The sequence below is a fragment of the Orcinus orca genome, chromosome X, assembly GCF_937001465.1.
Source record: "Orcinus orca chromosome X, mOrcOrc1.1, whole genome shotgun sequence".
NCBI classification, from domain to species: Eukaryota; Metazoa; Chordata; class Mammalia; order Artiodactyla; family Delphinidae; genus Orcinus; species Orcinus orca.
In genome coordinates, this window is record NC_064580.1 from 37,605,055 (window position 1) to 38,181,770 (window position 576,716).

Below are 576,716 nucleotides of genomic sequence, written 5' to 3' on the forward strand. Positions count from 1 at the left end.
GTCTGTTCCCAGGAGCTGTCAAACTTGGATTTTTTTTTTTTTAAAAAACTGAAGCTATTTAAAATCTGCATCCAAATGCAAGTAGTTGAGCTTGAACTGCTTTCAGAATGCAATCTGGACAGCCAGGCTGACGACCCGGGCTGCCAGGGTGGACACTGGAGCCGGGAAGCGATCCTCCGGTGGTTTGTCCCCAAGCTGTTTGGCCTGCAATCTGAGGAGACAACTACCTTTTCGTGTTTTATACATTTTATTCATACATTTCTCCAACTTTGAAATGACAAAAGCCCAATTCTATGGTTTCCCATTACATAGCATCCTACAGGTATGTATATTCTACAAAGAATACTATGGAGTTTCTCTTCCTCCCCTGGCACACGAGAGATAACTGATTAGGGTTCTGTCGACTTGTCCTGTACCGGCAGTGCACCAGCGTTCTGGTTGATCTGGCGACAGGGCAAAGGGATCAGGGTGGGAGGGCGTGTGCTAAGGCATGTAAATAGATACACACAGAGAGAAAGAAAAGCGGGGCATTTACAAAGAATCCGAAACTTTCCGATCCCCTCACCTCCTGGGTGTCAGAGGACACCTCCTGCACAAGCGCTCTTGCACGCTAAGGCTTCGCTGTACCCTTCAAATACTTACAATTGGATACGGTGAAATATACAACAACCGTTAACATTGCTCTCTTTTTATCACTGAGACAATACTTCAAAACCTTTTATAAAAAGGCAATTATACATACAGAAAAAAACAAACAAAAACACATTGGCAAAACTTTATGCAAAACAACCCCAGAACTGAGCTTGAACGGCGACGCATCTGCCTGGCAATTAAACATGATGCTGTGGCCTCCACACGTGAGGATCGTGTGGCCTTCGCATCAGCCCCGGGGCCTGCTGCCCCCATAGCCTCCCACCGCCTGCACGGGCGCCATCCAGGGACACAGCAGAGACCGAAAATCGATTTCTCCAATTCTTGGTCTCTTGAAAATGAAAATAACAGCTGGGGCCACGCACTGTGGAGGAACACCTATTTCTACCCCCAAGCAGAACTCCTTTGAAGAGACTGCATGGCCTCTGGGTCCCAAGATGGTCACCCCCAGGGCTCTATTGGCGAGACCACTGGCACGTTCCTTTGGTCACGTGCGGGAGAGAAGGGAAGGAACACAGAAATGGCAGCGAAGCTCCAAGTTTCTGCGCATACATAGATAGCGAATTGTGCTTGGGGCCAGAAACGAGGTCTCCTGTGCCAAACACCTCTTCCCAATTTCTTTTGCTCGGTCCATTTGCACAGGGTCAAGAGAGCTGATGGTTAGTGAGGGGTGGTGGGAGCTCTGGATTTTCTATCCTCCCCCATGAAGAGATAAGACTTGGCAATGCCTGGCCTAGAGATGGTGCGGCCTTCCTCCTTCTATGGGCCAGGTCTGCCCACCTTCTGCAGCCCAAGAGTAGCAGAGAAAAGACCAGATAAAGGGATGTGGACTGGTGAACATACTCTTTTTCTCCCTTTCTCCCACTTCCTGGACGCATGTCACACCTAAACTTCACTCACTAAGCTGGAAGACCTGAGACTCCCAATAGCTCCAAGTTTAAGGCAAACTGATAACTGGGTGTGGGCAAAGCCAACCAAGCCTTGAGCCTTACAGGCAATGTCCTGTAACTGAAGACACCAAATGTAGAGGAAGACCTTACTTCTAAAGGGGGAAAAAGTGGGAAATTTCTACCAAATGAAACGATTCATGAGTCAAGCTTGTAGCCCCTCTGCAAGCTGCAGTGAGAAGCAAAAGAGCTTTCTAAGAGGAGAATTAATCAGAGGCACAGAACAAGAGAAAGAATGCTCGGGGACCTTGGTATCATAACCCCTTGTAAAGAGGATGGAATTAGGAGGCTGTGTCCAGTTCTGGAAAAACAAGCCCCTCCCCCCCAACACACACACACACACGCGCACGCACGCACACACACCAGTTTGATGATAGGAAATAAGCAGGAGGGGTGAGGATGAGAAGGGGCTTGTTTGGAATGCTGATTGCAAGTTGCCTTCTCCTCTTTCCAAGGAGACAGCGTGGGAGGTGTTAAAATTAAGAATTTATTAATCAAGAAATGTTCTTGCTAGCTTTAGTGGCATGTTCTCTTTGCCCCAAGAGATTGACCTGAAATGAAGAAAAGGATATCAGTGGGAGACAAGAGCGTTTGTTTTGGGCTGCCTGTCCTTAAGGGGCAGTGTCCACGCTGGGCATCTCCACCTCTGTTTCCCCAAGGGTGGCTCAACTGACTACACTTTTTCAAGGAATGAACTCAAAGCCTTAACGAACAGATTAACTACAAGTGATTTAAAAACAAACCAAAAAACCTCACCTGCAATAATGAGATCAAAGGCTTTAAAAAAATAACTGTAGCATGGAGTCCAGGCCTGGCGGGCTGGCCCCAGCGGTGGGAGATGGAATGGGCCCTGGGGAAGGGAGCATGTGCTGACCCTTTGTGCGGTGAGGGCTTTGCAGCATCTTCTGACATCCCACCACCAATGGGACGGGCTCAGAAGATGCCTTCTGAATGCAAATTGCAAGAAGTAGGTCACCCATTTCTTTTCCTCTCTGAGCAAATATTTTAAACCATCTCACTTGACAGGAGTTACACTTAATTGCATTTAAAAAAGCTACCATATTATCTTGACACTGGGAAGCTTCCTGAATTAAATTGACATTTTCCTTCTTAGTGTTAGAATGGAACATGCTGCGTGTGCAAAGTAATTAACCGTTTTATGATTAGAAAATCAGGACATTCTTTTTAACAGATAATTTGACATATGAAAAACACCCCATTTCTTGCTGCGGGCAATGGGGTTGGAAAGAGAGCCCTTAGAACATGGCTCAGTTGATCAGTGCTAAGATTTAATAATCTAATCATTCGCTCTGTTCTTTTAAAGGAAAAAAAAATGATTTTGTTGATGGAATGGAAACAGTAAAGCAGCTTTTTAGCAATTTTCTGATTGCTTAGTGGACAACTGTAATGGAGGTGCAGCAGCAATGTACCGAAATTACTCTGGATTCAGAAATTTAAGTATTTTCTGCTAGGTCAAAAAGACACTGCTTGAGAGAAGACGTGTATTAGTGGAAGGGAACAGACGACCTCTGAGAAGTTAGACAGAATGAGTTCTGGGTGCAGGAATTTTGCCACCCGCACAATGGTGAGAATGCCGCCTGTCTGTGTGCTTCTCTGAGGACGCATAAAGTGTTGGAGGAGAGAGGATGAGCGCTACAGTGCTTCTCAATCCTGGGGCCAGACATTTACACTGGCATTGCTTTTCTCTTCCTCTGCATGACCCACCTTCATCAGCATGGTGGGTGGCTTAAGACAGGCATCGTCGAGCATCTCTGGAGATTTGGTCTCAGAGGACAAGTGGGGTTTCTACCAGAGGGAGGGAGCTTCTGTTCTCAGGTGTTAGTTGTATTCTTCTTTGTGCTTCACTGGAAAAGAGGTAGAGCGGGCAGTTTCACACTGAGAAGAGCCCGGATTGTGACCAGTACCATCACGGGAATGACTGCCTGGCCTTGGCATCAGGTAGATTTAAATCAGTCCTAACACAGCCCTAATCAGCTCTTGGGGTTTCTCCCTCCATCCACGGTGTCTCTGGTTTGGTGGTTTGGTCACCCTGCTGTGGGTCCCAACAGAAGCAGTTTACTCAGCACTTTGTAAGTTGTATACTCATCTGGTTACCCACAAAGGACAACATCAGAGGAAAAATCAGCATTGTTTAATAAGAGTAGGTGGGAGGGGAGGGTGACACCCTAAAAAGAGTATACAAATGCCTTCTCGGTGTGGTCCTTCATAGAGGAGCTGTTCCGCTCAGAACACATCCTGCACATCCTGCCAGGGCACAAAGCAATGAGGCCATCTAACCGACAAGAAGCAAACTTGATGGTATTTTTTTCAAGGATCTCAGGTTAATAGAACCACTTCACACCCTGACAGACACTCTCATGAAAAACCTTCCACTGACCTCTGGCAAAGAGTCAGAAGACCCACCCCCGCAGCCTGAATCTCCTGTATTGGAAGAATGTGACCTCACGGAAGGGTGATGAGATGGTTAATGTCTCTAAAGCAACAAGGACATGATTCTCCTGTGCCAAGGGATATAGCAAGAGGAAGGAGAAAGCACAGGTGCACATTAGTGGCCCTTGGGTGCAGAGTATTTTGTTGTCCTGCTAACTGATAGTCATTCCTGGGCCTTTGATGTTTCAGTGAGCATCTAATGGATTATAAAATCTAAAAGATCATCACCTTGTAAACCTGAACAAATCTATAATGAAATGAAGGACCCAAAGGCATTTAATTATTGAACACATAAAAGGAAGTATATTTTAAAAAAAATTGGTCAAACTGTCCTGTTAGTTATCATTTTAAAGGAATTTACAGGGCTGTTATAGATTATTCTTTTGGAATAATTCAGTTTATAGCAAATGCCTAAACTGGTTTCTTCATTGCACAGTATATTCTCTTAAAATGGGTGCTTTAAAACAATTACATACATATTAAAAATCCTCATTTCTTTGCTTAATTAAAACGTTAATACTCTCAGACAACACAGATCTGAAATGGTGAAACCAGCAATTCCCCCTCCCACCTTACAACAAATTAAATTGAGACAAAATTACAAACACATTTCACTACATGATTGATTATTATTAATAAAAATCAGTTTCTTTTTGTTTGTTTTTTATAAAGTTGCCCGAAATGCAAGGGATGTGCATAGGTTTACAACTTAGTCATAATAGCATTTTATTCTTATTCCCCTGGGTGTGCCCCGTGAACGGAATGTACTTTGCTGTAGATTACAGATTGTTTTGTCCAACACAGACACACCGACAGCATAAACGCTCGCGACTGTCCACATGCATTAAGAGTCAAGACCCAACTTCAAATCTCTAAAAGGTTTACAGGGTGCTTCAAAGAGACAGTATCACATTATCTGGATGTTACATAAAGGACTTAAAAAAAATACTGTTCTAAAAAAAAAAAAGGAAAAAAAAGGCCTTTAAAAATTTATGAGTTTTGTAATCACTAGACTGATTATTTCAAATAAATAAAGGAAAGAAAGATATTCCAATCCATAAAATCAGACTCTAAAAAGAATGTAGTGTTCCAACCCCAGTCAAGGTAACAGAATCATTGTTTATTATTATTAAAATAGATTATAGAAAGCAGCATCTATTTTGTGCAGTTTTTAGGGGCCTTGGAAATAAAAAGCTATGATTTCCAAAAATATAACATTCCAAAGGATTGAATAATACATACATTTAAAGATACATTTTATTAAAGTTTAGGAGAACTGATTAAAAAAGATACTGTCTCTTTAAATTAGTGTGTAATTGTTTTTCTCCTCCTATCTATTCGGACATGACAATAATTATAAATGTAGGTCACACTACAACTAGGTAGTCTCTAGGGACCACGACCTGCTGACACAAGGCCGATAACAGAGGCTTTTCCATGTATGAGGTGGCTCCCAGTTATGCGGCAGATATCTGGGGAGAGGCCTAATAGACCCAGGAGACTGGGACCCACTGCGGGGCTGTGCACACGAGCTCCACGGCTTCCTCCAGATGTCTGATTGTCTCATCGATTTCATTGTTGATAATTGTGAGATCGAAGTAGTGCGCATATGTTCTCTGTAAGATGTCAGACTCCTTCTGCAGACGCTGAAGAGATTCATCCTAAATGGTGATGGGATGGAGGTAGGGATGGGTGTGGGAGGAGGGAAAAGCAAAGAGAAAAGTCAGCCGGATTTTTTTCTCATGTCACATTTCTGTCCGTCCCAATGTCAGAAACAGTCAAGGCCAGACCTTTATGTGCCACATCTGGGCGTGAGGCCAAGCCCGCTTCGTGACAGAGGAGATGACGGTCCCCGGGATGGCAGGGTCACAGAACTACGGCTTGCAACCACGACTGCTCACCATGCAACAGGGGACTCCACGCCAAACCGGACGGACCAGAGGAAACAGACACTCTTCAGCAAACACATCACCCCAGCCCGGCCAAGCAGTGTCTGCCCTGGGGTCAGTGGGGACAGACTGTCAGAGTCGAGCCGCTCTGTCCTCATTCCTCTGACCCAGGCCCGCCTCACTTCAAGCCACTCTCCTGTTTGGCGGGGGGTGGGGGGGCTTCAGAGGACGGACGAGGTCAGAGCCCTGCATCCCCTTCCCTTGGTCCTCTGCACTTGCTTGCGCCAGGCCCCAGAGCCCAGCTGTGTTTGCGCCAAGAAGCCCCTGCCTCCGGACAACAAATTAAGTTGTATTTTTCTCTATTCTACTTAGAGGTTCATTATGTTCCAGGAATTCAGTTACATATAATGGCCCTCACTCAACAGCAGTGGATGCCAGAGGCAAAGCTTTTTGGATGTTACAAATAATGGATGAAATAAGGCCATTTCCCAGATACAACAGCAGCTGGCATCTGATGAATCCCCTCACATTGGTCTGCACTGGAAATGGCCAAATATCACTGTTCATAAGTACTTACATCTCTCATGGAAACAACTCTGAAGGAAAAGCAGCTACTGAACTCTTCGCGGCAGTAAAGGCTTTCCCTCAACTCCTGCAGCGCACTACAAAGAGCCTCAGGATGGCAGTTCTTTCAAGATGGGGATCTCTTAAGGGCCACCAGAAAGTCTGCCTCTGCATCTTCACGGGTCAGATCTTGTTATGCTGAACTTTTAATGGGCAAGTTCAAATTAAGTCAAAGTAACCGACTAGATAGCTGAGCTGTTGGGTGGAGTCTGAAATATATATATATATATATATATATACACACACACACACACACACACACACACACACACACACACACACACAGATACAATTAAATACCTGTTTATTTGATTAGTATCTCTCTCCCCAACTAGAGCTCAAACTTGCCTTGCTGTGCCCAGCACTTGGCATTGTGGCTTATACATAGTAAGTGCTTGATAAATGTTACCGAAAGAACAAGCACTTGGCTAATACTGGCCATTATACGATTTGATGAGTGTTAAATCTATAGTCAAGAGACAGAGAAAGTCTACTAGGAAATGGGGGCCCATGATGACAGAGACAGATCTCCAGAGAAACTAAAAGGTGCGGTGCCTTCAGGGACTTGGGAGCTGTTGGCACCCACTGCTGGCTTAGGAGCCCTCCTCTTCTCGGAGGCCCATCTGTTCGTAAGAGACTCTTCCTGATGAACCTCGGCCTGTGGGTGCAGCCCTCTGGCAAGGGGATTCGAGGTGAAATAATAACACTCGATTCCATCACAGCACCACAGTGGGGATGACAGACACCAGAAAAGTTGGGGACTCAATCTTTTCTATCAGGACACTCTGAAATGAGAGTGTCCTAACCTGCTTTGTCATCTACCGGAATTTCAAAGCAGGACGTGGCATGCTTTGAATGTTAGGTGTTAACTACTTCAGTGTAGATAAGACCTCAGTTAATCATCACCTTCTAAGGTCATATCAACACACTTTCTGCTTGCACTTAAAAAGCATAGTATTTTCACTGTGGCTTTACAATAAACACAAAGCAAAAGCCCCATTTTAGGAAACATGCATTCACCCAAAGACAGGAGTGCTTCCTACCAGTATGAGAAGGAGCAATTCCTACCACGTCACTCTCCGGGCTAGGGGATTCTATTGGAATATACAGTCCTGGGTGGGCTTCAAGAACCACTAGCAGAGCTTATAATTTGCTCAGAAAGCTGGGCTGATGAAAACATTCAAGAAAATTTATGGCTGAGAGCATCAAATTTTTAATGCAGTTCTCGTCACACACAAAAAAATAAAGCTCCCTCCTAAGGATCTTATAAGATGAAGCCATGTTTGTCAGTTTCTTCCTCTACAACAGCTTGTCTGCAGGCTTGACTTACACGTGAGCAGGGTTTAACTCAGTGAAAACAAAATGCCTTTATTCTAACAGCAAAAGCAAGGATTTGTGGGAACAAAATGTCTACATTCTAAATCTATGAAAGGAGACGAGGCTGTGTTTCATCACCTCCTAGCTGGTACTTACAGGCAATTTTCTGCACCATTTTGGCAGCTATGGAAAATTAGTAAAAGGGCAGGAAAATAGGCAAAAACAAAAACAAAGATGATAATTCAAGAAAAATACATGGTAACCAAAGGATAAGAGCTAACCACAATGTGGCGTTTCAAACATGTTTGTGTATTAAATAAGACGGAGAAGTAGAATTTACCAAGGAATAATACATCTTTTGCAAATGAAATGACAAAAAATGACTGAAAAATATGAGTGACATAGAAATCTAGTTCTTTAATCTTCCTTAAATCTAGATATTTAATTTTCCTTAAAGTGAAAATCTCCAAGCCTTGATTTTACTGTCATAAGCTGGGGTGAGTCTAGGCCACGTTAACTGAACAGTGCCAAGAGCGTCCTGGTGATTTCTAGACCCTGCAGAAGTGATGGCCTTCAGGAAAACTTTGTGTAGAGTTTCCTCTTAAGAATGACCCTACAGCAGATAAGCAGCAATATACTCACCAGACACTCCATAACTACCTTCTTATCTGCCCAGCAATAGAAGGCTGTGTAAGCCAGCCTGGTTCTAGATGGTGCTGCCGACCCTCGCGGGCACCATCTCCGTGGCGGCTGCTGACTTGAGTAGGCCTGAGAGGGGACAGAGCTCATTTCCAGGTTTGGTAGTCTCCAGGGGCCTGGGTAGAGATTCTGCACGGGTTCCACTCCGGAGGCTGCCTAGGGGAGTCTGGGCAGCCCAGCCAAGGAGGTGGATGCCTTCTAGTTCTCCCCAGGCAAGGCAATTCTTGGCCCAGAGCTCTCAGCACAGTCGCTATCAGGAGAGGAGGGGCTGGCAGCCCCGCAGGGCAGGAGCAGACCCATGGACAAGGCCATGGATAAGGCCATGGATAAGGCCATGGATAAGGCCATGGATAAGGCCCCCGGGGCGGGGACTGCACTGGAGACTAAAGCTTACATTTGCCTAATGATTCTGATCTCAGAAGAATCACACCTCGCTGTGGTGTGTAATTCCTACTCCTGAAAGAGGACCTCAAGCTCTGGAAATCTTACTGGCCAGCATGGAAAACAAAGCAGAGCTTCATTTAGTTGTCTTAATGAGATGGGGCTTTGCTCTGGAATGCACAACACAAATGCATCCTTACTGGGGGGGGGGGGAATGCTGATTAGAGGAAAAACTGATTAATTCTTACCTCATTCAAACCTGGAGTGATAGTTGGTGCGGCAATAAAAACAACAAAAGGAGCAAACTCTGCAGTTCTCAGGACCTTCAGTGCCTGTGTAAAAAAAAAAAAAAAAAGAAAACTGAGACTTAAAAGGAGAAATAACTAATGCAACATTCAAATGAGTTCATAGAAAATTATACAACTGGAAAAGCCCTTGATTCAAATTTTTGGCAAGATATTATTAAATTTACCAACTTTGTAAATAACTTATATTACTTCTGTTCATCCAAAGGATGGAAAATAGCCACTGGCAAATAAAAGCTGACAAACTGGACGTTTTTCTTATGAATCTCATGAATCAATCCGACTTATTTTTCTTCAGAAAAGTGAACACTGATTATGTTGGTTAATGTTCATTTAAACCTGGTTATTAGTTGTAGCCTGAATTTTAATTCCTAGGAAATGCATTTTGGGGTAGACTCGGACCAGCAGGGTGGCTTCAGCACTTATCCAGAGTGCACTACACCACATTTCAAATTTCAGATTGCTCATGAGGAGAGCAAATCATGGCCACTGTGAGCGCGAGGGCTGTGTTCGCACTGACATAGGCCTTCTGAGTTGTCCTGAGGAAAGCCCTCTCCTTTGTGGGACTCATAGGGATGGCACACTCTGTCCAGGGATGGAGCCTGGAGCCACTATAGAAGCCGTATGGCTGTGGGCAATTTGTAGGCCCATGAGAAGATGCCGCATTCAAGGGACAGGGACCTCTGAGGCCCCTTTCAGTTCCATTTCAAGGTATCAGAAACCTCTAACTGCAAGCTACTAGTTTGCACAGACATACTGCAAAGCCAGCATCTGATGCTGTGGGAGTTGATTCTGATAAGGGGTTGCTGCTTCTGCTGCTCCCCTAGGACAGGACACCCCCAAGCCCGCAACAAAACCCAGCATAGGCACACAGTTCACAAATGGCTGACATGTAATTAATTCGTATGCGTCAGTGGTAAATATCTTGCGGCCCTTTATATAAGAATTTAACATGTCCATTCTGTTAGCCACATAGTTTGCTTTGTAAATAGCCTTTCAATTGTTTGCTTTGCCCTATTCCTCCCTCTTGTGTCTGGTTTGCTGTAGTAGCAATTTGGGTGCCCTGCCTCCAGTTTTGCTGCTTTCCAATCCTGCTAAACCCTGCCACTAGAACAGTCTTTTGGAAATGCAAATCCCATTCCATCACTCCTCCACTCCAAGCCCTTCAGGAGCTCCTTCTTGGCCTTGGGATAAAATGTACCCTCCTGAGCATAAATGTCAGATCCCTGCCTCATGAGCTGGCCCACGCTTACCTTTCTGTCTCTTCCCTTCCATGGACTGGCCCCGCCGAACTACTTTCAGTTCCAGAAAGGGCCAGCCTTTGTCTTCCTACTCCCTCCGCCTGGACGTTCCATGCCCTCATCCCCCTCCCCACTTTCCCTATTGCTTGGCTGAGTGTTATTTCTTCTGGAAAGTCCTTTATGAGCTCCGAGCCGAGTCAGGCGCCCTGCCGCTATGCTCCTGACACACCCACACTTAGGCACCTGTAGTGCCCGCCACCCTGGAAATGCAAGTGCCTGAATGCTGGCGGCTACGCTTCCTGAGGGCAGGGGCTGCGTCTTGTTCAGTTGTCCTCCTCATGCCCCAGATGGCACCTGGCAGAAATAGTCTTTTGACCAAACAAAAATGTAAAAGCAGTACATATAATTCACACAAAGTCTATTTTGCCTTTTGAGGCAGGTTTGACTAGAGGGCACTGTGCCTTCATGGCTGAAGAGAATCTCTTGGCCTCTATGAATATAAAGGCATGTAAGAGGCAAATTGGTTGGTAAAGGTTTTGACTTTCCTGTTTAGTGCAAGACTCACTTTTCCTAGGATTATGTTTCTGAATTTTATTTTTTTACTTATTTATTTTTATTGGACTACACTTGCTTTACAATGGTGTCAGTTTCTGCCACACAGTGAAGTGAATCAGCTATATGTATACACACATCCCCCTCCCCTTTCCCACATCCCACCCAACTAGGCCATCACAGAGCACCGAGCTGAGCCGCAGGTTCCCACTAGCTATCTGTTTTACACATGGTAGTGTATTTATGTCAAACCTAATCGCCCAGTTCACCCTCCCCCGCCACCATGTCCACACATCTGTTCTCTACGTCTGCCTTTCTATTCCTGCCCTGCAAATAGGTTCATCTGTAACGTTTTTCTAGATTCCACATATATGCGTTAATATACGATATTTGTTTTTCTCTTTCTGACTTACTTCACTCTGTATGACAGACTCTAGGTCCCTCCACATCTCTACGAATGACCCAATTTCGTTTCTTTTTATGGCTGAGTAATATTCCATTGTATATATGTGCCACATCTTTCTTTATCCATTCATCTGTTGATGGACACTTAGGTTGCTTCCATGTCCTGGCTATTGTAAATAGAGCTGCAATGAACATTGTGGTACATGACTCTTTGAATTACGGTTTTCTCAGGGTATATGACCAGTAGTGGGATTGCTGGGCCGTATGGTAGTTCTATTTTTAGCTTTTTAAGGAACCTCCATGCTGTTCTCCATAGTGGCTGTATCCATTTACATTCCCACCAACAGTGCAAGAGGGTTCCCTTTTCTCCACACCCTCTCCAGCATTTGTTTGTAGACCTTTTGATGATGGCCATTCTGACTGGTGTGAGGTGATACCTCATTGTAGTTTTGATTTGCATTTCTCTAATGATTCGTGATGTTGAGCATCCTTTCATGTGTTTGTTGGCAATCTGTATGTCTTCTTTGGAGAAATGTCTATTTAGGTCTTCTGCCCATTTTTGGATTGGGTTGTTTGATTTTTTGATATTGAGCTGCATGAGCTGCTTGTAAATTCTGGAGATTAATCCTTTGTCAGTTGCTTCGTTTGCAAATATTTTCTCCCATTCTGAGGGTTGTCTTTTCCTCTTGTTTAGTTACAGTTTCTCCTTGTGGGGTAAGGGAGCCTGGCACATTGTTTTACCTGCCCTCAAACTGCTTTAATTGTGAAAGTCACAGGCTCAGATTCCCCATGGGAGAGCTCTTCAAGCTTCTATATGTTCATTTTTGAAAGAGGCAATTGGCATTTCCTTGCAAATCCTTTTGTGACTGAAGATTTTAGCAAGGAACAACCATCATGAAAAACTCTGTATATAGCTCAATCGAGCTTAACAGTGATCTTCACTTAGAACTGTCCTTTTTGTGAATATTATTTTGGGCCTTTTTCTATCCTTCCTGTGCTCATAATTCAGGTGACTCCAGGGTCAGTTGACACATAAGGTTTCCTCATCATCCCACATCCACCCAGAGCCACCTTCTGGGCAACTTAGATGGGGAAAAAAAAATCCTAAGGCACAGTCCCTACCCTTGCTTCCATCGCTGAAGCTACTCTGAGTGCCAGATGGAAGTCCACACAGCCACAACCCACGGATGAAGTCGAGAATGCCACCCCAGTCGTGAAATGGTCTTTTCTCCACTCAATGACTGCAGCCTGATAGCCACCCAATTGTCTGAGTATTTTCAGTTCTAGCCTGCTATTCTATTCTACACCAGAAAACACACGACTCGGCAACCGTTAGCTCCCTGCGGATTACCCTTCTCTGCACGGCATTCACACCCTTAGTTTTTATCCACGAAAACACGAAGGTCATTCTGCACCTACTGCATGAGACTGTCCAGGAAGACTGTACTCACCACACCACCAAATGCCTCTTATGTCTAAGAATCAGGTTATATTCCTTTAGTAATTAACTCCAAGGAAAGAACTGACATACTTCTATTAGATGAGAATTATGTGATCCGTGACATTCTCCTCTTTGTCCTGGTTGCCAGGAAGTTCAGAGCCAAATTTCATGTTTATCACAGTAACTAACTACAGTAGTCTCTGTGGTTAGTACTGAATATATTTGCTTCCTCCTCCTTTTCATGGCTTTGAGTTTCTCTCCTATATTATTGTACTTTCAAAGATTATACGATGCCTAGAATCCTGACTGAGATGTTCTTGTCTAGTCTCCCTCTTATCTTCAGCAGAGTCACCACACATGTCCTCATTTTTTTCTCGAAGGCCTCTGTCCCCATACTCTGCTCTACTTATGGGTGTCAAGTGGGGGCCAGTTTTTTTGTGTGTGTGTGTGCGTGCGTGCGTGCGTGTGCAGACTCAGCTTGCCTGAAGTTCAGGAACAGGAAATGGAATTGCTTCACAAGGATTCCCCTCCCTCAGGCCACTAATAGGTGGCTTTAAGATGATCTCTAAAACCACTTCCTTTTTGACTTTTAAGATGAGACACAAATTTGTTAATATTTACAGGCAAATATCTCTTTCTGAATCCCAGAGAGGGGAGAGAGAGTCTAGAAAGATCACTGAAAATACACTGGGTTCAAACAGCCAAAGAAGCATTAATTTAACATTTAAAGTTCTCTTTTGGAGATAAATTGGTTTAATGGCTCATCTATGGCCAATAATTGTCAGGTTACTACCCTCAAGGAATAAAAACTCATTTGACCAAGTATCTAAGAAGCAGACATCTTTAAGACTTATCTGTTTTTTTGCAAAATTAAAAAGGGCAAGCATCTGAGTCATTTTGCACCAAGGTCTAAGGGCTTAAGGAAGAACACAGTGACCCCAGAAACAATCTTAAGAGAGCCAACTGACTTCACAAAACAGCCTCTAGTTCAAAACATGGCTGTTGTTTCCAAGCGCAGATTCCTAACAAGACTGTACCTACCCCTTGATGACAACCTTTTCCTCTGGGGGCAGAAGCAAAGCCACAAATATTCTGCTACTGTCAACTCTTTAATGCTGCAAATGGACAAATCAGAATAAAATTAAAATCTAAAATTGTTTTGATTACACACTGGAGCTATTATAGTTCCAGTTTTAGGGACATAGATTATTTTCTGAGCCATGGCTTTATGAGAAGTCAGCTCTATAGCTTTCCTCAGGTTTGACCGCCTTACAGATTTTTCTAAATGTTAAAATAAAGATTTAAATTGTACTACTACATACATACAAGGCACACCAGCTTAAGGATTAAACAGGGTTAACTCTTCTAGGATGGTACAGTGAAAGGAGTCTAAGATTTACTGTAAAAACAAAACAAAACAAAAACCCCCAAATCCAAACCAAGACTGTTCAAGTGAAAATTACGTTAAGCCTTGGTTTCTTCATCCTCAAAAGTAGATACTGATGTCTCTAGCTCGGTGTTACAAGGATTAGGTAAGGAGTACTAATGCTTGGCAAAATATAGAGGAACACAATCTATTCTCATTATTTTAAAAGAAGCCAGGTTACTCATTTTCTTCTGGTTTAAAGTCTTTAGGACAGTCCCTTAGGTTTAAAGTTGAACCACAACATCTTATACAGTATAATTAGACATGTGTTTGGTTTGGACTCAACTATCTAAAATTAATTAAGACGGCACAAACTAAATGAGCTGGCCCTGCCCGGCGCCACCCGCCCCGCGCCTATCCCCAGCCTGAGGCTCGGCCCCCTTCGCCCGTGTCCATCACTCTGTGCGGAAATGCCGCCAGCACGTCAGACAAGCTGCCTTACAAAGTCGCTGACATCAGCCTGGCCGCCTGGGGATGCAAGGCCCTGGACCTTGCAGAGAATGAGATGCCGGGCCTGACGTGCATGTGGGAGATGTACTCGGCCTCCAAACCACTGAAGGGCGCCCTCACTGCCGGCTGCCTGCACATGACCGTGGAGACAGCTGTCCTCACTGAGACCCTCGCTGCCCTGGGTGCTGAGGTGCGGTGGTCCAGCTGCAATATCTTCTCCACCCAGGACCATGCAGCAGCTGCCATTGTCAAGGCTGGCATTCCAGTGTACGCCTGGAAGGGTGAGACGGACGAGGAGTATCTGTGGTGCACTGAGCAGATACTGTACTTCAAGGACGGGCCCCTCAACATGATTCTGGACGATGGTGGTGACCTCACCAACCTCATCCACACCAAGTACCCACAGCTCCTTGTCAGGCATCTGAGGCATCTCCGGAGAGACCACAACGGGGGTCTACAACCTGTATAAGATGGGCCCGCGTCATCATCACGGAGATTGACCCCATCAACGTGCTTCAGGCTGCCATGGAGGGCTATGACGTGACCATCATGGATGAGGCCTGTCAGGAGGGCAACATCTATGTCACCACCACGGGCTGTATCGACATCATCCTCGGCCGGCACTTTGAACAGATGAAAGATGACGCCATTGTGTGGAACATCGGACACTTTAACGTAGAGACTGATGTCAAGTGGCTGAATGAGAACGCTGTGGAGAAGGTGAACATCAAGCCCCAGGTGGACCGCTACTTGATGAAGAACGGGCACTGCATCATCCTTCTGGCCGAGGGCCGGCTGGTCAACCTGGGCTGCGCCATGGGCCACCCCAGCTTCGTGATGAGCAACTCCTTCACCAACCAGGTGCTGGCGCAGATTGAGCTCTAACAGACAAGTACCCTGTCGGGGTCCACTTTCTGCCCAAGAAGTTGGATGAAGCAGTGGCTGAAGCCCACCTGGGCAGGCTGAATGTGAAGCTGACTGAGAAGCAGGCCCAGTACCTAGGCATGTCCCGTGATGGCCCCTTCAAACCTGATCACTACCGCTATTGAGAACCAGGCCCGCCCTTTGCCTTCCAGCTGCTGTCCTTGCCTGGGTCCCACCTCTCCTCCCCAAGAGCAAATGGCACCACCTTTGAGACTGGTTTGATAATGTTCCCCATCAACTCCCTGGGGCTAGTCAGTCTTTGGCCTCTGCTGCATCCCTCATACTGTTCCAAGTGTGGCAGGGGGAATTGAGAAGTCCCTCCTCAAGCCCTGGTCATGATAGAGATACATGGGAGTTACCCACAGGGAACCATGAGCTCAGGGGTTTTGGAACCGCTCACTCAGTCCTTCCTTAGGCTGGAAGTTGGCAGTGGTGTTCACAAAGCCCACGCACTTTACCATCCAGGCCCTCACTTGGCCTATGGACTTTATACCCATGTTCTTGGTTTACAGGCTCGTCGGTTCCTCAGCCCATGACAGATGAGAAGGAGCTATGTCAAAGGGTGTGGAGGAACTGCTGGTGATTGAATGCTCCTGAGAGCCCGGCTTAGTGCTTGGCATTCTCTTAAACCTCAGAACCATGAGGTTGGTACTTTTAGTCCCTATTTCACAGGGGTTGGAATATATTGTTAAGGGATAGCCAAGAAAGCACGAGAGAAGTGATAGCCAGAGGTTGAGAGGGGCCAAAGAAACGCAAAAGCACATTGTAACTTGATGGTTCCCATCACAACTCTGGGTCAAAAAGAGATTAATTTGGTTTATAATGTCAAAAGAGAGCAAGAAGGTGGGTTAATAAAAATTTTGGTGCCTAAAAAAAAAAAAATGAGCTGAACCCAGTGTTAGGTGGGGCTTTCTATGGTCCACACAGAGTGGGAGTGGTGTCAGCAATGAGAGGGTTTTTAAAAATGCCACATGGGGGGCTCCCCCGCTGGCACAGTGGTTGAGAATCCGCCTGCCAATGCAGGGGACATAGGTTCAAGCCCTGGCCTGGGAAGATCCCACATGCCACGGAGCAACTGGGCCCGTGAGCCACAACTACTGAGCCTGTGCGTCTGGAGCCTGTGCCCCGCAACAAGAGAGGCCGCGACAGTGAGAGGCCCGCGCACCGCGATGAAGAGTGGCCCCCGCTCGCCACAGCTAGAGAAAGCCCTCGCACAGAAACGAAGACCCAACACAGCCAAAAACAAACAAACAAAAAAGCCACATGGCACTTCTGTCATAGAGTTTTTGATGAACACTGAGGAAGGAATTTCACCCTTACCAGCTTGCCTTATTTGTATTCTTAGCTCATGCCACAATGCTTAGAATATATCAAGTACTTAATACACGCTGATTGAGGCAAACTGTCTGAGGTACAGTACAGCAGGTAATCAAATGGGCCGGGGTGGGAAAAGGTCCTAAGGAGGAGAGCCTCCCTGGAGCAACGAGGACCTGCCTGACAGCAAGTTGGTCATGGCCACGGGCATCCTGAAGGCAGGGTGCGGGCCTTGTCCAGCCTGGGGAGAGAGTGGGCCGAAGGCAGAGAAGCCCAAGCGGTGCAGAGCCTGTGGGCACCTGTAGCTGGACCGCTGGATGCAGTGGCCGGTGTGAGAGCAGGACTAGGCCTGGGAGCACTGGGCAGGAGAGCCTGGGACCAGAGTGGTCAAGCAGACCAACTAGAGGAGCAGGATCCGGGTGATACCTGACCCCAGGGCCACGGGCCCTAAGAGGCTCAGGCAGAGAACAGGATCCCTATCTCTCCCGAGAGATCACGGTTCTGAGGAGGGGACAGAGGAAGCAGGAGAGAAGAATGCAGTGAGCCCTCCAGCAGACAGGGAGCAGGGAAAATGCCCAGGCCGGGCCGAGGGGTGTTCTGGTGCCCAGTGCCACACGTGAAAGTGACTGCTGTGGGCAGCCTGATAAGGCCGAGAGAAGTATCTCCCGCTCAGCAGTGCAGAGCAGTGCATGGCTGGGCTGGGCTGGGCATGGGGAGAGCTGGACGCCAGGAGTGGGGCAGCAGCAGCAATAGCGGCGGTGGTGGCAGCAGCAGGTGAGGCAGAAAGCCCTGGAAAGTGGACTGAGGTAATGCAGAGGGGGTCTGAGGAGCCCCGCAGCCAGCATACTGCTAGAGACATTGCTACCAGCAGAAAACGACGTTCAGGTGAAGACCAGTGTGGAACCCAAGGAGAGGATGTCGAAGACCAGGACCAGGGTTGAGACTTTTCCTCTAGCCACCCCTGGCCAGAAGATTTTTCCAATCCCTAGTAAGGAGGGATTAGTAGTTAAACAAAAATCAATCTGCATTACACATCATATATTTAGTTCTATAAAGATCCAAGTTCATTGTTAAGTAAACTGTATAGTGTTCACCCTAATGTTGCTTTCCTCCCCAGCCCCTTAACCAGATTCCAAGTTCAAGAACCCCATCAGGTGCTGTGACATGGAAATGGGTGAAGCCACTGGCCCTGATGTTAGGATCTTGGAGCCAAGTAACTGAGCCATCAGGCCCCAAGTCACACAGACCCTGGCTAAGCCGGTTCCGTCCTCCCTTCGGGGATGGCTAGGAGACCAAGTTTCATACAGTGGCCCTTGAACAGGGATCTTCCCTGCCTGGGGTAGCCAGGTAGGCCCTCTGATGAAATGGAGCCTGCTTGAGGGGAGCTGGTCTACCATTTCAGCAGGTGGTATACTGATTCCATTTGTAAGTGATAAGGGATTTTTGGTACAGGTTGGTCTTAGAAACGGGAGGCCTGGGAGTCACACGGGCATCCACAAGCCTCCCTGGTAACCTGCCCTGATGTCTACAACTCCCAAATCCTTCCTACTGGGCTTTGAGTCCCACTTCTTCTTAGGTTGTCCTCAGAGATGAAAAATAGCTTGTTAGCATTTTTGATGTAAGGCCTTTGGCTTTCTCCTTTTCAAGTTTAACAATTTCTGTTGCTTCTAGTGTAGGACGTATCTGCAGATCATCTAATCGTCTCTGCGTCTAGCTCTGAGTCCTCTCCAAGTTCTCCATATGCCTCCTAGTTTTAGCTCAGGGTCAGGCATTGTCCCTCAGTAAAGAGATGGCAGAGGCTAAGAACCACCACGGGTCTCTATCCCTGCTCTGCCTGGCATCCCCCGGGGCTCGCTCATGCTTGCATTCATAAAGCTGGTGCTGTATTTCGGACCCAGGCCCCAGGATCAAAATTTCTCGCTGGCGATTAACGTAAGATGCTGGCAGAGACTCTGATGGTCTAGTGTGAGCTGTACCAAGAGAGGAAAGGTGGCTGCTGTGTTAAAGCGCCAGTCTCATCCTGAGTCAGACTCCTGTAGGATTTCTGGCAGGCACAGACCCGACTGGGCACTTTATTGAGCTTCTGAGTATACCGAATCTCATAAGAGAACAGTCTCTACTTCTTAAATACACTGTGTGTGCCCTGAGTGCAACGATTAGTCAGCTTGCATTCTAGACGGTTAACTCATGGTGCCTTCATTGCCGATACTTTCCTGTAGCTTACTATTCAATTATTATGTGACCTGTGATGTTCTGATGCCATTTTTCATTTCAGAACCTGAGCTTAGCATGCAGGCAGGACGACAGGGCGCCAGGGTTGGCTAGGCATTACCTGAGGCTCCACGTCCAGTATTGCGATCAGCCCTTGCTCATGGATCTTCCGGATGGTCTCCAGTTTTGTCCCGTACATTGCATCCTCGTGGCTGCCATACTCCAGGTACTCGTTATTAGAGATGTCTTGCATCATTTGGTCATGAGATACAAAGTAATAATTCTTTCCGTTTTCTTCATCTTTCTTTGGAGGTCTGGTGGTGTCTGCAAAGTTACATGTCAAGAGAGGTTTAAAAGGCTGAGCTTATGAGCTGATGCTCCCAATGGACCTACCCAGACTCAATCTCCTCTTAAAAGCTATGGATTCTGTAGTATGTCTCATGCCCTGTTCCCACCCCCAGTAGCTTTGTAGAACTAAATTCTAGAAGTCATATTTGTTTATGTGACATCGGACCACAGTAGTTGGTTAGTTGTTTGGTTTGGTGAATCTTTCTGTGTTTAGGTGAGATCTAGTTCATCCCTTCATGGGTCACCACAGGGGAAAGACACTAAATGACCCAGGGTTAACATAACTCACTCTGTGCCTTAATGCAGTTAGGTCTTAAGAGAAGGAAACAAGAAGAATTTAAAAAAATGGAAAACCACATATGGTTATTTAAATTTAAGTAAATTAAAATTAAATAAAATTAAAAATTCAGTTCCTCAGTCTCACTAGCCACATTTCAGGGGTTCAATACCCACATGTGGCTAATGGCTACTGTACTGGACAGTGCAGATATCTAATGCTGTCATTATGAGAGAACGTTCTATTGAACAGTGCTGGTATACAGCATCATGCAAAAGGAGAATGTCAGGATACAGCAAAAGGGATACCATATTGAAAATATAATGAGCATAGCCAGATATGGCCATAATAGTTAGGAAAGACCTAAAGCAGGAATTGGCAAACTAGGGCCTGTAGGCCAAATACGGCCCACTGTCTGTTCTTGTAAATAAAGTTTTATTGGAAAAGAGCCATGCTCATTTGTTTACATATTGTCTGTGGCTGCTTTCACAATGGCAGAGTTGAGCAGTTGTGTCAGAGACCATATGGCCTTCAAATCCTCAAATATTCGCTGTTTAGTCCTTTACAGAAAAGGTTTGCTGACCCCTGACCTAAGCGAGTGTATACTAAAATATCTGCCAATAAGTCCTAGTTCTGTGGGATACTAATAGGACCAGGATTCTGCAAAACACACTTTAGGAAATGTTTTTCTAGACAAGCCAGGAACAGCAGTTTTAGTTTTCTTTCTCCCTTTGCTTCTTTCCTTTTTTGAGCAAGAACAAATTCATGCTATTCTTTGTTGTACATGAGTCCAAACCCAGGGGGAGTTTCCCCTCTCCTGCCCCAACTAGACTGTAGAACTGCCAAGTGCTCATGGACATCAAAATGTGGATGTTTTAAAGAAGAACCCTTTCTCCAGGCACATGAAAAGCTGAAGAAACAGCATACTATGTTGATGCTGTCCTATCTTCGGTCATTTCGGTAGGTAAACATACGCTATGTATACACCCAGGGTCAAATATTACAGCAAGTAGACATGATTGGGGTCAGCAATAACACACTTTAAAACCAAGCTAGTTAATTGGCCATTTAATAACGTGGAAGTTCAATTGCTTATGTGATCAAGAAGAAACTAAATGTTAGTGAAGCTTGCTGTATTCATGATCTAGACATAAAGAGAATTAAAAGAACATTTTAAAGCGTTTTACTAGAAAACTCCAGTGGTACCAACTGAAAGAATATTTGATGAATTTCTTTTTTGAGTAAATCAGACAGGGTTCTGGGATGAGAGTGGTCTTATGAAGCCTCACAGCTCTCTGAGATGTAGAGAAAACAGTAAATGGTGCTGACATGGCATTGGAAGGCCCTACAGGATGGAGCCAATCTTCCCATTTTTTCCTATTGCTCTTTTTCCCGACCAGTGATTGAACCCGGGCCCTCGGCAGTTGAAAGCGCAGAGTCCTAACCACTGGACCGCCAGGGAATTCACTCTCCTGTTGCTCTTAAAAATCATTCTCCTTTAGCTCTTCCCACCCCGAACAAAGCTCTAACTGCTAAAAAGCTTTTGGGATTCAAATTTTAAACTTTGGAATAATAATAATAATAAAAAATAAAATAAAATGATGGTAGCAAGATGGCTATTATCTATCCAGTATCTGCTAAGTGTTCATATGATCTCAAATCCTCTTTATTTTCCTGGAATTACTTCATTTTGTAGTTGAGGAAACAAAGACAAGAGGTTAAGGATAAGATATAGAAAATAAGGGGAATAAAAATATTAGAGTTAAAATTCTTTACAATAAACAATGGATAGCACATTGGGTTTTAAAAGTGATAAAAGTCAAGAATTTAGGTACAGATTAAGGAAAATATTGTTATATCAAAGAAAATTATACTATCATTAAAACCTATTTTTCTGAAGAATAATTCATCTGGGTAACATTTATGGCATATTGTTGGAAAAATTAGATTACAAATAGACTGAACGAGCTCAGTCTTGTTAAACGACAACAATGATAACAACACACACACACACACACACACGCACGCACGCACGCACGCGCGCGACGTGTTTGCACCAAGAGAAGCCTGGAAGGGTATACAATAAAATATTGAGAGTGAGGTTGGGATTAACTGTTAACTCATTTTCTTCTTTGTTCTTTTCTGGACTTTCCAAATTTCCTATAATGAACAGTTATTACTTATGTAATCAGAAAAAATATGTAAATTACAAGATTAGAAAAGTACTAGGAAAAATATACTTAAAGGAGAGTGAAACATTGCTTACGTGGAATAGGGTACGCAAACCGGTCTGGGTGCTTTGTGATGAGGGTGTTTTTTATGTGTCTTCTCCCAACACCATGCGCACCTATGTCATTTTTTAAAAAGGAAGTTAAAAATTGATAATTGTTAATAATATTCATAAACTGTTTTGAAGATGAAAATAAGAAAGCCACTTATGCAGTTAAACTTACCTAACAAGACTAGTGTTTTCCTTTTGAATGCTGTCAGTTTTACTACTTCTTCATATGTAACAAGATCTAATTGATCAAACACTAAAATGCAAAGATTTAGAAAGAATATAAATTTACAGAAGGAATATTTCATGTATGTAAATTATAATTTTACTGGCAAAACCAAAATTATAGTAAAGCCATGTCTTAAAAAATATGGATCCAACTTACAATATATAGCTTACATGTAATTTAAGTCATATAACCTTTTGGGAGAAAATTTCATTTTTAAGCCCATGAAAATGCACTTTATAACCAGGGTCATCCAAAGATATGTTGAGCACATGCATAAAAGTCCAGTTGTAAAAGATACTGCATATCTTTTCATGCAGTATCCAACAAATCATATGAATTCATTCAAAACAACATGCTGTTCATATTTTTGCAATTCTAAGAAATCAGCAATACTAAAAAGAAAAAGTCTGCAGACAGTGACCAACATGAATGCAACTAAAGTTAACCAAGAAAGAGGCCAGCTAGATTATTTCTAGGGATGGATGAGAGATGCATGGACAGCTGGTCTTTCACTTGATGGTTCTTTCTTTCAACAGAGTTGCTGAAGGTAGCATGCTAGATTTCCTTCAAAGTCAAGTTTTGCAACTATGATTCCACACGCTTTGGAAATGAGCATCTCACAAGTTTTATTGCAACCCAGCTATCCATTCAATGGAAAGTCTTGGGTATGTAAGTAGGGGAACATGCTTCCCTGGGCCCCAAACTTTGTCAGCTTGTGTGTGGTAATAAGTAAGTTAGGATGGACAGAATGGGAAGAAGCATGAAGCAGAGTCTGAGCTTGGAAACTTTTGCAAAAGGGGAGTTCTCTAATCATTACAGACTGAGAAGAAACGCTTTAAAAAATGTTTTTTGGAAACCTGCCTCTTCACAAAACTATTACAAAAACTTTCCCAAGAGGATGACCGTTCCTGTCGAAGTTTAAGGTAGTCCAATTCTCACAACACATTTGAAAATTCTCACAAGAAGGCTAAAATCACGTGTCTATGTTTTCCAGAATATTTTTCTGTGTGGTACTACCCATATGTTGTCAGGCACACACTGAAATTTCTTTTTTAAAAGAATATTGAATAAGCTCTGGATTTTAGAGGGGTTGAAATAAATTCCATGAAATTGATTCCATGGTGTAATAGAGGAATCTGAGATGCTTCAGTCAATCATTAAGAGAAGCTTCTACTCCCTGAAACAATATGGCCAAATGCTTTGAATATCAGCTCAGTCCTTAACATTTGTGTTCTTCCCAGTAGCAAAGAACCTTAAAATGCAAAATAGGATACTCTGGAATGCAACAGATCAGAAACAAACGAACAAAAGTATCATTCCCAAAATACTAAAAAAAAAAGAAATACAATATGTTAAAATAAGGGTTAGTGCATGTTAATGGGTATTTGTGCATTTTTTTTTGATAACTTGATTGCATAAACGTTGACTAAAAGACTTAAAAGCATATTCTCTAGCAACAGCTAAAAACCACAAAATGCTTTAATGGCAGATTCAGAAAATCAAAATGAACATGAGGCTGTCTGCGTGGCGGAGCTAGCTAGTCATGCTGCAGTGGTAATGGAGCGACGAAGAGTTGCAAAAATAAAAGCAGGAGAGCTTACGGCATTGCTTTTTATACCTATTGCCCTCTGAGTGATATTTTCGTCAAGAAAAGTATGCTTATGAAAGAGGTCCCTCAACAAGCTGATATATTTTATTATATAGAAATAATCAAGCATCTCACAAAAGAGCAAGATGATGACACAAGTTTTCTGAATGGTATACACATCTCTTTCCCTCTACAGAGCCCTGACTCCAATCCTACTGAATTAAGTCATTTTTTTCAAACACATAAGAATGAGTTAGATATCAACAATCAACATGACAAATGAACAGATATGTTACACATCAGTATCTTAACCATATATGAGTAGCATGAAGAGGGTATTCCGGTCTAAATGAAATCATCACGTAGTCATAGGGTGGAGAAACAATAAAAAAGGATATTTTAAAATATGACATGCAAAGAATATAAGGAGAACACTTAGAGACTGAACTTTTAAAGGTTTTAAGTTGTTTGCTGATTTTAAAAAAGGGACTTAATGAAAGGAAACCGTCAAAAACAAAGAGGCACAGTCACTCAACAGGTTACTTACATGCACAGAGGCCATTGGGAGTAAGACAGCATGAAAAATGTACAGGGGTCATTGAAATATGGCTTTTAATATATTAGTAAAATAAAAGTATAATATGCACAAAAGAAACTTTACCATGCAATATTCTAAACATGAGGCAAATAAATCACATTAAGAAACAAACTCATTTTAATAAAAATTCAACAATATCCTTATATAAAAGCCAGTGGGTTTTATATACTAGCATATGCATACAAATTTTGTCTGGGAATAGTTACAAGAAACCTTCTTCAGGGAGTGTAGGTGTGGAAGCCTTTTGCTTTTCATTCTGTATCTTTTCTAATCACATGTGCCTATTACTTTTACTATTAAAAAAATGTCAACAGGGCAGTGAGATTATGGGCCACTTTTTGTCGTCTTTAGAGTTCTCTGTATTAAAGAAAACAAAAATAATAGCTTTTTAAAGTCAACAGTACTAATTTGTGGTATTAAACATAATTTAAACACACCTATGAATGGTATTGTAGAAATCCTCTATGTTTGTATGTGTGTATGTAAATGGAGTTTCTCAGGATATTTAAATACCACTGCTCAGCGCTCGAACATTAAAAGAAAATGAATCAATGAAGAGTTTTAAAAAAGGTTTACATTAATAACTTGATCTTAAATTGATTTTGGAAGTCCTAGGGCTGAGGAATCTCAGTGCCTCAAAGAGTATAGTTCTTCTAGAAGCATGACAATACTTTTTGCATCAAATTTATGTGGCTAAAAGTCTTTCATGCGTTGCAGAAAATGTATTTGCTGTAAACGCTACACACACCATAATCAAATCTATTCCCAAGGCTTCAGAAATACTGTCTGGCATATTGTCCTGACTTCCTGGTAAGCTACTCAATGTTCATGACACTTTTGAGTATTTAGATACCTGTTCTCCAGTAGAATCTTTTCCATAAATAAGCCTTTAACATTGATTCCATATCTCAGTTGGAAAAGCTATCTTCAAAGTAGCTTTGAAGTATACTAGTATCTTCAAATACTGTACAAACCTCCACTTAGATAAGCCATTGTACACAGTAACACTGGGCCGAGTAAAGTGGGCCTAATGTTACCACATCCTCTGTTCTTTCAAGGAAAGGCAGAAACCCAGATTTTATGTTAAATATTTGATTTTCAAATGTGATAACTAATTAAGATTATTTTAAACACCGTGTGTATATGGGAAAAATAAAATTTAGTTATGGGTCACATTCAGCTAATAGACTGCCACTGTATAATGTGAGAGGTAGGCAACAATTTGAACAGAATTCTGCTTTAACTAGACATGTAGAATTTCCTGGTGACATAAATGGAAATAATTCTAGTATTTTATCATTTCCATCAGTTCTAGATATTGATAAAGTTCTCATCCTTTATTTTTACTACAAATGTAAACAACTTCAGAATTTAATGATAAGGTTTGGATCTTGTCAACAATAGCTGCTGAATTCTCAAAGATTTGAAGCAGGAAACAAAACATATGCCCTTATTTTATTTTTTAAAAATTACTTATTTTTCAATGTATAAAAATCAGTTGCATTTTTAAAAAATTGAAGTACAGTTGATTTACAATGTTGTGTTAGTTTCAGGTAGGTGTACAGCAAAGTGATTCAGATTCTTTTTCAGATTCTTTTCCCTTATAGGTTATTACAAAATATTGAGTGTAGTTCCCTGTGCTCCACAGTAGGTCCTTGTTGGTTATCTGTTTTATATATAGTAGTGTGTATATGTTAATCCCAATGGCCCTTATTTTAATTTACTGAGGACTACGGGATGATTCCCCCACTGTATTTTACAATCGACTTTTGAATAAGTCAGAAGACACCTTTCAGAAACATAGCTGGATTTGTGGCCTATGAACCCATTTGGCTAGTTCTTGGTATTAAAGAATATGGTATTTCAAAGTTCTCAAAGCATTTGCCTTCCCAATGGAGGTCAACAGTATGTGTTTCTCTCTTTTAGAGCAATTCTTTATGTAGGCAATGCCACATATTAGGATAAACTTTCATCATAGCTAAAAGCAGAACAGCTGATAAAATACTTGACTTTCCTTCCTGACAATTTCATCTCTCCTAAAGGCAAGGTAATCAGTAAGTAAATGGTTCTTCTGGTCTTTATAATTAACAAAATGTAAGAGTTGGCTGGTGATGGGGAAGAATGCTGAAGAGATGGTGGCAGAAAGGACATGCCAGGCAGCATATTCTAGAAAGTCCAGGGAAAAAGCCAGCCATCTTCTCCAGACCAGAAAAACTAATAGGAGAGCTCATGAGTGATGATTTTGTGCGGGTGGGAATCCTAACAATGACATTCTGACTAGACAGTCACAAATGAGCCTAAACACAAGTTCTGTACAGAAACTTGAGTGGCCCTGCAAGGACCTTATAAAAAGCTCAGATTTTCTATCAAAGGAGGCTCTCAGGCAGTGACAAATACTGACATGTAGAAGGAACTGTGAGCATGAGGAAGGCTCTGAGGCCCGGAAGGCCACTGCTTAGGAAGATGTTGTGGATAACAAAGAAGTGGTGGGTCTCCTCTTAGTTTTAAGTTTACAAGAACTTAGATAGATCCATGGTTTTGGATAGGAGGTGTTGTGTTTAAAGACGACAGAGAAAAAGCAATTCTATTCCATTTCTATGAGGTTCCTGCCTTCTCTAGCAAGGGTGATATAGCCTTCAAACATAATGGGCAATGTTTACCAGAGCTAAAGCTTAAGATAAGGGACAGCAAATGAGTACTTGGCTTCATTAAATGATATCCATTTATCAGGCCCAGTGATGAAATAACCTGAGATCCACTGAACTTTAGAATTAGAAAAGATATCCTTTATTGACTAACCCAGTTCCCTCGTTTTGAGGCCCACAGGAGCCAAGTGATTTGCCAAAGGTGCATGGATACACAGGTGTGCTAACTTCTGGTCCTAGCTTGGGCTGGCTATTAAGCTTACAGGTGCGTTTGCAGGACTACCAAGCACCACTTGTGATGAATCAGAGAGAACAGGAACAGTGGAAGATCAGTGGTGCCCCAGTGGTCAAAGAATGGAAAAAGTTAACTCTGGAAAACACTGGCCACCAGATGGGATGCTGATTCTCTGGCAAAATTCTCAAGTGAACGATTCAACAGACTCTTTGTCAGAATTTAGAGAGTCTAGTTTTTCAATTAACTGGCTTCTTATTTTTCCTCAGAGCTAAATTAAAGAGTGTTGGCAAATTGAATACTCATGTCTACATGCCTTCCATCAGTAGAATATAAAAAGCTAAGGATGAATTGACAGCCTTATCGGCCATTTTCTTTGCTTTTCTACGTTTAAATTAATTTTAATGCCATCTATATATCATTTAAAATCATTGTAAAAATTACAAGGTTATACATATATATGTAATGTCAACAGACCTTCTGAGCCTGTTAGAAGCTGATGGAAATAAAGGTGATTATGGAGACCTGGCAATAACCACTGACATTTTATGTTAAACAACATTCTGCTGCTACTACAGTGAATTTCTTCAAATAGTACTACTGGAGCATTTACAATTAGTTTTAACTAATTATATTTAACTAATCTACTTTGAATATTTCTTCCCTTTATAAAACAAAAATAGCCATTATCAGACTAGTGCTCTATAGTGGTATATAACCAGAAATGATCCCTTTTATTGGAAATAAAAATGTGGCACACTGTAGCTATCATGATGGGAAAGATTTCCGCATTTAACTGAACCATTTAAAATTAAGCCATGTGGTCACTCACATTCATTCCACATTATACAATACTTCAAAATGTTTACTTTTACTCTCTGATCAAGAAATGAATCATTCAGAGTTTCAAAATAATTTTTCCTAGTGAATACTAATAAAATATAATGCTCTACAGAGGGAAATGCATTTCATATCTGTCAGAAATATTATACTGTCAAACTGGGTGTGCATGATTGCATTCACTTGATTTTCTTTGCCATATGTTTGAAGTTTGGAGTTATTTCTGAAACCTTGGGAACTAATCTAATGCCAATGTTGGGGCTTGCACTTCCTCAGAAAAGTTCCTTATAAAAGGAGTCATATTAAGAAGTTATTGAAAATAAGTAAATCCCACCCTACATCATCATGCCTTTTCGTTAACTTAAGTTACATCCTGTGAGTCTTCTGGGAATTCTACTGCAATGACAGAGCATGCTTTTTTTGGTATTCATTTCAGTTCTTAGCAAATGAGTGAATATTTTGACTTAAGTTGAATGCAAGCTTCCATATAGACAAACATACCATGAAGGGTAGGCCAAGATAATGTTCTTGGTCTTTTAGGGGCTAAGAAATACCATGAAGGAAGAAGACTAGTGACAGGAACTGACCAAATTAAGTTAGTATCTATCTAATGTCATTTGCACTCTTTCAGATCAATCACTGAACCATTTGCAGCACAGCTCTCTGTTAAGAGCGCACCTTTGCCCTTAGAAATGTGGCACAGGGCCAAGTCCAAGGGCCAGAGAGGAGCCAGGAGTGAGGGTATTTGCTCAAGGCCAATCTCAGCAAGGAGGCAAGAATCCTGGCAATTCAGCAAACTCTCAGTCTCTCATTTCTCAGGGGGGAGGACTTAATGTACTGGGTTCTTTGAGTTCCAGAGAGTACTGTTTCCAAATAGCATTTTCTTCCTATAAAGTATAGCTCTGTAAAATATTTGGCAAATAACCAACATAATAATCGAAGGCAAGGGATTCTTAAAGTTTTTGCAAGCTGATGATCTCATATGGTGAAATTTTTTTTGATAGAGAACTCTGAAGACGGAATTGAGATGTTACATCTACTTCAGTCTTTGAGATGTTTAACCGGTCTCAGTAAGTCGTACTTTTCCCTACCTGCATTGTGCTTTGCCAAATATTTATCTTTGTACTGCTTCTTTTTCTTGCCAAACCAAGTACAGCTGGCTTGCTGCTCCTGTTTGGTCTTCTCCATGGCAATGCAAGCGACTCGCCTAGCACACAAAGAAAAGAAAAAAACTAATGTATAGTTTTATGCTGATAAAAGAGGAAAACCAGTCATTTGAAGAGTTTACATGAACCTGCGTGAACAAACTCCTCACAAACTTTTCAAATCATTCAGATAAAGGCTGCTCCTTGACAATTTCCTAGAAAGGTTTTAAAAATGCAGGCTTATACGAAAATAACATTGTATCACTTGAACATATACTAACTGATAACACAGATGAAAAGTCTAAACATATAGTCATGAAATACAGTGGAATGAGTGTGGGATTTTGAGTTGAGACAGGTCTGATTTGAATCCTGGCTCTATCACTTATTAGCTTTTATCAATTTAGTGTTAGGTGCTTTTCTAGGAAATTTACATATATTAACTCATTTAATCTTTCTAACAACACGTGAAATCATGTCACTGTTTTACAGATGAGAGGATCAAAGGACTGAGAGGTTAATTAATTTGTCCCAATCACACAGCTAATTAAGTGGGAGGGTGAGGACAGTCTGGCACCAGAGCCCATGCTCTTAGGCGGTGCATTCTATTGGCAAGTTCCTTAATCTCTTGGAGCCTCTTGGATGGCTGTTGTAAAGAATTATAACAAAAAATGTAAATAATATCCCTAGCACAGTGGCAGGCACAGTAGATGCCTAATAAATGGTACTACTACTACTTGAAGATTCTAGGTAGGAAAAAAAAAGCTATGATTAAATCCAAAGTTAGAATTACATTCAGAAAAATCATAATTTTGTTCTACATAATTACAGTATTCAGCATTAGTAACATATACATAAATGTTGTTAAAAAGTTGCTCTCTTAGGACTTCCCTGGTGGCACAGTGGTTAAGAATCTGCCTGCCAATGCAGGGGACATGGGTTCGAGCCCTGGTCCAGTAAGATCCCACATGCTGCAGAGCAACTAAGCCCCTGTGCCACAACTACTGAGCCTGCATTCTAGAGCCCGCGAGCCACAACTACTGAGCCCATGTGCCACAACTACTGAGCCTGCATTCTAGAGCCCGCGAGCCACAACTACTGAGCCCATGTGCCACAACTACTGAAGCCCACACGCCTAGAACCCACCGCAATGAGAAGCCCGCGCACCACAACGAAGGGTAGCCCCCACTCGCCACAACTAGAGAAAGCCCGTGCGCAGCAATGAAGACCCAACGCAGCCAAACATTTAAAATAATAATAAAAAAAGTTGCTCTCTTAGGTTTAAGCTAAGCAAGTACTTGCCTTTCAAGATATTACCACAGAAGGTTTTGCTTAATGACTTTGCTTGTGGGCCAATGTGGGGTGCCCGAGTGAGCCACATATAAGGAGAATCCAAAATGACTGTCAGAATGCCATACAATGCTATTGAAAATGACGAGTTGTTTTCCAATGAGATTGTACTGATTTGCATTCCCACCAGCAGTATAGAGTTCCTGTTGTTCCACTTCCATGTGAACACTTATTATCAGTCTATAATTTTAGCCATCATGGTGGACGAGTAATGAAATAACACTGTGTTTTGAGTTTGCATTTCACTGATTATTAATGAGATTGAGCACCTTTTATATGCTATTGGCTATTGGATTTCCTCTTTTGTAAAGTGCCTGTTCAAATCTTTTGACCACTTTCCTATCCAGTTGTCTTCTTCTCATTGATTTGTAGGAATTCTTTATATGGTCTGAATATTACACTTTTGTTAGTTATATGTGTTGGAGGTATCTTCTTCCACTCTGTGGCTTGCCTTCTTAATCTTTTCATGGTATTTGATGAATGTAACTTATTAGTTTTAATTTAATCAAATCTAGCAATGTTTTCTTTTATGGGAAGTATTTTTGACATCTTTTTTAGGAAATCCTTCCTTGTCCCTAAAGATATTCTCCAATATTATCTTCTCAAGGGTTTATAGTTTTGTCTTTCATGTTTTGGTTTTTAATACACTGGAACTGATTTTTGTATGTGGTGTGAAGTTAGGGGTCCAATTTCTCTCATTTTTTCCCTAATAGATAACCAATTGCCCCAGCACAACTTATGGAAAAGTCTATTCATTCCTCACTAGTGACTATTTATGTATGAGAGTGTTCAGGGGTTCTCTTCAATTGGTCTATTTGAGCATCTCTAAGCCCATACCTTATTGTCTTAATTACTACAGCTTTATAATAAATCTTGGCATCAGTGGGGCAAGGCCTCCCTCCTTATGCTTCTAGAAGAGCATCTTGACTATTCCTGATTCTGTGCATTTCCTTGAAAACTTTAAAATTAGCTTGTCAATTTCAAAACGGTTGGGATTGAATTGAATCTATGAATCAATCTGGGAGGAATAGACATCTTTACAATATTTACAATATTGAGTCTTCTAGTCCCTGAATACAGTATGTCTTTCCATTTATTTAGGTCTTCTTTAATGTCTCAGTAAGTTTTATAATTTATCCTCTAAATGTCTTGAACAACTTTATTAGGTTTGTTCCTAGGTTGTTGATTAAAAAACTTATAAATGGTATTTAAAAAATTTGTAATATTGAAAAATTCAAACATATACAAGAGTAGAGAATAGTGTAATGAACCCCAAATATCTACAACCCAGCTTCAACATTTATTAACTCATGGCTTATTTTGTTTTATTTACAACCTACCCACCCTAAGATTACTTTGAAAAAAATCCGAGTTTGTATCATTTCTTCCTTAAATATTCTTAAATTCCCTTTAAACCTATAGGTTCCCCCTCCTTCCCTCTCTCCCTTTTCTTCTTGCAAATTATTTGTTGCAGAAACTGGTTGTTTGTCCTATAGTTTCTGATCTCACCCCTGTGGTGTCTTCAGTAAGTCTCTTTGTCTTTTGCATTTCCTGCAAATAGCTAATTAGATCTAGAGGCCTAATCAAACTTAAGTTCTATTTTTTTTGCAAGAGTACTTTATAGTATTATGGTGTTGCAGGTGGTGTTATGTAGGGTATTTAAAAATTATTTTCCGTTTTTTACTGTAAATAGAAATATTGATTTTTGTACACTGATTTTACATCAGCCATCTTGCTAAACTCTCATTAATTCTAATTGTTTATCTATAGATTCCTTTGAATTTCTACACAGAATCATATCACCTGTTACATTTTTTTCCCCTTCCAATAATGTTTGCTGTAGGTTTATTGTAGATACTCTCAATCAAGTTTAAGGAAGTTCCCTTCAATTCACAGTTTGTGAGAGTTTTAATCACGAATGGATGTTGAATTTTAAAATCCGCACCTATGGCTATGACCATGTGGATTTTTCTTCTTTAGTCTGTTAATATGGTGAATCAGGTTGATTGGTTTTCCAATGTTGAACCAGCTGTTCATTCCCAGTACAAACTCCACTGGGTCAAGATGTATATCCTTTTTATATATTGTTAGATTCAATTTGCTAATATTTTGCTGAGGATTTTTACATCTGTGCTCATGAGGGATATGGGTCTGTAGTTTTCTTTTGCCTTTATGGACCTTTGGTATTAGGGTAATGCTGGCATCATGAAATGAGTTGGGAAGTGTTCTCTTCTACTTTCTTAAAGAGTCTTTCCTCCATGTCTCTTTCTCTCTCTTGCTCTTTGAGGGCTTTATTTATATTTATTTCTTTATTTTTGGTTAGGAGAAAGACATTTATTGGGAAATACTGTGAACTCTCAGTAACAGCAACAAAGTCAATCTCCATATATTAATTACCTAAGTGGCATAGAGAGGAGGCTGATGAAACCTTTGCTTTGGGAATTCTTCCAGTTCAAGCCAATATGTGCTGTCAGTCATAACTACAGCTTCTGTGAGGCACAGGATCTTTGGAAACATAAACAGAACTGAGGAATTTTTGACAGGTTAAAAGAGATGAAATCCTGACCTCATGAAGCTTACGTTATAGTGTACAGAGTATCTTATAATAAATGTTTTTCAGCTTAAAAACTTTAAGAAAAAGAAGTTCCCAGTAAAAATTTGTGGTGTGGCCATATGTGGTGTAATGACAGAGGAATGATACTGATTTTTACTAGGCACTCAGGAAATGAATGTTATTTCTTTTAGCTCAGTATGTGCAAGGAAACTGTGTTAGAATTTAGGTCAACCTGGAAGGAAATTTCAAACACATGTTTAACATTTTATTGCTGACTTGGATGAGGATCTAGTAGGCAAGGGAAGGGATGACAGATTCAGGGACTTAAATCGTATCAGAGGATTAGACTGATGGGCCTTGTCAAGCAAGATGAGATTTAGCAAGGATAAATAAGGTAAGGTATTTGGGTCCAAAAAAATTGATTTCTCATCTACAGGATGTGAAAAATATGACTTGGTAGCAACACATCTGAACAAAGCCTCTGGGTCTGGCTGATAGTATTGTTTCAAATCTTTCTCATTAGTATTACACGTCCATCGACATTCTAGAGACCAATTCACTTTTCCAACAAGGGACTCTGCTTTTCCCCCTCAGTTGGGAATGCCTTCCTATACCTCCAGAGTCCTACTGTGGTCTCAAGGAACATACTGCCCAGTGGGCCTCTTCCTCTTCATCCTAGTTAGAATCCCTGTCTCCCTCTACGGTCACTGCAACTTTATTGAGTTCAGTTTTTCTGCAATAAACTGAACATAACATATAAAGTGTAACATTTCATCAGTTTTGAAACATTAATACATCCCATGAAACCATCACTACAATCAAGATAACAAACATTTTCATCACCCCAGGAATTTTCTTATGCCCCTCTGTAATCCCCCCTCCCTCCTCCAGATCCCCAGGAAACCACTGTCACTGTAGATTAGTTTTGCATTTTCTGGAATTTTATATAATGGAATTATACAGTATGTTCTCTTTTTTGCCTGGAAACCCAGCCTAATGATTTTGAGTTTCACCCATATTGTTGTGTGTTATCAATAGTTCATTTCTTTTTATTGCTTAAGAGTATGCATATGCCATCATCTGTTTATCCATTTACCTGCTGATGAAAACTTTTAAAAATTTTAGCCATTCTAATAGGCATGTGGCCACTGAGTTTTTGTTAGTGCATTTTTTGTCCTTGGAAATTCATTTTGGTTCTTTTTCAAATCTGCTATGCCATTAAATTTTTTCCCCCTCTTCTCTGAAGATATTTTTTAAGCTTTTACTGATTTTTAAAAGCTTGCTAATAAGCACAGTTGTTTAAAAACCTTTGTCTCCTAATTCCAATATATGAAGTAGGTTTGAGTTCGTTCCTGGCGTCTTTCATTTCTGTCAGGTCTCACTGGTTTCCATGTGCGCCTGCTTATTCTGACTTGCTGGTAACTGCCCTCAAGAAAGTTTACGTGGGGGGTCAGGAGGAGCTCTAGGATGAGGCCTAGGATAAAAGTGTTCTCCTTCAGAGAGTTTCATTTGTTTATAACAGATATTTGGAACTATTAGCAAAGGGGAAACCTCACATCAAGCACATAGCTGGACTTTCCCTGGCTGTCCCGGGCTATGTGTACCTGGGTGCAAATCCATTCAAGGTGGACCAGTGGCCACAATTTTTTCAGGGGAACTTTGCTTTCCTTTTGCTCTGCTCACCGACAAGGCAGCCTTCTCTACAGTCCCCTGGTGTGGAAGGGCAGTGAGGGGATGCTTATCTGTTTGCTCTTAACCTGGGGGTATAGCCTTTTGCAGATCCTGACAATGCGGGATGAGTCTCCTAAAAGATTCTCCTACTTGTACAGGCCTTATTAGGTCTTAACCTTGGTCCTCTGGCAGAGAAGTTTTTAGTAATAGAAATGCCCTCTTGGCAAAATGGACCAATTTGGTACTCTGATTTTTACTGCTCTGATTAATGGCTTTCATATAAAAATTGGTCACTGAGTTCCCCAATACCTTTTCAGCTACTCAGTACTTTTAAGGTCATTTTCAAAAACATATTTTCTGTAGCACTTTTCATTTTTCTTTTCCAGTGGGAGGATTGATCCAAATAACCTAGTCTACCATTACAGGAAACAGGAAGCAAATCTGCTTTTCCCCCTGCCATTTCTCAGGCTTCCTCCAGAGGACTCAGAGTTCTAGGTACTGGTGAGACATGATTTATACAAATGAGCTGACTAGGGAGAAGAGGTCTGGATTCTACATAATTATTTTCAACAAATGCTCATTAATATATGGCAACATTCAAGAACACATTTTGTAAAACATAAATATCAGTGATAACATAGTAACATCACCATCAAAATGACTTAGAAATCACTTTCCTCTCACTAATGCTTAAACTGTTTTCTGAAGATGAGACTTGAAAGACAGCATCAGATGGAAGGCTGCTACTTCCTCTAACTAGGCCTATGTTTCCTTGTGTAAAATGATGGCATCTGAAGTTCTTACCAGCTCTGACATTCTAAATTTAAGAGTATAGCTGAAAGAACTGATCAAGCAAAAGAGATTAGCTGAGAAATCCCTTTAATTAGTGAAAAAAAAGGATGAAAAGTTGTATGTGTCTATGAACTCTATGCCTTTGGTCTCTTTCAGCTAGGTTCTTTCAGCTAGGTTCAAGTATTTTGGACATGAAGTTATCTTTTTTGCACTAGGTTTCTGATATATATTGCCAAAGTACTGACAAAGGTAAAACTATTGACATTTTTCAAAAAACAGCAAATTGTAACATTAGTAACAGAAATAGATTTTACCAAAATACACAGTAATCCGTGACTCCTGTCAGTTAAAAACATGTCTAAAAACTGTTTGACTTTAACCTGCGTTCAAAGCCTAAACTGTCTAACAGACACACATTTTTAAAGACCTGGCAAGGGGGACTTCCCTGGTGGTGCAGTGGTTATGAATCCGCCTGCCAAGGCAGGGGACACGGGTTCGAACCCTGGTCCGGGAAGATCCCACATGACTCGGAGCAACTGGGCCCGTGCGCCACAACTACCGAGCCTGTGCTCTAGAGCCCGCAAGCCACAACTACTGAGCCCATGTGCCACAACTACTGAAGCCCGCGCACCTAGAGCCCGTGCTCTGCAACAAGAGAAGCCACAGCAATGAGAAGCCCGCGCACTGCAACGAAGAGCTGCCCCCGCTCGCTGCAACTAGAGAAAGCCTGCACGCAGCAACGAAGACCCAATGCAGCCAAAAATAAATAAATGAATAAATTTATTTAAAAAAAAAGACCTGGAAAGGTAAAGAACGAAGCTTCTGACTGTCTTACCCTTCTAAGAGTGAAACATTTTCTCTTTAAATACCTGGAATGACCGTGAATCCTGGCATTTGAGTTTTTCGCTGGTGGTGGAGTGGAATGGGGGTGGTGAGAGCATGTGGAGGGGCAAGGAGTGGGTACATTTAAAAAAATGCAATTCTAAAAGGATGGAAACAGCATATAGGAATAGAGGGCTCTGCTAAGAGACCACGATGTGACCATGACCTGAGGCTAGTCGCTCAGCCTCTCTGCAGACCTTCCTCTCCTCATGTGTGAAACAAAGGCCTGACTCTATAAGCAGGAGCTTACTTGGTGCTGACAATTTAGAATTCTTGGATGACTAATTTGAACTGTGTTTGGCTAATAGAGCAAGGAATATATTAAACAGGTTTTACCCTATAAAAGAATAAAATATAAAGTTGAAAAATGGATGGCCAGGCTTCATTTTTATTGGAAACTAAAAGAAAACAACAAAAACGTACCATTCCTGAAGTTCTGGAGAAGGAATGAGACCCGCAGTTCCATTTTTGGAGTTTTCCAGTTTACCCTGCCACCAGTTGTGATCATCCTTACTGATAATCTGGATAATGTCACCAACTCTGAATCGAATGCCAGCTTCTTTGCAGGGGATGAGGTCATCCTTGGCTGGATCATATTCAAATTGTGCTCTTACATAGATCTATAAAACAGGAGTTTGTAAGAAAAAATGCCATGGTGATGTGAAAGAAAACAGTCAGCCCTGACTTAATAACCACATACCAACACTTACTACAATACAAACGGGACATTAGATGGTGAAAGCAAATATGATGCATGGAAATACAACACAAAAAACAGCTACCACTAGAAACAATGTACTACTTTTGGTGTGTACAGGTTCACGTCTTTGCTCTTTTTATTTGGAGGGAACACTTAAGATACTTCCTTAGTAAAAATAGACTTAATTTCTGCTTTTACTATAATAGGATAGGCTTAAAATTATAGAGAAGTATGCTTACCATTTTAAAATCTGAATATATTTAGTTGCTATTATGCATAAGTTGTCATGATCACATGGCAGCCTTTAAACCATGACCACAAGCATTCAGGACAGGTTTTAACCCTAAAGCAGTACATGATACAAAACTAGCAAGAACTCCGTGTTGGTATCTTGCTGTAAAATGCTTACATGACAACTGGCAGTGTGTCTACACACTGCTGATAAGCTTAAATGTAATTCAAACAATTTTTTAAAGCATTTAAAAATAGTTTTATTTTTTAAACAGGGTTTAGACTTTGTATTTTACTCTTTTTAGAGAAGAAAAATGAGTTTGAATCCTGGCTTTGCCAGTGTAACACTTGAAATCTGCACAGAGCTTCAAGATATGCATGGTTTAAGGCTCTGAGTTTTATGATATGTGAATATAACTAGTAAATATTATAAAAGGAAACAGATTAGCATACAAGGGGTTATACGGTACCATTTTATGAATCACTGGATTTCTAAATGATTTAAAATAAGGTGCTAGATATTGAATGTTGCATCACTTATGGGTGAGTTCTATTAGGTGCTAGTTTATGCAAATCTTAACTCACAATTTGATATTTTTTAATAGCACATTTCACAAAAAGTACCATAAAAATTCTATCTTTTGAAATTAAATTTGAATATTAATGTTTAAGTCACTGTAAAACCAACCTGAAGGCTTTGGAACTATTGTGTGATTATTCTGTTTAAGTTTCTTTTCAGAAATCCAGCCTATAAAATTAACAAGTCTCTGCATTTGCACCTAAAATTCATACTCAAAGTGCCAGCAAATTGAAAGTTACTTGCTTGTGTTAGGCAGCACTTAACTTTTCATGTTTGATTAGGCTGTAAAGCCAGGAATTTTCTGTTCTTTTTTTTTTCATTGTATATGGCTTTTAGAAATACACATGCAGATACAAATTATGAAAAAGCCTTCAAACTTCAGATAATTATTGCTTAAAAATGTTCACTGGCATGTACGTTGTAGTTATTCTTAGAATTCTAAGAATTTTGTAACCTTTAAAAATTTTTTTCCACCCCAGAGGCAGGCCTATAAGATCCCCAAAGGCTGAATTCTCAACCATCAACACAAAATGATCAGGTTGAAATTACAATAACCATCACAGCTACAAAGATGTTAGGAAAAAAATCTTTATAGAGAATTAGTCATGTGTAATGTGTTAAAATGAAATGGTACAAGCTCTCAATGCTCAAATGTTATGGTCCAAAATGCAGACATTATGGGATGAAAAGGGTTAATAAAGGATTGGCTATTAGCAGCTCAGTTTAGAGAAGTTTCTATAGAGGGTATCTATTCACCTGTCGTCCTTTTGGTTGGGTAGTTGATGGCAAGTCCTGTAGAATAAAGCCAACCCAGGAGAAAAATTTTCATTTACTTTTCAAAGAGTACAAGGTAATTTGTGTGTTCTGTTACAATATGGTTAAAAAATGAGCTAGATTTAAGTTGTAAAGAGATAATATACATTATTCCATTTCTCAGAAATGTTGAGTTATCAAAAAAAAAAAAAAATCAAACCCAGGCCATTTAGCAGCAAGCTGAAGAAAGCAGGTAAGTTTAAGCAGAGAGAAAATGTGTTCTTAAGAAACAACTCAGCATCTTCAACACAAAAGCCACTGCAAGTGAAATAGCCTATTTAAAAAACCCCCAAAACTCAAAAGAGCTGTTGCCCTTTTCAACTTAGTCACTGCAACCATTTAGATTTCGAAAACTTCAATGGTTGTACGGATTTTCACCATCTTAAAGTTATTAAATGTTATAAATGAATTCCTTTGGTAGCCTGTTTTGAAGCTGCAAATAAAAGTCTTAGGAAATTTTCTACCATAATTTCTCTTATATCATTCCATTTGAGGTGATCTCTAAATTATTTAAAAATTTATCTGATAAAAATGTTGATATATTTTTAAAGGGCAAGTTAATAGGAAAAAAGTGATACTGCTGTATTATTAGAACTCTCAATATTTTTAACAGCAATATCAGCAACTTAGAGATTTTGTTACCCCAAATATTGCACACCTGCACGTATTAAGTGCTCCCATTTGTTTAAATTAAAAACAATTCTTTTTACTTTCCAAAATGGATAGTTCTGGAAAAAAAAAAGTAAAATTCCAAGTTCAAGTCAAAATATAAAGTACTTTGTGTTAAAGATGTGATAATAGCGTGGCTTAAGTGCAGTTTGAAGCCAGTTCCTTTTGCTGTTTATATCCAGGCAAGGCTTATAGTTCACAAAAGTATGTGCACGTACCACAATAACAGAGGGCACACCAATTCGTAAACTTAGATAGCGGAAACTAAAACATGTTGCTGATATCACTCAGAATAGACAACTACAAAGCCCGAGAATACCCAAATGCCTACTCTGCAAAATCCTTACATTTCTTTATCTTTCTCAAATTAAAAAAAAATGTTGAGAAATTTCAAGAAACTTCCATTTACATCCTTTGCATAACTTTGAGCAAAGTCATAAATAGTAGGTGGGTGACAGAGAAATATTTTGAGAATGACCAAAGCAGTCTTGAACTACATTTCTTCAAATTTAACTAATGAAAGGCATTTTTAATGAGAAGAAAATGTTGAAAAAGATTTTCCAGGAGTAAACTGCATTGTAGCTGTAGTAGCCTTGTATATCGGCAGAAGACAATATTTCCACTGAACACATGTAACTAGAACACTCATGGCAGGTGGCACCAACAAAATTGTCACACTTTGCTGTGTGGAGCTAGAGTTCTTACCGAAACAGAATTGTTAGTGCTGCTATGACCATTAGCTGGGGACTGTCTGGAAGTGGAGGGGGAATCTCTCTGAAATAAGACACAAGGTTCATTAACACAGAACACCAGCACAGAAACAGAGATATTCACATCAACAGTTACAACCACAGTCTGACAACCATTTCCTTTGAGGTTTTAGCTATAAAGGTGCCATACTGACTTACTTGCATGATTTCACAGAAGTATGGAAAAAAATTTTACAGTTTGAAGATTCACATATTGTAAGTGATGACCATGTCATTCATTAACCATTTCTTTCCTGTCTCTAACATTCTATAACCTTTGCTTTCTTTAAATAAGACCCTGAAGGGTGACTTGATATTAAAATCCTATCAAGTACTGTAAAATGACAAATATTACTATAAAATTATTGTGCTGAAGATCCCAACTGCCTAATTTTTATTGAAAATTAGGTTTGAAAAGTATTTAGTAATCCTTAGGTACCTTGGTATCAAAAATTACTGAATGATGCAATTTGAAGTGAAGTGAATCTCAAAGACTTCTCATGTTGTAATCACCTTAGAATCTTTCTAGGATAGATATTACTAATAAGGGTAAAAGATATACACCAGAGAAGAAACCTTTATTCTTTTAGATTATTTTAGCGGATTAATTAAAACAATAGTCTTGAGCCTCTAACGATTCTGGCAAAGATCCCAGCAGCCACAACCACTATACTATGTGACATGCTCAAAATCCTTTCCAGGCTCCACTCCCTTATTGTCCAAATAAACTTTAATGTTAGAAAAAGGAGGGGATGAAAATAAGTATTTAAAAATTTTTGGTTTAGTAGAGTTCTTTGAAACCTTTGAAATGTGCATGTCTGCTCAAAAGACATTTGCTTTTTCTAGAAGACTTAAAGAAAACCTCCGGAACCTGTTAGCCTTTAAATAATGGGATCCCTTAGATGAGTATTGTCAGATGTTAGTGAGCAGAATGATGTCTAGGCGCCACCCCCAGAGACTCATGTCAGTAGGGCCAGGGTGTGGGGCAGGGGTCCCCTCTTTTACCAACGGCCAGGGGGATGCTGATGAAGGTGGCCAGAGAGCTTTTCTTTGGGAAGTACTGCTGTAACTGGGAAGAGTCCAACCACAGGCTTGAATTCTGCCAGAGCACAGGAGAGTCAGACAGATTGGGGGTAGGGCTAGGAGGGGAGTACATTTTTTCCTATTCTTCAGAGGTAAAGAAGGTAAGAGAGGGCTCTTCTTACTCGAGAGCATAGCATTTATATGTGTAATTCTGGTCCCACCCCAAAACTAGTTCAACCACTCAAAAACACAAGAGAAAATTTTTAATAACTAACACTATTTTCTGGTTAGTGAGCCAAAAAGACAAAAATCAATCGTATTTACTAAATTTCTTCCAAGATGAGAAATGGTATGAGGACCACCTGTGATTTTTAGACTATCAAAATGCTTTACATAAAAATGCATGTGGGGCTTCCCTGGTGGCGCAGTGGTTGGGAGTCCGCCTGCCGATGCAGGGGACACGGGTTCGTGCCCCGAGCCGGGAGGATCCCACATGCCGCCGAGCGGCTGGGCCCGTGAGCCATGGCCACTGAGCCTGCGCATCTGGAGCCTGTGCTCCGCAACGGGAGAGGCCACAACAGTGAGAGGCCCGCGTACCGCAAAAAAAAAATTAAAAAATGCATGTGACAGTCTCTCTTTTCCAGTAAGGTTTGTGTACTAGGTAACAAATTTCAAAACTATAAATCCTGGAGCAGAAGTACTTCTATATTTTGTCTTGAAATATAGTACTAATTGAAGTTCCATAAAAAGCCACCGAGAGGAGCTCAAGACCTGATATAACAGAAACCCCAATTGTCATGGCTCACTAAAAATATACTTGACAGAACTACAAATTGTTATACATATCTTCAATAGGTTTACAAAAAAACACGAAGCCTCTGATTTTTCTTGTGAAATTTACATCACTACCAGAGACTGGAAGAAACATTATAATTTCTCCATCTATTTCTCCTAAGTACAAATTCAATCTTCTAGATGAAATAAGTTGTCTGCCAGTCTTAAATATTAACTGGAGGAAATGTGTACTTCATATTGATGTACACATACTTGGAAGATGCACAAGAAAGAACAAGCTTCAGAAAAAAAATATTCAAACTGAATGCGCAATGACCAAAGGCTCGTATTTCCAAATATAAAAAGAATAGATTTTTGAATCTCATTTACTAACCAATAGCAAACTGAATAATATAGGTTGGGAAAGCTACAATTTCTAAAGGATAAGCCTATTGTAAGAAAGGAACTTTGGGTTTGTATTACTCTAGAAAACTTGTTTACGAATCAGATAACATTCCAATTTAAACAATTTCACAGAAGGTTGCAAAAGCCTATATTCCTCTAATAACATCAGTTATCAATTTCTCATAGACTTAACATCCATCTAGAGACCTGTCACCATTATCTGAACTACTCTATCTTAACAGAAATAGACCACTTCTCAGATCCTCGGAAAGAAGAAGTATCTATGTGATTTCTTAACAAGGGAAGTGAATGTACTTCCTGGAAATATTATTGCAGTTATGATCTTTTTTTTCCCCAGAGACTCTATTTGTTCTTTATTAAGTCTCTGTCATTATTTGGAGCTTCTCTATATGTATTTTGTTTTGATTCCAGCCTGCAGAAAGTTAAAGTGCTGAGGACATCTCCATGGAAGCAGGGCTGAGTAGGTGGATGGGACCTACTCTGTTCCGTTATCTTTGTTGTAAAATTGGTGTGCAGTGATCAACAGCACAGGCAGAAACAATTTCCCAGAAAGCCAAAACATTCAGCCATCAGCAGACAGTTAGTTAAGAACCCAGAGGAGACGGGGTGTTTCGTTAGAGCTATTACCTCACAGGACGACGACTGAGTGCGGTAACTTGGCACGATCTTGAAGGTGATACTCCCCCGCATTTCCCGCTGGAGGAAAAAAAAAGGAGAGCTCTTTTAACAAACAAATGTTGCACACAAAAACGCGCAAGAAACCACTGAAAATGTGGGGGCGTATTTAATGCAAGTCAGCTGAGAGTGCATGGGCCTACAATGAAACCTAGTTATAAAAGCAGGAACTGCTCACACTAACAGTGGAGGTTATTCCTGGGAAAAGCCCTGCAAAGTCAAAGCTGACTGTCCTGGTCTTACAGCAAAGGTATAACAAACCTCTGATGGCTACCTTTTCATAGACACGAATACAACTCTAAGTGACATGCCTTTCAAGAGTGAATGTAAGTTGAACTGTACAATAGAACAAGTAATTACATAAGAATTATATTTGGTAGGCTACATTATGATGGTGTACTCCATAAAAATCTGCTCTTTAGGGCTTCCCTGGTGGCGCAGTGGTTGAGAGGCCACCTGCTGATGCAGGGGACACGGGTTCGTGCCCCGGTCCGGGGGGATCCCACATGCTGCGGAGCAGCTGGGCCCGTGAGCCATGGCAGCTGGGCCTGCGTGTCTGGAGCCTGTGCTCCTCAACGGGAGAGGCCACAACAGTGAGAGGCCCACGTACAGCAAAAAAAAAAAAAAAAAAAAAAAAAAAAATCTGCTCTTTATTTCATAATTTTGGCATTAGTTTTGACTGTAGTGAGTCTGTGGTGCTTATTTCACCTTCAATAGATATAAGTAACATGGCAGGCTGCTACATTGTGGTGGGAAGAAGGTCCAGGACAAGAGGTCCGAAACATCTCCCTCTGCTCGCCAGGGCCTGTCACTCTGCACTCCCTACCCCGCCCCAATCCAAAGCCTAATTTGAACACAGATTTTGAATATGCATGGTAAAAAATGGCCTGGTCTACTATGACTTTCCTTTCCCCTGTGCTGCAGAGAAATCCAATACAGCTGGCTATGACTCAGCTACACAGGAAAGAGGCTTCTGACACTGCTGATGTCAGCAGAGTTGAGGTCAGTGAGAAACTAGTTCACAAGCATGCACAACTGCAAAGGTTTTCTTTAAACATCTGTTCAATAAGAAATAGGAGACAAAGGATTGAAAGGAGAATGTTCAAGCCCACACTGCTAAAGATGGGCAAAATGTTTCTAAGCTCTGCTGCATGTGAACATTTTCCTAGCTCTCAGTTTTTATGAATGTTGTATAAGTTCAAGTCCACACAAATGATGGTACCAGAGAAACTCTGATTATAAAAGAATATCCTTTATTTGTGCATTAATAAATAAGTTAATGAACTGAAAGTCAATCTTAGAAAAAGAGACTTTCATTTACTCACAAGCATTTTTTGCAGCTGTTCCACTGTTTGGTTAGCCACACTGATGCCATTGATCTCTCGAATTTCATCTCCGACATGAAGTGTACCTAAGAAATTACACAAAATTATAAACATGAAATGATATATACTTTTATAATAATAAAATCCAAAGGCAGCAACGTAAGTAATTTTAAAAAATTAAGCTAAATACTGAAGGCCAATATTTCAGAACCAGGTACAAGTTAGGCTCACATGGTAAACTCACCAAAACAGATACACATAACTTATGGAAGACACAGTTTTGAAAGATGGCTGTAGAAATCTGCTTATTTTTCTGAGAGAGGCAGTGTGTATATAGTGGTTTAAAACTACAACTTCTAGATGCAGCCTGTCTGGGTTCATACCTCTGCTTCATCACTTATACTAGCTTTAAGATCTTGGGTAACTTACTGAAACTTTCCATGTCTTGGTTTTCACATTTGTAAAATGGAGATGAAAACTATCTATCTCATAGGATTGTTATGAGGATTAGAAGAGTTTAATACATGTAGAGGGCTTAGAACTGTTCTTGGCACATAGTCAGTACCATTTAAGTATTTGCTGTTATTATCATTATTATCTACCAAATATGATACAAAGGCTGTTGATTTTCAAAGAATTGTGATATAATATCTGTGTAACAACAAGTTTATATTAGACATACTGCAAACTTTTAATAATAACGTGGTAGGCATTTCAGGGTCCTGTAATACTTCAACTAGAAAAAGTGACCGAGAACCAATGCTTAAATGGTGTTATGAAAAATTTTGCTTTCTTATTTATGAATTGTGCACGTTTACTTATTGACCTGACTCCATCATGAAAAGCTCATTGTATCTTTAAGAGGTACGCACTAAAATGCATATAAAGAAAATAAGGCACCTGGTATTTGCTTCAAAGTAATCCAGGGGGGTGGGCAGTAGGGCAAATACAGATGAAACCAGTGTGGCCATGAATTAACAATAATTCTACCTGGCTTATGGGTATGTGGGCGATCACTTCACTATTCTTTCCACTTTTCTCTACTTCAACTGACTGCACTGTTTTCTCTACTCATGTTTGAAAGTTAACATAATAAAACATAAAAATTTGGGGACTTTTGTTTCAAATATGGTTGATTAGGCACTCACAGACTTTCTTACAACTACATATCCCGTCTAGGGCACACCTCTTGAAGTGTTACTGGTCTCACAAAAGGAATGCAAATTCCCAAGAACACTTCCCACTTCCATCCACACTCTCCCCTCCACACAAAAGGACCCTGTGAGCTGCATCCAGAGTGGTGGCAAAGTAAGGACGGAATGAAATAGTGGGAGGGGTAAATGCCATTGCTGCAATGCCTGACGGCCGGATTCTGAGCCTTGGGCCAATAGCAAGTTACAGAAGCTGAGCCTAGGATTCTGTAGGGAGCCAAGACCCAGATCAGTGGTACTCCATGGCAGCTGGTAGAACAAGGAACAAACCCTTCCTGGAGGAAAGCGTTTCCAGTTTAGGCCCCCAAGACTTCCATTGACTTGAACAAGCAATAGGCTTACAATCAAAGATCACCAAACATACATACAATAAGGCAAACTACTATGCGAGTCATCAGAAAGAGAAAAAACAGATTTAGATCCTCAAGGAGGATAGATATTGGAATGGTCAGATATAGAATACAAGAATACCTTGTTTTCTTGTGCCTTGCTTTACTGTGCCTCAAAGATTCTGCATTTTTTATAAATTGAAGGTTTGTGGCAACCCTGTGTTGAGCAAGTCTATCTGCGCCATTTTTCCAACAGCGTTTGCTCACTTCATGTCTCTGCATCATGTTTTGGTAATTCTCGCAATACTTCAAACTTTTCCATCATTATTATATTTGTTATGGTGATCTGTGATGAGTGATCTTTGCTGTTACTATTGTAATTGTTTTGGGGGTGTCATGAACTGTGCTCATATAAGATGGCAAACTTACCTGATTGTTGAAATGACAACAAAGGATTTAGAATATTACATAAACTTAGTTGATAAAGCAGTGGCAGGGTTTGAGAGAACTGACTACAATTTTGAAACAAGTTTTACCATGGGTAAAATGCTATCAAACAGCACTGCATGCTACAGAGAAATCATTTGTGAAAGGAAGAGTCAATCAATGAGGCAAACTTCATTGTTGTCTTCTTTTAAGAAATTGCCAGAGCCACCTCAAGCTTCAGCAACCACCACCCTGATCGGTCAGCAGCCATCAACATCTAGACAGTACCCTCCACCAGGAGCAAAGATTACGATTTGCTGAAGGCTTAGATGATGGTTAGCACTTTTTAGCAATAAAGTAATTTTTAATTAAAGTATGTATATTTTTTAGACATAATGCTATTGCACGCTTAACAGATGAAAGCATCGTGCAAACATAACTTTTATATGCACTGGGAAACAAAAAAATTCAGGTGACTCACTTTATTGTGGTGGTCTGAAACCAAACCTGTAATATCTCCAAGGTATGCCTGTGTAAAATAGCTATATGTTAAATATTAGGGGAAAGAAAGGGACCTATTTACAAGGATGAACATGCAACAAGAGATTATCAGGTGTGAACAGACAGATCTGAAAATAAAAAGAAGAACAAGTAACTAGTACCTCTAGAAAGGAAAAATATAATTGGTAGCATAAACCAATGAACGGATGAGCTGAACAGGAGTTCAGATATGGCTTAAGAGAGTTTCAGTGAACTGGAAGACATAACCAAATAAATTGTCTAGAATGCAGTTCAGAGAAGTAAGGAGATAAGGAAAATAGGAAACAAGAAATAAAGAAAATATGAAAAAGATATTAAGAGATATGGAGGGAATGTCTAACATACATCTACCTAGAGTTCAGAAGGAGAGAATAGAGAGAATGGAGAAGAGGCAATATTTGAAGAAACATGGTTGCAAATTTTCTTGAACTGATGAAAACATGATTACACAGCTCCAGAAAGAATAATGTATCCCAAGTAGGATAAATAAAAGGAAATCCATGCTGGGAGGTAGTAAAACTACAGAACATCAAAGACAAAGACCTTAAAAAGTCCAGGGAGAAAGCAGAGATCACCTACAAAGCAAGGACAATTATAGTGACACCAGACTTCTCAATATCAAACAACAGATGCCAAAAGAAAAGAGAATGGTAACCATTAATTTAAAACTGTGCTCTCAGCAAAAGTAATCAAGATTGAAGCTGACAAAAAAGGGGAAATTGACAGTAACACAATAATAGTAGGGGACTTTAACACCCCACTTTCACCAGTGGACAGATCATCCAAAATGAAAATAAATAAGGAAACACAAGCTTTAAATGCAACATTAAACAAGATGGGCTTAATTGATATTTATAGGACATTCCATCCAAAAACAAAAGAATACACTTTCTTCTCAAGTGCTCATGGAACATTCTCCAGGATAGATCATATCTTGGGTCACAAATCAAGCCTTGGTAAATTTAAGAAAACTGAAATGGTATCAAGTATCTTTTCCGACCACAATGCTATGAGACTAGATATCAATTACAGGAAAAAAACTGTAAAAAATACAAACACATGGAGGCTAAACAATACGCTACTAAATAACCAAGAGATCACTGAAGAAATCAAAGAGGAAGTCAAAAAATACCTAGAAACAAATGACAATGAAAACATGACGACCCAAAACCTACGGGATGCAGCAAAAGCAGTTCTAAGAGGGAAGTTTATAGAAATACAATCCTACCTCAAGAAACAAGAAACATCTGAAATAAACAAACTAACTTTACACCTAAAGCAATTAGAAAAAGAAGAACCAAAAACTCCCCAAAGATAGAAGAAGGAAAGAAATCATAAAGATCAGATCAGAAACAAATGAAAAAGAAATGAAGGAAACAACAGCAAAGATCAATAAAACTAAAAGCTGGTTCTTTGAGAAGATAAACAAGATTGATAAACCAGTTGACAGACTCATCAAGAAAAAAAGGGAGAAGACTCAAATCAACAGTATTAGGAATTAAAAAAGGAGAAGTAACAACTGACACTCCAAAAATACAAAGAATCATGAGGGATTACTACAAGGAACTTAATGCCAATAAAACGGACAACCTGGAAGAAATGGACAAATTCTTAGAAAAGCACAACTTTCCGAGACTGAACAAGGAAGAAATAGAAAATATAAACAGACGAATCACAAGCAGTGAAATTGAGACTGTGATTAAAAATCTTCCAACAAACAAAAGCCCAGGACCAGATGGCTTCACGGGTGAATTCTATCACACATTTGGAGAAGAGCTAACATCTATCCTTCTCAAACTCTTCCAAAATATAGCGGAGGGAGGAACACTCCCAAACTCATTCTACGAGGCCACCATCACCCTGATATCAAAACCAGACAAAGATGTCACAAAAAAAGAAAACTACAGACCAATATCACTGATGAACAGAGATGCAAAAATCCTCAACAAAATACTAGCAAACAGATTCCAACAACACATTAAAAGGATCATACACCATGATCAAGTGGGGTTTATCCCAGGAATGCAGGGATCCTTCAATATATGCAAATCAATCAATGTGATACACCATATTAACAAATTGAAGGAGAAAAACCATATGATAAGCTCAATAGATTCAGAAAAAGCTTCTGACAAAATTCAACACCCATTTATGATAAAAACTCTCCAAAAAGTAGGCATAGAGGGAACTTACTTCAACATAATAAAGGTCATATATGACAAACCCACAGTCAACATCATCCTCAATGGTGAAAAACTGAAACCATTTCCTCCAAAATTAGGAACAAGATAAGGATGCCCACTCTCTCCACTATTATTCAACATAGTTTCGGAAGTTTTAGCCACAGCAATCAGAGAAGAAAAAGAAATAAAAGGAATCCAAATAGGAAAAGAAGTAAAGCTGTCACTGTTTGCAGATGACGTGATACTATACATAGAGAATCCTAAAGATGCTACCAGAAAACTACTAGAGCTAATCAATGAATTTGGTAAAGTTGCAGGATACAAAATTGATGCACAGAAATCTCTTGCATTCCTATACACTAATGATGAAAAATCTGAAAGAGAAATTAAGGAAACACTCCCATTAACCACGGCAACAAAAAGAATAAAATATACCTAGGAATAAACGTACCTAGGGAGACAAAAGACCTGTATGCAGAAAACTATAATACACTGATGAAAGAAATTAAAGATGATACAAACAGATGGAGAGATATACCATGTTCCTGGATTGGAAGAATCAACATTGTGAAGATGACTATACTACCGAAAGCAATCTACAGATTCAATGCATCCCTATCAAACTACCAATGGCATTTTTCACAGAACTAGAACAAAAAATTTCACAATTTGTATGGAAACACAAAAGACCCCAGACAGCCAAAGCAATCTTGATAAAGAAAAATGGAGCTGGAGGAATCAGGCTCCCTGACTTCAGACTATACTACAAAGCTACAGTAATCAAGACAGTATGGTACTGGCATTAAAACAGAAATACAGATCAATGGAACAGGATAGAAAGCCCAGAGATAAACCCACACACATATGGTCACCTTATCTTTGATAAAGGAGGCAAGAATATACAATGGAGAAAAGACAGCCTCTTCAATAAGTGATGCTGGGAAAACTGGACAGCTACATGAAAAAGAATGAAATTAGACCACTTCCTAACACCATACACAAAAATAAACTCAAAATGGATTAAAGACCTAAATGTAAAGCCAGAGACTATAAAACTCTTAAAGGAAAACATAGGAAGAACACTCTATGACGTAAATCACAGCAATATCCTTTTTGACCCATATCATAGAGAAATGGAAATAAAAACAAAAATAAACAAATGGGACCTAATGAAACTTCAAAGCTTTTGCACAGCAAAGGAAACCATAAACAAGACCAAAAGACAACCCTCAGAATGGGAGAAAATATTTGCAAATGAAGCAACTGACAAAGGATTAATCTCCAAAATTTACAGGCAGCACATGCAGCTCAGTATCAAAAAAACAAACAACCCAATCCCAAAATGGGCAGAAGACCTAAACAGACATTTCTCCAAAGAAGATATACAGATTGCCAACAAACACATGAAAGGTTGCTCAACATCACTAATCATGAGAGAAATGCAAATCAAAACTACAATGAGATATCATCTCACACCAGTCAGAATGGCCATCATCAAAATATCTACAAACAATAAATGCTGGAGAGGGTGTGGTGAAAAGGGAACCCTGTTGCACTGTTGGTGGGAATATAAATTGATACAGCCACTATGGAGAACAGCATGGTGGTTCCTTAGAAAACTAAAAATAGAACTACCATATGACCCAGCAATCTCACTACTGAGCATACACCCCGAGAAAACCATAATTCAAAAAGAGTCATGTACCACAATGCTCATTGCAGCTGTATTTACAATAGCCAGGACATGGAAGCAACCTAAGTGTCCACTGACGGATGAATGGATATAGAAGGTGTGGCACATATATACAATGGAATATTACTCAGCCATAAAAAGAAACGAAATTGAGTTATTTGTAATGAAGTAGGTGGACATAGAGTCTGTCATACCAAGTGAAGTAAGTCAGAAAGAGAAAAATGAATACCGTAGGCTAACACATATAAATGGAATCTAAAAAAAAAAAAAAAAAAAAAAAGGTTCTGAAGAACCTAGGGGCAGGACAGGAATAAAGACGCAGACGTAGAGAATGGACTTGAGGACATGGGGAGGAGGAAGGGTAAGCTGGTGTGAAGTGAGAGAGTAGCATTGACATATATACAGTACCAAATGTAAAATAGCTAGTGGGAAGCAGCTGCGTCGCACTGCATGGGGAGATCAGCTTGTTGCTTTGTGACCAACTAGAGGGGTGGGATAGGGAACGTGGAAGGGAGATGCAAGAGGGAGGGGATATTGGGATATATGTATACATATAGCTGATTCACTTTGTTATACAGCACAAACTAACACAACATTGTAAAGCAATTATACTCCTAGAAAGATGTTCAAAAAAAAAGATTGAGGCTAAAATGAAATATTTACAGACAAACACCACCTGAGGTAGTTTACCAACAAGAGACTATCACTAAAGGAACTTTAAAGGATGTAGTTTAGGAAGAAAGAAAAACGCTCCCCAAAGGATGGTCTGCAATGCAAAAAGGAATGATGAGCAAATAAAATTGTAAACATTTATGTAAATCGAAACAAAAATGGTCATGTATTTTAAGAGTAATTTCAAATTTGTGGATTTAAAACAGGACAGAATGAAAGTGCTGGGCAAGAATAATATGCAAGTCAAGACGGATCTAACTTGATGTTCCAATGTCTTTGTATTCTTTGGGAGTGGGATTAACATACTGTTTCACTTTAGTATATGTCGAGTTAAATATGCATGACAAAATTTCAAGGTAACCACCTAAAAATTAGAAATAGAGTGCTGAAATTCTAATTTACTGGGGGGTGGGGGGATGGAACAAAAATGAAGGAAAAATATCAATTAAAATATGGAATAAATATTTAAAAAAGCAAGATGATAGAAATCATCAAAATAAATATTAATGGACTAACCTTGCCCATTAAAAGATAGCAATCATCAGAGTGCATTACAAAATGAAAAACCCAAATTTGGAAATGTTTGTAAGACACACTGTACAGCATACAGGCACAGAATGGTTAGAAATGAGGGAAGAAGACATGCTAGGAAATACTAAAGTTAAGTTGGAATAACTATATTAATATAAAATAGGTTTTAAGTAGAAAGTATATTAAGGATAGACATGGTTACCAGGCACTTCTATGCTCCTAATAAAACAGCTTTGAATATATAAAACCAAAAGTGAGAGACCTATAAGTAGAAATAGAAAAACTCTACCATGATAATTGGAATATTTCGACAATTACTGATAGGTCAAACAGACAAGAAATTAGTCAATATATAGAATATTTGAACAAAAAAATTAACCTCAAGCAATCATATAGAGAATTCTGCATGCAACAATTAAAGAATAAACAGTCTTCTTATGTACACATGGACCATTTACAAAAATGATTAAAGTGCTATGCCATAAAGCAAGTCTCAACAAACCTCAAAGAAATGGTGTCATACAGACCACATTCTCTGACTCCAATGCAATTAAGTTAGAAGTAAAACATAAAAAGATATACAGGAAATCCTCTTAAATGTGGTACATAAAAACATTTCTGAATAACTTGTGGGTCAATGAAAAATATAACACTAGAAATTCAAAAATACTTAGAACTGAATCACAATAAAAATGCTTCATATCATAACTGGTGGGATACTGATAAAACAGTACTTAGAGAGGTAGAGTTTAACCTTAAAAGCATATATTAGAGATGAAGAAAGACTGGAATAAATGAACTAAGTGTTGAATTTTAAAAGTTAGATAAAACCAATAGAAAGTAGAAGGAAGGAGAAAATAAAAATTAGGTCATAAAACAATAAAATAGAAAATAAATATACAATGGAGAGAATTAACAGAACCCAAAGTGGGTTTTTGAACAAACCTCTGGTAAGTTGATCAAGAGAAAAAAGACAAGGCACAAATAAATATTAGGAATAAAGGGTACATAATTACAGAGACAGCAGAAAATAAAAAGGTAAGTGGACACTAAGAAGACGCTTACTAGAATAATTTTAAAAACTTAAGATTTTTTCAGAAAAATGTAATTTACCAGAACTCACTCAAGATATAGAAAGGCTGAATAGCCTTATGAATGTTAAAGAAATTGAAACAGTGGTAAAAAAAAAAAAATCTTCCTTGAAAGAAACCAAACACAAAACATCAGCCCCTGATAGTTTTATAGGCAAGTTCTACTAAACTTACAGGCTACAAATCATTCCAGTATTATACAATATTCAGAGAACTCATGAAGAGAGGTTCTCCAAGTCATTTTATGAGGCCAATGTAACTTTGAAACTAACATCAGACAGAGAGACACAGGAAGGAAAATTAACTACAGGCCAGTCTCATTCCTAATTGCAACCACAAAAATCTTAAACAAAATAATAGCACATAGAATCAAGCAGTACATACCAAAAGGTAATACACAATGACTAAGTTGGGTTTATCTGAAAAATGCCAGAAGGGGGGTGGTTATCATTAGGATGTCTTTAAAAGTCATTCACCACATTAATAGGTAAAAAGAAAATAAATCATCTCAGCAGATGCAGAAGAAGCATTTGATAAAATTCAAAACCCAATCATAATTAAAATGTCCAGCAACTAAATATAAGAAAACTTCTTCAGCCCTAATAAAAGGTATCTACTAAAAATCTATAGTAAATATTCTTCTTCATGGGGAAACATTGGAAAGCTACCTTTTAAAAACAAGAATAGGACAAGGATGTTCACTATACCACTTCTATTAAAGACAGCAAGTTTTTGCCAGTACAGTAATATAAGAAAAAGAGATTAAAGAAATAATGGTGTTGTGACTTTACTGAATTTATAGCAAGTTATTAAAAATAATAAACAAAAAATTCATACAGGAATTTAAAACCAAACGTTCTCCTGTGTGAGTGCTATCCACTCATGAAACCTACAGATTCCTCTGAAGGCAGCAGTAATGCCAGACAGAGCAGTCATCTCTAAAGAGGACAAGAAGGCACTAAAAGGCTTATGGTGTTACCTCTTGCTCTCCAGGGTTAAGGAAAGAGGTGTTAAGTACAAAAATAACACGATCTCAAAGAAAGGAAGTCTAATTTTTGGACGGGAGAATCATTTTTGGATCAGGCTCTAAATACTAATGCATATAACTCAGTCCTTTCAAAGAGGAGCCTAAACCTACATGTCTAAATCCCATCCACCTGAGGGTTAACAATAGTTCCACTTTCTCAAAAAAATCATTCTTTGTCTACTTTGGTCCCTTCTCAGAATGACTGCACTTATTGTAGCAGGTATTAAGAAGTTAATCACAGATTTGATATCTCTTATTTTACCATTTAAATTTTATATTGTTATTTATCAAATTCTAATTTCCTAATTTATAAATAGTATATCTCATTCCTGAATGAATGAGAGAGCAATTCTTCAACTGTCATTTAACTTTGCAAATATCTATCTATCTTGTATCCCAGTACAGATGTCTTCCACATATCCTGAGGCCTGATATGATAATACTTTATCTCCAATGGCCTCTAATAAGTCAGGATCTAAAGAGTGACTCAGAGATACTCCTGCAACAAAACTATAATATACCCTCCCTTGAGTATCTACAGATTGGAGCATGTGGAGATGAATAAAAGTGAATGGAGGCCAACAGTGATTAAAACCAAAGACAGATAACTTAAATAAATCATTTATATAAAACATAAATGAAACTGATCATTTATATGGATCATAAAACACTAGGCTACAGGAAAAAAATTAAGGAAGGAAAGAAAGAATTATATATGGAACTTACCTTGCCTATGAATCATGCCCCCATGCATGATTCTTGCAACAATACAGTGATTTAGCTCATTCATTTTTAAAGTGATTCCCTGTAAAAAGTTAAGGAAAAACAGAATTACTATAAGAGGGCACTTTTTATATTTGTGATTTTGCTGTAGATAACCTTAATTACAAAAGTTAGGAAAACATTAAAGAAAATACGGAAAATGAAGGAGAAAACTCTATTATGCCACGACAGAAATATTAATTTTGATATTTTGATTAGTGTAATAATAGTACACATACATTTTGTATAATGCTTTTTAATCCTATAATTATTTTCCATGTTGCTAATAATTTAAAACTTTTTTATCGATGTATAATTGACATATGCTTATGAAAAGTGTACAATTTGACAAGTTTGATATATGTATACATGTGTGAAACCATCACCACAATCAGGATAATGAATATATCCATCACTCCCAAAAGTTTTCTCATGCCCACTGGTAATCTACTTACACCCCTCCATGCCCTGCTCCCCCACCTCAACATCCCTAAGCAACCATTGATATGTTTTCACTGGCTATAGATTAGTTTTCACTTTCTATAAATGAACTCATACAGTATGAACTCTTTTATGTTGCTTTTTTTACACTCACAACGTGAAATTCAACTACATCATTGCATGTATCAATAGTTCATTCTTTGTTCTTGCTGAATATTCCACTGTATGGATATACCATTTTGTTTATCCATTCATCCACTGAATTGCTTCTAGCTTTTGTCTCTTATAAATAAAGCTGTATTAATGGATTAGTCTCCACTTGGCCATGATGTATTTTTCCTTTTCTAAGATATGCATTTGTTTAGAATTTTTGCATCTATACTCACAAGGGTTACTGGTCTGCAGTTTTCTTTTCTTGCAAAATATCTGTTTTGGGTATCAGGGTAATGCTAGCTGCCTCTTCCTCCTTCTCCTTCTCATCAAAAATAGTAAGTTGGGAAGAATTCCTTCCTTTTCAATGTTTTGGGAAGAGTTTGTATACAAATTAGTACTGTTTATTACATGTTTGGTAGAATTTACCACTAAAGCCATCTTGGCCTGGAGTTTTCTTTGAGGGATTTTTTTTTAACCTAAATTCAATTTTTAAATAGTATAGGGCAATTCAGTTTATTCCTTTTTAAGTGAGCTTCGGTAGTTTCTGTCTCCCAGTGAATTTGTCTATTTCATTTAGGTTGTTGAATTTATTGACATAAAGTTGTTTACCATATTTCCTTATTATTCTTTTTGTATCTGTAGAATCTGTAGTAATGTCACTTCTCTTATGAATGATACAGGTAATTAGTGTCTTATTTTTCCTTGACTGATCTGATCTTGTCAAAGGAAAAGTTTTATTGATTTTTCTATTGTTTTTATTTTCTATTTCATTGATTTCCACTTTGATCTTTATTATTTCTTTCCTTTTACCCACTTTGGGTTTAATTTGCTCTTTTTGTTCTACTTTCTTAAGGTAGAAGCTGAGGTCATTGTTTTATTTCTTCTTTTTAACATTGGTGTTTAGTGCTACACATTTTTCCCTAAGTACTGCTTTAGCAGTATCCCACAAGTTCTGGTATGTTGTGGTTTCATTTTCATTCACTTCAAAATACTTAAAAATTTCCCTTTTGATTTCTTCTTTCATCCATGGGTTATTTAGAATTGGATAATTTAGTTTTCAAGTGCTTGGGGATTTTCCCAGACATCTTTCTGTTATTCATTTCTAATTTAATTCCATTGTGGTCTGAGAATACACTTTGATATTAATAGAGTCACTCCAGCTTCCTTTTGATTAATGTCATCATCATAGTATACCTTTTTCCATCCTTTTCCTTTGAAAAGATTTGTCTTCATGTATAAAGCATTTCTTGCAGGCAGTATATAATTCAGTTTTGCTTCCTCCCCACACACCAACCTGACAACCTCTGCTTTTTAATTTGGGGAATTTAGACTATTTACATTTAATGTGATTACTGATACAGTCAGGTATAAATATATCTTCTTGCTATTTGATTTCTACTTGTCCCATCTGTCCTATGTTCCCCTTTTCCTGCCTTCTTTTGGATTTATTTTCATACTATTTTTCTCTCCTGTTTTCTTACTAGCTATAATTGTTTTGTTGTTTTAGTGGTTGCTTTAGGGTTTATAGCATACATCTTTAACTTATCAGTCTACCTTCAAGTGATATTATACCATGTAATGTACAGTATAAGAACCTTATAACATTATACTTCCACTTCCTTCCTCCTGACCTTTGTGCTGTCATACATTTTACTTTTAAATGTTAAAAAACCCCAAACAGGGCTTCCCTGGTGGCACAGTGGTTGAGAGTCTGCCTGCCGATGCAGGGGCCACGGGTTCGTGCCCCGGTCCGGGAAGATGCCACGGAGCGGCTGGACCCATGAGCCATGGACGCTGAGCCTGCGTATCCGGAGCCTGTGCTCTGCAGCGGGAGAGGCCACAACAGTGAGAGGCCCGCGTACCACAAAACAAACAAACAAACAAAAAACCCAAACACATTGCTATTATTTTTGTTTAGACTTCCATTTATCTTTGAGAGAGATTTAAATGATAAGGATGTCCTTTAACATTTCATATACTGTAAGTCTACTGAATTATTTCAGTTTTGATATGTCTGAAAATGTTTTTATTTTACCTTTATTTTTTGATAGATACCTTTGCTGGGTTTAGAATTCTAACCTGAGAGGTTTTTTTTTTCCCCTTTCAGTACTTTAAGTCATTGTTCTTCTTCTTCTTCTTTTTTTTTTTTTTTGCAGTATGTGGGCCTCTTACTGTTATGGCCTCTCCCGTTGCGGAGCACAGGCTCCAGATGCGCAGGCTCAGTGGCCATGGCTCATGGGCCCAGCTGCTCCGTGGCATGTGGGATCTTCCCGGACTGGGGCACAAATCCACGTCCCCTGCATCAGCAGGCGGACTCTCAACCACTGCGCCACCAGGGAAGCCCCCATTGTTCTTCTTAATTGTACTGTTTCTCATAAGAAATCTGATAGCATTCTTATCTTTGTTCCCCTGTATGCAACATTTCTTTTTTATCTCTGTTTTTAAGACCTATTTATCATAGGTTCTAAGCAGTTTGATTATGAGGTACCTTGGTATTGTTTTCCTCATGTTTCTTGTGCTTGGGGTTCATTGTGATTCTTGCATCTGTGGATTTATAGTTTTCATCAAGTTTGGAATGTTTTCAGTCATTATTTCTTCAAATATATTTCCTGTTTCTTCTTCACTGTCTTCTCCTTCATAGACTCCAAGTAACCAAATATTAGGCTGCTTGAAGTTGTCCCATAGCTCAGTAATATTCTTTTCATTTCTTAAAATTCTTTTTCTTTCTGTGTTTTGTTTTGGATAGTTTCTATTGCTATGTCCTTTGAGTTCACTAATCTATTCTTCTGAAATGTTTAATCTGCCATTTATCCCATAGTGCAATTTTTCTGCTAATTCTAATATCTTTGTCAGTTGCATGTCCGTTTTGATTGATTATTCTCCACATTATAGGTCACATTTTCCTGCCTCTTTACATGCTTAGCAATGTTTGATTAGATTGCAGACATTGTGAATTTTATCTTATTGCATGCTAGATTTTTTTTTTTTTTTTTTTTGCAGTACGTGGGCCTCTCACTGCTGTGGCCTCTCCTGTTGCGGAGCACAGGCTCTGGACATGCAGGCTCAGTGGCCATGGCTCACGGGTCCAGCTGCTCCATGGCATGTGGGATCTTCCTGGACCGGGGCACGAACCCGTGGCCCCTGCATCGGCAGGCGGACTCTCAACCACTGTGCCACCGGTGAATTCCTAGATTTTTTTCTTGTAAATATTCTTAAGCTTTGTCCTGGGATGTAGTTCAGTTACTTGGAAATAGTTTGATCCTTTGGGTCTTGCTTTCATGATTTGTTAAGGCAGGTCTGGGGCAATTCTCTATCTAGGGCTACTTATTCCTCGTTACTGAGGCAAGACCTTCCTAAGCACTCTACTCAATGCCCCTTGAATTGGTTTTTCTAGTCTGGCTGGTGGGAACAGGCAGTGAGTGTTGGGCACTGTTCCCTCTCATCCTTTTGGATGGTCTTTCCTTGGCTCCGGGTAGGTTCCTTTCATAAATGTGCTGATCATTATTCAGATGAATACCTGAGGGGGACCCTCTATAGATCTCTAGGGTTCTCTCTTTGTGCAGCTCTCTCCTCTTCAGTACTCTGTCCTATGAACTTTAGTTCTTTGGTCTTCCCAGGCCCTCAGCTCTGTCTCTTCAGGGAGTCTGCCTGCTCTGCCTCAGTTCCCCCTCACTGTGTTGTGACTTGGAAACTCTCGCATGTCAGTAAGGTGGGGCAATCACAGTGCTCACCTTATTTGCTTACTGTTTCTTAGGAATCACTGTCCTTTGCTGCCTGATGTCCAATGTCTTGAAAACTGTTACTTCATTTTGTGTGTTTAAAATTTGTTTTGGTTGTTTCAGGTGAGAGGGTAAATCTGTTCCTGTTACTCCACCTTGGTTGGAAGTGGAAGCTCTATATACTTAATGCCAGAATACTATTCTATGGAATAGATTACTTTTACTTTCCAAATATTCACCATTATATGAGAAGCTTTCATAAACATATTTTTGCACTAGACTTGGTTGATTCTAAGAGTCACATGGGGACCTTTTAAATAATATTAACTTTATTTATTTATTTTATATTTTATTTATTTATTTTTGGCTACATTGGATCTTTGTTGCTGCACGTGGGCTTTCTCTAGTTGCTGCAAGCGGGGGCTACTCTTCGTTGTGGTGCACGTGCTTCTCATTGAGGTGGCTTCTCTTGTTGTGGAGCATGGGCTCTAGGCACACGGGCTTCAGCAGTTGTGGCATGCGGGCTCAGTGGTTGTGGCTCGCAGGCTCTAGAGCACAGGCTCAGTAGTTGCGGCACATGGGCTTAGTTGCTCCGTGGCATGTGGGCTCTTCCCAGACCAGGGCTTGAACCCATGTCCCCTGCAGTGGCAGGCAGATTCTTCCCACTGTGCCACAAGGGAAGTCCAATATTGAGTTTTAAACTCACTCTTTGGATTTAGATTCAGGAAGTGTGGAATAGAGCCCAGATCTGTATTTTTAACAAGCTCCCTTGCTGAAAACTGGTCTTAAATTTGAGATGATTAGGAGTAGGGGGACTCTGTCTTATCTTCTTCATTGGAAAATAACATTCTGTTAGAAAGTTCCATGAAAATATTTGAGACGTTATAATCTAGACCCTATCTGAATTTGTACAGTTCTATAAAATATAACTTTGCATGGTTCCTATTTTGTGGTTCTTAGATGTGGTAGGCAAGCAATTTAAAAAACTGGTTTATCAAATGTTTCTAGTCCCACATTCAACTGTATTGTTCAAGTATCATTTCCAACTTGTACATTCAATCAGCATCTATGGTTACCAAGAGAAGGTGTTCCTGGAAAAATGTTGTAAATTAATGTGTAAGTCAAATCTAATTTCAGAAGGGAAATGATAGTATGATGGGGGTTCCATCCTTGAAATTAATAAATTAATGTATTCATTCAACCAATATTACTGTGAACCTGTTATATGGCAGACACTCTGCTAGACACAGTAGTGAATGAGATAGACAGGGTCTCTCATGGCTAGGGAAAGTTCACTTCAAACCAACTGGAGTTAATATTTATTATTTTGTCTACTTCAAACATTTCTCTGCAGGGAGGAATTGATTCATGTTTTCTCTGTTCATAAGTTCCCAAATTCCAGGGAAACGATTTGGCCCAGTTACTGCTGAACTTACCCCAGCTTGGGGTAAACTCCTGGCTTTTCCTTGTTTACATAAGCCTCTCCCCTGTTGTCTAAGCTATTTTAAGTTTGGTCTTTAACACCTGCAACTATGGGAGTACCAATCAAGAGAAATAATTATAAGTGAGATATTAAAAATGGGAAAACAAGGGTGTAATGGGAGTATAACACCCTTGGGAGATGGACCCAGCATACATAGTTGGATACATTGTAGAAGGTCCAAAAAGCAAAAGAGATCATACAGGTATATCCTGCACGGTAATATAATGTTTTTAACAGGACAAATAAGCAAGCAAATGAAGCTGTATTAAATGTAATAGAAAACTATATTATTGAAAATATATTTCACATAAAAATAATTTCTGTTTTTATGGCAACCAATTAAAAGAAGAAATACACACCTTCACTAGGATCACAGAAGATGGAGGACAGGAGGGCTTCTTTAAGGAGACTTTTAGGGAAGAGTCAAGGCCATTTTGTGCTTTCTGAAAAATGTAACTCAGGGGTGCAGTTTTACGCTTTTACTCAGTCTATGTTTCTATGTAGTTAACCATACAGAAGATCAAGCAACTGTCATTGGATTGCTTTAGAATATGACGATCACAAGACATTTCTGGGCCTCCTTCTTGTGGTCACTTCCATTTTCCTGTCTGCTCTGATTGGCTGAACATCACCCCTCCTCCTGCTTCTCTGACGCAGCCTTCTCTCCGCTATAGCTCTGTCATAACTGCACCCGTTAAACAAACTGTGCTAAAGTGCATATTTACTTGTTTAATGTAGGTATTCCCTGGTGGTCCAATGGTTAAGACTCCACACCTCCAGTGCAGGGGGCACAGGTTCGATCGCTGGTCGGGGAACTAAGATCCCGCATGCCCCACAGCGTGGCCCCCACTCCAAAAAAAAAAAAAAAGTAGGTAGCCTTGTGGAAACTGAGTTCCAGGAAGGGGCCATGTCTTATCTGCCACTACATCATTGGCATACAGTGATCTGCACATAGTATAGGCACTTAAAAAAATTTGCTAAATGAGTGAATGAATATATAAAATGGGGCTTCCCTGGTGGCACAGTGGTTGGGAGTCCGCCTGCCGATGCGGGGCACACGGGTTCGTGCCCCGGTCCGGGAGGATCCCACATGCCACGGAGCGGCTGGGCTCGTGGGCCATGGCCGCTGAGCCTGTGCGTCCGGAGCCTGTGCTCCGCAACGGGAGGGGCCACGGCAGTGAGGGGCCCGCGTAACGCCAAAAAAAATATATATATATATATATATATATATATATATATATATATATATATATATATATAAAATGAATGAGGGGAATATTAGACTTTCAGAGCTGGGTGGGATTTTGGGGATCGTGTAGTCAAGCACACTTTTGGTAATACTTGCTAAGCAAAGTATGAGCAAAACGAGGCCCACTGACATGAAGTGATTTGCCCGAGGTACCCAAAAGTTGCTACTGCCCGCACTCTTTTAAGTCAAAGAGTTGCTTGGAGAGCACCAGATTGGTGAGGTGATTTGCATGTCCCCTGTCTGCTGTAAGTCCTGAGATAATATAGTATAACTGGCAAAGAACAGTAAATGAGAATTACAACCCGAATGTCTAGAGTTGAGGGCTTTCTGGAAATTGCAATCATAGGATCACTGCTCTGTAACTCTTCCTATAACTTGGAAAGCAACTGGGCAATTTTCTTAAGTAATTTGTTTTCCTATATCCCAATATCCCTTTTCTATGCTCTGAGGAAAACATATGAATGCATACGTTTGAATGTTTTCCTTTTCCCTAAAGAAATGATTTCTCCTAAAACTTGGGACTTTCCCAATATCCCCTGTCTCAGTAGGCAGCATCATTGTCCATCTGGCTGTGAAAAGCCTAAAGCTTAGGGTCATCCTCAATACTTGCTTCTCCCTCAGTCCCCAATGTCAATCCATTATCAAGGTCTTTTGTTAAATCTATTCACTTCTTTCCATTTGACATCCATCCCTCTAGTTGAGTTCCATCATCTCTCCCCGTATTACTGTAATAACAGTCTCTTAACTGGTCTCCCTATATCCACTCTTGTCCCCCCCTCTAATCCATTCTCCAGAGTAATTATTTCTAAAATGAAAATCTGATCTTATCTCCCTGCTTGAAACTCTTCAATAGCCTCCCACTGTTTTTAAGACAAAAAACAGAATCAACACTTGTGAGGTCCTGTTCCTGCCGTACACCTTGTTTTCTACAGTCCAGCTGTGGTGCCTTCCTTCCATTTTAAAAACTATGCTAAGAGCCTTTTCACTAGCAGGTTTCTGCATATGCTACTTGGTTTGCCTGGATGGTCTCTACTCTCCCTGCCCCCTCTGTTCAGTTAACATCAAGGAGCCTCTCCTTGATCTTCCCAACCTATGAAGATTCTATGAGAATGAGGCAGGGTTCAGCATCACTCTATTCCAATGCTACACCTAAGTACTGAGAAAACAAATTCACATCAAATAGGTAGACATGAATGGAAGGAATTTTATTTTAGCAATGGCACTCAATTCTTTGAATGTCTTCCGAATTAGTCTTCCTCTAATTTTGTTGAAGGCAAAAGATCTGGAAACCACTAGACTTGTAAAAGGAATTTTAGACGTTCACTTTTTCAACACCAATTCCAATATTTCAAACTGTACCTTTCTTTGCTGCCCCAGAGGTTTTTACACTCTAGACTAATATATCAGGTCTGTCCTTTTTTGTTGTTGTTGAAGAGCAACTGTGAAAGGAGAGGTGGGAAGGAAAGCCAACATACCTTAGGCATGGTGTCAGGCAGAACAATTTTAGGTGGGGGTGGAGGGGTATGGTGGTGGCTTATTTAGGATCTGGAAACTGGTTTCTTTAAAACTATCCATGCCCTCCTTTCCTCCCCACCTCCTAGTAGTATAGGTGGAAGGTAGCTGCTATAACTCATGCTGGGATTTTATGAGAACACAGAAAACTTTCTTTTCCTACTTACCATTGGTTCATCTGTGTTCTTTTGGAACTGGACCAGGCGAACTCTGGTCACGTTCTCCATATCCATGTCTCCATTTGCGCTTTCTGGAGAATCACCATTTAAATAGGGAGAAGTGGGAGGAGGTGTAACCCTCAATGCTTCATCACTGTAAACTTCATGTGCCACTACATCGTGAGTCTGAAGTAAGGCCTGATATTTTACAAAGGAAATAAAATATTAATAATAGAACTATTCCAGCAGAAGTCTATTATATAAACATATATAAAATTATTCTTTGCCTCTCAAAGGTATCTCTCATCTAAAGAGAACTCAAAGCACATTACACCTAGATATAGCCATGCCATAATTTCTTTGTGATAAATAATCATGATAGATGGATTTTTAAAAATGAAGGAACAAATGAAAGAATGAGTGAGCTAATCAATGAATGGATGTGTTTGTTGACTATCTGGGTAAGAGGTGTTTGATGCTATGAAAAAGTGCCCAACTAGCTTGTTCAATTAAAGTCTGACATAATGCAATTTCAAATAATTTAGCAGAAAGAATCATTTGTACATAGAGCTGGCAAATTTGTGCTGGGGCTTAAAATGGAAACAAATTTAAAAAGAAACAGTGCAATAATTGGTGCATTGAGCAAACAAACGTCTTTCATCAATGGTATTAACAATAACTCTGCTATATAACGCAAAGGGTAATTTATAACATACATCTCAGTAAAAGAAATAAAAACACACACAAATGTACCTGAAGAAATGTAATTTCCCAAAATATCACATGATATGGAGCTTAGAATCTAAACCTATTTAATGTTTTTGTTCATTTCTACTTTTTGGAGCACTTGAATAAATAAAAAGTAAGTTGACAGTTATTATTATGACTTCTTTTTGCAAAGCCCATTAACAAAGAAAAAGTGATTTCTTTGTATTGAGATCTCCATATGTCATCTTGGTGAAACTGGGTAATAAATATCCCTTGTTTCCCTAAAAGAGGCTATTCTTCCATTTACTGTATATTTTCTGCCATCATAAGAAAGTTTTTAATAAGCATGAATATTTGAACATTTCTACTTCAAAGAGAATTTTACAGCTAAGTATCAGTATGTTTGGTGCTTTATGCATTATATTTTCTTATATTTTCTTATAGTTACAGTACTAACTATAAATTCAGTTTTATTTTAATCTGTGATCTGTCTGGTAATGAAATATCTAGAGATAATGAAACATAATTAAAATCACCTTAAAAGTATAGCTTGTAGCATCTCAAATTAAGTTATTTAATTAAAAGATTTACCAAAGTCATGACTTAGCTATTTTAGGTACTTTAAAGGTACGCATACGACGCAAAAATAAGGTAACAATGTGGTAAAATCATAAAGAAGTGATGTTGATCAGACATCAATAGAGCATATGCTTGGAGTAATATACCCATTTTTTTAAAAGCATCTTTATTGGAGTATAGTTGCTTTACAATGTTTTGAATTTGTAATGGAAATGCCGGATGTTTCCAAGATCTCAGAGGGCTGGTCTAAACTGGGGTCTAGATGAGGGGCACTGAAGGGCACTAAGCAGCACAGCTTGAAAGCAGGGCTCCACAATGGTCCTGGGGACCTTGGCTTCCTGACCAGTGCCCTGACTACACCCTGCACTAGTACTCCAGGCCAAAGTGGTGGTGGTTATGGTATGTGGGGAAATCCCTCTTTTTCCTGTTTAACTGTAGCCACTTAAGAGACTAAGATTTAGGGCAGAAAGTAAAAATCAATAATAGACAAACTGAAAAACTTCATCTGTTAAAATTAGGTTCATTGTATTAATTATAGATGTGTCTTCTATAAACAGTGAATTTTAAAACAATTTAAAAAAAAACATGCTTTGTATGACTGGAGGATATATACCCAGGTAAACAGAGAACCAAGCTTCATTAGGATAATGCCAGTTACATGGGTTGGAGAAAGTGTTTGTACTGCTTTTTGCAAATGATTTCTATCCATCCTTTTAAATTATATAAGCAAACACTTGTATTTAATGTATTATTTATAAGGAAGGATAAGCCCACAATCACAAAAATAATACCAAAATTGAACTTTAAGAGAAAAATCCTTAAATTTTATCACCAAATGAGGTGATATCATACTTGATATTAACCACTATTTGCCACTGGAAAAGACTGCTACCACAAAATGAAACTTAATCCAATGCATATGCAAACAGAAAAAAAGGGGTCACTTACAGATTGTTAAAAAAAAAGCCATTAAAAGAGTATGCCAAATAAAAAATAAGGAAATCAGAGTTTGAATATTTTTCTTCAAGTATGTCATGAGGTATGATTCAGCAATTGTTACTAAGCTGAAACAGCTACTATTTTTAATTACATAAGAAGAATCATTACATATTACATATGGAAGTAATAGGAAATACTTCCATATGTATGTAAAAAGGACGTGGACAACACAACTAAGAACTTCAGACCAAAGTGGGAAAAATTCATTTAAAATTTATAGGAAAGGGACTTCCCTGGTGGTGTAGTGGTTGAGAATCCGCCTGCCAAGGTCGGGGACAAGGGTTCGATTCCTGGTCCGGGAGGATCCCACATGCCACGGAGCAACTAAGCCCGTGCGCCACAACTACTGAGCCTGAGCTCTAGAGCCTGCACCCCACAACTACTGAGCCTGCGTGCTACAGCTACTGAAGCCCATGTGCCTAGAGCCCGTGCTTTGCAACAAGAGAAGCCACTGCAGTGAGAAGCCCTTGCACCGCAACGAAGAGTAGCCCCCGCTTGCCGCAACTAGAGAAAGCCCGTGCGCAGCAACGAAGACACAATGCAGCCAAAAAAACAAAAACCAAAAAATAATATTTATAGGAAAAAATACGAATTTTAGGTTTGAAAGTGGTTCCTCTGGCTTCTGAATTACAATTACAAGTCATAAAATTAATCACTTAATAATGAAGCTTTCATATCAACCTAAGGCGATTTTTAACCATCTTGTTATTTGGGAAAGTAGGATACAAATTTGCTTTTAAAAAATAGGATCTAGAACAGAAAATTTTAAAGGAAAAAGTTAAAGCACTGACATTCTATTCTGTTTATATTGTCTTTACCCTTAATGTTTTATATTTTACAACTGCAATAAGCAAAGGATCTGTTCTTTTTTTAAAAATAAGTCTTTCAAATGGAGTAACTGAAGGATAGTGTAATAATATTTTTTATCATGACCTCTAGAGTACACATTAAAAAAAATTAAATCTACACTGTTTTACTCTTAATTACTGTAAATATTTATAAGTATCTGTATTTTTAAGTATAAGGTAATCCAATATTAAATCCTCATTTTAATGATCAGAAAGCAAAGAAAAAGATAATTGAAGAAATAAGTATAAAATTATAAATATGCTAAGAATAACTCCCAAACCTTGGTATAATAAAAATTATAAGCATTAAAATATTTTCCTTTAGCTATTAATATTTCTTTAAAAATACCAGATTTTGAAACCATGATCTTTCTTTAAAAATTTTTTTTTTTTTTTTTACTGGAGTATAATTGCTTTCCAATGTTGTATTAGTTTCTGCTGTACAGTGAAGTGAATCAGCTATATGTATACATATATCCCCTCCCTCTTGGACCTCCCTCCCCACCAATCCCACCCATCTAGGTCGTCACAGAGCATGGAGCTGAACTTCCTGGGCTTTATAGCATGTTCCCACTAGCTATCTATTTTACGCATGGTAGTGTATATATGTCAATCCTAATCTCCCAATTCATCTCACCCTCTCCTTCCCCCACTGTGTCCACATGATCTTAAAATGCTTATAAGATAGAAACCTCCAGCATTTAAAACTTTAACACAGTATATATAGCTTGGAATTATATTTGCCACATGGGACATTATCCAAACATATGCTTATTTGGGAATGACCAATGAGTTCAAATTAAGTTTGTAGGAAAATCGATACTCATTACAAGTCAACCCACATTTAAGAGCACAGGCTTTGGAGCCAGTAAGATCTGGGTTTTGAACCTCAGTGAGGCCACTTACTAGGTGGGTGACCTAAAGCAAGCCTCTTTGCCTTTCTAAGGTGTGGTTTCCTCTCTGAACTGTAAAATGGAGTTAATCACATCACTTCACATCCCAGCCATCAGCAAGTCCTGTCATGTCTAACCATCTCTAAAGTAGAATCCCAATTTGCTCATTTTCCACCAGCCCCGTCCTTCTTCAAGCCTCTACCACCTCACAACAGCCTCCTAATTGGTCTCCCTTTTTAAACTCTTAACCCCACTATAGTCCATTCTCTACACAACAACCCCAGCAATCTCTAAAGCACAGTTCTAACAATATTTTCCTGCTTGCAATCACTCAGTGTCATCCTACTGCAATCAGGAGAAAATCCAGACTCCTTACCATGGTCTGGAAGGCCCTATGTGGTCTGGCCTCTGCCACCCTCTCCAGCTCTTCTTGTACCACCCTCTCCCTTGTTTACTATATCCCAGCCACAATGGCCTTACTTCTGTACTTTGACCCTACAAAACTCTTTCCTGCCTCTGGGCCTTTGCATTTGCTCTTCCCCATGCTTGGACATTCAGAAAGTTTGTTCTTTCATATAACAAGTCTCAGCCCACATGTTGGCTCCTCAGAGGGGCTTTCCCCTGACTATCTGAAGTAGCTTCCACTTTACTATCATCTCTGCCCCATTATCCTTTTGTTTTTCATAGTTATTATCACTATATGAAGTTATATTGTTTGTTTTACTTGCTCACTGTCTGTCTCTAGCTCACCTATCCACGTCTCACCTAGAATGGAAGTTCGTTTGTCCTATTCACCACTATCCTTAGTGCCCAGCACAGTGCCTGGCATATAGTAGGCATTTACATATTTGATGAGTAAATGAAAATGTCTTTTAAGTACCTAGCTGGGTGTTCAGAAATTACAAGAACTATTTATTATTTCTGAAAATGTTTACTAATAGCAGTGCACATATTAATTTCTCTCTGATGTCAGAAAAGCAAAATAAACCAAGGCTTTGAAGGTAGGTAAGTTGTGAGAGATGGGGCTGTCTGAGCTTTAATGGTTTTGAAAAAAACCTTAACCTTAAAAAAAGGATTTTATTTGGGTGTATATTAATTTATTTAGCTTACTTCAAATCTGAAAGATCTATTGGTATCAAATGGTCCTACATCATTCTCAGAATTGAGCTGAGGTTACTTATCAGTTTATAGACAGACATGTCTGTCCAAAACATACAGGCTTCTATCTACGGAAAACACACTGCACAGAACAGTCAGTTGAGGTGGGGCTAACCTACCTGCAAACGGGCAAGTTCCTAATCTACTCAGTGTTTTACTGAGAACTTACTATGTGCCCTACACATGACAGATACTATGGAGTAACTAATACTATTCATTAGCTAACATTTATTAGGCATCAAGCATATATCAGGCACTGTGCTAAGCACAGCAGATGTATCATCTACTTAATTCTTTTTTTTTTTAACATCTTTATTGGGGTATAATTGCTTTACAATGGTGTGTTAGTTTCTGCTTTATAACAAAGTGAATCAGTTATACATATACATATGTTCCCATATGTCTTCCCTCTTGCGTCTCCCTCCCTTCCACCCTCCCTATCATCTACTTAATTCTTATTCCAACTCCATGAGGCTGGCAAACAGCATCTTTACAACTATGACACAAAGTAAACAACAACAAAAAGTTTTAGTGCATCTGGTATTATCTGGCATTGTAATCTTAACCATCTGATATTATACGGCTAAAAGCACATTTGATGAAGATAGCTGTATTTCATAAGGATTAGTAAAAACTTCTTTTGAAAGTGAGGTTTTATTTCTATGGAAGTTTAATTGTTACTTACCATGAAATGAGGTTGTGTTAAAATACGCTTTAGTTCCTTTGCATCGTTATTCTCAGGGTAACATGAAATTTCTTCCAATACCTAAAAAATAAGCAAGATATTCAATAGTATAATGAGGATGCTAGATTTAGAAAATATAGAATTCTTTTAAATTAAAAATTATGAATGGATTTGTATGGCAGGCAAAATAATTATTTTGGGAAAAAATTCATCATTTTATTCAAAGGTTATTAATATATAAAACAGCTACATTTGTGGTAATAAAAAATAAAACAAATTGCTGTAATAGTCTCTGCCTTCATTACCCAACTATAACTCAAAAGATTATTGAAAAATACAAAACAAAATGACAAGTCTGTAGTACATATTTATTACAGGTATAAGTAACTTAATTAAACTTAATGGGAAAATAATCTCTGCAAATCTTTTTCCAAACTCACCATCAAGATGAATCTGTAATAAAAGTTGGTAACAGCTTTCTTTCATATTAACAAAACTGTCAATTCCTTTCAGAAAGATTAAAATGACAAAGGCTCAAATAAAAACAATTTAAAGAAGAGAAAACACTTGAGTACTTTTCCTTGTAGCCTGAGAGAATCAATGTGATTCTCCACACTCATCTCACATTCACCACATCTCGGCAATGGTTCCTAGAATTCATTGCCAGGGAACCCAAGAGAATAATTTAAAAATAAGACACACAATCAAAAACTTTTCTCTTTTCACTCACATTTTCTTCACGAATTAGTTGTTAACATTTTCTCTATATAGGTTTAAACGGTTGTTTTCAAATGAAATTGTTCTTCAAAAGTTATCCCTTACCACTAGGATGGAGTTTACCCATTTAAAATTTGATTATGTGACATGAGCCCAGGGGAAGGCTTCTGTTCCTTTTCAGAGTAAACATACTACTACAGTTCCAAGTGTACATAGTTGGACTCAGAGTGGTTATACACATTGCTCTCAATCCTAAAAATTGAGCCAATCGAGGATTGCTTCAGCAGGATTGGATGGCAGGGGTACGCAAGTCATGTACCGAGTAGGAATCTCTTGACTTGCCTTTGAGAATCTTAATTCTGGCCAGGAAGGAATGTTTTGAGGTCACTTAGCCTAAGGCTTAGATCTCAGCCAGTGCTATTCAACCACCTCCTCAGAGAAGAACAAACAAACAAACAAAAACTATAAGGTTTCCTTCTTATCTAAATGTACTCCTGTAAAACAACTATACCCCAATTAGAAAAATGTACTCTTAACAAGTGCTGGTTATGCTGTTAATTCATATTGTTTAATGATGATAAGCCAATTCTCCTTTGGTGTATTTTCTGCTTTGAGTTTCTAAACCAGTGAAACAAAAGATGAAACAATATACTCTCTCTGGTCCCCTGCTACTCTCACAGCCTATGATTTTAAACACTGAGGTGTGGTCTCTAATGCAGACAGAACCTCTCCTGACTGCTGCCCTGACCAGGTGGGCAGGCCTAGCGGCTTCCACAACCTTGGACTTGGTTCTCAGTGAATATATATTTTCCAGTACAGGTCTTGTGTTTAAAATCTGATAGGGAAGGAATTATGTCTTTCATATTCTTTCACTTAGTAATTTTACTTTATAAAATATTTTTCTGGGCTTCGCTGGTGGCTCAGTGGTTAAGAATCCATCTGCCAATGCAAGGAACACAGGTTCGAGCCCTGGGCCAGGAAGACACCACATGCCGTGAAGCAACTAAGCTCGTGCGCTACAACTACTGAGCCTGCACTCTAGAGCCTGCGAGCCACAACTACTGAAGCCTGCGAGCCACAACTACTGAAGCCCACAAGCCACAACTACTGAAGCTCATCTGCCTACAGCCCATGCTCCGCAACAAGAGAAGCCACTGCAATGAGAAGCCCGCGCACTGCAACGAAGAGTAGCCCCCGCTCACCGCAACTAGAGAAAGCCCGCACAGCAACGAAGACCCAACACAGCCAAAAATAAATAAATGAATAAATAAATAAATAAATAAAAATAAAATATCTTTTCAAAGGAAAATATTTATTTGTATAAAGACTTTTATGATATCAAAAAGTGATTAAAAAAACCCACTAGGTATCTAACAGTGGAGGCATTTATAATTCATTATAATTTAGTAACAGCAGAGAAAAATTATGCCATCATGAGAACTTATTTACGAAGACCTAGCAGAAACATGGAAAAATGCTTATTATATTAGGTTAGGTTAAAAGAAAGATATATTTTGATTGTAACACATAAAAATTTATATGTAAATGGATAGTGATTAGAAAAGGATATGCAAAAATGAAAATTACTGTGTTAGGGTGATGGGATTATAGATGACTTTTTACTTTCCAAACTTTCTGCAGTGTGATGTTTCTATAATAAAAAAGTTAAAATTTTGTGAAAGATGTACACTAACCAGTAATTTATAAAAATGACTTCTCTCTGAACTTAGTTGTTATAAACATTCAATTAACTTTCAAAAATTACCACCTTAAAAAAGCAACTCAAACTTTCATAGCATGTCGATTTCCACCAAGAGTGGTAAAATAACTTTTTCTTTTTTTTAAAAAAGAGAAGTAAAATTGTTCAAGTTTACATACCAGAACTAGAAATCTAGGCAATGTTGCTGCCGAGATTTTTTTTTCTTTTCTGTATGTAAATGCTCAGTGATAAACTTAGAAATACTAAATCTGAGTATAATGGTCTAACTGTGACTTCAGGGAAGCTGCCTCTTACTGTGCAGCAGAAACGTTTTCATACCAAATATGACACCCAAATACATTGACAAAATATATATCGCTTACCTCTTTGGCTCTCTGTACTGCATCACTCGGAGGATTCCTGATTTGCGGTGAAGATTTTGTGTTAATTTTGTCATATAGCTAAAAGCAAAGGAGAAAATCCAATCAACATTCATAATTCTTTGATAAATTCAGAGCTTCATATTTATTATTTCACTAAACAATATTTTCCCCTTAAAGAGGCAGGCTGATGATTTTAGTGGGATCTTCTTGTTAATGTCTTATTCATTCAAATGAAACTTGTTGGGATGAGTGCTATGCGTATCTTTTTAAAAATCATCAATATTTCAGTAATCACAGAATTTTTTCCCTCTGATAGAAGCAACATTTAATAAGATGAATACAGAGTAAAATGAAAGAATGCTTTCTGGCCAAGACACATCTGAAGGAATTTTCACAGCAATCTAAATCTTGGGAGAGGGTAAACCCAACTCCTTCTAGGAAGGAATGCTCTCACGAAAGGTTTATACTTGTTTTACTAGGGCTGTTCATTAATAGTATCAGTGCTGGCATCCTTCAGCAAGAAATCAAGGACATAAACCTTTTTCCTTTTTAATTTGTAAATTCACAGAGTATGAGAAGCTGAAAAGAGTCTATACTTTAAAAACTCCGCAAATCTAAATGATCCAAAATTTAACTTTCTGAAGAAAATTCTTTAGAGAAAAATCTCTGTAGTGTAGAAGTGCAATTAAAGTATTAATTTCTACTTCAGACAAAACATCTCATTCAGCAGTCTGCTTTGAAAAGTGAAAAGTTTAAAATGGTCTTGGCTAGCCAGCCACTTCTATTTCCTAACTTCTCTAAAATAGGTGGGGGGGTTTTGGGGGTTGGTTTTGGTTCTGTTCTTTTTTCCTTCCCTACTATGCACAGCAGTGCTAGTGGAGAGGTCACATACCATAATATCCTTCAGATTACAGTTACACTTGTTTATACTGATGCAGAATAAAGCTTTACGACTTGTAAATGTTTGGGCCACACCATACATAAAAATTCCTAGTGATTAATAGGCAGACAAATAAATAAATAAAGCCTAATGATAGCAATGTGAAGATAGAGCAGTGACCATTTTAAAATGGCGGCATTAAGAAAGTACTACTAAATTAGAGGTTAAATAAATAGTATAAGTAGGCTAGTAAAATTCGCTCTATTTAAAATATTATATTAACACTTAGGGAACTAGTGATATGTGGCTTGTTTATAAAAGTTTGCTCGAATCCCTGTAGAATACACATGGGCAGTCTCCATCCTCTGAATGACTTCCATCTCTAAAGATTGTAAATTTTGACATTTGGAACCACCGAATATATTTTTCCATAGAAATAATGGTATATGCAGTGTAGGTTCCCAGACTAGTCTATAGAGATAAATGAAATACTGTACACATGCAATAAAAAGTAGGAGGGGGAAAAACCCAACCCCCCAAAAGTAAGGAATCATAAGTTAAAAAAACACAATTAAAATACCTAACACTTAAAAAATAGATATAGTCATCACCTGACATGTCATAATATTAATAATCAAACAAAATAAAAAACCTACATGGATAATTAAAAAGATTTTTAAAACTCTGAAATGCTGTTTGGGAAAAAGAAAGCAAATTTAATTTGAGGCTTTACAAGTTGACGGCACTATCATTTATAATGTCTTTATAATGCCTAATTTCACCACAAAAAGTTTTGCCTTTTTCTTGAACAAGGACTATTACTAATGCTACTTTCAAAATTTTCAACCATGATTAGGATTAGCTTCTATTTAAACATTTAATAAATGCACATTAGTTTTAACTCACAAAGCAACAAAAATTCCAAGCTCCCAGAATTGCTCTCACTCTATTACTAGAGACCTTTTATTTTTGGCTTGGTCTTATGATGCCAAGTACGGTTCCCTAGGTCTTATATCAGTGTGGTTTCTTGAGGACTTGTAGCAGAATCAGCTGGAGTAGTTAACTTAAATGTACAGATTTCTGGGCCCCACTGCAGATCTACTGAATCAGAATTTGAAATGGGGATCCAGAAATCTGTGCTTTAATAAACTCCTTAGATATTTGTAAATCTTATGCCCAGTACCAACTTTTGAGAATAGTTGTAGTAGTACAAATACTAACAACAATGATAATTGTTACTTTTATTGAGCACTTAGTGGATGCTAGTTACTAGTCAGAGTTCTTAATATATATTCCCTCATTTAACCTCAGACAACCTTGTAATGTTGATATCCCTACTACTCCCACTTTACAGATGAGGAAACTAAGGCAGGGAGTAGCAAAGTGAGAACTAACGTTCTAGCTTTACAACAACTTCACAGGTGGCATGCAGATAAGGCCCTGATCCAAGGAAAGTGCTCAGACCAAATTTCCCTCTGCTCCTTTGGTTTTGCCTGATCCAACTAATCACACATTCACCCAAAGTTCAGTGGAACTAGTGGTGGGATGAGGGGGAGGTGAGATGCTTAATATGAAAGGCAGATACAGTAGGAAGGAATTAAATGAAGGGACCTTCTACTTGAGGTGGGGACACTGGGCTCTGCCCCTCCAACTCCTAGGAAAGTGCAGGACTGGAGCGGTCAAGGCAGGCATTGGATGGAGTGGATGGTGTCCATGTGGTTAAGAATAGATGGTGAATTTCAACTGCCTGCTCATTAACCAAAAGAGTAATTAAGAACTGAGGCAGGAAGGGACAGGGAAGGGGCTTACTTTCACCATCAGTGGGAAGAAGTGACCCCTTGTTGACCCATATATCCATCTAATATTTACTGAGGTCCTACCATGTACTAGGCAGTGGGTTCTATTCACTGGGGTTATGGAGAGGAAAAAGATGATAGTTGCTATGCTCAAAGAAGTCACAAATTCCAAAGACATGTATAACCAAAGGCCCAGGAACATATGCCAGCTTGATCCCCCTGAGGACCTGAGAGTACTTTGGTCCCCAGCAATATCAACTAGGAAATATCTCAGTGAGCAGTCCCAAGTTGGGGACTATCTGGATGTGTATGCATGACATGCCAACCTTCATTCCCCTGCCCCCTATTTCTGTGACTCTATCTTTGCCTTAGGGATTCAAAATATTTTAGGGATACCCATAACAAATACAAACTGTTTGAGAGATATGGCAAAGTATGTAAATAAAAAGTCATCAACAGAGGAAATTTTGAATGCAATGTAACGTTTAATTGTTTTAAAACAGTCGTCAGGAGTATGCAGCTTTTCAACTTCTCATTCTTATGGGTCATCTTCATATTCTATGCTGCCTAGGAGATGCTATTCAGGACTCAAAGTTCAAATTCAGGTGGAGTTTTCCCAAGGTCTGGAGGCAAGTGAGAGGTGGTTGAGTTTTGAGAACAAAGGAAGGCTGCAGTTTCTCCTCCTTTACCACCGTTTATTGCCCGTCCCCCTTCTATCATATACAAAGAATTATTAGAATGATGTGACTTTGGGACTTGGCCTGCTGTCTTGGACTTTCAGCTAAAGCCCAGAGCTAAGGCCAATAGGAAGTAAGTGGTCTGCTAGGAAGCTGCCAGACCATCCTTCCAGGGCTTGCTGAAAGGTAGCTAAAATGGTCCTTCCATGCTCACCCTAGCACCCCATTCTGCCTATAGTGACAGATGCTTGGAATCTGTAGAAGCTAAAGGACTGAGGCAAGGAAGCATTTGATTTTCCCTTCTCCTTCCTGTTGGGGAGGAAAGGAAAGGGAGTTGCTTCTTCCCTCATGCAAAGTGAAGGATGGTAGATGCTCCAAAAGACCCATGTACACAAAGCAGAGGTGCCAGCAAGGAGAGCTCACTGTCTCACGCTCTGCAGGGATGCTTGCTGAGTTGCAGCAATTTACAAGGTCCATCTTGGTGCACCCAGAAGAGCGCTGTGTGAGAGTCTTCGGAGTGGCTTGACATGTGGCGTTTGGGGTCTCAAGTGAAAAGAGCCTCTTTCCTGGTTGATGGCAGGGTGGGAGGCCAACAGCAGGGCAGCCCACACTTGGAGTGTATTTTATGGCAAGACTGTGTGTTTCCCATGAGTCAAGGAGCTGCCTCAGAATGTAACCTGGCTGGAGCCATCTTGGCGGAACCCTGACCAAGAGGGTTGTCTGCACAGAGCAAGGGGACCCAGGAGTGGCCGTGGGGTCACAGCTGAAGGCAGGAGCTGAGAGTGCTGCTGAGGCCAGCTGCAGAGTACATGATGATGCAGGAGCAACCCAGGACAGAGACAACATCTGGATACCTGCCACACCCCGGGCATTAACAGCACTGGGCACTGGCTGCCTGAGGGACACGAGTACAGAACATGCTGTTTAAGTGGTTCTTTCTCTTTTCCATGATCAGACTCTTGAGTCCTTTGACATTCAGTAACGGCACGTAGCATGAGGCTGAGTACATAGTAGATGTTTAATAAATGTTTCTTAAAAAAAATGAGTATTTAAATGGTGCACAGGAACTGTAAATAGATATATTTTTTAAAAATCAGAGTAATATAAAAATAAACAGAGTAGGAATACTTATTTTACCTTGTTTCTTTAGGAACCAGGTTTCACAGTATCTTCTGTCCTGCTTGCACAGTTAAAAACTTTCCCTCAAAATTAATAAATACAGTTTGACCACATTTAATTCTTTTTTCCCCTATGTTTCAAGTCTGACTTCAAAAAATTTTCAAGGTAAAAGAGATCTTAGATATCAACATGATTCAATTCCTCCACTTTAAGAAAGAGAGCTGATGACCAGTGACATGAAGGGATGCACTCGGGGTCCTGCAGCCAGAGTAGGAGGGACTAGACTGGCTTCCTGATACGTGCTGTCCTTTCTCTCATACCAGAGTACCTTGGCTTGTATTAGAATTCAGTAACATGGTCTCATGCCAGGGATACACCTTCAGCAAATATTCGGGAAAAGAACTGTAGAAAATGCCATTTATAGGCTGTAGGGAAAAAAACTAACTAAATGTGATTTAAAAAAAAATAAATGAATTTATTTATTTTTGGCTGCGTTGGGCCTCCATTGCTGTGCATGGGCTTTTCTCTAGTTGTGGCGAGCAGGGGCTACTCCGTTGCGGTGTGCGGGCTTCTCACTGCAGTGGCTTCTCTGGTTGCAGAGCATGGGCTCTAGGCACGCGGGCTGCAGTAGCTGTGGCTCGTGGGCTCAGTGATTGTGGCTCGTGGGCTCTAGAGTGCAGGCTCAGTAGTTGTGGCACGTGGGCTTAGTTGCTCCGTGGCATGTGGGATCTTCCCGGACCAGGGCTCGAACCCGTGTCCCCTGCATTGGCAGGCAGATTCTAAACCACTGTGCCACCAGGGAAGTCCTTAAATGTGATTTGAAAGACATTAGGCAATCAACTACAAGCCTTGCCCTATTAAAGAATGTTAGAATCCTAATCCTTGCCTGGCTAGATGATAAACATTTCAGGCTTTGTGGGCCATATGGACTCTGTCACAGCCACTCAACCTTGCTATGTATGTGAAGGCAGCCATTAATAGTCCATAAATGAATGGGCATGGCTGGGTTCCAATAAAACTTTATTTACAAAAGCAAGTAGCTGGCTGGATTTGACCTGACAGCTGTAGTTGCCAACACTTGCTCTAGAAGCTCAAATTCAAGGCGAACTGAAATGACAAAATATATTTCCGCTTGTTGTTTGCTTTCCTGCCATCTGAAGATTTCAAGTGTATTTGTAAAGCTGAGGTGTAGAGGGTGAGGTAGAGGGAGGGAAGACTGTTAATAAATCATTCCTGGAGAGAAAACAAGAATGACTGTATTACTGTTTGTTTTCTCTTTCTAATGAAATTATAGTTACCCAAGTTCAGCACTTTTTATTAAAACACACACACACACACACACACACACACACACACACACACACACACACACACAGAGCCCAAGGCAAAACGAGGAAATGTGAACAGCTGCAAGGGGAACAGACTCTTTCACGCTGTCTCACTCACAGACAGGCCTGCTCACTGCCAGTCTCTGGCGCTGGGTCAGATATGACTCCACACGGCTACATGGACATGCTTAATCTTTCTGTCTTAAGGAGTAGAAAAGCACAGTTCTGTTAAAAGGCCACATTCTATATTTGGGATGGGTTGTTTTAAATAAAGCAGAATAAAGTTGGTGGTAATATTAAACTGAACTCTCCTGAGATTGTACTTTTAAACATAAGTTAACAAGTTAATGTCATTTTTTATTTACATTCAAAACACTAAATCAAGTTTTTTTTTTTTTTTACCATACTCCATCGTACCTCACTTTCTTCTGATTTTTATCCTCAAATAGAAATCTTTGTTTTGCTCATAGTTTATATGCAGCACTTAGCAATATCAACATTTAAAACGGAGTAGTTGGTGGAGAACCTATAAAATTACTATCACTGGGTTATGTGTCCCACTAACTTCCTAGCACAGAGAAAACCAAATCTAAGGACCAGAATGTACTTAGTTGAGAAAGATTATAACTTTTGCAACTAGGCTACAGACATGAGCCAAATAACGAATGGGTTTGTACAGTTGCTGGGAACACAGAAGTATATTAACAACCATCATCTTACCACCTAAATCAAAGATACCAAAGAAGCTCCCTGCTGGAAAAGAATTAAAGTTTTCAAGAGTCAAATATTTAGCTGCGGGCTTCCATTGGTGGCGCAGAGTCCGCCTGCCGATGCAGGGGACGCGGGTTCGTGCCCCGGTCCAGGAAGATCCCACGTGCCGCGGGGCGGCTGGGCCCGTGAGCCATGGCCGCTGAGCCTGGGTGTCCGGAGCCTGTGCTCCGCAATGGGAGAGACCACAACGGTGAGAGGCCCGCGTACCGCAAAAAAAAAAAAAAAATATATATATATTTACTGCTAGAGAGACTGTTTAAACTCTATCTAAAATAAGTTGATGGATTCTGGGAGTTTTGTGACATTTGTAATGTTAGGTGCTCATTACATAAAAATTTAGCTGCAAAGTATGTAATGAAATGTGTCTGTGATCCTAGTAAAAGATAATAACAGTGCTCACAAGTTTATATTGCACAACAATAATGGGAATTGAAATGACTTGCTCTGGAAACATAGACTATCGTATTAAGAATTTCCTTACAGTTGCTGTGAAGAAGCTGGGTGATTAGGAACAAAGTTCCAGTATCACATCTTTTCAGTGAACCCAGCAGATCAGCTATTGATATCCAACAGTATTTTAAAAAATACATTTGAAATCTGGAAAAATGTTAGGGAAAGGTGATTTAATACTAAAATATAAGGAACTGATATTCAACTACTGCACTGGAGCCAGTTTTCTGAAGCCACAGATCAGAGAAAATCTTTTGAGATCTAAAAATCTATCTTTCCTGCTCAAGCTTATATATAAACTTACTGTCTTTAGGGTAAAAATATAGAAATGCCCTTTCAACAATCTTTAGTGTCATTAAACATGACATAGTCACAAAATGAAAAGACAACCTACTGAATGGGATAAAATATTTGCAAATGATATGACTGATAAGTGGCTAATATCCAACATTTATAAATAGCTCACACAATTCAACAGCAAAAGCAAGCAAACAAACAAACAAAAACACAACTCAATTAAAAAATGGGCAGAAGAACTGAACAGACATTTCATTTTTCCAAAGAGGGAATGCAGACGACCAACGGCACACGAAAAGATACTCAGAATCACTAATCATCAGGGAAATGCAAATAAGAACCACAATGAGGTATCACCTCACACCTGTCAGAATGGCTGTCATCAAAAAGATAAGAAATAACAAGTGTTGGCGAGGATGTGGAGAAAAGGGAACCCTCATATACCGTTGGTGGGGATGTAAATTGGTGCAGCCACTGTGGAAAACAGTATGGAGGTTTCTCAAAAAACTAAAAATAACAACTACCATATGACATGACCCAACAATTCCATTCCTGGGTATATATCTAAAAGAAACAAAAACACTCATTGGAAAAGCTACATGCACCCCAATATTCATAGCAGCAACATGGATGGAAATGGAGGGCATTATGCTAAGTGAAATAAGTCAGAGAAAGACAAATACTGTATGATCTCACTTATAGGTGGAATCTAAAAAATAAAACAGGGGCTTCCCAGGTGGCGCAGTGGTTATGAATCCACCTGCAAATGCAGGGGACACGGGTTCAAGCCCTGGTCTGGGAAGATCCCACATGATGCGGAGCAACTAAGCCCGTGTGCCACAACTACTGAGCCTGCGCTCTAGAGCCCGTGCTCCGCAACGAGAGAAGCCACAGCAGTGAGAAGTCCACGCACCGCAATGAAAAGTAGACCCCACTCGCCGCAACTAGAGAAAGCCCGCAGGCAGCAACAAAGACCCGACGCAGCCAAACATAAATAAATAAATAAATAAATAAATAAATAAAAATAAAATAAAAAGTAAAACAAACTAGTGAATATAACAAAAAAGAAATAGACACACAGAGATAGAGGAGAAACTGGTGATTACCAGTGGGGAGAGGGAAGGGGGAGAGGGGCAATATAGGGGAAGATGATTAAGAGGTACAAATAAGCTATAAGGACATATTGTACAACACAGGGAATATAGGCAGTACTTTATAATAACTATGGAGTATAACCTTTAAGAATTGTGAATCACTAATTGTATACCTATAACATATAATATTATATGGCAACTATACTTCAATTAAAAAAAATGACATACTCCAAACTTGGAAAAGAGCAGTATATTTAACAGTGGTTTAAAGACTGTGTGATGGGAAACATTAAGTGTGAAAAAAACACACTACAAAATTTAAAATGGCATTTTTAAATATTTAAGGAACTATAATTAAACTTTGAGAAGAACTTATATAACCTGTCCAATCTTACAAATCTAAGAACTATTATGCACCATTGGGATATTATGATTTAGAAAAAGAAATTAAATCACCTAGGGCATCATTCTCTTACAGGATAAAAAATGCCTATTCTATCAGCGCTAAAAATTGTTTTGCCTAAAAATTTATATTCTGTAAAATTTCTAAAAATCAATTCAATTAAAATAATTGAAGAAAGCACTCAAACATTAGTCACGCAGATGACTCTCCATCTGAATGGAGATAATGTACTCCATTCATTTGAAGAGTGTACTTTCATTATTTGTACATTATCCTTTACAATTTGTACTATGTGCTAACTTTCCCTCTAAAAGTTCAGAAAACATGGAAATAGCTAAATTTTATAAATCTTAAACTAAATTTGTTTCTCACCTAAAAAAGAAGTATATCAAATTCACAAATCTAGTGATGATAATAAAGTAGCAGGAGTCTCAACTTGGAATTTAGATTTTTCCTAGAGAAAGGTTCAGGGCTGCTACCAATACTATGGCCCAGTTCATACTGGGTAACGCGAGTTAGAAATGGATATCCGATGGACTGTATACTGTACTTAGTGGCCAATAAGAATGTTTCTGGAAGCCGTTCGGTTAGACGTCCCAGGAAAGCGTTAACCTAAGAGTATAGCAGTGAAATGCTAGCTTAGATCAAGTTTTAGAAAATCATGATGGGGTATATATCCTTTCAAGTCTTAAGAAGGGGCTCAGCTGGCCTAGTAATATACTACTCTACCTAAATCCATTACGAAAGTTTTCTTCTGACGGCAAATAGGAAATTAAAAATCAGTATATCTGGGCCATTTTAAGATTTCCTATGAAAGGGTTGCAAAATATGTTGGATCTTGACAGCAAAAGTAACCCTAAGGAGGCCCTTGTTTGGTTTAGGTTTTACTTCTCTGTGTACAGAGCTGCTTTTGTTTCAATCCCATTAGAACATAGCTCTTACAGGGATTTATTTTTGAATCCAAGAAATTAAGACCTGCTTGACCTCCCAGTTCAATCTAAGAAGACTGTCGGTGGCCTAACAACATAGGCCACTGTGCTGGATTTCTGGTCAGTTGGCAGCTCTTTCTGAGAAACTTAAACACTGGCCTCAGATGACCTGGCTTGACTGTTCTCTAGGCCTTTTTCAGTTGGCAAATAACTCTAAAATGAAGCCTTGTAAGAAACAAATCATAATGCCTATTCTTGAGCAAGCAAAAGAAAGCATGAGGAAAAACAACCAGTTAGATGATACAGCCAGGCTTTATTTTGCTTTAAATTAAATCTTATGAAATAGGGCACATTTGAATACTAGATCTAAGAGTTTTCCCAAGTGTGAGAAATTTCATTGTGATATAAATTTCTTTTCCATTTAAAAAAAACCACTAAAAATTTTAAAAAGTGTTAAAACCTCATTTCCTAAGGTGATCTTCTGAAGCATCTACATTAATAGTTAAATAATATTTACAGTAAATGAATATCCTATTATTAATTTGCCACTTTAAAAGAAAACATTTACATTAGGTGTGTCATATGATATGCAGTTACTGAGGCAATTCAATAAGTTTTGACTTAGGGTATGAATTATTTTGTATAAACAAACAGCAAGCATTTGTACAAGTAGCTGTAGCAAAGCTACAAGCATCTGTACAAGTAGCAAAAATGAATTTCTGTTGTGGAAAGTTAAAAGAGAACAAAAGACACTTTGGCAGAAGTGGTTTTATGAAATAATGTTTGAAGGACCACAAAGAGAAGAAAGCAACTATGTTCTTGGATGTGAATGCTGCAAGCCAACCCCATCGAACATTCTTCAACTGAGCATATCACATTCCTTTCTGGGGGGAACCCCCCCTTTCCTTGAGAATAGCATGAAGAAGAATCAGAGCTTGCTGCACTTGGAAGGCTTTTCGAACATTCCTCTGCCTTCCGGTAAAGTTGACTATGGTGCTATAAAAAGAGAAGGGCACTCAGTGGGAAACACTGGTACTGGGAACAAGCTGATTCTTGGTATTTTAGAGGAAACTCCAATCACTGTTTTAAGAAGTAATTCACCTGAACAAATAAGGGAATGAGAGGGACTGCTGTAGTTAATAATAGTTTCAGTGAAAATCACACATTCCTTTCACAAAGATGTATATCATAGGAGACCAGATAGAGCAACTGCCTGGGGATGAAACTAAGGCTGAATTCCCTACTACTGGATAGTTTTATTTGGAGAATTTGGCTTTTCCTAGTATATAACTGTCTACCATAAAACACTGATATTGGATGAATGGATAAACAAAATGTGGTACATAAATAAGATGGATTATTTTTCAGTCTTTAAAAGGAAGGAAATCCTGATACATACTACAACATGGATGAACCTCTGAGGACATTATGTTAGGCGAAATAAGCTAGTCACAAAAGAACAAATAAGGTATGATCCCACTTATACGAGGAACCTACAGTTGTCAAATTCCTTGAGACAGAAAGTAGAATGGTGGCTGCCAGGGGCTAAGGAGAGGAGGAAATGGTGAGTTGCTGTTTAGTGGGTGCAGTTTCAGTTGGGGAAGCTGAAAAAAGTTCTGGAGATGGATAGTGGTGATGGTAGCACAACAACGTGAATGTACTTAATTCCACCAAATGGTACACTTAAAAATGCTTCAAGTGGTATATTTTATGTTATGTATATTTTACCACAGTAAAGAGACCAAAAAAGTGGAAATTATGTCACATAAAATCTGCCACGAAGGTGTGAATTTGGGGAAATGACTATGCATTTGAATATAGAAGAAATGAACTAAAAGAATAAACTAAAACATGTTGCTTTGCGAAGATGCCCCCTCCCTTACTGAAAAATACGTACAATTATGTAATTCATAATGCTTTTTTTAAAAAAAAAGACAATTTGGACTTCTTTCACAAGTCACAACCACACATTGGTTAATAAAACAGTTCTTGGGAGAGAAAAACAAATTCAGCATTTTAAAGTCAATGAACTTTAAAATGCTATATTTTAAAGGTAAATTCTTAGCAATAAAGCTAAATGTTGAGATGGGGAAATCAGTGTAATGATGCTGTGAAATCTACTGGGATGATCCCTTCAGTGGGCTTTGGGCACTGCAGAGAGTAGGCAGCTTGGCTTTGCCAGATTGGTGTTAGGACACGGGGACAATGCCAGGAGACACTGGAAACTGCTGTCATAGTGTCATACAAATGATATTTTGGGATGATCCACAGTATACTATAACCCATAGCACATGGAAGGAACTTCCAACAGTGCTTTACCTTAAAATAATGCAAAAAGGGTAAAATAAATTTTTTAAAATAAAAATACATTACTTCTCATTTTTTAACTTTTTTTTTTTTTTTTCCCCCGATACGCGGGCCTCTCACTGTTGTGGCCTCTCCCATTGCGGAGCACAGGCTCCGGACGTGCAGGCTCAGCGGCCATGGCTCATGGGCCTAGCTGCTCCGCGGCATATGGGATCTTCCCGGACCGGGGCACGAACCCATGTCCCCTGCATCGGCAGGCAGACTCTCAACCACTGTGCCACCAGGGAAGCCCTCATTTTTTAACTTTTAAAAGCTTTACTGAGTATCATTTATAAACTGTACAGTCTGCACATTGTAAGTGTACAATTTGATGACTTTCAGTAAATTCATAACAGCTGTACAACCATCTCCTCAATCCAGTTTTAGAATATTTTCTTCATCCTCAAGCGTTCTCTTGTGTTGTATCTTAGAACGCTTTGCTTAACCCAAGGTAATGAAGATTTACTCCTTATATTTTCTTCTAAAAATTTTATAGTTTTAAGCTTACAATTTCCATCTTGTGGAAATCTTTGTGTAATGGTGTGAAGTAAGGGTCTAAGTTTATTTCTTTGCATATGGATAACCAATTGTTCCTGCACCACGTTTAAAAAAAGCACTATCCCCTCCCCATTGAATTGCCCTGGCACCTTTGTTGAAAATCAGCTGGCCATGAATGAGGGTTTATTTCTGAATGCTAAAATCCTTATGTCTATCCTTACACCAATACCATACTATTTTCATTAATGTAGCTTTATAACAAGCTTTGAAGTCAGTTCTCTAGTTTTGTTCTTTTTACAAAATTGTTTATGGCATTTCCATATAAATTGTAGGATCAGACTGTCAACTTCTACTAAAAAAATTCTGCTGGGATGCTGATAAGGACTGCATTGAATCTATAGCTCAATATGAAGAAAACTTCCATCTTAACAATATTGAATCCTCCAATCCAACATTTTATCTCTCTCCATTTATTTAGATCTTCCTTACTTTCTTTCAGCAACAGTTGTAGTTTTCAATGTATGAGTCCTATACTTCTTTTGTTTAATTAACTAAGTATTTTATCCTGTTTCAATGGTATTGTGAATATTTTAAAAATTTTATTTTCACATTATTCATTGCTTATATATAAAAGTACAGTTAATTTTTGTATGTTGATCTGGTATCCTGCAATCTTGCTAAACTTGCCTATTAGTTCTAGTAGATTTTTTTGTAGTGTCCTTAGGATTTTTTACATGCAAGACTATATCTCTGTGAGAATATGGTTTTACTTCTTCTTTTCCAATCTGCATGCCTTGAATTTCTTTTTCTTGCTTTACTGCACTGGCCAGAACCTCCATAACAATGTTGAATAGAAGTGGTAATAGTGGACAATCCTTGCTTTGTTTCTAGTTATATTACTTTTCTATTGCTGTGTAACAAATGACCATATTCTTAGTAGCTTATTTTTTTCCTTTAAGTTTATTGATAATTACATTAAGAATGAAGAAAAACTACTTTGAAGATATTTAGGACATATAATATTTCTAGCTCTCTTTATTTTAGGAATTTTGTTTCATGTGATACTTTCCTATTGACACTAATATTTCGATACTCTGATGGAAACAGACATGGGAGTTTTTGCCCATCCAGTTAGAAACAGTGGAATGAGAGACCCCCATATCCACAGCAAGCTTCAGGGTACTTCAGTCTCCAGCCCCAGGAGGCAGGTAGCACAAGGGCCACCACCACTGCCCTACTACCCAGATGGTTTCATATTTGCTGAAGTTCACTCTTTAAGACTACATGGTCATGGCCATCATCAAAAAATCTAGAAACAATAAATGCTGGAGAGGGTGTGGAGAAAAGGGAACCCTCTTACACTGTTGGTGGGAATGTAAATTGATACAGCCACTGTGGAGAACAGTATGGAGGTTCCTTAAAAAGCTACAAATAGAACTACCATATGACCCAGCAATCCCACTACTGGGCATATACCCTGAGAAAACCATAATTCAAAAAGAGTCATGTACCAAAATGTTCATTGCAGCTCTATTTACAATAGCCCAGAGATGGAAACAACCTAAGTGTCCATCATCGGATGAATGGATAAAGAAGATGTGGCACATATATACAATGGAATATTACTCAGCCATAAAAAGAGACGAAATTGAGCTATTTGTAATGAGGTGGATAGACCTAGAGTCTGTCATACAGAGTGAAGTAAGTCAGAAAGAGAGAGACAAATACCGTATGCTAACACATATATATGGAATTTAAAAAAAAAATGTCATGAAAAACCTAGGGGTGAAACAGGAATAAAGACACAGACTTACTAGAGAATGGACTTGAGGCTATGGGGAGGGGGAAGGGTAAACTGTGACAAAGCGATAAAGAGGCATGGACATATATACACTACCAAACGTAAGGCAGTTAGCTATTGGGAAGCAGCCGCATAGCACAGGGAGATCAGCTCGGTGCTTTGTGACCGCCTGGAGGGGTGGGATAGGGAGGGTGGGAGGGAGGGAGACGCAAGCGGGAAGAGATATGGGAATATATGTGTATATATAACTGATTCATTTTGTTGTGAAGCTGAAACTAACATACCATTGTAAAGCAATTATACTCCAATAAAGATGTTAAAAAAAAAAAAAAAAGACTACATGGTCAATAGATGCAGAGAAAGCTTACGACAAAATTCAACACCCATTTATGATAAAAACCCTCCAGAAAGTAGGCATAGAGGGAACTTTCCTCAATATAATAAAGGCCATATATGACAAACCCACAGCCAACATCATCCTCAATGGTGAAAAACTGAAACCATTTCCACTAAGATCAGGAACAAGACAAGGTTGCCCACTCTCACCACTCTTATTCAACATAGTTTTGGAAGTTTTAGCCACAGCAATCAGAGAAGAAAAAGAAATAAAAGGAATCCAAACCGGAAAAGAAGTAAAGCTGTCACTGTTTGCAGATGACATGATCCTATACATAGAGAATCCTAAAGATGCTACCAGAAAACTACTAGAGCTAATCAATGAATTCGGTAAAGTAGCAGGATACAAAATTAATGTACGGAAATCTCTTGCATTCCTATACACTAATGATGAAACATCTGAAAGTGAAATTAAGAAAACACTCTCATTTACCATTGCAACAAAAAGAATAAAATATCTAGGAATAAACCTATCTAAGGAGACAAAAGACCTGTATGGAGAAAATTATAAGACACTGATGAAAGAAATTAAAGATGATAAAAATAGATGGAAAGGGCTTCCCTGGTGGCGCAGTGGTTGAGAGTCCGCCTGCCGATGCAGGGGACACGGGTTCGTGCCCCGGTCCGGGAAGATCCCACATGCTGCAGAGCGGCTGGGCCCATGAGCCATGGCCACTGAACCTGCACGTTCGGAGCCTGTGCTCTGCAATGGGAGAGGCCACAACAGTGAGAGGCTCGCGTACCGCAAAAAAAAAAAAAAAAAAAAAAAATAGATGGAGAGATATGCCATGTTCTTGGATTGGAAGAATCAACATTGTGAAAATGACTCTACTACCCAAAGCAATCTACAGATTCAATGCAATCCCTATCAAACTACCACTGGCATTTTTCACAGAACTAGAACAAAAAATTTCACAATTTCTATGGAAACACAAAACACCCCGAATAGCCAAAACAATCTTGAGAATGAAAAATGGAGCTGGAGGAACCAGGCTCCCTGACTTCAGACTATACTACAAGGCTACAGTAATCAAGACAGTATGGTACTGGCACAAAAATAGAAATATAGGTCAATGGAACAGGATAGAAAGCCCAGAGATAAACCCACGCACCTATGGTCACCTTATCTTTGATAAAGGAGGCAAGAATATACAGTGGAGAAAAGACAGCCTCTTCAATAAGTGGTGCTGGGAAAACTGGACATCTACATGTAAAAGAATGAAATTAGAACACTCCCTAACACCATACACAAAAATAAGCTCAAAATGGATTAAAGACCTAAACGTAAGGCCAAACACTATCAAACTCTTAGAGGAAAACATAGGCAGAACACTCTATGACATAAATCATAGCAAGATCCTTTTTGACCCACCTCCTAGAGAAATGGAAATAAAAACAAAAATAAACAAATGGGACCTAATGAAACTTCAAAGCTTTTGCACAGCAAAGGAAACAAGACCAAAAGACAACCCTCAGAATGGGAGAAAATATTTGCAAATGAAGCAACTGACAAAGGATTAATCTCCAAAATTTACAGGCAGCTCATGCAGCTCAACATCAAAAAAACAAACAACCCAATCCCAAAATGGGCAGAAGACCTAAATAGACATCTCACCAAAGAAGACATACAGATGGCCAAGAGGCACATGAAAGGAGGCTCGACATTAATCATTAGAGAAATGCAAATCAAAACTACAATGAGATATCATCTCACACAGGTCAGAATGGCCATGATAAAAAAATCTACAAACAATAAATGCTGGAGAGAGTGTGGAGAAAAGGGAACCCACTTGCACTGTTGGTGGTAATGTAAATTGATACAGCCACTATGGAGAACAGTATGGAGGTTCCTTAAAAAACTAAAAATAGAGCTACCATACGACCCAGAAATCCCACTACTGGGCATATACCCTGAGAAAACCATAATTCAAAAAGAGTCATTTAGCAAAATGTTCATTGCAGGTCTATTTACAATAGCCAGGACATGGAAGCAACCTAGGTGTCCATCGACAGATGAATGGATAAAGAAGATGTGGCACATATATACAATGGAATATTACTCAGCCATAAAAAGAAACAAAATTGAGTTATTTGTAGTGAGGTGGATGGACCTAGAGTCTGTCATACAGAGTGAAGTAAGTCAGAAAAAGAAAAACAAATACCGTATGCTAACACATATATATGGAATCTAAGGGGAAAAAATGGTCATGAAGAACCTAGGGGCAAGATGGGAATAAAGACACAGACCTACTAGAGCATGGACTTGAGGATATGGGGAGGGGGAAGGGTAAGCTGTGACAAAGTGAGAGAGTGGCATGGACATATACACACTATCAAACGTAAAACAGATAGCTAGTGGGAAGCAGCCGCATAGCACAGGGAGATCAGCTCGGTGCTTTGTGACCACCTAGAGGGGTGGGATAGGGAGGGTGGGAGGGAGCGAGATGCAAGAGGGAAGAGATATGGGAACATATGTATATGTATAACTGATTCACTTTGTTATAAAGCAGAAACTAACACACCATTGTAAAGCAATTATACTCCAATAAAGATGTCAAAATAAAAAGTAACTGAGTTGAAGATACGACTTAATTTTCTTTCTCAAATCCTCAGATCTAAAATTTCTCTTCTGATGAAGTACCAACGGATATGTTAGAATTTTTCTTCAGAGTTGTTTGTGGGGGAGTTGTTCTTAGAATTTAATTTTATATTCACAGATCAAGTACCTACCCACTCCTAGCTAAGCAATGAAACACATATATTACAAAGTTTCATTCTGCACATCTCTGAGAATGGCAGCATATTCCATAAGGAGGTGAGGGGTGGGTCCCAGATGGAAGATAATGCCATGGATGGAACACATGACACTTCATAAGCAAAACTGGTAGGAGTCAGCATATGATGTGAGGTTAGCCTTTTGAATGAACTTATTTTAAAAGTGCAACTGAGGACTTCCCTGGTGGCCCAGTGGTTAAGAATCCGCCTGCCAATGCAGGGGACACGGGTTCAAGCCCTGGTCTTAGAAGATTCCACATGTCGTGGAGCAACTAAGCCTGCACTCCACAACTACTGAGCCTGCGTGCCTAGAGCCTTTGCTCCACGGCAAGAGAAGCCACCGCAGTGAGAATCCCGCGCACTGCAAGAAAGAGTAGCCCCTGCTCACCGTAACTAGAGGAAGCCTGCACACAGCAATGGAGACCCAATGCAGCCATAAACAAATAAATAAATATTGTTTTAAAAAGTGCAACTGAAAGAAGCAGCACAAGGGAACTGTGGAAAGAGGGTGTTTGTGATAGATGTGTTTTGTATCTTGATTGGGGTAACAGTAACATGACTCTTATGCATTTGTAAACACTCATAGAACTCTACACCAGAGAGTGAACTGTACTGTATATAAATTTAAAAATGTAATCAGCACCATCCCCCATAAAAGTAATATATGCTCATTGTCAAATATTTGGAAAACATAAATACAATGTTATACACCATTCAAGATACTGGATGTTAATGTACCAGAGTACAAAAGGCTTATTGATATGGTTTCAGAATCCACATTGGAAATAACCTTTAAGAAACTACCATGCTACAAGGTTTGGTGTAGTGACAAAAAAGGATACCCACTATTAATGGAAAAGGCTATTAAAATACTCCTATCTTTTCCAGCTTCACAAAAAAAAAGACTACATGGGACCCTGAGAAGGTACGAGTAGCTCAGCCTCTGAAGGTCCTCAAATAGGCCTTATTATTCCAGACATATAAGTGCAAATCGACCAGACTACAAATTCATGGATAACTTAGCTTTGGCATTTCCTGACTGGTAACCTATTTAAACATCCAAACTTAACACTGTATCAGCTTACTTCTCAGACCCCAAATTGCTCAAAAACATCAAATTATTGCAGAAGTTTCATTTTTTTCCCTTTTAGGAAGCTTCTGAGTTCTAAAAATAAGCTATTCCCAAATATGACTACTAATTTAATATCATCTTAAAAAAAGCAAAATAGTAAATCAAGAGTTGTAGTTTTCCAGTGTTAACTCCAGGTCAGATAGAAAAACTCTCTAATTCACCCTAAAAAGCAGAAAAGTCATAATAAAGATGTCAATAATATAAAATATTGAGGATTAAGGACATCAATTATTTCTAATGGAATATTTTAAAATATTCTATTATAAAATTGCTTATAAATTAATATAAAACTGCTAAATTAAGTTGCTACTGCAGTTAGTTTTTGCTTTATTAATCTAATCACCGATTATTTTTTAGGACTTCTCAGAAAAATGATCTTAATTAAGTGGGGCATCACATCTACCATGGAAACAGCAGTCTGTAACAAATGCTAACAGCTGCTCAGAGGTATGACAGATGGTGGGTGAATGTTTAAAACTTAGCTGTCAAAGTTTGGCAGAGAGAAACACGTGTAATTTAACAATGTTTTGTAACATTGTTGACTTACAAAATAAATATTAATTCTGTAATAGGAAAATTTCTACAAAAACTTAATAAGACTGAGAATCACCACCAAATAACATTTGCAAAATACTTTTTATCTGGAAAAAAACTCTTGATTTTTCAGCCCATCAAAAACACCTCTATCATCTCACCATCCAACGTTATCACACGGAAGTTCCAAAACTAATTCAAAATATTAGTAAAAGACATAATTACACTTTAACACCAATTCCCAAGAAAGCCTAATTAATGAGCGACAGAGTAACATTTCATTATTTTAGATTTGATTTTTGTAATCTGTGCTAATACTTGAAAAATCAATTCTGGGCAAAATTAGTTTTCCATGCTGTACTGGGCTGAATATTGTCCCCTCAAAATTCATGTTGATCCGGAATCTCAGAATGTGACCTTATTTGGAAATCAGGTCTTTGCAGATATAATTAATTAAGATGAGGTCATACTGGATTAGAGCGGGTCCTAAATCCAATGACTAATGTCCTTATAAGAAGGCCATGTGAAGACATACTGAATAGAATCACACACATACAGAGGAGAATGCCATGTGAAGATGGAGTCAGAAACTGGAGTAATGAAGCCAAAGAACACCAAGGACTGCAGGCAACTACCAGAGCTGGAAGAGGCAAGGAAGGATTCTTTCCTGGAGACTTGGAGGGAGCATGGCTCTGCTGACACCTGATTTAAGACTTCTAGCCTCCAGAACTGTAAGAGAATGATTTCTTATCTTAAGCCAACCCGTTTGTGGCAGCTTCAGTAAACACACTCCAAATTGTATTTTATTAAAATTGATCTATATATTTCAGACACAGACCATCACCGTACCACTGCTTTTAATTTTTGAAAGTAGACATATTGGAACAAGCTGGACCAAGCACACTTCTTCCTCAAGCCTCTTTATTTCTCCCCACAAAATGAGAAGCAGCATATGTGTGCCAGGTAGAACTGGTTGAATAGCAAATATTTAGACGTTCTAGAACTATTTCTAACTACAGATTATACTAGATGCGTTTTACTAGAATTCAAATCAGAAAGCATTTCCTCCCTCAGTGGAACCACAGTATTTCTTTTGTTTTAATGTAAATTCTTTAAATATGACATGTTTTGTTTCCTCCAAACCAATTCTAATAACGTTTCTTTGAATTTTGAGCTTCTTACTATTTTAAAGGCATGACTAGAAAAAATAAAGTACTACATAATCTTTTTTTTTTTTTTTTTTTTTTTTGCGGTACGCGGGCCCCTCACTGCCGTGGCCTCTCCCGCTGCAGAGCACAGGCTCCGGACGCGCAGGCTCAGTGGCCATGGCTCACGGGCCCAGCTGCTCCGCGGCATGTGGGATCCTCCCAGACCGGGGCACGAACCCGTGCCCCCCGCACCGGCAGGCAGACCCTCAACCACTGCGCCACCAGGGAAGCCCACTACATAATCTTTTATCTTCCTCAGGAACTTAATCTTGTTTCTTTTTGTCAGCTGAAAAATGACGGCTGCAAACTTAACGATTTTTAGTGTTATTGAATTAATAGGAATTATTTAAATATAATAAAGATATTTCATGAAATGGCTCAGTGGGATTAAGTAACAGTCAAGCCATGGTCCACAAAACTAGGCCACTAGGTGTCACTACTTGGAATTCTTGAAAAGGATAACAATGATTCTGCAAAACAATACAATCCAAATCCAAGCATGGGATGTGGAACACTAGAAGAAAGAAGAATGAATGGCCAAAGTTTGAAAAGTTTCTCCTCAAGTGTTGGTCATACCATGATCCTTTTTTTTTTTTTTTTTGCGGTACGCGGGCCTCTCACCGCCGTGGCCTCTCCCGCTGCAGAGCACAGGCTCCGGACGCGCAGGCCCAACGGCCACGGCTCACGGGCCCAGCCGCTCCGCGGCACGCGGGATCCTCCCGGACCGGGGCACGAACCCATGTCCCCTGCATCGGCAGGCGGACTCCCAACCACTGCGCCACCAGGGAAGCCCCATGATCCTTTTTTTTATGCATACCATAAGTACTGAAGTATTGAAACATTTTTTAATAGTTAGATTTCTCTACATGGCAGCCATTTGAACACTTCACTGATCACATTATTGAAATGTAGCCTGTTAACTCTGAAACAAGAGCTTAATGAGACATATTTAAGGGCTGTAGATCATGAGGGCATTATTTCATTCATGACAATTAAGCTTTCATTGAAGGATGGCTCAGTTTGGATCTTCAGAACCAAATGCATCCCAACACTGCCCAGGGTCGGCCTCATAGTCAGTCATTTCAGGAGAGTTCTGGGCTTCACATGTAGTGCTTGTCTGCAAAATTCTGTAGACACGGTGTCTTTTTATTGGGCACAACTCATTTTCAGCCCACCAACTCCTTTTCAAATCGAGATGCATTGACAGGGCACATACTGATACTACAGACACTTCTTTAAGTGTAATTAATAAAAATTACAAAGGAATATAAATATAATTAATAAAAATCCAAAGGAACTTTAAACATGTTTTTCCTCACTAAAATCTATGAATCTCTTCTGAAGTTGTAACAGTGTCTACCCAAGAATGCAGCAGTTATTCAAAATAATTATTTTCAGTGAGGTCTGGCAGCCCGGCTCAGTTCCAAAGTCCAGTCTGTGTCTGAATATCTGCCCCTCCTTGTAGAAACTAGCAATGTTCTTGCATTTCCCCTGTAGTCTCAAGCTTGGTATGCTCAGATACCTTGTTACATTAAGTAAGAAAAACCCAACTTTGAAAACTAACTTGGGCTACTCTTAGCCTTTAAATGACAAAAAGTCCTTGATCTAAAGGCCAGTAAATCTTAGCAGTGACAACCACTGACTGCACTGAAATAAACCAAATCTCCATGCTCTGCTGCAGCTTCTTTCAAATATCCCACTTACTAGTTCTAGTAAAGGCTGTGACTTCTGCAGAAAATTCACAATTGTCAAAACTTTCTGCATCTGGGACTTCCCTGGTAGTCCAGTGGTTAAGACGCCGCACTTCCACTGCAGAGGGCGCGGGTTCGAACCCTGGTTGGGGAACTCCCGCATGCCGTGTTGTGGCACGGCCAAAAAACCAAACAAAAACAAAAAAAACCTTTCTGCATCATATGAAACAATGATAAAGAAGAATAGATATTTAAATAGCCAATGAAAAGAGGTCAAACTCTAATTCAAATAGCACATTAACAATAACAATGATGACAACGAAGGAGGAGAAAATGGAATGTTAGGAGCTATCCACAAACCAGAACGAATTTCAAGGGCTTTTTCGTGTCCAAGGAAAGTAACAAGTTACTTGAAATAAACTTAATCTGAAATGTCCTCAAATTACTTAGGATAAATTACACTAAAGAGAAAACCCATTTCCTTATCTTCCTGAGCACATTTTTTATCTTTACTGAAGTATAATTGACAAGTACAATTGTAATATATTTAAAGTGTACAACATGATGATTTGATAAATGTATACATTGTGAAAGGATTCTCACAATCAAGTTAATTAACACATCCATCACTTCACGTATTTATCTTTTTTTTGATGAGAATACTTAAGTTCTATTCTCTCAGCAAATTTCAATTATAAAATGCAGTGTTAACTATAGTCACCACGCTATACATTAGATCCTCTGACCTTATTTATCTTATAAATAAGATAAATACCAACTTCTCCCCATTTCCCCCACCTCCCAGCCTGGGCAACCATCATTCCACTTTGTTTCTATGAGTTTGACTTTTTTTTAAGATTACACACATAATTGATACCATGCAGTATTTGTCTTTCTCTATCTGGCTTATTTCATTTAGTACATTTAAAAACTATTTCCCAGTTCTCTTGCATCTAGGTAAGCATGTAACTAGTACTTGTCAATGGAATATGGACAACTGTGATACAGGCCACTTCCAACCTTGACCCTGCAAAATTCTCCATTTTCTCTCATCTGCTGGCTGGATGCAAAGGATGCAGTGGAAGATTCCAAAACCTTGAGAGATGGCAGAATCACAAAGTGGAAGAAGCCTGGATCCCTGAATGCCTCTGTGGAAGAGACTCTTCCTGCTCCTCCCCTCCTCATCTACCTGCATTGGACTGTGATGTGAGCAAGAAATAAACTTCTATTCCGGTAAGCCACTCAAATTTTAGGATTGCATGCTGTAGCAGTTAGTCCTGAATTAATACATATACTATTTAAAAAGCCTAACTAATCAAAAAATAATAATTAATTTGATTTGACCAAATCTACGGATAGAAGCAACTGTGAGATACCTATGACTGCACTTAGTGTGAAGTTGAAACATACTATGACACTCTTAGCTTAGCTTTTCCCAAACTGGTCCTTACCAATTCGACAGGATTGTGAATAAAAGTTCTCTGCCCAAATTAGTTTGAGAAATGCTATTAGAGTTAATAAGGTTTCTTTGCTATAGGACATCTTAGAGCTGCTATATACTAACACCCATTGTGAATCCGTATAAAGGGAATAAAGAATGCAGCATTTTCCAAACTTATATAGTCAATAAATAATTTAACCAATAAATTTAAGATCTACTCCCCCCTCTCGAATGGCAAGACCCACCACTATCTCCCAGAGCAATGCTCTGTAGAACACATTCTGGGAAATTTTGCTTTAGTTTAATCCATGTCACATGGTTGATTAATCAGAGTGAGCACCAAAAAGTTCTAGACATCCCAAAGCAAAATAATTCTCTTATTAAGGGAAGATTTTTCTTGTAAAAAGACTTATATGTACTAGTAGACTAATATGTACACTAAGAAAGTTTTCACTGCTGAAGTTAACCAAGTTCTATAAGAAAGGTATTTTACTTAAAATGTGACTGAAATGAAGGCAGATGTGAACTGTCAGCTTCTGACTTTTCCTTTTACCTGTCAGTGGAGCCTGTCATATTTAATGATGGAATATATTCTTACGTTTTAAGGAGAAGACACTGAGTTTATGAAAACCAGCAACGTTAAGTATGAAATGTGTATGTGAATACAGTCCATTGCACAATATCTTACTTTTCTCTCTCCTATATTCATGTTTGAGGTGCAATGTTTGAAAACAATGTTTAAAAGCAATAAAAGGTAATCACAGCTAAGATCAATGGATTCTTCTAATAGAAACACATATATAAAATATATAACTTTTTCCACTGTGACTTGTTAGGCTACACTGCATTTGTACCATATATAAGATACTATATTTCAGTTATGAATCTATGATGGATGACTTCCCACATTTCTCACAGACTGAAGGCAACTGAAAAAGGACTGTTATGATGGACATTTGGATATTCATGTAAAGTAAAACGGTATGGTAAATGTTCAATTTACCCAAAAAAATTAATAAAAAGAAAAACTTACATCTAGTAGTGTGTGAAGATGCTGATCCTGGAAAACACTGTGTAGGAAATCTAAGTCCTTTTCACTGCAGTCTGTAAGTGCATGAATTTCTTCCAGGCTGTCCAGCACCTGTGAGACTGCTCCTAAGGGAAACAAAAAGAAACAGCCAGTAGAGAAAGTCAATGTCAAACTAACCTTCATAAGCTAAATGTCACACCTCAGAACTGCGGGCTAACAGACAGAACTTCAAAGGTTCAGGTCTTTACTGAAAAACAGACTTAAATGCATTTCATATCACTTAAGGATAGAATATTTGCAGTGAGTTTATGTTCTTAACGACGTGTTTGTGTGTTCCTCATTTTTCAAAGTAAATTGAATCTTGTCTTACTTGAATTAAGGAAATTCATCAACTATAACTGAGCTACTAGAAGATCTGGGTGCAGAACGTTATATCAATACATCAGAAACAGAGTGTGGGTTCCAATGACCCCATGATGTTTTGAAATATTACAGAAGTAACATAGGTGGCCATTTCACACAGGTGCATTCCAGCAAGAATGGAAGGTAAGGTCGGCTGTAGATCTGAGGGACAAACCTTCAACTAGGAGCTCCTGCTGTGTAAAATAGGCTTCTTATGATTTTTAAGGCTCAAACTTAAGTTAGCAAAAATCCCACTCCACTCTTTCTCCTTCCTTTACATACAAAGTCAAGGGAACCAAGTTGTTCTTAGTCTATTGGGGCCCTTTTTATTCAAAGGACAAAGACAAAGGGTAGGTATACTGACTGACACTTTCAAATACCATATTAGGTACTAGGGGAAATCATTTTTGCAGGGCAGTGTGGTCACTTTCTTTAAATTTCCTCTAATAACCAGGAATCCAGAGAGGTAGCAGCAGGGAGAAATACACACCGAGCAGTAACAAAGTCACTTAGCCTTAAAGAAGTGATTAGCCAATTTTACTTTGCAGACAACATGCACATACACACTTCAGAGAAAGAAAAGCACCCTGAGAGGCTACGCTTCAGAACGTTAGTGTACACAGTGTCAGAGACATTCTAACGATAAGTGCCTCACTGCACATGTAACTCTTAGATTCATAGTTTTCAACCAGAAGCAATATTGCCCCTCAGGGGGACATTTGGCAATGTCTGGAGACACTTTTGGTTGTCACAACTGTGGTGGTGGTTGGAGTGAGGAGATAGGTTGTGCTACTGTCATCTAGTGGGTAGAGGCCTGGGATGCTATTAAACATCCTCCAATGCCCAAGATGGCTCCCCAACAAGAATGAATTATGTAGCCCAAAATGTCAGTGGTGCTGAAGTAGAGAAACTTTGCTTTACATAAAGATAAAAATCTTGAATCTTTCTGTTCTGGAACTCTATGCTGTTTCTAGCTCCTTTTGGTCTTGGACCTCATCCATTCACATGCACTTATTGGTGACCATGTAAATTAGTACCACTTTTCCAGAAAGCAATCTGGTAATTTAAATCAAAGAGCCTTAAAAATGCTCATGCACTTTGATTCAGTAATTCCATTTACAAAAACCTACATTAAGGAAAAAATAGGAAATGTAGAAAAAGCTTTATGTGTAAGGATATCGATCATATAAAATGGACAAATATCTAATAATTAGGGAATGATTACATAAATTATAGAACATCCATTTAAGGGAATATATAGCCACATGAAAATTGTTTTTGAAGAATTTTAAAGACAGAGAAATCTGCATGATGGAAAATTCAAGAAAGCAGACTGCAAAACCTCATAAACTATATATCCCCAATTATAAGTGAAAAAATATATTTACAAATTCAGAAAAAAACCCCAACAGAATGAAAAATACCAAAAAGGTAATAGTAGTTATGTTTATTTTCCTATTTATACTTCATTCTGTTTTTGTCCATATGTTCCAAGGTTTCTACAACGGAAAAAAAAAGCTGCTATATAAGCAACTGCTTTTTGCAGTATTTAATTATGTTAAAAATCTGGGGCTTAACCACATTAAGTGGTTAACCACATCAAGTGGTTATCCACATGGAAATTACTGTAGCTAATTTTTTAAAAATTTGACTTTTATTTTGAGATAATTGTAGATTAACATGCAGTTGTAAGAAATAGTACAGAAAGAGCTCATGTACCCCTCACCCACTTCCCCCCAACGGTAACATCTTGTAAAACTGTCATATATCATAACCAGGATATTGACATTGATATAGTCAAGCTACAGAGTATTTCCATCACCACAAGGATCCTTCATGTTGCCCTTTTATAACTGCAATAATTTCCCCCCTGCCCTTCCCCCTCCTAACCCCTGGCAACTACTAACCTGTTCTCCATTTCTATAAATTTGTCATTTCAAGGATGCTATATAAATGAAACGATACAGTATGTAACCTTTGGGGACTGGCTTTTTTGACTCAGCATTAATTCTCTGGAGATTCATCCAGGTTGTTGCATGTATCAATAGTTTAATCCTTTGTATTCTTGGGTAGTATTCCATGGCAGGGAGGTACCACAACTTCCCCCCCCCCATAGTCACCCACCCTTTGGAAAAGGTATTTTATTTTATTTATTTTTTTAAGATCTTTATTGGAGTATAATTGCTTTACAATGGTGTGTTAGTTTCTGCTGTATAACAAAGTGAATCAGCTATACGTATACATATATCCCCATATCCCCTCCCTCTTGTGTCTCCCTCCCACCCTCCCCAACCCACCCCTCTAGGTGGTCACAAAGCACTGAGCTGATCTCCCTGCGCTATATGGCTGCTTCCCACTAGCTATCTATTTTACATTCGATAGTGTATATATGTCCATGCCACTCTCTCACTTCATCCCAGCTTACCCTTCCCCCTCCCGGTGTCCTCAAGTCCATTCTCTATGTTTGCGTCTTTATTTCTGTCCTGCCCCTAGGTTCTTCAGAACCTTTTTTTTTTCTGATTCCATATATATGTGTTAGCATACAGTATTTGTTTTTCTCTGACTTACTTCACTCTGTATGACAGTCTCTAGGTCCATCCACCTCACTACAAGTAACTCAATTTCATTTCTTTTTATGGCTGAGTAATATTCCATTGTATATATGTGCCACATCTTCTTTATCCATTCATCTGTTGATGGACACTTAGGTTGCTTCCATGTCCTGGCTATTGTAAATAGAGCTGCAATGAACACTGTGGGGATGTACCACAATTTGATCATTCATCTGTTGATGGGACTGTGGATACTTTTAAATTTTGAATAATTACACATACCAGGCTATTGGTATTCTTTCATTGAAAATATTAAGTGGATACTAAGCAGAATAAAAAAGGTACAAGGCAGAAACCAGTCCTCATCTCCCCTGCTATTCCTGAAAATGTATTAACCTAATCCACTTCCTTCTACCTGCTCTTCTCAGGACTTTTACTTTGTTCTGAATAGGAAAAAAAAAATCTGGAAATTAGTTAAAAGTCAGCTCTCTCGTCCCTTATTGAAAGCCTTGGAAAGCAAGAGATGATGTAAAGATATTAGTCCCAAATATCCCACTGAGCCCCTGACCCCAGCACATTATCAACAGGAGAATTAAATGATGCCAGGTTTATAAAGTTAGTAAAGCTAGTTCTAAGTTTCTGGATTAACTGCAACAACAAAAATACTAATGAAATATGGTGGTTTTTTGTATATTAAAAAAATTCAACAGATAGCACAGAAAGCTAATGATCATTTTCACTCAGTAATCTTATCTAGTTTTTATTGTCTCTATCCAGCACTGCTTATGCTGATATATAATCTAGGTAGTAGTTTATTAATACTATAAGATTAAAATAAAACAACCTTGTATCTAGCGAATACTAAGATGGAAAGTCTAACCACTGGGAAGGAATTTTGGCTGTACCCGATCAGGGACGTATCATTTGTTGGTCTGTGAACTCCCAAAGCTCTGTGCAATTCCTGTCCTACCAGCACTACCCTACATTTGCGTTTGCTCACTCTTTGTTTCTGTGCTGTGAGGTCCTTAAGGCAGGTGTATATTTGATCCATTTTATTACATCCACAAACTATGCCTTGAATTAATTAAGTACCAAAGAAACAATAATAGCAGCTCCCAATTAGTAAGTGTTTGTTATGTGTCAGGCACATCCCCAGGACAACACAGTAAGGTAAATATAGTACCTGACCTTTCCAGATAGGGAACTGAGGTTCAGAGAGGTCAAGGAAGGTCACAGCTAGAAGTGGTACAGCCAGGACTCAACCCCAGTGTGTCTGGATCCAAAGTGTATGCTCTTCTTGACTTAACTACAGTAACTGGCCGTACTAGGAAACATAGGGGGAGCCTTCAACAAGAAGTGACGTGTGGTTTATGCATGGATATGGAGGTTAGAAAAGAACCTGAACCCTACTGGGTCAGACAATATCCAAAAAACCTTTACCAAATGTTCCTGCTTTTTGCCAGGTGTGAGGCAGGGGGTTCAGGGAAAACAGGTATGATCCCTGGTCTCAAGGAAGGGGCTCTCAGGCTGGTGTGGGAAGTAGGCATACTATACCCTGAAGCAAACCATAGAGAAGAGATAAAAAATAAAGTGGTACAGAAATAGGGCTGCCCAGGGAGGAGCTGGGACAGTCTCAGAGAAGAGGTGGATGAGCAGGAACTCAACACCTCCACCTAGGTTTCCAATGTGCTCTAGCAGACCCAGTGGATGCTTTGCTGGAAAGCACGAAGGCATCTATTGCCTGTGTCTCTAGTAGGCAAGACCCACCAGGTCAACAGGTCTATTTAATTTCCTTGGATCTGTCACCTTTTTTGAACTGATTTATAGTCTTATCTTGTACCCAAATGTGATTAACTTTGTAGGTTTTCAATCGTGAAAGGAAGCATTTGCACAGGTGTACTCAAGTTGCCTATTTCAAGCTCTGAAAAGTGCCCCTAATTTAAAGTTTCTGGAATTAGCTAGGAAAATTATAGTTTTTATTCAATTTCTCCTTTGTCTTTTCATATTGAATAAACATATATATTTGGTCTAACCTCAAAATCTTTCTTTACCCTTGATCATTTTAACACTTCCTACTGACACCTCTTCTAAGTTTCGTTATTTCTTTGAGTATGACCAGCAGAACCATATATCTCACAGATGCGTACGATTGATATCCGCAGTTCAACACCCAGCCCATGTAAAAATCTCATAATTTTTTAGTTCATTATAAAATATAAATGTACACAAAGACATTTCTGGGGCTTTTCCATTGCTATTGTTTTAAACACAGAGGCAGTAGTAATAATTAATACAACACAACACAACAACACAACACACACAAGCTCTTAAGCTGTTACTAGTATTTATTTTGCTGATCAATACTGTCATATCTGAAAGAGCTATTGACTTTCCTCAAAAACTGAAAAGGATGTTTTTCTCTATAAAACCGCTGAATAAACTTGTAACTATCTTAAGAAACAAACAAACAATAGTACATAAGTTCACCTCAGAGGGCAATTTATCTAATGGCAGGACTGTAGGTATTCTATTCACTTTTGTATTCCAGGCTGCATTTTGCAGTGTGCTTTGTACAAAGAGACACAATAAAATAGGTTCGATTAAAATGATTGTTTTCTGAGCAAATTCTAAAGAATTGCAAATAAAATATTATAATGAGAAATATGTAACCACTGAAAACAGTTTATTTTATAGCAGTTTCCTCAAAGTCACAATGAAAATTATTTTAATACTTCTATTTGTGTAACAGTTTATAATTTCCAAAGTGCTTTTCACACTTATTATCTTATGTGATTCCACAATAACCCTGTCCTGTAGACAAGTGTATTTATATTTGAAAAATCGGACGCTCATTGGGGTTAAATGACTGTGGAGCCACATCAGTGAGTACGAGAGTGAGTCTTAGAACCCAGGTCTCTAACACCTAGTCCTTCCACTACAGACTGGTCCCTCCTGAAACCATGTTTTACCCTCAGCAACACACCTGAATAATCTGCATTTGGTAATGAGATGATATCCAATTTCTATTTTCTTTTTGACCTGAATTTTGTTTACCATATAAGGTTTATTTTCTTACGCTTTGGTCCAAACTTTCACAATGATAAATTTATTAGAAAGTAATCAAGCCCTGTCTTCAGAATAGTATTTTGCTTTAACTTTTGCATAATTCATTTGGTAATCAAGTTTGTATCTAAAAATTAGGTTGATAATTATACATTTTAACTTTGAACATTTCTACTTTTTCCAAGAATCTCACTGATACTTTCTAAAAAGTTTTCTACTACTGTTATGAAGTAATAATCAAAAGAAGCATAAATACATCACCTGTTTTAAAAATGTTTTCTGAGTCTATTTCTTTAGAGAAATATGCTTTAAAGGTCAATAAAACTTTGAGTCTAGAACAGTTTCATTACAAGAGTGGAAAAGTCTCATAAAAAAGTTGACTGAGTAAAAATAACCTGAAAGGAGGACAGAAAAATAAATAGTTGAATGTTAAAAACGTTCTCAGTGTCAAAGTAGGTTGAGTCTGTCTTAAAACTATTTCCCCCTAGCTTTACTATAAAAAGTTTCAAACATATGGAAAGTTGAAAGAACTGTACTCACCACCTAGATTCTACAATTAACAGTTTGCGACATTTGCTTTATCACATATCTATCCACACATCAATTCATCTTATTTTTCATTCATCTCAAAATAAGTGGCAGATGGTCAACATCAGTACACTTCACCTCTAAGTACATCAGCATAGATTTTAATACTTCTCTCTCTCAGGTAAAATTTACATAGAGTGAAATACACAAATCTTAAGTGTACCATTCAATGAGTTTTGATAAATGTATACACTGCATACATCTGATAAACCGCATATATACCCATGTATGCAGTTATTTCAGCAACAAAGATTTGTATGTGTATATTTTAAAAATTATATGTATAGCTATAAAACTTAATATCACTGAGCAAATTCAGCATCTCAATCTAGTCTAGTTTCTCCTGAAGAGTTATCAATAACCTCTATTTCCTATTACATTAGCAGTCCTATTTATATAACACTGAATCAGTACACATACATTCATATCACTCACTCAATTAAAGCCCTTCCTTGCAAGCACAGTAGCATTAAAAAAAATCTGCTTACTAAGGTAGAATTAAGTTAAAATTCATCAATTTAGGTGTACATTTTCATCACTCCACAAAAGTTCCTTTTTGTCCCTTTGCAGTCAATCTCTCCCCCCACCCCTACCCCTGGACAACAGGTTTTATTCCCACTGTACAAAGCAAATCCTGGTTATCAGTCAAGTTATAAGTAATAGTGAATCCTGTAATGAAAATTGTATTTTGGACTTAAGCATCTGTGCTATATCCAATTCAAGTTATGAAAACTTACACATGGTGATAAATGCTTTAGATTCTTTATGTATAGATTCTAGTGCAGATGCCTTAAAATTTATTAGTTAAAAGAAGTAAAAACTCTGCAAATGTATTCTGTCAGAGTACAGATACCATAATTCTAATGCCATTTTACTTGTTAAAACAATCTGTATTTCCAAATAGCAACATCACTGGGCACAAATTTGTCAAAGTACTTTAAATAACATTCTGCTGGTTGTTAAGTGCCCATTCATAATAAGGCCTTACAACTAAGGAAAAGCACTACTTGATACCTCCAAGATGTTTTCATTCCCAAATGACACAATAGGTCTGCTGATTGAAAAAAAAAAAAAAAAAAGGAGAGGGGTACTAAATCTGGAGAAACAAAAACAGTTACAAATGGGAAGTGTCTTACATTCCAATGGTTATTAACTTGTACATAGTGGGCAGCCTCTGAGATGGCCCCCAAGATCCCTGACTCCTGGTATTCACACCCTTATATAATCAATTCTTTCCCTGGAGTGTAGGCTGGACTTATTAACTCACTTGTAACAAGCACAAGAGGGCAGAAGTGATAGGATGTCACTTCTGAGATCAGGTTATAAGGACTGTGGCTTCTGTCTTGGGTGCTCTCTCTTACTTTTGCCCTCTCTCTTTGATCATCTGTGCCAGGGTAAGCAAGCTTCTAGGCTGTGAGCAGCCCTATGGAGAGGCCCAACAGTCCGTGAGGAACTGAAGCCTGTCAACCCCCATGTGAGTGAGCATGGAAGAGGATTCCCCCTACAGTTGGGCCTTCAAATGAGATCACAGCTCTGGATGACATCTTGACTGCAATGTCATGAGAGATCTTGAGCCAGAGGTACTCAGCTAAGCCATGCTCAGATTCCTGACCAATAGAAACTGCTAGATGATAAATGCTGTTTTGAGCTTATTCATTAGAGAGCAACAGATAAGTAACATACTGTGAGATTTTTATATTAAATTGGCTGCAATTTGAGCTACAAGTAATTAATGCAAGAAAGTGTGGCAATGAATTTAATTAGTAGCACCCAGATTTTCTATTTATCTTTGTCTCTTATATACTTTCCCCCCAGTAAGCACAATGTTGAGGTAAAGATTTATTCTATTATTTTAACTGAAATTATTATTGAGATAATTGGAGATTTATATGCAGTTGTAAGAAATAATACAGAGATCCCTGTATTATTTTCCTCACTGGTAACTTTTTACAAAACATAGTGTAATATCACAACCAGAATACTGACATTGATACAATCCACCCATCTCATTTAGATTGCCTTAGTTTTACTAATACTCATTTGTGTGTATGTAATTTCTTACATACTTTTTACTTTACTATTCTCACATACTCAAATTATATCCCTTTGTAATGAAAATCTAGCTATTACATTATTCTTTATAAATGTTCTTTCTGATGGTAGAAGTTAAGAGACATGAATCCAGGAGTTTATTTCACAGCTCCATGTCAATAAGCTAAAAATAGAGTCAGTAACAGAGTAAAAAAAAAACTGCTTATAGATTAAAGGAACGTTCACTTACCCTGAACGTTTTCTTGAAAGCAAACTATAAAATAAATTGTTAGCCTTTCCCTGGAATTAATGTATTTGTGCTTGAAATTCAGATGTGAAATAATATTAAGTGCACTTAAAATTTTAACACTGCCTCTTTTTCCTCTTATGAAAGAAGTAAGAAGTTAGTATTATTTGTATAACAATGCTTCAGGAAATCAATATATCCAAGTTTTCATTGTATGGTCAAGCAGTGTTAAAATTCATAAATAAACATCTAAGCAGAAACAGCCAAGGAAAAAGTCAAGCTGATTATGAACCATGCAAAGCCAAACACTTTTGCATAAAAGATAAACCTTAGAGGAAAGCAAAGGGATACCTACTTTCTGCTGCTAGAAGTCCTAGGAGGAAGGCAGCATATGGACAAACAACAAACAGTATGATTTTAGAGCAAGCGGGTTATCAAGCCACAGTTGGGCCCAGTAGATGAGCCACAAGAAGCATGGTCTCTTAGCTGAGCCCAAAGTGAGCCCTTGTGTTCCATGAGAACATCCCCTGGGTTCTGATTCTGACTTCTTTGGTTTGAAAGACAAGAACAGAATATTTCCACTTTGTTAAGTAACAAAGCAACAATACACTGTTTATCTTAAGATTAAACCTAACAAATTCTAGAGAATGTATAATGGACTAATTTCAATAATCAAAATAGGAAAAAATATATTATATAAACATTATTTTACAATGTAAACAGCATACCTAAACATGTTAAACTCTTCTTTAGATGACAAACTGATTTATTTTAAATTATTTTTTCCACTGTTAATGAAAGTCTCTGTTAAATTATTTTTTAAAAATTAAAATTATGATTTTGAATAGAATTTGCGGGGAGGAAAATAGGATTGCCAGCTTTTAATTTTGTCAAGCAAGGTCATTAAGAAAAAAAATTTAACAAACTACCATTTACTATCATTTCACAGAAAGAATAGAAAAGGCATTATCTAAAGATGAAAAACAGTCCATCTCAAGAAAGGACAGTTGGCGACCTTATACTGTTCTCTCTCTAACTCCTCCTTCCCCACCCCCTCACCCCTGCCCTACAAGCACATGCTTTATGATCACTTTTTTCTTTTTGACATGGGCTTTCTGGAAGAACATTCAGCTAAAGATGAAAAGTGCTTTATGTTTTGTACTGTAAAACAAACCCATGCAAATTTGAACAGAAAGGCAGTGGAAAGGATAACATTGGGAACTTAAAATAAATGATGGAGAATTAAAGGGCTAGGATTAAACAGAGAAGAATTTAGGCTTAAAATTAATGAAAATATTAAAAATAAAAATGCACTGAAAAATGAAAATACTGATGTGTTAACTTATGTAAGTATAAAGCCCTTATATGAGTCTAGATAAAACATCATAGGCTTTCTGCAACTAACCATACAACCATTGCTGTTAGTTGCAGTAAAGGAAATTTGCAAAGACAGATATTTGATAAATAATGCTGACAATAATAGATAATGCCTTCCTTTAAATGGCCTAGTATTAAAAGTTAATTTTAGGAACATATGATAATTCCTGATAGCCATGTGAAATTTAGGAAAACATTAAAATTTTCTTCAAAAATTTCCTTTGTCTTTGACATCTGACTATATAAAAATTTCCTCTTCATTTAGGGTAGGTAATCAGACACTTACACTGCATAACAATTTTATCTTTTATTGATAGCAGCTGGACAGTGCCCTCAAAAATATTTTAGAGACATTTAGCACATCGAATGAAGATACAGACTGCTTGCAAGATCGTTAAGCTCCAGAAACTTAAAAAAAAAAAAAAGGCATAGGGTGAGACTACAGGAAAGGGAAGCAATATATGCAAAATTGTGAACAACTAATTTGAGGGCTTGCAGGCTACCCACAAGACAGTGTGAGAAATTTCCTTTTTTAAAAAGTAAATACTGTAAAAAAAAAATTAAATACTGTAATCAGAAACTATTTCAACCATATCGTTTAGAGATTGTACTAAAAAAAAACAGAAAAAAATTGGGCAATAAAAATGTATTTAATAGAAAATAAGCATAACTATAGACAATTCCTTTTCCTAAAAGAAAAATCCAGCTCTTCACAGAAAGGAATACTTAAGAGCTCATTAAAGTCTTGCTAAGCAGAGGTAAATATTAAGGGGCAACATTAAAGATTAGGTCTTTGAAGCTGTTGCAAGGCCCATCCTGCTCTCTTCCCATTTCTAAAGATGAAAATGGTATTAGAGATCTTGACCCAAAATCTCTAAATATATTCCAAGTATGTGACTATATCATGTAGCCACAGTACAACATAAAACTGTTACTAGATTCACTCCCCCTAGAAAGGGTTAACTGTAATCTGAGTTTGAGGAAGGAAGAAGGAGGTCTGAGCTAACAACAACAGAAAGCTACAAAATGGACTGGAAGAAAAAAAGACAGATGTGAAACAATAGGGAGTGGTGGGGAATATACCTATAACACAACTATGCCTTGCCTTTCCTGTGGGAAGGACTCTGGATAATTACCAAGTCAGCACAAGAGGAAAAGAGCAAGTCCTCCTCAGAGTCTCTTCTCGAAGATTCCCATTTATGAATGCTTTTGGAAATCACCTTCACTCAAAAGAGGAAGATTCACATCCCAACTGGTAAAGGTCAAAATAAGGAACTATATAGCTGCTGGAATGGGAAATTTGATCCTGTTATTTTGCACAAGGTATAAGCACATACCAATTGGTAAGAAACTCTCTGTGTGTATATGCGTATGTGAGCAGGTATGTGCACATACGTGTATAACAGAGGAAGGAAGAAGCATAAATACTGACAAATTGCTCATGGTTCCAACATGTAAGAAGCTTAGCAGATCCATTCTTCCTATATGGCTACCAGTGAAGGACAAACAACTCATGCTTTAGGAAGGGCCCTGGGCCTTGATTCCAATGCTGATGCACGAATATTGAATGAGCCAGTCCGAGAGCACAAAAATCAAATCACTAGCGCAAAGTCAACCACATGACAAATACCGAGTAATTCTAATGAAAGAAAGAAAAGTTGAGGCCAGAGGACATATGATATAGGAGTTAAGTAAATAAATACACAAATAAAAATTAAAAACTGTAACACATATACATGCATTTACATATACATATAAATGAGTCCTATGTATTTTTAGTAAATAATCCTTGAGAATACCTCACTGGTAAGATGGAAATCTAAGCATTTTATAAAATAATTTTGTGAACATTAGTGGGTTTTTTCAGGAGTATCTATATACATTTCATCAAAATAGGCAATTCTTCTTCTATGCTCCTCTCCCTTGAATGCTTGTGTAGACTTGCTATAGACTTTATAAAAAGAGATGAACCTGTAAATTGTTTCTAGAGATAATTCACAAGACAGCTTTACATTGAAAGATTCAATTAAAAGCAGTGCTGTTCCAAAGTCTGATCTGCTACAGTTGACATGGGGAAATCTTACATCAGAAATTTTTGTTGAGGTAGAAGGTAATCACAAAGATTCAAAAAGACTGACTACAAATGTTGGATTGGATGAAGTACAGTGTTGGGTCTGGAGGGGAGAAAGGGGAAGAAGTATTTCCGAGATTAAAAAAAGTGAAATGTCAGTTTGGAGCAGTAGGGGAAAGCAATTTCGGTATTAAAATGAAAAGGAATCAGACACATGTGGATGGAATTTGGCTGCTGACAAACTTCCTTAGAATCCCATGGAGGATCTGACTAGATTCACAGAAAAAGTTTATTCATAATGGAAGAGAAAGTATGTAGACACTAAATGATTCACGCTGGTGAATGAATGAATGATTCAATTACCTGAGGAGGTAGGGTCTTCGGAGAAGTCTGGCAACTCTTCAGGGGGATCCCCATAGAATGAGTTGAATTTGTGACTTGAAACAGCTGCTAGTACTGCACCCTAAAGCAAAGAGATGAAAAAAAATATATATATATTTAAAAATTTTGTTTTTGTTTTTGGCCATGCTGCGTGGCTTGTGGGATCTTAGTTCCCTGACCAGGTATTGAACCCAGGCCCTTGGCAGTGAAAAGTGTGGAGTCCTAACCAATGGACCGCCAGGGAAGTCCTGAAAAATATATATTGATATTATTAAAAGAAATACAATAAACAACAAGGTCCTACTGTATAGCACAGGGAACTATATTCAATATCCTAAGATAAACCATAATGGAAAAGAATATAAAAAAAGAGAATGTATATATGTATAACTGAATCACTTTGCTGTACAGTAGAAATTAACACATTGTAAACCACCTATACTTCAATAAAAAATATTGATAAAAAGAAATACATAAATACAAAAAAGTTAATTACCAAATATTTATTTAAGAATTATTCAGAAGGTCAAATATATAGGAGATGATAGCTAGAAAAGAGGTGGTTTTAAATAATTTTGGATTCCTTTAGATAAATCACACACGCACATACCAGACTAACACTGTTGAGGATTGTAAAAGTATATGAAACCATTTACATCTTGAACTTAAACATATACTAGACAATGAAATATTCTGCAGTCACTATAAAATGATGCTGCAGAAGAGTGTTTACTGAAATGATAAGGTGTTTGTGATGAATTACACAAAAAAAGGTTTTAAAAAATCTGTAGTAGTGTGATCTTATTTTTGAAAAAAAAGTTAATAAAGATATAAAAGACCGAATATATACCAAAATGTTAATAGTATTAATTATCGCTGGGTAGTAGGAATGTGAGTCATTTTTCTTTTTTTAAATCTTTTTTTTCCTTTCTTTTTGATATTAATAATGACTATGTGTTACTCTTGTACAGTATTCTCACTCAGGCCACCCAGCAGAATCAACTACATGTTGACTCTTCTAAACTTCATGCATAGCCTCCCTTGATTCCTAGTTGAGAACCACTGTCATATTGAGTCCATGATATCCCTTAAGACTATTGGGTAGAAAAATGTTGGGAATTATTGTTTCAGTAACAATAAGAACAATAAAAGTTATTTTGTATGTGTTGAATCACGTGAGTGTTAGGTGTAGGTCAGAATATCCAGGTGTGTTCCTGGGCTCTGCCACTTTCCATCTGCATGACCTTACTTGATTTAATCATTTAACCTCTTGAGGTTTTCTCATTTGTAAACTGAGGATATTAAAACTGACATAGCTTACCTTACGTGATTGTCAAAAGTCATAATGTTTATGAAAGTGCTTTGCAAATCATAAAGCATTTTGTAAGTGCAAATTATTACTAACCCTACTAATATGTAGCTAGAACCTGAGTAGAGCCTTTGCTGCTTTAGGGAGAATTGCTCACTTAGGTAGTCTAAGTATCATATCACCCTAGTAGTCTAAGTGTAAAGCAGCTTAAGTCTAAATTTTAAATATTGAACTCTTGGATTTTTCTGAAAAGAAAGATCAAACTTTTGTGTATACAGGTATTTATAAAATATCATTAATAATCACAATAATAATAAAGTTAATAATTACTAATAATTCTAATAACATTATTAATGGAAACACATTTCTACAAGGTTCATTTTTTTGGGGGGTGGTTATGTTAGGGTTTCTTTCTACAAATATAAACTGAAAAAGAGCAAATATAAACAGAAAGGGAAGAGCAAAAAGTAGAGAAGTGATCTTGATGATACCATTCCAGGCAACTTTTTTAGATTTCCAATAGTCCAGGGTTAATGCATGAGAGGTTCTTATGCAGAATTTTATGGTCAGCTACCATGATGAAAAAAATAGTACTGAATGTTGAGTTCTTCTTTCTGTAGTAGAAGCTTATTTCACTTTACATATTACACATGTTCCCTAAAAGCTGGGTGAAAATGGAATTTTTATAGATCAAAGTACATGTTTCCCATACACTGAAACTAAAATTTTAGAGATGCTTTATTTTTATTTCCAAATGAAGTTCAGCTGAGTTTCTTAATATGTTAGTTTTATGTTTCAAGGCCTGTTCTAGTTACCACTATAGTCAAAGATCTAGAAATACTTATACTGGGAAAGCACTATTTAAAACAGCCCTGAGAGGTAAATTCTTTTGAAACAATAGTAGCAAGTTCCTAATTTATCTGTCTTATGGTTAGCAGTTTTGTTTATTTAGCTCTCTAAACTCAGTGACTGCATGTGGTTCAAAAATTCAATGCAAAGCTATTATGTAAAACAGCAAAATGGTTCCAGAACAGTTTATGGATTTATAGAATTTTATTGGAGTTGGAGAGTCAACCTTCAAGATGATTCATTCTAGGAGACTCATTTTGCAGATGAAGAAACTGAGGTCTAGAGAGGCTTAGTAACCTATTAAGGTTGCTGCCAACTTAGAGACAGAATCGAGAGTAGACAGAATGGAGGTCTTCTGACTACTCTCCCCAGTTCAAGGGTTTTTACTATACTAGGGGTCAAAAATATTTTCCTGTAAAAGGCCAGACAGTGAATATTTTAGGCTTGCAGGGCATATAGTCTCTGTTGTAACTATTCAACTCCGCCATTTAGCGTGAAAGCAGCTATAGACTATATGTACATGAATTTCCATCACTGTATTCCAATAAAACTTTATATATATAAATAGAAATATAGATGTATTAATTTGTGAAATCGTAAAGCTCTTATGTGAGTGCTTGGTCCCCAGATTGTAGTTTGCCAACCCCTCTACTACACTGTTGCTATTGAAGAGCCTGTGGATATAACAACATAAAACCAGATCTTATACAAGTAGTTCTTCAAACTTTCCAGTTTATTAAATCCTTCATAAAGAAGTTTTCTATCTACTTTAGTTTAGAAGATATACTTCAGTATATCTTACTTATACTTCAGTAAGTTTTGAGAGTAAAACATAACAATTTTGAGTTAAGAAGACCATTCACGGGCTTCCCTCGTGGCACAGTGGTTAAGAATCCGCCTGCCAATGGAGGGGACACAGGTTTGGTCCCCTGGCCTGGAAAGATCCCACTTGCCACGGGGCAGCTAAGCCCGTGCGCCACAACTACTGAGCCTGCACTCTAGAGCCCGTGCTCTGCAACAAGAGAAGCCATGACAATGAGAAGCCTGCGCATCGCAACGAAGAGTAGCCCCTGCTTGCCTCAACTAGAGAAAGCCCATGTGCAGCACCGAAGAACCAACACAGCCAAAGATAAAAACAAATAAATAAATAAATATATTAAAAAAAAGACAGTAATTCACAATCTTATTACTAATATTAATGATGCAATTTTTTTTTTTTTTTTTTTTGCGGTACGCGGGCCTCTCACTGTTGTGGCCTCTCCCGTTGCAGAGCACAGGCTCTGGACGCGCAGGCTCACCGGCCATGGCTCATGGGCCCAGCCGCTCCGCGGCATGTGGGATCTTCCCGGACTGGGGCACGAACCCGTGTCCCCTGCATCGGCAGGCGGACTCTCAACCACTGCGCCACCAGGGAAGCCCAATGATACAATTTTCTACTAAGCAAATTAACCTAGAAAGGAGAAGGCAGATTTTAAATTCAAAGAAAAAGCGAACTACAAGTAATTAAGCTCAATCATAATTGTAGCTAATACGTCAAACATCAAAATGGAACACTCCCCACTAGATGATTCTGTGTCTCATTTAAGGAAGTGGAAAACAAACAAAGAAAATGGTCAGCTCAGACTTCTGCTAAGTTAAGCTACTGTTCATGCACTTAGGGAAGCAACAAAGTTATTAAGTAAGGAACAGGAGAGTTGAACACAGATGAATTACTGACTTGAAGACAGAGTCAAAAGCCAATACCCCCTTTCTGGTGCCCGCTAACTGAGCTCAGAAACAAGTACCATGAAATCTGATAGGCCCAAGGGCAGGGAGGTATATTTTTAAAAGTCTAAATACAAAACACACAAGTATGAGATATAGAAAACTGGCTTTGCACCCAAGTGGCAAGGTCACACAATCATTTTGTGATATACTGAGGGGGCAAAACGCATCACAGGGACATACAAATTCAAGCGTGACTTAAGAATTTGAGAGAGGATCATCTTACTAAGATTCAGAACACAACTCAAAACCGTAAAAAGGGTGGAGAATTTGGAGTGGTTGAGGCTGACCAAAAGGCTAGAAAATCATTTCGAGGCAGAAATGTTAAAGGATTTAGGTTGACTACATGTAAGAATTAGGTCCTAGATGATAATGAGGTAAGATCATTAATTAAATCAGAACTTCCCATCTCTCTCCATATAGTCACAATCAAAGTTATCATTCAGTTTAGTCAGCATAGCCTATGTGTATTTGATACTTAAGCATAATCTAAACAAAAGTCGAAAAGCTAGAGTTTCAAAATTAAGTCAGGGCATATGATTAAAGGAGGCTGTGCTATCTTCTCTGAAGAAGATTAAAAATGAGACTTGTTAGTGTAGTAGATATGGCTATATTTCAGAGCAATTGCATGGAACAGATATCTTAGGAATCCTTTTCGGTCTGTGTAAAAGTATTTCATAAAGATGGTCTTTTAATGTATATAATAACTTTCAAAAGCTAGACTGTCTAACTTTGGGAGTAATAAACTCTATATTTCAGAATCAGCAACTAATAGAATTGCTTTATAAAATATAAGGTCAAACTCACGTCAATTATTATTTATGTAACTGTTCATACCAGAATAACCGTTTTCAGGTTTAGAATCAAAGGTGCCTTTTGGATACCAGATTTACTGCTCTGAGGAGCTGGAGCCTGCAACCTCTCTGCTAATTTACTGTTCTCTCCTGTAATTAGAGGACTCTGCGTAAGTGCTGGTTTTCATTAGGGCACAAAGGTCCTCGATAAATCTTTAAGGTAGCTCTTGATGAATTGATAGAAGGGGGAAGACTGACAAAAGGCAGCTAATTAAAGCTTCCTGGTTGACCTCTCAAAAGGTGCTGCTTAGGTGTAGCCTCACTCTTGCAGATAGCAGTGCCGTACAACAGAACTTTCCGTGATGACAGCAATGTTCTATACCTGTACTGCCCAATACTGTAGCCACCGGCCACATGTGGTACTGAGCACTTGAAATGTGGCTAGTGCAACCGAGAAATCAAATTTAAAATTTTATTTAATATTAATTAAAATTAAAAATTAAGTAGCCACATATGCCTACTGGCTATTGTATTGGATAGAGTACTGGAAAATGGAATTCCTAAACAAATTTTTTCTAGTTCTACAAACTGTAGGAACCCAAGAGACCGACTGGTAAGTCAGAGAAGTAATGCAGGCTATATTTTTGCAATTTGCAAAATCAATAAAGGAAAATTATAGAAGTTATTAGAAATCTCCCTCACTTTCTGTATATACAAGGAATAAATAGTTTTATCCTCTAAATCGAATTACACAGATTCAACTCACCCTTTCCTGAAGTGATTGCAATAAACTTACCCAAATACAGAATATTGCTTCTATTTGTACAGAATATCTTTGACATACTTCACTATAGGGAAATTTGCTTTCTAATTCATGAAGCAAAGGGAATGATTTCTAGAACAGATTTCCTGCTGAGCCTCTTCCCTAGATAGACAAGCTCAGACACCCACAGCCCCTTTCCACACCTCGCCCCCTTGCACAGTAACTCCTTCATATAAATGGCACCCAGAGTTAGAGTACAGGTATGCCTCCTTAAGAGACACATACCCACAGAGCACAGATTTTCCAGACAGTCTGGATCACACAGTCTGTCCCATGCATCCTAATATTCAGTCTGAGAAAATACAATCCTCATATCTAGTCCTGTACTCAGGACTATGTAGTTTATATAAGAAGTATTATTTCTAGAGGATGTAAACAAACTGAAGTATTAAAATTCTAGAGCTCGGTATGAAATAAAAGGAGGGGAAAAATTCAACATATGAAATGTCTGATAACCAAAATGGTGAAAAGAAATTTTCCATCATCATTCACACGTGTAAAATAAAATAATGAAAGAAAGAAAGGAAAATAAAAAGAAATGTGTGATAATTCAAATCACATGTAGGGCTCTATAAACTTTTAAAACCTACAGTTCGAAAGATAGTCTGAAAAATGATGTCAATGCTTTATACTTGTCCAAATAATTTTCTCATTAGGGATTTGTTGTGTCCTGTAGCTTGCTGAATAGGTTAAATGCCAAAATGAATGCATGAATATGGAAAGGAACAATTTCTGATTGCTGAGTACTGACAGTATTATAACCAATAATGAGTAACAGTCTTGAAATTTCAGTAGAGTAAAATGAATAATGTTTTATGTTCTGGCATAAAATAGTTTCACAAAACTTTCAGAATGAGAAAAAGGTTCAACTGCAAAAATAATAAGCTCACTACCAAAAATACATTAAAATTTATAAACAGGTATAAGCCTTTTGGAAGGTAAGTTACTCATAGAGATCAAAAATCTTAAATACATGTATACACTCTGATGCCAACAATTCCAGTAGCAAAGAACTTACCCTAAGGATATAATCAGAGGTGTACAAAGATTAGTGAAAATAGAGTCAATGCAATAGTATTTATGGTTGTGGAAAACTGGAAGCAATGTCCAAGTCCAACAGCTGGTTAATTAAATTATGATATGTACATTATGATGGAATTTTGTACACCAATTACAAGTTTGTCCTTTAGAGTAATGACTCTCAATAAGGTAAACTTATCAGAATCACCCATGGTGCTTTTTCAATAAACGCATGCCCCTCCAACCTCCTGCATGCCTGGGGCTGAGGCGGGGAGGGATGGGTAGTGTCCTGGCTGAGCTGACTGGTGTGGTGAGCTACTGTTACTATGGGAATGTGTTATGCCCTTCAAGTGTGCCAAAGTGAAAGCCAGTATTTAAGAAGACTCTTTTGTCATATGGTATATTAAAAAAGTAGGTTATGTGGAATTCACATAACATAAAACTAACCTTTTTTTTTTTGTTTTTTTTTTGTTTTGCGGTACGCGGGCCTCTCACTGCTGCGGCCTCTCCCGTTGTGGAGTACAGGCTCCGGACGCGCAGGCCCAGCGGCCATGGCTCATGGGCCCAGCCGCTGCGCGGCACGTGGGATCTTCCCGGACCGGGGCACGAACCCGCGTCCCCTGCATCGGCAGGAGGACTCTCAACCACTGCACCACCAGGGAAGCCCAAAACTAACCATTTTAAAGTGTACAATTCAGTGCTAATTAGTACATTCACAATGTTATGCGGCCACCACTTCTGTCTAGATCCAAAACATCCTCATCACAACCCAAAAAGTCCCTATACCCATTAAGCAGTCACTACCCAGTGCCTGGCAATCACCAGTTTGCTTTATGTCTCTATGGACTTACACACATAAATACCTATTCGAGATATTGCAAATAAATGGAACCATCCAATATGTGGCCGTTTATGTCTTTTACTGCATGTCAATATCCAATTGTCCCAGCACCATTTGTTGAAAACACTATTCCTTCCCCATAGAATTGCTTTGGCGTTTTGGTTGAAAATCAACTGACCATAAATATAAGAGTTTATTCCTGAACTCTTGATTCTCTTCACCAATCTACACGTCTAACCCTATACCATACCAGTACCACAGATACTATAGCTTTATAGTAAGTGTTGGAAAATATAAGTCCTCCAACTTTGTTCTTTTTCAACAGATTGTTTTGACTATTCTTGGTTCTCTGCATTTCCATGTAAATTTAGGATCAGTTTGTCAATTTCTGCTAAAACTTTGATAGGGATTGTGTTCAACCTACAGACCAATTTGGGAAGAATTGCCATCTTAACAATATTGAGTCTTCCAATCCACGAATATTAAATCTCTCTCCATTTATTTAGATCTTCTTTAATTTCTCTCAGCAATATTAGTTTACAAGTCTTAAAATTCTTTTGTTAAATTTATTCTTAAGTGTTTCATTCTTTTTGATGCTATTGTGAATGGAACTGTTTAATTTCATTTTAAGATTGTTCATTGCTCATATATAGAAATACAACTCAATTTTATATACTGATCTTGTATCTTGCAACCTTGCTGAACTTATTATTTCTAATAGATATCTGCAGATTCCTAAGGATTTTCTATATACAAGATCATGTCATCTGTAAACAAAGACAACTTTACTTTCTTTCCAATCTGGATGCCTTTTTAAAATTTTTTTTGGCCTGACTACTAGAGCCTCAGAATCTGTATTTTTAATAAGTTCCCAGGTGATGCTGATGGTCTGGGGATCACACTTGAGAGCCACTGCTCTAAAGAATGTATATCACAGGATGGATATGACACTAGAGGAAAGATACTAGAGTCACTAGAAGGGGAGTGACTATTACAATATATCACAGGTATAAGATCCTTTCTTTCTCGATACTGTGAAGGAAAATGATGATCAAAATGGTCAGAAAAGTCTAAGCATCATTACTTTGGAAGAAACACATAAATAGAGATTATTCAGTGACATTTTTGGTGTTCTGTAATTTTTTGAAAGTCTTTAAAAATCTCAAAAATGTAAATGATGTTACTGGGGAAAAGCTAAAATGGTATGGAGCGTACATTTAGGAATTACAGTTGTTAATAAATAGAGACCAAATTAAAGGTATTAAATATTAAAATAACAATAAAACAATAACAATAAAATGTTAATAGAAAATAATATCTATGGAGCACGTATGACTGCTAGGTACTATTCTAACTGCTATATTAATTCATTAAATCCTTACAACCCTATGACTTAGCTATTATTATTATCCCCATTTTATAGACAAGGAAATTGAGGCACACAAAATTTAAATAACTCATTCAAGGTTACACAGCCAGAGTCAGAATTCATCTAAGGCGATGTAGCTCTAGAGGTCATTCTTTCCCATAACACTATACTCATTCACTTTCTTCTTGCCACTGACAATAAAAATTTCCTACCTCTGACTTAGTAATAAAATCAATTTTCTACTGCTCTGTGTGAACTTCAAAGGGAATCATAATAATTAGGGTGTTTCCCACCATTTGATGGAATTAAAAACAGTGTCTAGGTAGAAGGATGGGTGCAATCTCTGTTCTAGAAGCTCACAAAAATGGCAGAATGAGAATTAGTTTCTTGAGGAGAGTAGGTATAACAAGCTTTAACCAGGGTGGCTGAATACACAAAGGAATACAGCCTTACCAGAAGCTGAAAAAAAACAATGATGACCCTGCTGATGCTCCTAATTCTAGGTTGTTTGGCGGGTCTTAAATTTTAAAGAGGCTTGCAAAGGGATGTGGTAAATTCACATGACCCCTCTCTGCTGTGACAGCTTGCTCCTGTCCAAATGAATCTTAGTCACCACTTTGGCTATTTTAGGCCCAAGTCTGATTCAGTGGCTCTGGGAGAAATACAGCATGTGTTTCTTGTGAGGGGGCAAGCCTGAGCCCTAGAGTAAATGGCTTTTATTTGGGCAATGAAGGGTTCAATCCCAGACAGGGTCATGTCACACTGGCCAAAGCAACAATAGAGTTAAAAAGACTTTAGGGAAGAATTGAGAAAGAAGTATAATTAATAGCTTCTTTGGGAAAGAAATTAACTTCAAAAACGGCTAACCATTCACTTTGGATAAGATTTTTTTTTCTTTTGTAGGCCATACTGGTTCAGGTGTATAGCAAAGCAAAAAACCAAAAGTCTTGGGAAACTTCTTTGGGCACCTTCTCAATAATGGCATGTCATTAATAATTATTGTTTTGCCGAGGATTTTTAAATAGAGAAGAGCCAGTTTGCACCCCTGACTGCAAAAACAACTAGGAAAAAGGCTTAACTGGGAATAATCATCACCAACAGTGACATGTTAGAATTTCCCTTACTCTACAGTTGCACTCTCCAATAGAACTTTTTGCAATGATGGAAATGTCCTATATCTGCTCTGTCCAATATGGCAGCCACTAGCCACATATGGTTGCTGAACACTTGGAATGTGCTAATGTGACTGAGGAACTGACCTTTTTTAAAAAAATTAATTAATTAATTAATTTATTTATTTTGGCTATGTTGGGTCTTTGTTGCTGTGTGTGGGCTTTCTCTAGTTGCGGTGAGCAGGGGCTACTCTTCGTTGCGGTGCACAGGCTTCTGCTTGCGGTGGCTTCTCGTTGTGGAGCATGGGCTCTAGGCACGTGGGCTTCAGTAGTTGTGGCATGCAGGCTAAGCAGTTGTGGCTTGCAGGCTAAGCAGTTGTGGCTTGCAGGGCTCAGCAGCTGTGGCTCGTGGGCTCAGCAGTTGTGGCTCGTGGGCCCTAGAGCGCAGGTTCAGTAGTTGTGGTGCCACAGGCTTAGCTGCTCTGCAGCATGTGGGATCTTCCCGGACCAGGGCTCAAACCCGTGTCCCCTGTGTTGGCAGGCAGATTCTCAACCACTGCACCACCAGGGAAGTCCCGGAACTGACCTTTTAATTTTAGTTAATTTAGATTTAAAACGCTGCATGTGGCTAGTGGCTAATATGTTGGCCAGTTCAGCTCCATATGATAATACTGTAGCCTACATAGTTTCCTGAAAATTCATATAAATGTTCTTATAAATCTAGAGTTGAATACAATCATTCACATATTTCAGAAGTCAAATAACAATGAATTAATAATATTATTGCAACTTATGACATATCTGAAAATACTTATGAAGAGAAGTTTTATAGTTGGCAGGAGTCACATGGCTAAGGAGGATTCATCTAATCAACCACTTAGAGGACAGAGCTAAGTTTTTTAATAGTAATTAAAGTAAGTCAAATATAAGTTAATTTTAAGACCATAATATAATAGTTTCCTCTGTTGGGGGGAGGAGGGAAATGCTGTCCCATAAGATTTTTGCCCAGTGCTGAAAGATTCCATTATTTTATTCTGGGTCTTTTTCAAAAACCTCAAAAACCTTTTAAAGTCAAATGGGCCCTCCATATGAAGTAAATACTGTGTTTTGTTTGTTTGCTTGTTTGTTTTTGGTGGGGTGGAGGATAGGGAGCATGGTAAATGGGAGAAAGGTACTCTAGGAAGAATAAAGAAAAAGTGAGAAAAGTGATTTGAAAATATTTTCTGGTAGACCACGGTAGTAGGGATTTTGACTGCTTTGTGATGGCTGTTCAACCCTAGTTCCAATTCTAATTTGGTATTATTCCCATTGAACTAAACTCACATTTTCTGACAAAATATTTAAGTTTGAGAAAGCATGGCCTAGATTAAAATTCAACAATAATGGATAATAATAGCAAATTACTATTTTTAAAGTAATTATATCTCTGCTATGAATTTTAGAGATAACATAAATCTAAAATGTGATTAATCTTCCATTTATTATTACTTATTGTTTGGATTTGTACTTAGATATTACCTTAAATGACTTAAAAAACCAAAATCTTATTGAAATAATGGTAACTTTTGGAAGTAAGAATTTAGCTGTAAGAAAGCAACAGCCAATACCAGGATAATATTTATGGGCACTGAAACAGAATAAAAACATTATCATCAACTGCCTCTATCTGGCTTTTTGATGATTTCTTTAATTTACCTTTAGTTTCCTCCTTGCATTAAATTTCCTCAGTTGTTCTACTGTTTCTGGAAGATGAATCTTGTAGGCATAACGATCCCGCTCCTATAAAAGATGAAAGATAATGAACACACATAACTGTTTAAAAGAGTGAAGGAGCTTAATCTAAATAAACAGTAAGCCCAAACTGGATATGAAGGTCAAAACTGATAGTAAAATATTATTTCATTTTCAGCAATAACAAAGGGCTAAAATAATGGTCCATGTAATTTTCAGATATATGGCTATGTGGCTAAAACAATTAATCATAATTACTAGGAAGGTATGAAGTTACCTTTGATACAATCTTGTCAGGTAAAATGAGCCTTTAAAAAATTAACTCCACAACTAACTCAGCATTCTGAGTTGTCAGGAATAACTGGATTTAAAAAAAAGTCACAGTGGGCTTCCCTGGTGGCGCAGTGGTTGAGAGTCCGCCTGCCGATGCAGGGGACACGGGTTCGTGCCCCGGGTCCGGGAAGATCCCACATGCCGCAAAGTCACAGTATCTTCAAACTAGGACAAACTTTTCAAGGCCATCTAATTCAACCACTTCCCAATGTGGGATCCCCTGCAATCCCTGATGGATGATCATTCTGTTTGACCTCATACAACAGATTACTTTATGGCAGCCCACTACAATTTTAAGAAAGTGAAAAAATTCTTACTCAGCCTAGTCCCACATCTGGCTTGTATGGACTAGCTCTTCTCCTTGGGGATCATAGAGCAAACATACTACCTCTTCCATATAATACCCCTTTAGTAGTTAAGAGGGGGATCACGCTTCCACTAAATCTATTCCTCTCTGTGATAACATCTCCAGTTGCCCCAACTTCTCGTGTATATTTCAATCTGCATTTCATTCTCCTTGTCTCCCTCTTTGATTCTAGTCTAATTTGTCAGTGTATCTGGAAGATTTTATGCTACAAGTATTTATTTTAGAAATATTTCTTGAGTGCCTACTATATGCCAGGCATTGTTCTATAATCTTGGGATTAACAAGTAAACAAACCCAGCAAAGATTCTGGCCCTCATGTAGCTCATATTTCAGTGGGAGAAGATAAGAAAATACAAAAAAAAGGTAAATTATAGAGTATGTTAAGAGTGCTATGGAATAAAGCAAAAAGTAAGGCAGGGTAAAGGTACATTGCAATTTAAAATAGGATGGTCAAAGTAGGCTCAACTGAGAAAGTGATATCCAAAAGAGGTGAGAGAGTGGGTCTAGGCAGATAGAACAACTAATGCAAAGGCCTTTCAAAGGAGAGAGTGTACCCGAAATTTTCAATAAATAGCAAGGAGACCCGTGTGTGGAGTAAACAGTAGATCAGATTAGAGAAGTGGCAAGGCTGGTGGAGGGCATAAAGGGCCTTTGGCTTTTATTCTGAGTGGGAGATGGAGCAACTGGGGGGTTTTTGAGCTGGAGTGATGTGATCTGACAAGTTTAGAGGAACACTCTGGTTGTTGTGTTGAGAATAGATTGGAAGGGGGCGAGAGTTTAAAAAAAAAAGGCAGGGAGACCAGTTAGGAGGTTATTGTAGTAATCCAGGGGAGAGATGATGGTAGATGAAACCAGATGGAAACAATAAAAAGGGTGAAAGGGAGATAGACTCTGAAGGTAATTTGTTTTGTTTTCCCGAAAAAGTTTTACTGAGGTATAATTAGCATACAATTAACTGCACATGTACGATGGGATAAGTTTTGACATACGTATATAAACATAAAACCATCACCACAATCATAACGAACATATCCATCACTCTCAAAAGCTTCCTTGTGTCTCTGTCGTCCCCTTTCCCATCCCCAGGCAATCACTGATCTACTCTCCCGTTACCTGAGATTAGCTTGCATTTTCTAGAATTTTATATAGATGGAATAATACAGTACATGTTAATTATTGTCCAACTTCATTCACTCAGCCTAAATATTTTAACTTCACCCATGTTGTTGCATGTACCAATAGTTCATTCCTTTTTATTGCTGAGGGGTATTCCATTGTATAGATGTACCATAAACTTGTTTATTCAGTCACCTGTTGATGGACCCTGGGTTGTTTCCAATTTTTGCCTATTATGTATAAGGATGCTGTGAACATTAATGTACAAGTCTCTGTATGGATATATGTTTCATTTCTCTTAGGTAAATACTTAGGAGTAGAATGGCTGGGTCATTTTATAAGAGTCTGTTTAACTTTTTAAGAAACTGCCCAACAGTTTCCCAAAGTGGTTGTACCATTTTACATTCCCATAGGATTGTATAAGTTCCAGTTGTTCAACATCTGCACCTACACTTGGTGTGTTTAGTCTTTTTGATTTTAGCCATTCTGATATATGTGTGTAGAGGTATTTCGTTGTGGTGTTAATTTGTATTTCTCTAATGACTAATGATGTTGACCATCTTTGCATGTGTTTATTTGCCATCTGGATACCATATAATATTTTCAAATTAAGTCCAAGATCACATTATTATTATTTTGTAACTAAAATTTCTCTTTGTATGTGAACTACTTCTAAAATCAAATGTTTTGGTATCATGTACTTACAAATTTACTTTTGAATTTAAGTAGGATTTTAGAGTCAGTCCTGTCAACGCTTCACCTTGTTACCAGTGAAAATTCCTAAGGAATGAATACAAACACTTGAAAATTTATTTTCTGTATTAATGACTAAGAGTAACAAGAGTTCCCTGGAGAGCAAAATGATAATCTTGAGTACACATACAACACTCAAATGTCAAAATGACTCCAAGTTTTATTTCTGCTAGTTTCCATGTGCTAAACATCTTAGAAATAATTTCATTATCTTTAGGGGCTTAACATCCTTTTCCTGCACTGAGCCAAAATAGGTTCACCAATACAGAAGACATAAGAATTTATCAAATAATTAACTAGCAGAGAGAAGGATAAAATTACTATTTTAGAACAAGCAATGGAATCTTTTCATGGATTTGTTATTGCTTGTAGATTACAAATTTTAATTGTGTTAGGTCTGGTGATATTTAATTAACGTACACTGAAGAACAAACATCAAAATGGGTTTTACATTATTTTTTGAATAAAAATTATTTTGTATCGTGATAGAATACAGGGGAAAAAAAACCCCAGGGAAGGTTTTAAAAACCAAGAAGAAAACAAACAAAAAGGTACCGCATGGTATAGTAGGAAGACAACGGTCCTGGAGTTGAAAGACTTTTGTTCAAATTCTGGGTCATTTAGGTCTAGCTGTATGACCTTACATTCTCTCAGTATCAGTTGTGCCTTTTTGCAAACTAATCTTATAGGATTGTTATGAAGATTAAATGAGATGCTGTATAGGTACATGTTTGGTTTCCCTGAGTTTTAATAATCACTTTTATTAGTCAAGACATGGAAATCTCCGACATAAAAAAGTTTAGGAGCTTTTAAAAGTGTGTGTGTGAGAACAAATAGTTTACTAAATAATCTTGGCTATTTTCTAACTGAAAACATGTTCCTATTACATAAGAAAAAAGGTAAAAATAGAACAGTGAGAATTACAGAGGAACAAATCTGTAACACATTTTTAATTTTTAAAACTTACTTTATTCATTTCCAAAAAAGGTGAACCTAGTTACAGTATGTTTTTGAATAGAGAGTCTAAGGCTGCTATGTCCAGTATAGTAGCCACTAGGTAAGATATATTTACATATTTTAAATATAATAATATGATAAATATTTAAATATAATTAAATATTCAGTTGTACGAGCCACATTTCAAGCACTAAACAGCCAACATGTGGCTAGTGTCTATCACATTGGACAGTGCAGATATAAACACTGCCCTCACGGCAGAAAATTCTTATTGGACAGAGCTAGTAGGGGGTCTTTCCTTATTACTACTACTGAACTGAGGCTAAAATCTAACTAAATTTCACTTAAAATGAAATTGTTCAACATTTTAGGCATATGTAACAGAAAAAATTTCCACTGCTTTTTAAGAAAAAGGGGGGTTTCATTCCCTTTCTCAAGCCCTTTGTAGTCTTTGCAGATAGTACAACTGTGATCAAGTCTCTGGCTGACGCCTAGTGTGTGTGTGTGTGTGTGTGAGTGAGAGAGAGAGAGAGAGAGAGAGAGAGAGAGAGAGAGAGAGAGAGAGAGAGAGAGAGAGACAGAGAGAGAGAGAGAGGGCCTGGGGAAAGCGGCTTGAAAGATACATGTCATGTCTGGATTCTAGAGCCAGAAACAGGCATTGGAGCTGATTTTTAAAGCACTCCCCAATCCACAGAATAAACTCTTCTTTTTCCAAAGTCTACTTTTTTTAGTTAAGAGTTCTTGATAACAAGGAAATTAATGACTCAAAAGTGAAAGCAGCTAACAGAAGATTGAAAGCTAGAGAAAAGAAGTCCGACAGCGGAGGGACCCTAGGACTCAGAGGTGTGATCCTGTGGTGATATATCTGGGTGTTTTTTTGGCCTCCTAACATATCCTCACCTGGGTGTGAGAGCAGCCCACAACCTGGAAACTCCCAGGGGAGCGCAGACAAAATGACCCCCAAGAAAAGCCTCCTCTCTTTAGCCAAAGGACTGAGAAGAGGTTGGCTCTGCAGGACAGAAGCCTTTTGACTTCACCCACTCCATTCCAGGGGATCACCATGAAAGAAGCCAAGTTCCTCCCCCTCAGAACACTTTCTACCAAACCAGCCCTGCCTGAAGCAAAGAAGAGCAAAGAGGTGGCACCCCACCCCTAGAGAACAGGGGCAGGATTACAAAGAAGAGGCAGCTGGGGAAGGAGGGGCTTTGGCACATCCCTAGTATACCCATGTGTAAAACCAATGACAACCAACAGAGCAAGAACTCTGAGACTAAACTATGGTTTATGAAGTACCTCCCAGGTTCCAAATGAGCCTCTGGGTAGCATACAAGTGGGACAGACTAGATGAGTATTACAAAGGCATTGAAAATGCAATTGGCATTTGAATCACAGCCCATAGAAGTGGACTAGGACATGTGTTCTGAACCTAATTGGGTTAACTGCCTACCAAAATAGAAGATTTAAATAAGAATCATAGTCTCATAACATAATAATACTAAAAATGTGCAGCACAATATCCAGAAGTACTCTTCATACTAAGAACCAAGAAAATCTCAACTAAATTAAATTTAAATTTTGAAAGTTTAAAATACATCACTTCCACTCTACATGTTTAACCCCTTCTACAGGCTTCCTAATTCTGAATATCTTGAATCACTCAACTGAGCCTCATCAATTTTCCTTCCTTAATCGCTCTTGGTCTGGGTATTTCTTTCCCACTCCCACTTTTACTCCCTGCTCCAGGCCCCTGTCGCTTCCTAACTGGACAGCCCAGCTTCTATAGGATCTCTTTGCTTCTACTGCTTGCATCCCGACAGGCAACCCACCTGTGCACAGTGTCCACAGGAATTATATGAGCATACTGCTTGCCCTGTATCATTGCTCAAAAGCTTGCAGTAGCTTTTAACTCTCTATACCCTAATATCTAAAGTACTTAGTTTGGCATTCTAGATATATTCTTCCTCAAATCAAATTTTCAGGCTACTACTACTGCAACCCTTCAAATAGCTGACTTTTGTATTATGCCAGTGTACCCTGCCCCCATCCCTGAATGCCCTGAACACTTATAATGTTTTGCCTGTGCTCCTCTGTACCTCCCACATGGGCCCCCTTCAGTCCTACTAACATGTTACGTGCAGCCCTCTCTGGAGCGCTGGCCTACAGTGACCTCTCATGCCCCGCATTAGTCTTCCTGGGCTCATACTTCTGTATTCTTGTGAGGTGCTTCTCACGTGTGACTTCTTTGAAGTTATCTTTCTGTTTCTTTATGTTATATTAACAGCATTTGAAAATTCATTTCACGGGCTGACTATGCCTTTCTCTCTAATAGGTTGGGAAGTTTAATGCATAGCAGACTGAACTCTATTTCTAGTGAACACCTCTTCTGCTCACCATTCACTAAGGTGAAGTGGAGAGAGAGATACGGACATAGTCAAAAAAATTTTTTTAATAAAATTATGCTTAAATTATGATTTCTGATATTTTCTAAACAGATGAAATCATAAGATTGAAAAAAAAAAAGTCTGTTAAGGTACCTCATACCAGAAAACAAGTAAATAATAACAACCTCAAAGCATTATAAAAATGAGACAAAAGAAAAAAAAAATTTTTCTGTATTAAACAGTCCTACCTGAAACTAAAAGTAATGTGATATGAATTCAGAAAAATGTCTATAGCAACGTGTCTTACACTTTAATGAAGTACTTGATTCACCGTCCCTTGTGCACACTAGATGCTGAATATACTTTTAATTGGTGTGTTGATTGATTTTTCCAAAATTCAAATTGATTAGCCTAATATAAATACCCTTTTTGTCTTTATTATAGTCAACATACTTGGAGTCTATATATATTAAGGCTACAAAGGGTGTGAAAAGAGCTCAGTCGTTTATAAGAAAATTACAATCTTATTTGGCCTTACTTTTGTTGGAATGAATATTTACAGCAAACAGCACTAATTTAGATAAAAGTGTTAAATACATATAATTTAACAACCACAAGACACTCACATATTAACTGGTCTATTTACTCAAATTCCCTTTTGAGATGGTATGATTGAACAGGACTTTTTTTTGTGGTTTGCCAAAGAAATAATAATTGTTTTGGACATAAAACAACGGTATCATGACTTTGGGTACTCTTCATTACAAGGATTTTCATCATTTTATTTCTCTACATTGCAGTTATTCAGGAGTTTTTCATATTTAAACCACAGCTTAAATTTTTTTTTTTTTTTTTTTTTGCAGTACGCGGGCCTCTCACTGTTGTGGCCTCTCCCGTTGCGGAGCGCAGGCTCCGGATGCGCAGGCTCAGCGGCCATGGCTCACGGGCCCAGCCGCTCCGCGGCATGTGGGATCCTCCCGGACCGGGGCACGAACCCGTGTCCCCTGCATCGGCAGGTGGACTCTCAACCACTGCGCCACCAGGGAAGCCCCATAGCTTAAATTTTAGCCATTGCTAAATTACCACCACTTATATGCACAGAAATGATTTAAAAGTATACATGGAAAAGTACTGAAATATAAGCCTGTTCTCATCAGCTAGATAATATTCTCATTGAATTCTTCCATCTTCAGATAACACACTGCAGCGAAGGTAAACTGTAGTTCAGACATGGCACGTGACACTAAGCTCAAACAGCCTCCTGGAATTTTTTCATTTAAGTTACGGACACTTTTTGTCTTTTGTCTTTCTGGTGCCAGAAATCTATTGTGTATTAAGCTCAGATTATTTGGAAAAAGAACTATAATCATTGCAGGGATAAGGGTTTCCAAAAATAAATGTTATTAGTCAAGATATGCAAGATAATGAAAGCCAAATTTTCTAAAGGATCTTAAAAATGACTAATATGGCTGCCATTTTCACTGTTATTTGGCATTTAAACTAGCTTCAAACAAACAAAAGATCCCCATTATGAGAAACTGAGGCAAAGGAAAAATAGGAGTCCCCCCAAATGGTTTATTTCTGGGAGAAAATAAGTACAAGAAAGTATCTCAGAACTGTTTACTCTTTTCAGGAATAGCTACAACTGGGGAAATTCAAGTCAAGAATAACTAGAACCAAGTATCAGAGGGTTGAATGCAGATGTGAGAAGTAATATTCTTAAGGAGAATCAAGATCCACTGGAATCTCAACATTGTTTGATAATATTATTATTCCTTGTCATCGCTGTTAAGATACATTATTAATCTATGTTTAAATATACATTATTATTTTGCATAATTTCTGGGGAGGTAGCATGGTATAGTAGTATGAACATTTATTCATTCATTCACTCATTAAATCATTAACTAATATTTATGAGCACCTACTACATGTCAGACACTTTCAAAGGTTCTATACAGAAGTGAACCAACTGCGAAAAATTCCCACTCTTATGCAGCTTATATTTTATGGGAGTAGACAGATAAACAAATAAGTAAAATATAAGTATGTCTCATGGTGACCAACACTATGGAAAAAACTAAGGCAGGGAAGGGGGATAGGGAATACTGGTGGCAGGGAACATTCCTTCTCTCAAATTTTAAATTGGGTGGTCAGGGAAGATCTTACTAAGAAGCTGATGTATAAGCAAAGACCTGAAGATGGTGAGGGAATAAGTCATGAGGATACCTTGGGGAAGAGTATTCTAGGGAAAGGGCACGACTAACACAGAGGCAATGAGGCAAGTATGGGCCTGCTGAGGAACAGCAAGGAGGCCAACGTGAGGGAACAAAGTGAGAAGAGGAGAGTAGTAAGGGGTGAAATGAGACAGGTATTGGGGAGCAAAACTGTAAACTAAATTAAGAATACCTCAGGGGACAGGGCCTAGCCTAAAGGTATAAATTCAGGGTGTACAGATAGCATTTAAAGCCATTAAAACTAGATGAGGTTTCCAAGGGTCTGAGTGTAGACAGAAGGAGGAGGGGCTGTGGCACCCCACTGTGAAGACCTGGCTGGGGGAGATGAGAAAGAATCAGCACCATCTGAAAAGGAGCAGCCAGAGAGGTAGAAGGGAAACCAGGAGAGCAAGGTGTCCTGAAGCCAAGGGAGGACAGTGTTTTGGAAGGATGGATGTCAAATGTTGCTGATATGCCAAGAGGGAGAAACCTGATATTTCGCCACTAGACTCAGCAATGTGAAGGTCAGCAGTGACTTGACAAGAGCTATTTTAGTGGAGTTGGTAGGATTGCAAACCTGGCTAGGGTGGGTTCAAGACAAAGAGATGGGAGAAACTGGAGAAAGTGAGTAGAGATAAATCTTTCTAGGAGTTTTGCTGTCAAGGAGAGCAGAGAATAGGGGTAGAAGCTGGAGGGGGTGGTAAGGTCAGGAGAAGATGTGTGTGTGTGTAATAAAAATAAACTGTAGCTTGTTAGATCCAACAGAGATAGGAAGTTGATGATGCCAGTAAGCGGACACATGTGAGAGCAGTGACCTTGAGTAAGTGAACTGGATAGGATCTTGAGTACAAAGGAAGGGGGTGTGGCAGGCTGAATTAAAATCCTGGCTCCACCACTGACAACTTTTGTGACTTGAGGCAAGATTCTTAACCTCTCTGAGGCTTAGTTTTCTCACATGTAAAGTGAGAATTTCCTGGAACTGTTGAGCAGTGTAATGTCTTCATCAAATAGTACTGTCTCATTGAAGTCCCAAGTTATACCTTTAATACTTCATCAGCAGGATGGGATATAAAAAGAACTTTTAAAATCTGCCTTTTTCCTAAGACAATAAACCCATATCTAGTATATACTGAAATAAAAATAATGCTATGAAGTACACATTCACACCCAAAATAATGATAATCACTTTTTAATTATCACACAGTTGAGTGCTATTTCCGTTGTTCATGTTGCACATCTTTGGAACATGTGTTGGTAGAGAACAAATAGGCCTTCCTCCCTGATGGATTCTGCCTTAATCCGCTTTTGTACCCTCTTGTGATGAGAGCTGAATGTCACTCGAATGGTACATCCTCTTAGATGTTTACAGAGGATGTACAGAAACAGCAAATAAGACGAACAAAACTGTAACGAAAAAATGCTCAGAAAAAAAAAAGGGTGGAAAGGGGCACCTTACAGAGCAATGCATTCCTGTCACTGGAACTGTTTAAACAAAGTGTAGATGGCCACCTATGAGCTCATGTACCTTAAGCCATGGGTGATTCAGCGCTTCATAAACAGTGATCCTTTCAGCAGGATCCAGCATCAGCATGCGGCGTACTAGGTCTTTGGCACTTTCAGAGATATGGCTCCACTGCCTTGGATTCATCTGAAGAGGAGGAAAAAGGAAAATTACAGTTATGTCCAGTGAGAAGTTAACATTCTCTGTTATTTAATATTCCTATGCTGTTTCAACAGGAATAAAATTCTTGGAGCAGGGTGGAGAAATCTGATTCTAAAGGCTTGCTTTCTAAGGAAGAAGAGGACAGATGCAATTCTTTTTCTGTTGTTGTTCAATACATGAGAATTTGCAGGAGTAAATATTTGTTATACATGTTCTTCTTGTTATATATGTAATAATATTTTTAATAATTGAAGAATAGAACATTCATGATTCCAGGTTCTACCTCAGCTAAAATAAAGAGTCTAGAATGTAGACTCTAAAAAGGTTAGAATACTTTGATCCAGAAAGGACTAAAATAAAATTTAAAAATTTGAAGAAATATTTTTAATATTTTGCTTTTAAAACTTGGAATTGGCAGTAATTGTGAAGCTATGCAAAGTAGCTTTTATTAATAGGAGACTTTGGTCACTGTATGTCATTTTCAGTATTTAGGAAAAAATATACCATTACTAAAGGCCTTACAAAAAACCCAATTCACTTGTATACTGTTCTTAAAGAAGTTACTTTTCTTTCTCTTTTAGAGATGAGACAACTAAGCCACAAGGTAAATTAACTAAAGTCAAACAAAAAAATTATGAGTTGTTCCTAAGACACACAACTTGTGAGGAAGGCTGTGGATCTATGAGGAAAAGAGTTGGAAGGCTCCTGGGAAAAGGGGTATGTCTGAGACCAGGAACCAGGAAAAAATGGAAAGCAATGCTTAGGGCTTGGAGTTGGGAAGGTAAGTGGGGACAGGAGGGTAGAGATGGAGTAGGGTCTCACTCCCTATTTAATATGAGGAAACTGACTGATTGGGTGAGCTCATGGGAGCTGCCTGGTGCCAGGAGCTTTACGCAATGCCATGGCTTTAAGTGGCAGAGACCTTTGTCACCTCCTAAGGGAGAAAGATGCAGAATAAAGTCCACAACAGGTTAAAGGCAAATGAAATCACAACTTGCATCACAGTACACATGAATCATTATGATCCCGCCAAGGGTTAGTATTAGACATTTCGCTCTGGCTAATGTAAGGCTTTGTTCTAGTAGACGTGGAGTGGAAAATGTTCCATTTTCTTTTTCTAACAGGCAGAATTCCAAACGATAGTCACTTCTCTTGTCAGATTCCTTAATTAAATGAATACCATGAGACTGTTGAAATATTGTCATCCTACTGAAATTGTGATCAGTTGACGAGTTTGAAATAAGGAAGTATGTGATTAGATGGGGCTTAGATAGCCTTGTTTCCTCTTCCCCATCTTGGAGCTGATGTAGTCTTTAAAGTCTGAATGATCTGTCCTCAGGAAAGGGGTTGAGAAATCATCTGAAAGTGGTGGTAAGACTTCTGAAGTGAATAGAGGTTGAGAAGTATACTCCGCAGTCCTTTTTATGAGGAAGCCCAATCCAGGGTTTTCTCTTCCTTTGGCAGAGAAGACTAGTTGAAATTAATTTGGGAGGTTGAGTACATAAGGGGGAACAAAACAGGGCTATAAAACAGTCTCACTTATTTGAATACTAAAGCCAGGCAGCTAAGGACTCCTGCTGTGTAGATACCAACTGGCTATCCAGAAATAAGTGATATAAGATGACACTGTATCTTTTAGAGACTTTGTGAAATATATTTCTGTCCTTTATAAAAAAATTAATTGAAATTAAATGTTAGCATATATTTTAGCTAAATAGTATTCTCCCATATTGACCTTAAAAGATCAAGTAAGCTAGTAAACAAGAATAAAAAGTTAAATTAAAATCATTTAAGACCAGTAGTAGTTTATAAACTATGACAATTTAAATGTACTACATTTAAAATATGTCATCAAAATTTTCTTGAAAATACTCATAGAGATCAAGGATTTTAATATTTATTTTGTTAAGGGCGACCAGGGTGATAAAATGATATTTTTGAGATCTGCTTCAAAATAATCTAGTAGCATGTGGAATATAGATAAAACAAGGCTGGCTGTACGTTGATAAGTGTTAAAGCTGGGGGTTCATTATACTATTATCTCTACTATTTTGTTTGTTAGAAATTTTCAGTAATAAAAAATGTAAAAATAAATGCAGACACAATCACAGCACAGTATTTTTTTTAAAGGCCCAATAGGTTCATCACTGATGGTAGAGATGGATCTATACTTCAAACTAAGATGCTGAAAACCTGAGGCTTTTGTAAGGAAAGCCATGAATATAAGTGAGAGGTGAGGTTAGCCAAGTAATAGTAAATACGAATTAACCTCAAAGCTTCAAACCCCCAGGTACAGAAATTATGGTATAGCTGCCACCATCCATCTGACTATATTATACTATAATGCTAAGAATAGGAAATTTTCAAACAAATTTTTGGACATGTGAACAGTCCAAGTTTTTTTTTTTAAACAAAGAAACAAAGATAACTATTCAATGCTTTAAAATAGACAAAATCAAATACCAGAAGCTGTTGGAATGAAGCACATTGCCTTGGAAACCAGGAAGTTAGCAACAGAACAAACACAAAAGAAGAATTCTATTATTAGCGAATGCTTATAACTCAAAAAGGCAGGTGGGAGATTTTAATATATGGTACCTACGTCATAAGCCGCTGTGAGGATGAAAAGAGTTAATATAAGTAAAGTGCTTAGAATAGTTCCTGGAACATAGTAAGTGCTATGTATGAGTTAGCTATCATTATTGCTAGTATTATTATTATGCTGATGCATTATTGTGTTTATTTTCATATGCTAGTATCTGTGATTTCACTTGGCAAACTTCAACCAGAAAGCCATAACCGTGCATTCCTGATAGCCACTTACAATTTCAAGGGATTGGAGGGGGATGATTACTTACAAGCAGTTTCCTGAGACTTTTAGTTACCTTGAAAGGATTGATTTTATTCCCCAGTGGTCAACTGACTCTAAGAGAAGCAGAAAAACCTATACTTAAAACATCTTTCTCTGTTAACAGAGTTTTGGCATATATCATAATCCAAATAAAATAAAAGACAAACCTGTATGCCTTTATAAGCTGATGGTACATAAAGCCCAAGGGAAAAAAAGTACAGACCATTCTCACCTTCTCACTTCCACAAGCTTCAGTTATGGCTTAAAGGATAAGGCTACAACTCTGAAACTACTTTACCTTTCATTTCTTTTTTTTTCTTTTTCTTTATTTGTTTCAAGTCCCATGTAAAATTCTAACATAACTGAGGAATTGGAAAAAAAAAAACTTTAGGGGCCTCACAGTTTTGGAGTGTAGTGTTATATAAACCTGTGTGTATCGTTTTATGTTGCCAGGCATGGCTGAAAATGAAACAGTGATTCTGTTGAACAGAAAGTACATGTGTTAATAATAACGGGAGGAAAAAGAACTTCCTCAAAATAAGCTGCCCTGATTTGATATCCAGACACATACTCCTCTGTGCTTCCCATACAGAGCATCCTATTCCGTCAGCCATACAAGGTAGTACAGGGCAGTAAAGTATAAGAGCTCGGGTAGTGAAACCAACCTTAAGCGTATTTCTAAGAACCCCCTAGGTCTTTTTGGTATAGCCACTCATAATGTCAGTAATGACGTCTTAAATTACTTGGTAATGAAAGTAATAATGTACTAATCAGGAGTCTGTGAATAGTACATGCAGTTTCCAATTCACAGTAGCCAAAGATGAATATAAATATTTAAATCACACCAAAATGGCTCTAAATTATATTATGAAATGCCATTGTGATATTGGCATTTCAGTTTATCCTGGAAGGTAAATGGCAAATTTTTCAGCTGTGCTGGCTGACTACATAAAATGCAATAAAATAACATGTATGATAAAGCAAAATCAAATAAAGGCTAATAGACACTAAATCTAAAATTAAGATAAAGAGTGACTAATTACCTGGATGAAATTTCCATTTTAACTTTACAAATCAAGCAAAAAGTAATAAAAATAAAGCCCTTTTCTCAAATTACACAAAGAAGGGCCAAAGAAGTTTATTTTCCAGCTTAGCCTGAATAAGTGGGTTCGGTCACCAGACAGCTAATGGAAACTATAAAATCTGGGCACAGGTTTGTCACAAACACCTTACCCAGGGTAAAATAAAAGGTCAAATTTGCTCACAATAAATTCCAAGGAGCAGTCCAAATTCTTTCCCTGAGCTAGAATTTTATTTGAAATAAGTAGGGCACTAACCAATTTCTTTGACTTAGCTAAAGAGGCAGTTTTGCTAGAATGTACTTGTGGTAAAAAAATTTGATTTTAGTGTGGCTTTATGACTCTGAGAGCCCAGGACTCTTACACTGTTGATTTAGCACATGGAGGAAAAGGGGAACATCCATCTGATCTCTGGTTTTTACACTGTATCAAAGACGAGTGGGGACCCTGTTTTCTGGACTGAACACAGAGTTGGAATCCAAATACATGGGATAGACTTTAGAGGCAGCACAGAGGGAATGAGAAGGGAGGGGTGAGGCAATAGTTGTTTTAAAGCCAGTCACCTGGATGACAGTTCGGCCGATAGGGTCAAATTTATTTGAGGCCTTTGTTGCCTAACAAGGCTGGTGGATCAATGATGCAAGCATCTCTGACTGGGTGACTATGTGACAACCAGAAAGTAATCCAAAGACAGACAGCAACTTCAAAACACATTTTTCAGAATAATTTAATCTCAATGGAAAAATAAAACATTCACAATATGTTACCTTATATTTTCCTTTAATAATGCCTTCAAACAATCTTTCCTTGGTTCCATAAAAAGGCAAACAACCGCTTAGCAGGATAAAAAGGATCACGCCACAACCCCAGACATCTACAGGTTTTCCGTAAGGCTCTCTTTTGACAACTTCTGGGGCCATAAAATGAGGTGTTCCAACTCGTCCTACATTTAAAATGACAACATCAAGGAAAAATGTTTACATAAAATGGGCTTTTTGTTTCCCATTTGAAAACTGAAAATACGAGAACAATAACAGTGTGAATGACAAGGTTAACAATGCAAATATTCTCTTACCACCTCTCCCCTCCTCTATAAAATCAAGGAAAAAAGGCAGAAAGAAAAAAATTTTTATCTAATCACGTCTTGAAAGTATTGAGCCCAGGAGAGGTACTTTGTCTTCTAACACTGTTACTTCCTACTGAATTCCATAGGATGCATGGTAAGTATTTACCTATTTGTTGCTTCATGAAGAAGTTGTTTAAATTTTCTAATTTTCACAAGTTTGAAAATTACTAAAAATACAGAGCAGAGGCAGGGGCGGGGGGGGGCAAGTGAGAAAATATCTGTAGAGGAAAAGATTACTTTTGACTGTCAAATAGAAATTCTCAAATTAAACCTAATGCTTAGAACTTTTATTTGGAATATGAATCTGAAATCCTGTTCGGTTGATTTTAGGAATTAATTGCAGCAATTACCAATTGTTAGTAAGATTTTGTTATAATAAGATTTTTTAGCTTCCTCCAAATGTTAACATTTGAACAGAATGAGAGCAAATATATGACATAAACCAAAGTAAAATCATGAAGCTCCTCCCATTCAATCTTCTTTGACTTCTATCTTCTTTGAAATGCTTTTTTCTTTTTTTCCTATCAAAGTTAGGTTTCAGGAAGGAATCTGAAAGCAGTTGTTTCTACACTAGTAACCATCTTTAACTCACCATCCCAAAAGAAGTCTTTTCTTCTACTGGAGAACGAAAGGCTTGTACCCTGTAGGGAAATTACTGTGGGAGGGGAACTGCCCACCAGACTTGGCAGCTCTTCTAGCTCTATGCAGGCTCCTCCTCTCCTCCCTTTCCCTCTACAGCCCCACCCTCATCATCACGAGTCCAAGATAATTTTTATTTTGAAGCTTGCACAAAACTTTATGTAGAGCTCAGAACTGTGATCAGAGTTTAAACACAGACCTCAGAGATCTTCTAATCCAGCTAGAGAGAATATATCATAAAAGTCTTGTTGGTGATTGTCAAACCTGGTTGGGATGAGAAGGATAAAGCAGCTCTTAGCTTGTGTCCTGGGAATATTCCTTTGCTGCAGATCATAATGGTTCCTCTCCTTCCCCCATAATAGAAGAGATTAAGTTCAGGGTTCAGGGAGTGAAAATATATTTTTTTTTTTTTTTCTTTTTGCAGTATGTGGGCCTCTCACAGTTGTGGCCTCTCCCGTTGCGGGGCACAGGCTCCGGACGCGCAGGCTCAGTGGCCACGGCTCACGGGCCCAGCCGCTCCGCGGCACGTGGGATCTTCCCGGACCGGGGCACGAACCTGTGTCCCCTGCATCGGCAGGCGGACTCTCAACCACTGCGCCACCAGGGAAGCCCAGTGAAAATATTTTTATTTAAAATGTATAGTAGATCAGTGAAAACTCTACTGGTTAGAAGGAAAGATTTTTATTTCCATATTGCCCCATTTGGTTTCCTCAAGTAACAAAAAGAAGTTCAAATGATGAGAACTAAGCCTTCTACTTCATTAATAGCCTGGATAGGGCAGTGCCCTTGGAGAATTTGCCTTGGTCTGATGGACAGGAGCTGGTAAGAGTAGGGAAAAGCAGGGTAAGAGATCAGAGTACTGGTACCAGGGCACCAGCCAGGTACCTGCTGACGGTTGGGATACTGCTTTGAAACTCAACTTGACTCCTACTATTTCCCTTACAAGGCAGGACCAAGCATCTCAAAATGTAGGCCTCAATCTGGGACTAGTCAGAGCCACCACAGCCAGCCCCAGACATCCAGGGGAGGTTCTTTCCATTTATCCATATTGAAGACTACCCTGGTTCTGGAGAATTAGGGTTCATCCTTGAGGAATATACATGTCTTTTGGTTCAAGAATCTGCTCATAGATGAAAGGGGAAAAGACCATGGTAGAAAGAATACACAGGAATGATTTTTTTTATTGCATGAAGATCGGGAGGTGTGAAAGGACTGGAGTCAACCTTTAACATACACCAACCTCCTCAATTTCCTGGTCTGTGATCACTTGACTTTTCCTTCTTTGTGGTCACTTGATTTTTATGACTTTGACCACAGAATTCTAAGAATGGGAGGCCAATTACCAAGCCAAATTAAATGTCACTGTATATGAGACACTTCCGATGTACATTTAAATGTTACCTTTTTTGATAATATAATAAAAGCTTATTACCTAGAACCTCAGGGTGGGGAGAGCTGTTCTGAATAGGTACGCATTCAATACTTTAGGACCTGGATCTTTACGCACCGAAACCTTTTTACTTTAATAATTTGGGATGGCTCTCTTTGTACAATTTCCTGACTTCTCTTACACAAGATGCTGTACATAATTTAACCTCTTCTTGATGACTCAGAATTATCATTGTGGATACCAATGAAAGAACTCTGGTATGGAACCAAAATTGCCCTTGGGAACTTCAGAGGTATGCAAGGGTTCATTTCTTCAGTACCAAAAGGCTGCTGTGCTTTCCAACTTTTGGTGTCTGCTCAATGTATTTCTTTCTGTCAGGCTTTCATTTCTTTTCTTTCACTATGCTTACTCTAGCCTTGTCTTCTCCTAATTTTTGCATAAAATCTGCTATAAACTGTAATCTCATTAGAAACCAGATTCTTTCATTTAGTAAAAATTTCCTAAGTGCCTGCTAGGTCCCAGACACAATCTAGGACCACTGTGGGCATACAAGAGATAAGCCATGGTCCCCCCACTTGCCCTCACAAACCTCAGTCTTTGATATAATTACAAATCCCTGCATCAAATGCTACATGGAGGTATGTAGCCCAGATAGCTATGGTAATATGGGAGAGAAGGAATAGGGTTACCTCACTTGGGATGGTGAAGATCAGCCTGCTTTTAAGAGATGATTGTTAGCTCAGCCTTCAAGAATACTTAGTTAACTAGATACATAAAATGACAAAAGGCGTTCTAACCAGAGGGAAGAGCAGGTGCAAGGTATGAAGGAACACGAATCCACAAAAGTTTCTGAAAAATGGAAGCACGTCAGCCTCAGAGTGTGTCTTTAGATGCTCACTTGAGAGAACCATGAACAGGTATTAAGGGCAGGAAATGCCTTGCTGCTATTATAATTATTTCCTAGGTTCCTAGATATATTCTGGATAAGTGAGTTTTCCAAACAGCTGAGTTTCAGATAGGGGAAGTGTAAATATACGTAAATGGTTTTTACTATATGGAACATATAAAGGAGAGAATTCTTTTCTATTTGGAGAACTGAGTGATCAAAGATTCTAATCTGACAGGAAAATAGCTTTCTGTTAAATATTAGCAAATGAGCTGATAAATAGTAAAATTTTTAAAAGTATTGATACCTTAAACAACATGAAAGCTTTTTATAAGAGAAATCATTTATCCCTTATCTACATCTGTAGACTGTATTTTAAAAGACATTGCAATGCTTGAAGTAGTTATTTCAAGACTGCAAGGAAAGGTATGTTTAAGAAACGACAATATTTTGACCATCACAAAGCATTTTAATTCTAGAAGAATTGAGAAAAATAAATTTTGCATAACTGACACACTGTGGGTTAAAAATCAGCTTTAAAAATATACAATTTAGGGGAAAGATTCATGGACTTTAGGAAAATAGATTAACATGTAAAAAATGTCTGGGTAAATCAAATGAATCCGTTTTTCCCCTTCAGTTGAGATGCACAGTAAAATATGAAGCTCATACCATTTTAAATACTAACAGGATGAAGATCCAGACCAAGAGAAACAAAGACACTATAATATATATAGCATATAAAAGGAATATAGCATATATTATATAGCATATATAGCATATAGTATATAGCATATAAAAGGAATTCGTTTTATTTCATATCATCCCATCAACCGTGAGGATGTAATCGTCAGAAATCATGTGTTATTTAATTGTGTAGTCTTAACATGGGGGTGAGTTGTACAAATACCGGATTTGAGAGAGTTAGTTCAACAGCAACGTTTGTTTAAAAACAACAATTTAAGATTTGTAGTTGATTGCACAATTAATATGAGCCAGCAGTGTTACAGCGTTGTCCAAAAAGCTCATGCAATTTGGGCAGCCTGACAGAAATGTAGATCCACGGCAAAAGAAGTGATAACCTCAAGCTTCTGTGCGCTTGGAAGTACCTGTATTTGTGCTCAGTTTTGGCTCTGTACTTGGTGCACAGTCAGGAGACTCTTAACCACTTTATGTGAGGAATGGCTAAATTAACCTAGGCAAATTAACTTGGATAGGACTTAGGGGAACATTATAGCTGTTTTCAAGCATCTGAATGACTATCATATGGAAGAATTAAAATTGTTTACTGTGGCTCCAAAAGTCAGAATTAGGACCACTGGGTGGAAGTTACAGGACGACAGACTTCCATTCAACGCAAGGATGAACCTTTCAATACTTAGGAGCTTTCCAAAAATGCAATGAACTGTCCTGGGACACACTGAATTCTTTGCCATGTGAGGAATTAAACTAGAGCTCAGCCCTTTGCTGGGAATTTTATGAGAGAATTCAATCATTAGTTACAAGACTGGAGAAGTTAAGGCCCCTTCGAATTCTGAGATTCAATGATTCTGTGATTAAACTGTTCTTTGTTACCTGACCTTATGGTCAGTCCTCTAATCACAGATGAAAAATTTCAAAACTTTTCATTAGTTTTGAATTTACTAGTTCATTAGAATTAGAAGGAAAAAAATCAGTTTTCAAAACTATACTCAACTTGCAGTTTCTCAGATTCTTGGAAATGATTAGAAGAAAATGCAAAACTAGAGGGCTTCCCTGGTGGTGGAGTGGTTGAGAGTCCACCTGCCGATGCAGGGGACACGGGTTCGTGCCCCGGTCCGGGAGGATCCCACATGCCGCGGAGCGGCTGGGCCCGTGAGCCATGGTCGCTGAGCCTGCACGTCTGGAGCCTGTGCTCCGCAACAGGAGGGGCCACAACAGTGAGAGGCCCGCGTACCGCAAAAAAAAAAAAAAAAAAAAAAAAAGAAGAAAATCTAAACACAATTTAATTTAATTTTAGAGGGCAATGTGGTAAAATAATGATTTAAAGAATACAACTATGACTCATGGCTCATTTTTCAGAAGATGGTCTATGTTAATACTGCTTCAATGTTTTAGTAACAGTGAATTAAATGAAATATCCTGTGTAAAAGATTATTATTTTGATATTTATCATTTGTTAGGTATTTGAATTTAATACTGTTGATATTGTTCCTCTTTGTGAAGGCTGGCAGTACTTCGAGATGGAAAATATAAAGCAATGACTAGAAGATTGGTAGTCTGCAGAAGGGAGAATTAAGTAATTTGCAAAACTAAAGAACAAAACTAAAAACAGGGCAGCATTCTGAGCTGGAATCTACTGCAAGGAATAAATAAAACCAAATACTTGAATCTGTAATTAGCATCCACCTTTGTACACTGGTGAAGAAAGTTTCCATTTGAACTTTTCTTCTTTTGTTTCTGGCATGGGAATTTTCTAATTATGTTTGTTTTGGCTAATAATAAAATCAGTCTGTACTCACATCTGCTTGCTCTTCCCAAATACACAGATTGATGGCTTGAGTGGGACTCTTTCACAAGTGGAAAGAGGAAAACAGTGTGAAATTAAAAATTAGCCATAGATGTAACCTGAAAGTAGTTAATCCACACATTTTAGATTTGACTTCATTTGGCCAGTTCAACTTTAAAAGTCACTTTGCCTCAAATATCATCTTCTTCCAATACTGTTTTAATCTTTGTATGTTGGGTCTCTTCCCTGTTAAGTGTTGGGGATACAAAGAGTAAAAAGACAGAGTCTATTATCTTAAGGGACTAAAATTCTAATTATGACTACAGAATTATTAAATTCAACACTACATTATGGCACTTTTGTGGGTGGGTTAGGGTGAGGTAGAATGCGGTATGAAACACTGAGGATGGACTAATATTTAGTCTGAAAGTTTTACACCAGCCTGAAAGTGACGAGGTTTTGAAGGAAATTTTAAAAATAGTGTTCTTACCTCCAGCTACAAGTCCAGACTCCCCTAATTGAATAGCTACCCCAAAGCCCCCAAGTTTAACAGGTGCCGAGTTTTCCTTTGAGGCAAGGAGAACACAGTGGGGCTGAAAAGAAAAAACAAACAAACAAACCAAAGTTAAGGATTAACTGAAGACGAACAATTCAATTTACACAAAACTGAATAACATGACCATATTGTAATACTTTAAAAACTGGAATTACTTTGGATGCTTGAATTATTTCTCTATTCTCACTTCTGGCTGATTTCTCCAAAGACTTACCTGTTTTATCCAATATTTTTCAGGAATTATTTGTTTCCAAGACTAGGGTGTAGTGCTAGGAATTACTTAGGAAGCATGGATGTTCAAGACAGACATGTTTTCTGCCTTTTCATGCAATATTTTCTTCCTTTGAGTGACACTCTACATTTAAGGAAAAATATATTTTATACCTGTGTTTCTTGTAACCTCTGACTTGACCTACAGAGCCACTGTATCTTGGCCCTTAGGGGATGTTGACGGCCCTTTCTTTGTCCACTCTCCCACCATCCTATTTCTTTTCTTTATTCATTCCGCCCCCAAATAAGAAGAGTCAGATTTAATGACTTTAACTGAGCCTGGCTCCTGGGGAATTCAATGCTCTTCCTGGGGTCTTTTCTCTGGACCTGCCCTTCCTCTCTGTGGGAATGGGAGGTGAGAAAGGAGAAGGGGGAAAGGAGACTACTTGGCTGGCCTCTAGTCCAGGGTAAAGACAAACTCCCCGAGGAGCAGCTGCTTGACCAGGACTAAGAATCATATGCTTTGTGGAGGAGCTTGTCCTCTGCATCTGCCTCTTTCTGGGACCTTGTTGGGGCTGGTGTCAGGAAAGCATTTAATTGTAGGGAACTTTGGTCTCTGCTCAAATACTATGCTCCCCAACATGACTAACATTACATATGCTATGACCTGATCTTAAAATACCAGTTAGTGAAAAAGGTAAGCCTCTTCAGGCTTGGAAGATAAAAGTATTTTTTATTCTGTCCTATACTTGCTCATACATAAAATGACACAGTTTTAGTTCAGGTTTAGCCTACATGAGAGTGGGCATGAAGAGACCTGTGCAATAAAACTCTGAGCTGGTACACCCGGAGAGATGTTTGATGATGGATACGCAAAAGTGGGAGGGATCCTTACTCTGCCCAATGAAAGCATCAGGGTTCCACTTTGGAAGTTACTTTTTGTCCAAGGCTGTTTAAAGACCTTTACGATAGAGTCTAGCACAAAGAAAGATGAGCCCTTGAACATAAATGTATGTATGACTGTGTATGAGTTAGAGAAAGAGAGGAGAGAAAAAGCAAGTGTACTGGAATGGTGAGCAAACTGCAGGAAGACACAAAGTAGCCAGAAGGGTCTATGGAAGAACAAGCAAACCTCTATAGAAACCAATTGATAAAGAGTGCTCTCCCTCAATGAGAACTTTCAGCTGGTTCAAATAGAGATCAATGACAACAGACCTGAAGAAAAAAGCAATAGCCCTGGCATGATTGTAGTGCGGGGCACAGCAAATGAACCAGCCTAGAAAAGGGTGGCCATGATGCAGAAGAAGAAAATACAAACTAGACCCAGACAGGGTTTCCTGGCCAGTGTCTTCAACACCTTCTTAGGAAGGAATAGTAGAAGCTTAAATCAGAATCCCAGAGTATATACTTTATACAGTTTGTTGACTATATTTATGCTTAAGTTAATGTTACACTGAGATCTATGTATCCAGCAGCGCATGGATTCAGTCACTCTCAACAAACGCTTAAGTGAGATAAGTCATAAAATTGGAATTTAAGATAGAGAATAAACAAAGAAACCAACATACGTAAATGAATACAAGACTAGGTAGTGTTAAGTGCTATGAAGTAAAATTAGGCTGGTAGGGAAGTAGGTGTGACAGGTTTGAAGACTAGGGAGCTGCTATTTAATAAGAGAAGGGGTGTCAGAGAAGGCCTCTCTAATAGGGTAATATGTGAACACAGACCAGAATGAAGTCGCAGAGCAAACCACATGGAAGCAAGATCTTGGTGTGGAGGATAATAAGTACAAAGGCCCAGAGGCACGAAGGGGATTGGTAAGTTTGGAGAAGAGTAAAGAAGCCAGTGTGTTGGGAAAGGAATGAACAAAGGGAAGAGTGGTGGAAAATGCGATTCAGATGATCAAAGACCCTGTGGTCTAGGGTTTTGAAGTCAAGGCCAGAACTCTGGGTTTTAGGCTGAGCAAGATAGAAAACCACTGGAAAGTTTTGAGCAGGAGAGCATTAAGATGAGTTTTAGGTTTTGAAAGGATCACTTGAGCTGCTGCGTGGAGAAGAGATTGCAAGGGCACAAGTGTGGAAGAAAGGAGACCAGGTAGGAGGCTTCTGCGGTTGTCTATAATGATTTATAGATTTTTAATATTTTTGATGTGTTTTAATCAATTGCAGTCATTATTCATTTTCATGCTCGAATTGTCCTGTTTTTGGCCAGTGAGAGCCCCTACTTAAGTCAGCTTTTATGTCCTTTTGTAAGACTCTAGGAGTCTGATAACTTCCTTGCTTTCAGGCACAAGGTGTTCAAGGCTTGTCTTGTTCATTTCTTGCCCCAGAATTGGAGCTGGCCATTTCTCCAAACAGTCCCATTTCTGTTTAGTGGGTAAAGGTACTTAAATCCACAATATGGATATTAGGTATAGTACTGCTATTAGGTTATCGCCGCTTCGACTCTTCAAGCGGACATAGCTAAGAATTAGTTATTTTTTAGAAGGAAAAACATAAATCACCAATTCATACTGATGCTTCTTCCTACTCAATTATAGTTTTTAATTTTACTTCTTCGATTTTGTCAGATAATGTTGGTACCTAATGACATTAACATAATCATTCATTTGCTTTTTCCTTTAATGTGTGTGTATAAAAGTTTCAAAATAACAACATTTCCATTACCAGTAACAACAAAACCACTGTATGCTGTTTAGGATTTCTTCGTGATTCTTTTTGTCAGATGTATCAAAATACTGTTTTACTATTCAACAAAGTAAGAATTCATGAGTCTATGCTGATGTAAATAAGTAAATGAATGGGGAGAAGGAAAAGCTTTCCTTTAAGTAGAAAATCAATTCATAAATGTAGAATAAATTCTGGCATTAGAAAATCACCATTGGGCAGTTATCATCGTAATAACTGAGTCAGATAAGAACCAGCAAAGGGTTCTAACTAGTGGGTGAAAGCTTGAAGAGTGACAGGATGTTTGTATAATCTCAGAGTAGCTCCCCACAGGATACTTACTAACTACAAAAGGTAAAATGTTAACATATGGGGAATCTGAGCGAAAGGTGTCTGAAATTCCTTGTACTTTTCTTGTACAATAACTTTTCTGTAAATCTAAAATTATGTAAAATGAAAACAAAACAAAACAACCCACCCTATTTTAAAGTCACTTAAAAGAATTCTCCTTGTGGTTATACTTTCAATTTGTTACATAGTGAGGCCAATTTGTTTTAATTAGATTTTGACTTAATTTGGTGTTTTAATTATACAAAACATGTACACAAAGTTCCAAAGGCAAAACCATAAACAAATACCTTTCAGAGAGGCCTAGCTTTTGTCCCCTCTCCTCATTTCTCTCACCTCATTGGCATTAGTTTTTGGTTTATCCTTCCATTGTTTGGTTTTGTTTTGAAAATGAGACAATACATACAAATACTCAAAATTTTCACATAACAACACGTGCATTAGATGACTCCATAGCATTACCTAGACATCTTCAGGGAGGTTTGTTTTTTTGTTTTGTTTTTTTAAAGAGAAACATTTGCGCGCTGATGGGAAAGATCCTGTAGAAAGGAAAAAACAACCCCAGAAGAGAAAGGGGATGGGATATAATATGCAAGTGGGAAGGGGGTTGGCCCTAGTGACAGCGAAGAAGGCAGGATACAGGGGCACCTGTGGATGCAGGCAGATGTGGATGTAAGAAGATGAGGAAGTTCTCTTCTGAGCACTTCTATTTTCCATTTACTTGAAATAAAAAGTGATCAGCAGGTGGAAGTGAGGAAGGAGAGGGGGTTGTTGGCAGAAGAGTGAAGGTGTGAAAAGGGTTTTCAAAGAACATGAAAATGAACTAAGACAGTGGTTGGCAAACTTTAGTATCATCATCACACAGATCTGCTGGCCTACATCCCCAGAGTCTCTGACTCATAAGGTCTGGGATGAGCTTAAGGATGTGCATCTCTAACAAGGTCCTGAGTGATGGTTTTTTTGTTTGTTTGTCTTGTCCTGAGTGATGTTGATGCTACTGGTCTAGGAGCCATACTTTTTGAGAACCACCAGACTAAGGAAATATAGCAGGACTGTTGGCAGCATAGGGGCCCACTCGAGGTTTGTGGTCATGAGTTTGAAGCAAGACCAATCAGCACTCTTCTGTGTTTGTACCCAGCAGTCCTCATGTTAGCTGGTGAGGTTCAGGCCTGGAGTGGGTGGTGAGCTGAATTTAACAAGGGTTGGGATCTAGATAAGAAAGGCCGGTAATATCATAAATGGATGGCACCAAACAAGCATATCCATTTATTTCTTCTTTTCTACTTCTATCTTTTGTATAAATAAAAAGCTAAGATATCAACAGAGTTCAAGGAAGAGGAAGGGTGAGCAGAAGAGCATGTATGGGAATAAGCTGAGAACACCAAAACAAAAAGCAGAAAGTTCAGAATGAACAGGAAAAAGCTCATATAAAGGAAGAACTAAGAAAAGCTTACATTCAAACCTGGTCACAGTAGGGTCATCAGGGAACTGAAGATTAAAACAGAATTAGTGTTTTGAAAAGGGATGGCTTAGGTGTGGAAAAATAGCTAGCACGATAAAAATTTTATATTAGATTTTATGAAATAGAACATATAATAGATAAACACTATTTAGTCATTTAAATAAATCCTGCCAGGATCCCGAAAAGATATTTGTACACCTATGTTTATTGCAGCATTATTCACAATAGTCAAGAGGTGGAAGCAACCCAAATGTCCACTGACAGATGAATGGATAAAGAAAATATGGTATGTACATACAATGGAATATTACGTAGCTTGAAAAAGCAGGAAATCCTGTCACATGGTACAACATGGGTGAACCTCAAGGATATTATGCTAAACGAAATAAGCCCGTCATAAAAGGACAAATACTGTACGATCTGACTCAAATGAATTACCTAGAGTAGTCAAAAATCATAGAAAGTAGAAAGGTAGTTGCCAAGGGTAGGGGAAGAGGGAGAGGGGGCTAATGTTTAGTGGACACAGACTTTCAGTTTGGCAAGATGAAAAATTTCTATATATAAACACAACAATAAGTATATTTAACACTACTGAACAATATAAATATACCTTATAAAGTATAACAATATAAGTATACTTTTGCACAGTATAAATATACTTAACACTACTGAACTGTACTTTTTAAAATAGTTAAGATAGTTAATTTAATGTTATGTTTTTTTAACAACACACACACACACACACACACACACACAAATTCCTCCTAGACCAATACAGTAATCATCTTCCTTCTCAGAAGTTCTAGAGTGAAGTAAGAGCTACAAAATATTTTTATTCTGGCAATTTAAAAATATTCTGTCCCATGTGTCATATTTATAACAAACTAAAAGCTCTGGAGAATATGATGTTTAGAAGAGTGTATGTACCCAGAAATAATTAGAATGTTAGATAAAGCCCAATGAGTTAAATATTTAGTGTAAAGTAAACAAAGCTACAGGGTAACAATTATGAGGAGGATATTAACTAACTTCTTCATTTCAGATGACAACAAAAAAGAAGAAATGACGTTAAACTGCAGGGCCAACAGTTACATAGAAGAACAGATAGTGGTTAAATATTGGACTAGGACCACAAAAAACCCCTGCAGAATTACTTCATTATTTTCTTTAAAATATAGGAGATATTTTAATTTACTTGGGAGAGTTCATCATGGTGCTAAAAAGGAGAGAATACTATCACAAATTTCATCTAACCCTAAAATTATAAGATTGTTTTAGAAAATAAATCCAAGGCCTTAAGGGAATACATGAAAATATACTAAAATAACACACAGATCAAATAAACCTTTTAAAAAATAATAAAATAATTCATTACTCATGTTACTATAATGCAATACAGGTGTCGACTTAAAAAAAATGCACGGGCTTCCCTGGTGGCGCAGTGGTTGAGAGTCCGCCTGCCGATGCAGGGGACACGGGTTCGTGCCCCGGTCCGGGAAGATCCCACATGCTGCGGAGCGGCTGGGCCCATGAGCCATGGCCGCTGAGCCTGCGCGTCCGGAGCCTGTGCTCTGCAACAGGAGAGGCCACAGCAGTGAGAGGCCCGCGTACCGGGGGGGAAAAAAAAAAAAAAAAAAAAGCACAACGTGAGAGTTGCGAGTTACGTTTTATTGGGGGCAAAATGAGGACTGCAGCCTGGGAGACAGCATCCCAGATAGCTCTGAGAAACTGCTCCAAAGAGACAGGGGGGAAGGTCAGTGATTTTCGTGAAGGGGGAATACATACAATCAAGCACATATTTTTTACAAAAGGTTTCTGCTAGTCTCGTGCAGGTTACTGCTAGTCACGAGGAGCAGACGTCACCATGAAGGATTTTAGTGTTTCTCTAGATATGAGATACAAGAATTGGGCTCATACAATTGTCTCCTGAAAATATCTAACTATCTGAAGCCCTGTTCTGCCAGTTTTTCCCAGAGCACAGAGGGCCTCATTTCCGCTCTCCACCCTGAACTCCTTTCAGGGCGTGTTGAAAGTCAGCAGCTGCAGCAGCACATGATTTAATCCTTGTAGAGGTAGATGGCAAGTGCCAATGGAAAATGCCAATTTTTTGTTGACACAGGAATGCCACTTTATGTGATTGTTAGTTTCTAAAATGAATCCAGAAAAAAAGAGAAATTAAATGCTTGTGCTTTAAAAGTACATGTAGCATATTATGTATCATTAGTTAGGAGAAACAGAAAAATGCATATTTCTGCTTAGAATTTATAACCTTTATGCGGGGGGAAGGAGGGAAAACTTTTCACAATTGTCCAAGTGGAAGGTATTCATAGAAAAGATATAAATAATTTCTCAAAGTTAAGTGTCGATTAAGCTTAAAGATAAAGTTGTTGCATAGTGGTAGGGTTTTTTTTTTTAATATTTTCACAAGGAGTCTAAGGGTTGTCATATTGAAAAAAGAAAGAAAAGAGAAAAAACACACCTACCACCACATGCAAATATAAAAAATAAAAAGACAACCCCAACCAATTGCACCACAACCGGATGGAGGAACCCAGCTGACACACCAAGACGAGTCTCTGTGTCTAGGGAATCTTGGGGTTCAGCTCCTTTTACTTCAAGAGAGCCTGAACTGTGAGTATGCCTTGATTTCAACTGCATAATGATCCGTTTTTTTTAAGTTACATTCTGATTATCTGAGTAATATAAATGAAACCTGCTTCATGGTGACTAGCAACACTTTGTTTCTAGAAACCTGAGTAAACTGAATGATACCTCTGCCGTGACTTGACTTAAAATGAGGCTGTCTTCTTAGTTACTTGAAGTACTTTAGGACATGAGATATTTACGCTCATACTATCAATACTGTCACATTGTTTATACTGTATTTTGTGTACTGCCACAAAGACTTGCAGATCTACTTGAATCAATTAAAAGTTATTTTCATATGCAACAAATTTTATTTCCAGTGTATTATAAGTGATCTGTAACTTATTAACTTTATTAAGTTATGCTGACTCCCTATTTTCAATAATAGTATTTTCTTTATTATATGATTTCTATTTTATGGTAATTTACCAGACCAATTAAATTTTAAGTTTCGTGTTTCAGAAGTTAATATAGTGAATATTAGAGAAAAGAAAAAGCAAAATACCCTTTAGTGAATTCACCTAAAATTAAAAAATGTTTTAGCTACAGTTAAATTGATAACAAAAGCTAATGTACTACTAATATTCTTTCTAAAGTAACATGCTTTCAATTTTCACTTTGTATGCAGAAATTAGTGCAATTTTTAAAGCATGGCCTGAATGATTCAGTGATTATCAAGTCAAACTACAAACGTAAACGGCTGCTACCACTGCCAACTAGGTATGTATTTTAACATAGCAATGTGATGTTTTCACAAACATACCCAAACTGCATTTAAAAAGCTTTTGCTCATTGGAGGCCACAGTGGAATCTGTCGGGTCCTGCCCTCTAATACAGAAGCTCCTGTAGGAGCCAGCTGAAACATTACAGGCAAGGGGAGGGTGGCGCTGGTGGGTACAATGCAGCACTAATACAGGGTTGCGAACTTCAGGATTTGTCAAGTCACAACATTAAAAACCATTAACCATCTACTATCAGAAAACCACTGTGACCACTTCACACCAGTCACAACTAATGTCCACTAGGAAACTGGTTCCTATGTGAATGCAGTGGTTTGTTTCCTATCTTCACTGGCCATTCTTAACAAATCAAGTAAGTAGTTTTTAAAACATCAGTAAATGGCCTTAGGAACAGCGAGTGATTGACACATTGTAAAGGAGGCAGAAATCAGCCATTAAGTTCCAAACAGAATCTAATCTGTTAATTTGTTAATAAATGACTGAACACTAGCCATTCAATACAGGGTTCTAAATGACAGCTACTACTACTATTTAAACAAATACATTCTTCTCTTTAAGCTTGAAAATAAAGCAAAACCAGAAAGGTTTATTGGTGATCTTGTACAACTATTATTTATTTATTTCATTTGCAGATTAGAGCTGAGGCAAATGGTTTCAGGCTACGTGCTTTGCGCTAATGGCTTTCTAGAAACATCTTGATAATGACAATCAGGCCTAGAAATAAGTTTGAAAAGATATGCTCTGGGGAATATGCTGAACATTCTGATGAATGATTTGTGATTCTGTAAACTCTGGACTTACTTACTTACTATAATGGACATAGCAAATAAAAAGGTTAGTACCTTTTCCAAAGAGGTAAAAGCTAGATGACAATCTTTTCTTAAAATCGCTAATGTGGATAATGCTAAAGGAATCATGTCAAAATGCCGCTGACAGAACTCATCATTAATAAAGAAAAGGCTGATCATATGTGATTAGGAGGAGTGAGGTTTGGTGAAAAGGATCATGGGCTCTAAAAGCTAGACAGATCTGAGTCTCAACTTGGGTACAGACATTTAAGAGCTCTGTGGTCATGGGTAACGATCAAAACATCTTTATCTTTCATTAATACCTACCTCACAAAGTTATTATAAGGATTATGTAAATGAAATAATATAAATGTGCTTAACACACTGTCTGGTACACAGCATATGCTAAATAAATATTAGTTACTGGTTCAGTCATCTAGCTCAAGGGTTCAATTCTGACTTCACATTAGAATCCCCTGAGGAGTTTTTAAAGGAAACCATTGCCTGGAGCCCATTCCAGACCAATTAAATCAGAAGATCTGGGGATGGAGCCAGGCATTGGTATCTTTAAAAAGCCCTCAAGAGGATTCTAATATGCAGCCGGGATTGAGAGCCACTGAGAGTCTCTTCTACAAAGTATCCAACTGTGGCAGTCTCAAAAAATCTTCCGTGGTAAAACCTTATTGCCTCCCCAAATAGATTGTTTCATTCTAAAAAAGCATTTCCTTAAAAGCAGGCAACATCTGTCTCTGCATTTTTACTCACTGGTCCTTCTTCTGCTTTCTGAAGACATACATTAGGAGGTGAAATGCTTTTCTCCATGGCCTTGAAAGTGTTCACATCTCCAGGTGCCTGTTTCCTTCCACTTGCTCCTCTGACATGATTTGGGCTCTTCCCCCCGCACTGGCTCTGTGGCCTTTTTTAAGTGTGCTGCTGAGGATGAAACACTGTATTCCAGGTGGAACCCTACCAGCTTAGGACAGTACCGATTAGTAGTGACAATCTTCGTTTAAGACACTCCATAGGTATGAAGTCAACCAAAGACAGGTTAGTTTTTGCTGCAGCCACGTCACACTGTGGACACAGCAACTGCAGTCAATTGCAATTGTGTTTTTGTTCATGTAGCTAAAGGCCTTCCTGTACTTGAATAGTTTATTTTAATATCCACATGTAGGACTTTACATACTTTTCTACTAAATTCCCTTTTTCATTCAACAGCATTTATTGTGCTAAACACTTGGTACACAGAGGCAAACAAAACAGACTTGTTTCCTAACCCTAATGGAGTTTTAAAATATAGCAATGGAGAAGAAAAAAAAAAACAAAACAAAAACTCTATGACCTTTAAAGTCATTTCAGCTGTCTGAGCTCTCAAAATCGTGTCACCTGTCATGCCTCAGCTCACTTTCATCAGTGGCTATGAGATGTTTCTACCTGAACCTCAGCCAATTCCCTATGTGACCACACAACACAGATCCCCTACAGGGGCCCTTCTCCTCTTCCTGGTAATCTACATTGCATTATCAGCTCCATTTGTGGCAGCCTGCCACTCTTCCTGGATTGCCCTTTCCTGTTTAGAATATCAGATCACCAGAAACACGCGTGTAAGTTTCTATAAGCTTTGTGAAATCTGTCTCCGTGCAGTTGAGACACACGACAGACCAGGCTCAGTCCTCTTGCCTCCCTCCCTCCGTTGTCCTCGGCTCTGGCGACAGGCTCTTACCAGGGATTACATAACTTCCTCTTCACCAGTCAGTTCCTCTACCAAGGATTCGATTTCCCCCCTTGACAAAATTTTAAACAGGAATTTCACACTCTAATAAAATGGTTTCTTCTTGATCAAATTATAGGTAGTTTTAAGAAAGGCTAACTTCTTCCAAATGCTTTTCTCTGTGTATAAGGTCAAATCAGGAAATTAATTATGGTAATTCAAATCCACTGTACAGCATTCAAAGTTTAAATGCACACTCCTGAAAAAATATTTACCGAGAGCAGGGTCTCTGTCATTTTCACCTTCGTTTTCCAAGCAGTACTTAGCCAAGTGTGAGATATTCACTAAAACAAAATTAATCAAAAGGTGTTTTTTTTTTAAAGCTAACTGTCATTGAACACTTATTATGTTCCAGGGTAAACATAACACTTGTTATGTTCCAGTTTTGTTGTTTGTAGAATGCATTTTTCCATTTCTACAAACAAAAAAACTAAGGCTTAGAAAAGATTAAGTTGTTGGCTGAAGGTCACAGAGTTAGTTAGGTCTGATTTTGATAACCTTGCCCTGAATGTCTTTATGACACCTCCTAAGAAGCTTCTGTAAAGAATTTGGGAAGTCACTCTAAGAAAGGAATGTGACAAGACCCTCTGGAATCCTCTCCTCACATCTCCTCTTTATGATGGCCTCTCAGACTGAACTCTTCACAGCAGCCAATGCCCAGCAAAGAGCCAGTAACAAATAGCACTGCTAACATTCTCTGCTGCCACACACAAGTGTAATTCACACACTATTTTACAAACAGTCTCACATGACCTAGCCCACGGAATATTTCAGCTGCAGTTACTTCCTTCCAAAATCTTGGTTTACACATCCTCTTTCCCATCTACATTATCACTCTATGTTCTATGCTTCTAGGTCAAGGAGACTCTCCAAGGTGCCTAACTGGCGGCTGTCACCACCTGACTTGGTTTTGTTTGGCTACTTTGCTCTCCTGTGCAGTGTTACGAGCCTGCCTAATGAGGCAAGTGCTGTGCTCTATTGGTCTGTTACGGTAATTGCATGCCCCCGTAGGCAAGTGATTTTAATCCTCTCAACTTGGTGTTAGGTTGAAAAGGAAGAAATTTAGGACTATTTCCCCTATTCCCACCATGGAATGAGAGACTGCCACAGTTTATCTGTCACATACCATGTGGCAACACATGTCAAAATGAATGAATGCCACCTATGAGGGAAAGAGTCAAGGCAGGAAGCTGGACAGGGGCCAGCAGTGGGCCCAGCTCACTCATGTCTGTAACTACCTTTAGGGAAACTGACATTCATCTTCGAAAAATATGAGCTGTCATTTCACCTCCATCTCTATTCCCATAAAAACTTCCCTAAAAGATGATTCCATAGTTCATATATTTATTTTAATATAATAAATGAAACAAACCTTGAACATTTATCATAGCATAGAAAAGGTCAGAGCAGGACATTCCACAAGATTCTACTATATGTGCTGCTTGTTTTGTGATACCATAATGCTGCTACATATATTGTGTAGATATCCAAATGGTCCAAAGTAGGATAAAAGGAAAGCTTCTCACAATGTCTGAAAATAAATCATTTACTATTTGTGCTTTGAGCTAAAGTAATTGTTATTAAAATAACAAGTGACTCAATGTTTGGCATTCTGTTGTAGGAGAAATCTGAAGACATAAAAGCTACAGTCAAGGAACATGTCATTTAGCACCTTCACTTTTTGATCCCTACAGAAGACAATGAGAAGTCAGATGGTAACAATGACGACAACTTCAGTCAGCAGCTGGCCTTGCTCCTCCCAGGGAGTGCACTTTGTAACTAATCACAGCGTCCAATGGCCACACAACTTCTCAGGAGCCTCAAATTTTACTGCCTGTTCCATGGATGAAAAATTACTCTCTAATGTGTTAACAACATTCTACTCTGTTATTTTCATCGTGGGCCTCATTGGAAACATAATTGCCCTCTATGTATTTCTGGGTATCCACCGCAAAAGGAATTCCATTCAGATTTACCTACTCAATGTAGCCATTGCAGACCTCTTACTTATCTTCTGCCTCCCTTTCCGAATAATGTATCACATTAACCAAAACAAGTGGACACTAGGTGTGATTCTTTGCAAGGTTGTGGGAACACTATTTTATATGAACATGTACATTAGCATTATTTTGCTTGGATTCATCAGTTTGGATCGCTACATAAAAATTAATCGGTCTATACAACAACGGAAGGCGATAACAACCAAACAGAGTATTTATGTTTGCTGTATAGTATGGATAATTGCCCTTGCTGGATTTTTAACTATGATTATTTTAACCCTTAAGAAAGGAGGTCATAATTCCACAATGTGTTTCCATTATAGAGATAAGCATAATGCAAAAGGAGAAGCAATTTTTAACTACATTCTTGTGGTAATGTTCTGGCTAATTTTCCTACTAATAATCCTTTCCTATATTAAGATTGGCAAGAATCTATTGAGGATTTCTAAAAGGAGGTCAAAATTTCCTAATTCTGGCAAATATGCCACTACAGCCCGGAATTCCTTTATTGTGCTTATCATTTTTACTGTATGTTTTGTTCCCTATCATGGCTTCCGATTTGTCTATATTTCTTCACAGCTAAATATGTCGTCTTGCTATTGGAAGGAAATCGTTCACAAAACCAATGAGATCATGCTGGTTTTCTCATCTTTTAATAGCTGTTTAGATCCAGTCATGTATTTCCTGATGTCCAGTAACATTCGCAAAATAATGTGCCAACTTCTTTCTAGACGGTTTCAAGGGGAAGCAAGCAGGAGTGAAAGCACTTCAGAATTTAAACCAGGATACTCCCTGCATGATACATTCGCTACAGTTAAAATTCAGTCTACTTCTTAAAGCACTTACGGTAAACATATTAAAAAGAATGATAAAATACAGCCTAATTCCTTGAAGAACAAAAAATTATGAAACAAAGCTCTAGCATTTACAAAGCTTAGATCCTCCCAAAGTTCTTTGCTTATTTGTGATATTTCATTTGCTTAATTACAAAATATTTTAAGTGCAAGCTTACACTCACCACTAGATTTTAAATCTGTATATAAAATCTTTTAGGCTAACACTGTTAACATAGATTATAAAATTAAATGAAATTTATGGTTTTAACCACAGAATAATTAAAGAAAATGTTATAGTTTCTCAAGTCACTAAAGTAGCTATTCAAAATTAAGTACCTGATACTAATTTAAAGTGTGCTTAAAAGTTAACCGATTTGAGGACCGACTTAAAATGTCAGAAAATATGTTCATTGTCATTTAAAAAGCTTGTATAATTTGCCACTGTATTCATTTATGTCTAAACCTCTATTAACATATGAAATAATAAAATTCTAATAAAAAATGAAATCACCCACTATCTATCACTGCTTAGTACAATAGGTGAGCTAAAATTCAATAGCCTAGCGACAGTACTTAAGACTGCACCTTACTTAAAACAGATTTATAAACAATTCGGCCATCTTGGACCATACACTTTGATAAAGCGAAATTGAAGATGTGTACACCCTGTGATCCAGCAAGTCCACTACGAGGTATACATCTTACAGAACCACTCAAACATGTATACAAGAAAACGTGTAAAGATGCTCAGTGACCTACTGCTCACAATACTAAACAAATGTAAACACCCTGAGTATGCATCAGCAAAGGAATGGAGAAAAAAACTTCATCTGCATGCATCAACGTGGAGAATTGGCAAAAATAATGTTGAATAAAAACCAAAAACTGCAAAGGGGTATGTACCCTATGAAATCACTTATGTAAAATACAAAACCACATAAAACAATACCGTATTCTTTACAGATCTATACATATGCAATAAAAATATAAAACATACGTCATAATATACACAAGCATATATACCAACTTAAGGTTAATGGTTACATCTGGAGAGATTTGAAGCAAACATGGCAAAATATTAATAATGTCTGTTAAACCTGTGTGGTAATACATGGGTATTTGTTATGTAATTTTTGGTATATATCTGAGTGTTTGAAATATTTCATAACAATAAAGAAAACCTGTAGGTTAGAATTAAAAGGAGCAAATTCTGAAATTTTCATGTATGTTCAAAAATAACTAGAGAGTAAGCTCTAAGAGAAAGGGCCCTTCGTATTTTTTAAAAAAATTTATCGTATTGAAGTATAGTTGATTTACAATGTTGTGTTAATTTCTGCTGTACAGCAAAGTGATTCAGTTATACACATATATATATATACATTCTTTTTCATATTCTTTTCCATTATGGTTTATCACAGGATATTGAATGTAGTTCCCTGTGCTATACAGTAGGACCTTGTTGTTTATCTATTCTATATATACTACTTTGTATCTGCTAATCCCAAACCCCCAATCCAGCCCTCTCTCATCCCAAGGGCAACCCCCTTGGCAACCACAAGTCTGTTCTCTATATCTGTCTGTCTGTTTCTGTATCGTAGGTAAATTCATTTGTGTCATATTTTAGATTCCACATGCAAGTGATATTATATGGCATCTGTCTTTCCGTTTCTGACTTACTTCCCTTAGTATGATAATCTCTAGGTCCATCCATGTTGCTGCAAATGGCATTATTTTATTCTTTTTTTATGGCTGAGTAGTATTCCATTGTGTGTGTGTGTGTGTGTGTGTGTGTGTGTGTGTGTATACCACATCTTCTTTATCCATTCATCTGTCGATGGACATTTAGGTTGTTTCCATGTCTTGGCTACTGTGCTGCTATGAACATAGGGGTGCATGTATCTTTTTGAATTATAGTTTTCTCTGGATATATGCCCAGGAGTGGGATTGCTGGATCATATGGCAACTCTATTTTTAGTTTTTTGAGGAACCTCCATACTGTTTTCCATAGTGGCTGCCCCAATTTACATTCCCACCAACAGTGTAAGAGGGTTTCAAAAGGGCCCTCATTCATCACTGACTACCAGAGCATAGTTGCATTGCCTAGCACAAAGAAGATCAATACATATTTGTTGAATAACTGAATGAACGAGTGAGTGAATAGATGGATGAACAAGAAGGGAAGGAGGGAGGGAAGGGGTGCTTAACAGAGCTGAAAAAGTAGGTTATTTTCCTAGTCAACGTATCTAGATATAGCTGCAGAAAACGTCATACAATTGTAATCAGGAGATGTCATTAAGGCAACCATTCTCAAGTTTGGCCAGCATTGTTCTTTTTTTTTAACATCTTTATTGGAGTATTATTGCTTTACAATGGTGTGTTAGTTTTTGCTTTATAACAGTTTTTTGATTACACACAGAATCAGAATGCTGTTGACTTAATATGTAAAAGCCTGTTATGACAAACTGCAAGGATCCATTCATAAGTTTCTGTCACAGAGTATGAGAATTTTTTTTTTATACTCAGAATACTTCTTCAAACTTCAGGTAGGCCACTGACTGGGAAATCAGTATTAAAGAGTATGAAGAATTTCGTTAGGGCTGAATTTATTTTAATGAGATTTGGATTGTATACAGTTAGTGTTCAGTTAGTTGTATTTCAGTAAGTGTACACAAATGGTTGAACAAACAATAGGTCAAAGCAGAATTATATTTAAAAAACAAGAAACATTTGAGAATAAAAATAGAAATTTGGGGCTTCACTGGTGGCGCAGTGGTTGAGAGTCTGCCTGCTGATGCAGGGGACACGGGTTCGTGCCCCGGTCTGGGAAGATCCCACATGCCGCGGAGCGGCTGGGCCCGTGAGCCATGGCTGCCGAGCCTGTGCGTCCGGAGCCTGTGCTCCGCAATGGGAGAGGCCACAACAGTGAGAGGCCCACATACCGCAAAAAAAAAAAAAAAAAAAAAAATTTGCAGAAAAATCAGAGGCTCAGAAAAAAGTAATAAATTTTATATTAATTACTGTGCTCTGACAATCGTTAACAAATACCAAACTGAAATTCAGTATTTCTGTTTGTATAATTTAAAAATATGACAATACTGATTTTCTCTCATGTTTTCAAAATTAAAATCTTTTTTACATTATTGGTAAACATTTTATATCCCTACATGTGTCTATTGTAAACATACAGTTTGAATGGTTAAATTACATTATCTATTATTATTACTAGTAGTAGTTTTTTTTTTTTTTTTTTTGCGGTACACGGGCCTCTCACTGCTGTGGCCTCTCCCGTTACGGAGCACAGGCTCACGGACGCGCAGGCTCAGCGACCATGGCTCACGAGCCCAGCCGCTCCGCGGCACGTGGGATCTTCCCGGACCGGGGCGCGAACCCGTGTCCCCTGCATCGGCAGGCGGACTCTCAACCACTGCGCCACCAGGGAAGCCCACTAGTAGTAGTTTTATGGAACATTAAAAGAAACACATATACACTCATAATTCTAGAAGCTTTCTCATTATTTATATTAAATGAGATGATCCCTATAAAGCCCTGCACAATGGCATTCTTAAAAAAGTACACTGAGTCAATTCTTGCTATAATATTTGTGATAAAATAAATTTTATTGAAAGTCAACCTATCTATAAGCTCCTAACAGATTTTCTTTACCGACAGAAGTTTCACTAATAACATACCTTAGAGTAACCTGACTCCTGAGAATGTTACTAAATTTTTAGAAAAATTTGCTAAACTAAACAAATTTAAGGCTATTTATTACATATAATCTTTTATTTCTTATTAAGCATTGGTGTACACAAGTAGGAAACACTGTCCCTACCTCCCCCAAGCCAAGATTTAGTTCTAGAAGCATACAGAAAAGGGAAATTCAGAAGTATATACATATTCTCACCTTGCAAAAGATCTTGAGAACAAGTTTCTAAATAACATCTCACATATGCAAAACCAAACAAGGGCATAATTAACTGCCTGGTTGCGAGAGTAAGACCTAAATGCTGAGTTTTGCTGTTAGTTTTGGAAAAGTATTCTGTGCAGAGCTGGGTTTGATAGCAGTTGAATTTCTAAGATCAGGTCAATAGAAAAAGAAAATTCTGTTCTAGTACAGAAGGTTTTGTTTTCAACTTCTTTTTAAAATGGATTCTTCAGTCCTGCTGATATGAAAGTAGAACTAATATAATTACAGCTCTGTGAAGCAAAGCCTTACTGAAAAGTTATCCATAAGAGAAAAACAGCATGAAATAGAGTTCTCTCAACAGGCAGCCTGGATTGTGCAGAAACATGTTAACAGGCTAATTATTTTTTAGCCTTTTGAAGTATGAATGGAAACTTATTTTTACCAGATATTAAAATATATTCTTATCCTTCATTAAGGATAACACCGTGGAGCACATGCAAGGATAAACTTATCAATAGAACAGAATGCACAGCTCTACGCAGACCCTCAGTGATACATGAGAAAATTATATGACAAATTAATCACTCTCAACAGGGTAGGAGCAGGAACAAATCAGAGGGCAACCTAGGAGTCTGTTAGTCAAGATGTGCTAGAAGCTTGCAAAGTGGGGTTCAGTGAATTTTTTTTTAACATCTTTATTGGAGTATAATTGCTTTACAATGGTGTGTTAGTTTCTGCTGTTAAATGAATTTTTAAAAAGTTTGAGTGACTCTGATACACTTTCCTCCTTCAAAGAGAATTACTGCAAATAAAGGAGACATCACAAAGAGCATAGGGGAAGAAAGAAATGAATTAATAAATAGTGCTGTGCTTATTTAAAATAAAAGCCAATTTATAGCCTTGCCTCATATCACACCAAAAAAATTATAACTGGATCAAAGAGTTAAATGTAAATAATGAATGCATTAAAAGACTTAAAAATATGTGACTAACTCATCTGTGGAAGGGAAAAGACTTCCTATTAATAAAATAGAAATAACCACAGGAAAAGATGCATAGATTTGACTTTTAAAAGTAGACTATTTTTTTGTCAAAAACCATAAACAAAAATAAAAGCAAAAGCATAAAGTGAGAAAAATATTCACAACAGATATGACATTTACTGGAGAGTTTTTAATGTCAGGCACCAACGGACACCATAAACTTCCAAAGAAACTTGTATTTTTGATCAGAAGAAAGCATTTGAATCTCAGAATATAATCTGAACTATGACAACTCGAATGAGATAGAAACTCTCAAAATGGACGATGCAGTGTCCTTTTTCGTAGCTACATGGCCCAGTTGAGAACACATTCCTATAAGTGGCTGCTATAGTGCCTCAGTTCAGTCTGGTTTTCAAATTAAGGCGTGGAGGACTGCTTGCGTGGTGGTAACAATAGACTCAGAGCTAAAATGGAAGTGCTAGGTTTGTCGTAAACTTCTATTTTGCCTCTTATTTCCCCCCTTCAAGTTTACATGCAACGGAACGGGAAGCAAAGTAAATATATATTTATGTACCTTTTACTGTGCTGGGTGCTCGCAATGCATTATTATCATTTACTCCTCATTGCATCGTGATTGAAGTATTTTCTGTATTTTACATATGAGGGGATGCAAGTTGGTAGACTTTTATTCCACAGGCATTGTCTCTGCTAAGACACTGCTTTTCGTTTTCATTTCATTCTGCCCAAGCACAATGGTAATTACTGAGATGTCTTTTGTTTTTTTAAAAAAACATAAATGGGTATTAATATGTATTTAGGGCAAAAAATTCTGCTTATTACTCATCAAAACTGTGTGATGTCAAAAGACCAAAATCTTAAAGAACTAGTTTTCTAGCTATCACACATTTGTACACTCTGTGAAAGCTCTGCCTGAAACATGGACAATAAAGCAGTACAAAAGCATACAGGTTGAATAGACAGAGAAAAGAAAAGAAATCAAATTAGAGCATCTCACCCTTATTAATTTTGCTTCTAGCCCAGGAAATGCATAAAGAACCATCATAAGATGAGCTTTGGAAACGGTTTCTAATTGTGGTTTGGATACAGGTATTGATGATGCATAGTATCTCTTTTTGTGTTAGTAAGCCATGCAAGTTATTCCAGGAGCAACAGTTAACTGTTACAGTTATACTCTGGTTTGGTAATTCCACATATAATAATTTTTTAGGTATAAAATATTTCAAACATACAAAAAAGTAAAAATACAACATAACAGGTAGCTAAGCACCCATCACCCAAATTGTGCAGATGTTAATGTTTTGGCCCTATTTGCTTAACTGTTCTCTTGTACCTATACATAATCCAAGAAGATATACTAAAGCTCATCCGGAGGTAGCCTCTTGCCTAAAGTTAGTGTATATCATTTTGATGTACATGTTTATACTATTATAACATTCGTAAGTGGCATGAATAACAATGTGCATTAGTTTTTGTTTTTAAAATTTAACAAATAGTATCTCACTAATACATCCTTTTGTAACTTTTTTCACTCAAATTATGTTTGTGTTGATAGATTCATTCGTTTTAACAGATGCATAGTGTTTTACTGTGAGAATAAACAACAGTTCAATTCTCCATTTCTCCTAACAATGGGCCTTTAGGTGGTTTCCACTTTTTCACTATTAGAAACCACGCTCAAGCGAAGTCTTCTGTGTGCATGTGTGGAATTTTTCTATGGCTGACACCTAGAAGTAGAAATGCTTGGTTGTAAAGGGTATAAACATCTTCAGTTTATTTCAGTTGTGACAAATTGCTCTCCAAAGTGATTTTACCAATTTATACACCTATCCCACCACTAGTAAGATAAGAGTTTCTCTACCCACATCCTCACCAATACTTGGTTTTATCAGATTTACTAACTTTTGCCAATCTGGGAGGTGTGAAATGGCATCTCCCTGTGGTTTTAATTTGTGCCTCCCTGACTGCTGGTGAAGTGGAGCAGCATCACCTCATGTTTCTTTTTTGCCCATTCATGTTTCTTCTTGGGTGAATCATCTATTCATATCTACACCATTTCCCCTTTTCCCTTTAATGAGTTGCTTTTATTCCTTTTTTTCTTTCAAATTGTTGAAATAATTCTTTATATATTATGTATACTAATCTTTTGTTCTTTATATGGGTTGCAAATAACTTCTACCAGTGTGGACTTGTCTTTTACTTTGCTTATGGTTTCTTTTGCCAGACACCATAAGGAAAGGAAGACGTTTTCTAATCAATGAATCTAGATGAACCCTGGCCTTCTGAAATATATACACCCCTCAAGGACCAAGCTAAAGAATTTGCAGATGAAATTATCTTACAATTAGACAGCTTGGCATTTCAGTCAGAAATAGTATAGTACATAGGAGTGCAAACGAGGTGCCCCCTGAAAACAAAAATGTTTTGAGACTTAATCTACAAAATTCAAACATCTCAGTATTACAGATATGCAAATGATTTTAAAGGGATAGAAAGTCTCCTAGACCAGGAGCTGACCTGTTAAGTGTATCAATATATTTAAAGAAAGAATTGGCCATTCACCAGCAGGTAAGTGAGGGAAACTTGGAAGAAAAAGGGGGGTGGAGACTAGGAAGATGTTGGTATTGCCCACCCAGACAGAGTCCAGGGGAATAGTCTTAACCAATGGACCAAGAGTATTACCATCCCACTGGTAAAGCCATGGGGAGGATTATGGTGGCGCTGCATCCAATAGGTCTTCTTAGCCTACTGACATTAAACATTAAATAATGAACTGAGAGGCAGCATAATGGACAGGTTAATAGGGCAGCTGCTGCAACGACTGCCTGAGTTCAATTTCTGGCTCCACCACTTACTGTGTAACCTTGTACAAGCTCTCTTTCCTCTACTGAGAAAACAAAAATAACAGGAACACCTAACTTCTAGTGTTATGGAGACTAAACGAGTGAATAAATGTTCTTGGCCATTAGGAAACATTCAATATATGTTACTTACTGAAATACTCAAATGCCAAAGGAAAGACAGGGGAAATATATAAAATGGAATGGTCAGAAGCTGAAGATACACATCAGAACTAGGAAGATACACAGGGGAAGCTGACCTGGACCAAATGAGGTGGGGAAAGCACTCATAAAGGGTAATTTAACTTTAGCTTTCACTAATAACAGCAACGTCCAGGACAGGAGCTGCAGCAGACCCATGCTGTCAGAACCACACTCTGAAACTCGAGCAAGTAGAAGAGGAGAGGATGCCAGGAGAGGGACAGTTTCAAAGAATGGGATTACTTAGCCTTAAAGCAGAAGACTAAAAGAAAGGCATTAGAGCAAAAATATGCATGTGTGTGTGTGTGTGTGTGTGTGTGTGTGTGTAGCCTCAGAGAGCAAGCAGAAAGAAGACCAGTGAAGGATGGGAGTTGCAAGCAGCATGTTTCACCAGACTGTAGAAGAGGCTTTTCTAACAATTGTAGATCTCAAATGCAATAGAAAGCCAGTGAGTTATTTGCTAGTAGAACTATTTCAATATAGTATGGATCCTCAGCAAGCTGGGAAGGCAGCAAAGCATTTCAAGCATTTAATAAAGTTTGGATTAGATGTTCCTTAGATCCCTTTAACAGAAGTTTTGGGTTTTACAGAACATTCAATACCTTAATAATGAGTGGCAACCAGGGGCCACCTGTGATCTTGTTGCTCCATCATGTTGTGCCCATACAGTCATGCCCTCAGGGCTATTCAGATGTGTGTGGCTGGGGGGCAGAGGAAGGAGGCTGCTTGCTGTATGGTCAATGGTCCCCAAGCAGTTCCCCAGAATCTTCTTTTGTAGCAGATTTGTCCCATGTCCCTTGCTCAGCACATCACAGGCGTTCATTAATATTTACTGCTAGAGGGCTTCCCTGGTGGCGCAGTGGTTAAGAGTCCGCCTGCCGATGAAGGGGACGTGGGTTCGTGCCCCGGTCCAGGAAGATCCCACGTGCCGCGGGGCGGCTGGGCCCGTAAGCCATGGCCGCTGAGCCTGCGCGTCCGGAGCCTATGCTCCGCAACGGGAGAGGCCACAACGGTGAGAGGCCCGCGTACCGCAAAAAAAAAAAAAAAAAAAAAAAAAAAAAAAAAAAATATATATATATATATATATATATATATATATTTACTGCTAGAGAGACTGTTTAAACTCTATCTAAAATAAGTTGATGGATTCTGGGAGTTTTGTGACATTTGTTATGTTAGGTGCTCATTTCTTTGCTTTCTTACTGATACTTCGCTTTGTTATGCATAATCAGAGTGGTCAAACAGGTTATTGCACTGCATCCTGAAGCGGGGTCAAGGTACCTTCACTGTAAAACTGGCTCAATAGTATAAACTCAGGTGGGAATGGTAATCCCTCTGATGTGTGATATTTTTAAATTTTATCCAATGGCAAACTTCTAGACTAAAAAATATTAATGCCTTCCTTTAACACTGCTGGCAATACTGTTACAGGCCCTTTCCTGTTATACACATTTCCTTTCTATGTTTCCTGCCTCTTCTCATGTTCTATCACCTACCAAGATCTTCTAGTACCCCCAATACTTCCCCCTCTATTTTTTTTCCTTTCCTGTACTCAGCAGCACCTCTATCTCTTCCCCAGTTCAGTTTTATTTTCTGATTTTCTCTTTTAATTGCCTTTCTCGCAATTTAGTGTCCTCTTATGTGTTCCCTGATTTGTCAGAAGCAGAAATGCTTCATTATTTGGGTGGAAATTTCGTTGGTACTCAAAAGAAAAACAGTTTCCGCTATATTAAAAACAACTTTCAGCTGGTTGCAAAGGGAACTGATGAGGTTTGCATGCATGTTCATATTCAGTTCCCCTTTGTGGCCAGTGAGACTTGAAAAACACTGGAACACACAGGGTCAGCTCTTGTGCGGACTGATTATAGAGTTCCAAATATATGTGGCAAGTAGTGAGAGGTGTCAGCTAAATAAGTAACTGAGGGTCTCATGCTCTGATAGTTGGCATTTGTGATCCTGCAAATAACTAAACCTCCAGTAATAAGTACAACCTAGCATGGTGGGAGAAAAAACTACTAAAGGGGCAAGCTAGACTAAGCATCCCTCTGTATCCTTTTAGGCTCTAGTATTGGAGATCTCAATTAATTATCCCATTCTTAGGATCAGATAAGCAGAAACAGACTTTTCTTCTAGTTTTACTGAAAAGCTAGATTAGTTCTGGAAATAGAAAAGGGCTATTAACAGAGGATAGAAAGTACAAAGGAAACAGCATGGATTCCTGATACTTTCAGTACATCTTTTAATACAAGAAATAATCAAAAGAAAATACAGCTCCAAGACTGAACTGAGGCACAGTGGGTATCCCTTTGCAAAGTTAACTTTTCTTTTTGGATGTTGTCCAAGAAGCAATGGACTCTGAGGTACACATACTATATTAATCCCAAAGGAAGAGCCAATGTACTGTACTTTGAGGAAAAAAATATAAAAATCTAGTTAGAACACTGCTATTGCAAGCACAGTAAAGAAAATGTGGTAGATTAAAATTCTCTGCAGCGGGACTTCCCTGATGGTGCAGTGGTTAAGAATCCGCCTGCCAATGCAGGGGACATGGGTTCGAGCCCTGATCCAGGAAGATCCCACATGCTGCAGAGCAACTAAGCCCCTGCGCCACAACTACTGAGCCTGCGCTCTAGAGCCCGTGCACCTAAAGACCGTGCTCCGCAACAAGAGAGCAACGAGACGCCACCGCGACGGGAAGCCTGCGCACCACAACGAAGAGTAGCCCCCGCTCGCTGCAACTAGAGAAAGCCCATGCACAGCAAAGAAGACCCAACTCAGCCAAAAATAAATAAATTAATTAAAAAAAAAATTCTCTGCAGCTCTTCCCATCCAGAAGTGGAGTCTTTGCCCACCTCTTGAATCTGAGTAGGTATTGTGACTTGCTTTGACCAATAAATCGTGTTGAACACTATATGGCATCTAAGCAAGGCCTTAAGAGGCCTTGCAGCTTCCAGTTTTGTGCTCCTGGCACCCCAAGACCATCACGGTGTAAATAAACCCAGGATGAAAAATCACATGGAGATACTCAGCCCGCACAACCATCTCAGCTGAGGCTCCAGACATGAGAGAGACCATCATCGACCATCCAGCCTCAGCTGAGCTGCCAGATAACTAAGAAGCTGCATGAATGAATGACCCCAGGAGAGACTGACAGTAGAACTGCCTGGCTGAGCCCAGAACAAACTGCAGGATTGAGAACGAACAAACAGTTGTCATAAGCCACCAAGTCTGGCGGTGGTTTGGCATACAGCAATAGATAAATGATGCATATAAGATTAAATTAAAAATATGCATACCATTCATTTCTAAAAAGGTGACAACAAATATAGTAAGTAATTTCATTAACAAAAAAGACAATGCCTATGTTTTGCTTAAAGGTGTGTGTGTGTGTGTGTGTGTGTGTGTGTGTGTGTGTGTGTGTGTGTGTGTGTGTGTGTGTCTGTCTGTCTGTCTGTCTGTCTGGGTGTGAAAGAGAGAGGGAGAGATATTTATTTTCCAAACCACTGCAGAGTGGAGAGTGGCAGGGTTATTGAAGATTTAGTAACGAACCATGAGTTGTCAGAGATAACAAGCATATGCTGCATGATGAGGCAACTGGTTAGGTGGTATCTTAACAGGAGGGGATCTGTGTAGTTTAAGCTGACAGAAAGAAGTTACTACAGTGGAGGATAAAGGTGACTTCTCCTATGCTTTCTTCATTAGGTAAAATACACTTTAAATTACACTTGTTGATAGACATGACATGTCGTTTTCATTACAAGCCTTTTAGTATTATTTGACTATTAAAAACTATGTCCATGAATTGCTATGATTAAAAAAAAAGAAAAACTAAAGATATGAGAAAAACTTTCGCATACTAAAATGTCAGACTTTCTTTTTACCACTAGGATAATTGTAATTGTGAATGATTTTACAAAGGTGACTCTTGTGATAATCACTAGTACAAAACAAAATGAAATCTCCAAAGGACATAGCCTATTAAAGGCAGATGAGTGTCAATGGGTTTTCAGCTTAAGGACAGAAATCCATTGTCCATACAATTATTTTTATTCTATCAAGTTTAAAGTTTTTTTCAGCTACTAAGACAAAGAATCACTTTGTTAGAGCTTAAAAAAACTAAACTTTTAAATTGTTCTAAGTTTCTAGCTGGAAAATAGTGCAAGGCGGGCAGCTTATGCTTCAGCCTTTAACAGCAAAAGAGGTTTAACTAGGGCTGGTAATAGATTGCCCTCTGCTGGTCAAAGCGTCGCCAAAGAAATGATTCTCTACAGACATTTTCTGTGTTAAAATGTACTGTGGTTTCTTCTTTCCAATTTTCTCTACCAGATACTTCTGGCGATATGGAACTCCAGAGAACTTATATTTCCTGGCTTCAATATTTTATTTGTAAGTTTATTAAAACAATACACTTTAGGCTGGCTTTTTGATGGAGGAGGAAGAAGAGAGCACATGGTAATATTAGAAACTATACCATATATACAATTTGAGAACTATCTAATAAGACACCAACACTTGTTTAGAGTGATACCTTAAAATGACTACTTCAAGTCTAATATATCTCTGTCAAAACATTATAAAGACGCAACCACCAATATAAGCAATGATTCAGGCAAGGACCATCAATGAATGCTAAAATCCACTGGGTTGAAAGGGGAAAAAATATATTCAGAGAGTCTCAAAATATGACCATCAGATTACTTATCAATTACAGAGGGGAAAAGTACTAGTACAATGGAGAGTTGGCAGCAATTAATAAATTTCCAGATTGAAAAGTGATACATTTTTGGTCACCAGGGACACTGGTCACCTTTATCTAAAACAATAATCCAGATTCTGGTAGTAGCTAAGAATATGGGATCTGAAGTCACACTACCTGGGTTCAAATATAGGCCCTACAATACACCAGTTACATTACCATCAACAAGTTATTTATCCTCTATGGACCTAAACCTTCTCATCTAGAAAATGATAGTAATAATGGTATCCATCTGAGAGATATCTTAACTAAATATCTTAACAATTAAGTGAATATATATAAAAGCACTTCAGTGGTTGTCATTTATTATTATTATAAATTTTCTAAAAGTGGTTCTCAGGAAAGCTTGTTACTTCAATACTTGGGGTTCTTAATAAAAGAAAGTAAATATAGACACTAATAGGTACAGGATGTAAGACCTCAGATACCCAACTCTTCCTCATCTTCCTTTGACATCTCTTTTTTTCCCCTTGAATAAAGATAGTGACATGGAGCAGGAGATTTAACCTCAAGACAATTTTATCTAGAAATCCCAAAGAAGTGATTGGTAATAAAATGTCCAGGAAATGGTCTTGAGAAGAAAGGGGCAGTGGTGAGGTTTCTGGGCACTGATATATGTCGTCTTTTTAACTCCTTAAATCTCATTGCAAGTCATAATCCAAGGTGCATGTATGTGTTTTGTACCTGTGGCAATACAATGGCCTAAATTATTTTTAGAATTCTATAATCAAATGCTTCATTTTCAGAAATTTTAATCTACTTTTGGCTTTTCAAAGAACCTGAAAAAAAAAAGGTAGGTTCTGAAGCATGATATGAACCAAACTTGACTGACTCAAAGATGCTGAAATTCAAAATCTGACTGTCCTCAAAAATATCTTTGCCTCATCTAATCCAATGCTAAAGTTTCCCTTTCCCTAAACCTACTAATTTCCCATCTGTTTTCCAATTGCCACTTCTGAGGTCATTCCAATTCTAATGACTGTCACCATGTTTCTATGGTGTGCATTTCTAGAAGAAAATGTCTATCCAGTGCATTCAAGCCGATAGGGAAAGACAAAAGCCAAAGGTGAAGTATAGTGAAACTCTGATTGGCAGGTCCATTTAGTCATTAGAGCTTTCTTACAAAGCTAATCACTTTTCTGTGCTATTATAAATTTACAGACTTTGGACTTTAATTTCTGCTGTTTTTTAATAGTTCTTGAGGAAAATACTCCCATGGTTTGCTGAGAAACCAGCTCGTAGCAGCAAGTAGAGGATCTTCACACCCTGATTAAGGGTGGGACAGCCATGATTATAGCTGCTCGTGGTAGACTGCGAGGGCCTGAGCACAGTGCAACTGGAGACAGAGACAGGGCTGTGGCCAGACACCACATCCTGAAGAGAGCGGGGGTGCTCAGAGAACCTTGAACAAACCACAGCTTTGAGTAACAGGTCTCTGCTTCACTCCTCCTAAAGGTAACTACTGGCTCGGGTGGGTAATGAACTGGATAAAGGCTTCCACTGCACCCCAACCCCAACTCCCCCTTGAAGAAATAATTATCTTTTGAATGTGAAGTTCTAATGTGAACTACATAAGGCACGTCTTCTCTTCCTGCACACCAGCCTCCCAACGCTCTGAACTTCTGATGGGTCAGATAGAGTGCTTAAAAGGCCAACTGTCTCCATTTTAGAAGACACTAGCTTGGGTAGCCCCAAATAACTGTCTAGTTGAAGCACAATGATTCAGGTATGACTGAGCTGTCCTGTGTCTTCTGGGTTCTGGCTCTGAGGCAAGTTGAAAAGGGACCCTATCCTAACCCCAGTAATCCGTCAGGAAAGCTCTCATGCACCCCTGCTGAATACAGCTCACCATGGATTGTCAAAGTAAATTATAGCATGCCCGCCCTTTGAACCTCAAACATCTCAAAAGCAGGAAACTTCGTACAAGGCAGGACTTACACTCTGGGGAACTACTCTAACACCTCAAGGAGTAAATCATAAGGGTCTGAGCAGAACACTTAGGAAGCCAGTATTTGGCAATGATATAGGAAGTAATTAGAATGGTTAGGCAAGAGCATTTAGACCCGGAAACAGAAGCAGAACTTTGAAGAGGAGAAGCATGGGAAAGATGAATGAGAACCAAAGAAAACTGTAGGTGACCTAAATGAGAAAAGTCCAAGGGGCCACTTTTACACAGAACTTGCAATTCTTGAAATTTCTGCCTGACAAGTTGTATTTCTGTTAATTTTGTATTCTCTGACATTTACACCTTTTACCAATTGCAATAATACTTCCCAGTATGTTAGGAAAATATAAATAAAAATTTCCTTATATTTCAATTAGGGAACTCAAAATCACTTAAATCATAAAGAATTTATACTGAGATTGATGGGATAAAAATTAGCTTACTGAAATCCAAAGTTTTCAAAGAAAGAAAAAAATTGGGCTTGATTTCTTCCAGTCAATTCTGCTACTTAGAGTCTAGAAACCCTGTCTGAAATTAAAAGTATTCAAAACTTGATTCCAGTTTACTTACCATAAGGTACCCTTATCGACTCTAGAGAAAAACCAGTAATTTCTGCTAAGGTAGAGGGTGAGGTTGAAAAAAAACCAAACATGTGCCTTGAAGTTAATTTACTAGTTGTGTCACCTTGGGCATGCTATTTAACATCTTTGAGACTCAATTTCCTCATGTGTAAAACGGGGCTACCACCACCCATCGCTAGGGCTCTTATTATATGTAAAATGTTCTGCCTGGTACTGGCACAGGATTGTTGCTCACCATGCATTCTCTTCTCTTTCCTTTCGGTTCCTTTGGACTCTAAGATCCACTCTGATTTAGTTTTCTCCCTTTCTAACTCATAGAGCACTTAAAGTCTGTACCACACATCACATATTAATCTGAATCTTGGCTTGCTTCTGGAACCACTCTTGAATTTCCAGAGACCCTAAATTAGCTTGTGGTTGATATACTTCTGTGACTTCCACATGCCACTAGAAACACAGTAGGAACTCCAATAAATATTTGTGAATTGCACTGTTTAAGAAAAATACAGGGCTTCCCTGGTGGCGCAGTGGTTGAGAGTCCGCCTGCCGATGCAGGGGACACGGGTTCGTGCCCCGGTCTGGGAAGATCCCACATGCCGCGGAGCGGCTGGGCCCGTGAGCCATGGCCGCTGAGCCTGCGCGTCCGGAGCCTGTGCTCCGCAACGGGAGAGGTCACAACAGTGAGAGGCCCACATACCGCAAAAAAAAAAAAAAAAAGAAAAGAAAACTACAGAGCACTAAAAAAAAATCAAAATAGAGGAAGAAATGGCGAACATTACACCTATCCAGGCATTCTTGCCCGATAAATTATCAGTCATCTGACCATCGTTTTAAGCAGTACTTCTGACTCTTCTTTGGTTCAATGGTTGAGTGACATCTGTGGTAGCCAGCTTCCAAGATGGCTCCCAAAGACCATCACCTCCTGATATTTATCCCTCCCACACTGAATCACTGATGGCTTTGGGCGACCAACAGAATACTGCAGAAGTGACAGTGTTGACTTTAGAGGCTAGATCAAAAACAGGCATTGCAACTATGGCCTTGTTCTCTTTAATTACTTGCTCTGTGAGGACAGATGGCTGCATGACCTTGGGCAACTTATGCAACTTTTCTGAGGTTCACTTTTCCTCACCTTTAAAATGAAGATATTTATTTCATAGTATTTAACAGGGTATTGTGAAGACTGAATAAGACATGCATATAAAGCACGTAACAGGATGCCTGGCACATAATAGGCTTTCATTAAATGTGGCTAATACTGGTGTGGTGGTGGTAGTGGTGGTGGTAGAAGCTGCAGTAGCAGCAACTGATTGGCTGTGAGATGTGAAGGAAAGAGAGGAATCAAGGATGATTCCTAGGTTTTTGGCTTGAATAACTGAAGAAGTGATGGTGTCATCTACTGACTTCGGGGACAATAGAAGATAAGTTGTGGAGAGTAAGGACATTCTTTTTTCTTGGACCCAAGGTACTTATTAAGCCTCAAACAGGTAATACTAAAATTATCTTTCAATCACTTATAAACAGGATTCCTTTTCCATTCTTTCTTCTCTAAATTATTTTGAAGTGTTTTTTTGTTCTAAATAATTCCTTCCTGGAACATGAAAAATTGTTGAAGTAAAAATGATAGGAATTCCAGAGGTCAAATTACTCTGCAGTCAATGGCCATGTACCCCTGGATGAACCACTGTTCTTAATTAAATGATGGCAAGCACTGCAAATGCAAAGATGAATAACAGCAGAACAAAATCCAGACACTCAGGTAGTCCTCACTTTTGTTTTACAGAGAAGTATTAGCAAACATTAGGAAGGATATATGCAATCAACAAGAAATAAGATAAGCATCAGGGGTTATGAGAATTGGCAAAGTACGTTTCTTAATTTTAAATGAAGATGTACTGATAACTAAAGTGCCCGAGCTTGATGAAATTAGATTTCTGTTCCCATTCTCAGACTCCCACTGGTTTAACTACCCAAGGAAGGGTAATGTGTGATGCAGGTCTGGCTCCTCAGCTGTACACACTTAGCTTTCATTTAGTTAATAGTTCATAGACTGATTAAACAATACTATACATAAAATTGGTTTCACAATTCTTTATATTGTAATGTAACTATTGATTTTATTTGAGGCATATTTGGTCTTCGGATTCTGGCGCTTTCCAGGATTCCCCAAATTCATTATGAAATACTCCAAACAATGTACTACTTTGAATCTGAATCGAGGCAGCACAGGACAATTTGAAGTAGAATAAGTTAGTTCATTAGTTAACCAAGATGAGACCCAAACCCCTGAATGCACTGCTCTGGGCCTCACTTCTTTATCCCCCAGCTCTATGATATTTGATTCCAGTAACCTGCTAAAGTAAGAAAACTTTGCATTTAGTTTCTCTTTATTTGTGATAAAGTTGAATTGCAAATAAGCCATCCACAACGATTTTACAGACAGGTTTGTACCAATATTTTACTGGGTTACTATGGAGTGGTTCCCTCTACCACTGTATTGTACAAAACTAACTAGTCGTGGGGATTAAACCTTTGAACTTAACTTCTGCCAAGCATGCTAATGAAGTTAAATGAGGTGTACCGGTTCATGAAATAATCAAAAGGAAGCACAGTATATATACTGTCCACTAATTTCCTCCCACTATAGAAATAGAGAAATGAGTTTGGTTTTTTTTTTTGAGAAGGTAGTTGCTACATTTACCGTTAACTACTGAATTTCTTCAATACTCTGTTTAATTTCCTTTTCTTCCCACTGCAGTTCGTGTCATGCAAGAATCTATTCACGCTGACTAAAACTGAAAGATAATGGAAGAGTGATGATCAGAGAATTTAAAATCTGAAATTTAGCATCACCACCCTGAACAACAGAGCCTTGGTTGGCATAAACTACTCATACAGGTAAGACTGATCACTTTTAATTTAAAAGTTAACTCTATAAAAACTCTAACAGGACTAAACTTTAAGTTTTGAAAGCTGATCATTAAGAAAGGTCAGCATATTAATTATGTAGATAATCGTTAGTAATTGAAGTTAGAATCGTAGACTTCTTTCATTTGTCAAATTAGCAGAGGCACAATGTGTTACAGGAGTGATTCAAGACAAGACAATCTGCTGAGAGGAATGCAGTCTTGTACACATTTTCTAGAGAGCAATCCTGTATATATAATGTGATTGTTATTTGAGCTTTTAAGCTTTAGAGTATTTTCTAAATTTTAGAAAATAATTATCTAGCAGTTTTATAATCAAACTTTACTTTTAAAGGAGAGGTACACAGTAGATACAAATTTGATGTTTGGGAAGCTAAAGATGGTCAACTAGTTGTCATTTGTTATAGTGAAGGTTCCTATAGAGTTTCGATGTCATCTGTCTGATAAAGCTAGCCTCTGTGAAAGTCTTTTTACCCCTCTTCTGTTCTGAAGCATTTGCTAGTAGAAAAGCAAGGCAATGGTAATGAATAATATGAGATAACAGATGCTCTATGTGGTGGTCTAGTTTTAAAAAAAAAGGAATACTATCCATTAATACAGAAGCACCACCTTTATAGATTTTAGTACATAATGCATTATCTACACAAGGCAGCGGCTAGTGTTTTTAACATCATCATAAAAGGAAGCTCCATTCCTTATGTAATATAAAAATTTACTTTGATCAGATAATTTTTTCTTAAGAAATAAACTGGCTAATTTCACTCTCTGACTGATTTTTTTTAAACATCTTTATTGGAGTATAATTGCTTTACATTGCTGTGTTAGTTTCTGCTGTATAACAAAGTGAATCAGCTATATGTACACATATATCCCCATACCTCCTCCCTCTTGCATCTCCCTCCCACCCTCCCTATCCCCCCCACTAGGTGGACACAAAGCACTGAGCTGATCTCCCTGTGCTATTCAGCTGCTTCCCACTAGCTATCTATTTTACATTTGGTAGTGTATATATGTCCATGCCACTCTCTCACTGCATCCCTGATTGCTCTTTTCATGGGCAAGGTTAGTCCATTAATATTTATTTTGATGATTTCTATCATCTTGCTTTTTAAAAATATTTATTCCATATTTTAATTGATTTTTTTCTTCATTTTTGTTCCATCCCCCCACCCCCCAGTAAATTAGAATTTCAGCATTCTATTCCTATTTTTTAGGTGGTTACATTGAAATTTTGTCATGCATGTTTAACTCGACATATACTAAAGTGAAACAGTATGTTAATTTAATCCCACTCCCAAAGAATACAAAGGCACTGGAACATCAAGTTAGATCCCACTCTTGACTTGCGTATTATTCTTGTCCAGCACTTTCGTTCTGTCCTGTTTTAAATCCACAAATTTGAAATTACTCTTAAAATACATGACTATTTTGGTTTGGATTTACATAAATGTTTACGATTTTATTTGCTCATCATTCCTTTTTGCATTGCAGACCATCCTTTGGGGAGCATTTTTCTTTCTTCCTAAACTACATCCTTTAAAGTTCCTTTAGTGATAGTCTCTTGTTGATAAGTTCCCTCAGGTGGTGTTTATCTGTAAATATTTCATTTCAGCCTCAATCTTTTTTTTTAACATCTTTATTGGAGTATAATTGCTTTATAATGTTGTGTTAGTTTCTTCTGTATAACAAAATGAATCAGCTATATGTATACATATATCCCCATATCCCCTCCCTCTTGCGTCTCCCTGCCACCCTCCCTATCCCACCCCTCTAGGTGGTCACAAAGCACGGAGCTGATCTCCCCATGCGATGCAGCTACTTCCCACTAGCTATCTATTTTTACATTTGGTAGTATATATATGTCAATGCTACTCCCTCACTTCGTCCCAGCTTAACCCTCCCCCTCCCCGTGTCCTCAAGTCCATTCTCTACCTCTGTGTCTTTATTCCTGTCCTGCCCCTAGGTTCTTCAGAACCATTTTTTTAAATCTGACTGATTTTTAAATCAATTCCAATTTGCCAGGCTGTACTGGATTCAGATACAAATTCACTCTGAAGCATATGGACCGTTTTCTAAATAAAAATTGCAAAGCAACAAAATAAAATGATAAAGACACTGGTAGACATTAAGGGTCTTAGTACTTGAATCTAGGGATACTCAAGCTTTCAAGCCTTTGGGTGAAGATTGGTTTAAAAAGTTATTTCAAAATTATAATGGTATATTTTGGGAAAAATCCCTATTTCTATAATCTAAGATGCAGAAAATATAATCATGATTCTGAAGAGGGGTAGAGAGTAAAATATTCCTGAGGGGCTGGGGGCATATAAGAATCTCAGAAGGCGGTGGGTAGTAAAAAGTTTTGTGTTTATCAAAAGAGAGAATGAGAAGAAAAAGATTGAGAATCCCTATTCTAGATTATAAAAGAGTGGAGAATGTGGTACTTAGAAAGGTATGGTGAAAAATACAGAGAAATGAAGCACATTCTGAATAGAGCTCATGATTTTTATTTGACCAGAATCAAAAAAGTTTTCTTACTTCCACCTGAAAGAAGTAAAGGCATGAGAAAAATAAGAATGAAAAGGAGTTTGTATTTGTACCTTTTGAAGCAAGAAATATTTAAAAATAAGACATTAAAAAAGCAAAATCACACCTGCATTTATACTGTGATTAAAATATCTTCTAAAAAAAAACTTCTCTGAAAAACCAAGATACTAAATTACACACAAAGACACATGAGGGTGCTCTAACCAACACGCAGTAGCAACTACAGTTCTGACACAGAATCTTAAACTAGATTTTTATTGAAGTATGATAGATTATCATTAAATATTTGAAACAAGAAATTACTGATGCCATTTGGTAAAGACCCTGGGATTCTGGTGTCCATCCTTGGTCACTACACTTTCCTTCTGTTCAATTCAGGATCTTGCCTGAGTGTTTATGTAGAATTAAGTTTACTTCTGAAATATGAAAAGTGACTTTTCTAATAGTATTAGATTACAGAGAAGTTCTTTAGCCGTGAAAAGACACCATTTTGAAAAGTATTTATGTACAATTAACGTGGTAATTAAAAATCGGTCTTCTATTAACATGGCCACAAAATACTTTTGCAACACTTTCCTTTGGCTAGTATGTGCCTTAAAATTGTTTAAATTACCTTTCTAGGCTAAAAATAAGTTGTCATTTACAAACTGCCTTAAAATCTAATATAAGAATTATAAATTTCTCTAGTATAAAATAATAAATCTCAGGCATTTAACTATTTCTATCAAATTTTGTTTTTTAGACAAAGGCACCATCCACAATAATCAACTTTCTTTTATTTCAATTGGACAATCGTGATTAGAAAAGGTGAGACGGCATCTATACTTTCCCTTTTCATCCAATATATTTATGTTACTATTTTATTTTATCCAATGCTTTATAAAAAAAACTATTTAGCTGAAATACCATCTATAATTTTAATACTAAATATCTGCAATTCTGTTCTAGTTCCTGTGGCAAAATTCAAGGAAATCTGATATAAATGAGTAACAACTCAACATGTATTCAACCATCCATGATCTCTTCCATGGCTTTACCGATCATTTATACCTTCCTTTGTATCATTGGTCTCTTTGGAAATTCTCTCTCTCAGTGGGTATTTTTAACAAAAATAGCTAAGAAAACACCAACGCACATCTACCTAGCACATCTTGTGACTGCAAACTTGCTTGTGTGCAGTGCCATGCCTTTCATGGGTATCTATTTCCTGAAAGGTTTTCAATGGGAATATCAATCTGCGAAATGCAGGGTGGTCAATTTTTTGGGAACTCTATCCATGCATGTAAGTATGTTTGTCAGCCTCTTAATTTTAAGTTGGATTGCCATAAGCCGCTATGCTACCTTAATGAAAAAGGATTCCACACAAGAGACCACTTCGTGGTACGAGAAAATATTTTATGGCCAGTTACTGAAAAAATTTCGCCAGCCCAACTTTGCTAGAAAACTATGTGTTTACATATGGGTAGTTGCTCTAGGCATAATTATTCCAATTATCATATACTACTCAGTTGTGGAGGCCACAGAAGGAGAAGAGACCCTGTGCTACAATCCGCAGATGGAACTAGGAGCCATGATCTCTCAGACTGCAGGCCTCATTGGAACCACATTTATTGGATTTTCATTTTTAGTCGTACTAACATCATATTACTCTTTTGTCAATCATCTGAGAAAAATAAGGACCTGTACATCCATTACAGAGAAAGATTTGACTTATAGCTCTGTGAAAAGGCACCTTTTGGTCATCCAGATTCTACTAATAGTTTGCTTCCTTCCATATAGCATTTTTAAACCCATTTTTTTTGTTCTACACCAAGGAGCGGACTGTCAGCAATTGAATTATTTAATTGAGATAAAAAACATCCTCACCTGTCTTGCATCAGCCAGAAGTAGCACAGACCCCATTATATTTCTTTTTTTAGATAAAACATTCAAGAAGACACTATATGATCTCTTTACAAAATCTGAGTCACCACATATACAATCCTCTGGTTGATTTCTGAATGGAAAACACCACCAAACAGAAAAGTGTTCATATGAGTCTATTAGGGACCCTAAATTACATGATTAACAGGTCATAGCTTGGTTGATAATAGGCACCAAGAAAATCTCTTTGGTTTTTAAAAATAAACAAACAAGCAAATATAAAACTCACTTTACGGTTCTACTTATAGTGAAAGTTGAGATGGCAGAGAGTTAAGAGGCAAAAGTCAAACATATTGAAAGGATCCCACTGCATATAAAACCAACAGACCATTTTCTGTTTAAACTCAACCATGGATGCTTCTATTCAAAACACAATACGTCACAACTATAGGATAAAGAAGCAAATGGTTTATGACTTTTCTACTTTTTGGGAGTTAGAATACAAGGGTCCATCTATGGGTAATGTCTTGTTGGTAGCTTTAAAAATGAGTAAAAGAAAAAAGTGAATAAGGAATTTCCTCATTTAAGTCCTATCTGAATGTATGAATAATGTACTACAAAAATCCAAGGTTTTATTTCATGAACGCATTATTTATTTGGTGTTATCTGGTTCATGATCCTGGGAGAAGCAACATTCATTGATTCCAGTATTTATTAAGTAGATGTTATTTATAAATATGCTTAAATATTTGGATTAGGCTTTGTCAAAATAAAAATGAATATAATGTCATTACATGCTGATCTTCATCACGTTTTGTATATTTTCCTGTTTTCAATATAAATAATGTTATTAATGACAAACAGTACCTAGCATGTAAATATGTTTAATTAATTTCTGTGAAATAAATGAATGAATGATAGGCAGTATAATAGTATCGTCGCTGCAAGACTGGTCTCTGGAGTTAGAGTCCCTAGATTCAATACTAGTTCCACCTCTTATTTAGCTGGACAATCTTAGGCAAATCACCCACTTTAAGTGTTAAGTTCTTCATTTGTAGAATGAAAAAATACTATGTAATTCATAAGTACTATGATTAAACCAGATGATTTTACTATTATGAGTAGCTATCCTTTACTAAGTACTTGCTATTGTGCCAGGCACTCTGCTTACATGTATTATTTGAATCATCACAACCCTAATGTATGCCAATTTACTGATGAAAAAACTGAAGTGCATAGTTAAATAAGTCACCCAAATTTTCTCCAATATCTAAGTAAATATTTAAAGGGTAAGCCTTTCTGAATGGTCATTTCTTTCTTCCATGCAATCTTGTCACAGTAAGACAAATGATGATGGGTATATTCTGTATTATATATATTATAATTTAAAATAAAAAAGAATGTGTGCTTTATCTTCCTAAAGAGATCATAAGCACCTTTGGAGCTTTAGTCTCTTTTCTATTTCTACTCCTATGGTACTTGCATTCTCTCTGCTCAGATAAGAACCAAACATAAACAGCTGAATAAAACTGAAGTTGAATAAACCTTAACTGTAACCTGCTACTTCGTTAGAGACTGCTTAAAGACTCATTTATTCTCTACATGGTAATTTCTTCAGTGCTCAAAAAGTTTCAAGTTCACATGGCACTTCTAAGCCTTTAACCTCATAGCATGTTTCGTTCTAGAATTTAAAATATAGAAACAATTCACTATACAGATTCCCCAAGAGCCATGTGCTCAAAATCACTAGAGGTTTTCCCAACAAATCTGTGCAATTTTCATTAAAAAAGAATAGAAAACAGTAAATATTTTTTCTCCTTTTTTACTTCAATGTTTAACTGAGAGAAGAAAATGTTCAGAGAAACATCAGAAAAAACACATGCTGGCTTCAAATATTTACAGTATACAACTATTCTTTTATAGTAGCAATCTTATTTCTGTCCTATTATTTTTAATTTGCAGAGATGAACGAAGACCTGGGAACTCCAGGTGACTCCCTAAGTGCTGGCTGTAAACAGGGGTGTCCAATCTAGTAATTTCATAGACATGAGAATCACATAATAACTCAACGTCGACCAGGAGACTTCCCAAGACATCCAGCTTTCTCCACAGTTAGAGCAATACTTTTATTCTTACATAAATTTTAAAACCAGAACTCATTAGACTAAGAGGAATTGAGAAGATGATCAATAGTTTTCATTTAACATAAGCAGTACTGTATTAAATCTCACTGTACTTAGGAGTTCTAAAGATATATGTAACTTGTAAAAAGCATTACTAAAAAAACCACTTTATATCACCACTATTTAAATAAAAGATAAAAGATATTACACCAAAGTAGAGCTTCCTACATTTAAAAAAGGCAGGAAAAAAGATAAGCAATTTCTCAAGTTACTCATTCTGATAGACAACTTCTGTTTTAATTCTCTGTACTGAGCGTATTAATCACCATGTTTATCTTTATACCATAGATGCTTTCGTGAATAGGTGATTGTAAATTATGTTGAATTTTTTGTGTAATTGAAGTACTGCCTATTTAATGTCATGGCAAATACTTTACATAAGGTATCCCTTTCTAAATTTACCCTAACTTTAAAGTGTGAATTTCAGAAAAACAATGTTTTTAATGTGTCCGTGAGTTATAGTCAAACACAATTTCAGAAACCTCAAATTTTGACTTAAAGATCAACAAGATTATATCTTAACAGGCATGATAAATGTTTCTTTCCCCCTTTATCCTTTCATATATACACTCCCATCAAGGCAACTTGCAAACTATTAATCAGGAATATGTACCATTAAGACTAGACCAGCAAAATTAAGGATGTACTACTCAACCTGAAAGTGAGTTTCTATTCTGTGAGTAGAAGAGGAAGATGTTGAAGAAGGAAAAAATTTTCCTCTACCCCTGTAGGTTCTCCTGGCTGGTCTAAGAGTTAAATTGACATGAGACAGATTAACAGGAGAAAAAACAAATTAAATTATGTACCTATGGGGGTTCCATAGGAATATGAGGCCCAAGGACAATCTGGGCAATTGGAACTTATATGCCATCTGAGAGAGGAGAAGGAGGTAGGGGTTTGGGACTTCAAAGGGGAGGAAGGCAACTCACATGGAGATAGAAAAACAAATGTTTGGTAAACAAGTGCTTGCTACTCCATGCAAAGACAATGGAACACAGAGAGGACTTTGGTGTCCCCAGCCTGCTCAGCTCCCCCACCATACCAGCTCATATTCTTTGCAGACATCTCTGGTGATAGTACTCTTCCTAGACCAGGCCCTTTAAATTCCTTCAGGCGCTTAAGGAGGAGGTAAAAAGAAAAATTTCCTGAATCTTTTGTTTCTTAAAAACAACCAGCGCCAAATAGTCTTCAAGCCAAAGAGATACATTTTGGGGGTGGCAAGTTTTGTTCCCCTACAATGCCAACCCTGTTCTGATTTGGTAAGGATGACTGCAGCCCACCCCTGGCTTTGCAGTCTGCAGGGTGGAAAGTTGTTATGAACAAATGTGTGAAGACAGGTTGAAAGGAAATCTTGCTTGGCAAACCACAAAGGGAGCACAGAGGGACACTGGTAATTTGCTAAGCATTTCAATCCTGCAGCCCAATGCCATGAACCTTCTCTGACTGCCCCCAAATTCAAAGTGAGTTGATATCAGTGTCAAGAGTTACTACAGCTAGAAAGGTTTTATACCTGACAGCACAAATGCTCTGGCTGTATCATACATGCTTGCTACCGTTGGCTAAAAAGGAAAGGAGCAGTGAAAGGATTCACATCTGTTAAGCAAAAGAAACAGTCATTGTTTTCTTTTCAAATCAAGGAGTTGATTTTTTTTGAACGGGGGTGGGTGGAAAAAGAGAAGCAAAATCATCTTAAATTTATCTTGTATTTCTAAGCATTAAAACCCCACTTTCAAGCTGAACATGTACATTATGCTCACAACAACCTTACGAAAGTAACGCAGAAGGTAAGCCTGTGTGCTTATTATAATAAAGAACAGAATAAGTAAGTTTTCATTTTAAGGAGAATTTCAATATTTTATATAAACATGAGGGACTCTTGGGAGTTGTGGTAAGAGATGTAAAAGAAATGTCAAGAGCAATAGAGGAAGAAATACCGTAAGAAATCCACAATGCTATGGCAACTAGCGTGATCTGATGAACACCCATTTATAATGAAGTCTGGCCCTAAGCTGGTGAAAGGAGAACTGATACCATAAGGGGACCAGAGAGCAGCCAGGCGTGTTCACGGGTTAGCAAGGAAAACCATTTAAAGGAAGCACACACAGAAATGCTTGGGCGGAGGCTCCTGGCTGAGCGGCTGTGAGACTGGGGTTTTGCAGTTCTGAGAACTAAAAACGGAGCCCCCAAACCTCCTGGGCACAGGCCCTATTCAGAATAGAAAGTGACTGTGTGTACAGCAGTTTGCTCTCAAAGAAGCTGCTTAACTTCAACTTCGTTTATTAAAACAGTACATCAGTAGGTCAGAGCCACAGAAAGGTCTACGGCTTGCTTGTCTCTCCACGCCCAGGTGATGCTTTGTGAGGCTGTCTCTGGGAGTCAGGAGAGACAAGAAAATTTCAACTTTCACTGCTTAACAGAGCAAGTGAAGGCAGGCAAGGAGCCAGGAGTTGCATTTACCTTGAAAACTGTTCTATTTCTTTCTAAAGTACTTTTAATTTAGGGGTGAGAGGAAGAAAACACTGAAACATAATGAAAGTTACCACATCCTTTCATAAGAAAAAAAGGAATAAAATACATGCCTTAATTAATGCCTGCAGGGAGTCAAAACATGAGAAATATGCCATTATGACAGTGGGTCTCAACTGGGGGTGATTTTTGTGCCCCAGGGGACATTTGACAATGTCTGGAGACATTTTTGAGTGTCACAATTGGGGGGAAATGCTACTGGCATGTAGTGGGTAGAGGCTGGGTAGAGGCAACAACAACACAGGACAGCCTCCCACAACAAAGTGCCTGGCCCCAAATGTGCATGGTTGTTGGGAGATGCTGTACTATGATGACACACCTTCTCAAATGTCAAAGGATTATATAGTTATTTTTTACACAATTTCATGTGAAACTGCTTCTCGAAAGCGAGCAGTTTCCACTACAGGTCACATGGCACCATATACTCAAATCTAACCTGATATAACCAAACATTTTTAGACTCAGGTATTATGATTTCAAAAAAAAAATGCATACCAAGTAAAGAAAAAAGTATTATTAATATAATGTTAGGACCTTTGGGAAACCCAATGCTTTTGGATCAATATCAAGAACTTGGGGTGGGGGGGAGGTGAAGGAGGGAGGGAAGGAGAGAGAGAGAGAACCAGAACCAGGGAGAAAATGAGAATATTCTTGGCTAGCTGAAACAGATGATTAAATAATCTAAATATTTCTCAAAAGAATGGAACGCTCCAATGGTCTTCTATTTTCTTTACTAAGTATAAGGGAAGAAAATTTTGACAAAAACTACAGAAACCAAAATCTACATACAGAAGAAATCTATTCAGACAAGTCACTGAATATACAATATCTGAATGTGAAGAAAAGCTACTAGGCTGCAAAATTAGTTGTTTTAGCAAAAACAGTAACAACACATCAAGTGAAATTTTAAATTATTAGCCATGTGAAATGTATTGTTATTAAAGATCACTACATTGGAAAACCCCTATAATAAGGCCCTGAATGAAACTACTTTGGGTTACCTAATTTACTGAAATTATATTAGTAAATCCTGTTGACACAACCTTCAAATATATCTGGAAATCTACTTTTTTTACCACCTCCTTGCTACCACTCTGGTCCTGCCAGGCAGGAGCATCTCCTGTTTCCCAAGTTCCACCCTTGAGCCCCTATTCCATGTATTACCAACAAAGCAACGTAGTCCTGTTACCGTGGAAAGTCAGATCATAGTCCATCTTTGTTCAGAACTCTCTGGTGAATCCTCATTTCTGTCAGAGTATAAGTCAAAGTCCCTCCTCTCCTTTCCTCTCTAACCTCATCTACTATCCACTCTCCCCTTTGCTCACTGCGCCTCAGCCATACTGGCCTCCTTGCTCTTGCTCAAAAGGGCACTTATGCGCCTGCCTTAGTGCCTTTACACTGGCTGTTCTTTTACCCAGAACCCTCCTCCTTCGATGTCAGTTAGTGCACTCTCTCTCTCTCCTTCGAGTCCTTGCCAGAGGTCAGGTTCTCAATGTGGTCTGCTTGATCACCCTATTTAGAATTGCAACCCCTTCTCCAGCAGTCCCTACCTACCCCTTTGGCTGCTCTCTTTTTTTCTGTAGTTCTTTTCACCTTCTAACCTACTACACAGTTGACTTCCTTATGCTCAGTGATCAGTGTCTGTCTTCCTGAACTAGAAAGTCAGCTCCACTGGGGCAGTGATTTTGTCTGTTTTGTTCATCGATGTAGCTCCGGTTCCTAGAATAGTGCCTGACACATAGTAGGCACTCGATACAAATTTTTGGATGCACGTCTTAAGAAAAATACACCCGAGTTCAAATTTACCAATTAGCTAAATGTGAGTATTACATTTACCCATGCGAAATGTATAGATTTCAGGTACTGAAATATAAAGAATATCAACAATAATGTGTGCTCTGTGTTGAAAGTCTGCTTCCCAACTCAACAATGGTGCCTTTTCTGGTGGTTTCTTCTTATTAACTTGCAGTTTCAGAATCACTTCTCTCTTCCCTTCCTTAGAATGTTTCTGGATGCTTCCTCAAAATTATCTGGCATGTGCTTTAGACACAATAAACAAATTTATTAAAATCCAATACAAAACTAACTTTGAGCCTTTGCACACACTATCCTGTTGCTTGAAACATCCTCTCATCCCAGTGTAACTCCGCCATGACTCAAGACTAGGCTCAAATGTAACTTCCTCCATGACGTTTCTCTGACTCTGTCTTTTAATTATATTTACCATCCCGTACCTTGGACGATAGTTATTTGTTTTGTCTATCTGTGAAGATGGCCACAAACAAGTTCTCCTATTCTTGTGCACATAGGTTGCTCCTCCAACTAAAAGGTGCAACTTATTTTTCCTCCTCTTGAATCCAGGCTACTCTTGTGACATTTTGACTAACAGAATGCAGAGGACAGGACACTGTGCCAATTCCAGGTCGAGGCTTCAAGAGGCCTGGTAACTTCCATTTTTGCTCCTTTGGTGCCATGAGACACTGTCCTGCTAGAAAAATGGGCCATGAAGGGGGGAGAAAGACAAAGAGAGAAATGTTCTGAATGAGAGACTATGAAGAGGGCCTAGCCAGCTTCCAGCTGTTCCATTCACTTCTGCTGAGATGCCAGAAAAGTGAGTGAAGCCTTTGTGGATACTAACCATGCCGCCTTAGCCAACAGCCTGTGAAACAGAATCAGGCAGTCCCCATCAAGCTCTGCTCAACTGCAGAACTGAGAGCAAATAAATGGCGCTTGTTGTTGCAAGTCACTGTGTGTTATTCCGTAGTTGCTGGTAACAGATACACTATCTCATCTCTCTACTGAGACCATAATAATGCCTTTAGGGCTCCAAGCACAGTATACTGCATGAAGTAGGCACTCGGATATTTGTTGAATAAATCAATCGAATGTAAGTTAGAAGGTGAAGCACAGCATACTTTGGGATTTTATTTGGTTTTGGATTGTCATTATATCAAATACCATGGCTAATCAAAAAGCTGACTATATTATTGAAAGTATTACAGTAGAGTACGCTGTCAATCATTTATCATATGATATTGATATAATTACCTTTCAAGAACAGAATTCAAAATAAAATTGCTTCTTACAACTTAATAACAAAAACCCAATCTGATTAAAAAATGGGCAGAGGATCTGAATAGACATGTTTCCAAAGACAGACAGATAGTACATGTACATGAAAAGATGTTCAACATCACTAATCATCAGGGAAATTCAAATCAAAACCACAATGAGATGTCACCTCACACCTGTTAGAATGGCTATCATCAAAAAGATAAGAAATAATAAGTGTTGGTGAGGATGTAGGAAAAAAGGGAACCCTCATATACCATTGGTGGAAATGTAAATTGGTGTGGCCACTCTGGAAAACAGTATGGAGTTTCCTCAAAAAAACTAAAAGCAGAACTACCATATGATCGAGCAGTTCTACTTCTGAGTATTTATCTGAAGAAAACAAAAACACTAATTTGAAAACGCTAAAAGAAAAAACACTATGTGTACCTCCCACATCACTGCAGCATTATTTACAATAGCCAAGATATGGAAACAACCTAAGTGTTCATTGATGGATGAATGAACAAAGAAGATGTAGTGTGTACACACACACACACACACACACACACACACATACACATACATACACAGTGGAATACTACTCAGTCATAAAAAAGAACAAACTCTTGCCCTTATGACAATGTGGATGGACCTTGAGGGTATTATGTTAAGTGAATTAGTCAGATACAGACAAATACCCTATGATTTCACTTACACGCCGAATCTAAAAATCAGAACAAATGAACAAACAAAACAAAACTCAGAGACAGAGAAACCAGAATGGTGGTGCCAGAGGTGAAGGGGGTTGGGTGGACAAAATGGGTGAAGCAGGTAAGAGGTACAAACTTCCAGCCATAAAATAAACAAGTCAGGGGGATGTAATGTACAGCCTGGTGACTAGTCAATAATATTATATTGCACATTTTGTAACTTTGTATGGTGACAGAGAGTAACTAGACTTACTGTGGTGATCATTTCACAGTGTACACATATATCAAGTCATTATGCTGTATACCTGAAACTAATATAATGTTAAACGTTAATTATATCTCAATTTTAAAAATTTGCCTCTTGAGCAAAAGTGTTTTTAACACAATGCTACTCTATGAACTAAGAATCTGTTTTAAACATTTTAAGTTTTCAAATTGTCTTTTTTTTTTTTTGGCCATGCCGGATGACATGTGGGATCCCAGTTTCCCAACCAGGGATCAAACCCGCGCCCTCTGCAGTGGAAGCATGGAGTCTCAAACACTGGACCACGAGGGAAGTCCCTCAAATTGTCATTTTTGTCATTATATATAAGGAGATATACTTCACTCTGTATACATGCATTTTCTTACATTAATTAAGTGCAAAAGAATGACACAGCACGTTGCTATCATTGACCATTCCCTCCCCCCTTTATCTTTCTACACTTCTTATTCTCTTTGTTTGCATAACTGAAGAATATTTCCTTATAAAAGTGCTATGTATCCATTGGGCTGTTAATGTTGAGTGGCGATAATAATATCATTTTCCTATCACCACATTTGAAAAGAATAAGACATTTTACAACTAATTTACACTAATGTGTATTCTGTGCATTTCTCCAATTATTTTTCATTGCTATTATAACATTCTACCAGATTGATCTGGAATTGCTCATGCTTTCCCTCAGCTTTTAACCACAAGAATTTCAGTTAAAATTTCCCAAACGTTATAGAAAATTTAACTAAATTCTACTTAATTTTCTTAACCATTAAAATACATTAAAGGAGCCAGGCCTTTGATAATACATCTTGAGGGAAGGAGAGCGCCATATCTGTGGATGTTGCGGGTTAGAGAGAGGCCAGTGACAAAACAGGAGCACGTGAAAGTAGACAACAGGGCCAGAGAGACCACAGGGGCTCTTAGTGACTCGAGGCCTTGAAAGGGGGTAGGCATCAGGAGGAAGGCCCATGGCTTCCTTTCTTGCATGCCTCCATGTCCTACCTGACACCTTATAAGCCAGGGACTGACAGTTCTCATAAACTTGATACTGGGATTAAACAGGCATAAAGATTGAATAATGGTAATATTCATATTCCTAAGGGTACAAACTATATTGCATTTATAATTACTATTTCAGACTATTTTTAAAAACTCTGCAAAGAAAATAAAATGCTGACTATTCTACATTGCAACATTAAGAAAATATAAGTGTGTGATGAACTTTTACTATATAAACCAAATTCTAATTTCCCCCCAATTAACTTAGTATAGGATATTGTTTGGTTCTTCCTATTTGTTGGATTTTCACACTTCTCTCTTACACACATAATGGCGAAGGAGGAATAACAGAATTTTAGAATGTGTGTACATTTTAATAAAAATAAGGAAATTGAAATGATAAAAAAGTGTTCCTATTAAGAACTAGTACAACTCTCCACATATAAACCAGTTAAACAAATTTTTATTTGTAAGTAAAATTAACTTTAAGATACTCTTTATAAGAACACTAAAGAAAAATTTCTAATTCTTATCATTGCTATAAGTTAGTTTCTATTCACAAATATTAAAGTTAGTGATAAAAATGACTTACCTTCACATCCCTGTGAATTATGTTGTTATCATGACAATAGCGTAGAGCTTCCAGTATCTGTCTCATGTAATGACTGTAGAAAAACAAAAGAAATCTAAAACTGTAAAAAAAAAAAACCCTTATATTTTTAAAACTTAATGTACAGTGTCCCTAAGTTTATAATTCCCACCTTCATACTCACTGCCCACAGACACTTTTCATTTGAGTAGACAAGATTGGTGGAATGTGCACCTTAGTAATGAAAAAGTTGGCAGATGCATAAGTTTATGAGCTTTATAAAGAATTAATGCGTTCTGTATTTTCTGAGATATCTAAGTCAAAGGAATTTCACACAGTTCATAACTAAAATAGCTCTGCAAACTAAAAATTCAAGCTTAAAACATGAAAAAGTTTTCTGACACTCAGTTAATTCTACTTAGTTACACTGGATTGCTATTAAGTGACCAGTGCTCAGAGGTACACCAAGGATTCTGACTAAAGGGGTGGGAACCTTTTATCTGCCAGCAGAGGCTGGCTCTCTGTCTTATTTCCATTTAGCTTTAAGGACAAACAAGAAAGAAGAACCCTCTTATGCCTCTACAATTTCTTTTTGCAACATAATCAAGTTTTAGTTGGGGCATCCTTGAACAAAGCAGAGTTCCTTCTGGGCCTAAGTCCTAGGAAGTCAAACTCCTCACAAGGTCAGCAGGGTCCACAGAGGCTCCGCACTGGGTCCAGGTGAAGAACAGAGGAGGAGCGAGCATTTTAAAGAACAGTCCTTAAAAATGGGCTTCCCTGGTGGCGCAGTGGCTGAGAGTTCGCCTGCCGATGCAGGGGACGCGGGTTCGTGTCCCGGTCCGGGAGAATCCCCCATGCCGTGGAGCGGCTGGGCTTGTGAGCCATGGCCGCTGAGCCTGCGCGTCCAGAGCCTGTGCTCCGCAACGGGAGAGGCCACAACAGTGAGAGGCCCGCGTACCGCCAAAAAAAAAAGGTAACAGAGTCAACTAGCCACAGGGTGTGACAAGAGCAGTTCATTCAGCATTACTTCAGAACTTACTTCGATTTCCTTCCCTCCATTCTGAAATTCTTCTGTAATCCCACTGTTTCTTCTTTGAGGGTCTTTTTCATCTTCTCTTCCTCTGAATTTTATTCCCTTCATATCTGTCATTTTCTCCCTACTATCCCTCTTCCTTTCTCACTTTCCCCTTTTCCTTCCCAACTAGCCATGACACAGAAATGCAATATACTTAACATTAATTATTGCTTAGTATTTATTGCATTTTGTTTTTTTCTATCCAGATCTTTTATTCCCCACACTTTAAAATAAAAACTAAATAATTTAATGGTACTTACAAATGACCTCGTGTGTGTGCTTGTAACTCAAGACCAAAAAAAATTTTCTCCACTCCTGCTTTAAAATTAAGACATTTCCATTGAGTTCCCTCTTTGGTATGCTACTATCTAGCCAAACTCACATCAATGTCCCTCTAATTAGCATATGCATTATTTCATGTATTAGAATTGATCAGAAGGTTCTAGTTTAAAAATGAAAGGCAGGGGGAAAAAAACCCCAGGCTTTGTTCCTGTACTTATCATTGTCTCCTCACAACTGGGCTCTAAGCAGAAGGAGCCAGGCTCCTGCAGTTGTGATGTCCAATTTTTCTTACTTTGCAAATGTACACATGGCGGGTCACGGTCACATACTCTTTGCCTGGGCCAGTGCAGTTGAAATTAACTTTCTGTTTAAGTTAGGGGTTCTTAACTTGGTGTTGTGGCCCTTTCCTGGTTCAAATCATGCTTTGGAGGATCTGTGACCCCCCGAAATGGCAGAGATAACAAGTGTGAAAAACTCTAGTTTCTAAAAACTCTAAAGCATGCTACAAAGGTTAAGTCTATTATTATCAAATTTAGTCAAGATTTAGGAACAGCCTATTTGTGCATCTAGGTGTGAACACTGGAATAGTAGGTAAGTTTAAGTTAGGTAATATGGACCTAGCTTATACCTAACAGCACGACTACTCTGGATACTTAGCACTAGGACAGCCACTTCTATCCTTAGCCTGAAGAAAATTCTAAAAAAAAAATTCTTATCTCAAAAAGAAAAAACCTCAATGAATGAGCATTTTTAAATCCGAATACTCAATTATTTAACCCAAATATACATACATATTAGAATTTCTGTGGGGGCAGGGTAGAATTTTTTTCCCCCAAATATAACATATTTAAACTGATCTTTCTCCACCCTACCAGTCATGACCCTTGGGAGGCTGTGCATGTGAATAGTGTGCAAGCAGACTACAGAACCAAAATCCACCCATATACATTCTAGAGAGTTGCTGACTAAACTTTAATCAAAAAGCTTCATTTCATGAAGCATCATGGTGGCCTATACTTTCAGAGAAACTCATCAATATCTATGTTTGTCTCCATCCCTAAGGATCAGGAATGATGATAACTCTGTGGAAAGAAAAGAGCTGGCCAGCAATCCTCACTTCCTTTGGAAGGAGGTATTTTGGAGGTGGAAGAAAAGAAGGGAGGTGACTCAGCCTACTCTCTTTGGCAACTCTGGGCAAAAAAAGACTACACTTAAAAAAGCTCTTTGCTAAGCTGAAGAAAGCTTATCTCTGGAATTCCCTTTACAGAATGTTCCTGGCTAAGGACTACCTATGATAAACAGAACCCAGGATCTCTGAGGCATGAATGGCTTCCTGGAAGATGTCATGTAAGCTATACAACTCTCCAGGATACACAATGGAGATGTTTCATAATTTAAATGCTCCCCTCTGTGTGTGGAATCTCACAAACCTCACGTAGAGACCTCATCTATTCTGGGCCAGAGGTGCATTTCTGATGCAGGAAGGAATGAAGTGAGGAGCTGCCCTTAAAAGGCCCAGAGCTCTGTTTGCTTCAGCTGAGCCTTTTGATTGCTCGTATCCTTATAACTGTTTAGTAAAGCCTGGTGCTAGGGAAGAATATCTCTCTGATTTGTGAGAGTTTGATTTGATAATCTGATCCTATATGTTAGCCTGCTCCACAACTCACCACCTCTGAAAGAACAGAGGTAATCACTAATTGGGTTGTAAGGACTGAACGCAGTTTTCTTTCATGTCATGCTTTGCTGCTCCTCTTGACGCTCAGCCAGTTGGAGAAAAACAACATTATCAATATGATTACTTGGTGTCTCAGAGTCTTCTTGCAATTGGTCTCACTAGAATAACTAATGCAAGCTGAATTTTCCAACAAAAAATCACAGAATCAGAGAGAAGGAAGGTAGAAGTCACCTGGTTGAACGCTCTAAACCAAAGGAAGGATTTACGTGCCCTTGTTACATGGTCATTGGTACTCTGCAGTAGGGGACATACATAATCATACTTTCTGAGGCCACTCCCTTTTGTCATTTTTAGGAAGGGTTTTTAATCAATTGTGCCAAACCACTCTCTATGCAGTGTCACTTACTGATCCCAATACTACTCTTTTCTGGTCCATTCTGGAAAGTTCCTTTCATAAAATCACCATTTTAACAGCAATATAGGTAGATCTTAAAATCAACAGGCTTGATTGATATACAATCATCTTGATATATATAAACATCTAACTTTTCTATAAATCTCAAGATTGGGAGAGAACTCAAGTCATTTCACTGTATGACATCACCTCTACAACACTACTATTCTCCCTATCCTAACATCTAGTCCAGTGGCAGAGACAGGCTCAAAGTTAAGGAAAAGTGATAGGGATGAGTAGGGAACAGAGTAAAAGTGTTACTGGTTTAACATCAACTCTGACAGCCTATATGCCAGGTACCCCAGTGTTTTTGTGGTTCCAAAAGGAAAACGTCATCTTCCTCCATCAAGCTTCACTATTTTATAAAATCAACATCTAGAATTTTTAGTTTTCCCTATTTGATGCTGCTGTTGAAAGATATCAATATGGGAAAATACAAAACTCAAATTCTTTTTTTTTTTTTTTGTGGTACGCGGGCCTCTCACTGCCGTGGCCTCTCCTGTCGCGGAGCACAGGCTCCGGACGCGCAGGCCCAGCGGCCACGGCTCACAGGCCCAGCTGCTCCGTGGCACGTGGGATCCTCCCAGACCGGGGCACGAACCCACAACCCCTGCATCGGCAGGCGGACCCCCAACCACTGCGCCACCAGGGAAGCACCAAACTCAAATTCTTAAAGAAATAAATATGAACAATGATATGCAAAAGTCTGAGAGTTTCATTTAGTAGAAGAAAGTGGTTTACCACTGTGTCATAAGAAAAATCAAGACAGCATTGACTACTTTTGGTATTAAAGAATGCTTTTTAATTCTGAAACACAATACAAAATAAAAATTTTAAACTGTGATAAGAATTCAAAACAAGAGTAAAATGGGATTAAAAAAAAAAGAAAACCCTAGAATATGCTTCAGTGAACATGGCACAAAAGAAAAAGGATATTTAGCCTCAGTTCTACCATGAATACATCAGGAGTTAAAAGAAGGAATTAAAGTTAGTATATATAAACTCTCATTTGCTTCTTCTCCCTAGCTCCAGGAGTACAAAACAGCAGCTACCTACAATTGAGTATATTCTTTATCTTGTGTTATAGCTATGGCTGCTCCATCTCCTGAGACTGGGGACCTTGCTTCTCAGTGAGGAGAAGGCAGGGCAAAGAATTTGAAGAAAGTCAAGCCATTCTAAGCTTAAAGTCGCATGAAGTAGTCTCTAAGCTATTTTCAGTCATATCTGTCCATTGTGCCATAATTATAAAAAGAATGATAGGAGGGAGAAAGTTATAATCATTTAATGGTAACTATTTCTCAAATGGTAGAAAGTTTTAATAAATCCTAATGGGTTTGTGGGTTTGAACCCTTCAACATACTATGGTTAGTGACTGAGGAGGGATGCTGTACCCCAGGTATTAAAAAGGCAATTTATTGGAGTGGGTATTTATGATATGGTTGTCACCAAAACAGAAAGTTGTACTGCTTCAAATCTACAAGCAAGTGGCCCAGTGCATGGCTCTTGTGATTTTTCATATTAAATCCTTATTTTGAGTCATTAGTTCTTTACAAGAACTCCTACACTTGGAACAATGGTGGCTACTTGATTGGGAGATCAAACACTGGCCTGAAGCAAATATATTCAGCAGAAAAACTGTGCTTTTATTTCTGTTCCTTCTACTGTTCTATGCTTTTTCTCAGATTAACTGGTCACCTAACAATTTGCTATCACTAGAAGGCAAACTGAAGAACTAATGAGGCACATCTGCTAAAAACCAAAAATCAAACACACAAAAAGACCCAAGTTTAGTTCTACACGGTTCCTGAGCTATCAAATTCCTCCTTGTATAAAAGTCATCAGAAATGGAAAAGATAGCAGTAGTGAAGTTAAACTGTAAATCCATATAAATAGATCAATTCATTGTTCAATATTTTGCATTTCCAGTCACTGTTTGGTTCCACTAATGCACATTAAAAGAGAGATGCTCCTTGTAAGAAAGAGTGGCAGTATGCTCGTCATCAGTTCAAAGAGCAGGCCACTTCATGTGATTTCCTTGTCATTTCCTTCTTTTACTTCTACCTTTACTTCTGGGGAGTTCATACAAATTACATACCTGGCCACAGCTTCACTGTATACAAAACCAGCGTCAGCTCGTTTTACAATTTCAAAACACAGATCCGCTCCATCCATACTGTAGAGAAATGTGAAAAAGAATATAAGGAAAGAGAAAATTTCAGGAAGTAAACATTGAAAGTGAATACACTGTAACTAAGTTTTTAGTTGACTTACAGCTAAAGATTATAATAAATTATTTAAATCTCCTTTCTTTTGATGAAAAATAGACATAAATTATAAAGGACATTATAACCATCTTAACACTGAAAATCTACAGGGGGAAAAAACAGGAAGAACAAGCAAATGGTAGCATCAAATAACATAAAGTGTGGGAAACTGCCTATAAATTTTCTTTAGGTTATCACAACAAAAAGTCTCAGAAAAGGGCAATGTTGGGGGTTGTGGCATATTTTTGAATCAAATTCCAAAATTGTATCTAGTCACATCATGTAATATTTTAAGAATACAACAACGATTCTAAAACATTTAGCTATAGTTATCGCCACTAAAAGGGAATTCAAGCTATATACTGTGAAAGGAAAAAAATAATTAGCTAATCCATAATTTATTTTTGTTTATACTTCCATTACCAAAGTTAACTGCTACAAACATACTCTAACACACTGATGTGCTGGTGACGCAGGGTTACTATCTTGCCTCCAAACTTAAAATGGTTCTCTATTTCTCACCAGATCAGTAAGGTTTCTTGTTGTCTCAGCCATACCTTGCTTCTTCTACCTACCCTGTCTAATGACTTTTCAAGAATAACTCACTCTCTACGCAGATTAGTCTTACACTACTCCCTGAATATACCATTTTGTTTCTTTTTCTGCCACACATTTCTGTATATATTGTTTCTCACACTCAAAACCTACCTTAATTCAAGGTTCCATTCCAATCTCACCTTCCCCAGGAAGGCCTCTCAACGATTACCAGTCACATTAAGGCCTTCTTTTGCTTAAATTCTATAACAACTCTATATAGCCCATATTATAACATTTAGCACTTACACAGAAACATATTTATGTGTATACATGAAACTTTTGCCAGATTATTACATATATCAATGAATAGTTAGCTAACATTTTCATAATGCTTTAAGTCTTATAAAGTGTTTTCAAATCCAGTATCTCATTCATTTGTTTATTTAGTAGCTCAGGAACCAAAATACCTGTTGCAGGTTTTATACTGAGGAAATAGACTTCCAGAAGGGAAAGCAAAGGAACTAACTATTCATTACTATTACCTATAATTAATAACTAATCCATTAATAATAATTAATAAACATTACTAACTAATATTACTATTCATCAAGTATCATGGAAAGCATTCCTTGTTATATCTCCCTTCATTCTTACCATCATCCCATGAGGTCAGCATCCTTCTCGTTCTCAAACAAGTTGTCTAAGTGAGTAGACAAGTATGTTACAGGGACAGAATTCAAATCCCTATCTATATTTAATGTTCTTTCCATTATCTACAGCTACACCTACTAGGTGTGCAAGGAACAAATGTACACATTCAAGCTCAACAGTTCAAAAATAGGGTGAAGTCCTAAAGAACAAGTATATTTTATATTTTCAACATACTCCCACCCAAAACCTGGCAGAATACTATGCACACAGTAAATATTTAATGAATAGTTTATTTAAATCTTGGTGTGGTTTTACGTAAATGAAAATACTTTCACATTTTTACAAGGCTTTACAAATTTTACCTAGTTTTCATTTCACAGCCAACGAACTTTTTCCAACGTCAAATAGGATTTTTCTCCAAAATAATTTTTATGATGGCTCAGTCTACTCTGAAGTATGGCAGTGCCCATTTTGCACAATCAGAAATAAAGCCCGGATGAACACGATCATGTATCTTTGTGAACAACCCTGATCATTTGCTGCAGTATAAGTCCTACCAGCAGAGTTGCTAGGTCAAGGGGCACAGACAATAATACTTTTGATACATACACTACTGGAAATATTTTAACAATTTATACTGCCACTACTGGGTGTGAAAGTGTTCTTTCCTCTACCTTGCCTCTATTAGGATGACTATTCTTTTTAATCTTTGCCAATCAGATAGGAGGAAAAAAAGTCACTCATGATTGCTTTCATTTACATTTCCTTGCCTACTAAAGAGGCTGAATATTTCTCATTTCTTTGTGTTGTGGGGAGAAAAAAAGCACTATTTTTAAAGCTGGCTGCAGTTTAAGCTGGTTGGTTGATCTGTGAAGACTAAAAACACACAGTGAGGGAATTACAGTTTTGTTTAGGCATTTTCCTTTTTAATTGCAAAATGTGAGGATAAGCACTATTCAACTTAGAAGAGAGAAGAGTTAGGCAAAGGAGAGAGCTAAATTGATTGCATCATAAAGCAATAAGAATCCTTAGAGCTAGAGGGAAGGCTTTTTTGGAGGGATCTGGAAGGGGGAAAAAAATCTTAAGGGTAGGAGAAAGTACTAAGGTGGTGAGAGGACAACACTTAAGGAGGGAACCAGTCAGTGGGAAATAACTGGAAATTGCTTACTGCCCTGTTCTACAATCACCAGCATGAATCGACTCATTTTTCATGGACATATCTGAAACACTAGTACTTGAAGTGACAATTTCTACATTTACATATACACACACCAAGGTATTTTTAGGTTTCTACTCTTTTCCACTATTTTTGTATCTAGTCCCATACCATTTTTAATTCTGCAATAGTATATTTTAATATTTGGCAAAATAAGTCTCATTTCATTATTATTCTTTGTAAACATTTTCTTATGAGTTTTTTCTCCCAGCTGAACTTCAAAATCAGTTTCTCAAACGCTAAACATTTTTTATATTTTGGCTGAAATAATATTATATTTATAGATTAACCAGCAGAAATTAACATTTTCTTAATATTCTCATCCTTGAACATGATACGCCTCGCCATTTCCTTTCATGTCTCTAAGTTATAGTTTTAAGGTTTTCTTCACATTAGTTCCAAATATTGATTATTGGGTTCCCCCCCAAGGCATTTTATATTTTTAGTTGCTATTATAAATGGGATCTTTTGGCTATTATACATTTTTTTAATACAATGGTTCATAACCAGGGGTACCAAAAAAAAAAAAAAAAACCTATGGAACTTCTGAAACATGCCGGCATGCTCTATGAGGGTTTAGTCTGAAAGTAAGTCATTACTGTGAAAGTAATTTTCTATTATTAAAGCTAGTTGATTAGCTAATTGCAACACTAATTGATATTAAAGTAAAAACGGCAATCCATTAATTTTAAATTTTATGAGATACAGAAATAACTAAAAATACTGCTATTCATGCAAATTTTATTCATCACAGAAACTTAAAATATACATATTCATAATGCATACAATCCTAATATAATAACCTTGAACAAAAAGTTCAATGTCTTAATTCTTTGATAAACTTTATCTGATAATATGATTTTAAAAACAATTATGGGACTTCCCTGGTGGCACAGTGGTTAAGAATCCGTCTGCCAATGCAGGGGACAGGGGTTCAAGCCCTGGTCCGGGAAGATCCCACATGCCATGGAGCAACTAAGCCTGTGCGCCACAGCTACTGAGCCCGCGTGCCACAACTACTGAAGCCTGCATGCCTAGAGCCCGTGCTCCACAGCAAGAGAAGCCACCACAATGAGAAGACTGCGCACCACAACGAAGAGCAGCCCTCACTCGCTGCAACTAGAGAAAGCCCGCACACAGCAATGAAGACTCAACACAGCCAAAATAAATAATGAATAAATAAACAAACTTTAAAAAACCAATTATAAGGCTTCTTCTATTGTTTTTCGCTTTGGCTTCCCATCTTAGTGTGTTTCTGGATCTGCCAAGAAGCTTCAAGAAGCATGTTCTGAATTTCCCCAGTTGGTTCCATTCTGAGGGAGTAAATGAGACAGAGAAGAAACCCTGCTAAGGAAGAGTATGGGGAATGCTTCTATACTATACACAGAGAAAAACTATGGGAGGTTTACTCTGAATTGTGAAAAGTGATGGGATTATGAATGATCTTACCTCCCCCACTTCATCTATCTGAATTTTAAAAATTTTGTAATAAACATGCATTACTTATAAAATTTTTAAAAACTTTTCATAAACAAATGCTCCAAACAAACAAAACAGATCACAGGTCTAGAGGCACAAGGTATGGCGGGCTGTATGTTGAAGGGAATCAGAATATGCCACCCAAAATATGCCACTTTAGTACAGGATTATTTTGAACTGAAGGCAATCGAAAATCAGCAGATACAGGAAGAATGCTGTACTCTCCTCCATTCTGCCTAAAAACAGGACATAAATTTCCCTTTGTAAAGGTGACAGAAATTTCCTTTTGTAAAGGTGTTCCCCTCTCATGTACCAGGAAGAAGAAAACTACTCTTACCTGTGTAATAAACCTTACTAAATAACTCTTATTTACCATATATTTTCCGATCACCTTCCCACAATTTACCCCCAACCCCAGATGCCCAAACTCCCCCCTTCCCTTGTCTAGTCTCTTTACTTTCACTGTTAAAATGGTATGTAAGCCTCTGGGTCTCTGTGGCTTTCACTTTTTTCTGTGAGCATGTCCCCCACCCCCCATGTGCGAATGAAAATCTTTTCTCCTGCTTATCTGTCATTTGCCAGTTTAATTTGCAGGCCTCAGTCATATAACCAAAAAGTATAGAGGAAAGGTTTTTTTCCCTCCTCTACAATGTATTCTGCAAAAGCAGAGAAAGAGGAGGTTTGTAGGAGACTTGTACCTGATTGTACGAAGAAGTGTTTCTCAAATTAACTGTGGTGAAGGACTAGCTTTTTCCCCCCTCAGGTATTTTAACAACTAATACTTCTTACAACATACAAGATCATGTGCTACGATTTCACAGCAATGTCAAATTACTCTAACAGTTTCTAGACGTTTAGTCTCAATTTCTGTTCTTATCTCATTATAGAGGGGTAAATGGCTGGTAGATTGGAATGTGTCTGCAAACTATTCTTTGAGAAACACTGTAAAGGACAGATCAAATCTGGATTTCTCTGACCAGCATTTCCCCTGAAGGTGACAGAAACAACTACAAAGACTGCATGAAATAAAAAAAAAAATTTTAAGCATTAAAGAATCACCAGCATAAAGAGTGAAAAACTACCTAGTGAGAACAGAGAAAGGATTAGAGCTCAAAGAAGTGAGCAAGAGCTGCTTCTGCCCTGGGGATAGGGAGGGGCTCTGGAAAGAAGGCAGCTGTGGAGGCAGGAGGCTTCACTTTTGGGGAGCTCGAGAGAAGTGGAAGGGGGCAGTCAGATGGAGATTTACAGGGTCCAACTTCTTTTGCAGCAGAGTGATCCAAGAGAAGAGACAGAGCTATTCCTTTGGCACACCTCAGAAGAGCCCATCAAAGGCTAAGGCTCTGATAAAATACCTTATACCCCAGGCTGGAATCATAAAGAGCTGTGTTTTGAAAAGTGGGGTATAGAATATATTCTGGTATGTCTTACTGGTATCATAGGAAAACCCCAATGCTTACCATGGAGATAAAAGCTGAATTTAAAAACTTCAGTAAGAAACAAGAAATCATCAAAAGTGACACTACAGATTTGAAAAAGTAGCAAGAAGAAATTTCAGAATGGAAAAACATAAAATCAAAATTAAGAATTTGAGCAGATTAGATAGTCAAAGAGAAAATTAGTGAACCATAAGATAATCAGATTGAAGCAAGGAGAGATAAAACATGGAAAATATAAAAGTGAGGATAAGAAACATAAAAGATTACAGTGAGAAAGTCACCATGTATTTTATTGACGTTTAATTTAAAAAGTGAAAAGAAAATGAAGCAGAAGCAATACTGAAAATACAACGGCTGATAATTACCCAGAAATGATTAAAGATACCAATCCACTGATTTGAAAAGCCCACTAAACATCAAGCAAGATATCTATAGTTAGATACATATCAATGAGAACTGCAGGAAACCAAAGGAAAATAGAAAATCTCACAAACAGTGAAAACAATGGACTCTTAGACTGATAGCCAATTTTTAGTAGCAACAGTGGAAGCCAGAATACAGTGGAAAGGTATCTTAAATCGAAATAACTGCCAATCTAAACTTCTCTTCTGCTGGAGGAACCAAGATGGCAGAGTAGAAGGATGTGCTCTCACTCCCTCTTGTGAGAACACAAGAATCACAACTAGCTGCTGGACAATCATTGACAGGAAGACACTGGAACTCACCAAAAAAGATACCCCACATCCAAAGACAAAGGAGAAGCCACAATGAGACGGTAGGAGGGGCGCAATCACAATAAACTCAAATCCCATAACTGCTGGGTGGGTGACTCACAGACTGGAGAACACTTATACCACAGAAGTCCACCCACTGGAGTGAAGGTTCTCAGCCCCATGTCAGGCTTCCCAACCTGGGGGTCCAGCAAAGGGAGGAAGAATTCCTAGAGAATCAGACTTTGAAGCCTAGTGGGATTTGATTGCAGGATTTCGACAGGACTCAGGGAAACAGAGACTCCACTCTTGGAGGGTACATACAAAGTAGTGTGCACATCGGGACCCAGGGAAGGAGCACTGACCCCAGGGGAGACTGAACCAGACCTACCTGCTAGTGTTGGAGGGTCTCCTGCAGAGGTGAGGGGTGGCTGTGGCCCACCTTGGGGACAAGGACACTGGAAGCAGAAGTTCTGGGAAGTACTCCTTGGCGTGAGCCCTCCCAGAGTCTGTCATTAGCCCCACCAAAGAGCCCAGGTAGGCTCCACTGTTGGGTTGCCTCAGGCCAAACAATCAATAGGGAGGGAACCTAGCCCCACCCATCAGCAGTCAAGCGGACTGAAGTTTTACTGAGCTCTGCCCACGAGAGCAACAGTCAGCTCTACCCACCACGAGTCCCTCCCATCAGGAAACTTGCACAAGACTCTTAGATAGCCTCATCCACCAGAGAAAAGACAGCAGAAGCAAGAATAACTACAATCCTGCAGCCTGTGGAACGAAAACCACATTCACAGAAAGACAGACAAGATGAAAAGGCAGAGGACTATGTACCAGATGAAGGAACAAGATAAAACCCCAGAAAAACAACTAAATGAAGTGGAGAGAGGCAACCTTCCAGAAAAAGAATTCAGAATAATGATAGTGAAGAAAAACAATGGAGGCAAAGATCAAGAAGATGCAAGAAATGTTTAACAAAGACCTAGAAGAATTAAAGAACAAACAAACAGAGATGAACAATACAATAACTGAAATGAAAACTACAGTAGAAAGAATCAATAGCAGAATAACTGAGGCATAAGAACGGATAAGTGACCTGGAAGACAGAATGGTGGAATTCACTGCTGCAGAACAGAATAAAGAAGAAAGAATGAAAAGAAATGAAGACAGCCTAAGAAACCTCTGGGACAACATTAAACACAACAACGTTCGCATTATAGGGGTCCCAGAAGGAGACGAGAGAGAAAAAGGACCAGAGAAAATATCTGAAGAGATTATAGTCAAAAACTTCCCTAACATGGGAAAGGAACTAGTCACCCAAGTCCAGAAAGCACAGCAAGTCCCATACAGGAAAAAGCTAAGGAGAAACATGCCAAGACACCTAGTAATCAAATTGGCAAAAATTAAAGATAAAGAAAAATTACTGAAAGCAGCAAGGGAAAAATGACAAATAACATACAAGGGAACTCCCATAAGGTTAACAGCTGATTTCACAGGAGAAACTCTACAAGCCAGAAGGGAGTGGCATGATAAAGTGACGAAAGGGAAGAACCTACAACCAAGATTACTCTCCCCAGCAAGGATCTCATTCAGATTCGATGGAGAAATCAAAAGCTTTACAGACAAGCAAAAGCTAACAGAATTCAGCACCACCAAACCAGCTCTACAACAAATGCTAAAGGAACTTCTCTAAGTGGGAAACACAAGAGAAGTAAAGGACCTACAAAAACAAACCCAAAACAATTAAGAAAATGGTCACAGGAACGTACATATCGATAATTACCTTAAACATGAATGGATTAAATGCTCCAACCAAAAGACACAGGCTTGCTGAATGGATACAAAAACAAGACCCAACTATATGCCGTCTACAAGAGACCCACTTCAGACCTAGGGACACATACAGACTGAAAGTGAGGGGATGGAAAAAGATATTCCATGCAATGAGTATCTTTTTCCAACACTTTCAGTCTGTATGTGCAAATGAAAATCAAAAGAAAGCTGGAGTAGCAATACTCATATCTGATAAAATAGACTTTAAAATAAAGAATGTTACAAGAGACAAGGAAGGACACTACATAATGATCAAGGGATCAATCCAAGAAGAAGATATAACAATTAAAAATATATATGCACCCAACATAGGAGCACCTCAATATATAAGGCAACTGCTAACAGCTATAAAAGAGGAAATAGACAGTAACACAATAACAGTGGGAGACTTTAACACCTCACGTACACCAATGGACAGATCATCCAAACAGAAAATTAATAAGGAAACACAAGCTTTAAATGACACAATAGACCAGACAGATTTAATTGATATTTATAGGACATTCCATCCAAAAACAGCAGAATACAATTTCTTCCCAAGTGCGCATGGAACATTCTCCAGGATAGACCACATCTTGGGTCACAAATCAAGCCTCAGTAAATTTAGGAAAAGTGACATCATATCAAGCATCTTTTCTGACCACAACGCTATGAGAATAGAAATGAATTACAGGGGAAAAAAACGTAAAAAACACAAACACATGGAGGCTAAACAATACGTTACTAAATAACCATGAGATCACTGAAGAAATCAAAGAGGAAATCAAAAAGTACCTAGAGACAAATGACAATGAAAACACGATGATCCAAAACCTATGGGATGCAGCAAAAGCAGTTCTAAGAGGGAAGTTTATAGCTATACAAGCCTATCTCAAGAAACAAGAAAAATCTCAAATAAACAATCTAACCTTACACCTAAAGGAACTAGAGAAAGAAGAACAAACAAAATGCAATGTGAGCAAAAGGAAAGAAATCATAAAGATCAGAGCAGAAATAAATGAAATAGAAACAAAGAAAACAAGAGCAAAGATCAATAAAACTAAAAGGTGGTTCTTTGAGAAGATAAACAAAATAGATAAACCATTAGCCAGACACATCATGAAAAAGAGTGAGAGGACTCAAATCAAAAAAATTAGAAATGAAAAAGGAGAAGTTACAACAGACACTGCAGAAATACGAAGCATCTTAAGAGACTACTACAAGCAACTCTATGCCAATAAAATGGACAACCTGGAAGAAATGGACAAAGTCTTAGAAAGGTATAGCCTTCCAAACTGAACGAGGAAGAGACAGAAAACATGAACAGGCCAATCACAAGCAATGAAATTGAAACTGTGATTTAAAATCTTCCAACAAACAAAAGCCCAGGACCAGATGGCTTCACAGGGGAATTCTGTCAATCATTTAGAGAAGAGCTAACACCCATCCTTCTCAAACTCTTCCAAAAAACTGCAGAGGAAGGAACACTCCCAAACTCATTCTATGAGTCCACCATCACCCTCATACCCAAACCAGACAAAGATACTACAAAAAAAGAAAATTACAGACCAATATCACTGATGAATATAGATGCAAAAATCCTCAACAAAATACTAGCAAACAGAATCCAACAACACATGAAAAGGATCATACACCATGATCAAGTGGGATTTATCCCAGGGATGCAAGGATTCTTCAATATATGCAAATCAATCAATGTGATACACCATGTTAACAAACTGAAGAATAAAAACCAAATGATCATCTCAATAGATGCAGAAAAAGCTTTTGACAAAATTCAACACCCGTTTATGATAAAAACTCTCCGGAAAGTGGGCAAAGAGGGAACCTACTTCAACATAATAAAGGCCATATATAACAAACCCACAGCAAACATCATTCTCAATGGTGAAAAACTGAAAGCATTTCCTCTAAGATAAGGAACAAGACAAGGATCACCACTACTATTCAACATGGTTTTGGAAGTCCTAGCCATGGAAATAAGAGAAGAAAAAGGAACAGAAATTGGAAAAGAAGAAGAAAAACTGTCACTGTTTGCAGATGATATGATACTACACATAGAGAATCCTAAAAATGCCACCAGAAAACTACTAGAGCTAATCAATGAATTTGGTAAAGTTGCAGGATACAAAATTAATGCACAGAAATCTCTTGCATTCCTATACACTAATGATGAAAAATCTGAAAGAGAAATTAAGGAAACACTCCCATTTACCACTGCAACAAAAAGAATAAAATACCTAGGAATAAACCTACCTACGGAGACAAAAGACCTGTATGCAGAAAACTATAAGACATGGATGAAAGAAATTAAAGATGATACCAACAGAGGGAGAGATATACCATGTTCTTGGATTTGAAGAATTGATATTGTGAAAATAACTATACTACCCAAAGAAATTATAGATTCAATGCAATCCCTATCAAATTACCAATGGCATTTTTTATGGAACTAGAACAAAAAATCTTAACATTTGTACGGAGACACAAAAGACCGCAAATAGCCAAAGCAGTCTTGAGGCAAAAAAAAGGCGCGGGAGGAATCGGACTCCCTGACTTCAGACTATATTACAAAGCTACAGTAATCAAGACAATATGGTACTGGCACAAAAAACAGAAACATAGATCAATGGAAAAAGATAGAAAGCCCAGAGATAAACCCACACATCTATGGTCAACTAATCTATGACAAAGGAGGCAAGGATATACAATGGAGAAAAGACATTCTCTTCGATAAGTGGTGCTGGGAAAACTGGACAGCTACATGTAAAAGAATGAAATTAGAACACTCCCTAACACCATACACAAAAATAAACTCAAAATGGATTAGAGACCTAAATGTAAGACCGGACACTATAAAACTCTTAGAGGAAAACATAGGAATAACACTCTTTGACATAAATCACTGCAAGATCTTTTTTGATCCACCTCCTAGAGTAATGGAAATAAAAACAAAAAGAAACAAATGGGACCTAATGAAACTTAAAAGCTTTTGCACAGCAAAGGAAACCATAAACAAGACGAAAAGACAACCCTCAGAATGGGAGAAAATATTTGCAAACGAATCAAGGGACAAAGGTTTAAACTTCAAAATATATAAACAGCTCATGCAGCTCAGTATTATAGAAACAAACAACCCAATCAAAAAATAGGCAGGGGCTTCCCTGGTGGCGCAGTGGTTGAGAGTCTGCCTGCCGATGCAGGGGACACGGGTTCGTGCCCCAGTCCGGGAAGATCCCACATGCCGCGGAGCGGCTGCGCCCGTGAGCCGTGGCCGCTGAGCCTGCGCGTCCGGAGCCTGCTGCTCCGCAACAGGAGAGGCCACAACAGTGAGAGGCCCATGTACCACAAAAAAAAAAAAAAAAAAAAAAAAAAAAGGGCAGAAGACCTAAATAGACATTTCTCCAAAGAAGACATACAGATGGCCAAGAAGCACATGAAAAGCTGCTCAACGTCACTAATTATTAGAGAAATGCAAATCAAAACTACAATGAGGTATCACCTCACACCATTTAGAATGGGCATCTTCAGAAAATCTACATACAACAAATGCTGGAGAGCATGTGGAGAAAAGGCAACCCTCTTGCACTGTCGGTGGGAATGTAAATGGATACAGCCACTATGGAGAACAGTATGGAGGTTCCTTAAAAAACTAAAAGTAGAATTACCATATGATCCAGCAATCCCACTACTGGGCATATACCCAGAGAAAACCATAATTCAAAAAGACACATGCACCCCAATGTTCACTGCAGCACTATTTACAATAGCCAGGTCATGGAAACAACCTAAATGCCCATCGACAGACGAATGCATCAAGAAGATATGGTACATATATAAAATGGAATATTACTCAGCCATAAAAAGCAACAAAATTGGGTCATTTGTTGAGACGTGGATGGATCTAGAGACTGTCATACAGAGTGAAGTAAGTCAGAAAGAGAAAAACAAATATTGTATATTAATGCACGTATGTGGAACCTAGAAAAATGGTACAGACGAACCAGTTTGCAGGGCAGAAGTTGAGACACAGATGTAGAGAACAAACGTATGGACACCAAGAGGGGAAAGCCACCAGGGATTGGGGATGGTGGTGTGATGAATTGGGCGATTGGGATTGACATGTATACACTGATGTGTATAAAATTGATGACTAATAAGTACCTGCTGTATAAAAACCAAATAAAATAAACTTCTCTTGTCACTAAATAAATGTAGAGAATGAAGGTGAAAAAAAAATTCTTTCAGATAAGCAAAACACCAGCTACCAGCATACCTATCCCTGAAGGAAATACAAAAGAATATTCTTCAGGTAGAAGAAAAATGAAGCCAAATGAAAATTCAGAGATTCAGCAACGCTTGTTTCCATAAAATGTAGTAAATATGTAGGTGAATCTAAATGAACAATGATTATATAAAACAACTATTTTCTCAGTCTCACTCTGGAGAGAGAGACCATATAAAACAGTTACTATTCAGAGACAGAGAGAGAGGTAGGTATGGGATGGGAGGGGAAGGGGTTTGTGGGGGGAACAGGAGGGGATTGATTGATTTTAAATACAAATACTTGACAACAATAACTTCTAAGTTGGGAGGCAAATTGCAATGTAGAATCTGAAACTGTATCAATGAACTATTTGTACTCTATTATAATATAATCCATTGTTCTCTCTTGTTCTTTGAATAGACCTTTTACCTGTGCATGACTTTGTAACGTTCCACATTAGTCATTTGAAAAACACTGGTCCACTGAGTTACGCAGTTTCAAAATACTGACACATTTTGATTACATGATATCAAAAATCACATTTATTAATATCACTGCTGATTACATTAGAAACATTCTTTAAATCCTGGGAAGCTGTTAAGCTCATGGTGGCAGATACAAGTTCTCCAAAATTCTAAGTTTCACTTGAAAATTTGAATTTCATTCACTGGTGACAACTACTGTGAGTTATTTCCCTGGAAGCAGCAGGCTCACTTCATTCATTTTTTATTGAACATCTGCTGCAAAATCAAGTTTGAGTAACTGTGGTTTAGTCTGTTAGTCTGTTTAGTCCGTCTATTAGTCATTCTTTCAAGTAAAAATGATGTTACACACACACTCATGCAAAATACTATTTCAGCTTAAACTCAAGATATTGCACAAGTGGATTTCTGAGACCCAACAAAATTTAAAGAACTGTAAGCACTCAGAGTTTCTTTCTTAATCACAGTAAAGTTAGAAATAAACAAAATAACTAGAAAATCCCCAAATACCTGGAGATTGAGAAATACATGCTAAATAACCTATGAATCAGAGGAGAAATCGCATTGAAAATTAGAAAGTATTTCTAACAATGATAATAAAAACAGTACATATCAGAAGTTGTGCAGGACTGAGGCATTACATTTCAAGATTTGGGTGTTGCCATTATTAGACCCAGAAATACAGAAATGGCTGAAAGAAGCAGTTGGGGCATAGGTCCAACCTTTCAGTAGGAGAAGCTAGCTAGCTCCCGCCCCCAACACACACTCCGCAGTGTTGGAGAAATTTTCTTGCATCAGGTAATCCACTGTTGATGAAAAGAATACATCAATACAACCTTTCCAACGGACAATTTTATAATGCTTGACAAAGGTCTTAAAAATGTGCATGTCCTTTGACCCAATAATTTCATTCTAAGGGAAATAATCAGAGATATTTGCCAAGTTTTAATGGCAAGGGTTTATCATGGCTATTTATAATAAGGAAAAGTTGGAAACAACCTAAATGCCCAACAATAGAAGAATGGTCAAATAAATTGTAGTAAATCCACAGAGTAGAATATTATGCTGCCATTAAAATGATGCTATAGAAGTATATTTATTGATATAGAAAGATGTTCACAGTATATTAAAATATATAAACATATATATGCATATCTATGCACTGAGAAATTTCTGGATATTACAACAGGGTGTTAAAGAGTAAGTGGGTAGGACTGTGTTTAGATTTTTTGTTTTCTTTTTACTTTTAAAAAACGAACAGGTACTGCCATTTCTGTCATACGAAAAACAGTTCTAAATGTTAAAAAAATAAAATGCAAAAATACTCCTTCAGAATGCAGCTAAAATAGTATCTATAAGGCAGTTTTAATACTTTAAAAATTATTTAAATTTAACATAAATATTACAAATACTGATGTAAAATATTAGAAAATAAGAAAAGATGAAGTCAGTGACATTCCATCAGGAGAATTTTTTTAAGAGAACAGCAAATTAAATCCAATGAAGGTAGAAGGAAATGATAATGAGCAGAAATTAATGAAGAAAAAACAAATAAACAAATAGAGCAAAAAGCAAAGCAAAAAAATAGGTTCTTCAAAAAGATTAATAAAACTGAACTAGAAAATTCCCAACATTTGAGAATTGAACAATATAGTTTTATTACACAGATCTCATTAGAAAATAAGGAAATATTTAAAACTGAATAATAACAAAAATAAACACATCAAAACTTGTAAAATGTAGGTAAAGTAGTACTTAGAGGGAAATTTACTGCCGTAAATGCATATATTAGAAAAGAAGGCTCAAAATTTATGATAAGCAATCATCTCCATAAGTTATATAAAATCATCAAATTAAACTCAAACAAATTAGAAGTAAATAAGGACAGAAATTAATGAAATGGTAAACAAAAAGATATTGGAGGGATTAACAAAGCTAAAAGTTGTTCCCTGCGAAATGATAAATTTTTGGCAAGGTTGATTTAAAGAAAAAGAGAAAACATATACAGCAGCCAATATTAAGAATGCAGGGGCTTCCCTGGTGGCGCAGTGGTTAAGAATCCACCTGCCAATGCAGGGGACACGGGTTCGAGCCCTGGTCCGGGAGGATCCCACATGCCGCGGAGCATCTGAGCCCGTGTGCCACAGCTGCTGAGGCCCGCATGTCTAGAGCCCATGCTCTGCAGCAAGAGAAGCCCGCGCATGGCAATGAAGCGTAGCCCGGGCTCACTGCAACTAGAAAAAGCCCGTGTGCAGCAACTGAAGACCCAAAGCAGCCAAAAAAAAAAAAAAAAAAAAAAAGAATGCAAAAGGAGATATCATTTCATATCCTGCAGATATTAAAAAGATGATATCAAAACTTTATGCCACAAATTTGAAAATTTGTAAAAATGGATAAATTCCCAGAAAAATAAAACTCATCAAAACACAAAAAGAATTAGAAAACCTGAATAATTCTTTACTGATTAAAGGAATTGAATCAGTAATTTAAAACCTTCTGGCATAGAAAACTCTAGGCCTAGATGGCATTTCTGACAAGTTCTACTGAAGAGAAGTTCTACTGAGGAGAAATAAAATGAATAAAAAGCAGGAACAGTTTCCAATTCATTTTATGAAGCTACCTTAACTTAGATACTAAAACCTGTTAAGGACAGCATGAGAAAATTAAAGGGCAATCTCACTAATGAACATAGATGTAAATAAGCCAAATAAAACCATACCGAGCAATATTTAAGAATTACATCAGGGGCTTCCCTGGTGGCGCAGTGGTTAAGAATCCACCTGCCAAGGCAGGGGACACAGGTTCGAGCCCTGGTCTGGGAAGATCCCACATGCTGCAGAGCAACCAAGCCCATGTGCCACAACTACTGAGCCTGCGCTCTAGAGCCCACGAGCCCCTGCTACTGATCCTGCATGCCACAACTACTGAAGCCTGTTCACCTAGAGCCCGTGCTCCGCAACAAGAGAAGCCACCACAATGAGAAGCCCACGTGCCGCAACATAGACCCCGCTTGCCCCAACTAAAGAAAGCCCACGTGCAGCAACAAAGACCCAACGCAGCCAAAAATTAAATAAATAAATATTTTTTAAGAAATAATAAAAAAAATAAAAATTACATCAGGACCAAGCTGGGTTTACCAAAGGGATGCAAAACTGTTTTAACATTTGGAATTCAATTAATAGGATTCTGAACATTGAGATAGATTAAAGAAGAAAAAATTATGATCATCTCAAGAATGCCAAAAACATTTAATAAAACTGTATTTAAAGCTTAAGAAGTTCTTAAAGAAGAAGACAAAATGTCCACTCCAACAATTTATATTCAACAATATTGTGGAGGCTCTAGGCAGTGCAGTAAGGGCAACATAAAGAAATGAAATGTATAAGAATTGAAAAGGAGGAAACTGTCATTATTTACATATGGTATAACTATATACAGAACATTCAAAATAATCTAAGGTAAAATTAAAATTAATCAGAATTTAGCAAAATCATTATCATAAACCAAATGAAAATTTTAAAAAGAATTTTTTTTAAAGAGCGTAGAAACAAATCTAATAAAAAGATGTACAGGACCTCTAGGGAGGAAAGTATGATATTTTTTAGGAGAAATTAAACATAAAATAAATGGAGAGAAAATTATCCTGTTCACAGACTGGAAGACTCAGTATTGTAAATGGCCCATCTTTCCCAAATTAAAGCATAAATTCAATGGAATTCCAATCAAAATCCCAACAGATACTATAGAAACTGCTGAGCAGAATCTAAATTGTATATGGAATTGCAAAAGGAAAAGAAGATCTAAGATATTTTGGGAGAATAATAAGGTGGGAAGATTTGCTCTACTTGTCTTCAAAATTTTGTAATATAAAGCTTAGTAATTAAAGCTGTATGCTATTGACACTAGGACAGACAAACAGGACAGTAGAACATAACAGCAAGCCTAGAAACAGATCCATATATAAATATGGATGCTTGACTTATGACAAAAAGGTAACTGCAGAGTACTGGGCAAAGACAGTCTCTTCAAATAAATGTGTGCTTATGTGGACCAGGAGATGCGTACCTCAATGTTCACAGCAGCACTGTTCACAATAATCACTAGGTGTCAACAACCCAAATGTCCATTGGTGGTAGTAGAATAGATAAAATACTGGTACATTCACAAAATAGACTACTAAACAGCAATCAAAAGAAATTAACTATGCGTACACAAAGGAATTTGGCTAAATCCTAAAGATAAAATACTGAGTAAAAGAAGCAGACACAGCACAACATACTATGATTTATATATAGTTCAAAAACAGAAATAATCTTACTTTGCAATAAATAAAGCTAGCATTTATTGAGTGCTTACTATGTGAGAGGTATTTTCTAAGTGCTTTACATGCTTTAATTCATTTAATAGTTATAAGAAGTCTATGAGGTAGGTATTGTTACCACCCCTATTTTACTTATGAGAAAACTGAGAAACAGCAAACGTTAAGTAACTTGCTCAAGACATCACATAGCTAGTAAATGGCAAAGCCAGGATTCAAACTCAGGCAGTCTGACTTTAGAGTCTATGAATCATTGCCCCCGCCCCCGGCACCAAATGTTCAGTTCACAAAGAGGGAAACTTCTAACTTCTGTTCAAGGCTCTGAGTCACTTAATGCAAGCTAAGAGATTACAGCTAAGAAGGTAAAATCATAGTATAAGGGAGGGCTCTGTATAACAAATGCATTTTCATGGTGTTATGGGGGCCCCATGCTCCATAACCACCTAGGGGGAATCTTCGAAATGCAGCACCTCCATCCCCATCTTCCCAGATGATACACGTAAATACTGTACTGTTGATATGGTTTAAATGAATTCTCTATACTTAATAAGTTTGCTGATAAATACTTTAATCCTTGCATATACAAATCAATCTCTATTGATTAGGAAAAAACCACAACTTTAATTCTGCTTTATTTTCTTCTAATTCAGGGCTTTGCTTGTGGTACTGTCTTCATGCTTCACAAGTGTCCCATCATCTTTTGCCAATACTTTTACTCTCTTTATGGCCCTGCTAGGAATGTTCTCTCTCCACTTTTCCACCTCTCTCCTACACTTACTTTAATGCTCTTCATCAACTTTATACAAGCCAGCCTGCCTGTTCCAGCTCCCAAATGTTTCCTCCACTGATCTCTTAGGGCCCTAAGAATCTGTGCCTCTCTATGGTCATTTAAACCTATACTACCAGTTATTATTATTTATTTCATGGATACAGACCTGTATCATGGATACAGTCAGATACAGACCTGACTGGTCTGTACAATTTGACTATAAATAACGTGAGGGCATAAACAGGCCTTTTATCTCAGCATAATATCCCACATATTGATGAATATTTAAATATACTTGGTGGTGAATTCATTTCTGAAAGAGAGAGAGAGAAGTCATGGACACACGACTTTTTTTTTTTTTTAACCCTTCCCCCATCTAAACTACGCCATTTTGCGGAGGAGTTAGAACAGTGCATATTAAGAGTTCCGATGGAAGGAAAGGGCATATCTTGGAGGGATTCAGACAGTCTTCATGGAGTAAGCAGCCTCTGAGATGGGTCCTGAAGAAAAGTAGAGGGGAAAGGGAGAAGAGGAGCCGTGAGAATAAGAGAAAGCGAGAGAACAGGGGCGTGGTGGAGACTACAAGGTAGTTTAGAGGAGAGCAGCATCTCAAGGCGTTTCTTCTGACAAGCAAACAATAAGGCCTGGAGCACTAGAAAATGAGTCAACATGCTAGGTGGGTTTGGGGTAAACTGTGGAAATATTCAAGGGGTCATAATTTCAGCTAAGCTCTCCTCTCCCACCTATTTTGAAAATGAGGTACATATTCTTTCAGTATGAACAGAAAGGGACCAGAGAAGGTATTTACACTGCCTTGTTAACTGTAATATGGAAGTAGACAGAAACCTTCACCTTGTCAATGGAGAAGGGGGATGTGCACTGCAACGCGAATTGCTTAATAAAGCAATTTTGATTTATTGTCAAATACATTAAAATGACTGAGAATATCGCCATATGCCTATGTACCAGTTGTATTTCTTTTGGTGGGAACTGTATATTCTTGTCCTTGCCCATTTGTATATGAAGCTTAATACCTTCCCCTCCATTGGTGTGAACTCTCTTTATCAGTGTTCAGTAACCCATATAAAATGTAACCCTTTTATATGTCAATATTGAAGCAAATTAATTTTCTAGTTTTTTCAATTTTAGTTAAATCTATTGATGTCTTCCTTTGTGAATCTCAGTCCTTTGAAGTTACAAAAGCTCTCCAAAGATCTGTTAAATAATTTTTTTTTTTTTGCTAGCTTTCCTATGATTTGACTTGCTTACATAAATTCTATTCTGTCTGTGGTTTTCTGTTTTGGGGGGACTGGTTAGATCTAAATTGACTTCTGAATTGCTAATTAGTTTTCTCAACACTACTTAAAAATCCTTCTTTTCCCTATTATATATACTGTACTTGATCGTATGCCCTGCTGAAAGGACTCCTTTGAAGAGGAATGCCTGGCACTGCCTGGCTGGCAAGCAGTATTTCTTGTCCTGTATCCTTCTAAGTGGATCGGATGCCAAGGGTGTCCTGTGGTATTTTGTGGGTCTGAATGTTTAGTAGTGTCTAACAAGAAGACTACCACTGGTGGGTGCTGCAGATTAGGTAACATCTGAAGGGAATTTCTCACAGATGCTTGAAGGAATGAATGCACCAAGAAGGTCTTCAACTGAGGATGAGAAGACACAAGGAGACAGAGCACCAAAGGAAGGGAAAGGTCATGGTCATCAAGAGGGAAGACAGAGCACATCACACAAATTGTTCTACCTCACAACTCTGCCTGGGACCAGCAGGGTACAGATTCAAAGTTGTTTTGGCTCACATGCTACCAGTGACCTCCCTTAGTTTAGGCCCACCTGGAGCATTTGTAGGGCCTTTGATAAGTGTACCAATGGAAGTCCGTGGTACCATATGTCTAAATATTTAAAAGTTATATATCAAAATTACAAATTGCTAAATATGTTCTAATCTTTGATTCATAAGGACCTAGAAGGTTAGGTTCTATTAAGAATTCTTGGGTTCCTCAGATTTCCTTATCAGAACATGGCATCTTGGGCTATCTGGCCCTTGGCCCCACCCCCAGCTCCATGCCTAATCTTACAGCCTTGCTATGCCATGACTGATATCCCAAGGTACAAGAGGTGCCCGTCCAACCACAGATTTTACAACTATGTAACAAGACCACTGACTTCCCTTCTTAGAATGGTGTCTTCTGCCACCCCCTCCTCTACTCATTCTTATTCTTTAATGCCGGGTCAATTAAGGCTCTTAGTTACAAGAAACAGAAATCAACTCTGGCTGATTTAAGCAGACAAGGAGTTTATTAATAGGACACTGGATTGCTCACAGAGTGGTAGGGAGGCCTATAATACCAAGACTGGTGCTATGCAGTCAGAAATAAAACCATGAACTGATCTGACAAGGGTACCACTGCAGCTGTTCTACAACAGCTGCAGCAGCTTCCACCACTGTCTCTGTTAATGTTAGACGTTGGAAACCTCCAGAGTGCTACTACAACTATCCCAGTAATTGTACCTGCTATCACCTGAGAGTTCCACATGGTCTTTGTTTTTTGTCACTAGCTATTACATCATGAGTGGATGTGTCTGACTCATGAAACCCATGTCATATTCCCATATCCTAACTGCCAAGGAGAGCAAATACCTGGCATTTTTAGCTTCTGTAGTAGAAGGTGGGCTTTGTCCTCCCTCAAGACTCTTAAGATGGGAGATTCTTCAAATACCAGAAGAGGTTTCAGACATTGGACAGCCAAAACCAATGAGAAATGACCCCTACATATGGGTTATGTTCTCAAGTCTACCTTTAACTGCCTGTGGGACCTAGCTCATGCAACTTAACCGTTCTGGGTTGACAATGAGTCCTCAGTAAAATGATGGGATTTAATTTAGTAATTTCTGAAGTCTCTTAATACCCCCACGGAATTCTGATTCTTTGAAAAAGGACTGGCTTGAAAAAATTTGCCACTTCTAAAACTGAAATGTAGTATAAGATATTGTTGATCAAGTTTTAAAAACTGAGTATTGTTCTAATGCCTTGTCTAGCTATCAAAGGTTGATTTGTCACCATTTTCTTGACCCCTTATCAATGCTGTTTGACAATGGTGCCTCCTAGTGGATGAGGAAACTCCAGCTACAAGTGATAGCAAATGATCCTAAGACAGGAGCAGCATGCCCCTCTGTGTGGTTTTCTGAAATTCCCAGAAAAGAAAGGAAGGCAGTTGTGAGCAACAAACTCTGTTCTGTTTACTAGGTAAGAACTTTACTGTTAGCCCTCAGTGTTTTCACTAATCCTCACTACTAAATACCTACCTCCCCAACCTCCAACATTCACATACACACACACTCTCTTCCTCTTTCAGTTAAAGCTCTGAAGGAAAAACCAAAAGAAGGGGAGGGCCTCCAGCCAGAAATCATGATGAGTCATATCACAGAATTTTACAGCTGGAAGTTTAATTGAAAGACTTGCCTTAGGTCAGTAGCTAATTCATGGCAATTGGGACTAGAACCTCAGCTTCTTGACTCTCAGCCCCCTGTATAGCCCCATTCTTCCTGCTCACCTTTTTGAAGGAGGAGGTTATACTTTTCCCTTGCTCTAAACATAGACTTTTGTGGTTTGTTGAAAGGATTGTGATATTCTACTTCTTTAAGAGGCTTTTAAAAAATTACCGCAAATCCTCACAAGTGAAGAGAATCTCATCTGTGCTTTCTTTCCCGTATGACCAGGAGACAGACAGGGTTTCATGGTGCTAGGGAGGAACTAAGTTTCCAAAGTACCCTTGTTTCTGCTCCCAGCATGAGGTCTACAGAGTTCATCTAAGACACTGGTTACTATATGGCCCCCGTTATGTCTGCACAGGGCGAAGTATCCAAAGACCCAGGTACTCGAACTTCTCTCTTTTCTATCCTGCCTACTCTCCCCAGATCTTTTTAAAAATTTATTTATTTTTGGCTGCATTGGGTCTTCGTTGTTGCGTGCGGGCTTTCTTTAGTTACAGCGAGCAGGGGCCACTCTTCATTGTGGTGTGCAGGCTCTAGAACAGAGGCTCAGTAGCTGTGGCGCAGAGGCTCAGTTGCTCCACGGCATGTGGGATCTTCCCAGACCAGGGCTTGAACCTGCGTCCCCTGCCTTGGCAGGCGGATTCCCAACCACTGCGCCACCAGGGAAGCCCTCCCCAGATCTTTTAACTTCATTAATTCTAAAAAAAAAAATTAGACCTCTGATCTAGTCCTACTTACTTTCACAGGTGAGAGTCAAGATAGAACCTCTGCCACTCAAAACCAAATCAATCATAATCATTGCATCAGTTGACTTTCTATCCTGCATAAGTTCCTATAACTCTGGTATGGGGGAATATATTTATGATTCTTTGTAAGTCTCTCTAGCTCTTCTTTCCACCTCTTCTCTCTAGAAATACAGTTCTCCCTCTTGCTCCTTAAAGCCTTCTCTTCATTTGGAGGCAGGTTCCTCAATGCAGTCCCTGCAACCAATAGCAGTAAAGCTCCTGGCCTATAGGAGGGAGCACACCTTCAAACGATGTAGATATGAAAACCGCAACATGTTCCTTCTAGCCATTTGTGGAATGCAAGGATTCGGGGTCATTCTTTGACAGTTCTACTTCTGGCATGTCCTCTGTTTACCTGCCTCACAGAACATCTAAAGAACTGTAAATAATCATGCCACACTCTGATGTGGTTTTGCAGATGAGGAAGGTGGGCTAATTTGGAAAACGATCCCATCTTGAGCAAACACATCAGGGATTAAAAAATCACACAGTTAATTATTGATTTTGTTTTCATTTTACCACCATTTGTACTCTGAAATCAAACTGGCTGGTATAATTCTTACTTCTAGGCAAGTTCCTAGCTAACATGAAAATGTTAATGTTGGTACTTATAAAACTAGAGATATAAACAAAAACAGAGGCATAGGTGTCTGCCCAAGATTAAACTGTTCTAATTTAGCAAGAAAAATGGAACAATTACTATGCCCTCACGAGAAGATTCCATATGCCCATGAATTATTTCCAAGTTTCAAACATGACAAAGAAAGAAAATGGAATTTTTGACTGTTCAAATAACATCACGGCCAATTTGCAAACAGCAACAAAACTCTGTATGTAGACAAATAAAAGTCAGCAGTTAACTAGAAAGATCCTTTGAGTATTACAGGAAGACACAGATATCTAAATTTATTATCCTCATAAACTATGATTTTCACATCAGTCACTCCTCTGGAATAAGATACTGAAGGTTCCTGTTAAATGCAGATATGTTAATAGCTAACAACAAAGATTTACTGAGCATTTAACTACACGCCAAGTACCATTTTAAGAGCTTTACATGTAATAACTTACTTAACCCTCATAACAACACAAAGAGACAGGTACAGATGAGGAAACTGAGGCTTAAGACAAATGTTATTATATAGCTTGTCCAAGGTCGCACAGTTAGAAAGTAGCAGAGTCGGGATTTGAACCTAAGCAATCTGGCTCCAGAATCCTGGCTCTTAACCTCTAATCCTGAGGCTCTGTAATAAACAGAATTTATGACAATGACAATGAAGGTCATGGTAAGACTATCTAGTGTTTTGATTATCAGAATACTCCCACATTTCATTTCATTCTCACAAGTTGGTAGGGTAGAAACTGAGGTGCCAAGAGGTGAAATGGGCCCCGTTCTAATGGTTATGACTCCTCAACTTCACCTCAAGCCCAGATTCTTCTCCTGGGGGCCAGATTCATATGGGCAGCTGTGTACCATACATCACCAGGTAGGTGTCCCACAGTCACCACAGACTCGGATGATCCAAAAGTAAATTAGTAATTTTCTTCCCCAAACCTTATTTCTCTCTAAAGGGGATAGTCTTTCTTCAATTTGGGAAAGTTTTGGACTATTATCTTTTTGAGTAAGGTCTCCCCTCTTCCATCATTCCCTCTACATTCTACTTCTGGAATTCTGTATGAATTTGTATATGTTGGATCTTCTCAATGTGGCTTCCATGACTCTTAGCTTCTCTTTCATACTTACTGTCTCTGTTTAACTGTGATTTGTTCTATGTTGGTTCTTCAATACCGTCTTTTGACTTGGCCGTATTGATTCCAAACACAGACATACAGTGCACAGACACACATACACACGCTCTCTGAAGGATTTTTCAACATTTACCAAATAGAACAGCCTCTTGTTCTATGAATGCTACCTGTTCTCTTTATCTTTTTGAGGACTTTGAAGTCCCTTTCAGATTTTCCTATTATTTCCATTTCCTTTAGACCAAATTTCCTATGTTGAGTTTGTTTCAGGATGTTATTTTTTCCTTGTGTGCTTTGAAAATTTCATTTGAACACTAATCTTAAGTGGGGATTTCTTGTTTTTGTTTTTCTTTTTCGGTCCCCCTGAGCTATCTCTTTATATATGATGGCTAGAGCTTTTCTTAGCCACTGTTTAAGGTTGAGCGTCTCTGTCTCATCCCTGAATTTCATGTGGTGAGCTAGACTCCAGTTCCCTTCCCTTTAGGGGCTCTCAGTCTCTGTTACAATGAAGAAGTTGAACTCCAAAATCCCATCTTGACTGGAATTCTTTACTGACTTTAATTTCGACCCTCTACTACATTTTTCATATGGAGTCTAGGGGTCTCTCTATAGTGTACAAATCCGATTATATTATTACTTTGGTAAAATTATTTCTATGTGCTCTACCACCTACAGAATAAACTTTAAAGTCTGATCAAATGTCACCTCCTCAGAAAGGGCTTCTGTGAACACCCTATCTGAAGTAGCATCCTCATCACTCTCTATCTCTTACGTGGCCCCTGTTCTTCATAGCACTTATCATTACTGGCTATTAATACCACACATTTACTGTTATTTTGTCTCTTCCACTAGAATATAAGTTTCATGTCGGCATAGACTTTGAATTACTCACTGTTAAATCCTCAGCACCTAGAACAGTGCCTGGAACATTGTAGGCATTCAATAAACACTTGTGAATGGATGTATTAAATCCTTAACATGGCAGCAAAAGCCCTAGACATATCAGAGCAATTAAGAGTGAGGGCTCTAGAGTCAAACTGCCTAGGTTGGAATCCTGGCTGCAGCACACCAACTTTGTGACCTTGAGCAAGCCACAACCTCCTAAGCTGCAGTTTTCTCATCTGTAAAATGGGTTTAGTAATTAACCTTAGTGGGTTGTTGAGAGGAATTAACAGACAATAAACAAGTATAACGTGTAGCAGTGCAGTTACACACATCACCAGAGGTTTTTATTATTACATGTCCAAGCTCATCTCCAGTCATTCTCTCATCTTGTACCTTGTTCCAAAGTAACAGCCCACTATTATTAATAGTTCCCCAACCATATAAGCTGAGTCAGATTTCTGGCCATTCCACATGCTCTTTGCCTTGCCTATAATGCTTACCTCCTTTCCCACTCATACAGTCAATTTGCCTCCCATACACTATTAAACTCTTCCACTGAGAACCCTAGCCCAAGCATGGAAACAGAAGTGGTCTTTTATTTGCCCTGGCTGGACATGGAACAGATCCCAGATTCAAAAGGAGGTTATCCATAGGGGGTCAGGTCAATACCTTAGGATACTCAGGGTTTTAGAAGAGAAGGAGGAAGCTGAGATAATCAGATAAATTCATTCACTTATTCATTCATATGCTCTTATTCTGTCTGGAATGTCAAGTAAGAGAAGCAGAAGGAAATACTTGGCCTTTCAGGTCATGCAGACTTGGGGACTGGGGCGCCTGTTTGGGGCTATGTGCAAGTCCTTCAGTAAACAGGGCAAGCTGGTCTTTCCAGAGCAAAGTAGATGCAAAACCCCAAGGGATGAAGGGAGTAGTGACCCGTTTCCTGAGGTTTTTCTTTCTCATTCTTATGAGGCCTGACTTCATTCTGTTTCCTTTCTTTACACTTCATGAGATTCCTATATCTTTACAACTTTTCTCTAGTTCTGTCCCTGCCATTACCACTTGGCAAACTCCTGGTCATCCTTCAAACCTCAGTATTGTCTCCTCTATAAGGGGTCTTTCTCTTCTTTCCTCTCTTCGTCCTTCTCATTATAATTGTTTCCATGTCCATCCATCTCTGTCCTGAGCTTCTAGCTATATCTCTTAGAAGGCATTAAGAAACAAAAATTACTAAATGGATAAAGTTGGTGACAGAGTTAGGACAATAGTACAGGCCTCTCCATTTGTCCTCTAATATTTCACTCTCTCTCTCTCACTAAGGAAATGAGCTACCAGATAGGGATACCAAATGGGAGCAAAGAGATACCAAGAGAGCATATAGGGAGCATATCTCAGAACTGAGCTCATGCATCACATGGATATTGGTTGAGGATTAAGGGAGTTTAGTGAAGGATGGAACCAAGAAGTGCCAAAAAGCTTTATTTCCCCACAATACTGTTCTCGATATACTCTCTTTACCTGGCTTCTGTGACATCCTGTTGTCATGATTTTCTTTCCAGCTCTTGAGCTATTCCTTTGCTATCTCATTTGCTAGCTATTCCTCCTGTTCTACACCCAACCCTTTCAAATTTGGAAGACCCTCAGTCCTCAAGCCTTCTCCTCTCCCTCTATACACGCTTCTAAACCATCTAAATAGCAACCATCCCAAAATCTCTGTATCTATCAAAGATCTCTCTCTGTGCTCCTAATCTACATATTCAGCTTCATCTTTAGCAACTTCACTCAGATGTCTCACAGAAACTTCAAACTCAACATGTCCAAAACGTATTTCACCATCTATTTCCAGGTACCATCATCTTATTAGGTGCTCGAGCCAGAGACCAGAGAGTCAACTTTTGACTCCTGCTTCCTTACTTCCTTCATCCAATCATCAAATCCTGTCCATTCTAATTCCTAAATATCTTCAGGTTCTACTCACTTCCTTTCATCTCACTGACACTGATCTATCCTAGCTGTCAACATGCATACTAAATCACTGTAATGGCCTCCTAATTCTCCCCACATCCAAATCCAACCCTATAGCAATACTGTAGCCAAAGAATGCTTTAAAAATGGAAGTCTGATCATATAATTTTTGCTTATGATGGCATCCGCATCTTTAAGATAAAATCCAAAATCCTTGCCATGTCTTAAAAAGCTCATCAAGATTTTGCCCCTATTCCTTGTGAACCTCTTGAGCCCTCTATGGTGTGCATGAGAATTATGAAGAGTATCTTTAAGACAAACAATACTTTCTAGAGTCTGGCAAAAAGACAGAATATATTTTTCATACCCCCATACTAATATTCAAAGACACTGCTATTGACTCAAGACAACAACCAGTAAAGGGACAAATGACCTTATCTCTACTTTGAGTCCTCTAATATTTCACTCTCTCTCTCTCTCACTAAGGAAATGAGCTACCAGACAGGGATACCAAATGGGAGCAAAGAGATACCAAGAGAGCATATAGGGAGCATATCTCAGAACTGAGCTCACGCATAGCATGAGCACTGGATATTGATTGAGGAATAAGGGAGTTTAGTGAAGGATGGAACCAAGAAGTGCCAAAAAATTCTCTTGGGGCCAGTAACCTCACAATGATATGAAATCCACTCTACTTAACAGCATTCTGGTCAAGTCCACAGATATGGACTAAGGCCATAAAAATAAAACAGAATTTATCTACAACTCTGTCTAGATTTATACATGTAAGGTCAGTTTTAGAATGAAATGAGATATTTACTAATTAATATGACTGAGAGATTAGTTCAGTTCTTTAGATTACAATTTAAAGTCTACAATGCTCATACAATGCTGGTAGGAATGCAAAGTGGTACAACATTTATGGAAGGAATCTGGCATTAACAACAGTATGAAATGATGTATGCATAAGGTTATTAATGTAAAAGAAGAAGACTGGAAATGATCCAAATGTCCATCAATAGGGAACTGGCTTAATAAACAATTCTATATCCATAATGGAGTACTAAGCAGATATAAATAGCAATGAAGGAGATGTCTACACATTGCTATGGAGAGATAGCTGGTATTTTCATATTGTTAAATTAAAAATTATCAAAGTTTAGAAGAGAGTATATAAGACTGTGTAAGTAGGAGGTGGTATAAAAACATAAATATATACATATTTTCTTATATTTTCAAACAGAAATAGTGAAAAATAAAATTAAAATTAATTTTACAAAATAATTTCCTCTAAGGTGGGAAGTGAATGGGGACAGGGATGCAAGCCAGACCTTTCTGAATGAACCCTATTCATAAGTTTGACTTTCCAATCAGGTATATGTTTTTCATAATCTAAAAACAAAATTAAGTCAAGAAGAAATAAGAGGCAATCCCTAAAATTAAATTGATGCAGATATCTGAGTAAGATCAGGAGAGTATATCAGTGCAATACCCTGGTTGTGATATCATACTAGTTTTGCAAAATGTTAATGCTGGGAGAAACTGGGCAACATCTATTCAATACGAGGATCTCTAAACCTAACTCTATGTCAAGCTTGTGGCATAACCACAAAGAGAACAGTTATTTAAGTGACTTTAAAATCCAGTGTTTTGATTGTGCATCCCTACTGGGATACACTCAAGGATGAAAAGAAGGGCTAAGAAATCCTAATCTGTATTCAGTAGTCTTACTTTTATTATATATTTAAACTAGTAGGAGGAAACAAGTATGTTAATGTGGCAAGAAACCCCGATTTTCAATGAAAAGATGTACAAATATAAAATTTTAAAAATTAAGTAAAATTTTACTAAATTATGCTAAATATTATGGTATTATGTTAAGTGAAATAAGTCAGAGAAAGACATGATGTGACTTATATGTGGAATCTAAAAAATAAAGCAAAGGAGTGAATATAACAAAAAAGAAACAGACTCACAGATATAAATAGAGAAACAAACTTGTGGTTACCAGTGGGGAGGGGTGGGGGCAAGGGGTAGGGGATTAAGAGGTACAAACTATTATGTTATAAAATAAATAAGCTACAAGGATATATCATACAACACAGGGAATACAGGCAATGTTTTATAATAATTAGAAATGGAGTACAACCTTTAAAAGTTCTGAATCGCTATACTGTATACCTGTAACATACATATTATTTTATATCAACTATACCTCAATTTAAAAAATAATTTAAAAATTAAAAAAACTAAGTAAAAACTGTATAATTTATTTCTTGCTTTTGAAAAACTTTATATTATGGAAAATTTCAAAAGTAGAAAGTGTAGAGTAATGAAGGCTCATATATCCATTACCCTGCTCCAACAATTAACAACTCATGGGCTAATCCTATTTTACCTATACTTCAACCCAGTACCCACTGCTCACCCCTCACCTGATTCTGAAGCAAATCCCAGGCTTTATGCATAAATATTTCAGTACTTACCTCCAAAATGTAGAAACTTTTTGTAAAATAACTAAAATTATAAAGTCATACACTAAAGACTTTAACAATTCCTTATTATCTAATAAATGTTTCACTAAATAAAAATCCGTAATTGTTTCTTTAAACTGGAAATAATGGTGTAAACTCATAGTTTCATGTTTGTTTGCTTGTTTAATTATGATCGAAGAAAGCTTTTTAGTTTCTAATAACTTTAGATTTACATAAAAATTGCAAAGATGGTACAGAGAGTTCCTGTATACCCCTCACTCAACTTCCCCTAATGTTAACATCTTAGGCAACTACAGTAAACATGTCAAAACTAAGAGAGTAATACTGGTACATTACTATTAACTCAACTCCAGATTGTATTTGGACTTCACGGTTTGTTGACTAATGTACTTTCTTTGTTCTGAAGTTTTTTTCATTTTTAGATGACTGTTGTGGGTTTTGGGGGAAGGCTACCACAGAGGTGAAGTGCCCTTCTCAGAACACCACCTCAGGGGGCACGTGATATCCACATGACTTATCATCAGTGATGTTAACTTGATTCTTTGGTTAAGAGGGGTTAGCCAGGTTTCTCCACTGTAAACTTACTATGTTCCCCTTTCTACGCTCTGTTCTTCAAAAGCGGGGTCACTAAGTCCAGTCTACCCTTAAGGTGGGAGGGGATTATCTACATATATTATTTGGAATTCTTCTGTAAGGAAGGTTTGTCTCTTCTTTCCCATTTATTTATTTGTTCAATAATTTCTTTATATTGGTATGGGCTCATATATACTTAATTTATACCTTGGGTTATAGTCTAGTACTATGCTATTTATTTTGTTGCCCAAATTGTTCCAGTTTTGGTCACTGGGAGCTCTTTCAGGTTGGTTCCTGTGACCTTTTCACATGTCCCCATCTTTTTGTTTTTTGACCACTTCCTAACTTCCAGACACTGTAAAATGCTCCAGGCTTACTTGTATTTTCTCTGCCCCAGTCCTAGAATAATAATTTCTCTAAAGAGCCTCAGTTCCTTCTATTAGAGAATGTATTTATAAATGAATATGTGGGTGTGGGCTTGCTCATTACTACTGCAGTGTAGTTGCTTCTAAGGCCCTCTCAGTGGCAGAAACGTATGTATGTGTACTAACCCATTCACATGTATCTATATTTATTTCTGTATCTATCTACCTGTATGTACATATGTATATATAAGTACATATGTATATATACATGCAAACACATATCGATACATATGTGTGCGTGTACACATATTAAACTAAGTATGTTGTCATTCCACCACCTCCAACTCTAATCCAGCACCACAGGGTTCATTCTAGCCTTCATTCTTGCTTAGTTGTAACTTCTTTCTCTGACAGAATTTTAAACTTCTGCATATTTAAAAAAGTCAATATACAAAAAAGTCCAATAATGTAAACAAAATTAAAAAGGCAAATTTCAGCAAAATATTTGCAAATACATGAAAAAGGTAAATATCCTTAGTAAATAAAGAATTCTTACAAAATGACAAAAAACTGAAGGAAGTGAAGAGATGAAAAAGAAATGGGTAAACATACATTTAAAATATTTGACCACACTAGCAACAAAATAAATGCAAATTAAACCAAAATGTCATTCTGACCTATCAAAACGTAAACATGAATGCTCTCATCTACCACTGGTTTGAATATAAATTGGTACAATCTTTATGAAGAATAACATGACACTATGTAAAAGGAGTTTTAACTCTATTGGCTAGACTTCTGATAGGTGATGTGTCTCAGTGAAGACAACAGAAAGGTTGGATAAAAAAACTTCCTTAAAGCATCAACGTACTAACCAAATTGTCAGGAATATTGGCTAAAGAATGGGAACTCAGAGAGGTAAAGCCAAGGATCAGAGTCCTTCTTGTCCTGGGGACATTTGCTTATACAGCAGATCTCTAAGGGGAAAAAAGTCAGAATTCAGGGTAATATCATAAACTACTCTCCAATGTTGACCTAGGACCCTAAAGAGCTAGCGGTGAACCGGAAGTGATCAGCCCCTTCACATACTTGCAATCTGGCTTTCTCTCTGAATGGCCCTGAAAATCTAAGCCTTGAACTTTGATTAAGATAGTCCCAGACTGCTACTGCTTAAAGGTGCCTAGTAAAAGCAAATTAGAGTTCTCTCTGGAGGAAGAAAGCATCGTTCAACGCCAATAATTGTCAAAATAATTTCTAGCACACGGTCAAAATGAATCAGTACATAAAAGGGTAAGATATTTTGACCAAGAACCAGCAAAAATGACAGACAATAAAGACAAACAGGGATTTCATATACTGAGATTATCCAACATAGATTATTAAATAATGAAGTTTACTGTGTCCCAGAACATAAAAGCTGAACTTGAATTTTTTTTGCAAAAAAAGAGAAAAAATATAGATTTTAAAAAGGAAAAACACAAAATTCAGAAAAGAAGGTAGAAAATATAGAGAATACCATAAGGTATGCCTATATCTATACTTAATTGGGTCACAAAGGTGATGAGAGAAAGAAAAAGGCAGCGGCAATATCTGAAGAGATAATGGCTGAGAATATTCCCTAACCAAAAATAATATCAATACACTGATTCAAGAGACCTAAAAACCTAAGGCAGGATTAAAACACACACACACATACACACCCCACATCACAGAGAAAACTACAGAAAACAAAAGATGAATAAAACATTTTTTCAATAACCTGAAAAATAAAGATAGACTACCCTCAGAGAAAAGTGACAGACTGCTAGCTGAATTGTTAATATCAATGGAAGCCAGAAGACAGTAGAATGATATCTAATGTAAAGAAAATGCCAGCCTAGAATTCTCTACTCAGTGAATATCCCTCAACACTAAAGGGAATCTAAGGAAATTCTGAAACAAATGGAGTTCGCACCCAGCAGACTGACACAAGGAAAATGAATCCAGATAAAACCTTAGAGATGCTGAAAGAATAAATAACAGAGAAAGGATGTGTGTAGGTAAATCTAAATGAATAAAAATAATAACTTGGAGTGATGTAAATACATGTAACATGCATTTATACACACAAATATAATTTAAATACATGAAAACAACAGCCTATAAGTCAAGGTTGCATTATATGGAATTAATGTGTTCTACAGTGCTTGTACTGTTCAGGAAGACAGTAATGGTATCAATATTAGGATTTGATGAATTAGGGAGGCATACTGTAATTTCTGGGGTACACACTCAGCAAAGGGTGCTAAAACTTCCAAATTAATAGAACAAAAATGAAATGATTAAAAAATATTCAACTGATCCAAATAAATCAGGGAAGGTGAAGAAACATGTAATAGGTGGTATAAACAGAAAGCACATAAGACCACAATGTCAATCAAAATATACTAAAATTAAATGTAAATGGAATAAATGCTTCAATTAAAAGACAAAGATTGAGAGTCTAGAATAAAAAAACAACTGTATGCCTTTAACAAGAGACGCATCTAAAACCCAAGGATACAAGAAAATTGAAATTTAAAAAGGAAATAAATCCTAGAAAATTAAACCCAAAGTAGAAGGATGGAAATAACAACAAACAGAAATTACTGAAATAGAAAATAAACACACAATAAAAAGGATTTACAAAGCTAAAAGTCACTGTTTAAAAGACTGATAAAACTGGTAAATATCTGGCAAGGCTGAGACAGAAAAAAAAGGCATAAATTGCTAGTATCAAGAATGAAAAAGATCCTGTAGAGATAGTATGAACCCCTTTATGACAAAATTGTTTAAAGTTTAGATAAAATGCACTCATTCCTAGAAAAATACAATTCACCAAAAGTGACAGAGTAATAACTGGAAAACCTGAATATTCCTATAAATATTTAAGAAACTGAATCGGAAATGAAAACCCTTCTTATAAGGAAGTCTGGCCTGGATGGGTTTATAAGTGAGTTCTACCAATCACATAAGAAAAACAACAAACAGAGAATACTCCTCAATTCATTTTATGAGTCTAGCATAATCTAGACATAAAAACGTGATATAGATAGTACAAGAAAATTATAGTGTAATCTTCCCACAAATATGGATGTAAAAAGTCTAAACAAAATATAAGCAAACCAAATCTAGCAATATATAAAAAGGATTATAAGGATTATACGTCATGACCAAGTGTGGTTAACCAAAGAATCAATGAAATTCATTGCATTAACAGAGTAAAGAAGAAAATCATATGATCATTTCAATATACACAGAAAAAAAGCATTTGATAAAATTCACCATCCATTTATGCTTAGCAAACTCTAAGATCAGAAATAAACAAAGATTTGCTATCACCATTACTCTGGATATTTTATCCACTGCAGTAAAGTCTAGAGAAAGAAATAAAATGTAAAAGAATTAGAAAGGAATAAACAAAATCCTCTTCATACACAGATGATATGATCAGGTATGCAGAAAATCCAAACAGTTCTACAGAAAAATTATTGGAATTGATGAAGCTTGATGAATAGGAGTATATGTCAATACAAGGAAGGAGGGAAAGAGAGAAAGAGAGAGACTGATCTACCTTTTTTTTTTTGGCTGTGCCATGCAGCATATGGGATCTTAAGTTTCCCGACCAGGGATCAAACCCGTGCCCCCTGCATTGGAAGCGTGGAGTCTTAATCACTGGACGGCCAGGGAAGCCCCAGACTGATCTACTTTTAAAAGCAAATACCTAAGAATCTAACAAAAAATGTACACAACTTCTATGGAGAAAAGTATAAAACTTTATTGAAAGACATCAAAGACCTAAATAAATGGGAAGACAGACACCATGTTCCTAAAGTGGAAGACTCAATAATAAGTCTGTCAATTATTCTCAAGTTGCTTATAAAGATTTAATAATTCAAGGCAAAATCCCAACAGTTTTTTAAGTGTATGTGTGTGTGTGTATAAACTGACAACTTGATTCTAAAATGTATATGGAAAATGCAAAGACAAGTACAGCTCTCAAGACATGTCTGAAGAAGAACAAAGTGGAAGGCCCTGCTCTATCAGTTACCAGGACTTACTGTAAAGCCATAGTAAATAAGACAACAGCACAATGCCGGGCAAATAGGCCAAGGGACCAGAATAGAGCCCAGAACAATCACACCTATACAGATGCCTGATTTACGGCAAAAGTGGTACTGCAGAGCAGTGTTTTCAGTAATTGTGCTGAGACTATCGAATATCCATATGGGAAGAAATGAAACTAGACTGCTACCTCACAGTATACCCCAAATCAATTCCAGATGGATAATAAAACATAGGAGAATATCTTCATAATCTCAGGGGAGTAAGTATTTCTTAAACAAGATACAAAAACACTGGCCATAAAATTAAAAAATGATAAATTAGACTATATTAAAATCACAAACTTCTGTTAATCAAAATATACCATTACAAGAATGAAGAGATAGGTCACTAAATGGCAATTAGGGAAGAATAATCGGGAAAAACTACAAGGAGATTCTACTACACACCAACTGGCAAAAATTCCAACAATGCCAAGTGTTAGCAAGGGTGTGTAGCATAGGTAGTAATTAATCATGAGAATTAAAGGAAGGCACTGTGAATAAGGACAAACAACAATATTTTAAACAGGGGCAGTGACAGGAAAACTAGGACTTGGATCACCTTAGAGAGGCATATACCATTGGTAAAGGGTCAGTTTATACATCTACTTTAGAAAATAGCTTGGTATTATCTAGGAAAACTGAAGCTGTACATACTCTGAAACCTATTAATTCCACTCCTAGGTCTACATCCTATATGAACGTTTACTTAGGTGCACCAGGATACAGGTACAAGACTGTTTACAACAGTATTGTTCAAATGGCCAAATCTGGAAACAACCCAAATACATATTAACATTTACATGAATAAATAACTTGTGAATGTTTGTTCACTAACACTATATAGCAACAAAGTGAAGGAGATCAAACTAACCTGGATATTCTCACAGACCAAAAAACGTGTATACTCTATGACTGCATGTAAGTAAAGATTAAAAAGATAGAAAACACTGAATTACACTATTCAGGGATACCTATTTAGATGGTATAGATATAAAAACATGGAAGTGAAGTCTAGAGTAAAGTTAATTCTGAGAGAGGCAGGGGGTTATGATCAGAAAGGGGAATTCGAGGGCTGTTGAGGTGCTGGCAGTTTTAAAATTTCTTGACTTGGGTTGTACGTGGCTGTTTACAATAATTCTTTATGTTTGTATAGTTCTGTGTATGCATTTTTCTAAATGTAATACATTCTATTAAAAAAGGTTAAATCTATGTGTGATGTAGATGTTTGTATGCATTCATACACTAATTCTAATATCCAGTAATTCTACTCCTAAAAACTTATCTTGAGAAAATAGGCAATCAGGGGGTGAGCACAAGTAACTATGTACAAGAATATTATTAATCATAACATTATTTCTAATACAGAAAACAGTGTAAATGTCCAACTTTAGGGAAAATATTAAATATGACACATGCATATAGTTCAGACATCTTAATGCAGCCATTAAAATGTTGTATCTAAAAAGTATTTAATGGTATAATAAAATGCTTAAAATTATTAAGCTAAACGAATCAGGATACAAAATTGCATATATAAAATGATCTCTATTTAGTGCAACTGTGATCATGACTATACATAGAAGGAAATGTTCTGAAATGCTCGCTGTGATTACCTTTTGCAAATGGTATTATTTTTGTCATTATAATTTTCCATAATTTCTAAATTTGTACAAAGAATGTATATTACTCTAAAAATAACTTATAATTTTCATTTTAAATGAACTACTTCTTTTAAATAACAGAAAGTTAACTGACTTTTCTTCCTATTTTATATGTACATAAATTTATTCAAAATTATTTTAGTGGTTGAAGATGAGCTTTCATATATAAAAAAATTACGAGACTGACAACTTCAAATACATTTCTAAGATAGTAGGAGTCAGGATGCAGTTTGCTTCCTAAAGTATTCAAAGCTTAATATCTATTCTACACTGTAACATCTCAATCTAGGATTTGTTTTATACAAAAATTGGGACACCTACATTTTTTTCCCAATAGATATCAAAATGATACAGTAATTACAGTTAAAAGTTTTTTTAAAACCCCAAACTCTGCAATTATCTTTATAGGTAAGTATATTTTGTTTGCAGATCCAGGAGTTTATTAACTCAAACCCTTCTCCTGCTGATCTCTACTTTAGTTTGTGCAGAAAAGAGTTAACTATTTAAGTATTTAACCAGGCCTAACTATTATCTCTCAAAAGGCTTGCAAGGCCTGCCTACAAGGTTGGCTCTTGATTGGCATCTGGGAACTTGGAGGGGTTCCTCCCCTCCGAACTGAAAAGAGTGGCTCACTGTGTCTAAACTGCTTGTGCAAACAATATGATTTATCCTGAACACCCGCTTTCTTTCTGGGAGTCTGGAATTTGGTATGCACCAGGCAGAGGGTGCTTACATGACAAGCCCCCGACAAAAACCCTGCACTCTGAGTCTCTAATGAGCTTCCCTGATAGACAACATCTCACATGTGTAGTCACAAATGTTTGCTGGCAGAAGACCCTTGGAAGCTTGTGCCTTGTTACCCCTGGACTTCAATTCATGCACTTTCTCCTTTTGCTGATTTTGCTTTATACCCTTTAGCTATTAATAAATCATAGCTGTGAATATGCCTATATGCTGAGTCCTGTGAGTCCTCGTAACGAATCATCAGACCTGGGAATGGTCTTGGGTATCCCTGACACACAGTTCTTAAAACTAAAATGCAACTAAACATTTAGTATAGTGGTAAACCTAAGTCAAAAGAAATGTTTAATTTTAAAACGTTAATGACACAGAAGTTGTTTTCTTTCAACTAGCATTTATCAAAGGCCTACACAGTCACTCAGCTAGGTCCTTTCTTGTATCTTAGCTTACTGAATTACCATATCAAGTTTCTAATGTTTACTAGGACCAAGCAGTATTTCCCAACCATTTCCTATTACCCAGCACTTAAGTAGGCATTCAATAAATATGTGCTGAATGAATGAATAGCAATTTCTATCATTACCCATAAAAACAAAAAATCAAAATAGATAAAATTAGCTATAAAAATATGTACAAATGTTCATATAAATTAAAATGCTATAGTCCAGATTTTTCTTGCTTGATATGAAACAAATATATTTTCTCTTAAGTGGCAAATTTGCTGGTAAGTAGTAATCAGTTCTACTCTATCAGTATAAATGAATTCCACAAACATTCCCTTCCCTGAGCATAAACACCAGACTAAAAATAAAATTTTAAAAATAAAATTTAAATAAATAAAGAGCTTTCAGTCTATCTCCTTTGTGAGCTTCAAAAATACAAACTGTTAATATTATTTTAAAAGATACAAACTATTGTTTTCATGTCAGAAATGTTTTAAGACCATATTTAATTACTGTACAGTCTCCCTGTGGTATATGTAATCATTCTATAATAAGGTAATTAAAATTTCTTGGCCAGCCAATTTAGGATTTGCAGCTTAACTTCAAGTATCAGACATTACTAAACATAAGCTTTGATGTGTGACTTAGAAATAAACATTTAATTTTTGGTGGGGTGCAGGGTGTGTGTGTGTGTGTGTGTGTGTGTGTGTGTGTGTGTGTGTGTGTGTGTGTGTGTGTGTGTGTGTGTGTGTGTGTGTGTGTGTGTGAGTGACATGACACAGCCCTGTCTTTAAAATTGAACCTACGTTTTAAATGTTTATTTTTAAAAATAACAGCAAACCGCTACAGACAAGTCCTAATTTAAGTATAATCCCAAAGCGATAGATATAGTATAAACACATGCAGATTCGTAACAAACTACTGAGTGTGTTGGGAAAAATGACAACATAGTCTCGAAATAGTATTACCCCTACTTTAAAGGTCAATCATCTCTTGACCTCTCACTTCTGGACCCACATTTGTTGAAACTGAATCTCTAGGGGTTGGGGCCTGGGTACATGCTGGTTTAACGAGCTCTACTCAGGATTTTCCAATGCTAACTTTTGAAATCTACTGCTCTAATCTCATCCAGTGCTAAAATTTTGGTTCTGTCTCTGTATTTCAGTATGCTTTAAACTTATAAATCATTTATATCAACTAGTTCTAAGGATTTGCTAACATGATACGCAACAACATTGAGCCATATAATTTCATGACTTCAGTTTAGGGAAGAAAAGGGAGAGTTGGTTATAGATAGTCTGTGGCAAAGAAAGATATGGATACCATAATAAGAAACTCACTGATAACCCAAATATATTGTTTGGTCTAGCCTTTTCTCCATCAAAATTATCAGAGCTATTTCCAAGCAGCCAACAAACAGCAAAGTCAACTGACCTTATCTCATTTGCTTTCCATTTCCTGTCTACTCTGTATTGGTGTCATGTCAGAAAACTGTGGAAAGGATCCAGATAACCCATAACCTGAGCAATGAGACCCTGAATACCAGGGGTCATTAGATCTATTGCCAGAAAAATTCTGGTGTAGCCTTGTCTACATTGCAGCTATGTAAGCAATCTCTTACCTAGCCAGTAGGTGGAGACATGCACAAACTTACTGCTTTGCTCTTTGATCTACAGGACTTTAAATCTTACAGTAATGTATGGTTTGGGTTTGTTCATTTGTTTTAAACTGAGGAAATCAAAGGGAATGCAAAAAACAGGGCAAGGACAACTGTCAAGGTAAATTTACAAAAAAGGATAATACAAAAGAACAATTTTATATTTCTATATTGTTTCTAGCCCTTTTGAGAAATAGCTATTTTAACTGTGAATTTATAATCTACTTCCAGATTCCTAGAGCTAATATAACAATTCTAAATTGAGAAATAGGTCCTTTGAAAATTCATGTTCAATCAGGGAAAGCAACATTAACTGACTATGACATGATACTAAGGAGTTATTGTTGATTTTGCTAGATACGACAACAGTATTTTATACACACATACACACACACACACACACACACACACACACAAGTCCTTATAAATGCAAACAGGAGTATTTATAGGTGAAATGATATTGCTTTAGAAATTGCCAAGAAAAAAAGACAACAGTAAAGGATAGATAGAACAAGAATGGCAAAGTATTGATAACTACTGAAGCTCAGTGATAGGTACACTGAAGTTCATTATACTATTTTCTTTTATTTGAAAATTTCCAAAATAAAAGGTTAAAAACTAGGAAGTCATGTTCTACTGATTTGGGTTAACAGTGAGATTAGGGGGCCGGTAAATATGCAACTTTAATGAGGTCTTATTCTCAATATATAGCCATCAATGAATTATTCCAAACACAACTGAATCATACAAAATTAGCTATATAAAAAAATCCCATATAATTCAACATTGAGAAACTAAAACTAAGCTGTTAAATCCACTGGAAACAATACCTTATCACTGTAGAACAAGTCACCACTTTATAAGGTGAATTCACACAGTTATCTCATCTAGTTTTCATCTTATGAAGATTTTAAAGTTAAGAGATTATGGCCAAAGTCACATAATTAGTAAAAGTGACAGAGGTGGGACACTAATCCAAGTTTTATGACACCAAGGATCATCTTCTCTCTACTATACTGTCACTTAGACCCCTTTGAAACAGACAGCAAATGTGAAATTTAGGTAAATTTTAAAATTTGGCTTTCTGTGCTCATTACTTCATAGTATATGGCAAAATCTGGTTTTTAGTTTTCTCAGTGAATAAAAATATGGACAGGGCTTCCCTGGTGGTGCAGTGGTTGAGAGTCTGCCTGCCGATGCAGGGGACACGGGTTCGTGCCCCGGTACGGGAAGATCCCACATGCCACGGAGCGGCTGGGCCCATGAGCCATGGCCGCTGAGCCTGCGCGTCCGGAGCCTGTGCTCCGCAACGGGAGAGGCCACAACAGTGAGAGGCCCGTGTACCGCAAAAAAAAAAAAAAGGACAGAAACAGATTTCTTGAATAAAGAATAAAATGAAAATAATTATACTATCTTAAAATTGGAAGGGACGTTAGAGGCTCTCTCTAGTCCAAAATTAAAACCTTTTCTTCAGGACCTTTGGATGGATCCAGCTTTAGCTTGAGCATTTCTAGTGAGGAACGGCAGACTCTGTAAGACAGCCGCTACATTCGTGGACAGCCACTTCATTCATACCTGCCACCTGTTGATTATAGTTACAGCTCCTCACCCTACACTGAATAAATACATAATCCTCTTACATTTGACGATATTTCAAAGAACTAAAGACATCCATCATGACCTGCCATGGGCTTCTCATCTGGGGACTCTTATAGAGGTAAAAGAAAATCAATAGATTCTTGGGTAACTAAAGTCTCCCCATCTTTTCAACAGCTCTTCCATGACAAGTGGTCTTCAAAGTGGGACTTGGGTATCTCTGGGAATACTCAAAGCCCTTCCAGGGGATACATGTATTAGGATATTTTTAAGGCATTTAAGCCATATCTATATTTGCCATAATTTGGTCTGTCTGAAAACAAGTCTGTGGTCTGCTGAATTCTCTTCTGTATCTCCACTCAAAGGAACCCATCTCAAAAGACAAACCGCTCACCCATCCTGAAAAGCCTGCCTAATTTCAAAAAGACAATGGGGGAATGCAAAGCTACCGAGGGAGGGAGCCATCTGTGAGAGCAAAACAGCTTTGGAAAGGAAGGGAAGAGCCACCTTACTTCATGCAGACAATATATTCACGGCAAAACCTTATCTAGTTTAGAATTATAAATCAATAGTAAGATGACTGTCACAGTATGTCTATTAACACTTTAATTTTATTTGAAAAATGAAGTCAGATTTTTTTCTGACAGAAAGCAAGTCTGATTTGGCTGACTAGTTTGACAATGATGACTAGCTTTGCAATTTAGGTCACATAGCAGACATTTTCCATAAATTGAATGAGATAAAGGTACAGCTCGAGATTTTTGAAGAAAAAATATTTAAAAAAATATACAAAACACTAAAACTTACATCCTTATAATAAAAGTTTGTATATATCAACTGAAAGATATGTGTGGAGGTACACAGTTTTCAAACATCTTTTAGCAGGATTCCTGACAAAGATTTTGAAGGCTGTGACTCTATGACAGAATTTCTAGGCTCTTTCCCACTCTGGCTATCCCCTTCTGGAAGCATGCCAGTGTCCTGCTTACCAGGAACACTCCAGGGAGAATGAGCAATACACAGCACACTGGGCCTATGGCTTGGTTCTGAATACTATACACTTCTAATTAAGGTATCTGCAGGTTCCATTCAAGGCTTTTAAAGCTGTTGCAACAACTAACTAAATTGCTTACATCTTTTTCATATAAGCAGTTACAATTAAGTTCATAGTGATCTTGCACTTATATATGTGAATGAATGAGTTTACATTAACTGGTCTTAAATTTCACCTTGTTTTAGCTCCTTTGCTACAAACTTGTAAAATATTTTAAAATTTGGTCAGATATTCAATGTATTAAGCTCGCCCTCTGTAGGGGGCAGCTTCTAACAAGGCTCCCAGTAATCACCACCTCCAGGTCTTCACATCCTTGTGTAATCCCTTCCCCTTGTGTGTGGACTGGATCTAGTGACTTATTTCTAACTAATAGAATATGGCAGAAGTGATGGTGTGTGATTTCAGAGATTAGGTTACAAGACTGCCGTCTGTCTTGTTCCTACTCTTGTGCTCTTGCTTGCTGGCCCTGATGAAGCCAGCTGCCATGGAACTGCTCTACAGAGAAGCCCAGTGACAAGGAACCTAGGGAGGTCTTGGGCCAACAGCACATGAGGAACTAAGGCCCTCAGTCTGAGAGTGTGCTTCCAACAACCATGTGAGTGAGCTTGGAAGCAGATCCATCCCCAGCAGAGCCTTAAAATGACTTCAGCCCTGGCCAACGCCTTGATTACCACCTTGTGAGAGACCCTAATCAAAGTCACCGATTACAATTTTGAACAGAACAGTATGCCATCCCATAAGGCTTTATACAATCTCTTTGGACACAATCATCCAACCAGCTATGAAACTACCCAATTATACTATCCTTAGCTCACATTCCTCCATCTTATTGACAAAAATTTTGTGAGAAACATGTCGAGTGGCTTACTAAAATCAAGATATATGGTTGTCTACAGAATTTCCTTCATATGCCAATATGGTGATTATATCAAGAGGAAGTTATGTCTGTTATTACTTGCTTTTAGTTGCTAGAGAGGTTGGCTACATGGAGGCCTCTACTCCCATACCGATCCTTTTCACTAAGACTCTTGTACTCAGAACTTTATATTTTGGGACCTCCTATTCCTCTGAACTCTATTTCTTCTTCTCTGAAGTAGGCTAAAACTGTGAGGGTAACTGAATATGCCCAACTTTTGCTTCCTTAGCCATTGTGAACCTTACGATGAGATATTCCTTTTATTCTTATTACTTTAGGTCTTTCCAAACAGATGAGTTCACAAGTATTTTTAAATTTTAAGAGAAAAGCGTCAGCATTATCTAAGATCAACATTGCTTAAAACTTTAACCCTAAAACAAACAAAAAAAAAACACTTCAGCCCCTTCGGAAAAGAGAATGTACACTCACAATTCAAAAACCATGTAAAGCATTCCATCTGAGCTATATGTCTCCAATAACTCTACAATGTGGGGATGTTTCAGCATATGACAGATACTGGCTTCCCGCTTTAGATCTGCAAAACAAACACATAACATTTTGTTAGGCAGGATCAAAAGACAATCAGAGTGAATGATGAATGAATGGATGTGATCTATGGTAACATGAAGACTCCTCTAACTATAGAGATGAAATCCCCCATTCAAACTAAGCTTAACTTTTTGCCCTTTAAAATCTTTGACAATATAACTTGCTCATATTTCTTGCCAGCTTAAATCTATATACATTAGAGTCAGCTCTTATTAATAAGAAATCTAAATAGCACAAATACTTTCCTCAAACTCTTGTAAACAGGTTTCAAAATTTATAACTCTTTCTTTTTTTTTCTTTCTTTTTTTTTTTTTTTTGCGGTACGCGGCCCTCTCACTGTTGTGGCTTCTCCCGCTGTGGAGCACAGGCTCCGGATGTGCAGGCTCAGCGGCCATGGCTCACGGGCCCAGCTGCTCCGCGGCATGTGGGATCCTCCCGGACCGCGGCACAAACCCACGTCCCCTGCATCGGCAGGCAGACTCTCAACCACTGTGCCACCAGGGAAGCCCTATAACTCTTTCTTGATCAGCTAATAAGTAACTCAATTTGCTGTCTTGAATTTTACTTCTTTTTCTTAGTTTTCCCTAAATTGTCTAAGAATATGATGTTTATTCTTTAGCCTAAAATCTAGCATTTATAGACACACATCAGGGAAGTTACATGGAATAGGGGGCAAAAAAATAGTATGGTTAAACAGAAAAGGCACTACTCCCAACGTCAAAGTCAGAATTTTTTTTACATCATCTATAAAATGTGTTGGATAATTCAGGACACTACCCACAGTGTTATTTTCAAGAACAAATTCAGATAATGTAGGTAAGACTACTGTGTAAGTTACACAATACTATTTGGAAAATAAAAGTGTTAATATCCTCATTGTCATGCTCATCATCATTATCATCATCATCATCACCATCACACAAAAACAGTTTAGGCATAAGTATCACTTGCCATGTCTACATGGAACGAGATAATTAAAGCCTTCCTGTGTTAACAGTGCTGGAGTTTTACCTGCTTGCCAATGAATAAAATCCAATGTGACATTTTTTATATTTGGAAATAGAAGGGAGACAGGTAAAGAACGAAGGTTAAGGATATAGTGCACAAAGCAGAAGAGATAACATTATCTCCTCTCTGATTTGCTAATTCAAGTTAGTCTTGTCAACAAGAGCAATGGCTGCAGAAGGAACCTTAGAAAATTTACACAAGGTATAGGTGAGGAAAAGAAGTCAGTAAATATGACAAAAGAGAAGCCACCAGAAAAGGAAGAATCAATAATACAATATTAAGAAAGTCAAGGAAATAAGGGGAATTAAGGCATAGGTAGTTGGAGAAGGCTGAGAAAAGGCTGTAAGATTCAACCAGAAAAGACCATAAATGTTCTAAGATCAAATTCTGTGGAGAGGTCAGGTTCAAAGTCAGGATGCAGACAATTATATAATAAATTTAGATTTATCCTATCTCTCACTGGTCTAAGTACTTAATATGGTCATTGTCTTTTTTTTTTTTTTTTTTTTTGCAGTATGCGGGCCTCTCACTGCTGTGGCCTCTCCCGTTGCGGAGCACAGGCTCCGGATGCACAGGCTCAGCGGCCATGGCTCACGGGTCCAGCCACTCCGCGGCATGTGGGATCTTTCCAGACCGGGGCACGAACCCGTGTCCCCTGCATCGGCAGCCGGACTCTCAACCACTGCGCCACCAGGGAATCCCTGGTCATTGTCTTTTAATGTCCCAACAAGCCTGTGAGGTAGGTATTTTACAGATGAGGAAACTGAGACTTTGAAACTTGTTCAAGATCACATAGCTATTACAAGGGGTAGGTTTTGAGCCTTGGCCTGTCTAACTCCAAAGTCAGTCCTTCCACAATGCCACGGTGTGTTTAGACATGATCCCAGTAATAAGAAAGGAATAGCAGGGTCAAAGAAGGTTTGATTTGTTTGTTTTTGCAGTTGTTTTAAAGAGAACACTGTGTGTTTGTAAATGGCAGTGATGAAAATCCCATAGGATCTGGAGTCGGAAAACTTGGTGCCAGTCCAGCCCCTGTCACTACTACTTGCCGGCTGACTGCTAACCTCTACAAAATGCCTTCCTTATGGCAAATGAAATGGGGGACGTGATAGGTCATGCACGACCTACACAGTCTACAACTTCAGAGGGCAGCAGCAAGATTCAAATGAGAGAATGGATGTGAAAGGACTGTGTGGAGTGCAGCACTGTGGGGCTGAGGGGGTTAAGGTGCTTCAGTGTTCATTGTGAAGGAAGAAATGAGAGACACATGAAACATGGTCTCCACCTCCAGGGGAAGAGAGGTGTGAATAGGTGTGGCTTTTGCACTGGGAAGTCACAACTATGGGGAAGGCTTTTGACAAGTGCGCTGGAGGACCAGGCTGAAAAGCCAGACGACATAAATCAGATGCCTGCAGTTTTTTCTCTCCCTTTAAGATTGTTCTGCCTTCTGATTCTATGAAAAGCTTAGGAGTTTTAGTACTCATTTTAATGTTTATCTCCAGCTTCTCGTTTTACTGGAAGTCACCCTTTTCATATCTTCTGTTTTCACTTTAGTTTCTCTCTTTCCATTTCTTCCTATTCTGCTAAATGTCTGATTTTAATTCAGTGCTCTGACACTGGAGTCAAGAAGTAAAGAGAGATTTAGTGTTTGCCACAACGAACACTGGTCTTTTCTCCTGTTTTCAGTTTATTTTAAATTTTGCCCCTTTCATGTAACTACAGTGTTTCAATCCCCATATTCACCATTTGTCATGTGCCACATTTGTTATACTGAAAAATCATAAGTAGAAACGGATGCTCTAAAGACCCCTCTCTTTGACACGCACATGTCTGCTTGGTATATAGCTGAACATGCTCCTGGTCTAGTCTCTTATCACTTTACCCATCCTCAAAATGAAGGAAGGATTGCTGGGGACCCTGCGTCCAAAGATTAAAACAATTTAAATATCACCAGATCTGACATTTCAGGGACTAAAATCCGAACACTGACTGAATAGCACAAAACTAACAACATAAAAATGTATTTGAATTTATAAGGGCAATGATGCAAAAGATGGCCTACATCTAGGATAGCTGCGGCACCATTTTCCATAATTCAAGTATCAATTATATGGGTGTATTAAACAGCCCAAATAGAAAATCACAGTTTACAAAACATGAATGCACCATATATGCATTCAAACTATAGATTCCAAGAATGTTAAGCTCAAAATGTTTGTTTTAGGTGTGAATGTGAATTAAAGATGTATGTATTAACTGCTATTAACTCCTTGCTGATATAGCAAACTAAAAATAGTATTTTCCTACAAATCAGCTCATGAAGCAGACCAGGAAGGAATTCGAAAGTAGGTGATAATATAATAATATGATTTGAAATTGTGATTATCTGACTGCTTATAGATACTAGCTCAGAACATTCCTTTGAGTCACCTGACCCACAGTTACCATGGCTGTTTTGAAGTTCTACTTTATCTATAGTGACAAGGAAGAGTGGTAACTCCTCCACTCTTCCTTGTACTTTTTCATTTTGTAATTTTGCAGGGAAGTTTTTAAAGATTTAAAAAATAATCTACTTCTATGTTTAGTGCCCCTATATTTAACTATGTGCCTATATTTCATCAATTTATTTTCTTTTAAAAGGGGCACTAGTAATATGGAAAGTAATATTAGATCTTCTGATCAAAATTTGAGAAACACACTTCAATTGAATCAGCCCACTATATGGCATGAGAACTACTACTCCTACCAGTTTCCTAAGAAGTTCGAGCTATCCAACAACAGTAGAACAACTATGTCCTCCAGGGTCTACCTTTCCAGTCTGCCCCTCAAATGAGGGAGAGTTAGGAAAGCCGTTTCAGACGGTCTGTTTTAAAAAGAATTTTCCTGAAAAGTATTTATTATTCATTTTACTATTAGTTGTTCTTGGAATAGGAGAATTTTTCATGCTACCTTTTAAAAGTCAGATGCCACTTTCAGAGTGCCACGACTCTGTAGCAAGCTAATTTGACCATGGGGTCAAAAATAAGTTGGGTATTTACAAATGTGACTAAGGAAAGGAATGCTTTCTGACATTCTTAGCATTGGAGCAACAATCTCATCCTTAATATCTGAGATTTAAAGGTTAAATTTAAGAGTCAGCTTTCACAGAATCATTCAATAAGGATTTAGTTCAGCATCATCCAACAGAAATATAATGCAAACCACATATACAATTAAAATGTTTTCAGCAGCCACATTAAAAAGTAAAAAGAAACAGGTGAAATTTATTTTAACATATTTTATGCAATCCAATATATCCAAAGTATTATTATTTCAACATATAGTCACATTAAAAAGTATTAATGAAATATGTTACATTCTCTTTTTGTACTAAGTCTTTGAGATCCAGTGTGTTTTATACTTATAGCACATCTCAGTTGGGAGCAGTTGTATTTCAAGTGCTCAATAGCCACATGTAGCTACTGGCTACCAAATTAGAATGGTGCAGCTCTGGATAAATTGACTTGCTTTAATTATTATCCTCTTAATTGTGAGTTCTTCTGCGTTTCTTACACAACTATCTGTAAAGTCATTCAGTCATTCCAAAAAGAATCTAAACAGATTTTTTTAACCATTTTTTTAAAAAGTGAAGTATAGTTAATTTACAGTGTTGTGTTAGTATCAAGTGTACAGCAAAGTGATTCAGTTATAAATATATACATATATATACTCTCTTTCAGATTCTTTTCCATTATAGGTTATTAGAAGATACTGAATATAGTTCCCTGTGCTAAACAGTAGGTCCTTGTTATTTATCTATTTTATATATAGTAGTGTGTACATGTTAATCCCAAACTCCTAATTTATCTCTTCCCCCCATACCCGCTGTTACCCCCTCTGGTAACCATAAGTTTGTTTTCTATGTCTGTAAGTCTATGTCCAAACAGATGTGTTATTAAAAAGCACTTCCATAGAAGTAAACTCTACAGCTTTTAACAACCCAAATCCATCACTTAATAACTAAATCTGGAATTTCTTCACTATTGTTAATCTAAATCCTTTACTTGTTTGGTAGTTTTTAATCGTTTTATCTTGCTTAATCTACCAAACACAAAAAGGGTAGTCAACATCCACTGTATAGCAGCCCTTTGGACCCTTCAAAATTTATTGAATGACCTTAGACTATGCAGCATAATATCTGGGATTTTAAGTGTCCCTCTGTAAGTCCTCATTTAATAATTATAATAACCCTGTAGGTACATCTAGTTTCACTTTACAAAGGAGGAAACTGAGGCCCCAGGTTTAGTGAGATACATAAGAGGTTGAGATCACACAAGTAGTAAGTAGAGGAAGCACAGCTAATAACTGAGGTCCAGTGCTCTCTACATGATACCACAATGGCTCCTGGGGCTATGTAGTTTTTATATGTGCCCTTAAGATCCAATCATATAACAGTGTTAATGTGGTAACACTGACTTGGGTGAGAAGCTATCAAGACTGCTACAGAACCAGCATATTTCAGCTGCACTGTCACCAGTGATAATCAGAAATTAGACACTGATATTTTTACTAATAAATATATAAGTATTCTAATTTGTTTCCAAAGAATTTCCAGTTTCTGTTAGAAACTCAATAGTTAAAATGCACTAAGAGCTGGCCCAGGCTCCAAATGCACATAAAGAATGTTCCAATCTAGTCATAAAATAATTAGGACAAGTATTAATGTGTTCATCTGAATCAACATTAATAACAAAACAGCTAAATGAAAGTCATTATTGATTCAACATTTTTTCCTTGGTGTGCTGAAATTAATAACCATGGGATATTTTAAGAAAGGGATCTAAGCAGAACCTTGGAAGGATTATAGCAGCCAAGTCAAATTCTGCTGCTGGGCTCAACCTTTAACTAATAACCAATTTGAAGACTAAAGATACCAGCTGCCTTTGGCAATAATACAGGTCAGGTTGGCTTTAATGAGGCCATCTTCCTATAAATCAAGAAAGTTGACCTTCTCAACTAGTGGATGACCAGAGGCCCAGACAGGGCACCACACCAACCTGGGTTAATGGGAAAGTCATTATTTCCTTGATCTTTTACACATTTCACTAGCACATTTTTATTACCTTTTTTCACATACAAACAGAAATCCAAGCAGCTTCTAATTTCTTTGAATTCTTGCCAATTTAATACAATCTTATGGCCTAAAATCTCATCTGTCAGGTGGATAAAGAAAATAAGGAGCATACCATTAACTGAGGATGTTTGACTGATGTAAATTGTTCTTAAATAGCCAAATATATTAGTTAAAAATCAATCTTGACTACATTAAGCATTTACAAATTAATGGGGTTTTGGTAATATATTTCCCAAAGAATTTACAGTTCTCATAAGTGTAATAAATTTATTAAGGCAGCCTGCCCAGTTGAATACCAAATTTAAACTAAATTCAACACTATATTTGATGTATTGTCAACAACTATCAGCAGGAAATTATAATAAAGCCAACTGCTGTAAGAACTACTTGTCTTCCTTCTCACTCTTCATTAGGATGAGTTTGGTAAATAATTAAAGTGTCATTAATTTCCTAGGGACTTACATTTAAAACAACTCCAGGTCATTCTTAATCAATATTGAAGTACTATAATTCATTTAGCTTATTAATTAGATATTAATAAAGATTACAGGTGACCAATTCAATGATCTTTATAATATTTATCTTCTGAGGTGTTAAAATGTCCTAAAAGAAGAACATGTGCTTCAAAACTATCTTACATAAGAGCCAACAATAGGTTAAAATGAAACCAAATTATCTGTCTCTTACAAGATATAACTCTGAGTCATCAATTCAAGGAGTTACTCAACCATGAATTTGGTGAGAATCTGTTCTGAACTCAACTAATAAAAATAGAAAGATGTTAATTACGTGGATAAAGGAAAAAGGCAGAAATGACTGAAATCCAAACCACATAAAGTTCCAGCATTAGAGTTTTTCTCAAATATATGACGGACCATTATTAAGATCATATTCTGCACATGATAAAAGTAGAAATACAATGTTCTAAACACCTCTAGAATGTACAATTCCTGGGTTGCTGTTCATTTTGAGAAATGTAAACCAAAAGAGTTTTACAAAAAGGGAGAAAGATGGGGGCATTTTACTCTTATGAAACCCAGACACCTATTTCAAAATGGTACTCCTAACTTTACAAAAGAAAATTGGAGATATATCAGTTTATACCTCAATTACTTTTCAATATTAAAAGTCATAAAAAAAAGTATATGTTAGGAGCTGAAGGAACTCTGTGGGATGATAGAGTGTATATATTTAAACTCATTGTGACACATTCACAGAAAGAAAGACAAGATGAAAAGGTAGAGGGCTATGTATCAGATGAAGGAACAAGATAAACCCCCCCAAAAAACAACTAAATGAAGTGGAGATAGGCAACCTTCCAGAAAAAGAATTCAGAATAATGATAGTGAAGATGATCCAGGACCTCGGAAAAAGAATGGAGGCAAAGATAGAGAAGATGCAAGAAATGTTTAACAAAGACCTAGAAGAATTAAAGAACAAACAAACAGAGATGAACAATACAATAACTGAAATGAAAACGACACTAGAAGGAATCAGTAGCAGAATAACTGAGTCAGAAGAACGGATAAGTGACCTGGAAGACAGAATGGTGGAATTCACTGCTGAGGAACAGAATAAAGAAAAAAGAGTGAAAAGAAATGAAGACAGCCTAAGAGGCATCTGGGACAACATTAACACAACAACATTCACATTATAGGGGTCCCAGAAGGAGAAGAGAGAGAGAAAGGACCTGAGAAAATACTTCAAGAGATTATAGTGAAAAACTTCCCTAACATGGGAAAGGAAACAGCCACCCAAGTCCAGGAAGCGCAGAGAATCCCAGGCAGGGTAAACCCAAGGAAAAACATGCCGAGACACATAGTAATCAAATGGACAAAAATTAAAGACGAAGAAAAACTATTAAAAGCAGCAAGGGAAAAATGACAAGTAACATACAAGGGAACTCCCATAAGGTTAACAGCTGATTTCTCAGCGGAAACTCTACAAGCCAGAAGGGAGTGGCATGACATATTTAAAGTGATAAAAGGGAAGAACCTACAACCAAGATTACTCTACCCGGCAAGGATCTCATTCAGATTCAATGGAGAAATCAAAAGCTTTACAGACAAGCAAAAGCTAAGAGAATTCAGCACCACCAAACCAGCTCTACAACAAATGCTAAAGGAACTCTCTAAGTGGGAAACACAAGAGAAGAGAAGGACCTATAAAAACAAACCCATTACAATAAAGAAAATGGTCACAGGAACGTACATATCGATAATTACCTTAAACGTGAATGGATTAAATGCTCCAACCAAAAGAAACAGGCTCACTGAATGGATACAAAAACAAGACCCATATATATGCTGTCTACAGGAGACCCACTTCAGACCCAGGGACACATACAGACTGAAAGTGAGGGGATGGAAAAAGATATTCCATGCAAATGGAAATCAAAAGAAAGCTGGAGTAGCAACACTCATATCAGATAAAATAGACTTAAAAATAAACAATGTTACAAGAGACAAGGAAGGACACTACGTAATGAGCAAGGGATCAATCCAAGAAGAAGATATAACAATTATAAATATATATGCACCCAACATAGGAGCACCACAATATATAAGGCAACTGCTACCAGCTATAAAAGATGAAAACGACAGTAACACAATAATAGTGGGGGACTTTAACACCTCACGTACACCAATGGACAGATCATCCAAACAGAAAATTTAAAAGGAAACACAAGCTTTAAATGACACAGTAGACCAGAGAGATTTAATTGATACTTATAGGACATTCCATCCAAAAACAGCAGATTACACTTTCTTCTCAGGTGCACAGGGAATATTCTCCAGGATAGGTCACATCTTGGGTCACAAATCAAGCCTCAGTAAATTTAAGAAAACTGAAATCATATCAAGCATCTTTTCTGACCACAATAGTATGAGATTAGAAATGAATTACAGGGAAAAAACCAAAAAAAAGAGAAACACATGGAGGCTACACAATACATTACGAAATAACCAAGAGATCACTGAAGAAGTCAAAGGGGATATCAAAAAATACCTAGAGACAAATGACAATGAAAACATGACAATCCTAAACGTATGGGATACAGCAAAAGCAGTTCTAAGAGGGAAGTTTATAGCCATACAGGCCTAACTCAGGAAACAAGAACAATCACAAATAAACAATCTAACCTTACACCTAAAGGAACTAGAGAAAGAAGAACAAACAAAACCCAATGTGAGGAGAAGGAGAGAAATCATAAAGATCAGAACAGAAATAAATGAAATAGAAACAAAGAAAACAAGAGCAAAGATTAATAAAACTAAAAGCTGGTTCTTTGAGAAGATAAACAAAATTGATAAACCTTTAGCCAGACTCATCTAGAAAATGAGTGAGAGGACTCAAATCAGTAAAATTGAAATGAAAAAGGAGAAGTTACAACACACAACACAGAAATACAAAGCATCCTAGGAGACTACTACAAGCAACTCTATGCCAATGAAATGGACAAACTGGAAGAAATGGACAAAGTCTTAGAAAGGTATAACCTTCCAAGACTGAACCAGGAAGAAATAGAAAATATGAACAGACCAATCACAAGTAATGAAATTGAAACTGTGATTTGAAATCTTCCAACAAACAAAAGACCAGGACCAGATGGCTTCACAGGTGAATTCTACCAAACATTTAGAGAAGAGCTAACACCCGTCATTCTCAAACTCTTCCAAAAAATGGCAGAGGAAGGAATACTCCCAAACTCATTCTATGAGGCCACCATCACCCTGATACCCAAACCAGACAAAAATACTACAAAAAGAGAAAATTACAGACCAATATCACTGATGAATATAGATGCAAAAATCCTCAACAAAATACTAGCAAACAGAATCCAACAACACATTAAAAGGATCATAAACCATGATCAAGTGGGATTTATCCCAGGGATGCAAGGATTCTTCACTATACGCAAATCAATGAATGTGATACATCATATTAACAAATTGAAGAATAAAAACCAAATGATCATCTCAATAGATGCAGAAAAAGCTTTTGACAAAATTCAACACCCAGTTATGATAGAAACTCTCCAGAAAGTGGGCATAGAGGGAACCTACTTCAACATAATAAAGACCATATACGGCAAACCCACAGCAAACATCATTCTCAATGGTGAAAAACTGAAAGCATTTCCCCTAAGATCAGGAACAAGACAAGGATGTCCACTCTCACCACTATTATTCAACATAGTTTTGGAAGTCCTAGCCACGGCAATCAGAGAAGAAAAAGAAATAAAAGGAATACAAATTGGAAAAGAAGAAGTAAAACTGTCACTGTTTGCAGATGACATGATACTATATATAGAGAATCCTAAAGATGCCACCAGAAAACTACTAAAGCTAATCAATGAATTTGGTAAAGTTGCAGGATACAAAATTAATGCACAGAAATCTCTTGCATTCCTATACACTAATGATGAAGAATCTGAAAGAGAGGTTAAGGAAACACTGCCATCTACCATTGCAACAAATAGAATAAAATACCTAGGAATAAACCTACCTAGGGAGACAAAAGACCTGTATGCAGAAAACTATAAGACACGGATGAAAGAAATCAAAGATGACACAAACAGATGAAGAGATATACCGTGTTCTTAGATTGGAAGAATCAACATCGTGAAAATGACTATACTACCCAAAGCAATCTACAGATTCAATGCAATCCCTATCAAATTATCAATGGCATTTTTTACGGAACTAGAACAAAAAATCTTAAAATTTGTATGGAAACACAAAAGACCCCGAATAGCCAAAGCATTCTTGAGGGAAAAAAAGGAGCTGGAGGAATCAGTCTTCCTGACTTCAGACTATACTACAAAGCTACAGTAATCAAGACAGTATGGTACTGGCACAAAAACAGAAATATAGATCAATGGAACCGGATAGAAAGCCCAGAGATAAACCCACGCACCTATGGTCAACTAATCTATGACAAAGGAGGCAAGGATATACAATGGAGAAAAGACAGTCTCTTCTGTAAGTGGTGCTGGGAAAACTGGACAGCTACATGTAAAAGAATGAAATTAGAACACTCTCTAACACCATACACAAAAACAAACTCAAAATGGATTAGAGACCTAAATGTAAGACTGGACACTATCAAACTCTTAGAGGAAAACATAGGAAGAACACTCTTTGACATAAATCACTGCAAGATCTTTTTTGATCCACCTCCTAGAGTAATGGAAATAAAAACAAAAAGAAACAAATGGGACCTAATGAAACTTAAAAGCTTTTGCAAAGCAAAGGAAACTACAAACAAGACGAAAAGAAAACCCTCAGAATGGGACAGAATATTTGCAAATGAATCAACGGACAAAGGATTAATCTTCAAAATATATAAACAGCTCATGCAGCTCAATATTGAAAAAACAAACAACACAATCAAAAAATGGGCAGATGACCTAAACAGACATTTCTCCAAAGAAGACATACAGGTGGCCATGAAGCACATGAAAAGCTGCTCAACATCACTAATTATTAGAGAAATGCAAATCAAAACTACAATGAGATATCACCTCACACCAGTTAGAATGGGCATCATCAGAAAATCTACAAACAACAAGTGTGGAGAAAAGGGAACCCTCTTGCACTGTTGGTGGGAATGTAAATGGATACAGCCACTATGGAGAACAGTATGGAGGTTCCTTAAAAAACTAAAAATAGAGTCACCATATGACCCAGCAATCCCACTACTGGGCATTTACCCAGAGAAAACCATAATTCAAAAGACACATGCACCCCAATGTTCAGTGCAGCACTCTTTACAACAGCCAGGTCATGGAAGCAACCTAAATGCCCATCGACAGACGAATGGATAAAGAAGATGTGGTATATATACAATGGAATATTACTCAGCCATAAAAAGGAACTAAATTGGGTCATTTGTTGAGACATGGATGGATCTAGAGACTGCCAAGTAAGTCAGAAAAGCAAATTTGCATATTAATGCATATATGTAGCACCTAGAAAAATGGTACAGATGAACCGGTTTGCAGTGCAGAAACTGAGACACAGATGTAGAGAACAAACATATGGACACCAAGGGGGGTAAGTGGCGGGGTAGTGGGGGTGGTGGTGGGATGAATTGGGAGATTGGGATTGACATATATACACTAATATGTATAAAATGTATAACTAATAAGAACCTGCTGTATAAAAAAATTTTTTTAATTAAAAAACCTCATTGTATATATATTAAAAGTCTTTGGACTGTACACTTAAATAAATTTTTATTCAATAAAGTTTAAAAAAGAAAAAAGTTATTGCAGTAAGATAGGAATTCAACTAATATGTCTAACTAAAACAATGTTATTCACATATCTTGTATTTTACACTTTCCTAAATATGTTATTTACACAGGTTTCCCCCACTATCCGAAAGTAGAAAGCTTCTATGAACCCTTCTATATGCCAAAATGACATGAAGTGAAGAAGTAATTACCTTTTTTCATAAAAGCAAAAATTCTCTTCAGATTTTTTTTCAGTTAGTGAGAACAGGTACTAATGTAGGTCTTTTGTAAAAGTAAAGTGGTGTGATGTGAACTTTCAACAAAGCAGGGGATACCTTTATTTACCTTCTATTTTTATTTAGTTCCAGCTGAGGAGTTCAACAAGGATATGTGGTAGGACAGGCTTCCTTACTACCCACTTCCTCCCACACTTCCTTCCTGCAGAATGGGGCCTGCCGAGGAAATACTGCCAGCAGGACCAAAATTCTCTCCAGAAAGCAATTTATAGTGTTTAATATATAAATAAAAGAACGACTGAGGGGCTTCCCTGGTGGCGCAGTGGTTGAGCGTCCGCCTGCCGATGCAAGGGACACGGGTTCGTGCCCCAGTCCGGGAGGATCCCACGTGCCGCGGAGCGGTTGGGGCCGTAAGCCATGGCCGCTGAGCCTGCGCGTCTGGAGCCTGTGCTCCGCAACGGGAGAGGCCACAACAGTGAGAGGCCCGCGTACCGCAAAAAAAAAATAATAATAAGAAGAAGAATGTACATTTACAATCAATCTACGTTTTTCTTGACGTTTTTCGCAAAAGCTCTTTTGCCATTTCATCAGACTTGGAATGGGTAAAACATACGTTTCCTTAAAAAATGAGATAGAAACAGAGGCCTCTAGCATCTGATCCACATACAGTTTAGTGCAATCCCAGCAAGGCAGAGCCGGTGAAAACAAGAGAAGGAAGTCAGGTAGGGCCTTAATCCCTCGTCACTTAATCATTTGTCACTTAGTAACAAAAGGCCTAATTCATGTCTCAATATTTTGGGAAACAAATACAAACAATTCCTTATTCAGGTCATTCTAGATAATGGTTTATTTCATGTAAGTGACTTTTCCAGAAAGAGTACCAACACATCCTAGTTTGTCCAGGACTTTCCAGTTGTAGCACTGCAAGTTCTGTGTCCCAAGAACCTGCCCTCAGTCCCAGGCAAACCGGGATGGTTGGTCACCTATTTCCACAGATCTAGCACTTATCCTTTCAAATGCTAACACTCTTCTGTCCAGAGGCAGTTCTGATGTAATAGAGCAACAGATCTGTAGTCAAAAGGCATGTCTTTAAATCTTATCTCCATCACTTAGTAGCTGTTATAACTCTACATCAGTTTCCTGATCTATAAAATGGAAAAAGTAAGAGAATAGCTACCATACTGGTTGTAGTTAGCCCTGGATGATTAATAAAGTATGTGAAAGTGCTTGCCATGGTGCATGACACAGAGCATGTGCACAGTAAGTTTTGTTTCCTTTCCCTTTGACCATTTTTGGTGGAAATAATTCTTTCCTACCTTTACCAAATGCCAATCAAACCAAGTTTGATGGCAAGAAGTTGGCAACGTGAACATTCAATTACTAAACCACACTACTGCACAGTTCTAAACCTACTTTTACTTTGAAATTTTTCATCTACAATTTTTTTGGAAACCATGTAATATAGCTCATAAGGAACTGAATCTGAAGTTGACCAAAGAATTATTTGGGGGGAAAAAGGTAAAAAGCAGGTATAGTTGAAGTGTCTAATAATGACACTGGTTAAAATAAAAAGTAAAACAGAATCCACATAGCTGCATGAGTGTGACCTACTGACTACCAGCATCATCATTCTTCTGGACAACTCCTGGAGTCATCTTCACACCAGCTACTACTTCTCCCCCACTTCCCATATGCAGCTGCCCAAACCTGCCCGTTCTATTTCTGCAACACCTGTCAAAACAATTTGCCCCTTCCTGCACTTAGCCTAGCTTCAGCCCTCATGGATTCTTGTCTGGATCACAGCAAAGATCTTCTAATGGGTTTCTTTACCTCCAGTTCTTTCTTTTCATTCTACTCACTACTGTCATCATAGTTTTATTCTAAAACAGTCATTATCAGACTTCCTAGTGGCACAGTGGTTAAGAATCTGCCTGCCAATGCAGGGGACATGGGTTCGAGCCCTGGTCCGGGAAGATCCCACATGCTGTGGAGCAACTAAGCCCATGTGCCACAACTACTGAGCCTGAGCTCTAGAGCCCGTGAGCCACAACTACTGAAGCCCGTGTGCCTAGAGTCCCTGCTCAGCAACAAGAGAAGCCACTGCAATGAGAAGCCTGCTCATCACAACGAAGAGTAGTTAGTCCCCGCTCACCACAACTAGAGAAAGCCTGCACGCAGCAACAAAGACCCAACACAGCCAAAAATAATAAATTTTAAAAATAAATTTATTAAAAAATAAAATAAAACAGGTATTACCATATTACTCCAAAAACTTCATTGCTCTCCATTCTATATACCAAGACGTTATAATCCCTCAGCTCCGCTTGGAAAGCTTTCTAAAAATGATTTTAAGTCAAACAACCTAACTGGGGTCCACAGAGCTATTTAGCAACATAATTGAGAAAGGAACCTAGTTCTCCTGCTTCTTAGTCAAGTAATTTAGGTTTTCTTTTTTCTTTTTTGGGGGGAGGCTGTCACACATATTACATTCCTTTCTAACTTCTCCCATAATCCTCCCTGACCCCCATCCTGAACTACCTGCAGCTACCACAACACCCACTCCACCCTCCCCCTCCCCCATGCTCTCTGTGCTCTTGAAAATGCTGCTCCCAATGTTTGATACTCTGTATGCTTCCTTCTCTGCTGAAAAACACCAACTCATTCATCAAAATTCTACTCACACTTTGCCTCAAAGTCCTTCTCAACAGTCTCCCCAGCTGAGGTAGGCATATCCTGCTGTGATCTTACAACAGTCCCTATACATACCTCAGTATTTCAGCATTTCCCAAACTGTACTACTGCCAGTGATTTATATTCTTGCCAACCCTGATGGAAGGCAGCACCAAACACACAGAACTCACTCAGCCAACGTCTATTACATCTTCTGTCTCATATATATATATATATATATATATACACACACACACACACACACACACACGCACACACACACATATACATCACTGAATCAGAGAGTGTTAAGAAATGGGACAGTAAAGGAGCCGTCCCATGCTCCTCTACAAAATTTGAGACACTCTACTCCAGGTAGCATATACACACTGACTAAAGCATTTTCAGAGGATGACCAAAAAATGTCATCTATGTGCAGATAACTGGGTGCTAATGTTATTCTGTGTATTGTATTACCACAACTTAAAATGAAAAACTTCAAGGTACTCCCACTACTGAGTACACTGCCCGGAGATGGAAACAACCTAAGTGCCCATCATCGGATGAATGGATAAAGAAGATGTGGCACATATATACAATGGAATATTACTCAGCCATAAAAAGAAACGAAACTGGGCTATTTGTAATGAGGTGGATAGACCTAGAGTCTGTCATACAGAGTGAAGTAAGTCAGAAAGAAAAAGACAAATACCGCATGCTAACACATATATATGGAATTTAAGGAAAAAAATGTAATGAAGAACTTAGGGGTAAGACAGGAATAAAGACACAGACCTACTGGAGAACGGACTTGAGGATACGGGCAGGTGGAAGGGTGAGCTGTGACAGGGCGAGAGAGACTCATGGACATATACACACTAACAAACGTAAGGTAGATGGCTAGTGGGAAGTAGCCACAAGGCACAGGGATATCAGCTCGGTGCTTTGTGACCGCATGGAGGGGTGGGATAGGGAGGGTGGGAGGGAGGGAGACGCAAGAGGGAAGAGATATGGGGATATATGTATATGTATAGCTGATTCACTTTGTTATAAAGCAGAAACTAACACACCATTGTAAAGCAATTATACCCCAATAAAGATGTTTAAAAAAAACAAAAGTAATGTATGTCTAACATTTCTATGTCACTGTAGAGTATATGTACTATATTATTTAATATTATAAATTACACGGCCAAAAAAGTCTTCTCTTGAAAGAATACTTAAGATTTAAAGTTCCATGTAAATTTTAACAATTTCTTAAGGCCATTTATATACATGGATCTTGCCTTTGGTTATTTATTTAGGAGTAATTTTACTAGGTTAAATGATCACATAATTCCAAAAGAAGGTTTATGAAAAGAGCACATCTGATTTTCTTCCACTAGAGGACACTAAAGATCATATTATAGCTAGTTAGACAAATAATATCATCAAGATCTCTGGCTATAGAAAATAATATCATTAGTCTTCATAATATAATACACAGATGAGAAGATTATTTGCCTTTGACATGTCTAACAACAGCAATAACCATCACCTAACATTTTCTGAGTCAGACTCTATGTATTTTAGATGTGTGGACTCATTTAACCCTAAAACAACCCTAAGAGGTAGATGATACTCATTTTACACATGTGGGAATCTGAGGCAGAGAGCAGTTAAGTAACTCATTCACAGAACTAATGAACTGCAAAGCAAGGATTTGAACCCAGGCAGTCTGGTCCCAGTACCTATGCTCTAAACACTCTGCTGTACTGCTTCTTAGGTCTACAAGTACTCAATTCCGAAGATGAAATTTATAGATAAGCTATCTGTATTATTTCTAAAAGCTGAAATTTAAAGTTCAATCAGAGAAAATTTCAGTAATAAAATCCTAATACCTTTCAAAAAATTCTCAGTTTAGTCCTTTCAATTCAAGTCACCTGATTACATCTTTGAAAAACTAGTTTGCTGTAAGGTGCAGAATCATTAAAAATACAATGACTAGGCAGGGCTTCCAGAACAGCTGTGTGAGCGCAGGGAAACCTCCCCCATGGAGAGACATATGTTAAGCTGGTCAAAACTAACAATCATTTAAAGTCTCTGGAGATTGATCAAAAGGCTTACAACAAATTGAGAAGCACTTATTCAATAAAATCTACAGAAACTCCATAAGAACAATGGGAGGCTGTGGCATTCAGGATAGGGACTGCACCTGTGGCCCCATAGCTCTGCCTGAGGAGGAACTGTTCCAAGCGGCTCAGCAGCTATGTATAGATCAGCTCCTTGAGATAGAAGAGCTATTTGGGGTGGATTTCACAACTGGTAAACATTGGCAAATCCCATTTTCCATAGTTCCATGCTGTGTAAGGCCTATATTGAGTGGGTGGTAGAAGCTGGATGGCAGCACCTATTTCCCACTCCCAACTCCAGCTAAATACAGATTATCCAGGTGGGGCAGCTGGTAAAGAATATAGTCAGTCCCCCTTTCCTGCACTGCTCTGTGAGGCAGGAGAGCCATAGAGGTGGACTCGGCAGCCCAGTGGTAGCTCCCATCTCCTTCAACTTCCTAGGCTGAAGAACTAGTCCAAGTACACTTAGCATCTGGTGAACACTGGCTTTGATGTGGAAGATCCATACTGAGTGGTAGTAGCAGCCAGGAGGGAGCACCAGTTCACCCCCCCTCCTCCAAAAAAAAAAAAAATCCTGTACAGCCTTGCTCCATAGGGAGGATCTGGGTAGAGCAGACAGTGAGGAGGAGTTCCCCTTTCCACCCAGCTCTTGCTCCATAGCAGAGATTCTGCTCAGGGGAGTGTATGGCAAGCCTCACAGACTAGTAAACCCTTCCCCTGACAAGGGGCTCAACTTTAACGGATCGGATCGGAATATGGAGCAAGTTATACCACAAGGCATTGTCAAAAACAATAGAGCAATCACTAGCGATTAGTACAGTGTGATACCAATAGAGGTAGACCATCTTAATGGGAGATTAGGGGAAGAGAGTGTCAAAGAGAGCCCAATTAAAGCCATAGTCATTCCTAATGGTCAGGAAGGTTGTGCACATTCTCAAGGCTGCTCCCTCTGAAGAGAGACATCAGAGGTTGCACTGAACTGGCAAGTCACTAAACAAATAAACAACCAAACAAGAACAACAAGCCCTGGAGTGTGGGAGGGGTGTTAGTATCCAGAGCTGCTGTAACAAAAAGTTGAGGTGTACAAAAGACAGGAAAGTGTGACCCTTGTACATGTTTAAAAAAAAAAAAAAGCAGAAAACAGAAACTGCCTTTGAGGGGGCCCAGATGTTAGACTTATCAAAAAAGTTCAAAGGAGCTATTATAAATATATTCATAGAAGTAAATGATAAAGAATTAAAGAAAGATGGTATGACAATGTCTTATTAAATAGAGAATATCAATAAAGAGAAATTATAAAAAAGGACAAAATTTATATTCTACAGTTAAAAGTACAATAACCAAAATGAAATATTTACTAGAGGCACTCAAAAGTAGATTTTGAGCTGGAAGAAGAATCAGCAAATTTGAAGATAGATTGATAGAGATTATACAATCTGAAGAATACAGAATAAAAAAGAATGAAGAAAAAATGAACAGAGCCTCAGAGAAAATATGAGACACCATTAACACACTAACATATGTATAATGGGAATACCATAAGGAGAGGAGAGAGAAAAAAAAGCTGAAAAAATATAACGATAAAAAGATTGAATAAATAAGTAAATTAATTGGGGAAAACAGACAAACCTCCCATGTAGAAGATATTCAAATATTAACCAGGTTATCTGATTCTATTATTTAAGACTTCATGAATATGTTTCTCTATGTTCATCCCAATTGCCACTTGGAAGTCAATTGAGGCCATCATTTATCTTGTCCAGGTTATTGCAAAAGCCCTCAAATCTCATCCTTATATTATGGTCAAAGTTTCTTCTAAAACTAAAATTCAGTCATATCTGACTATAGGTCTCCTACCCTACACTCAAACTCTATTCCCCTTAGATGTGGCTTATTGGTCCATTTGGAGCTTTTCAGAATCACTACAGTACTTATTTTTAAGAAGAGATCCCTGGCCCATACCCCATACCTACTAGATTGGACCCACTGAGGAAAGAGGCCAAAGACCAAGTAGTGCTTTTAACAAGCACCACCCTCACTCTCCTCCCCCACAATTCTTCTGTACAATAAAGAATGAGAACCACAATGAACAGGCCCCTGCTTATGTCTTTATCCTTAGCTCTTGTTGCTCCCATAAAGTTTCAAATGGTGATCATGATGTGACCACAGTGGGCTATATTGTAGGAGAGGATAACCAGAGATTCATACACTATAATAAATAAATGCTTATAATGATTTAGGGAATCATAATTCAACTGTGTGAATAAATAAACCATTAATTCCATTTAAACACGGTGGTCTAAATGCATGCATTCCTCTTCTACCTCTTGAAGCCAAACTAATATTTCAATAAATGTATTAAAAAGACATGGACACACAAAGATAAAAAGAATGAGAGGACTTCCCTGGTGGCACAGTGGTTAAGAATCCACCTGCCAATGCAGGGGACACGGGTTCAAACCCTGGTCCGTGAAGATCCCACATGCCGCGGAGCAACTAAGCCTGTGTGCCACAACTACTGAACCTGTGCTCTAAAGGCGGCGTGCCTAGAGCCCATGCTCCACAACAAGAGAAGCCACCACAATGAGAAGCCCGTGCACTGCAACGAAGAGTAGCCCCCGCTCGCCGCAACTGACTTCCAAGTGGCAATTGGGATGAACACAGAAAAACATATTCATAAAGTCTTAAAGAGAAAGCTGGCGCACAGCAACGAACACTCAATGCAGCCAAAAATAAATAAATGAATAAATTTTAAAAAAAGAATGAGAGAGGAGGCAACAGCACACTAGGTAAGTAAACAAAATCTCAGATGGTAGAAAGTAAATGGACAAAGTTAGCAGATCAGAGAAAGCTGAAATCCAAATGTGACAGCTATTAAGATGTGACCCTCAATCTCTTATTCCAGGGATTGCGACTGACTGACAATCCCAGACTATGAATCCATCACTGTGTTTCCATCAATACCATGCTTCCCACAGGCTACCCTCAGCCATGACTAAAAGCAGCAGGACTACTAAGGCAATCTCATTTTTATGAGATATGGGACTCTGAAGGCCCATATTGGCTCAAGGACTCCCAATAGGCCTCACCAAATCTTTCTTGGAAGAGCACCTTAATCTAAGATTTTTCCTACCCTTTCTCCTTCAAAGGAGTTAGACCTGCATAACCTGTGATGGCTCTCCCAGCCTCCTTTGGCTCCCTCTCCTTTCATTTTTGCTTACAGGTAGTTTCCCAGTAAATTTCTTGCATATCCAATCCTTTCCTGGCATATAATTTTTGTAGAACCTGAACTAACACACCAAGCTTGCACAAGGCAAGGCAGTAAGAAGCAACCTGATAAGTCTACCAAAATGCTCCCAAAAAGGTTCAGGAAATGAAAGCAACATGTATCTTCGAAACCAGGGGTATACAGTGGAGCAGACAACAGGAGGATTGGCTGAACCTTTACAGGAGCAGTTTGACCCTGGATATCCTTGACCAAGCAAATTATCCCTCTCTTACTCTTTGGAGACTTTAGACACCAGACTCATAGCTCACATCAAAATGAAGTGCTGTACTTAAACAGGAGGATTAACTGTAAAGTTCATGTGTTAAATAAATAAGCATGTTAAAATAAAGACCCTTACCTCCTTCCCTGACTTGGCTCCTGGAGCTATTGCAATCAGGCTTAGACATGAATACCCGCCCCCTCCCCCCCATACACACACCCCTAGCCCAAGGTATAAGATTGAAAGATTGTTCTCTGTCAAACTGATCTGCTTAAGAACAAAACACCTACAGATACTGACATCCATGGGGCTCTTGAAAACTGGTCCAGTCCTTGTTAGACCACCTGTAATTAAATTACTCATGTACAGAGTTTCCAGGCAACTGTTTAAGACTTCCTTCTTAAATATAAAAGAACAGCCAAGGATCATCAGACATTTGAGGAAAGCCTCTAAAAGGAAAGAGACTAAAACAAACAAATAGGAAAAAAACATTTCCGAGGAAACCATTTCCAGTATAAGCAAAGCAAATAAAATTTCAAAAACTATACTATTTTGAGATAGGTAAGAATGATATGAAACCTATGAAACAAGAATAGGAAACTATATAATACTAATAATTTAAAAGAGAAACATTCAGGGGTACAAAATAAGCCCTTAAAAATAGAAAATGAGAAACAAAACAGGAGACTCAAATAGAAGGGTTAGAAGATCAAGTTGCATAAATATCTCAAAGTAGAACAAAAACACAAAGAGATGGAAATAGAGAAGAAAAAGTTAGAGATAAAGATCAATCCTGTGAGTCCTGACCCTGATATTAATTTGAATAACAGTAACTCCAGAAAGGAAGAACAGAGAAACTGGAGAGAAGGAACTTGTCTAAGAAATAATACAAAAAAATTTCTCCGAAGAACAACCTTCCAGATTTAAAAAGATTTCCGAGAACCTAGCACGACTTTTAAAAAGGCCCACACTAAAGCACAGCATTGTGAAATTTTGGTATACTAGAGTAAACAGAATATCAGTAAAGGTTTCAGAGAAAGAGAAAAAGGGCCAGGCACTGTTCTAAGTGCTTTATTTTTGTTAATTATTCTTCTCAATAACTCTAGAGGTAGGTAAGATTATTATGCCCATTTTTAGATGAGGAAACAGGCACAGAGAGGTTATGTGACATTCCCAAGCCACACAGGTGGTAAGTAAGACATGAACCCAAGCTATCTGATTGTATAGTATAAGCTTTTATCCATATGATATACTTCCTCAAAATTCTAAGAGCAAGCTACTTCCAATCTAGAATTCTACACCCAGCCAAACTATCAGACTGTTGAGTAGCATAAAGACATTTTCAGATATCTCAAAAAATATACCTTTCCTCCAGAAATTATTGAAGGACATACTCTACCAAAATGAAGATGAAAGCTGAAAAAGAATATAGGAAACAAGGAATCCAGAACAGATAAAGGGCAAAGATAACTGCCATGATGATAGTCCAAAAGGCCAAGACTGCAACCAATTTAGAATGAAACAGATGAAGGGCTCAGGGAGGGAGCTCTTTGTTGCCAAGAAAAAAAATGTGATAAATTATCTGATGGGGTTAAATGTACTGAGAGAAGTTATATATAGTTCAGTGGGGTACTCTGGGGATGAATTAGCTATAATACATAGTAATGAAGCAATGAAAGAAATAAGTTAACTGTTTACCTCAGGTATAACAAATTGTACAAGAAATATAATCACATCACATTAATGCCTCAAATATGAATAATGTTTTAAAAATGGGGAAAGGCAAGTGAGGAGGGACAGAAGGTAACAGCATAAGAGAGCTACATCTTTCATAACAGTAAGTCAATACTGATAATACCAAAAACTATAAAATCAAGAAAAAGAAATATAAGCATATAGTGTTACTAAAGAAATAGCAAAAATTGCTTACAGTGGTTGCCTTAGATAATACACTGGTGGTGTTGGAATGAATTAAGACAGAAACTGCCTTTTGCTGTTATTAAAAGTAGTATGATTTAACTTCTAAAACCTATATGCTTATATTACTTAGATAAAAGTAAAACTCAAATATATAAAGAACCAGAATAGACCTTTATATTTAATCCATCAAAACTCATACGTTTATGATTATTGAAGAAAGAGGAGACATTAAGTAGAGATAAGATCAGTGAGATTTTGAATATTTACAAATTAAAAAACTAAACAAAACAAAAACTAGTACAAGGAAAAAGTAAGTGCTGTTTGCTATAACAGTCACTAGGAAAAAATATACAAATCTGTTAAAGATGGGGAATAAATATATAGTTATCCATTTTTAGAATTTTCATTTATAAAGTATATACCAACAAGGACCTACTGTATAGTACAGGGAACTTGCTCAATGTTATGTGGCAGACTGGATGGGAGGGGAGTTTTGGGGGAGAATGGATACATGTATATGTACGGCTGAGTCCCTTTGCTGTACACCTGAAACTATCACAACATTGTTAATCGGCTATACTCCAATATAACATAAGAAGTTAAAAATAAATAATATAGTGTACTTTTTTCATTGTTGCCTAACCCACTTCTTGGTCTTCAAGGTGCATTTCAATTTATAGGGCATATATTATCCATATCTCAAGAAAAAAGTGTAACAATGAGTTTCAAGTGATTTGGGAAAAAAATATTCAATTGGTTGCATTCTCCCACCAATTCCCTATGACATACTGAACTTTAGAACTGTTGGGGCTGGGTGCAAACATTTTCTTACACAGTTGTCAATCCACCATTCACTGAATATTTATCTATATATACACACACAGATATCCACACATTTAAAATACAACACAACAGGGACTTCCTTGGTGGCACAGTGGTTAAGAATCTGCCTGCCAATGCAAGGGACACGGGTTCGAGCCCTGGTCCAGGAAGATCCCACATGCCGCAGAGCAACTAAGCCTGTGAGCCATAGCTACTGAGCTTGCATGCCACAACTACTGAAGCTCGTGCGCCTAGAGCCCATGCTCCACAACAAGAGAAGCCACTGCAATGAGAAGCCCGTGCACCGCAATGAAGAGCAGCCCCCGCTCACCGCAACTAGAGAAAGCCCCCATGCAGCAACGAAGACCCAACACGGCCAAAAATAAATAAAAATAAATTTTTAAAATTAAAATAAAATAAAGTACAACAGAACAAAATACTTAAGACATACAAGACAGAAAAGAGAGAGAGTACAACTGTGAACTAGGGTCCTTAGAAAGTCCATTTTTCTAAATGAAACTACTAAGGTGATACCAGGGATCTCTAATAAGCTTGCTTTGTAAGAAGCTGAACACCAGTCAAGGCTCTCCTCTTTTTCAGGGAATTGTTATTTTATATTTACAACTTATAAAGTTCCTTGTACAGGATAACAAAGCTGATGTGATATGCTGAAGCTGCAAAAGCATACCACCACCAACAAAAGGAAACAATTTCAAGCTGTTTTGTCTTTTGTTTAAACTTCATTTATTAGGCAATTTAGTGTTTGTTCTCCACTATAATATTAAAAGAAAAAAATCTTTTGGTAAAACAATAGAAATTTTAAAGAGCATTACCTAAACCGTGGTAAGACTCATTCAGGTCTTGGATACTGTGAACTAAATATAAGGCTTTTTTTGTCTGTAGACTGATGGCTCTCTCACTTTAACATAAGCATTCATTTTATACTCTCCCAACTTATATGTCATTCGATCCACTGGTAATGGAGTACTAAAAACCACAGTTAAAATTGTTTTTTTTCCCTGTTTTATTTCTTGGTTAATTACAAGGTTCTAACAGACCACTAGAAATAACTTCCTTTTAAAATTCTCTGTTTTGTCCATTTTTATTCTCTCTTTTAAAAAAAATATGGCATGGGTCTTACTAATGTCATTAGTTGTGATGCCTTCTGAGAGAAAATGCTGATTTTGTGAGCATGGAACCAACTTTCTGAATTAAAAAGGTTTTTGTGAGGGTACTTCTTGCATAGTATTTATTTTCTCAGAAGCTTTCACTGTAGGAAATGCTTTAATTAATGTGATAGGTGCCAGATTACCAAATCCACATTTATGTAATGAAATCATATGAAATTTCTTGGAACACGTCCCTTCACTGTTCTCAGCTATTTAACCTTGCTGCAATCTCAAACTCACTAGGAAGCATAAAAGGACTTTAAGAAGCTTCTTTCCCCAGGAACACTACACAGACATTTCCTAGCTTCATATTTGTGGATTTCGGGACAAAGGTTACTCTTGAGTGAAGCAATATCTAGTGAGTGAAAAGAGATTAGGAAACAGAGAGGGCAGGTGAGGAAAGGGGAGGGAGAAGGGGGAAAGGGCATCATATGCTGAGTTTAGGAGCCACTAGGTCAAGGACAGAAGGTGCCAAACAATACTATGATACCATGGGGCCACTACTGGAGAATAGGCAAAAAAGAAAAAAGAAAAAAAAAGTATGGGTGGGGCAAGGAGGGGAAACCCAAGGTGTAACCAAGATTACTCTGAGGAAAGACACCAGATTCAAAGACACAAAGTCCAACTAAGGATCCTGAGATAAAGTCAGTTCCCCTAAGAGCCAACACAGAGGTAAAAATGGTACAGCCTAACACAGATACGGCCACCGCTGTGACAAACTACCACAGGTGAGTACCCACACGGCACTGCGTAAGTCTTCAAAAGAAATCATTACGACATGGGGCTATTAAAGGAATATTGGAGAAGAGTGCAGAGAAGTGAGGTGTAGAATAGGAACCTGGTATTTAAAAAATGGTTAGAGCTTCCCTGGTGGCGCAGTGGTTGAGAGTCCGCCTGCCGATGCAGGGGACGCGGGTTCGTGCCCCGGTCCGGGAAGATCCCACATGCCGCGGAGTGGCTGGGCCCGTGAGCCATGGCTGCTGAGCCTGCGCGTCTGGAGCCTGTGCTCCGCAATGGGAGAGGCCACAACAGTGAGAGGCCCACGTACCGCAAAAAAAAAAAAAAAAAAAACAACAACGGTTAGAGTACTATAGAATAAAAGGGGGATGTTGGGCTTTTAAAAGGACAGTATAGTTACAGTAATCCAGACTATATGGTACATTGTGACTTTACAGGCACTGAAATTAATGGGGAATATTTAGAAATAGCACGCATTCAGAGATGCATACTCCTCTGCCACACACCTTATGATCAGATATCTAAGTATTTTAAATGTTGGGATGCATTCACTAGGATGCTAACAAACACTACTGAAATAACATTAAATGAAGAAACAGCAGATGCCAAAAAACTTTCTACTCAGTGTTTTCTAAAAAGTAGATAGGTAAAAATTAAAAGTATTACTGGATCAGCTACTGTATATCAGGGTGAGGTATATATATTTTTAAAGTATTTTAAAATTCGATGTTTCTTGAGAGTGAAGACTATATATTGCATACTTCTGTTTATTGCAAAATGTCATGCACTACCCTTGGTAGATGATATATATAGCAGACAATAAATGTTTACAAAATAAGATTTTGAAAGAATGTGAACCCAATGGAATATATATATTAAAAAATGGGGCTTCCCTGGTGGCGCAGTGGTTGAGAGTCCACCTGCCAATGCAGAGGACACGGGTTCGTGCCCCGGTCCGGGAAGATCCCACATGCCGCAGAGCGGCTGGGCCCGTGAGCCATGGCCGCTGAGCCTGCGCATCCGGAGCCTGTGCTCTGCAACGGGAGAGGCCACAACGGTGAGAGGCCCGCGTACCACAAAAAAAAAAAAAAAAAAAAAAAAAAAACCACAAGGACAATCTGTATATCGTTATGGAGTGAACTCCAGAATATACTTTAGTAAAAAAAAAAAAAAGATGCAGAATAGGGTGTAGAATATGCCACCTTATATGTAAGAAAGAGGGAAGTATACAAACATGCACATGTGTATGTGTTTACAAACACACATACATTTATAATTTTTAAGAAAAGACAATCAAAAATAAACCAAAGCAAATGAAAATGATTACTTATAGAGGAGGGAGGTAACAGGGATTGAAAATACACTTCTTTTTTTTATTATAGTTTGTCTTTGGAACCATGTAGATTGTTTTGCATAATTATAAAACAAAATGAAATTTTAAAAAGTACCTAGAAATAAAACTCAAAATGATACAAATAACCCATTAATATAGCAAGTTGGTAAGCTAAACCACAAAGAAGATTTTAAGTAATTTGAAAATTTTTAAATCATTTTATTTTGAAATAATTTCAGATAGAAAATTACTGAATGTTTTGCTTCTATAAACCTAGCCACCATTTTTCCAGTCATCTCTGCTCTCATCGTGCTTTATCATTCTTAAAAAATGGTTTTAATGCAATTACAATAAAAATGATGGCCAATGATGAGGTTTCCAACCACCCAGCCTCTCCTTAGATTTCCAGTCATGTTCAGACAAAAGGAAGATGCCATCAGACCTGTCCAGAAGTGTTGCTTCAAAGATGCCTGACTTGACCTTTTGAAACAAAAAGCAGTGAAAGTGTGACCCAAGAAAGACTGTTATACAAAACCTGGAAATGGGCCCCAAAAGTATTGCATCCCAGACTCCCAGTTCTGAAGCTGACCCCATAAGAGTCACAGCTGCCATCCACTTGTTTTGAAGGCAACATGGAATGGTGATGATGAACAACAGAGCCTTGGGAGTTTGACAGAACTGAGTTTGAATGTGAGCTCCGCCATTTACTTGATTGATATGTGAATTTAAACAAGTCACTTAACCTCATTTAAGCTTCAATTCCTTCATCTGTAAAATGGGCATAATACAGTACCTGTATCACATTGTAATGAGGAACTATTGAGACATTTCTTCACAAGGCACCTTGCACTACTAAAATGCTACATAAATGTTAGCCACTGTTGGCGTATTATTGTGTAATTAATTTTTGTCATTGTACAACTCTATTCTATTTCAAACTCACAAACTTCTATTCTTAACCATATTGGAAATACAGCAATAGTCTTCCAACTAGAGCATCAGTGGAAACAAGCTAAGTTCTACCCATTATATTTGACAAAATTCTATAATATTGTCTCTTTCTGAAAGCAAACTCATTAGAACTAAGATTCTTTACAGTTATGTTAAAAACCATGATAATGACTTCTGCTTCTAACCATGAAAATTTAATTGGAACAGAACTCTTTTCCCACTCAATTAGAAAACTGAACAAAGATTTTCAGTCATTGGGACAACAGACAGTAAAGGACTATGATTCCTATGAAAAGGGAAATGAAGGGAGTGCATGCCTAATGACAGGCCTGGCTATCATTTTCTACTTCTCAGAACAAGGAGGAAAACAAAGTTGAGCGTGGCAGTGTCACTGAGTTGAGGACACAGAGAACACAGTTCAGGGAGGATGAGGGAGACAGAATGTTCAGGGCAGAGTATCAGAGAGAAGGGAGCTAAGGTATAGAAAGAGCTCCAAAAATCTGTACAAAGAACTCCATAGGTCTTTATCTTAATAATAATTTGTGCATGTATAGGTTGAAACTCCATAAGGCTAGGCAAAGAGATCAGGGAGACATTGGAGTTCTAACCAGTCACCGCAGAGAGACCTTGCTGAACACTAAAGACAATCAGTAGAGACCTCAGAAAGGTTACATCTAAGTAATGGAGCTAAATTAAGCCCTAGAATAAAGGCTGCTTTAGGTCTGGACTAATAAAGGAAGAGGCAAATTGTAAAAATGAAAAGGAAAGCTAATCAATACAAACAGACCTATAAATGACAGCTATGAAGGCATTGCAAGGCAGGAAATCCAAAAATTTTTAGGAATTTAAAGGATTCAAGGATTTAAAAGAAAGATTGAACATATGAGGTAAGAAAGAGAAGAAATAAGAACAAAAAGGAGCTTCTAGAGTTGAAAAAATACATTATCTTAAATGAGAAGCTCACTGGATGAACTAAACAGAAGATGAGACAATGTATGTAAAAAAATCAATGAACTTGAAGACACAGAAACAGGAATTTCCCAAATGTAAAGCACATTTCTCAAGAGATAAAAAAGACTTAAATTAAAATATTGAAGCTCAGTGACATGCAGGGCAATATTAAGGGGTCTAACGTGCATGTAATTGGAGCCCCCAAAGGAGAGATGGGAGAGGTGGAGACAGAAAAGAATCCTGAAGAAATAATGTCCAAAATTTCCCCCAATGTTATATAAACTATAAACCCACAGATAAAAGAAGCTCAAAGAGTCTCAAGGAGATTAAAATGCAAAAAAAGAAAGTCACCAAAGCACACTATAAACAAACTGTGTAAAATCAGTGATAAAAACAAAATTTTAAAAGCAGTCAGAGGAAAAACACTGCATAAAGGAAAAACAAAGATAAAACATCAGTTCATAATAATAATATGGTCAATTCATCAAGAAGGCATAACAATCCTAAATGTATATGACCTAATAACAGAACTTCAAAATACATGAAAGAGGGGGAGGGGCAAGATAGGGATAGGGGATTAAGAGGCACAACCTACTATCTATAAAATAAATAAGCTACAAGGATATATTATACAGCACAGGGAATATAACCAATATTTTATTTAAAAAATATGTGAATGACGAAAATGATAGAAATGCATGAAGTAATAGACAAATCCACAATTATAATTGATAAGAAAGCAGAAAATCAATGAAAATACAGAAGAGTTGAGCAATACTATTAGCTAGCTTGAAATAATTAATATTCATAGAACACTACACACAAGGGCAGATTATGCCTTCTACTTAACTGTACATGGAACATTTGCCAAAATAGGCCATATTCTGGGCCATTAAAAGAAAAGTCTCAAATTTAAAAGGATTCATGGCATACAAAGTATGTTCTCTGATCATAATTAATTTAGAACTCAATATTTGAGTTTAAATATTAGGAAATTAAATAAAACACTTCTAAATAACCCATGGGCAACCAAAAAGGGAAAAGAGAAAATTTTCTGAACTAATAAAAACATGGAATGTCATTACAGCAGCACTAAGGGGGACATTTATAGCAATAAACACATACATTAGAAGAAAAGAAAGGTCTCCATTCAATGATGTTAGCTTCCAACTTCAGAAACTAGAAAAAAGATGAGCAAATTAAACCAAAATAAGACCATGAAAGGAAAAAATAGAGCCCAAAGGGAAAATAAATGAAATGGAAAAAACACAAGAAAAACAACAGGAAGAAAATAAACATTGGTTCTTGAAATAGGTCAATGAAAGTGATAAACCTCTGGTCAGACTGATCAAGATAAAAGAGAGAGAGAGAAAAGAGATGAGTTAATACTAAGTACAAAGAGAGATGATATCACTGAAGATTTTAGATACAACAAGGATAATAAATGTTATAAACAACTTCATCAATAAATTTCACCAAATTAGATTAAATGGACAATTTCTAGGAAAGATATAAACTATCAAACTTGCTTTAAAAAAATCTGGCTTAAGAAGACATAAAAGGAATAGTCCTATATTAAAAATAGAATTTTTAGTTAAAAACCATCCCTCAAAGAAAACTTCGACCCAAATGGCTTCACTGATGAATTCTACCAAACAAATAATCAAGAAATAGTATCAATTCTACACAAACCACTCTCAAAAACTGAAAAGGAAAGCACACTTCCCAACTCATTCCATGAGGTCAGCATTCCCTCAATACTAAAACCAGATAAAGACACTATGAGAAAAGAAAACTATAGATAAACATCCAATTTCCAGGAATAAAGGTTGGAGTAGCACTATAAAATCAATCTGTAAATATAATTCACCATGTTAATAAACTGAAAATAAAAAATACATGATCATCTCAATAAATGCACCAAAAGAATTTGACAAAACCCAACATCCATTCTTGACAAAAACTCTTGGCAAACTCAGAATAGAGGCGAACTTCTTCAACCTGAAAAAGGTCATCCACAAAAACGTTATCTCTGACATCACACTTAACAGTAAAAGATCAAATGTTTTCCAAGATCAGGAATAAGACAGTATCTGCTCTTACAATCTGTATTCAACATTATACTGGAGGGTCTAGCCAGTGCAAAAAGGCAAGAAAACCAAACAAGAGGAATCTAGATTGGAAAGGAAGAAAAAATGCTGATTGTATTAAAGATGACATAATTGACATAACAGTTCATATAGAAAAAGATGGAACTACAAAAAACCCTAGAACTACAGAGTTCAGCAAGATTGTAGAATACAAGACTGATATATAAAAATCAATTGTATATATACATCCTAAGAGAGAAAAAAAGAAATTAAAACTAAAAATATACCATTTATAATAACATCATATGTACGAAATACATAGAGATAAATCTCACAAAATACGTGGAAAACATTTACATTAAAAACCACAAAATGTGGGAATTCCCTGGCAGTCCAGTGGTTAGGACTCAGTGCTTTCACTGTGGAGGGCCTGGGTTCAATACCTGGTAGAGGAACTAAGATCCCCCAAGCCACGAGGCAGCCAAAAACAAACAAAAACAAAACAAACAAACAAAAAACCCTACATAATGCTGCTGAGAGATATTTTTTAAAACGCAAATAAAATAGAGATATTAGGTTATGGGTTGGAAGACTCAATATTGTTAATATGTCAGTGTCTTAGTCTGTTCAGGCTGCTATAACAAAATACCACATACTGGGTAGTTTATAAACAACAGAAATTTATTTCTCACAGTTTTGGAGGCTAAGACATTCAGTATCATGGAAACAGCATAGTCACACTCTGGTGAGAGCCCGTTACCTTGTTCACAGCCAGTGCCTTCTAGCTGTGTCCTCACATGGTGGAAGGAGGCTAGGAAGCAATATGTTGTCTCTTTTATAAGAACATTGATCCCATTCATGAGGGCTCCAACCTCATGACCTAATCACCTCCCAAAGGTCTCACCTCCTAATACCATCACATGGGGCATTAGGATTTTAACATATGAATTTGGAGGGGGAAACATAAACATTTGGACCATAGCAGTCAGTTCTCCCCAAATTATTCTATACGCAGCCTGTACTTACTTTGCACAGTACTGTGTTAACTGAAAAATGTGCATATTAGAACCAAGCAAGGTGAGGCCTTGGTTCCAATATGCACATGTTTCAGTTAACACTGTACCATGCAAAGGTAAGGACCACCTATATTCAACATAATCCCAATCAAAACCCAAGGAGACTTTTTTTGGTAGAAATTAACAAACTAATTTTAAAATTCATATGGAAATACAAAGAACCTAGAAAAGCATAAACAGTTTTGATAAAGTAGAACAAAGTTGGAGTACTGATACTGATCTCAAAACTTATAAAACTACAGTATTCAAGACGGTGTGGTATTGCCCTAAAGACAGACCAACAGGTCCATGGAACAGAATAAAGAGTTTTGAAATAGACCCTCACTTACATGTACAACCAACTTTTAACAAAGTTACAAGGGGAATTCAATGGAGAAAGGACAGTCTTTCCAATAAATAGTGCTGCAACAATTGTATATCAGTATGCAAAAAGAAAAAGAACTTGTATCTATACTTGGTATCAGATACAAGTATTTACTCAAAATGGATCACAGACCTAAATGTAAAACCCAAAATTATTAACTTCTACAAAAAAAAAGAAAAAACAAAAACAGGGGAAAACCTTTCTGGACTGACGTTGGTTTAGGCAAAGATTTCTTAGAAACAGCACCAAAAGTATGCTCCGTTAAAGAATAAATTGACAAACTGGACTTCATCATAATTAATGACTTTTCATCCTCAAAAGATACTGTTAAGAAAAAGAAAAGTTGCTGCCTGGCTAAAAATATTTGCAAATCATAAATCTTATAAAGGACTTACATCCAGAATATGTAAAGAATTCTCACAACTCAACAACAGGAAAACTACTCAACATAAAAAGGGCAATATGTTTGAACAGACAACTCAACAAAGAAGATATATGGATGTCAAATTGGCCCATGAAACAATGTTCAACATTATTAGTCATCAGGGAAATACGAATTAGTAACAAAGGGGATACCAGTACATACTTAGTAGATTGGCTAAAATTAAAAAGACTGATCATACCAAGTGTCAAGGATGTAGGGGAACTAGAACTCTCATACAGTGCTGGTGGAAATATAAAATGATACAGTCACTTTGGAAAACAGTTAAGACAGTTTCTTAAAAAGTTAGACATACATCTATCATATGATTCAGCCATTACACTCTTAGTTATTTACCCAAGGGAAATAAAAGGATATACAAATAATTGAATTTCAGAGCAAGTTTAGTTGCAGTAGCCCCAAATTAAAAACAATCCATATGTCTACCAAGAGCTCAATGAATAAACAAACTGGTATATTCATACAATGAAATATTACTCAGCAATAAACAAGAACTATTGATACACACTACAGCAGCCTAACCAAAGTGTACGATTCTATTTATATAAAACTCTACAGGAAATGTAAACTAATTTACAGTGACAGAAAGCAAATCAGTGGTTGCCTGGAAAATGGTTGGGGTTGGAGGGGATGCAGGGAAAGGCAGGAAGATGGGATTACAAATGGCCATGATGAAACTTTTGGTCCTAACAAATATTTTCATTATCTTAATTGCAATGATGGTTTAACAGGTTTATACATATGTTAAAGCTTATCAAATTGTACACTTCAAATGTGTGCAGATTTTTGGATATCAATAATATTGAAATAAAACTGTCAAAGAAAGACAACTGACTCTTTAAGGTAAAAATAATAACAATATACCTAGGGCTGATAACATATGAAGAAGCAAAAGATACAAAAAGAATAGTGTAAAGGATGGGGGGAGGCCATATGGAGACAGAGTGTTGTAAGGAGCTTATATTGTATGTGCAGTGGTAAAATGTTATTTGAATGCAAACCACAATAAATTAAACATGTACATTTTCAACCCTAGAGCAACCACATTAAAAAAAAAGGGGTACAGCTAAGAAGCAAAGAGTGAAAATAAACTCACACATTAAAAAATACTCAACAAATTTAAAGGTGGCAGGAAACAAGAGGAAAAAGAAGAAAAAACAGATGGGAGGAATAGAAAATAAATAAAATCATGACACAATCAAACCCAGACACACCAATGACTACATTATATTGGTTTGGCCAAAAAGTTCGTTTGGGTTTGTCCGTAACATCTTATGCTATGGAAAATATGTTAAGTGGTCTAAATACTTCAATTAAAAGATAATTTCTCTCTCAATAAATTTAGAAAGACTGAAATTATACACAGTACAATTTCTGACCACAGTGGAACTGAAATAGACAGTAATAATAAAAAGATATCTAGAAGAGCAACAATTATTTGGAAATTCAAAAACACTGTAAAATAACCCACAGGACAAAGAAGGTATTACAAGGGAAATTAGAAGGTATTTTGATCTTAATATAAAAAAAAGTTGTGAGATGCAATTAAAACAATTTTTAAAACAGAAGCTTATACCTTTAAATGTTTACATGACAATAGATTTAAAAGCCTGAAATCAATTTCCATTCTAAGAAGACAGAAAAACAGCAAATTAAATACAAAGTAAATAGGGGGAAAAAAGCAGTTAGTGACCTGGAAAATAAACAAAAAATAAAGTCAACAATATAAAATCTTGTTCTTTGTAAAGATCAATAAAAATAATAAGCCCCTAGCTATACTGACCAAGGAAAAAGAGAGAAAACACAAATTATCAACACTGAGAAGGAAAGAGGAGCCATCACTACAGAGATGTAAGACAGAAAATTATAAGAAATGATATAATCAAGATATATCAATAAATCCAATAAAATGAAATTGACAAATTCCTGAAAATACTCAAATTACCAAAATTGACACAAGAAATAGAAAAATCTGAATAGCGTTGTCTCTATTACAGAAATTGAATATATAAGTTAAAATCTCCCCATAAAAGAAAATCCCAGGCTCAGATGGCTTCACTGGTAAATTCCACCATACATTAAGAAAAAGTAAAACCAATTCAACACAAACTGTTCAAGAAAACAGAGAAAGGAGCTCATTATATGAGACCAGTATAACTTGCTTCTACTGATAACAAAGCCAGTAAAAACTTTAAAGAGAAAACTGGAAAGCAACATCCTTCATAAGCATTGATACAAAAATCCTTTAAAAATATGAGTATATTGACTCTATCTATATATAAAAAGTCTAATACACCATGACCAAATGGGGTTTATCCTAGGGATAAAAGATTGTTTTAATATTCAAAAATCAATGTAACTAACAGAATAAAGAAGGACCATATAAAAACCTCAATATACAAATACAGCATTTTAAGAAATTCAATGCTTGTCCATGATAAAAATTTCTACAAATTATGAAGAGAAAAATTCCTGAACCTAATAAAGGGCATTTATGAAAATCCTACAGCTAATATCATACTTAATGATGAAAGACTGAATGCTTTCCTCCCAAGATCATATAACTGGATGTTCTAGCCAGGGCATTAAGCTAAGAAAAAGAAACAAAAGGCATACAGAATGGAAAGGAATAAAAAGTGTCTTTATTTGCACATGACACACTATGCAAATAGAAAATCCTAAGGAATCTTTAAAAAGCTACTAGAGGGTTTCCCTGGTGGCCCAGTGGTTGAGAGTCTGCCTGCCGATGCAGGGGACACGGGTTCGTGCCCCAGTCTGGGAAGATCCCACATGCCGCGGAGCGGCTGGGCCCGTGAGCCATGGCCACTGAGCCTGCGCGTCCAGAGCCTGTGCTCCACAACGGCAGAGACCACAACAGCGAGAGGCCCGCATACCACCAAAAAAAAAAAAAAAAAGCTACTAGAACTAATAAGTAAATTTAGCAAGACACTGAATATGAGGTCAATGTACAAGAATCAATTGTATTTCTATACGCTATCAACAATTCTAACTAAAAAATTTTTAAATAATACCATTTACTATAGCATCAAATACATGAGGTCTTAAAAATAAATGTAATGAAATATACATAAGATCTCCATTCTTAAAACTACAAAAATATTGCTGAAAGTAAATAAGACCTATATAAATGGTAAAACATACTATGTTCATGGATTAGGAGACTTAATACTGTTAAGATTTCCATTCTCCCCAAATTAATATATAGATTCAAAGTAATGCCAATCCAAATTCCATGCTTTTTTTCCTGCAAAAATTGACATATTCATTTTTTATGGAAATGTAAAAGACCTAGAATAGCCTCAACACTTTTGAAAATAATTGTGGGATTTAGGCCACTGGATTTTAAGACTTAATGAAGACTAATCTAGACAGTGTGGGTCTGATATAAAGATAAACATATAGATTAGAATAGAAAGTACAGAGATAACCAACACATTATTTTTGATAAAGGTGCCAATAGGGAAGGGAAAGGGTAGTTTTTTCAACAAATGGTGCTGGCATAACTGGCTATCCATGAATCTCAGCCCTTACCTCACATGATACGTAACTCTTATGTCAAAATGGATCATAAGTCTAGAGTAATAGCTAAAACTAGAAGAAAATACAGAGGAAAATCTTCACAAATTTGATGTAGGTGAAATTTCAAGACACAAAAACTATGAACTATTAAAGAAAAAAAACGGTAAATTGGATGTCATCAAAATTAAAACCTTCTGCTCTTTAAAAGATTCCAGTTAAGTATATAAAATGGAAAGTCACAAATTGGGAGAAAATATTTGCAGTACATATATTTGATGAAGAAAGTCTATCCAGAATATATAAAGAACTCCTACAGCCAATAAAAAGAAGATACACTCTTCAATAAACACACAAACAAACACACACACACACAAAGATTTGAAAAGATATTTCAACAAAGAAGATATATGATGGCCAATAAGTACATCTTTAGTGATCAGCTATATGATGGCCAATAAGTACATCTTTAGTTATCAGATAAATGCAAATTAAAGCCGTAAGAAATACCATGACATACTTACTGGAATGGCTCAAATTTAAAAAGATGACAATACCAAATATTGGTGAGGATGCAGATCAACTAGAATTCTCACACATTATTGGTATTAATGTAAAATAGAAAATCACTGTGAAAAATAGCTTGGCAGTTCTAAATAACCCAGCAACTGCACTCCTAGGCATTTATGCAAGAAAAATGAAAATATATGTCCACTCAAAGATTTGTACACAACCATTCAAAGCCCCAAACTGGAAATAATCTGTATTTCTATCAACAGGAAAATGGATTTTTAAAACTGTGGTATATTCATGCAATGGAGGGGAATTCCCTGGCAGTCCAATGGTTAAGACTCCGCACTTTCACTGCTGAGGGCCTGGGTTCAATCCCTGGTTGGGGAACTAAGATCCAACAAGCCATGCGGTGTGGCCAAAACAACAAAACAAAACATATACCTCGATAATCCATGTAATGGAATATTACTCAGCAATGAAAAAAGAACTACTGGTGTAACAGACATGGGGATGAATCTCAAAACCATTATGCTAAACAAAAGAAGTCATACAAAACATATAATTTCATTTATGTGAACTTCCAGAACACAAAACTAATTGAGTATAACAGAAAGTATCAATAGATCAGTTTGGGGCAGGGATAGGGTAGAATGACCACCAAGGAGCACAATGGAACTTTTTGGGATAATCAAAATGTTCTTTAATTATAGTGCTGTTACACAGAACTATATACTGGATAAAACTCATTAAACTGTAAACTTAAAATAGGTGCATTATATTGTATGTTGAATTACACCTCAGTGAAATTAATTTTAAAATGTACATATCTAATTTTGAAATAATGTTTGACAGATTGTATTTTCTAAAAATAGCCAACAGCAATATTTCTGATAGCACATGCTCTTCTAGAACCATGCCATTCCCCATCAAGACACGGTGTATTTCCCGTTCTCCCGAGTCTAGGTCCTTAAAGACGAAAGGACTTCAACTTAGTTCTCTGTATGTCTGTTGCTTTCAACATTTACCCTTGGAACTCAGCTGCCATGCTGTGAGAAAGCCTCTCAACATGGAGAGGCCATGTGAAGTGTGGCCAAGAGTCCCAACTAAGGTCTCTAAGTCAACAGCCAGCATCAATGGCTAGACATATGAGTGAGTGAGCCTGCAGATGACTCCAGTCCCTAGTCCTTGAATCTTCCAAGATCATGCCCCAGACACCGTGGAACATAAAAACTCTATTCCTGCTGTGCCCTGTCCAAATTGATGACCCTCAGAATCTGTGAGCATAGTAAATGGTGTTTTATCCCACTAGATTTTGGGATAATTTGTTATGCAGCCATAGTACCTAGAACACCACTGAGGTCAAGCAAAATGTTCTGATCAGAACTATTAGTTCTAAATGAAAATGCATTCTTGATTTTGTTTCTTTGTGCTCGAATGGCATCACTAATGATGTGTCATACTGTACATTCCATTTCTTGACGTATCACTTTATTTGTAAACACTTGTTGAGCATTTACTATGTATAAAAATTCAAGCTTGCTTAAAAGTCAAGTAACTTTCATAAGGTCAAATTTGAACCTAAGTCTTCCTTGTTCTTCTTCATGGCACTATAGTTCCTGTTACAGCAGTCACCACAGCTATTGTGACTGGTAACCAGACTGACCCACTAGAATATTTCTGTTATACCTCTAAAATCTTTCTTCCTCATCCAGCTCTATGGTCTTTTTTCTTGCCATTACTTTCAGCTCTCTTGGTTCCTTCATCCATCATGTTTGTTGTGTGTAATACCTCCCACTCTGGTGCAATCCACCCACACAGTTCTCATCTCCTAAACTGCAGGCTAATTAGTGCTGCTGAGGGACTACCAGTATGTTGATAAGTGCTGCTACAAACTCCTTGCATCCAGCCCCAGCTGTGCCCCTGAGGCAGCCTAGCAATTTCTCCTCATATCTCCTTTCCATTCCTCTGAAGTGCAGTTACAAACTCTCTTATCTCTCTACTCTCTACTACCACTGCTACTCTCATCGGGTGGCTCTGCTTCCTATTTCACCAAAAAAAAAACAGGCTATCAGCTGAGTGACTTAACGTCCTCTGCTTTTTCCTCCTGCCTAAAGACCCAGCTCTGTCTGTGCCTAGTCTTCTTTCTGTCTCAGTGGAAGAGGTGCCCAACTCCCATCTATGCTTTAGACCCATTGTCTACCTGCTGCCTATCAAAGACCTCACTCCATCAGTATATTCTTTTCCTTTCTATTAGCTCATTCCCCCAGCATAAAAAGATGCTGAAATCCCTTCTTAAACTCTACTCCTATTCCACATGGCCCTCCACCTACCATTATCTCTCTTCTTCCCAGTCTAGTCTCTTGAAAATTATTCTATATTTACTTTCCCCACATCCTCACTACCCATTCCTTCCTCAGACTACTACAATCTGGCTTCTATCCCCACCACAACACTGAAACTGCTTTGGTCAAGGTTCCCACTGATTTCCGTGTTGCCAAATTCCATGGACATTGCAGCAATTCTCTCATTTAGTCTCTTTACAGCATTTGAAACCACAGAAAATCTCTCTCAGCTTCTGTGACCTCATTTTCTGTGACAGATGATAATTTTCCTACTTCTCTATCCCCTTCCTGGTTCCCCTTTCTTTTTTTTTTTTTTGCTGTACACGGGCCTCTCACTGTTGTGGCCTCTCCCGTTATGGAGCACAGGCTCCGGACGCGCAGGCTCAGCAGCCATGGCTCACGGGCCCAGCCGCTCCGTGGCATGTGGGATCCTCCCAGACCGGGGCACGAACCCATGTCCCCTGCATCGGGAGGCGGACTCTCAACCACTGCGCCACCAGGGAAGCCCCTGGTTCCCCTTTCTTGAGCTATCCTTTCTTTAAAGGTAAGTGTTCTTCAGGATCCTGACCTTGACTGTGTTTTATTTTCACTGTGGTCCTTCAATATCTTGTCTTTAAGCAATCATATGTATTTCCAGGATTTCATCTGCTACCTACATGATGATGCTCAAATTTTTTCTCTTTTGCTATGACATTGGTCCTAAGTTTTAGAGTAAAATATCTAACTGCCTACTGATCATCAACATTTATATTTCAAAAGTTCCTCAGACTCAACATATTCAAAACTCATTCATTCTCCCTGACCCACCTGCCACTTGATAGTGTCTCTGTTTTTATAAAATAAATAGCACTGCTATCCAACTGGTCACATGAACCAAAAATGTGGGTATTTCCTAGAATTTTCTTTGAACTTAAACCCAATACCAAGTTCTATTGATTGAATCTCCTTAATATTCTTTTATTTTGCCCCTCTTCTCCAGCCAGGACTACTGCCAAACTTAATTCAGGCACCTATCTTTTGTGTGGACCACTGCAACTTCCTAGCAGGTTCTTCCTACTTATCCAGCCTCCTCCACTATGCTACTTTACTGGTCTTCCTAAAATACAAAGCTGACTGTGTGACTCTCCTACTTAAAACCTACCAGTGGCACCCCACTGTCTAGAGAACACAGTTCAAACTTCTCAGCACTGCTCACAAGGGATTCATAACCTAAGTGGTGTATCTCTCACCCTCTCCTCCCCTTCAATTCCAACAAAACCAAACTACTTGTACCTTCCTAAACATGCCTTGCTAATAATTCACTGCTCCACATCTTTGCACATACTTTTCCTTTACTTTCAGTGGCCTACTCCCACCAAGTCCGTTTGTGAATTCCTCATCTTATCACAACAGAATGTCAGTTCCCCTCTGTACGACAACAGGGAATGCTTATATTTTAATATTTATTCCACTGTTATTAGTTTCCTATTGTGGGTGTTAAGAAATTACTTTGAACCTTGTTGCTTAAAACAACACAGAGTTGTTCTCTCACAGTTTTGGATGTCAGAAGTCTGCAAAGAGTCTTACAGGGCCAATATCAAGGTGTTAGCAGGGCTGGTTCCTTCTGGAGGCTTAAGGGGAAAATCAGGTCCTTGCCTCTGACAGCTTCTAGAGGCTGCTGACATTTCTTGGCTTGTGGCCACATCACCCTATTCTCTTGGTTCTTTTGTCACACTGCCTTTTCCTATAGCCAAATTTCCGTCTTCCTCCCTCTTATAAACACCCTTGGGATTACATTGAGCCCACCTGTATAATCCAGGATAATCTCCTCATCCTAAAATCCTTAATTTAATCACATCCGCAAGATCCCTTTCTGAATGTAAGATAACATATTCACAAGTTCTAGATTAAGATATGGACATCTTTTGGCCATGGGGGAGCATTAGTCTGCCTTCCACACAGCATAACGATAATCATTTTTATATGCATGCCTCCCTGCCTGCACTGTGACTTCCTTTAGGGTAGGTTTGTTATTGTCTTCTCAGTATCTGACATATAGTAAGAAATTAATAAAGGTCTGTTAAATAAATCTATCAAAGGATTCATGTTGGGAAGTATGGGTTGAAATAAGACTGGCCTGGTAATGTGGGTCTAGATACCAAACATCAGAATTTTAATGCAGTCCTAAAACAATAGGACAACAGGGAGAACCATTAATAATTATATGTTCTCAAGATTTGGAAAAATGATGAAAGTAGTAATTAAGGAAGATAAAAATGGCAGTAGTTAGCAGAATAAATTAGATGGGGTTGGACTGGAGACTACCCAATAAGAAGATTCTTGCAGTAGTTGGGCAATGAGAAGATTAGGGCCTGACTGAAGCACTGGTAAGTAGGAATGGAAAAGAGAGAGAAAGGTATAAGATTTATGTTATTAAAAATGATAAGATAAATTAGCCTTAATAATGAGACAATTGGTGTCACTACTCCACAATATACCTGTTTGCATTTATATAATGCCCAGTACTGAAGAGATTCATCTGATCACACCTCCTTCCTCATACTGTACTTTAAACTTTATTTTTAGAGAAACATTCTGGCTTTTACATTAACATACAGAGAAATAACGCTTTCATCAAAACCCACTTGGGCATCCAATATTATTCTACAGAATCTATTTAGGTAACATGTGTGAAACCCTAATATGACAGGAACAAATACTCAACATGGACTAATGCAGTACTCTAAGTCAAGCCATGGGTCTATTATATTTAAATGGAAGATTTTTCAGGTACAATTTGATTTTTTTTTTACATCTTTATTGGAGTATAATTGCCTTACAATGGTGTGTTAGTTTCTGCTTTATAACAAAGTGAATCAGTTATACATATACATATGTTCCCATATCTCTTCCCTCTTGCGTCTCCCTCCCTCCCACCCTCCCTATCCCACCCCCCTAGGTGGTCACAAAGCACCGAGCTGATCTCCCTGTGCTATGCAGCTGCTTCCCACCAGCTATCTATTTTACGTTTGGTAGTGTATATATGTCCATGCCACTCTCTCGCTTTGTCACAGCTTACCCTTCCCCCTCCCCATATACTCAGGTCCATTCTCTAGTAGGTCTGTGACTTTATTCCTGTCTTACCCCTAGGTTCTTCATGACATTTTTTTTCTTAAATTCCATATATATGTGTTAGCATACGGTATTTGTCTTTCTCTTTCTGACTTACTTCACTCCGTATGACAGACTCTAGGTCCATCCACCTCATTACAAATAGCTCAATTTCGTTTCTTTTTACGGCTGAGTAATATTCCATTGTATATATGTGCCACATCTTCTTTATCCATTCATCCAATGATGGACATTTAGGTTGTTTCCATCTCTGGGCTATTGTAAATAGAGCTGCAGTGAACATTGTGGTACATGACTCTTTTTGAATTATGGTTTTCTCAGGGTATATGCCCAGTAGTGGGATTGCTGGGTCATATGGTAGTTCTATTTGTAGTTTTTTAAGGAACCTCCATACTGTTCTCCATAGTGGCTGTACCAATTCACATTCCCACCAGCAGTGCAAGAGTGTTCCCTTTTCTCCACACCCTCTCCAGCATTTATTGTTTCTAGATTTTTTGATGATGGCCATTCTGACTGGTGTGAGATGATATCTCATTGTAGGTTTGATTTGCATTTCTCTCATGATTAATGATGTTGAGCATTCTTTCATGTGTTTGTTGGCAGTCTGTATATCTTCTCTGGAGAAAGGTCAATTTAGGTCTTCTGCCCATTTTTGGATTGGGTTCTTTGTTTTTTTGTTATTCAGCTGCATGAGCTGCTTGTAAATTCTGGAGATTAATCCTTTGTCAGTTGCTTCATTTGCAAATATTTTCTCCCATTCTGAGGGTTGTCTTTTGGTCTTGTTTATGGTTACCTTTGCTGTGCAAAAGCTTTGAAGTTTCATTACGTCCCATTTGTTTATTTTTATTTCCATTTCTCTAGGAGGCGGGTCAAAAAGGATCTTGCTGTGATTTATTTCTGCCTATGTCTTCCTCTAAGAGTTTGATAGTGTCTGGCCTTACATTTAGGTCTTTAATTGATTTTGAGCTTATTTTTGTGTATGGTGTTAGGGAGTGTTCTAATTTCATTCTTTTACATGTACCTGTCCAGTTTTCCCAGCACCACTTATTGAAGAGGCTGTCCTTTCTCCACTGTACATTCCTGCCTCCTTTATCAAAGATAAGGTGACCATATGTGTGTGGGTTTATTTCTGGGCTTTCTATCCTGTTCCATTGACCTATATTTCTGTTTTTGTGCCAGTACCATACTGTCTTGATTACTGTAGTTTTGTAGTATAGTCTGAAGTCAGGGAGCCTGTTCCCTCCAGCTCCGTTTTTCGTTCTCAAGACTGCTTTGGCTATTCGGGGTCTTTTATGTGTCCATACAAATTGTGAAAATTTTTTGTTCTAGTTCTGTGAAAAATGCCAGTGGTAGTTTGATAGGGATTGCATTGAATCTGTAGATTGCTTTGGGTAGTAGAGTCATTTTCACAATGTTGATTCTTCCAATCCAAGAACATGGTATATCTCTCCATCTATTTGTATCATATTTAATTTTTTTCATCAGTGTCTTATAATTTTCTGCATACAGGTCTTTTAAAATTTAATTTTGCTGAAGTGATGAAAATGAATACTAAAAATTCTACTTTGAAATAACTCATAATTTTTAGTTACTAATCATTTCAGGGGAATAAGGAATAGGAGAAAAAGAAAAGCAAAATAAAGCACTGCCAAGTATTACAGATAGGGTTGCTTGATATGAGAGCACATCACTGTCATACACACCATCCCCATGCCAGTTATCAATCTACTGTCTCTCAGCTCCAAATCCACCCTTCATTGCCTGCCCTGCACTACTGGAGCTGGACTCTAAATATCTTTCAAGCCGGCACAAAATTAAATTTTGTCAGTAAGGGGCACTGGAGGGACACTGGAGGAGAAAGAGGTTTGCCCTCCTGGTTCCAGTGTGTTATTCTGGTCAGGCTCCTGCAGTGTGTAGTTTATCTGCAGTGCCCAGTGGCCAGAAGCATGCAGCACCTTTCTATGAGCAGGTAGTTTTGCAGCAGAGCTTCCTCCAGCACACCCTCTGTCAGCTTGCTGCAAGTTCAAAGATGAGGCATATCCTCAACTAAGGATGGCTTCCCCTGGACTTTGGAGAGCAGATTTCAAAGTCCCACTACCATGGTGTCTCAGTGAACTTCTTTGTATCAGTTGAGCCATGCCCACACCCTCTCCTACAAGGTTTGGATCTCAGCCATTCCGGGAGGGAGGCCAGCCATCTTGGAGTGTTCTATTTCAGCTCTTGGGTTTGTGGCTGTTCCCTGTCTGCTATTCCTGTATTTTTCAGAGTTCTCTAATTCTGACTAGCCAATTTCCCACTATTCCAGTTTAATTTTTTCAAATTAAACTTTGCCTGTTCAAATTACTGTTTTGTTTCTGTCTCCTGAATGGACCTTGACCAATACACCACCTCCACCCAGGAAGGAAAAAAAAACCCAACATTCTCACTGGGCTCTAAGAGGCCTTTGATATGACCAGATTATCTAAAGTGATAAAATATTCCCTGTAGATACCCAAAAAATTCATTGTCTGGAACAAATGATTGTCTGGAATCACAGAAATTAAACTGGTCACATACAGAATCAAAGGAAAGAGAGACATTAGTTTTAGAACATGGTTTATGTTCTTTGTTTTAGAATCGAACATTTATAAAAATGTATTATAAAACCAACAACAGAAAGTATGCTTCATTTCATGATTTTTTTTTTACTTAATCAATCTATACCTGCCTATTCTGATGAAATCAAACTAGCTCTGCACTCACCTCTAAGGATGTCCCTACGTGAGAATTTTATGACGTGTTCAGGACTCTTGAGCCTTCTGGTGGGGACTCCACCACTGGTTGACAGATGATCTGTTCCTCCAAATTATTTTACAGACCTAAAACTCTTACTAAAATTTACAGTTTAAAAGGTAATCACTACCTATTTCCTTATATTTTTCTGAGAAGACTGCCAAAATCATATTATAAGAAACAGCCTGCCTAAACTAATTTCCCTATGTTTTGATTACCAAAAATATTAAAATTCAATTTTAATAAACAGTGTCAGACTAGATTTTTAAATAGTCTCTTTCTAATTGTATAACACAATATGTCCTTATTTTGGTCTCCTATTCACAGTGACAAATTATTCACTGTTGTCATATGTATCCTGAATTGGTACATGATGAGGACATTTGATCCTATGGTAGAATTTTAGTACTGCTTTAGAATGGAGCAGCACCAGCTACTACAACCTCACTCAAACATTAACTAAGTTTAAAAATTACTTGGTGTGGGGCTTCCCTGGTGGCGCAGTGGTTGGGAGTCTGCCAGCCGATGCAGGAGACACGGGTTCGTGCCCCAGTCCGGGAAGATCCCACATGCCGCGGAGCGGCTGGGCCCGTGAGCCATGGCCACTGAGCCTGTGCGTCCAGAGCCTGTGCTCCGCCAACGGGAGAGGCCGCAACAGTGAGAGGCCCGCATACCGCAAAAAAAAAAAAAAAAAATTACTCGGTGTGGCAGATTAAATATGGCCAGAAATTTTTCGTCATCTCCCCGATTCAGAGGTGGGATGTACGTCCCCTCCCTTTTAGTCTCTAGGTGGGCTCCATAACTTCTCTGACCAGTAAAATACAGCGGAAATGAAACTGTGCCAGTTTCCCTGTGAGCCTGATGGAGCATTTTCCTTAATGTATTACCCAGGTCCATGTCACCACACGACTTTGGCCTTTGGTTGATATTAGTTTTAAAATATCAGATTTTGTGCATGGCTAGCCTAATAGTTGTCAAATTCTATTTAAAAGAGACATAAATATCACTTTACTGTAATTTTATCCTTTTAATTATTCTTGGCTTAATTGAATAATTATTAATTACTTAATAGGATCTCCTGATAAATTTCCAATTTTTTCATGTACATTCGAAAAACTGTTATTAATTCCTCTTTGCTGAAGCATTAACAGTATATTAAGGCAAAGAAAAGTTTTAAAAGATACTAGTAATGCATTTGCTTTGATTACCTTAAGAGAAAACTCCAACAGAAAGTAGCCACCATGTAAAATCTAAATGGGAAAGGGAAACTCACATTTTTTATTTTAAAAAATTTGGGGGATGGGGCTTCCCTGGTGGTGCAGTGGTTGAGAGTCCGCCTGCCAATGCAGGGGACACGGGTTCGTGCCCCGGTCCGGGAAGATCCCACATGCCGCGGAGCGGCTGGGCCCGTGAGCCATGGCCGCTGAGCGTGCGCGTCCAGAGCCTGTGCTCCGCAACGGGAGAGGCCACAACAGTGAGAGGCCCGCGTACCACAAAAAAAAAAAAAAAAAAAATTGGGGGGAATGTTTTTGTCTAACAGTATTAAAAGAAAAAAAATTTCATGTCTTGTCAGAGCCTAGAAAAACTAACTTTACTATAGCTTTATTTTTTAAAAACAGACAAAGATGAAATAATTAAAATAAACAAATGGAAATGGTAGAGATAAGTAAGACTGAGGTGGGCAAGATGAAGATAACTCCAGAATGAATCTAGGGTGAATTGCAGTGGAAGATAGAGAAATTATGGCCCACCTACTATGTGCTAAGCAAGAGATGAGGTGCTTCACAGTTTTCACCATCCTTACTCTTTGAACCAGCTCTCTGAGGACAGTATTACTACCCTCACTTGACACCTAAGAAAGCTGAGGTTTATGGAACTTAAGGTCACATCACACAGGACAGATTTGGAATGTCTGACTCCAACTCTTCCCATGCTTTTCCTAAAATGGATCTGTAAGAAAAACTTTAAAACCTTTAGCTATAACCCACTTAGTATTTAACAACCTCAAACTTTCCTTGGATCTAATAAGAACTCAGCAGGGTAGTATTGTTCTTAGTCTTGTGCAAGACACTGATGTTTTCTTTTTTTTAAATATTTATTATTTAGCTTTGGCTGCGTTGCAGTCTTAGTTGCAGCATGTGGGCTCTTCGTTACGGCACACGGGCTTCTCTCTAGTTGTGGCGCGTGGGCTCCAGAGCACGCGGGCTCAGTAGTTGTGGCACAGGGGCTCTCTAGTTGTGGCGTGTGGCCTAAGTAGTTGTGGTGCACAGGGTTAGTTGCCCTGCAGCATGTGGGATCCTAGTTCCCTGACCAAGGATTGAACCCGCGTCCCCTGCACAGGAAGGCAGATTCTTAGCCACTGGATCACCAGGGAAGTCCCCAACAAAGACATTTTCAAATAACATGAGGGCAGGTGATAAAATTAAAAAGGTAAAGGTTAGTTTCCAAAGGTCAGTAAAAAAAAAAATAATAAACACTGGATAAACAAATAATTAAGGTCAGGATGCAAGAAAAACTCGGTAACATTTTCATTCATATATTAGAAGTGCTAAAAAAAAGTACACATTATAGAGACAAATTGGCACAGCTTTTCAGAAAACCTGTATTGCTTATTGACCTTGCACTAAAAAATGAGTAATTTGGAAATCATTCCCAAACAGTAGTCTGAAAATTCTCTGGCAGAGCATAGCACAGGGAGATCAGCTCGGTGCTTTGTGACCACCTAGAGGGGTGGGATAGGGAGTGTGGGAGGGAGGGAGATGCAAGAGGGAAGAGATATGGGGACATATGTATATGTATAACTGATTCAGTTTGGTATAAAGCAGAAACTAACACACCATTGTAAAGCAATTATACTGCAATAAAGATGTTAAAAACAAAATTCCCTGGCAGATATTTCTGAAGAGTAAACAAAATAGATAAGCTCTACCCTGTTAATGGGGAGGAAATACAAGGAAGCCAAAATAAAGGTAAATACCATAGACAATACAAGGCCAATTCAAACAGACTAGTGGAATTCTTTCCAAAGCATTTCAGAAATGGCACTTCTTATGTTGAAACTTTAGGTTCATTTTGAATGAAATGCCTTTTGGCATTACTTCCTAAGCATCCAGTAAAGAAAAAAAAACAAGATTCATCTGTGTCCTGAGCTGCTCTCCCTCCTTATTTACTATCAAGGATGAGGATCTTCTGTCTGGATTACTAGATTTAAAGGTGTCCATGTTTTATTCCTATCTATACCTACCCTGGGACTTAGCATTCTGCATAGAATAGGTATCTAAAGAGCCTTTCCCCCACTAAGACTGATGAATGCTTCTGTGAACTAACAAACAAGACTCCCACAAAGCAAAATGCAAGTATCTAAACAGTGTAGACAGATCTTTATCTCTGACCTCATAAGCTGACAAAATAAAATGGCTCTACTCTCTTTCCCTTAGGACAGTGTATACCTATTCCCTGTACATAAGTCCACTTTAAGTGTACAGCTTGATGAATTTTCAGTGAACTCACCCAAATCAAGAAACAGAACATGACCAGCAAGCATGTCAGAAGGCACTATTATGCTGCCTCCCAGTCACTACCACCCCCAAGAATTACCTACTATTTTGATTTCAAATGTCATAGATTAGTTATGCTGTTTTTGTACTTTAAATAAATGGAATCATAGGGTAGGTAGTCTTTCATACCTGGCCTCCTTCACTCATCATTTTGCTTATGAGATTCATCTATGTTTTATGTGTAACAAAGGTACATCCATCCTCTTTACTTTGTAGTACTCCACTGTATGAATACACTACAATTTATTTATGACATTCTACTGCTGTTGGACATTTGAGTTGTTTCTAATTTAGGGCTACTATAATTCTGCTAAAAGCATTCTTGTACCTGTTTTTTGGTGGACATATGTTAAGGAATTTCCGATGGGTATATACCTAGGAGTGGAAATGCTAGGTTATAAGGTATCATGTCACCTTTGGTATATATCCCTAAACAGTTTACCAGAGTGGTTGAACTAATTTACACTCCTATTAGCAGAAAGAGTTTTGGTGGTTTTATGTCTTCATCAACATTTAGAATTGTCTGTCATTTTCATTTTTTAGTCATGTTGTTGGGAATACAGTGGTACCAGCCTCTAGTTTTAATTTGCATGTCTCTGATGACTAATGAAGTTGTGTATCATTTACTGATCATTTGGATAAATTTTCTTCTCTGAAATATCTTCCAAGTCTTTTGTCCATTCCTGAGACTTCCTGATCTGTCTCTGGGCTCTCTACAGAATTTAGTTTGAGGATACCTAGACTTGAATTTCTCATAGGAGATGGGCACCACCTACTACCATAACTAATTATATGACCTCATTATAGCAAGCTGCCAAGCAAGCTTACACAGCAAAGTAGTCTGGATATGCTAGAGTGCTAAGTCAGGTAAGAAGGGATAGATAAACACAGCATTAGAATCATGTGATAATCACAGCATTAGAATTAGGACTCCAACTTTGGAGTTCTAACCACCAAAGTGTAACACAGCCTATTTACCTTTTACAGGTGTAATCTTGGCAAAAAGGCAGAAACTTTCTTTTGTTCATCAACTATCACACTGTTCCTTTATGGTATCATACCTAGAATCCCCAATAAATAGACAAAACTTATGTACCATTCCTTCATTCACTCAATATTTATTGAATACCTACTTTGTGTCAGACACAGTTCTAGATGCTCAGCGTAAAGCTGTGAAGAAAACAAAAAAATAATCTCTGCCTCCAATTTACACACACACACCCCCCATTTTGCTTGCGGCAGAGGGGCATACGAAGCCAAGGGTAGTTGGGCTCTAGGATATAAAGCCTGAGGACTAACAGTCCGACATGTGTGGAAAATATGGGCTTTTAGAGTCCAAAAGACAGATCAACGTGGGTTCAACTGGCTCTATCATTTCTGTTTATCAATCGAAAAGTTCTTTAACTTCTCTAATCCTCAATATTCTCAAACACAAGATGTAGGTAACATATATTCTGCAGGATTTCTTGGAAGAGTAAATGAGATGACATATATAAACAACACCTAAAAACAGGCCTGGCATTTTAAATAGTGAATGATGGGCAAATGGCAGCAATGAAAAAGGGGAATATGCCTATTCATTTGGTTACAGATGAAATCTTCACCTCAAACAGAAACAAAACTGCTTCTGGGGCTTCCCTGGTGGCGCAGTAGTTGAGAGTCCGCCTGCCTTTGCAGGGGACACAGGTTCGTGCCCCGGTCTGGGAGGAATCCCACATGCTGCGGAGCGGCTGCGCCCGTGAGCCATGGCCGCCGAGCCTGCGCGTCCGGAGCCTGTGCTCCGCAACGGGAGAGGCCACAGCGGTGAGAGGCCCGCGTACCGCAAAAAAAAAAACCAAAAAAAACAAAAAACTGCTTCTGTTTATAAATACTGCTCTTTTTGATGTACTATTACTAAAATCATTTAATTATATAGTCAATTATTCATGCTACTGGAGAGGTGAACAGTTAAGATATTGCAAAGCAACAGTTCATACAACAAATAAAAACCTTTTTTTTACCACTCGGCAAGAACTTAGGGGCACACAATGAGTAGCAAGTGGCTAAATTTACTAACAAACTAAGTAAATCTCCGATCCTAGCCATTCGTCTTCTGCAAATCAAATTTAGGCTTTAGTCAAATAACAAATTATTTCTTATCAAGATCTTTCAAGACTCAGAAGTTGATACCACGCTTGTCAACGAAAGGTTCCACTGTAAAAAAATTTCTGTGCTTATATAGTCCTTGGGTATATCCTCTTTCTAACTCCAAGTGCCTATCATTCTGTACATGAGAGCAAAAATAAATGTGGTCTCAAATTGAGTGTACAGTATGATCCAAAAACTGTCCTAAGAAATAATTTCTACCGGGTTGTTTTGTAAGTGATGGAACTGGTTTCTAAAAAGAGGATAACCTGGGGCTTCCCTAGTGGCGCAGTGGTTGAGAGTCCGCTTGCCGATGCAGGGGACACGGGTTCGTGCCCCGGTCCGGGAAGATCCCACATGCCGTGGAGCGGCTGGGCCCGTGAGCCATGGCCGCTGAGCCTGCACGTCCAGAGCCTGTGCTCCGCAACGGGAGAGGCTACAACAGTGAGAGGCCTGCGTACCGGAAAAATAAATAAATAAATAAAGTAAATAAAAATAAATAAAAAGAGGATAACCTAATAATAGGAACCAGCAATTCCAGAGTCTCCACTGATGAGGACTGACCTAGATTTGAAGGCCCTGATCACATATCACCATAACAAATATAATAATGAAAAAGTTTGAAATATTGGGAGAATTACCAAAATGTGACACAGACACATGAAGTGGGCAAATGCTGTTGGAAAAATGGTGCTGATAGACTTGCTCAATGCAGGGTTGGCACAAATCTTCAATTTGTAAAATATGCAATATCTGCGAAGCTCACAGCGAAGGGCAAATAAAACAAGATATGTCTCTATATATTGTTGATTCGTTAATATTGAACTCAGGGCCGAGCGTCCTGTAACTCAGCGGTCCCCAACCTTTTTGGCACCAGGGACCGGTTTCGTGGAAGACAATTTTTCCATGGACAGGGAATGGCGGGGGTGGGGGTGGGGGGTGGAGGGGGATGGTTCAGACAGTAATGCAAGCGATGAGGGGGATGGTTCAGGAGGTAATGGGAGCGATGGGGAGTGATGGGGAATGGCAGATGAAGCTTCCCTCACTTGCCTGCTGCTTACCTCCTGCTGTGTGGCCCGGTTCCCAACAGGCCGCGGACTGGTACAGGTCCGCAGCCCCCGGGGGGTTGCGGACCCCTGCTATAACTGATGCCTGGATAAGCTTATCTAACACATGTATTTTCTCTGTAGGGCACAATGCAAACTTCTTGTGCTTAGGAACACTAGACAATACTTCAGCACTATTCTTGGGGACGACTTGAAGCAGCAAATTCACAAGCAAAAAGCACAGAAATATAAAAAAACGTAACACTAAACAGATCGCAAAAAGAGCCCTTGTTTATATCATGAGAACCAGAACAAGAAGGCAGAGTGTGGCTTGTTTGACCTCAGCTGGGAATGTGTGCATTGAGTGATTCAAATTTTTTGCTGCTCTGCACATGTCTGTGAATGACTGTGAAAGTGCCACACATATTCGTTTTGAGGTTCCAAATAAATTTTAGAAAGTAGGCAAGTTTGCAAATACAGAATCTGTGAATGGAGATAGACTATGCATGAATGTTCATAGCAGCATTATACATAATGACTAAAAAGTTGATACAACCCAAATGTCATCAACTAATAAATAAATATATAAAATGTGGTATATCCACACAAGGGAATGTTATTCAGCCATAAAAAGGAACGAAGCACTGATATATGCTGCAACATGGATGAACCTTGAAGACATGTTAAGTGAAAGAAGCCAGACACAAAGGTCACATATTGTACGATTCCATTTTAATTAAATGTCCAGAACAGGCAAATCCATAGAGACAGAAAGTAGATAAGTGGTTTCCAAAGGTTAGCGAGGGGTTAGATAGTGCACACCTACTAATGGATATGGGGTTTCTTTCGGGGGTGATGAAACTGGTCTGGAAATAGACAGTGGTGATGATTACACAACTCTGTGAATATACTAAAAGCAACTGAATTGTACAATTTAAAGGGGTGAATTTTATGGGGTGTGAATTATATATCCATAAAGTTATTATTAAAATAGGCCCCTTCCTTATATGCTCAAATTTTTGTGGGCTAATTATCCATTTTGTGGGTGAGCATATAGATTATGAGAAAAGTTTAAAAAATATTTATTTTAAAATAATTGTACTTAACAGAAAGTACAAAGATAGTACAGAAAGATTCTGTGTATGCTTAACTAAGTCTCTCCTTATGTAACTAACTGTAGTACAATATCAAAACCGGAAAATTGACATTGGTACAAACAACAGACCTTATTCAGATTTCACCAGTTTTATATGCACTGGTGTGTATGGGTAGAGCTAGTCAATTTTATCACCATGTGTAAATTCACACAGCCACCACAACAGAAATATGGAATTATTCCACAAAGATCCCCCACAATGATCCTAACATACTATCCCTTCCTTTATATTCACACCTAACCCCCATTTCATGCTGTTCACACAAGCTTTGTGGTCCCCAGCACCCGTCAATCACTAATCTGTTTTCCAGTTCTATAATTTTATCACTTTGAAACTTATATAAAGAAAATAATACAGTATATGAACTTTAGAAATATTTTTTTAAAGTACAGAATAATTCCCAAGTACTGGTATGCATCAATAGGTTTTTCATCTTTTTTTTTTCTGCTGAGTAGTATTCCATGGTATGGATGTACCACAATTTGTTTAATCATTAACCCATTGTTGGACATTTCAGTTCTTTCTAAATTTTACCTGCTTCAGATAGAACTGCTATGAAAACCTGATTACAGGTATTAGTGTGAAAATAGTTTTTTCTTTCTCTAGGATGTACATTTCCATGGAGTACAATTGCTAGATGTACGGCAAACTATTTTTCCATAGTGACTATACCATTTAAAATTACCAATAGCAACATACGAAAGATCCAGTTTCCCAATACCCTTGCCAGATATGGTACTATCATTTTTTTTTAATGGTACCTGTTCTAATAGTTGTGTAGTGATATCTCACTGTGGTTTAAATTTGTATTTCTCTAATAGATAATGATGTTGAACATATTTTCATGTGCTTGGGAGGAACCTGTACAATCCTTTTTGGGAAAATGTTTCTTTTACCCATCACCTAATTGGATGATTTCTCTCCCTCTCTCCCTCGGCCCCCACTCCCTCCTGGGCACACACACCTAGGCAGGCTCTTTATCTCTCTCCCTTTATTACTGTTCAGATTTTTTTTTCCATTTATAGACTGTGCATCTGGTATCATGTCTAAAACTTCCGTCTCCTAGGTCCCAGTGATTTTCTGGTATGTGTTCTTTTAAAAGTTCTGTAGTTTTATGTTTTACATGTAAATCTATAATTGTTTGAATTAATTTTTATATAAGATGTGAGGTTTAGGTTGAGCTTCAATTTTTGGCCTATGGATATCTAATTGCTCTACCACCATTTGTTAAAAAAACACTATCCTTTCTTCATTGAGTTGGGTTTGAACCTTTGTCAAAAATCAGTTGGCTGGGGTGGGAGGGAGACACAAGAGGGAGGAGATATGGGGGTATATGTATATGTATAGCTGATTCACTTCGTTATAAAGCAGAAGCTAACACACCATTGTAAAGCAATTATACTCCAATAAAGATGTTAAAAAAATAAAAGTTAAAGGGATGTGAGAGTAGAAAAAAACAGGCATGATGCAAATGTATGTCAATATAGTTTAAGTAAAATATATTTTAAAATATAAAAAAAATCAGTTGGCTGTACTTGTGTGAGGACTTCCGGACAATCTAATCTGTTGCACTGAACTCTGTGGCTATCCCTCTGCCAGTACCACACTGTACTAATTCCTATAGCTATATAAGTCTTAAAATGGGGTGAATGATTCTTCCCACTTTATAATCATTTTTCAAAATTTCTTATTCTTTTGCCTTTCCATATATATTTTAGGATAAGCTTTCTACATCCACAACAAATCTTCCTGGGGAATTAACTGGAACTGGAGCAAATCTATAGAGTAATTTGGGGAGAAATGACATCTTTACTATATTGAGTCTTCCAATCCATGAACAGAGTACATTTCTCCATTTATTTAGATCTTTGATTTCTTTCATCAGAGTTCTGTAGTTTTTAATATACAAGGCTTCTACATGTTTAGCGGGATTTATACCTAAGAATTTCATTTTGCTTTGGGCAACTGCAAATAGTATTTTGTTTTAAACTGTGGTTTCCAGGTGTTCTTTGCTAGTATATAGAATACAGAAATATAATTTTGCTATGTTCATCTCATATTGTTGAACTCACTTATTAGTTATGGGAGGTTTGTTTGTTTGTTGGTTGGTGGATCTTTGGGATTTTGTACATAGACTTTCACGTCACCTGCAAATACGAGCAGTTTCATTTCTTCCTTTCCAGTCTATATGCTTATATTTCCTTTGCCTGTCTAATTGAGATGGCTTCCAGCACTAGGGTGAATAAGAATGGTCAGAGTAGACATCATTGCTTTGTTCCCATTCTGAGGGGAAAAACATTTTGAGTAAATTTTTCTGAAAGATGTAGAGTCTATGTCTAGATTCTTTTTCTTGGCATGTGAATGTCTAGCTGTTCCAGCTCCATTTGTTGAAAAGACTATCCTTTCTCCATTGGATTGCCTTAGCTACTTTGTTAAAGATCAGCTGACTCTATATGGATCTATTTCTGGGCTCTATTTTCTTTTCTATTGATCTATTTGCTGATTCTTTCACAAATACCACACTGTCTTGATTATTGTAGCTTTAAAGTAAGCACTGAATTGAGTAGTGTCAGTCCACCAACTTTGTTCTTGGTTATTCTGGGTCTTTTGCCTTTCCATATGAACTTTAGAATCAGTATGTCAATATCCATTAAGCAACTTGTTTCGATTGGGATTGTGTTGACTCTGTAGGTGAAGTTGGGAAGAACGGACTCTTAAAAAATTTGAGACTTCCTATCCATGGAAATGGAATATCTTTCATTTATTTTTCATCTTCTCTGATTTGTTTCATGAGTTTTATTGTATGTTTTATTAAATTTATACATAACTATTTCAATATTTTAAGTGTTAATATAATGGTATTGTATTTTAAATTTCAAATTCCAATTGCACATTGCTGGTATATAGGAAAACAATTGACTTTTGTATATCAACCTTGGGACCTGAAACCTTGCTATAATCACTTATTAGTTCAGGAGTTTCTTCTTGTTGATTCCTTGAGATTTTCTACATGGACAGAGAATCATATCTGACAACAAAGTTTTATTTCTTCTTTCCCAATCTATACAGATTTAATTTCCTTATCCTATCTTATTGCATTAGCTAGAACTTCCACATAGGAAGTTGAATAGGAGTGGAAAGCAGAGACATCCTTGCTTTGTTCCCAATTTTAGAGGGAAAGCATGTAGTTTCTTACCAATAAGTATGATGTTAGCTACGGGAGTTTTTTGGTAGATTTTCTTTATTAAGTTGCAGAAGTTCCCCTCTATTCCTAGGCTGCCAAAAGTTTTTATTCATCAATAGGTGTTGGATTTTGTCAAATACTTTTTCTGCATCTATTTTCTTCTTCAGCCTGTTGACATGATGGCTTACAGTAATTGATTTTTGGATGATGAACCAGCCTAGTGTACCATTCATTTCTTTTTATACTTTAATACTATTCCATTGTAAGTAATGTTCCATTTTGTTTACCCACTCATCAGTTGATGATCTGGTTTATTTCCACATTTAGGCTACAGTGAATGAAAACTGCTGCTATAAACATTTGTGTTCCAGTTTTTGCATGAACATATTATTTTCAATACTCGGGTACATACCTTGGAGTGGAATTCCTAGGTCATAGGATAACTCTATGTTTAACTTTTGAGGAACTGCCAAAATGTTTTCCACAGTAGCTGCACCATTTTATATATCTGCCAGTAATGTATGAGGGTCCCAATTTTTCCACATCCTTGCCAACATAGGTTACAGTGTTTTTCAGTATAGCCATACTAGTAGGTGTAAAGCAGAATCTCATTATGGTTTGGAATTCCATTTCCCTAATGACCAATGATGCTGAGCATGTTTTGACATGTTTATTGACAATCTGTACATCTTCTATGAAGAAATGTCTGTTCAAAACCATTATCAATTTTAATTGAGTTGTCTCTTTCCTGTTGACTTTTCAGAATTCTTTTTATATTTGGGATATTATATCCTTATTAGATATATGATTTGCAAATATTTTCTCCCATTGTGTGTCTCATCTTCTGACTTTAATAGTGTCCTCTGAAGCACAAGTTTTTCATCTTACTGAAGTCCAAGTTATCTATTTTTTTTCGTTGCTTGTGCTGCAGGTTTCATATCTATAAAACCATTACTTAATTCAAGGTTATAATTTATGCCCATGTTTTCTCCTAAATGTTTTATAATTCTAACTCTTACATTTAGGTCTCTTATCTATTTTGAGTTAACTTTTGTATATAGTATGTCGTAGGGGTCCAGCTTCATGCTTTTGTCCACCTGCCCTAGTACCACTGTTTTGGAGAGATTATTTTCTCCATTGAATCATATTGGCACTATTGTTGAAAATCATTTAACTGTAAATGTATGGTTTATTATTAGGTTCCCAATTCACTTCCATTAATCTATATGTCAATCCTTATGTCAGTACCACACTATGTGTATTAAAAAGCTTTGCAGAAAATTTTAAAGTAGGGAAATGTGAGTCCTCCAATGTCATCCTTTCCCCCCAAGATTATTATGGCTACTTGGGGGGTCCCTTGGTTTTCTGTGTGAATTTTATAATCAGCTTTGTAATTTCTACAAAAAGGATGGCCCATATTTTGATAGGGACTGCATCAAATCTGTAGATCAATTTAGGAGTACTTTCATCTAATAACATTAAGTCTTTTGAATGATGAACATGGGATGTCTTTCCACTTACTTAGAATGCCCTTAATTTTTTTCAGTAATATTTTATACTTTTCAGTTTACAAGTATTATACTTCCTTGGTTAAATATGCTCCTAAGACTTGAGGACATGGGGAAGGGGAAGGGGAAACTCGGGCGAAGTGAGAGAATGGCATTGACATATATACACTACCAAATGTAAAATAGCTAGCTAGTGGGAAGCAGTCACATAGCACAGGGAGACCCGCTCTGTGCTTTGTGACCACCTAGAGGGGTGGGATAGGGAGGGTGGGAGGGAGATGAAAGAGGGAGGGGATACGGGGATATATTTGTACATATAGCTCATTCACTTTGTTATACAGCAGAAACTAACACAACATTATAAAGCAACTATACTCCAATAAAGATGTTAAAACACAAATATGCTATTTTATTCTCTTCAGTGCTATATTAAATAGATTTCTTTTCTTAAATTCATTTTCATATTCTTCACTGCTAGTATATAGAAATACAACAGACTTCTGTATATAGATCCTGTATCCTTCAACTTTCCTAAACACATTTATTATATCAAATATACATTTTTTTGGTGGATTCCTTAAAGTGAGCTACATACATGATCAAGTCCTCTGGAAACAGAGGAAGTTTTATTTCTTCCTTTCCAACCTGGATGCCTTTTATTTCTTTTTCTTGCATAATTTTTCTGACTAAAATTTCCAGTACAATGTTGAATTAACAGTAACCAGCACTAACATTCTTGATTTATTCGTAATCTTGCGGGAAAGCATTCAGTCATACATTATCAAATATGAAGTTAACCATTATTTTTCTTGGAAGCTTTTCATCACATTGAAAAAGTTCCTTTCTACTCCTACTTTGTTGAGTGTTTTTATCATGAAAGGGTGTTGGATTTTGTTAAGCGCTTTTCTATATCTATTGAGATGATCATGTGGATTTTGTCCATTATATTAATAAGGTATATTGCACACTGATTATTTAAAATGTTCAACCAAGCTTGCATTTCTAGGATAAATCCCACTTATTCATGGTATACAATGCTTTAAAATATAGCTTTATTGAGATGTAATTGACATATTTTACCAAAAAAATGTATAATTTAATAAATTTTAGCATATTCACAGTCATGTAATCACCACCACATTCAATTTTTAATTATTTAATTACCTCAGAAACAAATCCCATACCTATTAAGATACTCTCTATTCCCACCATTCTCCAGATCTGACAGCCAGTAATCTACTTTCTTCTGTCACTATATGTTTGCCTTTTCTACACATTTTATATCAAGAGAATATATAACATGTCATCTCTTGTGATTAACTTCTTTCACATAGCATGATGTATTCAAGGTTCATCCACACTGTAGCTTATATCAGTACGTCTTTCCTTTTAATGGCTGAATAATATTCCACTGGATGTATATACAACATTTTGTCTAAGCATTCATCAGTTGACAGACATTTAGGTTCCACCTTTTTGCTATAATGAATAAGGCTGCTTTAATATTCTCATACAAGGTTTTATGTGGAAATGTGTTTTCTTTTGGGTATATGCCTAAGACTGAAATTGCTGGGGTGTATGATACCTCTGTTTTTGCCTTTTTGAAGAACTATAAAACAATTTATGTGCGGCTGGATCTTATCTGCTAGTATTTTTTAGAGGATAGCTGTGCATATATATTCTTACGTGATAACTGTTTTGCAGTTTTCTTTTCTTGTGGTGTCTTTGTATAGTTTTATTACAGGGGTAATGCAGGCCTCACAGAATAAGTTGAGAAGTGTTCTTTCCTCTAACTTTTTAGAAGAGTCTGTGAAGGAATGGTATTAATTCTTTTAGTGTGTAGTAAAGTTCACCAGTAAAGTCACCTAGGTCTAACTTTATATGGGAAATATTCTATTACATTTTCAATCTCTTTTCTTGTTAAAGGGCCATTCAGATACTCTATTTCCTCTTGAGTCAGTTTTGGTAGCTTGCCTCTTTCTAGGAATTAGTCCATTTCATCCAGGTTATCTAATTTGTTGGCATATACTTGTTCATAGCAGTCTCTTATAACGCTTCTTACTTTTGTAATGTCATTACTGATTTTATTAGTTTGAATCATCTCTCCTTTTTTATTGGCCAGTCTAGATAAAGGCTACTCAATTTGGGGAAAACATTTTGAAGAACTTTTAGTTGCATTGATTTTTCTCTATTATTTTTCTGTTCTCTTTTATTTATTTCTCCGCAAATCTTTATTATTTCTTTCTTTTTGCTGCTTTGGGTTTAGATTTCTCTTCTACTTTCTTGAAGCGGAAGGTTAGGTTATTGATCTTTTCAACACAGGCATTCACAATAAAAATTCCCCACAAATTTTGGTATGTTGTGTTTCTGTTTTCATTCACCTCAAAGTATTTTCTAATTTCCCTTAAAATTTCTTCTTTGACTCATTGGCTATTTGGCAGTGTGTGGTTTAATTTCCACATATTTTTGATTTCCCCAAATTTCTTTCTGTTACTGATTTCTAGTTTCATTCCTTTGTGGTCAGGGAATATACCTTGCATGATTTCAATCCTATAAAATTTACTGAAATGTATTTGATGTACTAACATACAGCCTATGCTATATAATTTTCTATGTGTACTTTAAGATGAATGTATATTCTCCTGTAGTTGGATAGAGTATTCTATAGGTGTCTATTAGCTCTAGTTGATTTATACTGTTGTTCAAGTATTCTCTTTCTCAATCCTCTGCCTAGTTGTTGTATCCATAATTGAAAGTGAGTCACTGAAGTCTACAAATATTATTTTTGAATTGTCTATTTCTCCCTTCAATTATGCCTCATTTTGTTCCACGTATCTCTGTTGTTAGGCATATATGTGTTTATAATTATTATATCTTCTAGCTGAATGAATCATTTTATCATTATAAAATGTCCTTTATCTCTAGTAACAATTTCTGATTTAAAGTCTATTTTATTTGATTATTACTAAAGCCACAACAGCTCTCTTTTGGTTACTACTTGCATGATATATCTTCTTCTATCCATTTACTCTCAACCTACTTGTGTCTTCGTATGTAAAGTGTGTCTCTTTTTGCACAGCAAAGAAAACCATAAACAAAATGAAAAGACAGCCTACAGACTAGGAGAAAATATCTGCAAACACTGCAACAGACAAGGGCTTAATTTCCAAAATATAAAAACAGCTCATACAATTCAATAACAAAAAAATAAACAACCAAATCAAAAAATGGGCAGAAGACCTAAATAGACATTTCTCCAAAGAAGACAAACAGATGGCCAATAGACACATGAAAAGATGCAAATCGTTGCTGATTATTAGAGAAATGCAAATCAAAACTACAATGAGGTACCACCTCACACCAGCCACAATGGCCATTATTGAAAATTCTACAAATAATAAATTCTGGAGAGGGTGTGAAGAAAAGGGAACACTCTCACACTGTTGGTGAGAATGTAAAGGGGTGTAGCCACTATGGAAAACAACATGGAGGTTCCTCAAGAAAGAGTCACCGTATGATCCAGCAATCCCACTCCTGGACATATATATAGACAAAACTATAATTCAAAAATACACATGCACCCTTATGTTCATAGCAGCACTATCTACAATAGCCAAAACATGGAAGACACTTAAATGTCCATCGACAGATGAATGGATAAAGAAGCTATAGTAAATATATACAATGGAATATTACTCAGCCATAAAAAGAATGAAATAATGCCATTTGCAGCAACATGAATGGACCGAGAGATTATCATACTAAGTGAAGTAAGTCAGAAAGAGAAAGAAAAATACCATATGATATCACTTAGATGTGGAATCTAAACTATGACACAAATGAACAAATCTACAAAACAGAAACAGCCTCACAGACATACAGAACAGACTTGTCATTGCCAAGGGGGGAGGGGGTGTGGAGGAGGGAAGGATTGGGAGTTTGGGATTAGCAGGCACAAACTATTATATATAGGATGGATAAACAACAAGGTCCTACTGTATAACACGGAATAATATTCACAATACTATGATAAACCATAATGGAAAAGAATATGAAAAGCAATATATACATGTATAACTGAATCACTTTCCTGTACAGCAGAAATTAACACAACATTGTAAATCAACTATACTTCAATAAAATTTAAAAAAATAAACAAACTGTCTCTTATAGACCACATATAGTTGGGTCATGTTTTTCACCAATTATGCTAATCTCTGCCTTCTGAGTGTCTAATTCATTTACATTTAATGTAATTACTAATTACTAATGAGGTACAAATAAATCCACTACAAGTAAGTCCACTACATACGAACCTTCAAGCTGCAAACTTACAGACTAGTTCAAGATGGCAGAGTAGAAGGACGTGCACTTACCTCCTCTTGAGAGAGCACTGAAATCACAACTAACTGCTGAACAACCATCAACAGGAAGATGCTGGAATGCACCAGAAGACACCCCACATCCAAAGACAAAGGGCAAGTTGCAATGAGACAGTAGGAGGGGGGCAATCACAATAAAATCAAATCCCATGACTCCAGGATGGGTGACCCACAAACTGGAGAACAATTATACCACAGGAGTTCTCCCACTGGAGTGAAAGTTCTGAGTTTCACGACAGACTTACCAGCCTGGAGGTCTGGCAACAGGAGTAGGAATCCCCAGAGAATCTGACTTTGAAGACCAAAGGGATTTGATTGCAGGACTTCCACAAGAATGGGGGAAAGAGAGACTCCACTCGTGGAGGGCACACACAAAGTCTTGTTTGCACCAGTACCCAGGGGAAAGGGTCAGTGACCCCAGAGGAGACTGAACCAAACCTACCTCCTAGTGTTGGAGGGACTCCTGCAGAGGCAGGGGGTGGCTGTGGACCACCACAGGGACAAGGGCACTGACAGCAGCAGTTCTGGGAAGTAATCACTAGTCAAAGCCCTCCCATACGCTGCCATTACCCCTACCGTACAGCCTGTAGGCTCCAGTGATGGGTCGCATCAGGCCAAACAACTAACAGGAAGAGAACACAGACCCACCCATCAGCAGACAAGCAGACAGAAGTCTTACTGAGCCCTGCCAACCAGAGCAACACCCAGTTTTACACACTACCAGTCCCTCCCATCAGGAAGCTTCTACCAAGCCTCTTAGATAGCCTCATCTACCAGAAAGCAGACAGCAGAAGCAAGAAATACAATGCTACAGCCTACAGAACAAAAACCACAACGACAGAAAGTTAGAAAAAATGAAAGGGCAAAGGATTATGTCCCAGATGAAGGAACAAAATAAAACCCCAGAAAAACAACTAAATGAAGTGGAGACAGACAACCTTCCGAAAAAGAATTCAGAATAATGATAGTGAAGATGATACAGGATCTTGGAAAAAGAAGGGAGGCAAAGATTGAGAAGATGCAAGAAATGTTTAACAAAGTCCTAGAAGAACTAAAGAACAGAGATGAACAATATAATAACTGAAATGAAAAATACACTAGAAGGAATCAATATCAGGATAACTGAGGCAGAAGAACGGATAAGTGACCTGCAAGACAAAATGATGGAAATCACTGCCATAGAACAGAATAAAGAAAAAAGAATGAAAAGAAATGAGGACAGCCTAAGAGAACTCTGGGACAACATGAAACACAGCAACATTAGCATTATAGGGGTCCCAAAAGGAGAAAAGAGAGAAAAAGGACCCAAGAAAATATTTGAAGAGATAAGAGTTGAAACTTCCCTAACATGGGAAAGGAAACAGTCAACCAAGTCCAGGAAGCGTGGAGAGTCCCAAGTAGGAGGCTGAGACACATAGTAATCAAATTGAAAAAAATAAAGAAAAAGAGAAAATATTAAAAGAAACAAGGGGAAAATGACAAATTAAAATACAAGGGAACTCCCATTAGGTTATCAACTGATATCTGAGCAGAAACTCTGCAAGTCAGAAGGGAGTGGCAGGATTTATTTCAAGTGATGAAAGGGAGGAAACTATAACCAAGAACACCCAGCAAGGCTCTCATTCAGATTTAATGGAGAAATCAAAAGCTTTACAGACAAACAAAAGCAAAGAGAATTCAGTACCACCAGACCAGCTTTGCAAAAAATGCTAAAGGAACTCCTCTAGGAAGGAAAGAGACTCGCAGCTTAAAAAAAAAAAAAAAAACTTTGTACATATACAGACTGCCATATCAAAACCTCATGGGAAAAGCAAACCCAAAAGCTACAATATACACACAAAAGACAAAACAACCCAAACACAACACTAAAATGGTTATCAAACCACAAGAGAACAAAAGAAGAAAAAGGACCTACAAAAACAAACCCAAAACAATTAAGAAAACAGCAATAGGAATACACATATCAAAAATTACCTTAAAGGCAAATGGTTTAAATGCGCCAACCAAAAGACATAAACTGGCTAAGTGGACACAAAAAACAAGACCCATATATATGCTGTCTACAAGAGATCCACCTCAGCCTAGGGACACATACAAACCGAAAGTGAGGGGATGGAAGAACATATTCCATGCAAATGGAAATCGAAAGAAAGGTGGAGTAGCAATACTAACATCACACAAAATAGACTTTAAAATAAAGACTGTTGAGACTTCCTGGCTGTACAGTGGTTAAGACTCAGTGCTTCCAGTGCAGGGGGTGTGAATTCGGGGAATTAAGGTCCCAAATGCTGCGAGGTGTGGCCAAAAGTAAATGAATAAATAAATAAAATAAAATAAAGACTGTTATAAGTGACAAAGAAGAACACTACATAATGATCAAGGGATCAAGCCAAGAAGAAAATATAACACTTGTAAATATATATGCACCCAACATAGGAGCACCCCAATATACAAGGCAAATACTAACAGCCATAAAGGGAGAAATTGACAGTAACACAATAATGGTGGGGGACTTTAACTCCCCACTTTCATCAATGGACAGATCATCCAGACAGAAGATCAATAAGGAAACACAGATCTTAAATGAAACAGTACAGGTGGACTTAATTGATATTTAGAGAGCATTCCATTAAAAGCAGCAGAATACACATTCTTCTCAAGTGCACACGGAACATTCCCCAGGACTGACCACATGCTGGGCCACAAGGTGAGCACCAGAGATGGATGTGAAATGCTAAGTCTGCTGCTGCAGCCACCAAGAAGCCTGTGTGCAAGCACAGGTCACTAACAACACCTCCCCTCCCAGGAGCCTGTGAAGCCCGCCACTGCCAGGGTCCCGTGATCCAGGGACAACTTCCCCGGGAGAACATACAGCGCTACTGAGGCTGGTGCAACGTCACACCGGCCTCTGCCGCAGCAGGCTCGCCCTGCGTTCCGTCCCCTCCCTCCCCCCCCCCCCGGCCTGAGTGAGCCAGAGCCCCCTAATCAGCGGCTCCTTTACCCTGACCTGTCCTACCGAAGAACAGACGTCCTCAGGCAACCTACATACAGAGGTGGGGCCAAATCTAAAGGTGAATCCAAGAAGCTGTGCAAACAAAGAAGAGAAAGGGAAATCTCTCCGAGAAGCCGCAGGAGCACCGGATTAAATCTCCACAGTCAACTTGATGTACCCTGCATCTGTGGAATACCTGAATAGACAACGAATCATCCCAAATTGAGGATGTGAACTTTGGGAGCAAGGATATATTTTTTTTTTCCTTTTTCTCTTTTTGTGAGTGTATATGCATATGCTTCTGTGTGTGGTTTTGTCTGTACAGCTTTGCTTTCACCATATGTCCTAGAGTTCTGTCTGTCCATTTTTTTGTTTGTTTATGTGCTTTTTTAGTATAGTTTTCAGCACTTGTTATCACTGGTGGATTTTTGTTTTGGTTTGGCTGTTTTCTTTCTTTTTAATTACTTAAAAAATTTTAATAATTATTTTTTTTATTTTAATAACTTTTTAATTTAATTTAACTTTATTTTATTTTCCCTTTTTCTTTTTTCCTTTTCTCTTTTTTCTCCCTTTTATTCTGAGCCGTGTGGATGACAGGCTTATGGTGCTGCAGCCAGGTGTCAGGGCTGTGCCGCTGAGGTGGGAGAGCCAAGTTCAGGACACTGGTCCACAAGAAACCTCCCAGCTCCACGTAATATCAAACGGCAAAAATCTCCCAGAGATCTCCATCTCAACGCCAAGACCCAGCTCCACTCAACGACCAGCAAGCTACAATGCTGGACACCCTATGCGAAACAACGAGCAAGACAGGAACACAACCCCACCCATTAGCAGACAGACTGCATAAAATCATAATAAGGTCACAGACACCCCAAAACACACCACCAGACGTGGACCTGCCCACCAGAAAGACAAGATCCAGCCTCATCCACCAGAACACAGGCACTAGTCCCCTCCACCAGGAAGCCTACACAACCCACTGAACCAACCTTAGCCACTGGGGACACACACCAAAAACAACAGGAGCTACGAACCTGCAGCCTGTGAAAAGGAGACCCCAAACACAGTAAGTTAAGCAAAATGAGAAGACAGAGAAACACACAGGAGATGAAGGAGCAAGGTAAAAACCCACCAGACCTAACAAATGAAGAGGAAATAGGCAGTTTACCTGAAAAAGAATTCAGAATAATGATAGTAAAGATGATCCAAAATCTTGGAAATAGAATGGAGAAAATACAAGGAACGTTTAACAAGGACCTAGAACTAAAGAAAGAAGAAAAAATCATGAACAACACAATAAATGAAATTAAAAATTCTCTAGAAGAGATCAATAGCAGAATAACTGATGCAGGAGAACAGATAAGCGACCTGGAAGATAAAAGAGTGGAAATAACTATGGCAGAGCAGAATAAAGAAAAAAGAATGAAAAGAATTGAGGACAGTCTCAGAGACCTCTGGGACAATATTAAACGTGCCAGCATTCGAATTATAGGGGTCCGAGAAGAAGAAGAGAAAAACAAAGGGACTGAGAAAATATTTGAAGAGATTATAGTTGAAAACTTCCCTAGTATGGGAAAGGAAATAGTTAATCAACTCCAGGAAGCAAAGAAACTCCCATACAGGATAAATCCAAGGAGAAACATGCCGAGACACATATTAATGAAACTATCAAAAATTAAATACAAAGAAAAAATATTAAAAGCAGCAAGAGAAAAACAACAAATAAAATACAAGGGAATCCCCATAAGGTTAGCAGCTGATCTTTCAGCAGAAATACGGCAAGCCAGAAGGGAGTGGTAGGACATATTTAAAGTGATGAAAGGGAAAAACCCACAACCAAGATTACTCTACCCAGCAAGGATCTCATTCAGATTTCACAGAGAAAGTAACAACTTTACAGACAAGCAAAAGCTAAGAGAATTCAGCACAGCCAAACCAGCTTTACAACAAATGCTAAAGGAACTTCTCTAGACAGGAAACACAAGAGAAGGAAAAGATCTAGAATAACAAACACAAAACAATTAAGAAAATGGTAATAGGAACATACATATTGATAATTACCTTAAAAGTAAAAGGACTAAATGCTACAACCAAAAGACACAGGCTTGCTGAATGGATACAAAAACAAGACCCATATACATGGTGTCTACAACAGACACACTTCAGACATGGGACACATACAGACTGAAACTGAGGGGATGGAAAAAGATATTCCATGCAAATGGAAATCAAAAGAAAGCTGGAGTAGTAATTCTCATATCAGACAAAACAGACTTTAAAACAAAGACTATTACAAGAGACAAAGAAGGACACTACATAATGATCAACAGATCAATCCAGGAAGAAGATATAGCAATTGTAAATATTTCTGCACCCAACATAGGAGCACCTCAATACATAAGGCAGATACTAACAGCCATAAAAGGGGAAACCGACAGTAACACGATCATAGTAGGGGACTTTTAACACCTCACTTTCACCAATGGACAGATCATCCAAAATGAAAATAAATATGGAAAGACAAGGTTTAAATGATAAACAAGATGGACTTAATTGATATTTATAGGACATTCCATCCAAAAACAACAGAATATGCTTTCTTCTCAAGTGCTCATGGAACATTCTCCAGGATAGCTCATATCTTGGGTCACAAATAAAGCCTTGGTAAATTTAAGAAAATTGAAATCGTATCAAGTATCCTTTCTGACCATAATGCTATGAGACTAGATATCAATTGCAGGAAAAAATCTGTAAAAAATACAATATGGAGGCTAAACAATGGAGGCTAAACAATACACTACTTAATAACAAAGAGATCATTGAAAAAATCAAAGAGAAAATAAAAAAAAACCTAGAAACAAATGACAATGGAGACATGACGACCCAAAACCTATGGGATGCAGCAAAAGCAGTTCTAAGAGGGAAACTTATAGCAATAAAATCCTACCTTAAGAAACAAGAAACATCTCAAATAAATAACCCAACCATACACCTAAAGCAATTAGAGAAAGAACAAAAAAACCCAAAATTAGCAGAAGTAAAGAAATCATAAAGATCAGATGAGAAATAAAAGAAAAAGAAATGAAGGAAACGAGAGCAAAGATCAAAAAAAACTAAAAGCTGTTTTCTTTGAGAAGATAAAATTGATAAGCCATTAGCCAGACGCATCAAGAAAAAAAGGGAGAAGACTCAAATGAATAGAATTAGAAATGAAAAAGGAGAAGTAACAACTGACACTGCTGAAATACAAAGGATCTTGAGAGACTACTACAAGCAACTCTAGGCCACTAAAACGGACAACCTGGAAGAAATGGACAAATTCTTAGAAATGCACAACCTTCCGAGACTGAACCAGGAAGAAATCAAAAATATGAACAGACCAATCACAAGCACTGAAACTGAAACTGTGATTAAAAACCTTCCAACAAACAAAAGCCCAGGACCAGATGGTTTCACAGGCGCATTCTATCAAACATTTAGAGAAGAGCTAACACCTATCCTTCTCAAACTCTTCCAAAATATAGCAGAGGGAGGAACACTCCCAAAATCATTCTACCAGGCCACTATCACCCTGATACCAAAACCAGACAAGGATGTCACAAAGAAAGAAAATTACAGGTCAATATCACTGATGAATGTAGATGCAAAAATCCTCAACAAAATACTCTGAAACAGAATCCAACAGCACATTAAAAGGATCATACACCATGATCAAGTGGGGTTTACTCCAGGAATGCAAGGATTCTTCAATATATGCAAATCAAACAATGTGATACACCATATTAACAAACTGAAGTAGAAAAACCATATGATCATCTCAGTAGATGCAGAGAAAGCTTTTGACATAATTCAACACCAATTTATGACAAAAAACCCTCCAGAGTGTAGGCATAAAGGGAACTTACCTCAACACAATAAAGGCCATATATGACAAACCGACAGCCAACATCGTCCTCAATGGTGAAAAACTGAAACCATTTCCACTAAGATCAGTAACAAGACAACACTACCCACTCTCACCACTATTATTCAACATAGTTTTGGAAGTTTTAGCCACAGCAATCAGAGAAGAAAAAGAAATAAAAGGAATCCAAATCGGAAAAGAAGAAGTAAAGCTGTCACTGTTTGCAGACAACATGATACTATACATAGGGAATCCTAAAGATGCTACCAGAGAACTACTAGAGCTAATCAATGAATTTGGTAAAGTAGCAGGATACAAAATTAATGTACAGAAATCTCTGGCATTCCTATACACTAATGATGAAAAATCTGGAAGTGAAATTAAGAAAACACTCCCATTTACCATTGCAACAAAAAGAATAAAATATCTAGGAATAAACCTACCTAAGGAGACAAAAGACCTGTAAGCAGAAAATTATAAGACACTGATGAAAGAAATTAAAGATGATACAAATAATAGATGGAGAGATATACCATGTTCTTGGACTGGAAGAATCAACACTGTGACAATGACTATACTACCGAAAGCAAACTACAGATTCAATGCAATCCCTATCAAACTACCACTGGCATTTTTCACAGAACTAGAACAAAAAATTTCACAATTTGTATAGAAACGCAAAACACCCCGAATAGCCAAAGCAATCTTAGGAAAGAACAACGGAGCTGGAGGTATCGGTCTCCCTGACTTCAGTCTATACTACAAAGCTACAGTAATCAAGACAGTATGGTACTGGCACAAAAACAGAAATATACATCAATGGAACAGGATAGAAAGCCCAGAAATAAACCCACGCACATATGGTCACCTTATCTTTGATAAAGGAGGCAAGAATATACAGTGTAGAAAACACAGCCTCTTCAATAAGTGGTGCTGGGAAAAGTGGACATCTACATGTAAAAGAATGAAATTAGAACACTCCCTAACACCGTACACAAAAATAAACTCAAAATGGATTAGAGACCTAAATGTAAGACTGGACACTATCAAACTCTTACAGGAAACCATAGGCAGAACACTCTTTGACATAAATCACAGCAAGATCTTTTTGATCCACATCCTAATGTAATGGAAATAAAAACAAAAATAAACAAATGGGACTTAATGAAACTTAAAAGCTTTTGCAAAGCAAAGGAAACTACAAACAAGAAGAAAAGACAACCCTCAGAATGGGAGAGAATATTTGCAAACGAATCAACAAAGGATTAATCTTCAAAATATATAAACAGCTCATGCAGCTCAATATTAAAAAAACAAACAACATAATCAAAAAATGCACAGAAGACCTAAACAGACATTTCTCCAAAGAAGACACACAGATGGCCAAGAAGCACATGAAAAGCTGCTCAATATCACTAATTATTAGAGAAATACAAATCAAAACTACAATGAGATATCACCTCACACCGGTTAGAATGGGCATCATCAGAAAATCTACAAACAACAAATGCTGGAGAGGGTGTGGAGAAAAGGCAGCCCTCTTGCACTGTTGGTGGGAATGTAAATTGATACAGCCAGTATGGAGAACAGTATGGAGGTTCCTTAAAAAACTAAAAATAGAATTACCATATGATCCAGCAATCCCACTACTGGGCATATACCCAGAGAAAACCATAATTCAAAACGAGTCATGTACCACAATGTTCAGTGCAGCTCTTATCTACAATAGCCAGGACATGGAAGCAACCTAAGTGTCCATCGACAGATGAATGGATAAGAAGATGTGGCACATATATACAATGAAATATTACTCAGCCATAAAAAGAAACGAAATTGAGTTATTTGTAGTGAGGTGGATGGATGTAGAGTCTGTCATACAGAGTGAAGTAAGCCAGAAAGAGAAAAACAAATACCGTATGCTAACACATATATATGGAATCTAAAAGGAAAAAACATGTCATGAAGATCCTAGGGGCAAGACGAGAATAAAGACACAGACCTACTAGATCATAGACTTGAGGACAAGGGGAAGGGGAAGGGTAAGCTGGGACAATGTGTGAGAGTGGTAGTGTATATATGGACATATATACACTACCAAATGTAAAATAGATAGCTAGTGGGAAGCAGTTGCATAGCACAGGTAGATCAGCTTGGTGCTCTGTGACCAGCTAGACGGGTGGGATAGAGAGGGTGGGAGGGAGGGAGATGCAAGAGGGAAGAGATATGGGGACATATGTATATGCATAACTGATTCACTTTGTTATAAAGCAGAAACCAACACACAATTGTAAAGCAATTATATTCCAATAAAAATGTTAAAAAAATAAACAAAAGAAAACCCCATATAATCATCTCAATAAATGTAGCAAAAGCTTTTGACAAAATTCAGCACCCATTTACAATAAAAACTCTCCAGAAAGTGGGCAAAGAAGGAACATACCTCAACATAATAAAGACCATATATGACAAATCTACCACTAACATCATACTCAATGGTGAAAAGCTGAAGGCATTTCCTCTAAGACCAGGAAGAAGACAAGGTTGTCCACTCTTGCCACTTGTATGCAACATAGTTTTGGAAGTCCTGGCTATGGCAATCAGAGTAGAAAAAGAAATAAAAAGGAATCCAAATTGGGAAAGAAGTAAAACTGTCACTGTTTAAAGATGACATGATACTATACATAGAAAATCCTAAAGATGCTACCAAAAAACGACTAGAATTCATCAATGAATTTAGTAAACTTGCAGGTTACAAAATTAATACACAGAAATCTGTTGCATTCTTATACACTAGCAACGGAAGATCAGAAAGAGAAATTCAAGAAACATCCCATTTACTATTGCATCAAAAAGAATAAAATACCTAGGATTAAACCTACCTAAGGAGACAAAAGACTTGTACTCCAAAAACTATAAGATGCTGATGAAATTGAAGAAGACCCAAACAGATGGAAAGATATATCATGTTCGTGGACTGAAATAATCAATATTGTCAGAATGACTATACTGTCCAAGGCAATCTACAGATTCACTGCAATTTCTATCAAATTACCAATGGCATTTTTCTCAGAACTAAAACAAAAAAATCTCAAAATTTGTATGGTGATACAAAAGACCCCGAATTGCCAAAGTAATCTTGAGAAAGAAAAACGGAGCTGGAAGAATCAGGCTGCCTGACTTCAGACTATACTACAAAGCTATAGTCATCGAAACAGTGTGGTACTGGCACAGAAATATACATATAGATCAATGGAGCAGGATAGAAAGCACAGAAATAAATCCACACACCTATGGTCAAATAACCTAAGACAAAGGAGATAAAACGATACAGTGGTGGAAAGACAGTCTCTTCAACAAATGGTGCTGGGAAAACTGGACAGCTACATTTAAAAAAAAATGAAATTAGATCATTCTTTAACACCATACACAAAAATAAGCTCAAAATGGATTAAAGACCTAATGTGAGACTGGGCCTTATAAAACTTCTAGAGGAAAACATAGGCAGAACACTTTCTGACATAAATTGCAGCAGTATCTTTTTTGATCCGTCTCCCAGAATAACGGAAGTAGAAACAAAAATAAACAAATGGGACCTAATTAAACTCAAAAGCTTTTGCACAGCAAAAGAAACCATAAACAAAAAGAAAAGACAACCCACAGACTAGGAGAAAATATTTGCAAGTGATGTGACTGACAAGGGATTAGTCTCCAAAATTTACAAACAGCTCATGAGGCTTAATATCATCAAAACAAACAACCCAATCAAAGAATGGGCAGAAGACCTAAATAGACATTTCTCCAAAGAACACATACTGATGACCAACAAATACATGAAAAGATGTTCAACATCGCTAATCATTAGAGAAATGCCAATCAAAACTATAATGAGATATCACCTCACACCAGTCAAAATTGTTACCATTAAAAAATCCATAAACAATAAATGCTGGAGAGAGTGTGGAGAAAAGGGAACCCTCCTACACTGTTGGTAGGAATGTAAGGTGGTATACCCATTATGGAGAACAGTATGGAGGTGACTTAAAAAACTAAAAACAGAGCTACTATATGACACTGCAATCCCACTCTTGAGCATATATCCAGAAAGAAAACATGGTTCGAAAAGATACACGCACCCCAATGTTCACTGCAGCACTGTTTACAATAGCCAAGACATGGAAGCAACTTAAATGTCCATCAACAGAGGAATGGATAAAGAAGATGTACATATATACAATGTAATAATCCTCAGCCATTAAAAAGAATGAAATAATGCCATTTGCAGCAACATGGATGGACCTAGAGATTGTCATACTGAGTGAAGTAAGTCAGACAAAGAGAAATATCATATGATAACCCTTTTATGCGGAATCTAAAAAGAAATGATACAAATGAACTTATTTACAAAACAGAAACAGGGGCTTCCCTGGTGGCGCGGTGATTGAGAGTCCACCTGCCGATGCAGGGGACACGGGTTCGTGCCCCGGTCCAGGAGGATCCCACATGCCACGGAGGGCCTGGGCCCGTGAGCCATGGCCGCTGGGCCTGCGCGTCCAGAGCCTGTGCTCCGCGATGGAACAGGCCACAACAGTTAGAGGCCCGCGTACCGCAAAAAAAAAAACAAAAAAAAACAAAAACAAACCAGAAACAGACTCACAGACTTACAAAACGAACTTATGGGTACCACAGGGGACGATGGGGGGAAGGGATAGTTAGGGAGCTTGCGATCAACATGTACACACTGCTATATTTAAAATGGATAACCAAGAACCTACTGTATAGCACAGGAAACTCTGCTTAATGTTATGTGGCAGCGTGGATGGGAGAGGAGTTTGGGGGAGAATGGATACATGTATATTTATGGCTGAGTCACTTTGCTGTGCACCTGAAACTGTGACAACATTTTTAATTGGCTATACTCCAATATAAAATAAAAAGCTTAAAAAATGAAAAAAAGAACTCAGATTTTACATTAAGTAATCGATTTATTTGACAAATAAACAAAATAACTAACAAGGTAGGCATTCACAAAAAATATTCATCTTATTTTCACCAAATTTAAAGTGTGAAAAGCTAATACTGTACCATGTACACATTCTCTATATTTAAACTCATTATTTAAAATTTAAACCTTGAAAAATAATTTTTTTCTATTTCTGTAATTTTGTATCTATATTAGATGATGGATGTTCACTAAACTTACTGTGATAACCATTTCATGATGTATGTAAATCAAATCATGCTATGCACCTTAAACGTGTACAGTGCTGTACATTAATTTTATCTCAATAAATTTGTAAGAAAGATAAATAAAATGAAATTTAAATCCTAAGGAAAAAAAAAGAAAAAGTTGTGAGCTTTCAAAGATGCAAACATACGTTCGCATGCCCAATCACATAACTTAGTACACTACTATATAGTCTACTGTGTTAGTTGGGTACCTAGGCTAACTTTGTTGGACCTACGAACAAATTGGACTTAAGAACATGCTCTCGGAATGGAACTCGTTCATATGTATGGGACTTACTGTAAAATTTATGTTTATAATTTTGCTATTTGTTTTCTATATGTCTCTTTTGTTTTTGTGTTTCTCCATTATTGACTTTTTTGCATTAAATAGATATTTTCTAGTGTACCCCTTTAATCCCTTTGTAACTTTTAAATTATATTTTGGGGGTTATTTTCTTATTTCCTCACTTGAGTATAAAAATTAAGATCTTAACTTGTAACAATATGGGTCAGATTAATATAAACTTAATTTCAATAGTATACAGACACTTTCATCCTATACAGTTCCATTCCCTCCTTTGTGCTCTTATTTTCATTCCAATTACACCTTTATTCATTTATGTCCATCAACATAGATTTATAATTATTACTTCAAGCAGTTCTCGATTAAATCAGGAGGGAAAAAGTTATAATCAAAAAATATTTAGGGCTTCCCTGGTGGCGCAGTGGTTGAGAGTCCACCTGCCAATGCAGGGGACACGGGTTCGTGCCCGGGTCCAGGAAGATCCCACATGCCGCGGAGCAGCTGGGCCCGTGCGTCCAGAGCCTGTGCTCCGCAACGGGAGAGGCCACAACAGTGAGAGGCCCACGTACCGAAAAAAAAAAAAAATTATACTGCCTTTTATATTTACATATGTAGTTACCTTTACTGTGCTCTTTTACTTCTCACGGTTTTAGTTACTATCTAGTGTTTTCTTTTTAGCCTTAAGAACTACATTTACTATTTCTTGTAGGGCAGGTTTGCTAGTGATGAATTTTCTCAGTTTTGTTTATCTGGAAATGTCTTAATGTATCCTTCATTTTTGAGGTATGGTTTTGCCAGATATAGAATTCTTGGTAGACAATCTTTTTCTTTCATCATTTTGAATATGGTATTTCATGTTTCCTGGACATGATGGTTTCTGATGAGAAATCACTGTTAATCTTATTGAGGATACCTTGTACATGATGAATTGCTTCTCTCTTGCTCTTTTCAAGATACTCTCACTGTTGCTTTTGACAGTTAGATTATGATGTATCTTTGAGTTTATCGTACTTAGAATTTGTTGAGCGTCTTGGATGTGTTGGTTTATGTTTTTCATAAGATTCGGGAAATGTGGGGCCATTATTTCTTCAGATATTCCTTCTTTCCCTTTCTCTTCTCTCTTTCTGAGACTTCAGTTATGTATATCTTGATATGCTTGCTTTTTCACCTGTTAATGAGCCATACTTTGTTTCTTTGCATTACTCATAATTTTTTGTTGAAAACTAGATGTTTTAAGTAATGTGCCAACTCTGTAAATAAGAATCTCCCCTCCTCCAGGGTTTGTTGTTACTGTTGCTGGGTTTTTGTTGTTGTTCTTGTTCTTGTTCTTATTCTTGTTATCATTGTTCCCCGTTCATTTGTTTACTGACTTTTCGGAACTAATTCTGGAAAGTCTGTATCCTTTGTTGTATGTGGCCACTATCTCTGCTTGGTTAGCTTAGTCCTTGCTCAGAAGCTCTGTGTATGTGTTGTTCCAGGGTTTTGAAAAAGCTGATTTTGACAACGTTTGCCAGTTTCCCCTTTGTTTTTATAGAGATGAGCATTATCAAAGGCCCTTACTCCTCCAATTTTGCTAACATCTGCTATCTGGGATTTTTTGAATGAGATATTCTTGGAGACTATGCAAACTGGAACCCAATCTATATTCTTTCTAGAAGACAACTTAATATTCTAAAATAAAAACCACCATTTTTGAACTTTTTAAATTAAGCCATAAAGAATTGAGTCCTTTCAAGATATCAGAACTCCTGTCAATTCAGTTTCCAATTCTGTACGTCTTACATTCCTTAAATTTCCCTATTAACAATTTGCTTGAATTAATTTTGATACTTATTTTTAAAACGAAAAAGTCAACTTTAAATTAGTGGCTCAGCAGAGTAAGAGATAAAATGTCCATTAATTAAAGGTTTTAAGATAATAATCAAGGAATTTCATTAATGGAGGCTGTGTATTTAAGGATGAAAATATCCTCCAATCCTAACAGAAATTCACCTAGCTTTCATTTAATAGAAACTTCTTATTCACGTCACATTCATAAGAGTCAACTTCACTTTTTCATATATGTGAAAGGATAAATTCTTAACCATTTAGGAATAATATGCCTTTTTAGGAATCTAATAAAAACTGTAGACTCTTTTTCTGGAAAATGAACATATATACATAATTCTGCTTACAATTTAAGGGTTTCTTGGATACTCTGTAGCCTATAAGAACCGCTATTGAACAAAAAAATATGATTTTGATGAGAAAACAGAGAACAGATATTCAAATAATTACAACATCTGACCTTCAATAGAGCAATCAATGACAATGTAAAATATTAAAACATATATAAGTGGTCTTTAACTACTATACATTTTTCATTTCAAAAGCTAATTTTTAAATTATATATTTAGAATTTATTACATATTTTTTCTTATAAAAATAATATTAGAAACAATGGTTGGGACTATTAAACTGCAAGTTTCTTAAGAATAGGTGCTCTTGGGCTTCCCTGGTGGCGCAGTGGTTGAGAGTCCGCCTGCCGATGCAGGGGACGTGGGTTCGCGCCCCGGTCTGGGAGGATCCCACATGCCGCGGAGCGGCTGGGCCCGTGAGCCACGGCTGCTGGGCCTGCGCATCCGGAGCCTGTGCTCCGCGACGGGAGAGGCCACAGCAGTGAGAGGCCCGCGTACCGAAAAAAAAAAAAAAAAAAAAGAATAGGTGCTCTTAAAATAGATAACTAATAAGGACCTACTGTATAGCACAGGGAACTCTTCTCAATACTCTGTAATGACCTATATGGGAAAAGAATCTAAAATATGTATAGGTATAACTGATACACTTTGCTTTTTGCAGAAACTAATGCAGCAGTGTAAATCACCTATACTCTAATAAAAATTTTTTAAAAATAGGTGCTCTTTTTACTTGTCTTTGTATCATAATGACCTATCCAAATAAATAGCATACTTTAGTTTCCCAGATGACACTTCACGAAACCTATTTTATTCAATAATGTATTTGAATACAAATGTACTAACAAGAAAAAATACTGACGCAATGACAAACATTAAATAAATCAAAATGACAAAAATAAAATAAAAAAGAAAACATAAAGAATAAAATAGATTTTAAATTATCTGTTGCTTGAGAGACAGGCTTAATTAGAAGAGAATATAGGGAATTCCCTGGTGGTACAGTGATTAAAACTCTGTGCTCCCAATGCAGGGGGCCCAGGTTCGACTGCTGGTCAGGGAACTAGATCCCACATGTATGCTGCAACTAAGAGTTCACATGCCACAACAAAGGAGCCCCCATGCTGCAACTAAGGAGCCGGCAAGCCACAACTAAGGAGCCCGTGTGCCGCAACTAAGGAGCCCATGTGCTGCAACCAAGAAGACAGTGAGCTGCAACTAAGGAGCCCTCAAGCCACAACTAAGGAGCCCACCTGCCGCAACTAAGACCCAGCGCAACCAAATAAATTAATTTTAAAAAAAGAAGAGAATATAATGGTAAATATAGATATTTCTAGGTACTTCTGTTTAAACTTATAGATTCCTTTTTATTGTACTTCAAATTTCACTTCAAAATATGTTTCTTCTTAATACGACATCTCCTACCCTTAGCCATGAATAAGGTCATTTTTGGACACTAACAATTTGTACATGCACTGGAAGGGCAAATGTTTTGGAAATATGTTGAAAGAAGTTGGGGATGGAGGATACTGTTCAAAGAGGTTTTATAATATAAAATAACATTATTTATTATATATCTTATAATAAAATGTGTGCAAGTTAAAGTAAGCTAGTGTGAAAATAAGCCATAGTGTGTATAGGAACTCCACTGCAAGTTTTTCTTCAAAAGGAAAAATAGTTGTGGTAGGGTGGAGATGAAATTTTTATTCTGTTTCTTAACCACTGCGAGTATCATTGTGCTAAAGAAGATGGGAAAACTACATTTTGGTGCCATAAATATAAAGGAACAATTGCACATTTTCATTTGAATAACATCAAACCCTTATCAAAACCAGATAAAGTCATGAGTAATATGCAGAATTCAACTGGATATCATTTAATATCTATAGGTTGTGACCCTACCATATAAGATTAATGAAATGCCCAAGCCTTGTCTTCAGAATAGGACTTGAAGACATTTACATACTCAAAGCAATGCCAAAGCGACAAATGAGTGAACTTCAGAAGACTTAACCTCAGAGACATGGATGGTACGCCAACCCCATCTTTTTAAGTTTGGTGTTTGACTCCCTGGCTACGTGACAATAAATGAGATCCAGCCTGGCAGTCTGGGTCTATAGCTACAGAGATTCCTTGCTGAAGAAATCTGTCAATAAAGAACCTCAGCCAAGGGCTTCTCTGATGGTGCAATGGTTAAGAATCCTCCTGCCAATGCAGGGGACACGGGCTCGAGCCCTGGTCCGGCAAGATCCCACATGCCGCAGAGCAACTATGCCTGTGCGCCACAACTACTGAAGCCCACATGCCTAGAACCCATGCTCCACAACAAGAGAAGCCAACACAATGAGAAGTCCACGCACCGCAACGAAGAGTAGCCCCCACTCTAGTAGCCACAACTAGAGAAAGTCCACGCGCAGCAACAAAGACCCAACTCAGCCATAAATAAATAAATTTCTTTTTTTTTAAAAAAAGAAAGAACCTCAGATAACTGAGAAAGTAATTAACTGTCTCCATAAAAAATGTCTTTAGTCTGTAGATTCAGAATTAGGTATACTGATAAACAAAATCAACATAATATAGGTATACTGAGTAATTGATTTAGACTTGTGATTTTAAACTGAAATCTTACTAAATTCATCAACAGTATCAAAACATTTAAGAGAAATAAAGATTCAACACATCTATATGTTTAATGAACTAGGTTTATACAAAATTACCTAAGTACTCAGAAAGCTTTTTGTTAAAATTAGTTGACAACTGAGGTACAGAAAATCAAATACAGTATATTAAACTTAAATGCAGTTAAAAAGTTTTAGCAAACATAATATAGTGGTGAAACCTGATTAGAAGTGAATTTTAAATTCTGCTAAATTTATAAAATAATTTGTACTCAAAAGTAATAATAGCCAATTCCAAAATATGAAACCGTAAGATATAAAATCCCTAAATCTTACCTTAAGAATTGAAAGATTAAAGCACTAAAAAAAAATCAGTTATTGATTCTTTGTAACAACTTCTATGAATCTTCTACATTCAGTATATGGATAATAATAATTTAGAAGGTTTCAAAAAAGTATTTAAAAGTAATGATCCTGAAAAAGGATCTGCAGGAATAGATTAACTTGGAACTCACAGTATCTGGGCTTCTACTTCTTAAAGTAAGATAACTGGATAAAATATAAATAGGCTACTCTGCCTTAGCTTTTCCAATTTAAACTATTAACTGCATTGCTCTTGGGATTAAGAAGGAAAGGACTTAAGAAGGATATGTCTTTTACTGGACTGTGAAAAAGTCTGAAGACAGAAGACAGGCTAATTAGAAACGTTAAAATAATAATTGTGCCATCTGAAGTGCGACCATATGTGAATCATGGCTACATGGAACTATGGCTTAAAACAGCAAAAAACAAACAAAAAAACTTTTAAAATGCTTCTGTACTGTTTATAAATATTTATACATAAATATGATTAGCCATATCAATGTCTTGAAACAAAATTTTGAGTCCTGCAAGTCCTAGCAGTACTGATCTTTCATTTACACATATACACCATAAGTGACTTAAGCAATATGTGATATATTAGTCTTTTAGTTCTATTAGATCACAATCCTAAGGGTAGTAAGTTATGGACTTGAAGGGAACTCATCTTAGTTTCTTTTGAATCTGCAATGATTATATTTGTGCCATTATTTCCCTTCTCACCCTTCCCATCCCATGTTCTATACTATAGGACTACAAGTTAGATCCTAAAAAATATATTTTCAGATTTTACTTCCTTTCTATTCAAAAAACATAGGCCAATAGCAATCCTAGATGACTTCATAACACTGTTAAATCAAATCTAGCTATCTTTCAAATACTATGTTCTAGAAATCTGACAAACTAGAATGGAATTTAAACTGTCTCCACCCACTTCCCACTGCATTACACCCTCTGCTTCCCCACCCCCAGATGAAGGTTAAGTTGATAGATGGATTGGAAATGAAATAAAGCCAGACATCAAATAACTTACTTGAAATCCATCTCTTACCTTCTGTACTTAACCCTGGACTTGATGTGAACTTGGCTACATCAACAATTTTTACAGCAAATTGTTGCCCAGTTTCTCTGTTGATGCATCGTCGTACAACACTGAAGGGACCCCTAAAAAAAAAAATCCAAGTTTAATTTGTTGATTTTAAGTTTCTATTTCTCTTCAACAGTGTATTCATATTTCATTGTCTACTATAGCCATAGCTTTCAAAATAGAATTTAATATAGTTTTGAACACATTTTTCTATAATTCATGAGGTAATTATTTATTTGAAGTTGATAACCCAGAAAAATAAGAAACAAATTTACTTTCAAAATCACTTTTAAAAATCTGAGATAGTGTTCTTATATTCAAGGCAAATAATCTCTGTAATTTTCTCTACATAGTATCAGCATCTTAAGCAAAATAATAGTTCACAGTGGTAGTGTATACAACTTTTACCTTTTGAACCAGAAACTTAAATCATTCTCTCATCTTAGCCATCACTTATCTAATCTTCACTAACAAGTCCTACTGAGTTTATTTCAAATATCTCTTAATCCTGTCCACTTCTCTGCATGACTCATTCCGTAGTCTAAACCACTACCAGTTTCTACTAGGACCACTGAAAACTTGTTTCTCCCATTCATTCTTGAAGTGATGTTTTAAAGATGAAAATCTGATATTATGTTTCTGCTTAAAATCCCAGAGAGAAGGTATTTGCAACACGTATTTAGTCAAGAACCAAAATACATAACTAATTCTTAAATAAGAAAATATACTACAAGGAAATCTGCGCAGAAGACTTAAATAGACACTTCACAAAGAGAAAGCCCTACATGATTTAGTTTCCAACAACCTCTACAGTCTCACGTGAAGTCACAGGGAAATCCTTCATCCTCCCCAAACTTCAAATTAGCATTACTCTCAACTGCCATAGGAAAGGAAGTAATTTCTACTAGCAAAACCAGTGGTCCAGTCACTTTCTTACCCAGTCCTCTCCTCAATTGAAATTGGTGGCTCTCAATATTGACCATACAGTTGAATCAACTGTAATGACTGATAAAATAACAATGCCTGGTCCCAGGCATTAAAAACACACACACTCTGTTCCTTGTGATTAATAGTTATCAAATAAGTATCTGAACTAAAGATAATCCAACATGCTTGAATCAACTATTGATTAATGTAGAATGCAATCGCAATATACTGTAGTATTTTATTTGAAGGCTAGTATGGTTTAAGTTATTAAATACACACACATGTACGTGTATACACGTATGGATTTCCCCCCTCCTCAGGAAACAAAACACTCTCATTGGTTTTTACAGGTAGAAACAGTACACCTGGATGCATGTGGTCAATCAGAAGACAGAGAAAAGTTCTTCATTTACAGTAGGACACTTATGATACTTTTGCCTTAAAGTGTAAGTTTGTCTTTATTCTTTCAGAGGACAGGCAAACGAATATAATCTAACCTAGACTTAAACATTTCTCTGAGATCATATGAATCAGTTGATTTCATCCCACTATCAATCATCAGGACATCAGTTACACTACAGTTTCAAGTCTCTCTCTTCAAGCAACCTAACAAAGCTAAACTTGAAGGAAAAGAAATGGTAATAGTGTACCTTTCAGAACTCTATAGGAAAAGGACCTTTTTGATAATCACTCAAAACTGTTCAAAGACTTTTCTCTGTGAGAAGACATATAACAATGTGAGTCAGGACTCCCACAAATGTTTTCATTCTCAATCTGGATGTCTTACTTGTGATTACTTATCCTGACAATAGCAAGTAATTTCAGGAAATGTTTAGCGTAATTGGTTTTTGTACACACATTAAACCCTTGGGACTCTATTTATATATACATTTGTGTAGTATGCTTCAATTCACTACACCTTTTGGATACTTTCCAAGATCTGTATGTGGGATCATTTTTGGTCAAGAGTCAATTCTTTAGTTCTTCCTGTTTGAACAAAGGTGAGGAAGAAAACATAGCTTCTCCCCCAACCCTTTTAGTAATAGTAGAATGAAGAAAGCTAGGAAGAATCAAGAAAAAAGGGAATACTGATACAAAAAAAAACACCAAAAACGTGTTTAAGTCTGTGAATGAAAAAAAGGAACCAAATCCTTGGTTCTTTAGGCTACTTTTATAATGTGAGGCAAAGAAAATGAGTTTATCTCTGAACTATTGATGACATGAAGATAGGTCACGAGTAAAGAGTTTCAAAGATCTGTCTCTCAGTGACATCCAGGGGGTTAGAAAAGGTGAACCATTTAGTACACTAAAAAGACACTGAAAAATCTTTTAACTTTTTTTGGGATTTAATCCATCAACTGGAAACTCAGTGGAAACTGAAAAAAATTTGAATGAGTATATAGTGTCTATAATTTTAGCAGGACTTGATTATATTTATTTCATCAAAACGCTAAAAAGACACAGGATATAAGAAAATCTGGCTTGTTTTCCCATCTTAAAATGGGGAGGAGAGTGTAATAAAATGTATGTTAAAACTTCTGTATTACACTTATTAGTTATACTTGAATGACAGTTTAAGGAACAGCAAAAATTCAGGAGGCCTAGGTTTCAGTCTGGCCTAAATTCTTTTTGAATCTTAAAATTTCATCCTTAAATTTTTAGTCTATAGTACAGTCGATTCTTGAATAATTATGGGGGGTGGGGGGAATACTGACAGAGGTAGTTGTAAGCCATCATTATAAACTACTATCTTTCTCATATTTCCACTAATTCTGGCCAGGGTATTAATCAAACTGGAATGATAAGATAATTGATGGCATTTCAGATTTGATAAAATCTATATTCTTTATCCAATTCTTTAAGAATACTGAATATTGATTGGGATTGTGGCACAAGGTTCTACTCAAGGCAGTTGGCTGCTTTCAGAATACTAAGTTTTAAAGTAAAAGGTCAATTAAACTAGAATATGTTACAATTGAATATTTGCTATTACTTCCCTAAGGTTTTGAAAAGAATGTAGCTGTGTCTCTATGCAGACACACAATAATCTCCTCTAGCTTTCATTAATGTGAAGAAAGGTCATGTCTAGGAATTGAACCATTATGATACCAAAAGTAAATACATTTGGCCCTCTGTATCTGCAGGTTCCACATCTGTTGATTCAGCCAACCATGGATTGAAAATATATGAAAAAAAATTCTAGAAAGTTCCAAAAAGCAAAACTTGAATTTGCACTGGTAACTATTTGCAAAGCATTTACAATGTATTAGGTATTGTAAGTAATCTAGAGATGATTTGAAGTATATGGGGCATACGTGTGGGTTATATGCAAATAATATGCTATTTTATATAAGGAACTTGAGCATCCATGGATTTTGGTATTGGCGGGGATCCTATAACCAATCCCCTGCAAATACCGAGGGACAACTGCATGTCAAAAGTGACTAGAATTAAACAAAATTATGCTAGAATACAGTATAATATGTTGGTCTCCAGGATAATAGGATAGATTTAGCAAATGCATCTAAATTAACTTTTCTCCCTGAACCCATTAAAATGAGGGAAAAGGGGCTAAAGAAAATGTCTTAAAGGACTGGGAGAATGAGAGAATACAATAGTAATTAATAATCAAATTTTGAAAGCAAGAAAGCAGATGGAGTAATGGTAACTGGCTTAGCATTCATAGAAACGCCAAATTGCAAGGAGAAAATAAGAAAAGTTCAGAACCAAACTCATTTACACTACAAAATTCTCAGGAAGCAACTGAACTGGCAGCACCAGATAACTCTGAGAAAGAGAGGGTGGGGCTAAACTAACAAGGTTTGAGTGAAATCTATTAGAGAAGCAGTTAAGAGTCTTAGATCCTCCTCCTCTACTCCATGCCACCAGGTAACTACTCTGCCTCATCCTCACAGAGGTGCATTATCTGGAGAGGGTAAAACACAGGGTCTTAGAACTGGGGACAGAAGGCAGTTGAAGAAGTGGATACTACATGAAAAGCAAGGGGTTTATGTGATCACACACAAACTGAATGTAGACAGCCCATCCCCATTTCCCATTAACAGGGGGGAATGTTAGAAGCTAGATCTTTACCCTTCAGGCAGGAAAGGTAAGATTTTCTATTGAATATGTGACCAGCCAAGAAGGAAAGACTAAAAATAATGACGTTTTATTGTTCAAACCACTCAACCAGATCACCTTCCTTGAAATTCAAAGTCAACAAGTTCTTCCACAAGTTCAGAGTTTTCAATCAGCTTTCCAACCTCGGCATTGTTGGCATTTTGGGCTGAATAGTTCTTTGTTGTGCAAGGAAGTCCTGTGCATTGTAGGGCGCCTAACAGCATCTCCAGCCTCTACCTGGAGATGACAGTCGCACCCCCTCAGCCAGTTTTGCCAAGCAAAAATGTCTCTAAACGTTGTCAAATGTCCCTCAAGAACCACTGCTCTATTCCTAATCATAAGTAGATAACCAACCTCCCAAAACATCTGGAGAAGAGTCTAATTTGGAAGACAGAGATCGAAACAGAAAGAGCAACTTAGAGGAAACATACTAAACAAGAAAAAAACTTCCAACTACCATTAATGTCCTTGGAAAGATACTATAACTATGAAACAAAACCAGAACTTTCAGAAGACAAAATGAGGGCTCTTGAAAACTAAATATATGAAGAAATTTAAAACTCAATAGAAGGCCTGGCAGATAAAGTTGAGGAAATTTCCCAGAAAGTAGAACCAAAAGAACAAAGAAAATGGAGGGGAGGAACTCAATCCAAGAACATTTCCCAGACCTTAAATCCTAAGTTGTCCAAATTAAAAGGAGCCACCAAGGGGAAAAGCAAAAAATAACATACAAGAGAACTCCCGTAAGGTCATCACCTGATTTCTCAGCATAAACTCTGCAAGCCAGAAGGGAGCAACACAATATATTTAAAATGATAAAAGGGAAGAACTTACAACCAAGAATACTTCACCCAGCAAATCTCTCAGATTTTTTTTTCACATCTTTATTGGAGTATAATTGCTTTACAATGTTGTATTAGTTTCTGCTGTATAACAATGTGAATCAGCTATATGTATACATCAAAAACTTTAGAGAATTCAGCACCACCAAACCAGCTTTGGAAAAATTGCTAAAGGAACTTCTCCAAGCAGAAAAGAAAAGGCCACTACTAGAAACAAGAAAATTACAAATGGAAAAGTTCCCCAGTAAAGGCAAACATAAAGTAAAGGTAGGAAATCATCTACATACAAATATGATATAAAACCCAGCAACTGTAAGAAGAGGAGAACACAAATGCAGGATATTGGAAATGCATTTGAAATTAAAAGACTAGCAACTTAAAACAATCTTGTGTATATACAGACTGCTATAACAAAACTCATGGTAACTGCAAACCAAAAATCTACAATAGACACACAGAAAAAAGAAAAACGAATCCAAACACAAAACTAATGTTAGTCATCAAATCACAAGACAAGAGAACAAATGAGGAAGGGAAGAAAAAAGACCTACAAAAACAAATCCAAAACAATTAAGAAAATGGCAATAGGAACATACATATCAATAAGTACCTTAAAGGTAAATGGATTAAATGCTCCAACCAAACGACACAGACTGGCTGAATGGATACAAAAACAAAACCCATATATATGCTGTCTACAAGAGACCTACTTCAGATCTAGGGACACATACAGACTGAAAGTAAGGGGATGGAAAAAGGTATTCCATACAAATAGAAATCACAAGAAACCTGGAATAACACTACTCATATCAGACAAAATCGACTTTAAAATAAAGACTATTACAAGAGACAAACAAGGACACTACATAATGATCAAGGAATCAATCCAAGAAGAAGATATAAAAATTGTAAATATATATGCAGCCAACAGAGGAGCACCCCAATATACAAAGCAAATACTAACAGCCATAAAGGGAGAAATTGACAGTAACACAATAATAGTGGGGGACTTTAACACCCCACTTTCATCAATGGACAGATCATCCAGACAGAAGATCAATAAGGAAACACAGACCTTAAATGAAACAGTAGACCAGATGAACTTAATTGATATTTATAGAGCATTCCATCCAAAAGCAGCAGAATACACATTCTTCTCAAGTGCACAGGGAACACTCCCCAGGACTGACCACATGCTGGGCCACAAGGCGAGCCCCAGTAAATTTAAGAAAACTGAAACCATATGAAGCATCCTTTCCAATCACAACACTATGAGATTAGAAATAAACTATAAGAACAAAACTATAAAAAACACAAACAAGTGGAGGCTAAACAATATGCTACTAAACAACCATGGATCACTGAACAAATCAAAGAGGAAATCAAAAAATACCTAGAGACAAATGAAAATGAAAGCACAACGATCCAAAACCTATGGGATGCAGCAAAAGCAGTCCTAAGAGGGAACTTTATAGCAATACAATCTTACCTCAGGAAACAAGAAAAATCTCAAATAAACAACCTAACCTTACACCTAAAGCAACTAGAGAAAGAAGAACAAGTAAAACCTAAAGTTAGTAGAAGGAAAGAAATCATAAAGATCAGAGCAGAAATAAATGAAATAGAGACAAAGAAAACAACAGCAAAGGTCAATGAAACTAAAAGTTGGTTCTTTGAAAAGATAAACAAAATTGATAAACCTTTAGCCAGACTCATCAAAAAAAAAAAAAGGAGAGGACTCAAATCAATAAGATTAGAAATGAAAAAGGAGAAGTTACAACTGACACCACAGAAATACAAAAGATCATGAGACTACTACAAGCAACTGTATGCCAATAAAATGGACAACCTGTAAGAAATGGACAAATTCTTAGAAAGGTAAAGTCTCACAAGACTGAACCAGGAAGAAACAGAAAATATGAACAGACCAATCACCAGTAATGAAGTTGAAACCATGATTTAAAAACTCCTAACAAACAAAAGTCCGGGACCAGATGAATTCACAGGTGAATTCTATCAAACATTTGATAGAGGGATAGAGTTAACACCTATCCCTCTGAAACTATTCCAAAAAATTGAAAAAGGAAGGAATACTCCCAAACTCATTCTATGAGGTCACCATCACCCTGATACCAAAACCAGACAAAAATAACACACAAAAAGAAAATTACAGGCCAATATCACTGATGAACATAGATGCAAAAATCCTCAACAAAATATTAGCAGTCCAAATCCAACAATACGTTAAAAGGATCATACACCATGATAAAGTGGGATTTATCCGAGGGATACAAGAATTTTTCAATATCCACAAATCAAACAGTGGGATACACCACATCAACAAATTGAAGAATAAAAACCACATTATCATCTCAACAGATGCAGAAAAAGCATTTGACAAAATTCAGCACCCATTTACAATAAAAACTCTCCAGAAAGTGGGCATAGAGGGAACATACCTCAACATAATAAAGACTGTGTATGACTAACCTACAGCTAACATCATACTCAACGATAAAAAGCTGAAAGCATTTCCTCTAAGACCAGGAACAAGACAAGGATGTCCACTCTTGCCACTTCTATTCAACACAGTTTTGGAAGTCCTAGCTACGGAAATCTAGAGAAGACAATGAAATAAAAGGAATCCAAATTGGAAAAGAAGAAGTAAAATTGTCACTGTTTGCAGATGACATGACACTATACATAGAAAATCCTAAAGACGCTACCAGGAAACTACTACAGCGTATCAGCGAATCTGGTAAACTTGCAGGATACAAAATTAATACACAGAAATCCCTTGCATTCCTATACACTAACAATGAAAGATCAGAAAGAGAAAGTAAGAAAACAATCCCATTTACCATCACATCAAAAAGAATAAAATACTTAGGAATAAACCTACCTAAGGAGACAAAAGAACTGTACTCTGAGAACTATAAGACAGTGATGAAAGAAATCAAAGATGACACAAACAGATGGAGAGATATACCACATTCGTGGATTGGAAGAATCAATATTGTCAAAATGACTATACTATCCAAGGCAATGTACAGATTCAATGTAATTCCTATCAATGCATTGATAAGAAAACCAGACAAAAAGCAGAGCTGGAGGAATCAGGCTCCCTGACTTCAGACTATACTACAAAGCTACAGTCATCAAAACAGTATGGCACTGGCACAAAAACAGAAATATAGATTAATGGAACAGGATAGAAAGCCCAGAAATAAATCCACGTACATATGGTCAATTAATCTACAACAAAGGAAGCAAGACTATACAATGGAGGAAAGACTGTTTCTTCAATAAATGATGCTGGGAAAACTGGACAGCCACATGTAAAAAAATGAAATTAGATCATTCTTTAACACCATACACAAAAGTAAACTCAAAATGGATTAAAGGCCTAAATGTAAGACCAGATGCTATAAAACTCTTCGAGGAAAACAGAGGCAGAACACTCTGGCATAAATCACAGCAACATCTTTTCTGAAGTGTCCTAGAGTAATGGAAATAAAAACAAAAATAAACAAATGGGACCTAATTAAACTCAAAAGCTTTTGCACAGAAAAGGAAACCATAAACAAAACGAAAAGACAGCCCACAGAATGGGAGAAAATATTTGCAAACAATGCAACCAACAAAGGATTAGTCTCCAAAATTTACGAACAGCTATTGCGGCTCAATATTAAAAAAACAAACAACCCAATCAAAACATGGGCAAAAGACCTAAATAGGCATTTCTCCAAAGAAGACATACAGATGGCCAAGAGGCACATGAAAAGATGCTGAACATTGCTAATTATTAGAGAAATGCAAATCAAAACTACAATGAGGTATCACCTCACACCAGGCCGAATGGCCATCATTAAAAAATCTACAAACAATAAATTCTGGAGAGGGTGTGGAGAAAAGGGAACCCTCTTGCACTGTTGGTGGGAATCTAAACTGGTACAGCCACTATGGAGAACAGTATGGAGGTTCCTTAAGAAACTAAAATTAGAGCTACCATATGATCCAGCAATCCCACTCCCAGGCATATACTCAGAGAAAACCATGGTTCGAAAGGATACATGCACCCCAGTGTTCACTGCAGCACTGTTTACAATAGCCAAGACATGGAAGCAACCTAAATATCCATCAACAGATGAATGGATAAAGAAGATGTGGTATATTTATATGATGGAATACTACTCAGCCATAAAAAAGAATGAAATAATGCCATTTGCAGCAACATGGATGGACCTGGAGATTATCATACTAAGTGAAGTAAGTCAGACAAAGACAAATATCATATGATATTGCTTATATGCGGAATCTAAAAATATATACACAAATGAACTTATTTATAAAACAGAAATGGACTCACAGACATAGAGAACGAACTTATGGTTACCGGGGGGAAGTGGGGGTAGGGATAGACTGGGAGTTTGGGATTTACATGTAAACAGTGCTGTGTTTATAATAGGTAACCAACAAGGACCTACTCTATAGCATAGGGAACTCTGCTCAATATTCTGTAACAACCTACATGGGAAAAGAATTTGAAAAAGAATAGATACATGTATATTTATAACTGAATCACTTTGCTGTACACCTGAAACTAACACAACATTGTTAATCAACTATACCCCAATATAAAATAAAAATTTTAAAGAAAAGCACCCATGAAGTACTCAGCAAAATAGATAAGCCACATGTCCACACATGCCACTGTGAAATTTAAGAACCCTATGGGCTACAAAACGTTCAGATTTCCAGCACTAGGGGTAAGGGTGCTCAAGGAGGGGAGGATGATATAGTTCACACACAATGGATCAGGCACTGCAATGGCTTCTGATCTCTCAATGGCAACACTAGAAGCAATGAGACATTAGAGCGACACCTTCAGAATCATGAAGGAAAAATATTTCTAACCTTTAAAGTCTACATTGAGTCAGAAAAATCAATAATAAAAAAACATTTTCAGACATGAAAAAGCTCAATACATTACTTGCAATGCATACTTCCTGAAGAAATTATTGTAGGATGTGTTTGCTAGAACAAGAGAGTATACTAGTAAAAAAAGGACGCCAAGGGACAGCAAACAGGAGATTCAACGCAAGAATACAAGAGAGTGAGATCTCAGGCTGCCAGCTAAGCATTGAGCAGAGGTTAACTAGAGAGCCATCAAAGATTCCCAATGCCACTGATCAGCTCTTTAACTTGAAAACAGAAGAACCACGTAATCTGGGGCCAGGTTCCTCTGTTTTGCTTTTTCTGACCAGGGGCTGATGAGATTCCTGCTCTTCTCTGCTGCCTCGATCAGCAGAGGACTCTCATTTCAGTCCACAGCAGTGTTCTCAGGAATAACTGAGCGGGAGTCAGCCTCGGCGAGCTGAAAAGCAGGAAATGCAGAGCAGTGCATGCCCCCTGACCGCACTCCTGCTGGATGTTCAGTACCCAGCGCTGCACTATAGCACGGATGTCCTGCCTGTGAAGAGCTCCATGTTCTGGGATTTACTTGGGATTTTGCCAACGGACTTGCCAGCAAGGGCTCCTATATGCTCTCAGGTATCTGAAGCCAGACTGTGAACAAAAGGTTCTGTTCAGCTTCTCTTCATCTGAGTCTTCACACAATAGTGGTATTATTGCCTTTTCCTTACACAGCTAAGTTTGTGCTTGCTACTCAGTTTTTAATGAATAAACAATATACTGTTTAGGGATATATACATAGATGGTAAAGCTATAAAGAAAACCAAAAGGAATCATTAGTATAAAAGCCAGGATAGTGGTTATGGGGAGAAGGAGATTGTGACTGGGAAGGAGCACACAGTGGCTTTTAAAAGTACTAGTAATATTCTATTCTTAACTTGGATGATGGATTCACGGGTTTTCATTTCATTAGTATTCTTTAAAATACACACACTCGCGTGCACACACATAAACTTTATGCACTCCTCCACAAATATATTTCCCAGGTAAAAATAACATTTTTAACAGCTGAGGGTACATCCCTAAGATCTTGCTAATCAAAAGAGGTCCTGGGCTTCCCTGGTGGCGCAGTGGTTGAGAATCCGCCTGCTGATGCAGGGGACACAGGTTCGTGCCCCGGTCCTGGAAGATCCCACATGCCGCGGAGCGGCTAGGCCCGTGAGCCATGGCTGCTGAGCCTGTGCGTCCGGAGCCTGTGCTCCGCAACGGGAGAGGCCACAACAGTGAGAGGCCCGCGTACCGCCAAAAAAAAAAAAAAAAAAAAGAGAGAGGTCTTAATTTTTAAAATATCTGTACAATACAAATTATTTTAAGTGACTTGATATATATAAATGAAGAAAAACTATGTTTACATTCTCAAACATAAAGTCAGTATCGATTATGTTCATTGTAATTCTACATCTAATTGAACTAAATTTAATATACATTAAGTTGTTACATGTAAATTTTGGAGTGACATCTATAATGTAAAGTTCTCACCCTGTGAGAGGTGTACAGAAAAAAACTTACATCGTATATGAGGAAACCTTCAATAAATGAGGTGAACTTCCTGTCCATATCACAGGCCTAGAAGCTTCATCACATTTATAATGAATTGCACAATGTACTACAATAGATGTAGGACACCGTGAAGAACAACCAATTAACCAAAGGGAAGATAAGGGTGGGGGAAATGAAGACCAAAAACAAATTCATACACACACACACACACACACACACACACACAAACATACATACATACATACAACATAGTTGACATACAGTAAATACTCATTATTTGCAGATTAAGTATTTGTTAAGTCACTTACTAAAATTTATTTGTAACCCAAAGTCAATATTCACAGCCCTTTCACAGTCATTCACGGACACATGCATAGCAGTGAAACTTTCGAGTCACCTGACACGTTACCAGCTGAGGTTGAACAAGGTGATGCTCTGCCTTCTTGTTTCAGCTCTCACTGTAAGCAAGTGTCCTTTTTGCCATTTAATTAGTGCATTTTGTGTTTTTTGTCGGTGATTTCACTGTTTATAATGGCCCCGAAGTGTACTGCCGAAGTACTCTCTTGTGTTTCTAAGTTCAAGAAGGCTGTGGCATGTCTTATGGAGAAAATACACTTTGGGTAAGCTTCATTCAGGCATAAATTATAGGGCTATTGGTCATGAGTTCAATGTTAATGAATCAAGTATACATATGAAATAAGGTGTCTTTAAACAGGTTATGTATTGATTAGTTGAAGAAAACATGACCAGAGGCTCACAGGAACCTAACCCCGCATCTCACCTAGGAGAAATGATTCAGTATTTACTCATTCAGTGTTCATGGCAACTTTTTAGAACATAACTACCACAAATAATGAGCATCGACTGTGTGTGTGCATAATACACACATATGTATGTGCATTTATGTAATATATATGCAATATTATGTTACATGCATTGGCTGGCCAAAAAGTTCATTCAGGTTTTTCCGTAACCCAAACAAACTTTTTGGCCAACCCAATATTTATATTAGAAGATAAACTCAATGAGTGTCCGGTATATATTAGGCCCTCATGAAATATTTGGTGAATGATATATCAAAAACAAACTAGGGACATTCAGGTTTGGGCTCGGGGCTGACGCAGACCTAGCGGGGCCCGGGCTTCAGGGGCGTGTCCTGGAGAGCGGGAGTCCGCGCCCCAGTTTGGGGGTTAATTCTGGGCGTCCTCGATTTCCCAGGGAAATTCGGGCAGAGGGCGCGTGTCTTGGCGTTAATCTCGATTGGCGCCTCCTAAATCTTAGGAACTCCGCATTTAGGGTGTAATTAAGCCTCAAGCTTTTTAGGAGTTATCTTTTTTAAAACTCAAGGTTTACAGAGTGTTTTTCTGGAGGCCTTAGGCTGTAGGGTTAATCCTGTGAGAACTGAGTCCTAAGGGCTACTTCAGGGAGCCCATCGTTTTGGTATTTAATTTTGGAGCCACATGTAATTAATAAGGAGTGACTCCTGGACTGAGCGTGCGTACCAAAAGCAGCCGACCATCTTTCAAAATAAGAAGAGGGTTCTGCTTGGAGAAACTGGCAAGGAGAAGCTCCCGCGATACTACAAGAACATTGGTTTGGGCTTCAAGACACCGAAGGAGGCCATCGAGGGCACCTACATTGACAAGAAATGCCCTTTTACTGGTAATGTCTCCATCCGAGGGCGAATCCTGTCTGGTGTGGTGACCAAAATGAAGATGCAGAGGACCACTGTCATCCGCCGAGACTACCTGCACTACATCCGGAAGTACAACCGCTTCGAGAAGCGCCACAAGAACATGTCTGTGCACCTTTCCCCCTGCTTCAGGGACGTCCAGATTGGTGACATTGTCACAGTGGGCGAGTGCCGGCCCCTGAGCAAGACGGTGCGCTTCAACGTGCTCAAGGTCACCAAGGCTGCCGGCACCAAGAAGCAGTTCCAGAAGTTCTGAGACCAGACCCCTGCCCACTGCCCCAAACAAAATAAAAGTTATTTTCCCAAAAAAAAAAAAACAAACTAGGAATGAACAAACCACTGAAAAACTTATATCACAGAATTTTACATAAACATATACAATTTTGAGAAATCATGGTACTTCTAGGTATTTTTCCACTCATTTACTAAATCTGCATCTTGCTACTACTGTCTGTACAGTCTGATGTTAAAAACTGAGGAAAGTAGATGGTGGGTAGGCAAAAAGAAAACAAAGCAAAAATATAATAGTAATGATGACAATATTAGCAGTAAGAACATAATACTGAAAATGACACTCTATAGACACATAAATGTATATAAGAATGACACCTAATAGAGATAACTATGGTCCTTTTCCTCTTATTTCAACACTGTTGGTTTAGTCATTACCACTAAAGAAGAGCTTATCATTCCATCTATAAATCCTTTCCTTGTCTTCCTGTTTCTTTGTGGTAGTGAAAGGGGAACAGAAATGTTGTTCTGAAACTTTTTTTCTCTTTAATACTTCTGGTACCCACTCTCACCACCAACATATACACTTTCATAAACACACCAAATTGAGTTACTTTAGGTATAGTGACTAAACCAAAGGAAAAAGTCTGCCTAATCATAGCTACTGCTAAAGAAACACACATAGAGTGGGAAATTATTAAAATCAAAGTCTCAGGAACTGTTGCCTAAATGTTAACAATTAAAGACCTGACAAAGGAATTAAGCTCAGTACAGTTCAGATCATTCCTTGAAAATAGAAAGGGCAGGCTTATTTGAAAAAGTTGGCAATGGATCTCCAAAATGCTAACAGAACAAATTTGGCTCAACTGTCAAAGATGAGTAATTCATAGTGTTAAGACTAGCATTTACTAAGTTGGAACCTATATTGGCATAATTAGTACTTCTGTCAAACCTTGACAGTTCAGTGACAAATTTAGTAGGCCTTGCTTTAGATTTTATATAGCACATCATCCTCTGGTCTGAGTCTACGTATGCTACATTCACCGTTTACTACTTTTATGCAAGGACTTCAGGGCATACATAGCAGTCTCTGCGGATCCAGAAGTTCTGGGAAATCTGATTGGTATATGTGCGTGTGTAGGTGTGTTTGAAGGGCTGGGGTTAGTTAGAGCCAAGGTAGAGGGATATGGACTCTAGGTCTTTGTTAGTTCGTATATGATGGAGCATGTATCAAGGAGAGTTGCTGAGAGAGGAGAAAAAAATATTTTTGTAACAGATAAGAAACAGGGGAAAAGGGACATAGACATAAGAGGAAGGAAATGAAAAAGAAAACACATAAAGGACTGTAAGATAAACATATCCCAAAGTAAGAACTCTGACTTGGTTGTACATGTTTCGGCCTTTTTAGCTCAATATGTAAAGAACTTTCACAAATAGATACTGAAGCAGTAACATTAAAAAACTTCTATTGATACTTGCACATTTTATCTCATTAATTTACCTCATTTTCCCTAATGGAAATAAGACCCAAAAAATACAAAGAACAAACAAAAAAAGATTAATAAAGCAATTCTTACCCTCAGGACACTCCCAATCTAATAGATTGCTATGGGTATATATGCATAATTTCAGTATGTTACAGAACAAAGTATTGAAACAGTGTAATACAAAGATTTATTATCTGTGGATAGGAAGGTGGTCAGAGAAGGCCTCTGAGACAGGGACACTTAGGAGGGCTTAGAAAGGTGAAAAAGAGCTTTTTTTCAGGCCAACAAGGATAAAGGGAAAATTCTAGAAATAAGTAGTAGCATGTGCAACAGCCTGGAGCCAAGTCAAAGCATGGCGTGCGATGGATACTAAAAGCTGTTTGGTATTGCTGGCATGAAAAACTGGAGGGTGAGAAGTGGCTGGAAAAGGAGAAGGGCATCAGAGATCACTGTGACAGAAGAATGGAAGATAGGTTGAGGAGTGAGTGCGGGCCAGTCAGAAAGTTATTACGTTAGCCTAAGCATAACAAGATAAAGACCTAAACCAATGCCTCAGTAGAGGCAACTGAGAGAGACTTAAAATAAATTGACCAGACAACGTAGTGAAGGATTAGCTAGGGGATGGTTGGGGGTTGGTTGAAAGAATGACGTACAGATTTCTGGCAAAAGTTACAGGGTAAATAATGATACCACCAAATGAAAGTGACTACTATAAGAGAAAGAACTGGTAGAAGAAGAAAGAAGCTGAGAAAGAAAGGAGACACATGACTGTGTTTTGAAAATACCAATTTCAGAAATAGTGATTTCCATGGACCAAGGCAAAGATATAGAGAGCACAATTAGACAGGAGTATAAAGTTCAAGGAAGGGGTCAACATGTAGATGATGAAGGTAACATCAACTACCATTTGCAACATACCATGTGCCAAGCATGCTGCTGAGAACTTTATATAGATTCTCTCATTTATTATAATTTATTTATCATTATTTATCATAATAGCGAATATACTGTTAGCCCCCATTTTATAGATTAGGAAACTAAGGCTAAGCCAGGTTGTCTATGCCAAACAGTTAGTGAATGGTAAAGTCAGGACTGAAGCCTAGACATACCAAACTCTAAAATCTAAGTTCTCATCTCTATACTCCCTAGGAAGCATGAGCGAACAGGAGCCATTGATGTAAATGAGAATACAGACCAAAAAGGACAGAAGACCGAACCCCAGAAAACATGGACATATCCCCCAATTCCTCCCCAAGGAATTGCTGGAAACACCCCCACAGAAAGACTACAAGAAGCCCAGAAAGAAAAAAGAAGTGCAAGTTCTTAGAACATATTATCTTGCAGAAGTACAGCCATGAAGACCAAATGCTTAGAAGGGTCTGCCCCAGACATGAACACAGTTCTCCCATTCTTCTCAAGGCTGGTACAAGAAAAGTGTAATTTTCACTTTTAAATTAAGAGCTATACATTCACATTTTGCTATTTTCTAAATGTGGGACTATATATCAAAAAATGGCCCAATGAAAATATTTAATAGAGAAACAACTTTTTGGAAACATGCGCCTGACCTTTTCTCCTAGCGTTCATGAACTTAATTACTTATAATTCGTACAGGTGTTCATTTTTATCCACAGGTTCTGCATCTGTAGATCCAAACAACTGCAGATCGAAAATATTTGGTGGGAAAAAAAAAACCTCCAGCAAGTTCCAAAAAGCAAAACTTAAATCTGCTGCACACCAGCAACTATTTACATAGCATTTACATTGTATTAGGTATTTTAAGTAAACTAGAGATGATTTAAAGTATATGAGAGGATGTGCGTAGGTTATACACAAATATTATGCTATTTTATAAGGTACTTGAGCATCAGAGGATTTTGGTATCCACGGGGGTCCTGGAAGCAATCCTCCACGGATACTGAAATGACTGTACTAATATTATCAGAACTGTCAAATTCTGTGTGCATAATCCAGTCTTATAAGCTGAAACTAATGATTATGCAAGTCTGACACTATGAAATTACATTGTAAATCCTATTTATAAAAGGAATGTGTTCTGTTAATATGTCACTAACATAGGTTGTTTCCCAAATACTACATTAGCCTATAGTATTTTTGCCTGCCATTAATTACAATTCTGCATCTAAGAGGGGGAGGGGGAATTAATATTTGAACTCAGAAGTTGCTATCTTCATTAACAGATTCTTCTCCAGTGACACTGCTGTGGAGTACTGTTAATCTCTTCCCCTTCAGAACCATGTTTTATGGATCTCCATAACAAGTTAGATCCACTTCTGAGTTAATAAAATTTATTTATTTTTATTAAATAAAATTTAAATTAAATAAGTTAGTAGGGCTTCCCTGGTGGCGCAGTGGTTGAGAGTCCGCCTGCTGATGCAGGGGACACGGGTTCGTGCCCCGGTCCGGGAGGATCCCGCGTGCCGCAGAGCGGCTGGGCCCGTGAGCCATGGCCGCTGAGCCTGCACGTCTGGAGCCTGTGCTCCGCAACGGGAGAGGCCACAACAGTGAGAGGCCCGCGTACCACAAAAAAAAAAAAAAAAAGTTAGTAAAAGAAATTGCAAAGCCGGCAATACTCCTTTCTCTATTATTCATTTTAGTTGCATCAGGATTATGCAAAATTTATATAGTAGCATAGAAACAAAAATGTAACTAACACTCTAAATTGGGGTTTCCCAAATTGAAGTCTTGTGAAATCCTTAAAGAATATAAGTTTCTCTGTCAAGTAAGTTTGGTAAACACCATATACAATACCTACCCTCCACCCCCACCCCATATTCACATTACATATTAGCAGCCAAGTCTTGCAGTTAGGAAACAAGCATCTCTCTCCTCTACCATACTCTAACCACATCATCCATGTAGCACCTATTAATCATTAGTGTTCCCTGAACAACACTTTAGATATGACGATCTAAATTTTAATATTTATAATAACAAACAATACAAATTATGATGTAAATATGAATCACTCAGATTTTAAACAACTTTTTTTCGGAAATAAATATTCTTTTCCTCAAACATGGCATATAAGTGGTTTAAATTCTTACAAAGAGGAGGGTAATTCAACTGTTTGCTTAGTAAAGGATGGAAAACATTTAACTATGCAATTTAAATGTCTATTCATTAATACCCCCAAAAGTAATTTACTTTTTACAAATGTTAATATAAGCATATTCAGCAGGCAATAATGCAACCTCTGGTCTTTTAACCAAAAAACAAGTTAACAAAAAGGCAAAGCATACAAAGGGAATAAGCATTTACACCCAATTACTCAGCTCAGTGCAGGGCAGCAGAAAATAGGTTTTGAATTATAACTGTAGCAATCAGTTTCTAGGTCTAAAGAAGTAAAGTAGATGACCTGGAAATCAACTGCTTTGGGGGAAAGAAATAAAAGTATAAAATAAGTGGATATAACTGTTTGTGTAAGACAGTAAAATTAAATATCCAAAGAGTTAAGGAATTTTTCAAGTTAGGTAAGGAACCGAAGTCCCTGCATATTACGAAGAGTACGCAAGTTAGTAATGCTCAATGTTAATCAGTTTCCCAAGGATGGATCAACCTTTCAGAGCTCATAAAAGGACTTCCTTTTCACCAATAAGGCACACAATATACTGGGCATGGGGGATAAAAAGAGAAAGGGCCATCGTATCCTGAAACATGTTTGAAACTAAACTCCTGATCTCCCCTCTTGCTATCACATTTGAAGGCCAGCTCCATATTTCCTTCCAGTTGCTTAGCCAAAAATTATGGTGCCAATCTTGATCCCTTTATTTCTTTCACATTCCAAATCCAATTCATTAGGAAATGCTCCTGGTTCTACTTTGCTGAGATCTTCTCTCTTTCCATTTGTTTCAAGAAAATGTGTAACCAATTCCTAGAGCAATTTTATGATAGCTGAATTAAAACCATCATGAGATAATTCCAATATCTGATTCAACTCACTATTGGCCTCAGTTGAATGTCTTCTCTCATTCAAATTGTGTTTTTTCCGGTACTTAGGTATGACGAGTGGTTTTCAACTGTATCCTGGATATTCTGGTCATTGTTGTTAGGAGATGCTTGATCACAGATCTATTTTTACAGGCAGTTGCCCTGTTTAGGTTTAGTGTATACGTCCTAGACTAATTTTGTGGGCTTTAGTTCCAATGACAGTTTAGTTTTCTGAGCCCTTACAATGCTACTTTGATCTGCTTCATTCTTCTGGTGCTGTTGGGGGCTCCCAGTCAATCCCTGCTGATGCCATCTGCAGGGAAAAAAAGGCGCTTTCCAGGGCCAGTTGCTACCCCACGGCAACCTTGAGGGAGAGGGGTTCTGAAGCAACCGGGCCTGGGCAGACTGCCCACTAGTGCCAGTTGGGGAGAAGAGGCTGGTATAGCCTGGCCTTTGCTCTTGCTGCTGTTGTCAGCAGGCCAGATGACAGGACTGGATCGTGGCATGGGGGCTGAAATGGCCATGTCTGCTGCTGCTGGCAGATCAGACTATCTGCCAAGGCCCTGTCTATGGAGCAAGGGCTGGGATCGCTAGGGCCTTTGCTGCTCCTGCTGGGGCTATGGGCAGATCAGATTGCCCACCAGGCCCCAGATGTGGACCCAACTAGGTCTCTGTTGGGCTTCCCCTTTCCAAGTCCTTTGGTCAGTGAAAGCAGGCTTTTGTTTTTGTTTTTTATGCCCTTTGGTGGTTCTGGGTAGTAGGTCTCTCTAACAGCCAGCCCAGGGGTAAATGGAAGGTAAAAAGAAAACCTCGTGAACTCTCCATATTGTCATTTCTCAAGTGCTGAGGTTCCTAGCTAGTCTGCCTTCTTCTTTCCAAGTTTCAGAGTTCTTTTACTGCTGTCAGTTGAAATCTGCTAGGGCATTTCATTGTACTTAATGGGGGAAGGGATAGTTAAAAGTGAGTCTTAAGAAAAAATAAGTGAGTCTTATACCACCCTGTCCTAGAAATGGAAGTCTGTGCATTTTCAACCTTTTTCATTGGCTAGCATTAAGAATCCGTTCCATTCAAAACTATGAGAGAAGTGACAGTTCTTTTATGTCCAATGTATCAAGTTAAAAATAGTAGCCATTAAACTCATCTGGTCCATAATATAGTTTTCCATGACACCCGGCTCAGAATTTTAGGGTCTCAAATAAGTAACTGTAACTTAGCAGGAACCTATGGGGCATTCCCGGGTCATGCTCTTCCCCCATATCCTCTGCTTTAGCTCCTCTCTGAAGCACTCAGAAAATAGTATCTCATGCATATTTCCTGAGTTTTTTCAGATGCTAAAAACCTCCACCAAATGGAAGAAATTAACTACTTGATGATCAAGAGCACATAGCCCCAGACCTACTGGCGCCTAGGGGTTGATTAAAGTTAACCGCCCTTTTACCTCAATATCAACCAATGAGCTGATCACATACACTACGGCCCCCCTCCCTCACCTGGCCTTTAAAACTGCTTTGCTGAGGGCTTCCCTGGTGACACAGCGATTAAGAGTCCGCCTGCCGACTCAGGGGGCACGGGTTCATGCCCCAGTCCGGGAAGATCCCACATGCCGCGGAGCGGCTGGGCCCGTGAGCAGTGGCCGCTGAGCCTGTGCAACCAGAGCCTTGCTCCACAACAGGAGAGGCCACAACAGTGAGAGGCCCGCGTACCGCCAAAAAAAAAAAAAAAAAAAAATGCTTTGCTGAAACCATTCGGGGAGTTCAGGGTTTGGGGGGCAGGAGGCACCCATCTCCTTGATTGGTCCTACAATAAACCTTTCTCTGCTCCAAACTCCTATGTTTCGGTATTGTCTCACCTCACCATGCATTTGGGCACACAAACTTGCATTTGGTAACATAGTTGGTATCCTTCAAATCCCAAAAGGTTGAGAAACATCAAACCAGCCAAAGTATACTAGAATAGGGGTGCCTTTCTGTTGTCTCCGCACATCACGTATGCACACATGCACATGTATACACACACTCACTCACTCCGCCTCACAGCCTTCCTGAGTCTAAAAGGAGAGCTAAGACACCGAAGTCTATTTAGCATATTTCAGTCATGGCACATTGGCTGGGAAATAGTGTTTTTAATAACAATCTCATTATTTGGTCTTACACATTATAGAAAGTGAGGAAAGTTAGGGGTTATAATAATCTACATAAATAATGTTATACATAACTGAAGGTAAGCTTTTAAAAAAAGACCTACTGGTTGACTATGCTAGTTCTTTGAGGGCAAGGATTTTCTCTTATCTGACACTGTATCTCTAGCATGTAGAATAGTGAAGACTCAGTAAGTGCTTTCTGGATAGACAAACGGACAGATAAAGCCATTTTAGAATGCATAAACATAGGTGTCATCTTTAAGACACTTGCATTATATTTCAGTTAACCTCAACTTACAGCTTTTTTTTTTTTTTTGCGGTACGCGGGCCTCTCACCGCTGTGGCCTCTCCCGTTGCGGAGCACAGCTCCGGACGTGCAGCCTTAGCGGCCATAGCTCACGGGCCTAGCCGCTCCGCGGCATGTGGGATCTTCCCGGACCGGGGCACGAACCCGTGTCCCCTGCATCGGCAGGCGGACTCTCAACCACTGTGCCACCAGGGAAGCCCTCAACTTACAGCTCTTTAATAGCTTTTATACCTCTTTCATCTCTTGGGAGAGATTTTCACTTATCTAGTAGAAATAAAATTTTTATTTGTCAATGTCAATTACTAAAAGGTAGGTAAAAGCTGTAAAATCATATAACATGTTAATTTTTAAATACTTCTTCAAAAATGATTTTTTTACTAGAGATGTTGATTGCCAATTCAAAATCCTTCTAATATTATCATAGTTAAAACTCAAAAAAGCAGCCTTTTTTACTTTTAACATGTACTAACATCTGTTCTTAAATACTGTTTTAATGCTTTAAAATAGGCCTTGTAAACTTGAGGCATTTTACAAAAATAGTATTCTGTAATGGCAGAGAACCAAACATAGCTCCTAAAATTCAGAAAGCTTTTCAATCTAAAAGTTTACAAAATTAGCTGTGACAATGATTAGCTCAAAATTAATTCAATCTTTTGTTCCTTTAAACAGTTTACTTAAAAGAAATTTCAGTTTGTATAATCTGACAAGATTAAATATAAGCCTCAATCACTATAATAGTTTACCACTACAAGATATAACTAGGGCTTTCCTGGTGGCGCAGTGGTTGAGAGTCCGCCTGCCGATGCAGGGGACACGGGTTCGTACCCCGGTCCGGGAAGATCCCACATGCCACGGAGCGGCTGGGCCCGTGAGCCATGGCAGCTGAGCCTGCGCATCCGGAGCCTGTGCTCTGCAATGGAAGAGGCCACAACAGTGAGAGGCCCGCGTACCGCAAAAAAAAAAAAAAAGATATAACTAAATGGAAATAAATTACTTATTTTAGCCACATGATTACCTTTTTTGGTGAAATTACAAGCAAATAAACTCAATTAAGACTTAGAAGACAAAGAAACTTCACGGTTCTTAATTAATGGTGAATTGAAGACTGACAATTTTAAGCACAAGCTTAAATCAGTAAATAGACATGAGATCATAAAATCAGAAACATTTTAACCAATGACTATTAATTCATTAAAAATCAATACATATGCAATTACTATTTCCTGTACTTTAATCAAATCCTTTATCTTATAGCAACCAATATGAAAAAATAAGAAATAAAGCATGAAGAATATCTAGCATAGATACAAAACAGATGGGTTGAGATCATATAAAAGAACAAGATGTTTTTAACCATGAATTTTTTAGGCAGCTCCACTGAGTGACCATTGAAATGTTTAAAGGAAAAAACGTTTATTCTACCATACAAGAATCCTTGCACAGTAATATTTCATAATGGGGACTTCCCTGGTGGCACAATGGTTAAGAATCCGCTTGCCAATGCAGGGGACACGGGTTCAAGCCCTGGTCCGCGAAGATCCCACATGCCGCGGAGCAACTAAGCCCGTGTGCCACAACTACTGAGCCTGTGCTCTAGAGCCCGTGAACCACAACTACTGAGCCCGAGTGCCACAACTACTGAAGCCCGTGTGCCTAGAGCCCGTGCTCCACAACAAGAGAAGCCACTGCAATGAGAAGTCCGCACACTGCAGCAAAGAGTAGCCCCCACTTGCCGCAACTAGAGAAAAGCCCACACGCAGCAACGAAGACACAACACAGCCATAAATAAGTAAATGAATTTTTTTTTAAATTTCATAATGAACTTACCACTTCTTTTGGTGTGCCCAAGCAACATGGAAGTACAAACACTCCAGCTGCTAACATTGCTTAGTATGAAAAAGTCCCTTTAAGATAAGGCACTTTAACCCTTGATAGACTAACTTTTTCCTCTTTGAATCAAAGCCAAAACAGCATAAACAGAGCATGGGCTTGAGCGTTCAAAAGACTTGGGGCTGAATCCTGGATCTGCCCATTACCCACTCTGATGACATTTGGGCAGTTATTCAGTCTCTCTGGGCCCACTTTATTTAAACTGTGAAATGGAGATAACAGCTACTTCAAAGGGTTCTGAAGGGACAACAGAAGGTATAAAGGGCTGTGCCTAGCACATATGCACAGAGGGGACTTCTTCAGGGTTGATCTGTTATTAGACAAGTACCTCCTTCACTACTTCTCCCCTAAAAAATATAAAATGTCTCTCATACTACAAGGGTACAATTTCACTATCAAAACCAAGAATCAGCAAAGAACCAGAGAATTCTGTTTTCAGTAACAGTGAAATAAGTAACCTGGACTAACCTTCCTACAGAGAAACAAAATAAAACCTGGACACACACACACACACACACAATCTTCTTGAAAGTATAAATATCTTATAAGGTACTTCAATTTTGCCAGTTAAAGATCTAGGAGAACAAGGGAAACCACAGCAGTAAGCTCAGCCATATACAACTACTTTTGCCTGTAAGGCAATTCTCCACCCTTAGGAAGCAGCTGCCTCCCAGGACTCAAAGGGCCTCATAGGAATGGATGAGTGAAGAGAAGACTTGCCATCTACCTGATAGACCAATCCCCACTTTGTTCTGGTTTCTTCTGAAAAGAAACCTAGGATGGAGGTGAACCAAAAACAAACCTAGCCTTGCAAGGACTTGAAGCCTGGCTCCCTCTCATCTGGTAGTCTCAAATCTTAAAGCTGGACTAAGGCAGTCCTGGTCATAAGCTCTCCCCTAAAAACCTGGCACAGAGGCAAACCCTCTCTTGAGAAAGACACTGTCATCTTAGTGTGAACAAGAATCAGAATAAGAGACAAAAGAAAAATACCAAGGCATGAGATATCGAAAACAGAAAGATATAACAGCCCAAATTTTAAACTCAATGGATAGATTTCAGAGCAGCTGAGAGCTGAAGAAAGAATTAGTTAAAAGGAATATAGGTCAGAAGAAATTATCCAGAATACATCAAAGAGAAAAAGAAAACATAGAAGATACGATAAGAGACTTGGATGAAATGATGAGATTTAATGTACGTTAATTGGGGCCCCAGCAGAAGAGAAGAGAGAGAATGAGGTAGAGGCAATATTTGAGGGAATGGCTGAGAATTTTTCATAGAATGATTTCACAGAATTTTCATCAGACTTGTCTATCCACAAATTCAAGATTCCCAGTGAATCACAAGATAAAAATAAATCTATATACCAAGACGAATCACAGAAAACAAAGAGAAAAATCTTAAAATAACTAGAAGTTTTTAAAAAGATTATCTTCAAAGAAGTAACAGTTTGACAGCTGACAACAGAAACCAGAAGACAATGAAATGATGTATTCAATGATATGAAATGAAGTGCCATCCAAACAGCTCTATACCCAGGGATTTCAATAATGAAAGCAAACTAAAGACAAACACAAACTGAAAGAGTATGTCATAGCAGACCCACACTAAGAGTTTCTATAGGGTACTTTCAGGCAGGAGGAAAATTACCCCAGATACAAAGTCAGAGATGCAGCAAAGAATGAAGAACAAAATAAGACATAAATATGTGGGTAAATATAAATAAATACTGACTGTATAAAACAACAACAAATAATATCTTCTGGGTTTACAGAGAATTAAAATATTTGACAAATATTAACATATAAATCAAGAAGGGGTAAAGTAAAAATGTCCTAAGATCCTTGCATGGCTGAGATAAGGGTAATAAGACTTATCAATATTACATCTTATAAGTGCATAATACATGTTGTTATTTTAAGGATAACTCCTAAAATAACTGAAGCACATTGCCTAAGTTCCAAACTAAATAGGGATAGGGAATGGAGTGATAAAAAAACAATCACGTAAGAGAGAAAATAAAAATGAAACAGAACAGACAGGACAGGCAAAGTACAAAACAAAAAATTTACACTCATATTACTAGTGTGTTCTGGGAGTATGGAAAAATATACAAACAATAAACATAATAAATTATAAAGTATATTAAAAGGGGATAAGTCTATAGGAAAAAAATAATGTTGAGAAACTGGATATATAAACTAAAGTAGGTGTAGGACAGGTTTCAGTATTAAATACAGTAGTCAAGGTAGGCCTCGTTAAGAAGGTAGCCTCTGAGCAAAGACTCCTTCCCTCTCCATAGCTAACCTAAAGGCACATACCTCCATTCCAGCCACAGCGCTGGGGCTACCAGTAAGGGGACCATTATTTTCAATGTATTGTATTCCTCCCACATTTGTCATCCCTCTGCTTCCCTAAGGGCTTCTGAAAGAGTTCTTTCTTCCTGGACTTGCCCTGATGATGACAATAACAGCAGTGCTACTATTTATTGAATACCTATTGGTTGTCAAGCATTCTACTAGGTGCTTTGCAAAAGGTCTCATGCAATTTTCTCAATAGCTCTAGAAGAAACACACTATTATTCCCATTTTACAGACAAGAACATTAATTTAATTTATCTATTGGCTGCGTTGGGTCTTCGTTGCTGCGCGCGGGCTTTCTCTAGTTGTGGCGAGCGGGAGCTACTCTTCATTGTGGTGTGTGGGCTTCTCATTGCAGTGGCTTCTCTTGTTGCGGAGCACGGGCTCTAGGCACGCAGGCTCAGTAGTTGTGGCTCACGGGCAGTAGAGCGCAGGCTCGGTAGTTGTGGCGCATGGGCTTAGTTGCTCCGCAGCATGTGGGATCTTCCTGGACCAGGGCTCGAACCCGTGTCCCCTGCAATGGCAGCCGGATTCTCAACCACTGTGCCACCAGGGAAGCCCAAGAACATTAATTTTAAAATCTTACCCAGGGTCCCACGGTTAATACAATGCAGAGCTAGGATTTTAATGTAAATTCTGCCTGGCTATAAGGTCTGAGGGCTTTCCGCTATCCATGCTGTATCTTGTCCCATTATTGCCAGGAACAACGAAAAGTGCATTTAGAAGGATAAAGCCTCAACAAATGGTCAGTAGGTGCCATTAGACACATTGAAGACACTCAACAAGTACTCGACTGAGGATTCACAGAGGAGGTTTTATGGTCAAGGATCAGCTACAGAAAAATGCTCCGAGAACTGGGTTTACAGGCCAGAATGGGAAGCCAGTTTAAATCATTTTCAACAGCTATTCCTCCTGTCACCTATCTGGTCTTCCTCTTGCCTTGGTTTGTTATCGTTCTTTTCTTCTTATCAGCCTGAGCATGTCCAAGAAATCTTAGTTTTTCTTAATCTGTAGGCAATATTCTGTGTTTTCGAAACTCATTTCCTTTCTCTAAGCTGTAATGTCTTGATTTTGCTTCTTGTATTTTATGCTGGGTGATTTTCCCCAAACAACAAAAATTTAAAGTCTAAGAAACAGGAAAGTTGAACTTCTTCAGGCATAGTGTTTTTGAGAAATTTTTTTTTAATTGAAGTATAGTTGATTTACAATGTTGTGTTAGTTTCATTGTGTTACCATGTTGTGTTAGTTAGTGTACAGCATTCAGTTATAAGAATTATATACACATTCTTTTTCATATCCTCTTCCATTACGGTTTATTACAGGATATTGAATATAGTTCCCTGTGCTGTACAGTAAACCTTGTTGTTTATCTACTTTATGTATAGTAGCTTTTATCTGCTAATCCCGAGCTCTTAATTTATCCTCCCCCACTCCCCTTCTCCTTTGGTAACCATAAGTTTGTTTTCTATGTCTGTGAGTATGTTTCTGTTTTGTAAATAAGTTCATTTGTGTCATATTTTAAATTGCACATATAAGTGATACCATATATTTGTGTTTCTCTGACTCACTTCAGTTAGTATGATAATCTTTAGGTCCATCCATGTTGCTGAAAATGGCATTATTTCATTCTTTTTTATGGCTGAGTATTATTCCATCATGAGCGCGTGTGTGCGTGCGTATGTGTGTGTGTGTGTGCGTGCGCGTGTGTGCGCGCGTGCGCATGTGTACACATACCGCATTTTCTTTATCCATTCATCTGTCAATGGGCATTTAGGCTGCTTCCATGTCTTTGTTATTGTAATAGTGCTGCTATGAATTTAGGGGTGCATGTATCTTTTAGAATTATAGTTTTGTCCAGATATATGCCCAGGAGTGGGATTGCAGGATCATATGGCAACTCTATTTTTAGTTTTATAAGGAACCTCCAAACTGTTTTCCATAGTTGCTGAACCAATTTACATTCCCACCAACAATGTAGGAGGGCTCCCTTTTCTGAGAAATTCTTATGCAATGCCTCATTCTGTCAAGCCAGCCATGCTAAACTCAGAGAAAAGAGATCTCCCAGTCACCAGGAGTACCCTGAAAACCTACAGTCAGACTACTAATGAAATGAGTCTTTTTGTTTTAGGTAGAGAAGTGGTGTTGGGGAAGGGGGACATGCTCTCTAATAGTGTGAAGAGAAGTAAGAATGAAGCCTATAGGCTGTATTGGGTTTTTTATTGTTGCATAACAAGTTAGCAGACATTTAACAGCTTAAAACAGCCCCCTTCATGATCTCAGTTTTTGTAGGTCAGGGGTCCAGCCGGCTCAGCTAGGTTCTCTGCTTAGGGTCTCACAGGCTCAAATCCAGGTGTCAGCCAGGCTGTGCTCTTATCTAGAGGCTCTGGAGAAGAATCCACTTCCAAGCTCACTCAGGGTGTTGGCAGACTTCAGTTCTTTGCAGCTGTAACTGACTAAAGAGAGGTCCATTTCCTTGCTGGCTGTTAGCCAGCCTCAGAGCTCCTAGAGCCCACCTGTATTCCTTGCCAGTCCCTTCCATCTTCAAGCCAGCAATGGAGACTGTCTCTCCCATCAAAGCCCTTTCACATGTCTTTCTCTAGGAAAACTCCTTTAAATCGATCCTCTTTACTCAAATTTATTTTTTAGAAACCATACCACTTCCACTAACAGAAAAAAAAAAATTATCACTTGCCATAAATAGAAGGTGACCTTAAAAATAAATAGAACAGGGCTTCCCTGGTGGCGCAGTGGTTGAGAGTCCAACTGCCGATGCAGGGGACATGGGTTCATGCCCCGGTCCGGGAAGATCCCACAGGCCGCGGAGCGGCTGGGCCCGTGAGCCATGGCCGCTGAGCCTGCGCTCCGCATGGGAGAGGCCACAACAGTGAGAGGCCCGCGTACTGCAAAATAAATAAATAAATAAATAGAACTAAAACAACAGCACTAAAAATTCTAGGTAGGTACTGTTGCCTTTCTTCCAAATGCTGTAAGCTTAAGGACTACTATCACTTGGGGGAAAAAAAAGGCTATGTTGGTTGTTAATGTTATATTAACACTGGACTTTCTCAAAGGTATTAGAGTAATCAGAAAGACTGAAAGAGTACTATAGAGAATTCCTTCTGTTTATTACTGTTTACTTAACGATTTATTGGGGAAGCATTTGAAATCATACAGACTACCACAGTACCTGTCACACACTTTAGGAAATATTATTTTAAGCCCTGGTTAGAAATTTGGACTGAAAGAAAAGTGGTATAGGGTTTCCCTAAAGGATTTTGAATTCTGTATCATAATAAAATAAGTTTAAAAACAAATAAAAAGACCATAATCAGACTAAACCTAAAAAGAGCATGGTTAATGAAATGCCCTGAATTCCAATATATATATACATACCTTGGAGCTTCCAAAGGCACAATGACCCATGGACATCTATACCTACATTGCTGCCATTTCTACTCTCCTTGAAAATAGATGTAAAGCAAGATTATTCTACCTTGCTCAGACTGTATTGCTTTATGAATCTTAAAGGAGAAATTATGGTGCACCTAACAGAGATGGGCAACAAGATCACTTAGATTACAGGTCAGCAAACTACAGGCCATGGGCCAAATCCAGACTGCCACCTATCTCAGTAAGTACAGTCTTACTGGAATATAGCCATGTGCACTTCTTTACTTACTGTCTTACTGACTGCTTTTTTGCTACAACAGCAAAGTTGAGTGGTTGTGAGAGAAACTGTCTGGCCTGCAAAAACTAAAATATTTACTTGCTGGCACTTTACAGAAATAGGTTGCCCAACCCTCACATAGATGTCCCCCAAAAGTGTTGATCTCAATCCCATGACATGTTCAGTGTGGAGGTTTCAGTTTATGCTAAATGACTGTGTTTCTTACCCCTTCAATTCTTTTATGGGTAAATCGGTGTGTCAGTTCTACTTAGAATAAGTAATTGTACTTGTCAAAGAAATGATACTACTTGTCAAAGAAATGATACTACATAACCAGTGTTATACTACAGTGTTTATGATACTACATAATCAGTGTCTAGATCTCAAGGAACATCTCAACCCATGCTTCCCTAGCCTTCCTTAAATATTTTATTCATCTCATCAACAAGAGATCATCTAAATAGAGTCAGATCACACCTTATGATACCGTTCTTTTTTTTAAAATAAACTTTAATTTTTAGAATAGTTTTGGACTTTCAGAAAAATTACAAAGATAATATATAGACTTCCCATATACCCTGTACCAAGTTCCCCATTATTAACATTTTTCATTAGAATGGTACATTTGTTACAATTAATGAACCAATACTGATACATCAGCATTAACAAAAGTCTATTCTTTATTCAGGTTTCCTCAGTCTTTAGCCTAAATGTTCTCTGGAAACCAACTGGAAACCTTTGTATCTTTCTTTCTTCCTTCTCTCCCACTTTCCCTCTCTTTCTCATTTTTTTCTTTCTATTTTTAGTTACCCAACTAACACAAGAGTCCGTTTCCATTGTAAATTATTCAAGCTGTATGGATAGAGCCAGAGTCCCCTTTGTTATTCCTGCTGGCCTCCAATCCAAGGCCCTTTCCCAGAGATCACCACTGTTATCTTGGATGCTTTTTCTCTAAGATTTAAATAAAATGCATTTCCATACACATACATGTACATAGCAACCTAGGATTTTTTGAACTTTTTTTGTTTTGTTTTGTTTTGTTTTGTTTTGCGGTACATGGGCCTCTCACTGTTGTGGCCTCTCCCGTTGCGGAGCACAGGCTCCGGATGCGCAGGCCCAGCGGCCATGGCCCACGGGCCCAGCTGCTCCGCGGCCTGTGGGATCTTCCCGGACCAGGGCACGAACTCATGTCCCCTGCATTGGCGGGCGGACTCTCAACCACTGTGCCACCAAGGAAGCCCTAAATGTCCTTTTTCTGTTCTAGGATCCATCCAGGATACTGCATGACATTCAGTCATATCTCCTTAGGCTCCTCTTGGCTGTGTTAATTTCTCAGACTTACCTTGTTTTTGATGACCTTGACAGTTTTAAGAGTACTATTCCGGTAATTTGTAGAATTTCCCTCGACTGGGATTTTTCTGATATTTTCCTCATGATTAGACTGGAGTTATGTTTTGGGAAGGAAGACCACAGAGGTAATGTGCCATTCTTAACATATCGTATCAAAGGTACATACTGTCAAGATGACTTATCAGTGTTGATGTTGACCTTGATCACCTGGTTGAGGTAGTGTTTGTCAGGTTTCTCCACTGTAAAATTATTCTTTTCTTTTCCCTTTCCATACTGTAGTCTTTGGAAGCAAGTCACTACATTCATGCATATATAGTGTTCATTTCTTAGTTATTAAAGTCACTTCAATCCCTATTCATGTAAAAGTAAAAATAAGTATTTAATAGCTAAAATTTTCTACCTGCCACACAAACTGCCTTTACATGTTTGGACTAAATTAACACTATGAAGAGTCTCTCTCTCTCTCTCTCTTTTTTTTCATTCACAGTACTCTGGCAATCCTTACAAAGATTCATTGTTTCTGAAGGCGTGTCATAGTGTGGAAAAAACTTATAATTTCCAAATTAAATAAGTCCAAATGTCCACAAGTAAGTATTCCTTAAGCGAAAAGTCTAACAAAATGTAACTGATTCTGGACTACTTTTCCTGCCTACCACTTTTATCCCATTTTGTACAAGTAGATGAGCCATCAACCATCTCATAACCTAATAGAGCCTTCCCTCTCCCTGAAATGCATAATGAATTCAGATAAGATTCTGTGAAGAAAACAACTAAGATTTCTTGGTTGAGTTATGTTGGACTTGGTTGGCACCCTTCCTCAGGGTGATGATAATCAGGCCAGAACACAATGACATCAAGGTCACTGATGGGCCTGGCTGCTAAAGCACAATCATTACCAAAGTGAACTTAGTAAGTGGAAGAGCCTTTTGCTAATCCTTTTCAAGCCAGAGCCTGAGCTGGTCCTAGGCTGAAATGAGGCACTGGAGAAAGGTGGCATTTGGCACTGACTCTCTTCCCATTCCAGATCCCCTCTCTTCACTTAGTGCTGGCCAATGACTTATGCTGGCTGCCAGTTATCACTGACAACACAAGCAGCCTTCAAGGGTGGCTGTCCCTTAAAGAGAGACTTCAGAAGGAAAGCTGTTAGTGGCAGCTGCTCTAGGAGAAGCGCATAGAGGGCTCTGCTGGACAGTTACCTCCCCACTGCCAAGAGAAGACAGGTACTCACGGGCCCAATCAGACTGGAGATCAGAATTCATAGGACTCAGGGTGAGGGCAGATATGCTGATGATGACAAATGTTACCCAAGAGCTGAGAAAGTTCAAATCCACTTCATGGAACTCATCTAGAACTAATCCTGTATAAGACATCTAACATATTTGCTGAGGTCATGGGCTCACTCTTTTATTTCTTCCTGTATCCTCATACGATCAAATACTTTGTGGTTGAAGAATAAAATAAGTGAAAAGCTTACAGAAAAGTGCTTCTGTCAGAAGTAATGACAAACAAAAAGACTGCAATGATGCCATTTGAATATTATCTAAAATATAAACTTTCATAAAAGCTTTTTACCCCAAATATTTAGTCATTCTACAAATTTTAGCAAAAGGAAGAAAGAAATCAATATTTCTGACCTTGACCCAACTCTGACCCACTTAAGAGACAGTCTAAGAAGAAAATGCAAAGTTGATGCTGACCTTGCTTTCTTGGTTGGGAAAAAATGAGAACCCAATTATGTTGCCTAGAAAGTCACATTTATTCCACTTAACATCGAGTGGTTCAAACAAAAGGCTAAAAACTGAAGTAAAAGGTGAAAAATGCATACCAAACCAAGACTTTAAAACAGTTCACCTGGTGTGCAATTCACCGTAGGGCTGTAGGCAATTAGGGTTTCCTCAAACATCTTTCACAGATCCAGCTTATTATAACAGAGAAGAAATTAGTTCCACTGCACAGTACTATTTTATTTTGGCTGTAACACTATTAGTAAATAATACTGAAAGTACTGAATAACAAAGAATTTATTATCAGTTGAAAAAATGATGAGCCAAAATTCTTTCCAGGGAGCACACCAAAAAAGCCATTACCATACCATTTGTGGAAAAATTCTGGTACTTCCATAGTACACAAATGCAGAGTTACTGTCCTTTAATGAGACTGCAGTCTGTTACTTCCATATAACAGACTGGATTTTTGAGCTTTTTTATACCTCTGATTTACCACAAACACTTAGCTGATCCATAACACAAACAATCCAAAGTATCACATATCTGTTGCTTTTGTTTCTTGGATAAAATGGATCTCAATACCAGCTAAGGAAACCATATTAGGCTGAAAATCTCATCTACTGGTAATACACTATTGATCAAGGCTAATAATTCTTTTTGAAAGAGATCACTCATCTTAAACCTTAACTCTAGTAGGTAAAATACATCATAGTGATCAGAAAATAAACATGGTTGTGGTTCAGTGGAATTATCAAAGGCTACTATTTCAATCACTGCTCAGGACACTCTCAGCTTTGCCATAATGCTGCTTTTCACAGAACAGAGACAAGCATGAATAGTAACAGATGCCTACTGGTTTGGATTAGTACTTGTTCAAACATACCATGCTTAATGCCTTTCAATCTTAATAAAACATTAAATAAATTAAACTATCAACCACAGTACATAATGCTAAAGCCATTAGAGCAAATCTGTTTTTAGTGCTTTATCTGAAATCTTGGAGAGATTCCTACTCTAAAACCAGGAAGTCACTGCTAAGCAAGAGAACAGTTTCAATAATATGTTCTTTAAAAAGTAAAATTCTCGGCTTACATATTTGCCTAGAGTAGAACTGATCAGAAACAATATTTGAAAACCATCATAATAATCCTTTTGGTTCTTCCTTGATTCCAATGAGTCTTCTTTATGGCCTGACTAAACATTATGGCCTTCTTGTCCTGTTGAAATTCCCTCTCTTCAGGAACTCAGATTCTTTACAGCATTTGCAAAACTATTTTAGAGGCTTCTTCCTTTCCCCAGCTTTAACTCCTCATACACAACATCTTGGTTTTCTCCAAGCCACAGCCATCAGAAACATCACTATGGGGACACCTTCACTCCTAGTCACTTAATGAGCCACAATAACCTCTGCTTATGCCCTCTGACTCTAGCGTTATAGAGATATTTTGAAGAAAGTAGTATTACCAACAATATCAAGGTGAGGGGAACTTGGTGGGAGGACTGCCAAGGAAACAAGAATGCACGTTAAATGAAGCATAATAATCAAGAAGGCATAATAATGCTTCCTTAAAAAAAACCTATATCGGGCTTCCCTGGTGGCGCAGTGGTTGGGAGTCCGCCTACCGATGCAGGGGACACGGGTTCGTGCCCCACTCCGGGAAGATCCCACATGCCGCGGAGTGGCTGGGCCCGTGAGCAGTGGCCGCTGAGCCTGCGCGTCCGGAGCCTGTGCTCCACAACGGGAGAGGCCACAACAGTGAGAGGCCCGCGTACCGCAAAAAAAAAAAAAAAACAAAAAACTATATCGGTTAGTATATTAGTGTATAATGATTAAAAAATTAATGTAGTATGATTCCAGTACAAAAGAAAACTTACAATAGTGGAAGCTATAATAGATAACATTTGATACTTTAAAAAGCCTGATTTTAGGATTTATACAGAAAGAAATTAATCCCAATGAAAATACAATACTTTCAGGAAAATAAATATGAAAATAGAAAAAATTATAAATGGTTTAAGTGTATTATGATACAGAAAACTGATCAAGGAATTAAGTTGGCTTAGTGGGACCATCTGGGCTGAGAAATACTTTCTCAACAAAAAATTCATTAATATTGGTTTAATTCTGATTAAAATATTTATATTTACATCCAACTAGTCAAAAGCTTCCACAGGTCAAAAGTTTTGCACTTATCAAAGACACATAAAAGGATTACCCACTCACATGTCACATTTACCATAGTTTTCCAAAGAGAGCAACAATAAGAATGACAAAATTATTAGTAACAGGTATTGTATTAGTATTATTAGTATATATTAGAAATAGTATTAGTATTGATATATTATTAGTATCATGGGTATTTAGTATTCACTACATGCCAGTCACTTTTCTAAGACGTGCTGGTATTATTAACTCATTTAATCCTCGTAACTACTCTATAAAACAGACAGTGTCTTTATCCCTATTTTAGAGAAGAGGAAACTGAGGTACAGAGAAGTTAAATAACTTGGCCATAGTCCCAGTGCTAGTACTAACTGGTTCAATCAGAATTTATATCCGAAGATTCCAGATCCAGAGCCCATGACTTTAACCACTATGTTATCCCTTCCTCACACCTGTATCAGAATTATGCCCAAGGTCCCCTGCTGAAGTTATTCAATCTTTACCCCCTTTACAGAAGCAAAAACCCATCTGTTGTTTTTGTTTTTGTTTGTTTTGCGGTACGCGGGCCTCTCACCGCTGCGGCCTCTCCGGCCGCAGAGCACAGGCTCCAGAGGCGCAGGCCCAGTGGCCATGGCCCACGGGCCCAGCCGCCCCGCGGCACGTGGGATCCTCCCGGACCGGGGCACGAACCCGCGTCCCCTGCATCGGCAGGCGGACTCCCAACCACTGCGCCACCAGGGAAGCCCCCATCTGTTGTATTTATCAGGAAATTTTGCAGACTTCCGTTGCCTTATGTGCTTTATTTATGTTCTATAGTACTTTGGATTTTCTTTTTAACGACTATATAGTAAGTATTCATTTATATGAGAAAAATACTGTATTTTATAGAAAGCATCCCTCCTCATATTCAAAGTTTAGTTTAAAAGCAATTTTCAAACTTACAAAAATGAAGTTAATGCTGTATAATGACTTAAGTTTCCTTTCTGCTGAATGATTACACTGTTAAGTGTCACTAAGAACATCATGTTCTTAGTTGGTTAGAAGGTATTACAGAATTAATATATCAAAAATATTTCTTCTGGAGTAATTCTATAAATACATGACAGAGACAATTCTACCAAGTATTTTGTAGGCAAATAAACTACCAGAGGCAAACATGGAGTCACAGTACCATATATCTGGCACTGGATCAAGAGTCAAGATAATATGGGTATCCAGTTCTGGCTTTGCAAGTGATGGGTTTTTGAGTCACGGTCACTCTGTGACTGCTTCCTCACTTAATAGAGCGTGTTAGAGGCAGATAAATGCTTCCATTCTGCCAAGCTCTAAATTCTGACTTCAGAAAAATACATAAGGCACTGGAGGTTTCCTCAGAGGTTTTTCTATTGACCCCACCCCTCTCTGTTTCATCAACTACCACAGGACAATCTTCTCTGATTGTAGACTGGAACATGTGTGTTCTACTTCGCAATTCATCACTAACTATTAGTTCCAACTCTTTGTAGCTTCCCTCAAATAGGGGAATTAGACTGGTCCCCGATCTCTCTTGGTAGGGACAAGTCACTTTATTTTCCCAAAGACTGAAGATTAACAATCAGGAGTAAGAAGGAGAATACTCATGAGGCACAGCATTTCCAGAGTGGAGGAAAGGTTTGTTCCTCATAAAAGTTACCAGAGTCCAGCCCCACTGCCAAATAGATATTATGTACAAGGGCAAAACCTATAGTAGTAACCTGAGACCACCACAAAGACCAAAGCCCAGAGGAAGAGGGTATGCCAATAAACATTAGACATATCTCCACACTTCTTTTGCTTGATATACTCATTATCTTAGAAAGATGCTGTGGCAGTGGAATACCTTTGCCTAACAAAAGCAGCTATTCAGTAAGGTACTTGCCAGTTTCAATTCTCACCAATCAGATCAAACTACAGCATCTAACAAAGGATTTAGTCAATCCAGATCTAGAACACCAGGGTCTTAAGAAATCATTTACCATTCTATACCACGAGTTTCTCTCCCTTCCCACAATAGGAAGGGTAATGATATTTTTGTAATTTAGCAGAAAGGTATCCTGGTTTAAAGTGCTGTAAAATACAGCTGACCCTTGAACAACATGGGGGCTGGGGGTGCTGACCCTCTGTGCAGTGGACCCAAGCTGTTCAAAAGTCAACTGTACCACCAACTTAAGTCACAACAAAGCCTCACTTACCAAAAAGGTTATAATACATCTTAGACATGGTTGCACAACATTGTGAAGGCAATTAAAGCCACTAAAGTGTACACTTAAAAAGCGTGAAAGTGGCAAATTCCATGTATATACATTTTACAATTTTTTTTTAAATTTTTAAATGGGAAGGAACAAAAAATACATCCTAGAATACATTTTATTTTCATGAGGCGTGAGTATATGTTTTAAAAAATTAACTAGTACGTATTTTAAGTGAAATAAGTATGTTATAATGCTTGAGTTTTAAAGGACCAACTTTTTCACTACTAGCACTAATCAACATCAATCACATAATGCCAAAAAAAACACCTAAGAATCAAAAAATAAATTCCTACAGATACAGGTGGATTTAACTTTACACATGTTATACTTCTGAAAACTTAGTTACATGTGAGCTACACACAAATGAGTTTGAGGGGAAAACTGATAACACTCAGCTTAAAAAGGTGATTTCTCTACAGTGAAGGACATTTTTTTTTGCAAAGAAAGCAAGTGCCCAATAAATCACCTAAAATTCTGGTTTCTATACATTGTTTTGGTAGTAAGCCTCGTCTAGAATTAAAAATGTCAAATGTAGAGATGACTCCAGGTGTCACTTGATCTAGTCCCTCATTTTATAGATGAAGACTCTAGGTCTGCAAAAGGCAAGAGACAAGCACCATCTCCAACACATCTCAAAACACATGGATGCAAGAGGTGCTGGTGACAGAGCTAGGACCTGAATTTTGGAACTTAAAAGTACAACAGTCTTCATTCACTTCATATTGTTCTCTATTTCTTTTCCTTCCAAACAATCATAATGGCTGGAGAATGCCAAATACATTTTAAAATTCATATGAAACCTTGGTTACTCGTGTTTTTAATCATCTTTATATCCCTTATCACATTTCCCAAGGTCTGTTCTGAGGCTCACTATTCCTACAAAATGCTCTACTACTCAAAAGTTCCATAAGAGTAAAGTAAATTTAGGAAACATTCTATAATAGCTGTATCCTAAAAAAATATCAACAAATATAAGCAAACTTAAGGCCCTGAAAGGTCTAATGGAAAATTGTTAAATCTCGTTAAAACTAGCTTTTCCTAAACTTCTGAGCACACAATCTTAAAAAATAAAAAAGAACCAATATTCTTTGAAGCATATTTTGGGAGATGCTATCTGATAGCCTCATTCAAGACCTGGAGTATTCACGTATTTGTGGAATTGACTTCAACTCAGAACACATCAAGTGGGACTTCCCTGGTGGTCCAGTGGTAAAGAATCTGCCTTACAATGCAGGGGACGCGGGTTCAATCCCTGGTCAGGGAACTAAGATCCCACATGCCGCGGGGCAACTAAGCCCACGTGCCACAGCTACTGAGCTCGTGCGCCTCAACTAGAAAGCCTGTGTGCTGCAAATTACTGAGCCCAAACGCCCTGGAGCCCGCACACCACAACTAGAGAAGAGAAAACCTGCACGCCACAACTAGAAGGAAGCCCATGCACCACAAGAAGATCCCATATGCCGCAAGTAAGACCCGATACAGCCAAAAATAAATAATAAAATAAATAAATAAAATAACATCAGCTTCATTTAAAAAAAAAAGAACACATCAAGTAAAATGTTGACAAAAAACACAGCTACATTCAATTCCCGGGGGTCGGGGGTGGGGGGTGAACTGCATTATAACATATAAAGATAACACACCCTTCATAGTAAAAGAGTAAATTGCAGAAAATTTTTTTTTGAATTTCTGAATTTTGTTTTATTTTTTATACAGCAGGTTCTTTTTAGTTATCTATTTTATACACTAGTGTGTATATGTCAATCCCAATCCATCCCACCACCACCACCCGCCCCCGCCACTTTCCCCACTTGGTGTCCATACGTTGAAAATTATTTTTATTCAAAATTTGACACAGTTTAAGGTCATTTAAATATAAAAGGCAAAACACAGGCTCTGATATGGAACATGTTCATTACCTGGACTCAAAGAAGTTTCAAATAAGATTGTGTCATACTATAGGTAGACTAGACACATGCTACTCCTACTCCAAAGAACAAATACTCTTTAGGTTGACATTCTCCCTACAGTTTTGGGGAAGTCTTTCTGTTGAAGTGATTATATAAATTTGGTGGCAACCTGAAATGATTATATAGGTTTTCTGCTAAACTGAAGGTTGCAGGGTTTGGTGAGCCTACAGTAAACGATCAGGAGAGCATTTTGTTAACTCTTCTACCAAGCATGGAATTTTGGGAATGATATAAAATGTAATTACATACACATTATGTAATTTGAAATGTTCTATCTACTGGTACTAACTACAGTGGCAAACTACGGGATGTCAGTTACAAATGTTTTCAAACTTCTATCAGTTGTTCATTAGATGGCAGAAACAATTAAAATTTTAAAACCCTACATATCCTACTGAGTAGATTTATCTTAATAATATGCCTCTGTTGCCTGAGAAAGACATGCTCTAATGCTATATGGGAAAGTCCTTGTTCCAATGAGGAGGTGTTTACCTTTACTCAAGGGGCCATGTGATTGCTGGTAGCCTTTTAATTCTGCCTAAACACCTACAAGAAATTTAAGTAGTTGAGAAGGATTACGATAGTTTCTTTTCCTGGATGTGGTTTAATTTAAATCACCTTATGCTATATTCACATTTAAGATACCCAATGTAATCACAAACCTAGATTCTACCCTCTTACTTTCTCCATGGTATGAAAAAAAAAAACCCACAACACTCTCACTCTTAAACACACCTACCTACATACCTCTTCCAGAGCATCTATCGATGCTAATTAAACTTTGCCCAAAGATGTAGAAGCAGCAGGCTTTCTGAAGGAACTGAGAGTCACATGACAAATGAAGGAAACCAGTGTCCTGAAGTATGCACTGCAGGCAGCATTATCACAGGTGCTTGTCCAATTCGGCCTTCCTCCACTCTGTCTCAGACTGAACCTGAGACCCAGAGCTGGCCATCCCAGATGGAACAGACTGAAATCGCTGACTACAAGGGGCCAAATGGGAAGAATTCAAGTTTCAAATAATATTTGGGTCTAATTTTTCTACCAATTTCAGGTTTTTTTTCAAATTCTATTATAAAATCTGGAAATCCTAGGCAACACTCAAATGTTTATTATAAATATAGCTGCTCTATTTGTTTATTCTTTAGAACTATACTGCCCATGTTAAGGACTTCCCAAGTAAATCACCAAATAACTCAAAGATTACTAAACTTCTGAGCTCAGCAAAGATATTTAAATATCAGAAAGAAAAATATGCAAATAAAATGCCCTGACCTTACAGAAATTAAAAATCACAGTTCACTGTCTTTCATTTATAGGTAAATTTCAGAACAGACCTTAAGGAGATCCCATAAGATGCTGTACAGGGAGATGATGGAGAATTTGGAAGCAATAGAAAAATGCATGAATTACTGTGACTAGGGCTAGTGTCATTTGTTAGAAATGGTAAGCACCAGTCTGTTATCATACTAAATAAATTTGAAATTTTTTTCCAGACAGTGCTACAAGAGTATGTGATTTCATTTACGATTACTCAGCAAGAAATCAATTACTCAGTTAAGAGTGTTGAGAACACGAAGGAGGATTTTCTGTCCTAAAAGCATTCATTAACACTCAGATTAATATAAAGAAATTCAACATCAGACCTTTGGAAACCTAAACAGAAATATTTGGTGAATTCAAGACTTGTAGGTATTTTCAACATGCGACTTGCTTTTATTGCAGGGAAATAAATGTTTATTTACCACTCCTTGAACATTCTCAAATAGTGAGAGTAGTTTCACATCTGTTGAACACGTAAAAATATGCAAGTTGCTTTACTGAATCCCAAGAATGACACCCTGTAGGAACTAACACTGTAAGGCATCACGTAGAAGTACACATCTTTACAATTAAGACAACTGCTTTGTCCTTTGCTTTGTGGTTTTCAGACTTATTTCTTTATTCACCCCCAATTTAATAGCTTTATTAATAATACTATAAGTAAGCTCTATGAACTATACAACTTTGGAAACCTGTCCTACTTCCTTGGGTCTAACTCATAATGCAAGAGCCAACTCATTTCACTTGCACAACACTATCTGAGAGAGATCAAGGCACTTTTTAAATTTGTCATTTCCCAACATCCCTGAAAAATGAAGAAAACAGTATTACCCCCATTTTAAAGATAAAAATGGAAGTGCAGGAAGCACAAAGAGAGCTTCCAGAAATGTCCTAGTTTCTTGACTTGGGTGCTGGTGTGTTCAGTTTGCAACAGCTCATCAAGCTACATACACTTATGATTTATATATTCCTACGTATGTTACGGTATACTTCAGTAAAAAGCTCAAAAAAGTAAAAAACTGGAGATTGAGATTCCAAAACATCCAGTGACTCACCTAAGGTCAGTCAGTGGTAGAGGCTGGCTCACACGCAAGCCATGTGACTCCTAGGCAGTCCTCAGTGCTCTACATCAAACTGCCCATGTTAATCATTTCCTTCCACTCAAGCTCTTATTTTTCCTTTGAACATTAACAAATAAAGTATTCTGCCTCATCATTGGAATATGCCTGGAACACCACGCTTAAAAAGAACTTTCTCTTTATGTCAACTTAATCTTACACACATGCAGTAATATATATATTCCTACAACACCCAAGCCTCATCCTGGCCAGGAGATCCAAATCCACTTGATTAATCAACAACCATGCTTTGGTAGTCTGACTGCAACCCTTATAAATAATTACTGCATTGTGTGCAATTATGTTTTTAACTATAATATATCTCATTATCTGAACTGTTTAAGTCAATCTTTATACTTTCCTTAAAACTGCTAACAACTAAAATGTGGGGGAGAAAAGAAAATCCTACTCTATTCCACACATCTCTTAGATTCTCTAGAATGATAGGGAAAGGTCAGTAGAACAACTCTACAGAAACCAGATTTGGTTACGTAAATATTTCACATCTATTTATCTTTCCCATCTCATCTCCTAACACCATCCAGACACACACTACCATCCACCTATACAAACCACAATTATCTTTAAAAGATTAGGTTCTCATCTGCCCCCAATGTCTTTGTACAACCTGTTTCCTCTGCTTAGAATACCCTTCCCCTTGTCTAACCCCGTTCTACCAATCCTTCAAGACTTACCTCAAGTATCTAAGAATTGTTTTTAACTCCCCTCAGATCAAGTTAAGCTCTCTCCCTCCCCTTACATCACAAGACTGTTGCATACTAGTAGAAAGAAGAATGACTAGAAAGTCACAAGACTTACTGACTTACCAAGTTAATTAACACTTCCATCAACTCAGTTACCATTTTCTTTATATGGTGAGAGTATTTATGATCTACTCTCTTACCAAATTTCAAGTACACAATACAGTGTTATTAACTATAGTCACCATGATGTACATTAGATCTCCAGAACTTACTCATTCTGCACAACTGAAACTTTGTACCCTTTGAGCAACATCACTCCATTTCCCCCACCCTCCATCCCCTGACAACTACCATTATACTCTCTGCTTCTATGGGTTTGACTATTTTAGATTCCACATTTAAGTGAGATCATTCAGTATCTGTCCTTCTGTGTCTGGCTTACTTCACATAGCATAATGTCCTCCAGGTTCATCTATATTGTCACAAGTGGCAGAATGTCCTTTTTTCTTTAAAGGCTGAACAATATTACACTGTGTGTATGTATATGTGTGTACACACACACACCACATTTTCTTTATCCACTCATCCACTTAGATTGTTTCCATATCTTGACTATAGTGAATATTGTTGCAATGAACATGGGAGTACAGATATCTCTTCAAAATATTGATTTCATTTCCTTTGGATATATAGCCAGAAGTGGAATTGCTGGATTATATGGGAGCTCCAGTTTTAATTTTCTGAGGAACCTGTATACTGTTTTCCAAAATGGCTGTAGCAATTTACATTCCCCCAAAAAATATACCAGGATTCCCTTTTCTCCACATCCTTGCCAACACTTGGGGTATTCTTGATAAGAGCCATATTAACAGGTGTTAGGTGGTATCTCATTGTGGGTTTGATTTGCATTTCCCTGATGATTAGTTATGCTGAGTGATGCTATGAACTTCCCTCTTAGAGCCACTTTTGCTGCATCCCATAAGTTTTAGTATGCTGTGTTTCCATTTTCATTTGTCTCAAGATTTTTTTTTTTTTTTTTTTTGTGGTACGCAGGCCTCTCACCGCTGTGGCCTCTCCCGTTGCGTAGCACAGGCTCCGGACGCGCAGGCTCAGCGGCCATGGCTCACGGGCCTAGCCGCTCCGCGGCATGTGGGATCTTCCCGGACCGGGGCACGAACCCGTGTCCCCTGCATCGGCAGGCGGACTCTCAACCACTGCGCCACCAGGGAAGCCCCTCAAGACATTTTTTGATTTCCCTTTTGATTCCTTCTTTGACCCACTGATTGTTTAGGAGTGTGTAAACGTCCACATTTGGGAATTTTCCAAATTTCCTCGTTACTGATTTCTAGTTTTATACCATTGTGGTTGGAAAAGATAATGATTTCAAACTTCTTAAATTTGCTAAGACTTGTTTTGCAGCCTAGCATAAAATCTACCCTGGAGAATGTCCCATGTGTACTTGAGAAGAACATGTATTTTACTGCTGTTGGATGGAATGTTCTGTATGTGTCTGTTAGGTCCATTTGGTCTACAGGGTTATTCAAGTCCTATATTATTGATCTTCTGTCTGAATTTTCTGTTATTGAAAGTGGGGTACTGAAGTATCCTGCCATTATTGTGTTGCTGTTTCTCCCTTCAGTTCTGTAAATGTTCGCTTTATATTTCTTTATACATTTAGGTGCTTTGATGTTGAGTGTATATATATTTATAATTATTATATCTTCCTGGTGGATTAAACCTTCCATCATTATATTGGGTTGGCCAAAAAGTTCATTTGGGTTTTTCCATAAGATGTTATGGAAAAATCCAAACAAACTTTTTGGCCAACCCAATACAATGTCTACCTTTGTCTTTTGTGATAATTTTTGACTTAAAGTCTATTTTGTTTGATACAAGTAGAGCCACCCCTAGCCTCTTTAGTTTATCATTTTGCATGGAATATATCTTCCCATTCCTTCACTTTCACCTTGTGTGTGTCCTTAAATCTAAAGTGAGTTTCTCATAGACAGCATACAGTTGGGGTTTTGCTTTTTAATTCATTACATTTAAATTATTATTGATAGGTAAAGACTTAAAATAGTAAGCCATTTTGTTCATTGTTTTCTGTGTTTGTAGTTTTTTTTCTTTTCTTCCTCTCTTGCTGTCTTCCTTTGTGATTTGATGATTTTTTGTAGTGGTATTCTTTGATGCCTTTCTCTATATCTTCTGTGCACCTATTACAAGTTTGTTCTTTGTGACTACCATGAGGCTTACATAAGACATCTTAGTTATAACAGTCTACTTTAAGTTGATAACTCTGAACACATATAAAAACTCTATACTTTTACTCCCCTCTCACATTTTATGTTACTAGTGTCACAACTTACATCTTTTTATATTGTGTATCTATTAAATTATTATAGCTAGTTATTTTTAATACTTTTGTCTTTTAACTTTTATATTAGAGTTAAAAGTGGTTTGTGCACCACTGTTACAGTATTAGAGTATGAGAGTATATATTTACCTTTACCAGTAAGTTTTATACTTTCATGTTTTCCTGTTTCTAATTAGTATCTTTTCATTTCAACTTGAAAAGTTCCTCTCACATTTCTTGTAAGACAGGTGATGAACTTGCTCAGCTTTTGTTTGTCTGGGAAAGCCTATCCCTCCTTCATTTCTGAAGGACAGCTTTGCTAGATATGGTGTTCTTGGTTGGCAGTTTTCTTCCTTTCAGCACTTGGAATATATCATTCCACTTTCTCCTGGCCTTTACGGTTTCCGGTGAGAAAGCTGATAGCCTAAGGGAGTGGGGGGGGGTGGGGAGAAATAGTGGTGGAGGAGGGGGAGGTGCCAGTGGCAGCACAAGTGGCTTTTCTCCTGCTGCTTTCAAAATCCTGTCTTTGACTTTTGACAATTTGATTATAACACGCCTTGGTGAAGGCCTCTTGATGTTTGGCCTACTAGAAGTACTTGGAATATTATGGATCATTTCTTTCCTATGATTTGGGAAGTTTTCTATCATTCTTTCTTTAAGTAAGTTTCCCGCCCCTTTCTCATTTTCTGCTCTTTCTGGGACTCCCACCCAAAAGGTTCTAACATTGGAGAACTTATAAACAACTAGTTATATGTTCACTTTCTACTTAACCATGATACACCTCTCTCCCGCTATGAACAGGAACCAAGACCCTAGGTAAATCGCATCATCTGGTGGCTGAAATAAGAAAATGGCTGGCATAACATCTGTTTTGCTTTAATAAGATTAAAGAGAACACACTGACCATTTACCCATCACTGATTAACTCCCTTCTTGGCAATTATGTCCATTTATTTCTTCTCTCATTTTTTCCTTGTCTTTTTCCAAATGTTCCTGTCCTTAGGAAAAAGCACTCCCCAGATCTAATTTCTCCCAATTTGTGTGTCTGAAAAGTGAATGCACCTCAAGCTGCCATCAATGCTTGGAATATACCTATATCAAGGAAAAGGAAAGACTTTACAGAAAATTAGTCATAAGAACTAATGTCATCAGTCTCTAACCAACTCAAAGTTAGTGACTCTTAAAGCTGGTTACTCGTTAGGTGGTGGTGAAATATTTGATAACACCATGTGCCAAATGAGGCTATAGTTCATGGAAATATAGGAAAACTTCAGGATATGGGTGTATGATGGCTTTTTCTTACAGCTTTTGAGCCCAGTCCTACAAGAGACCCAATCAAACTAGAGCTAGCCATTCTCTGCCTGCAGCCTTCAATCTAGATTGACTGAGAGTCACATAATTTGAAGCTCCGCAGGGCTGTAAACATCAACAGCCTCCGCACCTCAAACTGAGGTGACTGGGGGCTTCCCTGGTGGCGAAGTGGGTGGGAATCCGCCTGCCAATGCAGGGGACACGGGTTCAAGCCCTGCTCCGGGAAGATCCCACATGCCATGGAGCAACTAAGCCCGTGCACCACAACTACTAAGCCTGCGCTCTAGAGCCCGTGAGTCACGTCTACTGAGGCTGCAAGCCACATCTACTGAGCCCGCGTGCCACAACTACTGAAGCCCGCACACCTAGAGCCTGTGCTCTGCAACGAGAAGCCACCTCAATGAGAAGCCCACGCACCCCGTAACAAAGAGTAGCCCCTGCTCACCACAACTAGAGAAAGCCTGCATGCAGCAAGGAAGACACAATGCAGCCAAAAATAAATAAATTTATTTAAAAAAATTGAAGTGATTATAAGCAGTAACTCAGAGAACTAGCTGTCTTAGCAGGAGATAAGACCACAGCCCCAAGCTGTTTTAAGAGTTCTCTTCAGGACAAGGAAGAAAACCAGCCAGGAAAAATCAGATTAAGAATGCTGCCTACCTCAAGGCAGCTGGCTATTAATTTAAAAGCTAAAGGAGGGGCTTCCCTGGTGGCACAGTGGTTGAGAGTCCGCCTGCCGATGCAGGGGACACGGGTTTGTGCCCCGGTCCAGGAAGATCCCACATGCCGTGGAGCGGCTAGGCCCGTGAGCCATGGCCGCTGAGCCTGTGCGTCCAGAGCCTGTGCTCCACAACGGGAGAGGCCACAGCAGTGAGAGGCCCACGTACCGAAAAAAAAAAAAAAAAAAAAAAAGCTAAAGGAAAAGGGCTGAGCACAGAGGCCAGTAAGCAGAAGAATTTTCAAGCTTAGAAACTATGTCTAGATGTAGCTTCCCCCACCATGAAGCTTACTAAAAGCAAAAATAGCAAAACTCTTTTAAGTTTTCGAGGGAATAATATTATCATAGAAACCCCAAGACTGCTCTGCAGCAGCCAGCAAGTATTAAATCTCTAAAGTAATTTGTGGCCCCCAACCCTCACCCACAGAACATTAGCTGTGAAAGCTGTGCATTCCCCAAGAAAAGTACATTCCCCAGTGGGTACTTCAGATGGGGCCATGAAGAATGCACAATAAAGAATCTCTAGAGATCAGTCAGGGGCCTGTTCTGGGGCAACAGAAATCCCCGTGTATTATTCAGACTATTTCAATTGCTGCTTTGATTCTGCTGTCAATTTAGATAACCACACCTACCTTGCCTTTGGTGACTTGAGTGCCACTTCGCCTCTGCCACCCAAGGATCCTAATTACCTCCACTGTATTTAGGTTTGCTAATTCAGTGGCAGCAGTTCTCACTGCAATTTCTGACCTACAGAGAAGAGCAATCACAGAACTCTTCAAGGATCTTAGGACTCCCCTCACAAATTTATTTCCCAGGCAAAGGAAATCCCCCTAGCAAGCAGAACCAGGGGCTGCCAGATAGGCCATCAAAGGAACTTCACTGCCAGGGCAGGGAGTTTTTGTTCTTCCTTCCCAGTAGTATTTGATCACTGCTATCTTTTCCATTCTTCCTCTTTCTGAGAGAACTTTTACTAGAGTTATCCTATTCTTTTTCTACCTATATAACAATGAAGGAAGGAGGCAGTTTGTGGGACACCAGACCACAGGAAGCCGTACCTAGACCTATTGGGGAGGACTGCACATCACCAAGAAACTGAGGACTTAGAAACTGGATACAATAACTAGATAAGACTTTGGAGGTATTTCCATTGAGGAGGAGCTGAGCATGCTCTTTGTATGGAAAGAAGATTGAATGAGGATTGAATAGCTAAAGGAGTATACTGCAGCAAAGATTGTTCATCATCTATCTAATATCCATTCTCCCTTCTTTCTTGCTATCAGAAGCTCAAAGTTACTGGGCTCCAATGTGCTCAAGTAAAAATACATGTCCCAGCTTTGTGGTGGATGAGGTGGCCATGTAATATAGTTTGGCCAATGATATGAAAGCAGACTTCACTGGATATGGTTTACAAGAAAGTTCTTTAAAGAGGTCTTACCTGGCAGTCACCATTTTATTCCTCCCCATCTTCCACCCTGCCTAGAACACAGATGGGATGACTCAGGAAGCTACCTTGTCACCATAAGCATACAATAAGGGTGCCTGGGAAGAAGGGTAGAAGGTGCCTAAGTCCCTAATGGTATCTTGGACACACCCTACCAGCCCTGGAATGCTAAACTTTCACTCATTTAGTGAGTGAAAAATAAACTCAGGTTTGTTTAGGCCACTATTTGGGGGGTTTTCTGTTCTACATAGTGAAATTCAACTCCTTAACGGATACACACAGAATCCTATAAATCACTGAGGAATTAACCAAATTTATTCTAAATTTATGTCAAAACAGAATCTGTAAAAAACTATATCAAGGGCTTCCCTGGCAGCGCAGTGGTTGAGAGTCCACCTGCCGATGCAGGGGACACGGGTTCGGGGCCCGGTCCGGGAAGATACCACATGCCGCAGAGCGGCTGGGCCCGTGAGCCATGGCCGCTGAGCCTGTGCTCCGCAACGGGAGAGGCCACAACAGCGAGAGGCCCGCGTACCGGAAAAAAAAAAAAAAAAAAAAAAAAAACTATATCAAGTACCTTAGGTTTACTTAGCCTGACGGCCGCATATTTGCCATCCATAAGTTATTCCCATGTCCATTTCAAGCACAGTTAATCAATCAGGGCCACTTTATCCCAATAAGTTGGAAGTACATCTACAAAACTGTTTCAACTCCAAGTCTCAAGAGCTGCAACTGATCCATCAGCCTGGCACACAATATAGAACCTATTTTCCATTTGTAGCAACTTCAGTTTCTCCCAGTTCTAGAATTCTAAGACAAAATCATAGATGTTACAATGGAGAAAATGTATCAAGATTTATATACCTATCAAGTAACTCAGATCAAATCATATAATCTAATTCTACAACTCTGGACCAGTCACATTTTCTCAAAAAAAAAAAAAAACCCCCAAAAACCTTATTCCTTCACTTGTGAGATGGAAGAAATAGGAAAACCTACTTAAACCTCATAGGGTTGATATGAAAATCATATACAAAATGAGTATGAAAAAATTTTGAACTTTAAATTACTATAAACATATAAATTAGTAATAAATCTATAATATGCAATTTATTCTTAACTAGCATAATTTGCTACCTATTAAAAATACTCAACATCTAAAATTAAATTCACTTCAAGAACATGGTTATATTGTCTCGTGTAGCAGTACAGAGAACTCAACTAAGAGTTCATTCTTCTGATTTTACACCAAAGAAATAATGGACTAGGGTGGGGGAAGCACATACGATTGAGAGTACATTCCAATCGTTTTCACAGCTTTAATTCCACCAGGCAGAAATAACACTAGCATCCACAGAAGAATTCAGTTTTACCCTACTGGATAACCTTCTTAGAAGAAAAAAGAAAAACTAGTTTCATTATGGGAGAGGGGAAGTTTATCACACATATATGTATTGTTTTTTTAACTCAAAGGAGAGAAATGTCTTCAGCTCTAAAGACTAAAATTTATAATAAGGTAAAAATAACTAGGCAAGTTTAATTAAATCAGCAAATATTTGATTGCCTACCAAATAAAATGACTTGTCGCTATTACCACAGTGAATAACCTACGACCCCAACCTCAATAAGAGCAGTGAAGTATCCCCTGAGATCCAAGTCTTAGTACCCAGGATAAATGTAATTGAAGTTTCAATGTTTAGAGAAGCTTTACTAATATAAAAAATGTACTCGTTAACATCCCACTATCAGTGATCTTTAAAACAGGTGCTACATACTCCCAGGTGAAATTCATTACAGTTTTCCAAACTCTATTTCCTTTGAAGTTTTGAAACCACTTAAAACCACATGGAAAGTCTAGAAATGTAACTTATAGAAGCTTGGAAACTGAGCAGACTTTATAAAGGAAACAGTAACAATGTGGAACAAGTTACAAAGACATCTTTAAGGTCAAGTTTATTCAGGTCACCTTTGGAATACCTTACACACTGAATGTATAAATATAACACAGATCTTAACTACAGAAAATAAAGGGTATATACGTGGATAGCACAAGTGATTGTTCCACAAGTGCTATAAATTAATGTGTCTGAATGCTAAAGGACCTTAGTTTTAAAATGAACAAAAAAAATATATGCAAGCAGAGTTAGAAAATTTCAAGTTATAAATCAAAACCTTCTGGCTAGATGAGAAGATAAAAGCTTCTTTCAAAAACACAGCTACCTGCCAAAGATAAAAGCACTAGATATATCCTGTTGTCTAATCCATCCTCCTACTTGGCTAATGTGGATAGAAAAGCATCAGTAACTTTCTAAAAGCCACTCTACACAAGGGGTAAGCCATAGCATACCTTTGACACTGGGCATATACACCCTCAACCAGGAGACGTATGCTAGAAGCTGTGATATTAACAGCTTTCTCCCTTGCTATTACTGTACACAATGGGCACCATCTGAGATGATTTAGAGAATCATACAAGCAAAAACAGAATATGTAAAATACACTGAATATTCTGTTGTACAAAGTTATCTGTGTACCGCTACCTAATACACTCTACTAGATTATTCCAAAGTGGAAGTATAATTTTCTGAGGAAAATGTTGAAGAAATAAAAGTTGTAGCACAACATAAAAATGAAATTTTGCATGATCTTCAAGATCAGCTACATGGAAATCAGAATGCTATAGACTGAATGTTTGCATTCCCCTAAAATTCATATGTTGAAACCTAATCCCCTATGTGATGATACTTGGAGGTAGAGCTTTTGGGAGATGATTAGGTCATGAGGGTAGAACCCTCATGAATGGAATTAGTGCCCTTATAAAGGAAACCCCAGAGAGCTCTCTCTCCCCTTCTGTCTTGTGAGTACATAGCGAGAAGATGGCCACAGGAAGCAGGCCCTCGCCAGACACGGAATCTGCCAGCACCTTGACCTTGGATTTCCCAGCCTCCAGAACTATGAGAAATAAATGTTTGTTGCTTAAACCACCTAGTTTATGGTATTTTTGTTATAGCAGCCTGAACGGACTATGGCAGAGGGCAAATTTTTCATCATAAGTATATACCAATAAATACCATAAATCCCACCCTCAACCCGGCCCCAACTTCTGCCCAGGAGGCCTTCATCTTCTTCTGGGCTAGCTGAGTCCATGTTTTGTGTGTGTGTGTGTGTGTGTGTGTGTGTGTGTGTGTGTTTGTGTAAATATCAAATTCCTAACCAAATACTCAAATATTTAATATTTCTGAAGTCTTAGTGCTACCTAAGCAAACAAAACTGGGTATGATACATCTGTATATTTCCAAGATAAATGCATTTACATAGTCTACACATATCCTAAACAGACATAGAGCGAAATATCAAAACAATGTACCAAGTTGAGGAATCACCTTGGATTCAAAAGGGGCAGTAGGGGGCTTCCCTGGTGGCGCAGTGGTTGAGAATCTGCCTGCCAATGCACGGGACACGAGTTCAAGCCCTGGTCTGGGAAGATCCCACATGCCACGGAGCAACTGGGCCCGTGAGCCACAATTACTGAGCCTGCGCGTCTGGAGCCTGTGCTCTGCAACAAGAGAGGCCACGATAGTGAGAGGCCCGCGCGCACCGCGATGAAGAGTGGCCCCCGCTTGCCACAACTAGAGAAAGCCCTCGCACAGAAACGAAGACCCAACACAGCCATAAATAAATAAATAAATAAAGCAAACTGTCAACAAGTAAAAATAAATAAACACTATAAAAAAAGGGGGCAGTAAGCAATACAGGGTGTGTGGATACAAGGGAGTTGTTGAGATCAGGGCCATTTTACCCTTTTCAGTAAACCATAAGATATTTATTTTCATGCATCAGGCACAGCAGGCTCAGCAAATACTGAATTAAAAGCTTAACAAGTCTTTTTGAGACTTTCACAAAGCAGTGATATCTTTCTAATTAGTTTAAGCCATGTCTCTGAAGGCATCAAAAACAAAATCATATCTACTGAAATCATCAATCCATTACAAATACCACTTTTCCTCAGCTAATTCTAGGTGAAGAAATGTAACTCAAAAGATAGAAACCCAAAGCAGTAACAACATCAATCTCTAGTAATATTCTTCTATCTGAGAAATGTCAATACTTCTCAAATTCACATAAAACATCACAACCTTCAATGTCTTATTTCCCATTTCACTTTTCTCTTCTATCCTGGAACGAAAAGTATGATAAAACTCTGACACAAGGATTCCAATTTAGCCATCTGCCAATAGATCACAAAGCCATCTGAAGTTTTAGACTACACAGCAGCCACAGGTAACTCCAGATGGTCTGAAAAACTTGGGGACACTTGCTGCATGTGCTCTGCTATGCTTTCTAGTGAAAACTCCCAATAAGCTAAAACTGGGAGAGGGGAAAAGAGCCTGCAGTTGGTACTTCCCAGGGCAAGGGAAGAAAACAGCTTTAAGAGAGTAAGGCTCCAGCTGAAACAAATCTCCCCTGTTGGGTGGTTGTTGGGTGGTTGTTTGCTTTAATACAATGCTGATGAGTCACTTTGAAGTGACTTATAATACAAATAAATGTTGGGAAGATTAAACAGAGCCTATCAAACCAAACAATAATATTTTGAAAGTAAAATTCATATAGTGGTCCTTTAAAGAGAAAACATTTTAAAATGTAAAACCAGCATAAATACCACTGTATAATAAAACTTACCATTAGTAACATTTGCTACATAGCAGTTTAATATTAATCCCATATTTTCCATATAATACTTGGAAGCTTAGTGCTTCCACAGCCTCAAACAGTATTAGGCTCAGTATTTCACTAACTGACCTAATGCTATGGCCCAGGAAAAAACAATAATTGCACTAAGAGAGGTCAACTTATTCCAGAGAAAGGCTTACACGAAACAACCATAATTCAAAGGACTGAGGAATTATCAGAAAGAATTTCCCAGCAGAAACTGGTAAAATAGATGTGGGCAAATCACACTTTCAAGTTTGACAGTACCTGTAGAACTTTGCTTAATTCCTTCCTTGTTGGTATACCTTTTATTAATAAACTAGTTATTAACTGTTTATGTTTATAAGCTGCTTAATAAACTACTTTACGGCTTCCCTGGTGGTGCAGTGGTTGAGAGTCTGCCTGCCGATGCAGGGGACACGGGTTCGTGCCCTGGTCTGGGAAGATCCCACGTGCCGCGGAGCGCCTGGGCCCGTGAGCCATGGCCGCTGAGCCTGCGCGTCCGGAGCCTGTGCTCCGCAACAGGAGAGGCCACAACAGTGAGAGGCCTGCGTACCGCAAAAATTAAATAAATAAATAAATAAACTACTTTAACCCACTATTATCCAAATACAGAGACCAGCTGCCCCTTCAAATCACCATTTGGGGCAGGGCCAGGGTTCTAAAAGGGGTTTCTTGACAAATACCCACTTCTTGCTAACTCTGTTCTTACGCAATTTCCCAGTTCTCTTTTTCTCTTTCTCTCTCTCTCTGTGTGTGTGTGTGTGTGTGTGTGTGTGTGTGTGTGTGTGTGTGTGTGTGTGTGTGTGTGTGTGTGTGTGTGTGTGTGTGTGTGTGTGTGTGTGTGTGTGTGTGTGTGTGTGTGTAACATCCCACTCTATTCACTACCTGCCCTGCCCCAACCCAAGGATGATACTGACCTTCCACTCCCAAGATTAGACTAACTGTTGAGAACTAGAAATGGCACTTCTCATCAGTCACTTTTATGAAAACACTTGTTATACTAGAAAAACTGGCACATTATTTGAGGATTAAAAAAAATCTATTTAGATCTTAACTTCATACTAAAAAACAAAATAAATTTCAGATAAATCAAAGAGTTAAATATAAGGAATCAAAACAAAGAGACAGATGCAGGTGAATTTCCACATGACTCCCAGGAACAGAAGGACTTTCTAAGCATCAAAACAATTACAGAAATAACAAAGGAAAGTACTGACACAGTTTGACTATGGCAGAAGCTCTCCTAATCAACCTCTACTTAACCAATTTCGCAGACTGACCCATTCCCCAGCCGCTGTGTAGAAACCTAATGAATGCCCACAGCACGGTGATTGCTCAAGGCTAACAGGCTACTGTGTGGCACACCTGCCTATGAGCTCTACAAATTAAGTTGCCTACTTACCAAGAGTTATTTATGTGTTCCTCTTTATGCTAGTTGTGTACATGTTACTATAATTCTTAATTATATGTCACATCCATTGGAGGTGAGTGCAAAACGAGAGGAACCGGCTATAAAGACCAGATAAAGGTGATGCTGAATTAAATGTGGGTGACAAACCTGCAAAAGACTGTGGGGGGGATCTGTAAAATACCTGAAAGGATTCTGCATCGATTACAGCTCATTAAGGCATCACTCCACTTTAAAGAATCTAAAACTAGAAATCACTGATGATGAATTTTGGATGAGATGTAAAAAAGAAATATATAGATTTTTAATCAGACTCATATCCAAAGAAAAGCAGCCCAAGATAAAAGAATTAGCTACTTAATGTATATTCTGAAGCTTTAATGTTGAAGACACATAAACTTTTTTAGGATACCCCTTCCTATTAAGCAGACCAGCTATGAGATCTAATCACACCAAATAAAGAGGCTTCTTGTGTATGACCGTCAGTTTCCACACATCCAAACTCATCAGAAGCAGAATGAAAAACTAAACTTGAAAAATATTTGAAAGACAATGGACATATATACACTATCAAATGTAAAACAGATAGCTAGTGGGAAGCAGCCACGTAGCACAGGGAGATCAGCTCGGTGCTTTGTGACCACCTAGAGGGGTGGGATAGGGAGGGTGGAAGGGAGATGCAAGAGGGAGGAGATATGGGGATATATGTATATGTATAGCTGATTCACTTTGTTATAAAGCAGAAACTAACACACCATTGTAAAGCAATTATACTCCAATAAAGATGTTAAAAAAAGGAAAGAAAATGATATAGGTTAATATGTTTGATATATAAAGTTTAGATAAATTAGCAAGAAGAACACTGGGCAACTAATAGGAAAATGGGGGAAAAACCCAAATGGCCAATTTATAGAAGGAATACAAAAAATTAAACATGAGGAAAATGAATGCTTTCATTGGTTATCAAAAAGACAAAATAGTTCAATGAGCTAACATTTTTGCCCATCAGGTCAATAAAACTTAAGCAATTAGCATGTTCGATGTTGCCAAATGCACAATGCAACAGTTAGGGATACCATTTGCTGCTAAAAGAAGACATTCTGGTAGAACCCTTCCAGAAATCAATCAGGCAACCTATGTCAAGAGGCTTAAAAAATGTCTCTATCCTTTGACCAGGCAATTATATTTCTACATGCCATTCTTAGAAAATAATCTGAAATCTGAATAAAGCTTTGGCAATAAGATACTCTTCAAAGTGTTATTTATTATAATATTTTAAAATTTGAGAAAAAAACCTTTCAACAAAAATTACTGTGTCAGGCACTAAAGATGAACTGGAAAAAAAAAAAACAGTCCCAGCCCTCTTTGAGTTTAGAGCCTTTTGGCAAAGGGAAACAAATTAAACAAGTAATTATCTCAAGTCCAACAACAGGGGAATTATCAAGTAAATTACGAGACATCCAAATGATGAGATGATACACAGCCATCAGAAATTATTTATAATGAATTATCAAGGACATGAAGAAGTACTTATACTAAAGGAAAAGCTATCAAATTATAAATGGGTATAAAAATATATTGAAAATCTAAGAAGGGGAGCAGGACTTCTGATGGCAGGTACTAGCAATCCTAGGTACAAGCGGGGTCTGTGGCATTTTAACTTGGGGCTGCTTCCATTACCCCCACTACAACCTGTGGCATTGTAGCTCTGGGGACACTGACACTGCCATTAAAGGGAGCTGACCTGATTTGGAGCTCCAATGGAAAGCCCCAAGCCTGCAGCATTGTCGAAAACAATAGGGATCATTAGCAAACAAACATCACAGCTGCCTAAGCCTAGAATACTGGTTGGGGCAAATGAGACATCAACCAAATACGTAAAACGGAGCTCTGGAGAATGAGACAACCATATGGGGCTTAAAGCTCTGACATATTCTTGGGGTTCTGGAAGGTTGGATGCATGTGAGGCCTTGCATTAGATGCACTGTGGACAAGGAATGAGCAAGGATCAAGGAAAGAGGAGAGCTTCCCAGCTTATCTACCAGAAGGATTTCACTGTTTAAGTTTGAATTTCTGTACAAGAAGAAAGTAAAAGCCAAGGCAAACTGGTACACTGCCTGAACTTTGAAGGCGTGGACTGGGGCACACATTCAAAGTCCATGCATCTAATAACCCTACTATACTTCAGACATTATATAAGTGCTAGAGATATAAAGTCTCTGGTTCCTGCCTTTGAGAAGCTCATATTCTAATCATGGAACCAGGTGTCCAAGAAGTAATTAGAAATCTAAGAAAAAGAGGGTTTCAAGGGACGGAGGGGCTTTTGATTAAACATGGCTAACTGAATATAAGCATCTGTCTACCTCCCTTCAGAAGCCATGATAGTGAAGAATTAGGAAAGATATAAACCAACAAGATCGAGAAATTGGGAGAGAATCTGACAGTAAAAGAGAGAGGTCCACAAAATTTAAGATGAAAAGCCTTTGAAAAAGAGGTAACTGACTTGGTTGTATCTTTCTTCTTTCTACCAAGTACCTCCAGTGGGGCCATCTAAACTGAAGCAAGTAATACGCTAGTCCATTCCTGAGGGCCTTAGAAAAGCAGAAGGTAAAAGTTCAAGAATTGACGCTTCCATGGACATCTGAAGGAAAGAGGAATTTAATTTTTTAAAAAAAGGGAGGGGGGGAATCCTTTAAAAGAGCAGTAAGATTCTCAGATTCTTTCACCTCAACCAGAGCATCAGGCAACTGCCTTTTCTCCACACAACAGAAGATTTTCTGGAGAGGATGAACCAGAGGCCCCAAACTCAGGAACACCGGCCATAACTGAGAACAGAAATGGGATGCTTTACTGAAAACAAGAAGTAAAAATCTGCAAGCCAATGGTGAAAGATCCAGCCCTTTCCAGACTGGGCTTCTGAATACTAAATTCGAGCTTATTACACCCAAATCCCCTCCCACAAGAGATTCAAGGAGTCCTAAGTAGAAAAACTGACTGGCTTAAGGAAAAAAAAAACTTCACAGTTAGTTCCTCATAAATACCCAGGTTTCCCCCAGTCATACCACAGGGAAGGCCATCAGTCAACAAGCCCCACTCATGTACACTGAGTTTCCAGTCAACTATTCCATAACAGAAACAACCTCCTCTACTAGCTTGAGGGATACCTCTAACATGAAAGATACCAAGACTAAGAAACGGGAAAAGAAACTCAGTAAAAAACAGACAAGATGAGGAAGATATAATTCACATATCATAAAGTTCACCCTTTTAAAGCATACAATTCAGTTTTTAGTATATTCACAAAGATGTGTCTCGATCAGTAAGCACTATCTAATTACAGAACATTTTAATAATCTCAGAAAGAAACTCCACACCCATTAGCAGTCACTCCCCATCCTCTCCCTCCCCCTCAGCCCCTGGCAACCACTAATCCAGTTTCTGTCTCCACAGATTTGCCCATTCTGGACATTTCATATAAATGAAATCATACAATATGTGGTCTTTTCCGTCTGGCTTCTTCCACTTAGCATAACGTTTTCAAGGTTCAGCCTTATGGTAGCACATATCAGCACTTCATTTCTTATTTCTTTTATGGCTGAATAATATTCCACTGTGTACAACTACCACATTTATCCATTCATCAGTCAATGAACATCTGGGTTGTTTCCACCTTTTGGCTATTATGAATAATGCTGCTATGGACATTGATGTACAAGTTTTTGTGTGAATATATGTTTTCAATTTTCCTTGGTATATATCTAAGAGTGGAATTCTGAGTTGTAGAACCTATATTTAACTTTCTGAGGAACTGCAAGAGTGTTTTCCACAGTGGCTGCACCATTTTACATTTCCATCAGCAATGTATGAGAGATCCAATTTCTCCACATCCTCACCAACATTTGTTATTGTCTGTCTTTCTGATTCTAGCCATCCTAGTGCATGTTTAGTCTCACTGTGGTTTAAGTTAAGTCTCATTAAGTCGTCTTATTGTATTAAGTCTCACTGTGGTTTTGATTTGCACTTCCCTAATGACTAACGATGTTGAGCACCTTTTCATGTTTATGGGCCATTTGTAAATCTTCTTTGGAGAAATGTCTAATCAATGAATTTTAAATTTTATTTAACTTTAAATAGCCACATCTGGCCAGTGGCTAGAGTATTAGGCAGATGGCAGAATTTAGCATCTGGTCCCTTACCTTTGCTCAAGGTCAGGTGGGACTGCCTAGGTGACTGAAGGTCAATCCCAGCTTCATACCTCAATCTGGATGCCCCAGATGGAACTAGGAGTGAGGCAGCAAGGAGGGAGGAAAGGGAAATTGGTGCAATACCTGGAAGGAGGACGTACTTGGCACAGAGCCTGGCTCTCAAAACTTACTGTTGATGATGAAAGCAACTCATATTTATTGAGCACTTGCAAGGTGCCAGGAACTGTGCTTTATACCCCGTCTCATTTAGTCGTTAAAACAATCCTATCAGGTAGATTCTACTGTATCCATTTTACAAATGAGGAAGCAGTTTTAGACAGATCAGGTAAGCAAGCATTAGTAATTTTACTCACCATAAAATTCTCCATTCCATTTCAACCTTAGAAATGTCTTTTCTTCATCTAGTTTAATTATAACAACAATCTGACAGCTCTCAATAGGGAAGCTAAGTGTTATTCAGGATTCCATCATTATGTTCAGCATATACTGTACAATTCTATATCTGCTAACCTATCCCAAAGGGACATTATGAGAATTAGATGGTTTTTGAAGCAGCAAAATATTAGCACTAAATGAAAATCTGAACTCCTGACTTCGTGCATTAATGGGTCAGATTTTATCTTTTCTAATGTGTTTGGCTACGTCCTCCCCTTCTTTGAATTGGTTCAACAACTATATAATGAACATTGACTATGTGCCAGACGCTGTCCTAGGTGTAGAGATACAGCACTGGCTATGACAGCCATGAATCCTGACCTAATGAAGCTTAAAAGATATATTAAAGAAATATATATTAAAGAAATATATGGTTTTAAAAGCTTCAATAAGTTTATGTCACATGGAGGCCTTGTTGCAGTGTCTATTTCATAATGAACCTTACCCCTGCAGCATAAGTACCCTTAAATGACACTCTCTGCCTACTAAGAAATTCTGAGTCTGAACATTATAGCCTTTAAAATGCCTTAAAATCCACACATTTGGCAGAACTACGGCAGTTGCTTCTAGGGAAGTAGCACCCAGCTCCCAAGCACGGCCAGCTGCCAAGGAACAAAAGGAATTATTAAAGCTTACCTTCAGCTCCGCAGGGCTGTCCGAGACTCTTATGCACACCAAGGGAGAACAACACAGCCAGAGTCACCAGAGCACTTCTCTTGCCTAAAGTGTGGTGTGATTTCCCAAGCTTTCATCACCACCCACCCCGACCCCTATTTCAGGTAGATAAAACAGAAATGATGAGGTTGTTCAGATGATTCGTGTGGGTGGCTATTGTGCTGACTGGGACAATAAGGCTGCAGAACACTGCTCCCGTTTAAAGAGTTCACATTTTATTCATCACTATAAATAACAATTTAGGTTTTAAAACACTGCATTTCCACACTACATTGTACAAAACAGTAAAGCTCAAGTTCTCCTGTACATGGGTTGCTTTTGACAATAGACCTAAGTAGCCACACTCTGAGGGCTGGCCGTTGCCTGACCCTCCCTCCTTGTACCTTGCCTCTGCGATGAGTAAGCAGGGCAAAAGGTATGAATTAACTTGAATGGGAAAGCCTAAATGAAAGGTCTAACTCAATCATTTCCAGTCTCAAGCTCACTATTTCCTATGTCTTACCCAGCATCCCCTACCAAAGTAGTCAACCCAAGTTGACTGAAAGAAATCACGGACCCAAGAAACTCACCAATAATATAGCTCAGAATCATTCAGCCAACTCATGTTTCCTGACTTAAAACATCAGTCACGTACAACCAGGGAGTCACAGCTGCAAAAACAACACTTTCGCCTGCTCTTACTAAAAGAACTAATGGAGACTGGGAGAAAGCCCCTCCCCCTTTTTCACTTCCTTCAGTGGTGTGGGTAGCGAGAAAGATTCCAAGTGCATCAATAAGAACAACACTGAAATTCAGTTCTTGTATTTTATATGACACTGACCACCAATTACCTTAAAGCCTGAGAGTAAGTACAAAAGAATACTGAGGGTGCATTATGATAGTCCAACTAAGGATAGAAATAGCCATCATTGGTTATGGGAAGACTAATGAAAACTCACCCAGTAAACATCCTAAGATTACCCACAATATTCATTATCTATGTGCTCATAAACATCCTTGTGAGTTACAAGTGACTAAAGCACTCCAGGCCAAGGATAAAAATTTTCCGGATGGGATGGTGCTATTTCAGTGGCTTAGAGTACACCAAACAGCTCCCATGAATACCTAAACTTAGCATTCACAAAGTGGGTTTTCTCTTGGGGAAGTAAAAAGGCAGCAAGAATTGGGAGAAATGAAGACTATAGTAGATAATTAAGTTAGGTTACACTAGAGTACAGCAAAACCAAGGACATACCAGTGCAAAATCAGTGAGGAAATGTCACAGAATTGTTAAACAGGCTACCACTAATACCAAACATAGAAGGAAAGGGCACAGTAGTATATTATTTTCATTCACAAGTCTCTAGTCACTGAGTAATAATTTGATATCAGAGAGCAATGGGTTTATAGAAATAATAGGGTCAGGTGTAAAGGCAAAAAAAATAGCTGTTTGCCTATTGATTTCAGATATTTGTAGTTCAGTGTTATGGGCAAGAAAACAGTACGACTAAGGCTTCAACTTGGGCAGGGATCAGCAAACTTTTTGTGTTAAAGGCCAGAAAGTAAATATTTTAGGTTTTGCAGACCATATGGTCTCTGCTACAACTACTCAACTCTGCCCTTGTAGTGTGAAAGCAGCCACAGACATTATTTAAATGAATGAGTGTGACTGTATTCCAGAAAAACTTTATTTACAAAAGCAGACAGTGGGCCTATTTGGCCCACGGGCCATAGTTTATTGAGCTCTGATCTAGAGTTCTAAATCAATGGTTCTCTAACTTTAGTGGGCCTCAGAATCCCTTGGAGAACTGTTAAAATGGAGATTGCTGGGCCCTACCCCCAGAGCTTCTGATCTATATGGCTGGGGCCCGAGAATCTGCACTTCTAACAAATTCCCACGTGATACTGCTTTTGCTGGTCAGGGTGAGGACCACACTTTGAGAACCACTGCTGTAGACCTCACTACTAAACAGGGAGTTCAACATTTTAAGTAGCTGCTGAAGTTCACACCAGATTGGCCACAAAAATTTGTCACTTGTAGTAAGTTCCAAACTTCAAAGCTCAAATAAAATTAAGTAATTTAAAGAAAAGCAAGGGGAAACACACTAGTCAAGATTTTTTCTTCACTTTGACTTCAGTGTAAACATTACCCCATCGGTAAAATACACACAATTCTTCCTCAAATCTCTTTATTCAACATTTTTCACCCAACACGTTCTAAGTCCTATAAAGATTTGAGAAGTATTAAGCTCTAGAAATCAAACAAGAAAATAAAATCAGTTTTAAAGACAACGGTAAATGACTCTTGCAAAATCAAAAAATATTTGACAAAGCCCATTTCTAATTAGAAGTGCCTCATTTCAAAATAATACATGTAAGGTAGTTTAAGATTTTTGAAGAACTGTGTCATTTTATGTTCATAAGGATCAAATGAGGTAGATAATATAGCCTTTACTAACCTTCTTTTACAAGATGAAGAAACTGAGGAAAACAAACCAAATGCTGATTTGTCACAATTAAAATTTTTTCCTTAAAATACTATTTTTCCTAGTAAGTTTTAAACTGCACTAAACAAATCCAACTTGTACATGTCTTTCCAGGACTATGTCTATGAATGTGTCTTCATGGGGAAAAATATCATTCTAATAAGATCTTCAAGTCCATATTCACATTCATGGGGCTAATGCTGAAGCCATCCAGGCAGGTCTAACCAAGAAGCCTGAACTTTAATCAGATGGCAATTTAAAGCACGCTCTACCTTTAGTGCAAGTGGGTCACAGATTATGGAAGTGTAGTGATCCCTTCCCAGCAGTACAATAGAAACACTCAGCAATGGGAGAAATACTATTAATGGAGATAATCCAAAAAGTAGAGCAGCAAGCCTAGAATCTCCCTCTCCAGATTCCCAAGCTCTTTCTGCAACAGTGATAATGTATTCATTTGAATAGATATTTACACAAATCATGTTTACATCCATTTTAAGAGGGAAATGTTTTTAAAAAAGAAAAAAAAGGAAATAAATATAATCTACAATACGTATGGTCAGTAGACGTTTTTTCCATTCTTATTAGCATGCTTTTAAAAGTATTACATATGTTGATTATAATGTGAGATAATTACATTCTCACTTTAACCTGTGATCTGAATACTCCCGTAACAATTTTTTTAAATTTACATGAAATATAATTAAAGAAAGTCCTTAGTGAAAACGCCTTCTTATTTGTTTTACAAGTATCTATTTTACAAGTGACTAAAGAAAAAATTATTAAAGATAATCTCAAATTCAATGCCAGATATTACTGCTGGGACAAAAATCCAGTTAAGACAATATTAAACCTAAGAAGACCAGTAAAGATTCTACATAAATAAAAACTCACCATTCTGCTTCTGAACTAATGGCTCAGATGGAATTCAGCAAAAACTTCTAACCTAAATAACGTAATATAAGTAATAATGTCCACAGATTATCATAGGAAGAGATGCCTTTTACTGTCCTCTGAAGCCAACCTAAGAAGTATTTTCATCAAAGTAAGCGGTCTAAATAGATTCCAACATGATCATTCTTCCACTTGACAATGTAACATGATCTAGTAGATGAAATGCTGTTCTGTAAATGTAGGTAATTTAGATTCAGTGCCCAATCGTATCGGAGACTACAACTTTAGAATCTTTCCACCTCATTTTGCTTGTGTTTAAGAGGTGGACACTGCTGCCTTAATAAAATTTTGAGAAGTTACATAAAAGAACACTATAATATCCATAAATCCTATATATGGCTGTTTCCTAAATATATATTCTGGGATTCTCCTTGTCTCAGTTTTGAAATTTCACATTATGAACAGTTAATTCACCTTTCATATATCCAAATGCAAAGACAAAAGCAGATACAAAATTCCCTCTTTTAACATAATCTTTGGAGCTTTTCTTAACACTGCAAAATTAGAACAGTCTTGCAAACAAATTATGTAAATCTATAAGCTCAAAGAATGCTATCTTTCCTATGTACATAAGAGGCAATGACAGTTTTTTTAAGCCACAAAGCACTCTAAATAGTGTATGTTTACTACCACAAAATGTATCGAGTGAAATGAATTTCAGATACAAAATAGAATTTGAAGTTTTATTTACACTACACACCCTAATCCCAAATAATGACTCTAGCAAGGGCTCTTGGTGAAGTCATAAAATATACATAGATGGCACATCACAACTTTCCAATTAGGGATGGAGATTTAGCTAATGTTTCCCCTAACTTTATTAAAGCTAATATTTAAAAAAATCTTCCATTTCTGACAATTTCTAGTATGTTCTCAACTCTGCTTTCATCCATTCTACAGGCAATAAGCAAGAATGAAGGAAACAGTTATTTTCAGGCACTCCACATTTATACTGCCTCCAGTCAGACAATCTTAGAAGAATTTTAATGGGTTTCTTCCCCTTTAACCAAGGATCAAAAAGAGAATCCAAAAGCAGTAAAAACAAACAAAACAAACAAAAAACCCTAAATGTACAGTACTTCCCCATTTAACAGTGAAAACAGTTCGGTGGACCAGTCTTAATATCTTTATATTTTGGTAGAAACAATCTACCTACTATGGGGCTACTGAGACCACTGAAAGAACAACCCAACCTTGAGGGTAAACAAGAATGGGAACTGGGGCTTCCCTGGTGGCGCAGTGGTTGAGAGTCCGCCTGCCGATGCAGGGGACACGGGTTCGTGCCCCGGTCCAGGAAGATCCCACATGCTGCGGAGCGGCTGGTCCCGTGAACCATGGCCGCTGAGCCTGCGCGTCCGGAGCCTGTGCTCCGCAACCGGAGAGGCCACAACAGTGAGAGGCCCGCATACCACAAAAAAAAAAAAAAAAAAAAAAAGAATGGGAACGGGACAGTCAGCTCCAGTTTCATTTTTAATCTACAACAGGATCAGCAAACTACAGGCCAAGGGCCAAATCTAGCCCACCACTTATTTTTGTAAATAAAGTTTTATTGGAACACAGCCACACATTTGTTTTCACATGGTTGTCTTCACACTACAACGGCAGAGTTGAGTAGCTGTGACAGACTTGTGGCTCGTCAAGCCTAAAATATTTACTATCTGGTAGTTTACAGATAGTTTGCCAACCCTTGTTCTACAACATCTAAAACTGTTGAAAATCAGTATAAATATGTCCGTGAGATAAAAGGTTGACCAACAACCCATAAAATTTGCTTTATGTCACAGTGTGTAGAACAGACTCTGTAGGCAAGCTGTGACAGTACTCCCCTGATTAAAAAGCATCTAACTGGGCTTCCCTGGTGGTGCAGTGGTTAAGAATCCACCTGTCAATGTAGGGGACACGGGTTCGAGCCCTGGTCCGGGAGGATCCCATGTGCTGCAGAGCAGCTAGCCCGTGCACCACAACTGCTGAGCCTGCGCTCTAGGGCCCGCGAGCCACAACTACTGAAGCCCTCGCACCTAGAGCCCATGCTCCGCAACAAGAGAAGCCAGCGCAATGGGAAGCCTGCGCACCACAACAAAGAGTAGCTCCCACTTGCCACAACTGGAGAAAGCCCGCGTGCAGCAACGAAGACCCAATACAGCCAAAAATAAAAACAAATAAATAAATTAATTTTTTTTAAAAAGCATTCTAACCCTCACAGACTGCTGGTGGGAATGTAAAATGGTACAGACCCTTTGGAAAACAGTTTGGCATTCCTCAAAAAGTCAAAGAGAGTTACCATTTGACCCAGCAGTTCCACTCCTAAGTATAAACCCAAGAGAAATAAAAACAAAACTTGTACGTGAATGCCCATAGCAGGATTAATTATAATAGCCAAAAGATGTAAACCACCCAAATGGCCCATCAATTGACAAATGGATCAACAAATGTGGTCTAGCCACACAACAGGATATTATTGGGCCTTAAAAAAGGAATGAAGTGCTGATACATCTACAACCTGGATGAACCTTGAAAATATTATGCTTAGAAAAAGAAGCCAGTCACAAAAGACATGTTGTACGATTCCATTTGCATGAAATGTCCAGAATAGGTACATCTGCGGAGACAGAAAGTAGATTAGTCATTACCTGGGGTAGGGAAGGATGGGGAGTAAGAGTTAAAATATACAGGGTTTCTTTTGGGGGGTGATGAGAATGTTCAAAAATTTACTATGGTCACCATGCACAACCCTGTGACTATACTAAAAACCACTGAATTGTACACTTTAAACGGGTGAACTGTATGGTATGTGAATTATATCTCAAAAAGGTGTTACCCAAAACAAGGTGTTCTATTAATCTGCTAAAACATCTAAAATCAGAATATTAGAGTGTTATATGTAGGAATACCTCTTAAAAGACAACCAGTCTCTGCTTATACTAAATGACAAGCAGTGTAACAGTACTGAAGAGCAGGCACTTAGACCACGTATACTCAGGTGCAAATCCCCACATTGCCCCTATTATTGCCACTTTGCCCAGGGCAAGTTACTAATCTCTTTATTCCTCAGTTTTCTCATCTGTAAAATGGGGAGGGGGGCGACTGCCTCAAAAGGAAGGTCTGTGGCCAAAGTTAAATTAGAAAAATATAAAGAATTTAACACCATGTCCAGCACATAATGAGCACTCAAACCACAGGATCTGAGAACAACAACAAATTCCTAGTTGTCCCTGAAAACTTTAGCTTTATACTTATTGTTTGAATTTTTTATATGTTACCTGTGTCACCAAAACTAAAATAGGAGCTGTGAACCTAAAACTGCTCTAAAGAATAAGGATTATTAATTTAAAAACTAAAATAGGGTGAACATTTTCAAAAACTTTAAGATTTCTTTTATTTTCCCTACCTGTATTCCTCTACTCCCTTTTCTAAATGAGACAGGCCTAAAAAGATTAAATAAGTTACCTAAGAAACTTGAGATCATTCAAGCCCCACCTCCTTTGTAAAGATTTCCCCAATTTCCTTCTCCTACTAGGTGGTCACAGTCTCTGGATTGCTCACTTAACACACTCTCCTTCAACTCCTGACTGAGTACTTACTATGTGTCAGTTGCCAAGTTATGCTGAGGATACTAGATGAACAAGTCAGATGCGACCCTGACCTTAACAGGACTTAAGTCTAGTTAGATTAGGTTTTAACTGTTTGTCAAATTCTCTCATGGACCGAGAGGTCCTTGAAGCCAGAGAACTAGGGTATTTGGTGAATAATAATGATAATGGCAATTTAAATAACAACCTTTAGACATTTTACATATACCATGTTATTCAATCCGCACAACACCCCTGCAAGGTATATGCTATCACAACCATTTTACATATAAAGAAACTGAGGCTCAGAGAGGTTAACTAACTTGCCCAGGCCCACACAGCTAGAAATGAATGCATAAATGAAAAAAATGAATGAATGTTAATTAGCACCACTAACAGTTTTACACACATGGTAGAAAAGAATGTTCATTTCACCATATTATTTATGTAATAGAGCCTGTGTTTAGCACTGAGAAAGTGCACATTTGGAAATTGTTGAAACTTATCTACATAGCTGCCAAAAGTAATTTGAGTATCTCAGAGACATTCTAGAAATAAAAAATACTTATGCTGCACTTCACAATCACTAATCCATGCAAATGGCTCATGAAGCAGCCATCTTCATTCCTTCTATAAATAAGCAGAAAATGGTGACAATGTACCCAAAGGTTACCAGATCAGATCTTAGGGGGATGCCTTACAAGCTACAAAGCACTGTGGATCCATATGTTTGGGGGAAAGTAGGTACCAAGCTGAATACAGATTCAACATAGTATATTTTGGATATTATTAAACTACAGAGAGAGAGAGAGAGAACACAATCATCATTCTTAACTGTAAATGATTCAAATATTCAAAACAAAGATAACAAAGTTAAACAACCTATATCAAAAGAAATAAAAAAGAGAATGTGTAACAGAATACAAGAAGTTGAAATGAAATACTATGCACTTAGATACAAAGAAACTGGCTTAAGTGCAACAAAATAATTGTTTCTTATTGTGAGTGGATGTGGACAACTAAAAAAAGCCAATGAACAAATTTAGCTGTGGGGGGCGGTGATGGAGGGAAGAGGGATGTGAAAGGGGAGGAGAGTTCTACAATTTCTGGTCCCAACTGGGACCAGAAACCTTGAGGCAAGGAAGAATTCAGTTCCCTATAGGTGAGGGATTTAATAAAAGAACAATGGTTTGACAAATATCAAGAACTTAAAAGTATCTAAAATTTACTGTCATTTCATTAAAGGTATCCATTTAATTGAAAGTTATGCACCAAGCTTGGGAATCAAAAAGACCTAATTTTAGGAAAGCCAAATGGTTTTCCCTAAAAGCCAGCCATCAGAATCTGCAAAACACAATTCTAGTGAAAAAAAATGTACTCCTTTTTTTTTAACCCTAAATATGTTGGTGTTGAGATAGAATCACGGAGAGACAGTATAATATTACCAACATCCACAGAAATGAAGCGAGAATCTCACTTTTTAGTCACACCATGATGGAATATTAAACATTATATTCATTTTGATAGATGTTTTAAATTGCCTCTGTTATAGATAAGCCTTTTCTTGGTCCTCAATCAGTGTGCTGGCATTTTACATTATTGATCTGCCCAACCTCGAGACTTCTGTGATGTCCAGCTATCCCGATTCTTCTAACTCTGTGAGTTATACTCCAAACCACAACACCTCCCCCCCACCGAGCTCCATCACCCCCAAGAACTCATTCATTCATAGTTTAACTTCCACACAGTTGATTCCCAAATATTCACTATCATTCCAGACCTCTCCCCCAAACTCCACCCGTATATTTCCAGCAATGATCACTTAGAAATGGTCTGCACTCAATTCAAAGACAAAGTACCAATCCATATCATGGAATACTGGGCAGCAGGCTAAGGGGAGACAGAGTTAGACAGATATATAGATGGATATGGAAAGGCCATCAGATACACTATTTTCAATGTAAAATGAATATTTCAGTTTTTTTTAACAAAAAACTCCCAGAAAGGTTGTACAAAAACTGGACAATGGTTACCTCTGGAGAACAGAGCTATGGATGGTGGGAGAAAGGAGAGAGATTCACTATTTACCTTTGCAGCATCTATATTTTAAAATTCATTTTATAATTTTATAAAAACTAGTTAATTAATTTTAAAAAGTAATGGGGGCTTCCCTGGTGGCGCAGTGGTTGAGAGTCCGCCTGCCGATGCAGGGGACACGGGTTTGTGCCCCGGTCTGGGAAGATCCCACATGCCGCGGAGCAGCTAGGCCCGTGAGCCATGGCCGCTGAGCCTGCGCGTCCGGAGCCTGTGCTCCGCAACGGGAAAGGCCACAACAGTGAGAGGCCCGCGTACCGCAAAAAAAAAAGTAATGGAATATTATTAAATCTCAAAATTGGAAACACATATGAACTTTAAGTCAAAACTATCTTCCCAAGCGAAATCTCCCCAGTATAGAAAGTCAAAGAGAGACTCTCCTATGCTGACTTGGGCTCTATAACCAATCATAGCGTAACACAGTCAGCCCTCCACCGGGTTCTGTATTCGCATATTCAACCAACTGTGGATTGAAAATATTCGAAAAAAATTCCAGAAAGTTCCAAAAAGCAAAACTTGAATTTGCCTCTCGGCATCTACTTACATAGAATTTACATTGTATTAGGTATTATAAGTAATCCAGAGATGACTTAAAGTATAAGAGAGGATGTGCATTAGTTACATGCAAATACTATGCCATTATATATAAGGGACTTGAGCATCCACGAATTTTGGTATTAGTGTGTGGGGGGGAGAGGGATCCTAAAACCAATCCCCTCACAGATACCAAGGGACTGGCCATCAGGGTAATTACATTTTACTCAGTTGAAAGATGGGATACCAAGATAAATGGGTGACTCTGAGAGAGAAAGGAGAGCAGGTCCTTTAGCACCTTGAACCCTGCAGTATAAATCCAATGCCATATTTGATGGTTTAGAATCTGCATTCTCAGATGCAACTAAAAAATAAAACCAAAAATGTGAGAGCTGTACACCCCATCAGCTTGTGGCTGCAGTTAGGTACCTGCTCTGCAGCAGTAACTCAGTCACTTGATTACTTAGGTGTGCAGTGTTGGCAGGCAGCTGAGATGCTCACCACTCAGCAGCTGTGGTTCAGGACACAGTTTTCAGAGTCAGAGAAAACAATTTCACTATTTTTATCACAGGATATAGGAATAACTACCCTGTGGAAACAACTCCACCCCACTCCCAACAAACACCTATCTCTGAAACCTCATTACTTCTGGTTTGGCAAGTTAGGAGTAATCAATCAACTATTCTGTCTGTTGGGGCAGGGAAATTGGAAGGAAAAAGCTGGAGAGTAAAAGGGGTGGAGAAAGTTCCAAAACAAATTATATTTTGGATGGATGGTCAAGATTCTACGTTTCCATGCATAAACTTATCAGTTTGGTGGCAAACACTGGTATTTCATTAGAGAGAAAGACAAAAAGAACACAATAGATGAGACAATGAACCGTAGTATGGAACCTCTACTGAAGAGGTAAGAAATTTAACCAGAAAGTTGAACAATTAAAATTTGCAGTAAATAGGGAATTCCCTGGCAGTCCAGTGGTTAGCACTCCACGCTTCCACTGCAGCGTGCCCGAGTTCAATTGCTGGTCAGGGAACTAAGATCCCACAAGCCGTGTGGCACGGCCAAGAAAAAAATTTTTGCAGTAAATAAACTCTGAAAATGAAGACATATGCCTTATTTTAAGGAAACTCACTGCAGCATTTTCACAACTGGAATCAACAGCAGAATGCAGCATGAAATGAACGGACCTTAGAACTGGTAGGATTCCCATGTGATCTTGGGCAAGTTACTCACCCCCCTCTGAATCTCAGTGTTTTCTGTAAAATGGGAACAATGAAAGGAGATAACATATGTAAAATGCCTCATATTAGAAGGCATAAATGGCAACTCCCCTTACGAAGTAGGCATGTTAAGTTATAAAAGATTTTTTTTTTACTTGTGGACAATCTATGTCAAAGTTCCTTTAAACTGCTTCTGCCACATTTAAAATGTGAAAACATTTACAAAAATGCAATAATTCAACGACAATCTCAAAAAGTTAGGTACACTTGCTTCTTTAATTTATTGAGTAGAGCTGTAACTGGAGATGGCTGAAAAAAATTTCAATTTAAAGGAAATATCCAGAAACACAAGGGACATTAGAGAGATGTAGTATGGCAGGTGAAACTGTTGCAGATACAAGGGGAAAATGGAAAGGGGTGAACTGCATGTGTCAAGGCCATAGAACACGTCAGTCATGGAAGGTAAGGGAATCACAGGAAGCATTTATGAAGACAATGTGCAAACCACACTTCAGGAACTCCAAGTCCTAACGCAGTCTGTAAAAAGCGTACGTGAAGATACTCTGAGAAGGTTGTGCACAGGCAGAAAAGCAACTGAGTGGCTCAGTTCCCTCCAAAGTGGTCCCGGAATCAAACTCCATCATCAGGAATCAACACTGCTTACCTCCTTCCAGTAAGGCCTGCCCCACAGCTTGGATCATCCTGGGGCACCAGCACTTTAGCTGGTGACTGTGTTTCTTTTCCCTTGTTACATGACTGTCACTCTGATCAAGCACTTCTTTCGTGGAACATATACTCATTTCTGGAAAAATCTTGGTTCCTTCAGGCTCACATTTGACCTTTTCCTAACATTAAAAACTCGTTTACCTGGGGCTTTCCCTGGTGGCGCAGTGGTTGAGAGTCCACCTGCCGATGCAGGGGACACGGGTTCGTGCCCCAGTCCAGGAAGATCCCACGTGCCGCGGAGCGGCTGGGCCCATGAGCCATGGCCGCTGGGCCTGCGCATCCGGAGCCTGTGCTCCGCAACGGGAGCGGCCACAGCAGTGAGAGGCCCGCGTACCGCAAAAAAAAAAAAAAACTCGTTTACCTACCATGTCTAGCTAAAATTCCCAGGGAAGGTGTTCCAACATGACGTAACACTCCCCCCTGTGGTACTAGAAACCCAAATCACTGGGCAAATCAATATATGTGAAAGCCATAGTAATTGGGACAAATTAGCAAAGCTGAATTTTTCTCTATGCTAAATTATATATTTTACATATTATTAATCTGGTATTTACATAAAGGCTGCATTTAACTCAATTCTCTGGCAAACAGCATTACTGGAATTGCAAGTATGAGATTTAAAGTATATAAGCAACTTAACTATACCCTTTTAATAGAGTGTATGTCCAAACACAATCCATACTAAACTGATAGATTTCTTAATATTAAATTAAGTCATTATAGTAGACAGCCATCATCAACTGTTATTGAAGCAATCCTTGTTCTGATTGTCATCAGACAATCACCATATTAGCATTAGATGAGTGTCATAAATCAATGTGAATCTTAAAAGACCCAAAAAAATCAAAGCCAAACATAGGCTGAAACAAAATTCTTATACAATAAGACTCAGGAACACAATGTAGAGAAAAAAAAAAATCCACGTCTTGGTCTTTTGGCTTCAATACTTCCCCCAAAACATTTATTCTAGTTTTTAAAAACCGTAAGCCTCTGAAAAGCCAGTCCCAAAATATTACATACATAACCTAAGTTTTAAACCAATGACTCTCAATCATAGCTGCACATGAGAATCACTTCGAGAGCGTTAAAAAAAAAAAATACCAATGACCAGGACCCACTTCCAGAGATTCTGATTTCATTGCTCTGACACAAGGCCCTTGAATTGATCTTTTTAAAAGCTCCCCTGGTGATTCTAATATGCAGCCAGGTGGAGAACCACTACTTTAATACAGCCTTTTGGGACAATAATTGCTCTGAGGTTGATAAACATGCTTTTTGCCTTTTAATGAGATTTTATTAAAACTACTCAATTCATTCCATAGCTAATGAGCAACTGTTACATTGCAGGTACTGTGTTAAGAGAAAGATGTGTAAGATATATTCCCTGCCCTCAAGAAGCTCCCTGTTAGCTAGGTAGAGAGACCCATAAATAAGTAACTGTAATTAAATATGATAAGTGCTCTTGAGGTGTAAGCAAATACAGCATGCCTCACAAACTTGCATGTCATCCTTGAGCAGGGGTCATGCTGCATCATTCCAATTTTAGTTTATGTCCTACCAAAGCAGGAAAGTCAGAAGTTACAGGTTACTAAATACTGAGGCAAATATTCAGCCTACACAAGGCGAAAAGTGTGCATTTTGCTACTCTCTCTCACAGAAACTGCTGTACCATGAAGGTAGGCATTTCTGTGGTTTAATTTGGATGAATCATTCTAAAATTTCCTTCGTGTAATATTACTGATTATGCACTTGCCTATAAAACCATCAATTTGCAAAAGATACAGTAAATGCTTAGGACCATAAAAATTAGCTGATTACCTCTATTTGCATAATACCTTTCCTTTCCAGTAATTGCTACATTTGCTAAGACAAGAAGTTTTAGGACAATGACAGCATTGGAGATTTGTCTCAGTCTCTTGAAAGACGTTACATGGGAAAATGTCATGGAAACAATAGGCATTCAAGGACCATTTGTAAGACTTTCAAAAATAAAAAGCACAGGGGAAAAGAGTTTAAATTTTTTTTAAAAAGATATGGCATCCTCCCAATATTCATAATGGATCAGGCACCCGATTCCCTGTAAGTTAATGGATGAGTGAGTGAGTAGATAAGTAGTGAGGCAGGTGAGTGTGTGGTCAACTGATGGTAAAAAGGTGAAATCCATTTTAAAGCACTTCAGTGAAAATTTAAACCTGTTAAGCCCTAGGGGTCAAAAACAACTTGTGATGCTAATTTGTTATAAAAGAAAAATCACAATTCCAGAGAACCTGGATAGAAATCAACCAGGTTTTCAGTACAAGTGAGGGCTTTCTGTTTAAATCCAGAGTTGAACAAATTCTGAGTTAAAATGCATGCTGTCAGAGATGCTGTAAGAAAATCTCAAGTGAATTTCAATTTCCAGATCAATATATGCTGAGACAATTTACCGGAGAAAACCTTCAACCTTTACACAGGGTGAGGAACACTATCATTACATTCTCTGCCACAAAGGCTACCTTGAATTCATTATTTCACGGAATGACATATTATAAGCGGCACTGGCCAAGTCAGATTTTGTAGGATACGAATGAGAGTTCACGTTCGCAGTAGTTAAGATAGCCATAGAGGAACTATCACCTCAAAATTAGCTTGCTCCCCATCCTTATGCAGCTCTGAAGCAACAGAGGAGATGAATCTAGTCCTACCAGAGGCGTTTCCTGAAAATATTCTATCAATTATAAGTCAGCAGAATACTGACTGAGCTAATGTGACGCTGACCACTTCTTTTCGATATCCAAAGAGTCACATCATCACTCTTTCAGACCTCAAGGAATCAGAACTAGTTACTAACATTGATTCAATGATGCCTATTTTCCGTTATCACAACAGAATTAACATTTTAATCTCACATTTTCCGATTATGACTCTGCTGGCTCATTTAAATCAAATATAACTAAGACACAACAAACATCATTCCCCCCATGCACACACACACACACATAATTATTTGGGGGCTTTGGGGAAACATCTAATTTACCTTCACTGGGTGCCAAGAATGAAGAAACCAAGGAGATTTTTTTTGACATATTTGTCTCTCTAGAACTGTGCTATTCACATATGGCTATTGAGCACTTGAAATGTGGCTAATCCAAATGAGGAACTGAATTTTTCATTTTATTTAATTTTAATTTTAATTTAGAAAGATACTTGATTCAGTTACTAGAAAACTTTTAGGTATGTTTAGAACAACTTGGGTATGTGAATCTACTTTTGCAAATGCAAATTTTATGAAACTTAAATACAGAACAAGTATTTACGATGACAATTTAGCTTAGTGTCAGAATTGAGATGTGTGGTTAGTGTAAAATACACATTGGATTTTGAAGAGTAAGTATGAAAGAAAGGATGTAAAATAGCTCACTAATGATTTCTATACTGACTACATGCTGAAGTGATAATAGTCTGGATCTACTGGGTAAAAGAAAATATTTTATTAAAATTAATTGCACCCACTTGCTTTTAATCTTTTTAATGTGGCTATTAGAAATTTTACATATATAAAATTACATATGGGGCTCACATTATATATTTTTTGGACCACTCTGCTTTAGAGCACTTCCACAACCACTTTACCAGGGCGCATTTGGATATCCTTCTTCCAGTAGACAGGCTGGTCATGTAACAATGGGGCAAGGAGTAACACCTCCTTGTATCAACTGGGTCTGAGGAAAGTGTGTAGCAAGCTCTACCCACAATTTCACCATGTGAGGAGACACTGTAATACCCCAGCATGAAAGGAAAATAATAAGTTATCAGCACTTAAACAAATTGAAATCCAGTACTGCAGACAACTTAAAAGAGATAGAGCCAACTGCTCTAAGGTCTTGCTATCATTTCCCAACTGCGGACCTTAAAATAGACGATAAAGCACCGCTTCCAAAAAGAGGCAAAATATTTCAACGGTAGCTATCTAGTAATCCTTAATAACTAAGCAAAAATTTCTCTTAAATCTTATCTCCTCAACTTCTAAAGCCACAGAATACACGCTGAACTAGGAAATCAACTTCAGATCGCCAGCATTTCCCTCACAAGCAAATTAGCAGGATTGTGCACTTGGAATACTGTTTGACAAGAATGAAAAGGAAACTATTCAAAACAGATTTAAGGAATGGACAATTAGATAAGGAACTGCAGATTTAATTCTCAATCAGCACTGTGATTAATCTGATTCCCTGCTTTTCCCTAGTGTAATTATACAACACAGATGAAAGGATGAGCATTTGGACTGTCAGTTCTATATTCTGGACCAGCCCGGTGACTCAAAGCAGACGGCGCTACCACGCTAAGCACCATCCCAACAACAGTCGAGGGAAGCCTCGAACACTGATTTAACAGTCATTGCATAACGAGGCATTAAAAATTCGGAAACCCCCAACTCTTTCCACGTTGGTCTACACCAGGTGAAAAATTTGCTGAAACTGAACGCACCCCGTCTTAAATGGCCCCCTCCAATCCGGGCATGGGGTGAACACAAAGGCATCTATCTAATACCCTGCACAATAGACACACACCCCACAATTTAAAACCCTGGACGTTCTTTCTCTATCTCTCCACGGAAGCAAAGGAAATGCAAGCTGCTCTTTTCGTTAATGGTCTGTGGTACACGCAAGGTAACAATAAGCCCAACTGTTCCCAGGAAGCAACTATAAAATTGGCTCTGCCACGTCCCTGTGCAACCGTCAGATAAAATGCCGACAGGAGATTTCAGCCAGCCCCACGCCTCATGGGGTGGCCAACCTCGGCTCATCGGCCTCCACGGATCGCCGAGAAGCCCCCAGACAACCACCCCGCGGGGGGTCCAGGTACACGTCTATAAATACTCCCGGGTGAGGAGGACGAGGGAGGAGGGGGGGCAGGGCAGGGGGCAGGCCCCGGGCGGGTGCGTGCGGGTGCGGGAGGACCCAGGCATCACTGAAATGCATTTTCCCACACTCCCGCTCCCTCGCGTGGAGACTTACTTGCCGATCACCTCGCACAGCTCGTACACATCCTCGAACAGCACGTCGTCGTCGGCCATGGTCCGGAGGGGACAGTGGCCGCAGCGTGGAGGGCTCCGAAAACGGGGGTGGGGGCGCCAAAGAGCTCAGTGCCCGGCCCCTGGCTCGCCTCCTCCCCTCAGGACCCGCGAGCCCTCGGTGCCGAGGACACTCGAGCGGGGCGGCGAGGCCCGGAGACTGCGGCGCCTTCCTCTGCGGGCGACCGCCCCGGCGCGGGCGGCAGGGCCGGGGCGCTGGAGCGAGGGCGGCCCGGGCCCGGCGCCGCCCGCCCGCCCGCTGCTCCTCGCGCTGCTCGGGCCGCGCTGCCCGGCGTGCGGATCCTCGGGGACCGCGCGGCGCCTCGCTCTCCTCTCGTCAGCCCGCGCGGGCCGCGAGGCCGCGACCGCTCCCTCGGTCGAGGCAGGCTCCGGCGCGGCGCGGGGCAGCTCGGGCTACAGGGGGGGCCGCGGCAGGACCATGGAGGGAAGATCGCCGCGGAGGGAGGTGGCGGCGGCAGATCGGCGCTGGGGACCAGGAGGCGGCGGCAGAGACGCTCCCTCCTCCTTCTCCTCCTTCTGCCGCCGCCGCCCGCCCGCCTGGGAGTGGGAGGGGGCTTCGCGGGACTGGCTCTCTGTGCGGGCGGGAGCCGCGGCCGCCGCCTTCAGCTCCTCCTCCGCCGCCTCGGCCGCCGACCAGCTCGCGAGCCCCGAGCACCCTCCTCGCGCACACGAGCCCTCCTCCCACTCCGGCCGCACGGCTTCCAGAACCACAGGCCCCGCCCACTCCAGCCCGTCGGGAGGCGGTGGCCCAGGGAAAGAGCCCGGGCAGAGCGGCGCATGCGCCCGCCGCGGGCCACGTCACGGCAAACCGGCGGGCGCCGGGAATCTAGAAGGGGCGGGGGGCTGAGGCACGCGGGCGGCATCTGCTTAGGCGGGGGCGGGGCGGGGTCGTCACCCCCGCGACCAAGCAGCGGAAGGGGTCGGGGACAAAAGGCTTGCGACCGAACGCACTTCCTTGGCTCTCTGAGGCGAGAGGCTCGGAAGCCCGGCCGCTCCCTCCTTTTGTAACCAAGAGAAGCCTTTCCCAGTTTCTGCTGGGGGAGGAGGCTGGGAAAGGGTCCTAATGAATGGGAAAGCAAGAACAGAGGCGGCGAGGTTGTCACTCCAGATCTCGCTAGGCGGCTGATGCTTTTAGTGCCACTGTCACTCTTTAATGAAAACGAGGGCTGTGGATGAAGTGTTGTCCACCTACAAGAAAAGGACCAAACAAAAACTGTCCAGGAAGATGTGCAACAACAAATGGCAATTTACAGAGACAGCTTCTCCCGCATTCTGCCCCAAACTCAAATATCTATCCAGCGCCTACACCCACTAGAGACAGCCTAGAGAGAGGTCAGGAAAGCAGGGTCATACAGAGACTTTAAACCCCTTTGTACATTGCCCCCTCCCAAATTCCCACTACCTACTCTGCTCCTTTTACTCCCTACGAATGTTAGGCATGTCAGGATAAAAATGCAACTAGAGGGAGTGTATGGTACAGGGTCAGCCAGGGAGTGAGGTTATGGGTGTTGCCGCTGTGTTAGTTGTATTCAATATGAAGATTTCTGTTCAACTGAGCATGTGCGGAATAAGCCAACGCCATCAGACAGGTATATGCCTCAGTTGAGGACCAATAAAAAGAAAAAGAAGGTCTTTGTTCCTCTGCACAGCAGAAGTGCCCGATTAGTTCATAAATCAGCTTCTAGAAATCATCTGGTAAAATTCTCAGTACGGTAATTAAAACAAAAAGAAGAAGAGAAAGAAAGAAAGAAAAAAGATAGTATTTACCAAAGAGTGTGAGGGGGTGGAGACAGCCTATTTTCTCTTCAGAAACGTTTTCTGCAAACCCTTGACCACTCCGTTAAGAGGCTGAGAGATTTGCCAGTGTTAAAGATTTGAGTACTAGACCTTTTTTAAACAATGCAAATCAGAGGGAAAATGTAATTGTATGCGAAGGTTTTCCTCCTTTTCCAAAGAGGTTGTGCATTCTCTAGAGAAGGGAGCTTTAGAGCCCGGGAAACATTGCCTCCATTGAGGGGTCCCACAGCTCCAAGTCACTCACTCCAAATTGGCATGTCCACCTGGTACCTAGTGAATAAGGTGCTACTCCATTCTGCCTTGAAGTGTACAGCGACCCTCACCTTGTCAGCTTCATTTCCTTTCCCCAGTCTAAGTCAGAGCTATGCCAAGTCTTGTCGACTTCATTTTGGGGTTTGTTATCTTCCACAGGAACTTATGCTCAGAGGTTGAAAAGGACAATGACAAAATAAAACAAAAGAAGTGAAGTTGAATAAAAAAGACGACTACAGAGATAGGTTTGCATTCTGCTCATGGAATCACAGCAGGTTTCGATTTGGAAAGAGCCTTAGAGGTCGGCCAGTCCCACTCTGTCATTTACAGATGTGGGGTATGCCACCATGATTGGCCTAATTTGGCATTCCCTGGTCTCTGGCCTTGAATGGTGCAAGGTCTTCCAGTCAGCTCAAAGCTCAGGACTTTCCCCTCACTATGGATGTGAAACACTCTGTTTCTCTCCACCCCATCCCCCAACCATCACGCTGGCCTTGAATAAAGAGTATGCACCCTCATTCGCTGCCAGCAGACATCTTGTGCCCATGAGGGTAGTCAGACCTAAGATGAAGGTGGAACTGAGGGGCAGCAGGGTGGAGATGTCCTCAATGACGCTATCAATCTCTTGTTTAGCCAACTCTCTACACTTTCCCATCATATAAGGCAATGAATTTCCTTACTGTTAAAGCCATTTTGAGTTGGGTTTTCTGTTACTTTCAAAGGAAGCATCTGACTAATGGTACAACAGATGAAAAAAAAAGTTCAGAGACAAATATATGTCCATGGTCACGTACTTAGCTCAGCATCTAATCTGAACCTAGATCTCCCAGCTTCCAGTGTGGTATTTAGTGATACTGAAGTCCTCTGTAATACAAATCCCTCAGAACTTGTACCATGCTTTGTGGCTAGATGTAGCCCCTCTGTTTTCTACAATTAAAATGACCAAGGCTTTTAAATGAAGTTAATTCTTCTCTGGGTTTCTTCCAAAAACCCAATACTCTTCAAATACGCACACGTATAAATGATCAGGTGTCTATAATTTAGTTCCATTTTAGTTTCCATGAAGAAAGTGTTAACTAGGCGCATCAGTTAGATTGTGTTCAGATGTTAATAATTGAATACTCAATAACAGTGGTATAAACAAATGGGAGGACTTACCTTTCTCCTATAGCAAGGAGTCTGGAGGTGGGTGGTTACTAACATTGTTACTCTACGGTGTCATCAGTGACCTAGGTTCTTTCTTTCCACTCTGCCATCCTTGACATGTTAGCTTCTCATTCTCAGGCATGTTGCTTCATCATTACAAGATGACTGCCACAATTTCCAACATCAAAGTGCGTTCAAAGGCAGGAATCAGGAAGGCGGCAAGGGTAGGCAAGGCCGTTTTGCTCCCTCTCCCATCTCTTGTTAGGGAAAGAAAATATCCTTTCCCCATCTCACTGGCCAGAACAGTCACATGGCAACTTTCACCTGCAAGAGAAGCTGGGGATGCGGGGATCTGACTTTTCCTGCCTATTCTTTGAAGGTGGGCAAGGGAGAAGTAGGTGGGGAATTGGCTCTGGCAGCCAATCAGCAGTATTTCCCATACTATGAAAATCATCAATGAATTAATTCTCTATCGTCATTATGATGTAGATATACGCTGAGTATATAACTGGTAAGTCTTTTTAAAAATTCAGAAACATTAAAAGACCCACAAGGATGGGGTTGCTGTTAAACCAATTTGATTCTCAGATGTCAGTGAAAATCTTCAGTGACCTTGAGGTATTGGACTTCACAGTTGCATTAGACATTCTCAGGTTGTTAGGCTCCCACATAATTTCAACATGACACCGATAGACAAGGGGAAAACACGCTCTACAGAAATATTAGCATGAGTACAACACAGAAGTTGGCGTGGCACGGGGTTAATTTACACAATTCAGGGTGCAGCCTCATTCTGTAGCTATGATTGTTTAAGCATATAAATTATTACTGAATTAATGAATAAAATTAAGAATGGCATGATCTTAAACCGGAATAAAGTTATTTCCTGGTGGTGTAAGCATGATGCTCTAAGCTCAAATGAAAGCCACCATCAGGCTCTCCAGAAAAAGCTGCATACACTAAACTTATACTCCGATTCATGTGGCAAATCATTTATTTTATATTCATTCAATGAATGTCTGTGGTAACCACTGAGGCTAGAGCTACAAATGAGGCAGACATGGTCTCTGCCCACTCCAAGTTTTGTTCTAGAAGAAAACAAGTAACAGACAGGTAATTACAATTAAGAGTGATGGTCGTTAGGGTGTGGGAAGTACGGGGAGTAACTAGCCAAGGGACCTATGGGTCACTGAAGGCCCAACTGAAGAAATGTTTAAATGAAAACTGAAGAAAGAATAGAAATTCACCAGATGAAAGGAGTGGGGGCCAGTTGATTCTAGGTAGAGAGGACAGCATTTATGAAGTCCTGGAAATGAGCAAGAATATGCTATTTTGGAAGAAGAACATGATCTTTTGGAGAAGTAGGTCGTGGCTGGATCACAGAGTGTAGAAAGAAAGCGGTCGGGGTGGGGGTGGGGGGTTCGAGAAATAAGCAGCGACCAGAGAGCAGAATGCATCGAATGCCATTTTTAAGAGTTGACCCATTAAAAGACTGCATATTTCAGTGGCACTAGAGTCTTATGTGTAAACTAAGACCCTCAAAGCCTTATGCACGAACAGAAAACTGTAGCACTTTTAGGTAACTCTTCCTTTCCCACTTGCTGCACCCTGTCCTCTTGCTTAGTTACTTTTAAAATGGAGATGCTCCCCGTATAAATATAAAATTCCTTAAATTGTCGGAGCCGACACTGTAGGCGCACCACTCAAATCCTCACTGATGGCTTTAACCATTCCTGGGTGCCCCTCCCCCAGCATCAGCATGTTTTTGCTTCCAAAGCCCACACCTGTGACTTCAGAGGACTTCCCCCATGGAAGTGCCTGGGAGTTTAGGTCTCCCCCATCTGGCTGTTAGTTCAGGAATGTAAAGTCCAGCTACCTTCACAGGGGTCGGGGGTGGGGGGACAACTCTGAGGGGTTACTTATAGCCTGAGCTCCCCTGTGGGGTTAAGCTGCAGCTACTGTCCACAGGACTTTGTCTGCTTCCCACCCCTTCCCTTTCCTACTCCTCTCATTCCCTAACAGGTTTCTCCTGGGAGTACTTTCTTAATAAATCATTTGCTCATAAATGCCCTTATCAGGATCTGCTTTGAGGAAAACCCAACCTAAAGCAACAGTGTTTTTCCTAGTGACAACTGCATCTGAATCATCTGGGAGCTTATGAAAAATGTTAAAAATCTTGATTCCTGGGCCCTACCCAAGGCCTCCTGAATCTCAGTCTCCTGGAGCATGTCACAGGGATCGGTATTTTTATAAATTCCCCAAGTGAGTCTTGAATATCTAAAAATTAAGAACCATTGCCCTAACGCTGGCCGCTGAATATGCTCTCTGAAAAAACAAAAACGGAAACAAAAAAGGACCTAGGGCTGACTTCTTCACTAGGGTGGAGAAACCATAGGAAATGCAAAACACTTCAGGGAGTAGAAGAGGATCTGAATACAAATGTGTTTCCTTCTGTAAACCACTGTCTAAAGATTCATTTTACCCTTCTTTAATATCAATGAACGAGAAACTGGAACCTTTTGTTTTTCAGTGGAAACAAGATTGCCTTTGGATACAGCATAGTGTTGGTATACACTGAACATGTTGTAACTCAAAAGTTAACCAAAAGATATCCCTCCATTGAGCCACTTAAGATCACAAGTACTCGCTGGCCTCCTGGGGACACAACACTGTGCTACGTGCTAATGGGGATCGCAATAGTCAGGATTCTTTTGGTTGCAAGTGACAGAACACTCAAACCAGCTTAAACAATACAGAGAATCTATTGGTTCACATAACTGAGAAGTCAAGATGTATGTAGCTTCACGTGAGGTATGATCCAGGACTCAAATGTTGTCACTGAAGATCCACTTTCTCCCAGTCATATCATTTTTGCATTCTGTGGTACTGGCTTCATCCTTAGGGTCCACAAGGTGGCCCCCAGAGCTCCAGGCTCTCCCCTTGAAGAGGCAAGACAGCTGCCACTGTTTCACACTTTACATCCGTATATATCAGCATCCAGGACAAGAGAGGAGGAATCTTATCCAGTAGGTCCTGCCCCGTTCTAGGATTCACTCCCTCATTGGCCTGGTATAAGGCACATGACTATCCCTGAACCAGTCACTGTAGCCAGGGAATGAGAGTCACTGAATAATTTAACCAACCAGGGCTCACCCTTGAGCTGAGTGTGGAATCAATTTCCTGGCCGAGAGTGGAAGGACAAGAAAGGGCCCCAAAGGAGCATCAGGACACTTTTTGTAGGAGAAGGGCAGAACGAATGGCGGGAGGCTCCCTGTTCTAGTCACCCAAACACTGGCAACTGGCTTTGTCTTAACACTCTACTTCTTTCTCCATGTTCAGCAAGTCACCGGACCCTGTCAATTTTTCTTTCAAAATTCCTTTTAGCTTCTCCCTTTCTCTTCCATTTCTTCAGTCTTCACCACAATGCATTCCCCCATCAACCCATACTTAATGTTGCTTCACTTTACTCACTGGGCTCCTGATTCCAACTGCTTGTCCCATCCTGCTCACCACAGGGAGGCCCAATTCAGGTCCATGAAAGAGAATTCTCAGCATCTATAACAGTGCCTGGTGTGCGGTAGGCATTCAAAAGGTATTTGTTGAATGATGAATGAATGAATGAATAGCCTCATAGCCCTTATCACTTCCTGGAATTCTCTTTTATTTGTTTTGTTTATAGCCTTTCTCCTTCAACCCTTGAACCTAGAAAGTGTCTGGAACATAGTAAATACTCCATATATGTTTATTAAATAAATGGCTATTTGTTTCTTGAATTGGGTTAGAGAATCACTCATAATTAGGAAGAGATTGAGGAGCCAACAGAAACAAAGTGGTTGGATTCTTGGGAAGAAAATGTATAACAGAAGATTTTCATAGAGGAGGGGACAGTCAACAGTATCAAAGCTGAAGAAGTATCAAAGAGAGCAGGGACAGAGAAAATGTCATTGGATTTACTTCCACTAATTCTAGCAGCTATCTTTTGTGTAGGAAAACAAATGAAAACTTCACACAGCATTTGGATTTTTCCTTCTCTCTTAGCTATGAGAGATTTCAATGGTAAAGTGGGAAATTAAGCTGGTATCTCCTCCTTAATTTCCTTTTCTGTACTTCCTGGTACTGTCTTTCCGGCTGCCACTAAACTGCCACTGTACAAGGTAAAAGTACACAATCAGCTGCAATGTGTCTAATGGGTGACTTATATTGAGTCTAGCCCTGGTTAACTTGCAAAGAATCAAGTAAGTCACCCTCAACAGAAAGGAGTATGATTTACTATGTTAAGTGCACTGTGGAAAAGGTCAAGTGATTAATAGGTCACCAATATGAAATACAAGCCTATAAACACTGGTAGGTTTAATCATTTACCCTCCCTGGGCACGGATGGAACAGATCCCCTCTGGGGGTCTTTTCTGGCAGTATGAGTCTGCAAAGTTCTAAAGGAGATACTTCCTTCTCCCCATACCTTCTCATAAGTGATACTTTTTTAAAAAATGGAGACCCTTTTCCTGAAAAATCTTTATTCTCACAGAGATAAACTATAATGTCAGAATCTGTACTAATAAGATGTTTTCCATTTTGGCCAAGAGAAAAAAATAACTATTGGGTTTTCCACAGGCTGTTTGTGGTAATTCCCAGATCTGATAGGAACTCTTCAATGACATTTTGCCTTAAGTATTCTAATCAAATATTTCCCATTCAAGCTTATTTACCTTTGTTATCTATTTTAAATTGTCTTGTAAATGGAGACAATAGCAAGATCAAACTAAAGGGAAAAGATAGAGATTCTAATGGTCTGTAAAGAAATAATGGAAGGACCATTCATTGAGGGCTTATTATAAATGCCAGATACTATGCAAAGACGTTACACATATTTCATTTAATACACATGAGGTAGATATTTTTGCCCTCATTTTACAGATGAGGAAACTGAGACTTGGAGAGACTTGGAGAGAGGTTGAGTAATGTGCCAAGGATTACACAGCTAGAAGCAAAAGGACCAATGTTTGAACCAAGTCTGCCAGATCCCCAAACCTGAATCATTGTGCACCTGACATTGGCTTTCTTGTGTTTCTCTGAAGCAGTAAGTTTTATTTTCTTTTTTTTTCAGATTAAGCAAAGTATGCCTCAGGCAAAGGGAACAATGGGTTGAATAAAAAACAACAATAGTAATAATAATTCCTGCTTACTGAAATTTTATTTAGTGCCGGGCAATGTGCTAAATGTTTTTTAAGCATTTATTTCCTTATTCGATAAAACTTTACTGACTCTTTATTACATAGTAGGCACTGAGTGTATAATAGTGAGCAAAATCAACATGATTCTTGTTCTCTTGGAGCTTATAAGTTAGTGAGAGAGAGAGGTATAAATCAAATAACCACAAAGACAAATGTATAATTATTTCCACAAGGGTGCCAAGACTATTCACTGGGGAAAGGACAGTCTTTTCAACATGTGGTGCTGAGAAAACTGGATATCCACATGCAAAAGAATGAAGCTGGAACCTTACCACATACCATGTAAAAAATTAACTCAAAATGGATCAAAGACCTAAGAGTAAGACCTAAAACTATAAAACTCTTAAAAGAAAACATAGAGGAAAAGCTACATGACATTGGATTTGGCAATACTTTTTTTGGGTATGACACCAAAAGCAGAGGCAATAAAAGTAAAAATAGATGAATTGAATAATATCAAAATTTAAAAATTTTGTGCCTCAAAGGACACAATCAAAAGCACCCTATGGAATGGGAGAAAATATTTGCAAATCGTATATCTGGTAAGGGGTTAATATCCAGAATATATGAAGAACTCCTACAACTCAACAATAAAAAAACCAAATAACCCAATTTAAAAATGGGCAAAGGACTTGAATGGACTTATCTCCAGAGAAGATACACAAATGACCAACAAGGATATGAAAAGGTGCACAATCTCATTAATCACTAGGGAAACACAAATCAAAACCACAATGAGATGCATCTCACACTCACTGGGATAGCTGCTACAGTATAGGAAAAAAAAACGACACAGAAAATAATCAGTGTTACTGAGGAAGTGGAGAAATTAGAACCCTTGTGCACTGTTCGTGCAAATTTAAAATTATGTAGCTGCTGTGGAAAACAGTATGGCAATTCCTCAAAATATTAAAAATATCAATAGAACTACCATATGATTCAGCAATTCCACTTCTGGGTATACATCTAAAAAAATTGAAACCAGGGTCTCGGAGAGATTTATACACCCATGATTGTAGCAGCAATATTCACAATAGCCTAAAGGTGGAAACAACCCAAATGTCCATCCATGAATGAACAGATACACAAAATGTGGTCTATCCATTCAATGAAATGTTATTCAGCTTTAAAAAGGAAGGAGATTGTGCTACATGCTATACCATGGGTGAACCCTGAGAACGTCATACTAAGTGAAATAAGCTAGTCAAAAAAGACAAATAGGGGCTTCCCTGGTGGTCCAGTGGTTGGGACTCTGAGCTTCCACTGCAGGGGGCACGGGTTCGATCCCTGGTCGGGGAACTAGGATCCTGCATGCCTCACAGTGCGGCCAAAAAAAAGACAAATACTGTATGATTTCACAAATATGAGTTATAAAGTGTAGTTAAACTCATAGAAACAGAAAGTAAAATGGTGGTTGCCAGGGGCTGGTAGGGAAGAGGGAATGGGAAGCTATTGTTTAATGGGTATAAAGTTCCAGTTTTGCAAGATGAAAAAGTTCTGGAGGTGGATTGCACAACAATGTGAATATGCTTAACATTGTACACTTAAAAATGATTAAGATGATAAATTTCGTGTTGTATGTATTTTATTACAATTACAAATTTAAAAATCATTCAAGTGTATAATTAAAATATTTATCTCAAATCTTTTTAACAACTCTATGAGAGAGCTTTCTGTGGTACTCATTTTATAGAACAAACCCAGTTTTAAGAGACACCAAGTCACTTGCCCAAGGAGACACAATTAGTCATAGGTAGAGATGGAATTTGAACCCATTTCCTGAGCCTAAAGTTCATGCTCTAAACTGTCACCCGACTAAGCTAGCCAAGTCTTCAAATGAATCAACCAAATACCTCTCGCTGGGTTTGGTCACTGAGGTTGGAGAAATCCCAGAGCACCCAACAGAGAGTGGAGTGTGGGTAGCAGTTGGTATCAAGGGTGCTGATGAAAGAAGGCTAGTCTCTCATAATTATGCCAGTCGCTCTCCCCTCGCAGCCAATGAGAACTGCATCTAGTGTGGAATCTTGATAGCAGTCTGGTTTCCTATATTTCTATTCCATAAACTTTCTACGTGTTGCCTTCTACACCAAAGATAATACCTACAACCCAAGTGGAGATAGAGGCTAGAAATTTTTACTGGAGTAGCTGCCTTCAAAGCCTGTTGGCAGGGCAGAATGGCGAATGGGGCCTGGGTGTCTAAGATAAAGCCCTTGGTTACATCCCCGAGTACCAGTTAAATCACAGACTGCTTTAGCCTAAAGAAGGTAACTGGTGGATGTGAGCCAGAGAGTACTTTTTGAAGGGAAAGGAAAAAAAAGGGTGACAGATGCCCTGGCCGGATGATCCTGGGGGCCGAGGCTCGGGGTGATTACGGCCTATTGGTGCTACTGTAACATGAAAGAAAATGCTCCAGCTGATATCTTAAGCAGACCAACACTGATAGCGTTGTGAAGACTGTGGTCTAGGCCAAGGGAGAAATACAGTCAGCAGGTAGCAAGAATGGACTTGGGGGTAGGCCGAGTGCTACCTGCTTAAGTGGGAACAAACTGGGACAGAACTTTGGTCAAGTGAAGGAATGTAGCCCTGTCATAAGTTCAAAAATTCCCAAATAACGTGGAGGGGGTGGACATAGTTCACAGTTGCACAAACAAATAATAGCTTCATTCCCAAAAGGTTTAAAAGTCTCTAGAAATTCTTTTGGACCATGAACTTTAGAATATAAAAGTGGCTGGAAAAGGACTCTGGGCATTTTGATAATGCAACTTTTCTACCCAACGTGATGATTTTCAATAAGAAGAAAAACCTGGGCAAACTGTCTCTCCCCTTAGCCTGTGAGCTACTTTCCTTACAATTACTTTCTCTGAGAGCAATATAACAAATGTTAAAAAGAACACTAGAGTCCAGGATGGTCTGGAATGAATGTTTTATGGAGACAAGGAATATCATTTGAGTGAATTTCTGCCATAAAAGACCACATAGGCCACTTAGAATAGTAAGTTGAGGCTCTCAGGCTGCACTGAGAGATTCCCATTCCCTTATGAATAGTTCAATTAAGGCAACTAAATTATCAGTGGGATTGTGGGAAAACCCACTAAACTTGTACACTTAGAATTCAGAGAATTCTAGGACATAGGGGGTCATTTTTTTAACCTGGGGTTGTTTGAAGCCATGAAACCCACCATTAAAAGTCATTACAGGCTTCCCTGGTTAAGAATCCGCCTGCCAATGCAGGAGACATGGGTCTAAGCCCTGGTCCGGGAAGATCCCACATGCTGCGGAGCAAATAAGCCCGGGTGCCACAACTACTGAGCAGCTACTCTAGAGCCTTCGAGCCACAGCTACTGAAGCCCATGCACCTAGAGCCTGTGCTCCGCAACAAGAGAAGCCACCACAATAAGAAGCCCGGGCACAGCAATGAAGACCCAATGCAGCCATAAATAAATAAATAAATAAATAAATAAATAAATAAATAAATTTATTTTTAAAAAAAAGTCATTACGTCCCTGGGGTAAATCCCAGTTGATCGTGGTGTATGATCCTTTTAAGGTGCTGTTGGATTCTGTTTGCTAGTATTTTCTTGAGGATTTCTGCATCTATATTCATCAGTGATATTGGTCTATAATTTTCTTTTTTTGTAGTATCTTTGCCTGATTTTGGTATCAGGGTGATGGTGGCCTCATAGAATGAGGTTGGGAGTGTTCATTCCTCTGCAAGTTTTTGGAAGAGTTTGAGAAGGATGGTGTTAGCTCGTCTCTAAATGTTTGATAGAATTCACCTGTGAAGTCATCTGGTCCTGGCCTTTTGTTTGCTGGAAGATTTTTAATCACAGTTTCAATTTCATTACTTCTGATTGGTGTGTTCATATTTTCTATTTCTTCCTCATTCAGTCTTGGAAGGTTATACCTTTCTAAGAATTTGTCCATTTCTTCCAGGTTGTCCATTTTATTGGCATAGAGTTGCTTGTACTAGTCTCTTAGGATGCTCTGTATTTCTGTGGTGTCTGTTGTCACTTCTCCTTTTTCATCTCTAATTTTATTGATTTGAGTCCTCTCCCTGTTTTTCTTGATGAGTCTGGCTAAAGGCTGATCAGTTTTGCTTATCTTCTCAAAGAACCAGCTTTTAGTTTTATTGATCTTTGCTATTGTTTTCTTTGTTTCTATCTCATTTATTTCTGCTCTGATGTTTATGATTTCTTTCCTTCTACTAACTTTGGGTTTTGTTTGTTCTTCTTTCTCTAGTTCCTTTAGGTGTAAGGTTAGAGTGTTTATTTGAGATTTTTCTTGTTTCTTGTGGTAGGATTGTACGCTACAAACTTCCCTCTTAGAACTGCTTTTGCTGCATCCCATACATTTCGGATCATCGTGTTTTTGTTGTCATTTGACTCTAGGTATTTTTTTCTCTCCTCTTTGATTTCTTCAGTCATCTCTTGGTTATTTAGTAACGTATTGTTTAGCCTCCATGTGTTTGTGTTTCTTACCTTTTTTTCCCTGTAACTGATTTCTAATCTCATAGCACTGTGGTCAGAAAAGATGCTTGATATGATTTCAATTTTCTTAAATTTACCGAGGCTTGATTTGTGAGCCAAGATGTGATCTATCCTGGAGAATGTTCCATGTGCACTTGAGAAGAAAGTGTAAATCAAGAGATATACACAAATTAATCAATGTGATACAACATATTAACAGATGGAAGAATAAAAACCATATGATGATCTCAATATATGCAGAAAAAGCTTCTGACAAAATTCAACACCCATATATGATAAAAACTCTCCAGAAAGTGGGCATAGGGGGAAACTACCTCAACATAATAAAGGCCATATACGACAAACCCACAGAAAACATCATTGCCAATGGTGAAAAACTGAAAGCATTTCCTCTAAGATCAGGAACAAGACAAGGATGTCTACTCTCGCCACTCTTATTCAACACGATTCTGGAAGTCCTAGCCAAGGCAATCAGAGAAGTAAAAGAAATAAAAGGAATACAAATTGGAAAAGAAGTAAAACTGTCACTGTTTGCAGATGACATGATACTATACATAGAGAATCCTAAAGAGGTTACCAGAAAACTACTAGAGCTAATCAATGAATTTGGTAAAGTTGTAGGATACAAAATTAATGCACAGAAATCTCTTGCATTCCTATACACTAATGATGAAAAATCTGAAAGAGAAATTAAGGAAACAGTCCCATTCACCATTACAACAAAAAGAATAAAATACCTAGGAATAAACCTACCTAAGGAGGAAAAGTCCTGTACTCAGAAAACTATAAGACACTGATGAAAGAAATCAAAGATGACACAAACAGATGGAGAGATATACCATGCTCTTGGATTGGAAGAATCAATATTGTGAAAATGACTATACTACCCAAAGCAGTCTACAGATTCAATGCAATCCCTATCAAATTGCCAATGGCATTTTTTACAGGACTAGAACAAAAGATCTTAAAATTTGTATGGAGACACAAAAGACCCCGAATAGCCAAAGCAATCTTGAGGGAAAAAAACAGAGCTGGAGGAATCAGACTCCCTGACTTCAGACCATACTACAAAGATATAGTCATCAAGACAATATGGTACTGGCACAGAAACAGAAATATAGATCAATGGAACAGGATGGAAAGCCCAGAGATAAACCCATGCACCTATGGTCAACTAATCTATGCCAAAGGAGGCAACGATATACAATGGAGAAAAGACAATTCTCTTCAATAAGTGGTGCTGGGAAAACTGGACAGCTACATGTAAAAGAATGAAATTAGAACACTCCCTAACACCATACACAAAAATAAACTCAAAATGGATTAGAGACCTAAATGTAAGACCGGACACTATAAAACTCTTAGAGGAAAACATAGGAAGAGCACTCTTTGACATAAATCACTGCAAGATCTTTTTTGACCCACCTCCTAGAGTAATGGAAATAAAAACAAAAAGAAACAAATGGGACCTAATGAAACTTAAAAGCTTTTGCACAGCAAAGGAAGCTATAAACAAGACGAAAAGACAACCCTCAGAATGGGACAGAATATTTGCAAACGAATCAACGGACAAAGGATTAATCTTCAAAATATATAAACAGCTCATGCAGCTCAATATTAAAAAAACAAATAACCCAATCAAAAAATGGGCAGAAGACCTGGATAGACATCTCTCCAAAGAAGACATACAGATGGCCAAGAGGCACATGAAAAGCTGCTCAACATCACTAATTATCAGAGAAATGCAAACCAAAACTACAGTGAGGTATGACCTCACACCAGTTAGAATAGGCATCATCAGAAAATCTACAAAACAACAAATGCTGGAGAGGGTATGGAGAAAAGGGAACCCTCTTGCACTGTTGGTGGGAATGTAAATGGATACAGCCACTATGGAAAACAGTATGGAGGTTCCTTAAAAAACTAAAAATAGAGTCACCATAAGACCCAGCAATCCCACTACTGGGCATATACCCAAGAAAACCATAATTCAAAAAGACACATGCACCCCAATGTTCATTGCAGCATTATTTACAATAGCCAGGTCATGGAAGCAACCTAAATGCCCATCGACAGATGAATAGATAAAGAAGATGTGGCACATATGTACAATGGAATATTGCTCAGCCATAAAAAAGAACGACACTGGGTCATTTGTATAGATGTGGATGGACCTAGAGACTGTCATACAGAGTAAGTCAGAAAGAGAAAAACAAACATCGTATGTTAACACATATACGTGGAATCTAGAAAAATGGTACAGATGAACCGGTTTGCAAGGTAGAAATAGAGACACAGATGTAGAGAACAAACGTATGGACACCAATTGGGGAAAGCGGGGATGAGGGTGGAGGTGGTGGGATGAATTGGGAGATTGGGATTGACATATATACACCAATATGTATAAAATAGATAACTAACAAGAACCTGCTGTATAAAAAATAATTAAATTAAATTTTTTAAAATGTACTAGAGATGTAATGTACAAATGATGATGATAGTTTACACTGCTGTATAATATATAGGAAAATTGTTAAGAGAGCAGGTCCCAGAAGTTCTCCTCCTAAGGAAAAAAAAAAGTCATTACATATCAATGTACACCCAAATAATTATACACTACGGTCCTTTCTACCGACATTTGACTGAGAGGAATAAACATTGCAGCTAGTCTCTAAGCTGAAACTTCCTGAGTCATGAATCTTCATTCTTTGTGACCTGGGAGGTAGGGCAAACGCTGAGGAGGGAGGCGGGGAGAGGCTTCCAGTTAAGTCATCATTTGTGTCTGGAACACTGAGGCAGTTTTATTGTACCTTACCGGGCACTTGTGGGAAGCATTGCCTCCTCTTGGAGACTGGGCGCTGAGGCTGCACTGGAGAAAACGGTTACAGAAGAATGATGGAAGGTGTCATAGCTCTCAGAAATGAAGGGACAGAACACATTATGGCAAGGAAGAGCTTTCTTCAGCAAGATCCTATATAATTGTGTGTTAAAGTTAATTATTTTCTTTCCAATATCCACTTTTGCTTCGGCTTGAATTCAAGGAAATAAACTCAATTGTAACTTGTTAACATTAGTCATTCATTCTTTCTTTCTTTTGGTGCCTGCTAGGTGCCTGGCATTGTTCTCAGCAAGGGAGGCACCAGGGGGAGCAAAACAGAGGATGATACCTTCATCAAAGGATCCTACAAAATGGATAGAGAATTGTAAATGAACATAACTGCTCTCAGGGAATTCACCAATGTGTATAAAGTGGGAACTTAACCTAGACTGGGGGTCTGGTGGAGGAGTGCAGATAGGGTTTCCCCAGCAGAGTCATGGTCTAGGCCAAGGGTTGGGTTGGGTTGGTGGTAGAGAAGTCCAGGCAGAAGAAATAGTTTGTTCAAAGGCCTTGTGGCTTATTTTAGGAACTGAAAGACATGTGTGACATGAACAAAGGGAATGAGGGGACGAGAGACCCAAGATGCGGTTGGGAGCAGAGTAAAGATTTTTATCCCCTTTGGAAGTAATTGATAGGTTTTAAACAGAGATTTGCCATAATAAGATTTGCATACTGAAAAAAAATCACTTCTACTGCAGTTTGGAGAATATATTGGAAGGGGAGCAAGAGTGGATGGTGTGAAACTCTTCAGGCTTTAGTTTAGTATAGAGATGATGATGGATTATATGAAGGTGGTAGTGGTATGCTGGATGTTCTCTATTTGCCCTTCCAAGTTTACTCTTCACCTTTTCCATCCTGCTTTATGCCCTGAGAAGCTGAATTCTAGGGACTACATAAACAGGATCTCATGTCCTCTGGCTTCTGGTTGGGTTTGGTCAATGGGGAGCCCCTAGAGGAGACAGGAAATTTGGAGGGGAAGGAGGTCAGGGCACTTATTTTCCCAATTCCTTCCTTCCTGGGTTGCCTCTGGCTGGCTCTGTCCCTCAACGGAACGGAAGATCACACTCCTCTTAAATTTACCTTGTGTACATGACTCTCCGTTTCCAGATAACTGCTCCTTCCTCTGGTCCCTTCAGGCCTAGGGGTTGTGGAGCTTTGCTTTTATTGGCAAGGGTTTCTCTGTTTTCTATTCCATGTAGTTTCTCTGCACTCACCTCTTTGCAAATAATCCCACCTTCAATTATCCCAATTCAAGTATGTCATAGGTTTTCTATTGGTACCCCCATTGACATAGGTGGTGGCAGACTGTGTAGGGAAATGAACAGATTAGAGATGTATTTAGGAGGTTAAATTAGCAGGGTTAGTGATTGTAAAAAGCATTACCTATAGACATAAAAATATTACAGCAACAGTACTTTTATTTTTACCACTAACAAAATAGATGCCATGGTCTACTAGCTGAAAATTACTTTTGTATTCATTGTCATTTACAGGACTTGAGAGGCATGGACATATATACACTACCAAACGTAAGGTAGATAGCTAGTGGGAAGCAGCCGCATAGCACAGGGAGATCAGCTCGGTGCTTTGTGACTGCCTGGAGGGGTGGGATAGGGAGGGTGGGAGGGAGGGAGATGCAAGAGGGAAGAGATATGGGAACATATGTATATGTATAACTGATTCACTTTGTTATAAAGCAGAAACTAACACACCATTGTAAAGCAATTATACTCCAATAAAGATGTAAAAAAAAAATAAATAAAATAAAAATAAAAGCAGCAAGATTCCAATAGTGAAAGGAAGACAACAGTGATGGAAAAGTAATATTTGGTAATTCCACTTTTACCCATCCTTTCTCTTCTTCTGAATTTGCCTGTTTTCCCCTTCCCTAAATCCATTGTTGAATGTCTTAATAGGAAAGCTAGGCACACAGCTCTGGATACAAACTCTAGGCAAAAACTTTCTCTAATTATCCTACCTGTTTTGTTTTGTTTTGAACACATATTCCCTGGTAGTGTCCCTTGGGCTTCACTCCTACACCCTTTTTAACCATAGGGAAATACAAGCAAATCTATTAACAGGTTGCTTATGACCTGTGCAACTCATAAATCTCTAGAATTGGCCCTGCTTTTAGTGGAATTGCACCTAAACTATACCAGTAAATAAAACTTCTCCAGTGTTTAAATTCCTCTTGAAGAGATGCCACAATCTTCTCTGATGCACGAAAACGCCTAATCATGTTATAGTCTATGCCCCTTCCTGATTTCGGTGAGGATTAAGACTAGCTCACCATTATACTATGAATAAAATATGTTCATTTACTTGGAAACTTGATCTTTCCAGAATTATCTGCCCTGTTTCCCCAAGTTAGCCTTTTCCTTCTGTAATACTTTCCTATTACTACAAAAACAAATTACCACAAACTTAGTGGCTCAAAACAACATACATTTTCTCCTTATAGTTCTGGAAGTCAGAAGTCCTAAAATAAATTGTCAAGGCTTTATTCTTTCTGGAGACTTTAAGGGAGAATCTGTTTCCTTGTCTTTCTAATTTATAGAGGCCACTTACCTTTGGTTCATGGTCGCATCATTCATCTTCAAAGCCAGCATCGTAGCACCTCTTCTCTCTTCTCTTCTCTTCTTTTTCTTCCTTTCTCCTCCTCCTCCTCCTTCTTCTCTCTCTCTGTCTCTCCCTCTGATCTTCCACCATCATCTTCTGTGTCTGTGACCCTCCTACCTTCCTCTTTTAAGGAGGCTTGTGATTACATTGGGCCCACCAGGATAATCTCCTCATCTCAAGATCCTTAACTTAATCACATCTGCAAACTCCCCTTTGTCTTGTGAGGTAACATATTCACAGGTTCCTGGGATTAGGACATGGTCATCTTGTGGGGGTGTGGGGGAGGGGCACTATTCAGTTTACCACAGCTTCATTCCTTTTGGTGTATTCCGAACACACCTTATCTTTCCCAATGTCACCCTATTTGGTCCTGTTGCTTAAATGTTCTGCTATTACCTCTTCGTACATAAAACTCTTCCTCCAATTCAATGGCAAATGAACAAATATTTTCAGAATATCACGCTAGACTTGGAGATACAGTGGTGAACAGGACACTGCTAATATGTCTGTTCCCTCTGAAACCTCCGAACTATGCTTACCTTTGGGGGAAGGGAGCCCCAAGGAGCAGAGTTGAACTCTGCATTTTTACTAACTGCTTGGAGCTATGTTGAAAACACACATCTCATCTTCAAGTTCTCATTGCCCTAATCATTTCTCGTCATTTTTTTCAAAAAACATTTTCAGCATTCTTGTGGGTCTCCTCTGTATCCTTTCCACATCTCTAGTTTGGGAATCTGGTATAAAACATACTTAAATGTTTTAAATGTTATAGGAAATAAAGAGAAATTAATCAGACATTATTAACAATATCTTTGCAATCACAGGGGGGCATGAGGAAGGAATGTTTCTGGGTGATTTTCTTTATAGTTTATGTATTTACTAAATGTTCTAAAATGAACACACAGTTTGCTAATTAAATAAAAATACAAGATAGAAAGGCAGTTTCCAGGTCTTAAAATCCAAACTTCATAGTAACAATTAACACTAGATTTTGCATAGACCCAGAAAACAAACCTGCTCCTTAATTTAAGCAATTGCTTGTAATCAGGACTGACTACATAATTTGTGGAACCCACTGTAAAATCAAAACATAGATCCCTTGTTCTAAGATTACTAAGGATTCTATAAACCTACCTAAGGAGGTAAAAGAACTATACTCAGAAAACTATAAGACACTGATGAAAGAAATCAAAGATGACACAAACAGATGGAGAGATATACCATGTTATTGGATTGGAAGAATCAATATTGTGAAAATGACTATACTACCCAAAGCAATACAGATTCAATGCAATCCCTATCAAATTGCCAATAGCATTTTTTACAGGACTAGAACAAAAGATCTTAAAATTTGTATGGAGACACAAAAGACCCCGAATAGCCATCTTGAAAAGCAATCCTGAGGGGAAAAAACAGAGCTGGAGGAATCAGACTCCCTGACTTCAGACCATACTACAAAGCTACAGTCATCAAGACAATATGGTACTGGCACAGAAACAGAAATATAGATCAATGGAACAGGATGGAAAGCCCAGAGATAAACCCATGCACCTATGGTCAACTAATCTATGCCAAAGGAGGCAACGATATACAATGGAGAAAAGACAATTCTCTTCAATAAGTGGTGCTGGGAAAACTGGACAGCTACATGTAAAAGAATGAAATTAGAACACTCCCTAACACCATACACAAAAATAAACTCAAAATGGATTAGAGACCTAAATGTAAGACCGGACACTATAAAACTCTTAGAGGAAAACATAGGAAGAGCACTCTTTGACATAAATCACTGCAAGATCTTTTTTGACCCACCTCCTAGAGTAATGGAAATAAAAACAAAAAGAAACAAATGGGACCTAATGAAACTTAAAAGCTTTTGCACAGCAAAGGAAGCTATAAACAAGACGAAAAGACAACCCTCAGAATGGGACAGAATATTTGCAAACGAATCAACGGACAAAGGATTAATCTTCAAAATATATAAACAGCTCATGCAGCTCAATATTAAAAAAACAAATAACCCAATCAAAAAATGGGCAGAAGACCTGGATAGACATCTCTCCAAAGAAGACATACAGATGGCCAAGAGGCACATGAAAAGCTGCTAAACATCACTAATTATTAGAGAAATGCAAACCAAAACTACAGTGAGGTATGACCTCACACCAGTTAGAATAGGCATCATCAGAAAATCTACAAAACAACAAATGCTGGAGAGGGTATGGAGAAAAGGGAACCCTCTTGCACTGTTGGTGGGAATGTAAAAGGATACAACCACTATGGAGAACAGTATGGAGGTTCCTTAAAAAACTAAAAATAGAGTCACCATAAGACCCAGCAATCCCACTACTGGGCATATACCCAAGAAAACCATAATTCAAAAAGACACATGCACCCCAATGTTCATTGCAGCACTATTTACAATAGCCAGGTCATGGAAGCAACCTAAATGCCCATCGACAGATGAATAGATAAAGAAGATGTGGCACATATGTACAATGGAATATTGCTCAGCCATAAAAAAGAACGACACTGGGTCATTTGTATAGATGTGGATGGACCTAGAGACTGTCATACAGAGTAAGTCAGAAAGAGAAAAACAAACATCGTATGTTAACACATATACGTGGAATCTAGAAAAATGGTACAGATGAACCGGTTTGCAAGGTAGAAATAGAGACACAGATGTAGAGAACAAACGTATGGACACCAATTGGGGAAAGCGGGGATGAGGGTGGAGGTGGTGGGATGAATTGGGAGATTGGGATTGACATATATATACTAATATATATAAAATAGATAACTAATAAGAATCTGCTGTATAAAAATAAATAAATTAAATTAAAAAATAAAATTACTAAGGATTCCAAGACAGTGACAAGAGCAGAGCATTAAATGAAGTGTTGGGACCGTTCTAATCACAGCCCTGCTTCTCCTTATTGTCACACATAGATACAATGGTCTTTTCGTCACGTTAGACAAAGTCTGAGAACTGGAACTAGCTTCTACAAATTTCGGTGATGAGAAATAGGCTTTATGGATGGTAATAACCACCTTTGCCACTTTTTGGTGTTTTCTTCTTTGTACCGTTTTGATAGTAATTATTAATTTGTGTCTGATACCAAAATTCATTTTAAAAAAGTAAAAAGTTGAGTGAGTTACCTAGATGTTTCCTCAAGTCTACATATCACACATTACACAACAAACATATTGAAGCATAACCTCTGACGACTAGACTCAACCTCAGCATGAGGCCTCCAGAATCCTTCATCCTATGAAGCCTGTCCTCAGCAGACTGGAATATTTTACTCAACTGACAAACCATTTGAGTCTGGCTTTTGAGTTAGTGGTTAAAATACAGGCCTCCCAAACTACTGAAGTTTCTTCCTGGCTTTGTGTTTAAATTACCTTGAATAGCTTATTTCATCCTGCTGTGAAAGGGAAATAATTAAATTCTTCTAAGTCCCAATCTAGAGAGGTACCAAATGAAGTCAGCACTTGGAGAGCCTCACATAAAATATGCTCTGAAAATGCAAATCTTCCCCCCCTTCTTCAGCCCCTAGCTCCCATTTAGCTGAGTTAACCTCTTTCTAGAGGCCTTTTTTGACACCCTCCCTGGCCCAGTCCCTGCTCTGTGCTTCCATAGCAACCTGGACACACATCTATCATAGCTTTTCCCACATTGTGATAAATTATATTTGGGTATGTTCTTCCCACCACACCATATCCCCCTTCAAGGAGGGGACTTGCTTCCAGGCTTCAGGAAGTGTGGTCAGCCCCTTCAGGGTCTGCTTCCACCACAGACAGCCTCCTGGCCGGCCCACGATCAATGACTGCTCAAGCTGGGGATTTCAAGTCCCAGCCAGTTCAGCCAGATTCAGGACAACTCTGATGGACAAGTTTTGCTCCAGAGCTCCCTGCCGGGTTCAGGGAGACTCTGTGGGACTTGCACTGCAGTTCAGTTTCTCTCTCTGCCCAGTCCTGCTCCCTGGACATTCCCTCCACAGGTGCTGATCCCTCTCACTGTTTGCTTTTGGAGAATCCAACCTACAACAGAGACTATGCCTTAGTATTTGCGAATCTTAGCATGTTGTCACAATATATACCCAGTTTGTGTTGGCTGACCCGAACAATTTACTATGGACTTAAAAATACAGTCTTATTCTTAATTTTCTCTCTCCCTTTCACAGAGAACCATATGATAAAAATCATTGCGAAGCTTTTTAACGTTGTTAAACATATCACTATTAAAGAAAAATGTAATAAAGTGGTGCTAAAATATCTTTAAACAAATTATTCAGCCAATATAATCTTTATGTGTTATCTGTATAATTTTTTAACATAGTAACATCAGCGTTTTAATATAGTATCAGACTTTGCCAGTCTCTTTATAGAGTGTTAAAGTGATGCCTTTGTTTAAGCCTTGGGAAAATGTTTATTTGCTGGTAGAAACGAAGATGATCCCCAAAGTGCTTTTTAATATGAAAAGTGCAGTGTGGATTCTTAGTTATGGGTTTTCCTTATAAAACATTTTTGTTTGTTTTTGAACAAGGTGCTTTAGATGAGAAATCAGGTTGGGGAACTGAAGGAAGCAATGAAGAGAATAAACAAGTTGCTAGCAATGTCAAGAGGCTGTGAGTGACGTTACAGCTGCTAAATCAGTTCCCACTGCAATTAGGATAGGGAATAAAATTGGAAGAAAAATCTAAAGAAGAAAAAAGTGCCAAACAACATCCCCTCTCCCCAGTACCACCCTCCTGAAGAAGCCCCCCCAAGCCACAAAAAATTACCTGTCCAATAATCTAACATCATGCCAAGTATAGCAGGTTTGATTTCCAATTAACAGGCACTAAATTAACCTAAATGCAATGGATTTTGCAGCTCAAAAGATGCCCGAACTCAAGAGAGAGGGGCATTCAAGTGCAGAAGGATGAGAGTAGGCAAATTGGGGTAAGACAATTTGTGAGACCACAAGAGGACTTGATATAAAAGTTGTCTGGGGCTTCCCTGGTGGCGCAGTGGTTGGGAGTCTGCCTGCCGATGCGGGGGGGCGCGGGTTCGTGACCCGGTCTGGGAGGATCCCGCGTGCCGCGGAGCAGCTGGGCCCGTGAGCCGTGGCCGCTGAGCCTGCGTGTACAGAACCTCTGCTCCGCGGCGGGGGAGGCCACGGCAATGGGAGGCCCGCGTACAGAAAAAAAAAAAAAAAAGTTGTCTGTTCAAGGGCTTCCCTGGTGGCACGGTGGTTAAGAATCTGCCTGCCAACGCAGGGTACACGGGTTCAAGCCCTGGTCTGGGAAGATCCCACATGCTGCGGAGCAACTAAGCCCGTGCGCCACAACTACTGAGCCTGTACTCTGGAGCCTGCGAACCACAACTACTGAAGCCCGTGCGCCTAGAGCCCATGCTCCGCAACAAGAGAAGCCACTGCGATGAGAAGCCCACGCACCGCAACAAATAGTAGCCCCCGCTCGCCACAACTAGAGAAAGCCTGCGCACAGCAACAGAAGACCCAACACAGCCAAAAATAAATTAATTAAAATAAATAAATTTTTAAAAGTTGTCTCTTCAAAAAAGCAAGTTGATCAGTTTGTAAACTGTCCCCTGAAAATGATGGAAATTTTAAACTAAATATTATAATTTTCAAATCCTTTGCAACTGTTTATTCAAAAGACTGTTGCAGTCAAAACCATAGAGGCAGTCAAAAGATCGGTGGTTGCAGGGAGGATGGAAGGAAAGAATGAATAGATGGAGCACAGGGGATGTTTAGGTCAGTGAAATCATTCCCTATGATACTGTAATGGTGGATACATGACATTATGCGTTTGGCAAAACCCATAGAACTGTACAACACAAGGACTGAACCCTAATGTAAACCATGGACATTAGTAAATAATAAAGTACTAGCATTGGTATGTCAATTGTAACAAATGTACCACACTAATGCCAGATGTTAACTGGGGAAACTGGGGGTGGGAGGGTGGGGAAGTATATAGAAACTCTCTGTACTTTCTGCTCAACTTTCCTTAAATCCAAAACTGCCCTGAAAATGAAAATCTATTAAGAACCCCCCATTTCTATTTAATGGATAGAATAAATCATTCGTTGATTCATTCAACCAATGTTTTAGGAGCTACCATATGATAGCATTCCAAGGGCTGAAGGTTAGAGATCAGCAATGACATGGATAAGGATTTATAAGACAGTTCTAGTCACTGCTTCAGCGGAAACCAGCATATAATGAGAGAGGGTAGCAGTTGCTAATGGAGCCCCGCCCAAATTCCCTCACTATTGCCACTTCTGAGCACGCGGGCCTGAAGGTTTTCTCTGGCCACCAGAGCCCGCTTTGCCATCCATGAAGCAGGCCAGAAGGGCCAAGAAATTAATGCTCCCTTGAGAGTATCGCTCAGCCAACAAATGACAGGAGTTGGTGTACAAATACTCCAGCACCCTGGCCCCTTGTGTTCTCCACTGGCTCCCAGAGTTCTTCAGTGGACCTGGGTTCAAGTCATCGAAACAACTTGATTTTATCCCAATTTTATATATGTTTCAGATTAAGTTCAGGGACATGCCCAAGTGATACTTAATCCTAACCTTTATCTTCAGACTCCAATCCATGCTCTTCCAGAGATGAGAGGATCTCCAATTTCCCCTGTAATTTTAACAGTCTAAAATTCTTACATCCAGGCATGTTGAATTCTGATTAATCAAGGTTCTACTTACTTCGGCTCTATTTTATCATCTTTCTGAATATGTGCTAATATGTCCATCAGTATGAGTGATATAATTATGTTAAAATTTGTTGTAATTTAGGTTCCTAGAAATCAAGAACTTTCTACTTTACTTGCTTAGAAAATAGCTTAAGTATGAATAATTGATATTTTTTGAGTACTTACTATGAGCCAGGCACTGTTGCAACTGCTTTATGCATATTAACTCATTTAAGTCTCCAAACAACTCTATGAAGTAGATAACATGACGATGCCCATCTTTCAGATGATGAAAATGGAGGCACAAAGAGGTTTCACATCTTAACCAAGGTCCCAGGGTGTGTTAGATTACATTATTTGCTTACAATTTTTCCTTCTTGTCTTTTCCCCTCCCCATGGAAGAAGTATACTTCCCTGTTCCAATGACATAGGCTTTGGTCAATCAAATGTTAGTCTGCATGACACAAGTAGAGGTTTTAGATGTGCCTGCGTGGTTTGACTTTCTTTTTTGTACTTCCACCATGAGGGAACATACCCTGAGGATCTTCTCCAGATTGAAGAGGGATGTGAAACAGACCAGAACCCAACCTACAGCCTGGAACCAAGCCAAGCTGACCTCAGCTGAACCCAACAGAGCCATAGTCAATCCACTGGCTTGCAAGTGAGAAAAATAAGGGAGATTTGATAGTTATTTATTACACAGCTTTATGTCAGCAAAATCATGACTAATACACACAGCTAAAAGGAGGAACAACCAGAATTCAAACTGCATAACATACATTTGATTTGGACGCTTCAAATCAATTTGAACCATTGCTCTAAAAGCACTCAGTTCACAGGTATTTGACCTGGAGTGCAGGCTACCTGTGCTTCAAGTATTGAATCTTGAAAGCATGTCTAAGATATAAAGAGGATGATACTGCTACTATAAAGAACAACTCAAGGCAGACAGCCTTACACTTATTTAGACTTGCTCTAACTCCACTAAAAATAACTCATGGATTTTGCTCTTGGGGGCCACAGAGCCCAATTCAATATATTCTGTAAACTGACTCAGACAAAGAGATGTGTAGTCAATATCTTCCCTTAGATTTACTAATAGCTTTATTTTTCTTTTGTAATGGAATCATAAACCTGGGCAAGATATCCTGTTTTTATGATGCTGCACAAAGGACATATGAAGTCTCATAATGGTTCTTCCAAGCTATTTCTTCCTCCACTAGCACCTGAAACAATGTGATGAATTGTGTTTGATTCCACGTGGCAACCATAAAGGTCAGCACTTCTCTCGGCCTGTTAGTCTGACATGGCTCACCTGTGTAGGGCCAAGTCGGATGGTGCCTTTACTCCTAGATGGTGTCCCTGCCATGCTTACACGCCTGGCTCAACATTCCATAAGTCTTAGGTAATCAGGAGTGTAAATCTATTCATTCACTCAGTAAATATTTATTGAGCATTTGCAGGATGAGGCACCGTGCTACGCAGGCACTGAAATGCAATTTGCTGTTTCTTCTACACCATAAACAGGGGACAAAAGAGAATGCAAAATTGAGATGTGGGCAGAGTGAGCCTGTAAAGTTTTCCTGTCTCTTTCTTTCCCTCTAATGAGTCTTGGTATTGTTTCCCCTAACCCCCTTTCCCAGCCCTGTCCGACCTCTGGCTGCCCCATTTCACTTCCACTCTACACACTTATGCCCTTTCTACAGGCAGGGGGTCTTTTACATACCCCCTTGAGTAATATCATTTCCCCCTTTATGTGTGAATTAAACTGCCTTGACTCCATTTCAGAAATCTGACATTTAGGGACAGCTGATATTTCTGGCATATGTAGATAGGGCATTGCCATTGGTGGGAACGAAGCTACTGTTGACAATGTTCCAGGGTATAGAGGTGTAGAGCACGGTGTGGCTTTGGTATGCCCCGGCTGCCTTAACCTCTATGAGCCTCAGTCCCCTCACTTGTAAAATGAACACACACACACGCACGCACGCACACACACATACAACCACCTGAATGTTCCCCAACAAAAGACAAGTTAAAGAAAAATATGGAATATACGTACTCTGGGGTTCTATGTAGCCATTTTTTAAATGAGGTAGATTTATATGAAGTCACATGGAGAGAGAACTGTAAGTTATTATTAAGAATGAAAAGCAAGTCAACATATGCACAATCCCATTTATAACACAAAACATATACATTATTAGGGCTTACTACAGTCAAGACCAGTGCTGAGCACTACTCATGTGTGGTCATAATTAATTTTCATAATAATTCTGCATGTTAGATAATATTATTTTACCCCCACGCCCACCCCACCCCCCCACACAAATATTTCAGGTGATGAAATAAGAGTCTTATCTATTTACTAGATAAGACTAGTAAATGTTGGGAAAAGGATTTGAACTCCAGACCCTCTATGTCCCTTGAGGTAGAATTCTCCTGCAGAGAAAATGGAGGAAAAAAGAGTGAAGCACCATTCCTAGTCTTCTTCCTACTTATAGACTTTTAGTCCCTCCAGAACAGTGTTTTCTTATTGTGTAGAACTTTTACTACTGGAAGTAGGAGACAGAATTTCAGGGATGACTTTGGCCAGCCTCACGCCCACTATCTGATAACATTAAGCTACGCAGTGAGAGCATTATTCCCTGTTGAATTTTTTTAATCCTCTGATTACATCACTACCAAATTTTCAACACAGGGCTGTCTTTAACACCCTCTAACACTTAGTTTTGTTTTTTTTTTTTTTACAGAAAGCTAACCTCAAGCTCTGAGCAGGCAAGTGTTATCTAGTTAGACTTCAGTAAAATTGTGCTGTTTTCATTGTATTTATATCTATGGTTATCTTCTATTTAAGGCAAGTGATACAGAGTACTTATTGTAATCATAAAGTGTTTTCTCTTTTAGGGAAATGTACTTAAGACTTTTCTTCATTTAAGTGTGTTAATTTAAAGAAAAATATTAACTAGTAGGATAAGTGGTATACAAATATAACAAAAGTCAGTACTTATGTAACTAAAATATTAAATACTTCACTGTGCTAAATAATAAAGCAAATTGCCCAAATAACCATGAAACTGACCTTACCTGTCTACACACACCAACCATTTATCAACCAATTGATGCCAATAAGATAACACAAATAATATTTATTTTTGTAGAAATAGAAATTGAACAATAAAATGTAACTTTAGTTTATACTGCTACTCCGTAAGGAACTTTAAGAAAAATGTAGTTAAGAACATAATAACTCATGCTTATTTATCACCTAATACAAGCCAGGCACTATTCTAAGTATTTTACATATATTAAGTATCAACAACACTGGGTACCATTATCTCCATTCCACCAACGAGGAAACTGAGATACATAGAAGTTCAATAACATGTCCAAGGTCACATAGATAAGTCTTACTCCGAAGTCTATGCTCCTAATCATTATTCTATACTACTTCTTTTTTTAAATTAATTAATTAATTTATTTATTTTTGGCTGTATTGAGTCTTCTCTGCTGTGCACAGGTTTTCTCTAGTTGTGGCAAGCCAGGGCTACCCTTCATTGCGGTGCCCGGGCTTCTCATTGCGGTGGCTTCTCTTGTTGCGGAGCATGGGCTCTAGGCATGTGGGCTTCAGTAGTTGTGGCATTCAGGCTCAGTAGTTGTGGCTCACGGGCTCTAGAGCGCAGGCTCAGTAGCTGTGGCTCACAGGCTTAGTTGCTCCGCAGCATGTGGGATCTTCCTGGCCCAGGGCTTGAACCCATGTGCCCTGCATTGGCAGGCAGATTCTTAACCACTGCGCCACCAGGGAAGTCCTATACTACTTCTTGATAATAAAATTATTCTAAGTATTCATGCAAATTCTTATACGTCTTTCTAAATGCTCACTGGGACTCCAGAAACTGAATCCCAACTTTCAGCTGACATATCAATCATTATCTTGCCACCCATATTTTCTTCTTAGAAAACCTGCTTCATCTTCCACCATAGAAGTGTCATGGCAACCTCGTCCTAGTCACAGGTTTTTGGACCAGGGGTTTGCACCTGACTTTCTCCTCGGAATTCAGAATTGGAACACTACGAAACTTAATTCAGAAATTGGGACACTGAGAGCCTGAATCTTAGAAATAAAATCGAATAGAGACAGGGCAGGAGTCAGTGCCATGACAAGCCAACACCACACGTGAACTGAAGTTCTGGAGGTGTGAAAAAGCCACAAAAGATAGGATCAAGCAACCCCGTCAAGAGAAGAAGTTCTGCTGTGGCTCCACAAGGGTGGGCAAGCCCTCTACGGTGCATGACGTCCCAGTTCCCATTCCTGTGGGGCCTGGCTATAATCCAGTTCTTATCCTCCAGTGCCCATGAGATTGTAGCATTTAATGTTACAATAAATCCTGCTTCACTTCAAGCTAGTGTGATTAGATTTCTATCTCTTGCTATCAAACATGCCTAAACAGGAATAAAGTTGCATGCAATTGATCTTGAGAGAAAATGTGGAGGGATGGTAGGATCAATCCACAGTGATAATAAGGTGCCCCCAGTCCCAAGATGGGAAAATGGTAGTCCACACAGTGGTGGCAAAGCAACCCCTTAAGTTATAGGCAGCTGGGTACTTCCCTGGAAGTCCAGTGGTTGGGACTCCGAGCTCCCAATAGGGGGACACGGGTTTGATCGCTGGTCGGGGAATTAAGATCCCATGTGCCACATGGTGCAGCCAAAAAAAAAAAAGTTATAGACAGCTGTCTCAAGGGTCTCTGAGTGGGTGGCCATCAAGCAGGAGGATTTGCAGGATTTGGTAGCCAAATATAAGGATGTCTGAGTGAGTTGGTTATTACATCTGGTGGCTTAAGTAAAGAATATCAGGAAAGAGACAAATTCTTTCCAGGATGCCTAGCTGAAGGAAGATAAGGTAAAGCAAGGCCCTTAAGTAATTTTCATGGGCTGCTCTACCTGTCTGTAATAGTTTGTCCCAGAGTAGTACTGGAAACTCCCTAAGTTTAAAATGGTTTCAGTAGGAAACTATATCAGAGAGTGATGCTCTGGAAAATTGTTAGTAGGTCTGACAATCATAAATAAATCATCTTGCAGAGATTATTTAAATTATACATCATTGCTAATGATTATTCAGGTGTAATGAGTTTAATTGATTACAAGAGTGGTTTTTTTTAAGATGATGTAATAACTGTCAGTGTTAGTTTGTTGTTTGAAGTGTTCACTAGTGGGGATGATTTAAAATTTTAAAGCACCTGATTTGCATAAGTTGTGAGAGATATTTTAAAATATGTAAACAGGATTGGTGCTCTCCCGTAACCCTGAATCACCCTGTCACTATAAGATAAGGCTTTGGTTAATGCTCAAAAGCTCCTATTTTGAGGCAGTTACCTCAGGCAAATTCATAAAGGTCAGTTAGTTATTGGTTCTTTTCCCCCCCCAACCAAAGGGGAAATAAAAGAAGAAAGAAAAGAAAAGAAATCTTGCCACCAAGCAGTCCTCAGCCAATTGAGGTCAAGCTGACATCCCCCAGATGCAGTGAACCATTACATAAGTCTGGCTTCCATGTTTCTACCTCCCCAATCCACTATGGACCAACTTGGAGAGCCAGGGGTAGTCAAAACAACATTTATGTGTGGTAGTCAGGGAGGTGTGCTGCTCAGAGCTCCCTTCAAGAAAGAACTTGCCATTCAGTGCCAAGGAGCTCAATCAGCTGACAGCCTTCAGCTATAATGTCTTCAGGATCCACCTCAGCTTTGGAGCTGAGGGCAAGCTCTTCTCAGGCAGCCCCAGCCAGTGACTCAGCACAGCAGAGGTCCAGGGACTGGCCATTTCTGCCCAATGCGGGACCCTTCTAATGGTAGTCTTTGCTCCAGAGCAAAGACTCCGCATTTCAATCTGCAAAGTGTCCCTGCCCAATCCTGTTTAGCCCCCTTTTTATCCTTCATAAGCCTTACTCCCAATAAACCTATTACACTCCTAATTCCATTTCCATGTTGACTTCGAAGAGGACCTTTGATGATTTCACTTTTGGCTGCTGCCACCCCTGAACTAAGACCAACACAATTTTCATGAGGAGTTGTTAGACTGAAAAGGAACTTGGCTAAAAAAAGTTCATAAAGACTTCCACTACTGATTTCAAGCCATAACTGATGCAACATGCTGGCCATCTGAGTCTACCTGGGACCCAAATGAGGAGACAGTTGTGAGCCTAGCTGGATGCAGTTGTGAGACAAGCAGAACAACACTATCTGGCTTCTACGCCATGCTGGGTTCCTTGGGTTAAAATTAATGCCCTAACTGGAAAAGACTCAAATCTTGGTCATAGGAATGGGAATGTTATGGAGGAGCCAAAGGAATTGAAGAAGTCTGAACCTGGGACTCCTCTAAAAGCCGGAGTCCTCCAAGCTAGACAAATGTGATGACCCCTCCGAACATAAGGCCAAACCTGAGATGCAGCTGGGCTGGTTACAAGCAAAGACCAATGAAGCCCCACCCATATGGCAAGTCCCAAGCCAGGCAGAGAAAACATAACAAGGAAGAAAAAAACCCCTGCCCTCATGGAGCGTGCATTCTGGTGAAGGTGGGGAGAGACAGATAATAAAAAGTAAAGTATATGTTAAATGGTTATAAATGCTTGGAAAAAAATTAAGCAGAAAAGGGGGATAGACTGTAGGAACAGGACTGCAACTTAAAATAGAGTGTCAGGGAGATAGCTTCAAGATGGCAGAGGAGTTAAGACATGGAGATCACCTTCCTCCCCACAAATACATCAGAAATACATCTACATGTGGAACAGCTCCTACAGAACACCTACTGAACGCTGGCAGAAGACCTCAGACTTCCCCAAAGGCAAGAAACTCCCCCAAAACCTGGGTAGGGCAAAAGAAAAAAATAAACAGAGACAAAAGAATAGGGATGGGACCTGCACCTCTGGGAGGGAGCTGTGAAGGAGGAAAGGTTTCCATACACTACGAAGCACCTTCACTGGCGGAGACTGCGGGTGGCGGAGTGGGGGAAGCTTCGGAGCCACAGAGGAGAGCACAGCAACAGCGGTGCAGAGGGCAAACCGGAGATTCCCGCACAGTGGATCGGTGCTGACCGGCACTCACCAGCCCGAGAGGCTTGTCTGCTCACCCGCCGGGGCGGGCGGGGGCTGGGAGCTGAGGCTCGGGCTTCGGTCGGATCCCAGGGAGAGGACTGGGGTTGGCTGTGTGAACACAGCCTGAAGGGGGCTAGTGCGCCACGGCTAGCCGGGAGGGAGTCCAGGAAAAAGTCTGGACGTGCCTAAGAGGAAAGAGACCATTGTTTTGGGGTGCGCGAGGGGATTCAGAGCACCACCTAAACGAGCTCCAGAGACGGGCGCGAGCCGCGGCTATCAGTGCGGACACCAGAGATGGGTGTGAAACGCTAAGGATGCTAATCAGCCACCAAGAAATCTGTGTGCAAGCACAGGTCACTCTCCACACCTCCCCTCCCGGGAGGCTGTGCAGCCCGCCACTGCCAGGATCCCATGATCCAGGGGCAACTTCCCCGGGAGAACGCACGGAGCCCCTCAGGCTGATGCAACGTCACGCCGGCCTCTGACGCCACAGGCCCGCCCTGCACTCCGTGCCCCTCCCTACCCCGGTGTGAGTGAGCCAGAGCCCCTGAATCAGCTGCTCCGTTAACCCCGTCCTGTCTGGGCGGGGAACAGCCGCCCTCAGGCAACCTAAACGCAGAGGCAGGGCCAAATCCAAAGCTGAACCCTGGGAGCTGTGCGAACAAAGAAGAGAAAGGGAAATCTCTCCCAGCAGCCTCAGGAACAGCAGATGAAACCTCCACAATCAACCTGATGTACCCTGCATCTGTGGAATACCTGAATAGACAAGGAATCATCCCAAAATTGAGGTGGTGGACATTGGGAACAACTGTAGACTTGGGGTTTGCTTTCTGCATCTAATTTGTTTCTAGTTTTATCTTATTTAGAGGTTATTATCATTGGTAGATTTGGTTATTGATTTGGTTGCTCTCTTCCTTTTTCTTTTAATACAAATATATATATTTCCTTTTTCTCCTTTTGTGAGTGTGTATGTGTATGCTTCTTTGTGTGATTTTGTCTGTATAGCTTTGCATTTACCATTTGTCCTAGGGTTCTGTCTGTCTGTTTTTTTGTTTATTTGTTTTTTAGTATAGTTTTTAGTGCTTGGTATCATTGGTGGATTTGGTTTTTGGTTTGGTAGCTCTCTTCTTTCTTTCTTTTTATTACTTTAAAAATTTTTTATATTTTATTTTAATAATTTTCTTCCTTCCTTCTTTCCTTCCTTCCTTCCTTCCTTTCTTTCTGAGGGGATGGAAAAAGATATTCCATGCAAATGGAAATCAAAAGAAAGCTGGAGTAGCATTCTCATATCAGACAAAATAGACTTTAAAATAAAAACTATCATAAGAGACATACATAATGATCAAGGGATCAATCCAAGAAGAAGATATAACAACTGTAAATATTTATGCACCCAACATAGGAGCACTTCAATGCATAAGGCAAATGTTAACAGCCATAAAATGAGAAATCGACAGTAACAAAATCACAGTAGGGGACTTTAACGCCCCACTTTCACCAACAGACAGATCATCCAAAATGAAAATAAATAAGGAAACACAAGCTTTAAATGGTACATTAAACACGATGGACTTAATTGATATTTAAGGACATTCCATCCAAAAACAACAGAATACACTTTCTTCTCCAGTGCTCATGGAACATTCTTCAGGATAGATCATATCTTGGGTCACAAATCAAGCTTCAGTAAATTTAAGAAAATTGAAATCGTATCAAGTATCTTTTCCGACCACAACCCTATGAGACTAGATATCAGTTACAGGAAAAGATCTGTAAAAAATACAAACACGTGGAGGCTGAACAATACACTACTAAATAAGCAAGAAATCACTGAAGAAATCAAAGAGGAAATCAAAAAATACCTAGAAACAAATGACAATGAAAACACGATGACCCAAAACCTATGGGATGCAGCAAAAGCAGTTCTAAGAGGGAAGTTTATAGCAATACAATCCTACCTCAAAAAACAAGAAACATCTCAGATAAACAACCTAACCTTACACCTAAAGCAATTAGAGAAAGAAGAACAAAAAAACCCCAAAGTTATCAGAAGGAAAAAAATCATAAAGATCAGACCAGAAATAAATGAAAAAGAAATGAAGGAAACAATAGCTAAGACCAATACAACTAAAAGCTGGTTCCTTGACAAGATAAACAAAATTGATAAACCACTAGGCAGACTCACCAAGAAAAAAAGGGAGAAGACTCAAATCAATAGAATTAGAAATGAAAAGGGAGAAGTAACAACTGACACTGCACAAATACAAAGGATCATGAGAGATTACATGGAATTACATGACAATAACATGGACAACCTGGAAGAAATGGACAAATTCTTAGAAAAGCACAACCTCCTGAGACTGAACCAGGAAGAAATAGATAATATAAACAGACCAATCACAAGCACTGAAATTGAAACTGTGATTAAAAATCTTCCAACAAACAAAAGCCCAGGACCAGATGGATTCACAGGCGAATTCTATCAAACATTCAGAGAAGAGCTAACACGTAACCTTCTCAAACTCTTCCAAAATATAGCAGAGGGAGGAACACTCCCAAACTCATTCTACGAGGCCACCATCACCCTGATACCAAAACCAGACAAGGATGTCACAAAGAAAGAAAACTACAGGCCAATATCACTGATGAACACAGATGCAAAAATCCTGAACAAAATACTAGCAAACAGAATCCAATAGCACATTAAAAGGATCATACACCATGACCAAGTGGGGTTTATCCCAGGAATGCAAGGATTCTTCAATATATGCAAATCAATCAATGTGATACACCATATTAACAAATGGAAGGAAAATATCCATATGATCGTCTCAACAGATGCAGAAAACGCTTTCAACAAATTCAACACCCATTTATGATAAAAACTCTCCAGAAAGTAGGCATAGAGGGAACTTACCTCAACATAATAAAGGCCATATATATGACAAACCCACAGCCGACATCGTTCTCAATGGTGAAAAACTGAAACCATTTTCACTAAGATCAGGAACAAGACGAGGTTGCCCACTCTCACCACTATTATTCAACATAGTTTTGGAAGTTTTAGCCACAGCAATCAGAGAAGAAAAGGAAATAAAAGGAATCCGAATCGGAAAAGAAGAAGGAAAGCTGTCACTGTTTGCAGATGACGTGATACTATACATAGAGAATCCTAAAGATGCTACCAGAAAACTACTAGAGCTAATCGATGAATTTGGTAAAGTAGTAGGATATAAAATTAATGCACAGAAATCTCTGGCATTCCTATACACTAATGATGAAAAATCTGAAAGAGAAATTAAGGAAACACTCCCATTTACCATTGCAACAAAAATACCTAGGAATAAACCTACCTAAGGAGACAAAAGACCTGTATGCACAAAACTATAAGACACTGATGCAAGAAATTAAAGATGATACAAATAGAAGGAGAGATATACCATGTTTTTGGATTGGAGGAATCAATATTGTGAAAATGACTATATTACCCAAAGCAATCTACAGATTCAATGCAATCACTATCAAACTACCACTGGCATTTTTCACAGAACTAGAACAAAAAAGTTCACAATTTGTATGGAAACACAAAAGACCCCGAATAGGCAAAGCAATGTTGAGAAAGAAAAACGGAGCTAAAGGAATTAGGCTCCCTGACTTCAGACGATACTACAAAGCTACATTAATCAAGACAGTATGGTACTGGCACAAAAATAGAAATATAGATCAGTGGAACAGGATAGAAAGCCCAGAGGTAAGCCCATGTTCATATGGTCACATTATCGTGGATAAAGGAGTTAAGAATATACAATGGAGAAAAGACAGCCCCTTCAATAAGTGGTGCTGGGAAAACTGGACAGCTACATGTAAAAGAATGAAATTAGAATACTCCCTAACACCATACACGAAAATAAACTCAAAATGGATTAAAGACCTAAATGTAAGGCCAGACACTATAAAACGCTTAGAGGAAAACATAGGCAGGACACTCTATTACATACATCAGAGCAGGATCCTTTTTAACCCACCTCCTAGAGAAATGGAAATAAAAACAAAAATAAAGAAATGGGACCTAATGAAACTTAAAATCTTTTGCACAGCAAAGGAAACCATAAACAAGATCAAAAGACAACCCTCAGAATGGGAGAAAATATTTGCAAATGAAGCAACTGACAAAGTATTAATCTGCAAAATATACAGGCAGCTAATGCAGCTCAATATCAAAAAAACAAACAACCCAATCCAAAAATGAGCAGAAGACCTAACTAGACATTTCTCCAAAGAAGATATACAGATTGCCAACAAACACATGAAAGGATGCTCAACATCACTCATCATTAGAGAAATGCAAACCAAAACTACAATGAGGTATCATCTCACACAGGTCAGAATGGCCATCATCAAAAAATCTAGAAATAATAAATGCTGGAGAGGGTGTGGAGAAAAGAGAACCCTCTTGCACTGTTGGTGGGAATGTAAACTGATACAGCCACTATGGAAAACAGTATGGAGGTTCCTTAAAAAACTACAAATAGGACTACCATATGACCCAGCAATTCCACTACTGGGCATATACCCTGAGAAAACCATAATTCAAAAAGAGTCATGTACCCCAATGTTCATTGCAGCACTATTTACAATAGCCAGGACATGGAAGCAACCTAAGTGTCCATCGACAGATGAATGGATAAAGAAAATGTGGCACATGTATACAATGGAATATTACTCAACCATAAAAAGAAACAAAATTGAGTTATTTGTAGTGAGGTGGATGGACCTAGAGTCTGTCATACAGAGTGAAGTTAGTCAGAAAGAGAAAAACAAATACTGTATGCTAACACATATATATGGAATCCAAAAAAAAAAACGAAAAAGAAAATGGTCATGTAGAATCTAGGGGCAAAATGGGAATAAAGACACAGACCTACTAGAGAATGGACTTGAGGGCACAGGGAGGGGCAAGGGTAAGCTGGGACGAAGTGCGAGAGTCGCATGGACATATATACACTACCAAATATAAAACAGATAGCTAGTGGGAAGCAGCCACATAGCACAGGGAGATCAGCTAGGTGGTTTGTGACCACCTAGAGGGGTGGGATAGGGAGGGTGGGAGGGAGATGCAAGGGGGAGGAGATATGGGGATACATATTTATGTATACCTGATTCACTTTGTTATAAAGCAGAAACTAACACACCAATGTAAAGCAATTATACTCCAATAAAGATGTTAAAAAAATTAGGAGATAAAATTGAATGTATTGCACTGTGCGTGCTACTTAGTAAATAGATAAATATTTGTTGAATAAAAAAATTAAAAAATAAAATAGAGTGTCAGGGACGGCCTCACTGATAATGTGTCATTTGAATAGGAGGTAATGGAAGTAAGCCTTGCAAGTGTAAAAATGGAAAGCATTCCAGGCAGAAAGAATAGAATTTGCAAAGACCCTGAGATGGAAACGTGCTTAGCATATCTGACAAACATCCAGAGGCCAGTATTGCTGGGGAAAAATGTCAAAGGGGGAGAGTGATAGGACATAAGGGCAGAGAAGTAGCTAAATCAGGTCATGTAGGGCCTTGTAGGCCACTGTGGGGAGTTTGACAAGAGAGAGGAGCCATTGAAGGATTATTATCAGAGGAGTGACATGATATGGCTTATTTTAATAGATTCACTCTGACTGCTATGTGGATGATAGACCATAGAGGAGCTTGAGTAGAAGCAGGGAGGCCAGTGAGAGGCTAGTGCACCAATCCAGGAGTGAAATGATAAAAAGATAATGGCTTGGAACACACGGGGTAGCAGTAGAGGTGAAAAGCTATGGTTGGATTCTGGATACATTTTGATGTAGGAATCTCACTTGGAAACTGGGCTGCTCCAGTGGTCAAACTGGTCAAAGTGGGTCTGGCTTAAACTGAACTAGGTCCATTGTGAGGACTCAGATGAATTATAATTTGTTTTAAGGCTGAACAAGAGGTTAAATTTACCACAGATAAGGTTTGCATTAAAAAAAACTGTTTTTGAAGTGTAGTTGATTTATAATGTGAACGTTCATTTCTGGTGTACAGTACAGTGATTCAGTTGTACATATATATACATTCTTCTTCACATTCTTTTCCATTATGGCTTATCACAGGATACTGAATATAGTTCCCTGTGCTATACAGTAGGACCTTGTTGTTTATCCATTTTATATATATAATAGCTTACATCTGTTAACCCCAAACTCCCAATCCATCCCTCCCACCCCCACCACAAGTCTGTTCTTTCTGTACCACAGATAATCTTGAATTACAGTGGCTGCAGTGGAGAAATTTGAACCACTTTAGTTCTGATTTATTCTTATTGTTGATACAGCTTCACAGAAATACCACATACCTTATAAAACAACTTACGGGCGGCCCAAGCTGCGAGCGGCCGGCGAACCCGGCGCGCATGGTGCGTATACGGCACGCACGGCGCGTAAACGGCACGCACAGCGCGTCGCGCACAGGACGCCCGTCCCCGCGCGCTGGCTCGGGAAGAGCCGGGCTTTCTCTGAGGAGCGTCTCCCGCATTGGGCACCACACAAACAAGGAGTTCCTTGTCAGAGACGGATATTGGAGTTGGCGGAAAGGCAGGCTGTGTAAGCTCTGGGAGGCAGAAGAGAAGCAGCGGTCGTGATATTCTGAAGGTTATGGTTGCACCCTGCGGGCGGCTGGGTGCTACTTTGCTCTGGCTCTTCCCTCCTTCCTGATGCTGGCCTTGACCATTAAAAACGACCTCAGGCCTCCATCGGACGCTTTGCTGACAGCTCAGAGGTGGCCACCATGAAGAGCCAACAACCTTCCAGAGACTTCGTCGTCCCATTCCAGCAGCAGGGCATGCTGACTTCCTGTGAGTTCTGACACGTTTGTGACTTTTTTCTGTTCCTTCAACTACATGTTTTGGACCTTTACCTTCCCAGCTCTTCCCACAATTTTTTTTTAAATTAATTAATTAATTTATTTATTTTTGGCTGTGTTGGTTCTTTGTTGCTGCACGCGGGCTTTGTCTAGTTGCGGCGAGCGGGGGCTACTTTTTTTTAACTTTAGCTTTATTGGAGTATAATTGCTTTACAGAGGTGTGTTAGTTTCTGCTTTATAACAATGTGAGTGAGCTATACATGTACATATGTCCCCATATCTCCTCCTTCTTGCATCTCCCTCCCACCCTCCCTATCCAATCCCTCTAGGTGGTCACAAAGCACCGAGCTGATCTCCCTGTGCTATGCGGCTGCTTCCCACTAGCTATCTATTTTACATTTGGTAGTGTATATATGTCCATGCCACTCTCTCACTTTGTCACAGCTTACCCTTCCCCCTCCCCATGTCCTCAAGTCCATTCTCTACATCTGCATCTTTATTCCTGTCCTGCCACTATGTTCTTCAGAACCACTTTTTTTTTTTTAGATTCCATATATATGTGTTAGCATACAGTATTTGTCTCTTTCTGACTAACTTCACTCTGTATGACAGACTCTAGGTCCATCCACCTCATTACAAATAGCTCAATTTCGTTTCTTTTTATGGCTGAGTAATATTCCATTGTATATATGTGCCACATCTTTATCCATTCATCTGTTGATGGACACTTAGGTTGCTTCCGTGTCCTGGCTATTGTAAATAGAGCTGCAGTGAACATTGTGGTACGCGGGGGCTAGTCTTTGTTGCAGTGTGCAGGCTTCTCATTGCAGTGGCTTCTCTTGTTGCGGAACATGGGCTCTAGGCGCTCAGGCTTCAGTAGTTGTGGCACGTGGGCTCAGTAGTTGTGGTTCATTGGCTTCAGTTGTTGTGGCACTCACAACAACTGTGGGCTCAGTAGTTGTGGCTCGTGGGCTGTAGAGTGCAGGCTCAGTAGTTGTGGCACACGAGCTTAGTTGCTCCAAGGCATGTGGGATTTTCCCGGACCAGGGCTTGAACCCATGTCGCCTGCATTGGCAGGCAGATTCTTAACCACTGCACCACCAGGGAAGCCCCCCACAATTGTTTTAAAACTGTTGTTGAGGTGGGAGAGAGCCAACATGGCAGAAAAGGACCTTGACCTCACCTCCTCTCACTAACACACCAAAATCACAACTAACTACTGAACAACCATTTCCCAGACTAGCAGAGGTAAGTTTGATGGGTCCCTAGAGCAAGGAGATCTGTGCCCAGCTTCTCAGCAATGCCCTTGGGGAAGGAGCAAGACCCAAGAGAGGAATGGGTGCCATTTGGTCAGGGCCAGTATGGCTGTCAGTGTAGACCAATCACAGAGGACCAGATGGACACCCACACACATGCACACAAACAGTACCTTGACCCTGGGTAAGATCGCAGACATAGATGACAGCCCTTAGGGAAGGGAAACCCCAAAATGACTGAAGTGACATTTTAGAAAAATGTAAAGGTCATTTTTTAAAAATCGGAGTATAGTTGATTTACAATGTTGTGTTAGTTTCAGGTGTACAGCAAACTGATTCAGTTATACATGTGTATATTCCTTTTTATATTCCTTTCCATTATGGTTTAATCGCAGGATATTGAATATTGTTTGTTTTTTTTAAATTGAAGTATAGTTGATTTACAATGTTAGTTTCTGGTGTACAGCAAAGTGATTCAGATATCTATATATCTATATCTATATTTGTATCTATATCTATATATATATTCTTTTTCAGATTCTCTTCCCTTATAGGTTATTACAAACTACTGAGTATAGGTCCTTGTGCTATACAGTAGGTTCTTGTTGCTTATCTATTTTATGTATAGTAGTGTGTATATGTTAATGCCAGACTCTTAATTTATCACCCCTCCTTCTGCTTTAGCAACCATAAGTTTGTTTTCTATGTCTGTGAGTCTGTTTCTGTTTCATACATAAGATTGTGTCATATTTTAGATTCCACTATAAGCGATATCATATCATATTTGTCTTTCTCTGACTTACTTCACTTAGTACGATAATCTCTAGGTCCCTTCATGTTGCTGCAAATGGCATTATTTCATTCTTTTTTATGGCTGAGTAGTATTCCACTGTATCAATACACCACATCTTCTTTATCCATTCAGCTGTCAATGGACATTAGGTTGCTTCCATGTCTTGGCTATTGTGAATAGTGCTGCTATGAACATTGGGGTGCATGTATGTAAAGGTCATTCCTTGCACCCATGGGTTTGTGGAATGAGATTTATTAATGCCACATCCTTGCTTTATCAAGGATGCATTTATATACAGCTTAGCTTTCATGTCATATGCAGTTGATTCTAACCTAATAATTTAAAACTGGACCCCCATATATGGTGGTGACAAAAGTTTATACTTTATGATTACATATATTCCTGTAATAACCCTGTGAGATAAAAAGAATATGTATTACTCCCACCACCGTCCCATTTTATAGGTGAAGAAACTAATTCAGAGAGGTCAAATGCATGAACAAAAGTCACACAGCCATGCTAGAGGCACAGTTGATCTTCTGACACATAATCGCATAAAATCTTTATGTAATACCATGCTACCTGTATTAATCAAAGTGTTGATTTTTAAGAACATTCCAGGGGCTTCCCTTGTAGCACAGTGGTTAAGAATCTGCCTCCCAATGCAGGGGACACGGGTTCGAGCCCTGGTCCGGGAAGATCCCACATGCCGCAGAGCAACTAAGCCCGTGTGCCACAACTATTAAGCCTGCATGCCACAACTACTGAAGCCAGTGCATTTAGAGCCTGTGCTCTGCAACAAGAGAAGCCAGCGCAATGAGAAGCCCACGCACCGCAATGAAGAGTAGCCTGCGCTCACCGCAACTAGAGAAAGCCCGAGTGCAGCAACGATGACCCAACGCAGCCAATAAATTAATTAATTAATTAAAAAGAACAAAAGAACATTCCATTTCCTGACCACGTTAAACAACTACAAGTTTTCTGTGTTTTGGATCAATTTTTCCCAGCAAAGTTAATTTTCATTTTTCAAAATTCAGTTACAATTTTCAAATATCCTTTATAGAATTGATGCCACATTATTTGCTAATTGTTGCCTAATTGTTGAATTTTCTTGTCTGTTGGTACAACTAAACTTTTCTTTTCCTTTTGTATGAGACACATTCTGCTAAAATTACCTGCTGCTGTTTGTGATTCTGGTGGTGATTTTGCCAGCTGGAGAAAAGGGGTGGCAGCTTGAGTGAAATTCTCATGTTTGATATCTTCAAAGTGGAGCCTGCAATTACTTCCCTCCGTTTTAAATTTTATAACACAGTGGGGCTCCTCAGATTGTACAGTGTGGTCCTAAGGTTTTTGATGTTTCCCCAAATTCCAAGACTTGTTTTATAATCATGACTGCATAAAAACTCCCAGTGGCTTAGCAGACTTACATGGTTACAAAGGAAGCTCACTTCCATAAAATACTCTTGTAATAAAAAAATCTTTTCTTTGGTATTCAGCTATGTTAATGCCAACGAGAAGATGACCCCAAGTTAGTCCTTCACCATAAAGTTGTATATTGTTATTATGACAGAATTCCAAAAGTGTTTGTCAAAAATAAAAATAGACCACTTAATTTCTTTCTTTTTTTTTTTTCACTTCATTTCTTTCTAACATCTTCACATAGAGGGACAAAAGGGGACCAAAGTACTAGATAGAAATGATTTTGTAAATACCAACATTGATCAGTGACTATTGGAACAATATGAAAAGAAGCCAGTATAATAAAAGACCTGTTGTGTCTGTTTCTCCGTTTTGATCCCAAAAGCAAGCATGTGGTTTACAGTGAAAACCAGCTTCACTGAGAGTATGACTGTAAAAGATAGAAGCGTGATGGTCTGGAGCAGAGAATTCTGGGCCAAGAGGGCAGCCGTGAGGGCTGCTGGCCCAGTTTTGTTGCTGGCTTGTCAGCAAATCATTAACCTCTTTATGTGTAAGAGTCTTATATGTGAAATGAAGATCCCTCCACCTGTTCTTAATCAAGTGTTAATGGATGTTAGGAGGATTAATTGTACAATCCCTTGAGTTCCAAAGGGGAAAATGAGGTGTGGAGGCAGCAGCTGTAGTCTCTTATCTAGATGCTGTCTTATAGAGCACTATAGGAGCAGGCTGCCTGTGCTTTGACACTTTAGTTCCCTTATTTAGGAAAGTCAAGCTATCAAAAATGAATTTTTAAACAATCAATAGTTTTAGAATGAAAGTAATAAGCATAAGCACCTTTTTATCACTGTATTAGAAGTTCCTAATCAATTAGTCCATCAGGTTAACAACTAAGAGTAGAAGCACCATCTAGAAATTTGCTCACCCCGTTGAACCCTATATGGGAGATGGATATTATCCACGGACACATGTACACCAAATTATTTTTTTTTAATTTTTTTTGCAGTACGCGGGCCTCTCACTGTTGTGGCCTCTCCCTTTGCGGAGCACAGGCTCCGGACGCACAGGCTCAGCGGCCATGGCTCATGGGCCCAGCCGCTCCGCTGCATGTGGGATCTTCGCGGACCGGGGCACGAACCCGTGTCCCCTGCATCGGCAGGCGGACTCTCAACCACTGCACCACCAGGGAAGCCCCAAATTATTTTTTAAGTCATGCAAATATCTCAGTGCCTAAGATCCCATGTTAGCAGGTAGAATCAGATGCAGAATTGTAAATATAAAATTTCAGATAAATATTATGTCCTAAACATCGTCAATTTAAAAAATTAGGCTGTATCTGACTACTATATTGTTCTTTTTTTTTTCTTTGTTCTAAATCGCTCAGTCCTTATGCACGACTCTTAAATTTTCTTTTAATTTGCTGCAAGGTAGACTTGCACATACGCAAACATACTTTCTTGTGTTTATGGATTACCTTTTTTTTTCATTTTAACATCTTTATTGGAGTATAATTGCTTTACAATGGTATGTTAGTTTCAGCTTCACAACAAAATGAATCAGTTATATATATACATATGTTCCCATATATCTTCCCGCTTGCGTCTCCCTCCCTCCCACCCTCCCTATCCCACCCCTCCAGGCAGTCACAAAGCACCGAGCTGATCTCCCTGTGCTATGCGGCTGCTTCCCACTAGCTATCTACCTTACGGTTCGTAGTGTATATATGTCCATGCCTCTCACTCGCTTTGTCACAGTTTACCCTTCCCCCTCCCCATAGCCTCAAGTCCATTCTATAGTAAGTCTGTGTCTTTATTCCTGTTTCACCCCTAGGTTTTTCATGACATTTTTTTCCTTAAATTCCATATATATGTGTTAGCATATGCTATTTGTCTCTCTCTTTCTGACTTACTTCACTCTGTATGACAGACTCTAGGTCTATCCACCTCATTACAAATAGCTCAATTTCGTTTCTTTTTATGGCTCAGTAATATTCCATTGTATATATGTGCCACATCTTCTTTATCCATTCATCCGATGATGGACATTTAGGTTGTTGCCATCTCTGGGCTATTGTAAATAGAGCTGCAATGAACATTTTGGTACTTGACTCTTTTTTAATTACGGTTTTCTCAGGGTATATGCCCAGTAGTGGGATTGCTGGGTCATATGGTAGTTCTACTTGTAGTTTTCTAAGGAACCTCCATACTGTTCTCCACAGTGGCTGTATCAATTTACATTCCCACCAACAGTGTAAGAGGGTTCCCTTTTCTCCACACCCTCTCCAGCATTTATTGTTTCTAGATTTTTTGATGATGGCCATTCTGACTGGTGTGAGATGATATCTCATTGTAGTTTTGATTTGCATTTCTCTCATGATTAGTGGTGTTGAGCATTCTTTCATGTGTTTGTTGGCAGTCTGTAGATCTTCTTTGGAGAAATGTCTAGTTAGGTCTTCTGCCCATTTTTGGATTGGGTTGTTTGTTTTTTTGTTATTAAGCTGCATGAGCTGCTTATAAATTTTGGAGATTAATCCTTTGTCAGTTGCTTCATTTGCAAATATTTTCTCCCATTCTGAGGGTTGTCTTTTGATCTTGTTTATGGTTTCCTTTGCTGTGAAAAAGCTTTGAAATTTCATTAGGTCCCATTTGTTTATTTTTGTTTTTATTTCAATTACTCTAGGAGGTGGGTCAGAAAGGACCTAGCTGTGATTTATGTCATAGAGTGTCCTGCCTATGTTTTCCTCTAAGAGTTTGATAGTTTCTGGCCTTACATTTAGCTCTTTAATCCATTTTGAGCTTATTTTTGTGTATGGTGTTAGGGAGTGATCTAATCTCATACTTTTACATGTAGCTGTCCAGTTTTCCCAGCACCACTTATTGAAGAGGCTGTCCTTTCTCCACTGTACATTCCTGCCTCCTTTATCAAAAATAAGGTGACCATAGGTGCAGGGGTTTATCTCTGGGCTTTCTATCCTGTTCCATTGATCTATATTTCTGTTTTTGTGCCAGTACCATACTGTCTTGATTACTGTAGCTTTGTAGTATAGTCTGAAGTCAGGAAGCCTGATTCCTCCAGCTCCGTTTTTCGCTCTCAAGATTGCTTTGGCTATTCGGGGTCTTTTGTGTTTCCATACAAATTGTGAATTTTTTTGTTCTAGTTCTGTGAAAAATGCCAGTGGTAGTTTGATAGGGATTGCATTGAATCTGTAGATTGCTTTGGGTAGTAGAGTCATTTTCACAATGTTGATTCTTCCAATCCAAGAACATGGTGTATCTCTCCATCTATTTGTATCATCTTTAATTTCTTTCATCAGTGTCTGCATAATTTTCTGCATACAGGTCTTTTGTCTCCTTAGGTAGGTTTATTCCTAGATATTTTATTCTTTTTGTTGCAATGGTAAATGGGAGTGTTTTCTTGATTTCACTTTCAGATTTTTCATCCTTAGTGTATAGGAATGCCAGAGATTTCTGTGCATTAATTTTGTATCCTGCTACTTTACCAAATTCATTGATTAGCTCTAGTAGTTTTCTGGTAGCATCTTTAGGATTCTCTATGTATAGTATCATGTCATCTGCAAACAGTGACAGCTTTACTTCTTCTTTTCCAAAATGGATTCCTTTTATTTCCTTTTCTTCTCTGATTGCTGTGGCTAAAACTTCCAAAACTATGTTGAATAAGAGTGGTGAGAGTGGGCAACCTTGTCTTGTTCCTGATCTTAGTGGAAATGCTTTCAGTTTTTCACCATTGAGGACGATGTTGGCTGTGGGTTTGTCATATATGGCCTTTATTATGTTGAGGTAAGTTCCCTCTATGCCTACTTTCTGCAGGGTTTTTATGATAAATGGGTGTTGAATTTTGTCAAAAGCTTTATCTGCATCTATTGAGATGATCATATGGTTTTTCTACTTCAGTTTGTTAATATGGTGTATCACGTTGATTGATTTGCGTATATTGAAGAATCCTTGCATTCCTGGAATAAACCCCACTTGATCATGGTGTATGATCCGTTTAATGTGCTGTTGGATTCTGTTTGCTAGTATTTTGTTGAGGATTTTTGCATCTATGTTCATCAGTGTTATTGGCCTGTAGTTTTCTTTCTTTGTGACATCCTTGTCTGGTTTTGGTATCAGGGTGATGGTGGCCTGGTGGAATGAGTTTGGGAGTGTTCCTCCCTCTCCTATATTTCGGAAGAGTTTGAGAAGGATAGGTGATAGCTCTTCTCTAAATGTTTGATAGAATTCGCCTGTGAAGCCATTTGGTCCTGGGCTTTTGCTTGTTGGAAGATTTTTAATCACAGTTTCAATTTCAGTGCTTGTGATTGGTCTGTTCATATTTTCTATTTCTTCCTGATTCAGTCTTGGCAGGTTGTGCCTTTCTAAGAATTTGTCCATTTCTTCCAGGTTGTCCATTTTATTGGCATAGAGTTGCTTGTAGTAATCTCTCATGATCTTTTGTATTTCTGCAGTGTCAGTTGTTACTTCCTCTTTTTCATTTCTAATTCTATTGATTTCAGTCTTCTCCCTTTTTTTCTTGATGAGTCTGGCTAATGGTTTATCAATTTTATCCTTTCAAAGAACCAGCTTTTAGTTTTATTGATCTTTGCTATCATTTCCTTCGTTTCTTTTTCATTTATTTCTGATCTGATTTTTATGATTTCTTTCCTTCTGCTAACTTTGGGGGTTTTTTGTTCTTCTTTCTCTAATTGCTTTAGGTGCAAGGTTAGGTTGTTTATTCGAGATGTTTCCTGTTTCTTAAGGTAGGATAGTATTGCTATAAACTTCCCTCTTAGAACTGCTTTTGCTGCATCCCATAGGTTTTGGGTCATCGTGTCTCCATTGTCATTTGTTTCTAGGTATTTTTTGATTTCCTCTTTGATTTCTTCAGTGATCACTTCTTTATTAAGTAGTGTATTGTTTAGCCTCCATGTGTTTGTATTGTTTACAGATCTTTTCCTGTAATTGATATCTAGTCTCATAGCGTTGTGGTCAGAAAAGATACTTGATACAATTTCAATTTTCTTAAATTTACCAAGGCTTGATTTGTGACCCAAGATATGATCTATCCTGGAGAATGTTCCATGAGCACTTGAGAAAAATGTGTATTCTGTTGTTTTTGGATGGAATGTCCTATAAATATCAATTAAGTCCATCTTGTTTAATGTATCGTTTAAAGCTTGTGTTTCCTTATTTATTTTCATTTTGGATGATCTGTCCATGGGTGAAAGTGGGGTGTTTAAGTCCCCTACTATGACTGTGTTACTGTCGATTTCCCCTTTTATGGCTGTTAGTATTTGCCTTATGTATTGAGGTGCTCCTATGTTGGGTGCATAAATATTTACAATTGTTATATCTTCTTCTTGGATCGATCCCTTGATCATTATGTAGTGTCCTTCTTTGTCTCTTCTAATAGTCTTTATTTTAAAGTCTATTTTGTGTGATATGAGAATTGCTACTCCAGCGTTCTTTCCGTTTCCATTTGCATGAAATACCTTTTTCCATCCCCTTACTTTCAGTCTGTATGTGTCTCTAGGTCTGAAGTGGGTCTCTTGTAGACAGCAAATATATGGGTCTTGTTTTTGTATCCATTCAGCCAATCTGTGTCTTTTGGTGGGAGCATTTAGTCCATTTACATTTAAGGTAATTATCGATATGTATGTTCCCATTCCCATTTTCTTAATTGTTTTGGGTTCGTTATTGTAGGTCTTTTCCTTCTTTTGTGTTTCTTGCCTAGAGAAGTTCCTTTAGCAGTTGTTGTAGAGCTGGTTTGGTGGTGCTGAACTCTCTCAGCTTTTGCTTGTCTGTAAAGGTTTTAATTTCTCCATCAAATCTGAATGAGATCCTTGCTGGGTAGAGTAATCTTGGTTGCAGGTTTTTCTCCTTAAACACTTTCAATATGTCCTGCCACTCCCTTCTGGCTTGCAGAGTGTCTGCTGAAAGATCAGCTGTTAACCTTATGGGGATTCCCTTGTGTGTTATTTGTTGTTTTTCCCTTGCTGCTTTTAATATGCTTTCTTTGTATTTAATTTTTGACAGTTTGATTAACATGTGTCTTGGCGTATTTCTCCTTGGATTTATCCTGTATGGGACTCTCTGTGCTTCCTGGACTTGATTAACTATTTCCTTTCCCATATTAGGGAAGTTTTCAACTATAATCTCTTCAAATATTTTCTCAGTCCCTTTCTTTTTGTCTTCTTCTTCTGGAAGCCCTATAATTCTAATGTTGGTGCGTTTAATGTTGTCCCAGAGGTCTCTGAGACTGTCCTCAGTTCTTTTCATTCTTTTTTCTTTATTCTGCTCTGCAGTAGTTATTTCCACTATTTTATCTTCCAGGTCACTTATCCGTTCTTCTGCCTCAGTTATTCTGCTATTGATCCCATCTAGAGTACTTTTAATTTCATTTATTGTGTTGTTCATCGTTGCTTGTTTCATCTTTAGTTCTTCTAGGTCCTTGTTAACTGATTCTTGCATTTTGTCCATTCTATTGTCCATTCTATCTCCAAGATTTCGGATCAACCTTACTATCATTATTCTGAATTCTTTTTCCGGTAGACTGCCTACTTCCTCTTCATTTGTTAGGTCTGGTGGGTTTTTATCTTGCTCCTTCATCTGCTGTGTGTTTTTCTGTCTTTTCATTTTGCTTATCTTACTGTGTTTGGGGTCTCCTTTTTGTAGGCTGAAGGTTCGTAGTTCCTGTTGTTTTTAGTGTCTGTCCCCAGTGGCTAAGGTTGGTTCAGTGGGTTGTGTAGGCTTCCTGGTGGAGGGGACTAGTGCCTGTGTTCTGGTGGATGAGGCTGGATCTTGTCTTTCTGGTGGGCAGGTCCACGTCTGGTGGTGTGTTTTGGGGTGTCTGTAGACTTATTATGATTTTGGGCAGCCTCTCTGCTAATGGGTGGGGTTGTGTTCCTGTCTTGCTAGTTGTTTGGCATAGGATGTCCAGCACTGTAGCTTGCTGGTCATTGAGTGAAGCTGGGTGCTGGCGTTGAGATGGAGATCTCTGGGAGATTTGCGCCGTTTGATATTATGTGCAGCTGGGAGGCCTCTTGCGGACCAGTGTCCTGAAGTTGGCTCTCCCACCTCAGAGGCACAGCACTAACTCCTGGCTGCAGCACCAAGAGCCTTTCATCCACACGGCTCCTTAATTTGGGATGATTCGTTGTCTATTCATGTATTCCACAGATGCAGGGTACATCTAGTTGATTGTGGAGCTTTAATCCACTGCTTCTGAGGCTGCTGGGAGAGATTTCCCTTTCTCTTCTTTGTTCTCACAGCTCCCAGGGGCTCAGCTTTGGATTTGGCCCCGCCTGTCCGTGTAGGTCGCCGGAGGGCGTCTGTTCTTTGTTCAGACAGGACGGGGTTAAAGGAGCCGCTGATTCGGAGGCTCTGGCTCACTCAGGCCGGGGGTGTAGGGAGGGTCTCGGAGTGCGGGGGCGGGCCTGCGGGCAGAGGCCGGCGTGATGTTGCAGCAGCCTGAGGCGTGCTGTGCATTCTCCCGGGGGAGTTGTCCCTGGATCCCGGGACCCTGGCAGTGGCAGGCTGCACAGCCTCCCCGGAAGGGGGGTGTGGATAGTGACCTGTGTTCGCACACAGGCTTCTTGGTGGCGGCAGCAGCGGCCTTAGCATCTCATGTCTGTCTCTGGGGTCCGCACTTTTAGCCGCGGCTCGCGCCCGTCTCTGGAGCTCCTTTAAGCAGCGTTCTTAATCCCCTCTCCTCGTGCACCAGGAAATAAAGAGGGAAGAAAAAGTCTCTTGCCTCTTCGGCAGGTCCAGACTTTTCCCCGGACTCCCTCCCGGCTAGTCGTGGTGCACTAACGCCCTGCAGCCTGTGTTCACGCCGCCAACCCCCAGTCCTCTCCCGTCGCTCCGACTGAAGCCGGAGCCTCAGCTCCCAGCCCCGCCCGCCCCGGCGGGTGAGCAGACAAGCCTCTCGGCTGGTGAGTGCCGGTTGGCCCCGATCCTCTGCGCTGGATTCTCTCCGCTTTGTCCTCCGTACCCCTGTTTCTGTGCTCTTCTCCGCGGCTTCGAAGCTCCCCCACTCCGCCACCCGCAGTCTCCGCCTGCGAAGGGGCTTCCTAGTGTGTGGATACTTTTCCTCCTTCACAGCTCCCTCCCGCTAGTGCAGGACCCGTCCCTATCCTTTTGTCTCTGTTTATTTTTTTTTCTTTCGCCCTAACCAGGTACGTGGGGCGTTTCTTGCCTTTTGGGAGGTCTGAGGTCTTCTGCCAACGTTCAGTAGATGCTCTGTAGGAGTTGTTCCACATGTAGATGTATTCTGGTGTATCTGTGGGGAGGAAGGTGATATCCGTGTCTTACTCTTCCGCCATCTTCCCGGAAGTCTCTATTCTTATTAAATACATTTTTTTTTTAGATGTTGCGGGTAGGAGTTTATTAATTAATTAATTTATTTTTGGCTGTGTTGGGTCTTCATTTCTGTGCGAGGGCTTTCTCTAGTTGTGGCAAGCGGGGACCACTCTTCATTGCGGTGCGCGGGCCTCTCACTATCGCGGCCTCTCTTATTGCGGAGCACAAGCTCCAGACGCGCAGGCTCAGTAGTTGTGGCTCACGGCCTAGTTGCTCCGCGGCATGTGGGATCCTCCCAGACCAGGGCTCGAACCCGTGTCCCCTGCATTAGCAGGCAGACTCTCAACCACTGCGCCACCAGGGAAGCCCTAAATACATTTTTAATGAATAATAATTGTTTTAATTTTCAGGGGTAAAAAAACTGGACTAATGCAATAATATAAAAAGTTCAGAAGTCTTAGCCAGCATACTTAAAACATTTATAAGATCTATCAGTTTTATCTCTCAGATAATTGTTACCATATAATAGCTAGTCTTACACCCCTCATAAACTTTCAAATTAAGCTTCTACATGGTCCCCTGATTCATAATTTTGTTCTCATGGACAGCACTGATATCAGTTAAAGTCAAGTCACCTAATGACTTTCTCTTTAGGAAAGTCACTGCTAGCTGCTCATCTTACTTAGAATGAACAGTTATCTTTATAAGATACTGAAAATTCACTAAACACATACAAAGAGAGTGGATAATCAAGAACAGTAACCAAATCAGTACATGGAATACCCAGTCTAATCTATGACCGAGAGAGGGTTCTACCATTTCTGAATTATAAAATGAAACAACTAAAATTCACATCAGTGCTTTTAAGGTCAGATTTTGTCATTTAAGTTACAAATGGATCAAAAATTGTTTTAAGAAAAAGGGAAAAGAAAGGTTTTCTTAGAAGCAAGCAATGGGCATTTAGTGAATGCAAGGCCCTAAAAACATGAAAGGAATATTAAGTTGCAATGTACATGCTTCTGCTTGGGGTAGTTGGCTCCCAGAAGGAAGATAAGCATTGAATCAACTAGAATACAAGTTAAATGATGCTAGTGTAGTATTGAAAGGTAGGAAATACTAGTGTTTGTTTTCCATGACCTCTATATAATCTCATCACTGGTTTATCTCACCAGACATAGAATTCATATAGTGTATTAGTTTTCTATTGCTGCATAACAACTTACCACAAACTTAGTGGCCTACAACACATTTATTATCTCACAATTCTGTAGGTTAGAGCCTGGGCATAGTGTGCCTGGGTTTTCTGCTCAGAGTCTCGTTGAGCTGATAATGTGTCAGTCAGGGCTATGGTTCTCATCTGGGGCTTCAAGTGCTCTTCCAGGCTCACTGGTTGTTGGCAGAATTCAGTTGCTTGGGGTTGTAGGACTTAGAGCCCCGTTTTTCCTGTTTGCTTTTGACTGGGGACTGCTCTCAGCTTTTGGAGGCTGCACCTAGTTCCTGGCCACGCGGCTGCCATAGGCAGTTCACATGGATGTGTGCTCTGTTCTAGGCCAGCCAGTGAGTGTCACTCTGCCTTTCTTCTCTGTGACTAGCTAGAGAAAACTGCCTCTAAACAGCTCACTGGATTTGGTCAGCTCCACTGAGTTGACTTAAAGTCAATTATGCATGTACCATAAAATAATCATATTATATCATATTTATAATCCCTCCCACATTCAAAAGGAAGAGATTATATAGGGGTGTAAGTCATTGGGGGTCACCTTTAGAATTCTGTCTACCACATTTAGTTTACAAAACGTTTCCACATAGTTTATAATTCCACACTCTCTGAAACTTTATGCTCCTTTTTTAAAAATAAGGAAACCAAAATGGGACTAAGACATAGAAGGGAAGGAACCATCAATTACAGGATTCCTACTGTGTGACAGGACAATACTGGGTGCTTTTTATGCAGTGCCTCTTTTCATTTTCACAAAACATTTGCAATGGTAGCCTTATCCCACTTTTTATATGAGAAAAACTAGGCTCAGAGTAGATGAATAATTTGCCCAATGTCACAAGCCATGTAAGAAGTATAGCCAAGACTTACATCCAAGTCTTTTGATTCCAGTTTCCTTTTTTCTTTTTCTTTTTAGGTTATTCAGAATAAGAACAAAATACTTCATGGGATGTGTGCTTGACAAAAAGAAGACAAGAGTTAGAGGGTTCCTGGGTACGGGCAGGTGAGTAGAATGCAGACAAACGTGCCAATGTGATTCAAATACAGTGGGGTGCTCAGAAGAGAATATAAGACCAGCACATTGGACTAACTTTGTGGAGGACAATTAGGCCACTCCTATCAAAATTACAAAAGCACATGACCTTTAATTTAGGAATTCCACTTTTAAGACTATATCCTACCAATATATTTGTTCACGGGAAAAATGAAATGTGTACCAAGTTATGCTTTTCAGCACTGTTTGTAATAGAAAAGAATGGAAACATCCCCATTGTGCATCCATATGGGGTTGGTTCTATAAATCATGACACATCCATGTAATTGAATGCTATGCAGCCGTAAAAAAGAGAATGAGAAGGCTCTTTATGCATGAAGATGGGGATTATTTCACTATTTTGTTAAGCAAAAAAAAGATGCAGAACTGTGTGCACGTTGTCACTGTTCTTGTAAAAAGGGGGGAAGGAAATACAGATATATCTATATATATAATGATTGTGGTGTGTGTGTGTGTGTGTGTGTGTGACTTGTATATTAATAGAATAGCTCTGGAAATATACACACACATGAAAGCTGGCAACATGGTCCACCTCCAGGCAGTGGAACTAGGTGGCTGAGAATAAAAATTGAATAGAAATTTTCACCGTATAGATTCATATATTTGACTTTTAAACTATGTGAAATATGAATATATGTTATACAAGTTGGTGGTCTACTGCTTATGGTAAAAAGATCCAAAGGGAAGGGGAAGAAGAGGCTCAAGAGACATGGAAAATATTTGCATGTAGAAATCTGTTTATTTGGCAAGGGACATGGAGTTATTTCTTAAATTTTTGTTTGAGAAGCCAGCATTTAAATTTATGTCACTGCTTATTAAGTCCAAAAATAATAGCGAAGAAAAATTAATAGTGATTAGAGTGATGAATTGGGAGATTGGGATTAATATATATACATTATTGATACTATGTATAAAACAGATAACTAGTGGGAACCTACTGTATAGCACAGGGAACTCTATTCAATGCTCTGTGGTGCCCTTAATGGGAAGGAAATCTAAAAAAAGAGGGGATATATGTATACGTATAGCTGATTCACTTTGCTGTACAGTAGAAACTAACACAACATTGTAAAGCAACTATACTCCAATAAAAATTAAAAAGACAAAACAAAAACAAAAAAAAGAAAAATGAATAGTGAATAGAAGCTACGAAGAGGAGTATCAGGCATGAACATTTACAATTTAAATAAATAAACAATGAAGCGGTGTAAAAAGTCTGATGGAGCCAGGAATGAAATATGAGGATATCACTTAAATGAAAGAAGTTACTACTTTTGGTTCATGCCAACAGGTAGAGAGGATTCAGTTTACTAACCTGAAACTTATCATTCTCTATAAAACTGATACCTTTATAATTTTAACTAGAACATTGTAAATAACCATCCTCTGTTTTCCTAACTACAATCCTTGGGAGCTGAATCAAATGTGGGGGCCATCACTGGCTTGGTGGCAGAACACGAGCCAGGGAAGGAATTTAGATGTCAGTCATCATGCCTCACATTGGATCTGTCTAGTGCCAAGAAAACTAAGTTTATCCTCAAACCTTCAAAATAAAGGTTTTCAAAGCTTGGAGCTTCCAGATCGCATCTGCATTAAAGGCTTCCAAGATTTACACACAGAAACTTCTCTAGGCAGCAGTCTCTTTGAACCCCTCTCCTCTGAGGCTGCCTGGTGGTATTTAGTGTTGGGGCGGGGGGTGGGGGTGAGGAGCAGGAAGATGGAGAGAAACTCTAAGTGTAGAAAAAGGAGCAGACCCAGAGGATCAGATAGGATGTTTCCTTTTTTCCTGTTTGCTCTGTCCTTAAAGGCATCATTGCCTTCTTTCAGAACCAAGAAACTGAGATTTAACTACAGTTGGATTATGTCTTGTGTGCCTAGGCTGACCCCAGAGAGTGTCTAACAAGTGAAGTTACTTGTTCTGTCGTGCCTGTTCTGTCCTCATAACCCTGCCTTTCCATTTTTGCAATGGAACTGATCAGCCAGTAGACCCTCATGGACCATTGGTAGTTTTAAGCCTTATTGGGTGGACAGTCTGCTTCGAAGTATACTCCTCCAGCATTTCCCTGAAAAGTTCTCTCTTTTTAATTTATTTTTCATTTGCAAATTAAAAATTCCCCTGTAGGTTCTATGACAGAAATGGTTCAGGTCTCTGTTTGCTCCTGAAATTGTATACATCCTTTCCACCCACACTGTTTCTAAAGAACTCAATTTTTGAAATGTGCCCTTTATTTTTGTCCCTTCCTCTCCCTCACAACCCTCAGGGGGTAGAAATTTAAGTAAGTAAAATCTGAAAGAAAAACTCTAATTTGCATTCCAGTTTTCAGATGAAATTATTTTTGCTGCAGAAAGTGCCACTGCACTATATCTAGAAGTCATGACATATAACGGGACCTGCAAAGTCTTGTTGAAACAAATGAACTCAATGTATTGTAGCCTCACAGTTCACAGCACAGTAGTAGCTTTATGGAATTCCATGTTTAATCAATCCACTGAGGACAAAGAAATCCTTTCAGTTTGGTCACTGGCTGCTTATTTGATGGGTTTAAGTTTGGAGAATCCAAATTAACCCTAAATATTTGCACTCATGTTACTTGGGCAAAATTAGGCCAAAGAAAAGAGACCATTAGGTCTTTTAAACATAGCAGTCAGGTAAGGCCATAGAGGGATGTAAAGATTTAAAACTGAAGGCCATGTGGGCCAATTGTTGCATATTTTAAAATCCCAGGGGACAAAGGGTGCATGCATCTGTCACATCTAAGATGCTAGAGGGAAAAAACCCACAACATTCAAAGGAGAACAACGACCTTCACGCTTCAGAGGAAGATGATTTGGAGCTATGGAAGAATAAGTAGCATTGTGAGTATTTCTAAAAGTTTCCCTTAATCATTTGAGATTCGACTCTCCACTGCTTATTCTGGACTCTCTGAATTTGAGAGATATTTTGAAAGTAAACTCTTAGGACTCTACTCAACTCTGCTGACCCTTGTTTCTTGGATTGTAAATTACCAAGATTATGAAAGCTACATAGAAGAGTAAGAATTACCAGAGAATTCATCCAAGTAAAATGTAGGTCAGGTGGAGGCCTTAATTTGGGCTTCCCCAGAAGCAGACCTGACACGAAGACTGGAGTGTAAGTAGTTTACTTGGAAGGTGAATGAAACACCCAGTAGCAGGGTGAAGAACTGAGGCAGAGAAGTCAGATAATATACAAATATTGCATTGAAAAATGTAAAGCACTACACAAACAGGAATGTTCTTAATCCAGTCTCTTTCATTTTACAGAGGGCAGAATTGAGGCATAAGGAAAGACCTAAGCTGCACAAGTTCATCTAACTCATTGTAGCAGAGCCAAGACTAGAGTACTGTCCACTAATTCAAGGTGTATTCAGTTACAGTTAAACGGACTTCTTTTAGCATTACCCTCTTTGCGAAAAAGACAAAAGAAGTTTATACCAAAGATATAATAAAAATTTAAAAATTACCTTTCAGTGTATGCCCTTGGGTCAGTGAATTTTTAATCCAATTTACTCAATTTTTTTTTCTATAATGCTACACTGAGAATCTGTAGTGCTACTTAGAATAATAACCTTAAGATAAAGGAAAATCCTGAATTGTCTAAGGGAGTCCTATTACTATTCTTATAAAAGCAGGAAAGTTAGCTAATATATTTTTAAAGGATGTTAAGAATCAAGGTTGAACAAAATGTTCTAGTTAACCTCCAAATTACATGTACCCTGATATGCATTCTGTAGTTGCTCATTCATTAGGTTTTAATAGATTTATAAAATGTGAGAGTTTTGGTGTTGAGAAATTTTGTGTTAGAAAATGTGAGTTACTATCTGAAGTGAGACCGTGAGAGGTAGCTGGATTCAGTAGAGAGAGTGTAAGTTTTGGGATCAGAGAATTAAGTTTCAAATTCCAGCTCTGCCACTTAACAGCTGTGTGGTTTGGAGCAGTTTACTTAACTTCTCTGTCCCCTGCTGAATCATGTCAAGGATTGTGAGAGAACATAAGCTCCTTTCAGGCAGGAACTTTGTTTTGTTCACTGCTGTATCCCCAGTGCCTGGAACAATGATAAGCAGAATAAGCGTTAGAGATAACCTGTCACGTATCCAGTACAACTTCTAGCACACAGTAGGTGTCAACATAAGGTAGCCACTTTTATTACCATGAAGAGAAGAATAATGTTTTTAGGAAAAGTATATGATCTCTGTTTCTAGCCAAGCAGGGGGCACAGGGCTCAAACCCAGGGTAGACTGTCAGGAATTGAGGAAAGATAGGCATGGAGTCAAAGGCATTCAAAACACTACAACCAGGGGCAGAGCTGGAGTAGACAACCAAAGAGCCAGAACGAAATATCACTCCAAAGAAATTGGGCAGAGAATGGAAAATTCCAGCATGAAATTCAGTGCCTGGCATTAATTTAACAAGGATTTAATAAGTGTTTGTTGAATGAATGAATGAGTGAATGAATCTTTAACTTGAGACTACAAGTGCAACCTGTAACTTTGGATTCCAGGCAGGTCCTGGAAAGGTTTTTTTTTTTGTGGTACGTGGGCCTCTCACTGTTGTGGCCTCTCCCGTTGTGGAGCACAGGCTCCGGACGCGCAGGCTCAGCGGCCATGGCTCACGGGCCCAGCCACTCCGCGGCATGTGGGATCTTCCCCAACCGGGGCATGAACCCGTGTCCCCTGCATCGGCAGGCGGACCCCCAACCACTGTGCCACCAGGGAAGCCCTGGAAAGGTTTTTTTGAGCTATTTCTGACAGTCTGTAACAAAGGAGGGTGAGGTGGCTTTCTAAAAGGCCATTGAAAGAGGAGTAGGAAGACAATTAATAGATTGTGTCAATAGGACATTCTATGCCAGAGGAGAATGTATAGCACAGTGAAGAATTACATGATAGTATGATAGGACATGGGGAGAAACCAAATGGATTAAGCACTGGTTACTGAGAAAAATAGCCTTGACTGTAGAGGAACCACTATGATGTTCTGAGGATAGGATTAATATGGCTAAATGAGAATAAAGAGTGAAAAATTAAAGAAGCAAAGAGTAGTGATTATCCTATGAAAGTTATGCAAGAAATAGAGAAGTGATCAACTCATTTTCGACAAGCGTACCAATACCATTCAATGGGAGAAAGAACAGTCTCTTCAACAAATGGTACTTTTAACAACTGGATATCCACATGCAAAAGACTGAAGCTGGACTTTATCTGACATCATATACAAAAATTAATTCAAAATGGATCAAAGACCTAAATGTAATGAGTTAAAACTATAAAACTCTTAGAAGAAAACAGGGGAAGTTCTGTATAACCTTGGGTTTGGCAATAGTTTCTTAAATATTATACCAAAAGCACAGGTGACAAAAGAAAAAATAGATAAGTTGGACTTCATCAAAATTAAAAACTTTTATGCATCAAAGGACACCATTAAGAGAATGAAAAGGCAACCCACAGAATGGGAGAAAATACTTGAAAGTCATGTATCTGATAAGCATTTAATATCCAGAATACATAAAGAACTCCTACAACTCAACAACAAAAAGACAAACAACCCAAGTTTAAAAATGGGCAAAGAACCTGAATAGATGTTTCTCCAAAGAAGATACACAAATGGTCAGTAAGTACATGAAAATGTGCTGAAAATATTAATCATTAGGGTAATGCAAATTAAAATCATCAGATACCACTTCACACCTATAAGATTGTTTTTTAAAGGGGAAAATAAGCAATGTATGAGGGAAAAATTAGAACCTTCATACATTGCTGGTTGAAATGGTGCATTTGCTGTGTAAAACAGTTTGGCCTTTTCTCAAAAAGTTAAACATAGAATTATCATAAGACCCTGCTGTTGCACACCTAGGTATTTACTCAAAATAATTGAAATCAGGTAGTCAAACAGATACTTGTACGTCAATGTCCATAGCAGCATTATTCACAGTAGCCCAAAGGTGGAAACAACCCTAGTGCTAATCAACAAATGAATGGATAAACAAAATGTACTTACACACACTAGGATATTATTCAGCCATAAAAATGAATGAAGTTCTCATACATGCTACAATGTGGATGAACCCTTGAAAACCTTATGCTAAGTGAAATAACACAGACACAAAAGGACAGATATTGTATTGTTCCAATTTTATGGCATATCAAGAATAAGCAAATTCATAGAGACAAAAAGTAAATTAGCAGTTAACTGGGGGATGAGGAAGCGGGGAGTTATTGCTTAATGGTTACAGAGTTTTGTTTGAGATGATGAAAGGGTTTTGGAAATGGACAGTGGTGATAGTTGTATAACATTGTGAATGTAATCAATGCCACCGAATTATACACTTAAAAATGGCACATTTTTTGTTTTATGTATATATGTATCACAATAAGAAAAATAGAGAAAGATAAAGATAGATAAAAAAATAGAGAAACGATGTTCTCACTGAGGGTCAGTATGGTAAGACTGAATACTGCTTCCCCCGCCTCAGATATCCACACTCTAATCCCTGGTTTTATGCCTTTACATGTTATATTATCTGGCAAAAGGGACTTTGCCATCACCCTCTGATGATTAAGGTTACAGCTCTTAAAATAAGGAAACTATTGTGGATTATCTGGGTGAGCCCAGTGTAGTCATTATGGGACCTTAAAAGTAGAAGAGGAAGGCAGAAGAGGCAGTCAGAGAGATGCTATGGAAGAAGAGGCAGGTGAAGTTCAAAGTTTAAGAGGCCCTTGAACCTTCCACCATTGCTGGCTTTAAAGATAGGGGAAGGGGGCTGTGAACCGAGGAATTCTGGAGACCTCTGGAAACTGGGAACAGCCCTCAGCTGACATCCAGCAAGGAAATGGGACCTCAGTCCTACAAAGCTACAAGGAGTTGAATTCTTCCAGCAACCTGAGTAAACAAAGAAACGAATTCTCCTTCAGAGCCTGCAGAAGGGAACACAGCCCTGTAGACACCTTGACTTTATCCTGGTAAGACCTGTGTTGGACTTACAGAACTGTAAAGTAATAAATATGTGTTTTAAAAAAAGAAACAGAGAAGCTATTGTGGAGGTGGCTATTACTCTGTGATTGGAAGAAAGCTAAGGCCTAGATGAGGGGTTTTGCTGAGTAATCAGGAAACAGAGAGCAAAAATGACCATCAAAAGCGTTGTAGCAGATTGTTTCTTCCAAAGATGGTTACAACAATATCTCCCATCCTGTGCTCTTCTGCAGTGAGAACTTGCCACTCCCCTATCAAGAAGCCTCTCCCCTTGCATCTGGGCTGGGCTTTGTGACTTGCTTATAACCAGTGGAATGTAACAAAAGTAATCCTGCATGAAAGCTGAGGCTGTGTCAAAAGAGACCATGCAGCTTCTGCCTGGCTCCCTTAAAATACTTGTTCTCCATGTGCTACTTCTCAGGACATTGCCTCTTGGAACACAGGCTCCATGCTGTGAGGAAGTCCAAGCCACACAGAGGGGTCATGTTGAGGTGCTCCAGTCGACATTCCTAACTGAGCCCAGCCTTGGAGTCATCCCCACCCAGGTGCCAGACGGGTGAAGTCTCCACATAATTCCAACCTACAGTTTGAGTCACCTTCAGCTGAATCTGAATCTATATCTGTATCTATATGCCCCCAAATTGCAGTACGTAGTAGACAAGCCATCCCTGCTGGACCCACAGAATCTGTGAGCATTAAATAGTTGTTGTTTATGCCACTGAGTTTGGGGTGTTGCAGAGCAATAGATAACCAGAATAAGTGAAAAAGAGAAGAAACAATTTAATAATGCCCACAGGGAGGCAAGGGAGTGAAGAGGCATATAGATCATTCTGTCTCTTGCTTGAGGGCTAGGGGGATGATGGTCCTCATTACTCATGGAATGCAGATTTCCAGGGATGGAGAAGAATCAAGGAAAGAGATCATCCTTCTATGGAACAGCATGAATGAGGGATACCTTCTGTTTTGATGAGAGGCTTGTGATTGGGCTCCCTATAGCCACTCTCAGCACTGTGAGGAACACCACTGTAATTCTCAAAAGTATTGAAGTTTCAATTTATTGCAGCCAGGCTGATCTTGAGTAAGGGTTGACCAGCCCACAAGAATTACTGTCAGTTGCCTAAAGTAGAGTACAGATCTACATATTGACATGCCAATGAAGAATGCATTCCAACATATTGAATTCTTGTGAAAAACTGTTAAATAATGAAAACTACCACTGATGCTTGCTGTAGGTCTTTTCAAATGACCTAAATTATGATGGTTCAATAAGTACAAAACTGAAAAAATTGTGAGATTAAAGAATTATGTCCAGAATCAAGCCATCCTCAGAGGATCCAGCAAAAAATGCTCTCAAATAAAGCAGCCTTAGCATTCTACAAACATAACTGTACCAAGAAAACAAGCAGTGATGCAGATTAAAATCGCAGACCCTCTAGATGAGCCAGTGATTCATTACAATTGGTACCCATTATCTTGGCTATCAGGAAAACTAAGGGGAAAAGTGAACTATAGTTAACAGTGAGGTTTAACGAAAGATTTCTTAAAAGGAACCTCACATAAAGCAGTTTTGTTTTGTGTTTGTGTTTTTAATTAGTAAAGATCCCAACAGGTGGCCACACTTATGTTTTTTAGAATCCTCTGGACCCTCACCATTCATTAGAACTACGCTATTCAAGAGCACCGGAAGACCATTGGCCAAAGGCAGTGTACTAATTCATCCTGCATTCTTAACTACTCGGCTGTGCTACACTAAATAAACACATCAAATAACTGGCTTCTAAGCCCCAACCTGTGGTTTCTGCTCTTTTCATTCTGGACTTCATACCTTCAGGGAGCTTATCCACATATACAAAGTTAAGTTACTCCTTTAAGAACTACTACTGATTCTTACATCTGTATCTCCCAGTTCTTTCTCTTCACCCACTCTTCAGTTGCACCCCTCCACTTAGATATTTTACCCAGCTTTTTTAAAAAAATGAGAACCCATTACCTAAAATGATGGGAGGGCTTCCCTGGTGGCACAGTGGTTAAGAATCCGCCTGCCAATGCAGGGGACATGGGTTCGAGCCCTGGTCCGGGAAGATCCCACGTACCGCGGAGCAACTAAGCCCATGTGCCACAACCCTTGAGCCTGTGCTCTAGAGCCTGAGAGCCACAACTACTGAGCACATGGGCCACAACTACTGAAGCCCACGTGCCTAGAGCCCGTGCTCTGCAACAAGAGATGCCACTGCAATGAGAAGCCTGCACACTGCAACAAAGGGTAGCCCCCGCTCGCCAAAACTAGAGAAAGCCTGCGCACGGCAACGAAGACCCAAAATGCAGCCAAAAATAAATAAATAAATAAATAAATAAATAAATAAATAAAAAAGTGATGGGAATGGATTTTAAGTGGCAATGGTCATCATACCTTTTTATTTTAATCGAATTAATTTGCTTTGTGAATCCAGTTCTCAGTAGTAGCACTCAAGTAAACACCCAGTCAACCACTCTGAATTAATGTGATCCAAATTATGGGGATTTTTAAAAGAAAGCTAGCATCAGTGTTAGGAATCATGGATATTATCTTGCAGACTTCAAGGGAGAAAAATCAAAATTCTGTCTCCATTAACATGAGAAAGTTGGAGTAGATCACTGCTTTTAAAGTTGGACAGTATGAGCTCGAGGGTCTGTGACCTCACTTCAGGGGTGCCAGTGAGATGAGAGGGCACCCAACACGTAAAACTTCCTCAACGCTTGCCTCTCACAAGTGTAAACCAGAGCGACTCCATTTTCATTTGCTTTTCATATTGTAAGATTTTGTTTGTATAAAGGTTTCTGAATCTAATTTTTTTTAAAAACTTGTACTCTAGCTGATCTGTTAAGACCTCCTCTGGTTCTTATCTTCAGTGGTTCTGTCAAGTCATTAAACGGAGGCTACGAGATCAGGACTATAAACAAAAGAGTTTAAATATATCTTCATAATCTACCTTCGTGCATTAGATGAGCTCAGACAGCAAGAATGCAAAGGGAGCTTTATTGTACTGTGTTGTGCAGCTCGGCTGGTGCTCTTGATTTGCAAGAGCAGTAGTGCTCCTGCTTCCCTGCAGTTCTTTAGCAAAATACACAGTGCCCACATTTCATCATCTTCTGTGCCTCTTAAGGCATCTTTGGGCTTTGAATAGCTAGGCCTTGAAGACCTAACAATCAGTGTAGAAGATGCCATTGGTGCCCACATTTATTCTTGCCCTCACCATTCGCATATATGCCCACAGCTTCTTCCTGTAAGCACCTGCAACTGCCTGAGTGCTTTCTTTGGCCACAGAAACATACTTGGTCTATGTACAAGGAGAGCTGGAGGTGCTGAATGTTGACGTTTCCAGGACTAGCCCTCAAGTAATGAAGGACAGGAGTTGGTGGATAAATACTCCAGCTGCACCCCCCCTTGGGTGGGACAGTTCTGAGGCACGTTCTACAGCGTCACCCAGAGGTCCCCAGTAGGGTTAAGTCCTAATTGCCCACAGCAGAAACTTCCTTAACCCACCCTGCGTTGCTTTCCTTCCTTCCCCTGTCACTCTTGCTGGTTCTTCTTGGTATTGCCTCCAAAATAAACTGGTCCAGTCAGGAGACAGAAAGCTCACCAGTTATTTTAACAGGAGAATTTAATGTAAAAAATGTCAGCTAGGTATAAAATTGTTAACTTCCTATCTGTATTAGTTTCCCAGGGCTACCGTAACAAAGGACCACAAACTGGGTGGCTTAAACAACAGAACTTTATTGTCTCACAGTTCTGGAGGCCAGAAGTCTGAAAACAAGATGTTGGTAGGGAGATTCCTTCTGAGGGCTGTGAGGGAGAATCTATTTCATGCCTCTCTCCTAGCTTCTGGTACCCTCAGGTTTTCCCTGGCTTGTGGATGGTATTCTCCCTGTGTATTCACATCGTCTTCCATCTACATGTTTATCTCTGTCCTGATTTCCTCTTTTGATAAGTACACTAATCATATTGAATTAAGGCTCATCTTCATGACCGCATCTTAACTTGGCAAAGACCTTATTTCCAAGTAAGGTCACATTCACAGGTACTAGGAGTTAGGACTTCAGCATCTTTTGAGGGGACACAGTTCAATCCATAACGTTGCCTGAAGAGGAAAAAAGAGATCTCTAAAGTATCAGAGAGGTAGCAACTTCAGGAAACAGCTACCACCCCTAGTACTGAGGGAACAAAGAGAAGATGTCAAAATTATTAAGGCTTAGAGATCTGGAGGAAGGCCACATGAGGCTGAGACATGGATGCTTGAGGAAGGGACACCAGTTGACTGGGGCTGGTGTGTTTGTGCTGAAAGAAGAGGCCTCATGTGGCCTGGACCCAGACCCCTAAAGGGAGGGGATGCCAGTGTCTCTGAAGTGGGGGCATGATGAGACTCTCTCTGCAAGTGTTGGAAAAACTGCAAACTGGATTCAGCTGCTGGTACAAGAAGAGACTGTCACTTCTGGGATTAAGAAGTGAGGTTGGGGTGACTTTCCTAGGAGCAGGAGGCTAATCTGAAACTCCAAGAAGCAAATAGGAAGTAAACAGGAAGGAGCATGTCCCTTCGTCCTCCTCCAGCCTTGCATCTCTCTCTAGCACTTTGTACGAGCAAAGCCTAAAAGGGAACAGCTGGCAAGCAGAAATGTGGTTTGTAAGATCCCAGTCCCAGCACCAAAAAGCAAAGTAGGCTTTGCAAAGAAGGCTGGGTTTGGAGCTGAGTGAGAATAGCTTAATAACTAGCACATCAACCTAAGACAATCAGGCAACTGAGAAAAGTAAGATTTTTATCCCAAGGAAAGTAAAGATTAGGCCTAAGAACATCAACATGGGTGCTTGATTAATGGCAGTTAATGAAGCAGCATCTGAGTGAGAAAGAAGCACCTCTACAGAGGTGTGGCTATAAAGTAATATGATTGAATTTTTAACAACATAGTAGAACTTCAGCGTGCAATTGAGAACCGTTCTCTTCAAAGTAGTTTCATGGGAATTTTTTCAACTTGTTCTTTCAATATGGCCATGGCTCAAAGAATCTTTGGGACTCCTCTTTGGGAGCCCATGGCCTGCATTTTGAGTCAATCCATGTTGCCAATACTTTGTCTTTTGAGGGTGAATTAACTTTTTGGGAAACAATTTAATGTCATTCCAAACTAAACTTGGTGAATAAAGGTCACATGACCGGGCTTGATTCTGCTTCTTTTGGGCAGGTTGGGGAGAGGGGTTTTGGGGGGTAGTGTGTCAAAATCAAAGTATATTTTTTGTCTTAAGGTGATACCTGGCTGGTGGTCTGATGCTAACATTCTCAACTTGATAGTAAAGTGATGATAAACAGAAAAGATGAAAGCAAGCTAACAATAACAAAGAAAATCAAGACTAACATTTTATCATTTCCCAACTCTGTTTAGAATGTCACCTAATTATGAGGGTGACAAACTTATTTGAAAAATACAATTTGTGATATACAGGTACTTTGCTGTCAGTTACAGAAAAAACGTTTGCCAAAGTGATAAAGGGAGGCGTCACACTTCCTTAATGAAGTGTAGGGTTTGGGTGGCTCAAAAGCATCAGGTCTGGGCCTACCAGAAAACGTGACAGCCATCCTCTTACTAGTGGGGAACTATTATGAGACAGCCAGAACACTCTTTCTTGCTTATCTCCTTTTCTGTTAGTATATGTCTCGTATTTAGTAGAGACTGGAAATCTTCTAGAAGACTACTTGTAAGGAAGTAAAGAGGGAATTGATAATACCTCATTGCAGTTAAGGAGACCAAAAGAATCTTTACCATAGTGCATGCTGGTGATTATAGTTTTCCATGTTCTTTATTGATTTAGTGCACCATAAAGCCAACCTATAGGGGTGGGAGAAAGTTCCAACTTAGTACATCAGAGTTGCTCAAAATGAGTATCTTCTGGGCACTGAAAATTGGATTGAGAGCAATGCACATCAACACAGTCGAGCTCCCAGAAGGTGATGTGAGCAATTCCCAGGGGAAAATGAGGATAACCAAAATCTGTCTTTTGGCAAGAACTGGGTCAGACTAGATCTCTCCTCATTTTGGGGATGAGTAAATAGGAACAACTTACATAGAGGTCTGTTAAAAACATATGGCAGAACAAGAGAAACACCACCCTGAAGACGCAGGAGAAGAATGCCAACTGTGAAATGATTTACTATTGAAACCAGTAGAAAATTATATCTGTAAGGTTACAGGAGGACATAACTTCTATGAAATAGGAGCAGAAGCCTTAGGGAAAGTAGTAGCAGAAATGAAGTCGACTGTAGGAGAATAACAGGAAAATGTTTGAAATAAAGAAAAAAAATTAAAAGAAACTGTCAGACAACTAGAAATGCAATAACAGAATCAAAAATCCTTTCTGGGAACAGAAAAAGGACAGAAATGAAATGAAAATATTGAATCGGTAATGCAGAAAACGAACATAAAAAATTTTTCCCAGAATGTAGGGAACAAGTAGAAAAAAATGAAAAGACATGGGTAAATAGAAAAATTATCAAGCCTAAAAATTATAGATACACCAGAGAAAGAGATTAGTATGACTGGTATCAAGCAATAATCAGACATGATTGAAGAAAATGTTCATGAGTCAATAAAAGATCTGATTGTGCAGGCTGAAAGTCCAGAATCTTACAGACACAAAAAATACAAAGAAATTCTCATGTAGATATATTTTTGAATTATAAGAATGTAAACATATCCTATAAATAGTCATTTAATTAGTTTACTTATAATGGAAGGAAAAATCAGGGTAATCCCAGTGTTTTTAACTAAGGTAAATGCTGAAAGACTACAGGACAATGTCTAAAATATTTGGAGAGAAAAAGATTTGGTTCAAATAGTCAATATTTATTTATGAATGAAGGCAACAGAAAGGCATGAGTATTATGGACTTGGGAAATATGGCATCCATGTTATTTTTTGAAAAAAGTAACTTGAAGATCTCTAGCTGTGTAAACATTTACTATATAGATTGCAAAAGTTTACAGTGCCTAAATAGGATAAACACAAACAATGCATAGAATGTATGTGTCTTTAAAGGAAAAACAAGAACACCAAAAATGGCATAAAAGCAATGAAACATCAATTATAACAGTAAACAAAAATTGTTCTAACTTCTTATTAAAGTAGAAATACTCTCTAATTAGGTTATAATATAACATATATCTACATATTGCTTATAAGAGACAAAAAGACACTGAATCTTAAAAATTAAAAATAGACAAAAATTTATTTTTGAAAATGCGAATAAAAGGAACACAATATTAATTTCAGGCAAAGGTGACAATATTAATTTCAGGCAAAGCAGAATTCAAGGCAAAAAGGATTATACAGAGCAAAGATATAACAACTAAGAAATATATATGCCAAATAAGCTTAGTGTTGATATTTATAAAGCAGAAACTGTCAGAAACTCATTGACAGACTGATATTAATTTAATAGCATTTTAGAGATGTTAAGACAACTCTATCAGATAAAACATATAAAAATAAGAGGATGTGTCTAATTTGAATAATATAATTAATAAAGTTAATTTGATAAAAATATATTGAACTTTATACCTTACAGAGAATGTTTCTAATTAGCCACACCATAATTAAAAAATTTATTTTTACTAGGCCTTAAAGAAAACTCTAATGTACTTTTAAACAGCAGAAATCATGCAGTCTACGCACTTAGGCACAATGCAATAAAACTAGAAAATAATTACAGTAGTTTAAGCAACCCCCAAACTGAGTTTCACACCCTCCTATATAAAGGGGTTGCAAGAGGGAAAGTGTCAGATGGCACTGGTAAGCTTTTGACTTGTTCTATTTCCTACCTGTAGGGGCTGCATGTACTTCTGATGTCCAGTAGAGGAATCTATTTGGAAGAATTAGATTAAACACACCTGGGGATAGAAGGCCCACTGATACATAATATCCAAACTTTAGAGATGATCCAATTCCTTTAGGATTTTGCAGCAGTTTGGGTTTCACAGACAGAAACTGCTGAGTCACAGTCCAAATGACCAAGGCTATCTTGCTGTAAAAGAAAAAAATATATATATATTTATATATTTTTTTTTTCTGAAAAAATAAGTGGGTGGGAGCTTAATTAGTGTACACAGAGTAGGAGTGAGTCACAATGAGTTAAAAACCTTTTCTTCTCCTTGGGCCACACCCACCTAATATTCAGGCTGATGTAGACATGAGCATATTACTCCAAGCGAAATGTCTGGACACCCCCCTCTTTCCCTTCCTGATTGCCCATCTTCCTTATAACAGTCAGAAAGCCACTTCCTTCCTCTTCCCCCTTTCTCTTCCATCTCCCATTTCTTCTAGCTCTTTGCTTTACTGGAGAGCATTAGAGTTGGAGTTGGTGGTTGAAACAATAGAGATAAGTTGTTGGATAAAAGAAATAAAATCTCAAGACAGTTCTCTGGATTGATATTACTAGGAACAAATATCATGTGCCCCACCCCTATTGCTAAGGGCCTTATTCAGTAATACATCATCCCTACCAGGAAAGGAACAGTTGTAACACTAATGAAAGGCAGGTGGGTGGAGAGAACCTATGTTGTCTTTCAGTCAATACCTGAGAAGGTCAAGGACTTTACAGATTAAAGTTCTTTGCACAAATTCAGTAGAAAACAAACATTGGTAAAGATGTTATTCAAAGCATTATTTCCTAGAATAGTGAACTCTAATCATAAGCAGTAGCCATGAAATGACTCAGCACAAAAAAAAGAACCCAGGGGCTTCCCTGGTGGTGCAGTGGTTGAGAATCTGCCTGCCAATGCAGGGACATGGGTTCGAGCCCTGGTCTGGGAAGATCCCACATGCCACTGAGCAACTAGGCCTGTGAGCCACAAATACTGAGCCTGCTCATCTGGAGCCTGTGCTCCGCATCAAGAGAGGGCCCGCGCACCGCGATGAAGAGTGGCCCCCGCTTGCTGCAACTAGAGAAAGCCCTCGCACAGAAACGAAGACCCAACACAGCCAAAAATAAATAAATAAAATTAAAAAAAAAAGAACCCAGCATGAATATATCAAAATTTTGCATCTAAGGAATGGCTTCCACCAAATAAAGATGAAGACTTAGTCAGTGAGATAATTGCTCTAGGTTAAAAATTCTACAATGACTCCTAGAACTTTGCACTAAGGCTATGTACTTAATGTCTCTCTGAAACTCAGATTTCAGGGCTAAGTCTTGTGGCTAAATACTATCTAAATAAATAATAACCCAAGTTAAGTATATAATGCCCTAGTGAGCCAGCTGACAAAAAAAAAAAAGGTGACTCACAGTCTGGTTACAACAACATAAGGCAGATATGTGCCAGACTCAACTGCACTTCTATGCCATTCCAATCTCTGATTGGGCATATGGTCAACACAGGAAGAGAGCTCTGTTTTGTCAGGAACATGGAATTAGAAAGAAAGGAAGCATGGGCATGCATCCATTCAGTTGTTCTTTCATCTAACATTTACATGTCCTATTGGGAGGCAGACATTGCAGTAGGCTGTGGGAATAGATTCAAAGCCTTGAAGGCTTTTCAGTCCAGCCAGGAGAGACAGACACATAATCAAATATAATATACATGATAAATGCTGGGCCAGTGCTTCTCAAACTTTAATATGCATAAGAATCACCTGGAGAGCTTGATTAAAACACATCCCAACATGGAAGCACATGCAGGGCACAGTGAGTACATGAAGAGGGAGTTTTCTATTTTATCTGAAGTTGATGACTGAGCTGAGTTTCAAAAAATAGGTAGTTATTTATTCACCAGGGAAAAAAGGAGAAGTGCATAGAATTCAGAAACAGTTTGCTGGGGCCCAGTGTGTGACAGATAAGGATGTAGAGAAGAGCGTGGGCCACATCATGAAGGGTCATAAGTGCCACATTGAGGAGTTGATATTTTATCCTATAGGCAGTGGAGTGTCACTGAGAGTTTTAAGCAATGGACTAAGCCATGCAGGTATTTGGCAAAGGACATTCCAGTGAGAGGAAACAGCAAGGGTAATGACCTTGAAGTTGGAGTGTCCTTGGTATCTTCATGGACAAGCAAGGAAGCCAGTGTGGCCAGAATATGAGGGGTACAGTACCACGTGATGAGGTCAGAGAAGTAGGCAGGGGACAGATGGTGCCTTAGTAAGAACACTGGATTTTATTTTAAGCCCTTTGAACATAGGTATGACATGATGAAACTTAGGTTTGAAAGTGTCACTCTGGCTACCATGTTGTAAGGGGACAGGAGTGGAGTCAAGAAAGTAGTTAGGAGACTATTGTAGGAGTCCAGGGGAGAGTTGATGGTGGCTTGGACCAGGGGGCTATTGACAAATTCATATATTCATATATGTATCCACCACCACAGTCACAATATGGAACATTTCCATTATTCTAAAAATTGCTTCATGCTGCCTTTTTGTAGTCATACCATTCCCCTAAGCCCCAACTGCTGGCAACCACCAAACTTATTTCTGTTCCTATGGTTTTGTCTTTTCCAGAATTTCACATAAATGGAATCATACAGTATGTAGCCTTTTGGATCTAACCTCTTTCATTAAGCAAAATGCATTTGACATTCACCCTTGATGTTATGTGAATCAATAGTTCATCCCTTTTTATTGCTGAGTAGAATTCCATTTTATGGATGTATCACAGTTTTTGTTTATTCATTTACCAACTGAACCAAATGAAGGACATTTGGGTTGTTTCCAGCTTTTGGTGATTATGAATAAGTTGTATAAACATTTGTATATAGGTTTTTGTATGAACATAAGTTTTAATTTCTTTTGGGTAAATATCTGAGAGTGTGATTGGTATATATGGTAAGTGTACGTTTAACTTTATAAGGAACTGCCAAACTGTTTTCCATTGAGAGTATACCATCTTGCATTCTTGCCAGCAGTACATGAGAGTTCCAGTCACTTTGCAAGTTTGTCAGACTTTGGTATTGTCAGTATTTTTTATTTTAGCCATTCTAGTGGATGTGGAGTGGTATCTCACTGTGGTTTTAATTTGCAATCTGTTAATGATTAATGCTGTTGTGCAAAGTAGAGTTGGAAGGATTTACTAGTGAAATGGATGTGGGATGTGAAAGAGTGAGGAGTCAAGTGTGATTTCAAGGTCTTTGGCCTGATCAACATGACAGTGAAAGATGGAGAATTCAGAATCAGAGTTAATGTGACATTTCAGTGGATCAGGAAAAGTTCAGTAATAGTCATTAGGAAAGAGAAAATGGTTATTGTTATTGGGCAAAGGAAAAGTGATAGCACACTCATATTCCCATCAGGAACTACGAATGAGATTTATTAAGAACAAATAGAACTGAAGATGATTAAAGAACTTTCTTTTATGGGTCGTGTGTGGGTGGAAAATGAAAGGTGTCACCCTCAAGGAAAGACATGTCAGTCTGGGAAAAGCAGGCTCCTGTTAACATCTCAGGGATGTGATTCACTGTGAAAACCTGAAACCTGTTTTATATCCTGGGTAGGTGGTGGCTGGGGCAGAGTTGTTTTTACTACACAAAGAACAGAGAGAAGTTGATGGATTGGATAATGGAAACTGGTACCTGGGCATAATGGACCATGATGTCATCTTGAATAAGCAAATCTAAGGAAAGAATTATACTGGTCCACACAAAGTAGAACCATAAGAAAGCTGACAAAGCAGAGGGTCTACCAGAAATGTTATGTCCTGTGTTCTCCACCTGGCTTCTCAGAAGGACCCAAGATAATTATCCATGTGTAGATTGTCAGTCACCTCTGGTTCAGATATAGTTGAGGATGATTTAAGGTACAATAAAGAAGAGGTTATCAGGGACCCTCCTGACTCGGCTGCCATGGTGACAGGGTTTTTAATCAAAGACAGAGATCTTCCTATCATATTTCTGGGATGCTTCATGGCTTGATTTCTAGTTCTACTTTGGCTTCTTTATTAATTCCCTCTTTAAAACTTCCTTTCTTTTTACTTATTGTGAAAAATTCAAACAATTTAGAAAAATGTACTAAAGAAAGTAAAAGTTTTCTGAAATCTTACCATCACAGATCCTTAGCATTATGTTTTGGGAGGCCATCCTTTTATGTTTATGCATGCATTCTCACAGCTGTGCTTTTACTTAAATGATTTAATAGTATACATGCTTGTTTCTTTAATTCATGGAAACTTTTGAAAACCATGACTTACTTAATTTTTTATTGACACCCCGCCACCTCCCACTGACATCCCCAGTAACCAATGTAAATAACTTTGTGCTTTTTCTTCCAGAACTTTCTCCACAATCATATAATTTTATGCACGTACACACACATACACACACGCACTGTTAATTGTTTAACAAAAACAGGATCTTTGTAATTTACTTTTCTGGATCTTTGTTTTTTCACTGTACTTGCATCATTCTTTTCTATGACTGCCTAATATTCTGTGCTTCAGTTGATTGACATTAACTTTGCTTCCCTTCTTTTTGCCACTACAAACATTGCTACAGTAAATATCTCTATTTATTCCTTACATACTGGAGATTTGTTTTCATACTGGCGTTTTTATTTCTGTGTGATAGAATCCAAGAAATAGGATTTCTGAGTTGAAAAGTATGTATAATTATAGTTGTTTTTTTTTTATTTTTGGCTGCGTTGGGTCTTCGTTGCTGTGCGCGGGCTTTCTCTAGTTGTGGTGAGCGGGGGTTACTCTTCGTTGCAGTGTGCGGGCTTCTCATCGCGGTGGCTTCTGTTGGTGCGGAGCACGGGCTCTAGGTGCGCGGGCTTCAGTAGTTGTGGCACACGGGCACAGTAGTTGTGACACGTGGGCTCTAGAGCACAGGCTCAGTAGTTGTGGCGCACAGGCTTAGTTGCTCCGCGGCATGTGGGATCTTCCTGGACCAGGGCTTGAACCCGTGTCCCCTGCATTGGCAGTTGGATTCTTAACCACTGTGCCACCAGGGAAGCCCTATATAATTAGAGTTTTAATAAATATTGCCAAATACCTTCCAGAAAGATTTTTCATGATATCCTCTTTGTATTTTTCCATCATTATTAAGGTATAATTGACAAAAATTATATATATTTAAGGTTTATGATATTTTGATTTATGTATACATTGTGAAATAATCACTACAATGAGGCTAATTGATATAACTATCACCTCATATATTAATAGTTACCATTTTTTTGTGGTGAGAATGCTTTAGGTCTAACTTGGCAAATTTCAACTGTACTATACAATACTGTTAACTATATTCACATTGCTTTACGGTAGATTCCCAGACTTAGTCATCTTGCATAACTGAAACTTTGTACTCTTTGACCAACATCTCCGTATTTTCCCCTCCCTCAAGCCGCTGACTACTACCATTCTACTCTCTGCTTCTATGAGTTTGACTGTTTTGGATTCCACATGTAAGTGAGATCATGCAGTATTTGTCTTTCTATTTTTGGCTTTTTTTATTTAGCATAATGTCCTTTGGGTTCAGCTATGTTGTTACAAATGCCAAGTTCTCCTTCTTTTTTAAAACTGAATACTATTTCATTGTATATATATATACAAGACATCTTCTTTATCCATTCATCTGTCAACAGACATTTAGGTTGTTTCCATATCTTGGCTATTGTGAATAATGCTACAGTGAACACTGGAGTGCAGATATCTCTTCAAGATGCTGATTTTCTTTCCTTTGAATATATACTCAGAAGTGGGATTGCTTGGATCATAATGTAGTTCTCTTTTTAATTTGGGGGGAAATTCCATACTGTTTTCTATAATGGCTGTACCAATTTACATTCCCACCAATAGTGTACAAGCATTCTGTTTTCTCCACAACCTCTCCAACACTTGTTCTCTTTTTGATAACAGTCATTCTAACAAGTGTGAGGTGACATCTCATTGTGGTTTTGATTTGTATTTCCATGATGATTAGCGATGTTGAACACTTTCATTTACCTTTGGTCATTTGTGTGTCTTTTGAGAAATGTCTGTTTAGGAGCTTTGCCCATATTTTAATTGGGTTATTTGTTTTGTTTGCTTTGTTTTTGCTATTGAGTTGTATGAGTTCCTTATATATTTTGGATATTAGCCCCTTATCACGTATGGCTTATAAATATTTTCTCCCATTCTGTAGATCGCCTTTTCACTCTGTTGATTGTTTCCTTCGCTGTGCAGAAGCTTTTTAGTCTGACGCAGTTCCACTTGTTGTTTTTTGCTTTCTTGCCTGTGCTTCTGGTGTCATATCTGAAAAATCATAGCCCAGACTGTTGTCAAGAAGATTTCCCCCTATGTTTTCTTCTCTACATTTATGGTTTCAAGTCTTATGTTTAAGTCTTTAAGCCATTTTGGGTTGCTTTTTATATATGGTATGAGATAAGTGTATAATTTTATTCTCCTGCATGTGGATATTTAGTTTTCCTAACACCATTTGTTGAAGAGACTTTCCTCTCCCCCATTGTATGTTCTTGGCACCCTTGTTGAATATCAGTTGACCATAGATGCATGGATTTATTTCTGGGCTGACTGTTCTTTTCCATTGGTCTATATGTCTGTTTTTATGCCAGTACCATACTATTTTGATTACTGTAGCTGTTTAATATACTTTGAAATCAAAAAGTGTGATGCCTCTTTGCTCTTTTTCCTCATGATTGCTTTGGCTGTTGGAGGTCTTTTGTGCTTCCATACAAATTTTAGCGTTTTTAAATATTTCTCTAAAGAATACCATCGGGATTTTTATAGGGATTGCATTGAACCTGTAGATCACTTTGAATACTATGGACATATTAACCATGTTAATTCTTCCAATCCATGAACACAGGATTTCTTTCCATTTATCTGTATCTTTTAAAGTTTCCTTCATTCTTTTAAAAAATAATTTTCATTCTACAAGTCTTTCACCTCTTTGGCTAAATTTATTCCCAATAATTTTATTCTTCCTGCTGCTATTGTGAATGGGACTGTTTCTGGTAGTTTGTTGTTGGTGTATAGAAACACAAGTTATTTTTTGAATATTGATTTTGTATCTTGTAACTTTACTGAATTTGTTTATTAATTGTAACAGTTTTTTGGTGGAGTCTTTAGGGTTTTCTCTATAATATCATGCTATCTGCAAATAGAGACAATTTTACTTCTTCCTTTCCAATTTGGATACCTTTATTTCATTTTCTTGCCTAATTGCTTTTGGTAGAACTTCCAGCACTATGTCAAACAGACGTGACAAGTGTGGGCATACTTGCCTTGTACCAGATCTTAGAGGGAAAGCTTTTATTTTTAACCCATTGATTATGATATTAACTGTGGAATTTTCATATAAGGCCTTCATTGTGTTGAGGTAAGTTCCTTTTATACCTATTTTGTTGAGAGTTTTAATCATGAGTGGATGTTGAACTTTGTCAAATGGTTTTTCTGCATCTATTGAGATGATCATGTATTTTTCCTTTAATTTTATTAATGTGGTGTATCATATTGATTGATTTGCATATGTTGAACCATCTTTGCATCTCAGGGATATATCCCAGTTGATCATGGTGTATGATTCTTTTAAGTGTTGTTGTTGAATTTGATTTGCTAGTATTTCATTGCAGATTTTTACATTTATGTTCATTCAAGGATATTGGCCTATAATTTTCTTTTCTTGTGGTTTCTTTCTCTGGTTTTGGTATCATGGTAATGCTGGCCTCATAAAATGAGTTTGGAAGTGTTCTCTCTTCTTCTATTTTTTTAGAAGAGTTTAAGAAGGATTGGTATTCATTCTTTTTTGAATGTTTGGTAGAATTTACCAGGGAACTCATCTGATCCTGGGCTTTTCTTTGTTCAGAGATTTTTGTTTGTTTGTTTGTTTTTTTAAAATTACTGATTCTTTCTCTTTATTATTGGTCTATTTGGGCTTTCTATTTCTTCTGAAGTCAGCTTTGGTAGGTTGTATATTTCTAGGAATTTATCTATTTTTTTTTCTGGGTTATCCAGTTGTTCGTAATAGTTTCTTATGATCCTTTTTATTTCTTAGGCATCCATTGTAATGGATTTATTTATTTATTTATTTATTTGGCGGTATGCGGGCCTCTCACTGTTGTGGCCTCTCCCGTTGCAGAGCACAGGCTCCGAATGCGCAGGCTCAGCGGCCATGGCTCATGGGCCTAGCCGCTCCGTGGCATGTGGGATCTTCCCAGACCGGGGCATGAACCCGCTTGCCCTGCATCGGCAGGCGGACTCTCAACCACTGCGCCACCAGGGAAGCCCATAATGGATTTATTTTATTTCTGATTTTATTTTATTTCTGATTTTATTTGAGTCTTTTATTTCTGACTATATTCATTTGAGTCTTCTCTCTTTTCTTATCTAGCTAAGGGATTGTCACTTTGATATCTTTTCAAAAAACCAACTCTTAGTTTTGTTGATTTTTTTCTACTTTCTGTTCTCTATCTGATTTATTCCTGCTCTAATCTTTATTATTTCTTTCCTTCTGCTAACTTTGTGCTTAGTTGGTTGTTCTTTTTCTACTTTCTTGAGGTAGAAAGTTTGGTTATTTTAGGTCATACTTCTTTTTTAGCCTATGTATTCATGACTATAAACTTCCCTCTTAGTACTGCTTTTGCTGCATGACTCTAAACTTCCCTCTTAGTACCACTTTTGCTGCATCTTGCTTTTGCTGCATGACTCTAAACTTCCCTCTTAGTACCACATTTGCTGCATCTTGTTTGTATATTATGTTCTCAAAATACTTTAAAAATTATCTTTTGTTTTCTTCTTAACCAGTGCTTGTTCAAGAATGTGTTGTTTAGTTTCTACATATTTATGAATTTTCTTATTTTCTTGCTCTCATTGATTTCTAGTTTTATTCCATTGTGGTGGGAAAAGATACTTGGTGTGAACTTAGATCTTCTTACGTTTTTTAAGTCTTGATTTGTAATCAAGACTCACATGTACTCTATCTATGAGAATATTTCATGCGTGCTTGAGAAGAATGTGTATTCTTCTGCTGTTGGGTGGAAAGTTCTGTATGTCTGTTAGGTCCATTTGGTCTAAAGTATGTTTCAAGTTAGCTGTTTCTTGAATGATTTTCTGTCTGGATGTTCTGTCCATTATTGTCAATGGAATATTAAAGTCCCCTACCATTATTGTGTTGCTGTAAAATTCTGCCTTCATGTCTGTCAATGTTTGCTTTATATATTTAGGTGCTTTGATGTTAGGCTGGTATATATTTACAATTGTTATATCTTCCTGATGATTTGACCTTTTAATAATTATATAATGACCTTCTTTCTCTCCAGAGATATTTTTGATTTAGTGTCTATTTTGTCTAAGTATAGCCACCCCTGCTCTATTTTGGTTATCATTTGTATGGAATATCTTTTTCCATCTCCTCACTTTTAGCTTACATGCATCTTTAAATCTAAAGCAAGTCTCTTGTAGACAGCATATCACTGGATCTTGTTCTTTATTCACTCAGCTACTCTATGCATTTTGATTGGGAACTTTAATCCATTTATATTTAAAGTAATTATTGATCAATGAGGACTTACTAATGCCATTTTGCTAATTGTTTTCTGTCTGTTTTGCAGTTGATTTGTCCCTCTCTTCCTCTTTTGGTGTCTTCCTTTGTTATTTGATAATTTTTGTAGTAATTTGCTTTCATTCTTTTTATGTTTTGTGAACCTTTTACAGATTTTTTTTCTTTGTCATTGGTGTGAGGTTTGCAGGAAATATCTTGTAGTTGTTAGTATCTATTTTGTTGTTAACAATTTGAATTTAATCACATACAAAAACTCTACACTTTTGCTCTTCCCTCTGACACTTTATATTCTTTTAGTCAGAATTTGCTTCTTTTTATATTATGCATCCATTGACAAATTTTAATTAAAAATATTTTATATTAGCCTTAAAAATAATTTATGTATCATCATTACAATGTTACTTTGTTCTATATTTGTCTATATATTTACCTTTAACAGTGAGATTCCTACTTTCATATGTTTTCACATTGCTGTTTAGCATGCTTTTGCTTCAACTTGAAGAACTCCCTGAAGCATTTTTTGTAAGGCAGGTCAGGTGGTGATGAACTCTCCAAGTTTTGGTTGGTCCGGGAAAGACTTTATGTCTCCTTCACTTTATCCATTTTGGGTGGGTATAGTATTCTTGGTTGGCAGGGTTTTTTTTTTTTCAGAAATTTGAATATATTATTCCACTCTTTCCTGGCTTGCAAGGTTTCTGCTGAGAAATCCACTAATATCTTATGGGAAATTTCCTTATATATGACAAGTTGCTTTTCTCTTGCTGCTGTCAAAATTTTCTTTTTGTCTTTGTCATTTGACAAGTGGATTATAATGTGTCTTGATGTAGTCTTCTTTGGGTTGATCCTATTTAGAATTCTCTGGGCTTCATGAATCTGGATGACCATTTCCCTCCCTGATTTACAAAGTTTTCAGCCATTATTTCATTAAAAAAGTTCTCTCTCTCTCTCTCCCCCTCTCTCTAAGCACTGAATCCCATAAGCTTTTGATATGTTATATCTTCATTATCATATATTTTATAACTTTCCTTATAATTTATTTCACCCATGGATTACTGAGTAATTACAAAACATTTGGGGGATTTTATTTCTAGTTTAGTCTGCTATGTTTAGAGAATTAAACTTAGATATGATTTTATTTATTTGAAATTTTTGGTCCCACTTATGCTCTATTTTGGCAAAATTTCCATGTCCACTTGGAAGGAATGTTTATTCTGCAGTTGTTGATTGCAGTGTTCTATATATGCCCATTAGGACAAGCATATTAATCCTGTTGTTCAAAACTATTACATGTTTAATGATACTGTTATTATAAGATACTGAAAGAGGTATATTAAAATCTCCAAATATTACTTTGCATCTCTCTATTTTTCCTTTAAGTTCTGCTAATTTTTGCTATATATATTTGAAATTGTATTACTAGGTACATACAAATTTAGGATTTCTATACATTTCTGTTGAGTTGACCATTTTATCATTATGAAATATCATATTGTTTTTCTCAAATAGTATTTCTTGCCTTAAAGAATATGCTTTCTAATATTATTATAGTTAAACCAGTTTTCCTTTGGTTAGTATTTTTCCTTCCTTTTACTTTCTAACTTTCTGTGTAGTTATGTATAAGGCATGTCTTCTGTAAGCAGTATATAGTTGATTTTTTTAAAAAATCAATCTGATAATTTTGTCTTTTATTTGGAATATTTAGTTCATTTATATATATATATATTTAATATGAATTTATTTATTTATTTAAGGCTGCGTCGGGCCTTCGTTGCTGCGCACGGGCTTTCTCTAGTTGTGGTGAGCAGGGGCTACTCTTCGTTGTGGTGCACAGGCTTCTCATTGAGGTGGCTTCTCTTGTTGTGGAGCATGGGCCCTAGGCATGCGGGCTTCAGTAGTGGTGACATGCAGGTTTCAGTAGTTGTGGCCCACGGGATCTAGAGTGCCGGCTCAGTAGTTGTGGTGCACGGGCTTAGTTGCTCTGCAGGATGTGGGATCTTCCTGGACCAGGGCTTGAACCCATGTCCCCTGCATTGGCAGGTGGATTTTTAACCACTGCGCCACCAGGGAAGCCCTAGTTCATTTACATTTAATGTAATCAATGATATAGTTGACTTTTAAATCTACCATTCTGCTATATATGATACATTTGTTGAATCTGTTTTTTGTTTTTTTTCCTACTTTGTTGCCTTTTTTTATATTATTCAAGTATTTCTTATTTCATCTTTTCCTTCTGTTAGCTTGTTAGTTATACAGTTTATTTTAGTAGTTTTCCTTCCAGTATGACAGTATGATGAGCTCATGACTCATATCCCAGTAAAACTAGTGAAAATTATAAAACTAATCCAACCATTTAGAGTCTGAGGAAATGGTCCTGTGGGCACACAGCAAATGAAGAAACATGTATTCAAAACAGTCTTCTAAAACTTGGTAAGAATTGCAAAAGTGTATGGAACTTGAACCAAGACCTGTGCCATCCTTCCCCCTTAACCACCTTAGTGAGTTGGAAACTCCACTCCAGACTGGTAAGCCGAGAACACAAGGCTCCCTCTCCCCTCAGCTCCCAGTTAGAGGGCTACCTTCCAAGGAGGGGCAGGATATCAACGTTTCTCATTCTGCTCTTAGCTACCTGTTGCTGAGACTAAGTTCTTCATGAATGGGGCTGAGAGGTGGGGCTCCCATCTTCTGCTTAACCCCACTAGTGGGATGGAGGCTTTACTTGGGGCATGGTGCTGCTTAGAATACTGGGGCCCAGATTGCCCTTACTCTGGCTTGTGGGGCAAGGGTTCCATGCTGAGAGATGCTAGCTGATGCTGCCCTCTCCCATTCATTAAGTGCTCAGCTCCTAAAGCACTGGTGTCACTGAGAAAGAAGAATGTTCTCTCTGCACCAGCACCAGACCCTTGGTTCAGAATTTTGGGTAGTGGGGAGAAGCAGACTGCAAGACAGAGAGCTTCAAATCTTCACCCAAAGGAGCTTACTTTATTTGCAACAGATGTGCAGAACTTAAAGCCTAATAGGCTCACAAAAATAGTGGGAGCTGTGGTAAAACTCAAGTGCGAGAAGACTGATATATTCATTGGAGATATAGGCTAAACTGTAAGCCAGCTGGTTTTCCAGAGAGAAACAGGGAAAAGAGACAGCTGTCTATCCTATAGATTATAACATGCATAATTGACATATTACAGTTTACTTTAAACAAATGCTTTATCATTTCTGAACATTGTAAGAACTTTCTAACTTAAAAAAATTATTTGGTTTATTTATTTTTGGCTGCATTGGGGTCTTTGTTGCTGTGCGCAGGCTTTCTCTAGTTGCAGTGAGTGGGGGTTACTCTTCGTTGTGGTGCATGGGCTTCTCACTGTGGTGGCTTCTCTTGTTGCAGAGCACAGGCTCTAGGTGTGCGTGCTTCAGTAGTTGTAGCATGCAGGCTCTAGAGCGCAGGCTCAGTAGTTGTGGTGCACAGGCTTAGTTGCTCTGCAGCATGTGGGATCTTCCTGGACCAGGGCTCGAACCTGTGTCCCCTGCATTGGCAGGCGGATTCTTAACCACTGCACCACCAGGGAAGCCCCCTAACTTTTTTAAAAATTAATTTGTTTTTATTTATTTATTACTTTTGGCTGCGTTGGATCTTTGTTGCTGTGTGCGGGCTTTCTCCAGTTGTGGCGAGCAGGGGCTACTTTTCATTGCAGTGTGCGGACTTCTCATTGCAGTGGCTTCTTTTGTTGTGGAGCATGGGCTCTAGGCACGTGGGCTTCAGTAGTTGCGGCACATGGGCTCAGTAGTTGTGGTGCACGGGCTTAGTTGCTCCGCGGCACGTGGGATCTTCCTGGACCAGGGCACGAACCTGTGTCCCTTGCATTGTCAGGCAGATTCTTAACCATTGCGCCAACCGGGAAGTCCTCCCTTAACTTTTTTCTTTTTTTTCTTTTTTTTTTTGGTACGCGGGCCTCTCACTGCTGCGGCCTCTCCCGCTGCGGAGCACAGGATCCGGACGCACAGGCCCAGCGGCCATGGCTCACGGGCCCAGCCGCTCCGCGGCATGTGGGATCTTCCCGGACCAGGGCATGAACCCGCGTCCCCTGCATTGGCAGGCAGACTCTCAACCACTGCGCCACCAGGGAAGCCCTCCCCTAACTTTTTAATGTCTTTGTTCTCCATCTTTTCATGTTACTGATGTCAATATTTAATTCTTCATATATTTTAAATCGAAAGTATCATTTCAAATACTAAAGAAATGATATTCATTTAGATTTAGTCACATATTTATCTTTCCCAGTAGTCTTCATTTCTTCTTGCATTATTCTACTTCCATCTGGCATCATTCTCCTTTCATCTGAAGAACTTTTAGTATTTATTTTAGTGAAGTTTTGCTGGAGTCATCTCATTCTTGTCAGAACATTTATTTTGCTTTATTTTTTGAAATAGTTTCACCAAGTGTGGAAATTTGTGTTGGTACTTTAATCTTTAACCATTTTATAGATGTTATTCCATTGTCTTCTGTCTTCCATGATTTCTTTTGAAAAGACAGATGTTGGTGTTATTGCTATTTTGTTGGCAATATGTCTTTTTTCCCCCTCTGGAAGCTTTTAATGTCTTCCCTCTGTGTTGGGCTTTTAGAATCTTATTAAAAAGGTCCTTTGTATTTATCCTGCTAGGAGTCCATCGTGATTCCTGAATTGATATTTTCATGTCTTTTTTTAGTTTTGGAAAATCTGGCCAGTATTTCTTCAGTCACTGTTTTTGTTTTCTCTTTTTTCCTGAGACTCCAATTTATACACCTTAGATCCTTTAATATTATCCCATATATTTATTTTTTGCATTTTTCCATCTTTTAATTTTCTCTTAGTTACTGATACTTTATATTGACCTATATTCCAGTTTACCAGTTCTCTCTTGTGCTATTAAATCTATTGAATTCTTAATTTCAGTGAATGTATTTTTCAGCTATAGAATTCCATTTGACCCTTAAATTTTGTATGTATATATGTGTGTGTGTGTATGTATACATATGTGTGTATATATATATATTTTAAATTTTCTGGTGAAGTTCTTTATCCTTTCCTATGCTTTCTTAAATGTATTATTCATAGTTATTTTAAGTTCCTTGTATGATAAGGCCAATATTTGAATTACCTGTTTATTTTTATTGTCTGTTTTTTCTCTTGATTTTTAGGCATTTATTCATGTCAAGACCTCTTTTTAATTGGATGCAGGACATTGTGTATGAAAAATTGTAGATGCTTCAACTGATCTGAAATTTCTCCTAGCAGGCAGACATAGCACTGGAAGATCACCTTGATCCAGTTGATGGCAGGTGTTAGCCTTTGTCATGGCTGGTCTATTTGTAGTTCTTACTGGTAGAGTACCACCCTTAGTCTTAGGGGTTTTCTCTTTTGGAGTCTCAATTTAAAGCCTTGTATGTTTAAAAGGGCTATCTACTTACTTGAGCCTGAACTCTGTTCTTTGATTTCCTAGCACTATTAGAATTCTGATGTCTTTTATTAGCTCTTCAGCACCCCTAGATGTTGCTTTCTTTTTTTTTTTTTTTTTTTTTTTTGCGGTATGCGGGCCTCTCACTGTTGTGGCCTCTCCCGTTGCGGAGCACAGGCTCCAGACGCACAGGCTCAGCGGCCATGGCTCACGGGCCCAGCCGCTCCGCGGCATGTGGGATCTTCCCGGACCGGGGCATGAACCTGTGTCCCTTGCATCGACAGGCGGACTCTCAACCACTGCGCCACCAGGGAAGCCCTAGATGTTGCTTTCTTTTTGCTTTTCTTGGACTTTCATCTTGAGCATGTACACAACTTACGAATCAGTAAATATCTCATGGTGAGATTGATTCTAGAATTTTTTTTGTTCACTTCTCTCCTCCTATTTGAGTTCTGGTCTCCTTGGCAACATAACACTTTGACTTTTTTCTCTGCAACCCTGAGAGATTTCCACAAGCCCTGACCACTGCTTTCTGCTAGGCCTCTATTCCCAGTGCAGTGAACTACCAAATGTGCTACAGGGGCTCACCTCAACATACCTCCAAACTCTCTGAAATTTTGACCCCTGGAGTCTTGCCTATCTTGTTAATCTCCAGTGACTTCACACAGTTAATTTGTGTATTTGCACCAGCTTTTATCCAAGACATGTTGCTCCTTTGTGGCTAGAAGTTGAAGTCCATTGCTTTGTTTTGTAATATTTTTTCCTTGATCTTTCAGACCATTAATATGGCTCTCAAAAGTGACCATCTTCTCTTTCATTTCATCCACTGATTTTTAAAAAGTGAAAAAAAATCATGTTTCTTGGTCTTAGAAAGTCTTATTTTGAACTATGGTTGACCATCACTAGGTGTTCCTTTATTTTTCCCATGTTGTTACCTGTGTTCTTTAGTAATTCTGTTTCAGTATTGTAGTTCCATTCTGGCATGTGGCCTGCCCTATATAGAGGCACCAGGATGAAGCTGCCCTGCTCACTCTCTTTTCAGATTGAAAGACCAGATTCTCACAGCCTCTTTGGCAGGGAGGACTCATCTCCAGATTCAGCTCCACTATAGGTCCTCCCTGGACCATTCCCTATGGCTCGTACTACCCTTCCTCTGAGGTGGGATACATACCAAGATTTTTAGGGAGCAGACTTATTTCTAGGAACTGAGAAGCTCTGGGTCTCACCTCTAGACTTTTTGCCACAGGAATTTCTTAGACTTTAGCTAGGTCTGGAGGGAAGCAAAGTTCTGTGCCAGCTCCTCCTTCAGAATGCAAAGGTGTCTAACCAGGCCTTCCTCACTGTCTTCAATCCCCACCTAACCACTGGGCCCTGTGGATGCTCCTGTTGAGGTGAGGTAAGAGGCTTTTGAATTGGTGCTGTGAGGCGTTGGGGAGCAGGGATGCATGTTTCTGCTGACACCTTCCCAGAATCCCTTCTAACTTTCTTTCCACCTCTGAATGTAGGTGGTGCCCACAGAAAACCAGGCCAAGGCCATTGGTGCATAGAAAACCAGGTGAGCTGAGAGTCTGAACAGCACTAAACATTGCTTAGGTTTAAAACTCAATAGCTCAGACAAGTGGGGATGAGCTATTTAAATATCAGTTGTCATGGGCTTCCCTGGTGGTGCAGTGGTTAAGAATCTGCCTGCCAATGCAGGGGACGCGGGTTCGAGCCCTGGTCCGGGAAGATCCCACATGCTGCGGAGCAACTAAGCCCGTGCACCACAATGACTGAGCCTGTGCTCTAGAGCCTGTGAGCCACAACTACTGAGCCCGCATGCTGCAACTACTGAAGCCCGTGTGCCTGGAGCCCATGCTCCGCAACAAGAGAAGCCACTGCAGTGAGAAGCCCACACACCACAACGATGAGTAGCCCCCGCTCGCCGCAACTAGAGAAAGTCTGCGCGCAGCAATGAAGACCCAACACATACAAAGATTAAAAAAAAAAAAATCAGTTGTCATTATTTAGCAAAGAAGCTAAAATATATTTAAGCAAAATGAAAATTTGGCTTAAAACTCTGAATATTATGATACCGGCAAACATACTTCAGTTGGCTCTGGGTCCCCATGAAAGAAGAGTAAGTAAAATTTCATAAAAGTTAGGAATGTTTTAGTATCATTTCCAGCACTTTCCAAATTAGCTTTAACTGGAAGGTTAATAAGGGTGTCGTATAGGTTTGTTTAATTCTTAAACAAAGTTAAATAGGTTTCTGTTTTGCTGCTGGACTTTTCAGTGCCATTCTTATCCTGATGTGTATTGTAAATATCCATGAAAGGGAAATCAATGATCACAGATAGCCTGTCGCTGTTTGGGGAAATATTGCTCTTTTTCAGTGACCTGTGAAACAACATTTCATTCTGTCAGTTATCAGTAACATCCCCACTTGTCTGAGCTATTGTGTTTTAATTTGGATTCCTCCAGAAGCATATCTTATGAGTAGGTCTGAGTGGAGAATTTTATTTGGGAGGTAATGTCAGGAAGCACTACTAGGGACATGGTGAAAGGAGACAGGGAAGGGAAAATAGCTAATAGAGTGTGTTGATGTGGGTAATTGGGGATCCGTTTTGCTGAGGACCTCTAGGACAGGGTATAGAACATCATACTTGAGAAGTGAAGAAGCAGAGGAACTTATCAACCAACTCCCATGCCTCTGTGTCTGAGGGTAGTGTGTAGAGAACAGTGAGTTCCAAGGGGATATGGGTTGGATGCCAACAGTGTCTTGTATATGTTGTAAATAGTATTGCAAAAGGTCATGCACATCACATTTACATTGTATATTTCCTGTTTTTGCTTATTTGTCCCTCATATTGCTGCTTCTTAACATGCTAGCCAACCTTTAAATTCTCTGTCAAATACTACTCCTCCGAGAAATTCTTCCTTAATTTTTCCAGCTATAACTGATACCACTCATTCTGTTTACCATGATAACATTAGTTTTAAACCCTTACTTGAATAATTTTGCTCTTCTCTTGTGCAGTTTACTGCTAATTGCATTATAGTTATTCATAATAAAATTCTATGTTTCTTACCAAGACACTTCACCCTTGAAGGGAAGGACATATCTTATTCATCTTTCTATACTTGCAGTACTTAGCACAGTGGCTTGTGCAAGACAGGATCCCAATCAATGCTTGTTGAATGACTGAAAGTCTTTATATTCTAGAACAGAAACTGCATTAGCGCAGTATGATTTAATGCATGAAGAATTCATCTGTTACTTCTGCAAGTAAGAGAATGGTTTGAATTACTTATTTTTGGAACAGTCATTCTCATTTGTTAGATGAAGTTTGTATCTGGAGGCCAAACATTTAAATAAATGCCAGGAGGGGCTGGGTAATTTCATCATTCCATCTGGACTGCAAGATACGCGTATGGGTGGGTCTCTTCTGAAGGCATGCTTAGAAGTAGTTAAGTATGTCCTTGGGAATTTTCTGACTTTATTCAAACAGATGTTTTCTATAACTTGTATTGGCCTTTGTTTAGATAAATAAAATCAAGATAGTTCCATTTTGCTTTTTTAATAGAAAAAGCTGTGTTTCTTCTGCATTCATACTGAATGTTTACAGTCATTTATATATATTAAATGCTATTAATCAAGAGAAGTAATCTGAATTAAAAGCTATTGCCCTAAATGAGTAAAAAATGGAGGTATAATTGGAAATGGCTTCCCCTCTCTTATATTTGTACTGTTCTTCTTAATATTTGGCAGATGGAGTAGGAATAGCAATGCTTAAGTTGGAATGCTTTATGGGGTTTTAAACTGTTGTTAATTAGTCATGAAATTATTTTAGTTACTTAAAAATTCCATTATGATAGTGCTTCAAATATGTGTCACTTATTGGCAAACTATTACAGACCAATGTTTTGTAAATCATTTTACTTAAGCTTATATTGATGGGAAGAAAAATAAGGTGAAAATATTTAATATATTTATAGAGAAGAGATTTACAGGGTAAAGAAAAACTTTACCTCAAACTAGGCTATAAAACTCCTGAAGGCTTTGGGTTTTTATCAGTGGTTCAAAGCAATTACTTTTAGAAAATGGAAAAAGTGGTGTGAAGGAAAGAGGAAGATCAATTGAGTCTAAGTCCCTTCTCCCAAACTCCTCTTTTTACTATTTCCATTTTTTATTTTGGATATTTGCACTTTTGTTCCTAGCCCAGAAGAAGGAGATGACAGTCATGACTATAAAAAAAAATAGCCTTTAATAGCTCTGGAAAGATTTGCTGAGGAAGAATGACGTTATATATAAGGTGGTGGGGAGTAACGGGAGATTCATTCCTTTGTTCATTTAATCATTCAAATATTTGTTGAATGAATAAATGAAAAGTTAGGAAGACATAGTTCTCAACTTCAAGGGATTTAAAATTTAGTAGGAGACAGAACACATGTAGTCAAATGACTATTATATAATATAGACTATGGAAGTACCTGAAGATAGGTTGGAAAATATTTTAAAAATACAGTATAAAAGAGGGAGAATTACTTCAAGTTTGCAGGGGTGGGGGGTGGAGTCTGGAAAGACTTATTTAAAGAGGTAGCATTTGAGTCTTATCCTGAAGGATGGGTAAAATTTTAACAGGCAGGTAGGAGAATATTCACAAGAGATACATTATCCTTTTCCCTTTCTTCTAACTATACCCTCTACTGTACAGCCTACGTATGTTGGGGAGAGCTGTCCCCATTTCAAGCTCCAGGGGTGGCCTTGCTTGACCTAAGCAGATCAGCATCTTCTGTTCCCCAGACCAAGGTAGAAAAGGTCCAGGGAAATCAATGAGTCAGAAACACAGGCAAGGTTTCTTCATCAGAGACCTGGATTGGAGGAGGATCAAGATGCCAGAAGTTGAAGTGACTGGGTAGTGGAGCTGTTAGAGTACTGGGGACTTGGATTGAACAGCAAATGTCCTGGATTCATTGCTTGGGTCAGGAAAATTATTTCAATTCAGAATGGTATCAGATTTGAATAAAAGAAGGAAATTATTTCCATGGCATGTCCAGAATCCATTGACTTTTAACACACTGGCCCTGGTTCACCTTACCATTCAGCCTGGTTTTAACATAGCATCCTACACTCCCCCGCACCCCTGGCAACACACACATACACACACACACACGCACACACACACACAGTGATTAATTCTTCAATTGTATCTTCATAAATTTCTCAGATCTCTTCACTTCTTTCTGTCCCCAATGCTGCTATCCCAGTTTTCTACTCACCACTTCTCATCCATATGACTGCTATCCCCTCCTAACTGATCTCCCTGGCAGCAGTTTGGCCACTTCCCATTCCAGAATGACCTTTCCAAAACAAAAATCTGACAGTGATATTCCCAAGCCTTCTCTTTTACCACTCCCCACCATCCATCTATGCCTCACTCATACTGAACATGCAACGGCTTCCTAAATGTAACAGTGCCCTTTACCTTTACACACGATGGTTCTTTGCTTATAACCATTGTGTCTCCTTCCCTCTGTCCCCAGCTTATACAGCAGGCCTTCCTCAGAATATGAGTATCTGGGGCCCCCTTTTCTTAATTCTCAACCTACTGAGACTCTAAGGGAGGGTGTTGATGTGTTAGTCTCCTGCTGTGACTGTGGAGGTGAAAACTAGGCAGCAGAGTATCAGCTTCAATGAGATATTGTAGGAAATGTAGTGTCAGACTGAAGACTCTATTCTGTCTCCTGCTGCAACTCTCGTGAAGCTAACAGTGAGTGAGGGCAGGGCATTGGAGAACAGACTGGCCATTAACTAAGGTCAAGACAGCCAGAAGTCAGGATCTAGTGGGTCATGGACTATAGAGAGGTCAATGGCTTTGAAGCAAGACTGGGAGGGCAAAGAGTTGAAGACTCTGGACTCTAATGATTCTTCTATTCTCTGGTTTTGTCTTGCCCAGCTCTTCTGTACCACCACCAGCTCCCAAAGGTGGCTGATGTAAAATTATCTTGATGTTTAAGGGGACTGTTTTGGATTATTTTTGAACCTCCTTGTGAAATTTAATAACAAAGGCTTCTAGTTTTGAAAAACTTTCCCAGCAATATTCATTTCTAAATTAATTTTGTTCTATAGGTAGAGAAGGCTAATTAATTAATTCATAAGAATGAGTTTTTAGAATAATTCCTCTCTTGCCTCATGCTGTGTAGAATTTTAACTAAGTACCAGATAAATTAGTTCTGCCTTTGTGGTGTTTTCCATAGCTAATGTTTTACAACTGTTCAAAAACATAGTCATTGTAGGACAGCAGTTTTCACAGCTGCATTACAAAGAAAGTTGCATGGTCTGGATTTGTCATCTTCACCAATCTTAATGTTGTTGCTGTTAAGCTCTTATTAATAAAGATTAAAGGGCTTCCCTGGTGGCGCAGTGGTTAAGAATCCGCCTGCCAATGCAGGGGATGTGGGTTCGGACCCTGGTCTGGGAGGATCCCACATGCTGTGGAGCACCTAAGCCCGTGAGCCACAAGTGTTGAGCCTGCGTGCCACAGCAGCTGAAGCCCTCACACCTAGAGCACGTGTTCCGCAACAAGACAAGCCACTGCAGTGAGAAGCCCGCGCACTGCAACAAAGAGTAGCCCCCGTGTGCTGCAACTAGAGAAAGCCCACGTGCAACAATGAAGACCCAACACAGGCAAAAACAAATAAATAAATTTAAAAAAAGATTAAATAAATGAATTTATTCAACTACTGTTTATTGAGCATTTAGTATAAACAACACGTTGTGCTAGGCACTGGCAGGGGTATAAGGGTATAAAAGACCCACTGCACCTCTCAGGGAGAGAATCTGATAGGAAATATGAGATACATAGAGGAAAAAGTATAGAAGGAAAAAAATATAGAAGGAAAGAGGTAGTACCTATCATTAAAGATGTATATAGTGAGGTAGTTATTCCACTGGAGTGATTGAGGAAGAATTCTTTGAGTGTATATAGGGAGCAGAGGTGAGAAGGGAGGAAAGGGATGTCTAGACAGAGATAATTCTGTGACCAAAAGCTCAATGGTAAGAAAATATAGAACTTATTCAGAGGAGTGATGAGGGAGGATTTGGTATTTTGGGAATGTTGACTGGGGCAGATTAGCCAGGGATTTAAAACATGCTAGTGTGAATGCTTATTTATGTATTTATTTACCTATTTGTTTATTTATTTTTGGTCAGTATTTCTTAAAATGAGATTTACAGACCTACAAGATCCATGTCTTTTCTTTTAGACTATTTTTATAACAACGAAGGATTATTTCTTACTCACATTTATATCTACATTATGGGTCGGCTGTGGCTCTGCTTCACTCTAGGACCCAAGCTATTGCTACAGCATCTGTGTGGAACATCTTTCTGGTTGGCAGGGCAGAAGAAAAGAAGAATATGCAAAGCTATGCCATGTCATTTAAAGCTTTTGTTCAGAAGTGATGCATTTCATTGGCCAGATAAGACCTATGAGAACTGAAAAAGTTTTGTTTTTATTTAGATGATAATCTAAAAAATTTTTTGATGTATTTTAGATGACCTGAACAATTCACCTTTAAACTGAGGACAACCATAAGGAGTTGTGTTGGCTTCAGTGATTAGATAGTGTCAAGTAGTATCAGTGGGTTGTTCTGTTCACATTCCCTAGCCAATCAGAGGCAGGTGGAGAAAGTGAATGATCCTGATGTTTTTTCCCCAGTTGAAGCCAAATGACATCACCAGCATACAATGACGATGTCCTAGGGCTTTGAATAGAGAAGTGGGAGGATTCAGTCATCACAGGTACATTGCAGTATAGGTGTGCCAAAAAGCAACAGCAGCAACAACAAAACAAAGAAATCTGTGCCATAGCATTCAGTGCCATACTTATGTTTGAGATAATTTCGTTTAAGCCAATTATTATCTGTCATGTTAAATTAGTGTTGTTAATTTGACTTTTATTGGTTTGGTAGTTTTGTTTTAATTTAATTTGTAAAGTTATTTTAGTTTATGGTTATATAAGAGCTCTAAACATAAAACGTTTATGACACTTTTATATTTTCTGTAAATTAAATGCTGATAAAATTAATTTAACATTTTTTTCCCTTTAAAGGGATATCATGCATTACTAATGTTTGAGAAATACTGAGGTAGGTAATGGGAACCCAATGAAGAATTTTGCGGATATGAGTGACATGGTTAGGGCTGTGCCTAAGGAAACTGGTCTGGCAACAATATGGAGTGTTTACTAGAAAAAGAAAAGACAGGGATAGTAGGGAGAATGCACTTGAAGAATCCAGGTGTGTGGCAGTAAGAGTTTACGGAAGTGGAAAAGAAGGGACAGATGGAAGAGATGTTGATAGAGAAGCATTAATGGGAGATTTTCAGGGACTATTTTGATGTATGGAGGTAAGGAGAGGAAGGAGTCAGCTCTCTTGAGGTTTTATTCTCTGTAAAGGAAAGAATAGGAGTACCATGAGCAGAAACTGGAGAAATGGAGAAGGAATCAGCTTAGCAAAGACAGAGTTTGACTTTAGACATGATTTTCATTCTGTTAATAATAGGTATCAAACAGCTAATAATGCTTTTTGAATGAGGGGGTTAATAGAGTAGTTTACCTACAAATAGTTTTATTTTTATATCTTCAGCACCTAGAACATTGGGTGGCACATAGTATGCCTTCACTAAATGTTAGATGAACTGAATGTGTTGATATGAATTAAATACGTAGGTAAAAAGATTAATCACTGGATTTCCACTTCTGGCATTATGGCTAAATACAAACTTTGAAGAACCCTGCTGCTTCAGAACAACTATATTCTGCATAGAACACACTTTTTGAGACATTACCAGAGGAAGGGAATATATTCAGGCAGCACTCCCAACATACTATGAATTGGACCTGGAGTGCCAGGGAACTGGGACCAGAGAAGTGGGCTATAATGAGAGGTAGATTTCCTCTGAAGGTGTATGGCAATAGAGGCTTTGCTGCTGGAATACTGAGGCCTGCGACAATGAGGAGGTAGGGAAGATGATACAGGGACTCTTGCACTCAGCCAAACACTTCAGGCTGAAGTAAATGCTTGGCTCTTGGAAGAAGCAAAAGCAAACACTCTCTAGAGGAGAACTTTTCCAAATTTGGCCCACAAGACTCCCACTAATTAAATTGAAACAATGACCTCACAATCAAAGACGATGAAACCCATGGTAAGGAATTCACAATGAGTGAAGATCATCAGAAACAAAAAACAATAGATTTGGACCCTTCAAGGATGCAGATATTAAAATGATCAGGTATTGAACATTGAACAGTTGGGTATGAAGTGTTTAAGGAAATAAAGGCACAACAATAAATCCAAATATACAACAAGATACTACCAGGAATGACTAGACAGAATTGAAAAGAAAATTAAATCCTAGAAATGAAAAATATAACTTGAAATAAAAACTCAATGACAGATTAAATAGCATATTAGACAAAGCTTAAGAGAAAATTAGTGAATGTGGTTTAGGAAAACAGAAGATGGAAAACAGTAAAGAGAAATAGAGAATAGAATGAGAAGGTGGTCTAATATGCATCTAACCTGAGTGCCAGAAGGACAGAATAAAAAGGATGGAAAAAGGCAATAAAAAAACAACCCAATCCAAAAATGGCAAGAAGACCTAAATAGACATTTCTCCAAAGAAGATATACAGATTGCCAACAAACACATGAAAGAATGCTCAACATCATTAATCATTAGAGAAATGCAAATAAAAACTACAATGAGGGCTTCCCTGGTGGTGCAGTGGTTGAGAGTCCACCTGCCGATGCAGGGGACACGGGTTTGTGCCCCGGTCTGGGAAGATCCCACATGTTGTGGAGCGGCTGCGCCCATGAGCCATGGCCACTGAGCCTGCGCGTCCGGAGCCTGTGCTCCGCAACGGGAGATGCCACAACAGTGAGAGGCCCACGTACAGCAAAAAAAAAAAAAAAAAAAAAAATACAAACAATGAATGCTGGAGAGGCTGTGGAGAAAAGGGAACCCTCTTGCACTGTTGGTAGGAATATAAATTGATACAGCCACTATGGCGAACAGTATGGAGGTTCCTTAAAAAACTAAAAATAGAACTACCATACGACCCAGCAATCTCACTACTGGGCATATACCCTGAGAAAACCATAATTCAAAAAGAGTCATGTACCAAAATGTTCATCGCAGCTCTACTTACAATAGCCAGGACATGGAAGCAACCTAGGTGTCCATCAACAGATGAATGGATAAAGAAGATGTGGTATATATGTACAATGGAATATTACTCAGCCATAAAAAGAAACGAAATTGAGTTATTTGTAGTGAGGTGGATGGACCTAGAGTCTGTCATACAGAGTGAAGTAAGTCAGAAAGAGAAAAACAAATACCGTATGCTAACATATATATATATATGGAATCTAAGAAGAAAAAAAAAGGTCATGAAGAAACTAGGGGCAAGATGGGAATAAAGACGCAGACCTACTAGAGAATGGACTTGAGGACATGGGGAGGGGCAAGGGTAAGCTGGGACGAAGTGAGAGAGTGTCATGGACATATATACACTACCAAATATAAAACAGATAGCTAGTGGGAAGCAGCCACATAGCACAGGGAGATCAGCTAGGTGGTTTGGGACCACCTAGAGGGGTGGGATAGGGAGGGTGGGAGGGAGATGCAAGGGGGAGGAGATATGGGGATACATATTTATGTATACCTGATTTACTTTGTTATAAAGCAGAAACTAACACACCAATGTAAAGCAATTATACTCCAATAAAGATATTAAAAAAAAAGCTCAAAAAAAAATAAAAGGATAATGGATGTGAATTTTCCAGACCTGATGAAAAATATGAATTCATAAACCCAAGAAGCACAACGTACTCCAAACAGTATAAATAAAATACAATTTGAATGACATCAGACTTTCCACAGCAACCACGGAAACAAGCCAAAAAAAAAAAAGCAGTGGAATAGTATCTTCAAAGTGTTCAAAGAAATTAATTGTCAAATGTGTTACCAGAAGACTACCTTTCAAAATTGAGAGTAAAATACATTTTCAGTAAACAAAACCTAAGAAAGTTCACCTCCAAGATACCTGCACTTAAAGAAACTCTGAATAATTTTCTTTATAAATTAGGAATTATCCCGTAAGGATGGTGTAAGATACAAGAAGGAATGGTAAACAAATAAAATCATATATATATGTAAATCTAAGCAAATATTGTGTCATAAACAGTAATTATAGCCTTATTAAATGTGTGGACAACAGCATATAAGTCAGAGAAGGGGTAATCAACAAAGTGTTCAAGAGGTAGGTTAAGATATTTATCATTACATTTTGCAGTTTAAACAGTAATGCTTAAAAATTCAGGGGCAACTACTACAAGTAAAAAATAGAATACATAAATTCCACATCAGTAGAAAGATAAAATGGAATAAAAAATCAACTGTATAGACTGAATCAATACTGAAAAGTATTAAAGGAGAAAAGAGAAGTAAAAGCAAGTCACATAAAAATAAAAATACAAGACATGGAAACACGTTCATTTATACTAATGATCACAATAAACAAGTACATCAACACAAAATCATAAAAGGCTCAATTGACCAGGGAGATATAAAAATCCTAAATTTGTATGCATCTAATAAAATAGTCTCAAAATACATAATGTAAAAATTGATAGAATACAAAAATTGATGTAACATCATAGTTAAATATTTCAGCATACATTCCTCAATGTATAAGAAAAGAGTAAATATGTAGAAATTTTGAACATAACTAAAAATCTTGCTCTAATAGACAAATATAGAACTCCACACTCAATTATTAAAGAATATACATATTTCTCAATGTCATGTGGAACATTTATAAAAACTGATCATATACTGATCCATAAAGCAAGTTTTAAAACATTTCAAATAACTAATATCATATAGACCACATTCTCTTACCATATGCAGTTGATTTAGAAGTCAGTAACAAAAAATTTTCAAATATTTGGAAATTACCCAAAACTCTTGTGAATAAATTGAACAAGAAATAATAATGGACGTTTAAAAAATACTTAGAACTGAATGATGACAATACTACATATCATATTTTGGGAATGTAGAGAAATCAGTATTATCGGTATTAAGATAAAACTTTACAATCTTAAAATGTTTATATTATAAAAGAAAAAAGGTTTTAAATTAATGAGCAAAAACTAAGAAATTAGAAAAACAACAGCATATCAAAGGAAGTAGGAGAATGGATAAAGATACAATAGAGAAGATTAACAAAGCGTAACTTGGCTATTAGAAAATGTTAATAAAAAAGATAAACCTCTACCAGATTGATCAAAAAAGGAAAGAGAAGGCATAAATAAACAATATTAGGAATAAAAAAGATATAATTATAGACAGAAGAGATTTAAAATGTAATAAAATATTATGAAAATATTATGAACAACTATCTCCAATCAATTAAATACAGATATAATAGAAAAATTTCCTGAAAAATATGACATACCAAAACTATCTCAAAAAGAATGTCTTAATAGTCTTATTACTATTTCAGAAATTGAATTAATTTAATATTTTCCCACAAACATCAGCTCTACATGGTTGTACAGGTGAGTTTATTAAAACTGTAATAATCAGATTATTCCAATTTTATACAGTCTTATACAAAGTCTCCTAGAAAACTTAAGAACTGGTATATCCTATAAGTTTAATACTAAAACTAGACAAGGATATTATAACAATAAAAAGTTACAGACCAATCTCATTACTGAATATATGCAAAAATCCTTAATAGATTGTTGTTGAGCCCCTCTATTGAATTTTTCAGTTCAGTTATTCTTTACCTCTGTAATTTCTCTGTTTGGTACTTTTTGGTATTTTCTATCTCTTGTTGAAATTCTCACTTTTTTCATGCATTGCTCTCTTGACTTTGGTGAGCACCTTTATAACCATTATTTTGAACTCAATGTGTTACTGAGTCCAAGCTCCCTCCGTTCGCTGCACGACAGGCCAATGAATCAGAGATGAGGTGTTGAGGCAAGGAAGACGACTTTATTCGGAAAGCCTGCAGACCGAGAAGATGGCAGACTAGTGTCTCTGTAAAACCATCTTATCTGGGTTTGGATGCCAGTTTCTTTTATAGCACAGAGAGAGGGAGGAAGTGAGGAAGTAAATTTTAGGCTGTAAGTTTTGCACATATCCCCTGGAATGGCCAGCCTCCGTGAGAGGATGTGTTAATTTCTTCTTTCTTGCAGCCATCCACAGGTGGGTGGGGTCAGATTGTCTCCCTGTGAGCTGAACAGAGGCACTTTAACATTCAGGCAGAGGGGCAGGGTTCCCTGAGGCAGGCCATTATGTATGATTATAATAACAAAAGCAACGGAAAAGCAAAGGTTAAAGTCAAAGAAACCGATGGAACATGGAGTCCGATTTAGCTCTTCCCTGTTATAAATGAGGTAAATCACTTAACTTTGGTTTACTAAGATCTGTTTCTGGAATTTTTTCTTGTTCTTTTGTTTGGAACATATTCCTCTGTTTCTTCATTTTCCTTGACTCTCTGTGTTGGTTTCTACACGTTAAATAAAACAACCACCTCTCCCAGTTTTGACAGAATGGTCTTATGTAGGAGATGATCAGCCCAGTCTGTGCTCTTGGTTGTCTCTCAGACTTTTGTGATTGTCCAAGCTACCTTCTTTGTTCTCAGTACTTTCCCATAGTTGAGGGTGTGCCAAGGCCCATCTGTGACCCAAAGGGGAGGATTGCAGTCAGTACCTAGATGTAGATTTATTGGAAACCAGACCCTCAGACAGAAGCTAGGAAAGTATACAGTTAGGCCCTTTCCAGGGAGTAACTGAGAGACGGGCATTCTTGCCTGCTCCCTCTGTGCGGGGTTTGAGTGTGTAGCCATGGCGGGGTGTGGGTGGGAAGTGAGCTCCTGCATCTGTTAAAAAATTGTGGGTTTTCTTTTGTTTTGTTTGCTACAGTCCTGTGGGACTCGTGAATGCCAGCCACTTTGGCTGTTAGAGCCAGGTGATTCAGTGGCCCATCCCTTGGGTGGCTGCTACAAAAAGTGGGGACCTGAGGTGTGTTCACAAGCTCTTTCCAGGGAGATACTGATGACTTGGTCTTATTGGAGTCAGCTGGAGGGAGAAAGCATGAGAGGTATCTGCTGTTTTCCCTGGTATCTGCTGTTTTCCCTGGTATCTGGGGAATATTGCAGCCAGCACTTATACACTTGCTAAATTAGAAGCTGACCTTCAGGCAGCAGCTTTTAAAGTATGCAGATGTACCTCATTCAATAGAAGATAGGAGATAAGTGATTTTGCCTATTCCCTGTGTGCTGAGCCCTGAGCTGATAACCAGTTAAGAATTGTGTCTTTGTTTGCTACAGTCTTGTGGGACTTATGAATGGAAGCCCCACTGGCTATCAGAGCCAGACAATCTGGAGACCTGCCTTTCAGGCAGCAGCCGTAAAAGATGGGCTGCAGACTTGTGTACTAGCTCCTTTCAGAGAGGTATTGGTGATTTGGAGCAGGTGGGAAGGAGGAGGTGGAGGAGTGTCCTCTGGCTTCCCCAGTCTCTGGGGAGGATTGTATCCAGCCCCTAGTGCCTGCTAAATTAGAAGCCTGGTCCTGAAGCCGCAGCTTCTAAAGTATGCAACTAAACCTCTTTTAGGGAAAGGCTGGGAGATGGGTGATTTTGCCTGCTCTGTTTGTGATAAGCCCTGGGGGATGGGAGTGTTGTGTGCCCATTAAGAATTGCTTTTTTGTTTGCTATAGTTTTGTGGGTCTCATGGACACAAGCCTGGTTGGCTTTCAGAGCTAGGTGTTTTGGGAATCTGTCCCTCTTGTGGAATTCTTAAAACTTGGGGTTAAAATTCTTCACTGTTCAGGGAGAAGCCAGGATTTGGTGATTCCCTGTCAATTTTCTGGTGCTGTGCTGGGGGTGGGGTTTACGGTGAGAGTGTCTCAGCCTTTCCTATCCATTTTAATGTGGGCATTTTCTCATTCATTTAATGTATAGGAATCACTCAGCTAGTTTCTGGATCTCTTTCGGAGGGAATTGTTCCATGTGTAGCTGTACATTTGATGCACCTGTGGCAGGTGGAGAGCTCAGGAGCCTCCTATATCACCATCTCACTTGACTAGAAATTTATTTCCAAGAGGCTCCTTAGATAAATGATTATTACTGTGTATGTATACATATATATATGTATACATACACACATACATATGTAGAAAAAAATGAAATTTGATCCCTTCCCCACACCACAGAATTCAATTCCAGATGGATTAAAAGGTAAATGTAAAAAGCAAAAATTAAAAGAATTTCATAGAAAATATGGGAGAATGCATTTCATGCTTAAGGATATGGAAGGATTTCTTAAACAAGATAAAAAGTTCCAACTGTAAAAACAATGTTGATAAATTTTTCTGCATTAAAATTAAGAACTTATGTTTATCAAATGACAGCTTAAAGGCAAATGAAAAATAAGCGACAGGTTAGTAAAAGATATCTGCAAATATAAAACTGACCAAGATTTAGTACCCCAAATAGATGAAGAAGTCCTAAACAAATAAGAATAGGCAACAACCTATTAGGAAAATGGGCAAAAGACATTTTATAGAGAAAAAGAAACACAGTGGACAAATGCTCACTGTCTTAGTTTACATTCTCCAGGAACCTGAGATAGGGATTTTTCAGCAAGAAAGTACTCTAAGGAGAAACCTATAAGAAAATGAGAGAAGCAGGATAGAGCAGGGGAAGAAGCTAAACAGAGTTGTGGTTTCAGCCTGATCCCATGGGGGAACTCTGGAGCTTGGATGGCACCACAAATTTGTCTCACTTGAAGAAAAGGAACTGGGCTTTTGTATTTCTTTATCAACCCGTCTTTGGCTGTGGTCTGCCCAGGCTTTTTCAGGTGAGGTGACTCCCATTGGCCAAGTGTATTTATCCAGAGAAGAGCGAAGATGTGAGCCATTAGCAGCCAATCTAGCAGCATCTAGGGGAAAATTGCACTGGCCCAATAAGGGGGACCTGGTGGAGTACAAATAACGTCTATCACAATCACTCTCATTAGTAATCAGGGAAATGGAAATAGTGACTAAAATGAAATATGATTTAGAGCATGTTGTAGTGCATACAGAAGTCAAAATATAACGTTGTACCCATGAAACTTATATAATGTTATAAACCAGTGTTACCTCGACTTAAAAAAACACCAAAAATCATTTTATTTATTTTTTTTAGCTTACTGAGGTATGTTATGGACTGAATTGTGTCCCTTGAAATTCATAAGTTGAAGACCTAACACCCCCACCCACCACCCACCCCCGCCCCCACCATGTGACTGGTACTGAGATAGGGTCTTTAAGGAAATAATTAAGGTAAAATGAGGCCATTAAGAGTAGGGCCCCAATCTGATAAGACTGATGTCCTTTAAGAAGAAGAGGAGATACCAGAGTGTGCTCTCTCTGTCTCTCCTCACACATACAGAGGAAAGGCCATGTAAGGACACAGTGAGAAGACAGCCCTCCTCTACATGCCAGGAAGACAGGTTTTACCAGAAACCAACCCTGATGGCAGCATGAACTTAGACTTGTAGTCTCCGGAGCTGTGAGAAAATAAATTTCTGTTGTTTGAGCCACCCAGTCTGTGGTATTTTGTTATGGCAGCCTGAGCACACTAATACAAGATATACTTTACATACAATAGAATTCACTCATTTTAAGTGCACAATCTGATGAATTGTGTTCATTCATGTAACATCCACCACAATCAAGATGTAGAGCATTTCTATCACCCTAAAAAGTTTCTTCATGCCCTTTTTTGCAGTTGATACCCTCCCCTGTCCCCAAGCAACCACTGATCTGTGTCCTGTCACTATAGTTTTGAAACTTCTGGAGTTTCATACAAATGGAGTCATACAGTATTTAGTCTTTTGCATTTGACTTCTTTCACTTACCATGTTTTTGAGATTCACCCATGTTATTTTGTCTACTAATATAAAATATGACTTTATACCCACTCTTTTTGTAAAAATAATGCAATTTGACAGTGTCAAGTGCTGGAGAGGATTGGATTAATGTGAACTCATGTATTGCTGGTGGATTGTAAATTGTTGCAACCATTCTTGAAAAAATTTTGTCATTTATATTGTAAAATTAAACAATCGCTTACCCTATGAACTAGGAATTCTTTTTATGTAAATACTCTAAATAAAATCTTTCCTATGTGCTCCAGGATATATATATACATATGAACCCCCCCCAAACCTCCAAATGTTTATTCACAGAAGAATAAAGTTTGTTATATGTATAAAATGTAATATTATACAGCAATGAAATGCATAAACTATATCTCCCAGCAACAATATGGCTTATTCTTGGAAGCATAATCTTAAGTTAAAAAAAAATCAAGTTCCAAGAGAGTATATGCAGGTATACATAGCTTTTTAGTACTCAAAACAAGGAAACTCAATAACATAGTGTTTAGGTGCACATATATAATTGATAAAATTATAAAAAAGGAATAGAATGATGAACACAAAATTTAGGGTAGTAAATATGGGAGGTAGTAAATAGGTAGTAAATATGGGAGGTAGTAAATAGGGAGGTAGGAAGATTGATGAGGGAAGAATATGTAAGTAGATGCAAGTTATTTACGATGGATAATTTATAGTCCTTAGGTAGTGATTCCATTGATTTTTATTATATTCCTCTGATTTATAATTTATTTAAATGTTTTATGTACTCTTTCTCACCTATAAAATATATACAAATATAAAGGAAAACAACATATTTAAAATTAACCATTTATAAATTGGAAGTCATTTTTCCCAAGTGAGCCATTTGATTTGATCTTAGATTTTTATCTAGATTCCTTGAGTAATCCACCATTTCCTCAAGTTCTTTATTCATAGTAATTCCTATGTTATATTCATTTTTTTTCTGGAAAAAATCCCAAAGGAAACTTTTGATCTTTTTTGCTTAGCAGTTTCTCCTCAAAAAAATGTTAGTCACATGAAACTGCCAAAAGATTTAAACAGTCCTTAAAAAGAATTTTTCACCCAAATAAACTTTTTTAGACTAAGTCATCCTGATATAATAGTTCATTTTAAAAATACAGCTTCATTTTATTTCCATGGGTCTGTCATGTTCTGTGAGGTATTGGTTTATGTTGCCTGGGAAGATTAAAAAATCTGATAAAGGAAACTCTGAATTAAAACATGACCCATACAGACAGTGATGATGGCTTGGGAAGAAAAATCTTGTATGTCCTCCTTTTTCCCCTTTTGGCTATAACTGTCTTTTTCTCTCCAATTTGGACATTCTGGGAAATAATTTTCCAAGAAGTACCTTCTCTTATGAAAATCTATTGAGATGTTTTTGAGTTTTCCACTTTGACACCCAAGCTGCTAATCTCTGCTGAAGTAAGAGATGCAACCTTGGGGACAATGTCAAAGATAATAATGGCCTCTACCTGGAGCTGGCCTACACTGCCCATGCCCATTCATCAACTCTAGCTCCTTCCCTCTACTTTCAACAGATGAAAGGAACCTACAAAACAGATACATACTAGGCATAAAGTCCCTCATGTTTACACTTTATCCTCTAAATTTAGAACGTTCCATTTCTTATCTTACTTTAGCTCTCTGTAGCATTTAATACTACTGACCATGCTGGACAGGCAACTTAAATAAGTGCAGTGAAAAAGTATAAGTTTATAGGGAAGGTGGAGACTGCACGAACTGAAGAGCTGATTTTTGCTGTGTAATAATGTGAACTGAGATCTTCTGGGCTTTCAAAAGAAACTGGAGCTACAGATGTGAACTCGCTACAGAAACCCAGAAGCACCTATCCCTTGCAACTTTCCCTAGCACGGAAATTTCATCTCTTTCTTCCATGTTGAATTTTGGTATCTTAAGGAATCTGTTGCTGCTTCAGCCAAACTGGACTACAATGTCTCCCCCTCTTTACCTGCTATTCTCTTTGCTGCAATGGTGGGAGCGGTTTTCTAAGTTGGAGACCATATGCATTTTCTTGTAGAAATGATGATGGTGCTCAGTTACAGTTGAAATAGGACTCTGAGTGCAGTGCAATTCTTCAGATACATTAGGGGTTAAATAGACAGCTCCGCTTTTGCTTGGGAATCTAAACAATGCTTTATGACGTTGCTTCTAAGGGAAAAGGCACTCTGAGTTCCAAATAATTGACTTATAAACAAACACATCCAGTGCCTGTGTTGGGAACTGCCTGTTCTTGAAGCTAAGAATTTCGTTGTTTTTAAAAAGTGGCTTTTCCCCTTCTTTCCTTAGGTCAGCCATACTTTTCTGATTCTTGTGTCATGTGTTTTACTACATTAATTAAAATAATTTTCTCTAAAATATACCAGAACATCTGTCTATCCCTCCATCTATCCATCCATCAATACGTCCATCCACTTGTTTGAATAATATGCTCATTTTAAATGTGCTACTGATACTGTATTTTTAAAGCATCTCTATTTTTGAACTGTCCTCCTCCTTGCTAAGGACTTTTTGTCTGCATTGATTCTATATAGGTTTAATGTATGAAAGCTAAATGGAAAGTTCCACTGGTCTGTAAACTTCTTTACTGGATGGTACGGTCTTCTGGGGCAGGACTAAGTCTAGACATCTTTGTACCCTGTTTGCTTACCATAGGTCCTGGATGGTAAGTGCTGAAGAACTCTTTCTTGCACTGAACTGAAATACTGTAGTTCTGATCCATCTTGAAATATGCTAGCATAGCGCTTGGCAATGAGGAACTTACCTTGTTACAACTGTCTTTCTTAGCTACTGAGATTAATAAGGTTAAAATCTAGATTATGTCATTAATGTTTTCAGGAATAAGGAAATTATTTTATTTCTTTGTGGTAGAGATTGGCCTTGCTCATAAAACCCACTTCATCTTCTTGGGCTCACAGCTAGAGTGCATTTCCCAAGATCTTTTGGAGTGAGAGGTGGCCCAAGTTCCAGGCGATGAAAGGTTAATGGAAGTGAGTGGGCCACTTCCAGGGCTGGTCCAGAAACACTTCCCATGTATAATCCCCGTGCTCTTCCCCTATTTGTTGGATGAGTGTGGAGTACTCTTGAGGCTGAGGAGGAAGTGGAGACCCAAGATGGAAGTAGCCTGGGTCCCTGAGTGACTATGTGGAAGGCCACTCAATCAGGAACACCCATTTTGGACTTCATATGAGCAAGAAATAAACTACTGAGTTCAGTCACTGAGATTATGGGCTTTATCTCTTTGAGCAGCTAGCATCATGTTAACTAATACAATTCTCCTTAAACATATTTGAGAACTGTTTTGTCCTTTGTATATGTACGTGATGGTTGTATTCCCACAGCAATTCTCTGACACCAACTGGGGGTTCTACAGTTCAATTCAATTTTTTTTTAATTGAAGTATGGTTGATTTATAATGTTTCAGGTATACAGCAAAGTGATTCAGTTTGGTATATCTATAATATTCTTTTTCAGATTCTTTTCCATTATAGGTTATTACAAGATATTGAATATAGTTCCCTGTGCTATACCTACTGTATAGCAGATGTATCTACTATATATAAAATATATATTTTATATATAGTATTAGTATATAGTATATATAAAAAATATATTTTATATATTATATATATTTTATATGTATATATTAGTATATAGTATATATAAAATATATATTTTATATATAGTAGTGTGTATCTGTTCATCCCAAATTCCTAATTTATCCTTCCCCCCTCTTTCCCCTTTGGTAACTGTAAGTTTGTTTTCTGTGTCTGTGAGACTCTTTCTGTTTTATAAATAAGTTTATTTGTATCATTTTTTTTAGATTCCACATATAAGTGATATATGATATTTGTCTTTCTCTGTCTGACTTACTTCCCTTAGTATGATAATCTTAAGTCCATCCATTCAATTCAATTCTGACATTAACTCGTATAGTTAGCCCTGATCCTACAGGTTAAGGGGCTCTGTCCTACAAGGCTTTTCCTGCTTCAGCTGCCAGCCACAGATCCTGGATCTTCCCAAGCCACCTGCATTTCTGCCTGGCCAGCTACATATTTGGGGTTTCCTAAGACCACTCCTCCCTTCAGTTTCAATAATTTACTAGAATGACTCACAGAGCTCACTGAAAGTGCTATACTTATGATTACAGTTTTATTATAGAGGATACAATTCAGGAACAGCCAAATGGAAGATATGAATTGGACAAGGTCTGAGAGGCAGGTAACATAGAGCTTCTATGCCCTCTCCTTGTGGAATCAGGGCACACCACCTTCCAAGAACACGGACAAACACCAACTTGGAAGCTCTACTGTGCCTCAGGGTTGTTATCGAGATTTCACTATGTAGCATGATGAATTAAATCATTGGCCACATGATTGAACCCAACTTCTAGGCCCCCTCCTCTCCTTAGAGATGGGGTGGGGCAGACTGAAAGTTCCAACCCTCTAATCATATGCTTGGTCTTTCTGGTGACCAGTCCCATCCTGAAGCTACTTAGGGGGACCCACCATCAGTCACTTCATTAGCATAAACTGAGGTATGAATGAAAGGGCCTCCTTAGGTATAACAAAAGACACTCCTATCAGGAAACTCCAAGGATTTTTGAAGCTCTGTGCCAGGAATGGGGGACAAAGACCAAAATATATTCTTTATTATGTCACAAAGGTAAATGCCAAAGGTCAAAATTCTGAGTATAAAAAATTTATTGTTTGAACTTATTGACCAGAAGAAGTCTTTGGACTGGGGCTTGCCCATTAGACCTTTCCTCCCCAAGCTCTAAAATTTTCTCCTCTATCCTGCATCTTCCTAGTTCCTCACCCCTATTATAGCTCTAACATGCACATGCTTTCAAGTTAAGTTAGAAGGAAAGTTCACACTCATGTTTGACTGACCAATAGCCTGTTTAACTATTTTAACTTCACTATTGTTCTGTATCATTTTGTGTTTAGAATTCTACTATGTTGATAATTTATTTTTTGAAATAACATTTATTGTTATTTCTGATTATAAAATGTAGATGCACTAATAAAAACATTATACTGAGAGATAACTACTATTAACATTATAGTATATTTGTGTACAGTCTTTTTTAAAAAATAGATTTATTTAGTTAATTAATTTATTTATTGGCTGTGTTGGGTCTTCATTGCTGCACGCGGGCTTTCTCTAGTTGCAGCGAGCGGGGGCTACTCTTCGTTGCGATGCACGGGCTTCTCATTGCTGTGGCTTCTCTTGCTGCGGAGCACAGGCTTTAGGCACGCAGGCTCAGTAGTTGTGGCACATGGGCTTAGTTGCTCCGTGGTATGTGGGATCTTCCTGGACCAGGGCTCGAACCCGTGTCCCCTGCATTGGCGGGCAGATTCTTAACCACTGCACCACCAGGGAAGCCCTGTGTACAGTCTTTATATGCAGATATTTGTAGATAACTTTTTCTTTACACGACTTGAATTATGTTGCATATTGGGGTTGGTAATGTGTTTTTCATTTGCCTTTATATCATAAGCATTTCTTATGTCAGTCAATATTCTTTGAAAACATCACTTTTATGGCAATAAAAAGTATATATGGCCACATGATATATCTGTAGATATATCATAATTTATTTAGACATTCCCCAGTGATTTGAATATTTCGGTTATGTTTTTAGTGTTATAAATAGTATTATGATGACCATCTTGTTACATAAAATCATTATGTGTACTTTATTTCTTTAGGATAGATTTTTAGATGCCTCCATTCCTTTTAAATGCAAAAATTTAATATATTTTGGGTTATTTTCATTTTCAGCAAGATGTGCATCTTTATGAAGAACAGTTTGGCAACAGATAATAAGAATGAAAACACTGCTTATGTTTTTTAACCTGGTTATCCCCCAATTGGGTAGAAATCCCAGTGAAATTTAAAAAAATTTTGTCCAAAGATGTTTGTAGCACTGTTTATTAATAGTAATGAACGTAGAAAACTATACAGGTATTTCAAACTGGGCATATGAACACATGAGCATGATGCATAGATGGAAGAAATGATAGGAGTAGGTTGCTACTTGGAAATATGTATACAAAACAACGTTAAGTGAAAAAGGGATAAAGAATAGGATGTATATACTGGTTACAACTAAATAAAAAATATATTCTTGTATACTGATAAAAATTGGGAGGGAATTTAGAGCAGCATCAGTATTGGTGATTTAAGCTTATGGGAGCCTTTTCCGTAAGCTTGTTTAAATGTTGTGTCAGTTTGACTTTTACACTCACTCAGGTTACCTCAGGAAAAGGAGAATTTATTGTTTGGATGCACACATACTAGAAATAAAGAGTAGAAAGACATCAGCGATTGATGTGCTTCTAGGAATGAGCCTCTCTTTCTCTCTCAGTTCTTTCCTCTCTGTGTATAATCTTTGCTTCCCACAAAGACCTGCCCTGACTTGGCTGTGACCTGCTCTTGCTCTCCTTTTGACTTCTGCTTCCCATGACCCTGGCAGGCCTTCAGGGCTCTCCAAGTCACTCTATAGAGTGAGGCACTCTGATTTTCTCTGGGAATTTTGGCCTAAAGACTGGGGGTCTTGAGTGAACTGGACTCATCGGGGCCCTCTGCCTGGTCCTGCCCAACTCACTATACCGGTAAATGGTATTGTACATGGCCACTTTGGCTCAGTCTTCTGTGGAGCTGCAGGCTATGTGGTTTTCCCAGAAGTTAGGGTAGACACACTGAAAGTTAGCCTATGAAAATGTGTGTGTGTGTGTGTGTGTGTGTGTGTTTTCAGTAAATGAATCTCTAGGTGCTTGAACTTCAGATAATGTAAGGAATGTATTTAGGGTGAGACTTTCCCATGGGCCATCAAATTGTTTAATTGACTCCGTATTCTACCATAAATGGGTACAAAATCAATTCTCTAAATTCTACAAGGGTTTTAATGACTGAGCCACGCTACCTCATCAGGTCGTTTTTGGGATAAGATGCTAAGGTGGGAGATGGTAAGAAACATCTGGGACCGAAAAAGATAGGAATGTCAAGAGCATAGCTTCCAGTTTTTCTCTGTACAGAGAAACTAGCTTCCCTGCAATTGATTTATGGCTTATGAGCCTCATGTTGTAACTGAAGTTAAGTAGCCCTGAACAGATTCCTACACCTTTGAAAATTCTTGACAGTGTGGAAAAGGTCTGTGCTTCCATTTTATGGCTTTACCATCTGGTGGTTTCAAATTTGCTCTGATGTCAAGGGGCTGGCAGATAGTGGAAAAAGAAAGCATGGAGGATCATGCACACTTAATCACTTTAATCTGGAAGTGATGAGCATCAGTTCTGCTTACATTTCATTGGCAAGAATCAGTCATATGGTCCCAACTAGATGCTGGGTGCGGGGATGTTGGTTAATATAGATGGCCACTCTCCAGCATCAACTCTATACCATAAAAGACATGGATAGATTTTTATTGGTCAGAGAGCTGTCTCTATTATGCTTTCCCAACTTGTTTTCTGGCCTCTTTTATCTCCTTAATTAAAGTTAGCCCATGCTTTAATAATTAATTAAGCAGCTCTAATCATATTAGTTAATTGCTCAAAAACAAAACCAAAAACCATCTATGGCTTCCCATTGTTTGTCAAATTAAGTACAGCTCCTCACCTTGATACTCAAGCCCCCAAAGAACACAATCCCATCCTACTTTTTTGGCCTCATCCTCCAGTACTTTCCTACCTTTTTTCAAACGTTTCAGGGAGAACGGTCCACTTACTGTTCTTAAAACACAGAGTCTTTGTTTCATCCTATGTTCCCATCTGGCATTCTATCTACCTCACCATTCTGCCTATCATGGGTCATATACATTTTAAATAAATTCAGCATATTTTTCTTATTTTGTGCCTCTCTGAGTCCACTAGTGAGGGCAGCCACTGAATTCTAAACTGTCAGTGTCAAAAATTATATCCCTGTTGAACATTACAGCACTTGGCCGCAGCAGGAGACTGAGCCTGCCAGCCTGAGGAACCAGGTCTTTCATTAACATGTTAAAATTAACACCCATGGAGATAGCAGCTTACGCACATTCCACTGTGCCTAACTACTAGTTTGAGTGTCGCCATGAAGTCATTTCCTAGAGTATAGTGCCTACCAGATAAAAGTCAGAATTTCACCGACTTTATAAAGCAGAATGTAGGGCATTTCCTGATGTGTACAAAGATTCCTGAGAATAAGAGAACAAAGAAACAAACCAATTTGAATCAAAAGGCCATATGCAGAATGCAAATGACAATGAGTGAAATAAAGCAACAGAGCATTAGATGAGGACTCCTGAAAAGATGTTTCTAAACTTCTTAAACTAAGACTCCCAGTGCCGGAAATGTAATCTAGCTGCGGACACTTTGCTATATCTTCACGCATATTAACCCAATTTGCCAGGTTTTCCCTGAGGTTTTTGGTTTTGAATATTCTGTAGCATTGCCTCCAGACATACAACCAAGCTCATCAGTCTATGAACACCAATTTTTGCCGTAGTCACCATTTCCTTCCACTGGAATGACCTCTCTGCTCCTCTCTGAGAATCTGTCTTTTTCCTATTGAAGACATAGATGTCACCTCTGTTAGCTGTCTTTTCAGCGCTCACGCTGAATCCATTCTGACTTGGCAGGCTCTCAGGACCAATTCATTTCCATAACAGGTAAGATCCCTAGACCCCTGCCTAATATTCAGTTGTTAGGTTGAAATGAATGTTAGAAAAGAACATATAAAAATTATATTCTCAGCCTTCAAGATATGAAGAGCCAGAATTGATATCCAGCCTCTCTAAACTGTTAAGCGAAAAAAATTCTTTGAGAGTCCCTCCCCCATACATTCTTCAATTATTCATCCGTCCATTCATCCATCTAATATTTATTGTGTGCTTACTCTGTATAACCATTGTACTAGATGCTTCTGCCAAAGTCCTTCAATAAAAGAAACAGGAAGTTTCCCACTCAGCATTTACTCAAACCATGTCCTTTTCCAAACTCTTGGACATTTTTTGAGCTGTTCTGTTTTGCTTTTAGGTTTGATGGGTAGTCTGCAGCTTATATTAATGGATACCCTAGAGGGGAAAGAATAGGAGGGTTAGAGAGAAATTGCTAGCCAAACGGCTGGAATAAAAGCGAAGAGCTCAGTTCCTACATGTGTATTCCAAAATTGTTTGTAGAGTTCCTACCACGAGTAAAACAACATGGTAGACTTTTTGAGTGATATGATGAATGAATTTTTATACTTACTGAAGATTTTTATACTTCTTGAGGTTATTTTCTATAAGATAGTAAAAGATGGACATAAGTAATTAACTCAAGGTAGCCTTTAATGAACACAGAAGGAGCAGTACAAAGGGTTTGGTATTTACAGGTAAGAAAGAACACCCCTGATTGGAGCTAATCAGGAAAGTATCCTTGGAGGAAGAATCTTTTGAGCTTAGGATTTGGAGGATAGATAGGACTTCAACAAAGAAAGAGAAAATTTCCCAGGCAGAGGGACTAGCAAGAACCAATGTATGGAAGCAGGGGAATAAAAAAGCATATTAGGGAATATTTAAAGGCAAATTTTGGAAAACTGTTGTGTTGGCTCTTTCTCTATATTATTCTCAATTTTATCCCTATTTTGTTTTTTGCTCTTTCTTTCCTCCTCTGTGCCTAGGGAGACTGAACCTGAAACTTCTCTCCAGAGCTCCAGTGGGAGGCACAAGCAGGAGACTGGCAGGAGGGAATAGAGCTCAGGGCATTTCTCCCCACTCTTTTCTTGCTTTAGTGTGATATCTGCACACCTCCTCAATCTCAGCTCCCACCAGGCAGCTATTCTTCGGTGGCTCCAGCTCTCAGTAGGCTCTGGTGATACTATACCTTCCCTTTGTCCCTTCAGCCTTAGGGGTGCTAATAACTTCCCATTGTTGCTATCTCTCCTTCAAATCCATTGTTAGTTCCCTTGACATTAACCACACATCTACAGATGTGTCCCTTTCATTAAGCCTCTTCATTTGAATAATCTGGATGAATTCTGTTTCCTGCTGAGACTTTGATATAACCATAAACACCAAGCTGAGATTTGATACATCACCCTATCCACAGCATCTTAAATCCTGAGTATATCTTGATGCTATTAATGGAGTTTCCACTCTCAAAGTCAATGTGGAATCATACTAGACTCTCCTTTTCCATCATCTTTTACCTCAAATGATTTGTTGGGTCTTGAAGATTCACCTTCATGATGCCTCTTGCATTTTTTTTCTTTTCATTTCCACAGCCACTGCCTTAGTTCAGGTCTTCCTTTATTGCCCCTGATCTGTGACAATGCAAAAGCTTCCTAACGTCTTTGTTTCCTGTTTCTTCTCTCCAAACCTCCCATGCACCATCATTTAGACTAACAGCTTTGCTTGTGTTGCTTCCATGATCAAAAATCTTCAATATCCTTAAAAACAAGCAAAATGCTTCAAATCTATTAGTGTAGAGGAAGTGAAGTATAAACTTCTCAGTTTGACATTCAAAGCCCCTTTTTAAATGGGCCCTCCCAACTTTTCCCAGCTCATCTTTCAGTACTTTTCTTCTTCTATCTAATTGTCCTAACTGGAATCTTTGCAATTACTTGAAATATACCCTCCCCCCAACATGCTGCCACCCCAGGATCTTTCCTAATGTGGCCCCCTTTCCCTTAATGACCTTTTACTCAACTCCACCTGTCAAAATCCTATTCATTGTCAAAGATCTTATACAAATGATGGATGTCTCAGTCCATTTAGGCTACTACAACAAAAATATCATAGACTGGGTGGTTTATAAACAAGAATTTATTTCTCACAGTTCTGGAGGCTGATAACAGATTTTCTAATTTGCTGGGGGCCCACTTTCTGGTTCATAGATGGCCATTTTTCCACCGTAAACTCACATGGCAGAAGGGGCAAGGGATGTCCCTGGGGTTTCTTTTATAAGGGCACTAATTTCATTCATGAAGTCTCCACCCTCATGACCTAATCACCTCCCGAAGTCCCCACTTCCCACTACCATAACCTTGGGGGTTAGGATTTCAACATATGAATTCTGGGGGGAAAGAAACATTCAGTCCATAGAAATGGAGTTCTTCAACTTTGTTTTTAAGATTTACACCAAATCCATTTATCCTTGTCTTTGAACACTGATAATGTTTTGTATGTATGTGTTGTAATGTTATGCATGATTAGGTTTGCAATAAATGTTTGTTGGCTTAAATAGGCAATGTTTAGTAATTTAAGGTCTGTGAGGAGGGAAGCATGTAGCCAGGGAATAAGGGAGAAATGATAAAGGCTAACTAGGCAGCTATTGTTATAACCAAGAGAGAAAAAACATTTGAGTCTCAACCGGGGTGATGGCAGTGAGAATGAAAAGGATAGGATGGGTATAAACATCCATGCAAAGCATGAATTATAGGAGAAGGAAGTGAAAGGAATAGAAATAACACCAAGGACTGGGGCCTGGGCGACTGGGGGAATGGTGTTATTATGAATAAAAAGAAAGAACTCAGAGGATGGAGTGGTCTGTGCAAAAGGGTAGGGTCAGGTAGGAGATAATGAGTTCAGTGTTTTTGGTGCTGAGCAGAGGTGTGAGTGGAACCAGGTGGAGGGGTACAACAGGTGGGTGGAAATGTGGCATGGCAGCCTTGGAGGGCCACCAGCTGGTGGCTGAAACTGAAAGAATGAAAGAGATTTCCCAAAAAGACACCTTGTAGAGCCAAAGAAGAGGGCTGGAAAATAGACCCTATGAACGCCCACATGCACAGAACTTGTCACACAGAGCTCTGTTTTTGTGACAAGATTTGCTGACATAGATCACATTTAGCACTTAGCTGTCTGTTTCACTGTAGCTGCTTTGCGTTTTCTCTCCTTCACCTAGACCTTAAACTAGAGGACAGGAAACTACTTCCAAAGCCTTCTGAGCTTGCCTTTCAGAATGCACCAGATAAAGTAGTTACTGTTTAACCAGACAGCAAGAGAAAATGTACAAGTACTAGAGATAATGAACTGAATTCTTCTACATATCAGAGCTAAGTGTACTTTGAATGTGGAGTGGAGAGCAAGGAGAAATACATAATTGGAATGAGAAATACATAACTTGGATAAGAAATGAAATGGGAAAAATAGTCCTTGGGAATTCCTTGTTTAGATGGAGCCAACTCAGAAACTCTCAGCCTTTTTTGAGAAACTTGAGAAAGCCTCCTAAAAGGACTCAAGAAGCATTTATTAAGCATCTATTATGCTCCAGGCTCTGTGATCAGTTTTTTCACAATTGATTACCCCCTAAACCCTGTGAAATAGGTATTCTCTTCATCTTCAGAAGAGTGTATCCTGGTCAGTTTTTAGAGCATGAACCCTGACTTACCTCTGTTGGCACCATTGCCAGGACCACTGGATACTGCTCTCACTGTTTCCACCAAATGGTAGGTTCCACTACACCAGAGTCCTCAATTTCTTGCTCAGTCCTAGGAGGGACATCTGACTGGCTGAGCCTGGTCATGTGCCTGTGACCTAGCTGCTAAAGCTGGGCTTTGTAGCTTTTGTAGTTGCTTCCTCCAAGGTTCACACAGTGGGACCCCTTGGCCCCTGCCAAATGTAAAAGGGGATCAGATGCTGAGAAGCCTCTAAACCATCAATAAAAATCTACTACAATGAGGAAAGTAGAGTTTATATGTCCAAGGACACTGGTAAGCACTGGAGTTAAACTCAAACACGGGTCTTGTGAGTCTGATTAATCTTTGCATTGTACTATAGCTGTTTTGCTGCAACTGTTTGAAAGGGACAGAATTAGTTTCCCTCCCTTTTCCCAAACTCCTTACAATTAACAGAACACTTTTTCTAGGTGCTTTTTATATACCAGACACTCTGCTAGGTACTTTGTATACATTGTTTTTTTTGTTTTTTGTTTTTGTGGTACGCGGGCCTCTCACTGTTGTGGCCTCTCCCGTTGCGGAGCAACAGGCTCTGGATGCGCAGGCTCAGCGGCCATGGCTCACGGGCCCAGCCGCTCCGCGGCATGTGGAGCCTTCCCGGACTGGGGCACGAACCCGTGTCCCCTGCATCGGCAGGCGGACTCTCAACCACTGCGCCACCAGGGAAGCCCTACATTGTTTTTTTTTTTTTAAATTAATTTTATTTATTTTTTATATGGCAGGTTCTTATTACTTATCTATTTTATACATATTAGTGTATACATGACAATTCCAATCTCCCAATTCATCCCACCACCACCATCCCCGCCCCCACCGCTTTCACCACTTGGTGTCCATATGTTTGTTCTCTACATCTGTGTCTATTTCTGCCTTGCAAACTGGTTCATCTGTACGATTTTTCTAGATTCCACATATATGTGTTAATATCGGATATTTGTTTTTTTCTTTCTGACTTACTTCACTCTGTATGACAATCTCTAGGTCCATCCATGTCTCTACAGATGACCCACTTTTGTTCCTTTCTATGGCTAGTATTCCATTGCACATATGTGCCACATTTTCTTTACCCATTCGTCTGTCGATGGGCATTTAGGTTGCTTCCATGAACTGGCTATTGTAAATAGTGCTGCAATGAACATTGGGGTGCATGTGTCTTTTTTTTTTTAACATCTTTATTGGAGTATAATTGCTTTACAATGGTGTGTTCGTTTCTGCTTTATAACAAAGTGAATCAGTTATACATATACATATGTTCCCATATCTCTTCCCTCTTGTGTCTCCCTCCCTCCCACCCTCCCTATCCCACCCCTCTAGGTGGTCACAACCACCTAGCTGATCTCCCTGTGCTATGCGGCTGCTTCCCACTAGCTAGCTATTTTACGTTTGGTAGTGTATATATGTCCATGCCACTCTCTCACTTTGTCACAGCTTACCCTTCCCCCTCCCCATATCCTCAAGTCCATGCTCTAGTAGGTCTGTGTCTTTATTCCCGTCTTACCCCTAGGTACTTCATGACCTTTTTTTTTTCCCCCTTAGATTCCATATATATGTGTTAACATACGGTATTTGTTTTTCTCTTTCTGACTTACTTCACTCTGTATGACAGACTCTAGGTCCATCCACCTCACTACAAATAACTCAGTTTCGTTTCCTTTTATGGCTGAATAATATTCCATTGTATATATTGCCACATCTTCTTTATCCATTCATCTGTTGATGGACACTTAGGTTGCTTCCATGTCCTGGCTATTGTAAATACAGCTGCAATGAACATTTTGGTACATGACTCTTTTTGAATTATGGTTTTCTCAGGGTATATGCCCAGTAGTGGGATTGCTGTGTCGTATAGTAGTTCTATTTTTAGTTTCTTAAGGAACCTCCATACTGTTCTCCATAGTGGCTGTATCAGTTTACTTTCCCACCAACAGTGCCAGAGGGTTCCCTTTTTTCCACACCCTCTCCAGCATTTGTTGTTTGTAGATTTTCTGATGATGTCCATTCTAACCAGTGTGAAGTGGTACCTCATTGTGGTTTTGATTTGCATTTCTCTAATAATTAGTGATGTTGAGCAGCTTTTCATGTGCCTCTTGGCCATCTGTATGTCTTCTTTGGAGAGATGTCTATTTAGGTCTTCTGCCCATTTTTTGATTGGGTTGTTTGTTCTTTTAATATTGAACTACCTGAGCTGTTTATATATTTTGGAGATTAATCCTTTGTTGATTCGTTTGCAAATATTTCCTCCCATTCTGAGGGTTGTCTTTTCGTCTTGTTTATAGTTTCCTTTGCTGTGCAAAAGCTTTTAAGTTTCATTAGGTCCCATTTGTTTATTTTTGTTTTTTGTTTCTATTACTCTAGGAGGTGGGTCAAAAAAAGATCTTGCTGTGATATATGTCAAAGAGTGTTCTTCCTATGTTTTCCTTTAAGAGTTTTATAGTGTCTGGTCTTCCATTTAGGTCTTCAATCCATTTTGAGTTTATTTTTGTGTATGGTGTTAGGGAATGTTCTAATTTCATTCTTTTACCTGTAGCTGTCCAGTTTTCCCAGCACCACTTATTGAAGTGGCTGTCTTTTCTCCATTGTATATCCTTGCCTCCTTTGGCATAGAGTAGTTGACCATAGGTGCATGGGTTTATCTCTGGGCTTTCTGTCCTGTTTTTGTGTCAGTACCATATTGTCTTGATGACTGTAGTTTTGTAGTATAGTCTGAAGTCAGGGAGTCTGATTCCTCCAGCTCCATTTTTTTCCCTCAAGACTGCTTTGTCTGTTCGGGGTCTTTTGTGTCTCCGTACAAATTTTAAGATTTTTTGTTCTAGTTCTATATAAAATGCCATTGGTAATTTGGTAGGGATTGCATTGAATCTGTAGATTGCTTTGGGTAGTATAGTCATTTTCACGATATTGATTCTTCCAATCCAAGAACATGGTATATCTCTCCATCTGTTTGTGTCATCTTTGATTTCTTTCAGCAGTGTCTTATGGTTTTCTGAGTACAGGTCTTTTACCTCCTTAGGTAGGTTTATTCCTAGGTATTTTATTCTTTTTGTTGTAATGGTGAATGGGACTGTTTCCTTAATTTCTCTTTCTGATCTTTCATTGTTAGTGTATAGGAATGCAAGAGATTTCTGTGCATTAATTTTGTATCCTGCAGTTTTACCAAATTCATTGGTTAGCTCTAGTAGTTTTCTGGTGGCATTTTTAGGATTATCTATGTAAAGAATCATGTCATCTGCGAACAGTGACAGTTTTACTTCTTCTTTTCCAATTTGTATTTCTCTTATTTCTTTTTCTTCTCTGATTGCCATGGCTAGGACTTCCAAAACTATGTTGAATAATAGTGATGAGAGTAGACATCCTTATCTTGTTCCTAATCTTAGAGGAAATGCTTTCAGTTTTTCACCATTGAGAATGATGTTTGCTGTGGGTTTATCATATATGGCCTTTATTATGTTGAGGTAGGTTCCCTGTATGCCCACATTCTGGAGAGTTTTTATCATAAATGGGTGTTGAATTTTGTCAAAAGCTTTTTCTGCATCTATTGAGATGAGCATATGGGTTTTATTCTTCAGTTTGTTAATATGGTGTATCACATTGATTGATTTGCGTATGTTGAAGAATCCTTGCATCCCTGGGATAAATCCCACTTGATCATGGTGTATGATCCTTTTAATGTGTTGTTGGATTCTGTTAGCTAGTATTTTGTTGAGGATTTTTGCATCTATATTCATCAGTGATACTCGTCTGTAATTTTCTTTTTTTGTCGTATCTTTGTCTGGTTTTGGTATCAGGGTGATGGTGGCCTCGTAGAGTGAGTTTGGGGGTGTTCCTTCCTCTGCAGTTTTTTGGATGAGTTTGAGAAGGGTGGGTATTAGCTCTTCTAAATGTTTGATAGAATTCAGCTGTGAAGCCCTCTTGTCTAGGACTTCTGTTTGTTGGAAGATTTTTAATCACAGTTTCAATTTCATTACATGTGATTGGCCTGTTCATGTTTTGTCTTTCTTCCTGGTTCAGTCTTGGAAGGTTATACCTTTATAAGAATTTGTCCATTTCTTCCAGGTAGTCCATTTTATTGGCATAGAGTTGCTTGTAGTAGTCTCTTATGATGCTTTGTATTTCTGCAGTGTCTGTTTTAACTTCTTTTTCATTTCTAATTTTATTGATTTGAGTCCTCTCCCTCTTTTTCTAGATGAGTCTGGCTAAAGGTTTATCAGTTTTGTTTACCTTCTCAAAGAACCAGCTTTTAGTTTTATTCATCTTTGTTCTTGTTTTCTTTGTTTCTGTTTCATTTATTTCAGCTCTGATCTTTATGATTTATTTCCATCTACTAACTTTGGGTTTTGTTTGTTCTTCTTTGTCGAATTCCTTTAGGTGTAATGTTAGATTGTTTATTTGATATTTTTCTTGTTTCTTAGGATAGGATTGTATTGCTATAAATTTCCCTCTTAGAACTGCTTTTGCTGCATCCCATAGGTTTTGTTTGTTTTTTATTTTGTTTTGCATTACGCGGGCCTCTCACTGTTGTGGCCTCTTCTGCTGCCGGATGCGCAGGCTCAGCGGCCATGGCCCACCGGCCCAGCTGCTCCGCGGCATGTGGGGTCCTCCCAGACCGGGGCACGAACCCGTGTCCCCTGCATTGGCAGGTGGACTCTCAACCATTGCGCCACCAGGGAAGCCCCATCCCATAGATTTTGGATTGTTGTGTTTTCGTTGTCATTTGCCTCTAGGTATTTTTTGATTTCCTTTTTGATTTCTTCAGTGATCTCTTTGTTACTTAGTAACGTATTGTTTATCCTCCATGTGTTTATGTGTTTTACGTTTTCATCCCTGTAATTTATTTGTAATCTCATAGCATTGTGGTCGGAAAACATGCTTGATATGATTTCAGTTTTCTTAAATTTACCGAGGCTTGATTTGTGAGCCAAGATTTGATCTATCCTGGAGAATGTTCCATGTGCACTTGAGAAGAAAGTGCAATCTGCTGTTTTCAGATGGAATGTCCTATAAATATCAATTAAATCTATCTGGTCTGTTGTGTCATTTAAAACTTGTGTTTCCTTATTAATTTTCCTTTTGGATGATCTGTCCATTGGTGTAAGTGAGGTGTTAATGTTCCCCACTATTATTGTGTTACTGTTGCTTTCCTCTTTTATAGCTGTTAGCATTTGCCTTATGTATTGAGGTGCTCCTATGTTGGGTGCATGCATATTTATAATTGTTATTTCTTCTTCTTGGATTGATCCCTTGCTCATTATGTATTGTCCTTCCTTGTGTCTTGTAACTTTCTTTATTTTAAAGTCTATTTTATCTGATATGAGTGTTGGTACTCCAGCTTTCTTTTGATTTCCACTTGCATGGAATATCTTTTTCCGTCCCCTCAGTTTCAGTCTGTATGTGTCCCTAGGTCTGAAGTGGGTCTCTCATAGACAGCATATATATGGGTCTTGTTTTTGTATCCATTCAGCGAGCCTGTGTGTTTTGGTTGGAGCATTCAGTCCATTCACGTTTAAGGTAATTGTCAATATGTATGTTCTTATTACCATTTTCTTAATTGTTTTGGGTTTGTTTTTGTAGGTCCTTTTCTTGTCTTGTGTTTCCCACTTAGAGAAGTTCCTTAAGCATTTGCTGTAGAGCTGGTTTGGTGGTACTGAATTCTCTTAGCTTTTGCTTGTTTGTAAAGCTTTTGATTTCTCCATCGAATCTCAGTGAGATCCTTGCCAGGTAGAGTAATCTTGGTTGTAGGTTCTAATACATCCTGCCACTCCCTTCTGGCTTGTAGAGTGTCTGCTGAGAAATCAGCTGTTAACCTTATGGGAGTTCCCTTGTGTGTTATTTGTTGTTTTTCCCTTGTTGCTTTTAATAATTTTTCTTTGTGTTTAATTTTTGTCAGTTTGATTACTGTGTGTCTTGGTGTGTTTCTCCTTGGGTTTATCCTGCCTGGGACTCTCTGTGTTTCCTGGTCTTGGGTGGCTATTTCCTTTTACATGTTAGGGAAGTTTTCAGCAGTAATCTGTTTAAATATTTTCTTGGGTCCTTTCTCTGTCTCTTCTCCTTCTGGGACCCCTATAATGTAAATGTTGGTGTGTTTAATGTTGTCCCAGAGGTCTCTTCAGCTGTCTTCATTTCTTTTCATCCTTTTTTCTTTATTCTGTTCCACGGCAGTGAATTCCACCATTCTGCCTTCCAGGTCACTTATCCGTTCTTCTGCCTTAGTTTTTCTGCTATTGATTCCTTCTAGTGTATTTTTCATTTCAGTTATTGTATTGTTTATCTCTGTTTGTTTTTTGATTCTTTTAGGTGTTTGTTCTTTAATTCTTGTAGGTCTTTGTTAAACATTTTTTGCATCTTCTCGATCTTTGCTTCCATTATTTTTTCCGAGTTCCTGGATCGTCTTCATTATCATTATTCTGAATTCTTTTCCTAGGAGGTTGCCTATCTCCACTTCTTTTAGTTGCTTTTCTGGGATTTTATCTTGTTCCTTCATCTGGTACACAGTCCTCTGCCTTTTCATTTTGTCTGTCTTTCTGTGAATGTGGTTTTCGTTCCACAGGCTGCAGGATTGTAGTTCTTCTTGCTTCTGCTGTCTGCCCTCTGGTGGATGAGGCTATCTGAGAGACTTGTGCAAAGTTCCTGTTGGGAGGGACTGGTGGTGGGTAATGCTGGGTGTTGCTCTGTTGGGCAGACCTCAGTAAAACTTTCATCTGCTTGTCTGCTGATGGGTGGGTCTGAGTCCCCTCCCTGTTGGTTTTTTGGCTTGAGGAGACCTGGCACCGGAGGCTACAGGCTCTTTGGTGGGGCTAGTGGTGGATTCCGGGAAGGCTCTCATCAAGGAGTACTTCCCATAACTTCTGTTGCCAGTGTCCTTGTCCCCGCGATGAGCCATAGCTGCCCCCAGCCTCTGCAGGAGACCCTTCAACAGTAGCAGGAAGGTCTGGTTCAGTCTCCTATGGGGTCACTGCTCCTTCCCCCGGTTCCTGATGTGCACACTACTTTGTGTGTGCCCTCCAAGAGTGGAGTCTCTATTTCCCCCAGTCCTATCGAAGTCCTGTAATCAAATCCCACTAGCCTTCAATGTCTGATTCTCTGGGAATTCCTCCTCCCGTTGCCAGATCTCCATGTTGGGATTCCTGATGTGGGGCTTAGAACCTTCACTTCAGTGAGTGGACTTCTGTGGTATAATTGTTGTCCAGTTTGTGAGTCACCCACCCAGTGGTTATGGGGTTTGATTTTATTGTGATTGCATCTCTCCTACCATCTCATTGCAGCTTCTCCTTTGTCTTTGGATGTGAGGTGTCTTTTTTGGTGAGTTCCAGTGTATTCCTCTGTATACATTGTTTAATCTTTTAAAAATCCTTTGGAGATAGATAGTATTGGGTTTAATTAGTATCCCTATTTTACCAATTAAGAAAATTGAAGTTTAGAGAGGTTATGTGAATTGGTCTAAGATTGTCTGTAAATAAGGGGTTTTGTCTGTCAGATTACAAAGTTAATTACAAATTTAACATCATTTTGTCATCAGAGGCTGGGGCCAGGTAAGGATTTGAGTTGTATTTATCTTTGATTTTCCTCTTACTTCCAGCTCCTTAATTCAGTGGCTGGCACACAGCAAGCTCTCTGTCAACGTCTATTGAATGAATGAACAGGTATGGCAGAGCTAAGTGGAGGGGGTAGGGAAGACACTTTAAAGAGTGATAGAGGATTAACAGGGATGACTTTGGGGTTTGAGGTGAGAAGAAATCTTGCAAGAAGTTAGAATTGTCTTTCACTAAATTAAAAAAAGAAGACAAACAAATTAATAGATAAGGCACATTTATCTCTTCAAGATCCTGATGTCAGTTCCTTTGGATACATCGAAGCAAGTGGAATTACCCAATAATATAATAGTTCTATTTTCAGTTTTTTGAGGAGGAACTTTTGAAGTGTTAGATAGGTTGATGGCATAGATTGTGGTGATGGTTTCGTGGATGTATACTTATCTCCACATTCATGAAGTTGTATGCATTAATTAGGTACAACTTTTCATGTGTCAAAAAATTAAATAAAAAGTAAAGAAAAAAAAGTTAAGTTACATTTAGAAAGCTTACACTGTGGGGGTTCCACTCAGGAGTATCAAAGCCCAGGTCCCTTGTGGTAGATGTGGACATCTCTGAGGTGTAACTCACACTCCAAAGTTCTCCTACTGGGTCAGAATGCAGCTACTCTCTGAGGGACTTGACTAAAATCAACCCCACATCAGGCGTCCCAACATGGAGGTCTGGCAACGGGAGGAGGAATTCCCAGAGAATCAGACGTTGAAGGCTAGTGGGATTTGATTGCAGGACTTCGACAGGACTGGGGGAAATAGAGACTCCACTCTTGGAGGGCACACACAAAGTAGTGTGCACATCAGGGACCAGGGGGAAGGAGCAGTGACCCCACAGGAGACTGAACCAGACCTTCCTGCTAGTGTTGGAGAGTCTCCTGCAGAGGCTGGGGGTGGCTATGGCTCACCGCGGGGACAAGGACAGTGGTAGCAGAAGTTCTGGGAAATACTCCTTGACGAGAGCCTTCCCAGAGTCTACCATTAGCCCCACCAAAGAGCCTGTAGCCTCAGGTGCCGGGTCTCCTCAGGCCAAAAAACCAACAGAGAGGGGACTCAGAGCCACCCATCAGCAGACAAGCAGATGAAAGTTTTACTGAGCTCTGCCCAACAGAGCAACACCCAGCATTACCCACCACCAGTCCCTCCCAACAGGAAGCAACCCCCTTGCTTGGCTTCCTCCCCGTCTCTGTCTTGCTTCCCCCACTCCCTTCCTGGCTTTGCTGGAGAGCAAGTTCTTATTAAATCGGTTGTCCACAAATCACCAACTCAGGGATATGCTTCTGGGTAACTCACCCTAAGCCTAGGGGCTATTCTAGACCAGTATGCCTGGGCACTGATGGACACTCAATAAACACATGTTAAATGAATGAATGAATGAACAAAAGAATGAATTCTAGAGGTGTTCTCCCTCATGTCAGATAGCCATAGGATTATAAAGTCTTAAAGGTTCTCCCTTCCTTATATCCTTCCCTCTTTCCTTAGTTTAGGCCTGCCTTACTCCTCACCTCCTTTTAGTGGTTTTCTAGTCCCCTGTAGTCTACCCCTTCCATTGCTACCACAAATTCTGCACTAATCCTGAAGTTCAGAGCATCTGTCACTCATTGTCTTAAACTCCTTCTGTAATTTTCTGTAACTTGCAAGGTCAAGGAAAAATTTCTTGCTAATTTGGCACTCACTTGCCCCTCTATGTCACCTCTCCCTACTCCCTTACTCTAGACATGCCCTTTCCTCCAGGCACCCTGAGCTACTTGTAGTTTCTGGAGCATGCCACTCTTAGTCTGAGACTGTTGCATTTATAGTTGCCCATATATTGTTTCTTTATTTTTTGAGATGCCCTCCTTTGGGTTCCTACTTTGATGGCTCCTTTGAAAGGATATTTCCTAAGGTCAGTATTTTAGATTTGTCCTGTCACCAGGAGAGCTCTTCTTAGCTGTCTCTTTCCCCATTTCTCTCCAAACTAGCTGGCCTACAATTTAGCGTATATCTCCAGTGAGTCTACCAATGTCCTCCCAGCTGTCTTTCAGCACAGCTTCTACTACTTTTGAGAGTGCCTTTAGGCTTGAACTTCTCTACTCTCTGTTCCAAATCAAGTCAGTTCCTTCAGCAGGATTTGGAACTCTCTGTACTATGGCCTGCTTCCCCTGAGGCAAAATCTCTTAGTCAGGGCTCTGGTGCTGTTGTTAAGAGTTAATGGCTTACTTGTCTGTGAGTGATACCCTTGGCTTTGGGAACTGAATGCTTGCTGGATGGAGGGGTGAAAGCAGCCCCAGTCTGCTAGGCTTGCCTCTCTTGGTATGAAAACCCTGCAACATGATCTGGGTTAAGGACAGTTGGAAACCCACTATTCTCAGTGGCAGTGAGCCCCAGGTCGTGCTTCTGTCCCGTGAGTGGGGGCTGGGAAGAAGAAGGGAGCCCCCACCTCTGCCTAACTTACCTAGAAACTAGTCTCAGCAATAGGAATTCTTTGTTCTTGAGTGCACCTGTCTTGAGCAATTTGTCATTTAATTGGGAGGTAGAAGGGAGGGCACACATTTTTGTTTATGTACTACAGACTCTTATAGTTCTTACTGAGTTTTAGTGAACTTTCTTGAATAAGTGTTTCTTCATTTGCTGTATGATCATAGGGCCGTTTCCAGAGATAGTAAATGGTTGTTTTAAAAATAATTTTCACCAGTTTAGCTGGGGAGTGGGTCCATGGAGTTACTTGTGCTGCCATGTCAGAGGTTGAATTACTCCAATAATTTCATTCCTGAACATAGATTATTATTTTTTACACAATCAGATTCTGGCTGTATGAATTTCTACCTTAATGTTGTCCTCTAATTAGCACGTACAGAAAATTGTTAACTCAAACGCCTCTATAGATTAGGACTATCTGTAACTTTAAAAAATGAAGAAAAGGTCAACATGTGTTTTAAAGCACATTTCAAGACTATGAGTAATTTTAGAATTTTTAATTGAAAATATAATATAGTATAATGGACTTTCTGATAATTTATAAAGCCAGACTAAAATCTGCATTTGCTCTCTCCCTTCCAACTCTGAGCCCATGTTTGGAATTCCCCTTTTCCTCCTCTGTCACAATGGTGATGGTCCAGATTCTTGTTGGAACTTAGTTGCTATGGGCATCATGGCTATGAGCATCTGCTGCTGAGATATTTGCTCTGTTATCCATAGGTCAGTGCAACCTGTGGTCACACATTGCCCTGTGTGATCTGACCTAGACAGAATTGGATTTTGCTCTGAACCTTTGCCAGTCATGGGGTAGCAGAAAGACTGCTTTCACTGTCCAAGGACTAAGTCCTGTTCACTTACTCCAGAATTTCTAACATTGCCTTCAGGAGTTTAGTTTCAGGGGAGCTATTTCATGGGTGACTGCTTTAGCTGTCATACACATGAGTGCCTCCACATAGGCAAAGTCTGTTATTTGGCAGCAATAAACCTCTCCACAAATAAAGAACAATCGTATTCATGTCAGTTCCTAATTCTGTACTAATTTAGCCTACGAAAAACACTGCAGAAATGAAATTCACATACAACCCTCCAAATAAATTTAATTATTAACTCCCCCTTGCCCCTTCATTAAATCTTCTTACTTGAGCCCACAGACTTGGGTGCACAAGATACATTGTTTTGCATTCTTTAATTTTTCCAAAATCAGTTGAAATCTGACCCTTACTCTCCATCCTGCCTGGGCTATGGGAAATACTATTTCAGGTGTGACCAGGTCCTTGTCTCTCCCTCCCTTGGGCTGTGTTGAAGCCTGGCTTTTATATCACATGATTAATTCTGCCTCGTGTTTAAGCCTAGGCTGCTTCCAGGTCAGTCAGCCACTGGGGTCTTCGCTGGGGCTTCTGGTGCTGCGGTGTATCTGTGTGTGGTTCCCCAGCCTCCTAGAGGCTCCCCAGCTTCTGCTCATTGAGGTCTTCCCTAGTTCAGGGGTTAGGGTTCCATCCAACACTCAAAGATGTGTTTTCCTTCTCTGATTTAGCTGCTTCCACTCTTGGAACCCCAACCCCAACACAAGGGGAGGGGCTTTTCCCTTTCTCCTCCTTTTGAGGGCCTAATTTAATTGCCTCAATTATCTCAAGGCTTTGAAAACAAAAGCCAAAAATTGTACCTAACTCCTACCCTGCTTTCTGCCATGTAATAGCACCTCCCCCTCTTGCCTGCACAATCTCTCCATCTCCCGGGCAAAAGAATACAAAGGCTTTTCTCTTTTCTTTAGGGAAGGGAAAAATTCATTGAAAACGATCATATTAGTGTATCCATAAATATTCCTTCCATGGTTGCTAATAGACTATATGGACTGCTTTCTCCTCTGTGCTTGCCTACTCTCTAGGGGAGTTTCTTAGTGAGATGGTTAAAGGAAGAGAGAAGGAAGTAAAGAAGTTTCGAGAACTAAGATAATTTAATGCTAGATGAATGATGGGTTTTGGAATTAGTAATCGATAGCAAGCTGTATATGCAATGATATGAGGTGTGAACAACATTTGGTAATACTTCAGATGTCCTTTCCTCCCTCTCCTCACAACTCTGGGGGCCACACTGACCCCCTGTGTCCCTTCAAGTGTTTGGTTTTTGCCATAAAATACCTGATGTACTTTCCTGGTGGTTTCCCAGAGGCCCTGTGACTCTTTAAAGGTCTTCCTCATCAGCTGACTGATTCCTGCAATTCCACCATTAGAGCTATATGTCTTTTAAGTGGAAATAGCCTAAGAAGGTTGTATCAGTTTCCTAGAGCTGCTGTATTAACGTACCACAAATTCAACAACAGAAATGTATTCTCTCACAGTTCTGGAGGCTAGAATTCCGAAATCAAAGTGTCTGCAGGGCCATGCTCCCTCTGATGGTTCTGCAGGAAACTCTCCATTCCTTTCTCCTAGCTTCAGGTGGTTGCCTGCTGTTCTTGGCATCCCTTGGCTTGCAGCTGCATCACTCTAATCTCTGTCTCTTTCTTCCCTGTCTCTCTCCAAATCACTTTCTCCTTATGAAGATACCAGTCATTGGATTTAGGGTCTGCTCTAGTCCCGTATGACCTCATCTTAACTTAATTACATATGCAAAGACCTTATTTTCAAATAAGGTCATATTCACAGATACTGAGTGTTAGGACTTGGACATATCTTTTGGGGGGATGCAGTTGAACCCACAACAAGGGTTTGCATTAAATTATTTATAGGTACTTATAGACTATGTCGACTGAAAAATATGCACAACCTAAAAGTTGAGAATTCTGTTTTATTTGGTGGACTTTCTGAGGACTCAGGCCTGGGAGGCAGCCTCTCAGATAGCTCTGATGGACTGCTTTGAAGAGGTAAGGGCAGAGCCAGGATATATAGGAGTTTTTGCAACAAAACCCAGATATTCAGAACATCAAAAGATTACTCTTAATTAAAGAAAACCAGCCATCTCAAGTTAATGAATTTAGCACTTTTCTATGTATGGGAAGATGCAAGGGTCTGGGCTGATTGAAATCATTCCTTTGATATACACCTCAGCTATCTAGGGCCAGTATCCTGTTCTTTCCCATCTTGAATCCCCTTAGGGTGCACCGTTGGGGGGCAGATGCAGTGGCTGGTGGCTTGATGGCTTGGCATCCTTTGTTTGCTGATACGGAGGCAGCATTTTTCACTCACAGTTTGTTTGAAGGAAACATTTTTAGCAGGCTTTCTTTGAGAAGGAATTTTCATCATCTCTGGGACTTGATGATGGCGGGTGGGGCAGGGAGAAGAGCCTGGGGGTATGCTGCCTACTGCACTTCAATGCTGAGGGTTGGGTCTGCTCTGGTCCTGTGATTTCTCTCACATTTTGATCATGACAAGCAAGAGGAGTCTGAGAAGACAAAGGAGCTGTAACTGGACAAAGAAGCAGGAATTAAGTGATTTTGTTGGAATTCTAGATGCGTCCAGAGGCAAGTAAGTCTTGGTATAACGATCCATGATTTGAGTAAAATGCCTTTCTCTAATTTGAATCGTTTTGAGAGGTGAATGAAATCTCACATTCATAAGTTTTAAAATTTTTCTTCATTTTTGAAGAAAATTTTTCTTTACTTCATCTTTGGTTGTTTCATAATTGAACTATGAAACATTTGGCTTTGGGTTTCCTTTAATGGGATTTGTTTTATAATCCTAAGGAACGATTGGGTTGTTACTCCTTTTCAAATGTATCCATCTTAATTATTTGACGATTAGAAAAACTGTCAAAGTGTCAAAGACAAAACTAAGGCACAATTAACAAAGGCTGTTTATTCATGAACTTTCAGCAAGGGAAGCCTTCTGTAGGTTACTTTGGTTTCAGCAGGGGTTCAAAGTTTAGAGAGGAGAGTTAGTTTGATAGTGGAAAGTTAGGAAATACGGAGACAGTTTCTCATTGGCAAGCATTCTACTGAAGTGGGATTTTTGGAAGCAGGGGAGACTTTCTAACTGTCTTTAAATACACCTAGCAGTCCCTGGTTGGCTGCCAGGGGGCAAACTAGCAGTTTAGGGACATTTCAAAAGAAGAAGGATTGTTTAGTGTTGGGGCGGAGGGTTTTATGTGGCTGGCTAGTTCCTGGAACAAGTGGAGGCTGATAGGGTGCTTTTTGCAGTCAAATTGCCATCGTGGCCCTTATTGGGGGAAGGGGATCTGCCATGGCAGACAGTTTCCCAGAAGTCATGAGAGCTATATATATTAAGTGATAGCTTTAGATAATACTACATTCCATAGTAATGGGATGTAAAGAATAAGATAAACTAACCGGCAGTTTGAAACAAAGCTGAATTTATTTGCTTGCCTGGCAACAGTCAAATACTAGCTCAGCAAGACTCTCTTAGCGGAAGTAAAGGTCTAGATATAGATATGAAAAAGAAGAAAGTGCAGCCAAATCCGGCCTCTGTACCTCAACACCGAATTAATTCTCGGAGACAGAGTTTTGGGTGAAGTAGAAAAGAATAGCTTTATTGCTTTGCCAGGCAAAGGTGGTCACAGTGGGCTAGTGCCCTCAAAACTGTGTGTCCCGACCTCGAGGGGGTAGTGAGAAGTTTTATAGTAATGGTTCAAAGAGGGCGTGATCAGCTGGTGGACATTCTTCTGACTGGTTGGTGGTGAGGTAGGTGGAAGTCAGCATCATCAACCTTCTGGTTCCAACTGGTCTGGGGTCTACTCATTGTGGGCAGCAGACAGTTAACTTCTCCCACCTGGTGGGGGTTTCAGTATCTGCAAAACAGCTCAAGGGGGCTTCTCTGGTGGCGCAGTGGTTGGGAGTCCGCCTGCTGATGCAGGGGGCACGGGTTCGTGCCCCGGTCCGGGAGGATCCCGCGTGCTGTGGAGCGGCTGGGCCCGTGAGCCATGGCCGCTGAGCCTGCGCGTGCGGAGCCTGTGCTCCACGGTGGGAGAGGCCACAGCAGTGAGAGGCCCGCGTATCACAAAAAATAAAAAATAAAAAAACAAACAAACAAAACCAAAACAGCTCAAGGATGTGTGTCCCTTGCGGGGGAACCAGGATCCTGCCCCAAAGCTGCACTATTGTGTCTTTTGACTGTTCCTCCCTTGTCTCTGCATCCCCTCCCTTCCCTAATTAGTAACTGTTTGAACCTGCCCCTTTGGAACTGAGGGGTGTAGCCTATTTCCTGTAATCAAGAAATGGGGGATACAGAAAGGCTTTTGTGCCCAGGAGCCCCACAGAGTCCTGCTTGGTATCAAAAGTACATCAAATGTACAACTGAAGCAAGCTTCTGAGTTCAGGTTTCTGGTTGGCTCATAAAGAAGGTTGTAAACTCTTCTATGCGAGTGGCCACAATTATGTTTTTCATTACCAAGGGTCAGAAAACCTAGTTTCCAAAAATCCAAGATAGGATGTATTAAATTCCAGGGGGTTTAGATGCATTCAGTGGAATGCTCATATGCACATGCAGGAAGCTCAACAAATTTTTCTTTAACAAGGAAAACTTATATCAACATTAAAGAAAGTTGAAGCCAAGAAAACATCAGTAATCTTACAACCCTACCCTCTCATACAATGTTTTATTTTGGGGTATGGCTTTTAAGTTTTTGTCCAGTAAGCACACATTTAATAGTTGTAAACATACTCTACGTACTGTTTTGTATTTTGCTTTCTGACTTGACAGTATCCTAAAATAGTTTTCCATGTTACTATGTGGTCTTTATTATTAGGATTTCAATGGCTATATAATCTCCCAAATGGATATAATATCAGTATTTATTCACATCTCCCATTTTTGAATATTTGGTTGTTTCTGATTACCTGTGTTTATGTTTATAGGGCAACAGTGAACATCTTTTGGATTGAAGAATTTTTTTCTTCTTTTGAATTATTTCCTTAAGATTACTTCCTCCAAAGTGAGCATTTGCGTCAAAGGGAAGGAACATCTTCTGTCTCTTAATGTGAGGGGCCACATTTCCTCCAATTTCCGGTGGATGTTCCCTTTACCCCCACCCCACCCTAGAGCAGTAGATGGGTGCCAGTTTTACCCCAACTTTGCCAGCATACATTGTTCTTGCCATCAAAAAAAATCCTGCTAATTTAACAGCGTAAAATGATGCCTCAAAATTACTTTAAATTGTTCTTTCTTTATTTGGGAGGATAAGCATTTTCTCATATCTTTATTTCCTAATGTTAATTACCTCTTTATGTCCTTTGTTCATTTGAACAAAGATAACGCATGGCCCTCTTCTCAACCTATTCCAATCAAGACTTAATGAAAAGGAATGCTCTTCTGTTCTTTACCTTCTGCACGGGGTGGTTGCTTACAGCAAAAGCAGTCTTTATTTTAAAAACCTTCCTTTTGCACTTCAGTCCCTGTAATATATATAAATAAGAGTTCTTTGGCATACTTGTCCTTGATGAAATGACAGATTTCTGTTATCAAAAGAACCTTCCAAGAATAATACAAATGTCTTCAGCTTCTGATTTTTTTTTCTCAGCCAAATTAAATGGCATATTTTAAAATCTATGATCTGTTTAGTCAAGATGTGTGCCTTCTAGGAATGACTTATACAAAAGTGTTCCTCCTAAATTTTCTTTGATTTACTACCAATTGCAATCAGTTGATCCCTTTGTACCTCTCTACCCAGCACCCCTTCCCTACCCTGATGTTGCAACCATCGACTTATTTTCTATATTAGAAGGGATATATCAGTTATTAATCACAAGCGCTTTTAAGTGTTTTCACTTTTCCATTGACTCTTTGTTTTAGTGGAGATTGATTATCCAGTATTTCCACTGTAGGAGGAATGAATGTGAGCAGAGTCTTGTACATTTAGCCCTACTTTGCGATTTCATATAAATACCATTATCTACCATTCATAGGGCTTGCCCCAAAGTCAATACATAATTTTTTTTTTTTTTTTTTTTTTTTGCGGTACGCGGGCCTCTCACTGTTGTGGCCTCTCCCGTTGCGGAGCACAGGCTCTGGACGCGCAGGCTCAGTGGCCATGGCTCACAGGCCCAGCCGCTCCGCGGCATGTGGGATCTTCCCAGACTCGGGCATGAACCCATGTCCCCTGCGTCGGCAGGCGGACTCTCAACCACTGCGCCACCAGGGAAGCCCAATCAATACATAATTTTACCATCAGGCAAATTTTTCTGTAAAGGGCCAGATAGTAAATATTTTTGGCTCTGCTGGCCACATAAAATCTCTCCTTCTTCATTGTCACCATTATTGTTGTCATCATCATCATCATCTACAATCCTTTAAGAATGTAAAAAACATTCTTAGGTCTGGGCCTTACAAAAACTGGATGTAGTTGGAATTTGGATTTGGCATATGTTCTGTAGTTGGCCATCCCTGATCTAGAAGAATTCAGAAAAAAATTAAGATTATTATTTTTTTTCTTTGTGAGTGAAGTGATGCATGAATAGGATTAGTTAGCTAGTTTTTTTTTTCTTTTTAAGAAATAATAAGAAAGCACATTCATGGCAGTGAGGATGGGCCTCATCTGAATGGTTAATATTTATCTTAACATAGCTGTTTTTGAGTAGTTGGTGGTATTTTCTTAAAAAAAGAAGAAGCGGCCAGATAATATTTGGAGCTTGGGTTTATTTTCTGTACTTCTTCAGGAAAGTCTTGCAATAAGTACCAAAATGAGTACGCTTCCTGATGGTGCTTTTGGAAACCTAGTGATGATCATTGTATTTAGAACTGAATTAAAACATGGGCACCAAAAGGGCTTCATAACAATGTATTTTTCCCTTCTTAGATTTGTACCCCCAGAGTGCTAATCAGTTATGCTTTACATTGGCCAGAAGGACTTATTGCACAAATATGTAAGTGAAGATCAGTTGTGGCACTGGAATTTTACCTTATAATACATTTCCCAATAGATCACATAATGGAGCATCTCTGTGAATTTTTCTTGTAAAATAGTTTATTTGAATTTTTTTAACATCTTTATTGGAGTATAATTGCTTTACAATGGTGTGTTAGTTTCTGCTTTATAACAAAGTTATTTGAATTTTTTAAAGTAACTTCTTACTTATCCAGCAATTCCACTCTGAATAACGCAGGTAGGATCCTGGAAACTGGCCCCAAACAAATAATAATAATAATTCAGTCTATTAGTCTGCTCAGGCTGCCATAACAGAATACCACAGATTGGGTGGCTTAAACAAGAGAAATTTATCTTTTTTACAGTTTTGGAGACTGGAAGTTCAAGATCAAAGTGGTTTCTGGTGAGGTCTCTCTTCTGGCTTACAGATGGCCATCTTCTTCCTGTGTCTTTACATAGCTTTTTCTCTGTGTATGTAGAGAGAGAGGGAGCTCAGATGTCTCTTTCTCTTATAAGGTCACAGTCCTTTTGGATTAGGGCTCTACCTTATGACCTCACCTAACCTTTATTACCTTTTTATAGGCCCCATCTCCAAATACAGTCACATTGGGGATTAGGGCTTTAACATATGAATTTGAGGGAGGGGACACTAATTCAGTCCACAGTACAGTCAAAATAGATATTACAGAGTTCATCTGTTTACTTCATTCTGTAATCAATTCTAAGAAATTGTAATTTTATTTCTGATGCTGAAAACTTGGCCTCTGTGCACCGTTGCTGAATCGAATCTTGGTGACAGAGTTTTGGGTGAGGTAGAAAAGAATAGCTTTATTGCTTTGCCAGGCAAAGGGGGACACAGTGGGCTCGCGCCCTGAAAAACTGTGTGTCTCAACCTGGGGAGATTTGGTGAGGAGTTTTATAGCAATCGTTCAAGGGTGGGGTTGCTGTTAAGGATCATGGTGTGGGCAGGGCCTGTACGCCTTTAATCTGGTCTCAGGTGGTCTCCTGATGAGCTTCTCGAGGTTATCAAACTTTGATCTTCTCTGGAATGAAGAATGCTAACATCTTCCATTTGTTGGGGGTTTAGTTCTGTAAAGAGCTCAAAGATATTATGTGTATCCCTTTAGGGGGAGCCAGGACCCTGCCCCAAGGCTACACTATTGTTTCTTGGCTGCTCCTCCCTTGTCTCTGTGTCCCCTCCCTTCCCTGATTAGCAACTATTCAAATCTGCCCTTTGGAACTTGGGGAAGGTCATGGAGGCTGGAGTCTATTCCCTACAAACAAGAAATAGGGGACACGGAATTATATTTAGAATAGATAAGCAACAAGGTCCTAATGTATAACAAAGGGAACTATATTCAATATCCTGTGATAAACCATAATGGAAAAGAATATAAAAAAAGAATGTATATATGTGTATAACTGAGTCACTTTGCTGTACAGCAGAGATTGGCACACTGTAAATCAACTATATTTCAGCAAAAAAAATGTAAAAAGAAAAAAAGAGAAATGGGGGACATGGAAAGGCTTCTGTTCCCAGGAGCCTCACAGGGTCCTGCTCAGTTTCATTTCTAAGCCCATAGAAAGTTTGTAAAAGCAAACTGGAATAAAGAAGAGGAGCTGCTATAGGGAGACATAATGGCTGACTGCAGATAGGAAGGGACATTGGACAAGAGACTGCCTGGGATCAGGGGACTAGAGAAAAAATATGAAAAGAAGATTCAAACATCAATTAGCACAATAGTCTGTGGTCATGGAATGCAGAGGTAAGTGGCCCTACAGATTTTGCAAGAACCTGAGGGCATCACTCAATAGAGCTGCAGGGCAGTGAATGCAAATGACTAAGTCAGTAGGAGAAGTCTCCTGTTTAAGGAGGAAAGAATGTAACACATTATAGGTAGGATAGTTTGGGACAAGCAAGTGTGATTGTTTAGAACCACAAACCCTTAACTCCTTGGAGAGGTCTTAGGCCATCTTTACTGTCTTTTCTTACTGGGGAGCAGGGTTCAGGAGCCACATTGCCAGTAAGGTTCAAGACCCATACTACTGTTACTGAATGCAAGTTTGTATGCCCTGTGCACAGTGAGGCTAAACAAACTGAAAGGTCGGAGTTTGGAGCAGAGAAAGGTTTATGGTAGGGCCAAGCAAGGGTACCAGGTGGCTTGTGTTCAAGAACCCCAACCGACCTCCCTGATGGTTTTGGGGGAGAAGTTTTTATAAGCAAAATTTGGGGTGAGAGCTGCAGGGTGTGTGACTTTCTTCTGATTGGGGTGGGGTGAGGAAACAGGGCGGTGCTCCAGGAATCTCATGCTCAGCCTGAAGTTACCATCCTCCACCTGGGTGGGGGCCTTAGTTCCTGCAGAAGAGCTCAAAGATATTGTTATGTATATCCCTTGAGGAGGAACCAGGACCCTGCTTTAATGGCTGCACTATTGTTTCTTGATTTCTCCTCCTTTGTTTATGTATTCCCTTATTTCCCTGATTAGCAACTGTTTGAATCTGCCCTTTGGAACTCAGGGAAGGTCTGGAGGCTGAATGAAGCCTATTTCCTACAAGCAAGAAATGGCGGACACAGAAAGGATTTGTACCTGGGAGGGCCCCACAGAGTCTTGCTCAGTTTCACTACCAGATTGTCTGGTGTATCTGTTCTTCCCCTTTTCACTCCTTACCTCTGCCCAGAGGAATCTTGCTCTAGTGTGGGTCCTCAAATCTTTCTTCCTTTATTTTTTTCCCTCAAACTTTTGTTCTGTATTCTGGAGTCTCTGTGTTCTTCTAGGTCCTAGGGGATTACTCTTTCGGAAACCGAAGATCTTTTAGGAAACTTGTAGACAATTTTGCCTTTTAGTCCCCCGTCTTGCAGCCAAGGAACTTAAAGCTAACTCTGAGCTTGAATGGGATGGGGGGAGGGGAAAACTAAGAACACACACATTGTTTCCCAGACTCTTCATAACAGTCCTTTGAGGTAGATACTGTTACCATCCTCATTTTCTGGAGGAGGAAACTGAGGCTCAGAGAGGTTAAGTTGCCCAAGGTCAAATAGCTAGTAAGTGATGAGGTGGTAGAGCCAGGATTCAAACTCAGTTTTGTCCGCTCCTATGCCTGTAGTCCCTTCCACATATCCTCAGAAGAGAGGAGTTTCCTATCTGATGTGATAAACTTTGTAGAAATGAACTCTGCATTAATTTCTCTACTTAACAAGTAATAGGCACTTCTGCAATCCTACTTTATGAGATCTCGTTATTTTCCACCAGCAAACCTTTGCTATGAAAACAACTTCCCTGAGAAATGGGGCTTGGCAACTGGAGCCAGTCACAGGAAAAACCAACATCAAAACATGCAGACCATGTGTCCCAAATGGTTGGACCTTGTTGGGAATTAAATAACAAGATAGGTAGACCAAGGATACCTCTTAATTGTACAAGTCCAGGAGCAGTATTTAATTTCATTTCCTAAAAGAAAATGATAAGCAGTCTGTGTAATTAGAAATTAACTGCCATACTCTGAATTATGCAAACAGCAGAACAGGAGGAAAACATTAAGCAAAAATGTAAAAAACAAAAAAAACCCAGAAAAAAACCCCTCTTGTCAGCATTATTTTTACTTAAACTGAGTCTTCATGGTTGACTTTTGCACAGAGAGCTTTTTATTTTCTTCCTGTGTCCGTGGTGTTCTCCATGTGGGAGCTGATGGTCTGGATCCCAGATTCAAGAGCTGGAAGCTTCACCCTGCTGAAAAGTTTAGGCTGGCTTCAGTCAGCAGGCTGAGGCTTCATCAATGGCAACACCTCTTAGCCATATGTCAATAGATAAACACTATAATAGGAAACAAATGCAGAAAGTGAGTCATAGCTTTCTGTATCCTCCTTAGGAAAGTTGCATTAGTCATACAATGAAGGAATATTCACCCCTTTCTCTTTACCTTTGTATAAAACCTTCTCACCCTGAGTTTCCAAGACTACTTGCAAGCTCCTTTGGAAGCAACAAGTGACTTGGATGACAAGTTCCCAGTGCAAGAGAATGTGACCACCACAGACAAGAACAACATGAAACAGCAAATAAGCTGCCACACAACTGGTTGGTAGATTCAGAGGCCACCCTTTCTCAGAGTTTGGATTTGGGGATGCTTCATAGGGTGAAGTAATCATATAAACAACCAGCTGTGGAAACTAAATAAGCCTTTTCAGAGTTTCCACTTTTGCAGCTGTGGAAATACATGCAGAATTAAGGTGAGTTTGGTATGGGGGCCTATTGTTAGTGTCAACTGAAAAGAAAAATGCACAACCTAAAAGTTGAGAGCTCTGTTTTATTTGGTGGACTTTCTGAGGACTCAGGTCCGGGAGGCAGCCTCTCAGACAGCTCTGAGGGATGGCTCTGAAGAGAACAGGGAGGAGCCAGGATTTGTAGGAGTTTTTGCAACAAAAACCAGGTAGTCGGACCATCAAAAGATTACTGTTAATTAAAGAAAACCAGATATCTCAAGATAATGAATTTAGCACTTTTCTATGTATTCAAAGATGCAAGAGTCTAGGCTCAGGGAAATCATTCCTTTGATATGTAGGTCTGCAATCTAGGGCCAGTTTTCTGTTCTTTTCCATCCTGAGTCCCCTCAGGGTTCACCCTCGGGGCATTGGTAGTGGCTGGTAGCTTGATGGCCTTGGCATCCTTTGTTTGCCGATATGGCAGACAACATTTTTCATTCACATTAGTTATAGAAGGGCCTTCAAGGATTGAAACCCACTGTATTTTAGAGAAGAGTTGATTATCCCCACTACGTCTCCATTTAGCAGACTGTGTTGGCCTATTCTTAAACTTGGAAGGAATAGATGGCACTTCTCAGTGGATTATTGCCACCATAATTTCATGGTCCTGTTGCAGAAAGGGGGACCCCTTCCAGGGCCCGAGATTGGGCTCTTGTCTAACACTCGGAAAAGAGTTGTCTGAGGAGACACAAGTGTTGACAAAGCAAGAGACTTTATTGGGAAGGGGCGCCTGGGCGGAGAGCAGCGGGGTAAGGGAACCCAGGAGGACTGCTCTGCCACGTGGCTCACAGTCTCGGGTTTTATGGTGATGGGGTTATTTTCCGGGTTGTCTCAGGCCAATCATTCTGACTCAGGGTCCTTCTTGGTGGTGCGCCCATCAAGCAGCCAAGATGGATTCCAGCGAGAAGGATTCTGGAAGTTTGGTAGGACATATGGACTGGCGTCTCCTCTCTCATTTTGACCTTTCCCGAATTCTTCAGGTTGGTGATAGCTTGTTAGTTCCACGTTCCTTACCAGGACCTCCTGTTCTAAGATAACTCATGCAAGTGGCTATTGTCTTGCCTGGCCAGGGCTGGCAGTTTCAGTCGGTGTTTCCCCTAACAGTCCTATCCATTGAGGCCCTCGTACCAAATATTTAAATTACTTATTCCATCCAATCAGCAACTGGTAAGTACTTTGTGATCCTAGATTTGGCTAATATGTTTTGTTCAGGGTCTAACTGAAGGCCTCTTAGCCATAGTTTGCCTTCACCTCTGAAGGGACTCAATTTACTTTTACCAGGCTGCCCATGGGGTATCTCAACAGCCCTATAGTCTCGCACAGTCTTACAGGCAAGATCTTAAGCACATCTAACTTTCTCTAGGAGTACAGGTATGACATCAAACTGATGCCATCTTCCTCCTCTGAGACTCATTTGGGACACTTATTCAGGACATACAAACACAAAAAAGGTATGGACCATTGCCCTACACATAGTACAGCACCCTGACACTTAAGGTTTTGAAATTGTCAAGAAACAGTTGTTAACTCTCTCAGCACCCACGACATTAAAATCGACCCAGCATCTTTTTGGCTTTTGGTTCTGGAGGCAATGTATTCCTCATTTACAAATTTTACTTAAGCCCATTTATGCTGTTACCTATAACTTGGTCCACTTTAAATGGGGTTACCTACAACAGAAGGCTCTGGAATCTGTCCAGACTGTAATAAAACAGGCGCTCCTGTTAATTCCCCCAGAGACTCCATCACTGTAGAGAATGTAGCGACCTCGCCTCATGCCTCCTGGAGTCTCTGAACTATCCACAATGGTCATAAATTGCCAATGCCTTCTGGTGCAAGAAACTGCCCTCCTTGCCCACATGCTATACACCATCAGAGGAAAAAGTACTGCTCGGGGCTTCCCTGGTGGCGCAGTGGTTAAGAGTCTGCCTCCTGCTGATGCAGGGGACACGGGTTCGTGCCCCGGTCCGGGAAGATCCCACATGCCGCGGAGCGGCTGGGCCCGTGAGCCATGGCCACTGAGCCTGCGCGTCCGGAGTCTGTGCTCTGCAACGGGAGAGGCTGCAACAGTGAGAGGCCCCCGTACCGCAAAAAAAAAAAAAAAGTACTGCTCGGACGCTGGGCCCTTCTGAAGATGGAGGCTCTCAGACCCCAAGCATGTGACCCTCTGTACTCAGCTGACCATTATGCCTTGGATCATGAAAGCAGCACTCTGCAAGCTTGGCATGGCCCCCAAGGTTACGTTGCTACCAGATGGAGCCAAATCTGGGGTCTTCTGGTGCATTCCACCTGCAGGAGTGGGGAGCCTCTCCTTTCCTCAGTTCTTTGCCAGTTGCCATGAAACTGGAGGAGGTCATCTCTCTCTAAGACCCTGTGGGCTACCTGGGAAGCCCCTTGGAATCAACTGATTGAACAACAGTGGGAGTTCATATACTTTATGTATGGCAGTGCCACTATCATATACAATGGAGCTTGCTGGAGAGTTGCTGTTTTCAACCCGTAGCTAGATCTTACCTGATCAAGGGTAGGACCTCAGCACAATTGGCTGAATTTTAGGCAGTCATGTTAGCAATGGATGCCCTGGCCAGAAATTGGCCCCGTTCGCACATTTTACACATTCATGGGTCATTGCTAATTGTCTAGCTGTCTGGCTCGGCCAATGGTAGCAATTCTTTGTCCAAGGATGCCTTCTTTGGGGTGAAAGACTCCGGAAAGCTCTTGCCTCACACATTATAAATGAATGTCACGCGTCTCCACACATACTAAAGCCACAACACAAGGCCTCACCAAGACATCTTTTTTTTTAAAACATCTTTATTGGAGTATAATTGCTTTACAATGGTGTGTTAGTTTCTGCTTTACAACAAAATGAATCAGTTATATATATACATATGTTCCCATATCTCTTCCCTCTTGCGTCTCCCTCCCTCCCACCCCCCTCCCTATCCCACCCCTCTAGGCGGTCACAAAGCACCGAGCTGATCTCCCTGTGCTATGCGGCTGCTTCCCACTAGCTATCTACCTTACGTTTGGTAGTGTATATATGTCCATACCTCTCTCTCGCTTTGTCACAGCTTACCCTTCCCCCTCCCCATATCCTCAAGTCCATTCTCTAGTAGGTCTGGGTCTTTATTCCTGTCTTTCCCCTAAGCTCTTCATGACATTTTTTTTTCTTAAATTCCATATATATGTGTTAGCATACGGTATTTGTCTCTCTCTTTCTGACTTACTTCACTCTGTATGACAGACTCTATCACCAAGACATCTTTATCCCCTTCAGCATTCCAGACCTTATTGAGTAACTGAGGCACTCATTTTATTTCTCAAAATATGCAACACTGGGCTCTTGGACAAGTCATTCAATAGAACATCTACTTCTCTTACTGGCTTTAGGCTACAGGCCTCATAGAAGGCTATAATGGCCTACTTACACAAGTTCATCCAATTAAATGAAACATGGCACATTTCAGTCATCAAACATCAAGGGTAAATGTAATAAAGCGTCTGCCTCAATTTTTGACGTGTGACTCCTGACAGCTTTCAAGCCCACCACTTCCCTTCCCTTTCTACTGCACATTGGGACAAGCCAATAAGAAAGCCCAGGCATTTATTCCCTTGGTGCTGGTGGGAAGATCAAACTACAAAAGCCCTGGTCCATGTGTGGGAACCCTCACCCCAGCCCTGCCCCCTAATCATGGTTAAACTCCAAGCTAGTTGACCCTTCCTGCTCTCTCGAGCCATTTTTGGACCTCCTTGGGGCCCTGTCCTGCTCCCCGCAGAAAACCTCATTGTATGAATAATCTTTCCAGATGTTCACTGTGTATTGTGCCATCATCTGTGTCGACATCCAAACTGACTTTTGGGTGGAAGTCCATTCTGTTTCTGTGAGATGACCACAACTTATATAATGGCCCCAATATAATAGAAGTTTATTTCTTGCTTGAATAATGTTCCAATTGGGTATTGCTCATCCACAGTTGGTTTTCCTCCATGTGCTGACCCAGGGACTCAGGTTCCTTCCACCATCTTGTAGCTCCACTATTCCCAAGGACATTATCTTTATTTTTTGCACCTCATTGAAGGGGAAAGAAAGCATGGAAAAGGTATTCCTGTTTCTTAAAAGTCTTGGCCCAGAATAACATACTTTACTTCTGTTTGCATTCCATTAGGAACAACTAGTCATATGGCCACACCTTGATAATAGGGGATGCAGGGGAAGTGCAGTTCTGTGTGTCTTCATAACAAGTCTATACTATGAGGGAGAGCAAGAATTTTGGTGGATGGCTAACCATTTTTTGCCACAGGGACATCATCCATATTTATTGATATCTGAGAACCTGAAAGCAGCGTGGCATGGGAGAGAATGTGCATGTGACAGCTTGGTCTCCAACTACGGAACAGCCATTTTTAGGGTGGAATTGTTGAGAATAGGTATTTCAGGTATTTTGGTAGCTTAATATTTGCTTACTCTTAAGCCCTCCCTTCTTGCTGCTTCTTTCTTTCCCCTTTTCTCTTTTTCTACTGCATGAATAAAGGCCCAAGTGGCAGGGGATGATGGGGTAGAGAGAGAGTGACGTGGATCAATCTTGCTTGGCTGTATTAACAGGGGAGGGGAGGGCCCATCCATTCTCCCTTCTCTGTATTGCAGGCCCTAAGCCAAACTCCAGTGAGGCCTATATGTGAAAGCGTTGGCTGCTATTCATGAGGCCTTGAGCTTCTCAGCTACTTTAATTCCAAACAACTCATTTTGAAATTAATTTGGGGACAAATATGTGCTCTATTGAGAAAAGAACCCCCTCAATATTTATTTCTATTTGGCTCCCCTGTATTGACTCCCCAGCTCCTACACTCCCCCATTCTCCCATTTCTCTATTTTATTTCCCAAGTGTTTAAAAAAATATTATGATGGTCTAAGAGACTTGATGCCACCCAGATTATCCTTACATTAGGGTATTTCTTGGTTGTTCATATAATCACTTCCACTGTGTTCATGCTTATGTATTGAATTTTAACACTGAATGTTATCACTGCTCCATGAATCAAAACATTAATTATAAGCTAATAAAATAATATTGAGCTGGGGTTGAATGAGGGGAATCAGTGAGCCACAGGTCTTTCATGCTCTCCCTTGGCATATGGATTTAACATCACATCTGATCTAAACACCTGTAGTAGCTAAACCCACCATGTGCTGCTTTTATTAAAAAAAAAAAAAAAACCTCCTCAGAAACATCTTTCCAGGTCTCTTTTTCACTTTAATACCCTTTAAATGATGGAAAATCAAATTTTCCCACTGACTATGGCTCTTGTCCCAAATGATAAATGATGGCTTCTGTCTCTTCCCTTCTCTGTCTGGTTCTGAACGATGTTCAGAATAAGCCAGCTCTTTGGGCTGCGTTTTTGCTGCTGTCAGGGCGTTTATGTAGGATGTGAGCTGAGCTATGGCAACTGCAGTGATTGGATAACAGCTCCTTTAGAGCTGCGTGCATAGCACAAACCATGATGGGGCTTTTTTTGGTTCTTCCCCAAATAGCTGCAGTTCTTGTTTGGGGCTTTAAAACATTCATGTATTTCCGAGTAAGAGAAGGAATGGAAAAAAATTGGGCAATTTATGATTTAGAGAATGAGCCTTACTTCATTACACTGGATGTGTGACTTTGGGCAACACTTTTAACCTTTCTGAGCCTCAATTTATCTGTAAAATGAGGAGATTGATGCGCATGAATTTTAAGGTCCCTTCCATGTATGAAATTCCATGTTCTATATCTGGGGCCTTCAAGTGCTTGACTCAGATTGTCTTTAATAGCTTTTTCCTTTTTCTTCAAGTAGGGAATCCAAGAGAGGAATTGTATTCTTTTTACTTCGTGTTCAAAAAGTGAATGAGTAACATTCCCCCATGCTTGGTATGTCCAATGCTGAACTCACTGTGTTCTCTCCAAAACCCCTTCCTCCCCAGCATTCCCCATGTTGGGTAACAGCACCACATCCACCCAGTTTCCCAATCTAGAAACTTCTGAGTCATCCCCACTCCTCCCTGTCAGCTCCTTCCCCCATCCCCTGACCTTGCCTTTTGCAGCTCTCAGACACTGCATTTGTAGAATGGGTTCCTTGGAGGTTTGGCCCACCCCGCCGGCTAGGCTGGTCACAGAAGGCAGAAATTCTTAGTGGAAAAAAGCTTGCATCTGATCAGTCAGCCTGGGCTCCCATCCCAGCTTCACCTGTTACTACTAGCAGTGTGACTTGGCCTAGGCTGGATGGGAGAGCTTGGCTTCTAGAAAGTACGACAGGCTCTGATCCATGTATGAGTTATGGCATCACAACTTGCTAGCCTTATGACCTTTCTAAGCCATAGTATATTTTTCTGAGAAATGCTTATAATGATAGTACCCAGCTCTCAGGTATTTTATGTATGTGAAGTGCTTAGCCTAGTGTCTTAATGCATCATAAGTGCTCAATTAATGTGAATAAATGTTGTAGTTATCATTACTATTATTACGATAGGAGGCTTGTTAGCAGCCTCAGCCCCTGTGTGTAGTGTGGTGTAGAATAAAATATTGCTGCCAAAAACCATCTCTTGGTTGAGCCAGGTATTCACTCTAGATGCCCTTGTCACCATGAAACCTTAGCTTACCTCTGCCACCTTTCACTGCTTGCTATGGTTCTGCTGAATTAATAAGCTTTGATTCCTCTACCTTAAAACTCCTCTCACTTGACTGGGTGGCTCAGTGGAGAATGGGTGAATTGCTTTGACCTGATGCCACCTCCCACCGACTTTGGAAATCACCCGCCAGGCCCTGTGTACAGGATATGTACCCATGAGCTGTTAAGGACTGTCTCCCCCCACCTTCAATGACAGCTGTAGTTCTGCTAGTTGGGCCTTGTCTACTGAAAGTCCATTTTTATTAAGTCCTCTTCTGCCTGGCCCTAGATTCCTCCCCTCTTTCCTCTCAATGTTGTTGAGTGTGGCAGTTGGTTTTTACCTAAGACCGCTACAACAAAAGCTCCCATTTCATAGGCTATTCTACAGTGGGACCTGCCACTCCCCCATTAGGAAGTGGAGTCAAATTACCCTCTTCTGGAATGTGGGTTGGCCTTAGTGACTTGTTTAATAATAAATGTAAAGATTCTTACTAATTAATTTTCTTCTTATTATTTGGTTGTCCCTCTCATCATTCAGGGGACTAGCCTAGGCTTTCTTACATGGTGGTAGGAGCATTCCAACAGGGCAAAGGTGGAAGCTGCAAGACCCTTGACGTCAAGGCTCTGGAACTCACAGAGTATCATTTCCACCACACTTTATTGGCCAAATTTATCATTTATCTATCTGTCTATAATATTTATTAAGGTTATAATTAATCAAATGTGGCATATGTGACGCTATATGACTTCTGAGCTAGGTCAGAAAGGGCCGTGTAGCTTCTGCCTTGGTATCTTGGAGTTATAGCCCCAAGTCACTCCTCTCAGGGCACTCCCTCTCAGAACCCAGTCTTCATGATGTGAGAAATACAATATGGAAAGACCACATATAGGTGATCCAGTCAGCGGTCTCAGCTCAGCCTGTCCTTCAGCTGTCCCGACCAGGCAGTAGCCACATGAGTGAGGAAATCATTTGGAAGAGGATCCCCCAACCACAGCCATTTGAGTCACCTTCAGCTGTTCAAGTCATCATCCCAGACATTGTGGAGCAGAGATGTCCCCACCGTGCCCTGTCTGAATACCTGACTCGCAGTATTCATGTGCATAATAAAATGGGGGTTCTTTAATGCCACCTCACCTGCTCTCATCTGAAGCCATCAAATTCATGGGTGTCAACCCTGGAAACCTCAGCAGGATGCATTCCTTTTTTTTTTTTTTTTTTTTTTTGCAGTACGCGGGCCTCTCACTGTTGTGGCCTCTCCCGTTGCGGAGCACAGGCTCCGGACGCGCAGGCTCAGCGGCCATGGCTCACGGGCCCAGCCGCTCCGCGGCATATGGGATCTTCCCAGACCGGGGCACGAACCCGTGTCCCCTGCATCGGCAGGTGGACGCTCAACCACTGCGCCACCAGGGAAGCCCAGATCCATTCCTTTTCATCTGTACTGACTCTGCCTTCATTCAGGTCTTCATTCTCTTGTACTGGAATCTGTGTCACAGTCTCACAACCACTCTTCCTGTTACCAGCTTCACACCCTCCAATTCAGTCTCCTTACCGCCGTCACTTTTTTCTAGAAAACAAACCAAGTCATATTAGTTTGAAAGTGCTGTATATAACCTTTCTGTTGCCCATAGTCCCTAACTTGGCAAACAAAGTCCTGCATCTGGTTTCAAGCAAACTCTCGAGCCTCATCTATCTGCCGCTTTCTTACTGGAATCTTACATTCTTGCCACCCAGAGTTCTCATCATTCCCTAAACACACTGTGTTCTTGAACACTCTGCAGCATTGCACTTGTTCTTTCCTCTGTTTGGAACAGCCTTTTCCCCATTTTTTCTTTTCTCTTTTTTCCTTTTTCTCTTTCCTCCCTCCCTCCTCTTCTTCTTCCTTCTCTCCCTCCTCTCTCCTTTTCTTTCTTTTTTGCCGCAGTTAATGCTTAAGTCTTAGTTTTCTATTGTCGTGTAACAAACCACTCCAAAGATTATTGGCTGAAAACAACAACAATTTATTATTTCTCACACCCCCGTAGGTTAACTGGGTGGTCTCATCTGGACTCACTCAAGCCGTTAGCTGGCAGCTCAGCTGGGGCTGGAAGGTCTAAGATGGCTTTGCTCACATATCTGGGGTTTGGGCACTGCCTCTCAATGCCGGGTCTCTCATCATTCGGTGGTCTAGCCTAGGCTTCCTTACATAGTGGCAGGAGCATTCAAAGAAATCAAAGGCAGAAGCTAGCTGCAGGGCCCCTTGAGGTCTAGTCTTTAGAACTCACAGAGTATCACTTCCACTACATTCCATTGGTCAAAGTAAGATACAAGCCAATCCGGATTAAAGGGGTGAGGAAATAGACTCCACCTTTTAATGGAAGGAGCTGCAAAATCTTGTGGCTATATTCATCACAGCCTACATATCCTTCAAGGTCAAGTTCATGTGCAAGCATTCCATATTCTATTAATTACTTCATCCTTTAATTCAGCCATCCATTCTTTCATTTACTAAGAAAATATGTTAGGTATCTTGTATAGGTCAGGAACTGGGCACTGAGAACACAGAGGCAAACTACTTATGGTCCCACCATCTTTTGTCTCTACTTCTTTATAATATTTATCTCATTGTGTTGTAATTGCTTGTTTACACATTTAATTTTCCTAGTAGACTGTGAGGTCCTGGAGGGGAGAAACGGTGTCTCATCCACTTTTGGTAGGAATGACAAAGTGTTGTTTTAAAGCTAATAATGTATTTTTGTGATTGTTTCCTGTTTTTCCTGGAGGACTGCTTTTTTTTGTTTTAGGGAAATGTGCTCATCAGCTAGATGAGCCTTTTGTCTATGGAAATCCTGAACTCTCACACATTTCATAGAAAAGTTAAGTGGAAAGCAGAAGTGCCAATGTGAACATGCCTCTCTGCCGAACTTCTCCATTAGTGCTTGCCACACCAGGAACGAAATGAAAACCCCTGAGTTAAGCCTTGGGGGAAGAAAAGGCAGATTTGTCCACAGGGAAACAGCATTCAAGGCTCTTTATTCTTTGGATGTCATAACCATATTTCCTTAAGTGAAATGTTAGATCAGATGACCCAACAGTTGGACTTCATAGGAACTGTTTCTTTCATTTCCTGGGAAAATACGGAGGAATGATTTTATTAGTTCTGTAGTTTACACAACCTGGCAGGTACTTAGTTTGAGTGGTTAAATGGGTTGTTTGTTTAATGTAAATGAGAAGAAACAAGTTACTCTTATGTTTAAGGATATAAAATCAAAGATTTTGTTCTGCATTTTGCCTTTTAGTTTGATTTCTCTTTTTCATGCCATGTTTTTTCTGCTTGTAAAAAAACGCACGACCCATTTTTGCCTAATTCACAAATATGTATACACACAGGTGTATCTATATACTCATTAACACATGTACATATATTATAACCTGGATCAAATAGTTTAAAGATTTATAATTTTTTCTTTTTAACAGATTTGGGATTCTCATTTATTTAGTGTAAAAAGCTAATGTACATATATCTTCACTTAACATTATCATGAGTATTTCCCCATCTCATTAAATGTTCTTTGAGGAAAGAATTTTCAGTAATGTGGCATAATTTATTTAAACATTTCCCCACTCGAATAGTTTTTAGCTACTACAAGTAATGTTCCAAAGTGTTTTCATGTACATAAATTTTTGTGTTTATCATCATTTCCTTGGGATACATTTCCTTACAGCTCAATATTGGGTCAAAGAACATGAACATGTACAAGCTTCTTCCTCTATATCACCACGTTGCCCTTTAGAAAGGTTGTAACAACATACCATCTTTCAAATAGTGTAGGAGAGTCAATTTCTCTGCACTTTCTTTTCCTGTATTGGTAATTTCATTAAAAATCGCTTTGCTAGACTGATAGTGAAAATGGCATGCTGTTGTTTTTAATTTGCCCTTTTTTTGTATATTGATGTAGCTTCTCTTTCAATAGATTGTGGGCTTCATCTTTAGATCCTTACAACCAGAGAGGCACAGTACGTCTGTCTCCTTAGAGTTTACTGTCTCCTTAGAGTTTATGTTACCATTTCCTGAGCTATAACTTGACTTTTTTTCATTGAAAGTGAAGTCCAAGTACCAGATATCTCCACAGTAACCTCTGTGAGCTCCCTCAGGGGAATCTACTCACACTAAGTAAACAGGGTTCAATTCACTGAAGATTTTGCAGGGGAGACAGAAGAGCGAGATGATATTGCACATCTCACTGCAAATGACTTGAAATCTTCTTGAGATGTTTTGCTTGCCACCAAGCTCCTCTCTTTCCTCTCTCTGATGTCCCAATGTCCAGGGTCTCCTTTTAGTTCTTCCTACATGTTGCACTTCATCTCACTAAGTTCTCCCCAGTCTTTGAACGTCCCTTTATTATCTCAACCAATTAGTGACCCTAATTTGTTAACCAGACATGCCCCTTGAGGCTCTTACCCCACCTGCACCCCCTCAAAGGACTTACCAACTTATTTTCCCATTAATAGGGAGTGATTCTTATGTAGCGGCTGTTAAGGTAAAATTTTCTCCACATTGTTTCAGGAGCATTATATAAAATTTTTGGTAAAATTAAAAATCATATTTTTCTTAGGTCAGGTTCCCAGTTTTTTCTTAGGGTGGGGAGGTGCCCTCAAGATCAGCATTTGCAAGGGAGTGAGGGAAGCAGGATTGGGCAGAGGGAGGAGTTGAGCTGTGATGTAGTCATAACAGAGGCCTCAGCTGACCTTGCGGGGAGCTCTGAAACTGACCTGGTTCTTCAGAGTTGCCCCCGAATGAGGTAAAGGGGCTGGACATTTGTATCCCACAGCCACAGCCTTGGATGTGGCTGCCCTTGAAGAATGGGGATAACTTTGGGCAATTCCTGTCTACCAAGGGCAAATCCTGGTAAGGACTCAGCTGGGAATCTTGAGCAACCAATACTCTCGGCGAACCGGAGATTAAATAGCTTGGCTCAAAAGGGCAATATGCAGGGACTTTACTATTTTTGAGATATGCTTACATTGAAAATCTTTTTGACTCAAAGGTACGCTTAAGAATTATGCTGGGCATGTGTTTGAGGTGTAAAAGCAGAGTGAAGTCTTCAGAATTGGCCAGAGGTTAGGGCAGAACACTGGTTCAGGCCATTTTATCTGTATAGTATCGTCTTATGCAAGTCACACACTCTGAGCCTTTGTTTTTCCATCTGTAAAATGGTATAAAAAACACCTTTCCCCTTAAGGGGTACATAAGAGAATTTAAATAAGATGACTAACGTTAGATATTTAGCACTGTGTCTCTTGGCACTTTGTAGATGCTCAATATGTATTACTTTCCTTTTTCTTCATCCTTCCTCATCCTCTAGCATTTGTCTCAAGAAGTTTTCTTCCTTTTGACAATGTGGAGCCTATGTACACTTAATATTCTTGAATAGTCCTTCAAGAACATAGAAGCCTGAGTTGTAAAGTTGGGAGCTTGGACCATTTGATCTTTAAGTTTAGTTCCAAACTTTTAAAGTTCTGTTCTGACGTTCTGTGATTCAATGCATTAGAGTACACCACACAATTAATTCTTATCTCATTAGTATTCTCACTACCATCACCTTGGGGTTTTTTTTTTTAAATAAATATATTTATTTATTATTTTTGGCCGCGTTGGGTCTTTGTTACTGCATGCGGGCTTTCTCTAATTGCGGTGAGCGGGGGCTACTCCTCGTTGTGGTGCGCAGGCTTCTCATTTTGGTGGCTTCTCTTGTTGTGGAGCACGGGCTCTAGGCGTGCGGGCTTCAGTAGTTGTGGCACGTGGGCTCAGTAGTTGTGGCTCACAGGCTCTAGAGCACAGGCTCAGTAGTTGTGGTGCACGGGCTTAGTTGCTCTGCGGCATGTGGGATCTTCCCGGACCAGGGATCGAACCCATGTCCCCTGCATTGGCAGGCAGATTCTTAACCACTGTGCCACCAGGGAAGTCCCCATCACCTTGGTTTTAATGAGCTACATTGGCTATCCTGGCAGGACCAGTGGCACCAAATGATATTCCTTTGTTGCCAGCTTCTTGTGAAGGAAGCACTGATCCTGTATCTCTAAAAGGAGAATGCCTATTGCATGAATAACACAATTGAGAATAATTAAGTATTTTACGCACATTAGTTTTCTCACCCTAACTAGATGGTGAGCATTTAGTTGTCAGGAATGGTCTCTCCTTTTTTTAAAAAAATTTTCATTGGAGTATATTTGATTTACAATGTTGTGTTAGTCTCTCCTATTTCTTGCAGGGCCAAGTTCTTATTGATTGATTAGGCCTAAAACCCCTGTGACTGATCATCACCATTAGAATCACACGCACAGATATAATGGCACACACATTTTGATCACTCAGCTTCATAGCAGCTGAGTCAGTTTGCTGCTATTATATTCATTGACCCTAAAGATGATCTGGGAATCTCTTTGTATACTGTGGATTTCCAAAATATACTGTGTTAGTCAGCTTGGGATGCCACAACGAGAAACCATACACCGAGTGGTTTAAACAATGGAAATTAATTTTCTCACAATTCTGGAGGCTAGAAGTCCAAGATCAAGGTGCTGACAGGATCTGTTTCTGGTGAGGACCCTCTTCCTGCCCTATAGATGGTCTTTCTTCTCTGTGCATGCTCAGGGAGAAAGAGAACTCTGGTATCTCTTCCTTTTTTTATGAGTACACCAGTCCTACTGGATTAGGGCCCCACCCTTATGACTTCATTTAACCTTGATTACCTCCCTATAGACACTCTCTCTAGATAAAGTCACATTGTGGGGTTAGGGCTTCAACATATGAACTTTGTGGGGGACAACAATTTAGTCTCTAATAATCTAACCTCTAAATTCGATTTTGACTCTTGGGTAATTATCCAAGTACCAGGTAATTGATTAGGCAGATTACTCACTGCTGTAAATCATTAGCTATTTAAGAGTTAACTATACATAACTCTATATATAGAAAGTGATTTGACTTGTTCTTGACTTTGTGAAGTCTGTAGACTGAGGACCTATTAAATTTGGTTATTCTCAGTTGGAGATTTCTTTTTTTAAAATGTATTTATTTAATTTATTTATTTTTGGCTGTGTTAGATCTTCATTGATGCACATGGGCTTTCTTTAGTTGTGGCGAGCAGGGGCTACTCTTTGTTGAGGTTCGCAGGCTTCTCACTGCAGTGGCTTCTCTTGTTGCGGAGCATGGGCTCTAGGTGCATGGGCTTCAGTAGTTGTGGCACCTGGGTTCAGTAGTTGTGGCACGTGGGCTCAGTTGCTCCACAGCATGTGGGATCTTCCCGGACCAGGGCTCGAACCTTTGTTCCCTGCATTGGCAGGTGGATTTTTAACCACTGAGCCAGGGAAGGCCGAGATTTCTTTTAATGGTTACTTGTAGGGCTTTTAAATCTTCACCTTTTAGTTTCTATTTTCTGTTCGAGTTTCCTTTGTATTTTGAACTTCTTTTTCTGAGTACTGATTTGCTTTGTTATGACTGGTTTTCAGGGATGAAGCTTTTCTGTTTCATTTAGGTTGAAAAGTTGCTGTTTGAAGCTGTTTTATGTGAATTTTGCCTCCTCTTTCAGAGCAAATAAGTTTTGTTTATTTATTTGCAAGGGAACTGTTTCTCAGAAAAATGACTCCTTACAGGTTTGTGATGGTTTTAATACATCTATAAACAAGGCTATTTCCCTAGAACTGCCATTGTTACTTAAGAGAATTCTTGTATTTGTCTCCATTCAAACCTATATTTGAAAAGAATTGATTTTTGTTTTACCTGTTCAAATCTCACTTTAAGCTCTGTTTATCCATTTCTAAGCCCCTTGAAAAATTTGATGGTAGGTATCCATAGCTGAAACTACCTGTTCTGAGCTTTTTTGGTGTTTTCAATTTCTGTTTGCATGGAGCCAGGTGGCAGAGAAGCGTAGGAAAGATGTCTGTACTTGATTTCCTAATCTTCCCTAACATAAGTACCTCTCTAAAGCCTTAGTTTGGTTCCACCCTGAACAAAGGATTCTTAAGAATCCATGACTGGGCTTCCCTGGTGGCACAGTGATTAAGAATCCGCCTGCCAATGCAAGGGACATGGGTTCGAGCCCTGGTCTGGGAAGATCCCACGTGCCAAGGAGCAACTAAGCCCGTGTGCCACAACTACTGAGCCTGTGCTCTAGAGCCTGGGAGCCACAACTACTGAAGCCCCTGCCCCTAGAGCCCATGCTCCACAACAAGAGAAGCCACTGCAATGAGAAGCCCGCGCACTGCAACAGAGCAGTGCCTGCTGCCGCAACTAGAGAAAGCCCGCGCACAGCAACGAAGACCCAACACAGCCAAAAATAATAAATAAATAAAAATAAATAAATTTATATAAAAAATTCATGACTATCATGTCTTCTGTTTTGTTACTGATGCCTGCTATCTGGAGCAGAATGGAGGTTTCTAATCCACAGCTTCTCAAAGTATGGTTCATTCTGTGTGGTTGTTGAACTATTCACTGCTGGTCCATGATAACATAAGTTAAAAACTGATTTAAAAACTTTCATAGTAATCTGACGTTACAAAGATACCTAAATGCATAGTCACTGAACTCACCTCCTTGAATAGGCTATAGACCTGAACTATTCAGTGTGATAGGTAGCCACTAGCTGCATATGGCTAATTAGCACTTGAAATGTGGCTAGTCTGAATTGAGATGTCTGTAAATGTAAACTACACACTAGATTTCAAAGGCATATTATGATAAAAAGAATATAAAATATCTCATTAATAATTTTTGTATGTTGCAATAATATTTTGCATATATTGGGTTAAATAAAATATATTATAAAATTAAGATAACTTGTTTCTTTTTACTTTTAAATATACTTTTTTTAGAGCAGTTTTAGATCCACAGCAAAATCAAGCAGAAAACACATTAAGTTCCCATATACTCCCTGCCCCCACACATGCACAGCCTCCCTCACTGTCAACATCCCCCACCAGAGTTGTGCATTTGTTACAACTGGTGAGCCTACATTGACACATCATTATCACCCAAAGTCCATAGTTTACACTACAATTCACTCTTGGTGTTGTATTTTACATGCGTTTGGACAAATGTATAGCGACATGTATCTACTATTATAGTATCATACATAATAGCTTCATTGCCCCCAAATCCTCTGTGCTTCACCTGTTCATTCCTCCTTCCCTCCTAACCACAGCAACCATTGATGTTTTTACTGTCTCCATAGTTTCATTTTCTCCAGAATTTCATATGGTTGGGATCATACACTATGTAGCCTTTTCTGATTGGCTTGTTTCACTTCATGATATGCATTTAAGTTTGCTCCATGTCTTTTCATGGCTTGATAGCTCATTTCTTTTTAGTGCTGAATAATATTCCATTGTCTGGATGTACCAGAGATTATTTATCCATTCACCTACCAAAGGACATCTTGGTTCCTTCCAAGTTTGGGCAGTTATGAATTAGCTGCTGTAGACATCCATGTTCAGGTTTTTGTATGGACCTAAGTTTTCACTTCATTTGGGTAGTTTCCAAGGAGTGTGATTGCTGGATTGTATGATAAGAGTATGTTTTGTAAGAAACCACCAAATTGTCTTCCAAAGTGGCTGTACCATTTTGCATTCCCACCAGCAATGAATGAAGGTTCCTGTTGCTCTACATCCTTGTCAGCATTTAGTGTTGTCAGTCTTCTCTATTTCAGCCATTCTCATAGGTGTGCAATGGTATCTCATTATTGTTTTTTTTTTTAAATTTATTTCTTTTGGCTGCGTTGGGTCTTCGTTGCTGTGCGCGGGCTTTCTCTAGTTGCGGCGAGCGGGGGTACTCTTCATTGCGGTGCGCGGGATTCTCATTGCAGTGGCTTCTTTTGTTGCGGAGCACAGGATCTAGGTTCGCAGGTTTCAGTAGTTGTGGCACATGGGCTCAGTAGTTGTGGCTCGCAGGCTCTAGAGCGCAGGCTCAGTAGTTGTGGCACATGGGCTTAACTGCTCTATGGCATGTGGGATCTTCCTGGAGCAGGGCTTGAACCCGTGTCCCCTGCATTGGCAGGCAGATTCTTTAACCTCTGTACCATCAGGGAAGCCCTCGTTATTGTTTTAATTTGCATTTCCCTGATGACATATAATGTGGAGCATCTTTTCATATGCTTATTTGCCACCTTTATATCTTCTTTGATAAGGTGTCTGTTCAGATCTTGGCCCATTTTTAATTGGGTTGTTTGTTTTCTTACTGTTGAGTTTTGAGTTCTTAGTGTATTTTGGATAACTGTCCTTTATCAGATGTGTCTTTTGAAAATATTTTCTCCCAGTCTGTGGCTTGTCTTCTCATTCTCTCGACTGTATCTTTCAGAGAGCAGAGGTTTGTAATTTTAATGATGTCTAGCTTATAGATTATTTCTTTCATAAACTGTGCATTTGGTGTTGTATCTAAGATGTCATTGCTATACCCATGGTCATCTAGATTTTCTCATGTTATCTTCTAGGAGTTGTATAGTTTTGCTTTTTTTTTGGTCGTGCTGCAAGGCTTGTGAGATCTTGGTTCCCGAACCAGGAATCGAACTCAGGCCCTTGGCAGTGAAAGTGCCGAGTCCTAACCATTGGACCGCCAGGGAATTCCTGAGTTTTGCATTTTACATTTAGGTCTATAATCCATTTTGAGTTAGTTTTTGTGAAAGGTATAAGGTCTGTGTCTAGATACGTTGTTTTGCATGTGGATTTTCAGTTGTTCCAGCACCATTTGTTGAAAAGACTATCTTTTCTTCATAATATTACCTTTGCTTCTTTGCCAAAGATCGGTTAACTATATTTATGTGGACCTGTTGTTGGGCTCTCTATTTTGTTCCATTGATATACTTGTCTGTTTTATTGCCAAGGCCACATCATCTTGATTATTGTAGCTTTATAGTTTGTCTTGAAGTCAGGTAGTGTCAACCCTTGAACTTTGTTCTTTTTCCTTTAATATTGTGTTGGCTGTTCTGGGTCTTTTGGCTCTCCATATAAACTTTAGAGTAAGTTTGTCAATATCCAGAAAGCAACTTGCTGGGATTTTGATTGGGATTGCATTGAATCTATAGATCAAGTTGGGAAGAACCTAATGTCTTGACAGTGTTATCTCCTTCTTTTTACTTTTTTGAATGTGCCTACTAGAAAATTAAAAACTTCATGTGTGGCTCACATATTTTTATCTGATTGTGTGGGTATAGACCATTTCAGGTGTTGTTTACATGCAGCTTGAGAAGTACTGCTTTCTACAGCCTTGTACAATGACCTTGTCTTGCGAAGTAAAGCAAGGTCTGGGCACTTCAGGCAGTTTTTCATGTGCCTGAATATTATTTACTCTAAATAACTTCTAGGGTCATTGGTACCTTCTCAGGATTTGTCCCCAAGTCACATATCACAGCTGAGTTAGCACATTCTACTGAAGTCTCATTTTCATAAATTGGGTGTTACGCTAAAGGACATTGTGTGTGTGTGTCTTTGTGTATTTACCAAAAGCATTCCTCCCTCCAACTCCCACTAGGCCACTCACCCCTCACTATGGACACTTCTTCTCTGTGGATACTGTTTCCTGAGTTAGGCTTGTGTGACCAGTTCATCATCACCTCTAGGTTTGATACAGGAGGGAAGGAGGCAGGGCACAACCTTTGAAAGAATGACATAGCCTGAGGACATGACATAAACTGATCAGAACCCAATGGGTCCAAGATGGTGGACAAGTTGACTTCCACTAGACCTTGAGCCTCAGTATACGCTCACCTCAGCAAGCTAACTGACACACCCACAGGCATCATGACAGTTCCAAGACCAACCATAAGGATCAAAAAGTGGGCGGTGGCCCAATTCCTGGAAATCCCCACCCCTTCCTAAAATAGCTGGCATACTCCCACTCACTAGCCTATGAAATTACTCACTCCTGTAAAAACTGACAACCCCATAACCTGGTGCCTTTCTCACCTTCTGAGATGGCCCACACTCTGTCTGTGGAACGTGTTTCTCCCAAGGCTGCTCTCACCTTCTGAGATGGCCCACACTATGTCTGTGGCGTGTGTTTCTCTGTAAATAAATCCACTTCTTACCTATCACTTCGTCTCTCACTGAATTATTTCTGTGATGAGACATCAAGAACCTGAGTTTCATTAAGTCCTGAAACCAGGTGTGTGATCTCAGTTGGAAGACTGTGGGTTTTGGCCGGGTTCGAGTCCTAGCCGTGTGGGTTCAAGCCCCAATCTGGGTTTTGACCAGGTTTGAGTCCCAGCCATGTGGGTTCAAGCCCCAATCTGGGTTTTGACCAGGTTTGAGTCCCAGCCGTGTGGGTTCAAGTCCCAATCTGGGTTTTGGCCAGGTTCGAGTCCCGGCACGGGGGTTCAAGTCCTAATCTGAGGTGCACGGTTTCAGGATCACCATGTAGATGGACAAACCCACCCCTCCCCTCAAATTGAGCTCCAGTGTTATTTCCTCTGTGCAGCTGCCTCACTCACCCCACCCCTGCCCTGAGCTAGAGCCTTTCTTAGATGATTTCCTGTAGTACCTTCTCCTTTTCCTACATCTGAGCATTTACCTGATCACATTGTAAATGTTGCCCAGTAGGCTTTCCTCACTTGGAGATCCTAGAGCTTAAGGAGTTTGCTTTATTATCTTTGTAATGACAGTATCTAGGCAATTGAATGCATAATGTAACTCTTTCAAATATCCCCCAGATTGGATCTGCAATGAGTTTTCAAAAATCAGTAACGCATTTTTAGTGGCCAGTATCAATCATCCATTCAATAAATATTTTTTGGCTACTTCCTGTGCAAAATGTTGTTCTGGACACTTTAGTGGCGATATGGTCTCCTCTCTAAAGAAGGCTTATCAATTATTCTCTTTTGCCACTCAGCCTCTCAATCCTCCGCTTATATGTAGCGAAGTCCACACTTTATGAGTTTTGGTGTTAGGAGAGGTCTACCTTCCACTAGGAAAACTAAAAATGCCTGATATATACTTTTCTAGTTTCTCTTGCAGGTAGAGCATGGGCATGTGATAACTCAGAAACATTCCATCCACATTGAACCTGGAAGTAGTAGCTCAAAGAAGCAGGGCGGGGGACCCTCGGCTTCCCAGGGAGCAGTACAGGTGGTACAGTGGTAGTGTCCGGTGCTCGGGGATGTTAGCAGCAAAATCCTCTCTGGTCTGTGGAGAAATTTAGTGTATTGTTTTGAGCCAGGTTCTTCAGACCTCTGGGCCTTTCTGTGAGTCACCCAATATCCTTTTGATAAATTCCTTTTCCATTTAAATCGGTTAGAGTTGATTTCTGTTGCTGACAACAAAATACTCTGACTGATTCAGGATAATAAGAAATAACCACATGAAAAGTGAAGTAACAGTTCAACATCCTAGTATAGGAAATGTAACAAAAGCAACAGATTCACTGCAAAATGAACCACATGAGAAATATGCTATTATTGAAGAGGTAATAGTCTTAGCAGGTTGCTGCAGTAACCTGAGAGTCTTCACAGAGGAGGCAGTCTTGCCTCAGGCTTGGAAAATGGGCCGGGTACACAGATAGGCTGGCTGCTGTGGGAACTACAAAGGAAGTAAAAGACATGCTTCCAGTCATGAAGCAGACTAGAACCTGAAAGATTTACAGAACACATCAAAATAGAAAAGGCTAATCACATCTGAAAGGAGACTTGCCGAATTTAGCAAATAAAAATAAGGATGCCTAGGTAAATTTCAATTTCAGATAATGCATACTTTTTAGTATAAGTCCCAAATATACTTTTTAGAATTTTTATAATTTATTATATAATTTATAAATTTATAATTTTATAATTTTTAAAGCATAAGTGTATACTTATTTAATGTAACAGCCCTACCTGACAGGGAGTAGAGAACCTGACCAGACGAGCCTGGAATTACCAAGCAAAGGTTTCCAAGAGTAATGGGCTTTGAGCTCAGCTTTAAGGGAGGTTGGGATACGGGGGAAAAGATGATGAAAGAAAGAAGGAAACTAATTTTCTGGATGCTCTGCTAAGTACTTTAATGTTTGTTAACTCATTTCAACCTCAAAACAATACTGTTGTTGGAAATAACCTAAGTGTCCGTTGATGAATGAATAAGGAAAATGTGGTATATGTATTAAATAGAATATTATTCAGCCCTAACAAAGAAGGAAGTCCTGCCGTTTGCAACAACATGAATGAACCTAGAGGATATTATGCTAAGCGAAATACTAAACCAAACAGAGAAAGTCAAACACTGCATGATCTCACCTGTATGTGGAATCTAAAGTCAAAGTCGCAGAAGCAGAGAGTAGAATGGTAGTTGCCAGGGGCTGGGCGGTAGGGAAAATGGGGAGATGTTGATCAAAGAGTCTAAACTTTCAGTTGTAAGTTCTGGAGATCTAATGCACAGCATGGTGACTATAGTTAATAATACTGTATTGTTGGGACTTCCCAGGTGGTCCAGTTGGTGAGACTCCACGCTCCCAATGCAGGGGGCCTGGGTTCGATCCCTGGTTGGGGAACTAGATGCTGCATGCATGCTGCAACTAAGAGTTAGCGTGCCATAACCAAGAAGTCCTCATGCTGCAACTAAGAAGCCCACGTGCCACAGTTAAGACTCGGTGCAGCCAAAGTAAATAAATAAATAAATATTTTAAAATAATAATAATAATACTGTATTGTGTACTTGAAACTTGCTAAGAAGGTAAATCTTAAGTGTTCTCACCATAACCAAAAGGCAACTATGAGAGGTGATGGTTATGTTAATTAGCTTCATTGTGATAATCATTTCACAATGTGTACATATATCAAAATATCACTTTGTACATCTTAAATATATACAACTTTTATTTGTCAGTTATGCCTCAATAAATAATAGTGTGAGGTAGGTATAATTAACCTCTTCTTTTTTTTACATACAAGTCAGGAAGTTAAGACTCAGAAGTTCAATAACTTGTCCAAAGTTGTACGACTAGATAAGGGAAGAAGCCAGATTCATAGTGTGGGTGGGTAGGGGTTGGGGAGCTCCCTCAAAGTCCATAATCATCAGTAGGAGAGAGTACTTGTGTGAGGGATGACAACCGGCTTTTCTTGCATGCAATAAGGGTTAGTCCTATGCATTGGGTACACAAGAAAGGTTAGCTCTGAAAACGAAAATATGTTTGCATTTAATTCAATGTGCAAGAATTGGCTAATGATTTTGGATGTTTAGTATCAGATGGATAAGTGGGAAGAATGTAGAGGCAGGGAAAGGGCTTAGAGGGTTTTTTCCCCAGTAATTTCCATTTGAGTTGATGTGGGCTTGGTCAGGAGTGGGAATTTGGAAAGAGTAGGGAAGGGACATGTATAGCTCAAATATCTTAATCCTAATGATGGGAAGTCTAAAAAGAGAATTTGAGGTGAGAGAACAATGAATTTACGTTTAGATATTTTGTTGCTAGGATGCTGTGGGACAGATGTACTAAAGTAACTAGCAGCGTGGACCCAGAGAAAGATTGGGAGACATCACTTATTAGGTGGAGATTGAAGATATATGAGAGGATCATACCCTGGAGAAAGAATGGGAAGATGAAAGAGGAAGGCCAAGGTCCAGGTCTTGGGGGAGGAGGTGGTGGGGGCAGGTTGATAGGGAGCAAAGAAAAGAGGTTGAAGGGCAGGGCAGGGAGGTAAGAGAAATGGGCGAGTATTCTGTGAAGCAGAGAGGAGCAGGGCTGACTTATCTGGGGGTCAAACCTGTGACTGGACCTCCATCTGTGTGAGCCACCCAGTCACAGGCAGCGTTCATCTAGTTCTACGGAAAGTCAAATTCCTATTCCATAATGTGGCATTGATTTAATTGGATGACTAATATATCAGAAAGATTTGAGGCATCATTCTAGAACTCTGCCCCAAACTATAAGCCCATGGGCTTCAGTGTGTGCTTGTCTTAAAATAAGGCGACATAGTAATCCAGTTTCAGAGTTTTTACAGCTGTTCTGTGCCTTTACAACTACACAGTATGCCATCTACGCTGACTTGCATGCTATGCCTTAAATGACTTTTGGTCATGGTCTTTTTTTCACTGCACTGGATTCCAAAGTTACTGTCTATTTTAGTCACTGGCATTATGGTTTTCTTTGGAGGAAATTAAACAAGTAACCATTTACATGCAGTAAGTAGATGGAAGATGATCTAAAATTGCATGCTTCTTTCCTGGCGATCTCTATGCCAAATTCTTGTGTTAATCATCTAAATATTTTGATTCAACGCTTTCTATTGGATCATGTTGTCTCATGGCTGGTATGTTCAAAATACCAGATGTGGAATTTGTCCCTTGATATATTATTCAACCAAGATGTCACTCTGGTTCGCCAAGTCTTAAAGGGCACCAATGGCTTAGAGATTTAGTGTATTTGAATACTGCCTTCTCAATAGGAAAATATACTGCATTCTTTTGTTGGATAGTTGAAATGTACTAAATGTTGTGTTTGGGTAGTAAAACCTAATTTAACGCCATGACAGACAGCAAGACTCAGAGAAGGTGCTAAGCCTGTAGCTTTTAAATCAGAAGGAGGGAGGGCACCCATACGCACATGTATGCTTCTAGTCATTTAGAAGGACACCTCGTCTTCTGAACTGCTGCCAAGAGAAGGACTGGATGGATGTTTTAGCACCATTTAGCTTAATGTGATTTAGGAATGTTACCTCCTGAGTTGCAATGAGGTATTTCCCTTACTTGTTGAGCTCCATTGGCATATGGAGAGCTTGACTATGATTCTGGGCCAGAGCAAAGGCTTGACTCGAAATGCCTCCTAGTCCACTTAGGTGCTGAGTTCCCTTTCAGAGGCACTTCTCCTTCTTATGTCAAGTTTCTGTTTTAAGAGAAGAGTCATTTTTTGTTCCACACACAAGCTCTACTTGCTTTTCTCTTTCTTTTTCAGTCCATGGTAGCCCAGCCCTTTAGGATGCTTCTATAAAAGGCCTTGGGGGAAGCTCCAGCTATGTGAGAGCAGCAATTTAGATTAGAAAAGAACACATGGACCTAAATACTGGTTTCAACAGAACACATGGACCTAAATACTGGTTTCAACATTCTTCTTTGGCTGTCTGTTGAATGTGGCAGCCATGACCATACATGAAAGATTTGGTCAGTTGATTCATCATGGCTGACTGACTGGTAGGCCTCTGAGATACCCTTCTCTCCTCTGGTAGAGTATCATCATCCTATGTTGGTTCAGGAGGTCTGGTGTTCCAAGCCTTGGGCAGGGGTTTCTCCATGCTAAATTTAACCCCGCACTGCCCTGAACCCAGTACCATCTGAGTCTCCCTCCTTTTTGTGATAGAAGCTTAACCATCCTGAAGAAGCCAAGAATCCCTGTGTCTTTGTTAGGGTTCCCCCAGAAGTTGACTCTGAGACGAGGATTTGAGGTCAAATAGTTTATTTGGGAAGTTATCCTAGAAAATAGCACTGGGGGAGTGGGGAAGTGAGACGGGAGAGAGAAGGCAGCCAATAAAGTTGCAGTATCCAGCAGGTTACTACTGTGGGCAACTGGGGCTCAGTCCCAGTGGGGACCTTTAGGAGATAGTGTGGAGTACGACTCAGAGTTGCCTCAGCAAGGAAGCGGGGATATTTGTCCTGCAACTCTCATCCATCATCTGCTAAGGGCTGATGCCAGGCGAATTAGCTCCCTGGAACATTTGCTTCATCCAACTTCATGATAAATACCAAGGAAGAGAGAAACCTGCAGGTTTAGATGAAAAATCAAAACACTGTGACATTTAGGAGAACCAGTGCTCATTTAATTCTTGGCTGTTTGTATTCATTCATCTTTTGGGGAAGAGAGTGGTACAGCATTAAATTACTGTGTCCAGGTTCTCTGGGCTGGTAGGAGAGCCTGAGAGCACAGTTGCTTCTGACCTGAGCTCTAACCATCTCATTTATAGAGGTTGCTCTGACTTCTTCTGAGCTCTCAGTTCATTTTGCACATGGTTCCCAAAAAGCCTTTCCTAGAATGCTGTTCTTTCCCCTTGCCAATCTCCTTACACTGTCTTCTAAGATTCCTTGCTCTAATTTGATTCCAGTCTATTTGCCAGGCATCTCTTCTATCTGCACTCTATGCTGCATCCAGATGAGATGATCCTGGATCATATTTAGGGTTTCTCTCTTCTGGGCCTCTATTTATGTTGTTTTGTCTACCTAGAGTACCCTCTATGAATCCTGTTCTTACCTTGTTTGGTCTGTTGGAACCCCACCAAGTCTTTAAGGCCCCACTCAAAGTTTTCTCTTTCTTGAAGCCTTTTCTTGATCTTTTAACTCTCTATGACACTTTTACTACTGTCTTCTGTTATTGTTTTGGTTATGTGTTCTCTCTCCTATTAGATCTTAAATGTCTTGGGGGCAAGGACCATGTTTGATTCATCTCTGCATTAGTCCACATTTACCTACTTAATTTAACAAAGATTTATTGAGAGCCAGAGACTATACTCAGCACTGGGGCTCCTAAAATGAATGAGACATGGCTCTTGTTCTCAGGGGAGCTCACAGACTAGGCATAGAGGTGCGATCGGTGTAAATAAGTGTGTGTGTGTGTGTGTGTGTGTGTGTGTGTGTGTGTGTGTGTATGTGTGTGTCCCCATCTTAGTGCTTCAAACATTAGCAAGTGGTCATAGATGATGAGTGCACAGAATGAATGAAGGTACAGGGATAAGATTTATCTCCAGCCTATTTTCTGCAAATGCTCAGAAATTAGTTCGGGAAGATAGTTTTGGGGGAGAAAATGAAAGTAATTGGATTATGGTGGGAAGCGCTTCCATGCATCTCTCTTAAGGGTGATGGAATGGTTTAAAAAGGGCAGATAAGCTGTAGAATCAGATTGCTTAGAGTCTGAATTCTGGCTGTGCCAATGTATCAAGTTACGTGACCTTGGGCTAGTTGCTTGCTTACTTCCTTATGTATAAAATAAGTAATCCCCAACTAACTGCATGGTTGTGGAATTAAATGATATGAATCCCTAGCACATGTTTGGAATGTATTAGAAGCTTGGCAACCAATGCATTTCTCTCTACCACCTGCTTTTAAAAAAGAAGGATTTTGGATTTTCTCTGTCTATAACCAGAACAATCAGGGTAGAGAGCGTTTGGTCCTCTCCATACCTTTCTCTGCCGAACTGGAAAAATTTAGCTTACATTTGTTTTTCATTGTTATTTTTTATTTGCATGCCCATTTCAGCCTTAGGTTTAGGGTACTGTTGGGCTCAGTGGTGGGGAGAGAGAGAGGGGCTGACATTCTTCGGGGGAATCTAAAGGAAGACCTTTAGATACAGTAATGTTCTGAAAGTAGGCATTGCTTTTTATAACTTATAGTTAGATCTTACCACTGGAATTTGTGAATCATTAGACCTTAAAGAGTCCTCATGAAATGAGAACTGGTTCTTTCCTTTTTTGAGGTCATTTCCATTTATTATTAGAGAATTCAATGAAAAAAATCTGCTTATTGTGTCCTGGAATCCTCAGTTTTTTTCTTTATTCTTTTTCCCAATCAACAGTTTGAGCATCTACTGAATGCTAGACACTGACTAGTGAGCAAATAGTGAGGGAAACAGACATGGGCATTGCCCCATGGACCTGACAGCCTGTGATGACAGAGATTGGCATTGATCAAATAATTACATGGAGAAATATGTAATGCAAAACTCTGAAAAGAGCTGGAAAAGAAATCACAGGATGCTCTGAGGCCTGTTCTAGGTCTAGAGGGTGACTTGTAAAATTTTCTGGAGGAGGGGGACATTTGAGTTGATTTGGATTTGTGGGTGAAAGATACCAATGAAGCAGAGGGGATTGGAGTGGCCATGGGCATAGCAGCAAAAGGGAAGGGCACGCTGGCAGGGTGTGGCCTGGCCCTTGAATGGGAAGGAGAGCAGGAAATGGAGCTAGAGATCGGCAGGGGCCAGATTCTGTAGAGACTGGTGGGCCGTGGGAAGATGTTGTTTTTTCATGGGGAAACTGTGAAGGATTTTATGCAGGAGGGTGCGATCAGGTTTGCATTCTGAGAAAGTTCGTTCGGTTGTGGTATGGAAAACAGATTGGAGGGGCTAAGAATGGAAGCCAGGAGAACAGTTAGGGTAGACCAGGTAAGAGAGGACAGAAGCTTGGTTTGGGGACTTGGCTGTGTGAGTGGAGACAAGAGAAGTGATCTCTAGAGAGAATTAAGAAGTAAACTTAACAGCACTAGGTGATGGATTGGCTAGGAGGGTCAGAGACTGACTCGTGACCTCTGACTTTATCGGTAAAGCCCCGAGAACCACGCACATGCTGATAAGCATTTTAGACATTGCCAGCCAACTCAGAAGTGTCCGAGGGCGATCACTGGGCCCGAGAGAGCATTAAACTGGGTGAGAACACTTTTCTAGGTGATGACCCTGCAGTCTTCGTAAACCACTGAACTCTTCTAGACCTAAATTTTGTCATCTGCAAAATAAATGGGTCATATTAGATGGTCTCCATACATGAGCTGCATACTGCTCCCTGTTTATTCTTCAGTGGCAAATAAATTTTGGATTTTCTATATTAACATTTTACATTTGCAGAACACCTTTTATTGTGGGGTGTGTGTGTGTGTGTGTGTGTGTGTGTGTGTGTGTGTGTGTGTGTGTGTTGGTGTGTGGGGAGGTTCATAGATTTTCATAACAACCTTGTGAGCTTTTAAGGTTTTCTCCAATAGCCAGACCAGGAGACTGAGACCCAGGGAGATTGGGTTTGTCTGAGCTTACTAATTGTTGGCAAAATTAGAGGCCTTAAGTCTCCTAATTCCTTGTATGACCGCTTTATATTAGATCTTTCTGCCTTCTATTTTATATTTGTATTTCTTTATATTCTTTTTATTCCCCTGCCATTTCATCATTAAGTATTCCATCCAGGGAGGCAGAGCGAGGCCCTGCAACTCATATTAGGCAGTTCTGATATTTGGTTTGAAACTATAGGCTCATTTGAAGCTTGAGACTTCTTTGTGATTATTCTTGCTACTCCTGACCCAGTTACTAAGAATAATTAATAATTTGGGCAAATTCCAAGTGTTTATGTAGGGAAAATGTAAGCAGACACAGAGGACGTGAAACACTGGCCTGATTATGATGAAGTCTATCATTATGGTGTTTTTCAACTTTTGCTTCCAAACCAGGCAGTTACCATTTTACAAGTAGATTTGGCTCTAAAACAGTCTTATAAATGATGGTGAGTTTGGACGTTGTTCATTTCTGGAACCCTATTTGATACATTCTTGTATCTCAAAAGAGTTTCAACTCAAGAGAAAACTCCAGCCCAATGAATAGCTTTTATTTGAAGACAGTCTTTCCTTTCTACTTAACTGAGCTGGACAGTTATGTAGAGGGTCATTTTGGTCTTCATTCAACAAACAAATATCCAGCCAGCCCTGACTGTGTACCTACCATTATGCCACTTCTTACTTTTTCTCTTCTGGAACCGTCTAGCTTTTAAAACCAAGTGTACTGCTTTAGTAATAAAAACTAGAGAAACAGAAAGAAGAAGGCCTACAAAGGCCCAGAAATCCCAAGTATTTCATAGGCTTAAAAGCCTGAAAAGTCCATAGACCAAAAAGGATCTTTTGCCTCTGTTTCACTCTCTACTGCTGTGAAAAAGCCAGCCTCCAAACTTAGTGCTCTTAAATGACAATATGTTTATTACATCTCAAGATTTTGTGGGTGACTAATTTGGGGCAGGGTTCTCCTGGGCTCTTCTTCTGTTCCATTGATTGGGGTTACTAGGTGGTATTCAGTTAATGGCTCGTCTGGTCTGGAAGGTCCAGGATGGCTTCAGTCACATCTGTGGCACTCTGGTGGGAATGGCTGGAAGGCCATCAATGTAGGCACAGAGCCTCTCCACTGGGTCTCTCTAGAAGCGTAGTCAAACTTCTTGCTTGATGGTTCAGGGTTCCAAAAGACCAAGTTAGAAGGTGCTGGTTCTTAAAGGCTGGAGCTAGAACTAGCATAGCATGACTTCTGACATCCTCTCTTGATCAAAGGAGTCACAGTGTAGACCAAATTCAAGGAGTGGAGAAACAGACCATACCTCTTGATGGAAGACGTGTCAAAGAATTTGTAGTCATCTTTAATCCGCCATACATTTAGATTTATAATTCTTTTATTTTTTTCAGTCTCAGCACTAAGCCTTGGTGTACCATTTACTCCAGGAGTTAGTTTTGTTCTAGCCCCCACTAACTTTCTTGGTCTGGTTTGTCCACATTTGGGACCCATTGATGAAGAGTGCTTTCCCTTATTCCCAGCTTCCAGGGCCTGCTCAGGGATCCGCTGGGTCCTTCTCCTTTGCATGTTCTTGATGCTTCCTTGAAGGATCCTGCCCTGAATAGGCTTCTGAGCTACTGGAAGAGTGTAGTGTATTTAAAAAAATTAATCCTAATGAACCTCTTCCATTTATATTAGTGAATCACTCTTTGGTGGGTTGGTTTTCAGATTGTGTGATAAAAACAAAATGACTCTAGGAAGTGTGTTGGTGAATCATATTGGGGTGCAGATTTCCATCCACACTGGTCTTTAATTCTTCAAGTGCGCCAGGCTCTTTCCCACTTCAGGAACTTTGTGCATGCCTTTTCACCTGTCTGGAACAGCTTGTCTCCACTCTGATGGGCTAACACCCACTTAATCTAGGGATGGTAGCTCAAATGGCATTCATCCAGGAAGGCCTTTGTTCAGTCTTTTATGTAAATTAGCCTCCTCTTGACCTTCTAGCCCTTTTAGTACACGTTACAATTTTTAATTAGGTATTTATTTTCACGTTTTTTTTTGTCATTTGCTTTCCCTATGATATGTAAGCTTCTTGAGGATATGGATAATATGTCTTATTCACTTCTATGAATGAATGGATGTATATGTGTTTGTGTGTGTGTGTGTGTGTGTGTGTGTGTGTGTGTGTGTGTGTGTGTGTATGGGAAAGTACCACACAGGCAGGCTGTCCTATCTCAAATTGTGCCCCTGGGGTCAGCTCCCAGAGCATTTTCTCCTGTCTCCATTACTCTGTACACTCAAAGCAGTGTTTTAGAGGTGTTCTCATGCTGATGGCAGCAGACTGTGTGACTCTGGAGGAGGAAACCACTTTTTTATAGGTCAAGGTCAGCTTGACATTGACCTCCTATCTGGACTCCTGTCTCAGAAAATTGTTGAAGATGGAATTGGGGGAAGGATAGGAAAGAAGCAGGAACAATGACAGATAGTTACCCCAGAATTGCTTTTTTCTCTTTTCATAGTACTGGTATTTTCAGCTGGGCACCTGTTGTTCAGAATAATGAATACATTTCCTAGCCTCCCTTGCAGCTAGGTGTGGCCATGTGTCTATATTCTGGCCAATGGGATTTAAGCAGAGTCATTATGTAATTTTTTTTTTTTACCATCCTTTTGTCTACCTGTTTCTTACAATCCAGTTGCTGCCACCTTGGCTCATGAAGACAAGAGCCAGATACTCAGAATGGTGGAGCAGTGAGTTGGAAGGAATTTGCATTGCTGAGGACTTCAAGAGCAGAGCTGCCATATTAGCCTTGGCCTGCATATTTTTAGACTTTCATAGGAGAATAAAGTAAAGGTCTACCATTTTAAAATGAAGTGTTTTCTTTATAGGTTTTCTGTCCATCTTTGGCAAAGTTTATCTTAATGGGTACAAAATTATTTCTGGTGTTAGATTACATGAGATTGGTCCCGAATAATGTCAGAAAAATAAAGGAAAGGATAATACCAATGGTAGGACAGAGAAAGCATCACTAACCATGGGTTCTATGGTATTTCTTAAAAGGTAGATTTTTAATAGGGGAACAATTATGGTAATGAAAATGATATCTCGATGCGGAATTTCTTCAATCCTCATTTCAGGCTCTTTTTTATTGACTGTCACAAAAGATTCGGAAAATTGTTCCACTCCTAGAAGGCTTTCTGATTTCACCAGTGTCTTCTGCTATATCTTAAAGCACAAATTGATTCCTTTATTACTCTTAGAAAGTTCACCTGCCAGGTTATACTGATTTCCTGGAGTTATTTTAGACAAAGGAAAGGTCATGTTGTTTTTTACTAAAGATATGTTTTTCCTCCTTTATCACTTGCCTGCTTTTCTTTTTCAGCTTTTCTTTTGTGATAAATGTCTTAAATAAGGCATTTCCCCAATATATTTAAAGCAATAATACTTAACCTTTGTACAACCCTTTCATCTCCAGAGTCTTTTACAACAGGTACTGAAATCAGAAAACTTCCTGCAAAGGCCATTGGTGCTACAAGTGAGTAAGGGGAGTTTTGAGTTCATGAACTATTAGGTACAATTTTAAGAGCAGCAAAAAAATATCATGAAGGTCTAGTTGTGCACGATGCTGTGCTTGGTGTTAATGCAAAGAATTCGGGGCCCTAAAGAGTCTTGTCTAGTAGAAAGTCTCACATGATACATCTGTGAGCATTGGGCATAGAAAGTGGCATCTCAATCATGACTGCTCTCGTTCTAGTCCCTTCCATTCACTCTCCTTTCCTTTCTCTGCCCTTCCCCTTTCTTTAACCCCATCTTTACAAATATTCCACCTTCGTCTTACAGGGATGCTTTTCCCCATGGTCTTAGTTTGGGTTTCCTTAGAAGCAGACCCTGAGATAAGGATTTGAAGTCAAGGAGTATATTTGAAAAGTGATCAAATTAGAACTATTAGGGGAAGGGAGGAAGGGACAGAAGGAAAGGGAAGAATGAGCAGGTTATCAGTGTCGACAACTGAGGCTCAGTCCCTCTGAGGACCTCTGGGAGACAGTGAAGAATGCGATTTTGTGTTGTCTCACCTGAGGGCTGAGGGAGCTAGGTTATTTACTGTAAATAAAGTTAAAGGAAAAAGAAGTGTTTGAGGACAACTGATTTTGTTTATATGCCTTGTAGAACTATTTGATTTACCAAACTATGTGCATGTACAGCTAATAAAAAATAATCTATAGAGATTACTATTAAGAAGTATATCTGTTTACCTATATCAAATCTGATAATTTTAACATTCTAACAGAGGACCTTTTTCTACTCCACTTCATTAATATTTATTATTATTTTTAATTTGACTTTGAGGCTCAAGGAGTACTTCTGAGCATCCACTGAGTATGTGGCATTATACTAGGTACTGGGAGAGAGTAAAGGGATTTGGAATATAGAGAAACTTTAGTTCCAGCCTTCTAGAATGTATAACAGAGCAGGGAGAAAAGTCATGTGCTTGCTATAAATTATAGATATTATATAATTTCTATGATTTATTAGAAACTAATTTTAAGGTTGTATACAAGCTGGTATAAGGCAGTGTCAAGTAAGATAATACATGGTTATGCTAAAGGAATGATAAATAAGGGAAATACCACTGTAGGAGGAAGTGCAGGAGAAAGTGAATTTAGTGCTTTACCTGAAGGATCTGGCTTACAGAAAAGAAAGAGGGAGGGAAGTGCAGAGAGGTGGAATGGTATAAGCAAGATCATGGTGGTTTTCCATTAGGTGTCCAGTTGCAGAGGGAGACTGGTGAAACTGATCAGATGGGACCAAGTGATGAAGGGCCAGGTAGGCCCAGGTGATGGAAGACCTTGACAACCAGGCAGAGGTCTGGGAACTGGATTCAATTCGGAAATTAGGGAAGACGCAGATTCAAAAGATTTAAAAAATTTTTCTGGCTAATATGAGATTGCTTTTTTCCTTTTTTTAAAAAATCGAAGTATAGTTGATATACAATAGTATATGTTACAGGAGACTGCTTATTTTTAGTTGAAGTGTAATTTACATAAAATAAGATGATCATCTTTTATTTTTCATCCTGTGCTATGTAGCTGCTTCCAACTAGCTATCTATTTTATGTTTGGTAGTGTATATATGTCCCTGCCACTCTCTCACTTCGTCCCAGCTTACCCTTCCCCCCTCCCCGTGTCCTCAAGTCCATTCTCTACGTCTGCGTCTTTATTCCTGTCCTGCCCCTAGGTTCATCAGAACCATTAAGACAAGGCCCAGAAGAATGAAGAAATAGTAGCTTTGAGATGCTGGAGGTGGCACCAATCCATCCTTTAATAACATATATTAAAAAACTTTTCATTGAAGCTGTAAAACAAATTCTACTGCTTGAAACACTCATTCAGGTCCTTGGCTAAAGCAGATGAATAAGAGTTTGATTGTATAAGGATTACAATTGAAGTATAAATTAGAACAATTTAAATCAGGGGACCTAATTACCTCTCCTTACCATAAAAAGAAATGAAATTGGTTAAAAGTTAAAAAGAAATTGTTTCCAGACCTATGTAGTATATGGAGCAGAAAGAACAAATGGAATAATAACTTTACATATTATTATAAAACCTAAGAATAAAAAGGAAATAGCCCATTCACCACATACTGGATTTAATAAGGCAAGAATAAAGCAAGTAATACTTTGAAACACCATGAGCTAAATTTTTAAATAATATACACGTGTTTCTTATGATAAAATTTTTTTATAATAAAAAAATAGGATGATCAGTTCTTAAGTGCACCGTTTGATGAATTTCTACAAATGTAATCACCATTACATGGGTAATTGCTGCCCATGTATCCACCACCCAGGTAAAGATATGAAACATTTCCATCACCCAAGAAGGGCCTTTTATGTACCTTCCCAGTGAATAACTGCCCCAACCTCATCTCTTAACTCCTATTAAGAGATGTTGCTGAAACTGTTCTTGAACTTCACATAAATTGAATCTTACAGTATAAATTCTTTTATGACTAGCTTCTTTCACTCAACTTAATATTTTGAGATAAGTAGTTCCTTTTTATTGCTAAGTAGCATTCCATTGAATGAATATGCTACAATTTGTTTATCAGTTCTCCCATTAATGGAAATGTAGATTGTTTCTAGTTGTGTGCTCTTATGAATAAAACGTCTGTGAACATTCTTGCACATCTTTTAGTAGACACATGCACTCGTTTCTCCAGGAGTTGGGGTCATTGGGTCATAGGGCAAACATGTTTATCTTTAGTAGTTACTGCCAAGTAGTTCTCTGAGGTGACTGTTAACAGTTTATACTCAGACCAGCAATGGACAAGAGATGCATTTCTTCATAACCACGTCAATACTTGGTATTGTTAGTGTTTTTAATTTTTGCCATTCTGGTGGGTATGCAGTGCAAAACAATTTTTTTAAAGAAAGATTAATTATAGATTAAATAAAGGGTGGATTGGCTAGGAGAGGAAGACGAGACACAGGTAAACCAGTTACAAAGCTGTTGTCCCAATGCCAATGGGAGGACTCAAGATCCTGGCCCCAGGAGAATATAAGAACCTGGTGGGGAAGGGTTTAAACTGAGTGACTTAAGAGAGCTTGGCAGGGTCTCAGGCTTTATTCTAAGTATGTCTCTTCTGAAAAATTTTCTAAGAAGAATTTTCTTCTTAGAAAAATCTTTCAGAGTTTAAGTCACTTGCTATTAACTGTAGCCAGAGGAGTGGGATCACCTTTAATTAATCTGCCTGAGCAAGATCTTATTGTATTGTGGACACTGCAAATATTTGAAGAAACTTACTAGGAGAGCCTGGGTTTCAGGAATGACAGGGTTTGCCATGGGTTAAATGAAACGCCACATGAGGATTTTTAATGTACTTTTCTGTTTGCTCCTTGCCTTGAGCACCAGGTATTAGGATTCCTTCTTCCTTCTCTCCTGTCTTCCCTCCCCCTCTCCTTCCTTCTTTCCTTCCATTAATCCATCAGTGAGTAAACATTTTCTGAGGGCCTGCTCTGTGCCAGGCCCTGGCTGGATGCCATGGTGGATCCAAAAATTAATTTTGCATGTTCCAGTCTTCCAAGAGTTCAGTGCATTCAGTAGAGGATTTGACAGATAAAAATTTAAAAACTACAATATCAGCCAATGCCATGTAAAACTCCACTGTCCTGTGTCTGTGACAACCTCCCCCTCCCCGCCCCCGCCCCGCCACTTATGACTTCTATGAATAGAGAACATATTTAGGTTTGAAATAGAGGGTGGAGTGGGTATCAGAGAAAGTTTCTAGCTTGAGGTAGCACCTAGATTAAGGCAAGGATGAGTAAAATTTCTGTAGCAAAGATGAAGGAAAAGTACAATAATAATAAGGAACAGCCTAAGTAAAGGTGTGGAGAGGCAAAATTTCGGGCACAGTGAGGGAATTACAAATAGTAGGATTTGGCCAGAACCTAAGGCATGTGGAGAGTAGTAGTAGTTGTTGTAGATCAAGTAGGAAGGGAGGACACAGCTGCAGCAGGAGCCAGGTTGCAAATTTTGTTTATTTGGTGGGCAGTAGGGAGCCATTGAAAGTTTTTGGTGAGAGCAACATAATCAAAGCTACCTTTTGTAAAGATTCCTTTGGCACTGATAAACCGTAAGGCTGAAGGCATGATAATGTTTCAGGAGGCTGTTATAACAATCTAGGGAAGAATTAATGAGGGCATTTATTAGGTGGGCTGGGATAGGAAGGAGGGTATAGGTACTAAGAGAAATAATTAGAAAAGAAAGAGGGTTCAGCGAGAAAAAGGAGGGAAAGGGAAGGCAGAACAGAAGCAACAGTTTTTTCTTTTATAATGCCGTATTTTGAAAGTGAGTCAAACTTCACGTGGGATAGGGGTGGGTGGTGATCAGGATTGAATTCCTGTTAGGAGGAGGTAGCTGAGCTGTGGGCGAGAGGTCGGAAAGACTCAGAGTGGACTATTCTGCTGTGCTCAACATGGAATTACTTAAGAAACAAGACCCAACCAAAGCCAAAATCCCCATTCATTCACCCCACACTTTCCTGCTGCTGTTCCAGCTTGCTCCTGCCTTTCATGGTCAAACTTCTAGAACAAGTACATCCTCTGCCATCATTTCTTCACTTCCTACACACTCAGCTCCCTCTCATCTGGCTCTCACTACCGTCGCTGCAACAAAACAGCGCTCATTAAGTCACCAGTGCCTTCCATGAGGCTGGAGTTAGTGGCTAGGCTCCTGTTTCAGCTCACCTGAAGTCTCAGCTGTGTTCAACACCATCGGCCACTCCCCCTACTTAAAATGCTCTCCTCTCTTGGATTCTGTGACCCCACTTCTCTTAGTTTTCCTCTTATTTCTCTGGCTACTCCTGTTCAGTCTTATTTTCTAGCTCATCCCCCTTTACTAAGCCAGCACATGTTGGAGATTTTAGGCCTTCCTTTGTTTCTACCCTGTGCTTGTTCCCTGATTGACCCCATTAGGAACTCATAACTTCTCTTTTGATCTATATGCTAATGATGCCTAAATTTCTACCTGTAGCCTAGATACTTCTCTGCTGAGCAGAGAACCTATAAACCTAGCTGGCTACTTGATCTGTCCACTTGAATGTCTCAAAAGCAGGCCAAACTCAGAATTGCAAAACTGAATTCATGATCGCTTCCCTCTGCAGGTGTTCCTCTTTATCATAATTGGCACCACCAGCCATCCATTTATGCATTCCAGGAGCTGGAGAAACAGTCTTGACCATCCTCTCTCTCTTAATTCCTCCCATCAAATCCATTAATTTCTTGTTGGTTTTACTTCCTAAAATATTTCTCAAACCCATTCATTTCTTCACCTTAGTCTAAGCTGCTATATTGGCCACTGTCATGAGCTCAACTTGAATCTGAATCCACTCGGCTCCCCACTTCAGTACATCTTCCACTCAGGAGCCAGTGTGTGAAACTTTCTAGGCTTAAATAGCCTCATGTTAGTCTCTTCTTTAAATAGTATCATGTTAGTCTCTTCTTAAAAGACTTCAATGGTTTTCCATTGCTCACAGAACAAAGACCAAAAGGTTCAACTGGCCTTGAAGACCCTACAAGGGCTGGCCATTACCCTCCTCTTCAGCTTTACCACTCCTCCCTTTTCTCCCTTCTCTTTATGCTCCAGCCACTCAGACCTTTCCTCTGTGCCTCCTACTCCCCACACCCACTCCGCCAACAAGACTTCTGCAGCTGCAGATTACCCAGAACAATCCCTGCTTCCCCCTTCCTCTACCCAGGTGACTTCAACTCATGGTTTGGATCTCAAATTAAATGTCACTTGCTTAGTGGAAGCCTCCCTTGACACCCTAACTTAGATCATAGTAGAGCTCCCTTGTTATATGTCCCTCTAGCACTGGGCACCTTTCCTTGACAGTACTTTGCACAGTTTATAATGACCCATCTATTACTATGATTCTCTCTCTCTTTTTTTTTTTTTTTGCGGTACGCAGGCCTCTCACTGTTGTGGCCTCTCCTGTTGCGGAGCACAGGCTCGGGACACGCAGGCTCAGCGGCCATGGCTCACAGGCCCAGCCGCTCCGCGGCGTGTGGGATCTTCCCAGACCGGGGCACGAACCCGTGTCCCTTGCATCGGCAGGCGGACCCTCAACCACTGTGCCACCAGGGAAGCCCTACTATGATTCTTTGATTAAGGTTCATCTACCCCACTGGACTGTAAGGCATATGAGGGCAAGAACAGTGTCAATTTTTGCTCCCTGTTGTCTTGCCAGAGTGCTTGGTTTAGAGCACAACAGGTCTGGAGCACAACAGGTGTTCAAAAATTTGTGTTGAACAAATAACCTGAGCAAATGGGTTGAGCCAAGCTATATTATACTGCCTCTCATGGAGGGGTATTGTAGAAGCCTAGGTACACACAGTGGCTTTCCTGTCAGCAATGCCAGCTAAGTATGTTAATACATATTCCAACCAGAGGTTGAAAACTGGGGATCCTGGGCTATATACAGCCTGGTAGAAATGTTTAGTTTGGTCTGCACAACTTTTTTTGAGAAAAACTTGAACTATATGCAAACATTTCAAAATATGGAGATTTCATGTAAAAATCTGAATTTCTGGCTTTTCCTATTTCAGGAAGTTCTGGTGTTACTGGGCCCACATCTTCTTGAAGCAATAATCAACTGGAGTTGAATAGGGGCTGCCCCATTTTGATGGGCAGTAGCTCTTCAATTCATCATTGTTACCACCCAGCATCCCTCACTTATTTAATTACCTGCCTGGCCTGTAGAAGCATATCCCTCATTGAGTTTGCTATTCTAGGTGTAAGCTTCCTTTATTAGAAATTGGTGGATCCAACTAATTGGGTAGTGTGATAAAATCCCTGAACTGTTGCCATGAAAAACCACACCATAAATTTCTTTTCCTGATTCTTAGGAGGGTACCTTAAAAATGCAGAATTCTTTCATCTAACCCTCTCATTTTAGATATGAAAGAGCTGAGGGCCAGAGTAGGTAATAACTTGCCTCACCTCACAAAGCTAGTTCTTTGTCTCTTGGCTGGTGTGCTTAGAAATATCAACAAAAATATTTAGGGAAATGTATTCCTTCGTAGATATGCCATTTTAATTTTTATCTTCCTAAATTTAGAAGAATTAATTTAAACACATTACTTGCTTTTCTAAGTCTCAATTTAATCTCATTAATTTTTTCCCTTGAATTGTTTGGGAAACTTAGTGTCAGTTGTATAGAAGGGGTAGAGGAGGAGGGGGAGGGGGAGGGGGAGGGGGAGGGGGGTAGTAACCAAGCCCAGTGTGTGAAAATGTGAATTAATAATACTACACTAATAGTTTCCTCTTATAAAGGCTACTGATTTCTTTTTGTTTCTTTCTTTGTTTTTTGAGCCTGTGAGTTTTGATTCCAGTTTTATTTTTAGCTTTTTAAAAATTATAGTAAAATACACATACACAGTGATAAAAACCTATCACCATAACTGTAACCATTCTAAAGTGTACAGTTCAGTGACATAAGTGCATTCACAGTGCTGTGCAACTATCACCTCTATCTAGTTTCAGAAATGTTTCATTACCCCAGATGGAAACCCTGTATCCATTAAATGGTCATTCCCCATTCCTGCCTACCCTCAGTCCCTGGCAACTACTAATCTGCTTTCTTTGTCTATGGATTTGCCTATTCTGGACATTTCATATAAATGGAATCATACAATACATGACCTTTTGTGTTTGGCTTCTTTCACTCAGCGTAATGTTTTCAGTGTTCATCCATGTTCTAGCATGTATCAGTACTTTATCGTTTTGTAGTTAAATGATATTCCGTTGTATGGACATACCACATTTTGTTTATCCATTCATCCATTGATGGATATTTGGGTTGTTTCCAGCTTTTGGCTGTTCTGACTAAGGCCACTGTGTATTTTTATTCCAGTTTTTAAAGTTTGTATTTCAGGACCCATTTATCATTTCTGAAACGCTTCTTGCCTATTGTGAATGAAGTTAAAAAAGGAGTTGGTAGGCCAACTGGATGTCCATTTCTATTGACTTCTCTTCTGCATCTCTGGGTCTGGCTTGAAATTGCAGTTACACTTACAGGCTAGAAACAGCTCATTTTCGGTAGGCATCTACCTGGAAAACATTAGGTGCTTTAAATAAGTTACAAAGAAGAAATCAAACTAACTAAATGATGTGGCAATCATTAGCTATTAAATGTTATGGGGAAACTATGGATCTTATTCAGAAGGTAATCGACAAAAGAACGGTTTAGCTCTGAGTCAAGGTACGTTTGTTGAGCTTTTTACTTTCATTCAACAAACTTATATGAGTTCTGAGCCTGATCTATGCATGAACGGAGCTTAGAGTCTAGTGAGGAAATATAGATATTAATTAAGTAAATACACATGTGTAATCACAAACAATCCTTGATGGAAATGTGTAAGGAACATGAGGGTATGTAACGGGGCTACCTGCTCTGTCCTGGGGGCTATGAGATAGCCTTGCTGAGGAAGTGACTTTGGAGCTGTGTAAGAGCCGTGTAAGATGGGCAGACAAGTATTGAGTAATGGTTACTGCCTGAAATGCTTTGGCTTCAAGGATTAGTAAGTGGTTTCTGTCCACAAAAAGTTTTGTTTTCTTGAGCTGGTTAAGTAAAACTCCTGCTGACTCATTCAGTATTCACCTCTTTGGCTGGATCCCATTCATTTTCCCAGGGGTGCTCAGGGTTCTCTCAGGGACAGGCTCAGTGCAGGTGGAGTAATTTTGACAGGAAAGTTCAAATTGTTCAATTGTGATTCAGGTCTAAGTTATGATAACCTCACTGACAAACACAGGATCCAAGACGAAATAGTGAAATCAACAAAGAGGTAAATAGTTGATTTCAGCACTTTTTCTTGGGCAATTGTCATTCTAGTACCTTTAACAATGAACCCCCCAGCCTCCACACGGATGGAGCCCACACCCTTATTCAGCAATCTGCTTCTCAAAGGCAAGCCAAGGTTGATTGGGCAACGTGTGTACGGTGCACACACAATTAAGTGTTGGGTGGTGCAGAGAAGTCCTGACCAATGAAGACACCTTATCTTTGCAATGAGGCCTCATGCTGTGCAGTGCTCTGAGTAGAATAATGAGAAATGACTAGAATAATGAGAAACATAGGCTATTTGGTCAATAAGGAAATGGAGCCGATTAGAATGTCAGTCAGTGCCAGTTTGCATTCTTTGAAATCGATCTGGGTGAAATATATCATTCTCATGGAGTGGTGCCTTTCTTTGGAGATAAGTTCCTAAATGATTTGTACATCTGTCAACATCTGCTCTGCATTTCAGATCTTGCCCTGGCTACTGAAGTGTTAGGGCTCCTTTCATAGGATTGTTACTGTATGGGACAGAGTATTGATGCCTTGTATTGTATTATTTTCGACATCAGGATGAATTTTTATTTTAGGGTTGCATTTTAGATTTCAGAAGGATGTCTTCTGTAATGTTCACTCAAATGCAGTGTCAGATCACCTGATATGGGCAAATCTCAATTTAGAGGATGAAGAAATTTAGGCGATTATTTGATATATAAAAGGTCTCACAGTGAGATTTCTCTAACTGGCAAGTCCTCAAGTGCATATTAAATACGATTAAGTTAATAGTGATGTGTCTTACAACTTTTCAAGAGTCCCTTTACTGAGAATGAGGTTATTGAGAATAAATTATCATGGACATGCTCCCATTGTAGAATGTGATTGTAATTCTAGCAAAGGTCTTGCTGATTACTGGAATGAGAGCCTCCAGAGAAGTGAGATATGTGGAAGGCTTAGCAGACCTCTTGCAAAGAGCAGGGAGTAGGGAAAGGGAGCGTGAAAGCAGAGAGAGAAGAAAAAGAGTAGTGTGAGGAGTGAGTGTGATGGAGAGCCAAGTGACATGATTTTTGGGCCCCACGAGCTGGGCTAGTGGGAAAAGCCATTCTCTGGGGCCTATGCCTGTTAAAGCTGCTGTTTTAGACTAGATGCCTGTGGCCCCATCCTGCTTGGAGATGACTGGAGCTTTTTCAACAAAAGCAAAGACTCTCTTCTTCGATGGGGAGTTGTGAGGAGCACAGAGGGGAACCAGAAAGCACACATCTTGCTCAAGAAGGCGTTAGAGAAACAAGATCTGTAGAGAGAAAACAAGTGAATAACAGAACTAAAACAGACAAACAAAAACAAAAACATTGCAAATGAAGAGAAACTGGAAGGAAATAACAGAGGTGATTGACATTATGGAATAGAATTTTGGATATCTTTAATTGTTTCTAGATTTTTTGTGATGTGATATCATAAGGTTTTCATTTTAAGAGAAAGTAAGGTAATTCCAGTAGTGTGTGCTTGTGTGTACATGTGTGTGTGTGTGTACTTGTAGTCAGAGGCTCTGAGTTCAGCCTCAGTTCTGTTACAAACTACTCATAGAATTTGGGGCTACTTATTTAACTGCTCCCTGCCTTGGCTTCTTCATGCTGAGAACTGAAACCAACATAAGTTCCTGTTCCTGCGTTTAACAGTACAGGGACTGGGCATATTATCTTGCCCCCATGTTATAAAACACCAAGAACAAGCAAAAACAACTTAAGCTACTTGCTCTAGGAAATAATAGTTCCTAGAAGCCACAACTGTTAACTAAACTAACTTACTTAAGAAGATTACCAGCTTATTCATAAAGACTTGTTCAAAACCCTTCTTTTGCTGTGTCCACAAAGCCAAAGCTGTTATGCCATAAACTTGCCGCAGTCTCAACCAGCTTCCTACTTTGCAAAACCCAGCTTAAAGTCACCCAGCTAAGGCCCTAAAGCTCTATAAAGATCGTCTACAATTTCTAAGGTACTATTAAAACTGTCAAGATGGTGTTCTACCTTACTGAAGTGAGTCTGATAAACAGCTTTACTTGATAACAGATTTTTCTGGGAGGTTTTTGAGGACTTGAAAATATGTAAAAGCGGAGTGTTGGACACTGTACTCTTGGAAATTCCTTTTATCTCTCACTTTCTCAGATTCACGCTGGTGACATTTTCTTTTTCTTGGCTCTCTTTCTTCCATGGATTCGGCCACTTCTACAAATTTTTTTTCAAGTTTTTACATTTTTACCCTCTTTATTTTATTTATTTATTTTTAAAATTTTATTTGCAATTTTTGTATCCATATTTGTAAGTAATATTGATTTCTTGTTTTCTTATTGCCTTTAAAAATTAATTATTTAACTTCTATTTTTGGCTGCGTTGTGTCTTCGTTGCTTCACGTGGGCTTTCTCTAGTTGGGGCGAGCAGTGGCTACTCTGTCGTGGTGCGCGGGCTTCTCATTGCCGTGGCTTCTCTTGTTGCAGAGCACGGGCTCTAGGTGCACGGGCTTCAGTAGTTGTGGCATGCAGGCTCAGTAATTGTGGTGCATGGGCTTAGTTGCTCCGTGGCATGTGGGATCTTCCCAGACCAGGGCTCGAACCCGTGTCCCCTGCATTGGCAGGCAGATTTTTAATCACTGCGCCACCAGGGAAGTCCCTACCCTCTTTAACTTTAAAGTGCACTCGAAGCTGGACATTTCAGAGGAATGATCACTGGCAGGTTTTAGCTGCAATTAAGAAACTGAGAGATGGGTGATGGTGATGGTTGTACAACAATGTGAATGTACTTAATGCCACAGAACTTTTCACTTAAAATGGCTAAAATGTTAAATTTTACGTTGTGTGTATTTTATTACAAGAGGAAAAAAAGGAAAAGAAGCTTAAGGCAACTACCTCCTTGCAATCTTTGTTCGGGCACCATAGGATCCCAGCAAAGGGCTGTGGGAAACTCCGCCTCCTTCTAGATTAAATGACATACATGAAATGCACCAGGTCCCGTGCCTGTCAGGGAGTAAGGAAGTGCTCAGAGTGCCCAGCCTTTCTTCTCCTTCTCCTGCTACAGGGTAGAGTAGGACTCAACTCTTTCCTTCCTATTTAAAGTAACTCCTATTTAAAGTAAACCTACTAACATAAGGATAGAGTTGGTAAATACCCAGAACCTGGTTAGGAAGGCCTTGGATCAGTATTTCCCTTTATTCTGACCCCGTTTTTGCATTAGAAGATGAATGGTGTGATGACAGGAGGGGTAATGGCAGAACCAACCAGGATGTATGAATACCAATTTTTCTTTGGCAGTGAAAGGGTAAGGAATACACAGGTTATTTTAAATAAATATAAACCTGATAAATCTGGGTTTTCTAGTTCTCATCATAAGACCCATTCGGGGTCAGCTACATAATTTGTGGGCCCAGTGCAAAGTGAAAATGCAAGGTCCCTTGTTCAGAAAGCAGGGGAAAGTGCAGTTAAAGCTAAAATACAAAGCTTTTTAACTTTTTCCCATGGTTTCTCTTTTGACTTTCATGATGGTTTTTATCCGCTATTTAATGTGGTTCTAAGTAAAGAAAAATTAAAAATTTAAATTATTAGCGTGAATTTTACCATTCATATTTATATTGCAGAATGATAATTTTAAATGCAAATATAAGAGCATTTAACTCATATGTGAAATCATCAAATGACACAGTTTGTATTTTGTAGTTTGTATGTATATATGTATTTCATTCTTATTAGAATGACAGAAATGCTGTGCGAAAGGAACCCAACCACTTTTATTTCACTGCTTGATTCGCATGCATTCTGCCCACACTCTCTACCTTTGCCTCACTGATGAGTAAGGAAGGCCTGAAAGGAAAGGAAAAGGGTTTGCCCTATCTTCCCCCCCCACTTTTTATGTTATCATTTTCTCTGTAAGTGGTTGACTAATACAGAGAGTAAGAAAGGACATGATAGGGTTCCTCAGTTATTTCTGTTTCTTAGAATGTGATTGCTTTCTTTCTCTGTTCAAAGCAAGTTCTGGTTTATATGGAAAACACGGCCTCTCTGGACCACTTATTCAGTCGTAGACATCACACACTTACCTTATACTTGCTTTGAGTCTCACTGAACTCCCACGCATCATGGGTCCATTGGAATTCTGTGCTCATGGGGGCATCACAAAAGCTGTACATGAGTGGGGTGGCAAGAAAAAGTGGACAGGCATATTGCATGTATTGCTTCAGCTCACGCACATGCTCCCATTGGGCTTTGTTTATGAAACATAAGTTTAATGATAAAATTATTTAAAATTTCAAGGTGGCAACAGCAGACATTAAACCAAGCCCCGGGGTCCTTCTGAACATAGGCCCCTGTGGGACTACATATGTTGCATGTTCATGAAGTGAACCCACCGTGGTATGATATCACACCCACCCCCTCAAATACGAAGCTGCGTCCAAAAAATCTGTGAAAATCAACTTTGTTTTCACTGAAATTTTCTTGAGACTACTAGGAGAGTGTGTCAGAACACATTACCAAGTAAAATTTGCCCCAAATCCTTTTAAAATTTCTCATCAAATTTCTCCTGTTCCAGGCAGCTGCTATGTTGGCAGGCTCTGGCCCCTGGAGCTCCAGGCTCATCTGGGATGAATGAGGGAGAGGATGGGCTTATGGCTGGACACCTACTTGGCTGCAAGCTCCTGCTTCCTTAAGGAAGCCAGTTGCCAAGGGAGAACCAGTAGCAGTGGACTGATAAACATAGTTCCCCTTACTTCATCAGAATGTTTAACCTGTTGCTCTTTTAATGAACATATAAGGCAACTGAATTTATTTTTGTAAGTTTTGAGATACCAGCGTGGGTGGGCTTGAAGGGAAAACATAAGTTATCAAATCATCTTAGGGCATGGTACAACATGGAAGTTGATTGGTAGCCCCAAGGTGAGTGGTGTCACTGGAATTTGAACCTAACTCTCTGCCTCTGAAGTTGAACTCTATCCTCTTGATTATGCTGGTCTCCATGAAAGGGAAGAAGACAACTATTGAGCACCTAACGTGTCCCCAAATGTGTAAGCTGCTTTATGTAACAACTGTGTGATGGAGGTATTACTATTTTCCATTTTCCTGGTAGGGGACTAAGGTTCAGTGAGGCTCAGTACCTTGACCAATGTCACAGAGCAAGCAAGTGATGACGCCAGCACCTTGGAGCTCCAGGCTCATTTCTGAGTCCAAAATTCATGATGTCTCTCCATTTTGCACAGGGCTAGGGGAGAACCCAGGCTTCCTAGCTTCCCCTTCATTGATCTTTCTGGAATACCAGGCTGCTTCTATTATTAAACCCTCATTGGTTGATTGATTGATTGATTGAAAAAAGCTACAGTAATCAAAACAGTATGGTACTGACATAAAAACACACATAGATCGATGGAACAGAATAGAAAACCCAGAAATAAACCCATGCACTTATGGTCAATTAATCTATGACAAAGGAGGCAAGAATATATAATGGAGAAAACACAATCTCTTTAATAAGTGGTGCTCGGAAAACTGGACAGCTACATGTAAAAGAATGGAATTAGAACATTTTCTCATACCATAAGCAAAAATAAACTCAAAATGGATTAAAGACCTGAATGTAACACTGGATACTATAAAACTCCTAGAGGAAAACATAAGTAGAATACTCTTTGATTGATTGATTGATTGATTGACTCTTAAGGGCTGTTCTCTACTTGTCCAGGGACATAGGGCTTGATGTAGAGGAAGAAAGAACAATTCCACCAATTGCCTCTTTGATTCAGTTTCTGAACGTAGAAGCCCGTACCCCAGTCCCTATTAACTTTTCTCCACCTTGGCTCTCCCAAAAACATTTGCTGGGGCTGGTGGGGCATGGATGGGGGTGGGGATGGTCAGGAATGAGGAGAGAAAGCCATACCTGCAATTCTTTTTCTTTTTGTCCTGCCCCAAGCTCTGTTGGGATATTTCTTCAAACGTGTTCAGTGACCTGTCACCACAAGAATTTGCTTAGTTCAGTGGAAATAGTCTGAATTTATATGGGATTTTAATTTCAGCTGCTGACATTTAACCCAGATAGGTTAGAATTTTAGTGCATGTAGCCAAAGGCTATCAGAAAACTTCTGGAGCAAAAATCAATTAAGATGCTTTCTTCAGAATAAATTGTGAAATAAAAACAAACCAGTAGTACTTCTAGTTTTCAAGTATGATAACTCATACTTATTGTGTAATGGTCTATAAACTTCTTGTGGGAGGTCTACTTTTATTTCTTCATGCCTAGAGAAATGAAGGAGGTGAAGAAGAGGAAGGGAGAGAGAAGATAACTCTGCTGGAAGCACCAGTGAGATCTGTGAGGTGAAAGTATTCCTGGGCCTCAGCTTCTGGGATTTGTTCAAGCATTTTGGATTTTGTGTTGATGGGTGACTCTCAACTAACTAGAGTGGGAAGTTTGTCCCAAAGATCATCTCCCTGGAGGAGAAGGTGGGCATGGTGGGAGGGCCAATGGAGAGAGGGAAAATCCATCCCTGGGGTCTTCCTTCTCCAGATTGCTGGGGCCCTAAGGAAGAATGGCTGGTGGGAGCCCCTGACCATAGTGAGAAGGGGGTGGTGTCTCAAGTTCCTTATCTTTATGCATCTGGGTGACCATACTAGGTTGTCTGCATTCCTGGGTGCAGCCAGTGGCCTTCAAATGTCAGCACCTGTCAGTTTTGTCTACAGGTTTTCCCTGGCTGTGGGGACCTGCCTGGTCCACACCAGGAGCCAGCCAGAAATGCCAGAGTTAATTCCCCCATGCTCCCCCTACCTCCATCATCCCTCCACAATGACTGATGTGAGCTGGTGGACCAATACCTCAGCTTCCTGGCCCCTTGGCAGGGAAAACTCCAAGGTGTGTTCTATCCCGTCTCCCAGAGTTCCCTAGCAGGATTCAGCTCCACTGCCCCACAGCCACAGCCCTAGCCGGCTTGATAACATGCCTCGTATTGGCTGCCTTCCTTTCTCATCTCCTTTCCCCTCTCCCCTACTGCTGCTTCTTGGATCACCTCCCAAATAAAAGACTCGTACTTGAAATGTTGTCCTCAGGGTTGGATTCTGAGGGAGCCACGTATAAGATAGATCTTTTGTAGCCAGAATAACAAAAAGCTGGAGGGTATCTTGTTACTCCAGGTGTGACTGAGGGTCTCACTGCTGCCACAAGGACATCAGCCTCCCTCATGGGGAACTCTGGCAGGGCTGTTTTCTTTCTGTGGTTGGCCAGGTAAAGGGCAGAGCTGCCTGGAGGTCAGGGGAAGTGCTTGGTGCCCTTGCTTTTCTGTAAGGTCTCACTTGTGCTTTCAAATTCATCATGGGGTACGGTGAAGGCTATGAAGATGGCAAGTGTCAGCCCATACTTTCTACTAGTTTATAATCTCCACAAGTAGAATGAGGCAGGTGTTTCAATAATTTCCATACATGGCAGAAAGGAAGGGAAGAAACCAGAGTCTTCCATGATTTGAGTGTTGATCACCAAGGATTTTTGGGGGGGTATTTGAGTTGTTAACTTGAGGCAATTGGAAATGAACAGGGACAAAAATTGCTTTCACTAAATGGCACTGTTATGGAAAAAAAGCAACTTATTAATCATAGAAAATAATGGTTCATATTCAGAAGACCCACATAAGATTGTTGGTAATGACTGAGAGTCAGAAATGTAGATCTGAGGACTTCCCTGGTGGCGCAGTGGTTAAGAATCTGCCTGCCAATGCAGGGGACATGGGTTGGATCCCGTGAAGATCCCACATGCCACGGAGCAAATAAGTTCATGCGCCACAACTACTGAAGCCCGCGTGCCCTAGAGCTTGTGCACTGCAACTACTGAGCCCATGCGCCACAACTACTAAAACCCGTGCACTCTAGGGCCTGTGTGCCGCAACTGCTGAGCCTGTGTGCTGCAGCTACTGAAGTCGGCGTGCCTAGAGCCCGTGCTCCGCAACGAGAGGCCACTGTAATGAGACGAGAGGCCACTGTAATGAGCAGCCTGAGCACCGCAACGAAGAGTAGCCCCCGCTCGCTGCAACTAGAGAAAAGCCCGCATGCAGCAACGAAGACCCAACGCAGCCAAAAAAAAAAAAAAATGTAGACTGAGAAATCTATTCCTTGAGTTTATATTCAAAAGGAGCCACTATATTTTAGGTGACTAGACCAAAGAAAGCTGTATTATTTTTAATTATTGTTATTATTCATAACAATGCTTTGAATTTGTATAGTACCTTATGAGGAGCTGGAGACATTTCGCATATATTATCTCATTTATCTTTTATAACATCCCAGCGGGAATATGTATTATTAACTTTCTTGTGCCATGGGACTGAATTTTTTGCCAATTCATTTTCCTGGGGATGAATGGAGCTGCATCATTACGGAAGAGGATGTTGGCTGAAGTCACCCACAACTTGCTACTGAATGCGAGCTAATTAAAATAGCTCATTACTCTGACTTTCCTTTGGGAAACCATTTTGCCTCTCTGCCTCAGTTTATAGGAAAATGAAGGAGCTTAGTTAATCAGCTTAGCTGATAAGAAATCAACTCATAACTATGAAAATAAAAAACAGTAGAAAAACCTCATGTATAGTTAATTAATACATATGAAGTTTGCTAGTTACAGCTAAATATTGACATAGTATTTTCAGCAGAATAGGTTACATATGAACTTTCTCTGCTACCCACTTTTAAGTGGCTAAATCTCCAGTTTACTGAAACTGCCTGGTTTTGGTCTTAGCTGAAAGGTAAATTTCTTTGTCAAGTTCGGGGACACTGTGTCCAATCATTATTGAATAATAGTGTTTAAATTCTATTTCTACTGCACCTAAGAGGAAAATTTAGATACAGTTTTTCTCATTAACTGGAAACACTACAAAGTTCATCCATGACTTCTTCTCCATAAATTACTGTCTAGTAAGGTTTGCCAGATAAAGTCAGAATAAAAATTCTTTTTCCAAGTCACATCTGAAGAGTAGCAAGGTCTCTGAGACGCTCTGCAGAACTCTGAGAGCCACAGTCATCTCTGGACATGAGGATATGTGTGCTAAAAATGGGGTGCCTGTGTTAGCCAGGGAGGAGAATCACCCCTTCTGTTCCCTGTAGTCTGTGTGCCTTTCTGGCTTCAGTCTGTGTTGGAGCCTTCAGCATACTGGTCAACACCTCATTAGACATACCAAAAAGAACC

The 576,716-nt window shown here is 38.8% G+C and overlaps 4 protein-coding genes and 1 pseudogene across 15 annotated transcripts; 3 read left to right on the plus strand and 2 right to left on the minus strand.

Annotated features, from left to right (window-relative positions):
• Positions 1-3,731: 3,731 nt before the first annotated feature.
• Positions 3,732-393,335, minus strand: CASK (calcium/calmodulin dependent serine protein kinase). Of its 11 annotated transcripts, XM_049704811.1 has the most exons (28): positions 393,196-393,335; positions 317,633-317,745; positions 236,929-237,034; positions 194,126-194,203; positions 188,548-188,620; positions 142,127-142,229; positions 135,875-136,050; positions 131,040-131,162; positions 121,356-121,439; positions 109,762-109,861; positions 106,306-106,323; positions 97,071-97,192; positions 72,472-72,549; positions 69,673-69,753; positions 63,812-64,000; positions 55,052-55,130; positions 44,623-44,708; positions 43,250-43,318; positions 40,356-40,424; positions 38,925-38,960; positions 37,081-37,277; positions 29,355-29,470; positions 22,307-22,387; positions 22,120-22,200; positions 19,350-19,552; positions 9,208-9,291; positions 8,522-8,647; positions 3,732-5,710 (listed from the first exon to the last, which is right to left on the minus strand). In XM_049704811.1, exons 1-28 carry the CDS (start codon positions 393,252-393,254, stop codon positions 5,534-5,536), a joined length of 2,907 nt encoding a protein of 968 aa, XP_049560768.1. In that variant the 5' UTR covers positions 393,255-393,335; the 3' UTR covers positions 3,732-5,533. The 11 variants fall into 11 exon arrangements, with proteins under 11 accessions (XP_049560768.1, XP_049560771.1, XP_049560770.1 ...); XM_049704814.1 differs by lacking the exon at positions 8,522-8,647 and having other exon boundaries at positions 22,307-22,372; XM_049704813.1 differs by lacking the exon at positions 8,522-8,647.
• Positions 149,369-156,175, plus strand: GPR34 (G protein-coupled receptor 34). Of its 2 annotated transcripts, XM_004281360.4 has the most exons (4): positions 149,369-149,509; positions 150,153-150,244; positions 153,679-153,784; positions 154,445-156,175. In XM_004281360.4, exon 4 carries the CDS (start codon positions 154,524-154,526, stop codon positions 155,658-155,660), a length of 1,137 nt encoding a protein of 378 aa, XP_004281408.1. In that variant the 5' UTR covers positions 149,369-149,509; positions 150,153-150,244; positions 153,679-153,784; positions 154,445-154,523; the 3' UTR covers positions 155,661-156,175. The 2 variants fall into 2 exon arrangements, with proteins under 2 accessions (XP_004281408.1, XP_004281407.1); XM_004281359.4 differs by lacking the exon at positions 153,679-153,784.
• On the plus strand, positions 173,487-178,511 carry GPR82 (G protein-coupled receptor 82). The gene is made up of 3 exons (XM_004281358.4): positions 173,487-173,788; positions 177,104-177,168; positions 177,310-178,511. The coding sequence occupies exon 3, from the start codon at positions 177,344-177,346 to the stop codon at positions 178,352-178,354; it is 1,011 nt and encodes a 336-aa protein (XP_004281406.1). The 5' UTR covers positions 173,487-173,788; positions 177,104-177,168; positions 177,310-177,343; the 3' UTR covers positions 178,355-178,511.
• LOC117197257 (40S ribosomal protein S11-like) lies at positions 330,501-331,045 on the plus strand (the record flags this gene model as incomplete). The annotated part of the gene is made up of 1 exon (XM_033408558.2): positions 330,501-331,045. A coding segment is annotated over one exon (480 nt), but the record flags the coding sequence as incomplete, so codon positions are not given.
• LOC117197262 (uncharacterized) lies at positions 389,672-389,766 on the minus strand (annotated as a pseudogene).
• Positions 393,336-576,716: the final 183,381 nt, after the last annotated feature.

Bases quoted from the DNA above. Each gene is read 5' to 3' on its own strand.
- GPR82 (XM_004281358.4), top strand. From the start codon at position 177,344: ATGAGTAACAACTCAACATGTATTCAACCATCCATGATCTCTTCCATG.
- CASK (XM_049704811.1), bottom strand. From the start codon at position 393,254: ATGGCCGACGACGACGTGCTGTTCGAGGATGTGTACGAGCTGTGCGAG. The intron at 44,709-55,051 runs GTAAGTTCCATA...GTAATTTCTTAG, and splicing joins GGGCATGATTCATAGGCAAG to GTACACTTCATGTCGGAGAT. The intron at 19,553-22,119 runs GTAAGCAATGTT...GTAACTTTGCAG, and splicing joins GTTTGCGTACCCTATTCCAC to ACACCACCAGACCTCCAAAG.
- GPR34 (XM_004281360.4), top strand. From the start codon at position 154,524: ATGAGAAGTCAGATGGTAACAATGACGACAACTTCAGTCAGCAGCTGG.